Raw genomic sequence first — 574615 nt, 5'->3', positions numbered from 1 at the left:
ACGCCTGTAGTTCCAGCTACTCAGGAGGCTGAGGCAAGATAATCGCTTGAACCCGGGAGGTGGAGGTTGCAGTGAGCTGAGATCGCGCCACTACACTCCACCCTGGGTGACAAAAGCGAGACTCAGACTCAAAAAAAAAACAAAAACAAAATCTTACACAAAAACCCCTGAAATCAGGAAGTGGTATTTACACACACACACACACACACACACACACACACACACCTTTTTTTTCAGTTTTTGGAGACAATGTCTCACTTGGTTGCCCAGGCTAGATAGGCTGGCATATAGTGGTGTGATCACAGCTCACTGTAGCCTCAACCCCACAGGCTCAGACGATCCTCCTGCCTCAGCCTCCCAAATAGCTAGGACTGTAGGCATGTGTTATCACCCCCAGCTAAATTTTAAATTTTTTTGTAGAGACTGGGGTCTTGCTATGTTGTCCAGGCTGGTCTTGAACACCTGAGCTCAAGCTCCCACCTTGGCCTCCCAAAGTGCTGGGATTACAGACCTAAACCACCTCACCAAAGCCTGTATTTTTTCTTGATGTTAATAATTTGAAACTTGTATTCAATTTTAAAAATAATGTTAATTTGGGGAAAACTATTTAATAATACTATAAATTAGGGCAACAACTCTTCAACCTCTGCCAACAAGACGCCTCGCAAACCACTTTTTTTTTTTTAGATAAGAGTCTCACTCTATCACCCAGGCTGGAATGCAGTAGACCAATCGCGGCTCACTGCAACCTTGGCCTTCCAGGTTCAAGCGATCCTCCCACCTCAGCCTCTCAATTATCTGGAACCATAAAAGTGTGCCACCACACCTGGATAATTTTTTGTATTTTTGATAGAGACGAGGTTTTGCCATGATCCCCAGGCTGGTTTTGAACTGCTGAGCTCAAGCAATCTGCCCACCTCGGCCTCCCAAAGTGCTGGGATTACAGGTGTGAGCCACCGTGCCCAGCCGCAAACCAGTCGTAAGCACAAGATTACTGATCAACCAAAATCAAAGTCTAGTAATTAATATCGTTACCTTTCCCTTCAAATACGTAAAGACAAATGGCAACTGCAAAACTAAAACTAAATTATAATGAGGACCAGAACTTTTAACATGTTTCAATTCTATACATTTTAAGTGTTTAGAATAAAAACTCATAACTTCATCTAAGATTATTCTAACAAGTTAAAGCTCACCCACAAACTGTAATTAAGTTTTTGGTGGAGAAGGTGGAAGGTGGAAGGGATAAACTCTGTCTTTCCCTCAGATAATTACATTGTCTACATGTGTAATTATCAATTTGCAACTAGAACCTAGGACCTGCCTGTTTTAAAATATAATTTCAAACAAAAGTGTGAAGGAAAATTTTTAAAATTACACCAAGATAAGGGAACTTTGGAGAATCAAAGCAAGTGTTTCTCAGTAATTAGTTGCCATTCTAAAGACAAATATCTTAGAGTTCCCAGCTTTCTCTAAAGATCCTGGAACAGGGTGCAGCTAGACACATATCAAAATCTGATTAACAGCAGAAAATATTCTGTGACTTCAGTCCACCACCAACTAGCCTCTGAGTCATCCTACTAGAATTCACTCTAGCCTCTGACTATTATGAGAAAATTATCATAACCCGGTTGTTCCTCATCACAAAACCAGGGGCCTATATGCATGTATTCACCCCTGGTCAAAACATATCTAAAACGGCTGGGCGCGATGGCTCACGCCTGTAATCCCAACACTTTGGGAGGCTGAAGTGAGTGGATCATTTGAGGTCAGGAGTTTGAGACCAGCCTGGCCAACATGGTGAAACCCCATCTCTACTAAAATACAAAAATTAGCTGGGCGTGGTGGGAGGCACCTGTAATCCCAGCTACTTGGGAGGCTGAGGCAGGAGAATCACTTGAACTCGGGAGGTGGAGGTTTCAGTAAGCCAAGATCAAGCCACTGCACTCCAGCCTGGGCAACAGAGCAAGACTCTATCTCAAAAGAAAGAAAGAAAGAAACACATATCTAAAACTTCTGGGACAGATGCAGCAAACAAATAGTCATACATCGGTTTTTTAGATCTTTGGAGGTACAGAAGGTGGCAGGAAGAGTAGGTGGGAAAGGTGGGTAAGTGGCAGCTTGAAAGCTGGCTTTCGGTTAGCAATTACCTTGAGTTAAAGCTCAAACAAACCAAACAGAGAAATATGGATAGTTCCAAAGCTGCAGGCTGTGATGAACTTGAATTTAGCATTTTTATTTCTTTTAAAAGCTTGCAGATGACCATGAAAAGTTCAGATCTCAGTCATTTTTTGATAAAAATATTCAGTCTGTCTCTGGATTTGCTCTGAAGCATAACTAAATTTGAGTGTCTAGCCCAGCGAGGCTGCACATTCCTGTAATCCTAGCACTTTGGAAGGGTGAGGCGGGAGGACTGCTTGAGGCCAGGAGTTCAAGACCAGCCTGGGCAACAGAGCAAAACTCTCCCTGCCTCTTAAATAAATGAATAATAAATTTAATTGTCTAGTTAGCCTTTACCCTAAGTGCAACTGCAAAAACTCCAAGATCTTCCAAGACTCAATCTGAGCAATAGCATGAGCTTTGAGCTGCCCCCACTCCCAAAATAGGCACCCTCAATACAGGATCCAGGGCTACAGAGAAAAAAGGACTGTAAGGGGGAATCTATTCTGTGGCCAGCATTGGAATAGCTTAAAAGAGTAAAATTTGTCTTCCCATGTTCTTTGAGACACTTCACAGCTATGTCAGTATAAACAGAGCTCTTCCAACGCCTGATATCCTCTCCAACAATAAAAAGGAAATGGGCATTGGCTTTTTCTTTTTTTCTTTTTTCTTTTTCTTTTCTTTCTTTTTTTTTTTTTTTTTTTTTTTTGAGACAGAATCTCGCACTGTAGGCCAGGCTGGAGTGCAGTGGCACGATCTCAGCTCACTGCAGCCTCCGCCTCCCGGGCTCAAGCAATTCTCCTGCCTTAGCCTCCCGAGTAGCTAGGATTACAGGCATGTGCCACCATGCCCGGCTAATTTTTGTATTTTTAATAGAGACAGGGTTTCACCATGTTGGCCAGGTTGGTCTCGAACTCCTGACCTCAGGTAATCCACCTGCCTCGGCCTCCCAAAGTGCTGGGATTACAGACGTGAGCCACTGCGCCCAGCCGGCACTGGCTTTTTAAAGAGGGATACAGCTTTTCTGATAGGCTTGTCCAAGGGGTCTTCCAGTGCTTCTTTAACCGTATACTCCTCAATCAGTGGCAGAGATTCTGTCTAGGTTAAAAGGCAGTCCTAGCAGGATCAAGCTACCACAGGTAGGGCGTAGTTGTGTTTGAGATGCAGCCACTGATGGTCACGAACACAGCTATATTTGGGAGAAAGCTAGCCATGGAAAATGCCAACTCTGACCCTTTGCCTGAGCCAATCACTGCAATGTTTGGACCTTTGACCTGCAGATTGAAGAAAAAGAAGGCAAACACGGAAAGAGACAAAGGAAAAATGAAGCATAATTGTTAATGGGATCACCAAAGTCCTCAATAAAGGAAAGTCCTTTTTTTTTTTTTTTTTTTGAGACAGAGTTTCGCTCTTGTTGCCCAGGCTGGAGTGCAATGGCGCAATCTGGGCTCACTGCAACGTCTGCCTCCCAGGTTCAAGCGATTTTCCTGCCTCAGCCTCCCAAATAGCTGGGATTACAGGCATGCTCCACCAAGCCGGCTAATTTTGTATTTTTAGTAGAGATGGGGTTTCTCCATGTTAATCAGGCTGATCTTGAACTTCCGACTTCAGATGATCCGCCCACCTCAGCCTTCCAAAGTGCTGGGATTACAGGCGTGAGCCACTGTGCCTGGCCAGAAAGTCTTTTATGAGTTTTTTAGAGTTATCAGACAGCTCTAGTATTTATTTATTAATTCAACAGGTATTTGTTGCAGGTATTTTCCAACCCATTAGTAACACTTCCTTTATTCACTCTCTTCTGGAGTAATTCGTTCATTTCTCTCATACCACTCACCTTTGGGTGACTTTGCACAAATTTAACTGCCTCTTCAAAGTAATCTAAGTTTAAGTCTTTCATGGCTGGAGGTAGATCTTCATAGCCAAAAAATGGCAAAGCAGAGTAGCAAAACCTCAACAAGCCAGGAGACTTGCTCAAGATTCACTTAATCCTCCATCACCAAATATATCAATGAGATCAGCAAAAGGACCATCACCTATAACCCAGGAAAGGGAATGAATCTTGGGTTAGATGACAGAACATTTACCTAGCCAACATTTTCTAAATGAAAATTAGATTGTATAATTTATCTTTTTTTAAAAAAACTACCTACTTGCTTTGAAAAGAAAACATCTGTTTTGTGGAAATGGATTTATTATTGTGGTTGAAATAGACATTTATTTGAGCTATTTTGATTCTATAAATGTAAAAATATTTTTATATATTTTTTTCCCTGTGAGTTAATCACTGGTAAATGGAAAAAAAGAAAAAGAAAAATCGTACCAAATACATGGAAAGTGTTTTGGTTTGAAGTACAAGTCCTGATAAGTCTAAGCAAATAGTTCTGCAAGCTTTGAGTTATGTAAGAATAAAAATCTCCTTTTTTTTTTTTTCTTTTTTTAGACAGGGTTTCACTCCCATAGCCCAGGCTGGAATGCAGTGGCATAGTCTGGATTCACTGCAACCTCCACACCTCCTGGGCTCAAGCAATTCTTGTGCCCCACTGCACCCTGCTAATTTTTGTAGAGACAAGGTTTCTGCCATGTTGGCCAGGCTGGTCTTGAACTCCTGACCTCAGGCGATCCACCCACCTCAGCCTCCGAAAGTGCTGGGATTACAGGGGTAAGCCACCGTGCTGGCCGGATGTCTGCTTTTGTTTGTTCGTTTGTTTGTCTGAGAGACGGAGTCTTGCTCTGTTGCCCAGGCTAAGGTACAGTGGTGCGATCTCAGCTCACTACAACCTCCGCCTGCCAGGTTCAAGCGATTCTCCTGCCTCAGCTTCCCAAGTAGCTGGGACTACAGGTGTGTGCCACCATGCCCAGCTAATTTTTGTATTTTTTAGTAGAGACGGGGTTTCACTACATGTTGGCCAGGCTGGTCTCAAACTGCTGACCTCAGGTGATCTGCCTGCCTCGGCCTCTCAAAGTGCTGAGATTACAGGCGTGAGCCACTGCATCCGGCTGGATGTCTGGTTTTTAGCATGAGATTTTTAAAGCCAGGTACAGTGGCTCATGCCTGTAATCCCAGCACTTTGGGAGGCCGAGGTGAGCGGATCATTTGAGGTCGGGAGTTCGAGACCAGTCTGGTCATCATGGTGAAACCCCAAAAACCCGTCTCTACTAAAAATACAAACTAGCTGGTTGTGGTGGTGCATGCCTGTGATCCCAGCTAGTCGGGAGGCTGAGGTGGGAGAACCGCTTCAACCTGGGTGATGGAGGTTGCAGTGAGCTGAGATCGCACCACTGCACTCTAGCCTGGGCAACAGAGTGAGACTACGTCTCAAAAAACAAAGAATCAAAAAACAAAAACAAACCCAGACATCAAAATTTAAAGGGCCCTTTGATTTCTCAATAAATTTAAGATATAGTCAGAGTCACCAGAATCCATAATTCGACAGGGATTAAACTGTTTTAAAGGTCTAATGAAGGTGTACTATAAAATGAACTACATGTGTGGAGAGATAGTAAAATGTCAAACTAATATCCTCCCAACATTGGTCTATTATTTCTCTTTCAACATTCCTGTTGGGGATGTTTTATTCCTTCACTATTCCAAGAGAAGAATTTATCGGCCAATTGTTTCCTGGTATTTTTCAGATATATTCCTTTGTTATTCCAATTAAAGTAAAAGTGGCTGGGCAGAGTGGTGAGATCCTGTAGTCCCAGCTACTTGGGAGGCTGAGGTGGGAGAATCGCTTCAGCCCTGGAAGGGAGGTTGCAGTGAGCCGTGACAGTGCCACTGCACTCCAGCCAGGGTGACAGAGTGAGACCCTGTCTCAAATAATAATAATAATAATAATAATAATAAAAAAGCCAGGCTCAGTTGTGTGTGTCTGTAATCCCAGTACTTTGAGAAGTTGAGGTGGGAGGACTGCTTAAGGCCAGGAGTTCAAGACCAGTCTGGGCAGCATAGCAAGACCCTATCTCTAAAAAAACAAAAAGGCTAAAATGAGGCCATGTACGCCTGTAATCCCAGCACTTTGAGAAGATGAGGTGGAAAGATCACTTGAGCCCAGAAAGTCGAGACTGCAATAAGCTATCATGATGCCATTGCACTCCAGCCTGGGTGACAGAGCAAGACCTAGTCTCTAAAAAAATAAGAATTTAAAAAAGAAAGATGGCTGGGTGTGGTGGTTCACACCTGTAATCCCAACACTTGGGGAGGCCAAGGTGGGAGGATCGCTGGAGCCCACGAGTTCAAGACCAGGCTGGGCAACGTAGGGAAACCCTGTCTCTACAAAAAATAAAAAATAAAAATTTACCTGGGTGGCACATGGCTGCTGTCCCAGCTACTCTACTCTGAAGGCTGAGGTGGGAGGATCGCTTGGGCTCAGGAGGTTGAGACTGCTGTAAGCAAACAAAAGCATTTAATGCTAGAAACTTTGCAGCAATCTTATGCTTAATATAGCAAACAGGCAGGGTCTATGCTCCTAAGGAATAGCGTATGCAGCACTAGGACTCTGGCGGGTGAGCAGCTGGCAGAAGAAAGGTGCATAAGCAGATGAAATTTAGATCCTAGCCACCATCTAGGGGAATGAATGTTCCACTTGAAGTCTAGGAGACAAAATAAAGGGATTAAGGAGCTCGCTTTGTTTTCAGATGACAAACCAGCTAGCAAAGCAAGCCAGTCGATTCCCTCACTCTGCTGTCAGGCACTCTGCGGAAAAGGGCCCCGCACCTGATGGCAGCAGGAAGACCCCCCGCAGGCGGCCGGCTCGCAGGCGCGCGGCGCAGCTCGGGGATGGAGAACCAGCGCTGCACCTGGGCCGAGGCCAGCGCCGGACTCAGCGGCGCCGCCTGCTGCAGCGGCGTTAGGTGGATGGTCACCTCCACTATGAGGGGGTTTTTCAAGGCGGCCCTCGGCATTCGACTGAGGCGTGGATCCTTCGAAGCGGCCGGCATGAGGCTCCACAGGAGCCCCATGGGCCCCACGCCCGTGAAGTCGCCTCCTAGAGCCAGGTCCCTGGCCAGGTCCAGCCCCCCGCCGCTGTCCACCTCGTAGTGGGCAAGGGAGTGGAAGAGGCGGCCTCGGTGGCTGACGCCCGACACCTGCAGGGTCACCCGCTCCCCCGAGCCCAAGCCTTCTGCTTTCATATCCAGGCACTTGTCGGCCAGCCCAGTCTTGGGCGTGACGGTCAGGGTCGCGGCCTTTTGGGAGAAAAAGGACGATGTGGATATCGGCCTCCAGGCCTGGAGGGGGACCCCAGAGGCTCGGAGCGCTGCCCGGACCGCCGGCCACATGGTCCGGGACTGTCGCGGCTTTGACCTCCGCCAAGGTCGAGGCGGCCTGGCACTGGCGGCCGAGGTTCCGCGCTGAAGAGGAGGGAGGAGGGGGGCCCGGCCTGGCAGGTCGTGGCCCTGTGGGGCAAAACCCTGCAGGGCCACGTGATGGGACCTGGGCTGGTCCCTGCGGCGCCACTTAGCAACGGGCTGCAAGAAGAGACGACTTCGGAGGGCCCAGGGTCCTTTGAGCTCCTAGAGGTCCCGTGTGGAACCATCTGGAAGAGGTAGGATCCCCTCGCGAGTTTACCCCGGACGTGTGGCGAATAAAGTTAAGCATTTTTAACAGTAAGTGCCGGCCTCTGGCCGCCTCTGAATTTCCTCACTGGCCACCAGGGGACACTATTCCCTAAGCCTGATTGAAGGAGGCCAAGTGTGCTAGGGTCCTAACAAATTCCTTTCCTCCGTTTTAAGTAATCTTTGTCCTGGATTAAGAAAGACTATCAAAGTTAAAGTTTAAACTTTTCCGATGAGATACCGAATTGAACTATAAAATAGTAGAGATTGATAATAGAAACTGGTGGAGAGACACTTCCCCAACTTGAATGCCAGCAAAGACCTAAAACGAGCCCAGCGGGGACATAGGGGATGAGCTCAGGAGGGAGCATAAATTTTGCTTTTTCATTCAGAAAGTGGAACTACAGGACAGCCCGCAGTGGCTCACGCCTGTAATCCCAGCACTTTAGGAGACCGAAGCGGATGGATCACGTGAGGTCAGGAGTTCGAGACCAGCCTGGCCAGAATGGTGAAACCAAATCTCTACTAAAAATACAAAAATTAGCCAGGCGTGGTGGCAGGCACCTGTAATCCCAGCTACTCGGGAGGCTGAGGCGAGAGAATCGCATGAAACCGGGAGGCGGAGGCTGCAGTGAGCCGATATTGTGCCATGGCACTCCAGCTTGGGGGACAGAATGAGACCCCATCTCAAAAAAAAAAAAAAAAAAGAGAGAGAGAGAGAAAGCTGAATTACAGATATATACCCTAAGGAAATAAGTTCTATTGTCCTGTGGACTGGAACAAGTGTTAACAATGTATATTTTTTGTATGCAGAAGAAAAGCTTACAAGTATATTACATTTCTTCTTCTTCTTTTTTTTTTTTTTTTTTTTGAGACAGAGTCTCACTCTGTCACCCAGGCTGGAGTGCAATGGCGTGATCTCGGCTCACTGCAACCTCCACTTCCCGGGTTCAAGTGATTCTCCTGCCTCAGCCTCCCTAGTAGCTGGGATTATAGGCGCAAACCACTGCATCTGGCTAATTTTTGTATTTTTAGTAGAGATGGGGTTTCACCATGTTGGCCAGGCTGGTCTTGAACTCCTGACCTCAGGTGATCCCCCTGCCTTGGCCTCCCAAAGTGCTGGGATTACAGGCATGAGCCACTGCCCCCAGCCAAGTATATTACATTTCTGTTTTTTTAAGAGAGAGAAAAGGCCTTGAACCCACAAAATAAAACCATAGTTTTTCATTCATACATATGAATATTGTATTTTGTATATATATACAAAATGGTTCTGGAATGGTTCTGGAAGGAAACACTTCAAACTGGTAATAGTAACTACCCTTGGGAGAAGACTGAGATTGGGTAATGAGTTAAGAGGACCTTTTATTTTATCTGTATTACTTGAATCTTTCACAGTGAAGAAAGTATTGATATATGTAATTTAAAATTTGTTTTCTGGCTAGGCATGGTGGCTCATGCCTGTAATCCCAGCATTTTGGGAGACAGAGGCAGAAGGATCACTTTGAGGCCAGGAGTTCAAGACCACCCTGGGCAACATAACGAGACCCCCATCTCTACAAATTTTCTTTTCCTTTTTTTTTTTTTTTAAACCACCACAGCACTGAGTTTTATTAGGGATTTCATTAAGGTTAAATTTATAGGAATGAGGGAGTCTTAGTTAGAGGGCACAAAAGCCCACAAAGCCTCCTGGTATCCATAGTCAACCACTGGCTCAGGTTCTTTGGAGAGATCGCCACCTTGTTCCAGGTACAGATTATTGCAAGGACACTGTTTTGGTCCCACAGGCTGGTAGACAGGGTAAATCACCCCCACCCAGAACATGAACATCATGAAAGCCACAGAGCCGAAGAGCTGTATACACATGATATTCCAAGAAACAGGTGTGGGGGACATAGCTACATGGTTCCTGATATGCATGTCTAGGTGCCAGTGTATCCCCAGTTCAACCTCAGGCCAGGTGGTCTCAGTTATACCACAGATCCCTCTTCTGCTATAAGTGGTCAGGGAGCTTCAGGTAGTCCCCATACCCCATGCCGTCATTCGAATAAGGCTCATAGTCTTCCACACACATATTTATACTTCTTGGTGGCAGCGACCCGTTCTTCTGGGGTCTTAGGTTAGGGCCCCGGGAGCATGCCCTTGGTAATGTGGGAGGCTGTCTGTGCACCCAGTGGCATCACATTCTGGGATGCCCTTTGCGGCCACTGGACTCCCAGGACCCCAGCCCTGGCCACCACTATCTTCACCTACTACAAAATTTTTTCAAATAGCTGGCCATGGTGGCTCATGCCTGTTGTCCTAGCTACTCAGGAGGCTGAAATGGGAGGACCACTTGAGCCCAGGAGTTAGAGGTTGCAGTGAGCTATGGATTGCACCACTGCACCCCAGCCTGGGTGACAGAGCAAGACCTGGTCTCTAAAAATTAAAAAAAAAAAATTGTTTTCTACTATTCTATCTTAATTAAAACGCATGTGTAAAATGAGGTGAATTAACCCAGGTGAACATATTTTATTAAACTGCTTGTCAAGGAAGAGGGGTATGTATATAAATCCTAAATTTGGGGAGAAACAATCCCATTTTCAAATCTTATCCCACTTATCTATAAATAATTGTCATGTGTCATATTTCTGGATAGAATGTATTTGCCACTGAAAACACATGGCCATTGGACCAAGAGTTTCTGGTTTAGAGCCATCCAACAACCCTGTTTTCTTTGAAAAGTAAGTACCTGCAAGGTACTTTTCTCTGAAAAGCAAGGACTTGTTAAAGTCCTGTCTTTGGTCCTTTCGCCATAAATATTGTTGGGGCTCAGAGAACAATACCCCAAAATGAAGGCCTCAGAAGGGAAAGTTTTTCTTTGCCCTTCTCCTGCCACCCTGCTCTGAGTCCCATTCTTCCCTGAGGCTAGCCATAAAAACTAGAATCCCTTTTCTTCCAGGCAGATCATAGAAACCAGAACTCCTTTTCCCTAAAGCCAGTGATAAAACCTCAAAATATTACTGTAATTTTCCCTCTGCCTTTCTGTGTAAAAATTGGCCATAAACAAATGATCTGATCTACCTTATTTGACTGTAAGTCGTGATTCCCATTCTAAAGAGGGACCGGCATGCCCCATACCCAGAAGGAAGGAATGAAGCTCAGAGAAGCCAAGAAGAATCTAGACAGACAGGCCTTGCTGGGTTTCCCTACTCAGCTTAGTAGCATTTTATTGGGGGAGCGAACCACTATGGTGGCATGGGGTAAAAGAATTTACCAAGACAGTTGTAGGTAAAGAAAGGCAGATTTATTAGAGAAAGTAGGAAAATACGTTGCGAGAACGTTGCAACAGGCAGGCCAGCAGAAGAGAAGTTGACTGCAAAGAAACAAAGGCTTGCTGGGGACTTTATAGAATAATGTTTATGCTGTCTGTTGAAGAGGGATTTGTGCAGTAGCGATAACACCAAGGTTGCAGTGAGCTAACTTGGAGGGGTCTGGTGATAGTTGGGCGGAGGAAGATTATCAGTTATTTGTGCAGGAGGGCTGTGTCCTGGACCATGAAGAAAGGCAGACTGGTAGCTTATCTGCGTCTTCTTTTTGCTTTCCCCTGCTCCCACCAGCCTGACTCCCTTTGTCTAATTAGGACTCCACGTACCCTTTTTGTCCAATCATATTTCTTTTTTTTTTAATTTTTAAATTTTTTATTTTTTATTTTTTTTGAGATGGTGTCTTGCTCTGTCTCCCAAGCTGGAATGCAGTGGAGCCAATCTAAAATGATAAGAAATAAGTAATCTGGGGCCGGGTGCGGTGGTTCACGTCTGTAATCCCAGCACTTTGGGAGGCCGAGGCGGGCGGATCACAAAGTCAGGAGATCCAAACCATCCTGGCTAACATGGTGAAACCCCGTCTCTACTAAAAAAATACAAAAAAATTAGCCGGGCTTGGTGGCGGGTGCCTGTAGTCCCAGCTACTTGGGAGGCTGAGGCAGGAGAATGGCGTGAACCCGGGAGGCAGAGCTTGCAGTGAACTGAGATTGCACCACTGCACTCCAGCCTGGGCAACAGAGCGAGACTCCATCTCAAAAAAAAAAAAAATCTAAACTTTCCACCTTGGGTTATGAAGCCTTCATCACATGACCCTAACATACCATTAACTTTCTTATAGTCCCCTTCATGCAGCTGTGCACTCTTCCAGTCTCTCCTCAAGCTGGAAGGCACTAGAGCCAAGTGGTCAGTGAAGGCATGGGCTTTGGCCTTGGACTGACTTAGCTCTCCCACTAACCAGGCATGTTTCTTCTCTTGGATCTCCATTTCCTCATCTGAAATAATAATTGTTAATACAGGGATACCTGGGAGATATTGCAGATTTGCTTCCAGACCACTGCAATAAAGCACATGTCGCAATAAAGTGAGTCACATGAATGTTTGGTTTCCCAGTGCATATAAAAGGTGTATAATATACTGTAGTCTATTAAGTTGCCATAGCATTATGTTTTAAAAAAGTACATACCTTAATGAAAAAACACACCTCTGCTAAATAATGCTAATGATTATCTGAGACTTCAGTGGGTCGTAATCTTTTTGCTGATAGTTTTGCCTCCATTTGAAGGCCACAGACTCACTAGGGTGGTGGTTGCAGAAGGTTGGTGTGGCTGTGGCAATTTTTTTTTTCTTTCTTTCTTTTTTTTTTTGGGAACATACTCTCGCTCTTGTTGCTCAGGCTGAAGTGCAGTGGCGTGATCTCGGCTCACTGCAACCTCCACCTCCCGGGTACAGGGAATTCTCCTGCCTCAGCCTCCCAAGTAGCTGGGATTACAGGCGCCCACCACTATGCCCGGGTAATTTTTTTGTATTTTTAGTAGAGACGGGGGTTTCACCATGTTGACCAGGCTGGTCTCAAACTCCTGACCTCCGGTCATCCACCAGCCTCGGCTTCCCAAAATGCTAGGATTACAGGCATGAGCCACTGCTGTGGCAAATTTTTTTTTTTTTTTTGAGATGGAGTTTCACTCTTGTTGCCCAGGCTGCAGTGCAATGGCCCGATCTCAGCTCACTGAAACCTCCACCTCCCGGGTTCAAGTGATTCTCCTACCTCAGCCTCCCAAGTAGGTGGGATTACAGGCATGCGCCACCACGCCTGGCTAATTTTGTATTTTTAGTAGAGACAGAGTTTCTCCATGTTGGTCAGGCTGGTCTCGAACTCCTGACCTCAGATGATCCGCCCGCCTCGGCCTCCCAAAGTGCTGGGATTACAGGTGTGAGCCACCACACCCAGAGGCTGTGGCAATTTTTAAAACTAAGACTATGGGCTGGGCACAGTGGCTCATGCCTGTAATCCTAGTATTTTGGGAGGCTGAGGTGGGAGGATTGCTTGAGGCTGAGTTCAAGACCAACCTGGCCAACCTAGCAAGATCCCATCTCTATCAATTTTCTTTAAATTAAAAAAAATGACTATGTGATATTGTGAAATATATATTTGGTCGTAATCTTGTTTTGTGACATACAACTCCTAAAAGATTTAGAATCTCCAACGTGTTGTCTTTTGTGTGCTAATGAGTTGATTAATGGCTGGCAGCCCCTAGGTAGCTTCAGCATGGGGGCTGGTCACCAGAAACACCAAGGCAGGATTAAAGAGTTGAAAGTCAGACACAGTGGCTCACGCCTGTAATCCCAGCACTTTGGGAGGCCAAGGCGGGCAGATCACTTGAGGTCAGGAGTTCGAGACTAGCCTGGCTAACATAGCAAGACTCCGTCTCTACTAAAAATATAAAAATTAGCCAGGCTTGGTGGCACCCACCTGTAATCCCAGCTACTCAGGAGGCTGAGGCAGGAGAATCACTTGAACCCAGGAGACGGAAGTTGCAGTGAACAACACTGCCCTCCAGCCTAGGCAACAGAGAGTAAGATTCCGTCTCAAAAAAAAAAAAAAATTGTTGGGACTTTCAGCCCCACTGTAAACCTACCAAACCCTGGGGAGGAGGGAAAGCGTTAAGGTTAAGCTGATCACCAATGGCCAATGATTTAATCAATCGTGCCTAGATGATGAGGCTTCCATAAAAACCCAGAAATGGGTTCAGAGATCTTCTGGATAGCTGAACACATGGAGGTTCCTGGAGAGTGACATGCCCGGGAGGACATGGAAGCTCTGTGTCTTTTCTCCCTATACATCTCCTTATCGGTATCACTTGTAATATCCTTTATAGTAAACCAGTAAGTGGAAGTAAGTGTTTCCCAAGTTCTGTGAGTCACTCCAGCAAATCAAACCCAACAAGGAGGTCATTGGAACCCCAACGTGAAGCCAGTTAGTCAGAAGTTCCGAAAACCTAGACTTAAGACTGGTGGGAAGAGACTGGTCTTGTGGGACCTACTCCTCAACCTGTGGGATCTGATGTTATTTCCAGGTAGACTGTGTCAGAATTGAATTGGAGGACACCCAGCTGGTGTCTGCTGCAGAACTGTTTGCTTGCCTGGTATGTGGGGAGAAACCTCCCACATTTGGTCACAGAAGTATTCTGTGTTGATTGTTGCGTTGAGGGAGAGAATTGCACCAGGGATAGACTTCTCCTTACTAACTATGAAAGTCCTAGATGACTGGGACTTTCACAGCTAGTGAGGAGAAGTCTATGCCTGGTGCAGTTCTCCCAATAAAAGGCTGTTTTGGCTGGGCATGGTGGCTCACACCTGTAATCCCAGCACTTCGGGAGGCCGAGGCGGGTGGATCACCTGAGGTCAGGAGTTCGAGACCAGTCTGACCAACTTGGCTAAACCCTGTCTCTACTAAAAATACAAAAATTAGCGGGGTGTGGTGGCGCATGCCTGTAATCCCAGCTACTTGGGGGGCTAAGGCAGGAGAATCACTTGGAGGCAGAGGTTGCCGTGAGCTGAGATCGCACCATTGCACTCTAGCCTGGGCGACAATAGCAAAACTCTGTCTCAAAAAAAAAAAAAAAAAAAAAAAAGCTGTTTGTCTGTTGTTTAGTGGTTTAGTGTAGCCACCTTCATCAGTTATCTCAGCTAGGTCTTCTGGATAACTTGCTGCAGCTTCTACATCAGCGTTTGCTGCTTCACCTTGAACTTTTTTTTTTTAAGACAGGGTCTCACTATGTTGCCCAGGCTGGTTTCGAACCTCTGGGCTCAAGTGATCCTTCTTCCTCAGCCTCCAGAGTAGCTGTGACTACAGGCATGCACCATCACACCTGGCAAACTTGCACTTTAACATTATGGAGATGGCTTCTTTCCTTAAATTTAATAAGCCAAATATGCTAGCTTTAAACTTTTCTACTGCAGCTTCCTAACTTCTCCCAGCCTTCATAGAATTGAAGAGAATTAGGGCCTTGCTCTGGATTGGGCTTTAGCTTAAGCTTGTCCACCCTACAGCTTGTGAACTCCATGCAGCCCATGATGGCTTTGAATGTGGCCCAACACAAAATTGTAAACTTTCTTAAAACATTATGAGATTTTTTTTGCGATTTTCTTAAAGCTCATCAGCTATTATTAGCATTGTTGTATATTATGTGTGACCCAAGACAATTCTTCTTCTTCCAATGTGGCCTAGGAAAGCCAAAAGATTGGACACCCCTGCTGTTTAGCTTAAGGGAATGTTGTGGCTAGTTTGATCTTCTATCCAGACCACTAAAACTTTCTCCAAATCAGCCATAAGGATGTTTTACTGTGTTCACTTAAGTAGGACTTTTAATTGCCTTCAAGAACTTTTCCTTTGCACTCACAACTTGGCTAACTGCTTAGGGGAAGAGGCCTGGCTTTCAGCCTATCTTGGCTTTCTCTATGCTTCATCATTTCTAGCTTTTGATTTAAAGTGAGAGACCCGAGACTCTTCCTTTCACTTGAACACTTAGAGGCCATTGTAGGGTTATTAACTGGCATAATTCCAATATTGTTTTGTCTCAGGGAATAGGGAGGCCTGAGGAGAGGGAAACAGATGGGAAAGGCCAGTTGGTGGAGCAGTCAGAACACACACAACATTTATTAAGTTCACCATCTTATGTGGGTGCAGTTCTGGGAGCCCCAAAACAATTACAGTAGTAACATCAAAGATCACCGTAACAGATATAATAATAATGAAAAAGGCTAGATGTGGTGGCTCACGCCTGTAATCCCAGCACTTTGGGAGGCCGAGGCTGGTGGATCACCTAAGGTCAGGAGTTCGAGACCAGCCTGGTCAAATGGTGAAACCTCGTCTCTACTAAAAATACAAAAATTAGCTGAGCGTGGTGGCGTGCACCTGTAATCCCAGCTACTTGGGAGGCTGAGGCAGTAGAATTGCTTGAACCTGGGAGGCGGCGGTTGCCGTGAGTCAAGATCGTGCCACTGCACTCCAGCCTGGGCAACAAGAGTGAAACTCCGTCTAAAAAATAAAATAAATAAAATAGGCTGGGCGCGGTGGCTCACACCTGTAATCCCAGCACTTTGAGAGGCCAAGGCGGGTGGATCATGAGGTCAAGAGATCGAGACCATCCTGGCCAACATGGTGAAACTCCGTCTCTACTAAAAATACAAAAATTAGCTGGGTGCGGTGGTGCGCACCTGTAAGTCCCAGCTATTCAGGAGGCTGAGGCAGGAGAATCGCTTGAATCCAGGAGGCGGAGGTTGCAGTGAGCCGAGATCACACCACTGCACTCCAGCCTGGCAACAGAGCAAGACTCCATCTAATAAATAAATAAATAAATAAATAAATAAATAAATAAATAAAATAATGAAAAGACCGTAATATTGTGAGAATTACCAGATGTGACACAGAGACACAAAGTGAGCACATGCTGTTGAAAATGGTGCTGATAGACTCTCTTGACACAGGGTTGTCACAGACCTTTAACTTGTGGAAAATTTAATAAAGCACAGCCCAATAAAACAAAGTATACCTGTATTTGAAAATTAAAATATGTTAAGTACTTTACACAGATTATCTAATTTAATCACAATAGCCCCATGAAGTAGTTGCTATTATTACGCCCATTTCATAGATGAGGCATATAGACAGAAACCCCAGGCTGCACTACTTACTAAACTGTGTGAGCCTGGATTAGGCTGGGATTTACGTCTGCTGTAGAAGCATCCTTGAGAATATTACCTGTCTTAGTGCATTTGTGTTGCTATAAAGAAGAGTTACTAAAAAGAGGTTTTTTTTTGTTGGGGTAGAGGGGAGCAGTCTTGCTCTGTCACCCAGGCTGGATGGAGTGCAGTGGTGTGATCATGGTTCACTGTAGCCTTGTCCTCCTACACTAAAGTTATCCTCCCACCTCAGCATCCTGAGTAGATGGGACTACAAGTGGGTACCACTGCACCCGGCAAATTTTTATTTAAAAAAAATTTTTTGGGCGGGGCGCGTTGGCTCATGCCTGTAATCCCAGCAATTTGGAAGCCCGAGGCAGGTGGATCACCTGAGGTTAGGAGTTTGAGACCAGCCTGGGCAACATGGCGAAACCCCATCCCTACTTAAAAAAAATACAAAAAGATTAGCTGGGTGTGGTGGTGTGTGCCTGTAATCTCAGCTACTCGGGATGCTGAGGTAGGAGAATCACTTGAATCTGGGAGGTGGAGGTTGCAGTGAGCCGAGATTGCACCGCTGCACTCCAGCCTGGGCAACAGAGCAAGATGCCGTATCAAAAAAAAAAATATTTGTAGAAACAGGGTTTCACTATGTTGTCTAGGCTGGTCTTAAACTCCAGGTCCCAAGCAATCCTCCCACCTCAGGCTCCCAAAATGTTGGGATTACAGGCATGAGCCACTGGCCCTGGCCAAAAAGAGGTTTATTTGGCTCACGGTTCTGCAGGCTATACAAGAAGCACAGTGCCAGCATCTGCTTGTGGTGAGGGCCTGAGACTGCTTCCACTCACTGCAGAAGGGACAGAGGCCTAGCGTGTGCAGATCACATGGCGAGAGAGAAGCAGGAAAGAGGGGAAGGAAGTGCCAGGCTCTTTTTCACAACCAGCTCTCAGGGGAACTCTTGTGGGAACTCACAGAGAGGACTGCACCAAGACATTCCTGAGGGGTTGGCCCTCATGACCCAAACACCACCCATTAGGCCCCACCTCCAACATTGGGATGCAAATTTCTCTTTATTTTTTAGAGACAGGATCTTGCTCTGTCACCTAGGCTGGAATGCAGTGCCATCATCATAGCGAGAATTCCTGGGCTCAACCAATCCTCCTGCTTCAGCCTCCCAAGTAGCTGGGACTACAGGTGCTCGTTACCATGCCTGGTTAATTTTAAAAACATTTTTAGTAGAAACAGGGTCTTGCTACTTTGCTCAAGCTGGTCTCAAACTCCTGGCCTTGAGCAATCCTCCTACCTGGGCCTCTCAAAGTGTTGGGCTTACAGGCATGAGCCACCATGCCCACCTGGGGATCAAGTTTCAACATGGGATTTGGAGAGGACAACATCTAAACTATAGCACTACCCTTTATATCACTTAATGTTTCTTAGTATGACTATCTTTGGAAGAAACTGATTTCTAAGTTTGGCTTTTATTTTATGAAAGTTGTAAATTTTGTGTAACTAATTAGGTTTCCTTCTTTGCATAAACCACTATAAGGCCAGGTGTGGTGGCTCATGCCTGTAATCCCAGCACTTTGGGAGGCTGAGGTGGGCGGATCACCTGAACTCAGGAGTTCAAGATCAGCCTGACCAACATGGTGAAGCCCCATCTCTACTAAAAAAAATACAAAATTAGCCGAGCATGGTGGTGCATGCCTGTATTCCCAGCTACAGGGAGGCTGAGGCAGGAGAATCGCTTGAACCCGGGAGGCGGAGGTTGCAGTGAGCCGAAGTTGCACCATTGCACTCCAGCCCAGGCAGCAATAGCAAAACTCTGTCTCAAAAAAAAAAACAAAAACTAAACAAAAAAACCACTATAAAATACATGACTGAATGAGTGGTCAATCCAGGCAAGGGCATAGGATTCCATAATAAGCACTATTATATTAGCCTCATTTCTGGCTTAACTTTATGGATAACTTTTCTCTTTCTCCCTTCTACTTCATATTGCTTTACTGCATTTCAAATGGCTTGATAACAACCTGAGATTCTTTTTGAAATAAAAATCTCAAGCCAGGCACGGTGGCTCATGGCTGTAATCCCAGCACTTTGGGAGACCAAGGCAGGCGATCACCTGAGGTCAGGAGTTCGAGACCAGCCTGACCAACATGGAGAAACCCTTTCTCTACTAAAAGTACAAAATTAGCCGGGTGTGGTGGCGCGCCTATAATCCCAGCTACTAGGGAAGCTGAGGCAGGAGAATCACTTGAACCCGGGAGGCAGAGGTTGCGGTGAGCCGAGATCGCACCACTGAACTCCAGGCTGGGCAACAAGAGCGAAACTGTGTCAAAATATATATATTGGAGACAGGTGGCCACATACAGTCACCTCTCAGGGAAAAGCAAGCAAATATCTTCAGTCAGTGTATGCCATTTCTAGGTTGCTTTATCTGTAAGGAAGAAATCGAGGTCTAGGGCTGTCTTGCCCTAGTGCTTCAATACATATAGATGTGGAGTCATCATTCTCCTGCATGACTTCTGGGACTACCTTTTTGGCCTTTGCTTTCTCATCCTCCCTGCCACTTTCCTCATATCTTCCTCCTGTGATCTCCCACCCCAAGAGCATCTCCACAGTAGCAGGTCACTTGGGAGTGAGTTAAAGCACAGGCTCCCAGAATTCACATCATAGAAAATTATACTACACAGGCCAGGCGCAGTGATTCACGCCTGTAATCCCAGCACTTTGGGAGGCCTAGGGGGGCAGTTCGCTTGAGCCCAAGAGTTGGAGACCAGCCCGGGCAACGTAATGAGACCTCATCTCTACAAAAAATAAAAAGTTAGCCAGGTTTGGTGGTGCATGCCTGTAGTCCCAGTCACTTGGGAAGTTGAGGTGAGAGGATCACTTGAGCCCAGGAGGTTGAGGCTGCAGCAAGCCATGATCATGCCACTATATTCCAGCCAGGATGACAGAGTGAGACTGTCTCAAAAAAAAAAAAAAAAAAAAAAAAAGAAAGAAAGGAAAATTATACTACAAGGTGAATGACTATACTCAACACAGAGTTTAACAACTGATCAAAATTAAGTTACCTCTAAGGAACTTTTCATTGTTAAGATCTAATGGGCACTTGCTTGGATAGATTGAAATTGGTGAAGGATTTTGTACGTACTCAGAAAATCATGGGATGTGCCGTGAAATCACAGAAAAACTTTCTTATGCTCAAGGAAGACTCTCTGCTCTGGTCTGTTATGACTCTAGATAGTGCCCAGTATACTGCAGTAGGTTGAGGCAGACAGGTCCCAGTCCTTCTCAGTAGGAGGGTAATTGGACTAGATGGTTGTGGGAGGAAGTCCGATTTGGTAGGTATAACATGACATCAAAGATGAAGGCCATGGCGTGCAAGGTATTCTCCTGAAAATCTTGGCATGAAGGCATTCCTCCAGGCAGGCAATGACCATATAGTGACTGGGAATCCCCTGGCAAACGTAAAGGAAGTATATCCACAGGTATAATGCTCCTGGTCTTCAGATTGGGGTTCAGAGACAAGTGTTTTTTGAGACAGAGTTTTGCTCTTGTTGCCCAGGCTGGAGGGCAGTGGCGCGATCTCGGCTCACTGCAACCTCCACCTCCTGAGTTCAAGCAATTCTCCTGCCTCAGCCTCCCAAGTAGCTGGGATTACAGGTGCCCGCCACCTTGCCTGGCTAATTTTTTGTATTTTTAGTAGACACTAGGTTTCATCATTTCATCATGTTGGCCAGGCTGGTCTCAAACTCCTGACCTCAGGTGATCCACACGCCTTAGCCTCCCAAGTGCTGGGACTACAGGCGTGAGCCACCGTGCCCGGCCCAGGGAGAAGTCTTGAGTAACTGTTCAGCAATGTGTATGGGCAAGAATGAGGTAGAGCCAGGCATGGTGGCTCAGGCCTGTAATCCCAGCACTTTGGGAGGCTGAGGTGGGTGGATCACCTGACATCAGGAGTTCGAGACTAGGCTGGCCAACATGGTGAAACCCCGTCTCTACTAAAAATACACAAATTAGCTGGGCATGGTGGTGCGAGCCTGTAGTCCCAGATACTCGGAAGGCTGGGGCAGGAGAATCGCTTGAACCTGGGAGGCAGAGGTTGCAGTGAGCCGAGCTCGTACCATTGCACTTCAGCCTGGGCAACAAAAGCGAGACTCCGTCTCAAAAAAAAAAAAGAATGAGGCAGAGTCCATTCCTTAAGGCAATCGAGTGGGCAGGTTCCCAAGACTCAGACGTGGTCAGTTAGGGCCAAAGGGGATATGAGACTCCAGAGCAATACCAAAGGTCAGTCCTCAGAAAGGGAACACGAGGCCAAAGCTGGGCCAGCAACTGAGTTGGGAAAGCACTTCTTACATTTCTCTTGCTTAAGGTGAAGACCGGTCCTACATATAAGATCAAGGTTAAGCCTACGTGGACCTAGCAGTGACGGAAGGCAGGTTGCAAAGGTTGAGAATCAGGGAGGACCTGACAAAGAAGCTGAGCTGGTTGCTTTGTCACTAAAAAGGTTGCTATGGGCTCTGGGAAACCCAACACAGGCTGGGTGTGGTTGCTCACACCTGTAATCCCAGCACTTTGGGAGGCTGAGGTAGGCATATCACCTGAGGCAGGAGTTCAAGACCAGCCTGGCCAACATGGCGAAACCTTGTCTCTACTAAAAATACAAAAATTGGCTGGGTGCCGTTGTGTGCACCTGTAATCCCAGATACTCGGGAGGCTGAGGTCGGAGAACAGCTTGGACCTGGGAGGCAGAGGTTACAGTGAGCCAAGATTACGCCACTGCACTCCAGCCTATGTGACAGAGTGATACAGAAAAAAAAAAAAAAAGAGAAAAGAAAGAAAGAAAACCCAACACAAGTTGTATAAATAGGATTTTTATTAATGGTATCTGGTCTGTGGCTACAATGTTATATTTTGCTGTGCTTGACAGATTTTTTACCATTGAGATGTTTATGGAAGAAAGTTTGAATTTGCTGCCAGGCATCTACCTGTGCCTTTGAGTGAGCCTTTGGCTCACCTCCATAGAATATTGCCTCACCCAAAACAGCATGCACAGAGGCTCTAGAAGGAGGAAAATAAGGTGGGTCAATACAGTGACCAGTTTCTGGGCAACAGATTATCTGGGGTCTTTCTTTCCCATGAGCTTGTAGCCTTTCAGAGGCTATCTGAGCATAGAATTCACTCTTCCAGCTTTGATCATCCATGCCGACAATAAACAAGAAGGGCCCCTGCACCTTTTCCAATGGAACAAGACTTTGGTCATTGTGTTCCTCCAGTGGATTGCTCCAAGTGTCCATAAAAGTGAGAAATCCTGACTTAGTGATTTTTACTTTTCCTAGATCATCGACAAGTTTAGGAATAATCATATCCTTGTAATGTAGAGGAGCTACTGTGTTGGTTACACAGGCATTGATAAGTACAGTGGCTGTGATGCCCTTCAAGAAAGAAGCCATTGAGAGACACAGGTCACCTCCTTTGGAAAATCCAAGAAGCCCAATACTAGGACCTTTCACCTGTTGAGGAAAAAGAGAAGGAAAACAAGCTTAGAATTCATAAATGGAGGACACAGACAGTGATTTTACATTCTCCAAGTAGCTTTCTTTTTTTTTTCTTTTTTGAGATGGAGTCTCGCTCTGTCACCCAGGCTGGAGTGCAGTGGTGCAATCTTGGCTCACTGCAACCTCCACCTCCCGGGTTCAAGCAATTCTCGTGCCTCAGCCTCCCGAGTAGCTGGGATTACAGGCGCCCACCACCACGCCCGGCTAATTTTTGTATTTTTAGTAGAGACAGGGTTTCACCATGTTGGCCAGCTGGTCTCAAACTTCTGACCTCAAGTGATCCGCCTGCCTTGGCCTCCCAAAGTGCTGGGATTATAGGCATGAGCCACCGTGCCCCGCCAGTAGCTTTCTTAACTATCATTTGCTTTCCTTCAATCTGCAAAGTTCAAATATGTCTTCTAATAAGCAAATCAACTGATTTCCTAGTAATGGGTCATCCCCTAATATTTATGAGGACTGGGTCAGGAGTATACACAGAGGCCCAGACACCCTATACCTAAATATTTCAAAATTATAAATCAAATGAACAAACTGTTAAATACAGTATATTATTTTCTCCTGCTTTGATAAATATACCACCATAACAATTCATAAGGTCAGGCTCAAATTTAAAATCTTGGAATCCACTGGAGTTCTGTACTGGAAAGTGACATAGGGGAGAGGTCAGCCCGTGGGCCCTGCACCACACTCCTTCTCTTCCATCACTGGCTCCTTCATGGACCTTAAGGGGCCTCTCACACATATGTGTGGACACCCCAGCCTGCATGTTTAAGGCCTAGGTATATATACACTGACGAACCCAGAAAAGAGGCTTAGGGCCTGGAAGCAGGATCAGAGCTGTTTGGCAGAGAATTCTGGGGTGCCGGATCCCAAGAGCACTAGGGGTTGTGGGGGAGAGAACCCTGCAGAACATCTTATATCTTAACATTAGAATGTCTGGATCTCTTTAAACCTGGATGATAACAAAGAGTATATCTCATTCCATTTTTAATTATACCAAAATTTGTTGTCGTTGTTGTTGTTGGGTTTTTTTTTGAGATGGGGTTTCACTCTTGTTGCCCAGTCTAGAGTGCAATGGTGTAATCTCGACTCACTGCAACCTCTGCCTCCTGAGTTCGAGCAATTCTCCTGCCTCAGCCTCCCGAGTAGCTGGGATTACAGGTGTGCACCACCATGCCCAGCTAATTTTTGTATCTTTAGTAGAGATGGGGTTTCACCATGTTGGCCAGGCTGGTCTCAAACTCCTGACCTCAGGTGATCTGCCCACCTCGGCCTCCCAAAGTACTGGGATTACAGACGTGAGCCACCGCAACTGACCAAAATGTTTTAATTAATTAATTATTTCTGTTATCAGATAAGGACTTTTACAAAACCATAATACCATTATCATACCCAACAAAATTAATGATTACTTCATATAATCAAATACACCATTCTCATTCAAATGTCTCCAGTTGTCTCAAAAAATATCTCTTTATAGTCATTTTCTCTATATACATTTACGTTAATCTTATTAAGGAGGAAAATTGAACTCCAGAGAGAGTAACTGCCTTATTCAGAATCATAAGGCCACTCTGTGGTAGATGCAGAGCTGGAACTTTTTTTAGTCCTGTGCTCTTTGAATTTTGGTCCACAATTACAAAGACAACTAAATAGTCAAGTCTTAAGGGATTAGAGAGAGATGGGAGAAAATGGAAATAATAATCCTAGTATAAAAACTTTTTTTGAGACAGGGGTCTCCTCAAATGTTGCCCAGACTGGTCTTGAACTCCTGGGGTCAAGCAATCCCCCGGCCTCAGCCTCCCAGGTAGCTGGGACTACAGGTGCACATCACCATGCCCAGCTTCCACCCTAGTAACCTTTGAAGGAGACTTGGTATCTCCTGGCATGTTTCTAGTTCCCAGTGTTCTGGCAGGGCTTTTGGATTCAGCCCTGCATCAGCTCTATCCCCTCTCTTCTGCACTCAGGTGATCACCAGAACGCACCTTTGGATGCTGCAGCAAAAAGTCCACGGCTTCTTCAAAGTACTCCAGATGTACATCATTCAGATCTTCGGGGAGGTCTTCAAATCTGAAATAAGCCAGGGCAAGCACAGCAAAACCATGTCCGGCCAGGAGGCTGGCCCTGTATTCACAAAGGCCCCCGCCGCTCCCAAACAGATCAATGATCCCAGGAAAGGGCCCCCTGCCTGGAGAACATCACAAATCACAAGGAGCTTTAGTTTCTCAAAAGACAGTAAGCAAACAAGTTTTTGAAGCCAAGGAGATTGGGGGTAGAGAGATTGGCAGAGAAAGAACAAAATGTCTTATTTTCTCAAACAATAATGATAATATAGAGGGATAAAAAACTACATATTGGGTACAATGTATACTACTCAGGCGACAGGTGCACTAAAATCTCAGCGTTCATCACTGTACAGTTCATCCATGTAACCCCAAACCACCTGTACACCAAAAGGTATTGAAATTAAAAAAAATTTTTTTTTTTTACAGTCTCACTCTGTCGCCCAGGCTGAAGTGCAGTGGTGCAATCTCAGCTCACTACAACCTCTGCCTCCTGGGTTCAAGCAATTCTCCTGCCTCAGCCCCCCAAGTATCTGGAATTACAGACATGCAACAGACACCCAGCTAATTTTTTTGTATTTTTAGTAGAGACTGGGTTTCGCCATGTTGGCCAGGCTGGTCTTGAACTCCTGACCTCAGGTGATCTGCCCACCTTGGCCTCCCAAAGTGCTGGGATTACAGGTGTGAGCCACTGCAACCGGCCTAAAACTTTTTAATGATACAAATTATTATCACACCACTGCACTCCAGCCTGGGTGACAGAGTGAGACTCTATCTCAAAAATAATAATAATAATAATATTAATTATTTTCACAAACAAAAATAAACCAAGTTAGAAATAACATAATGAGGCCAGGCATGGTGGTTCATGCCTATAATCCCAGTGCTTTGGGAGGTCAAGATAAGAGGACCACTTGAGGCCAGGAATTCACGACCAGCCTGGGCAACATAACAAGACCCGTCTCTACAAAAAAGTTTAAAAAACTAGCTGGGCATGATGGCACATGCCTATAGTCTTAGCTACTCAGGAGGAAGAGGCGGGAGGATCATCTGAGCCCAAGAGTTCCAGTTTGTGGTGACCTGTGATCACACCACTGCACTGTAGCCTGTAGATCACTGTAACCTTGAATCCTTGGGCTCAAGTGACCCTCCAGCCTCAAGTAGCCACCCTCCCAAGTAGCTAGGCCCCTATGCTTGGCTAATTTTTAACTTTTTATAGAAATAGGGTCTCACTATGCTGCCTGGGCTAGTCTCAAACTCCTGGCCTCAAGCAATCCTCCCACTGCAATGCTCCCACCTCGGCCTCTTCAAGTGCTGGGATTTTAAGTGCGAGCCACTGCACTCAGCCTGTTTGTTTGTTTGTTTTTTGAGACAGGGTTTCACTCTTGTTGCCCAGGCTGCAGTGCAATGGTGCGATCTCGGCTCACTGCAACCTCCGTCTCCCCCCGGGTTCAAGCGATTCTCCTGCCTCAGCCTCCCGAGTAGTTGGTATTACAGGCATGTGCCACCACACCCGGCTAATTTTGTATTTTTAGTAGAGATGGCGTTTCACCATGTTGGTGAGGCTGGTCTCAAACTCCTGACCTCAGGTGATCCGCCCACCTTGGCCTCCCGAAGTGTTGGGATTACAGGCGTAAGCCACTGCGCCCAGTCTTGTTTTTTTTTTCGTTGTTGCTGGGTTTTTTTTTTTTTTTTTTTTTATCAGACAGAGTCTCTCTCTGTTGCCTAGGCTGGAGTGATGTGGCGTGATTTTGGCTCACTGCAACCTCCACCTGCCGGGTTCAAGCAATTCTCCTGCCTCAGCCTCCTGAGTAGCTGGGATTACAGGCGCCCGCCACCATGCCCGGCTAATTTTTTGTATTTTTAGTAGAGACAGGGTTTCACCATCTTGGCCAGGCTGGTCTTGAACTCCTGACCTCGTGATCCACCCACCTTGGCCTCCCAAAGTGCCGGGATTAGAGGCGTGAGCCACCGCGCCTGGCCGCCTTGTTTTTTTTTTTTTTGAGATGGAGTCTTGCTCTGTCCTCCAGGCTGGAGTGCAACGGTGCGATCTTGGCTCACTGCAATCTCTGCCCCCTGGGTTCAAGAGATTCTCCTGCCTCAGCCTCCTGAGATTACAGGCACCCACCACCATGCCCGGCTAACTTTTGTATTTTTAGTAGAGACGGGGTTTCACCATGTTGGTCAGGCTGGTCTCGAACTCCTGACCTCAGGTGATCCACCTGCCTCGGCCTCCCAAAGTGCTGGGATTACAGGCGTGAGCCACTGCGCCCGGCTCCTTGTTTGTTTTTAATGAAAGGTTTTAGTTGATTCTTAGTCAGTATGATTTTTTTTTTTTTTTTGAGACAGGGTCTCGCTCTGTCGCCCAGGCTGAAGTGTAGTGGCGCAATCTTGGCTCACTGCAACCTCAGCCTCCCGGGTTCAAGCGATTCTCCCACCTCAGCCTCCCTAGTAGCTGGGACTACATGTGTGAGCCACTATGCCTGGCTAATTTTTTTGTATTATATTATTAGTAGAGGTAGGGTTTTGCCATGTTAGCCAGGCTAGTCTTGAACTCCTGGCCTCAAGTGATCCACCCACCTCAGCCTCCCAAAGTGCTAGGATTACAGGTGTGAGCCACTGCGCCTGGCCCAGTCAGTATGATTTATTGAGCTCCTACTATATCCTTGCGAAAGCCTCTAGGAACATGGATATTTAGAAATCTGTAAGACCCAATTCCAGCCCCAGGAATTCACAGTATAGTGGGCAGCCACGAGTTAAGGCTAAGAATTGCTGAAGAGCTGTAAAAATAAAGCAAGTTTTCTTGTTTTGGAGAATAATCACAGAATTCAGTTTAAGGATTCTATGTGCTGTTGCAACTCTAGAATTTGTTGTTGTTGTTTGAGGCAGGGTTTCACTCTGTTGTCCAGGCTGGAATGCAGTGGCGTGATCTCAGCTCACTGCAACCTCTACTTCCTGATATCAAACAATCCTCCCACCTCAGCCTCCCAAGCAGCTGGGACTACAGGCATGCACCACCATGCCTGCCTAATTTTTTTTTTTTTTTTTTTGTAGAGACAGAGTTTCACCATGTTGCCCAGGCTGGTCTTGAACTCCTGGGCTCAAGTGATCTGCCCACCTCAGCCTCCCAAAGTGCTGGGATTACAAGCCTGAGCCACTGTGCCCGGCTCATCATTTTTATATGGTAGAGGTTTAGGTCAGGAATTTAGTTAGAAGGGATTAATCAGGAGTCTTCTTTCTGGGCTACCTTTACCTAGCAAACATCCTGTGTTTACTTAGACTAGGGTTCCTCAACCTCAGTAGTACAGACATTTTGAGCAAGATAATTCTTTGTTCTGGTGGTTGTCCTGTGCATTGTGGAATGTTTAGCAGCATCTCTGGCCTCTGCCTGCTAGATGCCAATAGCACCTCTCCCTTCAGATATGACAACCACAAATGTCTCCAGATATTGCCAAATTTCCCCCAGGGAGGGCGGCTAATCATTGCAGGTTGAGAACCACGTACAGCATGTTTATGATAGAAGGGAGAGGACTGTCAGGCAGTTTTGTGTGTGTTTTTAAACAATTAAAGGGCATTGCCAATACTGTGGATTTTAGCTTCTTTGGAAGTTTGATGTGAAAGGAGGCAAAAATCCTTCTTGCACATCAGCTTAAGGTTTTGCCCATATCGTATTCAAACAAAACCACATGGCTGGCACATAGTGGCTCTCAATAAATATATAATAAGTTGAATGCACTATTCAGCACATAGCTAAAGTGGTGGTGCCTCCAGGGAGGGACGTGAAACTTAAAAAAGAAAGACTGGAGTAGCTACTCAGGAGGCTGAGGCGAGAGGACTTGAGCCCAGGAGTTCGAGGCTGCAGTGTGAGCTACGATCCAGCCACGGCACTCCAGCCTGGGCAACAGCGGACGCCCAGACTCAGAATCCATGACAGACTCTGGAGCGAAGGAACAAGTTCAGGGATGTTCCACAATCACGCGATTCCCAGGACAGGAAAGGGGCCGGTGGGGGTCGCAGAGCTCGACCAAATTCTGGGCAGACTACTCACCCGGCGGCAGGAAGAGCGCGGCGCGCACCGGGCCCGCGCGCACCGGGCCCGCGCGCACCGGGCCCGCGCGCACCGGGCCCGCGCGCACCGGGCCCGCGCGCACCGGGCCCGCGCGCACCGGCTCGCGCCGCACCCCCGGCCGGAGAAAGTCGCGCTTGTTCTGCGCCCGGCACAGCAGCCGCGCGGGCTCGGGGTCGTGGCCGTCCAGCACTTCCAGCTCCACGGCGAAGGGCGTCCGCACGTCGCGCTTCACCAGCCGCACCAAGGCTTTCTCGGGCTCCAACGCCCACAGCAGCCCCATGGGCTGGAGCCCCGCGAAGCTGCCTCCCAGCGCGGGCGCGCGCTCCAGGTCCAGCTCGCCGCGGGCGTCGGCGCGGTAGCGCGCGCGGGCCCGGAAGAGCGCGCCCTCTTCGTCGCGCAGGGACTTGCGCAGCGTGACCGGCTGCCCCGGGGCCAGGCCGCGCACTGCGATGCGCAGCGGCTCGTCCCAGCAGCAGCGGCCCGCGGGCTCCAGGATCAGCGTCGCTGCCATCCCGATCTGGGCAGAACAGGGGCGACCCAGCTCCGCGGAGTCAGTGGGCGGGCCTGGCGGCTTTGCCGAGCGCTGGAAAGTAGTCGAGGGCGGAGCCCTTAACACTACTCCCATTGGTTGGACTTGGGGACAGGCTCCAGGCCGCTGCGTGGGGCGCCTAGAATTTGTGCAAATACACCAGTGTCCCAAATGAAAGAGTATCTGCTGAAATAAGAGTTAATGACCAATCCGGCCGGGGGCGGTGGATCACGCCTGTGATCCTAGAACTTTGGGAGGCCGAGGTGGGTGGATCACACCTGAGGTTAGGAGTTCAAGACCAGCCTGACCAACAGAGTGAAACCTCATCTCTACTGAAAATACAAAATAGCCAGGTGTGGTGGCGCATGCCTGTAATCCCGGCTACTTGGGAGGCTGAGGCAGAAGAATTGCTTGAACCCAGGAGGCAGAGGTTGCATTGAGCCAAGATTGCACCATTGTACTCCAGCCTAGGCAACAAGGGCAAAACTCCGTCTAAAAAAAAAAAAAAAGAGTTAATGACTATTCCTGCAATCCAATGTGGTGAGTGTCGAAATAGAGGCACAAAAACCACTGAGAGCTAAAGGATTGAGAGAGATACAGTCCAAGAATCTAGATTTTGAAAAAGCATCCCAGGTGATTGTACTCAGGTGACCCCTTGGAGAAACATGGTCGTAATCCGTCCTTTACCCCTCAGTCCCTTACCAAGCCTTTTTTCCAGGGCTAATGGTACCTGGAGCAAAGCAGATGTTTAGGGAGGCAGACCTAGCCGAGTTCTGGTCTGACCCTGATCCTTAATATTAATACCTGGTGATCTTTAGCAAGAAACATAACCCTCTAAATTCAGTTTTCTTATCTGAAAAGGCTTATTGTGACCATTAAATGGGCTACTGTGTAAAAACACTACACTGACACACCTGTAGGTTAGCACCCAGTGAAAGTTTTGTTTTGTTTCTTACCTCACAAATCTAATCACTGGCAGAGTCCGTTTTGGGTTGTATGCATACAGAGTTCTGGCAGTAAGCAAGTGGCACTCTCAGCCTGTGTAATTGAGGAGAGTTTTATAAAGGTACTATCTACAAAGGCATGGGCAAGATTTAAAAACAAAAACAATGAAACAAGATTCGGTGTAGAACCCTGAATCTGAAGGTTCAAGGGAAGGGGGCAGTCTGATAGGAGTTGTACCTTTTCTAGAAGGAACCTATGGTTTGTGGCAGGAAGGAGGAGACTATAAGTCCCTTGACTCTCCTCTTGTTTTTCAGTATCTTGCTAATGCCTCTCTTTGGCCAAACCCAACCACACAGCTCAACCTAGCTGGGAACATAGCAGGGTGGAGAAGGGAGAAGAGCATATAGTGATGCCCAGCTCAGTAAACATGTATAAACTGAACAAAAAGGTATTAGACTCTATGAAGCAAGTTCACTGTATGCTGGTTACCAACTTGTCTGAGTCCAGTGAGAAAACACATTCATATATTTAATACAACAATTTACATGAACTGGATTTATTACTTACAGATAGGCAGCAAAGAATGACAGAAGCCTAAGAATCATTGGAAACCAGTCCCCCAAGGCTCAGGAGTGCTGCCTGGGTGATGGAATCTCATGTGTGTGTGCCCCACTTGCACTGCAGCTGCCCTGAGTTTTGTACTCTGGGGTCATGTGACTGCTGGGTTAAAGCATTGAAAGACATCCTGTTTGTAGGGAGGGGCTGGAATAGAGCCAGGGCTATTCCAGCCAGTCCGTCCCTATCTCAGGATGTTACATTCCCAGCACATTCTATGCTTGAGAACTACTAGTGAGAAAGAGGGGAGAACTGAGTCAGTCCAAGGCCAACCAGAGAACTGCCCTGCAGTCCATCCCCAACACAGATACCTCCTTTAGTAAACCTAGTACATTTCATATGCCCTCCAGACCCCCAGGATCTGGAGGCAGAGGTTTGTCTGATCATATTAATATGGCACCTTGGTCGGGCACGGTGGCTAATGCCTGTAATCCCAGCACTTTGGGAGGCCGAGGGGGGCGGATGACTTGGGGTCAGGAGTTTGAGACCAGCCTGGCCAACATGGTGAAACCCTGTCTCTACTAAAAATACAAAAATTAGCTGAACGTGGCGGCACGCGCCTGTAATCCCAGCTATTCATAAGGCCGCAGCAGGAGAATTGCTTGAACCCGGGAGGTGGTGATTGCAGTGAGCCGAGATCTCGCCACTGCTCTCCAGCCTGAGCGACAGAGCAAGACTCCCTCTAAAAGAAAAAAAGAAAAAGCGACACTTGACTGACACAATCTCGGTGCAACATTGTTAAGCCATGGCCGGAATATATTGCATTAGGCCCAGGAGACTACTATAATAAGCAGGATGATCAGGCTTGCTTGGAGCTGTGGCCTACCCCCAAGTCCTAGTGATCCAGGTAAGAAGTTTTGAGGTCCAAGAAAGATTCTTTAGGTAGCCACTCTGACTGCAACCAGTAGGCCTGCTTCCAGATCCTCTACCTATGTCTCCACCATGCCTGAGGTGTTTATCCAGGTACACCAGGAGGTGTTGGCAGTGGCACACACTCCTCCCAATTAGTCTAAAAAAAAAAAGGCTAGAGGAATTCTGTTGTTTAAAACAACCCGGCCAGGCGCGGTGGCTCATGCCTGTAATCTCAGCACTTTGGGAGGCTGAGGCGGGTGGATCACGAGGTCAGGAGTTTGAGACCAGTCTGGCCAACATGGTGAAACCCCGTCTCTACTAAAAATACAAAAATTAGCCAGGCATGGTGGTGCATGCCTGTAGTCCCAGCTACTCGGGAGGCTGAGGCAGGAGAATTGCTTGAACCCGGGAGGCAGAGGTTGTGGTGAGCCGAGATCGCACCACTGCATTCCAGCCTGGGTAACAGAGCGAGATTCTGTCTCAAAAAAAGTAAAAATAAAATAAATAATAGAACAACCTTCCCAAGGGAGTTGAAGGATGTCCCTCTGCTGCCAAGGCAGTGGCACTGGAAGCAGCAACATCAGGCACAGTTTTCTTATCATTTTTTTCATGAGCACTGACTCCTATGTATGGTACCAAAAATTTCATAGAGGACCTAAACCTAGAATCAGCCATGACCTGGCAGGTTCCTAATAAGCATGGTGCATACTTTTAGGCTACTGGCCCAATAATGTTTCTTGTACCCAGGGGTGATATGCAGGACCACCCCCAGCATGCCCAATGTCCAGGATCCCATCATCTGCCAGCTTTCCAGGTATGACATTGTCCATCCCATGTTTGGCTCACTCCCAGATCACCCACAGAGGAAGAGGCAGCTTTTGGATGCACACTGCATCATTTTATTCAGCGACCCAGTCATGGCTATGGAGGATTGGTATTCACCAGCCAATTCTCATTGATGGCATAGTGACATGAGCTCAGTCTCCCCCATACAATCAATATCGTTCACAAAACCTGTACACAGAGGGTTAGCATTACACCTGATATGGTTTGGCTGTGTCCCCACCCAAATCTCATCTTGAATTTTAGTTCCCATAATCCCCATATGTCCTGGGAGGGACCTGGTGGGAGGAAATTGAATCATGGGGGTGGTTAGTCTCATGCTGTTCTGGTGATAGTGAGTGAGTTCTCATGCGATCTGATGGTTTTATAAAGGCTTTCCCCCTTTTGCTCAGCACTTTTTGTTGCCGCCATGTGAAGAAGGACATGTTTGCTTCCCCTTCTGCCATGATTGTAAGTTTCCTGAGGCCTCCTCAGCCATGCTGAACTGTGAGTCAATTAAATCTCTTTCCTTCGTAAATTATCCCATCTCAGGTAGGTCTTTATTAGCAGTGTGAGAACAGACTAATACAGTAAGTTAGTATCACAGAGAGTGGGGCACTGCTGTAAAGATACCCAAAAATGTGGAAGCGACTTTGGAACTGGGTAACAGGCAGCAGTTGGCACCGTTTAGAGGGCTCAGAAGAAGACAGGAAAGCGTGGGAAAGTTTAGAACTGCCTAGAGACTTGGAGGGCTCAGAAGACAGAAAGATGTGAGAAAGTTTGGAACTTCCTAGAGACTCATTAAATGGCTTTCACCAAAATGCTGATAGTGATATGAACAATGAAGTCCAGGCTGAGGTGGTCTCAGATGGAGATGGGGAACTTGTTGGGAACTGAAGTAAAGGTCACTCTTGCTATGCAAAGAGGCTGGTGGCATTTTGCCCCTGCCCCAGAGATCTGTGGAAGTTTGAACTTGAAAGAGATGATTTAGGGTAACTGGCAGAAGAAATATGTAAGCAGCAAAGCGTTCAAGAGGAAGCAGAGCATAAAAGTTTGGAAAATTTGCAGACTGACTATGCTATAGAAAAGAAAAACCCTGGCGGGGCACAGTGGCTCATGCCTGTAATCCCAGCACTTTGGGAGGCCAAGGCAGGTGGGTCACAAGGTCAGGAGGTTAAGATCAGCCTGGCCAAGATGGTGAAACCCCATCTCTACTAAAAATACAAAAATTAGGCAGGCACAGTGGCAGGCACCTGTAATCCCAGCTACTCGGGAGGCTGAGGCAGGCGAATCGCTTGAACCCAGGAGGCGGAGCTTGCAGTGAGTCGAGATTGCACCACTGTACTTCAGCCTGGGCAACAGAGCAAGACTCTATCTCAAAAGAAAAAAGAAAACCCCGCTGGGCATGGTAGCTCATGCCTATAATCCCAGCACTTTGGGAGGCCGAGGTGGGTGGATCACCTGAGTTCAGGAGTTCGAGACCAGCCTGGCAAACATGGTGAAACCCCATCTCTACTAATAATACAAAAATTAGCCAGGCGTGGTGGTGCATGCCTGTAATCCCAGCTACTTGGGAGGCTGAGGCAGGAGAATTGCTTGAACCCAGGAGGCAGAGGTTGCAGTGAGCCCAGATCGCTCCATTGCACTCCAGCCTGGGTGACAAGAGTGAAACTCTTCCTCCAAAAAAAAAAAAAAAAGAAAAGAAAAGAAAACCCTATTTTCTGGGGAGAAAATCAAGCCGGCTGCAGAGACTTGCCTAAGTAACAAGGAGCCTAATGATAATCACCAAGACAATGGGGAAATGTCTCCAGGGCATGTCACAGACCTTCATGGCAGCCCCTCCCATCACAGGCCTGGAGGCCTAGAAGGGAAAAATGATTTCTTGGTCTGGGTCCAGAGCCCTCCTGCTGTGTGCAGCCTTGTGACTTGGTGCCCTGTGTCCCAGCCACTCCAGCCCTGGCTAAAAGGGGCCAAGGTACAGTTCAGGACATTTCTTTCTTTTTTTATTTTTTTGAGACTGAGTCTCTCTCTGTCACCCAGATTGGAGTGCAGTGGTGCAATCTTGGCTCACTGCAACCTCTGCTTCCCAGGTTCAAGCAATTCTCCTGCGTCAGCCTCCCGAGTAGCTGGGATCATAGGCACGTGCCATGACACCCAGCTAATTTTTGTATTTTTAGTAGAGACAGGGTTTCACCATGTTGGCCAGGCTGGTCTCAAATTCCTGGCTTCGTGATCCACCCACCTCGGCCTCCCAAAGTGCTGGGATTACAGGCGTGAGCCACAGTGCCTGGCGTCCATCTTGTTTTATGACCTTGAGAGCTTGACCTTGTAACCACAAGGTGGTACTTCCTCTTGGTCTCCACCTTCCAGTGAACAGGAATTTGGGGGATCATGTTATAGTTAGCTCTAAAAATTATTGAGTAGTTAAAAGCCTTTGCAAGCTCAGAATCAACTACTCTAGACTCCTTCGGGGAAGGTGAATGAAGACTGCCCAGTGCTGTAGCTCAGTAGCTAAGGTTTTGATCTCTCGCACAGTGGCCTAGGTTCAATTCTGGGCTCAGGGAAGGAGTCCTGATTGGTTTGATATCTGAGTGATGTTTACCATTTGTTGATTCTCTTCCCCTCCATGAATCATTTTGAATTTTCCTTTCTCTGTGCACCTGGGAGGTTACCTTTGGTAAGGCTCAAAAGCCAGACATATTGGCAGTTTTGTAACCACCCAATGGGTTCACCTTGCCTGCTTCCTAGAGAGAGCTGATTTTGTAACCACCAAATGGGTTCACCTTGGCCACTGCTGGGTAGACCCTATTTCTCAAGATTTGCAATAGAGAAAGAGTAATTCACACAGAGCCAGCTGTGTGGGAGACTGGAGTTTTATTATTACTCAAATCAGTCTCCCTGAGTGTTTGAGGATCACAGTTTTTTTTTTTTGTTTTTTTTTTTGTTTGTTTGTTTCTTTTTGAGACAGAGTTTCATTCTTGTTGCCCAGGCTGGAGTGCAATGGCAGGATCTCGGCTTACCGCAACCTCCACCTCCTGAGTTCAAGTGATTCTCCTGCCTCAGCCTCCCGAGTAGCTGGGATTACAGGCATGCACCATCATGGCTGGATAATTTTGTATTTTTAGTAGAGACGGGTTTTCTCCATGTTGGTCAGGCTGGTCTTGAACTCCCGACGTCAGGGAGGATTACAGTTTTTATGGACAACTTGGTGGGTGGTGGGAAGCCAGTGAGCCGGGAGTGCTGATTGGTTAGGTAGGAGATGAAATCACAGGGAATTGAAGCTGTTCTTTTGTGCTGAGTCAGTTCCTAGGTGGGGGCCACAAGATCCGATGAGCCAGTTAATCGATCTGGGTGGTGCCAGCTGATCCCTGAAGTGTAGGGTCTGCAAAGTATCTCAAGCACTGATCTTAGGAACAGTTTAGGGAGGGTTAGAATCTTGTAGCCCCCAGCCAGGCACTGTGGCTCATGCCTGTAATCCCAGTACTTTGGGAGGCCAAGGCGGGTAGATCTGAGGTCAGGAATTCAAGACCAGCCTGGCCAATGTGGTGAAACCCTGTCTCTACTAAAAATGCAAAAATTAGCTGGGCATGGTGGCAGGCACCTGTAATCCCAGCTACTTGGGAGGCTGAGGTAGGAGAATTGCTTGAGCCCAGGAGATGGAGGTTGCAGTGAGCCAAGATTGCACCACTGCACTCTAGCCTGGGCAACAGAGTGAGACTACATCTCAAAAAAAAAAAAAAAAAAAAAGAATCTTACAGCCTCCAGCTGCATGATTCCTAAACCATGATTTCTAATCTTGTGGTTGATGTTAGTAGTCTAGTTCCCAGGCGAGGAGGTTTGTTTTTGGGAAAGGGCTGTTATCATCTTTGTTTTAAACTATAACCTATAAACTAAGTTCCTCCCAAAGTTAGTTCAGCCTACACCAAGGAATGAACAAGGACAGCTTGGAGGTTAGAAGCAAGGTGGAGTCTGTTAAGTTAGATCTCTTTCACTGTCTCAGTCATAATTTTGCAAAGTCAGTTTCAATCTTGCATGGCTAGAGTCGGGTAATAAGACATTTAAAAGGACTTTTTTAAAAAGAGCACTGTGGTTAAAAGTCAGCTTAATTGAAAGTGGATATCCAAACTATAGATATATCTAAAGGGCCCTTATGTTTTTTTCTCTTCTTGGATCTTGTTTTGCTGGAAAAAGGTTTTTTTTTTTTTCTTCTCAGTTAACTGAATTATTTTTCTCCGTTTTGTCTTGCCACTCTTATGCACACATGACAAGCACTAAGATAACTTCTGGTAGCCTGGGACTCATTGGGAAAAACAGGAGGTGCCACAAGACCCTGTTTTGGGAAACCCTCTGTTTTCCTTATGAAACCCCAAGAATTAAAAGTGGATAGATCCCTCTCAAAATCTGTTTTTGTCTTCCAGCTATGCCTGCTTATTAGACCTTAGAAACTGCATGTTTTCCTTGCCCCTGTTTCTTGAAGGGCTCCACCCTGAGGCCAGTAATCCAATTAAGAAACTGGCTAGCTGGGCATGGTGGCTCTCGCCTGTAATCCCAGCACTTGGGAGGCCAAGGCTGGTGGATCATTTGAGGTCAGGAGTTCGAGACCAACCTGACCAACATGTTGAAACCCCTTCTCTACTAAAAATACAAAAAAATTAGCCAGGTGTGGTGGCGCATGCCTGTAGTCCCAGCTACTTGGGAGGTTGAGGCAGCAGAATCACTTGAATCTGGGAAGCGCAGGTTGAAGTGAGCTGAGATCACACCATTGCACTCCAGCCTGGGCAACAGAGCAAGACTCCGGCTCAGAAAACAAAACAAAACCAAACAAAAAAACAAGAAACTGGGCCAGGCGCGGTGGCTCATGCCTGTAATCCCAGCATTTTCAGAGGCTGAGGCAGGTGGATGACTTGAGATCAGGAGTTTGAGACCAGCCTGGCCAACATGGTGAAGCCCTATCTCTACTAAAATTACAAAAATTAGCCAGGCATGGTGGCAGGCACCTGTAGTCCCAGCTACTTGGGAGGCTGAGGCAGGAGAATTGCTTGAACCCAGAAAGTGGAGGTGGCAGTGAGCTGAGATTGAGCCACTGCAGTCCAGCCTGGGTTATAGAGCGAGACTCCATCTCAAAAAAAAAAAAAAAAAAAAAAAGAAATTAGCAAATGAAAAATCTTACAACTACTGGATTTTCTTCTGTCTGTTTGTGTAGTTGTATATATGTGTTATGTGTGTGATGTTTGCATAAAAGGACTCTGATTAATTGGCTTAAAGAAAAATAAGCACCTGCCGGGCATGGTGGCTCACACCTGTAATCCCAGCACTTTGGGAGGCCAAGGCAGGCACATCATGAGGTCAAGAGATCTGGACCATCCTGGCCAAAATGGTGAAACCCTGTCTCTACTAAAAATACAAAAATTAGCTGGGTGTGGTGCTGCGCACCTGTAGTCCCAGCTACTCAGGAGGCTGAGGCAGAAGAATCGCTTGAACCTGGGAGGAAGAGGCTGCAGTGAGCCAAGATTGCACCACTGCACTCCAACCTGGCAACAGAGCAAGACTCCGTCTAAAAAAAAAAAAGAAAAGAAAAGAAAAATAAGCACTTCGATCAAATGTTTTGAAAGAAAAAAACTATAATGCCTTTTAGTTCACGTGACTTTAGTAGTCTTTGGGAAATAAAAGCAGTTTTAAAGATTATTAGTAAAATATGGGAGGCTGAGGTGGGTGGATCATGAGGTCAGGAGATCGAGACCATCCTGGCTAACATGGTGAAACCCTGTCTATACTAAAAATACAAAAATTAGCAGGGCATGGTAGCATGCGCCTGTGGTCCCAGCTACTCAGGAGGCTGAGGCTGGAGAATCACTTGAACCCAGAAGGCAGAGGTTACAGTGAGCCGAGAATGTGCCACTGCATTCCAGCCTGGCGACAGAGCAAGACTCCATCTCAAAAGAAAAACAAAAACAAACAAACAAACAAACAAAAAAAACAAAAAAAACCAGATTATTGGTAAAATGCAAATGTCTTCAAAATGTAAACATGTGTTCTAAATTACGTTCAAATATTAGGTTTGCCAAATTATTTAAGGTCATAAACTGCTTCTTTGGCTTTTGAAAATAGTTCAACTTGCCTGCTTTACAGCTTGGTAAGGCCTGGGGACATATGGAATTAACCACGCCCCCAGCTGTGCTGGAAAGAGTCAGACCATATTTGCACCTAGTACATAATTAAAATAACTTACCAGGTTTTACATTAAAATTAAAAATTGCTAAGAGTCATCATTGTAACATATAATTAAGACTACTAAAAATAGTTTTACATGCAAGGTGTGTGAGGAGAGTAAAATGTGTTTTTGGTAAAAGATTGTAAGAAGGCATAGGAATGTACATTTCTGTAAACCTTTAACATATTTAACAGGCTTCCCAAAATCAAATTTCAGCCTCAGAATTGTCTTTTCTCATCTCTAAATTTGAGATGCTACAGAGGGCCCCTGAAGCATTTAAAAGAGAGGTAAACAGGATTATTTGACGTGGTTAGTTACATGGGAAGCATTGTCAAAATAAAAAAAAAGATTTACTCTTCGTCAAGTTATATTTTAGTGAATGATATTAATATATGTTCCAAAATTGTATGGAATTTCTACATTCTAATACATCTGAGTATATGGTATCAATCATAATTGTAGCCTGCCAGGATCCCTGGGGGACTGAACAAAGCGGGGAGAACGCGGGAATAAAGAGACAAAAGAATATGTTTGGAAGAAGGAGTCAGGAGGCAACTTGCCTCTAGTGGACAAGGGCCCTGAGCTTTACACAGCCCTCTGTATTTATTAGGCAAAAAAGATAGTGAGAAGCGGGGTGGAAGAACGGACCAGCTGCTTGGTCTACAGTAGTCTTGCAAGACTGCATTCTCTAGATGTCCCAGTAAATAACCTCAAGGAGCTCGGCACCAGGAAGCGATTGCCCTCAGCAAATCTTCTGGGGCAGGCACAGAAGCGAGTTTGCCCACATCCTGCATTCATGATAAATCATATAGCCTCCAGTGGAATGCTAGGTTGGTCATGATCCCTTTGACCTTTTTGACTCCCAACACATAATTATGTTGTTAGGCCAGGTGCAGTGGCTCATGCCTGTAATCCCAGCACTTTGGGAGGCCGAGGCGGGCGGATCACAAGGTCAGGAGTTCGAGACCAACCTGGCCAACATAGTGAAACCTCGTCTCTACTGAAAATACGAAAATTAGCCAGGCATGGTGGCCCGTGCCTGTAGTCCCAGCTACTTAGGAGGCTGAGGCAGGAGAATCGCTTGAACTCAGGAGGTGGAGGTTGTGGTGAGCCGAGATTATACCACTGCACTCCAGCCTGGGCAACACATTTAGACTCCGTCTCAAAAAAATGAAATAAGATTAAAAAAAAAAAAGCATAATTATGTTGTTATTGTAGACCACAGAAATAACCAGCTCTCCTTGTCAGAAGTGTTTTAACTGTTACTATTTAAAATCATTTGAATTCCATGGTTTAAGATAAATTATCTGTAAAAACCCATTGGTTATCAGTGCTATGCACCTAAATTAGAGAAACAACTGGTATTCAAGAGGACATAAGTCCAATGTTAAGCATGGACTCATGGAGAACCAGGATGGCTGCCTTGTCTTTCCTGAGTCCCTAAAGGTTTTGTTATTAAAGGTTATGCTTTCTATGACTCATCATGGAAAAGACAAAATGATCCAATTTAAATACATATTGGTTTGCTGACTTATAAATTGCTAAAGTAGTTCTTTTTTGAGACAGAGTCTCACTCTGTTGCCCAGGCTGGAATGCAGTGGCGCGATCTCAGCTCACTGCAATCTCCGCCTCCCAGGTTCCAGCAATTCTCCTGTTTTAGCCTCCCAAGTTGTGGGGATTACAGGCATGCGCCACCATGCCCAGCTAATTTTTGTATTTTAGTAGAGATAGGGTTTCACCACGTTGGCCAAGCTGGTCTCAAACTCCTGACCTCAAGTGATCTGTCCGCCTCAGCCTCCCAAAGTGCTGGGATTACAGGCATGAGCCACCACACTGACCTGCTAAAGTAGTTTATAACCAATGTTTGGTTTGTCAAATCCATATTTTTGGGAAGACAGTCAAAGCTTCAGGTATATTTACCTGATGGGTCATTTAAACACTTACAAAAATATTTCATTTAATTGTCATTTTCTATTTTTGGAGACAGAGTCTCACTCTGTCATCCAGGCTGGAGTGCAGTGGTACAATCTCGGCTTACTGCAATTTCCATCTCCTGGGTTCAAGCAATTCTCCTGCCTCAGCCTCCTAAGTAGCTGGGATTACAGGCACGCACCACCACACCTGGCTAATTTTTGTATTTTTAGTAGAGATGGGGTTTCGCCATGTTGGCCGGGCTGGTCTCGAACTCCTGACCTCTCAGGTGATCTGCCCGCCTTGGCCTCTCAAAGTGCTGGGACTACAGGCGTGAGCCAGCACGCCTGGCCGAGAAGTTCTTAAACAGATATCTAGAGGTGTATTTTGTCTAGTGGAGTGAAACCCACTGAGATTTTTAGAAAACCCCACAAAGTTTTTAAGAAAATTGTTCTGGCTGGCTGGGCATGGTGGCTCATGCCTGTAATCCCAGCATTTTAGGAGGCCTAGGCAGGTGGATCACCTGAGGTCAGGAGTTTGAGACCAGACTGGCCGACATGGTGAAACCCTGTCTCTACTAAACATAACAAATTAGCCGGGTGTGGTGGTGGGTGCCTGTAATCCCAGCTACTTGGGAGGCTGAGGCAGGAGAATTGCTTGAACCCAAGAGGCAGAAGTTGCAGTGAGCTGAGATCACACCATTGCACTCCAGCCTGGGAAACAAGAGCAAAACTCCGTCTTGGAAAAAAAAAGAAAATTGTTCTGGCTGAAGAATAATTCCAGTTCCACTATGAGCTGGAACTTAAAAGGCAGAGAATACAAAATTAAAAGAGAACTTTGAACTCCCCTTTTCCATCTAGGAGGCAGGTTAAATTTAATTGCTAACTCATTTTCTTATGGAAAATAAAGGTTTCAACTCAGGAGGTAGAACCAAAAGCTACAGGGAACAACTCACAGAGAGTAAATTGAACACTAATGAAGGAATTGGCAGCGTGTTCTCAGGTGTGTTTCAGAGTTGCTACAGGCTAGTGACAGCTGTGTGCCACATTTTTCCCATTTTTGAACAGGACTGTCTATAGGAGTTATCTTATACTTCTCCCACCGTTGTATTATGGACATGCATCTGTGAGGATAGCTAACTTGTTTGTTTCAAAGCCGTTCAGATTGAGAAGAAGGATATTCAAGGAGCTATACCCAAGGGACTGTTCTGAGCCTCATCTATACCTGGATCTGATATAGATGATGAAATATTGGACCTTCAGCCTGAGTGCGATGCTATAATGAAATGAGATTTTTGGGGGAGAGGGTATAGAAGAGGAATGGGTGTTATTTTACATGTGGAGGAATGTATGGCCAGAAGGCAGACTGTATTTTCCAAAGATGGTTACAATTATTTCCCATTCCACATGCTCTTCTCCAGAACCTTGCCACTCTCCTTTCAAGAGGCAGACTATGCTCTCCTTGAACTTTGGTTAGCCTTTGACTGCCTTGTTCAATAGAGCATGGGAGAGTGATAGTATGTATAATAGCTTCCAAGACAAAGCTGAACAAAGGTCATGCAGAATTGCTTGCTAGGCTTGCTAGGCTCTCTTGGAGACTCTACTTTTATGGCAGGGAGGTTGGTGCTGGCTGTCAATTGGGAACTCAGGAAGGGATATGATTTAGGGGGTTCTCAATTTCTCTCCATCTGGGCCTTCTTGCTAATTACTTGGGCTGAGTTTCAACCCCTCAGTCAAATTACCGCAGCCCGTGTCACTTCGAACAGTGGTGATCCATTCCTACCCAGTCCTGTCCCATTTGCAGACTCTTGAGAAAAATACATGGTTAGTGTTTTAAGCTGCTGTTTTAGGGTGGTTTGCTACACAACAATAGATAACTGAAACACACCTGAAAACATAGTCACATAAAACAAAAACAATCTATTTTGCTCACAAATCTGCAGTTTCGACAGGGCTTGAGAGGGACCTCACTGCTCCGTGGAGGTTATGTGAAGTCTCCACCGAGATTTAAATGGCTGGGGGCTAGAATGATCTGGAGGTGTTTTTCACTCACATGTCTGGCACTTGGGCTGAGATAACTGAGACGCTGACCACAATTGGGACTGTCACAGGAGTGCCTGTGGTTGGCTTATACATGTATTTTAAGCTTCCTCACAGCATCATCACATCCTCAAGGTAGTCAAACTTCTTTTTGTTTTTTTTTTTGAGACAGAGTCTCGCTGTGTTGCCCAGGCTGGAGTGCAGTGGTGTGATCTTGACTCATTGCAACCTCTGCCTCTCAGGTTTGGGAGATTCTCCTGCCTCAGCCTCCTGAGTAGCTGAGATTACAGGCACCCAACACCACACCTGGCTACTTTTTTGTATTTTTAGTAGAGATGGGGTTTCACCATGTTGGTTAGGCTGGTCTCGTACTCCCGACCTCAGGTGATCCACCTGCTTTGGCCTCTCGAAGTGCTGGGATTACAGGTGTAAGCCACAATGCCTGGCCTAATTTTTGTATTTTTAGTAGAGATGGGGTTTCACCATGTTGGTCAGGCTGGTCTCAAACTCTAGACCTCAGGTGATCTGCCTGCCTCGGCCTCTCAAAGTGCTGCGATTATAGGCATGAACCACAGCGCCTGTCCCAAACTTCTTACATAGTGGCTCAAGCTCCAAAGGCAGGTGTTCCTGGCAAACAAGGTAGAATCCTCATGGCGTTCTGTGACCTCTCCTGCAAAGTCACTGCCGCTCTACTCTAGTGACTGAAACAGTCACAAGTTCATCCAGATTTGAAGGAAGGGGACATGGGTCTCCCATCTCTTTTTTTTTTTTTTTTTTTTTTTTTTGAGACGGAGTCTTGCTCTGTCGCCCAGGCTGGAGTGCAGTGGCATGATCTCGGCTCACTGCAAGTTCTGCCTCCCGGGTTCACACCATTCTCCTGCCTCAGCCTCCCAAGTAGCTGGGACTACAGGCGCCTGCCACCACACCCGGCTATGTTTTTTTTTTTTGTTTTTTGGTATTTTTAGTAGAGACGGGGTTTCACCATGTTAACCAGGATGGTCTTGATCTCCTGACCTCGTGATCCGCCCACCTTGGCCTCCCAAAGTGCTGGGATTACAGGCATGAGCCACTGCACCCGGCAGGTCTCCCATCTTTTGATGAGGGAAATGCCAATGAATTTACAGCTATGTTTTAAAATTACCATAAACAGGCCTGGTGCAGTGGCTCACACCTGTAATCCCAGTACTTTGGGAGGCTGAGGCAGGTGGATCACTTGAGGTCAGGAGTTAAAGACCAGCCTGGCCAATATGGCGAAACCCCATCTCTACTAAAGAAATAAAAGGCCAGGCGTGGTGGCTAATGCCTGTAATCCCAGCACTTTGGGAAGCCGAGGCAGATGGATCACAAGGTCAGGGATTTGAGACCAGCCTGGCCAATATGGTAAAACCCTGTCTCTACTAAAAATACAAAAATTAGCCAGGCATGGTGGCAGGCACCTGTAGTCCCAGCTACTCGAGAGGCTGAGGCAGAAGGATTGCTTGAACCTGGGAGACAGAGGTTGTGGTGAGCTGCGATTGTGCCATTGCACTCCAGCCTGGGCTACAGAGCAAGACTCCTTCTCAAAAAAAAAAAAAAAAAAAAAAAAAAAAAAAAAAAAAAAATAGAAAAGAAAAGAAAAAAGAAAAAAAAAGAAAAAGAAATACAAAAATTAGCTGGGCGTGCTGGCACATGCCTATAGTCTGAGCTACTTGGGAGGCTGAGGCAGGAGGATCACTTGAACCCGGGAGACAGAGGTTGCAGTTAGCTGAGATCGTGCCACTGCACCCCAGCCCAGCCAACACAGCAAGACTCTGTCTCAAATAAATAAATAAATAATGGCTGGGCATGGTGGCTCACGCCTGTAATCCCAGCACTTTGGGAGGCCGAGGCGGGTGGATCACGAAGTCAGGAGATTGAGACCGTCCTGGCTAACACGGTGAAACCCTGTCTGTACTAAAAATACAAAAAATTAGCCGGGCGTGGTGGCGGGCACCTGTAGTCCCAGCTACTCGGGAGGCAGAGGCAGGGAGAATGGCATGAACCTGGGAGGCGGAGCTTGCAGTGAGCTGAGATTGCACCACTGCACTCCAGCCTGGGTGACAGAGCGAGACTCTATCTCAAAAAAAAAAATAAATAAATAAATAAATAAATTAAATAAAATTACCATAAACAGTTTTACTGTGATAAGCATAGTTTTTCTTTGTATTTATTCTGCCTGGCATTTACAATTCTTCTCGAATATGTGGCTTGATGTCTTTGACATTAGTTTTGGAAATTTCTCAGCCATTATCTTTTCAAATACACTTATATTAATAAATGCTATGTAAGCTGGGCGCGGTGGCTCATGCCTGTAATCCCAGCAATTTGGGAGACCGAGGCAGGTGGATCACTTGACGTCAGGAGTTCGAGACCAGCCTGGCCAACATAGTGAAACCCTGTCTCTACTAAAAATACAAAAATTAGCCGGGCATGGTGGCACATGCCTGTAATCCCAGCTACTCGGGAGGCTGAGGCAGGAGAATCGCTTGAACCCAGGAGGCAGAGGTTGCAGTGAGCTGAGATTATGCCACTGCACTCCAGCCTGGGCAACAGAGTGACTCTGTCTCAAAAAAAAAAAATAATAATAATAATAAATTCTATGTAGTGTCGATGTCAAGGAGACAAAGGAGTGATTCCTCTAGGATTACCACAGTACAATTTTCCAAGTTCTATTCTTTTTTTTTCTTTTGAAATAGGGTCTCGCTGTGTTGCCTGGGCTGGAGTGCAGTGGTGCAATCACGGCTCACTGCACCAATCTTGACCTCCCGGGCTCAAGCAATCGTCCCACCTCAGTCTCTCGAGTAGCTGGGACTACAGGTGTGTACCATGTTTGGCTAATTTTTGTAGGGATTGGGTTTTGCCATGTTGCCTAAGCTGGTCATGAAATCCTGAGCTCAAGCAATCTGCCCCCCTTGACTTCCCAAAGTACTGGGATTATAGGTGTGAGCCACTGTACTCGGCCCCGGGGTCTGCTCTTAGAGACAGGAAGTGAGAGGGAAAATAGATCGTAGTAATTCACCCTTGGAAGAGAGTATAGACTTAACTATTCTAGAGACAGGTCTCATCTTCTCCTGTCAAAAGATTCTTCTCTGACGTTTATAATGAAAAGGTCAGCTGCCTTTCCTCATATTAACACCCCTCTGTATGTTTCTGGCCAAAGACAATTCTACCCTGCTACTGATGGTTGAACAGCAAACATTAAGTGACCATTCTTTCACAGTGATGGAAAAAGTCACCAGCTTTAAAGCTCACCTATGACTCAAAACATTAACTAAAAAAATCTAGAAGGAAACACAAATGTTAACTGGTGGGAATGTTTTTCACTTATATGTGTCATATGCCTCTTAATCTTCTACAACAAGCAAGTTACATTAGTAAAACTAACGACAAAGCTTATTAAACAAAGTTACGTAAAATACACCATTAATGACAAAGACATGGCTTTAATGTTATCCAGGAGACATCTGATTCACATAGGGTTATTGAACACTAGAATCTGATCCTGAATCTCTCATGTCAACAACAGACAAATGCATTACAATTTAGGGACAGCTGTTTTCTGGGTACCTCCCAGGTGTTTGCAGAAGAAGGCTAGAATTTGCTTCCAGGCATCTACCTGGGCCTTAGAATGAGCCCTGGGTTCCCCACCCCATATAACATGTTTGTTCAGTAATCTGTGAAGGGAAGCTGGGCACAGGGGGAAGTAAGGAGGCTCGATGTAATGCCCAGTCCCAGGGTAACAGATGATCTGGGGTTTTTCCTTTCCATGGGCCTGTAACCGTTCAGAGACTGTTTGGGCATACAACTCACTTCTCCAGTTATGGTCATCCTGACCAACAATGAGCAGGATGGGCCCCTGGGCCTTCTCTATTGGAATCATGCTGGGGTTCTTGTACCCTCCTACAAGAGCATTCCTTATATCCACGATGTCCACGAGGCCTGAGAAAGCTACCTTGATTCTCCTCAGGTCATAGCCCAATGGTGGAATGCTACTGTGCTTATAGTTGATGGCTGTGTTCCCACTGATCCCAGATCCATTGATGGAAACTGTGGCTGAGACATTCTTCAAGAATGAGGCCATTGAGAGACAAATATCAGCTCCTAGAGAAATGCCCAAAAGCCCAATGCCTGGGCCTTTTACCTGGAAGAAAAGAAGAGAGGAGAGTTGAGTCAATAACTTATCCAGACTGGGTGCGGTGGCTCATGCCTGTAATCCCAACACTGCGAGGCGGAGGTGGGCGGATCACTTGAGGTCAGGAGTTTGAGACCAGCCTGGCCAACATGGCAGAACCCTGTCTCTATTAAAAATACAAAAAAAAATTAGCCGAGTGTGGTGGCGCACGCCTCTAATCCCAGTTACCTGGGAGGCTGATGCAGGAGAATTGCTTGAGTCCAGGAGGCGGAGGTTGCAGTGAGCCGAGATTGCGCCACTGCGCTCCAGCTTGGGTGACAAAGCGAGACTCCGTCTCAAAAGATAAATAAATAAATAAATAAATAAATAACTTATCCAATTCAAAAACATTTTTCTAAAATGCAAACAGAGATGCTGCTAGCTTTAATCTGGGAATCATCCACAAGAAAATCAACCTCAGCTGACAGGGGAGTTTCTTCCCATGTGCAGAATATCTGGCTGAACACATGGCAAACAAATCTTAAAATCACTGAAAAACTTGGAAACTGATTATAAGCATTTCAGAGAATTATCCACTAGAGAATGCTGAGCCACAGAGCCCATCAAGTTCAGGGCCACATTCAGGTAGGTCTGACTGAAGTCTTCATGTGGCAATGCATCCAATAGTGTGGAACCAAGTTCTGTTTCAAGATGTGAATCATTCATCAGATCATTTGCCATATGTATTGGCAAATGATTACAAAGCAAGACTTCAGAGTAAGTAAGTTTGTTCTTGGCTTCTGAAAGGGGTGGACTAGTTCTGACCAAAATCTGAGAACATACTCTGACACCAGGAAATTAAAATTTAAAAACAAGCATGCAAAGACAGTAGATTAGAAATTCAATTTGCAATATACAGATAATATTTAATATTACTAAATAAAATCTCATGTGGATTTTACAATTAATTCTATATCACAAATTCATCTGACAGAAAAAGTGGAAATAGCACCTTAAGCCAAGGAAGTCTCCAGAAGAAATCTTTGTGAAAGAGGAACAGAGCAGCATTTCTGCACGTGGTAAAGGTTACACTCTCTATGGAGATATTTCTAGAGAGACTGATTAAATAAAGGACATGAGGAGAACCTGGGGATGTTGAAGCATGTAGCATACGGCTTCTTCGAAGTACTCCAGGGATATGTTGTCCATGTTATTGGGGAGATCTTCAAAGTTATAATAAGCTAGAGCCAACGTGGCAAAGCCATGGCCAGCAAGGAGGCTGGCTCGATATTCCAAGAGGCCCCCTCCAATACCAAAGATGTCAATGATCCCTGGGAAGGGTCCAGGTCCTACAGAACAAAATATTATAAATGTAAGCCATTATACAATTTAAAGAATTTGCTTTCCTGGCTGGACACAGTGGTTCATGCTTGTAATCTCAGCACTTTAGGAGGCCAAGGCAGGAGGATTGCTTGAGGCCAGGAGTTCAAGACCAGCCTGGACAATGTAGTGAGACCCCATCTCTACAATCTTTTTTTTTTTTTTTTTAAATTAGTCAGTGTGGTGTTGCATGCCTGTAGTCCTAGCTACTTGGGAGGCAATGGAGGGAGGATCACTTGAGCCCCGGAGGTCGAGGCTGCAGTGAGGTGTGACCACACCACTGCACTCCAGCGTGGGCAACAGAGACAGACACTGTCTCAAAAAAAAAAAAAAAAAAAGAAAGAAAGAAAAAAAAACTGAAACAAAACTTTATGTTCTGTTGCATCAGCCCTCTGGTTTTTAGTGTACTGATATTTCAGATGTCTATGTAGAAAGGGAGGAAAGAAAAATAAATACCCAGAGATGGTTTTAGGTGAGAAAGGCAGTGGAGTCTGAAGTGTGACCTGTGATAAAGCAGCACATGAAGAAGTGGAGAAGAGACAGTGTGCCTAGAACACTAGAGAAGACGACATGGTAATAGCTTCATTCACTGTCATCATTCTGCCTTAGACAAGTCAGGCTGATGCCTGTAGAAATCTGTAGGGTAGTGATTAATAGCAAAGTGGATAATGTACCTGACGACCTGAACCTGTTTTTTCATCTGCAGAATAACAATACCAATTTCATTGGGATATTATAGAGACTAACTGATAGAATGCCAGTAAAAACCGTAGTACACAGCCTAACAAAAAATCCTTTTTTTTCTTTTTTCTTTTTTTGAGACGGAGTCTCGCTCTGTCGCCCAGGCTGGAGTGCAGTGGTGCGATCTCGGCTCACTGCAACCTCCATCTCCCAGGTTCAAGCGATTCTCGTGCCTCAGCCTCCCGAGTGGCTGGGACTACAGGCGTGTGCCACTAGGCTGGACTAATTTTTGTATTTTCAGTAGAGTCAGGGTTTCACCATGTTGGCCAGGCTGGTCTCAAACTCCTGATCTCAAGTGATCCGCCCATCTCGGCCTCCCAAAGTGCTGGGATTACAGGCGTTAGTCACCACGCCCGGTACCAAACTCTCTATTTTGGTAGAGTGGCCACTGTCATAGTCAATGTTAGCTTCTCTGATCTTGCTCCGAAACCAAACCAGTGCTAAATCAGCACTGGAAACAAACGGAGACTCAGGCCACTGACGCTCACACCACCCGCCAGCAGACCGGCTCACCTGGCGGCAGGAAGAGCGTGGCGCGCACCCGGCCCGCTCGCACCGACTGGCGCCGCACCCCTGGCGGGAGGAAGTGGCGCTCGTGCTGCGCCTGGCACAGCAGCCGTCCAGGCTCGGGGTCGTGGCCGTCCAGCACCTCCAACTCCACGACAAAAGGAATCTGTACGTCCCGCTTCAGGAAGCGCCAAAAAGGCTTCTCGGGTTCCAGGGCCCAGAGCAGCCCCATGGGCTCGAGTCCCGCGAAGCTGCCGCCCAGCGCGGGTGCGTGCTCCAGGTCCAGCTCGCCGCGGGCGTCGGCGCAGTAGCGCGCGTGGGCCCGGAAGAGCGCGCCCTTCTCGTCGCGCAGGGACGCGCGCAGCGTGACCCGCTGCTCCGGGGCCAGGCCGCGCACGGCAATGCGCACCGGCTCGTTCCAGCAGCAGCGGCCTGGGGGCTCCAGGATCAGCGTTGCTGACATCTCGGAGCCGGAGCGGGGAATTCAAAGGTCGAGGCCCGAGACCCGTCCAAGATCGTGGCAAGCGCGCCAAATGTCCGGACGGTGTCCGGCGTCCCCTGGTGCCGGAAGCTGCCGGTGGCTGAGCAGTCCCAGAAAGCCCCTGGGACTTCAGACCGGTTAACCCGGCGCTCCGGACTCGTCTGAGGCAAAAGTAGCCAGGCTCCTCTTCAGGATCGTCTCCTTGGGCCCCGGGGCGCGCAAGGTGTGGCGCCCAACCCACCCCGTAGAAAGCCTCTCTGCCTCACACCACCCTCGGTTGTTGGAATGAAAGTTGTTGGATGATCAATTTGTGGTGAAACCAGAAGCCAATGAGATCAAGCCAAATTCCAGCCTTTCATGGGCTCCATGGAAGGTTTTGTTTTTAACTTTTTTTTTTTTTGAAACGGAGTCTCCTGTCGCCCAGGCTGGAGTGCAGTGGCGCTTCGGCTCACTGCAATCTCCGCCTCCTGGGTTCAAGCGATTCTCCTGCCTCAGCCTCCCGAGTACCTGGGATTACAGGCGCGCGCCACCATGCCGCTAATTTTTGTATTTTTAGTAAAGAGGGAGTTACACCATGTTGGCCAGGCTGGTGTTGAACTCCTGACTTCAAGTGATCTTCCCGCCTTGGCCTCCCAAAGTGCTAGGGATTACAGGCGTGAGCCGCTGCGCCCGGCCTGCTTTTTTGTTGTATTTGAGACAGGGTCTCTCTCTGTCATCCAGGCTGCAAGGCGGTGGCTGGATCACAGGTCACTGCAGCCTCCACCTCCCAGGCTCAAGTGATCCTCCTGTCTCAGCCTTCGGAGTAGCTGTGACTACAGACAGCGCACCACCATGCCACGTTAATTTTTAAATGTTTATTTTTAGAGAGGAGGTGTCACCCTGTTTCCCAGGCTGGTCTCGAACTCCTGAGCACAAACTATCCTCCTGCCTCTGTAGTCCCAAAGTGCTAGTGATAGGTGACAGCATGCTGGCTGCCCTCGCTCGCTGTCGGCGCCTCCTCGGCCTTGGCGCCCACTCTGGCCGCGCTTGAGGAGCCCTTCAGCCCGCTGCTGCACTGTGGGAGCCTCTTTCTGGGCTGGCCAAGGCCGGAGTCGGCTCCCTCAGCTTACTGGGAGGTGTGGAGGGAGAGGCGCGGGCAGGAACCGGGGCTGCCCGCGGGGCTTGCGGGCCAGCGCGAGTTCCGGGTGGGCGTGGGCTCGGCGGCCCCGCACTTGGAGCGGCCGGCCGGCCCGCAAGCCCCGGGCAGTGAGGGGCTTAGCACCTGGGGCAGCAGCTGCCGTGCTCGATTTCTCGCCGGGCCTTAGCTGCCTCCCCGCGGCGCAGGGCTCGGGACCTGCAGCCCGCCAGGCCTGAGCCCCCGCCCCCGCCCCCGCCCCCGCCCCCGCCCCCGCCGTGAGCTTCTGCGCGGTCCGAGCCTCCTCAACGAGCTCCGCTCCCTGCTCCGCTAACGCCCAGTCCCATCGACCGCCCAAGGACTGAGAAGTGCGGGCGCATGGCGCGGGACTGGCAGGCAGCTCCACCTGCGAACCCCATGCGGGATCCACTGGGTGAAGCCAGCTGGACTCCTGAGTCTGGTGGGGACTTGGAGAATCTCTATGTCTAGCTAAGGGATTGTAAACACACCAATCAGCACCCTGTGTCTAGCTCAGGGTTTGTGAATGCACCAAGCGGCACTCTGTATCTAGCTAATCTAGTGGGGAGGTGGAGAACTTTTGTGTCTAGCTCTGGGATTGTAAACGAACCAATCAGCACCCTGTCAAAACGGACCAATCGGCTCTCTGTAAAATGGGCCAATCAGCAGGATGTGGGTGGGGCCAGATAAGGGAATAAAAGCAGGCTGCCAGAGCCAGCAGTGGCAACCTGCTGGGGTTCTTTTCTACGTTGCGGGAAGGTTTGTTCTATTTAGTTTTGTAATAAAGGTAGCTCGGTTTTTGGGCCCTCACTGCTCTTGTGAGCTGTAACACTCATTGCGAAGGTCCGCAGCTTCACTTCTGAAGCCTACCAGACCACGAACTCACCGGGAGGAACGAACAACTCCAGACATGCCGCCTTAAGAGCTGTAACACTCACCGCAAAGGTTTGCAGCTTCACTCCTGAGCCAGCGAGACCACGAACCCACCAGAAGGAACAAATTCTGAGCACATGGGAACATCAGAAGGTACAATCTCCAGACAGCCGCCTTTAAGAACTGTAACACCGCGAGGGTCTGTGGCTCCGTTGAAGTCAGACCAAGACCAGTCTGGAAACACCAGGATTATAGGTGGGAGCTACCTGCCGTGCCTGGCCATACATGTCGGTTTATTTAAAAAAAGCTTTTTGATGAAATATAAGGTAGGCTAGGCACAGGGGCACACACTTGTAATCTCAGCGCTGTGGGAGGCTGAGTTGGGCGGATCGCTTGAGGTTGGGAGATCTAGAGGAGCCTGTCCAACATGGTGAAACCCGCCTCCACTAACAATACAAAAATTAGTGGGGCATGGTGATGCGCACCTGTAGTCTCAGCTACCTGGGAGGCTGAGGCAGGAGAATTGCTTGAACCTGGCAGGCAGAGATTGCAGTAAGCTGAGATCATACCACTGCACTACAGCATTGGTGACAGAGCGAAACTTTCAAAAAAAGGAAAGGGAAAAAGGAGAAAAGAAAAAAAAGGAAGAGAGAAAGCAAAACTATTGGAGATAGTAAAAAGATCAGTAGTTGCCAGGGATTGTGGGGAGGGAGGGATGAATAGTTGGAACAATTTTTAGGGCAGTGAAGCTATTCTGTATGATACTGTAATGGTGGATACATGTCATTATACATTTGTCCAAAACTGTAGATGTAGAACAAACGAACCCTAAAGCAAACTAGAGATTTGGGGTGATAACGGTATGTCAGTGAAGGTTAATCAATTGTAACAGATGTACCATTCTGGTGGGGGATGTTGATAGTGGAGATAAGGGAACTATGCAAGTTTTGGGGGGCACAGGGAGTATATGGGTAATCACTACCTTCTGCTCAATTTTGCTATGAACCTGAAACTGCTTTAAAATATAAAACGTAAAAAAAAAAGTAAACAACCCAGATAGCTCAGTTGATAGAGCATCAGACTTTTAATCTGAGGGTCCAGGGTTCATGTCCCTGTTCCTTAATTTTTTTTTAACTTTTTAATTAAACACAAAAAAGAAAAGTAAATGTATTGGATGGAAAATCAAGAGTGGGTCTGGCTTAACATTTGATGGATCCAATGGCTAAATGATGACACCAGGAACCTCTTCTTTCTATCTTCTCTGCCATTAATAACATCATAAGGTGGCTGTCAGCGTAATTGGGGCCTCATCCTTTTTTGCTTATGTTGAGTAGGAGGGAGAAGATTCAGATTTCTAAGAAAGGTCCAAGTCACATATTTTCTCCTGTCATCGAATGTTGAAGTTGGCTTAAACCAAATGGAGATTGCCACCATTGCCCCTGGGATCAGGGTGGAGTTAGCATTCCCTAGAACCCATAGCTGCAGGGGGAGAGGCAGTGAAATCAGGAATTCTCCTAAAAGAAGTGTAATATATGCTGAGCAGGTACCTGACAATGAGTGTAACGGAGGAACTTCACATGACGGTACTGATGGCTTTTTGAAATCTAGGGCAGGAAAGGACGCTTTTAAAATTTAGAGAGATAGGCCGGGCTCGGTGGCTCATGCCTGTAATCCCAGCACCTTGGGAGGCTGAAGCGGGCAGGTCACTTGAGGTCAGGAGTTTGAGAATAGCCTGGCCAAGATGGTGAAACCCTGTCTGTACTAAGAATACAAAAATTAGCTGGCGTGGTGGTACGGCCCTGTAATCCCAGATACTGGAGAGGCTGAGGCAGGAGAATCGCTTGAACCCAGGAGGCGGAGGTTGCAGTGAGCCGAGATTGTGCCATTGCACTCCAGCCTGGGCAACAGGAACGAAACTCCGTCGAAAAAAAAAAAAATTAGAGAAATAAAATGTGGGTCTAATAGGAGTTATGATTATTAATGGGGCAAATTAAGGAATTTGGAAGTTGGAGACTGACTTTAAGAAGACTGTGTTGTATTTAGATTTGAACACAATTTGACATAAAATATGTGTTGGAAAACAAAATAATTAAGCGCATTAGCAGTATTTTGCTGCTAGATAATTCTCTCCCAGTTTATCTTCAATCCTCAAAATCAAGTGGGAATGGGAGGTCCGGTGGAAACAAGTCAGGGGAGATAAATTAAATCCACTTGTGTTCTTAGCAGACATTTTACTGATAATCAGAATAGTAATAAGTATTGAAATAAAGCAAAAACAAGTGGATGGGCCAGGTGCAGTGGCTCATTCCTGTAATCCTAGCACTTTGGGAGGCCAAGGCGGGCAGATCACTTGAGGCCAGGAGTTTGAGACCAGCTTGGCCAATGTGGCAAAACCCCGTCTTTACTAAAAATGCAAAAATTAGCCGGGTGTGGTGGCCCACGTCTGTAGTCCCAGCAATGTCCCGGGAGGCTAAGGCAAGAGGATTGCTTGAACCCAGGAGGCGGACGTGGCAGTGAACCAAGATGGCATCACTACACTCCAGCTAGGGCAACAGAGCAAGACTCTGTCTCAAAAAAAAAAAAAAAAGTGGATGTTGCCAAAAGGGGAGCGGGGGGAGCAAGAAGTCTGTGTCAAAATATATCCTATTTTTGATAAATCTCCAAACAAGTATGCAAATACTCCTGTCAGTAGGCTCAATCAACGGTCTATCTTGACACCCCGAAGCTAATGCAGAGAAAAAATGCCCAAGAATGACTGGCAGCTGTTTGTGGGGCTGAAGAAATCATCTTTTTTTTGTTTTTTTTTTTTTTTTACACCAGGCAGGGAATCATCTAATTTTTCTATATTAGGGAGGAAATTGAGTAAACTCAATATTCTGTGGTAATATCACCATAAAACTAAGAGAAAAATACAAACAAATAATTGAACACTTGTGGACTTCAGTATGGAACTAAAACAGAAAATGTTTTGCCAGCACTTTGGGAGACCCAGGTGGGAAGACTGCTTGAGGCCAGAAGTTTGAAACCAGCCTGGGCCACAGAGCAAGACTCCATCTCTACAAAAAATTAGCCAGGTGTGGTAGTGCATACCTGCAGTCTCAGCTACTCAGGGAGGCTGGGATGGGAAGATGGCTTGAGCCCAGAAGTTTGAGGCTGCAGTTGAGCTATGATCACACCAATGCACTCCAGCTCTGGGCATCAGAGCAAGACTGTCCCTAAAACAATTTTTTTTCTTTTTTCAGACAGAGTCACTGTGTCTCCCAGGCTGCAGTGCAGTGGTGCAGCTTGGGTCACTGCAACCTCCACCTCCTGGGTTCAAGCAATTCTCGTGTCTCAGCCTCCCAAGTAGCTGGAACTACAGGTGCATGCCACCACGCCAGGCTAATTTTTTGTATTTTTAGTAGAGGCGGGGTTTTACCATGTTAGCCAGGCTGGTCTCCAACTCCTGACCTCAGGCGATCTGCCTGCGTTGGCCTCCCAAAGTGCTGGGATTACAGGCATGAACCACTGAGCCTGGCCTCTAAAAAAAATTTTTTTTTTCTTTTTGAGACGGAGTTTTGCTCTTGTTACCCAGGCTGGAATGCAATGGCGTGATCTCGGCTCACGGCAAACTCTGCCTCCTGGGTTCAAGTGATTCTCCTGCCTCAGCCTTCCTGAGTAGCTGGGATTACAGGCATGCGCCACCATGCCCAACTAATTTTGTATGTTTAGTAGAGACAGGGTTTCTTCATGTCGGTCAGGCTGGTCTTGAACTCCCGACCTCAGGTGATCCACTCGCCTCGGCCTCCCAAAGTGCTGGGATTACAGGCCTGAGCCACCGTGCCCAGCCTAAAAAATTTTTAAGTAAAAATAAAAAATAAATGTTTTCCATAAGAAAAGAAAGCATACTGGTTTGGCAGTTTACGTTTTTTTTTTTTTGTTTTTTTTTTTTGCGACAGAGTCTCACTCTGTCGCCCAGACTGGAGTGCAGTTGTGCCATCTTGGCTCACTGCAGCCTCCACCTCCCAGGTTCAAGCAGTTCTCCTGCCTCAGCCTCCCAAGTAGCCGAGATTGCGCTGCTGCACTCCAGCCTAGGGGACAGAGCAAGACTCTTATCTCAAAAAAAAAAAAAGACAAAACAGTGGTCTCCTATACTTTTTTTTTTTCATTCCCTTCCCAGTGTATCCTCCACAGCAATGATTTTTATTTAACAAACCTAATACCCAATGTGATAGTACTTTTTTATTTTAATTTTTTTGGAGGTCTAGTCCTGCTCAGTTGCCCAGGCTGGAGTGCAGTGGTGCGATCCCGGCTCACTGGACCTCCACCTCCTGGGTTCCAAGTGACTCTCATGCCTCAGCCTCCCCCGTAGCTGGGATTACAGGCGAGTGCTACCAAGCCCAGCTAATTATTTTTTGGATTTTTAGTAGAGACGGGGTCTCACCATGTTGCCCAGGCTGGTCTTGAACTCCTTAGCCCAGGTAATCCGCCCACCTCAGCCTCCCAAAGTGCTGGGATTACAGGTGTGAGCCACCATGCCCAGCCTCAATGCGATAGTATTAAAAGGTGGGGACTTGGCACCTGGGGGAGAAGGGGAGGCACAGGACCCCAGAAAGTGTCCTGAGCAGGAGGCTTGTGTCCTAGGGGGTGGAGCACCAGCCCTGGTGCTGACCTGTGACCTTGCCCTGACCTAGGCCTGTCCTGCTGGGCCAGGCAGGGGCTATGGCAGATGAGCGAGACAAGGTGGCCAGGCCGTGAGCCAGGAACAGTGGGAGTCAGGAATGCTGGATAGTGTGTGCATGGGTGTAAGAAACCCGGGATAAGGCCCATGGGGGATGGAAGGGAGCTGGTGGGGGAGCTGCCCACACAGACAGGCCTGGGTGGCACCCAAGAGGTGTGGGGGTCAGGGGCCTCAGACTCATGGCATAAGACAGGCATGAGGTGTTGGGGGTCTGGGTGAGGGGGTTGACAAACTGCCAGGCTGGAGCAGCGGGTTATCTGGAGGGCCCAAGGTGTTGTGGGATCAGGAAGTGGGGGACACTGGAGTGTTTATGGGGTGCTAGAATAGCTGTGGGATGCACTGGTCTAAGTTGGGGTTGACAGGGGTTGGGACATGGGGAGGTTGATTTGTGTCGGCACAGGGGATTGTGGGAATGGGGGCTGGTAGGGTCTCAAAAAATGGGGCCCAAGCTCAGAAGGAGAAGGCAAATGAGGATTAGGGAGGGGATGCTGTAGTTTAGAATGAAGGCTCTGCCTCCTCTGAGCTTGGAGCCTGGGAAAGGGGCCAGGGTGGGTTTATGATGGTACAGGCAGTGCTGGGGGCTCCCAACAGGCCCCGGGCAAGGAAGAGGCTGCAGAATGCCCACTCTGCTGTTACAGACCAATTACACTGAGACAGCAGGGTTTGCAGCACAGAAAGAGCTTCATGATCACAGGGCACCTAGCAAGGAGATGGGAGGAGACCCTCAAATCCATCTCCTTGAAGAATTCTGGGCTGGGGTTGTTACCAGTGGAAGGTGTCTGAGTTACTGGTGGCGAATCTGTACAGGTCTGCAGCAACTTCAGTTCTTGTCTCCTCAGAAGAAAGAATTTGACTGAGGGGCATAAGGCAGAAAAAGAGATGGAGGTGAGTTTCAGAGCAGAGTGGAAGTTTATTTAAAAAGTCTTTAGGACATGAAAGAAAGGAAAGTTCACTTGGAAGAGACCTGACCGGGCACCTGAAGGTCAAGAGCCCCGTTTAACTGTGATCCTAGGACTTTATAGGCTCGCCTCTTTCTCATGATTCTTCTCTGAGGGTGGGCTGCCCTCATGCTCTGTGCTCTCTTTACCTTTCGGAAGTGAGCATGCACAGTGTGTGTAGGAAGTTGTATACATGCCCATCTGAGGCTTTCTTCCCTTTTCCAGTGGAGTGTCCTGGAAAGGTCATACATAGCCATTTTATCTGTTTTTTTTTAGACGGAGATTTACTCTTGTTGCCCAGGCTGGAGTGCAATGGCGTGGTCTCAGCTCACTGCAACCTCGGCCTCCCGGGGTTCGAGCGATTCTCCTGCCTCAGCCTCCTGAGTAGCTGGGACTACAGGTGCACGCCACCACACCCGGCTAATTTTTGTATTTTTAGTAGAGACGGGGTTTCACCATGTTGGTCAGGCTGGTCTCGAACTCCTGACCTCAGGTGACCCATCCACCTCAGCCTCCCAAAGTGCTGGGATTACAGGCGTGAGCCACCGCGCCTGGCCTACCATTTTGTCTCTTAATGCACGTGCCCAGGAAGTTGCTTCTCCCTGGCACCTGCATTCAATTAACACTTTAATGTTAACAGCTGTGGATCATCAGGAGATTGTCTCACTCTGGCGCTCTGGCACCAACCGCCAATTTTCAGTTTAGAGAGGCAACGTGATAACTGTCGAACCATCACCTGACATTCCTAGTGGGTGAGGGAGAAAAGCCCTCTCCTTCCCTGCTCAGCTCTATGTAACTATCTATAACAGGGTTTTTAAAGGGATCATGGAGGGTAAAGGGCTAGAAAATTGGGCTTATTGATTGGTTGGGGTAAAGGGGATTAAATTTTCAGGAGGTGGAAACTGCATTCTTTTTTTTTTTTTTTTTTTTTTTGAGACGGAGTCTCACTCTGTCACCTAGGCTGGAGTGCAATGGCACGATCTCGGCTCACTGTAACCTCTGCCTCCCGGGTTCAAGTGATTCTCCTGCCTCAGCCTCTCAACCTCCAAGTAGCTGGGACTACAGGCACATGCCACCACACTCGGCTAATTTTTGTATTTTTAGTACAGACGGTGTTTCACTATGTTGGCCAGGCTGTTCTTGAACTCCTGACCTCGTGATCCACCCGCCTCGGCCTCCCAAAGTGCTGGGATTATAGGTGTGAGCCACCGCGCGCAGCCAAAACTGCATTCTTTAGTGAGTTCCTGTGGGGTCCTTCAGAGAAACTGGAATCAGCAGTTTCATTGGCGGCTGATATGACACCTCGGTTTTTGTCGTCTTGGTTTAAAAGAATTTAAACGAGACACACAGCGAAAGAAGTGCAGCATAGAGTAATTTATTGCAAAGGAAAAAGAATATTTTGGAAGTTACATGCAGAATGGACAGTATACCATGAGAGAGAGGGTTCAAGGCAGGCTGCTCATAAGGGTGAGACAGCAGAGACTGGCAGTAGGGAGACTCCCTTTATGGGAGTCTTACGTGATTATTCATAAGGTGGTGGGAAGAGGTGTTGCTAGTAAGCATGTTCCGGGTGGTCTTCTGGGTGCACATGCACAGTAGCTGTACATGCTTGTTCATATGTCACATGTCTCATTAGCATATTACATCTCCATGTAGGGCTGTCTTCTATTATAATGAGCAAAATGTCAGTTTGAGGACAGGTAAAATCAAAATGCTCGTGCTGTCTATGGGGGAAATTCCCTAATGAAGACAGCTTTGCTTGAATGAGCGCAATGACAATGCGAATGCTGAGGCTCACTGTGTTGACTGTATGGGTGCCATGGTCGCTGCATCCCGAGAACACGGTCACTCCCTTAACTACCTATCCTGCCTCAGTTTCATTGCTACGCAGGACCTGAAAGAATATCTCAAATGGAAAAGTTAACGTTTTATAATGTTCCAGTTGTTATCTATGAGCAGTGAAGGGGAACTATGACCTTGTGACAGGGTCTATGTGACTCTGGAGCAACAGGCAGCAAACAACTCTGAGCAAGTGGGTCAGAGAGCAGCTGACCTCATGACCAATGCTGTGTGTGCTGCAAGCTGGGCTGATTTCCATTTCGCCCCTCCCTTCTCCCCTGATTAATTTTATAAAGTTGATAGGGAAGGTTTCAGTGGGATCTTGGCCACTCTCATAAAGGAGGCTGTTCTGAGGGGCTGGGAAGGAGGCCTCATGAGAGGAGGAAGGGCTCCCAGGGAAGGGCTTGGGCCAGGGTCCCTGATGTTGGGGTGGAGTGGAGGGCAATATTAGCTTCAGCATGTGCAAAGAAGGCGGCTTGGGGGTTCTGAGTGGTTGGGGTGCTACTGTGGGAGGGGGGTCACCTTCAGAGAAGGGGCAACAGGAGGTGGGAAGCCCTGGTAAAGATTCAATTCCCCAAGTGGCCCAGATGCTCTAAAAATGGCTTGCCTCAGGGACTGTCCACCACCAAAAAAATCTCAGCACTCTCTCTTGGTATTTAATCAGATAAAGCCCCAGGATCTGAAGCCCCAGGTTCAGATCCTGCCTTGCCATTGACTTGCAGGATCTATGACCTTGGCAAATGGCTTTGCCCCTTGCCTCAATTTTTTCTGCAGAATGTGACAGGAATGTTCTCTACTTCCTGGGGGTGTTTAAAACATTAAATAATGATTAGCTCTAATAGCTAACACATTGAAGCCTGATGCCCAGGGCTTGATGCATGATCGTTAATTCCTCCCAACAAGATGGGATTGTTGTTATACCCATTGTATTGAGGCCTGGAGCCCCTGAGATACACACACACACACACACACACACACACAGACACACAGACACACACATCACGAGGCATTTGGGAAGTGACTGGCATGAGGGTGGAACCCTCATTAATGGGATTGGTGCCCTTATAAAACAGGTTGAAGAGAGCTGCCTTGCTCCTTCCACTAGGTAGGACACAAGATGGTGCCATCTATGAGGAACAGGCCCTCACCAGACACCAGATCTGTGGGTGCCTTGATCTTGGATTTCCTAGCTTCCAAAACTGTGAGCAATACATTTCTGTTGTTTATAAATTACCCAGTCTAACACATTTTGTTACAGCAGTTGAAGAGACTAAGACAAGTGTCCTCACCACCAGAAAAGAAAAAAAAAAAAAAAAAAAAGTGTGAGGTGATGGATAGGTTAATTACCTGGAATTACCTGGTTAATTACCTGTGAATCCTTTCACAGCGTGTTAATATACACATATCAAAACACTATGTTGGGTTGGCACAGTGGTTCACGCCTATAATCCCAGCACTTTGAGAGGCCAAGGTGGGAGTGTAACTAAGCAGGTTAGCAGCTTAGCCTCAAACCTTAAGACTTTTTTTTCCTTTCCCCCTTTCTCCTCCCCCAACGAGTCTCAAGATATAACTCTGAGACCATCTGCATATGAGTTTCCTTTCATCTTGAAATACACCCTCAGAATGTGCTGAACCTCCACGCCCTTTCTTTTCCCATTCTATGCTTCCGTGCCTTATGCACATGTATTTACCTAGATGCTTGTTAAGTACACACCATTACCTGGTCATATATTTCCTTCAGCTTCAGGGACTGGATCTGGATATGGACCAGATACCTCTAGCCACCATGATGGCACTGGCTCCTTCACCAGATGAAACAATACTTCAAAACAAGCCAGTGGAGCAGGTCACGCCACCCGACAACTCCTAGTTCCGCTGCCTCTTCTGCACTCCAAACTCTCTCTTCAAAAGCTCCTGGATTCCCTCCACAAATTGAAAAGTGGAAATATTTGCAAATAACTGCACTCACTTCTCCCCTTGCTAGCATGGATAATAAAACTCACTCTCTTTATTACACTTCACTCTTATTATATTGGCTTCTTTTTACAAGTGGCGAGCAGCTGGACCCTTCTACTGATTACAGGAGGATCACTTGAGGCCAGGAGTTCGAGACCAGCCTGGGCAACATAAGACGCTGTTTCTACAAAAAATTAAAAATTAGCTGGGCATGGTGGCAAATACCTATAGTCTCAGCTACTCAGGAGGCTGAAGTGGGAGGATGGGTTGAGCCCCCAGGAGTTTGAGGATGCAATGAGCTATGATAGCGCCACTGCACTCCAGCCTGGCCAAAGCCTGTCTCTTAAAACAAAAACAACCCCCTGCCCCACCCATCACTTTGTATACTTTTTATTTTTTGAGACAGGGTCTCACTCTGTTGTCCAGGCTGGAGTGCAGTAACACAATCTTGGCTCACTGCAACCTCTGACTCCCAGGTTCAAGCGATTCACCCACCTCAGCCTCCCAAGTAGCTGGGACTACAGGTGCACACCACCATGTGGGCCTGGTAAATTATTTTATTTTTTGGTAGAGATGGAGTTTTACCATGTTGGCCAGGCTGCTCTCGAACTTCTGACTTCAAATGATCCACCCACCTTGGCCTCCCGAAGTGATGGAATTACAGGCATGAGCTACCGTGCCTGGTCCATGTTATACACTTTAAATATGCTTTTAAAAACCATGCCCATTGGATGTGGGTATTGTTTACGTAGTGGTTCCCTTTAAAATTATTCATGATGGCCAGGTGCAGTGGTGTATGCCTGTAATCCCAGCACTTTGGGAGAGGCCAAGGTGGGAAGATTGCCTGAGCCCAGGCGTTTAAGACCAGCATGGGCAACATAGGGAGACCCCATCTCTACTTTTTTTTTTTTTTTTTTTTTGAGACAGCGTTTTGCCCTTTTGCCCAGGCTGGAGTGCAGTGGCACGATCTCGGCTCACCGCAACCTCCACCTTCCGGTTTCAAGTGATTCTCCTGCCACAGCCTCCCGAGTAGCTGGGATTACAGGCCCCCAGCACCACGCTCGGCTAATGTTTGTAGTTTCAGTAGAGATGGGGTTTCACCATGTTGACCCGGCTGGTCTCAGACTCCCGACCTCATGATCCCCTCGCCTTGGCCTCTCAAAGAGCTGGGATTACAGGCATGAGCCACCACACCCAGCGTTTTTTTTTTTTTTAATTTTTTTGAGACGGAATTTCATTCTTGTTGCCTAGGCTGGAGTACAATGGCGTGATCTCGGCTCACTGCAACCTCTGCCTCCTGGGTTAAAGCAATTGTCCTGCCTCGGCCTCCCAAGTAGCTGGGATTATAGGCGCATGCCACCATACCTGGCTGTTTTTTTTTTTTTTTTTTTTTTGAGACGGAGGCTGGCTGTCGCCCAGGCTAGAGTGCAGTGATGTGATTTCAGCTCACTGCAAGCTCCACATCCCGGGTTCACGCCATTCTCCTGCCTCAGCCTCCCGAGTAGCTGGGACTACAGGCACCCGCCATCACGCCCTGCTAATTTTTTGTATTTTTAGTAGAGATGGGGTTTCACTGTGTTAGCCAGGATGGTCTTGATCTCCCGACCTCGTGACCGCCCACCTTAACCTCACAAAGTGCTGGGATTACAGGCGTGAGCCACCGCGCCTGGCCAATTTTTGTATTTAGTAGAGACAGAGTTTCATCACATTGGTCAGGCTGGTCTCGAACTCCTGACCTCAGGTGATCTGCCCACCTTGGCCTCCCAAAGTGCTGGGATTACAGAGGCATAAGCCACCGCACCCAGCCTCTATTTTAAAATCAATCAATCAATCATTATGGAGCATGTTAGTTTAATGAACTTTTTGGTCTATTTCACCACGTTCATAGCTTGCATGGGTTGAAAATAAAAAGAAAAATGCCTGTCAAATAACTAATAAAGACTAACTAGGCTGGGCCCGGTTGCTCATGCCTATAATCCAATCAGTGTGGTAGGCCAAGATGGACAGACTGCTTGAGCCCAGGAGTTTGAGACCAGCCTGGGCAACATGGTGAAACCTTGTCTCTGCAAAAATACAAAAATTAGCTGGGCATGGTGGCATGTGTCTGCAGTCCCAGCTACCCAGGGGGCTGAGGTGGGAGGATCACTTGAGTCTTGGAGATCAAGACTGTAGTGAGCGGAGATCATGTTACTGCCACTGCACTCTAGCCTGGGTGAGAGATCCTGTCTCAAAAAAAAAAAAAAAAGATGAAATGTCAAGAGGCTGATAGGTGATCTGAACCCCTGTGATGCTTTTTAAAATTTTTCATGTTATTAAAACATTTTTTTGCCAGGTGCGGTGGCTCACGCCTGTAATCCTGGCACTTTGGGAGGCCAAGCTGGGTGGATCACCTGAGGTCAGGAGTTCGAGACCAGTCTGACCAACATGGCAAAACCCCATCTCTACTAAAAATACAAAATTTAGCTGGGCATGGTGGCAGGTGCCTGTATTCCCAGCTACTTGGGAGGCTGAGGCAGGAGAATCACGTGAACCCAGGAGGCGGAGGTTGCAGTGAGCCAAGATCAAGCCATTGTACTCCAGCCTGGGCAACACAGTGAGACTCTGTCTCAAAAAAAAAAATTGTTTTTATAAGATCATGTCCCACTATGTTACCCAGGCTGACTTGAACTCCTGGGCTCAAGCAATCCTACTGCCTCAGCCTCCCAAGTAGCTGGGATTACAGGCATGTGCTTCTACACCCACCAGCTCATCTGTAGTGCTTTTAATATTCACCAGCCCGAATTTCTAAGAATGGGGAATAGGGTCCCTAAGGTCTCAAAAGGGCTTCAGCAGACTCAAGTTTGGGATCTAGCATCTACTAAAACAAGTTTTAACTATTGCACTTTTCTAAGAGAGTCATATACTACATAATTGCACGAGAAAAGATAAAACAATATGACTTGAAATTTTGTGTTGTGGCCTGGCATCTTGGGGTGGGACTTGGCCAGGCCAGCTATGAGCAACTGTCCCAGATTGCATCATCTCTAAGAGTTTTCAGAGCCTCAGGTCATGTGTACTCTAAATGGGGCTCTATGCCCAGCACTGGCATTCTTGTGGAAGTTTGGAGACATGGCACCAGCTGCATTCCTGGGTTGCAGAGTAACACAGGAGGTAGCTTCATCTCAGGGTATCATCTCTCTACTGTAGATCTGGTTATATTCTACTGCTACAAAACCATGAATTCCTTTAGAAAAAAGGTGCCGGAAGCTGGCAGCGGTGGCTCACACCTGTAATTTCAGCACTTTGGGAGGCTGAGGCAGGAGGATTGTTTGAGCTCGGTAATTCAAGGCTAGTCTGGGCAACACTGGGAGACCCCATCTGTACAAAAAATTAAAAATTAGCCAGGCATGGTGGTATGTGCCTGTGTGGTCTCAGCTGCTAGGGAGGCCGAGGTGGGAGAATAGCTTAAACCTACGAGGTTGAGACTGCAGTGAGCCGTGACTGTGCCACTGCACTCCAGCCTGGGCAACAGAGTGAGACCCTCTCTCAAAAAAAAAAAGAAAAGAATAATAAATTAAGGTTTTTTTTCCCTTTAAATACAACTAAGGTTTAAAAAAAAAAGTTTATTGTGGAACTATTTATATCAAGTGATATAAATATTGTCTTGTCTTTTTTTTTTTTTTTGAGGCCGTGTCTTGCTGTTGCCCAGGCTGGAGCACAGTAGCACGATCTCAGCTCACTGCAACCTCTGCCTCCAGGGCTCAAGTGGTTCTCCCACCTCAGCCTCCCCAGTAGCTGGGACTACAGGCATGCACCACCAATGTCTGGCTATTTTTTTGTAGAGACGGGGTATTGCCCTGTTGCCCAGGCTTGTCTTGAACTCCTGAGCTCAAGCAATCCACTGGCCTTGGTCTCCCAAAGTGCTGGCATTACAAGTGTGAGCCACCAACGCCAAGCCTAAATTGTTATTTAACTTCACATTTGTCATTGTTAAAACCACTTATGTAATTCATCTCAATAATGTTTTATCAGCTTTTGAAACAAATCCTAAAAGTCCATATGTATAAACAGGAATGTAAAATTTATTTGCACTAGGAGAATCCTTATTAATCCAAGGAGAAGATATCAAAGAACTAAATATGTATTGGTTTTGAAAATTTTTAGTAGTTTTATATCTAACTAGTAATCAGTTTATAGGCAAGATGTTAACTTCCATTCTTAAAGGAGGAACTCAAATCTGATACACTTTTTATATTATGTGCTTTTCTTCCACAGTAGGTAATCATTTAATTAATTAATTAATTAATTTTTGAGGCAGAGTCTTGCTCTGTTGCCCAGGCTGGAGGGTAGTAGCACAATCTTTTCTCACTGCAACCTCTTCTCACTGCAACCTCCCCCTCCCAGGTTCAAGCAATTCTCCTGCCTCAGCCTCCCAAGTAGCTGAGACTACAGGTGCCCACCACCACGCCTGGCTAATTTTTTGTATTTTTAGGAGAGACAGGGTTTCACCATGTTGGCCAGGCTGGTCTCAAACTCCTGACCTCAAGTGATCCGCCCACCTCAGCCTCCCAAAGTGCTGGCATTACAGGTGTGAGCCACCACGCCTGGCTCACTTATACTCATTCAGCAAATAATTATTGAACTCCATTTACGTACCAGACACTGTTAATTGATGTTACTCACTTTTCCTTTCAGAACTAAAGCCTTATCAGTTGTGTGTTGAGATAGGAAGAGGAGACTTTTTCCACTTGTGTTTTCTACAGTTACTCCCTTCCCAAACTGATAAAGTATACGGTTTATAAAAATCTTAAAAACTCATTCTTACTGGTAAATTCATTTTAATAATGAGGGGAAAAAACGTTAGTTATTAAAAACAAAAGAATGAATACACATACACACACTAAATGTGGCAGATGTTTCCAGGAGAGATTAGCAACAGAGAGGCCACATGATCAAATAAAAATTACAGTTTTGCTGGGATTGTCCCCTCGTGGCCACCCAAGTGTTTGTGGAAGAAAGTCTGGAGTTGTTTCCAAGCATCCACCTGAGCCATGGCATGAGCCCTGGGCTCCCCTCCCCAGATAATAGGACTGCCCACCAAGGCATGTAGGGAAGCCCGGCACAGGGGGAAGTAAGGAGGCTCAATATAGTGCCCTGTCTCTGGGTAACAGATGATCTGGGGCTTTCTCCTCCCATGGGCCTGCAAGCGTTTACAGGCCTCATTAGCATAGAACTCACTCTTCCAGTTGTGGTCATCCTGACCTACCAGGAACAGAAAGGTGCTCTCTGCCCTTTCCACAGGAATGAAGCTCTTCTGGTCAGGTCCTTCCAAAGGGCTGTTCAGGACATCCACAATGTCTGCATAGCCATCTTTGGTCACCTTGATGCGATTTCTGTTGACGCCCACAGGGGGCAGGGTCTCGCCCTTGTAGTGTAAGGTTCCCCCAACATTGGCCACAGAGCCGTTGATGACGACAGCAGCCGTGATGCCCTTCAGGAAAGAGGCCATGGAAAGGCAGAGCTCACCCCCTTTGGAAATTCCAAGCAGCCCAACTCCTGGACCTTTTACCTGAGAAAGGGACAAAGGAAAAAGAAGAAGGATGATTCCACAAACAGTGGAATATGGTGAGTTGTGCCCACCCTGGAAGTTAGTTGAACCTGAGTCTGAATCTGGGTTCTACCATTTACCCAGATTTGCAACTTTGGGAATTTACCTCCCCTCTATCTCTTCCTTTCCACAATTTGTCCATCACCACTCTTGGTGATAACCATGTGGAAGATCTATCAATTACTCTGGTTTCTCAGTTCCTTAATCTCGTACCATGATCTTTTTCTGTCTCCCACCTGAGCCACCCATTCCCACTGTCATAACTAAACTGAGTCATCATCAACAAGTACATCATCTCATGGCCGGGCGTGGTAGCTGACGCTTGTAATCCCAACAGTTTGGGAGGCTGAGGCGGGTGGATCATTTGAGGTCAGGAGTTTGAGATCAGTCTGGCCAACATGGTGAAACATCATCTCTACTAAAAATACAAGAATTAGCCGGGCAGTAGTGGCACGCGCCCGTAGTCCCAGCTACATGGGAGGCGGAGGCAGAAGAATCAATTGAACCTGGGAGGTGGAGTTTGCAGTGAGCCGAGATCATGCCATTGCACTCCAGCCTGGGTGACACAGCAAGACTCCATCTCAAAAAAAAAAAAAACAGAACATACTGGAATTTAAAATTGCATAACAACAACGACGAATCTCTTTACTAGCAGGAAATATAGTAATATAGAATTGAATAGAAACTGTCTATAAGCGGCCAGGTGTGGTGGCTCATGCCTGTAATTCCAGCACTCTGGGAGGCCAAGGTGGGCAGATCACTTGAGGTCAGGAGTTTGAGACCAGCCTGGCCAACATGGCGAAACCCCATCTCTACTAAAAAAAAAAAAAAAAAAAAAAAAAAAAAAAAAAAAAATACATTAGGCTGGGCATAGTGGCTCATGCCTGTAATACAGCACTTGGGGAGGTCAAAGCAGGTGGATCATTTGAGGTCAGGAGTTCAAGACCAGCCTGACCAATATTGTGAAACCCCGCCTCTACTAAAAATACAAAAATTAGCCAAGCATGGTGGCAGGTGCCTGTAATCCCAGCTACTCGGGAGGCTGGGGCACAAGAATCACTTGAACTTGGGAGGTGGAGGTTGCAGTGAGCCAAGATCGCACCACTGGACTCCAGCCTGGCAACAGAGTGAGACTCCATCTCAAAAAAAGAAAGAAACTGTCTATAAGAAGTGACTAAAAAAGGTAGTGTGTGTTGGGGTAGGGAATGGCTGTCATGAATGAGCTAACTTCTGTGAAAACCCAGACCATTTAAGAAGAGACCTGATACATCATAGCCCATAAATCTGAGAGAAGAACTCGCCTCAGGATGACTGAGCAAGTAGTTCACAGCTTCTTCAAAGTACTCCAGATGGAGCGTCTCCATGGTCTTGGGTAGGTCTTCATAGTTATAATAAGCCAGAGCCATCACAGCAAAACCCTTCCCAGCCAGCAGACTAGCCCGATACTCCAGCAGGCCACCTCCAGTTCCGAACATGTCCACAATCCCAGGAAAGGGCCCAGGTTCTTGGGAAGAAACAAAACAAAATGCAAAACTAAGCTATTCCTGAAAGTTGGATGGTTTCTTATCAAGTTAAACATATACTTACCACACATGTGACCCAGCAATCCCACTCCTAGGTATCTACCCACGAGAAATGAAAACCTGTGTTCGTCCAGAAACTTCTGGCAAGTGCTTATAGTGACTTTATTCATTGTAGCCAAAGACTGGACACAACCCAAATGTCCTTTAACTGGTGAATGAATCCATTTAATGGTGCACCACCAAGAAACAAAAAGAAAGACTGCTACATAGAAGAGCACAAATTCCTCTCCAGTGCACTCAACAGAATGCACTTATTCAATGGAGACAGACTCAAAAGGCTACTCATTCTGATTGACTCCACTTAATATTTTTATCATTTACATTAAAGGTTTTGTGTTTCACACAAAATTAAAGAATAATAATGCAGGCTGGGTCTGGTGGCTCATGCCTGTAATCCCAGCACTTTGGGAGGCTGAGACGGGTGGATCACCTGAGGTCAGGAGTTCGAGACCAGCCTGGCCAACATGGTGAAACCCCGTCTGTACTAAAAATACAAAAATTAGCCAGATGTGGTGGCGGCCACCTGTAATCCCAGCTACTCGGGAGGCTGAGGGAGGAGAATCGCTTGAACCCGGGAGGTGGAGGTTGCAGTGAGCCAAGATTGTGCCACTACTCCAGCCTGGGCGAAAGAGCGAGACACTGTCTCAAAAAAAAAAAAAAAAAAAATGCAAACACCTTATAGGCAACACTTTTAAGACATAGTTCAGTGCTGCTACCTGCAAACCATCAACATCCCACAGGCCCCTGTGCCCTTTCCTCTCTTTCCAGTATCCTGGACTTTCTGTGTATCACTCTTGGTTTTCTTCATAGTATTTACCACTTAGATTATGTACCTTAATATTTTATTTTGCCTAGTTTTTGAATTATATCTAAATGGAATGATAATGTGTTCTCCTAGGGTTTGACTGTTTCACTCAATGGTGGTTTGGAGATTCATCCATGTTGATTCTTTTTTTTTTGTATATCTTGATAGATGTTGATTCTTGTAGCTGTAGTTCAATCACTTTGACTGCTAGAAATATACCTCAATTTATTAATCTGTTCTATTGTTGATGGACATTTGGACTGTTTCCAGTTGACTTTGCTCTTTTTTTAAATTAATCCAGACTGCTCATCTGCAATGGCTTTCCTCTTATAAGGAATATGCCTCCTGGTGCACTTGTACAAGTAGAATAACATATTTAACTTTGTAAGTTAAGACAAATTGTTGCCCAGAGCAGATGAACATGTTGACTCCTTCTAGCAGTGAGTTTATTTCCTCCACATACTGGTCAGCAATTGATAATGCTAGCTTCTAAAAGTGGGCTACTTCTGAGGGTGTGAAATGTACTCTGTTGTTTTATTTTGCATTTCTTTGATTATTAATAAGGATAAGCATCATTTTTACACTGGCTGATTGCTCTTTATGTAATATAAAAGTATCCAGTAACCTCAAATTTCCATTTGACAGAGGCTTTCCTATTGTAAATGCTAATTTACATAAATCTTAACATACTGTGCGAATTGAAAGAAAAGTTGCAAAAATGAGAAACTTTTAAAGAACATTTCTGGGCCCCATACCCCTAGGATCCCGAGAAACCCCAGTGCCCCAGCAGCGATGAGCACAGCCCATGCATGTGCTGATGGACAGGGACCGCATGCTGGCAGCTTCCAGACGGCGTCCTGCGGGGCTTCAGCCGCCGCTTCTCAGGGAGCTGCATGTGACACTGCAGCAGCACCGCAGCTTCCTGGTCTGGAAGCAGTACCGCACCCTGCTGCCGGACCTGGTGGATAAAGTGGCCCATGGGTGTGAAGCCCTAGGCTTTTCCCTAGTCTTGAAGCCCAACCCCGGAGGGCCTTGCAAGAGATGAAGCACATGCAAAACACCGAGGTCTTCACACTGCACCAGGCCCTGCCAAAGTATGACCACTGTGTGGGTGAGAAGCACCGCTGGGTAGAGCAGCACCTGGAGCCCCAGCTTGTGGAGTGAATTATCCTGACAATGGACAAGACCGTGGTCTTTGGGGACTTGCTCACTGATGACAAGGATACCATTCGAGGCCAAGAGGAGAGGCCACAATAGTACCTGGTCCTGCCATGCATAGGGACGCGGCTGCTCTCCTGGAATGGCAACAGGAGGGAGATCATAGCCAGCCAGCGGGGAGCTAGGCAGCAGGAACGAACAGGCCCTGCAGGGGGCAGCAGCTGCAGCTGGAGCAATGGTGGGCGGGCAGGCACCAAAACCTCTGCACTGTCACAGGCCCAGCCACCTGGCACCTCCTAGCTGCCATGGAAATAGTGAGAAAACCAGCCGGAATTCTTACTTAAAAAAAAAAAAAAAAGGCTTCCTAGTCAATACATAAATAAGAACATTAAAAAATTGAAACTACCTGAATTTTTTTTTTTTTTTTTAAGATAGAGTCACTCTTGTCCCCCAGGCGGGAGTGCAATGGCATGATCTCAGCTCACTGCAACCTCTGCCTCCCAGGTTCCAGCGATTCTCCTGCCTCAACCTCCTAAGTAGTTGGGACTACAGGCGTGCACCACCACGCCTGGCTAATTTTTGTATTTTTAGTAGAGATGGGGTTTCACCATGTTGGCCAGGCTGGTCTCGAACTCCTGACCTCAGGTGATCCGCTGGCCTCGGCCTCCCAAAGCGCTAGGATTACAGGCGTTAGCCACCGCGCCCGGCCTGTTTTGTTTTTAATATAAGTGTCTTTTTCCCTTTCCTTACAATGTTTTTTTTTTGTTTTTTTTTTTTTTTTTTGAGACGGAGTCTCGCTGTCGCCCAGGCTGGAGTGCAGTGGCGCGATCTCGGCTCACTACAAACTCTGCCTCCCGGGTTCACACCATTCTCCTGCCTCAGCCTCCCGAGTAGCTGGGACTACAGGCGCCCGCTACTACGCCCAGCTACTGTTTTGTATTTTTAGTAGAGACGGGGTTTCACCGTGTTAGCCAGGATGGCCTCAATCTTCTGATCTCGTGATCTGCCCGCCGAGACTTCCCAAAGTGCTGGGATTACAAGCGTGAGCCACTGCGCCTGGCCCTTACAATGTCTTTTAACTGAGCACTAGGTTTGAGGGACCTCTCAGTTTTGGAGCGGCAGGGACACTTCCCCAATCAGCTTTCCATTCCATTCCTGTTTCTTTACACTAACCTCCGGAAGGTTGGAAGCTACATCCCTTCTTCGTGTGAAAAGGGCAGGGACGGAAAAAAAAAAAAAAAAGTGTAACTCCCCTGAAAGTGCCGGGCGCGGTGGCTCACCCTGTAATCCCAGCTCTTAGGGAGGCAGAGGCGGGAAGATAGCTTGAGACCAGGAGTTCGAAACCTGCCTGGGCAATATAGCCCGGGGGCGCGGGGGAGGAGGCATACACATAAGCGAAAAGCGCGGGGCGGCGGAGACACACAAAGTGAAAAGCGAACGAACACGGAACAATTAGCAGAGGTGAGTCACCTGGCGGCAGGAAGAGAGTGCCTCGCACCCGGCCCACGCGCACCGGCTCGCGCCGCACCCCAGGCGGGAGGAAGTAGCGCTCGTGCCGCACCCGGCACAGCAGCCGCCCGGGGTCGGGGTCGTGGCCATCCAGCACCTCCAGCTCCACGGCCAAGGGCGTTCGCACGTCGCGCTTCACCAGCCGCACCAAAGGTTTCTCGGGCTCCAAGGCCCAGAGCAGCCCCATGGGCTCAAGCCCCACGAAGCTGCCGCCCAGCGCGGGCGCGCGCTCCAGGTCCAGCTCGCCAAGGGTGTCGGCGCGGTAGCGCGCGTGGGCCTGGAAAAGCGCGCCCTTCTCGTCGCGCAGGGACGCGCGCAGCGTGACCGGCTGCTCCGGGGCTAGGCCGCGTACTGCGATTCGCACTGGTTCGTCCCAGCAGCAGCGGCCCGCAGGCTCCAGGATCAACGTCGCCGCCATCCGAGCAGGAACCCTAATGATCTGACCAACCTGCTTCAGCTGTGGAGACCCCAGGAACTGCGCCGAACTCTTCAGGCTCCATTGGTACAGCCGGGACGCTCGAAGGACAGCAGGAGATGAGGCCATTTTGAATTCAGACCTGAGAACAACTGAATGGGGGTGGGGAGAAAGAAGCTTGTTAGACATCCTCTCGGGCTGCCGTCGCAGGCTAAGCGCCCACTAGGGCAGAGCTGTCTGCTAACGTGAGCGGGGAAGGCCAGAGTCCAGCCGATCAGCCAGACCAAATATAGACACACTGGAACTTGCTTAAAGTCTCCTGTGTTGAAACCTCCACTTTATGTTGGAAAGCTACTTCCTAGTTTTGCTTTTCAGAAGCTTGCTGGCCTGCGGAACGGGCTGGACCAGGGCTGGTTCTTAAAGAACCAGGCAGCTAGCAGTCTCCAGGCTCCAAACTCCTGATGGCGAAGAGGAATGCAGAGCTGGAGTTAGTTTTGATCACTTTGTTGAATAATTCACACTCATTACTAATCTTAGGGCTTTTCTTTCAAAATCTGCGCCATGGTGTTTTGCTTTTGTGTTCTCTGTATATGCCTATCCTCCACATCAATCCCACATCGAAGGGTGCTGGCTTCTTACTAAGCTGTGTGACCTCTGAGCTTCATTCCTTACAAGTGTAAAAATAGCCAAATGGGGTAATAGGTAGTAATTTCTCAAACTCCTGACTTTGTAATCCGCCCGCCTCGGCCTCCCAAAATGCTAGGATTTACAGGCATGAGCCACCGCGCCCGGCTAATAGTTATTTTGTTATACTGGTTTCTCAATTATTGTCCCAGTCAGGCAAGTGTTACTTTTTTTTTTTTTTTTTTTGAGAGACAGGGTCTCACTACATTGCCAGCCTGGAGTACAGCGGCAGTTTACCATCAGTGCACTTACAAACCTCCAACTCCTGGTGCTCAAGCCATCTTCCTGACTCTGCCTCTCAAATACCTCAAAGGACTACCGGAGCTCCCCATGCATCGCGCTTTTTTCTACTTTTTCATAAGCTACTGGTTTCACCAGAGGTGTGTGTTTTTTTTTTCATCACTTAAGCTTTAGGCCCCTGCCAAGCCCTTGTACCTGATTTTATAATTTCCTACCTGTGTAATTAGAGAAACCTATAAATGTGTAGGCTTCAAACCCACAAAACCTGTGTTTGCCTCTGCGCCTAATAAGGCTGTCCTCAAGGTAAGCCTTTTTATCTCGTTCCAAATCTCTCATGTCCCACGTCATTAATCATACAATTCCCTGTCAGTTCTAATTACCTTTGTATAACACCTCAAGTATGTTCTGTGCCTAGAACTCTCAGGAATTAAGAAGGCAAATAATTCTGTGTCTGGAATTGGTTCCTTCTGGTGGATTCTTGGTCTCGCTGACATCAAGAATGAAGCCGCAGACCCTCGCAGTGACTGTTACAGTTCTTAATACAGTTCTGAAAAGTAGTGTGTCTGGAGGTTGTTTCCTCTGATGTTCAGATGCGTCCGGAATGTGTTCCTTCTGGTGGGTTCGTGGTCTCGCTTCTCACCGACTTCAAGAGTGAAGCCACAGACCTTCAAGGTGAGTTACAGCTCATAAAGGCAGCAGGTCCAGAGTTGTTTTTCTTGTTCCTCTCAGTGGGTTCATGGTCTTGGCTTCAGGAGTGAAGCTGTATACCTTCACGGTGTTACAGCTCTGAAATGCAGTATGGACCCAAAGAAGGAGCAGTAGCAAGGTTTATTGTGAAGTACAAAAGAACAGAGCTTCCATCAGCCTGGAGCGGAATTCACGCAGGTTACCACTACTAGCTGGGGTGACCAGCTTTTATTCCCTTATTTGGCCCTGCTCACGTCCTGCTGATTGGTCCATTTTACAGAGCGCTGATTTTCCATTTTACAGAGTGCTGATTGGTCTGTTTTACAAAGTGCTGATTGGTTCGTTTTTACCCAGTGCTGATTGGTGCGTTTACAAACCTTTAGCTAGACACAGAGTGCTGATTGGTGCATTTACAATCCTTTAGCTAGACAAAAAAGTTCTCCAAGTCCCCACCCAACCCAGAAGCCCAGCGGTCTTCACCTCTCAATAGTAGCTAATGGTTAATACTTACAAGAACCCTATCAGTAAATTAAGGCCCAGAGAATTTAACTGATTTTCTGAAGATCACACAGCTAGAAAGTGGAAGTTGGGCAAGATGGCTCACCCCTGTAATCCCAGAGGCTGAGGTGGCAGGGTTGCTTAAGGCCAGGAGTTTCGCACCAACCTGGACAACATAGCAAGACCCTGTCTCTAAAAAGAAAAAGGGGATGGGCGCGGTGGTCACACCTGTAATCCCAGCACTTTGGGAGGCTGAGGCGGGTGAATCATGAGGTCAGGAGATCGACACCATCCTGGCTAACGCAGTGAAACCCCATCTCTACTAAAAAAAAAATACAAGAAATTAACTGGGCATGGTGGCAGGTGCTTGTAGTCCCAGCTGCTCCAGAGGCTGAGGCAGGAGAATGGCGTGAACCCCAGAGGCGGAGCTTGTGAGAGGTGACAGCGTGCTGGCCACCCTCACAGCACCTCCTCTGCCTGGGCTCCCACTTTGGCGGCACTTGAGAAGCCCTTCAGCCCACCGCTGCACTGTGGGAGCCCCTTTCTGGGCTGGCCAAGGCCGGAGCCGGCTCCCTCAGCTTGCAGGGAGGTGTGGAGGGAGAGGCGCGAGTGGGAACTGAGGCTGCGCGCTGCACTTGCGGGCCAGCTGGAGTTCTGGGTGGGCATGGGCTTAGTGGGCCCCACACTGGGAGCCGCCAGCTGGCCCTGCCAGCCCTGGGCAATGAGGGGCTTAGCACCTGGGCCAGCGGCTGCGGAGGGTATGCTGGGTCCCCCAGCAGTGCTGGCCCACTGGCGCTGTGCTCAATTTCTCGCTGGGCCTTAGCTGCCTTCTCACGGGAAAGGGCTTAGGACCTGCAGCCCTCCATGCCTGAGCCTCCCCCCGCCTCCGTGGGCTCCTGTGCAGCCTGAGCTTCCCTGACGAGCGCCGCCCCCTGCTCCACGGAGCCCAGTCCCATCGACCACCCAAGGGCTGAGGAGTGTGGGCTCACCGCGCGGGACTGGCAGGCAGCTCCACCTGCAGCCCCAGTGCACGATCCACTGGGTGAAGCCAGCTGGGCTCCTGAGTCTAGTGGGAACTTGGAGAACCTTTATGTCTAGCTAGGGGATTGTAAATACACCAATAGGCACTCTGTATCTAGCTCAAGGTTTGTAAACACACCAATCAGCACCCTGTGTCTAGCTCAGGGTTTGTGAATGCACCAATCAACACTCTGTATCTAGCTACTCTGGTGGGGACTTGGAGAACCTTTGTGTCAACACTCTGTATCTAACTATTCTGGTGGGGACGTGGAGAACTTTTGTGTCTAGCTGAGGAATTGTAAACGCACCAATCAGTGCCCTGTCAAAACAGACCCCTCGGCTCTACCAATCAGCAGGATGTGAGTGGGGCCAGATAAGAGAATAAAAGCAGGCTGCCCTAGCCAGCAGTGGCAACCCGCTGGGGTCCCCCTTCCACACTGTGGAAACTTTGTTGTTTCGTTCTTTGCAATAAATCTTACTGCTGCTCACTCTTTGGGTCCACACTGCCTTTATGAGCTCTAACACTCACTACCAAGGTCTGTAGCTTCACTCCTGAAGCCAGCGAGACCATGAACTCACCGGGAAAAACGAACAACTCCAGACACGCCGCCTTAAGAGCTGTAACACTCACCGCGAAGGTCCGCAGCTTCAGTCCTAAGCCAGTGAGACCACGAACCCACCAGAAGGAAGAAACTCCGAACACATCCGAACATCAGAAGGAACGAACTCTGGACATGCCACCTTTAAGAGCTGTAATGCTCCCGTGAGGGTCCACGGCTTCATTCTTGAAGTCAGTGAGACCAAGAATCCACCAATTCTGGACACACTTGCAGCGAGCCGAGATTGGGCCACTGCACTCCAGCCTGGGCGACTGAGCAAGACTCCTCAGGAAAAAAAAAAAAAAAAGGAAAAGAAAAAGGGAGAGGGTTCATACCTTTGAAATCTGATTCTCAAGCCTGGGCTCTGAACAACTATGCTTTAACTGTCTCTCACATGATGTTGAAGAAGATTTAGAAAAGAAACTCATATATTGATGAATGTATAAACTGGTATGACCTTTTCATGGCAATCAGTGCAAAAATACTTAAAAGATCCCTTCTCTTTGACTCAGCTCCACGTCTAGGAATTTCTTTTAAGTAAACCTTAATGAATGTGTGTAAATATTTGGCTACAAGGATGCTTATCATATCATTTTAATAGAGAAAAAATTAGAAACAAGTGAGCAATATGAATTTGGTTTAACCAGTTTAATTGTGATGTCATAAATGAAATCAGTGTAGACATCTAAAGTTATACAGCAGAAGAATATATGATGAGCATTTTTCCATCACACTGATGAAAAAAGCAGGTTAGAGAACAGTATAAATATATTTTTTACCATTTTTTACCAAGATATTAACATTTTTTAAAAAGACTACTGAAACAATACACCAGTAGCTGGGTGCAGTGGTTCATGCTTGTAGTTCCAGCTGTTAGGAGGGAGTCCTAGGCAGGAGATTGCTTGAGCCCAGGAGGAGTTCGATACCAGCTTGGGCAACAGAGCAAGATCTCATCTCTTAAAAAAAAAAAAAAAAAAAAAAAACAGAAAAGATAAGACATGAAAATTAAAAAACACACATCTAACTATTTCAAACTGTTGTTTCTTGAGCCTTGAGGTTTTATGCATAGTATTTGTTTATTTGTTTTTTAAGACGGGGTGTCTCACTGTGTTACCCAGGCTGGAGTGCAGTGGTGCGATCATAGCTCACTGCAGCCTCAACCTCCCAGGCTTAGCCAGTCCTCCCACCTCAGCCTCCTGAGCACCTGGGACCACAGGCATGCACCACCACACCTGGCTAATTTTTAAAATTATTTGTACAGACGGGGTCTCCCTATGTTGCCTGGTCTCGAACTCCTGGGCTTAAGCAATCCTCCCACCTTGGCCTCCCTGAGTGTTGGGATTATAGGCAAGAGCCACCACACTGGGCCATGTTTCTTTTTTTAATTTTTTTTTTTTTTTCAAGACAGAGTCTTGCTCTGTCGCCCAGGCTGGAGTGCAGTGGTCTGATCTCGGCTCACTGCAACCTCTGGCTCCCGGGTTCCAGCGATTCACCTGCCTCAGCCTCTTGAGTAGCTGGGATTACAGTCACATGCCACCACGGCCAGCTGATTTTTGTATATTTAGTATGACGGGGTTTCACCATGTTGGCCAGGCTGGTCTCAAACTCCTGACCTTGTAATCTGCCTGCCTCAGCCTCCCAAAGTGCTGAGACTACAGTCGTGAGCCACCGTGTCTGGCCTTAACTCTTATTTTTTTAGAGACTAGGTCTTACTCTGTCACCCAGGTTGGAGTGCAATGGCACCATGATGGTTCATTGCAGCCTTGAACTCCTGGGTTCAAAGGATCCTCCCACCTCCTCTTCCCAAACAAGTGACCCTATCACCTCATCTTCCCAAAGCGGTGAGATTACAGGCATGCATGGCCTCATTTTAACCATTTATTTTTTTATTTATTTATTTTTAGAGACAGGGTCTTGCTATGTTGCCCAGACTGGTCTCGAACTCTGGCCTCAAGTGACCCTCCTGCCTTGGCCTCCCAAAGCGCTAGAATTACAGGCATGAGCTGCTGCAACAAGCCCATTTTAACCATTTTTAAGTGTACAAATCAATGATATTAAGTACATTACATTGTTGTACAACTATCACCATTATCCATTTCTAGAACTTTTGGAGTCTCGCTCTATCCCCCAGGCTGGAGTGCAGTGGCGCGATCTCGGCTCACTGCAACCTCCGCCTCCCAGGTTCAAGTGAGTCTCCTACCTCAGCCTCCTGAGTATCTGGGACTACAGGCACGCACCGCCACACCCAGCTAATTTTTCTATTTTTAGTAGAGATGGGATTTCACTGTGTTGGCCAAGCTGGTCTCAAACTCCTGACCCCAAGTGATCGGCCTGCCTCAGCCTCCCAAAGTGCTGGGATTATAGGCGTGAGCCACTGCGTCTGGCCCAGAATTTTTACATCATTCTACAATGAGAGTCTTTACCCATTAAACTATTGGGGGAACTCGCCCCCAATATTTCAATGTAGGTTCCTTCTATTTTCCATAAGAGTCGGCCGGCTGACAAATAAAGAGAGACAGTACAAAGAGAGGAATTTTACACCTGGGCCACCAGGGGTGACATCACATATCGGTAGGACCGTGATGCCCACCTGAGTCTCAGACCAGCAAGTTTTTATTAAGGGTTTCAAAAGGGGAGCAGGGGTAAGAACAGGGAGTGGGTACAAAGATCGTATGCTTCAAAAGGCAAAAGCAGAACCACTAATAAGGGTCTAACAAAGATCACATGCTTCTGAGGGAACAGGACAAAGGGCAAAAGCAGAACCACTGACAAAGGTCCAACAAAGATCACAAGGCAAAGGGCAAAAGCAGAACCACTGATAAGGGTTGTGTTCAGCGGTGCATATATTTTCTTGATAAACATCTTAAACAACAGAAAACGGGGTTGGAGAGCAGAGAACCAGTCTGACCACAAATTTACCAGGGTGGAGTTTTCCCAACCCTAGTAAGCCTGAGGGTTCTGCAGGAGACCAGGGCGTATCTCAGTCCTTATCTCAACAGCACAAGACAGACATTCCCAGAGCGGCCGTTTATAGACCTCCCACCAGGAATGCATTCCTTTCCCAGGGTATTAATATTAATATTCCTTACTAGGAAAATAATTTAGTGATATCTCTCCTACTTGCACGTCCGTTTGTAGGCTCTCTGCAAGAAGAAAAATATGGCTCTTTTTGCCTGACTCCGCAGGCTGTCAGACCTTATGGTGGTCTTCCCTTGTTCCATAAAAATCGCTGTTATTCTGTTCTTTTTCAAGGTGCACTGATTTCGTATTGTTCAAACACATGTTTTACAATCAATTTGTACAGTTAACACAATTATCACAGTGGTCCTGAGGTTATGTATATCCTCAGCTTACGAAGATAACAGGATTAAGATATTAAAGACAGGCATAAGAAATTATAAAAGTATTATTTGGGAACTGATAAATGTCCATATTAAGATGAAATCTTCACAATTTATGTTCCTCTGCCGTGGCTCCAGCCGGTCCCTCCATTCGGGGTCCTTGACTTCCCACAACATTAAACAATAACTCCTTATTCCCCACTGCCACCAGCCCCTGGCAACCACTATTCCACTTCCTGTCTCTGAATTTGACTACTTTAGGTACCTCATAAAGTGTAATTATACAGTATTTGGCCCTTCATCTCTGGCTTATTTTGCTTAGCATATTGTCTTCAAGGCTCATCCATATATTTACAACATATCATAACTTCACTCTCCCCAGGAATTTTGCTCTGTCACCCAGGCTCTGGAGTGCAGTGGCAAGATCACAGTTCACTGCAGTCTCAACACCCAGGTGCAAGCAATCCTCCCATCTCAGTCTCCCCAGTAGCTGGGACGACAAGCACGTGCCACCTCACCTGGATACTTTTTAAGTTTTTTGTAGAGATGGGGGTCTCACTTTGTTGCCCAGTCTGGTCTTGAACTTCTACATTCAAGCAATCTTCCTACCTCGGCCTCCCAAAGTGCTGGGATCATAGGCATGAGCCACCTCACACAGCCATTTCATTCATTTTTTTTGAGACAGAGTTTCACTCTTGTTGCCCGGCTGGGGTGGAGTGGTGCAATCTTGGCTCACTGCAACCTCCTGGGTTGAAGTGATTTCCTGCCTCAGCCTCCCCAGTAGCTGGGACTACAGGCGTGTGCCACCATGCCCAGCTAATTTTTCTATTTTTAGTAGAGACGGGGTTTACTGTCTTGGCCAAGCTGGTCTCGAACTCCTGACCTTGAGTAATCCGTCCGCCTCAGGCTCTCAAAGTGCTGGGATTATAGGCGTGAGCCACTGCACCTGGCCCATTTCATTCCTTTTTCTTTTTTTTTCTTTCTTTTTTTTTGAGATAAACTCTCGCTCTGTCGCCCGGGCTGGACCACAATGGCAAGATCTCGGCTCACGGCAACCTCTGCCTCCTGGGTTCAAGAGATTCTCCTGCCTCGGTCTCCTGAGTAGCTGGGATTACAGGCGCCTGCCACTACGCCTGGCTAATTTTTGTATTTTTAGTAGAGATGGAGTTTCACCATGTTGACCAGGCTGGTCTTGAACTTGTGACCTCAGGTGATCTACCCTCCTCGGCCTCCCAAAGTGCTGGGATTACAGGCCTGAGCCACCAAGCCCGGCCCATTTCATTCCTTTTTAAGGCTGAATAACATTCTGTTGTATGTATCTTCCACATTTTGTTTATCCATTCATTCACTGATGGACATTTGGGTTCTTTCCACCGTTTGGCTATTGTGAGTATGCTGCTATGAACATGGGTATACAAATATCTGTTAAAGTCCCTGCTTTCAATTCTTTTGGATATGTACCCAGAAGTAGAATTGCTGGATCACATAGTAATTCTATATTTAATTTTTTGAGGAACCTTCAACAGGGTTTTGATTTATTTTATTAGAAACAGGGTCTCCCTCTGTCACTGAGGCTGGGGTGCAGTACTGCCATCATAGCTCACTGCAGCCTCAAACTCCTGGGCTCAAATGATCCTCCTGCCTTAGCAGGGTTATAATGTTTAATTTTTTTAGTATTTAATTTTCTTTTTTTTTTTTTTGAGATGGAGTCTTGCTCTGTCGCCCAGGCTGGAGTGCAGTGGCCCTATCTTGGCTCACTGCAAGCTCCGCCTCCCGGGTTCATGCCATTCTCCTGCCTCAGCCTCCAAGTAGCTGGGACTACAGGCACCTGCCACCACGCCTGGCTAATTTTTTTGTATTTTTAGTAGAGATGGGGTTTCACCGTGTTACCCAGGATGGTTTAAATCTCCTGACCTCGTGATCCGCCCAACTTGCCTCCCAAAGTGCTAGGATTATGGGCGTGAGCCACAGCGCCTGGCCCAGTCTTTACTTTTCATAACAGAAAACGTACCCTCTGCTCTTTATGGGGGTCCAACCATCTGAGTGCAGCTTGAGCCCAAGTGCTAAAGTCCATATTCAGGTTGGTCAGCAGCAGCAGTCTTGCCTGGAACCAAGAGATGGACCACCTGAATAGCATGACCTGGGTCAACGAGGTAGAGCCTTAGGCCCAGAAATCTTTCCTGCTGTCAGGATAAATTAGTTTGTTTCACAAAGGGACTCTTGAAGATCAGAATTTCTGTATCTGTAAGACTTCTATGACTTAAAGAATTTCTGTACGTGTGAAATTATACTATTAGAAATACAAGATTGAAGAGTCTCCTTGTAAAAGCTAGTGTTAATGGCTAATAATCTAGCCAGGATTTAGAGATCAGGGAAAATGGGATTGAACTGTGTGGGCAAAGGAGATTAAGTAGCAGTGGAGGAGCTGAAAGGGGAATGGAAAAGTCGACGGACAGCTTCTACTTTACCATCTGTTCTATCAGCCTGGTAATCTGACGCCTGCCAGAGCTATGTGGTCATGTGTTCCCTGCTTTGCCTCTTTCTCAGGATTTATAAACCCTTGTGGTGTGAGAATATGGAGCTGCATATATCTAGAGGGATTTTTTTATTTTTATCTTTTGAGACTGCACTTCACTCTTGCTGCCCAGGCTGGAGTGCAATGGCCTGATCTTGGCTCACTGCAACCTCTGCTTCCTGGGTCCAAGTGATTCTCCTGCCTCAGCCTCCCGAGTAGCTGGGATTACAGGCATGCGCCACCAGGCCCAGCTGATTTTCTTTTTAAATTTTCTATTTTTAGTAGAGATGGGGTTTCACCATGTTGGTCAGGCTGGTCTCTAACTCCTGACCTCAGGTGATCCGCCACCTCAGCCTCCCAAAGCGCTGAGATTGCAGGCGTGAGCCATCGCGCCTGGCTGAGGTTTATTTTTCAAAGAATGACCAAGAGGCTGGGTGTGGTGGCTCACGGTTGTAAATCCCAGCACTTTGGGAGGCCAAGGCCGACACATCACTTGAGGTCAGGAGTTTGAGAACAGCCTGTCCAACATGGTGAAACCCCATCTCTACTAAAAGTACAATTAGTGGGGCGTGGTGGTGTGGCCTGTAATGGGAGGCTGAGACAGGAGAATTGCTTGAACCTGGGAGGCACAGGTTGCAGTGAGCCGAGATCGCACCACTGCACTCCAGCCTAGGCGACAGAGTGAGACTGTCTCAAAAAAGACCAAAAACTCCATGAAACTACCATTCAATAAATAATCAATAAATAAGATGCAATTTCTCAAAGCTCAGTTTACAAAGAAGGAAATTTAATAAATGGTTGAAGATATACCCCCGCCTGAACCCACAAGTTCTCTGAGTAGACTCATGGAATTCTAAAGAGTTGGTTGCTTGGAGACTGATAGAAACAGCTTTGGAACCTAAGAAACCAAGGAAGGCTTAAGATGCAGAACCTTTCTTCTCTCTGAGGACTGCCTTGTAGGAGGCCATTTGGAAAGTAATTTTGAAACACTGCTCCTTTGCCAGTATCTGAAAGGTGCTGGATGGTGTCAGCTGGAAGATGAGGGGCAACCTGAGGTAGCTGAAAAAACTTTGGATTAGGTGTCAAAAGGGTCAGTACTACTTCAGATACCAAGCAGTATGGTGATCTTAATGATTTCTCTTCTCTCTGGGCCCCAGTTTTGGGATTTATAAAATCAGGACATTAGGCCTGGTGCAGTGGCTCATGCCTGTATTCCCAGCATTTTGGGAGGCCAAGGTGGGAGGATCGTTTGAGTCTAGGAGTTCAAGACTAGCCTGAGCAACATAGTGAGACTCTATCTCTACAAAAAAAAAAAAAAAAAAAAAAATTAACCAAGAGTGGTGCTATGTGCCTATGCTCCCAGCTATGTGGGAGGATTGCTTGAGCCCAGGAGGTCAACGCTGCAGTCAGCCATGATTGCGCCACTGTACTCCAGGAGAGTGAGACCCTGTCTCAAAAAAAAAAAAAAAAAAAATCAAGGCATTAGACCAGGTCATCTTTATAGCAGAGTTTCCAGAGTAATCTCTGGAGATAGCTGTATAGCTGTGTGAGTGCATGGTAAAAACTTAGAAAGTAGAGGGGAAAAAATGAGGGGAACTTTTTGAGGGCAAAAAGGGAGAAAGGGGGATTTGAAACAAGCCAGGTTAAGCAGCTGTTCCCTAATCCCACTCTCCCCACTAACCAGGCTTCCTTCTGTACCCCACTGACACCCTTTGGGCTGTGCTTTCTTTAAATGTAATGTGTATTAAATCTGAGAGCTTGTGAAAATGCAGATTTCTAGGCCTCACTTGCAGGCTACTGAATCAGCATTCTGGGAGTAGGACACAAGAGTCTGATGTAAAAGGTTCTTTACCCATATCTATTCCAGGCATAGTACCAGCATTTCTGGAGGCCAAGGCCGGAAGATCACTTGATTCCAGGAGTTTGAAACCAGCCTGGACAACATAGTAAGACCCTGTCTCTACAAAAAAAAAGTTTTAAAACATTAGCCAGGCATGGTGGTGCACACCTGTGGTCCCAGCTACTGGGGACACTGAGGCAGGAGGATTGCTTGAGCCTGGGAGGCAAGGCTGCAGTGAGCCATGACTGTGCCACCGCACTCCAGCTTGGGTGACAGAGTGAGGCCCTGTCTCAAACATAAATAAATAAACAAAAAACTGTATCTAACAAACACCACCCCAGAAGCTGACTGCACACTCTTGGACTCCACCTCAGAACTTCAGAATCCAAATCTGTTGGTAGAGATGAGAGTATTATTTTTTTAAAGCTTTCAGAAGATACTGATACTAAGGCTTATTGCTTTTTAGTCTTTTCTTTCAACGCAGTTTCCTCTATTTTAATAACAAGGGAGAATGCAAGATATTACTCCTTTTAGCACACGTTACTCAACCTACTTTGACCACTTGTACAGGATAAAGGTATCAGACCAGAGGGTGAGGGTAAGCGACTGATAAGCAAACAGAAAAGTGGAACTAAATTTGGAATCTCTGAGATACTACCCATTTTGAGTTGAGTTCTGTATTCATAAAATATTAGAGGCAGGAGAGGAATTTAGTCCAACTCCTACGTTTTCCAGCTGGGGATCTAGGAAGTTCATCAGGTTTTAACTAGAGGCATGTGGCCTAACCCTTCCAACCCCATTCCTCCCCTTCTAGCCCAAGTTCCTAGAAATGCAGATAATGCTGGTGGGTTGCTCATTCCAGGGCCTGGTCTGCAGTTATGCCAGGATTGACTTAGTCAATTTTTTATGCTGTCTATGTACAAAAGGACCCCGGACCTGCCACTCTGCTTTTGGTTCTAGAGGGCTATTTGTCGGGAGTGGGGTGCTGCCTCATAATGCTGGTCACGTAATGTGTAAGTTTCGATAATAAGGAGCCTCCAAACTCCATTAATAAGTCCTTTCTTCCTTCTCTAAGCACCCTCTCTTTTAATTGCTGAGTACCCCATAGCCCTAAATTCTTCCTGAGGTGCCCAGTGCATCTAACTGTAGGACCCAGAGACTTGCCTTCTAAGGACAACAGTCCATCCTCTAAACTAATAATAACAATTCCTCACACATATATTTTAGTTTGCAAAGAACTTTCATACATATTTCTAATTTTGAGCTTCATATCAATCAACACTAAATTAGAACAGGTATCAGACTCAATTTTCAGATTGGGAAACTACAGATTTCAAATTATTTGCCCAAGGTAACATGACTGGGAAGTGCACAATTTGGCCTTACACCTGTCCCGTGACTCCAAGGCAGACAAAGACAAGCCAGAACAAGCCTCTTTTGATCGGACCTAGTAATATTTTGTTCTGTCCCCATTCCTTTTCAAAACAGACCTATCATGTGTTCCCTTCCTTCTTAATAAGCCATCATATCAGATAATAACTATTCCTTAAGTTGTTTTTTTTTTTTTTTTTTTTTTTTGAGATGAAGTTTCGCTCTTGTCGTCCAGGCTGGAGTCCAGTGGCGTGATCTTGGCTCACTGCAACCTCCGCCTCCCAGCTTCAAGTGATTCTGCCTCAGCCTCCTGAGTAGCTGGGATTACGGGTGCCCGCCACCACACCCGCTAATTTTTTGTATTTTCAGTAGAGATGGGGCTTCGCCATGTTGGCCAGACTGGTCTCAAACTCCTGACCTCAGGTGATCTGCCCACCTCAGCCTCCCAAAGTGTTGGGATTACAGGCATGAGCCACCGCGCATAGCCTCCTTAAGAATTTCTAATAATTGATAATGGTAATATGGTATTCTTTCTGGGATGTTTGCATTATAACTAAAGATTCTTTATGTCACAGGCTAAAGGGCATTTATCTGGGGACATCCTAAATCACTCCTTTTTTTTTTTTTTTTGAGATGGAGTTTTGCTCCTGTTGCCCAGGCTGGAGTACGGTGGCAACCTCTGCCTGTCAGGTTCAAGCAACTCTCCTGCCTCAGCCTCCCAAGTAGCTGGGATTATAGGCACCTGCCACCATGACTGGCTAATTTTTTGTATTTGTAGTAGAGATGGGGTTTCGCCATGTTGGCCGGGATGGTCTTGAACCCCTGATCTCAGGTGATCCACCTGCCTTGGCCTCCCAAAGTGCTAGGATTACAGGCATGAGCCATCCTGCCTGGCCCTGACTGTGTATTTTCATATAACCTGTCTTCAAGCTCACCAATTCTTTCTTCTGCTTGACCAATTCTGCTGTTGAGAGACTCCAGTGCATTTTTTAGTCAACTTAATTTTTCAGCTCTAGAAGTGATGCTTGGTTTTTTTTTCTTTCTGCAAAGTGAAAGCAAGTTTATTAGAGAAGTAAAGAAACAAAAGAATGGCTACTCCATAGGCAGAGCAGCCTTTCTGCTTGATTTTTGTTATTTCAATCTCTTTTTGAAATTTCTCATAGAATTCTGAATTCCTTCTCTGTGTTATCTCGAAGTTTGAGCTTCTTCAAGACTACTATTTTGAATTCCCTGTCTGGAAAGGTCACATATCTCTGTCACTCCCGGATTGGTCACTGGTGCCTTATTTAGTCCATTTGGTGAAATAATGTTTTCCTGGATGTTCTTGATGCTTGTGGATGGTCATCAATGTCTGGACATTGAAGAGTTAGGTATTTATTCCAATCTTTACAGTCTGGACTTATTTGTACCCATCCTCCTTGAGAAGGCTTTCTATATATTCAAAGGGGATTAAGTGTTGTGACTTAAGCCTACGGTCTCTGCAGCTGATGTATACCAGGGGGTGCCCTAAGCCTATGACCCCTGCAACTGTTGCCAACTCCTGGATACTCCTGTATCCTTGGTGGCCTTGGGTAAGATAAGGGAAAATTCCCTGGTTACCCAGGCAACATCTCTCACTTTGTCTCTTCTCTTTCCCCCAGTCAGGAATCTCTCTCCCCACTGGGTTGTCTGGAGTTGGAGGAAGGGTGACATGAGCACTCCCATGGCCACCACAGATGGCAGTGCACTGGGTCACACCTGAAGCTTTGCAGACCAGTACAGTATTGGATCCTGCCCAAGGCCTGTGGCCAGAACTGCTTAGCTACCACTGATATTTACTCAAAGCCCAAGGGCACTTTAGTCAGCAGGTGGGGAATCCTGCCAGGATAAATCTGACCCATCAGAGCAGTGGATTCCCTTCTGGCGCAGGGTAGGTCTGGAAATGTAGCTTAGGAGCAAAGGCCTGGAATCGGGAGCCTCAGGATTCTGCCTGGTGTTTTATTTTCCTGTGGCTGAGCTGCTACTCAAAGTCTTCTGGACTTTGTCTTGCAACTTGGGTACTCTTCCCTCTCCTTTCCCCAAGTAGGAGTCTCTCCCTGAGCTGCCCTGTCTGGAGTTGGGGGAGGAATGATGTAGGCACTCCCTTGTTCTCCACAGCTGGTGTCACACGCGGTCACACACACCCAAAGTCCGCTGCCTCCATGACCAGTGCATCTCCAGGGTTTGCCTAAGGAATATAGTCCTTGTGACCTGACTGTCACTCATATGTATTCAGGGCCCCAGGCCACTTTGGTCAGCTGGTGGCAGAACCAGCTGGGACTCAGGTCTGTCCCACTCTACCTGAGGATTCTCCTCTGGCCCAGAGCTGATCTAAATGTGTCCTCTGTGGGTGCCAGCAGAATTCTGCTCAGTGTAGTGCTGTGCTGTGACAGGGCAGCAGTGAGTTCCAATGCAAAATCCCACACTCCTCTCCCTCCACCACATGCACAGATTCTCTCTCCAAGCTGTTGTGCCAGGGGTGAGGGAGGGGGGCATAGGCGATGCAGGACCGTCTTTCCCACCCTCTTCAGTGCCTCTTCTTGATACGATGTGAAAACCAGGTACTGTGATCACTCACCTGATTTTTTGTTTCTTATGAAGATGCTTTTTTTTTTTTTTAAATAAGGAGTCTCACTCTGTCACCCAGGCTGGAGCACAGTGGCACCATTTCGTCTCACTGAAACCTCTGCTTCCCAGGTTCAAGCGATTCTCCTGCCTCAGCCTCCCAAGTAGCTGGGATTATAGGCCCCCACCACCACGCCCAGCTAATTTTTGTATTTTTAGTAGAGATGGGGTTTCTCCATGTTGTCTAGGCCAGTCTTGAACTCTTGACTTCAAGTGATTTGCCCAACTTAGCCTCCCAAAGTTCTGGGATTACCGACGTGAGCCACCGCATCCGGCCTAAAGGTGCTTTTCTTGTGGGGACAGTTGTTCAGTTTGGTGTTCCTGCATGGAGATAATCGCTGGAGGGGTCTGTTTGGCCATCTTGCTCTAGCCTTTCTATTTTCAGCCAGTGGGAGTAGCCACTGTTTCAGGAGAAAACATCATCTTGTGACCACCCTCTTTCTCTTAACTTGCCTTCATGAAGACGTTGCCTTCATGGTTGTGAAGAGATGAAGCAATTACATTTAGCCTTATGTGCAAAAAGTCCTGGAGTGATAGCATATTAATCATGTGTCACCTAATTTGAGGGAGGTTATTGATTCTGGCCTAATGGCATCTAGATGAAAGTTGAGCCTTTGCTGAGTGCTGTAGCTCACACCTGTAATCCCAATGCTTTGAGAAGCCAAGGCAGGCAGATTGTTGACCCCAGGAGTTTGAGACCAGCCTGGGCAATATAGTGAGACCCCATCTCTATTAAAAATAAAAAACAGATAGCTGGGTGTGGTGGCGCATGCACCTGTAGTCCCAGCTACTCAGGAGGCTGAAGTAGGAGGATTACTTGGGCCCAGGAGGTTGAGGCTGCAGTGAGCTATGATCGTGCCAGTGCTGCACTCCAGCCTGGGCGACAGAACAAGACCCTGTCTCAAAAAAACAAAACAAAAGAAAAAAAAACACAAAAAAAAGAACTTGCCCTTAACAGAAAGAAATACAGTACGGTCACTTTTACACATGGAAGACAGTAAGAGAAATCATGCCCTAGGGAGAGAGGCTATGTGCTGGGTGTTAAGGAGTAAAGAGAAACAAGTCAGATCTGGTCTGCATGGGCACCTTGGATGCGGGGCAGGAGTTGACACTAGCAGGATAGAAACATATGGAATAATGGTCTCTCCTTCATCCTTACACATAAGGAGGCCTACCTGTTCCTTGGAGAGGCCAGGCCAACAAAGTGAGTGGTAGGGAGTGGTGCTTGGGCCAAGGCCAGTGTGGCACGGAGGTTAAGTGCTCCAGAGTTGTGATCTAGTAGGCTAGATTTAAAACCTGACTCCTCTGCTTACGGGCTATGTGATCTGAAGCAATTTACCTACCTCTCTGAACCTCAGCTTCTTAAAATAGGAAATGAAGATCATAATATCTTCCCTACGTAAAATCCTCAGCAAAGTTATTCCAAAACTATCATTATTAGGCCAAGGGAATGCTTCAAAAGGAAAACAAAACTAAACTAAACTAACATTAAATCTAAGCATTTGTTATCTACAGTGTTTGCCATGCTAGCTAAAATCTGGAAACAACCCATCCAATAATTCATGAAGAGTCAAAACCATTTACCTATTTGATAAAATATGTTACAGCTATTATACATATATATAATATATATACTTTTTTTTTTTTTGAGACGGAGTTTTGCTCTTGTTGCCCAGGCTGGTGTGCAATGGCATGATCTTGGCTCACTGCAATCTCCCCCATCCTGGGTTCAAGCGATTCTCCTGCCTCAGTCTCCCAAGTAGCTGGGATTACAGGCACATGCCACCGCACCCGGCTAATTTTTTGTATTTTTAGTAGAGATGGGATTTCACCATGTTGGCCAGGCTGGTCTCAAACTCCAGACCTCAGGTGACCCACCCACCTCAGCCTCCCAAAGTGCTGTGATTACAGGTGTGAGCCACTGCGCCCGGCCTACAGCTGTTAAATATTTTAACAATAAAAACTATGTAGCAATAGGTGTGCTGGATGACTCTGAAAGACAGAAGAAATGGGAGACATGGTCACTGGGCAATGGAATTAAGAGTCTCAAATATTTAACAATGCGAGGTATCATAGGATTAACAGTTAAAGTAAGTGGTACAGACCAGGAGGAATTTATAAACTTGGGAATGACCTGGTGGCCTGGATAGGTCAAGAAAGAGTTATGGAGCAGCACAAATTGAGCTGGGCCTGGAAATTGGATAGAATTTGTGTCAAGTACGAAAGGTCATTTCATGTAGAGGACACAGAAGGAAGCTTCATTATGTGGAGAGAGGATACTCAGAGAACAGCCAGGAGACTGGACTGGCTCAAGCAGAGGTTACATGCCAGGACAAAGTCATAAATTGAGGCCAAAGTCATGGAGAACCCTGAATGCCATGCTGAATAGTCTGAACTTTACGCTATAAGCCTTTTGAACGAAAGAAAGCAACATTTAAAGACAAACTGGAAGCATGGGATACTGCTGAAAAGCAGTCATCCCTCACACGGAGATGAGGGTCTGAGCTTTGGGAACAAGTATAAGAACCAGAAACAAGGGTCTGATACATGAAATATTTAGGATGTTGCACCATTTTCTTCTTTTGTTCTTCTAACTCACATGGCTTTTCCCCACCCCCTTTCCATCTGTTTTTCAAGTTATTCTCTTTCTGAACTGCTATGGGCTACCAATTTCTGCTGCTCTAGAGTTCTCATCAGTTCCTCCCATTCCCTTAACAGGTGCCAGGTCTCATCTCCAGGCCTTTCCTCTAGGCCAGGCAGTGTGGAAGGAAGCATTTGCTGGGACACAGTATGACCAGGACCCAGAAGGGAAAGACCTTTCTCCCCCATTGCTTCTATCAGTCACTGCCCCCACGGCTGGGATGGGGCATGATTTTAAACTACTCAAAACTGAAAGGCAAGGAGGAGTGTGCCTCTGTCTCCAGTGTGCCTATGGTCTTCTTCAGCTCACAGTACCATCTACACCGCAAGAGCCAATATTTGAAAATGGCTGCTGCAAACCTTACCTTCTCTCAGGAGGTGGTGTGGCAGCGAGGACTGCCCAGCATTCCTTATAGCCAGTACAGCTTTGACCACCTCTACAATACCAATGACATCATCCATACTCCCCGGATCAGGAAGGCCCGGCCTCAGAAACCTGTTAGCTTCAAGTTCCTGGGTTCCTCAAGTCCCTTAACAGGAGACACCTCCCTGGCTGTGAAGACAGAAAGCTCTGCCAATCCTGAAAAGAAGCTGAAGAAATCAAAGCCAGCCAGCACCGTCTGGGAAGCACCCCACCCTCTCATCCATCATCCCTGCATGCATCCAGATATGCTGGGTCGGCCACCTTCTCCAGATGTGAACCTGGAGGAAAGAGAAGCCTGGCTTCTGCCTCCTGAGAAGGAGGCCAGAGTGTGGGAGGCCACTGTGCTGGAAAAGCTGAACAAGCGCACAGCCCGATGGATCCAGAGCAAGCGTCCTCGAAGGCCTGGGGCATCCCCCAACAAGTGGCAGAGCTTCCTGCGCCAGCAGTACGACTGGAGTCACATTCGGGATGAGCTTACCTCTGCCAGTGACCTGGAACTCCTGAAACAGCTGGAGGCAGAAGAGACAGCAGAGTTTGAGGATCAAAGTGTCATCCTGCCCCCACAGGAAAAGAAGAAGCCAGAACTGCTGCTTCCCGTTTACTACAGGTATACTGGCCAGGGCCTCAAGTGCACCTTTGATAATCCCTGACTCCCCTTTAGGGACTCCCAGGTGGACTCACACTCCCGATTTCAGAATGCACTGTCCCATCAACTTCATGTTCTCCACCACCAGACTGCTCTCTGAGAGCTCTGCAAAGTAAGGTTTCTCAATTTGCACTGCTGACATTCTGGGTTGGATAATTTTTGTTGTGGGAGCTGCCCTGTTCATTATGGGATGCAAGCAGCATCCCTGGCTCATACCCACCAGAGCACAGCCTCCTAGCTGTGAAAAACAAAGATGTCTCAGACATTGCCAAATGTCTCCAAGCGGAACAAAGTCATTCCCAGCTGGGAACCACTGCTCTTAAAGGGATTGGTTCTCAACCTTCTCCAGCAGACTTTGCCATCAGACTGCTGGTGTAGTTACCAACCAGGTGCTCCCAGAAATGTATCCTTGGTGGAGTGAGGAAGGCAGGAACCTCATAGCACCGAGGTTTGGTCCTGCCTTACTCTGAATAAGGAACCAGTGTGTCACTGACTCAAAAACTGACTAGCTGCAGGACAGAGAACCAGACAACCTGAGAGAAGAAGATGACTACATGTTTCTTAGATTGCTTCTATCTCATTTATAGCTAGAGGGAAGACTGGAGCTATTACACTATCCCTGATTTCCAAGAGTGAACTAAAAATCAGTGGAAATCCATTTATTTATTCATTTATTGGACAAATATAAATTATGTTCTTGCTACTTTCCAGGTACTCTGCAAAGTGCTGGGAATACAATGTAAAAGCAACAGACACAGATATGTACCTTTAAGGAGCTTACAGCCTGTCCACCACCAGGTGGATGGACATTAAATAACCACACACAGAATAGACAGAGTGAGATGACGAAGGGGGTGGGATCCCTTCCCCAAGGCCATGCCGCCTCTAAGAGTACGAATGTTAAAAAAGGGTTATGCTGGAGCACCGCCACTCTGCCCTGCTGCTTGGTGGCTGCAGAAGGCATGGATCCTTCAGTAGCCAGGCAGGACAGCTGTAGACAGGCCCTTCTGGCAGCTCCACATTCAACTGGCACCATGGGGACAAGGCTAAAAGTTAAACATTGGTGTTCTGCAATGCTCACGTGTATACGAGCTGAGCTTAAAGAGGAAAGGGAACGAGCTGTGGATTTAATGGAAAGGGGGATCCACCTCCTACTCTTTCCCCCTTTTCCCTCCTTTCTCACCCCTGCCAAGATTGCCCAGTTACTTCCAACAAGCAGAGACAGTTGAGATCATGCCTGGCAACAAGAGCACTGAGGATATCCATGAAAAGACGAGCCTCTCCCAGCCCCAAACCCAGAGCTACTTTCGCCAGGTGACTCCCCGAGCTGGAAAGTTTGCCTACTCCACAGACAACACCTTTGAACAGGAGATTTACTTTGGTAATAGAGCTGGGCCCCTGTGGTAGGGGCACAGGGGGACATGGGCCAGGGAGGTGGAAGATTGCTGGGGGCTGGAAACAGTTGTGGGTATGGAGAAGAGGCCCTGGATGACCCAGGTTTTCATGTTCATGACCCAGCACCCACACTAGCACAGGAGTCGGGTCGGGGAGTGATAACTAATAGGTAGGGAACTGCTCTCTCTCCCCGCTTTCTCTGTCCCTCTATCTTACTAAAGAGGCAATGAAGGGTGGAACTGTAAAGTAGGCAAGACTTTGGGAACAATCCATCTCTTCCCTGTCCACCCTTCTCCCTTCTCTCACTTCGAGATATTCTCCCACTTCGAGATATTCTCCCACCAAGGTGCTATGTTGGAAAAAATCAGGGCTTTGGAGTCAGGCACATTTGGGTTTAAATCCTGGCTCAGTATTTTTTTAGTAACCTTCAGTAAATTATATAATTCCTCTGAGCCACAAGTACCTTATTTGTGAAGTGATGTTAACAAAAATGCACTTTGAGTAGAGTAGATGAGAAAGCATCTGTAATGCTTCTTGCTCAATGTCTGTTTAAGGTGTTCAGTAAATGTTCGCCACCTTCCCTGTCCCTACTGCTGTCCCTTAGATGCCTGGGCTTCCAGGATACTCTATCTAGGTCTTCGTGTTCCAAGCTGTTTCTTCTTCCCAAGCCCCATCTTGTTCCTAAACTGCTGCAGCTGAAAGTCTTCTTAAAGTGTCTAACAAAATTACTCTAAGGTATTCATGACTGATGGGATTAATTAGGTGCCTCTTTTTTAGTATCTAGCTTTTTATAAGGAATAAGACCTCTAAGTGGTTACATAGGTTCTTTTCTTTTGTTTTCTTTTCTATTGAGACGGAGTCTTGCTCTGTCGCCAGGCTGGAGTGCAGTGACACAATCTTGGCTCACTGCAACCTCTGCCTCCACCTCCCAAATAGCTGGGATTATAGGTGCGCATCACCACGCCCAGCTAATTTTTGTATTTCTAGTAGAGACGGGGTTTCACCATGTTGGCCAGGATGGTCACAATCTCTTGACCTTGTGATCCACCCTCCTCAGCCTCCCAAAGTGCTGGGATTACAGGTGTGAGCCATGGTGCCCAGCCGGTTCTTTTCTTATTTTTGAAATGGTTTCACTCCCATTGCCTAGGCTGGAGTGCAGTGGTGCTATCTTCACTGCAACCTCCACCTCCCAGGCTCAGTTGATTCTCCTGCCTCAGCCTCCCGAGTAGCTGTACCCAGCTAATTTTTGTATTTTTTGTAGAGACGGGGGTCTTACAGTGTTGCCCAGGCTGGTCTCGAACTCCTGATGATGTGATCCACCCACCTCGGCCTCCCAAAGTGCTGAGATTACAGGTGTGAGCCACCACACCCGGCCATAGGTTCTGCCTTAGGAAGGAAATCACCATCCTTGGCTCCCAGGCCTCTAATGAGGTGACTAGCTATGACATTTCCTTTTTCTTTTTTTTTTTCCCCCACAGACACTATAGTGATTTATCACTGTGATATTTCTAAGCAATGGTCACCTTCAAGGGATGCCCCAGAGTATGGCAGTCATGGATCCTAGGGGCTTAGATTAGGGCAAAAGGAAGTTGGGTCTGATCCTGGTGATTGGGAACCCAGGGAGAAAGGAAATAGGGAGGTTATAGGGGACTCATTGTTTCTTTGTCTGTTCACAGATGAAGTCCAGATAATCCACCAGATTGGTGCAAAGAGAGACCAGATTGTCCTGGAAAACCTAAATCGGTACAACAAGCAGCTATCTAAGGTCTTCCCTGAAACTCCAGAAAAGTGGAGTGCCCAGGCAATTCCTGAAGCATGTAAGCAGGAAGCTAACAGGGAAGGCAGGGGTTAATAACAGGAATGTGGCTACTTCCCATCATTACCCACTATTCATGTGCTAGAGCTCCCAGTTCATGGGCTGAAGCACCATTAGCATCTAGGCAATCCCCTTTCTACGTACTAAAAATAATCTCACAAAATTATAAAATACTAACTGTAACTAGGAAGAGCCTCACAGGAACATACAATCACTTGAGATCTGATATAACTTAGGTATAACCAAGTGGTTTAGGGCCACTAGTTACCAATAAGGCAGCTCCTATCTCAATGCTAACAGGGAAAGTGCACCTAACAGGGAAAGTGCATCAAACTCCTGACCCAGCATTCTGCCCTTTTCCCTTGGGCTGGCTCTACCCTCCCACTCCACACTCAGCCCACCCATACCTGAACTTTCACAAGTTCATCACTCTTCACTCTGTAAGACAAAGAGGGAAAGAAGGTGACCAAGAAATTAGCTTATGAAACAAAATGTGCACATCTTCCACAAGACTCTATTTCGCATGACTCTTTGTAGGATTACTGTTCAGATGGGCCCAGTGGTGTGCAGAAACTAACAGCAGTTGTCACCCATTCCTTTTTTTTTTTTTTCTTTTTTTGGAGACAGAGTCTTGCTCTGTCGCCCAGGCTGGAGTGCGGTGGCGTGATCTCTGCTCACTGCAACCTCCACCTTCCTGGTTCAAGCAATTCCCCTGCCTCAGCCTCCAGGGTAGCTGGAATCACAGGTGCATGCCACCACACCTGGCTGACAGGGTTTCCTGGCCTGCTAGTTGTGCCTTTGCATCCACTTGGCAAGAAGTCCTTCCCTGGGCTCAGTCTATCCTTGGAGGCACAGGCACATTCTGTGCCTGCTGTGGAGGCACCCGCCAGACAGCTGTGGACAGCCACAGTCTTTCCACACAACCTGGCTTTGTTTGTTTTTGAGATAAAGTCTCGCTCTGTCGCCCAGGCTGGAGTGCGGTGGCGTGATCTCGGCTCACTGCAACCTCCGCCTCCTGGGTTCAAGTGATTCTCCTGCCTCTGCCTCACGAGTAGCTGGGACTACAGGTGCGCGCCACCACACCCAGCTAATTTTTGTATTTTTAGTAGAGACAGGGTTCACCATGTTGGCCAGGATGGTCTCGATCTCTTGACCTCGTGATCTGTCCACCTCGGCCTCCCAAAGTGCTGGGATTACAGGCGTGAGCCACTGTGTCCAGCCTCTTTTTCTTCTCTCCTTCCTCCCTTCCTTTTTTTCCTTCCTTTCCTTCTCCCTTTCCTTCCTTCTTGTCTCCCTTTCCTCTCCTCCCCCTTCCCCTCCCCTTCCCTCTCTCTCTTTTCTTCTCTTTTTTTTTTTTTTTTTTGACAGGGTCTCACTCTGTTTCCCAGGCTGAGCACAGTGGTACAATCATGGCTCACTGCAGCCTTTACCTTCCTGAGCTCAAGCAATCCTTCCACCTCACTCTCCCGAGTAGCTGGAACTACAGGTGCACACCACTATACCCAGCTAATTTTTGTAAAGACAAGGTCTTGCTGTGTTGCCCAGGCTGGTCTCAAACTTCTGGGCTCAAGTGATGCACCCTCTTCAGACTCCCAAAGTGTTGGAACTACAGGCATGAGCCACTCTCCCAGCCAGAGGATTCTTTTTCAATAACAGCTTTATTGAGCTTGAATTTACATACTATAAAATTAATCCTGTTAAACCATACAATTAATTTGATGAGGCAGGCAGATCGCTTGAGCCTAGCAGTTTCAGACTAGTCTAGGCAACAAGGTGAGACCCCGTCTCTACCAAAAAATACAAAACTTAGTTGGGCATGGTGGCACGCACCTGGAGTCCCAGCCACTCGCGAGGCTGATGCAGGAGGATCAGGGCCACAGGTGTGCACCCTACACCCAGCTAATTTTTAACTTTTTTAGAGATAGGGTCTCACTATGTTGCCCAGACTGCTCTCGAACTCCTGGCCACAAGGGATCCTCCCACCTTAGCCTCCCAAACAAAGTGCTGGGATTATAGGCATGAGCCACTGTACCCTGCCAAGAGTCATTACTTTGTGTGCTCCCTTTAGATCGGCAGTCCTCAACCTTTTTGGCACCAGGGACCGGTTTTGTGGAAGATAATTTTTCCACAGACCAGCGGGGTGGGGATGGTTTGAGGATGAAACGGTTCCACCTCAGATCATCAGGCATTAGATTATCATAAAGGGTGCACAGCCTAGACCCCTCACATGGGCAGTTCACAGTAAGGTTCATGCTACGTGACTCTAATGCCACTGCTGATCTGACAGGAGGCAGAGCTCACTGGTAATGACTGCCCACCCACCGCTCACCTCCTGTTGTGGTGGCCCGGTTCCTAACAGGCCATGAACTGGTACAGGCCCATGGCCTGGGGGTTAGGGACCCCGGCTTTAGATGACTGTTGATGTGGAAGATGGCTAGTGGATGTGTTTCTATCCAGCTATAACCCAAAGGACTGGAACCAAAGTAAAAGTTGGCAGTTGTATTTTTTATTCCTATGAGGTTAAATATCAGAGATCTAAGACTTGCTCACCGCAAATCCATTTTAACTCCTTGAGCAGAGGGATATAGGAGAAATGGGGTTAATTCAGCTACTTCTCATCTCTTCAGGAGGGATTTCAAATCGCCTGAGAGAAGTCGGGGAGCGTCACATGGCAAAGTGTGAGCTGGCCTGTCAGAGGTGGTTCCACAGCTCCTAGTTGCACATACCCTACCCCACAAAGGAGGGAGGCCTCAGCAGAGTGGCTGAGTCCCCCAGCACGTCCAAGCTGGTGGGGACCATTTGGAGGAGATGCATTGTATGGGCATCTTTGCTAAACTGCCCTGGAGTCTCACAGGACTCTTTTTTTTTTTTTTTTTTTTGAGTTGGAGTCTCGCTTTGTCACCCAGGTTGGAGCGCGATCTCAGCTCACTACAACCTCCGCCTCCCCAGTTCAATTGATTCTTCTGCTTCAGCATCCCGAGTAGCTGGGATTACAGGTGCCCGCCACCACGCCTAGCAAATTTTTGTATTTTTAGTAGAGACAGGGTTTCACCATGTTGGTCAGGCTGGTCTCGAACTTGTGACCTCAAGTGATCCACCTGCTTTGGCCTCCCAAAGTGCTGGGATTACAGGCATGAGCCACTGCACCCCGCCTCACAGGACTCTTTTTACATTAGAAGAAAGAAATGTTATGTCTTCCTTGCTCAAAGGAAAGAATTGATTCAGAGCAAATCTAAAGGTGTTAAGAGTCGGAATGAAATCTTGGAAAAAAACAGAAATGGCTGATAGTGACTGATTAGAGCATGAGACTAATAGGCAGTGTGAATAATGAATTTAGTACATCTGGAAATGTTTTTATCATTTTTCCCTTCCCCTTCTCCATACAGCTTTTTTTCTGAGAAAGAGGCTTTCTAAATTTGACACCATGAAAAACATTAAGTTCAGAAAATATAACTATAGCTTTTTTTTTTTTTTTTTTTTTTGAGAACGGAGTCTCACTCTGTCGTCCAGGCTGGAACGCAGTGGTGCAATCTCGGCTCACTGCAACCTCCGCCTCTCAGGTTCAAGTGATTCTCCTGCCTCAGCCTCTAAAGTAGCTGAGACTACAAGCACATGCCACCATGCCTGGCCAATTTTTTGTATTTTAGTAGAGACGGGGTTTTCACCGTGTTAGCCAGGATGGTCTCGATCTCCTGACCTCGTGATCTGCTCGCCTCGGCCTCCCAAAGTACTGGGATTACAGGCAAAAGCCACCGCACCCGGCCAAGGCTTCTTCTGTTCTCAAATTTCTGTTGTCTTGAGGAAAAACTCAGAGATGTTAAAATCTTTAAAATTTCACAGCTTATAGCACTATTATTCTCCCCAAATTAAAAACATTAAAAGGAAAACTTAATACTTTAGAAATAATGGCCAATGACACTAAATTGCAACGTATCAAATATTATGAGCAAATCTCGTTACATATAAACATATTTATGTTCCTAAAGATTTAGGTTCCTAAAGATAACCTTTAAACTTATAGAAAGGTTTGTAGATATCTCAATTTCCCCCCACAAATCTCTCACCCCCATCATCATCATGGCTTACCATGTCTAGTCAGGACTTTCCATAATTCCCTGTGTACTTGTACTCAGTTCCCCATATAATCATGGGGAAATTCACTCTTGAGGGTTTTGTTTTGCTTTGGTATTAGTCAGGAATAGGAATGGGATGCAAGCTGGGGCCACTGTGTGGCAGGGCCTAAGGCAGTGGGGTGAAAAGACCTCACACTGCCACGTTGCACAGCTTACAGACCTGTGCAAGGAGCCCTGCGCTGGACTGCTTTGCCCACCCCCGCCAAGGATATGCTGCTGCAGGTGGGTGAGAAGGATGTGCCTATTAAGACCAGGAGATTGAAGAAGCAGGCAAAATCACTGCAGGAGGATGTGACCTGGGAACTGGTGGTCCTGCGGAGGATGCTGAAGGAATGGAAGACTGCCTGGGCTCTGAGTGAGTGAAGGGAGGTCCTGTGATACTGTACGTTTGTGAGAAGTGGTTCTCATCTGGGACTAGGCTTTCTCAGTCTTTGAAAAATCCATCCCTCCTTTGTGAAATGTAAAAATCTGGTTGCCTCATTAAGGCTAGACAAGAGCCTTTCACACATTGGGTGTTAGATGAACTTCAGTTAACATATATCTGGGTGCTTTTTGCATGGATGGGTATTACTTCAGTAATTTGTGGAAACTCATTATTACACTGCAGACTCTTCAGAGGCAGAGACCATATATATATATATATTTTTTGGAGACGTAGTTTCGCTCTTGTTGCCTTGGCTGGAGTGCAACGGCGGGATCTCAGCTTACTGCAACCTCTGCTTCCTGGTTTCAAGTAATTCTCCTGCCTCAGCCTCCTGAGTAACTAGGATTACAGGCACCCGCCACCACACTTGGTTAACTTTTTGTATCTTTGGTAGAGATGGGGTTTCACCATGTTGGCCAGACTGGTCTCAAACTCCTGACCTCAGGTGATCTGCCCGCCTTGGCCCCCGCGCCAGCCCTTTTTTTTTTTTTCTGAGATGGAATTTCACTCTGTTGCCCAGGCCGGAGTGCAATGGCACTTGATTTGGGCTCACTGCAACCTCTACCTCCCAGGTTCAAGCGATTCTCCTGCCTCAGCCTCCCAAGTAGCTGGGACTATAGGCATGTGCCATGATGTCTGGCCAATTTTTGTGTTTTTAGTAGAGACACGGTTTCACCACGTTGGCCAGGCTGGTCTCAAACTCCTGACTTCAGGTGATCTCCCCGCCTTGGCCTCCCAAAATGCTGGGATTACAAGCATAAGCCACTGCACCCAGGCGACCCTATCTTATTGATTTCCAAACTTTATGCTCAGCAAATGATGTATGAAGGGAAGAACAAAATATGCTGTCCAACCATTGTCCATGTCATAGTTGACTGTGGTATCAGCAACCCCTCTCCAAAATTCATTCGTAGAGTTGGGGCTATCCTATACCTACTTTGCCTTCAAAGATAGGAGAGTAGAAGTCTGAGTGCCTGGGACAAAGTAATGGCCTGGCAAGGACTGTTGAAAGCTATGGTATTTGAGAACTCAATAGCTGCTGGCTTTCAGAACATGATAGACAAGCTTAGTTAGTGCAGGAAAAAGAGAGGCAATCCATTAGGTAAACTGGATCAGATAAACAATAACAAAAAAGACTGAAGGAAACACCTACAGATAGTAGGAGCTTTGAAATAAAAGTCTGATACCTGCCAAAAGAGTAGTTAGCAACTAAAATGAGGAAGATGTTGAAAGCCAAATGGAAGTGCCCTCAAAGACAAAGAACCTAATGAAAACCACAATAGTTAACATTTATTGAACCTTCATTATCTTGCCAGGCATTTTGCTAAACACTTTGTCTAGTTAACTCATTTAACACTAAGAATAACTCAATATGTGAGTTCTAGTATTATGCCTGTATTACAAATAAGAAATCTCAGGCTCAGGGTTAAGTAACTTATCCACAGTCACACAGCTAATAACTGTGATCCCAAACCAGGTATGTCTGAAAACAAAGTACTCTTAACCACTTTGTTTTATTGTCACTTTTATTTCCCAGATGGTTACAACAAAAAGTGATTTAAAGAAAGAGCGATAGATACGATGGGGTTGGGAGAAGTTTTGTCTGGGAACTTACTTGAGAGGGTACATGGATCATCAGAGAAATAACTCCCTAACGACCCCATCTCTGGGCCCTTTATTCTTCTGAGCTAATGTTTTGCTTGAATTATTCTGGGTGAAGGGCAGACTTCTTGTCACCTGCCTGCAGCACAATATCTAACCCTAACCAGGTGGTTCTCTTTTCATTTCCCTCACTGCGGCTCAGTCATAGAGTGGCACCATGAGACAGTAGAGAACCTGCTTCAGAGCTTGGGAGACCTGCATGATGACATTCGGATCAAAGCTATCACCATATGTGCCACAGCTGCTTTGGAACGGCCCCGGATTGCCACCAGCCAGAGAGACTCAGGTGAGAGCCAAAGCTGAACTGCTTGAGAACATAAGCAACTCATAAAGCCATGGAACATCTGAACTGGTAGGGACCCAGGGCTTATCTGAGATCATTTTACAAATGTGGAAACCAAGACTTAGAGACTGGCCTATATATACATGCTTATCAGCAATAGAGACGAGATTAAAATTCCAGACTTCTAGTCCAGTAATTTTTGAACTACATTTCATCACCTTTTGTTTGCTCAGTGGCCTGCAGAGAAGTTAACATTTCCCACCTTGAAGATCCCATTCTTTTTTGTTTTTTTGTTTTTTTTTTTTTTGGTAGAGACTGTGTCTTGCTATGTTGACCAGGCTAGTCTTGAACTCCTGGCCTCAAGTAATCCTCCCACCTTAACCTCCCAAACTGCTGGGATTACAGGCGTGAGCCACTGTGCCCAGCCAAGAGCCCATTCTTTTTTATTTTATTTTATTTATTTATTTATTTATTTATTTATTTATTTATTTTTGAGACAGAGTCTTGCTCTGTCACCCAGGCTGGAGTGCAGTGGCGCGATCTCTGCTCACTGCAACCTCCACCTCCCAGGTTCAAGCAATTCTCCTGCCCTAGTCTCCCGAGTAGCTGGGACTACATACAGGCGTGTGCCACCATGCCCAGCTCATTTTTTTGTATTTTTAGTAGAGATGGGGTTTCACCATGTTGGCCAGGCTGGTCTTGAACTCCTGACCTCAAGTGATCCACCCACCTCAGCCTCCCAAAGTGCTGGGATTACAGGCATGAGCCACCGCACCTGACAAAATCTTAAAATATGATTCACGGGCTCAGCTGTGCCACTCCTTGGGCAGTCAGCTAACCTCTCTGAGCTTCAAATTACCTATCTATAAAATGAGACTAGTGGTAGACAAAGGGATAACAAACCTTTCCCCTTCCTACTTGAGAATTTGAACTTCAGTTAAATGCCCACCTGTTCCCCTAAACACCTGATAAGAACTATCTTTATAGGCAACATTGGTTATGATATAAATCCTGTTTGATAAATTACATTGGGACTGAGAAGAGCTATAAGTGAAATATAAATACTTGATAGGGACACCATAGTTTGGGCCTCCCTGGATACTGTAACTTATAACAGGCAGGCCCTTTGTGGACCCTAGAATTGTATCTATGGAGTTTTTATAAGAGATATTAGTTCCTGTAAAGCATAAATTCACCCAGTGAATAAACAACATGCTCCTGTGCTGTCCCCAAGACTCTGTGGAATGCTCAAGACAGCCTCAAGAACTGCAGCCAAAGCCAGGTGTGGTGGCTCACACTTGTAATTCCAGCACTTTGGAAGGCCAAGGCAGGTGGATCACCTGAGGTCAACGGTTCAAGACCAGCCTGGCCAACATGGTGAAACCTCATCTCTACCAAAAATACAAAAATTAGCCAGGCGTGGTGACAGGTGCCTGTAGTCCCAGATACTCGGAAGGCTGAGGCAGAAGAATCGCCTGAACCCAGGAAGCAGAAGTTGCAGTGAGCCAAGATTGTGCCATTGTACTCCAGCCTGGGCAACACAGCAAAAACTCTATCTCAAAAAAAAAACAAGAACAAAAACAAAAAAACTCCAGCCAACAGGGATGCCTGATGCTGCCGCCCTGTTGACAAACTATGCTCCTGTCCCATATTCTTCTGGTGCCATGCATGGCCCATGACAGTCTTATGAACCTTAATGTTTAGTTGAACCAAAAAAGACTCCCTAGTGAGCTCTACAATGATACCTACCTTGCCTAATTCAACCAAGGTTGAAAGATAATGAGATAATGTGAAAACACTATATTATAAAGCACTACCTAAATATAATTGTTCTTACAAATATAAAGGCTCAGCTGGGGGCGGTGGCACACGTCTGTAATCCCAGCACTTTGGGAGGCTGAGGCAGGTGGATCACAAGGTCAGGAGATCGAGACCATCCTGGCTAACAGAGTGAAATCCCATCTCTACTAAGAATACTAAAAATTAGCTGGGCGCCTGTAGTCCCAGCTACTCGGGAGGCTGAGGCAGGAGAATGGTGTGAACCCAGGAGGCGGAGCTTGCAGTGAGCAGAGATCACACCACTGCACTCCAGCCCAGGCGACAGAACAAGACTCCGTCTCAAAAAATATATAAAATATATATATATATATATATATATATATATATATATATATATATATGGGCTCATGGGGCAAATTGGTTGCTTTTAATCACTAAAACTAATGGTGTAGTTCACTGTAGCCTAGCTGGAAACATTCTTCTTCAGCTTAAATATAGCTGTTTAGAGGCCAGATGATAAAGGATTGGGAATTGGCATACCAGCACACAGGTGAGCTTTAACACCTTGAGCAGAAAATCCTGCCCATCTGAAGGGCTCAGCTAAACTGTAATTATATTACATAGCACTAAGCAACTGCAACTGGGACTGAGGTTGGCCACCACATGGCTGTAGGAAGGAAGCTGTGTGTGAGAAAAGCAAAGGGGCTAGTACTCTCTTACCTGGCTCTTTTGATCACAGACAAGACCATCCAGGACTTGCCAGAGGTTCTACTGCCTGCCCTAGAGGCTGCTCTTTGTGACAAGAATGCCCATGTGCGGATGGCAGCAGCAATATGCCAATATGCCATACAGTCACATAATCCCCTTGCCCGGAACATCATGCAGACTGCCCTTCTGAAGGGTGAGTAACTCCCTGTTACTTCTGACCTGGAAATATGGGATAGACATCTCATTATCAGCTTTCCCAGTCCTTTCCTCTCCACTGTGATGCTCTGCAATGTCTGCTGTATTGGGTTTAGATTTATGTTAGACCATTTGAAAATTAGGGCCAGACACTGTCGCTCACACCTGTAATCCCAGCACTTTGGGAGGCCAAGGCGACAGGATCACCTGAGCATAGGAGTTCTAAACCAGCCTGGGCAACATAACAAGACCCCATCTCTATAAAAAATTTTAAAATTAGCCAGGTGCGGTGGTATGCTCCTGTAGACCCAGCCACCTAGGAGGCTGAGGCAGACCTATATATACATGCTTATCAGAGTCAGCTTGAGCCCAGGGGGTTGAAGCTGCAGTAAGCCACAATGGTGCCACTGTACTCCAACCTGGGTGACAGAGCAAGACCCTGTCTCTAAAAAAAAGGAAAAAAAGAAAATTTGCTCTTTCTAGGTACTTTAACAAAACAGGTACACTGCCACCAAGTGGTAGCTGGACTAATTTTTTTTTTTTTTTTTTTTTTTTGAGACAGAGTTTCACTCTCGTTGCCCAGGCTAGAGTGCAATGGTGGGATCTCAGCTCACTGCAACCTCCGCCTCCTGGGTTCAAGCAATTCTCCTGCCTCGGCTTCCCAAGTAGCTGGGATTACAGGCGCATGCCACCACGCCTGGCTGATTTTTGTATTTTTAGTAGAGATGGGGTTTTACCATGTTGGCCAGGCTGGTCTTGAACTCCTGACCTTAGGTGATCCGCCCACCTTGGCCTCCCAAAATGTGAGGATTACAGGTGTTAGCCACCGCGCCCAGCCAATATGATTCTCCTAAATATGGTTTAAATAAGAAATCGTATTTCTAGACTGAGTGGGGCACAAGGAAGTGAGATATCAGGTGGGTAGCAGCCTTGGGTATCAATCCAAAGGCTGTTCTCTAGGGGGAAAACACATCACCATTCTGAACTCTTTTTCACCCAACTGTGGCAGGTAACAGTGTGGATAGCTGGGCTGCAGCTCAGTGCCTGGCTCTGGAAGGTACTGCTACTTACCCTGTGATTAAGAGGATCCTCCACCAGCTGTTTACAAAGAAGAATGAGGACACTGAGGAACAGTCTTATATCCTCCTGAGCTATCTGAGTGAGAAGACAGTATGTGTCCATTACCGGGTCAGACACAGTTTTGGGGAGCAATTAGGTCTTTGAGGTCAGTGAATGTAAGCAATCTGAAATGCAGCTGGGGCCGGGGCAGTGGCTTATGCCTGTAATCCCAACACTTCGGGAGGCTGAGGCAGGTGGATCACTTGAGGTCAGGAGTTCGAGACCAGACTGGCCAACATGGGTGAAACCTCATCTCTACTAAAAATAAAAAAATTAGACAGGTGCAGTGGTACCACACTGAGTAGTCCCAGCTACTCGGGAGGCTGAGGCATGAAAATCACTTCAGCCTGGGAGGTGGAGGTTGCAGTGAGCTGAGATCACGCCACTACACTCCAGCCTAGGTGATAGAGCAAGACTCTGTCTCAAACAAATAAAATAAAATGCAGCTGGGCTGGGCATGGTCGCTCACGCCTGTAATCCCAGCACTTTGGGAGGCTGAGGTGGGAGTATCCCTTGAGTCCAGGATTTCAAGACCAGCCTGGGCAATATAGTGAGACCCTGTCTCTACAAAAAAAGAAATAAAATTAGTCAGGCATGGTGGTATGTGCCTGTAATCCTAGCTACTCAAGAGGCTAAGGTGGGAGGATCACTTGAGCCTGGCAGGTTGGGGCTGCAGCGAGCTGAGATCACACCACTGTACTCCAGCCTGAGCGACAGAGCAAGACCCTGCCTCAAAAAATTAATTACACAATTAATTAATTAGATAAAATGCAGCCGGTTGGGTTGACAATCTCAAGCATAAGTAAACGTAGAATAAGCATGAGTAAACCTGGGTGTAGAGGTGTATACAAAGGGAAGTCACAATAGTTAGCTGAGAGAAAAGTGAGAATTAGGTTGCAAATGATCTCTATTTGCATATGCAAGAAGAGTTCTGACATGTAGAATTTGCTTCTGCTAGAAGTTTACCATTGAAAACTGCAGAGACCTACATTTGTGTTTAGTTACTTTCAATAGAAATGTGAAGTCATAAGCTTGAGGCATATAAAAATCATTTTAGGGGTAAAAACAGTTAAAGACAGAAGGCCGGGCATGGTGGCTCACGCCTGTAATCCCAGCACTTTGGGAGGCCGAGGCAGGCAGATCACCTGAGGTCAGGAGTTCAAGACCAGCCTGGCACCAACATGGTAAAACCCCGCCTCTACTAAAAATACAAAAATTAACCGGGCGTGGTGGCAGGCGCCTGTAATCCCAGCTACTTGGGAGGCTGAGGCAACAGAATCACTTGAACCCAAGAGGCGGAGGTTGCAGTGAGCCGAGATTGCGCCACTGCACTCCAGCCTGGGGGACAAGAGCAAGACTTCTTCTCAGAAAAAAAAAAAAAAAAAAAAACAGTTAAAGTCAGGAAAGGAAGGTCCCAGTTTTCTGTTTAAGTTATTAAATTTGTATTTTGTTCCCCAATTTATGATCCCAGAGTCAGTTGGCTGTGATGGAAACATGCCCCATCTCTTGTAAGCCCACTGGTGACATTAATTATGCAGGATGCCATTTCAGAATGTAACTTCAAGGTTCTAGTATCTCTAAAAGTGATTGTGAATATCCATACAAGTCTTCCATTTCCTCAGACCCTGATACACACCATGCTTGCTGTGGAGCTGAACAGCTGTCAATGGAAGAACCGGATTGTGGCCTGCCAGGCTTTCTCCCGGATCAGTGGAAATGTCTGCTTGGTAAACCTCTTTCTTTGCCTCCAGGACAGAAAGCCTAAGAGAGGCTGAGCTACAGAGGCCTTCTACTTTTTGCTGCTATGTATTATTCCATTCTTACCAAACAGATCTCTGTTCCCACATCACTACTTCTTACTTCTAGCCCAGAATTATCTTAAATGCTAATATGTCTGTCTGGAAGCCAATGCTTCTCAGTGCACTGGTGGTCCATAAACTGTTGGTAACTGATCCACAATGAAATAGCACAAAAACTGACAGGAGTTTAGAAACGTTTATAGTAGGCTGGGTGCGGTGGCTCACATCTGTAATCCCAGCACTTGGGGAGGCCAAGGCAGGCGGATCACGAGGTCAGGAGTTGGAGACCAGCCTGACCAACATGGTGAAACTCCATCTCTACTAAAAATACAAAAATTAGCAGAGTGTGGTGGCACGCGCCTATAATCCCAGCTACTTGGGAGGCTGAAGCAGGAGAATCGCTTGAACCCAGGAGGCAGAGGTTGCAGTGAACCAAGATCTCACCACTGCTCTCTAGCCTGGGTGACAGAGGGAGACTCCATCTCAAAAAAAAAAAAAAAAAGAAAAGAAACGTTTATAGTAATTTGATATTGCCTCAATATCAACAGACTTTATCAGTCAATGACGTATTTCCCCCCCCAAAATTGGTTCTTCATCAAAGATCATTCGAGAAGCACTGACTTAAACTACCCAAAAACCCATCTAAATGAGTGTCTGTGCTGCTTCTCTGAGTGTTCGGCACACACATATAAAACATAGTCCCGGCCGGGCACGGTGGCTCACACCTGTAATGCCAGCACTTTGGGAGGCCAAGGCAGGTGGATCAGAGCTCAGGAGTTTCAGGCCAGCCTGGCCAACATAGTGAAACCCCATCTGTACTAAAATACAAAAATTAGCCAGGTGTGGTGGCTGGCACCTGTAATCCTAGCTACTTGGAAGGCTGAGGCACAAGAATTGCTTGAACCTGGGAGGGAGAGGTTGCAGTGAGCCGAGATCGCACCACTGCACTCCAGCCTGGGCGACAGTGCGAGACTCTGTCTCAAAAAAACAAACAAACAAAAAAAACCATTGTCCCAACTTTCACAAAATTAACACTATGGTAGGAACAATAAGACTAATATACACAAATGATTCAAGAACAAGCAATAAATATAAGGTACCCTTTAAAAACTTTTCAGAGAGGGAGAGATTAGTGTGGGTTAAATTTATTGGTTAAAGTTCTGTGAAGGGGTCCAGTACGGTGGCTCATGCCTGTAAGCCCAGCACCTTGGGAGGCTGAGGCGGGTGGATCACTTGAGACCAGGAGGTTGAAACCAGCCTGGTCATCATGGCAAAACCCCATCTCTAATTAGCTGGGCATGGTGGCACACACCTGTCATCCCAGCTACTTGGGAGGCTGAGGCAGGAGAATCGCTTGAACCTGGGAGGCGGCGGTTTCAGTGAGCCAAGATCATGCCACTGCACTCCAGCCTGGGCAACAGAGCGAGACTCCATCTAAAAAAACAAACAAACCAACTGTCGGTGAAGATGGTGGGGCTCAGCTAGAACTAAAGAGGGAATTCCAGGCAACACTTCATTTTTGCCATTATTTCCCAATCATCTTCAGCTGTCCAAATGGGAGCTTTCCCTTCTTCCTATGTGCTACTTCATCTTTTCCTTATAACTTTGGATATCTCCAGAATAGCCCAGAACATTGCCATTCCCATGATAAGTGAACAACCTCCACTCTGTAACCCTGACATTTTGATATGGGAAGCACAAAATCTGGCCACTCAATACAGTAATCACCTGAAAAGGTTTTGGACTTGGGTTAGTTCTGTCTCAAGTGCTATAGCACCCTGCTGCTAAAGTCCTGGACCAGCAGCACAGGTGTCACCTAGCAGCATTATTAGAAATGCAAAAATCGGCCGGGCACAGTGGCTCACACCTGTAATCCCAGCACTTTGGGAGGCCAAGGAGGGCGGATCACGAGGTCAGGAGATCGAGACCATCCTGGCTAACACGGTGAAACCCTGTCTCTACTAAAAATAAAAAAAATTAGCCGGGTGTGGTGGCAGGCACCTGTAGTCCCAGCTACTCGGGAGGCTGAGGCAGGAGAATGGCGTGATCCCAGGAGGTGGAGGTTGCAGTGAGTTGAGATCGCGCCACTGCGCCCCAGCCTGGGCAACAGAGCGAGGCTCCGTCTCAAAAAAATAAATAAATAAAATTAAAATTAGCCAGGCTTGGTGGCACATGCCCGTAATCCCAGCTACTCAGGAGGCTCAGGCAGGAGAATCACTTGAACCCAGGAAGCGGAGGTTGCAGTGAGCTGAGATTGTGCCATTGCACTCCAGCCTGGGCAACAAGAGTGAAACTCCGTCTCAAAAAAAAAAGAAATGCAAAAGTCTCATCTTAAGCCAGCTCAATCAGAATCTGCATCTTAACAATATCATTTTAACAACTTCCAATTCATTTGTACCTTCACCTCCTTGGCATTTGTCACTTAGAATTGACAACTGAAAGTAAAAAGACATGCAGAGCTAGCAGGGGTTGAGGTAAAGATGATGAGGACTTCATGGCAGATTGCTGGAGCTAAGAAAGGCAGTATGTCTATGAGTCTTTTCACTCATTCAGTAAGCATGCAGTTTCTGACCACATCCAACGCACTAGGCACTATGCTACCCCTGGGGGTGCAGGGATAAGTCTTCCATTAGTAAATGTTATAAATAGCTAGAACAGAAGCAGCTATAAGGTGTTGTGGGGATTTCCTGTGCTTACAAGGGGCAAAGAAGACTTCACTAAGGAGATGTTTTTATTTTATTTTTTAAAATTTTTAATAAAAGAGATAGGAAGGAGATGCTTTTGAGGTAAATCCTAAAGGAAGACTACAAAGACATCAAGTACCAGGTAGGAGTAGAGAAGGGAGATACTTCTAGCAGGAAGAACAGCGTGGGCACATTTACACATCATCGTGTAGTAATCTTTGCCCATTCCTCTCTGAGAGAAGTGCACTTATAGAGTGACCAACTGTTCTGGTTTGTCCAGGCCATGGGACTTTCAGGACCAAAACCAGGAGAGTCCCAGGCAAACTGCAATGAGCTAGTCACCTCATCAAGTATCACTTTCAAATTTTAAGTCTCCCAGGTACAAGTTATGTTGGCACTGATACTACATAGTTTAAAGGATGAGCTTGGGAGAGTTGGGTTTGAGTCCTGGTTCCAGCACTCACCAGGTTAACCTTGGACAAGCTGATCAAAGCCTCCATTCTATCATCTGTAAATAGTAGTAATATCTGCCCCACTGGATTCTTTGGGAGAGTAAGGGATGGGAAAAAACACTCAGGACAATCCTCATTAGTACAGTGATGAGTAAAAAAAGAAGAAAAAACAGCACAACGCCAAGCACAAAATTAACATTCAGTAAGTGATGATACCTAATGATCATACCTATTTATAGGATATGAAACATAAGTTGATCCAGCTGATGTGGAATGACTGGAATAAGGAAGTGAGGAGAGCAGCTGCGCAGGCGCTTGGGCAAATGAGCCTCGGGAAAGAGGTGCACGACATTATCAGGTAAGAACCAGTCAACATGAGGAGACACTCTTCTAAATTCTTAGAAGTGTTTAGGAGGCAGGCTGGGCACGGTGGCTCCCAACACTTTGGGAAGACGGGGTGGGCGGATCACGAGGTCAGGAGATCGAGACCATCCTGGCTAACACAGTAAAACCCTGTCTTTACTAAAAATACAAAAAATTAGCCGGGCATGGTGGCACATGCCTGTCATCCCAGCTACTCGGGAGGCTGAGACAGGAGAATCGCTTGAACCTAGGAGGCGGAGGTTGCAGTGAGCAGAGATCGCGTCACTGCACTCCAGCCTGGCAACAGAGCAAGACTCTTGTCTCAAAAAAAAAAGTGCTTAGGAGGCCTGGGATCCAGCCACCCAGCATTTGTTGAGCTCCTCTGTACGGACCCTGGACCAGGTCCCACTGTAAAAAATTAACAGTCCCTACAAACTAACAATGTGGCTAGGGAAAGAAGCACTGAGTGCCCAGTAGGTGTGAGGCAATGGTTTGGGTGCTGGAGGGTGTTCAAAAGTATGACACAATTCTGATGACCACATGCAAAATATACAAACACCTAATTAAAACTTTAATGATTTAATACCAAATCATTAAAAACTAGAACAAATGGCGTATACCATAACTGCTGGAGCAGAAAAATGGAATACTCAGCGTGGCTAGAGGAGTAAGGCCAAGTTTCACAGAGGGTGGATAAGACTGCACAGGAGGCCCAGCCCAGTGGCACACGCCTGTAATCCCAATACTTTGAGACTCTGAAGCAGGAGGATCAATTGAGCCCAGGAGTTCGAGACCAGCCTGGGCAACATAGCAAGACCTTGCCTCCACTAAAAATTAAAAAAAAAAAAAAAAAAATTGGCCGGACGCAGTGGCTCACTCCTGTAATCCCAGCACTTTGGGAGGCCGAGGCGGGTGGATCACAAGGTCAGGAGATCGAGACCATCCTGACTAACACGGTGAAACCCTGTCTCTACTAAAAATACAAAAGGGCGTGGTGGTGGGCACCTGTAGTCCCAGCTATTCGGGAGGCTGAGGCAGGAGAATGGCGTGAACCTGGGAGTTGGAGCTTGCAGTGAGTGGAGATCACGCCACTGTACTCCAGCCTGGGCCACAGAGTGAGACTCCGTCTCAAAAATAATAATAATAAAATAAAATAAATAAAAAATTAGCCAGTGTGGTGGTGTATGCCTGTAGTCCCAGCTACTTGGGAGGCTGAGGCAAGAGGACTGCCTGGGTCCAGGAAGTCCAAAGCTGTCATGAGCCATCATCATGCCACTGCATTCCAGCCTGGGCAACAGAGAAAGACCCTATCTCAAAAAAAAAAAAAAAAAAGAGAGAGAGAGAGACTGCATAGGAGCTGCAGAGTGGGTAAGTGCCTATAATCCCAGCTACTCAGGCTGAGGCAGGAGAATCACTTGAGGTCAGGAGTTCAAGACCAGCCTGGGCAACATAGCAAGACCCCATCTCTAAAAATAATTTAAGGCCGGGCGCAGTGGCTCATGCCTGTAATCCCAGCACTTTGGGAGGCCGAGGCGGGCAGATCACGAGGTCAGGAGATCAAGACCATCCTGGCTAACATGGTGAAACCCCATCTCTACTAAAAATACAAGAAAAACAAAATTAGCCAGGCATGGTGGTGGGCGCCTATAATCCCAACTACTCAGGAGGCTGAGGCAGGAGAATGGTGTGAACCCAGGAGGCGGCGCTTGCAGTAAGCCAAGATCCAGCCACTGCACTCCAGCCTGGGCAACAGAGCAAGACTCCGTCTCAAAAAAATAATAAAATAAATAAAAATAATTTAAACAAACAAACAAAAAGACTGCATAGGCATTCCAGGCTGGAAGCCAAATGCAGACATAATCATGGCACACGTGAGGGCAATGGAGAAGAGAACTTGACTGTGAAAAGAGGTGCAAGTTGACATTTTCCTTTATTCAGTCATTCAATGTAACTGAAAGCCCTGCATTACCTAATTACTGAACAGCTATGTATTAGGGATTCAAGTAAAGAAGACAATCGAGCTCTGTACCCAGTAAAACTTATCTCATGAGCATAAGGCTGAATGGGATTGACAGCCTACAGAACCCGGATTTTATCATGAGGGCATTAGTGGGGGTTGGGGGTTAGGTACTGAAAGTTTAAGGAGGTGAAAGAAAAGCAACTTGTGCCTTACAGGGTCAAGCTAGGTCAAGGAAATTCCCAGGAGCGTGTGGAAGCTCTCTACCTGATAGGTGAGCTCAAGCTTATGACCGCCAAGCTTCTCCCAAGCTTCCTGCACTGCTTCTCTGATGACTTCACAGCAGTTCGGCGGGCAGCCTGTTTGGCAGCTGGTGCCCTACAGATCCGCGACAAGATGGTGAGTCAGGGAAACATATTCTCATCTTACCTGATTGACCTGAAGAGGGCATTACCTTCCCTGGTTGTGCACAGTATGCTCAACATTCTGCGGGGACACAGAATGAGAGATTGGAACTGGGAAGGGGGTGTATAAGCCACTTCAAACAGGACTGTTTCAGGGGCATCCAATCTTTTGGCTTCCCTGGGCCACAATGGAAGAATTGTCTTGGGCCACATATAAAGTACACTAACACTAACGATAGTTGATGAGCTAAAAAAAAAAAAAAAAGGTCCGTGCATAATTCTCATGTTTTTTTTGTTTTTTTGTTTGTTTGTTTTGAGACAGAGTCTCGCTCTGTTACCCAAGCTGGAGTGCAGTGGCGCCATCTCGGCTCACTGCAAGCTCCGCCTCCCGGGTTCACGCCATTCTCCTGCCTCAGCCTCCTGTGTAGCTGGGACTACAGGCACCTGCCACCACACCTGGCTAATTTTTTTGTGTTTTTAGTAGAGATGGGGTTTCACCGTGTTAGCTAGGATGGTCTCGATGTCCTGACTTCGTGATCCACCCGCCTCGGCCTCCCAAAGTGCTGGGATTACAGGTGTGAGCCACCATGCCTGGCATAAATCTCATGTTTTAAGAAAGTTTACAAATTTGTGTTGGGCCGCATTCAAAGTTGTCCTAGGCCACATGTTGGACAAGCTTGGTTTAGCTCCCAGCCAGCCCAGACTTCGATTCTAGAGCACACCCCTGAATCCTGTTCTCACCTCAGTTAACTAGCTTCTCATTACCTGGGTGCTGATGGGCTTTAGGATCAACTCCCATAAATGGAGTTATAATTCCATTATTAGGGAAAAATCTGTTTGAAGTGTTCAAGAGAAGCCATATGGCCCCAGATCTGTAGACTGAGAAAATCAATAGCAGATAATTCAGCTAATGTACTCACTATGCATATAGGTTGGTACTTTAGGCTCCAGCTCATTTGTCACCAGAATTGATAGGTCATTTTTCAATTATAGCTCCTTTTAGAGATAAGTGGTTTCCCTGTTTCTGATTCATTCTTTTGCTTTGTTTTGTTTTTTTGCTTTTTTGAGATGGAGACTCGCTCTGTCACCCAGGCTGGAGTACAGTGGCACGATCTCAGCTCACTACAACCTCCGCCTCCCAGGTCCAAGCAATTCTCCTACCTCAGCCTCCGAGTAGCTGGGATTACAGGCGTGTGACACCATGCCCGGCTAATTTTTGTATTTTTAGTAGAGACAGGGTTTCACCATGTTGGCCAGGCTGGTCTCAAACTACTGACCTCAAGTGATCCGCCCACCTTGGCATCCCAAAAATGCTGGGATTACAGGTGTGCACCACTGCACCCAGCTGTTTCTGGTTCATTCTTGCTCTGGTCCTCCCCACTCAACACTGCCTTTTCCATCCCAGGTGCTTGAATGCCTCCTGAACCTGATGCAGAGAGATCCTTACTGGAAAATCAAGGCCTTTGCCATTCGAGGTATTATAGAAGTAGTGCCCCAAACTCTTCAACCTTAAATACCTTTGCCTATGCAAGTAGAAATGATCCCCTGAAACTCTCTAATGGGGTGAAGTGCAGGAGAGGTAACGATCTTAGCTTTTCAGAAGTTCCTTGTCTGAAAAGAGAAAAATAATTTTCTTCTTCAATTTTTAGTGAAAGATCCTGAGTCTAGGTATATGTCAAACTTAAAGTTAAAGAAAGGGCTGACAAGACAGTCCCTGCCAACAGAATTAAGGATAAGTTCCAAGTAGGTATCCAGTGCTGGATGCATCTTGCTTTCCTTGGAGATCTCAACTATTACGCTCTGCAAAAGTCAGATCAGTTTCAAGACTGCTACAGACCTAAAACCCTGCCCCTTAATCTGCCTAGTTTCTTTTTAGAATCTTTGGCATTGCTTCTCTTTTTGACATAGATAAATAATTGTGCCTCCTTTCCCCATCACCCTGCTGGGACTAGGCAGGTCTTCCATGTTATTTGTTCTATATTTCATCCCAAAATAGGCAAATATCCTAACAGGCAAGGATGGGATGGAACATCCCTCTTCTAGGAATCCTTTGGAGGTAATGTCCCACTCTGACCTATCCCTAAAATTCTAATGGTGATTACCATCCAAAAGGGAAGGTATTGTTTGCAAAACTCAATTTATTTCTGGATGCTAGAATATAGTAAGCTCAGTCTTCAGTGACATGCTGCCCTCTAATCTCTGCAGCTTTGGGACAGATTGGACAAGTAAGTCCCGAGCTGACGGATCTTCTGCTCTGGGCTATCCACTATGAAGAGTCACCAGGTGTACGGCTGGAAGCTTGCCGTAGCATCCTAGCCCTGAAACTTCAAGGGGACCGGGTCAGGGACACCTTCCTAGACGTGCTGCTCCTGGAGAACCACGATGCTGTTCTAAAGTAAGCACTGAACCTCTGGCTCCCACCATGACCTTATACTGCCAACTCTCACATCTTTGCTCATTGAATATGTCCCTGCCTTTCCAGGCTGCCTAATGGCAGTAAAAGCACTGGTTCACCTGCACATTCACCACTCACCCAAGTAGGTAACTGAAAAACTGGCCTAAATTAGATTGAAAGTCAAGCTTATGTAGTTCGTGCATCTTTTCTCCCCACCAGGAAGGGTTTTGGCCGGGTGTGATGACTCACGCCTGTAATCCCAGCACTTTGGGAGGCTGAGGCAGGAGGATCACCTGAGGTCGGGAGTTCGAGACCAGCCTGACCAAAATGGAGAAACCCTGTCTCTACTAAAAATACAAAATTAGCCAGGCATGGTGGCACATGCCTGTAATCCCAGCTACTAGGGAGGCTGAGGCAGGAGAATCACTTGAACCTGGGAAGTGGAGGTTGCGGTGCGCCGAGATGGTGCCATTGCACTCCAGCCTGGGCAACAAGAGCAAAACTCCGTCTCAAAAAAAAAAAAAGGATGGGTTTTAAGTTATTCATATATTCAACTAACATTTATCAAGTGCCTATTGGGACAACAAGTTTTAGAGTCAAAAAGACCAGGGTTTGAATTCCAGCTCTGGCATGCAATAGCTATGTGAGCCCGTGTAAGGTATTTAAACTCTGTGAGCCCATTTTTTTCATGTATCAAATGCAGGTGACAGTCTACATTATAGGGTTGTGGTGATAATTAATGAGATGACATGTTTAGCGCCTGTCATAAAGGTGTTCAGTAAATGGTACCTATTGGCACCTTCAAATATATTGTCTTGGCCAGATGAGGTGGCTCACATCTGTAATCCCAACACTTTGGGAGGCTGAGACAGATGGATCACCTGAGGTCAGGAGTTCTAGACCAGCCTGGCCAAAATGGTGAAACCTGTCTCTACTAAAAATACAAAAATTAGACGGGCGTGGCCGGGTGCGGTGGCTCACACCTGTAGCCCCAACACTTTGGGAGGCCAAGGCGGGTGGATCACCTGAGGTCAGGAGTTCTAGACCAGCCTGGCCAACATGGTGAAACCCCATCTCTACTAAAAATACAAAAATTAGCTGGGCATGATGGCACGCGCCTGTAGTCCCAGCAACTCAGGAGGCTGAGGCAGGAGAATCGCTTGAACCTGGGAGGTGGAGGTTGCAGTGAGCCGAGGCGAGATCGTGCCATTGCACTCCAGCTCTGGGAAACAGAGCAAGACTCCATCTCGCAAAAACAAAAAGTAAACAACAAACCCACAAATATATTGTCTCAAAAACTGCACATTATTCCTGTAAGCTAAGCATTATACCATTTTTGCATATAAGGCTCAGCAAAACTGCACAGTTAGGATTGGAACTTGGGATTCTTACCTGATTCCAAGTCCTATATTTTCTGCCCCCATACTTTTTTAAAGGGCAGGGTAGAATAATCTAAGAAGCCCTTCTTATCTTTCAGGGAAATGTACCAGACAATGAAGATACTCAACTTAGGAAATGAAGGAAACCAAGAAATGCTTCAGGAGATCAAGAACAGGGTAAATAAGTGCAAGCTCTGTTTTCAAGAGAAAATTCAGGACTCTCAAGAGTTCCTCAGACCCTGTCCTCCTCAAACATGTACATACCCTTTTTCCCACCATAGAAGTACTTTCTAAAACCCCAGACACAGATGCCACATCATCTGAAGATGCAAAGCATCTGTGCAAGATTGGGTTACAAGGTCCTACTAGTAAAGACAAAAACAAAACAAAAATCCTATTAGTCCTATCAAGTAGCCCTCAAAAATCAGGGTTTATTGTTATTGTTTCAGAAATACTATTTCCCTCCCTTCCTATTTTCTCCCCATCAACCCCAAACCCAAGTTGTTTATTTTTCCTTTTTTTCAAATAGGCATAGAGAAGGAATAAGGGACTAGAGCTGGCCCCCTAGATTTTCTTCTTAATTTTTCTGAATTCCTAATCTGGGTTTTCTCACCAAAGAAAATCTCTAGCTGAAAGGATTAACATAATTTTTGCTTTTTTTTTTTTGAGGGGGGGACAGTCTCGCTCTGTCGCCCAGGCTGGAGTGCAGTGGTGTGATCTTGGCTCACTGCAACCTCCACCTCCTGGGTTCAAGTGATTCTCGTGCCTCAGCCACCAAAATAGCTGGGATTATAGGCATGTGCCACCACACCCAACTAATTTTTTTGTATTTTTAGTGGAGACAAGGTTTTGCTATGTTGGCCAGGCTGGTCTTGAACTCCTGGCCTCAAGTGATCCACCCGCCTCAGCCTCCCAAAGTGCTGGGATTACAGGCATGAGCCATCATGCCTGGCCTGGATTGTTCTAATTTTTCAAAGCTGTTAGATAAGATGAAGGAATAGAGGGGAAAGGACTTTAAAAAGGTAATTCAAGAAACCAACTTCACATCAAGCAAGCAATTCTTAGCAGGTTTATCATGCCCAAAAAGCTGAAGTAAAATTTTCACGAACAGGTATAAAAAATCTCCAACCAATATCATAAGAGAACAATGTTCTCAGGCACTTATGTACCACCTACTACTGATAAGCATATGCAATTAGTTACTTCTTTATTTTCTAGAGACAGGGTCTCACTTTGTTGCCCAGGCTGGAGTGCAGTGGCATGATCACAGCTCACTGTAGCCTTGAACTGTTGGGCTCAAGTGATCCTCCCTCCTCAGCCTCCCACAATCACTTTATTAATGTTTGTTGATAATTTGCTGCCTAGTACAGGTGTTTTGTTTTGTTTTTCAAACATTATTTGTTCTAATTTAGATTAAAACACTAAGCCAAAAGGACTTGCTGACACACAAAATACTCAAGCTGGAGATGGTCATGGGAAAAGTGAGGGAGGAAGCAAAACGTGTTTACTTGAAACCCAAAGGAGAACAAGAACCACTAACACTCCAGACTTTACTCCAAGAAACTTTTCAGGGTAGGTTTCCTAGGGGTGAGTTCTATGCCTTGATTCCTTTAATAAGCCACTTCCAGGATCTGGATGTTTTGGGACTTAGTAGCAAGCCTTGGAGGATGAAAGAGTCAGGAAAGGGTACTCTCTTCCCTCTTGGCTACCATCCACTCAGTCTTTGTTTTTTTTGTTTGTTTGTTTGTTTGTTTCTCGGGTTTTTATTCATTTATTTTCTCCCTTAAAAAAAAGTTATCTCTATTTGAACTGACTTAAAAGTTAGGTCAAAAAAGGACATATCAGAAAAACACAAGTCTTTATAAAACAATACTACCATGTTTGACTAAGCACTCAAAAAAGCTTTATGAGCTTAACCTTAATAGTGGTAGTGGTTGGTGGTTGGGCGTGGTGGCGCACACCTGAACTCTCAGTGCTTTGGGAGGCCATGGTGGGAGGATCACCCCAGGCCAGGAGTTCAAAACCAGTCTGGGCAACATAGCAAGACCCCTCCATCTCTACAAAAAAAAAAAAATTAAAAATTATCTGGGTGTGGTGGCACACACTGGTAGTCCTATCTACTAAGGAGGCTGAGGTGGGAGGATTGCTTGAGCCCAGGAGGTTGAGGCTGCAGTAACCCAAGATCTCACTACTGTACCCCAGCCTGAGCAACAGAGTGGGACCCTGTCTCAAACAAAAAAACAAACAAACAAAAAATAGTGCTTGTCTCTGGAAAGTGGGGTTGGAGGGAGAACTATCATTTTTACTTAGTGTATGTCTATGCTTTTGTAACTTTCTAAAAAAGAATTTGTAAAGTTCTCAACCTTAAATAACAGAAAACTATCCATTATGGTGACAGACTCTTAAGAGTCCCAGACGCAACCTAAATGATGAGGGTGCAGAAATCAAACTGTATCAAAATATACTTACAAAATCTGTGTGCCTGAGCGTAGCATCAGCCTCAGGTCACTCAGCCAGCTGCCTATCAGCTACCACCCCAAACCCAGGTCTTCTGGTTCCAAGTCCAGTGCTCTTTCTGGTACATCAGGCACTTTTCCACCAACCATGAGAATATTCACTTGTCAGATTTGGGGAAGTTTCTTCCAACTGCCAGAATAAAAATGAGAGTGGAAAGTAACTTGAACAGTAGCCTTCCTTCATGGCCAGCTTGCTAAAAGTTCGTTGCCTAAGGTCTATGAAGGCACAACTAGGTGACATGCTGCCCTTACGACAGCAGTGCCAGCCATGGATGTAAGCAAACAGTGAGCAAAAACATACCATGCTCTTAAAACTGAACAAGCTGGTAGAAAATAATTTTTCTACTAGAATTGGGTTGCATAATTAAATAGCATAAATTATCCCCAAAGTTAGTGAACTGGTCCCAATCAGATAAGATTCTTTTTTTTTTGTTTTTGTTTTTGAGATGGAGTCTCGCTCTGTTGCCCAGGCTGGAATGCAGTGGCATGATCTCAGCTCACTGCAACCTCCACCTCCCAGGTTCAAGTGATCCTCCTGCCTCAGCCCCCCTAGTAGCTGGGATTACAGGCACGCGCCACTATGCCTGGCTAATTTTTGTATTCTCACTAGAGATGGGGTTTTGCCATGTTGGCCAGGCTGGTCTCAAACTGCTGACCTCAGGTGATCCACCCGCCTCGGCCTCCCAAAGTGCTGGGATTACAGGCATGAGTACCGCACCCAGCCTGAGATTCTCTTCCTTAAGAGGTTGATTAACATGCTCCTTTTACATGCTACAACCACCCCAGGTTGCTTTTCACTTCAGCCATTATAGATTTTCCCTATCTTCCTCCCGCTCCTGCATTTCTTCGAACCACCCCACATAATAATCTAGCCTTAGGAAAGGGAAACATTCTTTGGCACTTTAATAACTTTTCTAAGGTTCATACAAATTTAACAATAATAAACAGGATACTGACCCCGACCCGCCCCCCAAACTGTGAAAAAGAACTCAGATGAAAGATCCAAATTCCAAAAAAAATCTAATGTCTGTCTCAAGCAGAATGACATGGTCAGTGCTACCCAGTACACTGAAGCCTGAAGGTGATGAAGTTGGTGCTCTGAAATGATCACGGATCAAGGTTTTTTTTTCCACCTCCAACTTCTCCTTTTCCTTTTGTACCTAGATGAGATGGTTCTTCCTAGAAGACCTTCCGAGGTTTGTGACACTGAAGCAGTGATAAAGGTAAATGTGAGCACACTGATGGTTATCAAGGTAAGAACGTGAGTTTAAGAAAAAAAAAAAAAAAGGTAGCAGTGGCAGCGGAAAATCACTACTGCCTTGTTTCCAGCAATCAACAAGAAACTAATTTAGGGCTAGAGGCATCTTAGTGAGCAGCAGCCCCTTATCATACAACATAGTTGCCAAGGAAAGCTGGTCCTCCACACTGTCACAGGGCAGTTCCCCCACTCTCACAAACTCTGGATAAGAACGAAGCAACAGTTCCATGGCATCAGCTTGCTGAGGGTATATTTCCAAGCACTTGGGTTCTTCCAGATGATACACACGGGAGTTTTCCACTGTGTAATAGAGAAACAAATGGCCCCCCTCACCCACCAGCCGAGCTATCCCATCCTGAAGCATATGGACTTCTGTTTCTGTTGTCAACTGGGCCCCCACGTTTACAGGTTCTCCAGCCTCCCAGCGAATTGGAAGCCCGTAAACACTTAGTGCCCTCTCCCTATCAGTCAAAACAGGGGGCAGAGAATCGTGAATGAAGTCTTTGGCTCGCTGGTCGGCCACAGCATCAACAGGAGCAAAGTGTCCCAGGCGGGCAACCAAGACCCGCACCTTCTCCATGAAAGCGGTTCTTCGCGGATCCTTAGAATCTGAATGCTGGGCCCCCATGTAATCCATGAAGTCTCGGGGCAGACCCCTCCGAAACTCCACATTTTCTTCCATTGCAGCCTGCACTGCCAGAGGCAGTATGGCCTCTAAGAAGTCACCCCAGGTATTGCGCTGGTACGTGGACAAGGTGAGGTGCAGAGAGTGGACTCCATCCTGGCATTCAGCTTGGTGAATGAAGCCCCGAGGAAAATACAGCAAATCTCCAGGTTCCAGCACGGTCTGCAGCACCGGCTCACCGAGGTCGTCCTGACTGAAGTTGGGGCTGGATGTCAGAGCCAGTTCCTCGGTTGGGACTCGGGGTCGGTATACACGCCAGAGTTTCCTACCTTCCAGCTGCAGCACGAAGGCCTCGATGTCGTCGTAGTGGGGGGCAAAGCCCTGCGAGTTAGGGGGCGTGAGGTAAACGTTGGAGCCTGCCATGCTTCCAAACTGCTCTTGAAGCACAGCCAAAAACTGCCACACAGTGGTAGAGAAAGCCTGCGGACAGAGGAGGCGCAGGGAGCAGCCAGCCTGGTACAGGGACCACGCGGCGGCGGGCAGCGCGCGGCCGGGTGGGTTCAGGGTCTCGCGTCGTCCGTTGATGTAGCGAGCGGCGTCCAAATGCTGGCCGAACTGCACCTCCTCGTTGCGAAGCATCGAATCCAGGTCGGCGGTAGAGAAAAGTCCCTGGTAGTAGGTGTGGTCCTGCCGCCGCACCAGCACCGCCTCGCGCTCCCATAGGCGCCGGTAGAAGTGATCTGGCGGCATGGGCGCGATGAGCCACTCAAAGAGGCGGGCCGCTCGCCGCCGGCTGCTGGGGATGCGGTTCAGCTCGGCCAAGACGCGCCGCAGCGGGGAGTCCCAGGCCGGCTCCCCACCCGTGTTATCCACCTGCGGCCCCGACGCCGTCGCAGGGGCCCCGGACGACTGGACGGCCGCTAAGTGTTGCGCGGTGCACAGCAGGGCCGAGGTCTCCACCACCCGGACCGGCGCGGCGGGCACCTCCACCAGGCGCGCGGGCGGCGCGGAAGCGGGCACCAGGCGCGCCGGCGGGGTCTGCAGGGAGCGCGCGGCGGGCGAGGCCTCCAGCAGCTCTGCGGGCCCCAGGTGGCCGTATGGCTCTCGCCGGGCTGCGTCCGGGACGGCCGCCACCGCCGCCCCACCGGGTAGCGCGTCCCCCAGGTCGTCGGCCGTCGACTCCACCCTCGAGTCCTCCGAGTCCTCGCTAGGCAGCGTCTGCGTCCTCAGCGCTGCCATGCGGGATACAACACTTCGCAGCTGCTTTCGTATCTTCCTGGGCCTCAAGGGCAGGGCCAAGACCGACCCGCTGTGTGGCTGGGGTTTGCGCCGGCGCCTCAGCCGTCCGCGCCTCAACGGCCCTGCACTGGCCTGGAGCCCATCCATGGCCAGACCACACCAGTCTTCCCCGCCCGGCCGGCCGGGGCCGAAGCTAAAGCGGTTCCTGAATGCAGCGGCTGCGGTGCACTCTGGGAAGGGGGCGCGGCCTCCAGCCACCTCGGGGTTGGCCACGCCCACATTCTTCTATTCGGCCCCTCCCGCTCTCTTTCATTAAATGTTTGGCTTCAAGCTGTAGCGGCAGCGGCAAGAACACTTGCCAAACAAACAAGGAATCTACACTCAGAGAGCAATTTAAAAATCAAGTTGCGGCCAAGCGCGGTGGTTCACGACTGTAATCCTAGCACTTTCGGAGGCCGAGGTGTGTGGATCACCTGAGGTCAGGAGTTCGAGACCAGCCTGACCAGTATGGTGAAACCCCGTCTCTACTAAAATTACAAAAATTGGCCGGGCGCGGTGGCTCCGCCTGTAATCCCAGCACTTTGGGAGGCCGAGGCGGGCGGATCACGAGGTCAGGAGATCGAGACCATCCTGGCTAACACGGTGAAACCCCGTCTCTACTAAAAAAGAAAAATACAAAAAATTAGCTGGACGTGGTGGTGGGCGCCTGTAGTCCCGGCTACTCGGGAGGCTGAGGCAGGAGGATGGCGTGAACCCGGGAGGCAGAGCTTGCAGTGAACCGAGATGGCGCCACTGCACTCCAGCCTGGGCGACAGAGCGAGACTCCGCCTCAAAAAAATAAAAATAAATAATAATTTAAAAATTACAAAAATTAGCCAGGTGTGGTGACTTGCACCTGTAGTCCCAGCTACTCGGGAGGCTGAGACAGGAGAATTGCTTGAACTCGGGAGGTGGAGGTTGCAGTGAGCCGAGATCGTGCCATTGCACTCCCGCCTGGGCGACAGAGTGAGACTGTTGTCTCAAAAAACAAGAAGAAGCACAAAATCAAGTTACTAGAGACTCCCCAGGAGAAATGGCTACTTGACTGTTTTTTCCTTCTAGTCTCTGCACATTGCAGTGTTCCTTGGATGTCCTCATTTCTGAACAGGATGTTCCACCGGCAGGTTCCCACCAAAAAGTGCAGAATTCTTGTTTTCAAGGAATGCCCCCAGGCAGTTTGAGTTCCGCAGAAACTTCTGCTCTGCAGATGAATTCACTGATTGAAGCCTTATCTAGGAGTTCCTCCACCTAACTTCTCTCCCTCTTTTCTCCAATACAAATTCTCAAATTCATTGTCCTCTCTCTGAAAAAGAAGTTAAGAATTTCTCTACTTGCATTCTTGATATCTGCCCTTCCTGCCCCTCTGGGATTTTGTTGCTTTAGCTACAATTTCTTTGGCTCTTAAACTCAGGTTCTTAAATCTGGGCCTCTAATTTAACAGGCAATGTGGTGGCATGCGGGTGTAATTTTTGAGAACATGGTCACTGTCTGTCATGCAACGAATTGCTTTGTACATAAAGATTCCTTGTCTTCATTTGAATCATTTAAGATAAACTCCCAGAAATAAAAGTGCTGGGTCAAAAAGTAAGATACTTTTTGTGATTATTAATAGGTTTTACCAAACTGCCTTCCAAGAGGGTTTACAATGTTTCAAGCAATGATAAGCATATTAGACTACAGTACATGGCCTCTAGGACCTTTCTCTGTTTGAGCTTTCAACACTCCCTCTTTCTCAGTTGCAAGCCTATCCAAACACTTGCCAAGGCTTTTAGATTTTGTCCTTACCCATGTCTAACATCCACCCTTTTTTATTTCTCACATGGTCTGTTACACACACAGTTATCAACTGGGGGTGATATTGTCTCCATAGGGACATTTGGCAATGTCATATAGGGGGCGAGGGGTTGTCTAACATCTAGTAAACAGACACTAGAGACACTACTAAACATTCTACAATACTAAGGACAACCCTCCCACAACAAATAATTGTCTGATGCAAAATGTCAGTAGTGTAGTGTTGAGGCAGACAAATCCTGGTTTATTACAAATAGCCTCCCAACTAGTCTCTTTACCTTTATTTTTTATTTTTATTTTATTTTTTTGAGACAGGGTCTTGCTGTGTTGCCCCAACCTCTGTGTTGCAATGGCCCAATCTTGGCTCACTGCAACCTCCACCTCCCAGGTTCAAGCGATTCTCCTGCCTCAGCCTCCCAGGTAGCTGGGATTACAGGCACCTGCTACCACCGAAGCTAATTTTTGTATTTTTAGTAGAGACAGGGTTTCACCATGTTGGTCAGGCTGGTCTCGAATTCCTGACCTCAGGTGATCCACCTATCTCGGCCTCCCAAAGTGCTGGGATTACAGGCATGAGCCGCGGCGCCCGACTGTCTCTTTACCATTAATTGCTCCTGTATTAGCCATTCTCACATTGCTATAAAGAACTACCTGAGACTGAGTAATTTATAAAGAAAAGAGGTTTAATTGGCTCACAGTTCCTCAGGCTGTAGAGGAAGCATGGTTGGGGAGGCCTAAAGAAACTTAAAATCATGGTGGAAGGTGAAGGGGAAGCAAGCTCATGCCTGTAATCCCAGCACTTCAGGAGGCCGAGGTGGGTGGATCACGAGGTCAGGAGATCAAGACCATCCTGGCTAGCACAGTGAAACCCCATCTCTACTAAAAATACAAAAAATTAGCTGGGCATGGTGGCACGCCCCTGTCATCCCAGCTACTCTGGAGGCTGAGGCAGGAGAATTGCATGAACCCGGGAAGTGGAGGTCGCAGTGAGTCAAGATCACGCCACTGCACTCCAGCCTGGGTGACAGAGCGAGACTCCGTCTCAAACAAAAGCAACCAGATCTTGTGAGAACTCAACCACCATCATGAGAGCAGCAAGGGGGAAATCTGCCCCCATGATCTAATCACCTCCCACCAGGTCCCTCCTCTAACATTGGAGATTACAATTCAACATGAGATTTGGGTGGGGACACAGAGCCAAAACTTATCAGCCCCCATGCCAATTTATACCACAGATAGCTACAAGATGAATTTTCTAAGTTGAGGCCCCAAACCTGTCATCACCCTACTCAAAATCTACCCAGGTGCCCCATTGACAAATCCAAGTTCCTCAGCTAGGTACTGAAGTCACATAATGTTACAGCCTATCATCCCCAACCCCTGTAAACTCTACTTCTACAAGCTAGACTGTTTGCTGTTGCTTACCTATATCATCCTTTATATGTTTTCTCAGGCTGTTTCCTCTGCATACTGTCCCCAATTATCTTTTGTCAAAACCCTAATTAAAGCCCATTTCACATTCCATCTCCTCTCCAAAGGCGCTACCATCTCCTTCATCTCAAGAGAATTTTGACTCTTTCACATGAATTTAACACATTGTGCTGGTAATTCATGTTCTTGTCACATTCCTTCCTAAAATTCAAGGAAAAGACTTCCTTATGCCTTTTTCTATCCCGTCTTGCATTTAGCACACTGCCCTGGGATTACAAGCATGAGCCACCATGCCCTGCTAAAAATATAGGCTTTGTTTGTTTGTTTGTTTTGAGATAGAGTCTTGCTCTGTCATCCAGGCTGGAGTGCAGTGGTGCTATCTTGGCCCACTACAACCTCTGCCTCCCAGATTCAAGCAATTTTCTCCTGCCTCAGCCTCCCGAGTAGCTGGGATTACAGGCACCCCCTACCATGCCCAACTAATTTTTGTATTTTTAGTAGAGATGGGGTTTCCCATGTTGGCCAGGCTGGTCTCAAACTCCTGACCTCAGGTGATCTGCCTGCCTCAGCCTCCCAAAGTGCTGGGATTACAGGCGCGAGCCACTGTGCCCAGCCAAAATATAGTATTTTTTAAACAATAAACTTTACTTTCCCTAATTCATCTCATTTTTCTTGATTTTTAAGCATTGCTTACCTTTCTCTTCTGTTTTTTTTTTTTGTTTTGAATCAATAGAATTCCCTTTTAAAAAAATCAAAGGAACTTGACATTCTTTTTTTTAATTATTATTATTATTTTTAGTACAGACGGGGTTTCACCATGTTAGCCAGGATGGTCTCCATCTCCTGACCTCATGATCCGCCCGCCTTGGCCTCCCAAAGTGCTGGGATTACAGGCGTGAGCCATCGAGCTCGGCCAGGAACTTGACATTCTGAATATAGATGCTAATCATTGTTATTCAGAGAAACTTCTACAGAAAAGAAGATGAATAGAGCCAACAAGATGTTTAAGTATACATAGTATGATTTAAAGCCTATCAGGAAAGTACCCCAAATTATCTCTCCCATCAAAATTCATCCCATCATTAGATAGTTATTCTTGAATTAGTCATTGTCACTTTCACTTCATCTATATCTAAAGTGTAAATATACTGGGAAAGAAGGGTGATATATACTAAATTATAAGTTCCTTTCTTTTTTTTTTCAAGACAGAGTCTCACTCTGTTGCCCAGGCTGGAGTGCAATGGCACAATCTCGGCTCACTGCAATCTCCGCCTCCTGGGTTCAAGCAATTCTCCTGTCTCCACCTCCCAAGTAGCTGGGATTACAGGCGCAGGCCATCACACCCAGTTAATTTTTGTATTTTCACTAGAGACGGGGTTTCGCCATGTTGGTCAAGCTGGTCTTGAACTCCTGGGCTCAGGCAAGCCACCTGCCTCAGTCTCCCAAAGTGCTGGAATTACGGGCGTGAGCCACCACACCCAGCCTCATAAGTTCCTTTAAATGTCTTTTCTTTAAGAAGGAAGGATAGCATGAGTTGTTGAAAGGGAGATGGTGAGAAACAGAAATAAAAGAAAGTAAAAGAAAGCAAATGTCTGAGGCAGTGGTTCTGAACCTGGGGCTATTTTGCACCCCCAGGGGTCATTTAGCAATATCTAGAGATATTTTTGGTTGTCCAACAGTGGGGGTGCTACTAGCATCGAGGGATGCTGTAAAACATTCTACAATGTACAATGAAACCCCATAACAAAGGACTATCTGGGCCCAAATGTCAATAGTACCAGGATTGAGAAACCCTGGTAAAAACTTTTAGATGACAATTCATCAATACAAAATTTTGATACCTTTGACCCAGTAGTAATTCTACATCTAGAAATCTATCCTTAAAAAATATTCACTGGCCAGGTGCAGTGGCTAACACCTATAATCCCAACACTTTGGTAGGCTGAGGCAGGTGGATTGCTTGAGCTCAAGAGTTCCAGACCAGCCTGAGCAACATGGTGAGACGCTGTCGCTATGAAAAATCAGCAGTTTTTTTTTTTTTTTTTTTTTTTTTGAGACAGAGTCTTGCTTTGTCGCCTAGCCTGAAATGCAGTGGCGTGACCTTGGCTCACTGCAACCTCCACCTGCCAGGTTCAAGCGATTCTTGTGCCTCACCTGAGTAGCTTGGATTACAGGCATGTGCCACGATGCCCAACTAATTTTTGTATTTTTAGTTGAGATGGGGTTTTGCCATGTTGGCCAGGCTGGTCTCGAACTCCTTGCCCTAAGTGATCCAACTGCCTTGGCCTCCCAAAGTGCTGGGATTACAGGAATGAGCTGCCATGCCAAGCCGAAAAATTTTAAATACAAAAATTAGCCAGGCATGGTGATGTACACCTGTGGTCCCAGCTACTAGGGAGGCTAAGGTGGGAGGATGGCTTGAGCCTGGGATGCAGAGGTTGCAGTGAGCTGAGATGGCGCCACTGCACTCCAGCCTGGGCAATAGAGCCAAACTCTGTCTCAAAAAAAAAAAAAAAAAAATTCACCCATGTGTACAAAGATATTTATACATAGATGGTTGTTGCTTTTAATTTCAAAACTGGAAATTACTCAAATATCTACCAATCAGTAGTTATTTAAAAGAATGACAAGGAAATGTCTATAACGCATTAAAAAATCAAATTACAGAACAATATGTTGTCCCATTTTTTGCTTAAAAAATGCAGCCAATGTACATTATATATAATTTTCTTTTCTTTTCTTTATTCTTTTTTCTTTTTTGAGACAGAGTTTCCCTCTGTCACCCAGGCTGGAGTGCAGTGGTGCAATCTCGGCTCACTGCATCCTCCACCTCCCAGGTTCAAGCAATTCTCCTGCTTCAGCCTCCCAAGTAGTTGGGATTACAGGCGCTTGCCACCATGCCCAGCCAATTTTTCTATTTTTAGTAGTGACAGGGTTTCACCATATTGGCTAAGCTGGTCTCAAACTGCTGACCTCAGGTGATTCACCTGCCTCAGCCTTCCAAAGTGCTGGGATTACAGGCATGAGCCTACATTATGTAAAATTTATTTAAAACCATATAGGGGGTGTGTGTGTGTGTGTGTGTGTGTCTGCCTGCATAGTTGAATATCCGGAAAGATATAAACCAAACTGAAGACAGAAGTTCCCTCTGGGTAATGGGATTATTTGTTATAGAAGAATTTTCATGTTTAACTTTAGGATGTTAATATAAAGTTTAGGCTGGGTGTGGTGGCTCATGCCTGTAATCCCAGCACTTTGGGAGGCTGAGGCGGGCGGATCACTTGGGGCCAGGAGTTCGAGACCAGCCTGGCCAACATAGTGAAACCCCGTCTCTACTAAAAAATACAAAAAGTAGCCGGGTGTGGTGGCATGTGCCTGTAATCCCAGCTACTCAGGTGGCTGAGGCACCAGAATTGCTTGAACGCGGGAGACAGAGGTTGTAGTGAGCCAAGTTCGCGCCACTGCACTCCAGCCTGGGCAACAGGGCAAGACTCCCTCTCAATGACAAACAAACAAACAAAAAACCACAGTTTGAATAGGCCATCTGGCCCCAAAAGCCTGAAATATCTGCTATCTGGCCTTTTACAGAACAAATTGGCTGAGTCTTGCTATACGTCATAACAGATGCTATCTAGGATGTTGAATTTCCAACTCTTTTGCTTGCTCATATAACCTATAAAATAATTTTGAAAAATGATGTCACCTCTTTACCTTCTTAAATTGACATCTAAAATGAGGCCAGGCATAATGGCTCACGCCTGCAATCCCAGCACCTTGGGAGGCAGAGGTAAGTGGATCACCTGAGGTCGGGAGTTTGAGACCAGCCTGGCCAACATGGTAAAACCCCATCTCTACTGAAAATAAAGAAAAATTAGCCAGGTATGGGTGGTGCATGCCTGTAATCCCAGCTACTCAGGAGGCTGACAGGATAATCGCTTGAACCTGAGAGGCAGAGGTTGCAGTGAGCCTGAGATTGAGCCACTGCACTACAGCCTGGGTGACAGAGATGAGACTCCGTCTCAAAAAAAAAAAAAAAATTGACATCTAAAATGTTTTCATTTTAAATAGAAGCAGAGTTTAATTTCAAACATGTAAGTATTCCAGCTTTACATATTGATATTTTAAGTTCAAAACTGAATTTAAATGCATCCATTTGAATCTAAATGCCATAACAGTTTGATAACTACCATCATCCATTTTAAAAATAAAATATGTAAGCTCTTCTTTAAAATTAAAATTACATCTTAAAAAAAAAGCTCCCATTTCCTTTATGAAGTAACTTCCACACAGAATTTTATCCTAATATACAATTGTGCTTGAAAGTATTTATTTTTCATCATCACATCTGCAACAAAAATCTGTATTTAAATTGAGGGTTGGGGCATGATGGTACACGTAGTTTTAGCTACATGTGAGGCCAGAGACAGGAGGATCACTTGAGCCCAGGAGTTCAAGTTTATAGTGAGCTATGATCGTGCCTGTGAATAGGTACTAGCTCCTGCACTCTGGCACCTGGGGCAACATAGTAAGACCAGGTCTCTAAAAAACAAACAAACAAATAAAAAACACCTGATGTAAAAAATGAAGGTTTTAAAATTTATTCTCCATGACTAGAAGACTGTCTATATTTCTTTAAGGTAATCATTACAATTATTATTAGTATACTTCATGTTCCAATTTTCCATACATAAATCAGAAATATTAACCCACACTCCCCTGGGAAACAATTTTATTAACTAGAGTACAGTGCTATGTGCAATTCCTGTTGTATTTAGTCTTATAGATTCCACACATTTCCGAAGTTTTTCCTACTCCCTTCACTGAAGTTGTTCTATACATTTGGTTCTCTTGCTACATGCAGTCCGTATTCCTTCCTAGATCCCCTTACTTCCTAAATGTTTTTGTTTTAATTTGCATACATTAACGTTTACTCTGGCTGGGTGGGGTGCCTCATGCCTGCAATCCCAGCACTTTGGGAGGCTGAGATGGGTGGATCACCTGAGGGCCAGGAGTTCGAGACCAGCCTGGCCAACATGGTGAAACCCCGTCTCTACTAAAAATACAAAAACTAACTGGGCATGGTGGTGCGTGCCTGTAATCTCAGCTACTGGGGTGGCTGAGGCATTTAAAAGAAGCTTGAATTTGGAAGGCGGAGGTTACGGTGAGCCGAGATTGCACCATTGCACTCCAGCCTGGGTGACAAGAGTGAAACTCTGTCTCAAAAAATAAGGTTCACTCTTCTTGCTGTAAAGTTCTACAGGTTTTAACAAATGAATAATGTCACGTATCCATCATATATTATACAGAATATTCAGATTAGTTTCACCACCTTAAAAAGTCTCCTGTGCTTCCCTTTTTTTGTTTGAGATGGAGTCTCGAAGTCTGGCTCTGTCGCCCAGACTGGAGTGCAGTGGCGCAGTCTTGGCCCATTGCAGCCTCCGCCTTCTGGGTTCAAGTAATTCTTCTGCCTCAGCCTCCCGAGTAGCTAGGATTACAATCGCCCACCACCATGCCCGGTTAATTTTTGTATTTTTAGTAGAGACAAGAGTTTCACCACATTGGCCAGGCTGGTCTTGAACTTCTGACCTCAGGTGATCCGCCCGCCTCAGGCTTCCAAAGTGCTGGGGTTACAGGTGTGATCCACTGTGCCCGGCCTAATTTTTGTATTTTTAGTATAGACTGGGTTTCACCATGTTGGCCAGGCTGGTCTCAAACTCTTGGCCTCAAGTCATCTGCCTGCTTGGGCCTCCTAAAGTGCTGGGATTACAGGCGTGAGCCAGTGTGCCCGGCCTGTGCTTCACTTATTCAACCCTCCTTTCCTCCCCACAAATACCTGTCAACCACTGATTTTTCTTTTTTCCTCTCCTTTTTTTGTTTTGTTTTTGTTTTTTATTTTGAGACAGGGTCTCCTCCTGTTGCCTAAGCTGGAATTGCAGTGGCATGATCATGGCTCACTGCAGCCTCAACTGCCCCTGCTCAAGTGATCCTCCCACCTCAGCCTCCCGAGTAGCTGGACAACTACTGATGTTTTTTTTTTTTTTTTTTTTTTTTTTTTTTTTTTTTTTTTTGAGACGGAGTCTCGCTCTGTCACCCAGGCTGGAGTGCAGTGGCACGATCTCGGCTCACTGCAAGCTCTGCCTCCCAGGTTCACGCCATTCTCCTGCCTCAGCCTCCCGAGTAGCTGGGACTACAGGTGCCCGCCACCATGCCCAGCTAATTTTTTTTTTTTGTACTTTTAGTAGAGACGGGGTTTCACCTTGTTAGCCAGGATGGTCTCGATCTCCTGACCTCGTGATCCGCCCGCCTCAGCCTCCCAGAGTGCTTGGGATTACAGGCATGAGCCACCACGCCCGGCCTTTTTTTTTACTATCTCTATAGTTTTGTCTTTTACACAATGTCATATAATTGGAATTATACAGTATGTAGCCTTTTCAGGCTGCCTTCTTTCACCTAGCAATACATATCTTTTTTTTTCTTTGAGACACAGTCTCACTTTGTTGCCCAGGTTGAAGTGCAGTGGCACCATCTCACCTCACTGCAATATCTGACTCCCGGGTTCAAGTGATTCTCGTGCCTCAGCCTCCCAAGTAGCTGAGATTACAGGCGTGCACCACCACCCCCAGCTAATTTTTGTATTTTTAGTAAAGATGGGGTTTCACCATGTTGGCCAAGCTGGTCTCAAACTCCTGACCTCAAGTGATCTGCCTGCCTCAGCCTCCCAAATTGCTGGGATTACAGACGTCAGCCAACCTCCTGGCAGCAATACACATTTGAAGAGTTTCATGTCTCTACTAAAATAATTAACTCTACTAGTTCTGTCTCTACTAAAATAATTAAAATAATGCATGTCTTTTTCTGGCTTCACAGCTCTTTTCTTTCTTTCTTTCTTTCTTTCTTTCTTTCTTTCTTTCTTTCTTTCTTTCTTTCTTTCTTCCTTTCTTTCTTTCTTTCTTTCTTTCTTTTTTGAGATGGAGTCTTGCTCTGCTGCCCAGGCTGGAGTGCAGTGGTGTGTTCTCGGCTCACTGCAACCTCTGACCCCCGGGTTCAATAGATTCTTCTGCCTCAGCCTCCTAAGTAGTGGAATTACAGGCACATGCCACCACGCCCAGGTAATTTTTGTATTTTTACAAGAGACAGGGTTTCACCATGTTAGTCAGGCTGGTCTCGAACTCCTGACTTTGTGATCTGCCTGCCTTGGCCTCCCAAAGTGCTGAGATTACAAGTATGAGCCACCGTGCCAGGCATCGTTTCTTTTTACCTCTGAATACTCTTCCATTGTGCAGGTGCACCACTTTGTTCATTCACTTCTTGAAAGACATCTTGGTTGCTTCTAGTTTTGGGTGATTATAATAAAGCTTCTACAAACATTCATGTACAGGTCAGACTTACTTTGTATCATGACTTCATTTTTTATTTCACATATATTCAAAAAACGTAATAAAATATTAAAAATAAATATAACAAATATAAGAATATATCTTGAAAATTAAAATTAAAATAATATGGTCCATTATAATTGATTAATCTTTTTTTATTTTGAGACAAAGTCTCGCTCTGTCGCCCAGGCTAGAGTACAGTGGCACAATCTTGGCTCACTGCAACCTCTGCCTCCTGGTTCAAGCGATTCTTCTGCCTCAGCCTCCCGAGTAGCTGGGATTACAGGCATCTGCACCATGCCTGGCTAATTTTTGTATTTTTAGTAGAGATGGGGTTTCACCATGTTGGCCAGGCTGGTCTTGAACTCCCAACCTCAAGTGAGCTGCCTGCCTCGGCCTCCCAAAGTGCTGGGATCACAGGTGTGAGCCACCGTGCCCAGCCAATTATTCATTTTTTTAAGAAATGAAAAACAAGATAAATAATACATTGGTTTTATTACTTAACTAGTAATAATGCCATATAATGTATAGCTGAAATTATAACTTATTAGTGAAGTAAAGAATATTATAAGAGATATTTGTGTTCCTTCTACAAATGTGTGAGTGAACATATATCGAACTCTGGTGTTAGGCTTTTATTTTTATTTTTTAATGGGCAGCTTTTCAAGCCAGAGTAGGCTGAGAGAGACTTCCCTGGTGTTCGGCTTTTGAGATTAATTAAAGAATAATCTCTGGGCATGGTGGCTCACGCCTGTAACCTCAGCACTTTGGGAGGCTGAGGCAGGCAGATCATGAGGTCAGGAGTTCAAGACCAGCCTGGCCAACATGGTGAAACCCTGTCTCTACTAAAAATACAAAAAAATTAGCTGGGCGTGGCCGGGAGTGGAGGCTCATGCCTGTAATCCCAGCACTTTGGGAGGCCGAGGCTGGCGGATCACCTGAGTTCGAGACCAGCCTGGCCAACATGGAGAAACGCTGTCTCTAGTAAAAATACAAAATTAGTAGGGTGTGGTGGCACATGCCTGTAATCCCAGCTACTTGGGAGGCTGAGGCAGGAGAATCCCTTGAACTCTGGGGGCGGAGGTTGCGGTGAGCCGAGATCGCACCATTGCACCCCAGCCTAGGCAACAAGAGGGAAACTCTGTCTCAAAAAAAAAAAAAAGAAAGAAAGAAAGAAAAAAGTCCGGGCGCAGTGTCTGACACCGTAATCCCAGCACTTTGGGAGGCCGAGGCGGGCTGGTCACAAGGTCAGGAGATCGAGACCATCCTGGCTAACACGGTGAAACCTCGTCTCTACTAAAAATACAAAAAATTAGCTGGGCGTGGTGGTGGGCGCCTGTAGTCCCAGCTACTCGGGAGGCTGAGGCAGGAGAATGGCGTGAACCCGGGAGGCGGAGCTTGCAGTGAGCCGAGATCGCGCCACTGCCCTCCAGCCTGGGAGAGAGTGTGACACTCCATCTCAAAAAAAAAAAAAAAAAAAAAAAATTAGCTGGGCGTGGTGGCGGGCGCCTGTAATCCCAGCTGCTTCAGAGGCTGAGGCAAGAGAATCACTTGAACCCGGGAGTCGGAGATTGCAGTAAACCGAGATTGAGCCACTGAACTCCAGCCTGGGCGAGTGGGACTCCGTCTCAAAAAAAAAAAAAAAAAAAAAAAAAGGAGACACACTATAGCCAAAGAAGCCTTCACTTGGGCTCTGTCGCTCACACGAGACACGTTTGGCATATGCACTCATGTTTTCATGTTTCTCTGCAGCCTGTGAAGCCCCGCGCACCAAATCCCTGGTTACAAAGTTCAGTCCCAGGCCTAACCACACGAAGCAAAGTTCGTTCATCACTTGTCAAAGATCTACGCACCTCCCGCGAGAAAAGGAATGCTGTGGGACCATTTAGATCCGACTACCCAGCTCTTTATCTGGGTAAATTCTCAGAGAGAACATTTTTTTCTCCCATCATGTCTTCTCCCTCTGGAAAGAAAGGTGCTCATCTCTAAGCTGAACACTTGTCTTACTTCAAGATGCAGGAAGCAGTGGACCTGGTCACATTGGGTCTTTTTAATTGATACTGTACAATCTTGTTGTCACTATGTTTATAAAGAGAAATTATTTAACAGTAGACCTCATGTCTTAATGCGCACTATTTACACGGAAGGTTAAAGAAAATTGACATCACATTAGATGACAGAGCATATTTTTCCACGCCCCAGAAAGGTCATGTACTAAATATGGGACAGAGTTCCAAATCTTTCTAAAGCAGTAATATTGAAGGATCCAGCATCTTTTCCAAACGGTACAAATTGCCCTCTGAAACTCAAATTAGGGCTGGGCACTGTGGCTTATGCCTGTAATCCCAGCACTTTGAGAGGCCAAGGTGGGTGAATCACATGAGGCCAGGAGTTTGAAACCATCCTGGCTAACATGGTGAAACCTCGTCTCTACTAAAAATACAAAAAAATTAGCTGAGTGTGGTGGCACACACCTGTAATCCCAGCTACTAGGTGGGCTGAGGCAGGAGAATAGCTTGAACCCCGGGGGCAGAGTTTGCAGTGAGCTGAGATTGCGCCACAGCATTCCAGCCTGGATGACAGAATGAGACTGTCTCAAAAAATAATAAAATAAAATAAAACCCAAACTAGAATCCCATTTGTCTAGGAAAGAAACAGCTTAGGTGACTTTTTAAATCTACAAGTCTAGTCTTGTTCTAGATTAGGTTCTTTAACCACAGCCCACAGAGCAATGTGGAAGCCATGTCACGGGACTATTACAAAAAATCCAGGCCAGCGTAATCATTTCCCCCTTTGTACTGTGTGGGTGGATGTGAATGCATCTCTACCCTTGGGAAACAACTCCGCAGTTTCACATGGCAGATTAGCAATTCTCATGAGCCTCAATGTACTTAATATTTGAAATACTCAAGCATCATAGAATAGCTGTAAGCTGAATCTATATCATAAGATGAGATTCTGTAAGAGCACATGATACCCAAAAATTGCCATGGATGAGGAAAGACCCAGATTTCCAAGTAGTGTGAATCCAGCTTCCTTTCCTAAATACTGATTGCTATTTATACCCTAAAATGTTTGAGACATTCATTAATGAAAATAAAGACAACATGAACCTCTCCCCTTTTTTCTTCCCCTAATCACATCCTTTCTTCCCGTGGCTCTGTTATTGTCAAAAATATAAAAAGCAAGGCTGGGCACGGAGGCTCATGCCTGTAATCCCAGCACTTTGGGAGGCCGAGGCAGGCAGATCACCTGAGGTCAGGATTTCGAGACCAGCCTGGCCAACATAGTGAAACCCCGTCTCTACTAAAAATACAAAAATTAGCGGGGCGTGGTGGCAGGCACCTGTAATCCCAGCTACTCCGGAGACTGAGGCAGGAGAATCATTTGAACCTGGGAGGCGGATGTTGCAGTGAGCCAAGATCTCGCCACTGCACTCCAGCCTGAGCGACAGAGTAAGGCTCCACCGTCTAAAAAAAAAAAAAAAAAATATATATATATATATATATATATATATGTAGAGAGAGAGAGAGAGTGAGAGAGCGCACGCAATATTTTCTTCTATAAATTCCTAACTGCTATGAAACACGGTGGTGGGGGGTCTTTGGGGATATGAGCTAACTTCGTAACAGAAACTCTTCCCTTTCCTTGACTCATGTAACCCATGGAATGTGTATTACTTTACACTTTCCCTTTAAGTGAAATACTAATCTAAAAAGCACTATCACATGGATCAAAGTTACTTCCGCATCTAACCTGAGGATTCTGGGATCTGGCTACTATGAGACATTCAAGACAATGAATAATTCTGTATGAGCACTTTCTCAGCCCCTCTATCTTTGAATTTGTCATTTCATAGTGAAAGGACTTTATTGTGCACTCTTTGCTTTGCTGGCAGGAGCAAGAGAGCCTAACTGAACCCTTCAGTCAGTCAGCCAGCAAGACCATACAGAGGGTCTATTAGGCCATCAGCACTGTGGGAGACGGAGCAGCAGCAGAAGAAATGGCCCTTGTCCTCGAGGAGTTTACAAGGGGTTTTAGAAGACAGACACACAAGAACCTTTCAAAGACAATATGCTTAATTTAGTGAGAATTGTGTGGTATACAGCAGATGTGCTGTAGGAGTTCAGGGAAGGGGGGCAGGAGTCGTCATGGAGACATGGGAATTTGTGTTGGATCTGAGATGGCACAAGATTTAGGCAGAGAGGAGGAGAGAGGACCTTCCAGGTAAGGGGAGGGATGGGAGAAAAGGCTGGGGGAAGGAAGGAGCTCAGCAAGGGTCCATGACAGCTCCTTTCCCCTCTCCTGTTTCCACAGTGGTTCCCAAGTTTCTTCACAACAGAAAAGCAGGCATCTGCTCTCCTTACTATCACGGTTTTGTTTTTTTGTGTTTTGTGTTTGTTGTTGTTGTTGTTTTTGAGACGGGGTCTCACTCTGTTGCCCATGCTGAAGTGTGGTGGTAAGATCTTGGCTCACTGCAGCCTCAACCTTCTGGGCTCAAGTGACTCTCCCACCTCAGCCTCCTCAGTAGCTGGGACCACAGGCATGAACCACAATGCCTGGCTAATTTTTATATTTTTTGTAGAGATGGGGTCTCGCTATGCTGCCTAGGCCAGTCCCAAACTCCTGGGCTCAAATGATCTGCCCTCCTAAAGTGCTGGGATTACAGGCTTGAGCCACTGTGCCCAGCCATGTTTTTGTTAATCTTTTTTTTTTTTTTTTGAGATGGAGTCTCGCTCTGTTGTCCAGGCTGGAGTCGGGGTGGCATGATCTCGGCTCACTGCAACCTCCGCCTCTCAGGTTCAAGCGATTCTCCGCCCCAGCCTCCTGAGTAGCTGGGATTACAGGCGCATACCATATGCCCAGCTAATTTTTTGTAATTTTAGTAGAGACGGGGTTTCACCATGATGGCCAAGCTGGTTTCGAACTCCTGACCTCAAGTGAATCCGCCTGCCTTGGCCTCCCAAAGTGCTAGGATTATAGGTGTGAGCCACTGCGCCCAGCCTTGTTAATCTATTAACAAAATGTTATAATGACAAAATACTCCAGAAGTTCCACAAATCCTTTTATAAAGGGCCCTACCTGTCCTTCCTGGCTGAGGCATTTACAGGTGATTCTCACTTCTCACAAAGATAAATGTGTCAGGTGTTTCCTTTTCATTGCTCCTTTTGTGATCTTTCCTCTCCCTTGCTTCTGCCATACTCATTAACTCCACTGCTTGATTAGACAAGGGACTGATCCCTATCCTGCCGTAAAAGAAAGCTTCTGTTTGGACCAGCATGTGGGAGAAACATGCTGACCTTCCCTTAGTCAGGATCTAGAGAAATTTTTCATTTTTCAATCAAGGTTCATGTTTCCATTGGTTTACACGTTCCATCTAAGTTACCATCCCCCTTGTGAACCACGTCAGCCAGACCAACAGCAAAGTGGGGGTTGTGGGTCAGAAGGAAAGCACCTGTGTTAGAATTTCCTCTCCCCTACCCTCACCCTGTCCCATCATTTCTTTGTTTTCTTTTTTTTTTTTAAGGGACAGAGTTTCTCGCTCTTTCATCCGGACTGGAGTGCAGTGTTATGACCTTGGCTCACTACAACCTCCACCTCTGGTTTTCAAGTGATTCTCACGCCTCAGCCTCCTGAGTAGCTGGGATTACCTGTGTGAGCCACCACACCCGGCTAATATTAATATTTTTTTAGTAAAGACAGGGTTTCACCATGTTAGCCAAGCTGGTCTCAAACTCCTGGCCTCAAGTGATCCACCTGCCTCAGCCTCCCAAAGTGCTGGGATTACAGGCATGAGCCACCCGCACCCAGCCTTCCCATCATTTTTTTTTTTTTTTTTTGAGCCGGAGTCTGGCTCTGTCGCCCAGGCTGGAGTGCAGTGGCGCGATGTCGGCTCACTGCAAGCTCCGCCTCCCGGGTTCACGCCATTCTCCTGCCTGAGCCTCCCGAATAGCTGGGACTACAGGCGCCTGCCACCGCGCTCAGCTAATTTTTTTGTATTTTTAGCAGAGACGGGGTTTCACTGTGTTAGCCAGGATGGTCTCGATCTCCTGACCTCGTGATCCGCCCGCCTCGGCCTCCCAAAGTGCTGGGATTACAGGCGTGAGCCACCTCGCCCGGCCTCCCATCATTTCTTGATGGGCTATATTGTCAGCAAACATTTACCAAATACATAATTAGTAGTCATCATGGATATGCCAGCAAATATCACGTGGTTTTTCTGACTTTGGGGATTTGTTGTCTAATTGGATAAAATGGGCTTTTCCTGTTGGAGGCAGCAACAGAGCCTTTCAGAGGTCAAGAGCAAGCTGGTTACTCTTTTTTTTTTTTTTTTTTTTTTTTGAGACGGAGTCTTTGTTGCCCAGGCTGGAGTGCAGTGGCAGGATCTCGGCTCACTGCAAACTCCGCCTCCCGGGTTCACGCCATTCTCCTGCCTCAGCCTCCCGAGTAGCTGGGACTACAGGGGCCCGCCACCAAGCCCGGCTAATTTTTTGTATTTTTGTAGTAGAGACGGGGTTTCAACGTGTTAGCCAGGATGGTGTCAATCTCCTGACCTCATGATCTGCCGGCCTCGGCCTCCCGAGGTGCTGGGATTATAGGCGTGAGCCATCGCGCCCGGCCTGGTTACTCCTTTTTGAGACCCCAGTTATATTTTTAAAAATGAAGTGCCAAAACTCAATTTTAAAAAGTTTTGGTAGATTTTTAATGTGTATGCTTAAGGTTTTTGTTTGTTTGTTTTTGAGACAGAGTCTTGTGTCGCCCAGGCTGGAGTACAGTGGCACAGTCTTGGCTCACTGCAACCTCCACCTCCCAGGTTCAAGCCATTCTCCTGCCTTAGCCTCCTGAGTAGCTGGGATTACAGGTACCCACCACCATGCCCAGCTAATTTTTGTATTTTTAGTGTAGACGGGGTTTTGCCATGTTGGTCAGGCTGGTCTCAAACTCCTGACCTCAAGTGATCCACTCGCCTTGGCCTCCCAAAGTGCTGAGATTACAGGCATGAGCCACTGCACCTGGGCAAGTTATCATTTTTTAACACAAACAATTACAATGAGTTTCTTTTGAAATAATTTTGAAAAAATTGAAATTGACATGAATGTTCATTGCAACATAGGGAGACCCCCGTCTCTACAAAACATAAAAATACCAGCCTGAGCAACATGGCAAAACCCCATCTCTACAAAAAATACAAAGATAGCTGGGCATGGTGGCATGCGCCTCTGGTCCCAGCTGAGCCCAGGAGTTCAAGGCTGTAGTGAGCTGTGATCATGCCATGGCATTCCAGCCTAGGCAACAAAGCAAGACCTTGTCTTAAAAAAAAAGAATCCAGAGAGAGGATCAGGCAGTTAGTGCCTTCATTAGACCACACTATCCCATCAACACCAAACTGTTGTTTGGAGGGCTTCAGCTCACAGCACCATGCAATTTCCTAACGCTTCTGAGTTTGAGACTCCCCCAGACAGAAGCTAAGTGGAGCACATCAGACTTCCAAAAGCCTCTGCAAAGCAACGTGGTATTGTGGGAAAATGGTAGACGCAAGTTCAAATTACCTACTGCTAATAATAAATGTGTGACTTTGTGCAAATTACTTTATCCTTCTGACTTTTGCTTTCATCATTTGTAAAACGAGAAGAAGACTATCTCATGGGTCTCTTGCATGTGGTTCCCAACCAGGCTGCATGTTAAAATCTCAGTTTAAAAATGTGACAGCCTGAGTCACACCTCCTGCAAGTTAAATCGGTGTCTCCAAGGGTGAGATCCAGACACCAGTAGATTTTTAAAGCTTCACACGTCATTCTAATCTGCATCCAGGATTGAAAATCACTCGTGAAGCCAGGTGCGGTCGCTCACGCCTGTAATCCTAGAACTTTGGGAGGCTGAGGCAGGAGGATCACCTAAGGTCGAGAGTTCGAGACCAGCCTGATCAACATGGCGAAACCCCCATCTCTACTAAAAATACAAAAATTAGCCGTGCGTGGTGGCCAGCATCTGTAGTCCCAGCTACATGGGAGGCTGAGGCAGGAGAATTGCTTGAACCTGGGAGGCGGAGGTTGCAGTGAGCCGAGATCGCGCCACTGTACTCCAGCCTGGGCGATAGAGTGAGACTCCGTTTCAAAAAAAAAAAAAAAAATCACTGGTGAGAATTAAATAATGTTACTGTACTTATGTAAATCGTGAGACTCCGTTTCAAAAAAAAAAATCACTGGTGAGAATTAAATAATGTTACTGTACTTATGTAAATCAGGTGCCCTGTTAGTTCCCAGTCATTCCTCAATTTAAATTTCAAACCAGCAATTGACTGTGCTTTTGGTGTGTGTTCTAAAAGTTTACCACTAGATGTCACTTTGACCATACAAGTTGGTTCTTGGAAGCTTCTGCTTCTCCGTTCTCAGAGTAACAACCATACAGCATCACCACAACCATTTGTTGAGCACCTGCTGAATGCCGGGCAGAGTGCCAATTTTCTTCCTTTTTTTTCTGAGACAGGGTCTCACTCTGTCGCCCAGGTTGGAGTGCAGTGGTGCAATCATGGCTCACTGTAGGCTTGACCTCCTGGGCTCAAAAATGATCCTCTTTCCTCAGCCTTCCCAGTAGCTGGGACTATAGGCACGCGCTCACCGCACCCAGCTAGTTTTTAATTTTTTTGTGGAGATGAGGTCTCCCTCTGTTTCCCAGGCTGGTCTCAAACTTGTGGGCTTAAGTGATCCTCCCATCTCAGCCTCCCAAAATGTTGGGATTACAGGCCACCAAGCCCAGCTGCCAGTGATTCTTAGAACACATGACCTCCAGTCACATAACAACAAATAAGCAAGGTAGTTATTATCCCAGTCATGAAAAAAGGGTTACAAAGAATCTGTGACTTGTACAAAGATACACAGTTAGTGGCAGAACTGGGATTCCAGCTTCATTCATTCATTCACTCATTCAAAAACACTGAACAGGCTGGGTGCCGTGGCTCATGCCTGCAATTACTTCACTTTGGGAGGCCGAGGTGGGAGGATCAAGACCAGCCTAGGCAACATAGTGAGACTCCATCTCTACCAAAAAAAAAAAAAAAAAAAAAATACAAAAATTAGCCAGGCATGATGGCACATGCCTGCAGTCCCAGCTACTCAGAGGCTGAGGTGGGAGGATCACTTGAGCTCAGGAGGCAGAGGTTACAGTGAGCCGAGATGGGGCCACTGCACTCCAGCGTGGGTGACAGAGCCAGACCCTGTCTCAAAATTAATTAATTAATTAAAATTTAAAAACACTGGGCCAGGCGCGGTGGCTCACGCCTGTAATCCTAGCACTGTGGGAGGCCGAGGCAGGTGGATTGTCTGAGATCAGGAGTTTGAGACCAGCCTGGGCAACATGGTGAAACCCCATCTCTACTAAAATACAAAAAATTAGCTGGGTGTGGTGGCAGGTGCCTGTAGCCCCAGCTACTCGGGAGGCTGAGGCAAGAGAATTGCTTGAACCTGGGAGGCAGAAGTTGCAGTGAGCTGAGATCGCACCACTGCACTCCAGGCTGTGACAGAGTGGGACTCTGTCTCCAAAAAAAAAAAAAAAAAAATTTAAAACACTGAACATTTACTATGTGCAAGGTACTGTACCTGGTACTGGAAATTCAAAGATGAATATAGCATAGTTCTCATTCTCCAGATGTTCTTTTTTTTTTTTTTCTTGAGACAGAGTTTCGATCTTGTTGCCCAGGCTGGAGTGCAATGGCGCAATCTCGGCTCACTGCAACCTCTGCCTCCTGGGTTCAAGCGATTCTCCTGCCTCAGCCTCCTGAGTAGCTGGGATTACAGGCATGCACCACCACGCCCGGCTAATTTTGTATTTTTAGTAGAGACGGGGGTTTCTCCATGTTGCTCAGGCCGGTCTTGAACTCCTGACCTCAGGATCTGCCTGCCTTGGCCTCCCAAAGTGCTGGGATTACTGGCGTGAGCCAACGTGCCCAGCCAGAAGTTCATTTTTAACCTTCACTTGTAGGTACATTTGAGAAGAAAAGGTAGGCACTTTTTTTATAGTTTTTCTTGGCCCCGGGGTAGCTCGGTCTTCGAAAGAACTTAAATGTTGTGTTCCTAAGAGGGTAGGATGACCCTTAAGTAGAGTTTTCCACTGTGTCCAGCCACTATGATAAAAGAATATTTTTGAGAGCTTATTAGGTAACTAAGAAGCTAAAGATCACATCTGGTCTGTTTTATCACTGCCTTATTTAATTATTTATATCCTCAGCAACAAACTATTGGCATTGGGTATGTAACTAATTTTTAATCAATAAATGTTTACTGAATAAACGAATTCCTAGTACTGTGTTAAACATTGTGCAAAAAGAGCCGTGACAGAAATATGTAAAGAAGCCTGCATCTGCCTGGGCGCGGTGGCTCATGCCTATAATCCCAGCAATATGGGAGCCTGAGGCGGGTGGATCACTTGAGGTCAGGAGTTCGAGACCAGCCTGGTCAATATGGGGAAACCCCATTTCTGCTAAAAGTACAAAAATTAGCTGGGCGTGGTGGTGCCTGCCTGTAATCCCAGCTACTCAGGAGGCTGAGGCAGGAAAATCGCTTGAACCCAGGAGGTAGAGACTGCAGTGAGCCGAGATCGTGCCATTGCACTCCAGCCTGGGGAACAAAGAGAGATTCCATCTCAAAAAAAAAAAAAGAGAAGAAAAGAAAAAAGAAGTCTGCATCTTATTCTTATAAGCAAATCTGAATATTTCCTTCCAAAAGTAGCACCTTGTTTTAAATGCCTCCGCTGATTCATCCCTAAGGTGGGAAAGACTTAGAGATCTTGGAGAAGACTCTAAATGAGCCAGGGACCAGAGCATTATTATACTGCTTGATTTGATCTGTAGATTCAGGGTCTAATGACTGCTCTGGAATTTGTTCTTATGTTGCAAGTATACCAGCTGTATCTGTTTGAGTTGTCATTCATCAACCAAGCAGTTTGACAATTAGGACCGTAAGGATGACCAGGCTGGGTCAGACCTATCCAGCAGGTTAAAGGTTATTCAAGTTATTCAAGTAGTGGTCCTCAAACCTGGTTATAAATCAGAATCACCTGGGGGAGCTTTGCAACTATATACAGACCCCACTCCAACCTACTGAATTGGAATACTAGGACCTAGGAGAGAGACATGAGACTTTCACATAGGACTAGGGTTGAAAATGAGTAGTTCAAGATCCATCCAGTTTTACTCATATATGGCTCTGCAATTCATAAATGTTGCCCTGATTTTTTTTCTGTATTCTGATTGTATTCCCTCCCTGGGTAATGAGTGCCGTGCATTTACTACCTACAGTTTGGAGTAGTCTTCCTTTATATTGGTCCTAAGCTTAACTCTCCTGGAACTTTGTAAGAGACATTGAAACCTAAGATTTGGGGATTTGAGAGATGAGTTCATGTTGATCTTACTCATGCCACTTGTAATATTATAGGTTGAGCTCTCCCACAGAGCTTGCTTAGCAGTCACATGCCCATTCTTGAGATTTTTCTTATTTCACAAAGAACTCTGGCTTTATCGAGATCCATTCTGCACCATCTAGACAACCTTTGTCCACTTCGTGCAATAGGAGAAAAATAATATCTGTTCCTCTGATGATTGTGACCCAGGATGATTGCAGCTTAGGTCATTCAGGACAGGTAAGCACTTGTTGCCAGCTTAGATTAAAGTCCTGTTCTGAGTCTAGTTAGCCTGTTAGCCTTGGAGAGACCAGGAAGGGAAATATTCTTGCATTTAAGGGCTCAAACACAAATGTATTCATTTGGAATGATAATCTAGATGGTTCATAGAACAGAGACCAGAGGAGGGAGTCAAGTGGAAGTATTTGTGGTAAAGTATAGAAGGGAATAAATAGAGAAGGAAAATACTAGGGTCATGTGCCTATGTACCTGCCAAATAGAAAGAAAAAAGATCTGGTTTAAGCACATCACATTCCTTTAAAAAAAAAAAAAAAAGGCCAAGTGTTTGGAGATGAAGAGCCACAATTGGGGTGATCATTTGGGAATCTCCAAGTATTCTTTGGTGAATTAATGTTTCTAAGTTGCCTTATGCACACGTGAAAGAGAGAAAGAGAGGAGAGAAAGGGAGAAGTGTCATCAGGTCATAGCCTGTAGATCATCACCCTAGGCAAGTTAGGCCTGGCTAGAATCAGTCTGCATAGATAACTGGCTGGAGCCTGGTTGGAAATTTCTATACTCCAGTGATGAGATTTCTGGTTGTATTCCTAAGGGACCTCACAATTGACCGTGTTCTCAATTGATGCTATTAAAAAACTGGTCTTCAGGAATTGGTCCGCCCAAGATGAAAATACTGTAGACTCTGATTCCAATATAGGAGCTCAAAGATGCTCCGGCTGCTCTATGATCAGCCCTCAAAGTAATGATAGCTTTTTCTGGCATTTCCTTTCATCTAGAGATTTCAAAGTATCTCCTAAACATGTGCCCATCCCATAGGCAGCTGATTAAGCCACATCTCTGACATTCGTCTTTCACCCGGATCCTCCCCACAAATTGGAGACTGAGCTAGATATAGAGTGTGGGCCTCTGATTCAAGGTCTCACACTGAACGCCCACTCTCTCTCTCTTTGCTACCCAGTCTTAGGCAGTTTGTGGTTCTCCCACAGGGCGTAGCTCCGTGTAGGGGCCTGTGTATCAGATCTGCCTGCTTCTTTGCTGTCATCACCTCCTACTATTTACATTTCTGGGTTCCCTGGTGTCTCCGCAACTGGGCTATGCCTTAGCTGTTCTGTATGTGAGAACTGTTGGAGAACCTCCAAGGATTCTTCATGTCTTGTCATCCTTCATCCCAATTCATAACCCCCACCCATGTGTCCCACCTCCCCCCAGCCAGCAAAGTACAGTCCTGTGCCCTTTGGTTTCTTCTTCCTCCTCCTCTCTCTCTATCCTCGACTTCCATTGGCAGAAGAAAGAGGAGCCACAGACCATGAGCTTGTAAGAGAGAGAGGAGTGGGAAGGAAGAGTCTTTTCTCTTGGGTTGCCCTTTTGATCCCAGGGAGGGGGCCAAGACCATGAACCTTGGCCTCCGTGGGAGGAGGAGATTAGCAGGATGAGTCTTTACCTCCATCACCCATCCTCAGGGTGCTGCTGACTTGTTTCCGCTGGAGGCGCGATGACTCAGCGCAGACCCTTGATGGGGAAATCTGTCTCAGAGGCTGAAAGGAAAGCAACAGAGGGCCACCACTGGCCTTGTTCTTTAATTTAATTTTCATATCAGAAAGACTTCACTGAGTTTGGGGAAATGGAGCTTAATTCTCCCTGTTCCCCAGTGTTGGCAACTCCGAACAGAATTTCCCAAAGGAATGACCCTGTCCACAGGAGTCCAAGAGAGATGGGCAGTGGGGTTCCAAATTCAGAGTGCGGGGATAGCCCCCCACCTGGAGGAGACCTTTATTTAGTCATACTCCACCACTGTGCTTTTGCCTACTAAATACTATAACCACCGGTGATCATTATGTGATAATTAGCACAGGCCTTTTTTATAACTCCCAGAGCACCACCCCAAAATAAGTGATTGTGTCAGGTGGCAAGGCTACTCCTAGAGACAATTCCTGACTCACTCATTCATTCACTAAATATTTAGTGAACTACTGTGGGCCAGGCCCTATGCTAGGCAGCCATGAGCAGGAAGGTTGTTGTCCCTGGTATTACAGTGCCGACATGTTGCTGGATGGCTAGGCACTGAGCAAGTTTACCCACGGGATATGTGTATCCAAAGTGGAAATGCAGTGTGTATAAGAGGGGCACCCAACTCAATGTGGCTGGGAGAGGGATAACAGGAAGCCTCCCCTATAATAGTAACTTTGAAGATGAGATCTGTAGGAGAGGCAGGAGCTAGCAAATGGAATCCAACTTAGGGTAAACCTATGCTATTTGTATGAGTTCCCCAAAACGTAAAGTTAAACCCAAAGTTGCCTCTTCATATAAACCCTCCAAAGTAACTAATAGGCTATGCCAGCTACAGTGCAGCCAACTCTACTTCCGTACAACGTGATGCTACTTTGGAAAAGTGTGAAATCCTACTTAAGTGGAAGGTGTAATTATTGCAGAGTATTTCAGGGAGGAAGATGGCACCAGGGAAATAGGCATGAAAATCAGGTTCTTCTATTATTTCCACAACCTGGTCTAATTCTCCATGCCCTTGGGATGGCCTGGGTCTGTGATAGGAAATATGTTTTTCTGTCTCTATTTGAGCAACAACATCCTTCTTATCAGCTGCTCCAATGAGGAAGACACTGATGTCCTTTTGCAGGAAACTAACAGGAAAAGAAAGAAAGCTTACCACTAAATACACATCCTGAGGGTGAAATGAAATGACTGCAGTGTAGGAAAGGGCTGAATAAATAAATACACCATTCCTATTGTATAGTCAGACTTCCTGGGGGCGAGTCCTCATCTCTTTACCCTGTCTTTCCCTTCTAAAATCTGCTAACCTGCCAAGGGACCGAACAAAGTTTTCTCTGGCTATTAACAGGGATGGAAACATACAAGTCTCCTCTGTCCCAGACACAGAGGAAACACAGAATAGGAAGGAGAGAAAACCAGAGCCACAGGAAGAGGAACTTGATATTGGTGTACATCTCCCCTTCATGTTTACAGAACTTTCCCAGCAACTTCTGCTTTGGGCCTTTCTGTGTACAAATCTGGTAATGTTTGGGAACATTTCGGGAGAGGAAAGGGCCAGGGCTAGTGCAGCTCAGAAAATCATCCGAACTCTTTAAATCACAGCTGCACAGGTGACTTGATTTAGAGGGAGAGGTGTAAACTGTCATTATCTGTGAATACTGAGCTCTAATCCTGTAGAGCTGCAGTGGAGACTGCTAGAGAAGATGATTCCTGATCTGAAAACAATTCCAGCGTGGAGGATCCTAAGGCATTTCCTTGTAAGGGTAGTTTTCTTCTGTGCAGAAAAGAAATGAAAGAACATGTGCAAATATGGGTGGGAGAAGAAGAAACAGAGACAGAGAGAGAGAGACAGATAAGTCGCAAAAACTTGGATCTTTGTATTTCTTTCTTTTCTTTTTCTTTTCTTTTCTTTTCTTTCTTTTTTTTTTTTTTTTTGAGACAGAGTTTCTTTCTTGTTGCCCAGGCTGGAGTGCAATGGTGCTATCTTGGCTCACCGCAACCTCCGCCTCTCGGGTTTAAGTGATTCTCCTGCCTCAGCCTCCCAAGTAGCTGGGATTACAGGCATGAGCCACCGTGCCCGGCCTGGATCTTTGTATTTCTATGGTGTTTTTAGTTTAAGGATCATTTACACTTTAGGAGGTTTTTGTTTTTTCTGTCTTTCTTATGTAATAATTATGGGTGAGCCCTGAGAAATGACTCAAAGCCAAAATAATGGGGTTTTCTTGATTATAGTTCCTCATTTTTCCTGGCCACAGGCCAACCCTCAATATCCTCCACCTTTATAAGGAAGACAGCTTCAACCCAGCCCTGAAGGGTGACTCCAGCCTCTTAGTGATCTTTCTTTCATGTTGCAAACTGGACTCTCTTCTTCCAACTTTCTAATTGCAAAATTGCTCTTTATTTTTATGGGTTCTTATTACTTCCAACCCAGGTGTGAAAATGTCTTCTTGGACACCCTTATCCCATCTGTAGGGCCTGTGTAGGTCCCTCTTTCTCTCATTCTTAGTTGAGGATTGACTGAGTAGACTGCACAATGATGACCATATTTTAAAAGGGACAAAGGTCACATAGCGAAGTCTCTGTTCATTCTCCCAGGCACAATCCCTTCTGTCTGGATTCTGGTTGGGGCCAGGCTCAGACTTTTGTGCATATAGGAGGTGCTGCCATAATTAGCCCATTTTGCTGGTTTTGTGTATACCCTTCTTGGTATAGGGCAGGCAGGAAATTAGACTGTGTTATGGCTTTGGTGGTCATATTTTATGAACCCCAAATCTAGAATTGTGCTCTGGTGAGTATAGGGTGCTAATGGAAAAACTGAACAAAACATATGGAAATAAGGCCACCCTGGAAAAGTAATGAAAGTTCATGGTATTTCCTTCCAGTAGCTTGGAGAGAATATCAAATATCACACGTTTATTAATAATGTTGTTTTTTTTTTTTTGAGATGGAGTCTCGCTCTGTTGCCCAGGCCGGAGTGCAGTGGCGTGATCTCTGCTCACTGCAAGCTCTGCCTCCTGAGTTCATGCCATTCTCCTGCTTCAGCCTTCTGAGTAGCTGGGACTACAGGTGTCCGCCACCATGCCCAACTAATTTTTTTGTATTTGTAGAGACGGGGTTTCACCGTGTTAGCTAGGATGGTCTCGATCTCCTGACCTTGTGATCCGCCCGCCTTGGCCTCCCAAAGTGCTGGGATTACAGGCGTGAGCTACCGTGCCTGGCTATTAATAATGTTAACAATAACTAATGATTATTGAGCATTTATTACATGTCAGGTCCTGAATTATGTATATTATTTCATTTACTCCTCATAAAAGGGTTCCTTCTAGGAGCTAGGGGAGAAAACCAGCCATTATATAGTCAATAATAATATTAATGGTAATAATAGTTATTATATATAACAGTTATATATTACATAACATATGCTGGCCCTGAATTGAACATATTCTCTAATTTGATTTTTGAATATTTAAAAATATACACATATATTTCTTTTTTTTTTTTTAAGAGATGGAGGAGTCTCACCATGTTGCCCAAGCTGGCCTCAAACCCCTGGCCTCAAGTGAGCCTCCCACCTCAGCCTCCCAAGTAGCTGCCACCATGCAGTCTCTAATTTAAATTTTAAACAAACCCTAGATGTTATTATTATCTTAGAGTAGGCTGCTTCTAAAATAGCTCCCAGTGATCCTCTTGCTGGTCTTTACATCCTTGTGTAATCTCCTTGAGTGTGGGCTGGACCTAATGACTTACTTCTAACTCACCGGATGTGGCAACAGTGATGGGATGTCACATCTGTGATTGGATTATGAAAGACTGTGCCTTCTGTTTTGCTATTACTGTCTTTGGTGAGTCCTCTCTCTTGCTCTTGCTTGCTTGCACTGATGAAGTAAGCTGCCACGTTGTGAGATGCTCAACGAAGAGGCCCATGAGGCAGGGCACCGAGGGAGGCTTCTGGCCAACAGCTCCTGGGGAACTAAGGCCTTAGGAAGTGAGTCCTGCCAACAATAATGAGGTGAGTGAGGCAGGAAGCAGATCTGTCCCAACTGAGCTTGAGATGACTGTGGTCTTATAAGAGACCCAATGCCAGACAGTTGACCCACAGAAACTGAGACGATAAACGTTGTTTTAAGCTACTGAGTTTTGGGGTAATTTGTTATGCAAGACAAGATAGCTAATACATATCTCATTTTATAGATGAAGAAAATGAAGCTTTAGGGTGATGAATCAATGTTCCCCAAATTACACAGTTGGTAAATGGCAGAGCCAAAGCTTTTGGAACATATTAAGTTCGAGGTTCTAGGGTGTGAGTTTAAGTCTGCTTTCTCATGAGGTTCCAAGTGATTGGGACACTGCAGTTCTGGAAGAATTCTACTCTCTGAAATCCTTGGAGGATAGCCATGTTTCCAGGAAACTCTTTGTGTGCATAAAAACAGAGATGGACAAAAGTTTAAATGGTGCTAAGTGCTTTGAGTCGGTCCACTCCCTGCTGCAGAAGAATGGCTGATCCACCCATAGATCTGGTGATAGTAACCAGGAGCTCCAGTCAATAGCACAATGGCAGAACTCAGAGCTACAGCCCATCCATTTTTACAAGCAGTCAAGCCATATTATGTAAAGCAGGTGGAAGGGGGCATACACTTTTCTTGTGGATGAAAATGAATGCATTTAGTAATGAAAATGCATAGTGTGGTATTTAAAAATTACATGAGCTCTGGAATCAAATAACAAATGGTTCTGCCTGAGAGACCAGAACACCTTCTTTCACTGATTTTTTTTTCCTTCACATCCCTGAAACAGAGCCTTGAACTTTGAAACCACAGTGCCTTGTTCCAGCGTGGAAAGCAGCGTGGCACTTCCCGGTGGTGAAAGCACCCCAGCTCGAAAGGGTAAAAACACCTTCTCCCAGATAGTGTCCCTTTGTTTAGCCAGTGCTTTTTGCCAGTGGTCACCTTAAGGAAATCAAATGAAGGTATGCTCCTTGGTTGGCTGCATGAATCTGTCCTTCCTTGTCAGCTTTGCCCAGAGCAGCAGGCTTTGAGCTCTGGGAGGATTTCCAGGTGGCAGCAGAACAACGGTCCCATAGGCTGGAGCCTGGCACGCTTTCCCTTTTACCCAGTGGCAGAGGCTGCACTTTGCTGGTGTAATTATGCAACCTAGTGTAAAGTCCACATGGGTGGGGATAGGGGGTAGGCAAGGCAGGACTGTAAGCTGGCTCAGCACTCTGATTGGGTTTTTTGACTGTTTTTCTAGCTTTTCTTACCCTTTTCTCTCCTGCCCCCTCATCTCCTCCTCCTCCCTCCTTTTCCCTCCCCTTCTCTCTAATCCCTTCATCTTTGTCAGCCTCCACCCTCAGGGATCCCTAACTCAGGAAGCTACCTCTTATCAAATATTTTGGCTTGCCTCCAACTGCTAGTGGCAGGCAGTTCTGGCCCTTGCCTGCTGTCTGAGCGATTTTCTTCTCCACCGGTTGTTTATTTCTCTAATCTAGTTGGAATTGGAATCGTGTGTAGAATCCAGAGGAAGAAAATCCAAAAGCAAAAAATGGATCCTTTCCCTAGTGAGATTGCCCCTGTGGGCTAAAATAGAAATGGAAAGAGACTTGGATTCTTTTCCCTTGAAAAGTGACATTATGAAAGAGCAGGAGAAACAGCATTAGTGTACAGGAAAGCCCAAGGCACACTATATCACTCCTCAGATATTGGACATCACTCTGAGTCCTCTATTTTCTGCTTAATTGGGATTATAAACACTATTTTTGCCCCGAATGTACCTGCCATCTTGGTCGTGCCCAAGTGGCTCTGAACAGATACCATCTGCAGGACCTCCACAGCCAGCCATGCAACAGGAAGCTGCAGACTCCCAGACTCCAGTGTTCTTGCTTTCTGAGAGGGAGCCCTGAGAATGGTAGAGAAGCAAAAAACACAGGAAAGAAAAGAAAAAAGCTGGATGGAGTAATTACATGATAGGGTTACCTTGTGCACGTGAAAGCAAAATGTAGGGATACAAGCAATAACCCCTCCGGTACTGCACAGTCTTTGATAACACAATAGCCTTCTGTTATTTCAAGGCATGTTCCTTGAAACCTTCCTTAAGGTTTTCCCACTACTTACTGGGTTGTAACATATTTATTTTATATGTCCTTTCTTAACTGATATTCACAAAGAATAGGAATGATAGATGTGCGTATATGAGCAAAAGCATTTATACATGCTTTTTTTCTTTTTTTTTTTTTAGTGTATGAAATAGCGGCTGACTTTTGTGACAATTTTCCACCCAGTTTTGTGATAGTAATTTTGCTGCGTTCCTCAACTTAGAGGGCAAGTCCTCTTAGCAAGGCTGGCCTAATTCTATGTTTTCTATGGCACCTAGTCACTATGGCTGTGCAAGAGCCATTATTACCCAAAGTACCATAATAATGGTCATGTCCTCCTATGACGTTATTGTTTCCTATCTGTCAGGACATTAATTGTCTTCTAACTTGCTCTAAAATTGGTAGCATGGCACACTGCCAAGACTAGAGAGAAGCAAGCTGCTGGTGATATATTAAAAGGCTGTGTAAAAGGACATATTGGTATTTGCTTTTTCTTGGGGCATCTTCACATTTGCATTACTTCACATGTTATGGGATGTTAGCTCAGGCTTGCCTTATGTCTTGGCATCTATCTTATCATGGTCAATGTCTGATCTTTCCTTCAGCTGAATGATTCAGACATCTCTAAGTTATTTTGGCTTTTCCACTTTCCTTTCACAGGCTTTTTGTGAGTCATTGAATTGAATGGGAGGTTATTTCTAAATTGGAAGGTGACGAAGAGAGGAGGGGGAGGAAAGTTCCGGAAAATAACTAGGAAAAGGCACTTTATTGTTATGTATAGTTACTGGAGGAATAATTTCTGCTTAGTTTGGTGATAGAAGTATGTACTTTATTTAAACTTGACTAAAAATATAGGCTAGAAAAAAGACAATATTTTTCTGAATAATAAACCATACAGTTTTAGACTCTTTGTAGCTTGCTCTGCAAAGAACAAGGAGGTTAGTAAATAGAAGAAATATGAGACAAAGGGTTAGCAGAAAGAAGAAAGAGACAAAGCACAACATTTCCAAAGTCCACATCCTTGAGGTTAATGCCTCCTTGACAGTGTCTTTTTTTTTTTTTTTTTTTATTAAGACAGAGTCTCACTCTGTTGCCCAGGCTGGGGTGCAGTGGCACCATCTGCAGAGGCAGGGGTTTCACCATGTTGGTCAGGCTGGTCTCAAACTCCTGACCTCAGGTGATCTGCCCGGCTCGGCCTCCCAGAGTGCTGGGATAACAGGCATGAGCCACTGCACGGCCTGACAGTGTCTTAAACTATCCCTGGGTGTTGTTTCATGGCCCATGGGTATATGTATCATAGGTGGGGTTGTGAGAAAGTACATTTAAATCTGATTTAGAAACTGAAAGAGTAATCAGACCAGCATTTTGTTATTTAGGAGCAGGAAAAGTGGGTGAAAAAAAAGGAAAAGCAAAAAGCTAATGATGAATGTATTTCTAGGAGCACAAGAGTTTTTATAGCAACATCAGATTTCTCAAAAATGCCTACTGTGATTTGTACCCAAGTGAATAAAAAATGCAATCATTTATTCTTGTGCATTGTGCCAAGTGAGGAAAAAAAAAAAAAAAAACACAACCCGGCAATTCATTCAATGGCCCTAATTTAGACTGCTAGGAAGAGGTTTAGAAAAAAAAAAGAGAGAGAGAGAGAAGCTTTTAAAGTATCTGACACACAGCTAGTAGGGCTATTTAAGAACTGCTGAACAGAAAAACAAAGTGGCAGTGAGAGGTGGGGGAAAGCAGAATTCTCATTTCCAGAGCATCATAAGGGTATAATGTGGCCCGCTTATTAGAAAGTTGCTGGCCGGGCGCGGTGGCTTACGCCTGTAATACCAGCACTTTGGGAGGCCGAGGCGGGCGGATCACCTGAGGTTGGGAGTTCGAGACTAGCCTGACCAACATGGAGAAACCCCGTCTCATGCCTATAATCCCAGCTACTCGGGAGGCTAAGGCAGGAGAATCGCTTGAACCTGGGAGGCGTAGGTTGCGATGAGCCGAGATAGCACCATTGCACTCCAGCCTGGGCAACGAGAGAAACTCCGTCTCACAAAAAAAAAAAAAAAAAAAAAAAAAAAAAAGTTGCTAATGGCTGTCTGGTCAATTGGCAGGGGTCAGCCAGGAGTGGATCTGGAAGCTGGAGAACTCTCAATACGCCACTTCAGTTTATTGACGACATTTATAATTGCAACCGAAGTTGACTGATTTCTGCTAAATGAAAGTTTGCGCTTTGCGCTTTAGCATTGAGGCTCCTGGAAAGAACTTCAATGAAATTGGATGCATTGAGACCAAAGAAAAGAAGGGGACATTTTTATCTCTCTGATACCTTTCTCCCCAAGGCTTGGAAACACTTCTTAAACACAACCTCTGATGTTGGTGTTTTGTAAGTACTACCCCTATGAATAAAGCTAGCAGAGATAAGCTTCTCCTTGCAGGAAGTGAGCTGGAGAAGTGGAAGAGTTTACAGAGAAAACTCTACAACAAAGAGTTAACCCTTCCCGTGTAACCACGAATGTGAGCGTCTACCCCTCCTTTGCTTTCTACTGCGCAACCAAACTGTGCACAAGCGTGAATCAACCTTAACCGTCACGTCTCTTGCCAGTTAGCTTAACAGACACTTTTAGCAGCCTATCATAACTTCGAATTGCCCAACCCTCAACCAATTACAACTAAAGCTTGGGCTAGGACGCTCCAGGTCCGGGCGGGGGCGAATACCGGGTTTAGGAAAAGGGGCGGTAAAGAGCGATGACGGGCGGGTATACTAAACCAATCAGAGAGGAGAGCTGCCGCCCCACTATCCAATGGATAGGTTAGAAGTATGAAAGAGGGTGGGCCTGTTGTCATGGGGGAGGTGGTGGCGCTTGGTGGCCACTGGCGGCCGAGGTAGAGGCAGTGGCGCTTGAGTTGGTCGGGGGCAGCGGCAGGTGAGTGCCGGTAACGCGGGTCAGAGATCTGGGGGCCGTCGCGGGGCGGAATCTCCAGCTCAGCACTCCGGAGGCGGAGGCCGGAGGAAGGGGGCCTGGACTTCGGGTCGGGGCCCGGGCCGGGGCCGGGGCCAGGGCGGAGGCGGCGGGGGCGGCGGCGAGTTCGCGCTGACTGGGCTAGGGGGAGAATGGCTGGGCTGGCTACAGAGTTCTCCCGAGGAAGGTAGGCTACGGCCGGACACGCGCGAGTCAGGCCAGGAGGTCCGTTGGGACGTCCAGCTGCCCGGTCTAGCGCGCTGACCGGCGGCCACTGTGTGAGGAGTAGGTATCTGAGGAAACGGAAGCGGCCAGGGTCCCAGAGAGGGGGTGACCTGTAACGACCTGCTCCGAGGGCGGGGTGTCTTGGGAATACCCAGGACGGCTTGGGTGCCAGGGAGAAGAGGAACCCGGGAAGCCCGGCAGCGGCCGGTGAGGAGAGAGCGGGGTGGGGGGCAGGGGAACTGGGAGTGGCCCCGGTCCGAGGGAGGTAGGAAGGCCGAGGGTGGCCAGGGTCCCGGGTGACAGGGAGCAGACTTGCTCCAAGTAGGGGCGTCTGAGGAAACGCTCGGAGGGGGTTGAGGACCCTCCTGAGAAAAGCGGCTGTCCAAGGGAGGGGGCTCCTGGAGAGATGAGGAGCAGCGGGTCTTCGGAGGGTCGGACGAGTAGAGATCTTGCACCTCCTGGGGGAGGAACCGGAGCGCCCTGCGCCCCCATAGCTGAGCTGGGATGGGAGACCCAACTGGCCTGGCCGCTCCGGCTCTGAGGATTCCTAGGGGACCAGGAAAGAAGTCCTCGAGGAGTGGCTCGCGTTTGAGACCGGGGTGAGGAGCCAGCAGGGGAGTGGAAGTTCCCTCGGTCGGAGAGGAGTCATGCAAAATGGGACGGAGATGGGCGGAGGTGGGGGAGAATCCCTATAGGAGGGGATAAGGTAGAGAAAGAAAGTTGCCCGAGGAGAGAGTAATGGTTTCGTGGAACTGGCTAGGACAGTAGATATATGAGAAATTAACAGTGAAGCCATGTAGGTTCACAGGTCTTCACAAATAGAAGAAACTTCAGTTTCATAATTAATACCAAGATGACATCTAGGACCAAAGCAAAGCTCCTAAAAGCAAGGTTAAGTGACTTGTTTTAGAAAAGAAATTTGTTTTAGGATGATGGCAGTAATATTAGGAAATAGGTTCATTGACAGGGTGGGGAATTTGAGAGGGAAAAGGGGAGGAGTAGCTGAACTAAAGGAGTAGAAGTAGATACTTATCAGAAAGAGGGTAGGCATACTCGGCTAAAGTGAAAAGTTTTGAGTTCTAGTTCCACCACTTAGCTAAGTTTCTGTGCAGTTTCCTCATCAGAATACTCATAGTAATAGTTCCTACTTTGTAAGGTGGTGGTGGTGTTTTTTTTTCATGTGAGTTGGTATTTGTAGAGCTTTTAGGATAGTGACTGGCACATAGTCGTGTGTACTGGATTGTTCAATAGACGGTAAAGACCTGACTTCTTAAATAGAAGATAAAGACCTGGCTCGCAGATGTTAGCTTGCATCAAAATCACCTGGAGGGCTTGGTAAAATGTAGATTGCTTGGCCCCACCTGGGGGTTTCAGTAGGTCTGGGGTGGGGCCCAATAATTTATATTTATCTCAAATGATGATCACGTTGGTCAGAGGACCACACTTTAAGAACCACTTACTTTAATGAAACCGGTAATAATGGTAGCAACTTTAAAATACCTGCTAAAGAGACAGGTAGAGGCAAATTGCCCAAAAGATCCTATTATAAAGGATACTCATTTTTAGCCTGTGTTTTTCAAACTGTGGATTGTGATTTATTAGTAATTTATAAAATCAATGTTGTGAGTTTTTACCTGCATTGAAAATAAAATGTAGAACAGAATAAACTGACATTGCATTTGGTAAGGAAAAGTATTGTTTTGGGAAACTTTTCTACATGTATGTACTAGGTCACAATGTAAAGTGTATTTCTTTTTTTGAGTTCCTGGCCAAAGGATAAAATATATTTCTTACAGTTAAAAAAGTCTGAAAGCTGGGTGCGGTGGCTCACGCCTATAATCCCAGCACTTTGGGAGGCCAAGGCGGGCGGATCACTTGAGGTCAGGAGTTCAAGATCAGCCTGACCAACATGGTGAGACCCCCCCCCCCCCCACCCCGCGTCTTTAAAAAAAATACAAAATTAGCTGGGCGTGGTGGCGCGTGCCTGTAATCCCAGCTACTTGGAAGGCTGAGGCTGGAGAATTGCTTGAACCCCGGAGGTGGAGGTTGCAGTGAGCCGAGATCATGCCATTGCATTCCAGTCTGGGCAACAAGAGTGAAACTCCATCTTAAAAAAAAAAAAAAAGGTTTTTTGGGGAGTATTATATTCCATTAAATTTCTTCAGTTTCTGATTTGGTTCCTCCTGTGTTTGTCTTGTCACGTATTGTGTTATGCCTCTGACTCTGGAACTTTTTTGGATATTGAGAATCTTTGGCATGAGAACTTAAGGGAATCTGAGGCAGAGAAATTGAATGGTGTTTCTCAGATGTTGTCCGCTTTTGTTTCACTTGTGCCCTCTTGTTCACCCTTTCTTTTTTATCACTGTACTGTAAAGCATTGTTTGTAAAAACCTGAGTATACACAGACATATTGACAGTAAATAACACTGAAATGGACTGACTTGAGAAAATTTCATGTATAGAAAATAAGCAAAAACAAAGTAAGAAACATTGCAAAAGAGAAAAATGAAAAGATATTTCCTTTTTAGAGAGTAAAAATACTAAGTATTTCTTATCCTTACACTAATATAAAACATATACAGATATTTTTAAAGGAACTAGATATACAATTTCTAGGTCTTTGTAGAGAAAAGAAATAGTGGTAATATGTGACAGCAAAATGCACCTGGGATAGAGGCTTAACTACAAAGTAAATCATTTATTAAGAGGGAGCTTTTGTTTTGATGGTTTTCTCCCTTGAGAATAAACTGGATGTGGTATATGTTGTAAACTTAACTTGTTTGAGGAACCTAAATGTAATTTACAGCGTGTTTTTAAAAAGAATATGTATGTTTTATCTGTACGTGGTTTGATTTTTCTTCCATTGAAAGCTAGATGGTTTATATTTAGGAGTTGATTTAGATCTGTTTTTATGGCTCTTAAGAACAGAGGAAGCAGTATTGAAAACTGAAAGAGATCCTTGCAGCTTTCTTTAAAATCTTTAATCCAGGGGATTATGTAACCTCTTCATTAATGTTTTATGAAATTGTGAAGAAACTGTTGGTATAGCTTTGCATCAGGATTTTTGGTTTATTTTTTTCTCTCTCAAAAATAATTTTTAGTTTTATTTCAGATTATATTTCCTTAAAATTTTTATTTTCATTTGGAAGACTGCAAGGCATATAACCATTGCATATCTGAGTTCTAAAGCAGATGCGGACTTTTCACAAAATAAATTTACTGCTTTTTTTCTGTGACATAAGTTTCGAGAAGGAAAGCTTTTGATTTCTTGCATTGAGTTCAGTGGATTATTCTTACCACTAGAGTTGTTTTGTTGAAGTCATGGTACATTTATATAGATCATTCAGTTCTACACCAAATGATGGAAGAATGAGAAATCCTATATGACAAATAGAAAAGTTCATTCTTCATAATTGAGAACATTGAGCAGTTTGATTACCTGGTTTTAATAAGTGGACTTATTATTCATCTGATTATACTTATCTAGGAATAGCTTTGATTGCCCAAATAATTTTACAGTGGGATTTGGTTGTCTGTAGTTGAATAAATGGTGGTTTTTAAATCCCAAAATCCTAACTGTGCTATTTAGTGAGACTCAGTTACACATACTGAAGTTTTATTTAGGTAAGTGATTTTAAAAAGTAGAAGTTCAATTAACACTAGTTAATTAAGTTTATTTTCTATTTCAGAGAAGCCTTGTCTTGTTTTATAAGTTTCTGATCTACTTTTCTGCTTCCTGCTCTCCAACTCGCTGTACAATAAATTCTAATAGAAATGTGGGTAACTAAAAATCTAGTTCTGTAAAAGTATAAAACCCCTATATCTAGTTTTTTAGTTTGCTTCAAAACTTCCTAAACTAATTACCTTTAAAAAAGTATTTTATATAATAGAGTACTTGAAAAGCTACATTTTACTTTGGACTTGCCAAAACACATCTGTTGTGTGTAACAGGTTTTGATTTCTAGAGAATAGATCTTGAATTCTGCAGATTTCTGAACTCTGATTTTTTTCCTTTTTTTTAAAGAAAATTTCAACTTTTAGTTTAGATTCTGAGAGCACATATGCAGGTTGGTTATATGGGTATATTGTGTGATGCTGAGGTTTGAGGTATGATTGGTCCTGTCACCCAGGTAGTGAGCATAGTACCCAATAGTTCTTCAACCGTTCCCCCCCGCCCAACTTTTTCCCTCCCTCATTTTATGTTTTCTTGATAGGGCTGGGGAGAAATAAAACAATATACTCCTTAAATTAAAAAAAAATTTTTTTGCTATCTTATTTTTTTAATCTTGACATTATAGTGCATCCTTTAGTGGCAAAATTTGTTTAAGGGGCCGGGTGCGGCGGCTCATGCCTTTAATCCCAGCACTTTGGGAGGCCGAGGCAGACGGATCACGAGGTCAGGAGATCGAGACCATCCTGGCTAACACAGTGAAACCCCATCTCTACTAAAAACACAAAAAATTAGCCGGGCGTGGTAGCGGTCCAGCCTGGGCGACAGAGCGAGACTCCGTCTCAAAAAAAAAAAAAAAAAAAAAAAAAAAAATTAGCCGGGCATGGTGGCACGCGACTGTAGTCCCAGCTACTTGGGAGGCTGAGGCAGGAGAATGGCTTGGACCTAGGAGGCGGAGGTTGCAGTGAGCTGAGATCGCGCCACTGCACTCCATCCTGGGCGACAAAGCGAGACTCTGTTTTGAAAAAAAAAAAAAAGGAAAATTTGTTTTAGTAATGTAACATATTATAAATTTTATTATAAGAGGTAGAAATACTATACAGGGCTTTAGGATGTATGTTCAGCTGCAACACACAGGTAGTGATAAATAAGATATCATTAAATACTAGGTACAATATTGCCATATATTTTGGAGATTATAAAACGTGCACTTTGAGGCTAGGCGTGGTGGCTCATGCCTGTAATCCCAGCACTTTGGGAGGCTGAGGCGGGTGGATCACCTGAGGTCAGGAGTTTGAGACCAGCCTGACCAACATGGAGAAATCCCGTCTCTACTAAAAATACAAAATTAGCCAGGCGTGGTGGCACATACCTGTAATCCCAGCTACTCAGGAGGCTGAGGCAGGAGAATCACTTGAACCCAGGAGGTGGAGGTTACAGTGAGCCAATAGCACGCCATTGTACTCCAGCCTGGGCAACAAGAAAGAAACTCCGTCTCAAACAAAACAAAACAAAAAAAGAAACCATAAAAAAAAGTGCACTTCGAAATCTTGAGGCAAAAGGAGGATTGAAATGAAGGGAGAATAAGGAGAATACTGACGTGCTTAAGGGAGGAGTCTGGAGGATCCGCAGGAAGTGTATCTAGAGGAATGAGTGGTTCTTGGCAGTTTTCCTGGAGTGACATATGTAAAGGAGGATGATTCTATTTGCAACATTCTCCTATGGACTTATTTTTCATTCTCTGCAGTTTCTGCTGCTTGTTATTACTCTTCCTTTGTTTTCTTCCCCTCAAGAAAGCATGTCAGAAGGCAAGTAAGTAGACTGAGAAGTGGTAGTCCTAGAGGATGAGAGCCTTGGAAGGACCATGTGGATTTAGAAGAAGGCTCTTCTTGTCTCTGCTTCTGCAGCTCTTGGGAGGTCCCCAGCAACCTTAACTAGACCAACCTTTCCCACTTGTCCTCTCCAGTGGAGTATGGGATTAGGAAGAGACCCCCAGTCATCTTAAATGGATTAACCAAGGAGTTGCTATATTAGTAATTAACGTTCAGTGACTTCCCCCTCTCTACCCACGAAAACCCTGTTTCTCCCCACTTGTTTGCTGATAAGTTACGTTCCTTTTTTTTGAGACGGTGTCTTGCTCTTTTGACTTGGAGGGAGTATGCAGTGGCATGATCTCGGCTCACTGCAGCCTCAACATTCTGGGCTCAGGTGATCCTCCTGCCTCAGCCTCTCCGGTTGCTGGGACTACAGGCTGCCCAGTTTTTTGTTTTTTTTTTTTTTTTTTTGAGACAGAGTTTCGTTCTCATTGCCCAGGCTGGAGTACAATGGCACAATTTTAGCTCACTGCAACCTCTACTTCCTGGGTTCAGGCGATTCTCCTGCCTCATCCTCCCTAGTAGCTGGGATTACAGGTGTGCACTACCACACCCCGCTAATTTTTGCATTTTTAGTAGAGATGAGGTTTCACCATTTTGGTCAGGCTGGTCTTGAACTCCTGGTCTCAGGTGATCCATCCACCCTGGCTTCCCAAAGTTCTGGGATTCCAGGCGTGAGCCACCACGCCTGGCCAGTTTTTTTTTGGGGGGGTAGAGACAGGGTCTTGTTAAACTCCTAAACTCAGGCAGTCCTCCCAAAGTGTTGGGATTACAGGCATGAGCTACCGTGCTGAGGCTATCTTACATTCTTTTAAGCAAGATCAAAGTCTTCAATTACCTGAGTAGGACAGCAAAATCTTAATTATGGTAACTTGATTATATTAAGGTGAATTATAGTTAATTTGGAACATTTCTAGTTTAATTAGGGAAGAAGAGGGAAAAACTGTAGAATACTGCTTAGCTCTGAATAAAGGCAAAGCTGGGGCAACCAGGGACACAGAAATCAGCTAAATTTGTAACTTTATTTAAGATTGGGCTTGGTTACCTTGGACTTTGGAAAAGTAATAGTGATACTTTCATCTAGTCACTTGTGCATATGTACATCTCAGGTACATTTTGATTTTATCATGTAGATAATTTGTGAAGATTTATTTACTTAATTTATTTTATTTAAAGATGCCCAGGCTGGAGTGCAGTGGCACAATCTCGGCTCACTGAAATCTCCACCTCCCAGGTTCAAGCAATTGTCCTGCGTCAGGCTCCAGAGAGTAGCTGGGACTACAGGGGCATGCCACTATGCCTGGCTAATTTTCGTTGTGGGTTTTTTTTTTTTTTTTTTTTTTAGACGGTGTCTCCTCTGTTGCCCAGGCTGGAGTGCAGTGGCTCAATCTCGGCTTACTGCAACCTCCGCCTTGTGGGTTCAAGTAATTCTCCTGCTTTAGCCTCCCGAATAGCTGGGACTACAGGCACACGCCACCACACCTGGCTAGTTTTTTGTATTTTTAGTAGAGATGGGGTTTCACCATATTGGCCAGGCTGGTCTTGAACTCCTGACCTTGTGATCTGCCTGCCTCAGCCTCCCGAAGTGTAGGTTTTGTTTTGTTTTGTTTTGTTTTGAGACAGAGTCCTGCTCTGTCGCCCAGGATGGAGTGCAATGGTGCAATCTTGGCTTACTGCAACCTCTGCCTCCTGGGTTCAAGCAATTCTCCTGCCTCAGCCTCTCAAGTAGCTGGGATTACAGGTGCCAACTAGCATGCCCAGCTAATTTTTTTGTATTTTTAGTAGAGACGGGGTTTCACCGTGTTGCTCAGGCTAGTCTTGAACTCCTGGCCTCAAGTGATCCTCCTGCCTCGGCCTCCCAAAGTGCTGGGATTACAGGCGTGAGTCACTGCGTTTGGTTTATTTACTTAATTTCTTTTAATATAAGCGACTTTGTTATAAGAAGTTTTAACTCCCAGTATTCTGTTTTTTTTTTTTTTTTTTTTTTTTGAGATGGGGTCTTGCTCTGTCTTCCAGGCTGGAGTGCTGTGGCACGATCTCGGCTCACTGCAACCTCCGCCTATCGGGTTCAAGCGATTATCCTGCCTTCCGAGTAGCTGGGATTACAGGCGTGTGCCACCACGCCTGGCTAATTTTTGTATTTTTAGTAGAAACAGGGTTCCGCCATATTGGCCAGGCTGATCTCAAACTCCTGACCTCAAGTAATCCACCTGTCTTGGCCTCCCAAAGTGTTGGGATTACAGGCGTGAGCCACTGCGCCCAGCCTAGCTCCCAGTATTCTTTAATCAAGATAAAACTTTTTTTTCCTCCAAACTAGTATCTCACAGAACCATAGACTAGCCTGATGATGACAGAAATATATTTGTAACTGCCATGTTATGAAATTGAAAGAGCATCATTTATGTCCAGAGGCAGCATGACAGAATGGACAAAATTCATTATAATTGTGTGACCATGATTTTGAATCTTGACTTTATCGTTAATTTACTAATTGAGCAGTTTATTAAACTTCTTTTAGATTCAGTTTCGTCATCCATAAAATGGAGCTTATGCTATCCTCCACATCAGGCTGATGGTGAGAATTAAATGAAAAGCATTTTGTGTAGTGTATAGCATTTTGCCCATAGTGGGCACTTAACAAATTGTAATTGTTAATTATTAATAATTATCACATTAGATCTATTATAGACTTCTCTTTTAGGATGGACTAATATTCCAGATACTGTTATTGTAAGCATTGTGGCAGCTAGGAAAACCAGAGTCGACTTTAAAACATTACAGGTATTTTAAGGCTGGGCGCGGTGGCTCACATCTGTAATCCCAGCACTTTGGGAGGCCAAAGTGGGCGGATCACCTGAGGTCAGGAGTTCGAGACCAGCCTGGCCAACATGGCGAAAGCCCGTGTCTACTAAAAGTACAAAAATTAGCTGGGAGTAATGGTGCATGCCTGTAATCCCAGCTACTCGGGAGGCTGAGGCAGGAGAATTGCTTGAACTTGGGAGGCAGAGGTTGCAGTGAGGCAAGCCACTGCACTCCAGCCTGGCGACAGAGTGCGACTCTGTATCAAAAAACAAACAAACACCAAAACATTACATATATTTTAAACATTTACTACTTCAGTTTGTTTTTGTGGTTGGTTTATTTTGGTGTATTAGACTGAAACATGGGGTAAATGAAGCTAATATTTTGTTGTGTGGTCACAGGCTGTGTATCTATCACATTATAGTCAGCCCTTATCTGTGTATTCTGCACCCTTGGATTCAACCAGCTGTTGATAGAAAATATTTGGAAAGAAAACCCAATAAAAAATTAAACAATACAAATAATACGAATAAATACAGTATAAGTATTTACATAGCTTTTACATTGTATTAGGTATTATATTAATAAGTAATCTAGAGATGATATAACGTATATGGGAGAATGTGTGCAGGTTATATGCAAATACAGGTATCAGTGGGGGATTGATTCCAGGACCCCAATATACCAAAATCCATAGATGCACAAGTCACTTATATAAGATGGTGTAGTATTTACATATAACCTGCGCACATTCTCCCATATACTTTGAATCATTTCTCTAGATTAATTATAATACTTAATATTAGGTTGGTGCAAAAGTAATTGCAGCTTTTGCCATTAAAAGTAATAGCAAAAACACAATTACTTTTGCACCAACCTAATATGATATAAATGTTATGTACATAGTTATACTGTATTGTTTAGGGTATAATGACAAGAAAGAAAAGTAGGTACATGTTCATTACAACCATCCATTTTTTTTTCCCGAATATATTTGATGCAAGATTGGTTGAATCCTCCCGTGTGGGACCCATGGATACAGAGGACCGATTGTACTATGCCATTATACATAAGGAACTGGGATATCTGCAGATTTTGGTATCCATGGGGTCCTGGATCGAGTCCCCCTCGGATACCAAGATATGTGACTGTACCTGGTCCTCTTCCAAATACATGTGAGTTTTTGGAAACAGTGGAAACCATTAATCCTACTACTAGAAAAAAACAATTGAGCATTATATTATTTACTGATTTTGTTATTTAAATCATTGCTTTTATTGAATTATTTACTGATATTGTTAATGATTTTAAATTAGTTCTAAATGCCAGTTAGAACCAGCTTATTTTTCCCTAGAGTTAATACATTTATCTTCGCAATTCAAGTGAAATAGTTTTTATTTCAGAAATTAAGCCCTGTATCTTCGTTAGTTAAGGATTTGGTCAAATGAAAGAAAAATCTGTATTTGTAGAAAGCTGTTAAAATCTGGCCTGGTGTGGTGGCTCATGCCTTTAATCCCAGCACTTTGGAAGCCAAGGAGGGAGAATTGCTGGAGCCTAGGGTTTTGATAAAAGCCTGGGCAACGTAGCAAGACCCTATCTCTGTTATAAATTTAAAAAAATAAAGCTGTTAAAAGCTATATCATTTATTGTCTCTGATGAAAGGTGTACAATTTCCATCACATTCATGATGTAATAGACTTCAAATCTCATCAGTGAACATAATTTTGAATTATTATTTTAAAGAGTTGATTCATTCTTGTTTTTGAAAATTATCTAGCATTGGTGGTATGAAGGAAAGATATTTCCTGTAGTAGCCAAGTCTTCCTTAACTCTTGCAAGGAAAGCAGTCCCAAATACTATATTGAAAATATTAGAGGCCAGATGCGGTGGCTCATGCCTGTAATCCCAGCAGTTTGGGAGGCCGAGGCAGGCGGATCACTTGAGCTCAGAGTTCGAGACCAGCCTGGCCAATGTGGTAAAACCCAGTCTTTACTAAAAATACAAAAAAGTAGCTGGGTGTGGTGGTGCATGCCTGTTGTCCCAGCTACTAGGGAGGCTGAGGTGGGAGAATTGCTTGAACCCAAGGGTTGGGGGTAGGGTGGGGGGCATTGTAGTGAGCCATGATTGTGCCACTGCACTCCAGCCTGGGTGACAGAGTCAGCCTCCATCTCAAAAAAAAAAAAAAAAAAAAATCGGCAAGAAAATGAACTGCAAATGTCCATTTACATGACTGGTCATTTATAAAAATGTTAACATGTTACATCAAATGTTGTTCTTTATTTTTTCTTTTCTTTTTTTTTTTGTAGAGATGAGGTCATTCTATGTTGCCCAGGTTTGTTTGTTTTTTTTTTTCCTTTTTAGTGATCCTCCTGCCTCAGTCTCCCAAAGTGCTGGGATTATAAGTGTCAGACACTGTGCTCAGCCTATTGTTCATTTCTTAATATCTTTCTGTAATACTCTAGACTAATTTTATATATATTTATTTATTTTTTGAGATGGAGTCTTGCACTGTCACCTGGGCTGGAGTGCAATGGCGTGATCTCGGCTCATGGCAACCTCCACCTCTTGGGTTCAAGTGACTCTTCTGCCTCAGCCGCCTGAGTAGCTGGGATTACAGGCACTGCCACCACGTCCAGCTAATTTTTTGTATTTTTAGTAGAGACGGGGTTTCACTATGTTGGCCAGTCTGGTCTCGAACTCCTGACCTCGTGATCTGCCCTCCTCAGCCTCCCAAAGTGCTGAGATTACAGGCATGAGCCACTGCACCCGGCCTATGCTGTTTTTTGTTTTTGAGATGGAGTCTCGCTCTGTTGCCAGGCTGGAGTGCGATGGCACAATCTCGGCTCACTGCAACCTCCACCTCCCGGGTTCAAGCGATTCCCTTGCCTCAGCCTCCCCGAGTAGCTGGGACTACAGGGTGCGCCACCACGCCCAGCTAATTTTTTGTATTTTAGTAGAGACTGGGTTTCACTATGTTGACCAGGTTAGTCTCAATCTTCTGACCTTATGATCTGCCCATCTTGGCCTCCCAAAGTGCTGGGATTACAGGCGTGAGCCACTGCACCCGGCCTATGCTGTTTTTTGTTTTTGAGATGGAGTCTCGCTCTGTTGCCAGGCTGGAGTGCGGTGGCACAATCTCGGCTCACTGCAACCTCCACCTCCCAGGTTCAAGCGATTCCCTTGCCTCAGCCTCCCCGAGTAGCTGGGACTACAGGGTGCGCCACCACGCCCAGCTAATTTTTTGTATTTTAGTAGAGACTGGGTTTCACTATGTTGACCAGGTTAGTCTCAATCTTCTGACCTCATGATCTGCCCATCTTGGCCTCCCAAAGTGCTGAGATTACAGGCGTGAGCCACTGCACCCGGCCTATGCTGTTTTTTGTTTTTGAGATGGAGTCTCGCTCTGTTGCCAGGCTGGAGTGCGGTGGCACAATCTCGGCTCACTGCAACCTCCACCTCCCGGGTTCAAGCGATTCCCTTGCCTCAGCCTCCCCGAGTAGCTGGGACTACAGGGTGCGCCACCACGCCCAGCTAATTTTTTGTATTTTAGTAGAGACTGGGTTTCACTATGTTGACCAGGTTAGTCTCAATCTTCTGACCTCATGATCTGCCCATCTTGGCCTCCCAAAGTGCTGGGATTACAGGCGTGAGCCACTGCGCCTGGCCTTATTTTTATTTTTAAAAAAGTTATTTAAAAATAGAACTGGGGTCTCACTATGTTGCCCAGGCTGTTCTCCAACTCCTGGGCTCAAGTGATCCTTCTGCCTCAGCCTCCCAAAGTTAATTTTATGTTTATTTATTAATTTTTTTTTTTTAAGATATGAGGTCTTGTTATGCTGCCGAGGCTAGTCTTGAGCTGCTAGCCTCAAGTGATTCTCCTGCTTTGGCCTCCCAAAATGCTCTAGACTAGTTTTAGAAACCATACAGTTTGGCATTTTGTCATGTTAAGGATTTTTTTTTTTTTTTTTTGAGACAAAGTCACACTCTGTCGCCCAGGCTGGAGTGCAGTGGCACTATCTTGGCTCACTGCAACCTCTGCCTCCCGAGTTCAAGTGATTCTCCTCCTCAGCCTCCTGAGTAGCTGGGATTACAGGGTGCGCCACCACGCCTGGCTAATTTTTGTATTTTTTAGTAGAGACGGGGTTTCACCATATCGGCCAGGCTGGTCTCGAACTCCTGACCTTGTGATCTACCCGCCTTGGCCTCCCAAAGTGCTGGGATTACAGGCGTGAGCCACCGCGCCCAGTTTAGGATTTTTTGTTTAAGTTATTTTGCAAGTCTGGTCATGGTGGCTAATGCCTGTAATCCCAGCATTCTGGAAGGCTGAGGCAGAAGGATCACTTGAGGTCAGAAGTTTGAGACCAGCCTGGCCAACATAGTGAAACTTCATCTCTACTAAAAATACAAAAATTAGCCGGGTGTGGTGGCGAGTGCTTATAGTCCCAGCTATTCGGGAGGCTGAGGTAGGAGAATCACTTGAACCTGGGAGGTGGAGGTTGCAGTAGGCTGAGATCGTGCCACTGGACTCCAGCCTGGGCGACAGAGCAGGACTCCATCTCAAAAAAAAAAAAAGAAAAAGTTATTTTGCAATATTAAATTTCATTTCTTCATAAGTTGTTAATTTTTTACAGTCAGGACTTTTATCTTTTTTGTTATTCTCTGATTTACATAAATGTACTGATGAATGATGGAACCCCTCCCCCACATTGGGGGCTGAGTTTATGACGTGAACTAATAGGAGGTGGTATGGTAAAATGAACTCCATTTGCTTGAATTCACCTTCAGCTCTGCTTTCTTAGGCAAGTTAACTCTTTTTGCTGGTTTTCTTATCTTCAAAATAAATGGCTTTGAAGGTTATATGAGATAATCCATGTAAAGTTAAACAATTTAACATAGTTTAGTTCATAGTAAATGCCCAGTAAATGTTAGCTACATTTACTGTTGCAAGGACCCAGCATTTTTACCGAAGCAGGTGGGAGGTAAAAAACTTTCTCTGTGTTATTTGTGTGGACTGGAAAAGAGTCTTGTATACTAAATTGTACTATGAAATTTAAACTTCATTTAGACATGAAAAGGAATCTTGAATTCTTTTTGACTTTGTCACATTTTCAGTCTAGTCCATCTCTGGAAAAACTTGAATCTTTATTTTATCCAGCTATAAATCAGCTGTAAGTTTTTTTGTTTTTGTTTTTGTTTTTTTGAGACAGGGTCTCACTTTGTCACTCAGGCTGCAGTACAGTGGCACCATCATAGCTAACTGCAGCCTTAAACTCCTGGGACTCAGGCAGTCCTCTTGCCTCAGCCTCCTGGGTAGTTGGGATTACAGGTACATGCCATCATGTCCACCTAATTTTTAACTTTTTTTGTAGTGTTGGGATCTCCTGTGTTGCCTAGGCTAGTAAATTCTTAAATATCTGCACCCACGTTAGTAGTGTTACAGCTAATCTCTAAATTCTTTCGAATTATGAAATATAGCTAGGGAACGTATTAGATAAATTTTCATTAGGCTTGACCTCTTTTATTTAAGATAATATTTAAGTACTGTATTGAATCTCCTTGGCATTGGGTATCTTTATCAGTGGTTCTCAATTTGTTCCCTGCAAGTCTCTCGTTTGGGGAGGATGTTTTCTGCAGTTATCTAGAGTTCTTAAATCCATATATTCATCAAATATTGCCTACTTTTTTTTTTTTTTTTTTGAGACGGACTGTCGCTCTGTTGCCAGGCTGGAGTGCAGTGGCGTGATCTCGGCTCACTGCAACCTCCGCCTCCTGGGTTCAAGCAATTCTCCTGCCTCAACCTCCCGACTACCTGGGACTACAGGCGCACGCCACCATGCCTGGCTAATTTTTGTATTTTCAGTAGAGATGGGTTTCACCATGTTGGCCAGGAAAGTCTCGATCTCTTGACCTTGTGATCTAGAGAAAAATTGTAGACTAAAGCAATATGTTCTAAATATATGTATGTATGTATATATAGTTTCATTCTTCAAATAAATATTGAGATGAGTTTTAAAAATCTTTATTTTAAAGGCTTGCCTCAATTCAGGGTAGCTTTGGTTGTGTTTTGATTATTTTCTCCATCAATGGATGCTGAAAATTCAGCTATTACCATGTGAGGATCAGTTAAATATTTTGACTTTTTTTTTTTTTTTTTTTTTGAGATGGAGTCTTGCTCTGTTACCTAGGCTGGAGTGCAGTGGCACGATCTGGGCTCACTGCAACTTCCGCCTCCTGGGTTCAAGCAATTCTGCCTCAGCCTCCCGAGTAGCTGGGACCACAGGTGCATGCCACCACACCTGGCTAATTTTTTGTATTTTTAGTAGAGACCAGGTTTCACCGTGTTAGCCAGGATGGTCTCGATCTCCTGATGTCGTGATCCACCAGCCTTGGCCTCCCAAAGTGTTGGGTTTACAGGCATCAGCCACTGTGCCCAGCCAATATTTTGACTTTTAAAAGGGTTTGTCATATTTAAAAGCTCTCGGCCCGGGCAAGGTGGTGCATGCCTGTAATCCCAGCCACTCAGGAGGCTGAGGCAGGAGAATCACTTGAACCCGGGAAGTGGCGGTTGCAGTGAGCCGAGATTGCGCCACTGCACTCCTGCGTGGGGGACAGAGTGAGACTTTGTCTCAAAAATAAATAAATACTTTGGGAGGCGGAGGAGGGCAGATTGCTTGAGCTCAGGAGTTCGAGAGGGCAACACAGTGAAACCCCGTCTCTACTAAAATACAAAAGAAATTAGCTGGGCTTGGTGGTGGGCGTCTGTAATCCCAGCCACTCGGGAGGCTGTGGGTTGCAGTGAGCTGAGATCACGCTACTGCGCTCCAGCCTGGGAGACAGAGCAAGACTCCAGCTCAGTGAATGAATGAATCAGTCATCAATCGATCAATCCTCTCAGCCTGTTTTTTCTACTTTTTTTTTTTTTGTTTTTGAGATGGAGTTTTGCTCTTGTTGCCTAGGCTGGCGTGCAATGGCATGGTCTCGGCTCACTGCAACCTCTGCCTCCCAGGTTCAAGTGATTTTCCTGCCTCAGCCTCCTGGTTAGCTGGGATTACAGGCATGCGCCACCACGCCTGGCTAATTTTGTAATTTTAGTAGAGATGGGGTTTCACCATGTTGGCCAGGCTGGTCTGGAACTCCTGACCTCAAATGATCCACCCGCCTCAGCCTCCCAAAGTGCTGGGATTACAGGCGTGAGCCACTGTACCCATCCTTTTTCTACTTTTTTCTTACCCAAACATACCATTTTCAGAAAGGCTAGTATAATTCTCTTCCCCCACCATGGCATGTGCATTTTAAAAATAGCTTTATTCAGGTACAATTGATGTACGGTGAAACTGCACGTATTTAAGGTAAACAGGGCTGGGTGCAGTGGCTCAAACCAGTATTCCCAGCACAGCACTTTGGGAGGCCAAGGAGGGCAGATTGCTTGAGCTCGGGAGTTTGAGATCAGTCTGGTCAACATGGTGAAACTCCATCTCTACAAAAATGCAAAAATTAGCCAGTCATGGAGGCATGTGCTTATAGTCCCAGCTACTCGGGAGGCTGAGGCAGGAGGATCACTTGAGCCGAGGAGGTAGAGGTTGCAGTGAGCTGAGATTGCACCACTACACTCCAGATGGGGTGACAGAGCCAGACCCTGTCTCAAAAAAAAAAAAAAAAAAACGGTGTAATGAGTTTTTACATATGTATACACTACAACTAAGGTAAGGAACATACCGATCACTCCAAAAGTTTTCTACCTTTTGTAATACATCTGTCCCTTTCTGTTCCTGCAGGCAACTCCTAATCTGCTGTCTGTCATTATGGATTAGTTTGCAATTTCTAGAATTTTATATAAATAGCATCATATAATATATATATATTTTTTTGTCTGACTTCTTTCATTCTGCCTAATTAATTCGAGATTTTCCATGTTATTTGTGTATCAATATTTCATTACCTTTTATTGTTGAGTAGTATTCCATAATATGGATATATTGCAATTTAAAAAATTTCTTCTGCTCATAGACATTGGATTATTTCTAGTTTTTGGCTATTCAAATAGAGCCAATATGAACATTCACATAAAAGTTTTTGTGTGGACATGTGTTTTCATTTCTTTTTTCTTTTTAAAACAATTTAAACAATTTATTATTATTATTATTTTTGAGATGGGATCTTGCTCTGTAGCCCAGTCCGGAGTGCAGTGGTGCAATCATTGCTTACTGCAGTTTTAACCTCCCAGGATCAAGAGATGGTCCCACCTCAGCCTCTGAGTAGCTAGGACCATAGGCATGCACCACCACTTCTGCCCGTTTTTTTTTTTTTTCTTTCTTTCTTCTTTTTTTTTTCTTACAGAGACAGGGTCTCTCACTATGTTTCCCAGGCTGGTCTTGAACCCCTGGGCTCAAGCTATTCTCCTGCCTCGGCCTCCCAAAGTGATGGGACTACAAGTGTGAGCTACTGTGCCGGGTCTCTTTTCATTGTTTTTGTGTATATGCCCATAAGTAGTGGAATTGCTAGGTTATATGGTAACTCTTTTGAGGTTTTCTAAAGCAGCTACACCATTTTACATTCTCACCAGCAGTGAGAATGAGAATTCCAATTTTTCTGCATTGTCACCAACAATTGTTGTTACCTCTTTTTTTATTTTTATTTTTTATTGTTGTTTTGAGACAGAATTTTAGTCTGTCACCCAAGCTGGAGTGTAGTGGGCATGATAGCTCACTGCAGCCTCAAACTCCTGGCTCAAACTATCCTTCCACCTCAGCCTCCCTAGTAGCTAGGACTGCACCACCATGCCCAGCTAATTTTTATTTTTTAAATTTTTTGGTAGAGATGGGGTCTCGCTATGTTGCCTAGGATGGTCTGGAACTCCTGGCCTCAAGCCTTTCTTTCTCCTCGCCTCCCAAAGTGTTGGGATTACAGGTGTGAGTCACAGCTCAGGCTGATCTCTGCTTTTTGAGTAGAGCTATTCTAGTGAGTATAAAGTAGAATTTTTTTTTCTTTGAGATGGAGTCTTGCTCTGTTGCCCAGGCTGGAGTGTGTGGCGTGATCTTGGCTCACCACAACCTCTCCCTCCTGGGTTCAAGCTTTTCTCCTGCCTCAGCCTCTCAGCTGAGGCGTGCACTACCATGCCAGGCTAATTTTTGTATCTGTAGTAGAGATGGGGTTTCACTGTGTTGGCCAGGTTGGACTCGAATTCCTGATCTCATGATCCGCCTGCCTTGGCCTCCCAAAGTGCTGGGATTACAGTGAGCCACTGTGCCTGGCCTAAAGTAGAAATTAATTGTGGTTTTGATTTGCATTTCCCTGATGGCTAGTGATGAGAATCTTCTCATATGCTTATTGGCCATTTGTCTATCTTCTTGGAAGAAGTGTCTTTTTATGTGCTTGCCGATTTTTTAAAAGCTGGTTTGTCTTTTTATTATTGAGTTGTAATATATGTTTTCTTTATATATTCTGGATATAAGTTCCTTGTCAGACATAATGATTTACAAGTATTTTCTCCCATTTTGTGAGCTGTCTTTTCACTTTCTTGATGTTCTTTGAAGCACAAAAGTTTTTTCATTTTAATAAAGTCCAGCTTTTTTTTTTTTTTCTTTTTTAGACACAGGGATCTCCCTGTGTTGTCCAGCCTGGCCTCAAACTCCTGGTCCATGACCCAGGAGCCACCACGCTGGCTCAAGTCCCTTTTTTTTTTTTTTTTTTTTGAGACGGAGTCTCGCTCTGTCACCCAGGCTGGAGTGCAGTGGCGTGATCTCAGCTCACTGCAACCTCCACCTCCCGGTTTCATACTATTCTGCCTCAGCCTCTTGAGTAGCTGGGATTATAGGCACCTGCCACCACACCCGGCTAATTTTTTATATTTTTAGTAGAGATGGGGTTTCGATGGTCTCGATCTCCTGACCTCGTGATCCGCCCGCCTCAGCCTCCCAAAGTGCTGGGATTACAGGCGTGAGTCACCTCGCCTGGCCGATTTGTTTTTTTTGTTGCTTGTGCTTTTGATACAGTATCTAAGAACTATTGCCCAATCCAAGGTTGTGAATATTTATACCTATGTTTTCTTGTAAGAGTTTTAGTTTATTTTTTCTTAATTTTTTTCACTCCATGTCAGTGTCTTCTAAGAGTTTTATAGAGTTGGCTCTTACATTTAAGTCTGTGATCCATTTTGCAGTAATTTTTGTGTACAGTGTGGGGGAAGGGGCTCAACAATTCTTTTGTTGAGATACATGGATATACATATATGGATATCTATAGATATATGGATGTGTATATATATGGATATCTATAGATATATGGATATATATGGATATCCATATATATATATACACATCCATATATCTATGGATATCCGTATATATATATATGGATATCCATATATATATACACATCCATAGATATATGGATATCCGTATATATATATATATATACGGATATCCGTATATATATATGTATATATGGATATAAGAACACAAGTGATCCCTCACTAAGTAGGTCTAGTGGAGGGGAGAACAAAAAGACTAAAAGAATAAGAACATTCATTAAAGGAAAAAACCATTAGCATTATTTCAGATATGAATACCCAACTTATCAAATGAAGTCAAAGTCCTTCAGGGTATCTTAACAAATCTATAATCAAGAAAAAGTTACAGAATTCAGTTCAATGCAAATATATACCAACCATGTTTAATCCAAACTGGGGAAAATAATTAGATGATTTAGTGATTTTCCACAGAACTGAGCTCAGCTCTTTTACAAAGCAACAAAAGAAGGGAAAGAGATATATATGGATATCCATATATATATATATATATATATATATGGATATCCATATATATATATATATATGGATATCCATATATATATATATATATATATGGATATCTAGTTGTCCCAGCAGCATTAGTTGAGACCATTACTTTTTGTTTATTGGTTTGTTATATATGGATATATATATCCATATATGTATATATATATGGATATCCATATATATATCCATATATATATATGGATATCCATATATATATCCATATATATATGGATATCCATATATCCATATATATATATGGATATCCATATATATATCCATATATATATGGATATCCATATATATATCCATATATATATATGGATATCCATATATATATCCATATATATATGGATATCCATATATATATCCATATATATATATGGATATCCATATATATATCCATATATATATGGATATCCATATATATATCCATATATATATATATGGATATCTAGTTGTCCCAGCAGCATTAGTTGAGACCATTACTTTTTGTTTATTGGTTTGTTATATATGGATATATACATATATATATACACACACATATATATATGGATATATATATATATAACAAAACAAATATGGTTTGTTATATATATATATATGGATATCTAGTTGTCCCAGCAGCATTAGTTGAGACCATTACTTTTTGTTTATTGGTTTGTTACAAAGTTTAATAAAATTTTCTGCTTTGTCACTAATTTTTCCAATAGCAATTTGTTGGCCTTTTGGTCTAGAGTGGCAGTTGGGGTCATTGTATGAGGGAAGCAGTTTAGAGTTGCAAGAATAGGTTGTAAATGAATCCACTGATTTAAATATACAGGTTGTATATAATTTCATCCTTATGTTAACCTTATACTTGAATGGTAAATGAAGTTCAGCTGCTATTTCTCTGCCTACTGGGCATCCTTGTGTCATTAGTTATTTGGAAGCTTCCAGTGCTAAGCCATTAAATAGAAATCAGGGTCAGGTCCTTAAACATGTGACTTAAAGGAAGAAAAGATTCATACCTGTTCCTTTGTCTTTCTCTCTCCTTTCTCCTCTTTAATTCACCTATCCTAGCACCCTTTTTATCTTAAGAAGACTCTTCTTTTGTATTATTACACATAGCCTTTTTCTGAAGGAAGATCACATGTAAAGGTTTTATTTTTTAAATTGAAAATTCAAGGAAATGTTCTGTAGTGATGATTAAAAACATAGAAGTGTTGTAAAGATTGTATTAACCTTGATAAATTTAAATCCATAATTAATATAGTTAATATTAAAGTCTCCCATGTAATCCTAACTGAAGGTTAGAAATGGCATGATATTTTCCTTTTAATTTTCAAAATAACAAAAATATAATTATTTTACAATTTGTAAGATTTGCTTAGCATTTTGAAAGAAACTTACTGTTTTTAGAGTGTTTAACTCTAAATTGGGTCTTTTTCCCCCTGTTTTTAATAGTCATTAATTATTCACTTTTAGAGATCTTAAGAGCAAAGGGAAAAGCATACATTTTTTTACAGAGTGTTCGAGTTTTATGTGTCTCATCTCTATTTGTAGAGTTGTGCTTCTTTAGAGGCCAGTACTTTGCCAAGTAAAAGCTAATTTCCTAGGAAATCAGGTTGCTGGCTTGACTTCTGGCAGTCTCTTTCCCTTCTTTTGTTGCTTTGTAAAAGAGCTGAGCTCAGTTCTGTGGAAAATCACTAAATCATCTAATTATTTTCCCCAGTTTGGATTAAACATGGTTGGTATATATTTGCATTGAACTGAATTCTGTAACTTTTTCTTGATTATAGATTTGTTAAGATACCCTGAAGGACTTTGACTTCATTTGATAAGTTGGGTATTCATATCTGAAATAATGCTAATGGTTTTTTCTTTTAATGAATGTTCTTATTCTTTTAGTCTTTTTGTTCTCCCCTCCACTAGACCTACTTAGTGAGGGATCACTTGTGTTCTTATAATGAAACCCAGACACTTGTGAAATATAATCATAGTTTCTATGATGTTGGCCCCTAATTCATTTAAAAAAATTACATTAACATTTATTGTCTGTTTCTGTTTTTTCTTCATGCATATTTTACTATATACATAATTTTGGAGGCTGCTTTTCAAACAACATCACATAATATGTGTTTATTATTTTTATTACAATTATTTGAAAACAGTTTTTTTTTTTTTTTTTTTTTGAGGCAGAGTCTTTCTGTCTTGCCCAGGCTGGAGTGCAGTGTCGCAATCTCGGCTCACTGTAATCTCTGCCTCCCGGGGTCAAGCGATTCCCGTGCCTTGGCCTCCCGTGTAGCTGGGATTACAGATGTGCGCCAGCACACCTGGCTAATTTTTGTATTTTTAGTAGAGACGGGGTTTCGCCATTTTAGCCAGGCTGGTCTTGAACTCCTAACCCCAAGTGATCCACCTGCCTTGGCCTCCCAAAGTGCTGGGCTTAAAGGTATGAGCCATTGCCTCCAGCCAGAAAACATTTTAAAACAGCTGAAGAATATTCCACTAATGGATATATTATTTATGGAACCAATTTATATTGTGTTCACACTTAGAGCGTTTATTAATTTCTGATTATTATAAAACACAATGAATATTGCTAAATATGACTTTCAGTATTTCTATATCCTCAAAATAGATTATTGTAAGTGGAATTATCAAATCAAAGTGTATTAACATTTCTAGAGCTCTCAGGAGAGCAAAACATTGCACAGTGGCTTTCTAGAACGGCTGTACAAGTTTACATTTCCATTAACAGTGTATGAGATTGAGATATACAGCTTTGCCAGCATGTTATTATTTTAAAATATTTGCAAATTTGATAGGAAATAGTAACTGGTTTCTGAAATTTGTATTTATTTGGTCACTAGTGGGACATTTAAAATATGATCATTAACATTTCCTTTAAGTGAAGTTGCTTATTCCTGTTCTTGGTCCATTTTTCTTTTGGGTGATCCCTGATCCTTATGTGGAATCTAGGGATGAATAATATTCAGAACTGTGACTTAATCTGTACAAATGATCTGTAGAAAGTTGTTGTTTCATGTCCCCGCCAAGTTCTTTTGCCTTCCCTCTCCCTAGCTACTTTCTGCTTTTAAATGTGTTCTTGGATTTCATGTAAATGGAATCATTCCATATGCATTTTTAAAATGAACATCACTACTTCTGCTTAATACTTTTGAGATTCATCCATGTTATTGTGTTAATCAGTAATACATTCTTTTTTTATTGCTGAGTAGTAGTCCTTTTTTGTTTCTTACATCTGTTGTTTTACTGAGGAAACCATAATCAATAGAAAATTGCAAGCTGTAAGCCACAGTTTGTTGATTACAGTATTCAGTTTACCTCAGATCCAGGTTATATCTCCCTATGGCATTGTTTCCATCACAGTAGTCATTTTAAGCCAGTCTCTTCTCACATGAGTAATTTCTGGAGAGAACACTTCAGTTAGATGAATATGGACTGAGCATGATTAAGAGAAAAATAGGCCAGGCGTGATGGCTTATGTCTATAATCCGAGCACTTTGGGAGGCTGGATTGCCTGAGCTCAGGAGTTCCAGGCCAGCCTGGGCAACATGGCAAAACCTCGTCTCTATAAAATATACAAAAATTAGCCAGGCATGGTGGTGTGTGCCTGTAGGCCCAGCTACTCGGGAGGCTGAGGTGGGAGGATCACTTGAGCCCAGGAGGTTGAGGCTGCTGTGAGTTGTGATCGTGCCACTGCACTCCAGCCTGGGCAACAGCAAGACCCTGTCTCAAAAAAAAAAAAAAAAAAAAAAGAGAGAAAAAATATATAGGTACAAATATATTTAAGAGTTTCTTTTTTTTTCTTTATTTTTTTGAGATGGAGTCTTGCTCTGTCACCAGGCTGGAGTGCAGTGGTACGATCTCAGTTTACTGCAACCTCCGCCTCCTGGGTTCAAGCGATTCTCCTGCCTCAGCCTCCTGAGTAGCTGGGATTACAGGCAGGCACCACCACGCCCAGCTAATTTTTGTATTTTTAGTAGAGACAGGGTTTCACCATGTTGGCCAGGATGATCTTGATCTCTTGACCTCGTGATCCGCCCGCCTCAGCCTCCGAAAGTGCTGGGATTACAGGTGTGAGCCACCGCACCCGTCCAAGAGTTTCTATAAGAGTGTCATTTAATAAAACCCCGTGACTTATTTGCTTCTGAAAGGTACCAATTTAAAAATCCTTCAAAGCTGGGCACGGTGGCTCATGCTTGTAATCTCAACACTTTGGGAGCCCAAGGTGGGCGGATCATGAGATTAGGAGTTCAAGACCAGCCTGGCCAACATGGTGAAACCGTGTCTCTACTAAAAATACAAAAATTAGCCAGACATGGTGGCATGCACCTGTAATCCCAGCTAAAACTCAGGAGGCTGAGGCAGGAGAATCCCTTGAACCCAGGAGGCAGAGGTTGCAGTGAGCTGAGATCACGCTACTGTGGTCCATCCTGGGCGACAGAGCGGGACTCCGTCAACAAAAACAAAACAAAACAAAACAAAAATCCTTCAAAAGTTTCTATTGTGATAAGAAAACCCAAGTGAGTTACTAAACAAAAAGTAAGGTTATTTTCAGAATCAAAATGATCTTCAACTAGAGACTGTTTAAAATGCACTTTAAAATGAGACAGAATTTGAAGAAACTAAAAATAAGGCTAAAAATAGGCATCCTCATTGTATAGTAAATTCTACATCATTATTGTAGACAACAGATAATTTCTAAGTGACACAGTACGTCATTTTATGAATATACTACACTCTGTTTTTCCATTCTTCTATTGATATTTGTGTCATTTTCTTTTTTTTTTTTTTGAAACAGAGTCTTGCTCTGTTGCTCAGGCTAGAGTGCAGTGGTGTGATCTCGGCTCACTGCAACCTCACCTTCTCAATTCAAGCAATTCTCTCACCTCAGCCTCCCAAGTAGTTGGATTATAGGCGTGCACTACCATGCCCTGCTAATTTTTGTGTTTTTAGTAGAGATGGGGTTTCACCATGTTGGTCAGGCTAGTCTCGAACTCCTGACCTCAAGTGATCTGCCCACCTCAGCCTCCCAAAGTGCTGGGATTACAGGCGTGAGCCACTGAGCCCAGATCATTTTTAGTTTTTGGTTATTATAATGAGAAGGCTGCTATAAACACTGCTTTGCAAGTATTTTTGTGAACATTTCATTTCTCTTGGGTGAATGCCTAGCAGAATTGTTGTGTCACAGGGCACATGTGTGTTTAACTTTATAAGAAATTGCCGGCTGGGTGCAGTGGCTCGTGCCTGTAATCCCAGCACATTGGGAGGCTGAGGCGGGCAGATCACGAGGTCAGGAGATCGAGACCATCCTGGCGAACACGGTTAAACCCCGTCTCTACTCAAAATACAAAAAAATTAGCCGGGTGTGGTGGCAGGCGCCTGTAGTCCCAGCTACTCAGGAGGCTGAGGCAGGAGAATGGCGTGAACCTGGGAGGTGGAGCTTGTAGTGAGTGGAGATCGCGTCACTGCACTCCAGCCTGGGTGACAGAGCGAGACTCTGTCTCAAAAAAAAAAAAAAAAGTAACTGCCAAATGGTTCTCCAAAGAGAACCATGGAATGGTTATACCGTTTTAATACTTCATCAGCAGTTTATGAGTTCAGTTGCTCCACATCCTTGCCACTACCTGAGTTGTTAGTCCCTTTGATTTTAGTCATTCTAGTGAGTATAAAGTAGCATCTTAGAGTAGTTGTAACTTGTGTTTTCCAGATGATTAAATATATTGCACACTTACTTTTTTTTGGTGAATATCTTTGACAAAGGCAAATTTGCAGATTGATAGTAAATATCTTAGTAAAAGATTGTGTGTTTTATTACTACTTATGGATCCAGATTTATTCTCATTTGTAAGAGCAGAGATGGGAGATGGATTTATAATTAAAAATAAAATGAAATAATTATTCCAAATAGAAGATTTCTCAGAACTTTCATATAGTGATAATTCATGTTGATTTTTTGGAGTAAATATTTGCTATTGGTTAATATTGGTGGGAACTTTGATAAGTTGAATGATTCAAAAGAAAGACTTCAGGCTGTGTTTTGTAGAGAGCTATGGTTTTTTCATTTTTTTTTCTATTACAAAATTTAAAAATAAAGATGAAGTCTCGCTATGTTGTCTAGGCTGGTCTCGAACTCCTCACCTCAAGCAGTTCTCCCACCTCATCCTCCCAGAGTGCTGGGATTACAGGTGTGAGCCACTGCACCCAGCCTAGAGGTACTTTCTGAATTTGATTCACTGATTCAATCACTGATTCAAGAATGTTAAAATAGTGTGATCTGGTTAGGAAACTATTCTATATTTGGGCCACTTGTGAGAAATGATAGCCTAGTAAAGTATCGGATAATAATGATAATATTAGTACTAGCAGCAGCCAATGCTACATTCCAAGAATCGTTCTAAGTGCTTTACATGCACTAACTAATTTAATCCTCATGATAACTCCTGTGAGGGCAGCTACTATTATAATCTTTATGTTACTGGTGGGGAATCTGAGATAGAGAAGGTAAGTGATTCACCCAATATCATAGAGTAAGTGGTAGAACTGGGATTCAAACCTAGATAGTTTGGCTCCAGAGCTCATACTCTTAACTTTCAGTGCTAAATGGATTAAATTAAATGTAGTCAATTTTACTTTGTTGTTGAGCATATCATTGTGCAGTAGTAGTGGCCCAAGTTTAAATTGGGATTTCTTTTTTTTTTTTTTTTTGAGACAGAGTCTCCCTATGTCACCCAGGCTGGAGTGCAGTGGCACGATCTTGGCTCACTGTGACCTCTGCCTCCCAGGTTCTAAGCGATTCTCCTGCCTCAGCCTCTGGAGTAGCTAGGATTACAGGCGTGCACCACCACACCTGGCTAATTTTGTATTTTTAGTAGAGACGGGGTTTCACCATGTTGATTGGCTAGGATGGTCTCAAACTTCTGAACTCAGGTGATCCATCGGCCTCGGCCTCCCAAAGTGCTGGGATTGTAGGCATGGGCCACCGCGCCTGGCCTAAATCGGGATTTCTAAGTTTGCAAATAGGCTATCAGTTTCTTTCTCTTTACTGCCTATACTCCTGTCATATATTTCAGGGGTGATTTATCAAAGGAGATTTTTATCTGAATTAACAGATGGTGGACAAACTTAGTAACCTTAAATTGCTTTTCTAGAGAAGATAAGTCACTTCTCTCTGTACTTTAATTGAGTCTTAGAATACGAGCAACTACTTTCTGACAGTTTTCAGCACTGTTTAACTTGTCTTTGTGAGACTCTGAAAATGTAATGTTTAAAATTAACGTTCCCTGGAAACAAACTAAGTGAAAAAGGAAGTTGATGAAAATTGTTGGACCTAATAATTGGGCCTACTATAGCACTACTACTTTCTTAAAAATTTTTTTTGAGATGGAGTCTGGCTCTGTCACCCAGGCTAGAGTTCAGTGGCGTGATCTTGGCTCACTGCAACCTCCGTCTCCTGGGTTCAAGCGATTCTCCTGCTTCAGCCTCCCAAGTAGCTGGGACTACAGGCATGCACCACCATGCCCAGCTAATTTTTGTATTTTCAGTAGAGACGGGGTTTTGCCATGTTGGCCAGACTGGTCTTGAACTCCTGACCTCAAGTGATCTGCCTGCCTTGGCCTCCCAAAGTGCTGGCTTGCTGCAATCTTGGCTCACTGCAACCTCTGCCTCCTGGGTTCAAGCAATTCTCCTGTCTCAGCCTCCCGAGTAGCTGGGACTACAGGCGTGTGCCATCATGCCCGGCTAATTTTTTTGTATTTTTAGTAGAGATGGGGTTTCGCCATGTTGGCCGGGCTGGTCTTGAACTCCTGACCTCAGGTGATCCTCCTGCCTCAGCCTCCCAAAGTGCTGGGATTACAGGCGTGAACCACCATGTCCAGTCAAAAATTCTCTTCTTTCTTTCTGAATTCCCTGCATACTGAGACCACAGAATTATTCTTCATCATTAGTTTGGGTTTAGATAAGATTAATCTTCCAGGAGAGGGCTAGAGTTTTTGGCCAATTTCCTTGAAAGAGGGTCTAGGCATCACAGGAAATGATAGTACCGATTGGCCATGTCCTTCACCATACCTTTTGTGTCTCCTCCACTTCTGATTTGGTGTCTTTATTCCTGTCAAGGCTGACTTAAGGAGTGAATGAGAAGCTCTTTATGTATGTATTGAATGTTAATAAACATGATATGTGAGTTTAATTCTTATCCTGCCTGTATGATTTGGCTAAATGTCTTCTCTGGGTCTTTGTTTCTCTTTTTATAAAGTGATAGTATTTGACTGGATGATCTTTAAAGTTTTTTTAATGCTGAAATATTCTAAAAATTATAGTGAATAATGAGTACGTTATTTTTTAAATATACAAAATAAATAGGACCAACACCATTTATTGAGTAGCATTCATTCCTCTCATTTCAATGAGGATCTTAAGTCATGTATCTTATCTCTATATACATGTGAGCCTGTTTTTGTGTTATTCGCCTATCCCTATGTCAATATTACACTGTCTTATTTACCGTAGCTTTATAATAAGTGTGGTTATCTAGTGTGGTGAAGTCTCATCCTCCCCAAACTTTGTTACTCTGTAAAATTATCTTGATTATTCTTTCAAATCTCTCCTAACCTTTAAAATTCTGTGATTTTTGTATATAGTACTATCGTACTGCTTATACTCTTTGGAGATTTGATTGGTAATCAGTACATTCTTATTGAATGAATAGAATTAAAACAGTTATACTCTATAAGGGCTTATGAATAACAAAGTGTTACAAGTTAATTATTAGTAAAATTATGCCTGGACTTTTGAGAGTGCTGCTAAAATACCTGAATTTTTTTTTTGGAAAGTGTTTAATTAAATTACTTTGGAATTTGGGCAGGGTGTAGTACTGAATATTTTGGAGTCTACCACTCTCTGCCCCTTCCCCTTATTTCTTACTCCCTTTGGGTAAAGATTTTAGAAAGAGTAAGTATATTTAATATTTTTGTTTAGACAGGTAGTTTAAAACTGCCTTAAAAGTCATGATAAATTCCACATGAAATTGATGAAATTTTCTTTCTTTTTTTTTTTTTTTTGAGACGGAGTCTTGCTCTGTTGCTCAGGCTGGAGTGCAGTGGTGTGATCTCAGCTCACTGCAACCTCTGCCTCCTGGGTTCAAGTAATTCTCCTGCCTCAGCCTCCCGAGTAGCTGGGATTACATGCGCATGCCACCATGCCCGGCTAATTTTTGTATTTTTTTAGTAGAGACAGGGTTTCACCATGTTGGCCAGGCTGATCTCGAACTCCTGACCTCAAGTGATCCACCTTCCTCGGCCTCCCAAAGTGCTGGGATTACAGGCATGAGCCACCATGCCAACATGGCCAATGTGGCAAAACCCTGTCTCTACTAAAAATACAAAAATTAGTCAGGTGTGGTGGCACATGCCTGTAATCCCAGCTACTAGGGAGGCCAAAGCACGAGAGTTGCTTGAATGCGGGAGGCAGAGGTTGCAGTGAGCCGAGATCGCGCCACTGCCCTCCAACCTGTGTGACAGAGTGAGACTCTGTCTTAAAAAAAAAAAAAAAAGAAAAGCCAGGTGCGGTGGCTCATGCCTGTAATCCCAGCACTTTGGAAGGCCAAGGCGGGTGGATCACGAGGTCAGGAGCTCGAGACCAGCCTGACCAACATGGTGAAACCATATCTCTACTAAAAATACAAAAATTAGCTGGATGTGGTGGTGCACTCCTATAATCCCAGTGATTTGGAGGCTGATGTGGGAGGGTTGCTTGAGCCTGGAGGCAGAGGTTGCAGTGAGCCAAGATTGCGCTACTGTACTCCAGCTTAGGTGACAGACTGAGATTCTGTCTCAAAGAACAAAATTCAGAAACTTTTTTTTTTTTTTTTTGAGATGGAGTCTGGCTCCGTCGCCCAGGCTGGAGTGCAGTGGCGCAATCTCGGCTCACTGCAAGCTCCGCCTACCCGGTTCACGCCATTCTCCTGCCTCAGCCTTCCCAGTAGCTGGGACTACAGGCGCCCGCCACCACACCCAGCTATTTTTTTGTATTTTTTTTTAGTAGAGACGGCGTTTCACCGTGTTAGCCAGAATGGTCTCGATCTCCTGACCTCGTGATCTGCCCGCCTCAGCCTCCCAAAGTGCTGGGATTACAGGCTTGAGCCACCGCGCCTGGCCCAAACCTTTTTTTTGTTTGTTTTGAGATGGAGTCTCTTACCTTGTCACCCAGACTAGAGTGCAGTGGCATAATCATGGCTCACTGCAGCCTCGACCTCCTAGGCTCAAGCGATCCTTCCACCTCAGCCTCCTGTGTGGCTGGGACTGCAGGCATGTACCACCACACCTGGCTAATTAAAAAAACCTTTTTTATAGAAATGGCATCTCACTATGTTACCCAGGCTGGTCTCGGAACTCCTGGGCTCAAGCCATCTCCCTGCCTCGCCCTCCCAAAGTGCTGGGATTACAGGTGTGAGCTACTGCCCCTGGCCCCAAAACCCTTATTCATTGTTGGTATAGCCTCTTTGGAAAACAATTTGGCAGGTTGTCATGTATAATTAAATGTACACTTACCAGAATGGTCCACTGTTTCACTCCCGGGTATTTATTCAAGTAAAATGAAAACACAGTCACACAAAAACCTATATGCAAATGCAGTATAGGTTGATGCAAAATATATATTTAAAATATATAAAATATTTATTAATTTAAATTTGAAACATATAAAATATATAATTAAATGTACATTTACCAGAATGGTCCACAGTTTCACTCCTGGGTATTTATTCAAGTAAAATGAAAACACAGTTACACAAAAACCAGTATGCAAATGCAGTATAGGTTGATGCAAAAGTAATTGCGGTTTTTGCCATTTTAATGCCTTTTTTTTTTTGAGACAGAGTCTCACTTTATGGCCCAGGCTGGAGTGCAGTGGTGCGATCTCAGCTCATTACAACCTCTGCCTCCCAGGTTTTCAAGCAATTCTCTTGCCTCAGCCTCTTGAATAGCTGGGATTACAGGCATGTGCCACCACATCCAGCTAATTTTTGTATTTTTAGTAGAGACGGAGTTTCACCATGTTGGCCAGGCTGGTCTGAAACTCCTGGCCTCAAGTGATCTGCCTGCCTCAGCCTCCCAAAGTGCTGGGATTACAGGTGTGAGCTACAGCACACAGCTTTAATGCCATTTTAATGGCAAAAAGCACAACTACTTTTGCACCAAACTCGTAATTGCCAAAAACTGGGAATAATGCACATGCACTTCAACTGGTAAATTGATAAAGGATGGCACATCTATACAATGGCATATGATTTGGCAGTGCATTCACTAACATTGTACAGTATCAAATGCATTATGCTAAATGAAGGAAGTCAGACTTAAAAGGCCACATACTGTGTGATTTCATTTTTGTGGTATTTTGGAACAGGCAAAACTATAGGGAAAGAAAATTTATTTATTTTGAGATGGAGTCTCGCTCTGTCACCCACGCTGGAGTGCAGTGGCGTGATCTCTGCTCACTGCAGACTCCGCCTCCCAGGTTCACGGCATTCTCCTGCCTCAGCCTCCCGAGTAGCTGGGACTACAGGTGCTCGCCACCACACCCGGCTAATTTTTTTGTATTTTGAGTAGAGACGGAGTTTCACCATGTTAGCCAGGATGGTCTCGATCTCCTGACCTCGCGATCCGCCCGCCTCGGCCTCCCAAAGTGCTGGGATTACAGGCGTGAGCCACTGTGCCCGGCCCCTAGGGAAAGAAAATTGACCAGTGGTTGCAAGGGATTGGAAGAGAGTTTGACTACTGAGGGCATGAGGGAATTTTTTTGGGTGTTCTGTGTATCCTTTGTATCTGTTCTATATCTTGATTGTGGTGGTGGTTACATAGTTATGTGTTTTTCAAACTCAGGAGAGTATATATAAATGACACCTCTCCAATTAAAGTTCTAGCATATATTACCATATTAAAAATTATTTTGGAAATATCTCAGAAAATGTTTTATTTTGTTTTTATTTTAATGTTGTAGAGACAGGGTTTCACTTTGTCTCCCAGGCTGGAGTGCAGTGGTGTGATCATAGCTCACTGCAGCCTTGAACTCCTGAGCTCAAGCTCAAGCCTTGAACTCCTGAGCTTGAACTCCTGCCGCAGGCTCCTGAGTAGCTGGGACTCAGGCATGCACCACCATACCTGGCTAATTTTTAATTTTTTTTAGAGGCAAAGTCTTGGTATGTTGCCCAGGCTGGTTGAACTCCTGGCTTCAAGAGATCCCCTGACGTCTGCCTTCTAAAGCGCTGGGATTACAGACACGAGGCGCTGTGCCTAGCCATGTTTTTTTAGATTCTGCTTATGTGACTTTGGGAGGAGAGAAGGTGGTGGACGGCACTGGTAGAGTTTTGAAGGTGTTGAAAACACTGTGTAAATGCTGAATATGTTTACACTTAGCAAACATTCCTGTCATACATTTAATAGAATTTTATGATGTCAGAATTAGAAGAGCCCAAGAGACCTCATAAAGTGTTCTTTTTTTAAACAGATAAAGGACCCAAAGCCTAGGTAGGTAGGTTAGCTAAAGTCCCACAGCTAGGTAGTAGCAGACACAGATCTAGGATTTAAGTGATGGATTACTAATTTGACTTATATTTTATTAAAACACAGTTTTTATTTCAAGTTATTCTCTTGAGACTATTTTTAATTCCTTTTCAAAACTTTTCAATTGTATCATCTTAAAACTGGAAACCACTCCCTTCCTAGTGGTAGGAAAGTCCTGTGTCTGGTTGATAATAGGAAGGCTAAATATGAGAGATTCCATAACACTTAAAGTTTGCTTAGGCCCACTCAACAAAGTTAGTTATAAAGACACTTTTCTTTAACTGGTAAATCTAGTTGCTTATTTTTGTACTTTTCAAGGGCTGTCAGTTAGGAATAGGTTTTTGTAACTTTATCGCATTAAAAAATAATATTTTCAGATGATCATGATTGTTGGTTTGTTGGGAAAGTAGAAAAGGTTTAAGTGTGTTAGGTTCTTTCTGGTTACCTTAACTGCTTAAGGGTTTATCTTATAAATACCGAGGGATGTGAGAGAGCACCAGAAGCAGTCTTAATGGATACATATTCAGGAAATGGAGATTGGAATGTTATTCAAGACATAACAGCAGCTTTAGTTGTCTTCTATTCTTGAGAACTGGCTTTCACTGTCCGTCTTGTGTTTTCTCTTTCTTGTACAGTAGTTTTGATTGCCTCTAGACCCCAATTCTAGAACAAAGTTTAGAGTTCCTGCTCCTTAGAGATACTGTTGATATTGTGGATATTGCAGATCCAGTCACAGAGCTAGCAGGTGGCTTGGTCTCTTTCTTGTTTTGTTTTTTTCTAGACAGAGTCTCACTCTGTTGCCCAAGCTGGAGTACAGTGATGCGATCTCGGCTCACTGCAACCTCTGCCTCCGAGGTTCAAGCGATTCTTCTGCCTCAGCCTCCTGAGTAGCAGGGATTACAGGCGTGCGCGACCATGCCCGGCTAATTTTTGTATTTTTACAAAATTTCACCATGTTGGCCAGGCTGGTCTCTGACCTCAGGTGATCCGTCTGCCTCTGCCTCCCAAAGTGCTGAGATTACAGGCGTGAGCCACCGCACCAGGCCTCTTTGTTGTTTTTGAAGCTGTGTCTGGGTCATGCAACTTAAGAGTTATTTCCTGTAAGCAATAGCTCCAGGCAGAGTTGGCCAGTTGCTTTCAGCCTTCTTTATAAATAAGGGAACTCTACCCCCACCCTAGCTCTGGCAGACTCTGTCTTGTCTTTTTTTTTTTTTTTTTTTTTTTTTTTTAAATGTAAGAGTCTCATTCTGTTGCCCAGACTGGACTGCGGTACAGTGGTACAGTCATGACTCACTGCAGCCCGGACCTCCCAGACTCAAGTGATCCTCCACCTCAGCCTCCTAAGTAGCTGGGACTTATAGGCATGTGCCACCATGCCTGGCTAATTTTTTGTTGTTGTTTTGAGACGGAGTCTCGCTCTGTCCCCCGGGCTGGAGTGCAGTGGCACGATCTTGGCTCACTGCAACCTCTGCCTCCCAGGTTCAAGCAATTCTCCTGTCTCAGCCTCCTGAGTAGCTGGGACTACAGGTGCCCACCACCACGCCTGGCTAGTTTTTGTATTTTTAGTGGAGACAGGGTTTCACCATATTAGTCAGGCAGTTCTCGAACTTCTGACCTCAGGTTATCTGCCCGCCTCAGCCTCCCAAAGTGCTGGGTTTACAGTCTGAGCCACTGCGCCCGGCCCTGGCTAATTTTTAAATTTTTTGTAGAGATGGATCCTCTATGTGTTGCCCAAGCTGGTCTCAAACTCCTGGGCTCAAGTGATCCTCCTGCCTCGGCCTCCCAAATTGCTGAGATTACAAGCGTGAGCCCCTGTGCCAGGCCAGGTTCTGTCTTACATGGAACATTTTTCTTGCCTGTTCCCCAAGGAAGCCAAACTCCCAGCTGCCACTGCCTGCTTCCGAACCAGGAGCCCAGTAGGCCTCTGGCTTCAGAGGCCTTACCACTTTGCATTTGTATTACTTATCAATGCCTGGAAGGTATTTACATTATTTTTTGAGCCAGCTATGCATTATTTATTTATATATTTGATACACTTATATATAGTTATTTGGGTGAATTTACTGTACCATCTTGGCCTGAAGCCAAGATTTCAAATCTTGCCTTCTTTCAAAGCCACATTTTCTCATCTTTAAAATTAGAGGCTGGGCACGGTGGCTCATGCCTGTAATGCCAGCACTTTTGGAGGCCAAGGTGGGTGGATCACCTGAGATCAAGAGTTTGAGACTAGCCTGGAGAACATGTTGAAACATCGTATCTACTAAAAATACAAAAAATTAGCTGGGCTTGGTGGCACGTACCTGTAGTCCCACCTATTCCGGAGGCTGAGGCAGGAGAATTGCTTGAACCTGGGAGGCGGAGGTTGCAGTGAGCCAAGATTGCACCACTGCACTCCAGCCTGGGTGACAGAGTGAGACTCTGTCTCAAAAAAAAAAAAAAAAAAAAGTAAATAAAATTAGAATTATAGCCCCTATCTCTTAGTGTTTCTTTGTGCTGATGAAATGAGATTATACACACTTACACACATTTATATGTAAATTCTTAGAACAGTGCCTTGAATATAGTAGGTGCTGTATATATAGTAGTTATTATATTTTCAAGTGAGTCCTATAATTCCTTGTTGGTATTTAGACAGTTATATAGTAACCCCTAAATACTTGTCAGTCAGTATTCAGAATATCTGTAAATCTGTTTGGGAATTACGGCACGTTTTGAGGCACTTGGGTGAGACATTTAATTTTAGGCCAGGTGCAGTGGCTCACATTTGTAATCTCAACACTTTGGGAGGCTGAGGCAGGAGGATTGCTTGAGGCCAGGAGTTCAAAACCAGCCTGGGCAACATAGCAAGACCCCTATTTCTATTTGTTAAACAAAGTTTAAAAATTATATTAAATTTAATCTTAATCTATATCCTAGGTACTTTGAACTGAAGGTTTTTCATGGTGAACTGCAATTTTTTTCAATGTAACAGAGTACTTTATTCTTTGTATTTACAGTTGCTTTCCAGAAATATTCATGTAATTGATACTCCTTTAAGCTCTATTGCATGTACTTTCTATTAGCTGTGAATCAAAGAAGTCAGTTTAACCTGTGTAGATGTCATAGAGACACCATAGAAGTTGGCAAGGAGTGAATTTTAAGTCAGGAAAAAGGGGTGTAACAATGTGTATGAGGGAGAAAATAAAGTGGTGCTTGGGGTAGAGATGTTGGCTTAGACAACCATAGTTCTGACTGAGGTAAAGATCCTTTAGGAGAAAGAAGAACAAAAAGGAGGGATAAAATATTATAGGACAAACTTCCAGCCTCTGTGTTTAGGTTATGACTTATATGTTTGCATATTGCAACTCTTAAAGCCGTCATTCTAGTCATGTAAACTTGAACCATGAATCCAGAAGCATGCATTATTATTTTTTCTTTAGAAATCAGAACGGTCAGTTAAATTAGTTTTTCTTCTTGGATTTGGGGTTTGAATTAGTGGAGAGATGAGTGTTGTAGACCATTGTCTGCTATTCTTTTTTAGGAAAACCTGAGTATATCATTCTGCCCTTTAGAGACGTGCTCATGAAGATTATGCTTGTTGGTAAATGATCCTACTTCCTTGTTTCTTCAGCTGAAATAATATGACATGCCACTTCCTTTTTTCCTCTTACATCAAGCCCTGAGTATGCCTTTGTTTTTATTTTTGTCTTATATTGTAAACTACTGTGTGCATATAGGTGTTTGGAACCATGAGAGTGTTTTATCAAGAAAGAAGCATGGCACTGAGAGGATTGATAGTGACTTCATTAGAAGCACTTTAGTTAAGGCAAGATTTTATAAAGTTCTTAATGGTTATACATTTGTCCCCAAATGCAAAGGTTTTTAAAAAGATTATGTTAATTCGTTGTCAGAATCAATGATGGGATTTGGAAATCTTTGATTAAGTAGAAGACATGTTAGGATTCTGACCCAGAACCTTTCAGGTATTAGGAAGAAATTAAACACTGCTTGTCATAGTTGCTCCTAAAATTTTATGTCTTTCTTTTTAAATGTTTCTTCTTTTTTATTTTTCAATCTAGGACAAGACTGCCAATATTTAAAAATTTCTCATATTCAGAAATGAGTGAGATTCTATATATATAGAGAGAGTAATTGTGGTTTTTGCAATTACTTTTAATGGCAAAAACCATGATTACTTTTGTACCAGCCTACAGTACAAGTATTAATACAACCATCTGTCATTCTGTCATGTATCAAAATAGATCAAGAGTCTTTTTTTTTTTTTTTTTTTTTTTGGAGACAGGGTCTCACTCTGTCACCCATGCTGGAGTCCAATGGCACAATCTCAGCTCACTGCAACCTCTGCCTCCCGGGTTCAAGCGATTCTCCTGCCTCAGCCTCCCAAGTAGCTGGAATTACAGGCATGCACCACCATGCCTGGCTAATTTTTTTGAGACAGAATCTTGCTCTGACGCCCAGGCTGGAGTGCAGTGGCACAATCTCTGCTCACTGCAACCTCTGCCTCCTGGATTCAAGCCATTCTCCTGCCTTAGCCTCCCAAGTAGCTTGGATTACAGGCGTGCGCCACCATGCCTGGCTAATTTTTTTTTTTTCTTTTTTGAGACAGAATCTTGCTCTGATGCTCAGGCTGGAGTGCAGTGGCGTGATTTTGGCTCACTGCAACCTCCACCTCCTGGGTTCAAGCCGTTCTCCTGCCTCAGCCTCCCAAGAGCTGGGATTACAGGCGCCAGCCACCACGCCCGGCTGATTTTTGTATTTTTTAGTAGAGATGGGCTTTTGCCATGTTGGTGCCAGGCTGGTCTAGAACTCCTGACCTCAGGTGATCCGCCTGCCTCGGTCTCCCAAAGTGCTGGAATTACAGGCGTGAGCCACTGTGCCCAGCTTGTTTTTTTTTTTTTTTTTTTTTCCAGTAGAGACAGGGTTTCATCATGTTGGCCAGGCTGGTCTTGAACTCCTGATCTCAGGTGATCCACCCACCTTGACCTCCCAAAGTGCTGGGATTACAGTAGTGAGCCACCGCACCCGGCCAATCAAGAGTCTTTATATTGATCTTGTGCCATAAATACTCCTTTTTATCTGTATTGCCATACTGGATATTTGTAAAGCAGTTTAGTTTGGTGGAAGGAACACAGGATTTGAAATCAGAGGGCTTGAAATCTTGTCTCTGTCACCAGCTTTGTGACTGACCTTTTTGAGATTGTTCACCTTATAAGTAATATGAAAAGAATAATGACATCTGTCTTATGATATCTGTCAGTTATAAGGATTAAATTTAAACAAAAACACTTTGTGTAAACTATAACATCTGGGAATGTAACAGTTTTTTTTTTTTTTTTTTTGAGACAGGATCTCTTCCTCCTGATATGGTTTGGTTGTTTGTCCCTTCCACATCTGACGTTGAAATGTGATTCCCAGGTTGGAGGTGGGGCCAGGGGCGTGATTGAATCCTGGGAGCAGATCCCTCATGAATGATTTACCATTATCTCCTTGGTGATAAATGAGTCTTGCTCAGTGAGTTTACGTGAGATGTGGTTGTTTGAAAGAGTGTGGCACCTCCCCACCCCCTTTCCCCTGATCTCGCCATGTGATCTGCCTCCTCCCACTTGGCCTTCCACTATGATTGTAAGCTTCCTGAGGCCCTCACTAGAAGCCAAGCAAATGTTGGTGCCATGCTTGTATATCCTGCAGAACCATGAGCCAGTTAAACTTCTTTTCTTTATAAATTTCCTAGTTTCAGTTTCCTTTATAGTAACACAAACAAATAGACCTTCTTTACCAGAGTTAGAAATTGGTTAGGCTTTTTATCCTATTCAACTCATGGTGTCATGAAAACAAGGGCAATTTGGAGGCCATATTGAGCTCTATCCTTGCTTAAAGGCTCTGGTTCTCCACAAGGATAGTACTGCTACTATGATGTGTTTGGATCTTTGAGGATGCACTTTTGGTTGCCACAATGATTAGAGGAGGATGAGTCCAGTTTTGACATTCAATGAACAGGAGCCAGGAGTGCCAGACATCCCACAAGGTATGAGACAGTTCCACATAACTTTATTTCCCCAGACCTTCTTGTAGGTGAAAAACCTGTTTATGCTTATCTTTTTTTTTTTTTTTTTTGACGAAGTCCCGCTCTGTCGTCCAGGCTGGAGTGTAGTGGTGCAATCTTGGCTCACTGTAACCTCCACCTCCCAGATTCAAGCGATTCTCTTGCCTCAGCCTCCCGAGTAGCTGGGATTGACTACAGTCACCCATCACCACGCCTGGCTAATTTTTTGTATTTTTAGTAGAGACGGGGTTTCACGATGTTGGCCAGGCTGGGCTCAAACTCCTGACCTGAAATGATTCACCCACCTCGGCCTCCCAAAGTGTGGGATTACAGGTGCGAGCCACGGTACCCGGCCTATACTTAGGTTATTCTAATTCTGTTTTACATTTAGACACAAAGTGTTTGTTTTTTTTAAACATAGTTTTAATAGACACTGAATTTTCCAGGAATGTAACTACTGAGTATTAACCTGGGGCAAATTGTACTTTGTTTTGTTCAGAACTTTACCAAGAGTTGTTCACTGTTTTAGAAAATCCTGTTACTAATGGCATTGCCCCTTATGGTATTTGATTTTCCTATTCAGCTTATTTGTCTCAATCTACATTTGTAGCTGTCACATTCATGGTGATTCTGTGTATAGGTGCAAGTGTCTATTTCCGTAATAATATGAATTTTAGGATGGTTATACCTGAGCATTTGCATATTAAAATATTTTATTAAAAATTACTTGTCTGGTGAGGCACAGTGGCTCTTGCTTGTAATTTCAGCACTTTGGGAAGCTGAGGCAGGTGGACCACCTGAGGCTTCAAGACCAGCCTGGGCAACATGGTGAAACCCCGTCTCTACTAAAAATACAAAAATTAGCTGGGCGCAGTGGTGCATGCCTGTAATCCCAGATACTCGGGAGGCTGAGGCAGGAGAATCGCTTGAGTCCGGGAGGTGGAGGTTGCAGTGGGCCGAGATTGCACCACTGCACTCCAGCCTGGGTGACAGAGCAAGGCTCTGTCTCAAAAAAAAAAAAACACCAAAAAAAACTTTCCTTTTCTTTCTCTTGTATTACTTTATGCAGCATATTAATTTTCAGAAACTGAGAACAGATAGGTTACCTATTTGCAATTTATTTCAGGTTTATGCACTGTTGTGCATTTCTCAGATACTTGTATTAATTTTATGACTATGCCACAATTTGTCTTTTTTCTAAAGATAGATTTTTTTTCCTCATTTTGTTGCTCTTACAAAAATATTTTTGCTTATGTCTTCAGGTACACGTGTTAATACAAAAGTTTCTCTACAATAATGAATTTTATTTTATTGTATTTTTTCTTGAGACAGGGTCTGGCTCTGTTGCTCGGGCTGGAGTGCAGCCATATTCATGGTGATTCTGTGTATAGGTGCAAGTGTCTATTTCCATAATAATATGGTGCGATCTCAGCTCACTGCAACCTCTACCTCCCAGATTCAAGCAATTCTCATGTCTCAGCCTCCCAAGTAGCCAGGATTACAGACGTGTGCCATGACACCTGGCTGATTTTTGTGTATTTCGTAGAGACAAGGTTTTGCCACGTCAAGCAAGCTAGTCTCACACTTCTGGACTCAAGCAATCCGCGTGCGTTGGCATCCCAAAGTGCTGGGATTACAGGTGTGAGCCACTGTGCCTGGGCTAACAATGAATTTTTAAAACATTTTTGGTGGTAATTTCCCCACCTACACACACCTATACATACAGATGCACACACAGACAGTTGAAAAAAAAATGTGAATCAATAGTCACCCTTATACATGTGATACACTCATCTTTTCCAATGTGTTTTTCTCTAAGTGCTGATTGTGACCACATAAATGATTTCCCAGTTCATTTTCACAGTTGAAGACAGCTGTCTTGGTTTCCTTTGGATCGTGAGTCTGTTGACCTGGCTTTCCTTTGCTTATAGATTGTGTCAGACAACAACGTGTCTTGCAGTGAGTGCCTGGCTAAGCAGGAACACTGCTTTCATACCTGGAAACATCTGGGTCTTGACTGCAATAAGGTTTCAGCCAGGGCTGGGTGCCGTGGCTCACACCTGTAATCCCAGCACTCTGGGAGGCCAAGGCGGGTGGATCACCTGAGGTCAGAAAGACCAGCTTGGCCAACATGGCGAAACCCCATCTCTACTAAAAGTACAAAAGTTAGCTGGGCGTGGTGGCATGTGCCTGTAGTCCCAGCTACTCGGTAGGCTGAGGCAGGAGAATCATTTGAACCTGGGAGGCAGAGGTTGCAATGAGCCAAGATGGCACTACTGCACTCCATTCTGGGCGACAGGGCAAGACTCTTTCTCAAAAAAAATTAAGTTTCAGCTCGGACTAAGTTTGGATTCATCCCTTAAGTACTCCCATTCCTTGATGGAGTGAATTCTGTATGTGTGCCCTAACTACATATTTTGGGTTATGCCAGAGTTTCCCACCATTGTCTGAGGATGTTAAGGGGCAGGATGGGATTGGGTGGGACTTTCTGTTCATGGGTGGGACTTTCTGTTTACTTTGATGTCAGACTTAGCTCCCCGTTTTACTTATTTTGACCGTAAACTGCATATTCATTAAGACTCAAATTTCAATAGTTTATTCTTCAGTTTTCTGGGGACTTTCTAATATGAGTATTCAGTTATATCTCTTGAGGTTTTCCTTATTTATTCATTTATTTATTTATTTATTTTGTGATGGAGTCTCGCTCTGTCGCCCAGGCTGGAGTGCAGTGGCGCAATCTCAGCTTACTGCAAGCTCCGCCTCCCGGGTTCATGCCATTCTCCTGCCTCAGCCTCCTAGTAGCTGGGACTACAGGCGCCCGCCACCACACGCAGCTAGTTTTTTGTATTTTTAGTAGAGACCGGGTTTCACTGTGTTAGCCAGGATTGTCTCGATCTCCTGATCTTGTGATCCGCCCGCCTCGGCCTCCCAAAGTGCTGGGATTACAGGCGTGAGCCACCGCACCCAGCCCTCTTGAGATTTTCATTCCTTTTCCTCCTTCTACTAGATAGTTTGAAATTTTTGCCAAAGAGAAGATAATTTATGTAGGAATTTATTTTTTGTTTTTCTTTTTTTTATAAACCTGACATGAACATACTTAACTTTAATCTTATGTCATCAAAAATTTATGCAAAGAAGCTCCAAGTTTTAACTTTGATTCAGGGTTTAATTATTAGAATATGGATACAAATTGTAACTTCTGTAATTATGCTTTGAACTACAAGGGTGAATCTTCGGTCCTATTCTTGATGACTTGTATAGGGGTGCTGAATAATGAGAAAGCAAAGGAAGAAGAGTCACCATAGGACTCAAAAATAATAAACACAGTGTTCATTCCAGTCTAGAAGTTGTGATATGGTTTGCTTTGCTTTTTTTTTCCTTATGTGGTAAAATATACATAAAAGTTACTTTTTTTTTTTCGAGACAGAGTTTTGCTCTTGTTGTCCAGGCTGGAGTGCAATGGCGCAATTTCGGCTCACTGCAACCTCCGCCTCCTGGGTTCAAGCGATTCTCCTGTCTCAGCCTCCTGAGTAGCTGGGATTACAGGCATGTGCCACCATGCCTGGCTAATTTTGTATTTTTAGTAGAGACGGGGTTTCTCCATGTTGGTCAGGCTGGTCTTGAACTCCTGACCTCAGATGATCTACCCGCCTGTGCCTCCCAAAGCGCTGGGATTACAGGTGTGAGCCACCATGCCTGGCCAAAGTTACTGTTTTAACTGTTTTTAAATGTACAGTTCAGTGGCATTCAGTATGTTGACATTATTGTGCAACCATCACCACTGTACATCCCAGAACTTTTCTATTTTACAAACTGAAACTCCGTGCCCATTAAACAACAATTTCCTATACCCCACTCCTCTCCAGTCCACAAAACCACCATTCTCCTTTTTGTCTCTATGATTTTGACTATTCTGGTTATCTTATATACATGGAATCATACAATATTTGTTTATTTTTTGTGTCTGGCTTATTTCACTTAGCACAATTTTCAAGGTTCATCTTTGTGGCAGCAAGTGTCAGAATTGCATTATTTTTAAAGGCTGAATATTCCATTTTATGTATAGACTACATTTTTTTTTTTTTTTGAGACAGAGTCTTGCCCTGTCACCCAGGCTGGAGTACAGTGGCATGATCTCAGCTCACTGTGACCTCCGCCTCTTGGGTTCAAGCGATTCTCCTGCCTCAGCCTCCTGAGTAGCTGGGATTACAGTCGCATGCCACCATGCCCGGCTAATTTTTGTACTTTCAGTAGGGATGGGGTTTCACCATGTTGGTCAGGCTGGTCTCGAACTCCTGACCTTGTGATCTGCCCACCTTATCCTCCCAAAGTTCTGGGATTACAGGCATGAGCCATGGCCCCCGGCCTAGACTACATTTTGTTTAGCCATTCATCCATCGGTGGACACTTAGGTTGTTTTCATCTTTTGGCTACTGTGAATGATGTTGCCTTGAATATTGGTGTACAAATATCTGTTTGAGTCTCTACTTTCAGTTATTTTGGGTATATACCTAGAAATGGAATTGCTAGAATATATGGTGATTCTATGTTTAATTTGAGTAACCACCATATGCTTTACTGATTTTTTTTTTTTTTACATTATAGATGTATTTTTAATCAATACATACCTTTTTTTTTTTTTTTTGAGAGAGGGTCTCACTTTGTCACCCAGGCTGGAGTGCAGTGGCTCGACCTTGGCTCACAGTGAAACAGGAGAGTTTCCTGACCCCCTTCTGGGACTTGTGATAGTGGTGTGGCTCAGCTGCCCCTCACTCAAACCCCTTACAGGAGGGGGAACATGCAGACAGGCAGGTGCAGGAGCCAGGGAGAGTGCTTTTGGGCTCCAGCCCCATGGTAGCGTCTAGGGGTGTGTTACAATTAATGCTCTTTTAGCAGTTGCCATCTACAGATGGCTAAGTGTGTAAGTCAGAGTGAAGCCTTTTACACTCTGCCCTCTTGTTACCTGAGTCCTTGTCTGGCATCCAGGAAGGATAAGGTCACACATGGACTTGAGGGTGGTGAATGCAGAGGTTTTATTGAGTGATGGAAGTGGCTCTCAGCAGAATGATGGGGAAGCTGGAAAGGGGATGGAGTGGGAAGATGATCGTTGCCTGGAATTCGGCCATCCTGTGACCGATCTCCTCTCCAGCCATCCCCAGCCAAACTCCTCTCAATGTTCAGATGCTCCTTCTCTTCTCCTCTGCCATGCCATTCTGCTGCTCTTCTGTTCTGCTCTTCTGCTTGTAGAGCCTGGGGGTTGGGGTTTCAATGGGTACAGGATAAGGGGGCGTGGTGGGCCCAAAGGCAACATTTAGGCACAAAAACAGGAATGCTTGTTCCCATTTAGGGCCGGCCTTTGCTGGAGAACTGCCCTCTTCTACCCTGTATTTCCCTGCCTGCTGTCTGTATTAACTGCAACCTCTGCCTCCCAGGTTCAAGCGATTCTCATGCCTCAGCCCCCCAAGTAGCTGGGATTTACAGGCACGTGCCACCACACCTGGCTAATTTTTGTATTTTTAGTAGATAAGGGGTTTTGCCACATTGGCCAAGCTGGTCTCGTACTCCTGGCCTCATGTGATCCTCCCTCCTTGGCCTCCCAAAGTGATGGGATTACAGTCTGAGTCACTGCTCTCAGCCTATACATACATATTTGCACACTCATTTATTTTGGATAAATTTTCTAGAAGTGTAACTATTGGGTCAAAGGATGGGCATAATTTTGAAATGTGATTATTTTCTAAAGAGCTTTTATACTGATATACCACTGTTGGATAAAGCCCTGCTAGTAGTGAATAGGAGTGTGCCCCCACAACCTTTAAACTTATTCTAACTGGCATAGTGATTCTAGTTAAAAAAAAAAAAGAAAAAGAAAAAGTAAGAGTATTTACTGTGGTTTTTCCAACTAACATAATTTTTTCTCTTAAGCATATTTTCTATGGAGAATGTGTCAAATTTCGTTGTTTTGCAGGTCTTAATAAAGCTTGTATGTTGTGCTTAAGTTGCGCTTCTCTGATCTGTTCCTCTAGTGGCAGATACCTGGATGTAAACAATCTGGGTGTTCATTTATCTTCATGGAATTAACAAAAGACTTTTAATCTAGGAAGTGGCATAAAATGTCACAGTAGATATTAAATGTTTATCTATAGGAGAAAATTTGGCAAGCCAAATCTTTGAACCAACAGCCTTTAGTTGAGTTCTATGAATTCACTGTGAAGTGCCAGCATTTCCAATTGTTTATAGAAATCTAGATTTTTTTTCTTTCTTTTGTAGTACTGTTTTAGAAATAATCTGTTTTCATATTTCCTCTTTGTTATAAAACATAGCCTGCTCTAATTCTAAAGTATTGCGTAATTACTACTAACATCCATTTATCATGGCTTCTTGACTAGCATCGTTGGAATATTGGTTTTCTTGAAAATAGTTACAAGAGGCCGGACGTGGTGGCTCACACCTGTAATCCCAGCACTTTGGGAGGCTGAGGAGGGCAGATCACTTGAGGCAGGGAGTTCGAGACCAGCCTGGCCAACATGGTGAAACCTCGTCTCTACTAAAAATACAAAAATTAGCTGAGCGTGGTGGCTCGTGCCTGTAATCCCAGCTGCTTGGGAGGCTGAGGCAGGAGAATTGCTGGAAGCTGGGAGGTGGAGGTTGCAGTAAGCCAAGGCCATCTCAAAAAAAAAAAAAGAAAAGAAAAAATAGTTGCAAGACAGTAAGGAGAAATAGTTTATCGTGCTGGTATGGAGGCAGAAAGATGTGGAGTGTAATCATAGAAAAATGTGAAGTGTTACTTTAGTTATTTTGGCTATGTCATTGTTCATTTTGGTTATATCATTGTTCATTTTGGTCAAATAACATGTAAGGTGTTTTCAGTAGTAACAATGTTGTTTCTTGCATATCTGAAAAGCCTTTACAAGACCTATTGTTATTCCTCTGTGTTTTGTTGGTATTTAGCTCTCCTTTTAACACAATTGTTAAAACTGAAAGCAGAACATGAGAAGCACTACAGTCTGTTAAAGAATCAGACCAATGACGAAATGAAGTGAAACACATTGTTGGCTAAAAATAGCATTTTGCAAATTACATTTGAAGTTGGTTTGTTAGAGCATCTATTGGTAATGAAATTCAGCTGTTCTTATTCTGTGTTTTGTGTGTATTTTTAAAACATCATTATCAGCTGGGCGTGGTAGCGCACCTGTATCCCAGCACTTTGGGAGGCCGAGGCAGGCAGATCACGAGGTCAGGAGATCGAGACCATCCTGTCTAACACGGTGAAACCCTGTCTCTACTAAAAATACAAAAAAATTAGCTGGGCATGATGGTGGGCGCCTGTAGTCCCAGCTACTCGGGAGGCTGAGGCAGGAGAATAGCGTGAACCCGGGAGGCGGAGCTTGCAGTGAGCTGAGATCACGCCACTGCACTCCAGCCTGGGCGACAGAGCGAGACGCAGTCTCAAACCCCCCCCGCCCCCGTCTGCCCCCAGAAACACCCGTCATTATCTGGGGGCCAGGCACGATGGTTCATGCCTATAATCCCAGCAAATTGGGAGGCTGAGAAGGGCAGATCGCTTTGAGCTCAGGAGTTCAAGACTAGCCTGGGCATCATGGTGAAACCCCATCTCTATGAAAAATTAGCTGGGTGTTGCTGGCTTGCACCTGTAGTCTCAGCTACTCAGGTGGCCGAGGCTGGAGAATTGCTTGAGCCAGGAAGCGGAGGTTGCAGTGAGCCATGATCACACCACTGCATTCCAGCCAGAGCGACAGAGTGAGACCCTGTCTCAAAACAAACAAACACCCCTGCAACATTATTTGAAAGTAGATGGCCATACAAAATGAGTTTCTCTTGGTTTTAAACTAGTTTTTCCTTTAAGACCATATAAGCCTTTCCTATAGTCTCTGAAAACTTAAGGCTGTAATACTTGGAATTAAGAGTAAATGAAGGCCGGGTGTGCTGGCTTACGCCTGTAATCCCAGCACTTCGGGAGGCTGAGGTGGGTAATCACTTGAGGTCAGGAGTTTGAGACCAGCCTGGCCAACATGGTGAAACCCCGTCTCTACTAAAAATACAAAAATATTAGCCGAGTGTGGTGGCATGTGTCTGTAGTCCCAGCTACTCAGGAGGCTGAGGCATGAGAATCCCTTGAACCCGAGAGGTGGAGGTTGTAGTGAGCTGAGATCGTGCCACTGCACTCCAGCCTGGGTGACAGAGTGAGACTCTGTATCAAAAAAAAAAAAAGAAAAAACATTGAGATAATTAAATTTAAAACAGTAAAATTCAGGTGTGACTGCTTAATATTATAATACTGCATTGGTTTGTGGGCTTTTGAAGGCAGGAACTGTATCATTGTGTTTAGCATACATAATAAAAGAACTCTTTGTTTTGTTTGTTTGTTTTTATTTTGTTTGTTTTGACTTGGAGTCTTGCTCTGTCACTCGGGCTAGAGTGTGGAGTGCAGTGGCACAGTCTGGGCAGTGGCGCAATCTCTGCTCACTGCAACCTCCACCTCCAGGGTTCAAGCGATTCTTATGCCACAGCCTCCTGAGTAGCTGGGACTACAGATGCGCACCACTAGGCCCAGCTAATTTTTGTATTTTTGGTAGAGACGAGGTCTTACCATGTTAGCCAGGCTGGTCTCGAACTCCTTACCTCAGGTGATCCACCCGTCTCGTCCTCCCAAAGTGCTGAGATTACAAGCGTGAGCCACCATGCCCAGCCTTATTTTTTAGAAAAAGAATCAAATCATTAGAAGCAAATGTTCCCAGTTCTGGTAAAAATCTGATTTTTAAATACAAAATTATTTAATTAAAAAATAGGCACAGTGGCTCACGCCTGTAATCCCAGCACTTTGGAAGGCCGAGGCGGGTGGATCACGAGGTCAGAAGTTAAAGACCAGCCTGGCCAACATGGTGAAACCCTGTCTCTACTAAAAATACAAAAATTAGCTGGGCGTGGTGTTGTGTGCCTGTAGTCCCAGCTACTTGGGAGGCTGAGGCAGGAGAATTGCTTTAACCCAGGGGAGGCAGAGGTTGCAGTGAGCCGAGATCACGCCACTGCACTCCAGCCTGGGTGACAGAACGAGACTCTGTCTCAAAAAATAATAATAATAAATAATAAAAATAAAAATAATAAAAAATAAAAAATAGGCTCTGGAATCAGACAACCTGTTTTATTTTACTACTCTTTTAAAAACCCCATACCCACTACTTCGTATTTTTGTGATCTTGGAAATTATTTGTGCCTCAGTTTTCCTAGTTATAAAATGAGAATATTTAATAGTTGCTTTTGGCAGGGCACAGTGGCTCATGACTGTAATGCCAAGGTGGGAAGACACTTGAGGCCTGGAGTTTGAAGCCAGTGTGGGCAACATGACAAGACCCTGCTTATACAAAAAATAAGAAGAATTGGCCAGACATGGTGGCACATGTCTGTAGTCCCAGCTACTTGAAAGGCTGAGAGGCAGAAAGATCACTTGAGCTTGGGAGGTTCAGGCTACAGTGAGCTATGATCATCACGGCTCTCCAGGCAACAGAGCAAGACACCCCATCTCTTTTTTTTTTTTTTCCTTTTGAGACGGAGTTTTGCTCTTGTTGCCCAGGCTGGAGTGCAATGGTGCGATCTCGGCTCACTGCAACCTCCACCTCCTGGGTTCAAGCCATTCTCCCGAGTAGCCGGGATTACAGGCATGCGCCACCATGCCCAGTTAATTTTGTATTTTTAATAGAGACAGGGTTTCTCTATGTTGGTCAGGCTGGTTTCAAACTCCCGACCTCAGGTGATCCGCCTGCCTCAGCCTCCCAAAGTGCTGGGATTACAAGAGTGAGCCACCGTGCCCAGCCAAGACCCCTCATCTCTTTAAAAAATAGTCAATTTCATGAGAGTTATTGAGGATTAAATGGGATAATCCATAGGAGGTGCTTAGAAGAGCTTTTGGCAAATAATCAGTCCCCATTAAATGTTAGCTGCCCAGCTGGGCGTGGTGGTGTATGCCTGTAAACAGCAGTTTGAGAGGCCAAGGTGGGAGGATTACTTAAGCCCAGGAGTTTGAGACCAGCCTGTGTGAGATTGTCTTTATAAAAAAATTTTTTAAAAATTAGGTGGGCATGGTGGCATGCATCTGTAGTCCTAGCTACTTGGGAGGCTGAGGTGGGAGGATCACTTGAGCCCAGGAGTTTGAGACTGCAGTGAGGCATGATTGTACCACTGCACTCTAGCCTGGGTAATAAATCAAGACCCTGTCTCAAAAAAAAAAAAAAAAGTTAATTGCTGCTTGTCTTCTTATTCAGGAACAGCACTATTGCATTGTCTGGTGAATTTATTTTGCTTCTAAAACATGCATGTATATTCAGATAGCAATATGACAGATGTGGGCACAAAATATACATTTAAAATTAGTTTTGGATAAAAGTTCTAAGAATTTTTACTTTTAGCTACTATAACTTTAATTTCTGTAAAAATAGATTAGCTGTTTACCAATTTATTCAGTTATTTTTTCTAATAAACTTTATTGATACCTGCTATTTATTAGGCATTGTACTAGATGCTAGGAATATAAAGTGGAGCAAACTTAGTTATGACCTTCAGCTGCTTAGAAGCTAGTGAAGAAAAGCACTACTGAGTTTTACAGTGTTTTAAACAAATACATATTTACAGTTTTGTAAATAACTTGTACCATGTCGTTATTAAAATGATTTTTTCTTTTTTTGTCTCCTGGAAGGTGTGTGAGCTGAACATTTTCACCTTTTGGATTGGCCTCTTATAGCATCTTATCTGTTTACCACAATTCTGTGGTATCTGTAATCATTATTATTTTGCAAATAAACTGAGGTTTAAAGAGGTTATAATTAACTCATCCTACGACTACAAAACTCACTTTAAAAGTTTACTAAGTTGTAAAACTCATTCATTCAGCCTGCGCAACATAGTGAGACCTCATCTATACCCACCCCCACCCCCACCCTCTACTTCCCCCCAAAAATTAGCCGGTCATGATGGCACATGCCTGTAGTCCCAGCTACTCAGGAGGTGGAGGTGAGAGGATTGCTTGAGCCTGGCAGGTTGAGGCTGCAGTGAGCCGAGATCACGCCACTGCACTCCAGGCTGGCAGACAGAGCGAGACCCAGTCTCCAAAATACAAAACAAAATCCATCCTATCATTCTTCCTCCCATATATTATAAGATTCATAACCTGTATTAGAAGACTTAACCCATTTATGTTGTATTTGAGATATATGTGTCTATTTCCCTATTAAAATTGGGAGCTTTTCAGAGGAGGGACTAATCTTACGTTTTGGGTAGCCCAGCAACAAGTAGACTACCTGTTACATATTGGTTACCTAATAAATCTTAGTTGAATAGTGAGTATGTAGGATGTTAGAAGTATAAGGAATTTTAGAGTTCTTGTAAATCATACAGACACTAGAATTTCTAAAAAGAATTTATAGATTGCTTACATAGAATTACAGCTCTTTATTTTGGCTATGGAGAACTTAAACAACAACTGCTACCATCTACTGTTACTTTCACATAATCTCATAAAAGAAGCCATTTTAACACCAAAAATGTAGGAAGGACAGTTTCATAGTAAGCATAATTGGTAACTTTATACATAGTTTTTAGTCATGGCTGGCATCTGTTCAAGAATTAGATTTGAACAACCACTATTTAATTCAAACTTCCCCTTTTAGAGATGATAAAATCAAGCCCATAGAGACGTATCAAAGTTCTTACAGCAAGGGAGAATGATCACTGAGTTTGGAACCCAGGTCTTCTGACTCCTTGCCCAAAATTTTGATCTGGTTCCCTCAGTCTTCATCACATTATCAGACTTATGCACAGAGAATTTGTGACTTAACTGAGATCGTATAGCTCTTAAGAATGTAAGGCTGGAACTTGAACCCATATTATCCACCTCAGTTTTTAAAATTGTTATTATTTTTGCCCTGTTTCAAGAATTGCACAGGCCAACTCTATTTTTAGTGAAACCTGTGCATTCATTTCCATATATCGTAACCAACTCCATCAGTCCTTACTCAACTGTAGATGTGAAATTTTAAGTGATTGAAAGGAGATATGTATATTTAAGGTTTTCTTTCCTTGAAAATTTCAGATTTGAGGCTTAAGCAACTTCTTCTGGGGAAGAGTGCCAGTGCAGCCACTGTTACAATTCAAGATCTTGATCTATATCTATAGATTGGAATATTGGTGGGCCAGCAATCCTCAGACACCTCACTTAGGACAAGTAAGTGAAAGAGATACTTAAGGATAAGCAAAGTGGATTGAAAGCTAACAGTCTTTCTTCCGGTTTGTAGTTAGATGCAAACATTTTATTGCCTTTACAAATATAACCCTTTGTCCTGGTAAAATCACTTGGAATCTTAGGTGGGTAGGGTGAAACATTTCCTTAATTGTAAAATGTGTGTCAAAATGTTTTATAATGGTAAAACTTAGAATAATTAAAATTGTTTTTCTTTTTGTCTGTTTTCCAGATTGTATTTATGAGCTTGTGTTGCAGTTGTCTATTGCTGTGTAACAAAGTACCTCAAACTTAGTGGCTAAAAACAACAGTCATTTATTTTGTTCATATATTTGCAGTTTGAGCAAGGCTTGATTGGTGGGGATGCTTGTCTCTGTTAACATACAGCGTGAGGTGGGGTGGCTGGAAGGGTTGGAGTGGCTCAGTGGCTGGGAACTGGGATCCTTTGAAGGTAGGCTTGCTCACTCACATATCTGGTGGTTAAAGCTGGCTGTTGGCTAGGACCTCAGCCTGGGCTGTTGGCAAGAACACCTTCATGTGACTTCTCCTTGTGGCTGCTTGGCTTCTTCACAGCATGGTGCCTGGGTTCCGAGAGAAAGAGCATCCCAAGAGAGGAAGGCAAAGGTGCATGGCATATTTGACTTGGTTTTGGAAGTCAGATAGTGTTACTTTGCTCTGTCCTACTGGTTGATGTAGTTGTAAAGGTCCTCCCAAGTTTCAAGGAAGCTGTGGACATAGACCCCATCACTTGAAAGGATCAACATCATATTGTAAGAAGAGCATATGGGATGGAATCTAACGTTGTAGGCATCTTTGGATAATATCTGCCACAATTTGTATTACTTTTGAGATAAAGAATATAAATAACATGTAATATATGAAAAAGAGGAATATTTACAGGATATTATGGTGTATGAGTTCAATAAGAATTTGATGTGTTCTTGTGTAGTAGAGGATGATATTGAAAATAAGATGTCTAAACAGAAAAAAGTGAAATAGATTTGGAATTTTCTTTCTTTCTTTCTTTTTTTTTTTTTTTTGAGAAGGAGTTTTGCTCTTGTTGCCCAGGCTGTAATGCAATGGCACGATCTTGGCTCACTGCAACCTCTGCCTCCTGGGTTGAAGTGATTCTCCTGCTTCAGCCTCCTGAGTAGCTGGGATTCCAGGCTTGTGCCACCACACCCGGCTAATTTTGTATTTTTAGTAGAGACGGGGTTTCACCATGTTGGTCAGGCTGGTCTTGAACTCCTGACCTCAGGTGATCCACCCTCCTTGGCTTCCCAAAGTGCTGTGATTACAGGTGTGAGCCACCGCGTCCAGCCTGGAATTTTCTTTTGTGTCAACAAAACAGTATACTGCTACAATCAAAAGTAGAGACAGAAGTTTATAAACAAGATGAAAAATAAGAGTTGTAGTTTGGAGTTTTGTTGTTGTTGTTGTTTTTAAGAACATGTAGTTCAAAGCCTACTTGGGTCTTTTTTTTTCTTGTTTGTTTGAATAATTTGATAATTATTTGGGAAATTGATTTCCAATATAAATTTGAGGACTGAGTGCCAATATAATCATTATATACTTCCAAATTTGTTTTGTCTGCCTCTGTTTCTTTAAAGGAAGTCTTTTTCAGGATTGTACAGTCTTACCTGCTAAATTTCTGGTAAATATCTTAACGTTTTTTCTTTCCTTTTTTTTTTTGAGATGGAGTCTTGCTCTGTCGCCCAGGCTGGAGTGCAGTGGCACAATCTCAGCTCACTGCAAGTTCTGCCTCCCAGGTTCATGCCATTCTCCTGCCTCAGCCTCCTGAGTAGCTGGGACTACAGGCATGTGCCACTATGCCCAGCTAATTTTTTGTATTTTTAGTAGAGACGGGGTTTCACCATGTTGGTCAGGATGGTCTCAATCTCCTGACCTTGTGATCTGCCCGCCTCAGCCTCCCAAAATGCTGGGATTACAGGCGTGAGCCACCACGCCCGGCCGAGTTTTTTCAGTGGGATGAGAAAACTGCAAAGTTACAGAGTATTTGGTTGCCTTATTGACTGCTACCAGTTATATAAACTGCCTGTGGCAGGTTTGAATATAGCTAATACTCAAATTCTGGATGTGATGGAAAATATTTTTAGAGAATTCTGTAAACATCACATGTGATTGTGGTCTGTGCACTATAGGAATGGACAATAGGCTTTAGGAAGCAGAAGACCCAGAAGATTTTCTTGCTATCTAGATACTTTCTCATTCCAAAGTGATTTACATCATAATGAGTTTAATTTAACAGAGTCGGTTCAGCACTATTTCCCTAGTACTTGCAGGTAAAATTCCATAATGGAAAATAACTGAACCACCTAGTGTGTCAATAGAGGCAATATCAGAAGTTTGTTAATTCTCAACTGCGAATGATCAGAATTGACTGATTTTTGTGAAACAATATATTTTAGTTCAAAAGTTACAGTAATTGAGAAAGCTGTTTTTGGTTTTGTTTTGTTTTGAGACAGGGTCTTGCTCTGTTGCCCAGGGAGGAGTGCAGTTAGCACTACAACCTCCACCTCCTGGGCTCAAGTGCTCCTCTCATCTCTGCCTCCAGAGTAACTGGGACTACAGGAGCATGCTACCATGCCTGGCTAATTTTTGTATTTTTTGTAGAAATGGGGTTTTGCTGTATTGCCCAGGCTTGTCTCAAACTCATGAACTCAAGCCATCTGCTCATCTCAGCCTCCCAAAGGGCTGGGATGACAGGAGTGAGTTTGTTTTTTTTGTTTTTTTGTTTTGCATTTAAAAACAAGATGAGGCCTGGCATGGTGGCTCACTCCTGTCATCCCAGCACCTTGGGAGGCCCAGGTGGGTGGATTACTTGAGGCCGGGAGTTGGAGGCCAGCCTGGCCAAAATAGTGAAACCCCGTCTCTACTAAAAATACAAAAATTAGCTGGGCGTGGTGGTGCACGCCTGTAACCCCAGCTACTCTGGAGGCTAAAGTGGGAGAATCAAACAACCCCATCAAAAAGTGGGCAAAGGATATGAACAGACACTTCTCAAAAGAAGACATTTATGCAGCCAACAGACACATGAAAAAATGCTCATCATCACTGGCCATCAGAGAAATGCAAATCAAAACCACAATGAGATACCATCTCACACCAGTTAGAATGGCGATCATTAAATGGCGATCATTAAAAAGTCAGGAAACAACAGGTGCTGGAGAGGATGTGGAGAAATAGGAACACTTTTACACGGTTGGTGGGACTGTGAACTAGTCAACCATCGTGGAAGACAGTGTGGCAATTCCTCAAGGATCTAGAACTAGAAATACCATTTAACCCAGCCATTGCATTACTGGGTATATACCCAAAAGATCATAAATCATGCTACTATAAAGACACATGTACATGTATGTTTATTGCGGCACTATTCACAATAGCAAAGACTTGGAACCAACCCAAATGTCCATCAATGATAGACTGGATTAAGAAAATATGGCACATATACACCATGGAATACTATGCAGCCATAAAAAGGATGAGTTCCTGTCCTTTGTAGGGACATGGATGAAGCTGGAAACCATCATTCTCAGCAAACTATCGCAAGGACAGAAAACCAAACACCACATGTTCTCACTCATAGGTGGGAATTGAACAATGAGAACACTTGGACCCAGAAAGGGGAACATCACACACCGGGGCCTGTCGTGGGGTGGGGGGAGGGGGGAGGGATAGCATTAGGAGATATACCTAATGTAAATGATGAGTTAATGGGTGCAGCACACCAACATGGCACATGTATACATATGTAACAAACCTGCACGTTGTGTACATGTACCCTAGAACTTAAAGTATAATTAAAAAAAAAAAAAGTGGGAGAATCGCTTGAGCCCAGGAGGTGGAGGTTACGGTGAGCTGAGATCTGTGCCACTGCACTCCAGCGTGGGTGACAGAGAGAGACTCTGTCTCTAAAAAAACCCAAAAATAAATAAATAAAACGAAGATAAGGTGTTTTACAATAGACAGATTAGGAATAATCATTATAGGTAATGTAAAATAACTGTAACTTAAATAACAAATATATGCATATATGTGCAAACATACAGAAAGCCTTTAAGCATTTAAGTTGACTTTTTGTTTTAAACATTTGTTTTTAGCTCACTTTTGCTTTTAAGAAGTCAGAATAGGTTAATTGCTGATACCTGATACAGATCTATTGAATACATTATCTTCTGTACGCCTGTGCCTGAGGGGATGAAAATCTCTCAAATAGTGAAATACTGTTCTCTGAAACAAATAACAACAGAAGTTCCTAAACACTCTAAAGAAATTACAAATATGGTAGTGTTTATTTTGGTACTTTATGTAATCCTTGGAAGGAAGTAAATGATAAAGTTCTTGTATAAAGATACATGACTATGTAAAGTTAATTTTATTTTTATTTATTTATTTTGTTAACCACAGGTCTTACTATATATTGCCAAGGCTGGAGTGCCAATCATAGCATACTTGTATCCTTGCATAGCTGGGACTATAGGTGTGTACCACTGTGCAGGGCCTGTACAAATTATTTTAAAATGCAAAAAGGATTTTTAGTAATTCTGGAAGAAGTAAATTATATTGCTTAGAGATTAGTGTTCTCCTACTTACCATTTTTTAAAATGAGATTCCTAGTTCTAAAATTACAATGATTCTTATTTGAAAAACAGCATTCAGTTCATGCTTTTACAGGTTTTTGTTATTACATGGCTTTTTTTTTTTAATTACTCCTAACCCTCCTGTACCCTGTAGTCCTAATTATTAAAAGGTATAGTACCTTCTGTGAATGAAGTGTTTAAAATTTGGAGTAGGGAAGTAATTAGCATATCATAAAAATTTACCATGCTAACCATCTTTAAATGTTAAGTACATTCACATTGCTCTGCAGCCAATATTCAGAACTCCTTTGATCTTGCAAAACTGAAGCTCTATACCCATTATTATTATTTATTTATTTTATTTACTTATGTATTTTTTTGAGACAGAGTCTTGCTCTGTCTCCTAGGCTGGAGGGCAGTGGTGTGATCTTGGCTCAGTGCACCTTCCACCTCCCAGGTCCAAGTGATCCTCGTATCTCAGCTTCCAAAGTAGCTGAGATTACAGGGATGTGCCACCACACCCAGCTAATTTTTGTATTTTTAGTAGAGATGGCATTTCACCATGTTCGCCAGGCTGGACTTGAACTCCTGACCTTCAGTGATCTGCCTGCCTCAGCCTCCCAAAGTGCTGGGATTACAGGTGTGAGCTACGTCGCCCGGCCTAATTATTATTATTTTTAGAGACAGGGTCTTGCTCTGTCGCTTAAGCTGGAGTATAGTAGGCACGATGATAGCTCACTATAGCCTCCAACTCCTGGGTTCAAGCAATCCTCCTACCTCAGCCTCCCTAGCGGCTAGGGCTACAGGTGTGCACCACCATGCCCAATTAACTTAAAAAATTTTTTGTAGAGTTGGGGTCTCATTATGTTGCTAATACAAAAATTAGCTGGGCGTGGTGGCGTGTGCCTATAGTCCCAGCTACTCAGGAGGCTGAGACAGGAGAATCGCTTGGACCTGGGAGGCAGAGGTTGCAGTGAGCCGAGATCATGCCACTGCACTCCAGCCTTGTGACAGAGTGAGACTGTACCTAAAAAAAAAAAAAAAAAAAAAAGAATTTAGAATTAGTTAAGAGAGATGGAACTTGTAATAACTAATTATAGGAAGAAAGAGAAAAAAGATAGTGAAAAAAAAAAGACAGTACATTTAAGCAGTTTGGGTCAAACTCCTGGCTTCAAGTGTTCCTTCTGCCTTGGCCTCTCAAAAAGTGCTGGGATTACAGGTGTGAGCTGCTACATTTGACCACCTTACTATTTTTTTTTAAATGTAATGCCACAATACCTAGTATGAGATTATAATTTTTTAAATTTTTATTTTTTTTCTATTGGCAACACTTCATTCCATAAAGTAGAGTGTGTTTCTGCCTTGTTTTTTAAAAAGGCAATGATTTGTTTTGAAAGGATAATAGCTACTATCAGGTTTTTGTTAATACAGAAGTTACATGGCTTTTCTTTATTACTCCTAACCCTCCTGTACCCTCTAGTCCTAATTATTAAAAGGTATAGTACCTTCTGTGAGTGAAGTGTTTAACAAAAGGGTTTAAAATTTGGAGTAGGGAAGTAATTAGCATATCATAAAAAGATATGGCTACTATCCAGGCAGGTGATATGTTGAGACTTCTGCACTATTAGAAATACTCTTGGAGTTGTTTCTCCATTAGACTCTTTGAAAGCCTGCTGATAGTTTGATCCCAGGCACAGAGGAAAAAGGCTCTTGGTGTTGAGCTATTTGGGAGTTTAGGATTTTTATTAGTAAACAGAATAAATGATGTCAGAACTTCCATGTAGAACAGACAAGGGTTGCTGAAAAAAAACTTTCTCTAAGTGGTTCTGGCAGTGGTAACATTGGGTTTCCTGAATGGACATGCCAACTGCCATTTACTGTGCATTTATTTTGTACCAGGTGCTATGTTAAACCATTTATATACTTTATTGTTTAATCATTATGAGGTAGATGGTTTTATAAATGAGGAAACGGAAGTCTAGATTAGTTAAATGACTTTGAAGGACAGAATGAAAATTTAAATCCAGGATTGTCCAAAGACTGTGTGCTGTTACTACTGCCCATAGTACTGATTTGCTTATCTTTTACTTGGCGTAATCATCTATATATTTTAGCCCAAGGGATAGGTGTTAAATTGGACTTCTGGGTAGAAGGGAAGATTGGCTTTTTGTTTGTTTTGTTTTTTGATACGGAGTCTTGCCCTGTGGCCCAGGGTGGAGTGCAATGGCGTGATCTCGGCTCACTGCAGCCTTCGCCCCCCAGGTTCAAGTGATTTTCTTACCTCAGCCTCCTCAGTAGCTGGGACTGCAGGCACACGCCACCACACTCAGCTAATTTTTGCTATTTTTAGTAGAGACAAGGTTTCATCATGTTGGCCAGGCTGGTCTCGAACTCCTGATCCTAAGTGATCTACCCACTTCAGCTTCCGAAAGTGCTGGGATTACAGGCATGAGCCACCACGCCTGGGGAGGATTGGTTTTTATAGTTACCTTACTTGCTTGTTTTATAGTATGGCATTGTCATGTATAAATAAGAAACTTCGAGGCAGGCAGTAATTGATAGTATCGCAACTGTGTGTTTAAAGTTGAAGACAGCTATTTCAACTTTAAGCTAATCCCAGTTTAAAAGTTCAAATTTAATTGTTTTATCTTAACACATTATTTCTTTTTTTTTTTTTTTTTTTTTTCTGAGACAGAGTCTTGCTGTCGCCCAGGCTGGAGTGCAGTGGCACAATCACAGCTCACTGCAAGCTCCGCCTCCTGGGTTCACGCCATTCTCCTGCCTCAGCCTCCCAAGCAGGTGGGACTACAGGCACCCGCCACCATGCCCAGCTAAGTTTTTGGATTTTTAGTAGAGACGGGGTTTCACCATGTTAGCCAGGATGATCTTGATCTCCTGACCTTGTGATGTGCCCACCTCAGCTTCCCAAAGTGCAGGGATAACAGGCATGAGCCACCGCCTAACACATTATTTCTAAATTCCCTTGTATATATACCTGCAGAATACAATGGAGAAACTAAATTATAACACTATGTATTTTCCCTTTTAAAGGAAACTTTGTATATTAAAAAAGAGACTAAGCAATTATTCTCTCTTTTCATTTATATATTTTTTTGAGAAGTGATCTCACTCTGTTGCCTAGGCTAGAGTGCAGTGGCACTAGCGAGCATGGCTCACTGCAGCCTCCACCTCCCTTGCTCAAGTGATCCTCCCATCTCAGCCTCTCAAGCAGCTGGAACTACAGGTGCACACCACCAAGCCATCAATGATAGACTGGATTAAGAAAATGTGGCACATATACACCATGGAATACTATGCAGCCATAAAAAAGGATGAGTTCATGTCCTTTGTAGGGACATGGATGAAGCTGGAAACCATAATTCTCAGCAAACTATCACAAGGACAGAAAACCAAACACTGCATGTTCTCACTCATAGGTGGGAATTGAACAATGAGAACACTTGGACACAGGAAGGGGAACATCACACACTGGGGCCTGTTGTGGGGTGGGGGGAGGGGGGAGGGATACATTAGGAGATTTACCTAATGTAAATGATGAGTTAATAGGTGCAGCACACCAACATGGCACATGTATACATATGTAACAAACCTGCATGTTGTGCACATGTACCCTAGAACTTAAAGTATAATAAAAAAAAAAACAAACAAAAATATGTTAATATTCTGTGGAGAATATTGGTATTTTTGTTTTAATCTTCTGTGGGTTGTGGTTCCATATAAATTCAGTTTTCTGAGCTTTGGCAGTGTTATTCAGATCTTTCCCACGAGTGTTCCACCCATTGGTCAGTCTGGGATCTGGGTGTAGGTCTACTCATTATCTCAGTTATCAGAGTTTTTATTATGCCAATTGGTATCAGATGCATACCTACACAGGTTGAGGATGAGCCCAGCAGTTCATAAACAACATTATGGGGTCACTTTCCTATGGACAGAGAGAGAAGAAAAAAAAACCCAAAACAACAGAGTTTGTCCTGCCCACTTGGAGGCAAGGCTCCACTGGATGGAGAGAAAGGTTCCCTTCCTTCAAAAGTTTTGTTACTGGAGGCTTTCCATTCCCAGATTCTTCTGCTGTTGCTGCTGCCCCCACCATGGATGACCCGGGGACTGACACATGAGAGTATGGAGTTTTCCCAAGCTGCTGAGCACAGTGGCTCACACCTGTAATCCTAGCACTTTGTGGGGATGAGGCGGGAGGATAACTTGAGCCCAGGAGTTTGAGGTTGTGGCGAGCTGTGATTGTGCCACTGCATTCTAGCCTGGGCAACAGAGTGAGATCCTGTCAAAAAAAAAAAAAAAAAAAAAAAAAAAAGAAAGAAAAAAATACCTAAAGGATTTCCCTCATCTTCTCTGAGCTGTAGGAGTTCCCTTTACGGGCCTTGAGCCAGAGCTAGAGCGTTCTGTTTCTCTCTCTGCCTGCACCATTGTGCTCACTTCTGGGTTTTAGGTTGTGTTGAGTTCAGGCTGGAGGATACTAGAGGAAAAAAATGATAAACTCACAGCTAGTTTGGGGATAGTTGGAATTCTGGTGATTTCCCTGGATCCACCTGTGATATTTACTTTACAGCGTCTTCAAATAGCTGTTCATGCATTCCGTCCCAGTGTTATAGTTAACTGGAAGATAAATGGAGATATATTTACTTCATCTTACCAAGCGAGAAATCTTCCCAACATTTTAAACTTTTTGTTTTGAAATAATTTTCTCACGCCTGTAATCCCAGCACTTTGGGAGGCGGAGGCGGGCAGGTCACAAGGTCAGGAGTTCGAGACCAGCCTGGCCAACGTGGTGAAACCCTGTCTCTACTGAAAATATAAAAATTAGCCGGGCTCAGTGGTGCGTGCCTGTAATCCCAGCTACTCTGGAGGCTGAGGCATAAGAATTGCTTGAACCCAGGAGGCGGAGGTTGCAGTGAGCTAAGATCACACCATTGCACTCCAGCCTGGGTGACAGAGCAAGACTCCGTCTCCAAAAAAAAAAAAAAGAAAATAATTTTAGATTCACAGAAAGGTATAAAAATATGAAAATGAAGTCCTATATGCCCTTTACCAAGTTACATAGCTGTAATACAATACCAAAACCAGGAAATTAACATTAACACCAACTTTTTATTATGAAATATTTCAAATGTACAAGAATGTTGTAAGACATGTTGAACATCTGTATATCCCCCACTGATATTTCAATATTTTTTTTCACATTTTCCCATACTTTATATGTGTATTCTAATATGTATGTATCCTCTTTTATATAAACCACTTGAAAGTAAGTTGTAGACAACATAATTTACCTCTAAATACTTGAGCATGCATCTTCTAAGAAAAAGGATATTATACTTTATAAACATTTATTATTGAATGCAAACTATTTTTTCCTGTAACCCCAAGACCCTGACATACCTTAACTATGAATTTTTTTCAACAAGAGTCTTGACGTTCCAGGGCTTTTGTTTTGAAGCATGTTATTTATTTATTTATTTATTTATTTACCTTTTTTTGTTTTTTGAGACATAGCCTTGCTTTGTCACCAAGACTGGAGTTCAGTGGCACAATCTCAGCTCATTGCAACCTCTGCCTCCCAGGCTCAAGCGATTCTTGTGTCTCAGCTTGCCAAGTAGCTGGGATGACAGACATGCGCCACCATGCCTGGCTAATCTTTTTTTTCTTTTTTCAGACGGAGTCTTGCTCTGTCGCTCAGGTGATCTCGCCTCACTGCAACCTCCGCCTCCGGGGTTCAAGTGATTCTTCTGCCTCAGTCTCCTGAGTAGCTGGGACTACAGGGCCGCGCCACTATGCCTGGCTAATTTTTGTATTTTTAGTAGAGACGGGGTTTCAGCATATTGGCCAGGCTGATTTCAAACTCCTGACCTCGTGATCCGCCCGCCTCGGCCTCCCAAAGTCCTGGAATTACAGGCATGAGCCACCATGCCTGGCCTCTTTTTTTTTGTATTTTTAATAGAGACAGGGTTTTGCCATGTTGGCCAGGTTGGTCTCAAACTCCTGGCCTCAAGTGATTTGCCTGCCTCGGCTTCCCAAAGTGCTGGGATTACAGGCGTGAGCCACCATGCCCCGCCAATCTCTTGAAGGCTTATATTATTGTTCAAGGATGTGTCCCTTCTGATGATATACTTCTGGTAATTATCTTGAGAGTCTGGGCTCTTACCATGTGCGCAATTCAGAGCCCAGGGAGCTCCCTGATTCTGTATTCTTGTCTCTCATTCTTTCCTCAGCTCAGTCTTCTCACAGCTCCCTGAGCAAATATTCAGAATAGTCCTCATCAGGAGATTGTAATTTTGTCAGACTAATTTAGGACTAGTATGTGACTTTGTTTTTAATTATTAGCCAGGAAGTTACTTACAGTTAAAATTGTGGTAGAGTTTCTGATATGGTGATATATAATGGGTGAATCAGGCTGTAAGCAGTTGAAAACCTGACTATAAAGCTTACATAAATCTGAAGTTGGCAGCTGCTAATGTTGCTTTAATGGTTCAACATTGTTGGGGCCTATGAATTTGTGATTTGCTTGGCCTTTCATGGTCTTAAGATGGCTACTGCAGGTCCAGCCTTCCACCTACATTCAAGGAAGAAGGAAAAAGACTATGCCAAGGAAAAGCTTTCTCATTAGTGATTCCAGCAAGTCACTTCTGATGTTCCAAGGGCCAAAATTGGGTCATATGGTCACCTCCAGCTGTTTTCGTCTTTTGGCCTCTGTGGATTTGGGAATGGTTTTTTGAGTAACCAGTTAACATCTGTCACAGTTATATGATTACATTTATTTTATATCAAAATTGTGTTCGTTTGACTTCAATGTGATGTTCAGCACATAGGTGCTTTATTATTACATAATAACATTTAACTGGGTAGTGTGGAGAACAAAAGGACTAAAAATAGTAAAGATAATTTTAAATTTAGTTGTGAAAGTGAGCTTTTGATAATGCAAAGTGAAACTTGGCTTGAATCTTGAGACCTTGGGCAAGTTACTGAGTTTATAAGCTTCTGTTTCCTCATCTGTAAAATGGAATTAATAATATCTGACTTTCAAGGCAGTCGTGAAGTGTGAAGGAGATAATTTATGTAAAGTACCTAATACAGTGCCTAATACATTGGAGGTGCTACAATGGAAGATATTATTATTATAATTGTTTGGTATATGGACATTGGGGTAGAGTGAGAGAGCACAGACTTTATAGTAGAAGATTATATTTGATTCATAGTTACACTACATAGTTGTGTGTTCTTAGGCAAATCAATCTCTCTGAGATAGTAATATAGTGTGTAATCTCTGAGGATTGTTAGAAGGATTAGATATATGTACAGTGCAATACTTTATGGGCTCTCAGTAAAAGGCATCTGCTCCTGCTATTTTTAGTTATTATTTTTATGTTTTAGGATCCATATGACAGATAGGGAATCAGTCATTTAATTTACTCTAGAAATGTATTTGTGATCAAGGAGATATTGTTGATTAGTAGTATTTTTCTTCATCTGTTGAAGAAAAATAGCTGCAGAAACTGGATTTGAATTATGAGGTCTTTTCCCACCATGATAAAAAGTTTTTAGCCAGGTGCAGTGGCTCACTCCTGTAATCCTAGCACTTTGGGAGGCTGAGGCAGAGGAATCACTTGAGCTCAGGAGTTTGATTCCAGCCTGGGCAAACATAGTGAGACCTTGTCATTACAAATAATTCTAAAAAATTAGCTGGACATGGTGGTGCGTGCACGTGGTCCTAGCTACTCACGAAGGCTGAGGCAGGAAGATTGCTTGAGCCCAGCAGTTTGAGGCTGCAGTGAGCTCTGATTGTACCCCACTGCTCTCCAGCCTGGGTGACAGAGTGAGACCCTGTCTCAAAAACAAATTTAGGCCGGACGTGGTGGCTCACACCTGTAATCCCAGCACTCTGGGAGGCCGAGGTGGGCGGATCACAAGGTCAGGAGATCGAGACCATCCTGGCTAGCACAGTGAAACCCCATCTCTACTAAAAATACAGAAAATTAGCTGGGTGTGGTGGCAGGCACCTGTGGTCCCAGCTGCCTGGGAGGCTGAGGCAAGAGAATGACTTGAACCTGGGAGGTGGAGCTTGCAGTGAGCCGAGATCATGCCACTGCACTCCAGCCTGGGCGACAGAGCGAGACTCCGTCTCAAAAAAAAAAAAAAAAAAAAAAAAAAATTTAGTCTTACATATTTTGTTAGTGGTTTCCGTTGTACACATGGATGTGCTCTGGTGCCTTTGACATGAACCTTCCAGATCTGTACTTCTTTGTTTTGTTTGTTTATAGCCAGTTAGTCATTATTGGTTCATGAGTACCATCCCCTGTTTTTTTTTTTTTTTGTTAGTTTTGTAAGACTTAATTTTTTTAGAACAGTTTCAGGTTTATAGCAAAATTAAGCAAAAAAATACAGAGAGTTTCCATATACCTGTTGCCTCCATAAACCCAAAGCCTTTCTTACTGTCAACATTCCTTACCAGAATAGTACACAGGAGATATAAGAAAAATCAAACCAATACAAACTCAGTATAACACAGCACCTCTGGTCACCAAAATGTGTGGGGATTTCTATCTACCAGCAACCAGTCAATTCTTTGGCAGACACCAGCTGGGTGTCCTACATTTTAACTCAATTCTGACATTATTTACTTGGAGATAGAATCAGATCCCACAGGTTGAGGGCTCAATCCCCTACTTAAATTGCAAGCCCCAGGTTGTGTCCTGTGCTTCTGGCTGATGAGCCATAAATCGGGGTTACCACAGCTCCCTCTTTTGGTTCAATTAATTTGCCAGAGTGGCTCACAGAACTCAGGGAAACACTTCATTTACATTTATTGGGTTATCATAAAGGGTATTACAAAGGAGACAGATGGAAGAGATGCATAGGGCAAGGTATGTGGAAAGGGGCATGCCATGCCTTCTTCAGGTGTGCCACCCTCCAGGAACCTCCATGTGTTCATCTATCCGGAAGCTCTCCAAACCCTGTCCTTTCGGGTTTTTATGGAAGCCTCATTACATAGGCATGATTGATTAAGTCATTGGCCATTTGTAATCAGCTTACCCTTCAGCTCCTCTTCCCTCTCTGGAGGTTGGGGGCAACCCTCTTATCATGCCTTGGTCTTTCAGGTGACCAGCCCTTATCCTTGAAGCTATCTAGAGATGTCCAGCCACTGTCATCTCATTAGCATGTAAAAGATACTCATCACTCCAGAGGTGCCAATGGTTTTATAAGGTATATGTCAGGAAAGGGCAAGAAGACCAATTATATGTTTCATAATTTGTTATAATCGATAAACCCACATTGACACATTATTTTCACCCTAAGTCCTTAGGTTACGTTAGAGTTTATTCTTGGTGTTGTACTTTCAAGGATTTTGGCAAATGTAATGACATGCATCCACCACTGTAGTATCATGCAAAATAGGTTTACTACCCCAAAGATTCTCTGTGCTCTGACTGTCCATCCCTTCCTCTCACCTAACCTTTGGTAACCACTGATCCTTTTCCTGTCTCCATAGTTTTGCCTTTTCCAGAATGTCATATAGTTGGAATCATATGGTATATGTAGCCTTTTCAGATTGGCTTCTTTCACTTAGTAGTGTGCATTTAAAGTTCTTTCATGTCTGCTCTTCATGACTTGTTAGCTCACTTGCTTGCTTATTCATTTATATATTTTTACTTTTTTTTTGGTTTTTTTTTGTTGTTGTTTTTGAGACAGAGTCTCACTCCATCGCCCAGGCTGGAGTGCAGTGGCACGATCTCAGCTCACTGCAACCTCCATCTCCTGGGTTCAAACGATTCTCCTGCCTCAGCCTCCCGAGTAGCTGGGATTACAGATGCCACCACATCCAGCTAATTTTTTTATTTTTGTAGAGATGGGGTTTCTCCGCGTTGGCTAGGCTGGTCTTGAACTCCTGGCCTCAAGTGATCCACTGGCCTTGGCCTCCCAAAGTGTTGGGATTACAGGTGTGAGCCACCATGCCTGGCCTGTTTATTTATTTTTTAGAGACAGGCTCTTGCTGTGTTGCCCATGCTGGAGTGCAGTGGTGTAGTCATTGTTCACTGTAAGCTCAAACTCCTGGCCTCAAGCAGTCCTCCTAGTTTAGCCTCCGGAGTTGTTGAAATTACAGATGTGAGCCACTGCATATGGCTAAGGTTTTTTTTTTCTGGCATATTTTTTTTTTCTTTTTTTTTTTTTTTGAGACATAGTTTCTCTCTTGTCGCCCAGGCTGGAGTGCAATGGTGCAATCTCGGCTCACTGCAGCCTCTGTGTCCTGGGTTCAAGCAATTCTCCTGCCTCAGCCTTCCAAGTAGCAGAGATTACAGGCATGCGCCACCACACCTGGCTAATTTTGTATTTTTAGTAGAGACAGGGTTTCTCCATTTTCGTCAGGCTGGTTTCTAACTCCGGACCTCAGGTGATCCGCCCACCTCAGCCTCCCGAAGTGCCGGGATTATAGGCATGAGCCGCCGTGCCCGGCTCTGGCATATTTTCAGTCCATAGCTGGTTGAACCCATGGATGTGGAGGGCCAACTATTTAATATGCTTAATGTAAGTAAGTGCTTATTTTTGAAATATTTTCATATTGTTTTGTGTGTATGTGTTTTTGATCTGTATAATGGTATTATGCTGTGAATCTATTCTTTTTTGATCAAAAAAAGGAATTATGGAAGGGCATACTGTATTTGTAAATCTAGTTTACAACAACTGACTGTTGTATAATGTTCCATTGTATATGTAGTTCCACATTTTACTTGTATGTTTTCTAATAATTGATACCTAGGTGTGTTGAAAACTAAAACAAATAGTGCTGCTGTGTACATCCTTATGCATATATCGTATTGATATGTGCAAAGGTTACTCTAGTATATACCGAGAAAAGGAATTGCTGACTTGTGGCCCATACACATACTTAATTTCACTAAATATTGCCAAGTTGTTTTTTAGAATGGCTACCCAGTTTATGCTCCCACCAGCAGTAAATTAGGATTCCCATTTCCTTAAATACTCAGCAATATTTGGTCTTATCCATCTGTTTAGCCTTGTCAGTCTGATGGGAATAAAGAAGTATATTGTTTTAATTTCTATTTCTGTGATTGATTGTGAGGTTGGGCATCTTTTCATTTACTTGTTACAATTTGGGTTTCCCCTGCTTGGTGACTAAAAAAAAAAAAAAAAAACCCAAATAATATATATTTGCTGTAGATATTTTTGAAAATACAAATGGGCAAATATAAAAAGATCATCTGTAATACCCTAATCCACAGATAATTGCTATTAACCTTGGCTATATTTTTCTGGTCTTTAAACACACACACACACACACACACACACACACACACACACACACACACACTCTCTCTCTCTCTCTCTCTCTCCTCTCTCTCTGTGTCTCTCTCTCATATACAAATATGTAGTTTATTAATGGGATTATATACACAGTTTTCTTTCATTTTTTCCTTTCACAATAATTTGTGACCATTTCCCCGTGTTGTTAGAAATTTTAAAATATCACCATTTAATAGGTGCATATTCCATTTTATAACTTTAAATTATTTAATCTTCTATTGTGGGATATTTAAGCTATTTTTGATTTTTTTCCATTAACAATTTGGTGAACTGTTAATCAGACCTACATTTTTATGTGGCAGAGCTAGTGGGATTATATTCCTGCTCTTTTTGTGAAACTGGGTTTTATAGCACATGCATTGCAGGCTGTCTTAGGCTATTTTCCGCTTGGATTCTAGGGCAGCTGTTAATGCTTCGTTTTGTAAACAGACACTTCTAGCCCTTGATGCTCCAGGGCTAGAGTTCAAAGACTTCTCAGCTGGGCCTTTACTGTTCTTTCTTTTTCCACTTCATCAAGGCCAGGTTAACACAGAAGGAGAGTGCAGTAGTATACTTGTTCTTAATGTTTAAATATCAATGTCTTCTCTAGAGGGGGTGCAAAACTTCCAACTATACAGAACTCTTAATCCAAACCTTTATAGACATATATATGAATGAATATATGTGTGTGAATATTTAATGACCAGAAAGATATAGCCGATGCAAATAACTTCATTTTTAATTGTTAATAGATTTTTATTATAAAAGTGAGAATGCTCATAAAACAATTAAGAAAATACAGAAAGACATTAAGAAAATCCCTATAATTCTTTTACCCAAAGATAACTGCTTAATTACCATTTTGCCTTATATCTTGTTAGATATTTTTCTAGTTAGTGTGCTTGGACCAGCTAGCACTATCTCACCAGAGCCAATAATTAAGAAATTATGCAAGCCCAAATTGTTGGTAGCTTGATATTAGCAATGGTGGGATCAGCTACATCAGTGAATTTGGCAAATGCTACAAAGCAGGGCTTCTTTCTCCCCGCTGAATTCCTCCCCAGGCTGGCTTATCAGTACACCACTGCATGTATATATATCATATCAATGAATATAGATCTTCATTTTTAATGGTTTCATAGAAGTCCATTTTTTTAGATCAATGATTCTCAGCATGGTCCTTGGACCAGAGATACCAGCATTACTTGGGAATTTGTTAGAAGTGCATATTCTTGGCCTCCACCCAGACCTACTGAACTGGAAACCTGGTTTGGGGGCCCAGGAATCTGTGGTTATTTTGTTTTGTTTTGTTTTGTTTTTTTGAGACGGCATATCACTCACTCTGTTGCCCAGGCTGGAGTGCAGTGGTGCGATCTCAGCTCACTGCAACCTCTGCCTCCCGGGTTCAAGTGTTTCTCTTGTCTTAGCCTCCTGAGCAGCTGGGATTACAGGTGTGCGCCACCATGCCTGGCTAATTTTTTGTATTTTTAGTACAGACAGGGTTTCACCGTGTTGGCCAGACTGGTCTCAAACTCCTGACTTCAAGTGATCTGCCCAACTCAGCCTCCCAAAATGCTGGGATTACAGGCATGAGCCACTGCACCAAGCCGCTGTCTATGGTTTTACAAACACTTTAGGTGATTCTGATACATGCTAAAGTTTGAGAACCACTGGTATAGATATACCGTAAATTATCTGATTGGTCTGATGATTCTGTGTGAAATATTCCTCAATATATGTTCATTTTAAGGTCTTCAGTTGCATATTGCAAAACTGTATTCTAAAAAGGCTGGTGGCTCACACCTGTAATCCCAGCACTTTGAGAGGCTAAGACAGGAGTATCAGTTGAGCTCAGGAGTTTGAGACCAGCCCGGGTAACATAGCAAGGCCTCGTTTCTCCAAAACAAAACAACAACAACAAAAAAAAAACACAAAAAAACTAGCCAGGCCTTGTGGTATGGGCCTGTAGTCCCAGCTGCTCTGGAGGCTGAGGTGGGAAGATCCCTTGAGTCCAGGAGTATGAGGTTCCAGTGAGTTATGATTGTGCCACTGTACTCCAGTTCGGGCCACAGAGCAAGACCTTGTTGCTTAAACACACACACACACACACACACACACACACACACACACCCCTAATAATTAAAGTAAATAGATAGATGGATAGATGGGTAGATGGATGGATAGAGGGGCAGGCTGGCTAGGTATGGTAGCTCATGCCTGTAATCTCAGCACTTTGGGAGACTGAGGCAGGAGGATCACTTGAGCCCAGGAGTTTGAGGTTACAGTGAGCTATGGTTGTGCCACTGCACCCCAGCCAGGTGACAGAATAAGTCCCTATCTCTACAAAAAATAAAAATAAAAAATTAGCTGGTGTATGGCATGTGCCTGTCTCTAAAAAATAAATAAAAATAAAAAAGACTATATTAGTTTTCATTTCTACCTGAAGTTGATATCAACTCCAATTTAGACTTATTTTCCATATATAGAAGAAACAGCTATGTTAAGGATTTTATTTCTCTTTCAGCTGTGTCTGTATCCATCTAGCCATTCTAGAACTCAATTCACCTTCATTGTCTTCAACAATAATATATTTTAAGGTTATTTCCATTTTTTCAAAGAGGACAGTTGAGACACAGGAAAAACTGCATTGCCTGTAGAACACCTAATGTCACGTGTAGCTATACATATGAATACCTACTTTTAATCCCTATGTGAATGATTAACCTATGTTTCATTCCTCATCTCTGGCACATTAACATCATTCTGGAATAATCCCTTTTAAATTTAATTTAAATTTTAATATTTTATTATTTTACAGACAGAGTCTCGCTCTGCCACCCAAGCTGGAGTGCAGTGGTATGATCACGGCTCACTGCAGCCTTGACCTCCCGGGCTCACGTAGTCCTCCCACCTCAGCCTCCCAAGTAGCTAGGACTATAGGGACACACCACTGCCAGGCTAATTTTTGTATTTTTTGTAGAGATGGGGTTTTGCCATGTTGCCCAGGCTGGTCTCAAACTCCTGGGCTCAACCAGTCTACCTACCTCTGCCTCCCAAAGTGTTGGGATTACAGGCATGAGCCACCATGCCCAGCCCACCACCCCTTTAAAATGTATTAGGATTCATTGCAGCATTTATTCACAATAGCCAAGATATGGAATCAACGTAAGTGTCCATCAACAGATGAATGGATAAAGAAATGTAGAGTGTGTGTGTGTATGTGTGTGTGTGTGTATACATCATGTGTAGCTATACCTATGAATACCTATTCTAATCCCTTTTTAATCCCTGTATTTATTATTGTATTAGCTCTGTTTCCCAGGCTGGAGATACAGCCACATGTAACACACACACACACACACACACACACACACACACACACAGGAATACTATTCAACTTTAAAGGAGATCCTTTCATTTGCAACATTGTGGATGATGTAACACAGACACACACAAACACACACACACAGACACACAAACACACAGACACACACATACGAATACTATTCAACCTTAAAGAAGGAGATCCTTTCATTTGCAACATTGTGGATGAACCTGGAGGACATTATGCAAACTGAAATAAGGCACAGAAAGACAATGTGGCTTTATTAAAAAACTTACAAAGATTGCCGGATGCTAATATTGACTTTTATTCTGAATATAAACATGAAAGAATAAAAGAATGTGAAATGTTATTTTTGGTTTCAAATGAAGAAATGCATAAGCAAAAAAAAAGAAAAGACAGACAAATACTTCATGATCTCACTTATAAGTGGAGTCTTGAAAAGTCAAATTCAGAAACAGTCTGGTAGAATGATGGTTGCCAGGGTCTGGGGAGGAAGAGAGGGAACAGGTCAAAGGGTACAAAGTTTCGGTTAGGATGAATAAGTTCTGGAGATCCCTTGTACAACAATGGTGACTGTAGTTAATAATAATGTATTATATACTTGAAAAGGAGAGCAGAGTGTGGTGACTTGTGCCTGTAGTTCCACCTACTCAGGAGGCATAGGCCAGAGGATCACTGGGGCCCAGGAATTGAAAGCTGTGGTGAGCTTTGTCACACCACTGCACTTCAGCCTGGGCAACAGAGTGAGGCAATCTCTCTCTCTCTCTCTTTTTTTTTTTTTTTTAAAGAAAACTGCAAAGACAATAAATCTTAAATGTTCTCACAAAACCAAAATATGTGAGTTGATGGATATGCTAATTAGCTCAATTTAACCATTTCACAGTGTATACATACATCAAAACATCACGTTGTATATCATAAATACATAATTTTTATTTGTCTCCCGGGATGCAGTGTCTCACGCCTGTAATCCCAGCACAAGGTGGGTTGATCACCTGAGGTCACGAGTTCGAGACCAGCCTGGCCAACATGGTGAAACTCTGTCTCTACTAAAAATACAAAATTAAAGGGGCATGCCCATAATCCCAGCTACTTGGGAGGCTAAGGCAGGAGAATCGCTTGAACCTGGGAGGCGGAGGCTGCAGTGAGCCAAGGTCGCGCCATTGCACGCCAGCCTGGGCAGAAGAGTGAAACTCCATCTCAAAAAAGAATAATAATTTTTATTTGTCAACTATACCTTAACAAAAAATTAATTTAAAAATTAAATTTAAACAGTTAAGATTATGCAAAAAAAGTATTAATATGAAGACCCACTTGCTATGAAAGTTGCTACTAATGGTGCAAAGCTATTAGAAGAGGGGAAAAGATCCCAGCAAAAACTTGTGACTCTTCTTGGCTCAGAGAGACAATAAAATGAAAGTGCTTTATTTTAAAGACTTTTATTAGATTAGGAGCCAGAATTCACAAGTATTGGTGAAAAGAATAATAATTTAGGCAGGTTTGCCATATTTCATTGGCACTGGGTTATTGACACCTAGTGTTTTTTGATGATGCATTGTTACTAAAAAGCAACTGCAAACATTAAAACTGGCTCTTATTCCAGCCTTCAGTGACTTTTTGCTAGAATGAGTGCTTTGTAAACAAACTGTTGATTTTATGATGGCATTAGAGTCTGTCAAATTGCCAATCTTCCAGATTTATACAGCCTCAGAAATCGTGTGATTTAATTAAGCATTCCATGATTTTGTTCTTATTGCTATCTCCAAAGTTTATGTTCTTGACCTAACAATTAGTTGTCAGAGTTACTGCTCTGAAAGAAATGGTGAATATTGCAATTGGAATGATAGCCCCTTTATTTTATAACTCATCTTACCTTCCACTACAGTGTGGTAGACTGGATAGCTGTCTAGCCTTAGTCAAGCCACTTAATTTCTCTGTGCTTTAGTTTTCTTACCTGTAAAATTGGGCTGCTGATAACCATCTCAGATTATTATCAGGATTAAATGCAATGTGATATATAATGTGCACAGCACTGTTCACATAGACACTTAGTAATTTATAGATTCCTTTCAACTTCTCAACTTCTTTTAATATGAGTAAGTGTTCTTCACAGTTCCCTCTTGATAATTTCCTCCCCTCACCACTGTTAACCTTTTTCGGTTCTTATCCTTCTTGCAGAATCTGACGTAAGCAGTGACCCCTCCTCCCAGAAAAATGCACATGTCTATTAAATTTTGCCTACAACTTTGGGACTTCATAGAACTCCCCCCACCCCAAAAAAAATCCCCCAATCTCATGTGTGGACCAGGTTAAGGATCCTCTTACCCTTGGTAGACTTACTCAGTTTTCCTAGCTTTGGTTGTCGTCTCAGTGTAGATGGTTCCTAAATCTGGTTTTCTTTCTTTTGAACTGCTACCTGCTAGATGTTATCATGGTGTCTTAATATAATAGAGAATCAGTGAATGGAAGAGTAAATTGCAACATTTAATTATTGTTATTATAGGCCAAATAAATATATGACACTGTGTGGCTAGACTTAGAGATCTGTGTTGACTATAAACTACAGCCAATAAAGTTAAATCAGGATAGATATCGACTAAGGCACAACTGTCTAATTTCCTGAGCTATTGATTGAAGCTTACTTGTAAGCTTGTGAAACAGTTTCGGTCACAGTTCCAAGTGTGGTAGCCTCTTTCAGATTGCAGGCTACCAGCCAAAATGTCATCTCATCTGAAAATCTATTTCTCTTTCAAATGTTATCATGGAGAGCTAGGTGTTATTAGAGCCTTTTGCATTCAGCTTTTTCACTCATTCACAGTTTTAGTTAGGACTCATAATTGCAGGGGACAGAAACCCATTTTAAGGGGGAAAAAGAGTTATTGGCTCAAGTAATTAAATAATCCAATCAAACCTGATATAGCACAGATTTAGGGGCAAGAATGACCTTCAGGGGCTTTTACTTTGATCCTGTATTTCTCAGCTCTGTTTTCCTTTGCCTCCTGGCCTTACTTCTCCTGAGATGAGCTTTCTTCAGGTAATCAAGGGAAGATGGTTGCAAGCACCTCCAGTTCACATTGGTTGTATAGTTGCAATCCTACAGGAATCAAGGTAATATTTCCCCATCATGTAAAAAACAAAACAAAGCAAAACAAAAAACCCTGGGGAAGATTTTGGACTGGCTTGGGTGATTTAGTTAATGTTCCCTGCACTTACTCCTCTTCCGTATATACACAAAATGGGTAGGAAGTTCCCCAGTAGAATTGGTAAACAGATGTACAACAGTCTTCCAGGATTATTTTATAATAAAGTATTTGAGTAGAACCCAATTCTGTGGACAATAGTAGTCTTTTCATCTCTTAGGACATTTAATGAGATTGCCAGAAAACTACAACTCCTCCCACCTCTACCTGTTGGTATCACTTGATTGCTGAATTACCTATATAAATAGTTCTCAAATGTGCACCATCTAGGGGCTTGTTAGTAATGCAAATGCTGGGGCCTCATCCCAGACTGACTGTGTTAGAAACCTTAGGGGTGAGGCCCAGCAATCTGTACATTAAGCCATCTAAGTGATTTTTATGTATGCTAAAGCTTGAGAACCACTGACCTTTATCATGGATGCTCACAGCTGTCTGAAATAGGAGAATGAATCATTGTTAGAGTAATTAGTGATTTTATTATTGACAATCAATAATAAAAATAATTATTTAATTAAATAAACCCCTGACAGATGCAACTGAAGATGATTTTTTCTTTTTCTTTTTTTTCCTTTTAGATATTTGTGTCCCATGTGATAGAAATGATTTTTTAAAATTTAAATTTTTGCAAGATTATTATCTGTATAATTTCAGTCATTTCAGTTCTAAGGAGATGCAGTCATCCAAAATAAAAAGAAAAAAAATCCACTGAAAAGGATTTTTTCATTGCCATTTATACACCAGTGAGACCAAATATGTTTATGCACGGTGGTTTAATTCCTTATACAGTCCTATGAAATAGTTCATAGTGTTGTATCCCCATTGTTGCTGAAAAGAAAACCAAGGCTGAGAGAGGTTTAAAAAGTTGGCCAAGGTAGAGTATCTAATATAGCAGAAAAAGAGTTTGAATATATATTCAACCTCTATTTTTGAAAATAGAGGTTTCTATTTTCAACAATTCTATTTTCTACAAGTCTTATATTGAGGGCCTATAGTGTTTTGAAACCTGTTGTAAGTATCAAGAGTATAAAAATACTTAAGACCAGCCAGGTATGGTGGCTCATGCCTGTAATCCCAGCACTTTGGGAGGCCAAGGTGGGCGGATCACCTGAGGTCAGGAGTTCAAGACCAGCTTGACTAACATGGTGAAACCCCGTCTCTACTAAAAATACAAAATTAGCCGGGCGTGGTGGCACGTCTCTGTAATCCCAGCTACTCGGGATACAGAGGCAGGAGAATTGCTTGAACCTGGGAGGCGGAGGTTGAAGTGAGCTGAGATCACGCCACTGCACTCCAGCCTGGGCGACAGAGCGAGACTCTGTCTCAAAAAAAAAAAAAAAAAAAAAAAAAAGACTTTGTTTTTGTCCTCAAGGAACTCAGTCTTATAAATAAGACAGTAGGGTAATGATTTCTATAACAAAGGTATCTCAAGAGTGATTTGGGAAACAGTGGGGGGAACATCTGACTTTGCTTTGGAGGATTGGGGAAGGCTTCAAAGAAAGATTGGATCTTTGAAGTTTGAATAGATAACATGAAAAATTCCTTTGATAAATACAAAAATCTCACTTTAATGTTTAATAAAATTTCAAAATAAATTAATTACTGTTTCTAAAAGCAAATCAAAGCAATGATAACTTTGGAATGTTTTTTCAAACTGCATTTGCCCTCTATTCCAATATGCTAATATGTTCTTGGAGGAGGGGCTCCTCTTAGCACTTAATAATTTTAAAAGTCACATTGTATGCCATGGTTTAGATATACCATAATCTATTCAACTTGTTCCCATTTTTTGATAATTAAGCTTATAATTTTTACTATCACAAATGGTATTACAATGAACATTCTTTTACATTTACCTTTGTGTACTTATATTATGCCCTTAGTATAGCTCCTAGAAATAGAATGTTGGATCAAATATTTCTATTATGGATTTATATTTTTTCTTTTCTCATCTGTCATTTTCCTTTATTTTTTAAAAATGTTCTTTACATGTTTTCATAACATGGGTTATGTTATAATGTTTTTTGGTATATTTCATTTTTGTAATAAGTATATAAAATGTAGATTAAATTTTTGGTGGTCTTTTGGTATATAAACCTATAGGATAAGGTGGTGCACATAACCTGTGTGTTTCTGATAGTATGGTTTAAGGTAGTACATTGAAGAGGAATGAATGCAAGTGGAAATCAGGAGGTATACATTATTATCCCATTTTAAACAGTGACTATTGAATTATATAATTTCAAAGTCATTTTCTTCATGTGTGAACTTCCTTATCTTTGAACATGAGAATAGTATTAACTTTAAACTTTTGCCCTCCTTATAAAATGAAGAGATGGGCCGGGCACGGTGGTTCACACCTATAATCCCAGCACTTTGGAGGTTCATGCCTGTAATCCCAGTGCTTTGGGAGGCCGAGGCGGGCAGATCACAAGGTCAGGAGATCAAGATCATCCTGGCTAACACAGTGAAACCCTGTCTCTACTAAAAACACAAAAAATTAGCCGGGTGTGGTGGCACGCACCTGTAGTACCAGCTACTCAGGAGGCTGAGGCAGGAGAATCGCTTGAACCTGGGAGACGAAGATTACAGTGGTGCCACTGCACTCCAACCTGGGTGACAGAGCAGGACTCCGTCTCAAAAAAAATAAATAAAGAGAAGATATGTATGAAACAGAGACCAGAGACATTAAATGATATATTCAAGGTTTTTTTGTTTTTTTGTTTTGTTTTTTTTTTTTTTTGACAGACGGAGTCTCGCTCTGTAACCCAGGCTGGAGTTCAGTGGCGCGATCTTGGCTCAATGCAACCTCAGCCTCCCGGGTTCAAACGATTCTCTTGCCTCAGCTTCCCAAGTAGCTGGGAGTACAGGTGCGCACCACCACATCCAGCTAATTTTTTTTTTTTTTTTTTAAGGCAGAGTCTTGCTCTGTCGCCTAGGCTGGAGTGCAGTGGCGCCATCTTGGCTCACTGCAAGCTCCGCCTCCCAGGCTCACGCCATTCTTCTGCCGCAGCCTCTTTAGTAGCTGGGACTGCAGGCGCTCGCCACCACGCCCTGCTAATTTTTGTATTTTGTTTAGTAGAGACGGGGTTTCACTGTGTCAGCTAGGATGGTCTCGATCTCCTGACCTCGTGATCCGCCCACCTCGGCCTCCTAAAGTGCTAGGATTACAGGCGTGAGCCACTGCGCCCAGCCCATTGTATTTTTTATTAGAGACGGGCTTTCACTATATTTTGGCCAGGCTGGTTGCCAACTCCTGACCTCAAGTGATCCGCCCGCCTCAGCCTCTCAAAGTGCTGGGATTACAGGCGTGAGCTACCGCACTCAGCCTCAAGGTTTTATAGTTTGAAGGTGGCTGGTTAAACATACACCTGTCAAGTTTCTTCCTTAATATTTGATTTACAAATGATTAAAAGTGTAAAACTGAGTTATCAGATCCACAATAAAGAAACAACGTTGATTTTTAAATTAGATCAGCCATAAGCCTAGCTGAAAAAAAAAGATAGCAACTTTATTCTATATAAATAACTTATTCTAATAAACACCAGATTTACTTTCTGCTATAATACAATCATTAAAAGTTTAAATTTATTTGACTTTTTTAAATTAAAAAATATTTCCCCACAAGGAAGTTATATCTTACAAGGAAAGGTTTTCCAGAATTTTAGTTTTAGGGATAAGGTTTCTTCTATTAGAATTCTTAATGTATTAGTCCATTCTCACACTGCTAATAAAGACATACCTGAGACTGGGTAATTTGTAGCGGAAAGAGCTCATGCCTGGCCCAGAACTTTCTGAAACGAAAATGTTCAATATTTATGCTATCCAATATGGTAGCCATTAACCAGCAAGCACTTGAAATGTGGCTAGTTTGAGGAACTGAAGTTTTATTTTATTTTATTTTTTTAGAGACAGGGTCTCACTTGGTCGCCCAAGCTGGAAGTGGTATGATCATAGCTCACTGCAGCCTTGACCTCCTGGTCTCAAGTTATCCTCCTCTAGTAGCTGGAGCTATAGGTGCATACCAGCTAATTTTTTTTTTTTTTTTTTTGGTAGAGACAAGAGTCTTGCTTTGTTGCCCAGGCTGATCTCAAACTCCTGGGCTCAAATGATCCTCCTGCCTCCCAAAGTCCTGGAATTATAGGTGTGAGCCACTGAGCCTGACCTAGAGATTTAATGTTATTCCATTTTAATTAATTTAAATCAAAATAGCTATATATGACTAGTGGCCTTTTTGGTTTTTTTTTTTTTTTTTGAGATTGGGTCTTGCTCTGTAGCCCAGGCTGGAGTGCAGTAGCATGATCTCAGCTCACTAACCTCCGCCTCCCAGGTTCAAGTGATTCTTGTACCTCAGTCACCGGAGGTCTCTTTAATTGACTCACAGTTTAGCATGGCTGGGGAGGCCTCAGGAAACTTACAGTTGTGCCAGAAGGGAAAGCAAACACGTCCTTCATATGGTAGCAGGAAGGAGAAGTGCCAAGCAAAAGGGGAAAAGCCCCTTATAAAACCATCAGATTTTGTGAGGTTTTTTACAAAAGGACTCCTTTGTAGCACTTCAATATCCTTTCTTATCCTTTTCTCTACCCCTAAAGGGGATGTGATACCATGACCTATTTCACAGGATTGTGTAAAGAATTAAACCATCGTGTATAAACATATCACTTGCTATCATGAGAACAGCAGCATGGGGGTAACCGCCCCATGATTCCTTCGCATGACACATGGGGATTATGGGAACTACAATTCAAGAGGGGATCAGGGTAAGGACACAGCCAAACCATGTCACTTAATAAGACACCTGATAGATTGTCTTGTATTATTTTTCCTTTGCCTTCTTACAATCTCAGTGATTAGAATTGGGCTGAAAACAATACATCAAATTCTCAGCAAAATCCTTATGGGTTGCTGGATACCAAGGGCTTTTAAGATCTTTAGACTTCACTATATAGAACAAATGTTGAATGGGAATTTTCTTTATTTCTATAGAGTTTTGTTTTTCTGTCAGAATTTCCTGGTAGTTAAGGCTGAGGGATTTTCTTCTTGCAATCAGGAGCCTAAGGGAGAGTTATTCAAAGCCTTTTTTCTTTGTGGTATGTGCTTACCAGGCAGAGTAGTCACTGTATTCCAATAAGAGAACCTATTGCCAAAACACCCACTAGAGCAGAAAACTGACCTACTTAATGCTGACAAGTTAAAAAAAAATCTGGAATTGTAGCAGCGTTGGATCAACTTCTTTCTCTGGTGGTGTATGGGTGGGTAGTGGTAGAGAAAAAGATAAGAAAGGATATTGAAGTGCTGCAAGGGAGTAAGTAAAAAGTAAATATTTAATTACCTGCAGTCTATTCAATTAAAAGCTATATATCTGTTGCAATTTGAAGGTTTTTGAAAGACAGAAGTTGTTTTTTGAGATGGCATCTCACTATGTTGCCCAGGCTGGAGCGCAGTGACTATTCACAGATGCCATCATAGCATGCTGTAGTCTCAAACTCCTGGCCTCAAGTGATCCTCCTGCCTCAACAATAGCTGAGACTACAGGCTTGCACCACTGATCCTGGTTAATAACAGTTCTTCTTAAATCACTTTAAACTATTAAAAAAAAATAGGAGGTTCCTAGGACTTTCATGGTAATATTCTAGAAAAGCCCACTAGTTAAGGTTGTCAGACAGCATTTTATCAGTGTACAATACTTCAGAATCTATAGATATTGAAGTAAAAGTACTTATTTGAAGTAAGTAACTGTGGGCCTTAACTATCAAACTCATTTTCTCCATTGCAACGAATTTTTCAATTACTCCGATCATTACTACCATCCAAGTTTTAGAGCTGTGCCTTTCATTACAGAAGCCACTAGTGGGCAGGACGATGGCTCACGCCTGTAATCCTAGCACTTTGGGAGGCCGAGGCTGGTGGATCACTTGAGGCCAGGAGTTGGATACCAGCCTGGCCAACATGACGAAACCCAGTCTCTACTAAAAATACAAAAATTAGCCAGGTGTGGTGGCACATGCCTGTAATCCCAGCTACTCGGGTGACTGAGGTACAAGAATCGCTTGAACCTGGGAGGCGGAGGTTACCGTGAGCTGAGATCATGCTACTGCACTCCAGCCTGGGCCACAGAGCAAGACCCAATCTCAAAAAAAAAAAAAAAAAGGCCACTAGCCATATGTAGCTATTTTGATTTAAATTAATTAAAATTAAATCTCTAGGCCAGGCTCAGTGGCTCACACCTATAATTCTAGGACTTTGGGAGGCAGGAGGATCACTTGAGCCCAGGAGTTTGAGATCAGCTTGGGCAACAAAGCGAGACTCTGTCTCTACCAAAAAAAAAAAAAAAAAAAGAATTAGCTGGTATGCACCTATAGCCCCAGCTACTCGGGGAGGATAACTTGAGACCAGGATGTCAAGGCTGCAGTGAGCTATGATCATACCACTTCCAGCTTGGGCGACCAAGTGAGACCCTGTCTCTAAAAAAATAAAATAAAATAAAACTTCAGTTCCTCAAACTAGCCACATTTCAAGTGCTTGCTGGTTAATGGCTACCATATTGGATAGCATAAATATTGAACATTTTCGTTTCAGAAAGTTCTGGGCCAGGCATGGTGGCTCATGCCTGTAATCCCAGCTACTCAGGAGGCTGAGGCAGGAGAATCGCTTGAACCTGGGAGGCAGAGGTTACAGTGAGCCGAAATTGTGCCATTGCACTCCAGCCTGGGCAGCAAGAGCAAAACTCCGTCTCAAAAAAAAAAAAAAAAATTAAAGTTATTTGGCTGAGCATGGTGGCTCACACCTGTAATCTCAGCATTTTGGGAGGCCGAGGCAGGAGGATCACTTGAGCTCCAGAGTTCAAGACCAGCCTAGGCAACATGGCAAGACCTCATCTCTAACAAACAAACAAACAAACACAAACAAACAAGCCAGGCATGGTGGCATGTGCCTATAATCTCAGCTACTTGGAAGGCTGAGGTGGGAGGATGGTTTGAGCCTCGGAGGCAGAGGTTGCAGTTAGCCAAGATCACCCTATGGCACTCCAGCCTAGGCAAGAGAGCCAGACCCTGTCTCAAAAAAAAATTATAGTTTTTAAATTTTATGCATGTATGTCTTCTTTCTTGTATGTATTGTTGATTCTTTCCTGTGTTACTGTGCTTCCATCTGGGATTATTTTCTTTCTTCATAGACTGCACTTTTCTTTTAGTGTAAGTCTATTGGTAATGAGTGTTCTATTTTTGTCTGAAAGCATTTTTAGAAATTTTGTCTTAAGCCAGGTGAGGTGGCTCACGCCTGTAATCCCAACCTTTTGGGAGGCCGAGGCGGGTGGATCACGAGGTCAGGAGATCGAGACCATCCTGGCTAACACAGTGAAACCCCGTCTCTACTAAAAAATACAAAAAATTAGCTGGGCATGGTTGTGGGCCCCTGTAGTCCCAGCTACTCAGGAGGCTGAGGCAGGAGAATGGTGTGGAGGAAGACTCCGTCTCAAAAAAAAAAAAAGTTTTGTCTTAATTTTAAAAGGATAGTTTTATTGGGCATAGAATTCCAGGTTGGCAGTTCTTTTCTTTCAGCATTTTAAATATATCATTTTATTGCCTTCTGACTTCATTGTTTCTATTTTATTTATTTATTTTTTTGAGACAGAGTCTCACTCTGTCGCCCAGGCTGGAGTGCAGTGGTATGATCTTGGCTCACTGCAACCTCTGCCTCCTGAGTTCAAGCGGTTCCTCTGCCTCAGCCCCTCCCAGTAGCTGGGACTATAGGCGCGTCCCACCATGCCTGGTTAATTTTTGTATTTTTTGTAGAGACAGGGTTTTACCATGTTGGCCAGGCTGTTCTCGAACTCCTGACCTCGGGTGATCTGCCCACCTCAGCCTCCCAAAGTGCTGGTATTACAGATGTGAGCCACCGTGCCCAGCCCCCCATTGTTTTTATTAGAGAAGCAATGTCTTCGGTTTTTAGCAGTTTTCAGTAAGATGCTTACGTGGTTTTCTTTCATGCTTTTTATGATTTTCATCATTTAAGATGTTTCAGGTCCAGAGATCCTCTAGGATCTGTAGCTTGATGTCTTTTGTCAGGTTTGGAATATCTCTTCTGATATTGCTTCTGTCTCATTCTTTCAGTTCCCTCTGGGATTCTAGATAACTATATGTTAGATCTTTCTCTGCATCTCACATGTCTCTCATGCTCTTTTCTGTATTTTCTATCTTTTTCTTTGTGCTCCATCTAGATATTTTCTGTTGACCTTTTTTCTAGTTCACTTAATGTTCAGTCTGCTATTAAAAGCATCTGCTATATTGTTAGTTTTATATTATGTATTTTTTAGTTCTCGATTTTCAATTTAATTTTTTTTTGTTTTCATAGATTCCAGTTCTCTGGTGAAATTCTCATCTTGTCCTCTATTTTCCTGAACATATTAATCACAATTATTTAAAGTCTGTGTGTGGCAATTAACAATGTCTGGATCCCTGGATCTCCATTTGATCTTTCTCTTTTTTTATTTTTTGAAGACAGAGTTTCGATCTGTCACTGAGGCTGGAGTGCAGTGGCACAGTCTCAGCTCACTGCAACCTCTGCCTCATGGGTTCAAGTAATTCTTGTGCCTCAGCCTCCCAAGTAGCTGGGATTACATATGTGTGCCACCACACCTAGCTGATTTTTGTATTTTTGGTAGAGACAGGGTTTCGCCATATTGGCCAGGTTGGTCTCAAACTCCTGCCCTCAAGTGATCTGCCCACCTCAGCCTCCCAAAGTGCTGGGATTACAGGCATGAGCCACTGTGCCCAGCTCCTGTTTGATCTTTTCCTATTGTCTTCTTTTTTTCTCTTGATTTTCAGTCATTTGGTTCTGTCTCCTAGCATTCCTGGTCATTTTAAAAATGAATGTCAAACATCATATATGGGAAATAATAGAGGCTCTTTATGATGATACTGTTCTGTAGAGAGGATTTGTTTTTCTCCTCTCTGATGGTAGTTCAAAGTAGGAGTAGATGACATTGTTCTAATATGGACTTGAGATGATCTGAGGCTTTGTTTTATGGTTCTCAAGGGCTGGTTTAAATCTAGTTTCCACTTCAAGAGTATTGTATTTCAGAGGTACCAGAGGTACCTAGGGTATGTGTCAGGGCCTCTCCTTCTTGTCAGGCCCTGGACTCTTAATTTTTCTGTGAGACTACCTGAAGTTCTGCTTACTTTTTTTTTTTTTTTGCTATAAAAATAGGCACTTTGGCTGGGCGCAATGGCACTTTGGGAGGCCGAGGCAGGTGGATCACCTGAGGTCAGGAGTTCAAGACCAGCCTGGCCAACATGGTAAAACCCTGTCTCTACAAAAAATACAAAAATTAGCCAGGCATGATGGCATGTGCCTGTAATCCCAGCTGCTCAGGAGGCTGAGGCAGGAGAATCGCTCGAACCCAGGAGGCAGAGGTTGCAGTGAGCCAAGATCGTGCCATTGCACTCCAGCCTGGGCAACAAGAGCAAAACTCCATCTCAAAAAATAATAATAATTTTAAGAAGGCACTTTGCCTCCACATGTTGGGATTCAGTAAATACCCCAAGGGCAAAAGCAATATAGCATGTCCAGGCTGTCTTTTCTGTGATTGCTTTTTTTCTGGGATTTTAGCCCCGCAAATCTGCCTGTCTTGGTAGCTGTGAGCTGTAATTTCTGTCGCTATGAGGTTTCCAAAAGCTCTGGTTTGAAGCTGGTTGCCCCAGCAGAAACAAAGCAGTGGAGAATGTCAGGCTTAACTTTGCATTTTATTTTTCTCTGGTATTTTGGCCTATCTTATCTTACTTGCATTATTTATTTGTTTTTATTAATTACTTATAATTATTTATTACTACTTATTCATTTTTAAACAATATTATTTATAGTAAAACAGTGTTAAACAATTTTAAGCATATTTTAATCACTGCAGTAAGGCAAACATATGAGGATTCTGCCTTCATGCAGCTTATATTCTTGTAGGGAGGAGAGGTACCTTTATTTAAAATTGTGATAAGGAGATGTACAGAGTGTTATGGACTTCTTATAGTGGTAGCTGGCTTAGTTAGAGTGGGGGATGGTCAAGGACAGCTACTTTGAGGAAGTGATATTTGAGCAGAGCTCTGAGGATGAGTAGAATTAACTTAGGGAAAAATAATGGGTTGTTAGAACTATGTATGGCTTAGAGACCTTGAAGGGAAAAGAAGCATGGCAGGTTTAAAGCATCAAAGAAGCTTGGTCTGATGGGCAAGGGCTAAATCGTGCCAAGCTTTATAAGCCATGTTAAGGATTTTCTTACCTTTTTTTTTTCTTTTTCTTCCAGTTCTGTTCTGATCATTGGTCTGACTCTAATATACCTTCTCTTCAGTGTTTTCTGTCCCAAGACAGAGAGATTTATCTAGTTATTTATTGTATAGAAATATATTAGGTACCTTTCATAGACAAGGTTCTAAATTAGGTACCGAGGTTGATTAAAGACAATGTGGAATGCTGCCTTTAGATTTAGACAAACCTGAGTTTAAGTATTAGTTGTCTTATTAACTGTGTTTCTTTGGAGCAGTTATTTAATATCTCTGAACCTGAATTTTCTTGCTGGTTAAATACTTACAATAAAAGTGATAATAGAAGAATTAAAAGAACTAATTGAGGCCGGGTGTGGTGGCTCATGCCTGTAATCCCAGCACTTTGGGAGGCTGAGGTGGGCAGATCACTTGAGGTTAGGAGTTTGAGACCAGCCTGGTCAACATGGTGAAACCACGTCTCTACTAAATAAAAAAATTAGCTGGGTCTGGTAGCACGCACCTGTAATCCCAGCTACTTGGGAGGTTGAAGCAGGAGAATTGCTTGAACCTGGGAGGTGGTGGTTGCAGTGAGCGGAGATCGTGCCACAGCACTCCAGCCTGGGTGACAGAACAAGACTCTGTCTCAAAAAAAAAAAAAAAAAAAAAAAAAGCTAATTGATAAATGTGTCCAATCAGTGGTGGTGCTTATTAGTATTATCATACAACTATAAAACACAAATTCTACTTTCAGGGTACCTAAGATCTATGGGATCATGGCATACACCAATAGTTACAATATAACACATAGTGTAAGAAATGAAAAAAATGGGTGATTCAGAGGGAAGAGTTACTACATTCAGAGTTGGGGGTTAAGACTATTTAATGATGAAAGTGACATGTGTGCTAGAGTAGGAACTAGCTTGTCATTAAAAAAATTTAGTGTGACATGTAACTATCTCAGTCATAAACCTTTACATTTTATCAGGCTAACAAACAAACTTTTGATTTGTCCCCTTCAACCTGCTCCTCCTTCTGTCTGCTGCATCTCACAATAAATGGCAACTCCATTCTTCTGATTGCTCAGGTCGGCAATCTTAGAGTCATCTTTCACTCTCACTCTGTATTTCCAATTCATTAACAAAATCCTGTTAGTTCTACCCATAAGATACGTCCAGAATCCTACCATGTGCAGAGGTCTTGGAAAATGACTGTGGATTATTGTAAACCTACTCATTTGGCAATTTCTGTTGCAGCTAGGCTTCAGATGTGGTTTCTCCTGGAGCTGGGGGCACAAACAGGAAGTGGACCATCTCCCTGACATACCTATACTGTTGTCACTCTGGTCCAAGCCATTGTCACTTCTCATCTGGATTAATTTAATAGTTTTCTAACTGGTTCCCTGTTTTATGATCTGTTTATAATACAATAACCAAGGTGATTCTTAAAAAACATAAATCTCATTATTCCTCCTCTCAGAACCCTTTAGTAGCTTTTACCTTATTAGGAACAGAAGCCCAAGTGCTTGGAATGGCCTCTGAAACTTTCTGAAACATTCGGCTTTCTTTCCAACCTCATTTCCTCGCCTCCCTTCACTTAGTAAATTGTACCCACATCATCTCCTTGTTATTCCTCTAACACTGCAACTTCCATCTAAAGGACTTGTACACTTGCCTCAGGACCTGTACACTTGTTCCTTCCACCTGGAGTGCTCTCTTCCACCTATGTACTTGGGCTTGCCCTCTTACTACTCAACTGCCTTTAGATCTGTTTGCTCAAATATAACCTAACAAATGAAGCCGTCTCTTAACTATTTATTTAGAAGAGCCGCCTCCTTTCTACCCTGTTCCCCAATCCCAACACTTTCTTTTCTCCAATCCTACTTGATTTTTCTTTATATGTCTCAACATATTATGTATTTGTTTCTTCATTATTTTGACAGTCTCTCCAAATAAAGTGCAACTACCGTGAGGGTAGAGGGTTTGTTTCATTCTCTGCTATATCTCTATAGAAGAATACTTATCTTATAATTAGTTGTCAATACATAATTTGTTGAATGAATGAACATGTTTTCTGGTTCAAGTAATAATTTTTTTTACAAAGTTCATTAAAAATCATTTTTAAATTAAATTAAAAAGCAACACTTAGGTGCTTTCCCCTGATGAAGGAGGAGGAAGTACTAGTTTTTTGAGAAATGATTTTTGATAAGATTTAGAAATGTGAGTTGCTTGATAGTTCAGGTAGTTGAGTTAATTGGGTAAAATGCCATATATAAAGGGCAAATGTGTATGGTTCCATTGCTCCTTGATCATGGAGAGGTCTTTTTAGCCGCCTCTTTGAATCTGGTGGCAATTTTTAAGAAAATAGACTTTATTTTTAAGAGGAGTTTTAGGTTCACAGCAAAATTGAGCAGAAAGTACAGAGAGTTCCCATATTTCTTCTGCCCCAATATAGGCACAACCTCCCCACTATCAACTTCCAGCACACATCTTTATTACCCAAAGTCCATAGTTTACTTTAGGGATAACTCTTGGTGGTGTACATTCCCTGGATTTGGACAAATATGTAATGACATGGTCTGCCATTATAGTATAGTACAGAATAATTTCACTGCCCTAAAAATCTGTGCTCTGCCTGTTTATCTTTCCCAAACCCCTTACCCCTGGCAATTACAGGTCCTTTTACTGTCTCCATAGTGTTACATTTTCCAAAATGTCATGTAGTTGGGGTCATACAGTATGTAGCCTTTTCAGATTGGCTTTTTTCACTTAGTAATATGCATTTAAGGTTCCTCCATGTCTTTTCATAGCTTGAAGTCTTATTTGTTTTTTAGCACTGAATAATATTCCACTTTTTGAATATACCACAGTTTGTTTATCTATTCACCTACTGAAGGACATCTTGGTTGCTTCTAAGTTTTGGCAATTATGAATAAAGCTGTTGTGAACAACTGTGTGCAGGCTTTTGTGTGGACATAAGTTTTCCACTCATTTGAATAAATACCAAGTAATGTAATTGCTGGATTGTATGTGAAGAGTATGTGCAGTTTTGTAAGCAACTGCCAAACTTTTCTAAAGTGGCTGTGCCATTTTGCATTCCCGTCAACAATGAATGAGGGATTCCTGTTGCTGGAACTGCTTCTCAGAATTTGGTGTTGTCAGTGTTTTGGATTTTGACCATTCTAGTGGGTGTGTAATGGTATCTGATTGTTTTAATTTGCAGTTCCCTCATGACATATGATAATTTCTTTTCATATGCTTCTTTACCATCTGTATTTCTTCTTTAGTGAAATATGTTCAAGTCTTTGCCGATTTTTAAATCAGGTTGTTAGTTTTCTTACTGTTTAGTTTTAAGAATTTTTTGGGGTGTGTGTGTGTGTGTGTATATATGTATGCATGTGTGTGTATATATATGTATCTCCAGGCTGGTGGCAGTGGCGCAATCTCAGCTCACTGTAGCCTCCACCTCCTGAGTTCAAGCAAATCTCCTGCCACAGCTTCCCAAGTAGCTGGGATTACAGGTACCTGCCAACACACCTGGCTAATTTTTGTATTTTTGGTAGAGACAGGGTTTCGCCATGTGGGCTAGGCTGGTCTCGAACTCCTGACCTCAGGTGATCTGCCCGCCTTGGCCCCCCAAAGTGCTGGGATTACAGGCGTGAGCCACCATGCCCGGCCCTATATTTTGGATAATAGTTTGTTGTTGTTGTTGTTTGTTTGTTTTTTTGAGACGGAGTCTCTCTCTGTCACCCAGGCTGGAGTGCAATGGCATGATCTCGGCTCACTGCAACCTCCACCTCCAGGGTTCAAGTGATTCTTCCGCCTCAGCCTCCCAAGTAGTTGGGATTACAAGCATGCACTACCACACCCAGCTAATTTTTGTATTTTTAGTAGAGATGGGTTTCATCATGTTGGCCAGGCTGGTCTCGAACTCTGGACCTCAAGTGATCTGCCTGCCCCCCTTGGCCTCCGAAAGTGCTGGATTACAGGCATGACCCACTATACCCAGCCTGGATAATAGTCCTTTATCAGACATGTTTTCTGCAAATACTTTCTCCCAGTCTGTTGCCTGTCTTCTCATTCTCTTGACTGTGTCTTTAGTAGAGAAGAAATTTTAAATTTTAATGAAGTCCAGCTTATTAATTATTTCTTTAATGGGTTGTGCCTTTGGTGTATATTTTAAAAGTTATTGCCTTACCCAAAGTCATCTAGATGTTCTCCTATGTTATCTTCCAGGAGCTTTATAGTTTTACATTTTACATTTAGGTCTGTGATCCATTTTGAGTTAATTTTAGTGAAGGATGTTAAGGTCTATATCTAAGTTCTTTTTCTTACCTTTTCTTTTTTCTTTTTCATTTGGGTGTCCAGTTACTGCAGCACCATTTGTTGAAAAAGACTATCTTTTCACCATTGTGTTGGCTTTGCTCTTTTGTCAAAGATCAGTTGACAATAACTAACTAAATAAATATTTTTATTTATAGAGATGGGAGTCTCACCGTGTTGTCTAGGCTGGAGTGCTATGGATTCACAGGCACAGTTATAGCACACTGTAACCTCAAACTCCTGGACTCAAGCAGTCTTCCCACTTCAGCCTCCTGAGTATCTGGCATGCCGGGCACACTCATCATACTCAGCTCCAGTTGACTGTGTTTATGTGGGTCTGTTTCTGAGTTCCATTGATCTATTTGTCTGTATTTTTGAAATACCATACTGTCTTGATTACTGTGGCTTTATAGTAAGTCAGTCTTGAAATTGAGTAGCGTATTGAGTTGGCTATTCTGGGTCTTTTGCTTCTCTTTATAAAAAAGTTTATTTTTATTTTTACTTGTTTTTTTTTTTCCATATAAACTTTAGAATGAGTTTGTCAGTATCCACAAAATAACTTGTCGGGATTTTGACCAAGTTGGGAAGAACTGACATTTTGACAGTATTGAGTCTGCCTATTCATGAACATGGAATGTCTCTCCATTTATTTAGTTTGATTTCTTTAATCAGTTTTTTCATTTTTCTTGTGTAGATTTTGAAAATATTTGATTAGACTTATACTTAAGTATTTCATTTTTGGAGGGTGCTAATGAAAATGGTATTATGTTTTAATTTCAAATTCAGATTGTTTATTACTGGTATATAGGAAAGTGATTGACTTTTATATATTAACCTTGTGTCCTGTAACCTTGCTATAATTGCTTATTAATTCTGGAAGTTTTTTCATTGATTCTTTCAGGTTTTCTACATGGGAAGTCTTGTCATTTGTGAACAAAAACAGTTTTCTTTCTAACTTTCCAATTTGTGTTAAGTTTTGTTTCCTTTTTTTTGTCATATTGCATTAGGACTTCCAGTATGACGTTGAAAAGGAATGATGGGAGGAGACATCCTTTTCTTGTTCTTGATCTTAATGGGAAGGCTTCTAGTTTCTCACTATTAAGTGTGATGTAGCTGTAGGGTTTTAAAAATGGACGTGCTTTGTCTTGTTGAGGAAGAATCTTTGTGTTCCTAGTTTGTATAAAATTTTTATCATGAATGGATGCTGGATTTTGTTAAATGCTTTTTCTGCATTTATGGAGATGATCGTGTGATTTTTCTTTTTTAGCCTGTTAATATGATGGATTATATTAATTGACTTCCACATGTGAAACCAGCCTTGCATACCTGAGATAAACTGGACTTGGTCATGGTGTATAATTCTTTTTATATGTTCTGTTTTCAATTTGCTAATATTTCTGGTCACATTTTTTATTAATAGCTTGGTTGCATCCCTTCATGGCATTGCTGATCAAATAGTTAAAACTTTGAAAAATGGCATATATGTTGTATGATAGAATTGAAGTCTCATTTTTCTTCTACAGGCTGGATTTGGCCAAATCTAGCAATATGGAATTTAATATGCATTATATAAAGATTTTTTGAGGATCAGTTTAATGTGCATAGTTAATGACACACATTACCTGGGATTTTGATTCCAGCTCTGCTACTTAGAAGCTATGTTACCTTGAACAAGTTACTTAATCTCTTTATGTCTCAGTTTCTTCATCCATAAAATGGGGATTGTTGTAAAATATAAAAGAAGTAATAAACATAAGGCTCTTAATAGCTGGCACATAGTAAGGGACGATGAAATGTTATCTGTGATTATTATAAAATTCTGTACTTGGGTGCAAACAAACTCAATTTTTTAGGATTTGACTGGTATGATTTAGGACAACTAAGAAAGACTAGATATCTTAGTCTTTTGTTGATTGTAAAGTCAAGGAAATGATAGTGTGACTTGAATAGGATAAAAGTTAATATAGGCCAGGCTGACAAGTCATTTATAATCTCTTGAAGCCAGAGGCAGCACCTTAGCAAATAACTTAAAGGTTAGAAGAACAAGGTTTCTAGGCCAGGCGCAGTGGCTCACACACTTTGGGTGTCCGAAGCGGGCAGATCAGCTGAGGTCAGGAGTTCGAGACCAGCCTGGCCAACATGGTGAAACATCATCTCTACTAAAAATGCAAAAATTAGCTGGGCATGGTGGTGGGCGCCTGTAATCCCAGCTATTCAGGAGCCTGAGGCAGGAGAATCACTTGAATCCGGGAGGTGGAGGTTGCAGTGAGCTGAGATCATGTTGGACTCGAGCCTGGGCGACAAGAGAGAGACTCTGTCTCAAAAAAAAAAAAAAAAAAAAAAAAAGTTAATGTAATTTAAAGGGCTAAAAAAAAGTTTCCTAAAAAAGTATTTGGTTAGCAGTTCTGATGTTGCCTATGCCAATCTCCCACTATAATAATTAGAAGGAAAATAAACATTTAATATTTCTGAAATTGAGATGGGTGGAAAACCCTTTGCCAGAATCTAGGAGAAATATTCAATTACTTATGAAATAGAAGGATCTGGACAGAGAAAGAACCACCATTCCCAGACTTTGGCACAAGGTTCTCTGAAAGAAGGAAGGAAAATATTTTATGTCTTTCTTTCCTGTGGGCTATCCTTGGACCTGTAGACACAGGGTTGGCACCAGCTAGAAAACTGGGCAGCTATTCTTCTTTGCCAGTGACTTTCAAGCCTAATAAAATATACAAAAGGAAGCTTTTGGCCAGGCGCAGTAGCTCACACCTGTAATCCCAGTGCTTTAAAAAGGCCAAGGTGGGAGGACTGCTTGAGGCCAGGAGTTTGAGACCAACCTGGACAACATTGTAGAGAGAAAATTCTCTACGAACATTTTTTTAAAAAAATTAGCTGAGCGGCTGGGCGTGGTGGCTCACGCCTATAATCCCAGCACTTTGGGAGGCCAAGGTGGGCGGATCACCTGAGGTCAGGGGTTTGAGACCAGCCTGACCAACAATGGTGAAACCCCGTATCTACTAAAAATACCAAAATTAGCCTGGCGTGGTGGCGCATGCCTGTAATCCCAGCTACTAAGGAAGCTGAGGCTGGAGAATCGCTTGAACCCGGGAGGTGGAAGTTGAAGTGAGCCGAGATCACACCGTTGCACTCCAGCCTGGACAACAAGAGCAACATTCCATCTCAAAAAAAAAAAAAAATTAGCTAAGTATGGTGGTGTGCATCTGTAGTTCTAGCTACTTGGGAGGCTGAGGTGGGAAGATCTGTTGAGCCCAAGGAGTTCGAGGTTACAGTGAACTGTGATCCTGCCACTGCACTGCATCCTAGGTGACAGAGTAAGACCCTGTCTTTAAAAAAAAAAAAAAAAAAAGGAACCTTTCCTTTCTCAGTGAGGCCTAACTCAAACATTCTGATACTGCAAATTATGTTTCTTCTCCCTGACCCTATTTCTAAACTCCTTTACCTTGTTCAAAATTTTTCTACAGCTTTAAGCTTTTATAACTAGCTATATAATTTACTTATGTTTATTGTTTGTCTCCCACACAACTAGAATGTAAGTCCCATGATGGATTGTTCACTGAAGTATCCTAAGCACCAAGAACAGTGCCTGGCAAGCATAGACACTCAATAAATATTTGTGAGTTGAATGAACAAAATCTGAGGCTAAAGCCCAATATATTATACTAGTAAAAGCATAGCAGCTTTAATTGAAGACAGGGCAGGGACTTATAGTTCTACCTACTGGGTCCTGCCCTTGCACCTTGTGGCATCACTACAGGGAGCACAGTTTGAAGCTACCTTACAAGTAATGATCTATGAGGTTGCTGAAATAGGGTTCACCCATTTCATTTTATCCCTTCTTTCTGTATTACCCAAAGACAGTAATTCCTAGGAAACAGCTGGGCCTGGGTGGGGTGTTGGTAGATGCTTGCAGTGGCTATGGAAAGGTTCATTTTTTATGGGAAATATACTTCCTAAATTGTAAAGCTCTATTCCAGTGTCAGTGAGAGAGAGAATCCTGGTTACAATTTTTATGACATCAGTTGAGAATGTCATGCTAATGTTTTATAAAAAACAAAATAAAAAATCAATAAGGATAGGGATAAAACCCTAAAAGTATAAACAGAATCAGATGAACCTACCTGTATTTCAGCTCCACTTAAAGATAAGTGAAATGGTATACTCTTAAACTCAAGGTGAACAGAAATATAAACAGTAATGAATATATAAACAGTGATGAATAATGAAATATAATGAAATGAATATAACATATTGAAGATATATGATACAATGAATATAATGAAATGAATATTGAAATATGAACAATAGTGAATCCTAGTTTCTAGGCTTTTCTTTTGTAGTGGTATGAATTAGCAATTTTGAAACTGTTTTTTGTCAGTTCTAGGACTGAACAAATGAGTAAGTGTATTGAGGATAATGGGAGTCAAGTTTTTTCATTGTTGGAGAAAGGAGTTTTATATATGGAAAAAAGAAAAGGCTGAAATAAACCCTGTGATGTTGGATTTGAATTGGAAGTTATGGTTTTTAATATCTATTCATATCTATGCAATGATATTAATCTATATTTAAATATTAAATATATAAATATAAATACACATATATGTATATTTTCATATAGATATACATATATAGGCACATATATGTGTGTATGCGTATACACTGACATACACATTTATATATATAAAAGGTTATATATATATAAAAGGTTTTATATATATATAAAAGGTTTTATATATATATAAAAGGTTTTATATATATATATATATAAAAGGAATATATATATATATTCCAGCTTTGTTTGCTAAGAGGACCTAGAAGCAATTACTTCGCCTCTTTTTTTTTGAGATGGAGTATTGCTCTGTCGCCCAGGCTGGAGTGCAGTGGCATGATCTTGGCTCACTGCACCCTCCACCTCCCAGGATCAAGTGATTCTCCTGCCTCAGCTTCCCAAGTAGTTGAGATTACAGGCTCCTGCCACCATGCCTGGCTAAATTTTGTATTTTTAGTGGAAACATGGTTTTTACCATGTTGGCCAAGCTCATCTTCAGCTCCTGACCTCAAGTGATCCTCCCACGCCTGCCTTCCAAGGTACTGGGATTACAGACGTGAGCCACTGAGCCTGGTCACTTCTCCTCTTTCTTAACCCATTTGTGCTGCTGTAACAGAATACCTGAGACTGGGTAATTTATAAAAAACAGAATTTTATTTTCTCACAGTTCTGGTGGCTGGAAAGTCTAAGATCAAGGTACTGGCAGGTCCAGTTGTCTGTTCCAGAGAAGAGGAACACAGTGTCTTCACATGGCCAAAAAGTGGAAAAGCAAGCTAGCTGAAGCTGCACGAAGCCTTAATCCCATTCAGGAGGGAGTAGCCCTCCTGGCCTAATCACTCCTTAAGTGTCCCACCTCTTAATACTGTAACATTGGTAACACTTGAATTTTGGGGGGGACCTATTCAAGTCATAACACCCTGTAACAATTAACACACATAACTAAGAACATATTTCAATATGGACTGTAGACATATAGTAAGTTTTTTTTTTTTTGAGATGGAGTCTCGCTCTTTCTCCAGGCTGGAGTGCAGTGGTGCAATCTCAGCTCACTGCAAGCTCCACCTCCCGGGTTTAAGCGATTCCTCTGCCTCAGCCTCCTGAGTAGCTGGGATTGCAGGCACGCACCACCACGCCTGGCTAATTTTTTGTATTTTAGTAGAGAAGGGGTTTCACCATGTTGGCCAGGATGATCTCGATCTCCTGACCTCGTGATCCACCCACCTCGGTCTCCCAAAATGCTGAGATTACAGGCGTGAGCCACTGAGCCTGGCTGTTATATAGTAACTTTAACATTGGTACTGATTTGCTTAGCTATATTATGGTTATCTAAGCAAATATTCTTGTTCCTAGGAGAACGTACAAAAATATTTAGGACTAAAATGGTATATAGTGTGTTTGCAGCTTACTCTCATATGGTTCAGAAAAAAATGTATGAGATGGACCTGATGCGGGCTCACGCCTGTAATCCCAGCACTTTGGGAGGCCGAGATGGGAGTCCAGGAGTTTAAGATCAGCCTGGGCAACATAGTGAGACCCCATCTCAAGAAAAAATGAACGAGAAAGAGAATGATAAAGCAAATGAGATGAAATGTAAATAATTGATGATCTTTGCAAATTTTCTTTAAATTTGAAATTATATAAAGTTAAAAATTTATCTAAAATTTTTTCATGTATCTTAGTTGTAATCCAATTTGACTTCATTTATAGAATTCACAGAAATGACAAAAAATTATTTAAAGAAAGTAAAGTAGCAAAGGAAATGCTGATCATGCAGAAAAATTTCAAATTGTTGGCATACAGAGAAGAACCTGATTTTTTTTTTTTTTTTTTTTTTTTTGAGGCGGAGTTTCACTCTTGTTACCCAGGCTGGAGTGCAGTGGCACAATCTCGGCTCATCGCAACCTCCGCCTCCTGGGTTCAAGCAATTCTCCTGCCTCAGCCTCCTGAGTAGCAGGGATTACAGGCATGTGCCATCACGCCCGGCTAATTTTTGTATTTTTAGTAGAGATGGGGTTTCTCCATGTTGGTCAGGCTGGTCTCGAACTCCCGACCTCAGGTGCTCCACCCACCTCGGCCTCCCAAAGTGCTGGGATTACAAGCGTGAGCCACCGTGCCTGGCGAGAAGAAACTGACTTTTTTGTTTGTTGTTCTGTCATTGCATAGTAACCTCAAGCACCTCATGTTCTATATTTATTTGCTTTAAATATTTTTAAAATAGGTAGTTCAAAGATTTCCTAAACGTTTCTTATTTAGTAAGTTTTCTTAGGAAGGGGCACTTTGTAAAAATTAGATGGCGTTTGTTCTAGACAGTTGTACCCTTTTATATTGGTGTTAATCCATTAATCCTACTCATGTGGGCAGAGCCCTCATGGTCTAATTATCTCTTAATGGTCCCACCCCTCCCACTACCATTACAATAACAATTAGATTTCAACATGAGTTTTTGGAAGAGACAAACATTCAAATCATAGCAAACTGCAAGCACAAGAGTATGGATGAATTTCATAGACAATATTGAGTGAAAGAAACCAAACAACAAAAGGATAATATTGTATGATTCTTTTTAATAAAATTCAATATAGGCAAAACACATCATGATATTAGAAGTTAATTAAGATAGTGGTATCTTTGGTAGGGGAACAGGAAGTGACTGGAAGCAGGAACATAGAGGAGCTTCTAGGGTGCTACTAATGTTCTGTTTTTGATCTGGATTCTAATTATATGTGTTTCTTTGTGAAAAGTAATTGAGCTCTACACTTCGTATGCTTCTTTCTACATATGTCATACCTTAATAAACTATTTTTAAAAGGATTTTTGTATCATATGTAAATCTGTTACTAAGGACACTTTTAAGTGTGTTTTTCATAAAATGCATTTGTTAAGTTCCTCTTTCGGTGGTGGGAAGAGATGTGGACAAAAAATTAGGCTTCCTTTTGTTAGTCAGCTGTATGTAACTCATTTCACATCCCTTTGTGTCTTACTGCCTTAATTCTTAGAGTTAATTTTTGTGTCCAGTTATACTTTTTCACTTTGTAAAGTATTAATAAGTGAATGAGTGAATAGTCTTATTTTAAGTCTTTTTTAATTTGTCAAATTTCTTAGTGAAAAATTCTAAGTACAGTATTTGAAGGTAAATGGCAATTGAAGATATGGCTATTATTGTCAAATTCCTTTTTGAAAATGTTATAAGGCCAGGCGCGGTGGCTCACACCTGTAATCCCAACACTTTGGGAGGCTGAGGCAGGTGGATCACGAGGTCAGGAGTTCGAGACCAGCCTGGCCAACATGGTGAAACCCTGTCTCTACTAAAAATACAAAAAATTAGCTGGGTGTGGTGGCGAGCACCTGTAATCCCAGCTACTCAGGAGGCCGAGGCAGGAGAATCACTTGAACCCAGGAGGCAAAGGTTGCAGTGAGCTGAGATCATGCCATTGCACTCCAGCCTGGGCGACAGTGCAAGACACCGTCTCAAAAAAAAAAAAAAAAAGAAAATGTTCTATTAGGTTTATTTAGTACATTTTTATTAGCCACCTTCCATTTTAGTGACAGCTGAGAGGCAATATATACCTCCATACTAACAGAAGGAAAACTTTTTAGTTTAAGTTGTTTTTATATTCAGAAGTTAGAGTTGTTGGAATTCCACTTTTCAAATGCTGCAGTTTCCATGAAGTCTTTTCTTGTTTCTTCTCTCAAGTCAGTGATCTCATCCCCCTCTTAAGGCATGTTGCAATTTGTGCCTCTCTTAAAGCATTTGCAGCATTTTGTCATACGGGCTTTTAATATTCCTTTTCTTGATTATGAGAACCTAGAGCTTAGAGATTATGTCAGTAATTTTCTGTACTCGTCTTAATACTGAGTATTGTAACTGTATTACACACAGTAGGTTCTCTATCAATAGTTTATCCCATTGCTGTGTTTCTTTTCAATTTTTTTTTGTTTTGTTTTTTTTGGAGACGGAGTCTTGCTCTTGTTGCCCAGGCTGGAGTGCAATGGCGCGATCTCGGCTCACTGTAACCTCCGCCTCCCAGGTTCAAGTGATTCTCCTGCCTCAGCCTCCCGAGTAGCTGGGATTGACTGCAGTCACCTGTCACCATGCCCGGCTAATTTTTTGTATTTTTAGTAGAGACAAGGTTTCGCTGTGTTGGCCAGGCTGGTCTCAAACTCCTGACCTCAGGCGATCCACTTGCCTCGGCCTCCCAAAGTGCTGGGATTAACAGGCGTGAGCCACTGTGCCCGGCCCGAATTGCTGTGTTTCTAACCTTGAATACCATTTCATAGTTTAATTTTGCTTGTGTAATTTTCTTTGTAAATCAAATATTTAATATATAGCTGAATAGATACTCTGTGACCACTTTCCATTTTTGAAAGCCAAATCCCAGTTCTGTAACTGTCATTCTACAATATTTACCGTCTTGCCAGCCACATATTTTCTTTGGGGACAGAAATAAATATGCAAAACAAATTCCAAGCCAAGTTTGTTTTTGTTTTTTTTTTTTAAACACTTTGCAGAAACTACTGTTTGCTACAAGAAAATAAATGGAATTTTTTGTTTAAGTTCATGTGAAAATGGAAATAAATATAGGACTGTGGGATTAAACATGGAGATTCTCTAGAGTGTTTTGAAGAAGTTTCCCTTATATTCCGGTGATCTCTGGGGTTCATTTTCCCTACAGCTTTGACAATATGTCTGTCTCTTTCTGTTTATTTCTCGTAAATATTCCTTCCTATCAGTACCACACGAATCCATCCTTTTTCTTTTTCTTTTTTTTTTTGAAACAGGGTCTCACTCTGTTGTCCAGGCTGGAGTGCAGTGGCGTGATCACAGCTCGCTGCAGCCTTGACCTCCCAGGCTCAAACTATCCTTCTGTCTCAGCCTCCGGAGTAGTTGGGACCACAGGTGCATGTCACCATACGTGGCTAATTTTTAAAGTTTTTTGTAGAGGCGAGGTTTCCCTATATTGCTCAGCTTGGTCTTGAACTCCTGGGCTCAAGTGATTCTCCTGCCCAGGCCTCCCGAAGTGCTGGGATTACAGGCATGGCCCAAATTGATCCTTCTTGACACAGCTCTTCCTGTTTTGGGCCCCTTGAATGCTAATTACTGGTCTTACTAGGGATATGTGTAGAATGGGATTTGTGGGAGTTGCTCTCAATAAATAACAATATCCTATTTGTCTCTCTCTCTCTCTCTCTGTATATATATATGTATATGTGTGTGTGTGTGTGTGTGTGTATATATATATAGTATTTTATTTCAAAGATCGAGTAATTTACCTGTAGATATTTGAGTTTTATATAGGGGAATTATTTGTCATGTATTAGAGAAAATTGTGGTTCTACATTAGTGTGTGGATCTTACAGTTGCTGGAGTAACTTGGAGTGATCATCTTCAGTACATCATTATAATAAAGTCTTGTTTTATGGGGAAAATTGGGACCTTCTCTTTATTTTGTGTGTATGTGTTTTGTTTGGAGTTACTATTTCAGCGCAATGCAGCAATAATTATGTTACTAACAACAATTTTGTGAGATGTTTATTATTCTCATTTTACAGATGAGGAAACTGAGGCTTGGTGAAGTTACGAAACTTGTCCAAAATCACACAACTTGTAAAGGGCACAGCCAAGATTCAGAGCCAGGTCTGTCCAACTTCAAAACTCTTAATCATAACCATGAATCTGAAATAGCTGTGAAGTATCAACCTGTGATAAGTTGTGTTAGTATTAATATTGCTTAACTGTTGTTTAACAATTACTGATAATATTTGTAATGCTGAGTGTTTTTGTCCTTTATAATAATTTCACATATCTTTTCAATATTGTGAAAAGCAGTATAAATGGTATTTAAGGGTCTAGTCTCTGGAGACAGACTACTTGGGTATGAATCCTTTAGCCGCTTCATTTACTTGTTGTGTGACATTGGGAAAGTTACTTAACTTTTCCATACATCAGTTTTCCTATCTGTAAAATTGTGATGGTAATATTATCCACCTGATAGGGTTATTGTAAAGATTGAATGATTTAATACATACAAAGCATTTACAACAATGCCTGGCACACAGTAAGCATTCAGTGAATGGCAGTGATTAGTATTATCATTTCCTAGCAACCAGTAAAGAAAATTATCATAATATCTAATTCTGTATTAGGAAATTTGGATAAAGCAATGTTTAGGCAGCAATGTAGGATATGACAAAACTTACATAAACCAAAATTAAACTTGAATAAGTTAGATCTAAAGAATATCATTCATTCTTTCAAATTCAGGTCTATTGTAAAGCAAATTGGGCAACTGCTTGTAGATCTCACATGTACAAGAGCCTTACATATATAAGGGCCATACATAGGTCCACTAGAAGTACCCACTGAGCCTAACATGGTCATTGCATTATGAATGTGTTTTGTCTGCCTTCCCCTTGAGAATGCAATTTGTATTTAGAATAAATGTCCATATTTTCAGGTAGCTTTTAAGGAGATGGTGTTTTGGCAGCCTTGACAGAAAATTACCAAGAACCAAAACCTCATGTATTACATAAAATGTTGGCAGCGTTTTATCACTTGCAGGAGTGCTTATTAGAACTTTCACTATGGTGAATGTGCACACTGAATGACCTTTGAACCAGTGGGACCGCAGCACATTCAACTAGAACTCAGCCATGAACTGATCATGTATTCTTTTCTCATACTTGTTTATTGTAGCTGTCAGAATCCTAAAGTGCTGATTAACTATTACTACAATTTCATTAAAGTAAGATATCTATGATTATTTACTAATAGTAAGTTTATATCTGTTGCATAAATATCCATGAATGGGAGATAATTTGAGCAAAATTATACAAAAATTCAAAAGCTACTTAAAGAATGGGACCTGCCTTGTATGAACCCCAGAGCTCTGTAGCTTTATTTTTTTAATTTTTAATTTTTTTCTTATAGAGACAGAGTCTTGCTATGTTGCCCAGGCTGGTCTGAAACTCTTAGGCTCGAGCAGTCCTTCCATCTCAGCCTCCCAAAGTGCTGGTATTACTACTATACCCAGCCTATAGCTTTTACTCTACACATACATTTAATTTATTTCCTTCTTTTATGGTATTGAGACTTACTGTCCTTGATCGTAGAATATCTTTTTGGTTATTTAGATATTTAAAATATTTTTCCGTAAATTCTCTCTTTTTTCCATAAAGAAAAATAAGATGGCCAGGCATGATGGCTCATGCCTGTAATCTTAGCACTTTGGGAGGCTGAAATGGGCAGATCACTTGAGGCCAGGAGTTCAAGACCAGCCTAGCCAACATGGTGAAGCCCCATCTCTACTAAAAAATACAAAAATTAGCTGTGTATAGTGGCACACGCCTGTAATCCTAGCTACTTAGCAGGCTGAGGCATGAGAATTGCTTGAACCTGGGAGGTGGAGGTTGCAGTGAACCGAGATCACGCCACTGCACTGCAGCCTGGGTGACACAGCGAGACTGTCTTAAAGAAAAAAGAAGAGACCTTATTTCTTGTTACTATTGTGAATGGTGTATTTTTCCTCTTTGTTTTCTTTGCATCTTCTGTTTTGTTTCTTTCCCATGCTTTATTTCTTTCTCTTGCCTTGACTGTGCTATTTAGGACTTTCAGTACAGTATTCAGTGCAAGTGTTAATAGTAGGCATTCCTTTGCTTGAGCCCAGGAGTTTGAGATCAGCCTGGGCAATATAGCAAGACCCCATCTCTAAAATAAATAAATAAATAAATAAAAACTAGGCAGGTGTGGAGGTACAACATACCTGTAGTCCCAGCTATTCGGGAGGCTGAAGTGGAAGGATTGCTTTAAGCCCAGGAGGTTGAAACTGCAGTGAGTCATGATCGTGCCACTGCACTGTAGCCTGGACAACAGAGCAAGACCCTGTCTAAAAAAAAATAGTGGGCATTCTTATGTTGCACTTAATTTTTTAAAGGAAGTACTTATTTTGTTTCACTATTATGACTAAGGTTTGCTATATATATATATATATATATATATATATATGTGTATTTATTTTTATTATTTTTTAAAAATTTTTATTTATTTGAGACAGGGTCTTGCTCTGTCACCCAGGCTGGAGTGCAGTGGTGCAATCTCAGCCCACTGCAACCTCAGCTTCTCAGGTTCAAGTGATCTTCCCACCTCAACCTCCTGAGTAGCTGGGACTATAGGCGGGCATCACCATGCCTGGCTAATTTTTGTACTTTTAGTAGAGATGGGGTTTCACCATGTTGGCCAGGCTGATCTCGAACTCCTGACCTCAGGTTATCCGCCTCAAGTTATCCACCCACCTCAGCACGGTGGCACAGGCTTGAGCCACCATGCCTGGCCTGCTATATATTTTTGATAGAAACTTTTTCTAGGTTAAAAGCATTTCTCTTCCTAGTAGGCCAAGATATTTTTTGTGTGAAGAACGAGTATTGAATTTTATCAAACATGTTTTCTGCATTTACAAGATGATCACATAGTTTTCCTCCTTTATTCTGTTAATGTGGTGAATGACATTTATAATGTTGAATTGCTGAAATCCAACTCTGTCATGATGGACTTTTTAGAAAAAAATATACAGTTGGATTTAGTTTATTAATTTGTTTTGTTTTTAAGAGATGGGATCTTTTTCTGTCACCCAGTCCGGTGCAATGGTATGATCTTAGCTCACTATAACCTCGAACTACTGGGCTCAAGTTTTCATCGCACGTCAGCCTTCTGAGTAGCTGGTACTACAGGGGTGCACCATCATGGCTGTCTACTTTTAAAATTTTTAGTAGAGATGAGGTCTTGCTATGTTGCCCAAACTGGACTTGAACTCCTGGGCTTAAGCAGTCCTTCCACCTCAGCCTCCCAAAGTGTTGGGATTACAAGCATGAGCCACTGCACCTGGACTGTTACGATTTTTGCATCTATGTTCATTCACAGGTGAAATTGGCCCATAATTTTAATTTCTTGTCCTTAGTTGGTTTTGGTATCCAGGTTATGCCAGCCTCAAATAATGAGTTAGAAACTCTTTTTTTCCCCCTGAAAAGATTTATTTAAGACTGGAATGATCTTTTTATGAAAGTTTTGTTGAACTTCTGTTCAACTGTCTGGGCATGGTATTTTTCGGGGTGATGGGTTTCATATTTTGCCGGGCAGGTATGCAGTATTCTAAATGGTTTCATTTAGGATTGTGTTTCTAGTTAGGTCAGTTTTTAGAGAGTGTCTTTTTGTAGGAATTGAACCATTTTGTCTGAGCTTTTTTTTTCTTCTTTTTCTTTTTGAGACAAGGTCTCTGTTGTCCAGGCTGGAGTGCAGTGGTATGATCTGGCTCACTGCAACCTCCACCTCCCAGGCTCAAGTGATTCTCCCGTATCGGTCTCCTGAGTAGCTGGGACTACAGGCACACACCAACGTGCCTGACTAATTTTTTGTATTTTTCATAGAGATGGGGTTTTGCCATGTAGGCCAGGCTGGTCTCAAACTTCTGACCTCAGGTGATCCACCGGCCTCAGCCTCCCAAAGTGTTGGGATTACAGGCATGAGCCATTGCACCCGGCTTTATTTATTTTAAATTTTTCTTTTTTTAATAGAGACAGGGTCTCACTATGTTGCCCAGGCTGGTATTGAACTCCTAGACTCAAACAACCCTCCTGCCTCGGCCTGCCAAAGTACTGGGATTACAGGCATGAGCCACTGCACCCAGCCCATGATCACTCTTTCCAGTGGCCTTTTCTCCACTTTTTGATAACAAATTTTAATGAGTAACCAATATGCTATGTCATTGAGACTTGCCGAGGTTCTTGGAAGGCTGATTTTCTATTTATAATAGAGTGATAGGCCAGGTGCAGTAGCTCACACCTGTAATCCCAGCACTTTGGGAGGCCGAGGCATGTGGGTCACTTGACCCAAGGAGTTCAAAACCAGCCTGGGTAACGTGTGGCAAAACCCAGTCTCTACAAACAATAGCTGGGCATGGTGGTGCGCACCTGTAGTCCTAGCTACTTGGGAGGCTGAAGTGGGAGGATCACCTAGTCTGGGAGGTCACAACTGAAGTGAGCCATGATCACACCACTGTACTCCAGCCTGGGTGACAAGAGTGAGATGCTATCTCAAAGGAACAAAATTAGATGATAATTTTCTTTTTCTTTCACCTTCTGTTTCTCCTCCTCCCCCTTTTCCTCCTTCTCTTTTCCCTCTTTCTCTCACACTTTAACATCTCTGGAACTGGGAATCATCTCCCATTGGGATACATCTTACTATTGTGATATTTCACAATAAATGAACAATTCTTAAACAATTTTGGTAGCATTTTTTTTTTGAGACAAGGTATCACTCTGTCACCTAGGCTGGAGTGCAGTGGTAAGATAATGGCTCACTGTAGCCTCTTCCTCCTTGGCTAAAGTGACCCTCCCACCCCAGCCCCCCAAGTAGCTGGGACCACAGGCACACAGCACCATGCCTGGCTAGTTTTTGTATTTTTGTAAAGATGGGATTTTTCCATGTTGTCCAGGCTGGTCTCGAATTCGTGGGCTCAAGCAATCCACCCACCTCGGCTTCCCAAAGTGTGGGGATTACAGGTGTGAGCCAGCGCACCTGGCCTCCATTTTTTCTTTTTCAGTGGAACATAAAATAGTGGTACATCTTATCATCAGTAGTATATTCGTTTTGAGGAAATACATATTTTTACATACATAGCATGACTTTTCATCCTACCCCATTCCCTGTTTGAAATGCCCCTTTTCTGTCTCTTTCATTGTGTTCTTATACCATTCAAGACCTTGAGGTCTTGATAAAGTTATTTTAAAATAAAAAATTTTCCATCCTGGCTCTTCTAGTACCTAGCACAATACTTTGTTGGATACAGAATATTATTTAATTAACAATTGATGGGAGCTAAATGATAAGAACTTATGAACACAAGGAAACAACAGACACAGGGGTCTACTTGAGTGGGGAGGGTGGGAGGAGGGAGAGGAGCAGAAAAGATAACTACTGGGTACTGGGCTTAATACCTGGGTGTTGAAATAATATGTGCAACAAACCCTCATGACACGTGTTTACCTATGTAACAAACCTTCACATGTACCCCCAAACTGAAAATAAAAGTTAAAAAAAAAAAGAAATTCTGAAACATCAAAAAAATCAAAGGAAGAATCTGTGTATAATCATAGCACAGGCTTTGACATATTTATATTAGTGAACAATTAGCTTCTTGGTCAAAGGAGAATACTTAACATTTACATTAGTTAAGAGTATTTTGGATAGAAAGGACAGAAGCCAATGCTTTCTACCTTTAGCAAGTTAGATAACTTATTGAATGGATGCTGAAGCATCTGATGATCAAGGAAGAGCTGAAGCAATGAAACAAAGTAATTAGAAACTATAGGCCATGTGCAGTGGTTCACACCTATAATCCCAGCACTTTTGGAAGCTGAGGCAGGCACGTTGCTTGAGCTCAGGAGTTCAAAACCAGCCTCGGTAACATGGCGAAACCCCATCTCTACAAAAAAACACAACAATTAGCTGGGTGTGGTGACATGCACCTATAGTTCCAGCTACTCGGGAGGCTGAGATGGGAGGATCGCTTGAGCCCGGGAGGTTGAGGCTGCAGTGAGTGAGATTATGCTGCTGCACTCCAGCCTGGGTGACAGAGTGATACCCTGTCTCCAAATAAAATAAAATAAGATAAAAGATAAGATAGACCCTGTCTCCAAATAAAATAAAATAAGATAAAATAAATTGTGAAGGAAATGAAAAGAGTAGTATAATAAAGAATTATAGAGGATGGTATTTAGAAAGTAGAAAAAGACGTCAACTTTTAGGTTGAGAGTGAAGAATGAGTGGGAGACCAATGTACTGTTGAAGGGTCTGGGAGAAGAGTATTTCAGGGAGAAGGAAACAACAGGCCTAGAGTGAGAATGAGCTTGCAGTTAACTGAAAAGATAATAAAGAGTTGGGAAGAATGCCACCTCAAGGCAAGAGAGACATGCAGGGGCCATACCTTTTTTGTTTTGTTTTGAGAGGGAGTCTCGCTTTGTCACCCAGGATGGAGTGCAATGGTGTGATCTCGGCTCACTGCAACCTCTGCCTCCCAGGTTCAAGTGATACTCCTGCCTCAGCCTCCCAAGTAGCTGGGCTACAGGTGCCCACCACCACACTTCGCTAATTTTTTTGTATTTTTAGTAGAGACAGGGTTTCACCCTGTTGGCCAGGCAGATCTCGAACTCCTGACCCCAGGTGATCCACCTGCCTCGGCCTCCCAAATTGTTGGGATTACAGGCATGAGCCACCGCGCCCAGCCGGGGCCATACCTTTATATGCTAACATGTACTGTGTATTTGTGATGTTCTGATACTATTGTAAGCACCACTTCTTGAGCAGTGTGAATTATTATGCCATACTGACTCACTGAATAGTGAGAATTTGGATTTTATTTGAAGATACATTGGAAAGCCATGGAACTATTAAGCAATGCCATGATCCATTTTACATTTTTAAAGATTACGGTGGCTAATTTGTACATAGTTGATGAGAGAGGGACAACAGAGGACATAGAAATAAATACTAGTGGCTTATGCTAGTCCAGGTAAGAGGCAAAGTTATCTTGGACTATGGGTGGTGGAGATTAAGTGCAGTGGATAGTTTTGAGATATATTTTAGAAGTCTTTTGCTGATGGCTTGGATAAGGGGAGAGTCGGAGGTGAGGGAAAAAGAGAGGAGCAAGACAAGAGAGGACTAAAGAATTGAAGAGATAATGTGTAAATATTTTGCCAAGTTATTTGTCAGTAAAGGGAAGCAGAGCTGTTTTTAACAGCTTATTTCTTATTTCTGTAATTTTTTCAGTGGCATTTTTTCTCTCTCCCACCCCATTGCCTCCACCACCTCCCCATTCTTGGAATCAAATATATTTTTATTCTAGTCTCTCTCTCCAGATTCCAACACCTTTTTCTCATCCCACACTTGACAGATGCAGGAGGGAAGCTAGTGTAAAAAGTAGGCTAGCATCCTCAGCAATTCTGCCCTTTTTCATCAAGATGTTCCTTGCTAAATCAATCCTTGCTATATCAAAGCAAAATTATTTTGTTTTATAAATAAAGGTTTAATTCTTAAAGTAATACTATTCTAATGAAGTCAGTCTGTATATATGTGTATTGTGGAGTTTGGGGTGATGGCTATATGTATTTTTATCTCTAAAGTCTTAACGTGCTTTATTGTTATTATTATTACTATTTTGAGGCAGATTCTCTGCTGCCCAGGCTGGAGTGCAGTGGCACAATCTCAGCTCACTGTAGCCTCTGCCTCCTGGGTTCAAGTGATTCTCATGCCTCAGCTTCCTGAGTAGCTAGAATTACAGGCTAGTGATAATTATTCATTAAGAAATAGTAAGCAAGATATCATAATTATGTGTTTTCGTTTTTCCAAATTCATTTTTTAAAAAAGAAAGTGACAAGATACTTAGACCCTAAACTGGCTGACACTTTCAGTCTTTTCTCTTACTGGGCAACAGAATGGTACAACAATAAATAGCTGCCCAAAGAGCAAATAAACTTGTACTAGATCTATTTAGACAGAGGTTGGATGTCCTCTTTTAATGGAAGTTGTCAGTGATTCCTTTGTCAGTGGGAGGTTGGACTATTACACCGTCAGTCTCTTCCAACATCGATGGTTCTTTGGTCTTGTATGTTGAGACTTTTCCTACCTAGTGACATAGCCTCTACTGTGATGGGCGTCTGTTTTATCTTTCAATTCTTCAAATTTATAGTATGCTATATATGACAGGCAGTGTGTTACGATGCAAGGGTATATTTAAACAAATAAGATACAGTCAACCATTAAGGAAATAGGAAATTACTATAAGGTTGATGCGTACAATAATAGAAGTAAGAAGAAGGTATTAATCCGAATTATATGAAGTGGAAGGACCTAACCAAGCCAGGTAGGGGCTTGTCAAAAAAAAAAAAAGTCTAGCTTTCCTGAAGAGGTTAACTCCTGAGCTGACTCTTTAAAGATGAGTAGACTTTAACCAGACATGCACAGGTAACGATATTTCTTTCTAGGCAGAGGGAGGAACATATACAGAGGCTCTGAAAGAGGGCATGCTTTGTTTGGAGAACTGTAAGTAGTTTAGGGTAGCTGGAGGTTAGCATGTGAATGGGGACTGGTGAGAGAAGCCAGAGGAAGGAGGACTGTTTGCCATGCATTTGAACTTTGTCTTGAAGGTGGTGTGAAGCAATTGAAGGGTTTTCAACAGAGTGGATACATGGTCAGATTTGTGTTTTAGAACATATTGGGATGGAGCTCTGTTAGAGGCAAAGAGACTAAAATACTTGAGTATCACTTATACTTGAGTATTTTGGTCTCTTTGCCTCTACAAAGCTCCATCCCAATACGTCTCTAAATTGTTTAAAGCAATAATTTAAAGAAAAATGTCTCAGGATAGTAGGACTGGAATAGTTGGGGAGAGGGATGAATTCAAGAGCTACTAAGGAGGTAAAATCAGTCTGGGTAAAATCAGGCCAGAGAAAGGCTGAGTGCAGGGATGATTTTCAGGTGTCTGGCTTGGCCAAGTAGGTAGGTGAGTAGTTGTCTTTGCTAAGACGAAGAAATTAAGAAGAAAGGAATCATAACAGGGTTTTTTTAGTTTGTTTTTTTTGGTGGGTTTTTTTTTTTTTTTTTGGGCCTCAGGATAATTTGGAGCATGCCAACTTGAGTAAGGATATAGGTTTTTCATTTTCTTATACTTGTATTTGTGTATGTTTTTATGTTCATTTATTTATTTACCTAATTTCTTTTTGAGACATAGTCTCGCTCTGTTGCCCAGGCTGGAGTGCAGTGGCACAATCTCGGCTTACTGCAACCTCCGCCTCCCGGGTTCAAGCGATTCTTCTGCCTCAGCCTCCTGAGTAGCTGGGATTACAGGTGCGTGCCACCACGCCCAACTAATTTTTGTATTTTTTGTAGAGACGGGGTTTTACCATGTTGGCCAGGCTGGTCTCAAATTCAAATTCCTGACCTCGTGATCCACCTGCCTCAGCCTCCCAAAGTGCTGGGATTACACACGTGAGCCACTGTGCCCAGCCCATGTATGTTTTTAAAATGTGATATAAAAGAATATAACAATATTTCCTTTCTTTTTTTTTTTTTTTTTTTGACAGAGTTTCTCTCTTTTGCCTAGGCTGGAGTGAAGTGGCGCGATCTTGGCTCACTGCAACCTCTGCCCCCCAGGTTCAAGTGATTCTCCTGCCTCAGCCTCCCAGGTAGCTGGGATCACAGGTGCATGCCACCATGCCTGGCTAATTTTTGTATTTTTAGTAGAGACGGGGTTTCGCTATGTTAGCCAGGCTGGTCTCCAACTCCTGACCTCAAGTGATCCACCTGCCTCGGCCTCCCAAAGTGCTGGGATTACAGGGGTGAGCCGCCACACCCGGCCAACACTTTTTAGTTACAGAGTTGATAATGAAACTTGTACCTTTGTCATTTTTTTTATGTTACTATAATGATTATCGATATGGAAAGGCATTCTGATGTCATACTGCTTGCAAGAAATTCTTCTGGCCAGGTATGGTGGCTCACGCCTGTAATTCCAGCACTTAGAGAGGCCAAGGCGGGAGGATTGCTTTCACTCAGGAGTTTCAGACCAGCCTGATCAACATAGTGAGACCTTATCTCTACTTAAAAGAAAAAAGAAAAAAGCCAGGTGTGGTGGCACATGTCTCTGTAGTCCCAGCTACTTGGGAGACTGAGATGGGAGGATTGCTTGAGCCAGGGAGATAAAGGTTGCAATGAGCTGTGATCACGCCACTACACTCCAGCCTTAGTGACAGAGTGAGACTGTCTGAAAAAAAATGTTTTTTCTCTAGATTTAGTCCTAGTAGCACATTTTTTTTCTTTAAGTGTGCTTATTTATTTACTTATTTTTGAGACACAGTCTCACTCTGTCACCCAGGCTGTGTGATCTTGGCTCACTGTAACCTCCACCTCTTGAGTTCAAGTGATTCTCCTGCCTCAGCCTCCTGAGTAGCTGGGATTACAGGTGTGCACCACCACACCTGGCTAATTTTTGTAGTTTTAGTAGAGGCGGGGTTTTGCCATGTTGGCCAGGCTGGTCTTGAACTCCTGACCTCAAGTGATCTGCCCACCTCAGCCTCCCAAAGTGTTGGGATTACAGGCATGAGCCATTGCGCCTGGCTTTAAGTGTGTTTAAAGAAAACTTTATTTTATTCTTCATGACATCTTTTATAAAAACATGATTGTAATCCCTGCTTTGCTTAGTGTTTTCTAATAATGAGCCAAAAAGATTCCTAAATTTTAGTGTTTCAGAATGATTTTTTTCTTAATAACTATAAAAGTTTTTAGAAACTGTTAGCAGTCTATAATTTGGTCTACATGTACAAATTTCCATTTTCAGGGGTTGGAATGAATTTGAGAGGTAGATGGGTAGGCAGAATTTCTCATTGCTTTGTTATAACTAAAGTTCTTGAAATTTCTTAGGATAATATGTCTTTAAATCCTACTAGAAGTTATTGTTGTTCTTACAAGGACTAGTATTGTAGTTGTCTTTTCAAAAAGTAAAATGATTTGTTTGTTTGAACTTAGTGTTACCCTAAGAGGAAATGTTCTATTCATTTTCCCTTTACACTGTGCTTACATAATAATTATATATTGCTTAAATAAAAGCCAAAACCTTTAATTTTGGACATCAGATTTTTGGTTAGTATGGTAATCCGAAGTTTAAATATGTAAGAAGGTAATATTTCTTTTAAATATTTTTTTTCCTCTGTCTTCAGGCTGTAAAAATTAAAATGAACAAACTACGGCAAAGTTTTAGGAGAAAGAAGGATGTTTATGTTCCAGAGGCCAGTCGTCCACATCAGTGGCAGACAGATGAAGAAGGCGTTCGCACTGGAAAATGTAGCTTCCCGGTTAAGGTAAGAGCTGATGTTTCTATAAGTCTGTATGTGGAAAAGAACTGACAATCTAGTGTATGTGAAATCTCATTAATAAGGACAATTAAGAGAGTCTTCCAAAAAACAAATCCCTTCACACTCTGCTTCAATGATAGAATTAAAAGAGAAAGAAAGGAAAATAATGAGAAAACAGATAGATTTTAATTAGGGAGTTTTCTTTTTATATTTAAATATGAATTTCTCTATATAATGTGGAGTCAGTACAAATATTCTGATAAGAATACTAATCCTGAAATACCTAAAGACCCTAAATTATCAGGACTCAAATTTTCAGTGGAATATGCTTACTAACTGGTGAAGCTGAGGGAGTGGAAGTCAGCTCTCTTAAATACAAGTCTTGTTTATTTTAGAAATCCTTAAATGAGAAGAGTTAAATCAAAGGGAGTTTTCCTTAATGGTACAGAGGTCATTTAAACTAATGCCTTCATTTGTAAGATCAGAAAGTGGAAACTCACAGAGGTTAAGAACATAGTGAAGATCCTGAGAAGGCAGTGATGTACAGGTGCTTTTCTTTGTATTGCCTGAGACAGGTCATATTTTAGTGAAATGAAAGAAATATGTATGTTATTTACTATTTAGTAAAAAGAAGCAATATATTATGTAATCACAGTGTGAGATGTATTAAATGTGGGGGCAAAAAAATAGAACTAGACCAAATACCAAATGTTAATATCTTAAAGGAAAAATTGTAGTTTGATATAAAATGTTAATTTTTTTCTCTATTTACTATATATTCCTTTTTTTTTTTTTTTTTTGAGACAGAATCTGTCTCCATAGCACAGGCTGGAGTGCAGTGGCATGATCTCAACTCACTGCAATCTCCACCTCCTGGGTTCAAGCGATTCTCTTGCCTATGCCTCCTGAGTAGCTGGGACTACAGGCGTGCCCCACCATGCCCGGCTAATTTTTGTATTTTTAGTAGAGATGGGGTTTTTCACCATGTTGGCCAGGCTGTCCTTGAACTCCTGACTTCAGGCAATCCTCCCGCCTCAGCTCCCAAAGTGCTGGGATTACAGGCCTGAACCACTGCACCCAGCCTATTTCCTATATATTCTTTTTTTTTTTTTTTTTTTTTGAGATGGAGTCTGTGTCGCCCAGGCTGGAGTGCAGTGGCACCATCTCGGCTCACTGCAACCTCCGTCTCCTGGGTTCAAGCAATTCTCCTGTCTCAGCCTCCCAAGTAGCTGGGACTACAGGCGTGCACCACCACACCCAGCTAATTTTTTTGTATTTTTAGTAGAGACAGGGTTTCACCACATTGACCAGGCTGGTCTTGAACTCCTGACCTCAAGTGATCTGCCTGCTTCAGCTTCCCAAAGTGCTGAGATTACAGACATGATCCACCACACTTGGCCTATATATTCTTATAAGTATAAATATTCTTATGATTTTCTTCCTCCTTTTTACTGCCTCAGTACCACTGATTGAAATATGGGCTAAAGCTTCTGAAGGGAAAAAAAAATCTTCCATATGACAGGAAAAGTGATTCTTAAATATACCGGTTAGAGAAATACATGGCTTTTTAAATACACTAATTTTTCCACAGTCTTTTAATAACTAGGAGTTTTCCTAATCACTTAGCTTTGTTTACTTATTTGCTGAAACTTTGTAGAAATAATAAATATTTTAATTTTAAATGTTTAATATGACATTAAATCATGAGAAAAATCCTACTTCTCTTACATAAAAATGAACACTTTTTTTTTCTGTATTATCTCCCCCACCATACAGTTGGCTTACTTTGGCTATATAAGTTGAGTATTACGTATGTAGAAGGAGGCACATTGGTTGCTTGGAGTATAAATACAACCTCTTAGGGAGGCAGTTTGGAAATATCTATTAAGATTTTATTCATTTATTTTATTTATTTTTTATTTTGAGATGGAGTCTCGCTCTGTTGCAAAGGCTGGAGTGACAAGATCTCGGCTCACTGCAACCTCCGCCTCCTGTGTTCAAACGATTCTCCTGCCTCAGCCTCCCGAGTAGCTGGGATTACAGGCATGCACCACCATGCCTGGCTAATTTTTGTATTTTTAGTAGAGACAGGGTTTTGCCATGTTGGCCAGGCTGGTCTCAAACTCCTGACCTCAGGTGATGTACCCGCCCTGGCCTCCCAAAGTGCTGGGATTACAGGCCTGAGCCACCATGCCTGGCCTGTATTAAGATTTTAAATGCACTTTTCATTTGACCAGCAATTTTACATTTAAGAATTGCATTTAAGTACGTTTATAGATATATTGGCATAAGTGGTCATCCTAAGATTTGTAATATCAAAAATTTGGAAACAACTTAAATTCCCATCATTCTGGAATTGGTTAAAGAAACTGTGACGGGCCAGGCACAGTGGCTGACACCTGTAATCCCAGCACTTTGGGATGCCGAGGCGGGTGGATCACCTGAGGTCGGGAGTTCAAGACCACCCTGACCAACATGGAGAAATCCCTTCTTTACTAAAAATACAAAAAAATTAGCTGGGCATGGTAGTGCTTGCCTGTAATCCCAGCTACTCGGGAAGCTAAGGCAGGAGAATTGCTTGAACCTGGGAGGTGGAGGTGGCAGTGAGCCCAGATCACACCATTGCACTCCAGCCTGGGCAACAAGAGTGAGACTCTGTCTCAAAAAAAAAAAAAAAAAGAAAAAAAAGAAAAACTGTGGCATCCATTAAGTTGAATTCTTTGCAGTTTATTTTTTTAAAGTAAGGTAGATCTATATTCTGTATTTAATAAATATTTTTTGAACATCTGTCATATGCCAGGTATATGCTAGGTGGTAAGCAAAAAAGACATAGTTTTTGTTCTTGTGGATTTTACAGTCTTCTTGTGAGGGAAACAGACTTTAATTAGATATTTGCATTAACAATATACTATTACAGGGCAGGCGCGGTGGCTCATGCCTGTAATCCCAGCACTTTGGGAGGCCAGGGTGGGCAGATCACGAGGTCAGGAGATCGAGACCATCCTGGCTAACATGGTGAAACCCCGTCTCTACTAAAAATACAAAAAAAAAAAAAAAATTAGCTGGACGTGGTGGCGGGCACCTGTAATCCCAGCTACTCGGGAGGCTGAGGCAGGAGAATCGCGTGAACCAGGGAGGCGAAGCTTGCAGTGAGCCGAGATTGTGCCACTGCACTCCAGCCTGGGCGACAGACAGAGACTCTGTCTCAAAAAAAAAAAAAAAAAAAAAATATGTATATATATGTATGTGTATGTGTGTGTGTGTGTGTGTGTGTGTGTATATATATATATATATATATATATATATATAGTTACAACCCAAGGTAAATACTTTTAAGAAAAGAAATCTGGTTCTGTAAGAACATGTAAGAAAAAAACTTGATCCTAGACTATAGGATCAGAGTAAGGCTTCTCTGCGAAAGTAAAGTTTGACCTGATATTTGAAGATTGAGTGGGAATGAATTAGATGAAAAGGTGAATAGAGCATTAGAAAATTATGGAAAGCATGTATATGTAGGCACTGGGTGACAAGAGGAAAGAATGATAAAGGAAAACTGTAATGCAGAAAGTTGTATGAGATGACCCTGTAGGAAAGCAGGGCAGGGCTTTGTATCCATACTAAGGATTTTGGACCTGGGAAGCCATTAAATCATGTGTTCTTTTCATTATTTATTAAGGTAGAGTACATATAACATAAAATTAATCCTTTTAAGCATTTTATTTTATTTTATTTTTATTTTATTTTATTTTTTGAGACGGAGTCTTGCTCTGTTACCCAGGCTGGAGTGCAGTGGCGCCATTTTGGCGCACTGCAAGCTCCACCTCCCGGGTTCAAGCCATTCTCCTGCCTCAGTCTCCCGAGTAGCTGGGTCTACAGGCGCCTGCCACCACACCTGGCTAATTTTTTGTATTTTTAGTAGAGACGGGGTTTCACCATGTTAGCCAGGATGGTCTCGATCTCCTGACCTCATGATCCACCCATCTCAGCCTCCCAAAGTGCTGGGATTACAGGCGTGAGCCACCGCGCCTGGCCCCTTGTAAGCATTTTTAAGTGTACAGTTCAACAGTATTAAGTATACTCATATTGGTGTGCAGTTATCACCACCAGTCATCTCCAGAACTTTTTCATCTTCCCAAACTCTGTAAATAGTTTTTTTTTAAGCAAGAATGTGGTATTAGAAAAGCATTTTTTGTGTTAAGTATCTTACTTATTTAATTAAATTAATTAATTAATTTATTTATGAGACAGAGTCTTGCTGTGTTGCCAGGCTGGAGCGCAGTGACACGATCTCAGCTCACTGCAACCTCCGCTCACTGCAACCTCCGCTGACTGCAACCTCCGCCTCTAGGGTTCAAATGATGCTCCTGCCTTAGCCTCCCGAGTAGCTAGGACTATAGGCACGTGCCCCCATGCCCAGCTAATTTTTGTATTTTTAGTAGAGACAGGGTTTCACCATGTTGACCAGGATTGTCTCGATCTCTTGACCTTGTGATCCGCCCGCCTCAGTCTCCCAAAGTCCTGGGATTGCAGGCATGAGCCACCGTGCCCGGCCATCTTATTTATTTTAAAAATGTATGTATTTATAGATTTAGGAGGTATAAGTGCAGATTCCTTACACGCATGTATCACATAGTGGTGAAGTCTGGGCTTTTAGTGTACCTGTCACCCAAATAGTGGACATTGTATTCAACCGGTAATTTTTCAATCCTCAGCCAACTCCAACCCAGAAAAGCACTTTGAAAAAATAACTTTGGCTGCAGTGTAGTTTGGAAGTAGCCCATGCTAGATACAAGGAGCCTAGCAAAATATTATCACAGTAATTCAAAGGATAGATAATGGTAGGTTAGACTAGGGTGGTGACTGTGAAGATGAAGAGAAATGAAATAAATTGATTGACAATTAAGAGGTAAAGTTAGGCTGTGCATGGTGGCTCACACCTGTAATCTCAACACTTTGGGAGGCCAAGGTGGGAGGGTTACTTGAGCCCAAGAGATCGAGACCAGCCTGGGCAACACGGTGAGACCCCATCTCTACAAAAAAAAAAAAAAAAAAAAGCTAGATGTGATAGTACACACCTGTCATCTGAGCTACACTGGAGGCTGAGGTGGGAAGGTCACTTGAGCCCAGTGAGCCATGATTGCACCACTACACTCCAGCCTAGGGAACAGAGCGAGACCCTGTCTCAAAAAAAAAAAAAAAAAAAAAAAAAAAAAAAAAAAAAAAGTAGGTAAAGGTAATGGAAATTGGAGATGAACTGAATCTAAGGAATGAAAAAGAGTAGTATTAAAAATGACACAGGCTGGGCACAGTGGCTCATGCCTGTAATCCCAGCACTTTGGGAGGCTGAGGCAGGTGGATCATTTGAGGTAAGGAGTTCGAGACCAGCCTGGGCAACATGGTGAAACCCCATCTCTAATAAAAATACAAAAACTAGCCAGGCATGGTGATACATGCCTGTAACCCCAGCTACTCAGGAGGCTGAGGCAGGAGAATTGCTTGAACCCGGGAGGCAGAGGTTGCAGTGAGCTGAGATCGCGCCACTGCACCTCAGCCTGGGTGATAGACCGAGACTCCATCTCAAAAAAAAAAACAAAAAAAAAACACCTAGTTTCATATTGCCCTGAGCAGAGATGATGATCATTGACATAGGAAACACTGACTTCAGTGTGTGTGTGTGGGTGTGTGTGTGTGTGTGTGTGTGTGTGTATGTATGTATGTATGTATGTATGTATGTATGTATATATGTATGTAGGTATGTGAGACAGAGCCTCACTCTCGCCCAGGCTGGAGTGCAGTGGTGCGACCACGCCTCACTGCTTCTGGGTTCAAGTGATTCTTGTGCCTCAACCTCTCAAGTAGCTGGGATTACAGGCACCTGCCACCATGCCCAGCTAGTTTTTTTTTTTCTTGAGACGGAGTCTCGCTCTGTCCCCCAGGCTGGAGTGCAGTGGCGCGATCTTGGCTCACTGCAAGCTCCGCCTCCCGGGTTCATGCGATTCTCCTGCCTCAGCCTCCCAAGTAGCTGGGACTACAGGCACCTGCCACCACGCCTGGCTAATTTTTTGTGTTTATAGTAGAGACGGGGTTTCACCGTGTTAGCCAGGATGGTCTTGATCTCCTGGCCTCGTGATCCACCCGTCTCGGCCTCCCAAAGTGCTGGGATTACAGGTGTGAGCCTGTAATCCTTTTTTACAGGACCGCGCCTGGCCACCTTTTTTTTTTTTTTTTTTTTGAGATGGAGTTTCACTCTTGTTGCCCAGGATGGAGTGCAATGGCACGATCTCGGCTCACTGCAGCCTCTGCCTCCCAGGTTCAAGCGATTCTCCTAAGTAGCTGGGATTACAGGTGCCTGCCACTATGCCCAGCTAATTTTGTATTTTTAGTAGAGATGGGGTTTCACCATGTTGGCCAGGCTGGTCATGAACTCCTGACCTCAGATGATCCGCCCACCTCGGCCTCCCAAAGTGCTAGGATTACAGGTATGAGCCACTGTGCCCGGCCTAATTTTTGTATTTTTAGTAGAGTTGGTGTTTTTCCATGTTGGCCAGGCTGGTCTTGAACTCCTGACCTCAGCCTGACCTCAGGTGATCTGCCCATCTTGGCCTCCCAAAGTGCTGGGATTACAGGCATGAGCCAGAGTGCCTGGTTCCAGTGTATTTATTATTAAGTGATAAGGGCAAGCTGCAGAACTATGTATATAGTATGGTTTTGTTCAGTTAAAAGAAAAATATATATGATTATTGTATTTAAGAAATATTAAGACACAAATAACTGCAGAATGAATATGGAGGATTGAAGATATTTTACTTTTTAGTCTGTGTCCTTTGGAACTAGTGACATTTCTTGTGAGCATATATCCTATTTATAATTTTTTTAACACTTCATTCACAGATTGAGAGGTTTGTATACAGTGTTGAAATAATTGAAGTAAAGTTAATTGAAACACTTCTTCTAATCAGCTGTGAAATCTATAGCTTTTAAGTATGTTGTGGGAGATGAATAAGTTTTGATATCTTTCAGTGTAATTCTCACTTGTCATAAAATCAGCTAGATGGGATATGCTTTAGAGCAGTGGTCCCCAGCCTTTTTGGCACCAGAGACTGGTTTTGTGGAAGATAATTTTTTCATGGCCTGGGGTTAGGGGGCTGGGGCAGGTGGTTTTGAGAGGAAACTGTTCCACTTCAGGCATTAGATTCTCATAAGGAGCACACAACCTAAATCCCTCACGTGGGTAGTTCACAATAGAGTTCGCGCTCCTATGAGAATCTAACACTGCTACTGATGTGATAGGAGGTGGAGCTCAGGCAGTAATGCTTGCTCGCCCTCCGCTCACCTCCTGCTGTGTGACCGATTTCCTAACAGGCCACCGACCAGTATTGGGCTATGGCCCCTGGTGTTGAGGACCTCTGCTTTAGAGACTGTGCAGGGAGGGCAGCTTATTTAGAGTGTGTTTTGTTTTGTCCTTTCCAAATGGGTTTTTGAAATCCTTTCTGTAGGACATTCAGTGTCTCTGCTATGTTGTGTCACTCCTTCCCTCCCCAACTCATACACTTACATACAACTGACTCCCAGAGTACAATAGGAGAATCAGAATTTGGAATGTTTTTTTCCATATTCTCGAGGTAGATGCATTTCCTCAGTCAGATATAGCAGGGCAAAAGATGCCTCATTCTGCCTTGCCTTAGAGACCAGTGAGCTTGGAATACAAGGTTTTCCATGGAGGCAACTGGTAGGGTGGTGGGGGCACTCACTAAGGAATAACAAATTTGGGAGTAGAGAAAATGAGTTCCTTTTGAAGTTGCTATGGGACATGCACATGTAGATCCTCACTGACCAAGAAAGCACCATGAGTTTTGATATGGGGGTTACAAATGTATTTTAGTGAGTAGGTAAATTTACAGATGCCAAATCCTTGAATGATGCGGACTGACTGTACATAAATTAAAGTTGTGGGTGGGTGAGATTGCCTAGGGAAAGAGAGAAGATGGCCTAGAACAAACCCTTGAAGAATACCAACATAGAGGGGACAGGCAGTGAAATAGGCTTGTTCAAAGGAGAGTGAGAGTGAATTGCCAAAGAGATCGAAGGGAAACCTGGAGAGTATGGTCTTAGAAACCAAAGTTTCAACATAGGAGAAAGTGGTCAAATGTCGTAAAGAGATCAAGTGAGAAATGAAACCTCATTAGATTAAAAACTTGAAAGTCTTGGTGACTTTGATGATAATGACAGCACTTGAAGTGCAATCCTGAGTATAGAATCCAGATTGAGGAGTGAATGGATGCAAAATAAGGAAGGAGACAACAAATCTAATTCAAGCTTGTCTGAAAATGTTGTATAAGGATGGGGGAGTGGTGGAAGGGAAGAATTACATGGGGCATAAGGAAACTTTGGTGGTGGTGGCTGTGTTTATTTTTGATTGTGGTGATGGTTTCTCAGGTATATACATATTTGAAAAACTCAGCAAATCGTAGAGTTTAAATATGTACAGTTTCTTATATAAATTATATTTCAGTAAAGCTGTTAAAATTTTTTGAATAAAAGTTTATCTTCAAAAAGCAGAGTAGTAGCAAAGATAGTGTGAGGTTAAGGAACATGTGAGTTGTGGGGTGGGGGGTTAAAACCAGATTTATTAGAGACAATTTACATACCATGAAGTGTACTCATTTAAAGTGAATAAGTCTCAGCTACTTGGGAGGCTGAAGTGGGAGGATCACTTGAGCCTGGAAGGTAGAGGCTGCAGTGATCACACCACTGCACCCCAGCCTTGATGGCAAAGCAAGACCCTGTCTCTAAAAAATAAAAAACAAAGTTAATAAATCACCTGTGATTTCCTTTTGTGTTTTGTTATTAAGATGGGAACTACTTGAGCATAATTAAATGCTTTTTACAAAGAAGCATGTAGAGAATGGATTAGTTTTAAAATGAAGGAAGAATGCTGCTTCTATTTTAACAGGAGCAAAGGTGGAAAATAGGCTGGAAATTCACCTCAGTTTGTGGTATTAGTGGCTTTAGATTGATGGAATTTTATTCTGAAGACTTATTTTCTCAAGGAAATAGGAAGTGAAGACAGATATAGAGAAGTTGAGGAACTCGATTTTGAGGACAATGGAATAGCTAGAGAATAGGAGAGAGAAGCTTATAGAAACATGAGCCATTACTAGCCATAATAAAGTGCAACTGCAGCTGGTTTCATCTTCACTGTGTATATTTAAATATATTAGTATCTATATAATTGGTAACAGTAATGATTAATTAAAGTAGGTTTCAGAGCTCGTCTTGCAATTCTATCTGCTGGTATAACAGAGATAAATTTTTTTTTTTTTTTTTTGAGACAGAGTTTCGCTCTTGTTGCCCAGGCTGGAGTGCAATAGTGCAGTCTCGGCTCACTGCAGCCGCCACTTCCCGGGTTCAAGCAATTCTCCTGCCTCAGCCTCCCGAGTAGTTGGGATTACAGACATGTGTCACCACACCCAGCTAATTTTGTATTTTTAGTAGAGACGGGGGTTTCTCCATGTTGGTCAAGCTGGTCTCGAACTCCCGACCTCAGGTGATCTGCTCACCTCGGCCTCCCAAAGTGCTTGGGTTACAGGCGTGAGCCACCGCACCCAGCCTACAGAGATAATTTTTTTAATGGAGAAGGGATTTTAATGTAACAAATGAAATATTACCCATAGGAAACTTAATCTAGTGCTTCTCAAAGTGAGATCCCAGAACTTTTTCAAGAGTTCTAAGCCGAGTATTAAATCACGACATGCCACTCTTCTCACTAAATTTCTTTGTTTTGGAAAATATAGTTATTTTTCATTAGAAATATGCTATTCAAGTTACCACACAATGGAGTTAATTATTTTAAAATGAATTAAATATCTTTAAATTTTTTTGTTTTTTTGGGTTTTTTTTGAGATGAAGTCTCGCTCTTGTCCCCCAGGGCGGAGTACACTGGTGTGATCTCGGCTCAATGCAACCTCTGCCTGCTGGGTTCAAGTGATTGTCCTGCCTCAGCCTCCTGAGTAGCTGGGATTACAGGCGCCTGCCACCATGCCTGGCTAATTTTTGTATTTTTAGAAGAGCTGGGGTTTTACCATGTTGGCCAGGCTGGTCTCGAACTCCTGACCTCAGATGATCCATCCTCGGCCTCCCAAAGTGCTGGATTACAGGCTTGAGCCACTGTGCCCGGCCAAATGTTCTTATTTTTAATTTCTACTACAGCAATTATTAGTAGCTATAACTGACATAAACAAAAAACTCCTTGGGATCCTCAATGTAATTAAGTCCTGAGACCAAAAATTTCGAGAACTATAGATTTTTTAAAATCTTTTATTTTAGATTCAGGAGTACATGTGCAGGTTTGTTACATGGGTAAATTGCATGTCACTGGGGTTTGGTGTCCAAATGCTTTCATCACCCAGGTAGTGAGCATGGTACCTGATAGGTAGTTTTTCGACCATCACCCTCCCACCTCAAGTAGGCTCCGGAGTCTGTTGTTCCCCATCTTTGTATCCATGTGTATTCACTGTTTAGCTCCCACTTATAAGTGAGAACATGAGGTATTTGGTTTTCTGTTCCTGTGTTAATTTGCTAGGATAATGACTTCCAGCTGCATCCATGTTGCTGCAAAAGACATAATTTCAGGTTTTTTAATGACTTCATTGTTTTCCATGGTATATACATACCACATTTTCTTTTTCCAGTCCACCACTGATGGGCATCTACGTTGATTCCGTATCTTTGCTATTGTGAATAGTGCTGTGATGAACATAAAAGTGCATGTGTATTTTTGGTAGAACAATTTGTATTCCCTCGGGTATATACCTAGTAATGGGATTGCTGGATTTAAACAGTATGCTTCATCAATTAAAGTAATATACTAAGAATCTACCTGTAATTGTCTACTAACATTTTTTAATGCTGGTATTATTTTTGATTGTTAATAAATTGGTAGAATCCTAGCTAATCATTTAACTTGTAATTAAAATCTTACCAGATTATGTAGAACATATGGCATGCTGAAGTGGATCTTCTATTGGGTAAATTCTGGAGGTCATTCTTCAGATTTGGAGAGATAGAGATTAAGGGGCTGAATGTAGAATTCATACTTATGTTATTTGGTCTCATTATTTTAACTCACTGTTAAAATAATAATAATAAGATGGAAGGGCTTTCCTATCCCTTTGGTTTAGGGATATAAAGCACTTATTCAGTTGTTACTAGGAATTGTGCCAACATGTATAAATAGGATAGACCAGATGGAGAACTGAGCATATGGATGCTAGAAATGCATGTGTTTACCGCTTAAACCAACATTTTGCTCTATTAAGTGATTTGCCAAATGGATTTGGAGACCACACCTTTCTGAGATAAGGACTGCCATTGTGCTAGAAATTAGAACAGATAGTATTTTTAGTATTTTAATAACAAGCATTTCTTATTTTGTGTGTAGCCATGTAGCCATAGCACAGAAAGTAGAGCTCTTATTATTTCAGTATTTCTCAGAGGCAAGTTCTGATCCAGTGGCTGACCTACCATGTAAAATGTAATAACCTGTGATTTCAGAAGATTTTGGTGCAAAGTATTATGCCAAATTAGAAGTAGCTGAATATAATTTATCAAGATAAAAGCAAAGATGCACAAAATAAAAAATAAAGTGGGAAAATAATCACAGACTGAAAATTTAAATTTTTATTATACAAATAAACTTGAAAACATAGATAAAGTTGGTAATACTCTTAGGTTATATAAATGACAAAAACTGATTCTAAAACAAATTGAAAATATAGATAGAACAATTCATGTAGAAGAAATACCATAAGATATTAAAGAGGTACCTTATCTTCTATCCCCAACTTAGGCAACCCCCAACCCCTAACATAGGCACCAGGCCCAGATCATTTCACACGAATACTATTAAAGCTTTACTACAAAGACAAAATTGATGCTTTATCTGTTTCCTAAAGCTTTATAAGTTTCTTTTATAAGCCTATAAATTCTTTTTACATACGTAGTATTTCAAAACTTGATAGCATCCAAAAAGGAGACTACAGGCTAAATTAATTTAGAGATATCAATACAAAGCTCTTGATAAAATATTAACAAACAGGAACCAGCAACCCAGTTAAAGAATATGTACCTTCACTCATTAGTATCAAGTGACAGAATAAAGGAGCAAATGTTTTTTGTATTAGGATAAGGCAGCCCGTTACATACATACACACAGAGACTTCCCACTAATTCTCACTGACTAGGATTAGAATAAAATGCCCAAGCCATAGTTGTGAGGAAAGCTAAGGAAGCGATTACTTTGTATTTTCAGCCTGTACCATCAAGGGAGGTAGGTTCTTCCAGCGGGGAAGCTGGTTGAAAGAATGCCTGTCATGTAGGCAACTAACAATGTCAACCGTAGTTACTATATCATATTTATTCTTCTTAAATATCTATCCTTTTTGTCCTCTTGTTCATTTTCCTACTGCCACTACTTTAATCAGGTCCTTATCTTTTTTTCCCCCTTAGACCATTACAAGAACTCTACTACTCTTGCTTCCAATCTGTCTCTCCTCCAAACTGTTATCTCAGTGTTGTAGTAGTGATCTTCCTAATTGCAGATATGGTCTTGTCACTTACCTACCTCATGGTCTTCAGTGGCTCTGTAATAAAATCCTAGACCGGTATCTGGAACACTTTAAAAGCATATACTTTTGTGGTCAGGCACAGAGGCTCACACTTGTAATCCCAGCACTTTGGGAGGCCAAGGCAGGAGGAACACTTGAGCCCAGGAGTTTGAAGCCTGTGCAACATAGGGAGACTCCATCTTTACAAAAAAAAAAAAAAAAACAGAAAAAATTAGCCAGACATGATGGCATGTGACTGTGGTCTCAGCTACTCAGGAGGCTGAGGTAAGGAGGTAGAGGCCACAGTAAGCCATGATCGCATCACTGCATTCCTGACTGGGTGAGAGAGTAAGAACCTGTCTCAAAGCAAACAAAGCATACACTTTTAAACTATACAACTTGAGTTTGAATTTGGGCTTTGCTCTTATTAGCTGTGTGCAAGTGTTCTGAGAGTTGAGTGAGTAAATACAGTATATTAAAAACACAGCACTGCCTGGTACGTGATGAGTGCACAATAAATGTTAGTTGCTGCTGCTGCTGCTGTTATTGGTTAGATGCCAACTGAATACTGAAGTTTTTATCTGCATGTTTTTTCCTTCATTGAATTTTTAATACTAGAAATTAAATATCTTCTCTTGAATGTTGGCCTGAAGCTTTTGATAGATGTTTGGTACCTGACTGATAGGCATTGACCACACCAACCTGTTCTAGTATTAAAAATTCTGTTGTTTATCCCAGATAGGACATTTTCCAGTGCTTATAATTTTATTGCCTGTGTGACAATCTTCTGCACCTACAATAATGTTTCATTTCAAAGCTGCCTCACAGTGTAACTTTTTGGAAGATAACTCTGTGTGACAAGTAGTGATCCAAACTTAATGTCAGCCATGTGTAGTACCAATGAAATAAATCAAGTAAGGTTACAGTTGGTTGAGCAGATACATCGTCTTCATAGTTAAATTTGCTGGCATGCTGGCAAACATCATAATTTGCTCTTCTACCTGAAACAGTACAAATTTAAAGAAATGGGGCCAGGGACAGTGGCTTACGCCTGTAATCCCAGCACTTTGGGAGGCCGAGGCAGGAGGATCACTTGGGCCCAGGGGTTTGAGACCAGCCTGCAATATAGTGAGACCTTGTCTCTCTAAAACAAATTTTTTTTTTAAATTTAAAGAAACGTCTTTGCATCAGAGCAATGATGTATTTGAGAGAAGTTCAACTTCGTTTAGTAACTCTTAAGGGCTTATTTTCTTTGTGGCCTAGTATGCAGTAAGATTTCTGTTACATGATGTTGTAAGGGAATAGTTGGAATATCTGATTATTTGAAGGTAGGATTTGAACTCTAGTAGCTTAGCTCTAGAGGGTTCTCTCCCTAAGTACTATATTGTAGTTTTATAATATAAAACTATCACTCATGACAGTTTAAAAATTGTTTATTAAAACAATGTTGAATATAGTTTAAACTTTAAAATATTTTTTAATCAAAGTAATACAAGCTTGTGGTAACAAAACAACAGGCATGGTAACCTGTAATCCCAGGTACTCTGGAGGCTGAGGCAAAAGGATTGTTTGATGCCAGAAGTTCAAGGCTATAGGGGTCTGTGATCCTACCTGTACTGTACTTCAGCCTCGGCAACATAGCAGACCTCATCAATCAATCAATCAACACTTTTCCTACCCCATTTCCATTCTATAGTGACACTTTTAACCATTTTTGTTTGTGCTTTTACCATTGGTAATGTTTTAATTTTTAAAAAATAATACAGTTTTACTGACTACTCTTAATTTACCCATTTTTCTACTGTTCTCTAAAAAGAAAGGATGACTTAACCCACACATCCTTCTACCTTTGACCCTTTTCCACTTAGATTTTTGGAATTAAATTATTATTTTTAGTTCTACTGTTGGTATCCTATATTCATAAATTTATTGTTCCGTTAACTTTAGGTAGTATATCTTGATTCCCCACCACGTAAAATAAAAATACGAAAACCCCTTACTCTCTTACCTTCAAACTTATATCTGCTGTTTTCCTTTTATTTGTAACATTATGTAGGTCAGTGTATTAGTCCATTCTTACACCGCTATAAAGAAATACCTAAGATGGGTAATTTATAAAGGAAAGAGGTTTAATTGACTCACAGTTCCACATGGCTGGGGAGGCCTCAGGAAACTTACAATCATGATGGAAGGCAAAGGGAAAGCAAGGACCATCTTCACTTGGCGTCAGGAGAGAGAAGCTCAGTGCGAGCACAGGAAAAAGACTGCCACTTTTAAAACCATCAGCTCTCATGAGACTCACTATCACGAGAACAGCATGGGGGAAACTGCCCCCATAATCCAGTCACCTCCCATCAGGTTCCTCCCGTGACACATGGCGATTACAATTCAAGATGAGATTTCAGTGGGGACACAGAGCCAAACCATATCAGTCATTTGCATTCTGTCCTATAGCCATTAATTAAATCTCCCATTCTGTGTCTTGAGTTTATTGTAAAAGTTTTCATTATTATGACTTTTAATATTGTTTAGTATAGAGCTAAGTAATGTGCTACATTTTCTTCTCTATGAGACCGATAATTCATTGATGTATTTAGCAGATATTTATGGAGTCTGCTATATACCAGGCAATGTTCTAAGTACTGCAAGTACAGCAAACAACAAAGCAGAGAACAGACAAAATCCTTGCACCATGCTTACATCCTAGTGGGTATTAGACTATGAATAAGTAAATATGTAAAGTATCTGGTATGTTCAAAGGGAATTAGGGTTGTGGGACAAGGCCTGTGAGACAGGCACACTGGGGGAGGGGAAAGCCTGAGGTAAACAGCCACTGGGCCAGGTGGCGCAGTTTGCCTGGGGTGGGGTTGGTGTTTGGGCATCAGTGGATGTCCCCACTGCTCGTTTGTCAGGTGGGGAAGCTGAGGCCCATGGGACATGAGGTCACTGGGCTACTGTTGGCCATCCAAAGTAAGTCTCTGTCTTCGTAATCTACTATTCTCAAGGTTGGAAAGCTCGTTTACACATAGGAGGCAGCAAGGAACTGCAGAAACTGGCAGCCAGGGCCCAGCATCCTGCCAGTGAGAGGCCAAGTGTGTAGTCAGATGGCTAAACAATCACTTCTATAACATTTGGCCTCAAATGGCCAGAGCCTAATCAGTAACTGCTAGCTTCCCTAATCTCTGTGCCTGCTTCCAACTCTGGACCAACCAGAGAAAGTCAAGTGTGTCCCCCCACCACCACTTCCATCCCCTGCTAGTCACATAGGATGCTCTGCCTTGAGTGTCTGTCACCAACTTCCCCAGGCCAGCAGCCTCCATCTAGACATTCCTGGAGCCTGCCCTGTGAAGGTTTTCCACTCTTCTGCCTGCCCTCCAGTTTCTACCAAACTAACCTCATTGCTAGCAAGCTCTGAATAAATAGCCTTTGCCAGTTCTAAAAAACAAACAAACAAAAAACGATAGGGGTTGTGGGTGAGGGTTAAGTATGAAGGGAGTGTGTGGGGCAGGGGTTACAATTTAAAATAGAATGGTTAATGGCTGGGCACAGTGGCTCACGCTTGTAATCCCAATGCTTTGGGAGGCTGAGGTAGTAGGATCACTTGAACCCAGGAGTTTGAGACCAGCTTGGGCAGCATAGCAAAACCCCATGTCTATTTAAAACCAAAAAACAAAAACAAAAAATGGGATGGTTAGGAAATCCCTCACTGAAAAAGTAACTTTTGAGCAAATACACAAAGAAAGCGAGAAAGCAAGCATTTCAGGTTGCCTGAGGGAAGTAGGTTGTAAGCAGAAGGAATGGCAAGTACAGAGGCTCTGGGGCAGGAGAGTGCCTGGTATATTGGAAGCACAGCAAGGAGGCCAGTGTATTTAGAGCAAAAGTTACAGGCAGAGATGAGATTAGATAAGTAACAGGATACCAGACCATTGGTTTAGTACTTTTCAATACTGTCAGCCCTATCACCTACATTTTCACTACAAACATGCTACAGTATTCCTTATACTATCTGAAATGAAATGCATACATAGTATAACCTACCTATGCTTACATAATTAAGTATATAAAGAAGAAATAACAAATTTTAGATGAAATTATATCCAGTATGTAAATGGACCTAACAATACTAGAAGACCTAAAGTAGTACACTTTTACAGAGAATTGCAGTGGGTAAGATACCTGCAAATGTAGACAGAAATGATGTGTTGGTAACTCATATACCATAGTGGATTGTAAATGGTGATGTTATTTTCTGAAGTGGTAAACAACTCTTGATAAAATTCTTATCAAAGTACAACCTTCCTTTGATTGACACAGCAATTTGTGCAAAAAATACTGTGTGTTTATATGTAAAGTGGAGTTACATCTAATCTAAAATAATTATGAGTAAGTTTCTAAGTGAAAGTCCAGTAGGACATTCGGATGTCAAACAGGAAGTCAGATAGCTGTCATCCATGGGCCCTCATCCGCTACCTAGGAATAATTTTCCCAGTCATTGTTACCAAAAATGCCCACATACATTTTCTAAACACTCGCCATTGACAAACTACTGGTGTAGGGCCTTATAAAGACCATTGTAAGGATTTTGGCTCTTATTCATAATGAATAAAAGGAAATAATTAGGAAGCTATTGGAGAGTTTTAAACAGAGGAGTGGGATTATACAACTTATATGTTAAAAGGATCATTCTGGCTCCTGTGCTGAGAATCAGCTATAGATGAGCAAGGGTGATGACAAAGAGATAATTTAAGAGGCTTTTACAAAAATCCAGATGAAAGATGATGTGACTTATGTTAGGGAGATGGCAGAGGAAGTGGTAAGGCAGGGTCAGATTCTGGATATATTTTGTAGGTAGAGCTGATATCATTTATTGATAGATTTGTGAAGTGTCACAAGAGAAAGATAAGTTAACTTTTTTTTTTCTTTGCTTGTTTTTTAAGAGACAGGATCTTCCTCTGTCACCCAGGCTGGAGTGCAATGGCACAGTCATAGCTCACTGCTGCCTCAAAGTCCTGAGCTCAAGTGATCTTCTTGCCTCAGCCTCCTGACTAGTTGGGACTACATACAGATGCCTGGCTGATTTTTAATTTTTTTGTAGAGGTTGGGGGAGGTCTCACTATGTTGTCCAAGCTGGTCTCAAACTCCTGGCCTCAAGCAATTCTCCCACCTCAGCTTCCCAAAGTGCTGGGATTACAGGTGTGAGCCACTGCACCTCAACTGTACCAATGTTTTTGATTTGAGCAATTGGAAGGGTGGAGTTCCCATAATTTGGGGAAGACTGTTGATAGAAGAGTAGATTTGTGAATGGGGGATGAAATCAAGCATTCAGTTTTGATGCTGTTGTAAATGGTAAATTTTTAAATATAATTTTCTGCTTATTGCTGTTATAAAAATATTAACCACTTTTGTATATTGAAATTAGATCTCACAACCTTACTAAATGCAGTTATTATAGTATTTTATTTGAATCTTCTTTGTTTTTTCTACTAACACAATAATATAGTCTATGAATATTATAGTTGTATATCTTCCATTTGAATTTTTATAATTTCTTTTTCTTGCCTCATTGCACTGGGCAGAGCTTGTGGTACAGCACTGGGTAGAATTGGTGATAGCAAGTATTCTTGCCTCATTTTCAATCTTATCACAGTTTCTCAAATTAAGCAAGTTCCCCTCTATTCTTAGTTAAGATGTAGATATAGATACATTTTTTTGAGACAAGAGTTTTGCTCTGTCACCCAGGCTAGAGTGCAGTGGCACTATCTTGGCTTACTGCAACCTCCATCTCCCAAGTTCAAGCAATTCTCATGCCTCAGCCTTCCTGAGTAGCTGGGATTACAGGCATGCACCACCACTCCCAGCTAATTTTGTATTTTTAGTAGAGATTGGGTTTTGCCTTGTTAGTCTCAAACTCCTGGCCTCAAGTGATCTGCCCACCTTGACCTCCCAAAGTGCTGGGATTACAGGTGTGAGGCACCATGCCTGGACAATTAAGATATATTTTTAAAACTATGAATGAAAACTGAACTTTAGCAAAAGTTTTCATGTACTTATTGAGATGATTATGATTTTTTTTTTTAAAGACAGAGTCTCACTTTTTTTGAGACAGGCAGGCACCACCACGCCTGGCTAATTTTGGTATATTTTGTAGAGATAGGGTCTCACCATGTTGGCCAGGCTGGTCTTGAACTCCTGGCCTCATGTGATCTGCCTGCCTCAGCCTCTCAAAGAGCTGGGATTACAGGTGCATGCCACCATGCCTAGATGCCTAGCCGAGATGATTATGATTTTTATCTTAATTGTTAATTGGTTTATTCCACTGATTAGATTTTTTGAATAGTCAACCAACTTTACATTCCTGAAATAAACTCAGGTTAGTACTCATCATGATCAAGCTGAATTTATTGAGTATATTAAGAGATTCTGTTTGCTAATATTTTGTTCAGAAACTTCACATCTGTTTTTGAGACAGATTGGCCTGTAAAGTTTCCTTTCTTGTAATAATGCCCTTGTGAAATTTTATATTAACAGAATTGAGGCTGGATTATAGTTTTGGCAAGGCTCTGTCTTCCTCTGGTTTACTTCAATTCCTAAGCCATACTTTTCCAGTTGTTCCAGATGAAAGCCTGGGGTGTTCAGTGTAGCCCATTCCTCTGGTAGGTCCTGAAATCTAATCCTTCTCTGCTTAGCAAGATGAGAATGCCCAAAACTCATTTTGTTTAACATGTTCCTTTGTTTTCTTTACTTCTTTTGAATTGGTAGTTAGTTTTAGAGGCTTGGTTATATTTAATTCCCCAGAAGGCACGCAATAGCTGATTATCATTCTCTCGTGATGAAAATAGCAGCAGTTCTTTCATGATCTTTGCCTGGGTTTAGTCATTAAGGGTTGCAAAATGACTATACTCCAATTCTGTCATCTTTTCTTTGTTTTAAAGAAGAATAATGATAAGTTAATATATGTAATAACAGTAAACTGTAAACCATGACTTAAATAGGAGAGTTGCAGGTAAGCTTTAACAGAGAGGTTGTGTGAGGTAGTTGAAAGAAGATAGATCTAGAAATCAAAAGAGCAGAGTTCTATTCCTGGATCTGTTAATTTACTAAGTTATATGACCTTGTATAACTCACTTTTTGGACACCTTATGTCACGTTTGAAAAGTAAAGTTTTGGGATCTCACATTTTTTTCAGTTCTAAACTTACATGATTAAACACATCTACTTAGGTCATACAGTCTATTCAGATGGAATTGTAGTCCAAATTTATAGTTAAAGAATAGCCCATTTTAATTTAACTATTCCTCTTTGGTTAAAGACTCAAAACAAGTTTTGCTACTGTATTGTGCACATCTGCATACTATGTTTGCTATATAGCATAGGCTATGTATGTATGTGTTAAGATGCTGTAAAGCTCCTTATAACTTGATGAATATTATGTCACTTTTTTTAATGTTGGGAACTGCTGACTATAGAGTCTCTCACATCAGAGGTCTGCATTTCTTGTGATGGATAAATCACGAAAGCAGGGGGAGGGAATCTATTTTTTAAATAATTTTTTCAAGAAAGGGAAAAATGACTTAATTCATCTAAGAATGAAATTCCACATACTAGTTTTTCTAAAGTACATTTTTGTGAATAAAAGTTTCTTACTCAGAAGGAGTTTGGAAAAGGCATACAAACAAAAGAAGTCCCAGTGTCAAATATTTTAGCCATTAAGCATAAATCAGCTGCAATTCTTCAGCGAGATAGTGTCTCAGAGAAGAAAAGGGATCTCTTTAATAATGTTTATTTCAGTGGGCATGTTTTTCTCATAGTCTAATAAGACACAAAGCTTATTTCTATTTCCACGTTTCTATAATAGTCCATAAATGAAATAATTTTGTTCCCTTCTACCAAGTCTTCCTTTTTTTTTTTTTTTTTTTGTCTTTTTGGCTGGCATAAATAGCTATATGTGACCAATTGAACTGATTAAGCTAAGTGATAGAATGATGCCCATTGGAAATACTTTGAAACCTGTATCCATTCCTCAGATCCTACAGGTAACTCAGAGATCATAAAGCTCTACTTTCTCATTTTATTATTAATATAAAGTGAAAACATTGAGGGATTGAGTTGAAGGTAGTAGTAGAAATGAGCCTTAATATGGAAAATGAAAGAAAGCACAGGTATATCATACTACAGATAAGAAAGTGGGGAGACCCAACCACAGAACCCAAAGAAATTAAGATATGTGAATACTTGGAGTATATGCTAATACCTTTTTTTTTTTTTTTTTTTTGAGACAGAGTTTTGCTCTTGTCGCCCAGGCTGGAGTGCAGTGGCGCAATTGCAGCTTACTGCAACCTCCGCCTCCCAGGTTCAAGCTATTCTCCTGCCTTAGCTTCCCGAGTAGCTGAGATTACAGGCGCCCACCACCACTCCTGGCTAATTTTTTTTGTGTTTTTAGTAGATACGGAGTTTTTCACCATGTTGGCCAGGTTGGTCTCGAACTCCTGACTTCAGGTGATCCACCTTGGCCTCCCAAAGTGCTGGGATTACAGTTGTGAGCCACCGCACCCAGCCTATGCTAATACATTTAAAATTTTAGATTAGCTGTAAATATTCTAGGAAACTATACATTACTAGTTAACTAAGGCAGGAAAAGAAAAGTCGAATAGGCCCCAAACCTTAAAAAAATAGAGCTGTTAAAAAAAAAACCAAAAACTGTCTCTTTATCTAAAAGGAACTAATATAGATGGTTTCACAGGTCAGTTCTGTCAAACACTCAAAGAGTAATTCCTGTGCTATTTAACTATACCAGAGTATATAGGAAAATAATGGACAGTTTTCAGATACTTTTATAGCATTAACAAAATCCTGCTACAACAACTTAATAAAGATAGTGCAAAAAAAGAAAACAATAGAGCAGTTCTGCTGATGAATATACATGAAAAAGTATCGCAGATGAGCAGTCTGGGTAAAAGAAAAGAACAAATAGGCACAAAAATAGCAACAAATGGGATCTAAAAGTAAATACTAAAGCGGTGGCTCACACCTGTAATCCTAGCACTTTGGGAGGCTGAGGCAGGAGAATCGCCTGAACCTGGGAGGCAGAGGTTGCAGTGAGCCGAGATTGTGCCATTATACTCCAGCCTGGGAAACAAGAACGAAACTCCATCTCAAAAAAAAACACACACACACAAAAAAACCCCCAAAAATTAGCCTGGTACGGTGGCAGATGCCTGTGGTCCCAGCTACTTGGGAGGCTGAGGCAGGAGAATTGCCTGATCCCGGGAGGTGGAGGTTGCAGTGAGCTGAGATCGCGCCACTGCACTCCAGCCTGGGCAACAGAGCAAGACTCCATCTCAAAAAAAAAAAAAAAAGGATCAACAATCTAAAACCATACAATTCTTCAAAGGAAGCATAGGCTAGTCTTAACAACTTTGGATCTGGCAGTGGATTCTTAAATAAGACATTAAAAGCATGAGCCACAAAAGAAAAAATAGATACATTGGATTTCATCAAAATTAGGAACTACGGTGCATCAAAGAATATTATCAAGAAAGTGAAAAGAAGCTATAGAATGGGAGAAAATGTTTGGAAATTATATGTCTGAAAAGGATCTAGTGTCCAGAATATATAAAGAACCTTTATATCTCAACAAAAAAAGACAACCTAATTTTTAAATGGGCAAAGGACTTGAATAGAAATTTCTCCAAAGAAGGCCAGGCACAGTGGCTCATGCCTGTAATCCCAGCACTTTTGGAGGCTGAGTCAGCAGGATCGCTTGAGCCCAGGAGTTCGAGATCAGCCTGGGCAACAAAGTGAGACCTTGTCTCAAATTTAAAAAATAAAAAAAAAGAAATTTACCTAAAGAAGATATACAGCTAGCCAACAAACACTTGAAAGGATACTCAACATCATTATCAGCGAAATGCAAATCAAAGCCACAATGATACCACTTCACACTCACTTGGATGGCTATAATTTGAAACAAAACAGAAAACAACAAGTGTTGACAAGGATGTAGAGAAATTGGAGCTCTCATACATTGCTGGTGGGAATGTAAAGTGGTTCAGCTTCTGTGAAAAGCAGATTGGTGGTACTTCAAAAAGCTAAGTATAGAATTACCATATGACCCAGCAATTCACTGCTAGTTACATACCCCCAAAGAATTGAAAACAGGTACTTCAAGAAAAATACATGTTTATAGCACCACTATTCACCACAGTCCAAATGTCCATTGATGGTAGTATGAATAAACAAAATTGTGGTACATACATACAATGGAATGTCACTCAGGTATGAAAAGCATTGAAATACATGTATGCTATGGTGTGGATGAACCTGGAAAACAGTATGCTAGGTAAAATAAGCCAGACATGAAAGGCCATATATTGTATGCTTCCCTGTATGTGAAATATCCAGGATAGGTAAATCCATAAAGACAGAATGCAGATTGGTAGTTGCCGGGGGCTGTGGGGAGGGGCAGTGGAGACAACTGCTTAATGTGTACAAGTTTTCCTTTTGGTGCAAGAAAATGTTTTGGAACTAGATAAAGGTGGTGGTTCTACAGTGTTGTGAGTATACTAACTACCACTGAATTGTTTATTGTTTATTTTTCTTAAGGTAGTCTCACTCTGTTGCCCAGGCTGGAGTGCAGTGGTGCAATCTTGGCTCACTGCAACCTTCACCTCCTGGGTTCAAGCGAGTCTCATGCCTCAGCTTCCCGAGTGGCTGGGATTACAGGCATGTGCCACCACACCCAGCTAACTTTTGTATTTTTGGCAGAGACAGGGTTTCACCATGTTGCTCAGGCTGGTCTCGAACTCCTGACCTCAAGTGATGCTTCTGCCTCAGCCTCCCGAAATGCTGGGATTACAGGCTTGAGCCACCATGCCCGTCCTGAATTGTTTATTTTAAAATGATTAATTTCATGTGGTGTGAATTACATCTCAAATTTAAAAGCCTTAAAAAGTATTTATTATTCAGTCCTTATAAATCTTAGCATAATAGGAATAGCATAATACATTCTTTAAATGATTGAAAAACTGTCCCAGAGTCATGCATAGTGGTGAAACATATGCAGTTAATTTGGGAGGAAGACGAGGATGCTCTCAGACACCCCTGTTCAACACTGGGTTAGAAGTAGTGGTCTGTTGGACAAAAAAAAAATATTGTAAATGTTGGAAAGCAAGAATAAAGTTTTTTCATATTTGTCTCTACAGATGATATCTATCTGAAAAACCCAAGAGAATCAACCAAAAAATGGTTTTAAATGATAGGAAATTTTAGTATGTTGGTTACTTGTAAGATATCCTGAAATCAGTAGAAAAACCAGTTGGTCTGGTTGGTTCTGGGAGACTGTGGATTAACTTAACATAGAAATACTCTGAATACAGGCCGGGCATGGTGGCTCACATCTGTAATCCCAGCACTTTGGGAGGCCGAGGCAGGTGGATGACCTGAAGTCAGGAGTTCGAGACCAGCCTGACCAACATGGAGAAACTCCATCTCTACTAAAAACACAAAATTAGCTGGACATCGTGGCACATGCCTGTAATCCCAGCTACTCGGGAGTCTGAGGCAGGAGAATCACTTGAACCCGGGAGGCGGAGGTTGTGGTGAGCTGAGATCGTGCCATTGCACTCCAGCCTGGGCAACAAGTGCGAAACTCCATCTCAAGGAAAAAGAAAAAAAAGAAATACTCTGAATTCTGAATACAAAAACCTAGAAGTGCTGAATAAATCCTTTTTATTTCCTTTTTAAAAACATCATTTCAACTTTTATTTTAGAATCGGGTTGAATACATTTTTAAACAAATAAACAATATTTTTCTCTGGATAGCTGAGTTTTCAGTGAAGACACATCTCTCCTGTTAATAGAAATTAAAAGGCAATTGAAAGCAAGGCAGGAATGATGGCAGCTGATGGAGCAGCCTAGGAGAGAAAGAATTTATGAGGCTGGGCGTGGTGGCTCACCCTGTAATCCCAGCACTTTGGGAGACCCAGGCGGGTGGATCATCTGATCATCTGAGGTCAGGAGTTCGAGACCAGCCTGGCCAACGTGGTGAAACTCTATCTCTACTAAAAATACAAAAATTAGCTGGGTGTGGTGGCGTACGCCTGTAATCCCAGCTTCTCGGGAGGCTGAGGCACAGGAATTGCTTGAACTCAGGAGGTGGAGGTTGCAGTGAGCTGAGATCATGCCACTGAACTCCAGCCTGGGCAACAGAGTGAGACTGTCTCAAAAAAAAGAAAAAAAAAAAAGAAAAAAGAATTTATTAGCTAAAGTCTTTGGTGTCACCATCCATTTTGAAGGCACTAGACTTACACAAAGCAGATAATTAGAACTGAGAACCCAGCATAGAACCAGAACCTCCAGTGGGCTTTACAATCCATGAAATAGAGAACTAGAAGAAAAAGCAGAAAGAGAAGCTTGCCTGGACTCAAATGGAAAAAAAGGAGCCTCCTAGAAAAAATTGAAATCCTAGGTTTGGACTTCATAAATCATAACCCTACATGGTATAAGAATCCCCATATTAATATAAAATAGGTCTTAGGATAGTAATACGGCTGGGGTACTGTATTAGTTCGTTCTCATGCTGCTATGAAGAAATACCCAAGACTGGGTAATTTATAAAGAAAAGAGGTTTAATTGACTCACAGTTCCTCATGACTGGGGAGGCCTCAGGAAACTTGCAATCATGGCGGAAGGCACCTCTTCACAAGGTGGCAGGAGAGAGAATGAGAGCCAGCAAGGGAAATGCTAGACGCTTATAAAATCATAAGATCTCATGAGACTAGCTGATTATCCCAAGAACAGCATGAGGGAAACAGCCCCCATGATCCAATTACTTCCACCTTGTCCTGCCCTTGATGCATGGGGATTATTGCAATTCAAGGTGAGATTTGGGTGGGAACACAGAGCTAAACCATATCAGGTATCTTTTAGAAGAAATTTTTTTTTTTTTTTTTGAGATGGAGTCTCGCTCTGTTGCCCAGGCTGGAGTGCAGTGGCACGATCTCAGCTCACTGCAAGCACCACCTCCCTGGTTCATGCCATTCTCCTGCCTCAGCCTCCCGAGTAGCTGGGACTACAGGTGCCCACCACCACCGTGCTCGGCTAATTTTTTGTATTTTTAGGAGAGATGGGGTTTCACCGTGTTAGCCAGGATGGTCTTGATCTCCTGACATCGTGATCCTCCCACCTCGGCCTCCCAGAGTGCTGGGACTACAGGCCTGAGCCACGGCACCCAGTCTAGAAGCAAATTTCATAATCCAGAATGCATGAAATTCCTCCCAAAAAGTTTAGCATCAGTAAAGATGACCTTATAACTTTTTAAATGTTATAAATCTTATGTAGGAATGATTAGCAGATATAATAAAGGATTATACAATAAGAGACAACAAGAGAATTAGCACTTTAAGACCTTGAGATAATAGACCATAGAAGAGACTATGAAATATATGCGTGGAAAATCATTAGGACTTCAGGCTCTCCAGCCTTTGGACTCTGGGACTTGTACCAGCAGCACCCCCAGGTTCTCAGGCCTTCAGCCTCAGAGAGCTGTATTGTCAGCTTCCTTGGTTCTAAGGCTTTTGGACTTGAACTGAACCACACTATTGGTATCCCTGGGTTTCCAGCTTGCAGACAGCCTGTCATAGGACTTCTTATCCTCCATAATTGCATGGCCAATTCCTGTAGTAAATATTCATTCATTCATCTATCCATCTGACCATCCATCCATCCATCCTATTGGTTCTGTCTCTCTGGAAAACCCTGACTAACAGTAGACAAGACTGAACACCTGGGATACTATACTAAATCTGTACTTAAAAAGCGAAGACATATATAGTATTTGCTATGTGTGGGGCATGGTTCTAAGTACTTTGTAGGTATTAAGTCATTTAATCCTCAAACTGCCAGTGGTTACTGCTGTATTCTCATTTTAGAAGATGAGGAAATTGAGACACAGACAAGTAATACACAGACAAGTCATGTAATTTGCCCAAGACCATGAAGCCAGAAAGCTGCAAATCAAGGATTCGATCCCTAACCATTTTTTGCTTCTACTTAATTGGCAAATAATTGAGGGCAACAAAATTTCTGATCAGGGAAATGTGACTATGAAAAAAATATATATATGGAACTGATTGAAAGTCAAGTGAAGAGGAAGAACTGGAAAATACTTTAAGGCCAGGCATGGTGGCTGAAGCCTGTAATCTCAGCACTTTGGGAGGCCAAAGCAGGCAGAACGCTAGAGCTCAGGAGTTTGAGACCAGCCTGGGCAACACAGCAAAACCCCATCTCTACAAAAAAATACAAAAATTAACTGGGTGTTGTGGTGTGTGCCTGTAGTCCCAGCTCTTTGGGGGCTGAGGTGGGAGGATTGCTTGAGCCTAAGGCTGCAGTTAGCTATGTTTGGACCACTGCACTCCAGCCTGGGTGACAAAGCAAGATCCTGTCTCAAAAGAAAAGAAAATACTTTGAAGTGTTTGCCCCTGCTGTTGAGACCTGAGGTATTAGTAAAAGAAATAAGCAGGTAAATACAAACATCAGAGGTACAGGAGGTGCAGTTTTCAACAAGCTAAGCTCTGAAGGCCACCAAAGAAATCAGATAACAGTTGAAATTTTATTGAGCACTTACTGATTACCAGACACTGCGCTGGGTACTTTAAATATATAAACTCTTTTTAATTCTTGAAACAACACTACTGAGTCACAAGATAAGTATCCTTCCCAAGGTCAAGTAACAAGTGCAGTGAGCTGAGAGTCAAAACTTGGTACTGGAGTTCAAGAGAGGAATAAGGATCAGTGTTTAATTTGTGTATTAAGGGTGAAAGCTATGGGAAGTTCAAAGAGAGTAGTCAGAAACTCCTAAAATCCTACTTTTGCTCAAAGTCTAAAATATACTGAGTGTTTACTGTTAGGTACATACTAAACACTTTGCGTATACACTCAGCCCTCCGCATCCATAGAGTCAACCAACTGCAAATTAATGTTTAAGGGCAGGAGAAGATGGGTGTCCCAGCTGTGAGAGAGAAAAAGAGAGAGAGAAGAGGACTGAGAAGGGAGAAGCTCAAGCTGAAATTTCAGATGAATTCATTCATGCAATAAATATGTATTTAGCACTACTATATATGACACACACTAGTGGTTACCATACCTGAATGAATACAACACGTACAAGTTTCCTACCGTTGTGGCGCTTACAATCTAAATCAAAAAACCTCTGAGAACTTGAGCTAGGCAAAGATTGCTTAGCTATAATACCAAAAACAGTATATTAAAAAAAATTAACCTCATCGAGATGAAAACTTCTGCTTTGCTAAAGACACTGTTAAGAGAATGAAAAATTGGCCGGACATGGTGGCTCATGCCTGTAATCCCAGCACTTTGGGAGGCCGAGGCGGGCGGATCACCTGAGGTTGGGAGTTCCAGACCAGCCTGACCAACATGGAGAAACCCCATCTCTATTAAAAATACAAAATTAGCCGGGTGTGGTGGCACATGACTGTAATCCCAGCTACTCGGGAAGATGAGGCAGAAGAATTGCTTGAACCTGGGAGGCAGAGGTTGTAGTGAGCTGAGATCACGCCATTGCACACCCCAGCCTGGGCGACAGAACGAGACTCCGTCTCAGAACAAAAATGAATGAAAAGTAAAGCCAGAGACTAGGAAAAAACATTTGCAAAACGTGTCTACAAAAGGCTTGAACCCAGAGTGTATTATTAACTCTCTAAACCCAACAGGAAAGAAACATAATTTTTTTAGAATAGACAAATTTAAACAGATACTTCATCAAATAAGATGTGGATACAAATAAAAAGAAAAAAAAGATGTGGATAAGTAGATGCCAAGAGCTATCAGTCATTAGGGATATTATGCAAATTAAAATGGCAAGAGATACCACTATGTACCTATTAGAATGGCTTAAAAAAGGGACGATACCAATTGCTGAGCAACTGGAACTCATACATTGCAGGTGGGAAGGTAAAATGGTGATGACATTTTGGGAAAGAGTATCTTATAAAGTCAGACATTCAATTACCATATGACCAAATTTCTTATATGAAAACCTATAAAGGAATAGTATGGCTTTATTTATTATCACCAAAACTGGAAATAACCAAGATATACTTCAACTGGTGATTGGATAAACATAGTGATATATGCATATGATGAAATACTACTCTGTGGTAAAAGAGAACATACTGTATGATTCCATTTATATGACTTTTTTTTTTTTTTTTTTTTGAGATGGAGTCTTGCTCTGTCTCCCAGGCTGGAGTGCATTGATGCCACCTTGGCTCACCGCAACCTCTGCCTCTCGGGTTCAGGCAATTCTTGTGCCTCAGCCTCCTGAGTAGCTGGGACTACAGGAGCCTGCCACCACACCCAGCCAATTTTTGTATTTTTAGTAGAGATGGGGTTTCACCATATTGGCCAGGCTGGTCTCAAACTCCTGACCTCAAGTGATCCACTTGCCTCCACCTCCCAAAGTGGTGGGATTACAGGCGTGAGCAACCACGCCCAGCCAATATGATAATTCTTTAAAAGGCAAAATTATAGGAATAGAAAACAGATCAGTAGTTGCAGAGGCTGGGGACTGGGTGTGGTGGGGGAGGGCAGGCGGAGGAGTTGATTACAAATGGGCATCATGAGGGAATTTTTGAGAGTGATCAGACTTGATTGTGGTGGTAGTTACACAGCTGTATACATTTGTCAAATCTCATAGACCTCTAAACCAAAATGAGTGAATTTTACTGTATGTTTTTTAAAAATGAATAAATCTATGTCCTACAGGACCATGTATATGAGCTAGAGTCATCTCTAAGAACCAGTCTTACTCAGAAATTGCAGATACTAGATTTTTAACTATTTTTTTTAGTTTTGCTCAGTAATGATGTACTTTTACAGCACCATATTCCAAAATGTCATTAAGCCTCCTAGTCCGCCTCATATTAATAATTCTCTTCAAGTCCAGGCGCAGTGGCTCATACCTGTAATCCCAGCACTTTGGGAGGCCGAGGCAGGCAGATCACGAGGTCAAGAGATCGAGACCAGCCTGGCCAATATGGTGAAATCCCATCTCTACTAAAAATACAAAAATTAGCTGGGTGTGGTGGCACACGCCTGTAGTCCCAGCTACTCAGGAGGCTGAGGCAGGAGAATCGCTTGAACCCGGGAGGCAGAGATTGCAGTGAACTGAGATTGCACCACTGTACTCCAGTCTGGCGACAGAGTGAGGCTGTGTCTCAAAAAAATAATAATAATTCTCTTCCAAGTGGAAATTCTGTAACTTGAGAGGAAATGAGAAAGTATGAATAATGATGAATTTATTTTAGATGTTTTCACTGAGTCTTCAGAGAGGCTCACTTGTAATTGACAGTTTCAGCCCTGCCAGAGGAAGAATTTGCCAGGGAAAGGACTCTTACTTTTAAAAATTGTAGGAAAAAATGTGGAAAGAACCTGTTTTTTTTTTAAATTTCCTTATAATAGGAATGAAAAATCAGGAAAAGTTTTCTTGAATTGTGGTAAAGTCAAGTGTGAGAACTTTGGACTTTGAAGTCATGAATGTAAACCATATTCTTCCCTGACTAGCTGTGTGTATGACTTTGGGAAAGTTATTCAGCACTCCTGAACCTCATTTCCTTTCCTCAGTTTTAAAATCAAGTGATCAAACATACCTTTCTGAGTAGTTATTAGGTTAGACAAAATATATAAAGCATCCAGCACAGTTTCTGGCACACAGTAGGTAATCAGTAAATGTTAATTCCTTTTTAATGAACATTTCCTATGCCAGTCAGTCCAGTTAGGTCTCAGGCTACAAGTTCTTACTCACTTTCTGTGGGATGTGGTTCCAATATCAGTTCAGTTTTCTTTTTCTTTTTTTTTTCTTTTTTTTGAGACAAAGTTTCTCTCTTGTTGCCCAAGCTGGAGTACAATGGGGTGATCTTGGCTTACTGCAATCTCTGCCTGCCAGGTTCAAGCAATTATCCTGCCTCAGCCTCCCGAGGAGCTGGAATTACAGGCGCCTGCCACCATGCCTGGCTAATTTTTGTATTTTTAGTAGAGACGGGGTTTCGCCATGTTGGCCAAGCTGGTCTCAAACTCCTGACCTCAAGTGATCCATCCACCTCGGCCTCCCAAAGTGCTGGGATTACAGGCGTGACCCACCCCGACCGGCCATCAGTTTAGTTTTCAAAGCCTCTGCAATGCTATTCTGATCTGCGGTGCTATTCTGATCTATTCTGTGTGTATGTCACCTAGGGGTCAGTTTGGGAACCAGGAGGTGGTCTGTACATTAGTTCAGCTATCAAAGTCCTGAGTATGCTAATTAGAATCAGATTCTTACCTGTGCAGCTGCAGGGTGAGCCTAGGAATTCACAAACAAATTCATGGTCTTTCTCAAGCTCCTCCCTTCCTGTGCCTTCTTAGGTACTTTCTGGTTCCCTGGAGCTCCCCTTTATTGACCTCTAGCCAGAAACCTAGGGCTCTGGTTGCCCTGCACTAGCATGAAGTCCCACAATTTCACTTTTATCTAGGATCAAATGGCAGGAGATCAGAGAGAAAGGAAAAAAGCAAAAGGGGGATTGGCCCCATCTTCCTGGAATCACCATTCTACTAAACAGAGAGGTAGTTCCCCCTGCCTTAGAGGTGTGGCTCTTGCAGGTTTCTTTTGTTGCTACCTCTGCTGCTATCACACCATCACAGGATTTCCTGGTGGCTGAGATGTAAGAGAACCAATAAAAGAGAGGGGAACTCCTGTACTCTCTCTGAGCTTTAGGAGTTCCATTTCCTGGTCCTCAAACCAGAGCTAGAGAGATTTTCCCAGACGTCTTTCTGTATCACAGCACTCACTTTTGGATTTCTGGCTAAAAATTCAGGCTTGTCAACCTAAAAGGAAGAAGCTGAGGCAAAATTAATGTAAGTAGAAGGTTTATTTGGGCCAAGGTTGAGTATTGCAACCCAGAAGCATAGATTGAAGTTGCCCTGGATGTATACTTCAATTAGCAGTTACAGGTGGATTTTTGTTTTTTATTTTAAAAAGTTTTCTTCATTTCATTTTGGTTTTTAGAGACAGGGTCTCTCTCTATCACCCAGGCTGGTGTGCTGTGGTGTGATCATAGCTCACTGCGGCCTTGGACTCCTGGGCTTAAGCAATCCTTCTGCCTCAGCCTCCTGAATAGTTAGTACTACAGGTGTGTGCTAATTTTTTTATTTTTGTAGAGACAGGGTCTCACTATGTTGTCCAGGCTGGTCTTGAACTCCAGGCCTCAGATGATCTTCTTACCTTGGCTTCCCAAAGTGCTGGGATTACAGGCTTGAGCCACCATACCCAGCAAGCAAGTGGAGTTTTAAAAGCAAAAGAAGGGGACAGGGAGTGGGCTGATAAAAAGTTGTGTGTCAGGAATTCTCATTGGTTTACAGAAATAACATTGACTAGTGATTGGCTATACATTGTTAAGCAATAGGTAGGGTGTGGGTTATAGTGTCTGGTGTGACATTATTAGGTTTATTTCTAGCTACTTGTGGCAGTAGCAAGCATTTTCAGGAGAGGGATACATGGGTCAAAGTGGGTAGTAGAGCGTGATTGCAGTCTCATTTTAATGTCTCTATTGGCCTGATAATTAAAAGGACTTGCATTCCTCAGATAAAAGTTATTTTCTCAGTCTGGAGGTACCAAAGAGAGAAAGGGGAGGTAAATTCCTTGCCGTTTCCATAGTACTTTGAATTCTGGTATTCTACTCTGATTCATCTTCTGTTTACTTTTCAGAAAGCTTGAGTACCTATTCTGTGAATTCTGTTCAGGTTTTAAGGTTTCAGTCAGTGGGAAGGACAGGGTGTAGTGTGTCCACTCCGTATTACCTGCAACCAGACCTTGAATCATATTACTACCTTGAAAAAAAAAACTTTGTTAGTTCTCCATTGTCTCTAGGGTTAAGTGCTATTTTAGCACTTCAATTCCCCAGGTGCATGTATTTCATATTCAAGCCAAACAAGAATATTTGTTGATGCTGGGGAGAAGAGAACTTTCCCTCTACCCTTTGAACATTCAGTATTTGAGTATGTGAGATAAACTGACAGTAGATAAATTAGCAGGAAAAAAAAAGGCAAAATTTATTATGTGTTTGTACATAAGAGTCTCACAAAATATCAAACTTGAAGGCCAGATGATTGACATTTTTATGGCATCCTGAGCTACAGAAAGGAATAGGGACTTGAGGGGAGGTGGTGACAACCTATGGGACTATGAGGGGAGGAAATGCACGGTGAGCAAAGCTTGCCTTGTTATGCAGATAAAAAGTCTCTCCTATAATACAAGTTGTCTGGAGCAGCCCTCAGAAGAATAGGTGATAGCCTGTGACAGAGTCTGGGGTGTTGACCGTTAGTCTCTTCTTCTGTGATACAGTTAATCTACCCTAGTTGATAAGATTCCCAGGGAGGGCATAAATAACAATTGAGCTCCTTTTTGAAGGATCTATCTTTGGGCAGATAAGAGAACTTCAGAGAAAGCCCCTCCTGCTCTTCAGGGGAGAAGGGGGAGTTAGAGTCAGGAGGTCAAGAGAAGGTCAGACCTTGGTTCTTTTTTAGTTCAAAGCATTCAGCACCATACTTTGGGGTAACGTGTTCTGAGTCCCAGCACTGATACATAGTTATCCTATTCCACACCTATAACTTTATGTAATTCTCTCAGCCTGAAATAGTCTTTCAACCTTTCAATTTTTGCCTCTTCAAATTTTATGTATCTTTTCAAGCTCAGATGTAATACCTTCATAAAATTTGTTTTGGTGATCTGCCATGCTCTTATATGCGCCCCATAAAAGGAGTGTGTGATTTCTTCAGTCTTTGAAAAACTGTCATTTTTGTTTGTGCTTTTTAAAAGATATGTATATATACTTTGTCTTAGGATTACTTTTGTGTGTAGAGACAGAGTAACTGTGTCTAGCACAGGCTATTATGCTTCAGATCCAGTAGATTCAGGTAATGTTTAGTGCCTACTGTGTACTTCTTCACTTACCTATAACACCTTTTTGAAATAATTATTCTAAATCTTATTCCTATGAGGACACTGAGAATATGTAAAGTTACATTATCTGAACTCTTTTTCACTGGCTGTGTATTTCTTGAGTGTAGGAATTTCAATACAGGTTGTGTGTCTCTTATCCAACATGCTTGACACCCAGAAGTGTTTCAGATTTCAAATTTTTTCAGATTTGGAATGTTCAACCTGTATTCAATTTTCACCTAATGCTTACTGTATAGTAGCTACTTGGTAAACATAGCAATAGCCCTAACTTTTCCTTCTTTCTGCAGTACCTTGGCCATGTAGAAGTTGATGAATCAAGAGGAATGCACATCTGTGAAGATGCTGTAAAAAGATTGAAAGCTGTATGTATTTGATGGTTGCCAGTGTTGATCTATATGCTATCAATATTTTCTTAAAAGATTTTGCTCAGTACATTTTAGTGACCCAGTAAAAACTGTGTTTCTGTTAAAAAGATGTGGGCTTGCTAATAAGGAGCATCTCAGCCAAGCGCGGTGGCTCACTCCTGTAATCCTAGCACTTTGGGAGGCTGAGGCAGGAGGATTACATGAGGCCAGGAGTTTGAGACCAGCCTGGGCAACATTTCAAGACGCTGTCTCTATTAATTCCAAAAATGTTTTCTTAAATAATAAAATAATAATTAAAAAATTTAAAAGCATCTCATGTTGCCCATCCAGAGGTATAAATTATTAGATGAGCCGTTTAAATTTAGGCCAGATATTATCCTAAAGGTACTTTTGATTTATAACCCATATGAAACAAATGTTGTGAAATCTGATAGAAGAATAGTATTCTAAGACTAGGATAAAACTGTTACAGTTAACATCTTACCCTAACTGTGATAACTGGGCTATAAATTAGGGGTTTTAAATATACTGTAAAAAATAGCTTCCTGGGGAAAACTAGAGGATAGAGATCTGTGTTGATGCCTGGTGAGGTTTCCTTTTTGGAGACTTCTTACTATTACCTTGACTCCTACTCCCCAATTTTCTTCTCTATACACCTCTAACATAAACAGTCTATTTCTACTGCCTTTTACATAAACTTTAGCACACTTGAAGTAGAGAGCCCTTTCCCAGGATAACGTTTCCTCTGCCTGTTATGCGATAGAACACATCCCAGGCACATGCCTGTGTATTCAGTGAAAGGAAAGAACGAGTTCGGAATTCATAAAGATTCAAAGTGTTAATTTCAGATTTTCCATAGGTTTGAGGAATGTTCCATAGATCTGATAGCCCTTTTCACAACCCTCCTTCTCTCTAATATGTGGCCTTTCCCCACTTTGCTGTGAAAGCTTTAAGCATTACTTCTGCATGCTCTGGTCCCAACAGCATTAAATACATGTTGCTTTGGGTTTGCTGGTATGGTGGGCTGCCACAAGTTTGACTACTAATGTGTGCTTTTTTCCCTCAATTTGCTTAGTAATCAGAACTTTTGTGCTTCTCGGCATAGTCTATATTACTTCTTATCTATAATTCCTGAATATAAAATATATAAAATTTAGAGAAAAAGCAACCAAGTCAGAGAGGTAGATTTAATTTTGGGATAAATACCTGAATCTGTCATAGAAGGGAAAGGAGAAAAGTAATTGGCTATAATATACAAAGAACTAAAAAATTTTAAAAAAAGATACAGACATACGTACACATATATACATACATAGATACCTATACATACTCTTTATCTCAGATTTTGATCATTAAAATTCTTAAATGATTCAAGCCTTTGCTAGTCTTATCTGTGCTCTCCAATCTGTCATTTACGTTAAGGGGACCTTGTGTTATGGTACATGAAATTATAGTTTGTAGACCTTCCATGCCAACCTAAATATATTCCCCAGTTAAACATAGTCTCAGATAATTTAATTTTCCATTTTGTCAAAACCAAATTTAAAAGAGAAGTAAAATTTTAATTTTCTTTAACAAAATAATTCCGGGTTCATCTAGAATAATAATAAACAAAATATCAGTTACTCGGGAGGCTGAGGTAGGAGGATTGCTTGAGTCTAGGAGTTTGAGACCAACCTGGGCAACACAGTGAGCCCTTGTCTCAACTAAATAAATACACAAACAAGATGATTTTAGCTAAGAACATTTTTTTAAAGTAATGCAGTTATTTGCCCATTAAATAATATTTTATACTAATGACTGAAAACAAATCAGTGAACAGACTAGATAGCCCTGAAACAAACTATAAATAATTATTAAAATCTTATAATTTACACAACTTATGGTGAAATGGCCACTGTGGAATGAGCCTTTAGAAAGTCTTTTGATTCAGAGTATGACTTCATGTGCACTCTGTAAGTAAGGAAAAGCTAGAGGTGGTTTAAGTTTGCCCAGAACATATTGAGAAACGGTATTTTGTTGTTTAATGAGCAGTTAATCCTCTTACCTGTCTAGCTTTGTTTTTTTTTTGAAATACTTTTAATTAGAAATATCTCGTTATTATATAAGCAATATGTTTATTGTATAAAATACAAATGAACCAAAAAAGTACACAAATAAAATGAAATTTCCTACAACCCCAGAGATAGCCACTATTTAACTGTCTAGTTTTAAAACTAATGTTTCAGTAGATTTTTTTGTTTTATTTTACCTTTTTATTTTTAAACCAAGAAGATAATAGGCGTGATTGCTTGAGGCATAGGACTATTTAGATAATAAAATTTAATGTTTTTATATTCATCAGAATTAGGAACTAAATAGCCATTTTAAAAATTATACCTATGCATGGAATAGTGGCTGGCACATAGTAGTAACTCAAAAAATACTTCTAGAATGAATATACAGAAGACAATCTGATCTACAATATGTGGTCAAATTGAGTCTTACAATAACCATAATCAAATATTATGTCTAATGTTTTAAGTTTACCAAAACTGTTTTATTTCTAAAGATCTTTATTTTCCTATGGTTTTTAATGACGAAAAGAAAGTTTTAAGCCGAAGACAGTAGCTTGCACCTATAATCTCAGCTACTTAGAAGTCTGAGATGGGAGGATCGCTTAAAGCCAGGAGTTCAAGACCAGCCTGGGTAACATAGTGAGACTCTGTCTCTACAAAAATAAATAATAAAAAAGAAAGTTTTAGATATGTTGGTGATTGTTTTCTAAACATACTTAAACTTTTAAACTTTGAGGGGAAATTGACCATTTCTAGACTTCTTATCAAGAAGTTATTTAAAATTTTTCAGACAAAAACTAGATTTGGAGCAAATGTTATATGTAGTTTTGCACTGGCATGTATTATTAAAACATGAAATTGAAGTTTTGGGTCCCTGGAGTAAATTTCCTGTTTCTTATGCTCAATGAAACATCCCCATTCTTTCCGCCCCCCCCACCCCGCCCCCCCCGCCGAGACAGAGTCTTGCTCTGTCACCCAGGTTGGAGTGCAGTAGTGTGATCTTGGCTCACTGCAACCTCTGCCTCCCAGGTTCAAGCAATTCTCCTGCCTCAGCCTCCCGAGTAGCTGGGATTACAGGTGCCCGCCACCACACCTGGCTAGTTTTTTTTGTATTTTTAGTAGAGACAGAGTTTCACCATGTTGGCCAGGGTGGTCTCGAATTCATGACCTCGTGATCCACCCACCGCAGTCTCCCAAAGTGCTGGGATTACAGGCATGAGCTGCCGCACCTGGCCTCCCCTTTCTTTTAAATACTCTTTCTAGAGCTATACTGAGAATCTTGCAGAAAGTTGGAAGTCTTTAGGATACTGTTCTTCTCATATCATAGTGTGCCACATGTATTCCTGATTTTTGTCTTCTTTTCATATTTTTACTATGCAGAAATTTCTCGTTGCCTTTTGATTTCTCTGAGCAAACATTCATCTAAAAATCATCCACTGGGGATCTACAACCTACTTTGCCAGATACTTATATTGTGCCAAATGCTATGTTTCTGGAGACTTTTTGTTTGTTTTTTTTTATGGATTATAAAGCTTCCTTTTAGAGTTTCAAATAAGTGGGAGCAAATATAAGGATGCATAAGCCTGCAGAGGATTAAAGAAGAAATAGGATATCTTTGAAATTAGTTTGAATGCCAGAGTTTAAAATTTTAAAGAATAGCTCAGATGTACCAGTTAAGTAACAAAACAAGCATTTTAAACCTACCATGTGAATGATCTTTGGAAGGCAGCTGTGCTCATCACTATACCACCAACACATCTAGTGAATAATCTTTGAACTAAAAATTTAATATTTCTGGTGCTTTTTATTTATTCATTTTTTTTGGAGTGGAGTTTTGCTCTGTCACCCAGGCTGGAGTGCAGTGGCACGATCTTGGGTCACTGCAACCTCCGCCTCCCGGGTTCACACGATTCTCCTGCCTCAGCCTCCAGAGTAGCTGGGATTACAGGCGCCCACCACCACACTCAGCTATTGTATGAGACAGGGTTTCACCATGTTGGCCAGGCTGATCTCCAACTCCTGACCTTAGGTGATCCACCAGCCTGGGCCTCCCAAAGTGCTGGGATTACAGGCATGAGCCACTGCGCCCAGCCTTCTAGTGCTTTTTAAATTTGTGAACAATTGAGGAAAGAGATAATTTGCAAGTGTTTTTCACCAAAATACTCTCTTACAATTTAGAATTACATTAACTTCAATTGGAAGTCATCTGCATACTTGATATGCTCAAATGAAAAAAATATTATAACTAAACAAGATAGTGTTTTAAAAATATGCTCCTCAGAGCATAAATATGTTAATTTTTTAACTTTCTGGGCATAAAGTTATTGACAGCTATTTTCAACTCATTTACTTTGTCATATAACCTCACTGATTAGCTACTTTGGGACTTAGCTTCTATAGGATAAATGACAGAAATCACTATTGCCCATTGTTATTGCCTTTATGGCATATCAGCTACAGGGTGAGGAATATTGTCATATATCAGCCAATTCCATAAAAAAGTGTATAAGGCCTTTGGTTATCTTGCTTAACTCTAGTCCAAGATGCCCTTCGTTTAAGGTCATTTCTTCCCATTGTTTCTTAAATGTCTCTCCCTCTGTCTTAGTTTTAGACTAGTTTCATTATACTACCAGTTTCTAATATGTTGGTTTTTTATTCACTATTTGATATATTTGTTTTAATATATGTTCTTGTTTTAGCAGGTAAAAGAATCATAACAAATGTTTTTTAAAAGAACATTATTATTCTTTAATAACTGTCTTTTTATGCATTTTGCATGCCAACTTTTTTCATTAACATCTTGGGTATTTTATAAAAAGAGGGAAAGCTCAATGTTTAACAGTAGCTTTTCTAGGAGCTAAATTAAATATTAACAATCTCCTTCCTTCACCTTCCCATCCCTCAAGAATGGTGAATATCTTAACTTTGGCTGCATCCTTGAAAGCTTATGGTTATTCATAGTCTAACAAAACTAGGGTCACCAAACTTGGCAGCAGAAATAATCTAGTCTTACTGTGATAACTACCCAATTACTTTATTATTTTTCCAGTTGCAGTTCAAAATGTTTTGTGGAAATATTTTTTGCTGTTTGTGATTTTCAAAGCTTAGAGGGGAAAACAAACTTTCCAGTGTTGGAGAGCACTGAATAGTTTATGAATTGTGTAAAAGAGTCAGATTTCAGTGCAATTATCTTTTCCTAGACATTTATCCAACATTAAAAACCTATGATTATAAAAAGTAAAGGCTTAAAGTATATTTCAACCACAGCTAGGAAATGTAAAGTTAAATCTAGCTTGTGTGAGTTCAAACCCATCTAATTTGTGTAAATTCTACAGATTTTAATTGGTGGCCAGTTTTCATAAATGGGGCTTAAAAATTGGTGCCGATAGCATAGATAGTTATGCCTCTGTTATCCAGATAGTTTCAGAATTGTTTACTTATAAATGTCAATGCAAGTTTCTTTATTTTAAAATAACAGCTTTTAGGTTGGGCGCAGTGGCTCATGTCTGTAATTCCAGCACTTTAGGAGGCCTAGGCAGGCGGATCACTTGAGGTCAGGAGTTCGAGACCAGCCTGGCCAACATGGTGAAACCCTGTCTCTACTAAAAATACAAAAATTAGCTGGATGTGGTGGCGCACACCTGTAGTCCTAGCTACTCGGGAAGCCGAGGCATGAGCATTGCTTGAACCCAGGAGGCAGAGGTTGCAGTGACCTGAGATCATGCCACTGCACTCCATCCTGAGTGACAGAGTGAGACTCTGACTCAACAAACAAACAAACAAACAAAAACAAAATAATAATAAACAATAGCTTTTATAAAGAAAACAAAACCCTGTTTCTTAAATTTCAGTTGTGGCCCACAGACATCATTTGGTTCTTAGGATACTTGTTTTCTCAGCTCTTGTATAAACATTAGCCTTGTAACCTTAATAGATAATTTATTCTGTGTCTGGAATAAAACATACATGTTATTTCCTTATGTATGTTGTGAAATTGATCAGCACACATGTACATATAGATTGATACTAATGTAAGTAAATGGAAAGCCAATGGTCAAGCTCCCCTTAAGTGGTATGGAGTTTCTAAGTGACATCTTGAACTCACTAAGAAAAAAGTATGACAAGGACCTTTGATGCATACTCATTTAATTTTACATATTACATTTTTAATGTGATTATGTGGTCATTTGAATGTGGACTTTTTTAAAATTGGTGACTTTCACATAGTTGACCGCCAATTTTAAACTTAAAAAATGTATATGGAACCAGTCTTCTATTTTCTATTCACTATTATAAAATTTAAAATGCAAATCTTACCAAACCAGTATGCCCTATTGTTTTCTCTGCTGCCAAATTTGGAAGATCTCTGTTTTAAATGTAAATAGCGATTACTAAACTAACTTGTTGCTCTGCATGGATACAGGTTCTGATTTCTTCTTACTCTTTCTATGGATTCTTAGGCTATACAGTGTGTTTCCCTGCATTTTCACGCACCCTTCCTTTTTCCCTGTCACTCCTGGTGTGGATAACTCTTTGAAACTCACTCCCACCCCTTCTCCCACTTTTTCCTTTCCCCAATTTCTGTATGTGCTTATTGGTGTGAAACTCTGGGACATTTAGGCCATACAATAATAGCGCTCGACTTGTCCCCCTGTTCCTCCAGGAAAGGAAGTTCTTCAAAGGCTTCTTTGGAAAAGTAAGTTTGATGCCACATTCATGCTTGCTTTATAAGGAGTTACACCCCTAGTGTAGCACTGACATATTTTTTAAAACTAGTGCAGCTTTGGTTTCTTTATAATACAGGAATTGGTTTGATTGTATATGGAAATTAATGAATTAGGAAGTTGCTATCCGTGATATTATCAGTGGGTCTACTGATACTAAATCTGATGATTCTAAGAAATTCCAATAAATAGGCTGGACACGGTGGCTCATGTCTGTAATCCCAGCACTTCGGGAGGCCAAGGCGGGTGGATCACCTGAGGAGTTTGAGACCAGCCTGGCCAACATGGTAAAACCCTGTCTCTACCAAAAATACAATACAGGTGATGTGCACCTGTAATCCCAGCTACTCGGGAGGCTGAGGCAGGAGAATCGATTGAACCCAAGAGGTGGAGATTGCAGTGAGCCGAGATCACGCCACTGCACTCCAGCCTGGGTGACAGAGTGAGACTCTGTCTCAAAAAAATAAAGAAATTCCAATAAATGAATCAAGTAGGTTAAAAGAGGATTATCTCCTCAATAGTAGGTATTAAAATAAATATCATTTGATCTTGTAAACCCTGTTTATATTAAAATATTAGCAATATTTGTAACAAGTGGATTTTACATAATGCCCAATATTCACAGGGAAATAGGAAGAAATATTTGAGTAAAAAATAAATATACCCCAAAGTTTACATTCAGTGCAATTTTTTTTCCAATCTAAATTAAATTTCAGGATAGTAAGTGAAAATGGATAAACTTACCTTTAGGGATCCTGCTATGATTTTTAACCTGCATTGCTAATCTAAGAAAAAGTATCTTAATTATTAGCCTACCAAATATCTGTCATATGTGGAATGTTGTTTATGTAGATGCTTTTCAGATAATGATTATTCAGTGTTCAGATCTCCCTAAATTTAAGAATATATGGGGTGGCTGTACACATATCAGTAAATATATTTCTAAATATATTTTGTGTCCAAGTTTATCCTTGTTTAGTTTTGAGTAAGTGCTAAAACTAATTCAGACTGAGACAGTATGAGAGAAAAATACTGTCACTAGATAACAGTATAAATTACTAAAAATTTATGTGATTAACAAAATCCTACAATTTTTTTTCTACTGCATGGTTTTGTCATTTTGGAAATTTGTTTTAAAGAACAAATAATTTACATTTCCTTCTCAATTAAATGTTTAAATGGAACTCATTTTTACATTTTCTTGTTCTAACTTGTCACCTTAATACTAGTGTAAACAAATTTGAAGTATTTTGATGTAATGATTTAATTCAGTTACTCCTCTCAATCTGAAATAAAAAGTCAAATAATTTACCCACACATGTCACAATACATTTTTTAATAGACATTTTGGGTCTGAGTCAGATTAATAGGTCCTTAGAATATGGGATACATATCTAGAAAGAATCTTATTATTTCCTGTGTAGCACAGCATTATAAGTAGGGATTATATTTGTTAAGGAAATTGATAATTGTTAAGGACACTTTAGGAAACTTTTTGTGGTGTATTTGTTTTTTCCTAAACAGAGTTTCCAAAAGCAATTACACATCGCCACAATTATCATACAATTTTAACTATTGTTCAAGTGACTAGTTTTAATAAGTCTACTTCAAGCAGCAGATAAGGCTATATACGATAAGCTATATAAGATAAGGCGTCATAGATAAGATGAAGGTCAGGTTATAGCAAATATTGATTTGGTTTTTAGAAAGACAATTGTAAAAGTATATATTTTAGCTGGATGCGGTGGTGCACGCTACTCAGGAGCCTGGAGTGGGTTAAGGAACAAAGCTCTTCCCTCAAAATCAATCCTGAGGTCACAGTATTTATTGCTACGTATAATGGGGCCATGATGCACCTACACTGTAGCTGAGCTGGATCACACTGTGTTTGGTAGCTTTTTCACTGCATTTTTTTTTGCTACATGATGAATTTGTATGGTATAAGAAAGAGAATTATGAATCATCTCACTTAATCCTTAACCCAAAAATAATAATTCTCCAGTTTTACAGTGAGAAAACTGAGGTTTGCAGAGGTTAAATGACCTGACTGAATTCACAGATATTTATAATAAGTGGTAAAAAAATGGGATTTGAACCCAAATAATCTGACTTCAGAGCCCACACTCTTAATCATTGTGCTATATAATCACTTTATTTTCATATTATTTATAAGTGAAGATTTTATCTCAAAAGGTGCTAGTAAGTAAAGAGCTTCTTAGAAACTCACTTTTACTTTCTTTTTTATAGAGTAGTAATTTAACTTTAGATTTTATTTCTAATCAATTTAACTTTTTATTAGTTAAAGCTTTAAATAATCGTCTTTTTTAGTAGAGACGGGGTTTCACCATATTGGTTGGCCAGGCTGGTCTTGAACTCCTGACCTCAGGTGATCTGCCCGCCTCGGCATGTGCCTGTAATCCCAGCTACTACTCAGGAGGCTGAGGCAGGAGAATTGCTTGAACCTGGGAGGCAGAGGTTGCAATGAGCCAAGATAATGCCATTGCACTCCAGCCTCGGTGACAGAGAGAGATTCCATCTCAAAAAAAAAAAAAGAAAAAAAAATCATCTTTTTTAGTGGTTCAAACTAACATTTTATTTATTTGGAAATATTTAAGTCCTACTGCATGTTGAGCATCCCTTATTCGAAATGTTTAGGACCTGAAGGGTTATGGATTTTGGATTTTTTTTGTTTTTTTTTTTCCAGATTTTGGAATATTTGCATATATATAATGAGATATTTTGGGGATAAGACCCAAGTCTAAATGCAGAAGTTATTTGTGTTTTATATATGCCTTATACATATAGCCTGAAGATAATTTTATACAATGCTTTAAATAATTTTAGTAATAATTTTATATAATTTTACAATTATTGTATAATTAAATAATTTTGTGCAAGAAACAAAGTTCATGTACATTGAACCATCAGAAAGCAAAAGTATCACTATCTCAGCCACCCATGTGGAGTCTGTGGTTGTTTGGCATTACCATCATTCCCTACTTTGAATTTATATGCTACTGATAAGCAATCATTTTCTTACATTTATTCACACATAAGTATTTCGCTTTCAAAAAAAAAAAAGACATAATGGCTGGGCGCGGTGGTTCCAGCCAGCACTTTGGGAGGCCAAGGGCGGGTGGATTGCTTGAGGTCAGGAGTTCAAGACCAGCCTGACCAACAGGGTGAAATCCTTTCTCTACTGAAAATACAAAAAAAATTAGCTGGGCATGGTGGCACACACCTGTAGTCCCAGCTACTCAGGAGGCTGAGGCAGGAGAATTGCTTGAACCCGGGAGGTGGAGGTTGCAGTGAGCCTAGATCACACCACTGCACTCCAGCCTGGACTATAGAGCAAGACTCTGTCTCAAAAAAAAAAGACATACCACTAGTAGAGTGAAAAAATAATATGTTCAGAGTAACTGAGCAGCACCGTAGCATCACCAGAATACATATGTCAACTGTTTAACAACAGCAACAACAAACAATGACAGGCTTTGTCTTCCCCTCTGAGGCTGTGTTTTGATTAAAAGATAACTTACACTGTTTTTTTTTTTTAACATAAAAAGAAATATCAGAAGCAGTTGAGGGGCTAGGAAGTGGGTCTTCTAGGGATGAAGTGGCATTCTGCTAGATGGCTTTTTTTTTTTTTTTTTTGAGACAGGGTCTCACTCTGTCACCCAAGCTGGAGTGCAGTGGCACAATCATGGCTCACTGCAGCCTCAAACTCCCAGGCTCAGGGGATCCTCCCAACACAGCCTCTCGAGTAGCTGGGACTATTGGCATGTGCCACCACACTCAGCTAATTTTTGTATTTTTTGTAGAGACAGGGTTTCACCATGTTGCCCAGGCTGGTCTCAAACACCTGAGGTCAAGTGATCTGCCCACCTCACCCTGCCAAAGTGCTGGGATTACAAGCATGAGCAACTGTGCCCAGCATGCTGGATGGCTTATGTGTTGTATGCCTACTTTTTGTTGTTGTTGTTGTTGAGACAGAGTCCCCCTTCATCACCCAGGCTGGTGCAGTCTCGGTCACTGCAACCTCTGCTTTCTGGGTTCAGGTGGTTTTTTGCTTCAGCCTCCCAAGTAGCTGGGACCACAGGCACTTGCCACCATACCCGGATAATTTTTGTATTTTCAGTAGAGACGGGGTTTCACCATGTTGGCCAGGCTGGTCTCGAATTCCTGACCTCAAGTGATCAGCCTGCCTTGGCCTCCCAAGGTGCTGGGATTACAGGCATGAGCCACAGCACCCAGAATTCTTTTCTTATGTTATTGGGGAAAATTTTTTTTTATGTCATGGTGATTTTATACTAATATATAATTTTTTGCAGTGAGTCATTTAAAGAGTTTGGAAAACAGAGAGGGGCAAGTTATTACCCATGATCTTACCCAGAATGTGCTTTTAAATGATAATTTTTTCTGTAATTTGGAATCTTTTGAATCTTTCAAGTTGCCATCGTTTAATTCATCTTCACCCTAATCTACGAGAAATAGACTGGTGAGAGAGACTTGATTTATTGAGTTTGCTAGGTCAATTGTGGTTTGATGAAACCTCAAAAGGAAGCATCTTACAGAACAGTATATGTTACGGAGTTTTTATCCAGTACAGTTCCTCATAAATTTTGATACTTTGTTATTCTTTGAATCATGTATGATTTGATGATCCAGGATAAATAGAACAACAGTAATCAAGAAGTGTTTTTATTAAACACTTTTACGTGAAAATAAGTAGATAGAAGAATTGTTTGCCCCGATTCTGAATTTATGACTCATAGCCAGGAAAACCTTCTTTTCTGTAAGTTGCCTCTTGGACCTGACCACCATCACTTCCCTATTGTTGCGTCACCAGCTGATAGGAGCAGTGTCTCCAGAAACTTTAGCAGTAGGGAACAGATAAACCTGGGTCTGTTACAGGCCTGTAATCCATTGTAAGCTTACAAACATTGTAAAAGAGGGGCAAAAAAACAAAGACCTGAAATAAAATTTTCCAAACTAATTAAATTGCTCATTGCCGTGGCCGGGCACAGTGGCTCATGCCTGTAATCCCAGCACTTTGGGAGGCTGAGGCAGGTGGATCACGAGGTCAGGAGTTCAAGACGAGTCTGGCCAAGATGGTGAAACCCCGTCTCTACTAAAAATACAAAAATTAGCCGGGCGTGGTGGCAGGCGCCTGTAATCCCAGCTACTCAGGAGGCTGAGGCAAGAGAATCGCTTGAACACCGGGGGTGGGCAGAGGTTGTAGTGAGCCCAGATCGTGACACTGCACTTCAGCCTGGGTGACAGAGTGAGACTATCTCAAAAATAAATAAATAAATAAATAAATAAATAAATAGCTCATTGCCTTAGGAAAGCCAATAATGCACTCAGCTTTTTAGGGATTATTACATGCAGCTTCATTCATAGTTGGCTATACTAGGCAAATACTTTATTACCAAATAATTACATGGCACTTAACATTTGAAAAAATATTTTTATAATTTTAATGTATTTGAGGAACCCTATGAACTAAGTAATCTGTATCCCATTTTATGAAGAAACTGACTCAACATAGAGACAGGAAATATTCTTAGGCCACCCTATTAGATCTCTTTTTAAAGCCATTTACTTGTATTTATATAGAGCTTTATAGTTTATTATGTGCTTTGACCTACTTTCTAATTTGCCATTCATAACAGTTCAGTGAATTGGACAGGGTAGTTCATGAAACTGCATTTTACAAATGAATAAACAGAAGCTCAGAGAGTTCACCCAGCTAATACTAAATGGCAGTGCCTACACTGAAAGCAAGGTTTTCTGAAACTTAGTGCAAAGGTCTTTCATCTACCCCATGTTGATGTTCTGTCATTCAAAAAGCATTCCTCTGCTTTCCTCGGGTATGCCTTAATTATAATGAATGGAGAAGCGTCTAATGCAGAGGATGCTAGACAGCCCAACGGCCTGAATACTTCCACAAACATGGATTGTATGGCCTGCACACAGTTTATAAATTTGAATTAGTTGCAAATATTTTAAACATTGAGAACTTTCAATAAATATCCTACTTTTCAGTAGGACATTTATCTTAAGAATTAGCAGACCTGGCAAAACAGCATGCTTTCTGTGTGGCAACAGTTTCCTGACCTGAGTAGCAGCTGTGCCCTTTGCCTATTCGCCACAATCCCTGCAACTCCCTGTTGTCCCTGCTTCACTCATTTGTTATCTGCCTTTAATTCTTGTAGGCATTTGAGTTTGTGAACTCCTCTCTGGGTTATGTCACTTTGATTTATTTTTCTTTGTAGCAACCACTTCTGACTGTATAAAAATCACCAAAAATATTATAATATCTGTTCTAACAGATCCTGTTAATATACTGCCAAATATAGTTTTTCAAGTTTTTATGTTTTTACAATTGCTAAATGGCACCATTAGAAATGGTTAAGTTTTAGAGAATGCATGGTTGAAAAGTAATGTGTTATTATGTTGTTTTAACCTAATTCCTGAGAGTAAAGGATTTCATGGCATTTATGACTCCACTCTTGAATTAGTATATTCAAATCTACATTCTATTTTATATTTCCTAAATTTTCTCCTCTATGACAACTTGTACTTAGTGCTTATCTTCATTCTGGATCCTATTTTATTATTATTATTATTATTATTATTATTATTATACCTTAAGTTCTGGGATATATGTGCAGAACATGCAGGTTTGTTACATAGTTATACATGTGCCATGGTGGTTTGCTGCACCCATCAACCTGTCATCTAGGTTTTAAACCCCACATGTGTTAGGTATTTGTCCCCTTGCCCCCAACTCCCTGACAGGCCCCAGTGTGTGGTGTTCCCCTCCCTGTGTCCATGTGTTCTCATTGTTCAACTCCCAATTATGAGTGAGAACAGGTGGTATTTGGTTTTCTGTTCCTGTGTTAGTTTGCTGAGAATGATGGTTTCCAGCTTCATCCATGTCCCTACAAAGGACATGAACTCATTCTTTTTTACGGCTGCATAGTATTCCATACTGTATATGTGCCACATTTTCTTTATCCAGTCTGTCATTGATGGGCATTTGGGTTGCTTCCAAGTCTTTGCTATTGTGAATAGTGCTGCAGTAAACATACATGTGCAAGTGTCTTTATAGTAGAATGATTTATATTCTTTTGGGTATTGGATCCTATTCTTTAAAAGTGCATCTGTGCTCATATATTGTTTCCCTCCTATTCAAGGGACTATCTGTGCTCCTCACAGAGGCTAACTCCTCCACCAGATTCTTCTTATTCCAACTCTTACTTATTCTGGCAATGCTACCCCCTCTCCCCTCTATAATCAGTTTTCTTTCTCTAGTGGATCATCCATTAGCATAAAAATATACCATCTTCTTTTTAAAAAAAGGTTTCTTCTTGGTACCCTCAGTTCCTTCTGTTGAACCCATTTAATCATCTCCACAACTTTTACCTCCGCCACCCCACCACGGCTACCCTTATCTTCTTTTGTATTACTATTCCAGTAGTCCTATCGCCTTACTCAGACTATCAGCAGCAATTTACATAGCCCATCTCTCACTCCCCTTTGAAACACTATTCATTTGGAGTTCAGGAATCATACTTTCCAGTTCTCCCCTTCATCTGTGGACTCTTCTCAGCCTACACCTGTTAATGATCTCATCCACAGTGTGATGGCTTTAAATATCATTTATGTAATATATGCTGATGGTTTTGAAATTTATATCTCCATACATCTCCCCTGAACTCCATAATGGTATTTCTGTCTTACAAGCAATATAGCACAGGAATCAAGGGCCCAGCCTTTGGGGCCAGATTACTTGCGTTTACTAGCTTTGCGATTAATGCCTACTTCATGTGATTGTTGTGAAGATTAGATGAATAAATATGAGTAAAGAGCACCAAATGGCCTGTTTTGGTAGATAGGTGTCAATATCATCATTATTAAACTTTTTCTCTTCGATATCTGCTAGTCACCTCACACTTTAATATGTCACAAATCAAATTCCCCCAAGGAGAGAAGGATCTTTCTCTCCTAGTCTTTCCCAGTCTCAGTATACAGCATCTCTGTCCCTATGCTCTAGCCAAACCCTGGATTTGACCTTGACTCCTCTTTTTCTTATACCCTACATCCACTCCATCAACAGTTCCTGTCTGCTTCAGCCTTCAAGAACCTAATCAATTCTCACTATCTCCACCACTCCTACCCTGGTCCAAGCCAGCATCTCCTCTTATCTGAACCATTGCAGTAGCATCCTACTAGCATCCTACTACCCCTGCTTTCATTATTGTCCTCCTGCCATCCCCTCTTGAGAGATCAACCTGAGTGATCTTTTTAAGACAGAGGCCCAGCCGGGCGCGGTGGCTCACGCCTGTAATCCCAGCACGTTGGGAGGCTGAGGCGGGCGGATCACAAGGTCAGGAGATGGAGACTATCCTGGCTAACACGGTGAAACCCCGTCTCTACTAAAAATGCAAAAAAATTAGCCGGGCGTGGTGGCGGGCGCCTGTAGTCCCAGCTACTCGGGAGGCTGAGGCAGGAGAATGGCGTGAACCCGGGAGGCGGAGCTTGCAGTGAGCCAAGATCGTGCCACTGTGCTCCAGCCTGGGCAACAGAGCAAGACTCTGTCTCAAAAAAAAAAAAAAAAAGACAGAGGCCCGATTATGTTGCTTCACTGTCCCATGTCCTCCAGTAGCTTCCTGACCTACTCAGAGTAAAAGCCAGTCTTTTAGGCCTTGTAGGCCATTGCATATGAATCCCCTCTTTTTCCTCTTTTATCTCCTCCTAGCCTTCCTCTTGCTCCCTCTGTTCCAGCCACACTAGCCTCCTCAGTATTCCTTAAACACACCAGGTACTCTTTCACCTCAGGGCCTTTGTACTTGCTGTAACCTCTAGTCTGGAACGCACATCATCCAGATATATGTGTGGCTCACTTCCTCATCTCTTTCCCTTCACTCAAAAGCCACATTCTCAGGCATTTACTGACAACTTTTTAAAAAATCCAAACACCACTCTCCCCCAGACACACACACACTCCCTATTCCCCTTCCTAGCTTTTTTTTTTTTTTTTTTTTTTTTAAAGACAGAGTCTCACTCTGTTGCCCAGGCTGGAGTGCAGTGGCGCAATCTCGGCTCACTGCAAGCTCCGCCTCCCGGGTTCATGCCATTCTCTGGCCTCAGCCTCCTGAGTAGCTGGGACTACAGGTGCCCGCCACCACACCCAGCTAATTTTTTGTATTTTCAGTAGAGACAGGGTTTCACTGTGTTAGCCAGGGTGGTCTCAATCACCTGACCTCGTGATCCACCCGCCTCGGCCTCCCAAAGTGCTGGGATTATAGGGGTGAGCCACCACGCCTGACCCCTAGCTTTATTTTTATCTGATAGGGTTTATCACTGTGTGTCATACCATACATTTTACTTGTTTATCTCTTCCTCACTGAAATGTAAGCTCTGTGAGGACAGTGATCTCCACCTGTTTTGTTTACTGCTGAATCTTCAGTACCTAGAATAATTTGTGGTCCATAGTAGCTGCTCCAAAATATTTGAATTAATGTGTAAAGGAATGAATGAGAAATGTACTGCTCAAGTTCACCCTGTTGTGGGAGGAATCAGATAGGTAAAGACATGGTTACCAAATTGTGTGACAATAACAGGTGCTCCAGGAGCAAAAAGGAAGAGTGAATGTGAAAGGTTGTAATGAAGGCTTCTAGGAGGAGATGACACCTAAGGCTGAGCCTAAAAACTATGAACTCCAGTTAAACTAACTTAGAAGAGAAAGAGATTTCAGACAGAAGGAACAGCACTATCAGGGACATTGGGATGAGAGAAAACATGTTCCACACTCATTCATTCATTCATTCAACCTAGGGGTGTTGAGAAGGAAACAGAAGATGAGACCCAGATTTTGTTCATGGATGACCAAGGGGTTGGTGGAATCACTCATTGTGAGAAGGGATAAATTTGGTTTTGGACAGGTTGAATTTGAGATGCCTCTAGAATTTCCATTTCAGCTACTATATACCTTTGAAATATGAACTTAGTATTGGAATAATCCCTAGGTCTCCCCTCCCCCAACTGAAGTGATTTGGCAAACTTGAAGAGCTAAATTGCCTCCCCAAAATCTCTCCTTTACTGTGTAGTTCATGACATGCTCCATCCTTGTGTTTTCCTAAAAGCCTTTAAGTGCCCCTCTCATTTAAGAAAGTACAGGAATAATGAACCTTAGTGTCTGAGACTAAAAGTTACTGTACTCTTCCTGAGCACAGTACAATCTCAAATCCTGAAGAAAGTTGTGTTTCTGTCCTTTCACTGCTTTGTTCTTTGGGGTATATTCACTGGATTTTGGAATTATAAGACAAAATTTATTGATTACACCATTCTGTTCAGAAATTCAAATATTAAATTATAGACTTTAAGGCTTTTCTTTTCTGATTTAAAAAGCAATGAAGCTGGGTTTCCTCTGAAAAAAGTCTCGTTTGTTTATTACAAGGCACACTGTATCATGGTTCCCTGGTTTATATATCACCATTACTCTGTAATGCCTGCCTCTGTGTAGATGTGATGGAAAGACTGACCAGTGATTCTTTACACATTGGGAACCTTTGAAGACCTCTTTGGTTTGTAGCTGAAGGAACTTTGCACAGTAGAATTGCAAATCACTGTTGTTCTGAGAGTGACTTGCTCTGCCCTAATTGGTCTGTTTGCTGTTGTTGCTTCTTAATATTTCAAAGCTATGCAAAATGATGTTTCCATGTGTCTTTATAGCATTTCTTCACTTCAGCTTACATTAGAACATCTGCTTAACCCTTTTGCTCTTACCTAGCATATGCCCGCAGAGCTGTCTTGCCTCCAAATGTCATTTTTATTTTTGTTAATTAATGGCATGCTCTTATCTCACTGGTGATCTTGGGGATCATAGAGTTTTAGAGTTGGACGGCACCTTAAAATAGGTGGGATATAAATACATTTGTCAGAAAAAAAAAGAAAATGAATTCGGGGACACAGTTCCAACAGGTCTAATATTTCAGTATAATGAATTGTCTTTCCAAGAAGATTCAATTAATTATAGAGATTATGATTGTATCAGATGTCGCAAACTATGGCCCACTACTGTATTTGTTTTTGTAAATAACATTTTATTGGAACAAAGTCATGCCCATTTGTGTACATATTGTTATGGCTGCTTTTGTGCAATGATAGAATTGAGTAGTTGCAATGGAGATCATATGTCCTGCAAAGCCTAAAATATTTTGTTGTCTGGTCCTTCACAAAAAACGGTTGCTAATCCCTAATTTCAACAATTTAAAAACTCATTTCGGCCAGGCGCAGTAGCTCACACCTGTAATCCCAGCATTTTGGGAGGCTGAGGTGGGCAGATCACCTGAGGTCAGCAGTTCAAGACCAGCCTGGCCAACATGGTGAAACCCCTTCTCTATTAAAAATACAAAAATTAGCCATAGCTGGGCGTGGTGGCAGGCACCTGTAATCCCAGCCATTTGAGAGGCTGAGGCAGGAGAATCGCTTGAATGCAGGAGGTGGAGGTTGCAGTGAGCCGAGATCGCACCACTGCACTCCAAGCATGGGCGACAGAGCAAGACTGCCTCAAAAAACAAAACAAAACTCATTCCTCCAACTCCAACTCATTTCTCCCAAGGATAACATTAATTATACTGATGAAATAAAAGAGCAGTGTAAGAATCTTTCCACCTACCATGTATATCACCAACTTGTCATTTTCATCCTTTTTCAATTTATTTTTAAAAAGTGGTTTCCGCTGGGCATAGTGGCTCACATCTGTAATCCTAATACTTTGGGAGGCTGAGGTGGGAGGATCACTTGAAGCCAGAACTTGAGACCAGCCTGGGCAACATAGCAAGACCATCTCTATAAAAATAAAAAAGTAACCAGGTGTGGTGGTACTTACTTGTGGTCTCCCAGCTACTCAGGAGGCTGAGGTGGGTAGATGACTTGAGCCCAGGAGTTTGAGGCTGCAGTGAGCTGTGATCACACCACTGTGCTCCAGCCTGGGTGTCAGAATAAGACCCTGTCTCTAATGAAAAAAAAAAGAAAGAAAGAAACAGTGGTTTCTACTTAAAGAAACAAAAAAAGCCTGGAGATAGGTAGATAGCAATTGGTTACTTCAGTTGCCTTTTACTGTACGTAGCTTTTATATTTAGGAGAAAGTCATCTTACAGTGTGCTGAGCTTGTTACTATTTCTGTGCCATTTTCCATTTTGTGTTCCTTCACCAGTTTTTTTCGTGTTAAGATTACCTGTGCATTTCTCTTCTGGTACAAGTTTCCTGATTTAGTAATTTGTAATAGATCCACTGTATGTTGCTATTTTCTTCAGTGTCAGAACCTGCTTAGTTGCTATATTGGTTTATATCTACCCATAATAAAAGGTTTTAAAGAAGATAATAATTTTAAAATACTAAGCTGGATATTTATAGTGTAGAGTACTTGAGAAAGTTATACTTTCATTTTTCACTTTTGGTTAGCTTGATCCTTCTGCTCAGATTTCACCAATTTAAATTCCAAGTTACTAAAGTTCTGTCCATGTTAGATCGGTTTTCTTTGAAAAAAAAGGATGTTTGTCTTTATTGTGAAACTTTTTCAAGATACATTTGTCAGTGTGAATTCTACCTATAACTGAAATTATTATTAAAGTAGAAAGTGTTAGAGCAGCAATGATAAAATAATTCTGAATGTCTGAACATCTATGTTGCCACTTCCACATTTTTATTAGTTCCTGAAGCATGTTTTTTTTTTGGTTTTTTTTTTGTTTTGTTTTTGAGATGGAGTCTCGCTCTGTCACCCAGACTGGAGTGCAGTAGTGTGATCTTGCTTGGCTCACTGCAACCTCTGCCTCCTGGGTTCAAGCAATTCTCCTGCCACAGCCTCCAGAGCAGCTGGGACTACAGGCGCATGTCACCACGCCTGGCTGATTTTTGTGTTTTTAGTAGAGACAGGGTTTCACCATGTTGGCCAGGATGGTCTCAAACTCCTGACCTCAGGTGATCCACTGGCCCTGGCCTCCCAAAGTGCTGGGATTACAGGCATGAGCCACCATGCCTGGCCAGCATGTTGTCTTTTTAAAGAGGTGTTTGTGCCACTAAGATGTATGTAAATTCTTTTTTTTTTTTTCTTTCTTTCTTTCTTTTTTGAGATGGAGTCTCACTCTGTTGCCCAGGCTGGAGTGCAATGGTGCAATCTCAGCTCACTGCAACCTCCACCTCCCGGGTTCAAGGGAGTCTCCTGTCTCACCCTCCCGAGTAGCTGGGATTACAGGCACCTGCTACCACACCCGGCTAATTTTTATATTTTTAGTAGAGACGGGGTTTCGCCATGTTCGTGAGGTTGGTCTCGAACTCCTGACGTCAGGTGATCCACCCTCCTCGGCTTCCTCTCAAAGTGCTGGGATTATAGGCGTGAGCCACTGTGCCCAGCCTGTATGTAAATTCTACATTTGATATTTAATGTAGTTTTTTTTCAGTCCTTTGATTAGTTAACTGTGGCCTGATCGCCTAGGGTACTGGTTTCAAGTAGACAGTTTTAGGGCAGACAGTCTTCTCTCAGCCATGTTTATCTTCTTTTCTTAAAAGTGCTCAGAAATCTTAGTTTATATGGTCAGAATGAAAGACTCAAGTTTACAAATAATATGGAAGTATTGGCCAGGCGCAGTGGCTCATGCCTGTAATCCCAGCACTTTGAGAGGCTAAAGTGGGCGGATCACCTGAGGTCAGGAGTTCGAGACCAGCCTGGCCAACATGGCGAAACCCCATCTCTACCAAAAAAAAATACAAAAGAATTAGCTGGGTGTGGGGCCGTGCACCCGTAATGCCAGCTACTCGGGAAGCTGAGGCATGAGAATCACTTGAGCCCAGGAGACAGAGGTTGCAGTGAGACTAAATTGCTCCACTGCACTCCAGCCTGGGCGACAGAGTAAGACTCGTCTCAAAAAAAAAAAAAAAAAAAAGAAATGTGGTATTGCAACTATAGAATTTGTGAGAGGAAGCCTGGGCTTAATTTCAGCTACAGGCATCTCTAATCATTAATATTTCAGTACCTGACTTAAATAACTATAATGTGGCAAACTATAATGATGTACAAGAACCCACACCCAAAAGTATGAACAAATACAAGAATTCGTATTATCTGTTTTCTTCCCCTCTTCAGAGAGATCAGAGGCCATGAAATATGACAAATATGATTCATTACTGATACATTAGTACAATACTATAAAATTATTAAGGCCTATCTCAAAAAGCACAATTTTTTTTATTTTTTATTTTATTTTTTATTTTTGAGATGGAGTCTCGCTGTGTCACCCAGGCAGGAGTGCAGTGGCGTGATCTCAGCTCACTGCAACCTCTGCCTCCCAGGTTCAAGCAATTCTCCTGCCTCAGCCTCCTGAGTAGCTGGAATTACAGGCACGTGCCCCCACACCTGGCTAATTTTTTGTATTTTTAGTAGATATGGGGTTTCAGCATGTTGGCCAGGCTGATTTTGAACTCCTGGCCTCAAGTGATCCACCTGCCTTGGCCTCCCAAAGTATTGGGATTACAGACATGAGCCACCACACCCAGCCACACATGTTTTTATAGCCATATAATTGGGATGTGTGATTTACACCTGTAATCCCAGCACTTTGGGAAGCCAAAGCAGGAAGATCGCTTGAGCCTAGGAGTTCAAGGCTGCAGTGAATTATGATTATGTCACTGTGCTCCAGCCTAGGCAGCAGGGCAAGACCCCGTCTCTACAAAAAATTGTTTAAAAATTAGCTGGGTATGGTAGTGCACGCCTGTAGTCCCAGCTACTGGGGAGGCTGAAGTGGGAGAATTACTGGAGCCCAGGAGTTCAAGGCTGTAGTGAGCTGTCCTGTGCCACTTGCATGGCAGCCTGGGCAACAAGGCAAGACCCTGTCTCCAAACAAACAAGCATATAATTGGGCCAAGAAAATGTTACATTTCCCTGAATATTGTAAGGAGACTAACTGGAGAACAGTCCCATTCTAAACTGACCTTTTATTTTTCCCTTCTTCAGTCTTCCAACCTTGAAGTAGTCCTATCTGTTGCCTCAGATACTGAACACTGCAGGCTACAATTATACAATGAGCAGATTGATTAAACTGCAAATTTAAATATCTTAAGATTGTCAGTGCCGTTTGGCAATGTTGTATATCACTGGTCAGCTGTCTCCTGTTTCCTACAACAGATATTTAGCGTATTTTTTCTTTCAACAAATATTTCTTGAACTGCTACTCTGTTCCAGGTGTTGTTCAAGTTCCAGGGATACAGCAGTGAACGATAGATGGAAGAAACCTTGCCCTCATGGAGCTTACCTTCCAGCAAAATACTAAATGTTACATGAGGGTTGGTTAAATATGAGCAGTTACTGTTGCTGGTGAATGACTCTTCTACCAATTTGCCTGGAACAGCCCTATTATAACACCCATTTATCAGTTTTAATAGTCATCTCTCTTTTTTTTATTGTACTTTAAGTTCTAGAACAATGAGAACACTTGGACACAGGAAGGGGGACATCACACACCGAGGCCTGTTGTGGGGTGAGGGGAGGGGGGAGGAATAGCATTAGGAGATATACCTAATGTAAATGACGAGTCATCTCTTTCATTTTCAAAGGGTTCCCAGTTTGTAGAGTAAATTATGTGACCGTCCTTGTTCTAAACCTTTCGTATACATTAATTCGTTTAATCTTCACAGTAACCCTATGAGGTATATGAGATTAACATCATTATACAGGTGTAGAAAGTGAAGCATAGAGAAGTTAAATTAACCTGCCTTTGATCATACTAGGAGTAACTTGCAGAACCAGAATTCAAATCCAAACAACAGCTTGGATTTGAAACTGTACTAGACTGCCTCCATACTACTGTTCTAAATCTTTAATATTTTACTCTGCCTGTCGTCTTTCCTCTCCCCAGCAAAGTAAAGCAGGTAAATTAAAACCATAAATTCACAGATGAATTTATGGTGCTCCAGAGTGAATTTCCTCCACTTGCTACTCCCTCCTTTACAAATCTGTCTTCATCTCTACTCGGCCTCACTTTATCCCTCCATTTCATAGGAATGGACATCTCTCCTCCTGTCTAAAACTTGTATTCTAGCCCCATCTCACCCTGCATTTTGTTGGACTTTGTTCTCTAAATTACTCTTCTCTTTTTCTTGGGCCTTCCGTTTCCATTGTTCCACTGGCTTTTCCCATTCAGCACATGAAGAGGATGTCATTGTTGAAAATGTATATCACTCTTTTAAGAATTCTGCTTTACTATTGGGAGAGGTTTTTAAAAGTTTATTAATATAATGATGATAATGGCTACTAATTGTTACCCTATTTAAATTCCAGGTACTGTATATAATCTCTAATCCTTTTAACAAACTACAAATATTTTAGGGATGAAGAGATGGAAGCTTAGTGGGCTACATAACTTTCTTAGCTTATGAATAGTAGCGCTGAATTCAGTCTCATATTTGTCTTAATCCAAAGCCCATTCTATTTCAAGTATAACATGCTAGTTTATCACAATTCTTATAGACTTCCCTTGATCCTCTGCCTGTGTCTTATTGCCCTGCAGCTCTCCTTTTTATAGAAAAGCTTTGTAAAAAAAAAAGTATTTAATACTTGTAGACTCTTCTTGCCTTTCATTTACTTCTCGACCCATTCTAGTCTAACTTCTACTTCTGTATCACGATCCTCCAAAGAAACAGAACCGCTAGGAAATATGTCATATATATGACATATATGTCATATATATGACATATATGTCATATATATGACATATATGACATATATATGACATATATGTCATATATATGATATATATGACATATATATGACATATATGTCATATATATGATATATATGACATATATATGATATATATGTGACATATATATGATATATATGACATATATATGATATATGTGACATGTATGATATATATGATATATACATATTATCTATTTTAAGAATTCACTCGTGATTGTAGGGGCTGGCAGGCTGGCAAGTCTGATACCTGTAAAGCAGGCCAACGGGCTGGAAACTCAGGCAGGGTTTCTTCTCCAGGAAACCTCAGTTTTTGCTCTTGAGGCCTTCAACTGATTGGATGAAGCATACCCATACTACCAAGGCTAATCTCCTTTACCTAAATTCAATTCATTGTAATAATGTTTACAGAGTAGCTTCTAATTGCCCATAGAATCAAGATCAAAGTCCTTATCAGGAATAGAAGGCCTTCTGTGATTAGGCCTTTCCTACTCTATCTCCCATTATGCCTTTCCCATTGCCAAGTCTACTTACCAAGCCATACTGAAATATTTATAGAGCCCCAGACTTGCCATGTTGTTTGCTTCCATGTCCTGTACTGCTGTTTCTTCTGCCTGGCATGTCCAGTACCTCTGTTACTTCCCTGTCTCCCTACCCCTATCTAAGCATCAAGAAAAATTATTCCAGCACCCAGTTCAGTCTTCTCCTTTGTATAACCTTCCCCAATTCCACAAAGAGATTTGATTATACCTTTTTTCTGACATCATTGTACCTTGTTCTCAGCTCTACTGTAGCATTTACCTACGGTATTCTTTATTTTTTGTCTGATTGTTGCCTTTCAGTAACCTTCCAGGTATTTCCACTGGCTGGCATATTATAGGCACTCATCAAATTTATGGTGGTGGTGGAGATGATGAGGCCGAGTGGATCACAGGTTACTTCAGTAAGGCCATGTCCTCATATCAAGTTTTCCTGGGCTTGGATCACTTATAGAAGAGAATGGTAGTTCTAAAAGTCTCCCTTGTCGCTTCTAGAGGCTGCTGCGCCAACCTTAGCACCAGATTCCTTTTGATCTATACTTGTTATGATAATCTGATACCTATTCTCAGCCTTCATATTGCTTTTGTTTTATTTTGCTGTATCCTTGAGGCAGTTAAAAAGAAAGGACACTGTTAAATTACTATTACATTCCATCACAGGAGGAATTATGCATCAGCTTGTTCTCATGTGATTCTCACGTGCCAAAAAGTATTTTCTGAGCCAATAAAAAGAAAATTATTTTTTCAGTAGTTTTTAAATCTTCCTGTGTCCCCAAAATGTCTCCATGCATTTAATGTCAAATTAAAAACCAAGCCAAGGCTGGGTACAGCGGTGCACACTTGTAGTCCTGGCTACACATGGGGCTGGGACAAGGGGATCACTTGAGCCCAGGAGTTCAAGGCTGTAATGCTTTATGATCATACCTGTGAATAGCCACTGCACTCCAGCCTGGGCAACACAGTGAGACCTCGTCTCTAAAATTATTAGAGGCTGGGCACAGTGGCTCACACCTGTAATCCCAGAACTTTGTGAGGCTGAGGCAGGCGGATCACTTGAGGTCAGGAGTTCCAGACCAGCCTGGCCAACATGGTGAAACTCCGTCTCTACTAGAAATACAAAAATTAGCCGGGCATGGTGGCAGGCGCCTGTAATCCCAGCTAGTCGGGAGGCTGAGGCAGGAGAATCACTTAAACCCGGGAGGGGGAGGTTGCAGTGAGCCAATATCGCATCACTGCTCTCCAGCCTGGGCGACAGAGTGAGACTCTGTCTCAAGAAAAAAAAAAATTATTAGGAAAAATGTCTGTGTTAACTCTGAGAGAACAAATAATGACTTTTTAAAGACTGTTAATAGAATAATGAAGACTTACTGTGTTTTTAACGTGAAAATTTTAGGTGACCAAGGGTCCTGCTATAACATACTGGGGGTCATAGGATAGTAGAATGGTCAACATCTCAATTTAGACATGTTACTTCCTGCTCTAAATACACTTGTAGACGCTACTTGTGGTGTAACTCCTTATGTATTTAATAATTATCTGACTCTGGTTTTCTTGGTTGATTTTTTTAAATGGGTGAAGAATCTAGTTATGAATCCTTTGCCCTTTATGGAATGTGATATCTTGGTTTTTATTCCATCTGTTACTTCCCTTTTACTTAATTTTATCTTATTGTTTTGCATTGTGTTTCTAAAATAATGGCTTTGGCTTGTTTTTTCCTGAATGTTTCTGCAGTTTGATTTGAGTATCTGGGTTTGGGCACCACTCCTGAACTTGGACTCCATCTGTACTTGTGACTTTTGGAAGGCAGAGTCAGTGTTTTCTGTGGAAGATGACTTTTTTTTAATATTATATATGTGTATCTCCCCCTCCCCTTTTTGGTTTCTCTTAAAAGACTGGAAAGAAAGCAGTTAAAGCAGTTCTGTGGGTCTCAGCAGATGGACTCAGAGTTGTGGATGAAAAAACTAAGGTAAGATTCTTTATTTTGATTTTGATTTATTTTATTTTTTTTGGAGATGGAGTTTCACTCTTGTCACCCAGGCTGGAGTGCAATGGCACGATCTCGGCCCACCGCAACCTCCACCTCCCAGGTTCAAGCGATTCTCCTGCCTCAGCCTCCCTAGTAGCTGGGATTACAGGCATGTGCCACCATGCCCAGCTAATTTTGTATTTTTAGTAGAAATGGGGTTTCTCCATGTTGGTCAGGCTGGTCTCGAACTCCCGACCTCAGGTGATCCGCCCGCCTCAGCCTCCTAAAGTGCTGGGATTACAGGTGTGAGCCACTGCGCCCGGCCTCGCCTGGCTAATTTTTGTATTATTAGTAGAGACGGGGTTTCACCATGTTGGCCAGGCTGATCTCGAACTCCTGACCTCAGGTGATCCACCGGCAGCCTCCTAAAGTGCTGGGATTACAGGAGTGAGCCACCACACCTGGCCTAAGGTAAGATTCTTATAAGCTTAAATGGGACTGCTCATATGTTTTTTAAAATCTCTAATGATCAAATATAATACCCTTAAGCTGTTGAAGGGTATTATATTGTTGAAGCTTTATCCTTCCACTTAGTCCAAAGTACAATCTCCTGAGAGACTATTTAACGTTCAGGAAACCACTTTAGTTACTCATTTACTTTATGAGAAATAGTATTCTCTCAACATTTTGTTCTACATGACATATCATGTCTAAGGTACTAAGCATTAGCATTTAGCGTTAAGATCTGAGTTCTTTTTTTTTTTTTTTTTTGAGATGGAGTTTCACTCTTGTTGCCCAGGCTGGAGTGCAGTGGCACGATCCCAGCTCACTGCAACCTCCACCTCCTGGGTTCAAACGATTCTCCTGCCTTAACCTCCCAAGTAGCTGATTACAAACACAGACCACCATGCCCCGCTAATTTTTGTATTTTTGGTACAGATGAGGTTTCACCATGTTGGTCAGGCTGGTCTTGAACTTCCGACCTCAAGTGATCCACCCGCCTTGGCCTCCCAAAGTGCTGGGATTACAGGCATGAGCCACCACTCGTGGCCTATTTTTGTTCTTATATATTTTTTAATAAGTTTCCACTCTCACAAATTTGATATAATAGATGATAGACTGTCCTTTTACCATATTTTAAAATTAAAAAAAGATGGACTCCACATCTGAATTTCTTCTTGCTCTGAAGAAAACACTATTTTAAGAAAATGATATTTGAACTAATTAACCTGGCTTTTGACTCAAAACTCAATTTAAGTGACATCTTAAGGACTAGTGAATGGCTCTTTGGTTAACATTTACTTAGAATCCAAATAATATCTCAAATCATAGGTACCATTTTGCATTTGAGAGACAGTGATCCTAAATGCCTAAATAAGAATAGACACACAGCTCTACCCCTAGAAAGCATATGGTGTTATATAAGTACATTTAATTATTAATTAAAATTTCCTAGAATACCTAAAGTCAGGAAGAAATTTAACAAGAAGATAATTAAAAAAAAAATTCAAATGCCACTGAAAGGGGAGAAAGTCTGGCAGGTAAAAAGCAGTTTTGATAGGCAACTTGCCTGGTAAATTTCAAGTGGTTTAATATAGCTGCATTTTAGTTATTTGACCTTATTACATTGCATACTTTTTTTTAAGTTCAAGAGAAGCAATAGTCTTCACTTTTAGTACATTACTGTTGGAAACAGTGATCATTTTAATTATTTTTTGGAACTTGTGTAGTTTTCATTAGTGTTTGGATGAAATTTGTTATACTTGAAAGCTATGTATTTAATTGTTTTATACAATAGTTGGAAAGTGATTTTGCCTCCTTGTGGCTACTTACACCACTGGCATTCATTAGTTTAGTTTTCCACACTGAATAGTAGTAATTAGTAGTCATTGGTGGCTTGTCACCATTGGGACCATCTTCCCACCTTGTATTTCACTATAAGCGGGAACTAATACCATGTTGGGATCAGTATTGGTGATAACACCATGCCATGATCTGCACAAATTTTTGTGAAACAGAAGCTGAAATCTGAAGCCCTTAACCTTTGAGCAAGAAGCTCTGTCAGATTGCCTTGCTATCCCACCTCTCAACTCATGTCTATCTTGATTCTGATAGTGTTCCTACCTTTTTTTTTTTTTTTTTTTTTGAGACAGTGCCTTATACTGTCACCCAGGCTGGAGTACAGTGGCACAGACATAGCTCACTGCAGCCTCAGCCTCCTAGGCTGAGATAATTTTTTTTTTTTTAGAGATGGGGTCTCACTGTGTTGCCCAAGCTGGTTTCGAACCCCTGGGCTCAAGCAGTCCTCCCACCTCGGCATCCCAAAGTGCTGGGATTACAGGTGTGAGCCACTGCACTTGGCCTAGTGTTCCTACTTGAGTATAGTAACTCTTAGTTTCTTAGAAAAAGAGATAAATGAATGGCCAGGCGCAGTGGCTCACACCTGTAATCCCAGCACTTTGGGAGGCCGAGGCGGGCAGATCACGAGGTCAGGAGATCGAGACCATCCTGGCTAACACCGTGAAACCCCATCTCTACTAAAAATACAAAAAATTAGCTGGGTGTGGTGGCGGGAGCCTGTAGTCCCAGCTACTTGGGAGGCTGAGGCCGGAGAATGGCGTGAACCCGGGAGGCTGAGCTTGCAGTGAGCCGAGATCGTGCCACTGCACTCCAGCCTGGGCGACAGAGCAAGACTCTGTATCAAAAAAAAAGAAGAGATAAATGAATTGCAAATGGAAATGTAATTGAACTAGTAGATGGAAATGTGAATGGAAATGAAATTTATGTTACAAAGAAAAAAATTAGAAAAACAAGTTTTAAAATGACTCTTCAGTGTGTTTCACTTGCAGCAATAGCTAAATAGAGCTTCTGTTGAACTGACCCTCTAGCAAACAACTGTAAATTCTAAACAAAATAACCCAATTATTCAAAGGCACTAGAAAATAACCCAAAGCAGATAGATTCTAGAGAAAAGCTGACACTTAGAAGAAGGAAATTGTATTGAGTGATTTCCCATTTCACAGCTTCTAGCCTAAGGATAGGCCCTAGTCTGTACCATATAGGGTAGCTCTAACTTCAGTGAGAAACACTTAGTCTTTTGGTCTTAAAAACTAAAACACAGAATTTTTTTTTAAATGGAGTCTGGCTTTGTCGCCTAGGCTGGAGTGCAATGGTGCGATCTCGGCTCACTGCAACCTCCGCCTCCTGGGTTCAAGCAATTCTCCTGCCTCAGCCTCCTGAGTAGCTGGGATTACAGGCATCCGCCACCACACCCAGCGAATTTTTGTATTTTTAGTAGAGACAGAGTTTCACCATGTTGGCCAGGCTGGTCTTGAACTCGTGACCTCAAGTGATCCACCCACCTCAGCCTCCTAAAGTGCAGAAGACAGAATTTGAGGCAACAGTAGCCACTAGAAGGTAAAAAGAGAGGCTGGGCATGGTGGCTCACACCTGTAATCCCAGCACTTTGGGAGGCCAACGCGGGTGGATCACTTGAGTCTAGTAGTTTGAGACCATCCTGGCCAACATGCTGAAACCCTGTCTCTCCTAAAAATACAAAAAAATTCGCCAGGCATGGTGGTGCGTGCCTATGGTTCCAGCTACTTGGGAGGCTGAGGCATGAGAGTCACTTGAACCTGGGAGGCGGAGGTTGCAGTAAGCTGAGATTGCATCATTGCACTCCAGCAGCCTAGGTGACAGAGCAAGACTGTCTCAAAAAAAGAAAGTAAAAAGAGAATCCTGGAAATGAGTAAGCCAAAAAGGAGTAGTCCCAAATTCTGTTCATAAATTCTGCCCAAATCTCTGACCCTTTAGCCATGTAGATTCAAGGCAGACTCCAAATAGCCCAACTAAAGATATAAAAACTGATATTTGATTACCTACGTATGGTGACATGCACCTGTAGTCCTAGCTCCTCGGGAGGCTGAGGCGGGAGGATCGCTTGAGCCCAGGAGTTGAGGTTACAGTGAGCAGTGATTGCGCCACTGCACTCCAGCCTGGATGACGGAGCAAGACAGTCTCAAAAAAAGAACAAAAACACCCTGATGTCTGAGGTGCTGTTCAAAAGATAAGAGTTTTCCATTTGAGTATAATCAAATTAGCTACCTGATAAAACCAAAAACATAACATTTCCAAGGAATGTAACGGAATCCATTCTTTCCACATACAACATTCACAATAACTACAATGCAGTTACTCAGCATACAACAAAACAGACAAGTCTGACTTATTCTCATCAAAATAACAATCAATAAAGACCCAACTTCAAGATGACTCAGATGTTGGAATTAGCAGACAGATTTTAAATACCCTCCTTCACTATTTGACCAAGAAATAAATGTCTCTTGTATTTGAGTCATTGTATTGTTTTGTGTTTATAGCATCACCACAACTAGTACAGAAAATGGTACATTGAAGTAGAGTGCTACCTTAACAGAAATGAAAACAGTGTATAGCAGGCATTATAACTATACTCAGTGACAGAAAGGAAATACGTTCATGTTGAATGAAGAGATAGAAATCTTGGCAGAGAATAGAAACTATGAAAAAGAAACAAATGGCTGGGCGTGGTGGCTCGTGCCTGTAATCCCAGCACTTTGGGAGGCCGAGGCAGGTGGATCATGAGGTCAGGAGATTGAGACCGTCCTGGCTAACACAGTGAAACCTGTCTCTACTAAAAATACAAAAAATTAGCCGGGCGTGGTGGCACACGCCTGTAGTCCCAGCTGCTTGGGAGGCTGAGGCAGGAGAATTGCTTGAACCCGGGAGGCAGAGGTTGCAGTGAGCCAAGATGGCGCCACTGCACTCCAGCCTGGGTGACAGAGTGAGACTGTCCAAAAAAAAAAAAAGAAAAGAAAAGAAAAAGAAACGAGTGGAAATTCCACACCTGAAAAATACAGTATCTGAAGTAACTTCACTAGATCAGGTATATATAATGTAAAAAAGCAAGGTGCAGAACTGTGTGTATGTGTGTGTAGTGTTCATTGTGTAACGAAGTTAGCATAAACATGACTATTATATGTATTTGCTTATATTTGGAAATAAACCCAAAGGATTTTTTTTTTTACCCAAAGCATTAAAGATACTGATTTACATATATTGTTGAATGTGGAATCTACCATGAAAGAGATGTAAAACTAGAATCAACAAGCATATGCTTTAGAACATGTAGTTGAGAGAGGTATCTGGGCAAAGTGCCCCTTGGGATGTCTGCTGAGTCCAATTCTCAGTATTTAAACTGCTGGACACAGATCTAGCTATTCCATAGCCTAGTTGTATCAGATGTATGGATTGTGCATCATGAAATGAACATCCTATGTTCTGAGAAGCTCAGATAACCTCATAAGTCTTCTCTTTCTTTGTGTGTCGTATTTTCTAGGACCTTATAGTTGACCAGACGATAGAGAAAGTTTCTTTCTGTGCCCCAGACAGGAACTTTGATAGAGCCTTTTCTTACATATGTCGTGATGGCACCACTCGTCGCTGGATCTGTCACTGCTTCATGGCTGTCAAGGACACAGTGAGTCCAACAAATATGTATTTCATGATGAGTATTCTCAGTTAGCTGGGCTCCTTCTGGGTTTGCTCAGCCAAGCGGTTTCTACTACATTTTAAACAAGTACTTGGAAGTGCCTAAACTAGCCTACTTACAGCTCCTTTTATTCAAATAGTTCACACTCTTGGTGTAACCCCAGGAGTTGCAACTCACTGAACAAAATGATTGGCTGAAACCAAAGATCATTAAAGGAAGGTAAAAATGGTCTGGTGATAGTGGTTGCTAAACTTTATTTGAAACTTTTAATTATTGGAAGTATTTTCAGGGTTCTTAAATGTATTAGTTTGCTAACATATATGAGTATGGTATTAAAAATGTATTTGCAAAGAGACTACCACAAATGAAAGAAGTTGGCTGGGCCTGATGGCTCACCCCTATAATCCCAGCACTTTGGCCAGGGCGGGAGGATCACTTGAGACCACAAGTTGGAAACCAACCTGGGTTACATGGCAAGACCTCATCTTTACAAAGTTAAAGAAAAAATTAGCGAGGCATGGTGGCACATGCATGTAGTCCTAGCTACATTCTACATGCCTTGGGAGGCTGAGGCGAGCAGAACACTTGAGCGTAGGTGTTGGAGGCTACAGTGAGTCATTGTGCCATTACACTCCAGCCTGGGTGACAGAGTGAGACCTTGTCTCCAAAAACAAAACAAAACAAAAAAACAAAACTGAGTTGGAGTATACTTTCAACTATTATAAAAACAGAAATACCGGCCAGGCACGGTGGTTCACACCTGTAATCCCAGCACTTTAGGAGGCCGAGGCAGGCGGATCACGAGGTCAGGAGTTCAAGACCAGCCTGGCCAATATGGTGAAACCCCGTCTCTACTAAAAGTACAAAAAAATTAGCTGGTCATGGTGGTGCATGCCTGTAGTCCCAGCTACTCGGGAGGCTGAGGCAGAAGAATCGCTTGAACCCGGGAGGTGGAGGTTGCAGTGAGCTGAGATTTGACACTGACTCCATCCTGGGTGACAGAGCAAGACTCCGTCCAAAAAAAAAGAAAAAAGAAATACTGGCCGGGCATGGTGGCTCACACCTGTAATCCCAGCACTTTGGGAGGCCGAGGTGGGCAGATCACCTGAGGTCAAGAGTTCAAGACCAGTCTGGCCAACATGGTGAAACCCTGTCTCTACTAAAAATGCAAAAGTTAGCCAAGTGTGGTGGCGCATGCCTGTGATCCCAGCTACTTGGGAGACTGACTCAGGAGAATCGCTTGAACTCGGAGGCAGAGGTTGCAGTGAGCCAAGATTGCACCACTGCACTCCAGCCTGGACGACAATAAGACTCCATCTCAAAAATAAAACAAAAATAGGCCAGGCACGGTGGCTCATGCCTGTAATCCTAGCACTTTGGGAGGTTGAGGTGGGCAGATCACTTGAGGTCAGGAGTTCGAGACCAGCCTGGCCAACATGATGAAACCCTGTCTCTACTAAAAATACAAAAATTAGCCGGCTGTGGTGGCAGGTGCTTGTAATCTCAGTTATTCAGGAGGCTGAATCGCTCCTGAATCGCTTGAACCCAGGAGGCAGAGGTTGCAGTGAGTCAAGATTGCACCACTGCACTGCAGCCTGGGTGACAAAGCAAGACTCCCTCTCAAAAAAAAAAACAAAAAACAAAAACTAAACAGAAATACTAAGTTACGGTAGAATGAACAACGCTAGAAATTGTTGCATGATAGAAGTTTTGTTTTAAAATAGAGAATAATTTCATTCTTTATGTAAATTACCCAGAATTTTAACATGAAAGACAAGTCTCTTTTAAATGACAATGATTTTACTATAAGTTGAGCATTTCAAATCTGAAAATCTGAAATGCTCCAAAATTCTAAACTTTTTGAGCACCGACATGACACTCAACAGAAATACTCATTGGAGCATTTTGGATTTTGGCTTTTCGGATTTGGGATGTCAACTTGTTAAGTATAATGCAAATATTCCAAAATCTGAAAAAAATCTAAAATCAGAAACACTTCTGGTCCCAAGCATTTCAGAAAAGAGATACTCAAACTGTATGTACAGCAAGTGTGGAGACAGAATAGGCAGTATAGCCATTTGTGAAGGTTATAGGTCAGTAAAGCTCTTGCCAAAGTTTAATCTGGAAGATAAGTAGTGGCCATGCTCTAAAAATTGACCAAAATTGTTTAAAGATCTTTGAGACATTGGTGTAAACAAATGCTAAGAGCTCAGGCTCTTAGTCAGATATGGGTTTCAGTTCTGATTCTGGTTCTTACTAGCTGTGGGATTTGGGGCAAGTTACTTAACATTCTCTGTCTTGGTATACACTTCTATAAATGGAGAAAGTGGTTGTGAATACTAAATTGGATAATGATTATAAGCACACTTAGCATAGGGTCTGGCCCACATTACTCCAAAAATTTTAGCGAATATTGTGTAAGCTGTTCTTCATTGGTTTGACACAGGTGCTTTGAAATGAGTTGAAGTAACAAAAGTATGCTTTTGTCCTCTGTTTCTCAGACCCTAAGTAAACCACAAACTTGGTATATTTTGCTATCACTACACTTTAAAAATCTGGAGTTCAAGAGTTTCCAGATACTAATTTAAAAACCATTTTGTTGTCAAATCGTGGCCCGGCAGGCTGTTTGAATCTCCTAGGCCAATAGTTCTACTGTATCAAAATCACCTGGAGGACTTGTTTTAAAACATCGATTGCTGGGCCCCATCTCCAGCATTTTTCATTCAGTGAGTTTGGGGTTGGTACTTAAGAATTTGCACTTAAAAGTTCCCAGATGATGCCGTTGGTTGGGGATGAGGTCACTCTTCAACAACTTCTGCCCTAGGCCTAGGAGAAAGAATAAGCAAGCTTCCTTGACCTGTAGCTCTGTCCTTATAATAGAGCTGCGTTCAAATGCAAACACATTCTAAGAATCTTTCAGTACTCCTGTTTCATGCTTTAACATCTGGCCTAATATCGTCCTACTGGGAAGTTAGATGGAAACTCATGTGGACACATACCACCACCACACTCGACTAATTTTTTCTTTTTTCTTTTTTTTTAATTATTATTTTTTTTGAGATGGAGTTTTGCTCTTGTTGCCCAGGCTGGAGTGCAATGGCACGATCGTGGCTCACTGCAACCTCCACCTCCTGGGTTCAAGTGATTCTCCTGCCTCAGCCTCCCGAGTAGCTGGGATTACAGGCATGCACCATCATGCCTGGCTGATTTTGTATTTTTAGTAATTTTTAGTAATTCTATCAGTCTTTAAATAAGTAGTCAAAAGTTTTTTTAAAAAGTTTAAAAATTTTTAAAAAGTAAAAAGTAGTCAAAGGTAGTAAAATCTTAGGGACATAAAGCATTTTAAACCTTACCTGTCCTTATGATAACTAATACTGTCATGCAAAATCCAGTGAAACGACTTGTTCAGAGCCGTGTGTAGGAGCAGCTGCCTACGTGGTGTGATTTTGAGAACACCACAAAAGACTTCCTGTTCCCAAATATCTCTTCTCACTGTGAATGATGCCAACAATTATTGTACCATCTCTAGCTTTTTTATTCCACAATTAGCAAAATGGTCTAAAATACAGATAACCCTGCTAAAAATCATCCATTGAATTTATTAAATTGACTCTGGGTAATCCAGTGTATCTCTATAAAGCAGTGTTTTGTTTATATACGTCCTCCACTCCTCCCATACACAAATCAGTTTTATCTGCTTAATTCTTTTATAAGTAGACAGTGTGGATGAAAACATGCTTTCACTTTTGCCTGTGTTTGGTTGGGAGGTAGAGTTGGGAATTAGAGCTAGAGGAAGATAGGAAGGGTATGGGGGAAAACCTAAAAGCACTGAGGGCCATAAATGAGGAGGGTTGCTTAGAGGGGGGATTCAGAAAGGGGAGACAGCAAAGCTTTTGTCTCATTGTTAGTTTTGTTTATTTGTTTTTTGAGACAGGGTCTCATTATGTCACCCAGGCTGGAGTGCAGTGGCACAATTACAGCTTACTGTAGGCTTAAGTGATCCTCCCACCTCCCAAGTAGGACCACAGACACATACCACCACCACACTCGACTAATTTTTTCTTTTTTTTTAATTATTTTTTTTTTGAGACGGAGTTTTGCTCTTGTTGCCCAGGCTGGAGTGCAATGGCACGATCGTGGCTCACTGCAACCTCCACCTCCTGGGTTCAAGTGATTCTCCTGCCTCAGCCTCCCGAGTAGCTGGGATTACAGGCATGCGCCATCATGCCTGGCTAATTTTGTATTTTTAGTAGAGACAGGGTTTCTCCATGTTGGTCAGGCTGGTCTCGAACTCCTGACCTCAGGTGATCTGCCCACCTCAGCCTCCCAAAGTGCTGGGATTATAGGCATGAGCCACTGCGCCCGGCCTTTATTTTTATTTTTTTTTATTTTTCGAGACGGAGTTTTGCTCTTGTTGCCCAGGCTGGAGTGCAATGGCGCCATCTCAGCTCACAGCAACCTCTACTTCCCGACTTCAAGCAATTCTCCTGTCTCAGCCTCTCAAGTAGCTGGGATTACAGGCACCCGCCACCACATCCGGCTAATTTTTGTATTTTTAGTAGAGACGGGGTTTCGCCATGTTGGGCAGGCTGGTCTCGAGCTCCTGACCTCATGATCCACCCATCTCAGCCTCCCAAAGTGCTGGGATTACAGGTGTGAGCCATCGCACCTGGCCTAATTTTTTTGATTATTTTGGTAGAGACAGAGTCTCACTGTGTTATCCAGGCTGGTCTCAAACTCCTGGGCTCAAGCGATCTGCCCATCTCAGCCTCCCAAAGTGCTGGGATTACAGATGTGAGCCACCATGCCCAGCCTCATTCCTTTTTAATCACTGGAATTATATTTGTTTATCAGAAGTTTTAAGTTTGCACCTTTTTTTCCTAGACATATTAACAGTGCATTAAGCTCCTGAAATTTGCCTTGCCTTTCCAGTAGTTTCTTAGCAGTGGCTGGTAAATATTCCCACTGCTTCCCCAAAGGGCAACTAGAAGCTTGCATGTCAAGGCTTGAAACCTTGCATAGAGTCTTCTAAGCTGTTGGCCAGGGCTGACATGACAGAGCCTAAGTGATAAAGAGTTCTCCATGGCTGCTTGCAAAAGCACAGGTTGCTGGTTATCACTTTACCCCAAGGCTTGTAACAGTGAATTGAACCATCATAAGCACTACCTTAGAAAATTTATTCATTTAAATTAATATGGCATACTAATCTATTAAAACAATTTTAAGCTGGAATTTGCAACATCTTGCTTTCATAAAAACAGACATTTGGGCCGAGTGTCGTGGCTCATGCCTGTAATCCCAGCACTTTGGGAGGCTGAATTGGGTAGACCACTTGAGGCCAGGAGTTGGAGACCAGCCTGCCCAACATAGCAAAACCCCATCTCTACTAAAAATACAAAAATTAGCCAGGTGTGGTGGTGCGTGATTGTAGTCCCAGCTACTCAGGAGGCTGAGGCACGAGAAGTATTTGAGCCCGGAGGCAGAGGTTGCAGTGAGCAGAGACTGCGCCACTGCACTCCAGCCTGGGTAACAGTAAGACTCTGTCTCAAAAACAAAACAAAAAAAAAGGACTTATTTGTATGTAATTGTTAGTAATGTAATTCTGAAAAGCTTTTAAAATCTGCTCTTACAGGGTGAAAGGTTGAGCCATGCAGTAGGCTGTGCTTTTGCAGCCTGTTTAGAGCGCAAGCAGAAGCGGGAGAAGGAATGTGGAGTGACTGCTACTTTTGATGCTAGTCGGACCACTTTTACAAGAGAAGGATCATTCCGTGTCACAACAGCCACTGAACAGGCAGAAAGAGAGGAGATCATGAAACAAATGCAAGATGCCAAGAAAGGTACAATCTGTTCTACAGTGTGTATTTATGGAATGCAGTTTTTCCCAACAAGGTATTATTTTGAAGCTACCAGGGGTAAATTTTCTCATAGTCAAAGAGAACCCTTAGCAATATAAAACCTTATAACAGAGTTGAAAATCTTAAAAACCGCTTCCTTTAGAGTGGCTAGTTTAATGGCTTCAAAAATATTTACTCCATTATAGTAAGCTATCTGAGGAATCAGAGTGCAGTTGAAGAAGCTGCAGAGACATCTCTTACCCACTTCCTCCCATCCTGAAATACCTTTTTAATTCTGATGCATCTGATCTCTATGAGAAGCAAATGAATCAAGTACCTGCATCTTAAAGGAAGCAGCAGAGGTCCCAGGGCTTAAGGCTGCAAAGCATCCACGGACTATGATGCTAGCAGAGAGATTTAACAGTAATACTGTTTATATGATATTATTGCTGTTTTTTAGTGCTTTCTAGTCACAAAAGTCTATAGATTTTGAGAGGTAAGCCTATAACTCTTTTTTCTATAGCCCTGTTAATTTAATTTAGTGTGTGATTTTATAGAGTGTGAGTTTTATTTAGGTACACATGGCATCACAGCAGAAATGCCTGTACAAACATTCAAGTTAGTCGGCAGTCTATAAATGTGAGTTGGGTATATTTTAGAACTAAATGATAGGGCTTGAAAATACTTTTGAATTCTTGTATATAAGTAGGGTTAAAACCAACAAGACAAGCACAAACAATTCAAGTTAACTAGTAGACATTAATATAATTTTGAGGCCAGGTATAGTGGCTCACAGCTGTAATCTCAATACTTTAGGAGGCTGAGGAGGAAACATCACTTGAGGCCAGGAGTTTGTGACCAGACTGTGCAACATAGACTCTATCCCTGAAAAAAAAAAAAAAAAAAAAATTTTGCCATATTTGATGGTGCACATCCGTAATCCTAGCTGCTTGGGAGGCTGAGACCAGAGGATTGCTGGAGCCCAGGAGTACAAGGTTACAGTGAGCTGTGATCATGCCACTGCACTCCTCCAGCCTGGGTAACAGCAAAACCCTGTCTCTTAAAAACAAACATATATATATATATGATAATTTTTTTTACTATAACCTTTAGTTCTAAACTAGTCATTTTTTTTGTTGTTGTTTTGGTTTGATTTCGGTTTTTTTTTTTTGAGACAGAGTGTAGTTCTGTTGCCCAGGCTGGAATGTAGTGGCGCAGTCTCCGCTGACTGCTGCCTTCACCTCCTGGGCTCAAGCGATTCTCCTGCCTCAGCCTCCTGAGTAGCTGGGATTACAGGTGAATGCAACCACACCCAGCTAATGTTTGTATTTTTAGTAGAGATGGACTTTCACCATGTTGGCCAGGCTGGTCTCGAACTCCTGACCTCAGGTGATCTGCCTGCCTTGGCCTCCCAAAGTGCTGGGATTACAGGTGTGAGCCACCGCACCTGACCTTAAACCAGCCCTTTTGGTTAGCATCATTGACTAATACTGACCCAAACAGCTCTAATTCTTAAGCCCCCTCCAAAAAAAAAGCATACATATTTTTATTTGAAATGAAATTATTGATAGTGATTTTTTTTCATTTCTTGTAAATATTTGCACCAGGAAGCCAAAGGGGGGAAAATCATGCTATCTGTACTAGAAAATTTAACCTGTATTACTGTTATCTAATATGCTTTAGTGATCTTCAGACTATTCACTAATTAAGCATGTTCTTTAATACCACCAAATAATATTCATTGTTATGCGCAACAACTGCAAAGAGATTGAGTCCCAAGATCTACAAAGGATTGTGAGAGTTGGTGGTTGAGATTTGTCACAATCAGAATGGGACTCAACTGGTACCCACAGTCTTACATTTACTCAAATTTAATCCAGTTCAAAATTTTACTACTGCATGCTTTTATTCAAATGAACCACAAATGCATGATTTAAAGACTGCTTTAGGTCGGGCGTGGTGGCTCATGCCTGTAATCCCAGCACCTTGAGAGGCGGAGGCAGGTGGATCACCCAAGGTCAGGAGTTCATGACCAGCCTGGCCAACAATGGTAAAACGTCGTGTGTATTAAAAATACCAAATGAGTTGGGCGTGGTGGTGTGCACCTGTAATCCCAGCTACTTGGGAGTCTGAGGCAGGAGAATCACTTGAACCTGGGAGGTGGAGGTTGCAGTGAGCCGAGATCGTGCCATTGCACTCCAGCCTGGACAAAAAGAGCGAAACTCCATCTCAAACAATAAATAAATAAATAAATAAAGACTGTTATATATGACATTCTTTGACACCTAATCAAAGATATATGGTTAAGCTTATGCTTATTTAGACCTTTCTAATGCTACAGTTCCCAAAGTTCTCCTCCCCTAACACACAAGCATTGAAAATCATGAATCATTCTTTAAAAGACCACATATTAGGAATTCATAGGAATTGAGTTTTTAAGATCTTTTTCACAGTCTTAATTTATAAATCACTGAATGAGAATAAAAGATCTAACATTTCTGTCTTAGTAGATATGCTTTGTGACATACAGTACGTGACTAAGCCTTTTATCTGTCTGAAAAATGGATCCGAACCCTGCTTCTAACTTATGTTTTAAGAGACATTGGGAAGGAAATGGGTAAAAGGACCTAGAGGGCTTTCAAATTTGTCAGCTCTGTAAACGCAAATTATTTGAAGACATTGCTAAGGTCTTCATTCTCTTTATTTTCTTGAGCTGAAACAGATAAGATAGTCGTTGGTTCATCAGTTGCCCCTGGCAACACTGCCCCATCCCCATCCTCTCCCACCTCTCCTACTTCTGATGCCACGACCTCTCTGGAGATGAACAATCCTCATGCCATCCCACGCCGGCATGCTCCAATTGAACAGCTTGCTCGCCAAGGCTCTTTCCGAGGTTTTCCTGCTCTTAGCCAGAAGATGTCACCCTTTAAACGCCAACTATCCCTACGCATCAATGAGTTGCCTTCCACTATGCAGAGGAAGACTGATTTCCCCATTAAAAATGCAGGTAATGTAGCATCTACCTGACTCACTGGGTACTCGAGCACTGAAGCATTCTCATCACTTCCCATGAAGACACTAATCCCATTAAACTAGGCATTCCTCTTTCCCTGAGGTTCGTTGATAGTTGTATCTTTCGTCATTTCCCATAGTGGGAAAACTAAGGTCCATGGAGGGGGATGTGAATCCATAATTTCTCTTCAACAAACAGGCAGCAGAGCCATTGTGGAATTTCTAGCCTAAGCCATAAGATTTGTGGTTTGTCCCGATGTAAGTTCATTCACTGCCTTTCAGCCAACCTGCTTCCAAACATCAAGGGTCTCAAGTTTCTATTCTTATTCTGCCATTTGGGACCCAGCAGGGAATTAATTAAAGAGGCCTTAGAAACACATAGCATTACCAGCAGAAGAAATGGATATGTGCTCATTGTCCTTCTGGCTGGTTGGCTCCATAAGGAGGAAACTCTAGACAGGTCTTTCGTGTACATCTAAGATCTGTTGTTCATCACAGACAGTGGACTTGTTCACAAGTATTCATTACCTTTCAGAACCGTCTCACAGGCTTTTGTGCGGCCTCTGTACAGCTATGCCAGCCTCTATAGGTCTATCCTCATCATAAAATCTGTAGCTAAAGTATTAGATCTGGTCAGTGCTTTTGTTGGGCTCTATTTTACTTCCCTCTGAGACATGTCAAGCCATTGCTATAACAAAATATGAGGAAACTGTCTCAATAGGCCATTCCTACTGATGGTATAAAAGTACAGAGAGTTAAGTTCATCTGACAGATGAAACTAGGCCTAAAGAATAGTTGGACTAGATGATTACAGAGGGTCTTTTCAGTTCTCAGCTGAGGTACCTCATTTCAGTTCAGTCTCCTTCTAGGGCAGACAGGGAATAAAAACTATTATTCTCTTTACAGATGAGCAAACAGAGCTTTAGCACACATAATTAGCTTCCTCAGTGATACAGAAGTATCCTAGAGTCAGTATTAAGAATAAAGGCCCTAGCGTCGTACACCTCTGCTCATTTTTTCATGTTATCATAGATCATATGCTTAGTACTGGAGACTTTGGAGAAAAATGAGATTGATGACATTGTCATAGTTTGTTACAGAGAAAAGCACTAAGCATCCACTAGTGCCCAGACTTGAACCCATTTTCCTGACAGAATTACTAAAGGCTCCAGAACCTAATTCAGATCACAGTCTTGAGAACACGTTGGAAGGCATACAGGTTGCAGATGTCTTCTACAAAGATCTGGCTAGCTGAACATCTTGGCACAAAAAGGACAGATTCCCAACAGTGTTATAAGAAGAAGAAATGAAGAAATTTGGGGATTTGTAAGGGAGGAAGATGTGCCTTAGTACATTAATTGTTGACATTTTTATACTTTCCCATCTGAAAAGCCAATGAAATTGTGGCCAGTAAATTTTTTGAAACTGGTTTTGTAGCCCCGCCATACAGTTAATTGAGCCTTTTCTTACATAAACAGGAGATACAGTATAAAATGCCAGCTTGCATCATACTGTCAAATTTCAGGATTATTCCATTTTTCTGTCTGGAGCCATTTTCTGTTTGCCTTGCAGTGCCAGAGGTAGAAGGGGAGGCAGAGAGCATCAGCTCCCTGTGCTCACAGATCACCAGTGCCTTCAGCACACCTGAGGACCCCTTCTCATCTGCTCCGATGACCAAACCAGTGACAGTGGTGGCACCACAATCTCCTACCTTCCAAGGTTGGTGCCCTCTGACCTGCTCAGCTGTTCTCTTTACAACCAGTACTTTTAGTACACTGCTCACTAACTGTAAGTTGGCATCCTGAGCTTCCCAAGGCCTGGTCAGACCCATTAATTTCTCTATTTGATGTCTTAGATTCATTGATTTCTCCATTCGACGATGTCTTTGTGCCCTTCCTGTTTTCTAAGATGTCTGTGTTTGTCATTCTGCATGTGCCCATCTTTCACCCCATTCTATAAGGAATTTCTGTAGTCCCAACCTACTGCCTTATTTCCCACTTGACTGTTAAGGATCAGCATACCCATCCAGTTTCCCAAAAGCAGTAGTCATCAGAATTGGTTCAAAGGTTATGCTTTCTTTAGTGTAGTGGTTCTCAACCGGGGCAAAGTTTGTCTTTCACTGTCTGGAGACATTTTGGGGCTTTACAAGTTGGGGGTTGGGGGTGTTACTGGCATGTGGTTAGATGCCAAGAATGCCACTAAACATCCTTCAGTGTAGACGACAGCACCCACAACAAGGATTATCCAGCCCAAAATGTCAGTGGTGCCAACGTTGAGAAGCCCTGGACTCACCTAGTCTCTGCCCTGTCAAAGAGGCTAATAAAGAAAAAGGCACTCCTTTGAGCTCTTTAGTTCATCTTCTATAACAAGTGTCTTAAAATTTGCCTTTGTGGCATTGAAAAGTTAAAAGTTGTTTTCAGAGATACTGACTAAATAGTGGATACTGACTCGGAGGTCAGCAAAGAATTTATGTAACTTAAGTTACAGACTTGTAGAATTTGAGTTGCTATAATTGCTGTTTCTCCGTTTCTTTTGAAAGAGAGCTCAGCGGAAGTTTTACTCCAGAGATAGTGCCCTGCTTCTACTGGAAGAACTACACACTTTTTCTCCAAGGGTCCTTTTCTTTTTCTTTTTAATAAACCTTCATAGTCATGTGTACCAAATGACTTTTCATGTCATCTAACAAACATTTATAATACCGGTAATAATAGGCACAATTTATTGAGCACTTACACATTGCTTGCCACATTGTGGTAGGTATTCATGCATTATTTCATTTAATCCCCACAACAACCCTGTGAGGTAGGTGTTACAGATGGAAAAAAAAAAAAGAGGCTCAGAGAGGATAAGTAAATTGCCCAAATCTTACAGACAGGATTTAAACTCAGGTCCTCCTGAATATAGTACCCGTTACATTCTGCTGATTCTGCCAGCCTACAAGGCACTAAGTGTGCAAAATTGAATATTTCAGTTTCCTTTCCCTGCCATTAGAGGGCTCCCAGTTTCTAGGTGAAAAAAAAATTTTTTTTGCCACCAAAAAAGCAAAGGCAGTCTTTTAGACAAACTCTAGGTAAACAGTACCAACACCGGCTGGGTGCGGTGGCTCACATCTGTAATCCCAACAGGGAGGCTGAGGCAGGCAGATCACCAGAGGTCAGGAGTTCAAGACCAGCCTAGCCAACATGGTGAAACCTCGTCTCTACTAAAAATACAAAAGTTAGCCGGGCATGGTGGCAGGCACCTGTAATCTCAGCTACTCGGGAGGCTGAGGCAGGAGAATTGCTTGAACCTGGGAGCCGGAGGTTGCAGTGAGCCGAGATCACACCATTGCACTCCAGCCTGGGTGACAAGAGCGAGACCCCATCTCAAAAAAAAAAAAAAAAAAAAAAAAAAAAGTACCAACACCACCATAGGCATGGCTGTCCAGTCCTAAAAAGGATATAATTATATTGTAGGTCAGGGGAAGGTGCTTGTCTACACCAAACTGAATGTTATTGAGAGCTGGGCTAAGGAGAAGAAACTAATATAGGTATCTGGAGTAAAAGGAACAAGGGTTAGCAGATTTTAATAAGGGGAGATGAGGAAAGAATAGTAGGTATTTTGTGATATTGTAAACATCATAGAGGGGGAAAAAATCTTTGTTAAAAAAAAATGTTCTGTGAGTTACCAGGAGAGTTAAAAAAAAAAAAAAACCTTCAAAAAAAGTTGAAATTAATTGTGTAGCAAATTACAAATTTATCAAGCAAATGAAAACATACCAACTTTGATTTCTCATTTGTAATAGGGGGATAATACCAGACTCGTAGGGTTTTTGAGAGAATTAAATGAAATGATGCATGTAAAATATTAGCTTAATGACTAGCACATAATAACGAATCATATATACATTTTAACTTTTGAGGAGGAAACAGAGTAATTTTTTTTTTTTTTTTGAGATGGAGTCTTACTCTGTTGCCCAGGCTGGAGTGCAGTGGTGTGATCTAGGCTCATTGCAACCTCCGCCTCCCGGGTTCAAGTGATTCTCCTGCCTCAGCCTCCCTAGTAGCTAGGCTTACAAGTGCACACTGCCACACCCAGCTAATTTTTGTATTTTTAGTAGAGACGGGGTTTCGCCACGTTGGCCAGGCTGGTCTCGAACTCCTGACCTCAGGTGATCCACCCACCTCGGCCTCCCAAAGTGCTGGGATTACAGGCGTGAGCCACCGCGCCTGGCCTATTTTTAACCAGTATTATTGTTAACATAATTTGACCTTTTGGAAAAGTGAAGAAGAGGGAAATGCTATACCTACTTCATTATGCCAAAGGCTAAGCTATATCTAGAATAGTTAGATATTTTTTGCTGCTTCTAAGACGCAGCAGCTCTGTTCACCTTAATTTGAAATTGTTTTCGTAGGTTTCATTTCCCCACTCCCCATGGACATATTTTCCTAGAACAGTTATTTGACTTTATCTATACAACCATTTAAAAATTACAACCTCTGATTCCTTCTTTGCCTAATGGTATGTACATCCAATGCAAGATATCATGGTTTTCCCAGCTCCAAGGGGTCACTTGTACACCCTGCATGAATTAACTCCATTGATGTTGTCTGCTCCCATTGTAGCTAATGGCACTGACTCAGCCTTCCATGTGCTTGCTAAGCCAGCCCATACTGCTCTAGCACCCGTAGCAATGCCTGTGCGTGAAACCAACCCTTGGGCCCATGCCCCTGATGCTGCTAACAAGGAAATTGCAGCCACATGTTCGGGTAAGGTGGCCACAGATGGTGTTGAGGATTCTGGGATCAGATAAGTGACCCTGGTTCTAAAACTCAGCCAGTTAGCTGAGTGGGAACTAGGGAGGAATCCTTTCAGGAAAACTATGTTCCCTCCTGGAAATAAGTTGCTTACATAAGAAAGGATGGTGAAGGAGAACAAAAGAGATCAGACTGATAGTCATTAGGACTGTGGAACAGGACTGTGGAACAGAGCCCCACCCATAGAGCTTTTATAAAATACAGATTCCGGCTGGGCATGTTGGCACATGCCTGTAATTCCAGCACTTTGGGAGGCTGAGGCGGGTGGATCACGAGGTCAGGAGATGGAGACCATCCTGGCCAACATGGTGAAACCATCTCTACTAAAAATACAAAAATTAGCCAGGCGCGGTGGCATGCGCATATAGTCCCAGCTACTCAGGAGGCCGAAGCAGGAGAATCGCTTGAACCTGGGAGACAGAGGTTGCCGTGAGCCAAGATTGCGCCACTGCACTCCAGCCTGGGCAACAGAGCAATACTCTGTCTCAAAAAAAAAAAAAAAAAAAAAAGATTCCAGGGCCCCACCTCAGAGAATCCCTCACCGGATTTGGTGATGTGCAGACATGCCTGTAGAAAGAGGGGGCCCTGCCTCCTACAATAGGAGGCCTACAAAAAGTGCTACAAAAAGCACTTCATTTTTGCTTTTTTGTACTTTCTAGTTTTGTATAAAAAACATCTATTAATTATAAAACCAAAAAGTTTTTTTTTTTTTTTTTGGAGGCAGAGTATTGTTCTGTCACCCAGGCTGGAATGCAGTGGCATGATCTTGGCTCACTGCAACCTCCATCTCTCAGGTTCAAGCAACTCTCCTGCCTCAGCCTCCCGAGTAGCTGGGACTACAGGTGCATGCCACCATGCCCAATCAATTTTTGTATTTTTAGTAGAAATGGGGTTTCACCATGTTGACCAGGCTGTTTTCGAACTCCTGACCTCGTGATCCACCCGCCTTGGCCTCCAAAACTGCCGGGATTACAGGTGTGAGCCACCACACCCGGCCTCAAAAGGTTTTAACATAGTAATAAAGGCAGTTCACCAAAAAGACAGCATATTTCTGGAAGCCAGGCAGAGGCCAGCAAGATATGGCCAGGTCACTGGTTATTTTCTTTTTGCTCTGTTAGAGCAGAAGATGAATTGCCTTGGGCCCTTTAGAGGATGTGCAAGCTAGGTGTTTTTTTTTTTTTTTTTTTTTTTTCCGAGACGGAGTCTCGCTGTGTCACCAGGCTGGAGTATCTTGGCTCACTGCACCCTCTGCCTCTCAGGTTCAAGCAACTCTCTTGCCTCAGCCTCCCGAGTAGCTGGGACTACAGATGCATACCACCACGCCCAGCTAATTTTTGTATTTTTAGTAGAGACGGGGTTTCACCATGTTGGCCAGGATAGTCTCGATCTCTTGACCTCGGGTGATCTGCCCACCTCGGCCTCCCAAAGTGCTGGGATTACAGGCATAAGCCACTGCACGTGGCCTTTTTTTTTTTTTTTTTTTTTTTAAGACAGAGTTCTCACTGTGTTGCCCAGGCCAGAGTGCGGTGGCACAGTCATAGCTCACTGCAGCCTCCAGCTCTTGGGCTCAAGTAGTCCTCCTGCCTCAGCCTCACAAGTAGCTGGGATTACAGGTGTGAGCTACCACAACCAGCTAGTTTCTGTATTGTGGATGAGCCATAGCAGCAGCGAGGGGTTTCTGACATCAGTCAGCTGCCTTGGTTTAATGCATTTGAGCCATATCTAGACAGTGCTTCAGTGTGGCTGACACAGCAGCATGGTCTTGACAAGTTTTCTTCATCCTACCACAAAATCCCAGTTGGTACTAGAGACTTTCCTCCTACCTATCAAAACCACAAAATGTCCCATTACGGGGGGACATGTTGTACATGTTAGGATCATTCAAATAACCAAAATTATAAGGTGAGGAAAGATGCCCCTAACTGATTCTTTTGTCTCTCATCTTGTTGGTTCCAGGGACCGAGTGGGGTCAATCTTCTGGTGCTGCCTCTCCAGGTCTCTTCCAGGCCGGTCATAGACGTACGCCCTCTGAGGCCGACCGATGGTTAGAAGAGGTGTCTAAGAGCGTCCGGGCTCAGCAGCCCCAGGCCTCAGCTGCTCCTCTGCAGCCAGTTCTCCAGCCTCCTCCACCCACTGCCATCTCCCAGCCAGCACCACCTTTCCAAGGGAATGCATTCCTCACCTCTCAGCCTGTGCCAGTGGGTGTGGTCCCAGCCCTGCAACCAGCCTTTGTCCCTGCCCAGTCCTATCCTGTGGCCAATGGAATGCCCTATCCAGCCCCTAATGTGCCTGTGGTGGGCATCACTCCCTCCCAGATGGTGGCCAACGTATTTGGCACTGCAGGCCACCCTCAGGCTGCCCATCCCCATCAGTCACCCAGCCTGGTCAGGCAGCAGACATTCCCTCACTACGAGGCAAGCAGTGCTACCACCAGTCCCTTCTTTAAGCCTCCTGCTCAGCACCTCAACGGTTCTGCAGCTTTCAATGGTGTAGATGATGGCAGGTTGGCCTCAGCAGACAGGCATACAGAGGTTCCTACAGGCACCTGCCCAGTGGATCCTTTTGAAGCCCAGTGGGCTGCATTAGAAAATAAGTCCAAGCAGCGTACTAATCCCTCCCCTACCAACCCTTTCTCCAGTGACTTACAGAAGACGTTTGAAATTGAACTTTAAGCAATCCTTATGGCTATGTATCTTGTCCATACCAGACAGGGAGCAGGGGGTAGCGGTCAAAGGAGCAAAACAGACTTTGTCTCCTGATTAGTACTCTTTTCACTAATCCCAAAGGTCCCAAGGAACAAGTCCAGGCCCAGAGTACTGTGAGGGGTGATTTTGAAAGACGTGGGAAAAAGCATTCCTAGAGAAAAGCTGCCTTGCAATTAGGCTAAAGAAGTCAAGGAAATGTTGCTTTCTGTACTCCCTCTTCCCTCACCCCATTACAAATCTCTGGCAACAGAGAGGCAAAGTATCTGAACAAGAATCTATATTCAAAGCACATTTACTGAAATGTAAAACACAACAGGAAGCAAAGCAATCTCCCTTTGTTTTTCAGGCCATTCACCTGCCTCCTGGCAGTAGTGGCCTGTATTAGAGATCAAGAAGAATGGTTTGTGCTCAGGCTAGGGAACAGAGAGGCACGCTGTGCTGCCAGAATTCCCAGGAGGGCATATCAGCAACTGCCCAGCAGAGCTATATTTTGGGGGAGAAGTTGAGCTTCCATTTTGAGTAACAGAATAAATATTATATATATCAAAAGCCAAAATCTTTATTTTTATGCATTTAGAATATTTTAAATAGTTCTCAGATATTAAGAAGTTGTATGAGTTGTAAGTAATCTTGCCAAAGGTAAAGGGGCTAGTTGTAAGAAATTGTACATAAGATTGATTTATCATTGATGCCTACTGAAATAAAAAGAGGAAAGGCTGGAAGCTGCAGACAGGATCCCTAGCTTGTTTTCTGTCATTCATTGTAAGTAGCACATTGCAACAACAATCATACTTATGACCAATACAGTCACTAGGTTGTAGTTTTTTTTAAATAAAGGAAAAGCAGTATTGTCCTGGTTTTAAACCTATGATGGAATTCTAATGTCATTATTTTAATGGAATCAATCGAAATATGCTCTATAGAGAATATATCTTTTATATATTGCTGCAATTTCCTTATGTTAATCCTTTAACACTAAGGTAACATGACATAATCATACCATAGAAGGGAACACAGGTTACCATATTGGTTTGTAATATGGGTCTTGGTGGGTTTTGTTTTATCCTTTAAATTTTGTTCCCATGAGTTTTGTGGGGATGGGGATTCTGGTTTTATTAGCTTTGTGTGTGTCCTCTTCCCCCAAACCCCCTTTCGGTGAGAACATCCCCTTGACAGTTGCAGCCTCTTGACCTCGGATAACAATAAGAGAGCTCATCTCATTTTTACTTTTGAACGTTGGCCTTACAATCAAATGTAAGTTATATATATTTGTACTGATGAAAATTTATAATCTGCTTTAACAAAAATAAATGTTCATGGTAGAAGCTTTTGCCCATGAAGGGCTGTTCTTTCCCCTCTCCTTTGTTAGTAAATGAATTTACTTTTTGTTCTTTTGGTCTTACTCTCCATTCTACTGCTGCTGCAAATCCCTAGTTTAGTGACTAGAAAAATACCCTTAAGATTCATATTTTCATTCATACTTTAATCCTGAGTGTATCTCTAAAGTCAGATTCTTGCTGCTCAAAGTGTGGTCTGTAACAGCAGCATGGACTTCACCTAGGAGCTGGTTAGAAATGCAGAATCACAGCGGGGTGGGGCAGTGCTTCTCAACCTGGGCTATGCAATAGAATCACCTGAGGATATTTTTTTAAAATCCTAACGCCTGGCCTATATTCCAGACCAATTAAATCAAAATTTTAGTGGGGCAGGGGGAGCCCCCAGGTTGTGTTTTGTTTTTTTTTAAGCTCGCAATATGGTAAAGTTGAGAACCACTGGCCTAAAATGAGTTTTACCTCTAATCTTAGCCCACTATTCTGTGACTGGTTCTATTAGAACTAGTTAGCTGCTAGCTAACCTCAAACTTACCTTCTGATATGTTTATACCAATAGGCCAAAATCTGGTTTAATTAAACTGGGGATTTCAAAAAAGTGGCCTTTATTTTCCAATTTCTATAGCAAAACCAGCCATAAGTGAACATGGGTGCTCTTCAATATTTTTCCAGTATTAAATGAAAAAAGACCTCTGCCCCAGCCCACATTTCCTTTGTTGAATGAGTAGAGAAGACTGAGAAGTATCACTCACCCGTGATGTGGTTTGTCCCTTTTCCAGCCAGTGTGTTGGTAATAAAAGTCACCTTTCAGAGCTTTGGTCCCTGTAATGCCCGTCTTTCCTGTGTCCAGGAATAACCTTTGCTACTAGGCAGTCCTCTGGAAGATTTGTAGAAGGTTAAAGTGGAAAGGGACTTGGAAGCTCATAGAATCCATGCCTCTTCTTTTAGCATCAAGGAATTAGAAGTCCTGAGAGATGAAGAATGTTGTCTTCCAACTCAAACCATTTCTGAAGCCATTTCCCTGTTACTGCATTGCCCACAACCCTTCCCCATTGCTATCCTCATCCTGCTAATGCTGTTTTTAATGACTGACAGTCTGATTTTTCTCTGGCAGCAAACATTTTGCTTCACAGATTCCTACTTAAGGAAGAGAGGGGCTCCTCATTGTCACTGTACAGAGCAGGCTGGTCAGCTTTACACAGGTGTCAGATGAACCGTCACAGCCAGATTTGCATGTTGGCCTCAGGAGGGCTTCAAGGTCCAACATCTCGACGTAAGGAGCTTTTCCAGTTCTTTCATGCTCAGATAACAGTGCTAACTACAGCTGTTTCATCCCAAATCCCTATTTGAGGTCTTAACATCTATTCCATTTTGCCAACAAGGGTTATGCTGTTAACCCTCTGCACCGGATTTAGAGCTGACTGAGGCACTGCCTGGAAGGGTGAGAGAGACTAGAGCAATGAACCATCGCTGATTGTAGCACAGAATACTTCCCTGATACAGCAGGACTTGGCATGCCCTTTAGAAAACAAACAGGTGTTAACTTTGAAATCATTACACATCTCCCTGCCCAGCTTTAAATTAAGTGGAACCCTGACAGCTAGCTTTAAAACACATTGATGGGCTGGGCACAGTGGCTCACACCTCTAATCCCAGCATTTTGGGAGGCCGAGGCGGGCGGATTACCTGAGGTCGGGAGTTCAAGACCAGTCTGACCAACATGGAGAAACCCCGTCTCTACTAAAAATACAAAATTAGCCAGGCATGGTGGCACATACCTGTAATCCCAGCTACTCAGGAGGCTGAGGCTGGAGAAGCACTTGAACCCAGGAGGTGGAGGTTGCAGTGAGCCAAGATCGCACCATTGTACTCCAGCCTGGGCAAGAAGAGCGAAACTCTGTCTCAAAAAAAAATTAAAAAATGCATTGATGGCTGGGCGTGGTGGCTCATGCCTGTAATCCCAGCACTTTGGGAAGCTGAGGCGGGCAGATCATCTGAGGTCAGAAGTTCGAGACCAGCCTGGCCAACATGGTGAAACCCCATCTCAACTAAAAATACAAAAATTACCCAGGCATGGTGATAGGCATCTGTAATCCTAGCTGCTCAGAAGGCTGACACAGGAGAATCAAGAACCCAGGAGGTGGAGGTTGCAGTGAGCTGAGATCGCGCCATTGCCCTCCAGCCTGGGCAACAAGAGTGAAACTCCGTCTCAAAAAACAAACAAACAAATGCATTTAACTATTCCTGTGTAACAAATTATAAAGGGAAGCTGTAAAGTAAAGGTTTTTCTTATCCAAACAGATTGCTCTTCTTGAAAACAGCAGCCTGTGGTTATGTCAGAGATGCAAACACTGCTGAAGGCTACAGAGGGAAGCTGGTACTGGCTGCCGTTGAGGCTAAACACTGGGTGGGTTTTTGAAAGAGCTAATGTATTCCAGAAGATAACTCCCTTTGCCAGCCAGAGAAAGGAAGCCAAGAGTCCATCTTCCTTTCTCCCTAGCCCTATGAACTATTTTGGACTGGGGCTGGAACTAGCCTTCATCCCTACTGCCAGATGGGCTGAGCGTGAGGCTGGAAACGTGAACAGCTGGCACAGCAGAAGCTGGAGTAATACTCATTGCCACAAAGCTGGGCCTGCAGGATCAAATCACAGTTGGCCAGCTCTGGCTGGTCGACGCAGTCCCTGCCAGGGTCCCTGGGCTGGGCGGTGGGTGCTGCAGGACGACAGGGGAGAGAGAAGGTGGTGAGGAAGCTCTGTGTATGCTGAAAATTCTCACCTGCCATTTCATTTCCTTCAGAGGAACACAGCATTGTAACTGCCAGATTGAAAACGAAGTGCACTTAACCATACATACAAACTCTATGAGGGATGATGATTTCTACCTGTTTCTTGGCCTCACTTCAACATGCAGTGGTCCTCCCATTATTATTTGTGGCCTCAGCCCACTGAATAGCTCTTCCTAGACTCCCAAATATTTATTGACTGGATAATTAAACATCTCTTGAAGTTAACTCCTTATGTTTGAGACCTGAATTACTAAATGACAACTGTTCTTGCCTCTGGATTGGGAGAGCAGGTAGGATCAGCCCCACGTAAAATTTTGAGTTAGCAAGAGCTCTGTTATCTTTTCCCTTTCTCTGCTGGGTTCCTCCAACCATCAAAGTTTTGTCCCTTCAGTATCACCAGCTTATCTTAGTCACCTGGGTCCTCATCCTTCCAGTTTTTCACTTTCCCCAGAGGAAGAAATGCATATTAGACAAGGTAATAGGAAAACAGTCCTGTTAACGGTGGCTGTAATACTAACTACACTGAGAACAAAGGCCTTGTTTTCTCTCCCTCTGAATTTACTAGGAACGTCTGTATCTGATAACTCCCTATTAAGTTTCATTCAGCTGGGTGTGGTGGCTCATGCCTGTAATCCCAGCACTTTGGGAGACCAAGGCGGGCGGATCACGAGGTCAGGAGTTTGAGACCAGCCTGGCCAATATGGTGAAACCCCGTCTCTACTAAAAATGCAAAAATTAGCCAGGCATGGTGGCGTGCCCCTGTAGTCCCAGCTACTCGGGAAGCTGAGGCAGAAGAATCGCTTGAACCCAGGAGGCAGAGGTTACAGTGAGCTGAGACCACACCACTGCACTCCAGCCTGGGTGACAGAGCAAGATTCTGTCTTTAAAAAAAAAAAAAAAAAGTTTCATTCTACTGCTTCATCTCTCTTCTGGAAGGGGTTCTTAAAACTCAGCTGACTTAGACCAGAGTGGTACCTTCCCTGAAGTCAGACCTCAGGCAGCCAGAGAAAGCTTATCTTTCTCCTCTCTCCCCTTGTTTACTCACAAAATACCACTAAAAGACTGTACCTAGCAGCGAACAACCTTACAAAGGTTTGGTATATTGGTATAACCAGACTATTACCTACCTAAATTTATATAGATAACAAAGCCATTAATGCATATTATTTCTAAAAATCTGTAACTTTGGTATCAACTCTGAGCTGGTACAGCCCAAGACCTATCATAGTGGGAACTCAGCATAGTGATTAAGCACGCCAGCTCTGGACCCAGACTGCCCGGGCTCAATCCGGGCTCTGCCACTTGCCAGCTGGGTAACTCTGGGCAAGTTGCTTAAGACCTTTATGCACATTTCTTCATCTGTGAAATGGGACTAATAACAGCAACCTACTTCACAGCGATGTTGAGAAGTCCTCCCAGTAGAGCTACGTCCCTTTTACCTCAGCCTGACCACCCCCAAGGCCTCCTACCCTGGTGCTAACACTGAAATTCAATGTGCCACCCAACCATGAGTAGGGCAGGGTTAGGCAGCCTCACACCGTATGACCCAACAAAAAATGAACAGGTGAGAGCAGCCAGCAGAGGACCAGAGGAGAGTGGCCAGACTGAGGCCATGTCTGTCCCATTTGGGACACACATCTCAGGCCATTTCAGCGTGGTGACCAAGTATCAGGCAAGTTTCTCATTGTAGTTTGGTTTTCCATATAATCCCATCTGGAGCTAATCACAAACATAATGTCTAGGTCCTCTTGACAGTTCTCTCACTGTGAATCTGCATTTTGCTTTGTCTCACAGCCTTGATTTGGTTATTATGTAGACAAGGTCAATTTTCTGGGCATGATACAGGTGAAAAGTAGTCCCTGGAGTGTGGTGCTTTCGCCAATGTAACTCCATCATTGTGCAGGCAGGCACTTAGTCACCAAGTATCTGAGTGTCGCGGCTTTTGTAGCTCGGTGAGCAGGAGGGAATGGAAGGAAGAACGAGTTTTAACGCTCCCGTTCACCGAGCTGCGAGCGGCGGGAACATTTGTCCCTGTAACACCCCCTTGGGGCTCCGCGGTTGCTGGCATCTCCGAGTTTTCGGGCGCCACCATGTTCCCCTTGTCTATACGTTAGCACCCAGTGCGGAAGCCGCCTGTGTCGTGGGCTGAGCGCGGGGCCGCCACGGGTGCGGGATCCGGGTCAGTCCCGCGCCGGTAGCGCCAGCGGAGCACAGCCTGCCCGGCCAAGTGGGCGGAGCGAGACGGTGGGCGGAGCGAGGCCCCGGACAGAGGTCAAGGCGGCGGGCTGGCGAAGCGGCAGGAAGGAACCCTGTAACCCTCCCTCCCGCTCGCCGAGCAACAGGTGAGAAAAAAGCCGCTGGGCAACATTTCCAGCCACAACATGAGCACCTAGTGATGCCAAGCACTGAGCTGGGCCCTGGGGAGGCGATCTCTAAAGAGATCATAGACAGGAAGCCGACAAGTCAGTCCCACTCACAAAGCAACATTTCAGCCAGACCTTCAACTTCTAGTACTGGCCAGTCTCCACCCTCAGCCTGGCAGCCAGGAAGCAGCCAGGCCTGCCCCTCTAAGTGTAACCGTGCTCCTGGCATGGCGCTGCAGCCGTGATTGTCAGGAATGCCCAGAAGACCAGGCAGGAAGGGCCCTGGCACCTCCGAGCCTGGCATACTCCCCCAAGGTCTGTATCAGGCCTGTGACAATTGGCAGCTTGGCCCGAGGTACCACTCTGTCTTCAGTCCCTCAGTGAACAAGAACCAAGGACACAAGGAAGCACAGGCTGGGGGGTGAGCAAAGCCCTATCCCCCTTTCCCTCCTGCTTATTTGAACATATCTCTTGTAAGTGTGAACTCTGAACCACAATCTGTTTCATCAGTTCTGATATGCACTTATTTTCACATCTCTCAAGTTGGTTTGCATCCTAATTGATGGTATCAGAATTGTGTCGTTTCACTGGCAGCATTTTTTTCTTGGTACAAAAATAATGCATCTTACAGGCAATTTGGATTTGTTGAAGTATGATAGAGTAGTAGCTAGAGGAGGTAAGGCTACAATATCAAATATCAAATGATGCAAGTAAGATTCCACTTAGGTACAAGTATAGTAAGTTCGTGGGGGTAAAAAATAAACATGGGGAGTCAAAAGACATGGGCTCTAGTCCCAGGTAGGCCACATTTGCGGTGTGACCGGTGGAAACACCACTTACGCTCTCTGCATACCTGTCTCATTTGTAAAATGATGATGATAATCCCTGCCCTTTCCTTTCTGGGTTATATGGTCAAATGTCCATAAAGGCACTTTTCAGCCACAGAACACCTTTTTGCCACCCTGATTACAGTGGACAGATTTTAGTGGTCTGCCTTAAGTTTTAAGTTTTATAATGAAATTCCAGTCAGTCATATGTCTCAAAATTGGTGAGTCTGAATGTCCTGCATGCATTAATGTCTATTAAGCTATCTCCAGGGGCCCAGCAGAGCATCATTTCCTTCGTCTCCACTACAGCCCTCTCAGGTGGTGGAGCAGCCCCACTGTAGACAGGAGGAAAATGAGGCTCAGGAAGGTAAGCCCCTTGCCCCAAGTCACACTACCAGCAACTGGCAGGGTGAGCCAGGATTCAAACCAGAGTCCCTCAGACTGCAGAGCCAGCCCTCGAGAACCAGTAAATCTACTGGGGAATGTCCTTCCCATCCCTGGATATAGACCTTTCCTACCTGGTGAGACCACCTTCACCTCGGTGCTGCGGCTGACTGCCTGACTCCCCCGGTAGGCGCTGCATGTGTAGGAGCCCTCATCCCTGGCCCGCAAGTTGTAAATGAGCAGCGTGCCATCTGGGGACTGGTGGACACGGTGGCCATCAGCCTGCACAGGTAGCCCGTTCCTGGAGGAGAGAGGACACTGGGAGAGCCATCAAGGGCCTCTGGAGGCCTGGGAGACAGAGGGAAGAGGTAATCAAAGGCCATTCCAGAGCCAACCATTCCCACCCCTTGAGAGCAAACAGGTGGAGGACAAGGAGGAATCAAGAATGACCAAGGTTTCTAGGTTGGGTTACTGGGTGATGATGGTGCCCCTCCAACCTTGGGAGATCCAAGGCTGGGGTGAATGGCGAGGTTGTTTTCTGCTATTTCAAATTTGGGGTGCCTGTGAGATAGCAGGAGGCCTCAGATTTGAAGTCTGGAGCTCAAGAGTCCAGACCCAGATAGTGTGTCAGCATCGCACTGACGCAGCGAAGTGCATGTCTATGAGGTGGTCCAAGTCACATGGGGAGAAACCAAGGACAGGCCCTGAGGCACAGCAGAAGACAGTGGTTCCTGGAGCTGAGGGAAGGGAGAATTTCAAGAAGGAGCATACGGCAAGCAGAACAACACTACAGGTCACGTAAAGACTGTAAGCTGTCCAGTGGAGTTAGGGAGAGAGGCAGTGACCTTGGCCAGGACAGTGTCCTGGAACAGGGGCTGATGTGCGGCCCCACTGCAGGCCCTGAGAAGTGAGTAGGGAGATGAACAGGCAGAGGCAACCAACATGGACAGCTGTAAAGGGGACACTATGTCAGCATAGGGTCTGCAGGGACATAGAGGCTCAATGGAAGGTGGTTGTGAAGAGGGGAGTTCTATGCATGTTTGCTGCTGGAAAGATCCAGGAGAGGCCAACATGGAGAAGCAGGCCTGACAGGCTGATCAGGGGACGGCTGGACTGAGCATACCAGTGGGGAAACCTCTAGGGGCTCCCACCGCCTTCCCTGGGCTCAAGGCCACACAAGACACAGATGCCCTCCGCAATCGCGTCACCTCTCCCAGCCAGTGCACAGGCCGGTTCCCATCCTGGTGTCCTCTCTCAAATGCCCACCTTTGGCACTTGCTGCTTCCTCTACCAAGAACATCCTTTGCCATCCTTAGCTATTAAGGTGCAGCCAAAGTCATTTCCTGGCCCTCTTCCTTGACACTCCTCTGTGCACAGACAGCAGTTGCAACAAAACACATCTGGAGCTCCTGGGACGCTGGGCCATCTGCCCGGGAGTACTCTGGGGCTCAGGTGACCCCAGGATCCCCAGAACCTAGCCTAGTCCTGACACATTACAGGGAAGGAGGAGGCAAAACATTTCTACTAAATGAATGGACAAATATAAAACCAATTGATCTAGGGTAAAAGACCACCAAAGTCCCCAAAGCTGAGTGTAGTCCAGTGGTTCACAGCGGAGAGATTTTGCCACCGGGGGACATTTGGCAGTGGGTCTGGAGCCATTCTTTATTGTCATGACTTTGGGGAGGTGGCCCCTGGCATCTAGTGGGTAGATGTCCTGGATGCTGCTAAACATCCTGCAAAGCACAGGACAGCCCTCAGCAACCAAAACTTACCAGCTGCAAACTGTCAGCGGTGCTGAGGTTAGGAAACCTTAGTGTAGCCCAACCAGCAGACAGCCAGTGGCCCTACAGAGCAAAGCTCTGTAGGGATGAGGGTGCTGCAGCCCTCTCCCCTGGCACCAGGCCTGGAAGCCGGAATGGAAGCAGTGGTGACAGTTACATCCCTGGCAGAAAGGTGGACACCCACACCTGAGGTTGTGAAGGTCTGGGGACAGGGACAACTTGGAATAGAGCCTTTACCTGGACCACCTGATGTTCACACTTTCTCCTGCTACCACACACAATAGCCTGGCGGTATCACCCTCTGGCACTGTCACAGTAGGCGGCAGTCCTGAGATTGTCAGCTCCCCTGGGCACAAGGACAAGTCATTGTCAGCCACTATGAAGATCCTGCCCTACCCATGCCACCTGACCTCAAAGGCCACTCAGGACTGCTGCTTTACCCAGAACTCTGAGCTGGACCCATCGCTGGTCTCGGTCCTGCCCATTGAAAGCGACACAGGTGTAGAAGCCGCCATCTTCTACAGCCACTCGGCTAATGACCAGGGAGCCATCAGGCTGCAGCTGGTGTCTGGGGACCAAGTACAGCCAGTTGGCTCCAACCCAAGGAGCCTCCCCTCTCCTCCAGCTCCGTCCCTCGAGCATGGGGTCAGGGAGGGAACACAAGGTCTTCTAGGTCCCTGGTGAGAGGCTAAGCATCCCCTAGTGTTTGGTGGGGTCTGACGGAAGGACCATTTGGCCTCAGACTTTAGACCTGCAGCTGCTGGCACTTTCAGTGGTGCAATCTCAGCTCACTGCAACCTCTGCCACCTGGGTTCAAGCAATTCTCCCTCAGCCTCCCGAGTAGCTGGGATTACAGGCATGTGCCACCACGCCTGGCTATTTTTGTATTTTTAGTAGAGATGGGGTTTCAGCATCTTGGACAGGCTGGTCTTGAACTCCTGACCTCATGATCCACCCCCGTCTCGGCCTCCCATAGCGCTGGGATTACAGGCATGAGCCACTGCGCCTGGCCGAAAATGTCTGGCTTTTAAGCTTAACTGTATAAACCATTTCAAGTTTTCTGATACAAAATTTCGGTTTGGGTTTCTAGTTTTTGCTATACTCATTTAGTGGGCTCAAATACTGGTTCTGCTGCTTATAAGCTGTGTGATGTTAAGCTTCTGTGTGTAAAATGGGGGAAAAACAGCACCTGCTCAATATGGCTTTTTTGCAGGTCACGTGATAGAGAACAAGCCTCATACTCAGTGCCTGCTCAGTAAAGGGTAGCCATTATGGTTACAGCTGGGAATGTGTTCTGACTCCATTTTCTTCTTCCGTCATCACCTCTGTTAGCTGGCCTCTTATTTCTGTCCACTAACCACATTCTGGAAAGGCCCAGAGACTCAAATGTTAGCCAACCCAAGGAGCCCTTTGCCCAGCTGCTCCATCTCTCGAGAGGCCCTGGAGTCTGGCTCAGGACTGGCCATGACAATGCCCTAGCAGCTCCCTTCCCCGGTGGCCTCCATAGGATAAGATGGGGCTGGAGGCAGAATAGGAGGAAGGGGAGAGGAGTCAAATAAACCTGGGAGAAGAGACAGGCTGCCCATCTCTCTGCCACTCGATGGCTGGGGGCGGGAAGCCTTCGGCACGGCAGGTCATCCGGATCCGCTGGCCTGGACTGGCATCCACCACCCGGGGCTGGTTCTGGTCCAAACGCAGCCTGCCAAACAAGCAGCCCACAGCATGAGGGGCCCTTGCCGCTGCCCCCGCCTACTCCCATGGGCACCTCTGCACAAGCCTGGTGGCCCCTTCTCCCTCTCCAGCCAGATTCAGCTTCCTAAAATCCCCTGCCTTGTTCTGGTTAGGAAATGGTCAATAACTACCTGGGGTGAAGTCTAAAGCTGCCTCCCCACCACTACCACTCCCTGCCCATCCACCATAGCTGGCCAGACACACCCACCAGCCAGGATCCCCATCTGTCACCCCCCACCCTGCACATTTGCCACTAGGTCTTTGAGTTGGGCACCCCCTCCGGTCCTCCACACCCCCTCTGTAAACTGAACCATTCCTCAAGGCCAGCTCAAGACGCTCCCCAAAGAAGCCGGCTCAGGCCCTCTAGCTCTGTGTGCCCTTCCCTTCCTCAGTTCCTGAGTCCTGAGCCTGGGGAACTGCACCGTTCCCAGAAGCTTCCTCCTCAAGAGGCCCAGCTCTGGGAGCCCTGTTTTTCTAGGCCTGGCCTCCCAGAGCCCTGAGCAGGGGCTGGCAAGGCCTGGTCACAGCAGACGTTCCTCTCCTTATCCACTGAGACCCCCGGCCCTGGCCCTGGCGTGGGGGAGGGCAAGATGGCATTGCTGAGTTCTTACCTGTTTGCAGGCTGTGGGTGTGAAGAGGGGATGGCCCCCAGGGGCCCAGCAGCCCCCGCTTGGCCAAAGTCCTGAGCTGGGTCCCTGGGCTGAGGGAAGCGGCTCAGCTCAGCCTCAGACAGCACGGCCATGTCACCCCCTGTCATGAGGCCAGGAGAAACAAGGTGTGAGCTGTGAGGAAAAGGGAGTGGAAGGAAGGGCAGGCCATGAGACCAACAGGGACTTACGGAGCAATGAGGGCCACAGGGTAGTCCCTGCCAGCAGGAGGAATTGACTCAGAGAGACACCCTGGGCCCCTCTAGCGTGAGGCAGCCCTCGGTCAGGCTCCCCATCCTGGCCTTCCCACTCGGGCCCCTGAGAACGCACTGGTGGATGGGGTGGGGACAGAGACCTATGATGCGAAGTTGGATCTTCTGGGAGTCGCGGCCTGGCCGGGTGCTGCCACAGCTGTAGGTGCCCGCGTCCTCTGCCTGCAGGGGGTGGATGATCAGGGAGCCGTCGGACTGCAGCCTGTGCCTGAGTGGGGTGGTGTGGGGGGACATGAGCTCTGGGCTCCCATGGGCAACAGTGAGTCTTCCCTCAGCCTCGGTGCTCGTGCCAGAGGGGACCAGAGTCCACAGAGCACCCACCCACCCCAAGTGAGGCTGGGGGAATATGCTTCAGGGGAGGTGGAGGGAGCTGTCACGTGAACCTGTCAGAGGAGGTCGGGGGGGCTGTCACACACACCTGTCAGAGGAGGTCGGGGGGCCGTCACACACACCTGTCAGAGGAGGTCGGGGGGCCGTCACACACACCTGTCAGAGGAGGTCGGGGGGCCGTCACACACACCTGTCAGAGGAGGAGGGGGTCTGTCACACCTATCAGAGGAGGTGGGGGAGCTGTCACACACACCTGTCAGGGAAGGTAGAGGGGCTGTCACACCTGTCAGAGGAGGTGGGGGGACTCTCACCCACCTGTCAGAGGAGATGGGCTGGCCATCTTTCTGCCAGGCAGCCTGGGATTCCGGGGCAGTGTCGTCTGAGCAGGAGAGCCGCACCAACTGCCCCAGGGCTGCCTGCACCAACGAGGGCTCCACACCTGCCAAGCTAATCCTGGAGAGGTGGGAAGTGAGATCTGCTGACTGGCATGAGCGCCAGGACCAGAACCACCCTAAGCAGTGTGTTCCATGACAGACAGCTTGGGGCCCATCCTGTCACAGGCACTTTTGGGGCTAGAGGGTCCCTATGGGAGGCAGAGCCCCAGAAGCCCATGGATTCAGGAATCCACCCTCCCCAACCTGCCCCCGGCTCCCCCAAGCATCGCTGCCTCAACCTGTTCTTGTAGCAGCAACAAGGTAGGTGCAAAGCCCAAGGGGTGGGGAGAGGTCGGGAGGGACGGCACACACCAGGTTCATGTGGGGGCTAAACTACACGCTCGACCCATGTGGAACATAACGTTTTTAATTTTGTTTTTAACCTTCCCAAATCCTTCATTAATATGACCCAGTCCCAAGAGTCATCTTGACCAGAACCCACACCTGTGAGGTATACAGGGCAGAAGGTAATGCCACCATTTTACAGGTCAAGAAACTGAGGCTTGGAAAAGTTGGGTGACTTGCCAAAGGTCACGAAGCCAATAAACTTTTCCAGCCAGACAGGCCCCGGGGTATACTGGCGAGATCTGATGGAGGACCCCGGAGCCACCATCTGCACAGATGTCTATTAGACATCAGAGTAGCCTCAAGTCTCTGAAGCCCCAGCTTCTCCATCTGTAGAATGATGGCAACAAGGCCCACCAGGCAGGGCTCTCGGGAGAAACAGAAGTTAGGGATGGGGAGGGAGGGCCGGCTGACTTCAGGGGTTTAGCTCCAACTGGCATGCTCCTTGTCTGGGTGTCCTAACCCCCTCACCTGGGGAAGGTGGGCCTCACCTGTAGGAGGAGCTGTGGAAGGGTGGCGCTGGTGATCCGGCATCTCCACCCAGTCCAGGGGCCCTGGACCCAAGCTCCTGCCCCCAAGGCCATTCTCCAAAGGCCTGGGTGTGGGGGGCCTCCCCTGGCCCAGGCTGTTGGTCTTGCCGCCAGAGACCACCAGAAGGCCAGGGCTTTCTCTGCACCGCGGCCCCTGTACTGTGCTGGCTGGGTTCCTGCTCGCCTGCAGGACTGCTGCCGCCACCATCCGTGTGGGTGCTCCTTCCAGAAGCCCCAAGCTGGGGACGACGGGGCCCATGGAGAGATCCCTGGCAGCTGCTCATGCACTCTTGCTCCGAGGCAAAGTTATTGGCATTGCCATAGCAGCCACCATACCAGAAGCGGTTACATTGGCCCACAGAGGCAACGAAGTACCAGCGGGCAGCCCAGTCTGCGCAAGAGCCATGGGCACTGGGCAGCAGGCACCGCACGGGGTAGGCTGCGGGGCATGGGTGTGATATAAGTCACTGAGGTGCCCAGTACTAAAGCTGCACCCTCCATCCTCTCAGCCTCTGACTCAGGAAGCAGGCCCTTCCCCATTTATAAAGCATGTCTACACCCCTGTCTAGGGGCCTGACCTGGCCCTGGGATCCAGGATGCTTCCACCAGAGTCTGTCCACTGTGCAGACCTGCCCCCGGCTGGTGCCACAGCAGCCTTCACCCACAGAGCTAGAGCCTCTGGGAGGTCAGGGCCAGGGCTCCCTGGGCCGGCTCCCTTGGACCTTTGGCCTTCCCTGCCACCAGACCACCTGGAGTCACATGCAAAGTGAGCCCAGAGGGTGACCCTGCCTGCTTAGCTTGTGATAGGGACACAGCCTGAGCCACCCAGGGCATGTGAAGATGCCCAGCAAGGGCCTGCCCTTGTCCCCAGGATGCTGCACTGACTGGCCACTGAGCCCACCTCCAGCACCCAGCCTGCCATTCCAGCAGCCCTCGCCAGCATGGCCTGACCCATCTCTCCACATTTAGACATGACCATGGGTGCCTCCTGCGAGCCCTGACCACAGCCCTAGCCCGGCTTTTGAGGTCCTCATGATGGTTCCCAGCAGCTCTACTCATTCATCCAGGGCTGCAACCTCAAAGACCTCCCTGCCCCCTAACCTCCCTCTAGCACTCAGCTCCTGCTACTCCACCCACATTCCAGGCAGGGTCAGGGCACCCCTGCCCATCCTGGCACTAACTGCCCTGCACTGGCTCTGCCTCAGAAGGGGCTGACTCCCAAGCACGAGACTGCCTCCCAGCCCCTTGGGATCCCCACCTCCCACCCTCCCCAGTTCCCAGAAGCAGCCAGAAGGCCACAGGTTCAAACTGCTGGATGCGAGAACACTCTGGCACTGCTCTCTGGCCTGGCACCTAGCAGGCAATCAACATTTGTGGTAGGAATGAATGAATAACTGAGCTGGTAGGAAGGTCTTTGGTCCTGGGTGGGGGCTGGAGGCATGGTGGGAGCAGAGTCTACCCATCGAGGGGGAGGAGAGGGGGTGTCCACTCACCATGGCTGGGCTGGCCCACACAGCCTTCCCCAAGAGGACCGGCTGCTGTGGCCACGTTGTCATAGCAACAGCCAAACTGGGAGCCCCGGCACTCACTGGGCTCATTCTGCTGGGCCTGGGGCTGGTGGGTGTTGTGGACCTGGGGAGGAAACCCATGATTGGGAAGTGGGCAGTGGATCTGGCCATTGTTGGGGACTCTGGGCTGCCACGGGGAGGATGGCAGGAAGGAGGAGCCAGAACCCCAGCCCAGGGGAGATCAGAGGCCAGGAGAATGTTGGATGAAACCCCTGATCCACCCCAGGCCCATCTTTGAAGCCCGGTGCCCTCCAGAGGATGACCCAGGCCAGCAGGTTTGCAGGGACCTCCTTTCTCCGAGGCCAAAGCGGCAAAGATCCTGGGTCACAGTGACACTGAGCAGGCTCACGGGCTGGCCTCCTGCTCCCCTCCCCCAGGTCAGACACTTACTGTAGAAGCCACTGCCCTTGACCTGGGCCTGCCCCCGGTGCTGTCACCGCCATACGACTTTGTGCAGCCAGCGTGATGGGGCCCCTCAGCGACAGATACCCTGTCAGGGCAGCACCCGTACCTAGGCAGACATCACACAGCCCCTCACTGCCCAGCCTGCCCCCACGCTCCCTGCATCCCAGGACCCAGGCTCTGAGGCTCCCCATGGTGGGGGCTGACAGGGTGGGGACCCGGGTGGGAGAGGATGTGTCCCCGTGTGCAGGGCAGGCCATTTTGTGTGCCGCAATCTCTGCCTAAATCCACCGACTCTTAGCAGCTACCAGGGAGGGCAGCCGTAACACAATAAATGGTGGCTGTGCCCCTCATAACTGGCAGAGCCTCAGTTACACAGCCCACAAAACAAAGAAGGGGGATGTTCATCCGAGCCTGACCAAATGTCAGTTCACAGCGGGGGTTACAAAACAGCAGCAGATGGGAGACAGGGCAGAAGAGGGGGTTCAAAGGAACCCACCATTTACTCCACACCCACCCACCAGGTGCCACGAGGCAAGGTGAAAGGAGGGAGGAGGCAAGGTGAAAGGAGGGAGGGTGCCCGGCGCCCTCTCTGTGCCAGGCATGCTGTGATGCACTTCACCCTCACAGGAACCCCATCATGATTGTCATCATTCCCATTTCTCAGAAGAGGAACCCAAGATCAGAGAGGTTAAGTCACGTGGCCCAAGTCACCCAGCACATAGCCGGTGAGTGTCTGAGCTGGAAACTGCCCACAAAGTCTGGGCCCAGAAGCACCTGGTCTCTGAGACAGCACATTGGGGATGCGTTCAGGGCAGGCCATAGAAGGAGGAGGAGGGGCAGAGGGAGGGCACTTGGCAGGAGTGGGATGACTCGGACCCAATCCATAAGGCGGGAGTGGCCGGGGCTGTTAGGAAGATTGTGAGGAGTTGGTTGGCCCTCGTCCAGCCTTTACTGTGGGTTCCCTGAGCCTGGTTAGATCTGAGAGCTAGAATCGCACCCAGAGCCTTCTCGGAGTCTCAGGCTGTGTTTCCACACGCTGACACTCTGCAGCAAGGTGGGAGTTTGTGTCCCTACTTGGCACATCAAGAAACTCAGCCACAGGAAGCCAAGTCCCCAAGATCTCATGCTCAGGGCAGCCCAAGGAGGAAAGCTTGGGCATCCTATTCCTGAGCTCTGCACACCCACCCCAGCCCTCCTCTGATCAGAGATGTTGGCCCACCCACGGGGTCCCACCTTCCCTCTTTGATGGGGGAGGAGGAAGACCTGTCTCCAGCACCCACCTGCTCTGCTGACAGGGGGCCCCAGGGCAGCCTTGCCACTGAGGCCCGAGAGATGCCGTGTGGCCATCGGGGCAGCACCCGTGAGGACTGTGTCTGCAGTCGTGGGGCCCTGAGCCTGACCACAGGGGTTGCTGGTATGGGGGCTGCTGCAGAGAGGGAGCGGGGCCCAGGGCTGACAGGTGGGTGCCTTGGTCGCCCCTGGGGTCACCTCGTTCTCCCCTGTGGTCACCCCTGGCTGAAGAGTGTTCCTGGGCTGCCCACCACTGGCCTCTGGAGTCTAGAAAGAAGAAGCAAAAGACACACAGTGCGTCCACCTGGCTCCTCCCCTCCACCCCTGTCCACGTTGGACCCACCTTCCTCCGTCCCCTGGACCATTCTCCCCTCCACCATGGCTGCACCCAACTGTGACCCCCACACCCCCAGGTACCATCCACTCAGACACAAAAACTACAGGGCTCTGAGTGGGGGCTGGGACCAAGCTCTCACCTGAGGCAGGGGACTCCTGAGGGCCCAACGGCATCCAGGGGTTGCTGGCAGGGGTGTGCACATCCTGCATGCTGGGGACCTCTGCAGGGAGCCGGGAGGTCCATGTGGGATGGAGAGGGAGGAAGAGAGGATGGACCTGAGCTGTGGCCAGCCCTGCCCAGCACTGGCTTCTACCCCACTGCCCAGGCAGGGCCTGGGAACCTGAGACAGCCCAAGGGAAAAGGAGCATGACCCGGGATTTCAAAAAATGCCCAGCCACTCTTCAAAAGTCTCCAGTCACACAGAAAATGCTCATCTTTTTGGAGACAGGGTCTCTGTCGCCCAGGCTGAGATGCAGTAGGGTGATCATGGCTCACTAAAGCCTCAACCTCCTGGGTTCAAGTGATCCTCCCACTTCAGCCCCCTGAGTAGCTGGGACTACTTTTTTTTTTTTTTTTTTTGTAGAGATAGGGTCTTTCTATATTGCCCAGGCTTGTCTCAAACTCCTGGGCTCAAGTGATCCTCCTGACTCAGCCTCCCAAAATGCTGGGATTATAGGTGTGAGCCACTGCACCTAGCATGAAAAATGCTAATCTTACATGTTCAGCAAAAAGTACCAGCTATAAAATGTGCATGTGTTATGATCCCAGCCACATAAAACAAAAAACAGAACATACTTTTTAAAAAAATTGGATTGATGAAAGGCAAACAATCCAATTAAAAAGTGGGTAAAGAACTTACGCATTTCTCCAAAGATGATATGCAAATGGCCAACAAACACGTAAAAAGATATTCAACATCATTAGTCATCAGGGAAATGCAAATCAAAACCACAATGAGGTCCTGCTTCCCACCCACTAGGATGTCTATAATCAAAGAGATTGAAATAATGCGCTAAATACCACCAACCTATACACTTTAAAAGGGTTAACTGAACGTTATGTAAATTTCACCTCCATAAAAAAATTCCATATTTAAAAAAATTGGATGAATAGACAAAGGGATAGAAAGACACTAGATAATGAGCAAAGCACGGGCTCCCGCCCGCAATCCCAGCACTTTGGGAGGCCGAGGCGGGCGGATCACTTGAGGTCAGGAGTTTCGAGACCAGCCTGGCCAACATGGTGAAACCCCATCTCTACTGAAAATACAAAAATTAGCTGGGCGCAGTAGCACACACCTGTAATCCCAGCTACTCGGGACGCTGAGGCAGGAGAATGGCTTGAACCTGGGAGGCAGAGGTTGCAGTGAGCCGAGATCACGCCACTGCACTCCAACCTGGGCGACAGAGCGAGACTAGGTCTCAAAAAAAAAAAAAAAAGAAGAAGAAGAAAGAGACTAGATAATGAAAACACAAATATAGCCAAATACTAGTTGTGGGATTGAGATAGTGTGTACATGGCTGCTCACTATGCATTTCTTTCAACTTTTTGGCATGTTTAAAGTTTCTATCATATTGTTCAACTTGTAAATTTACAAAAAAATCATTGTGCCATTAGCATGGGTGGTTTTTATGGTATATGGATTTATTTAAACAACATCCCTAAAATTTTCAAAAAGATTTTTCGTCACAAAATATTGTTGGAAAATGCAAATGGATAAGTAGATAAAATTAGGACAATAAGAATTTTTTTTTTAATGCTACATAAGAGAAAACCTGTAGGACCCCCCCTGAAATCATGCCCATAGTGAAAGCTGCTCTGAGTGCTTGGGAGGCAGGGTGCCCTTCCCTTCTATTTGCGTGCTTCAAATTTTCCAAAATAAGCATATTACTATATAATGGAAGAAAGTTATAAAGAATAAAATAAGTGGGCGAGGCACAGTGGCTCACACCTGTAATCCCAGCACTTTGAGAGGCTAAGGTGAGAGGATTGCCTGAGCCCAGGAGATGAAGACCGGCCTGGACAACATAACAAGAGCCCATCTCAACAAAAAATCAAAAAATTAGCTGGGCATGGTGGCCTGCACCTGTGATCTCAGCTACACAGGAGGCTGATGTGGGAGGAGCCCTTGAGCCCAGAAGGTGGAGGCTGCAGTGAACTATAATTGTACGATTGCACTGCAGCCTGGGCAACAGAGACCCTGTCTCAAAATAATAATAAAGTAAATTAATATTCCATTCCCACATGGACTACATCTTGCCAATCCCTAGAAATATTTATTTTATTTTTTTAATCTTTTTATTTTTGAGATAGAATCTTGCTCTGTCACCCAGGCTGGAGTACAGGGGTGCGATCTCAGCTCACTGCAACCTCCACCTCCCAGGTTCAAGTGATTCTCCTGCCTCAGCCTCCTGAGTAGCTGGGATTACAGGCACAGGCCACCGCACCCAGCTAATATTTGTATTTTTAGTAGAGAAGGGGTTTTGCCATGTTGGTCCTGAACTCCTGAGCTCAAGTGATCTGCCTGCCTCGGCCTCCCAAAGTGCTGGGATTACAGGCATGAGCAGTTGCATCCAGCCCCCAGGAATATTTAAAACAATAATTTGGGGTTGGAAGACTCCAACAGATATGTGGTAAAATCTCTTTCTTTCTTTTTTTTTTTTTTTTTTTTGAGACAGAGTCTTACTCTTGTTGCTCAGGCTGGAGTTCAATGGCGTGATCTTGGCTCACTGCAACCTCGGCCTCCCAGGTTCAAGCAATTCTCCTGCCTCAGCCTCCCAAGTAACTGGGATTATAGGCACCTGCCACAATGCCCAGCTAATTTTTTGTATTTTTAGTAGAGACGGGATTTCACAATGTTGGCCAGGCGGGTCTCGAACTCCTGGTTTCAAGTGGTCCTCCCACCTCAGCCTCCCAAAGTGCTGGGATTACAGACTGGGATTAATCCTCACCTGGCCCTTTTTCTTCCTTTCTATATGGGTCCTGCTAGTCCCTGGGACAGGCTTAAGATCACCTCTTTTAGAAGCCAACAAGGCCCTGGGGAACAGACTGGCTCCATGGAGAGCTGGACCCCTGGGAGTCCAAGGCTCTCCTGCTGGTGAGCCCCAAGGACCAGGCCCCAGCTGAGGCACCAGGGGCCCTCCGGATGGCCGAGCTCCCCGACAAGGCCTCACCACCACCCCTTCCACCCTCTGCTTAGCTAGCAAGTACCCCATGCGGTCAGGCGTTGTGCTGCATGACCACCACGGTCTGGAAAGTCGCTCTTTTTAACCCCACTGTGCAGATGGGCAAACTGAAAATCAGAGAGGTGGGGCACTTGCCCAAGGCCACACAACTGGTCAGCAATGGAGTGGATCGGAACCCAAGCCTGCTGTTGACTCTGAGGCCACTGGTTCTTAGCCACACCTGTCACATGTCTCATAGAAATTCTGCCTTCCTTCATCTCAAGGTCCCTACAGCTCATAGAGTCCCCATCACGAGTGAGTCAAGGCCAAACATGCCTCCCTGCAGTATTGGGAGGCTACCCACCCACCCCCATCCCCAGCTCACCACAACCCACACCCTTCCTCAATGTGGCATCCTCACACCACACAAACACTGGCCTCAGTGCCCTTTCTCCAGCAGGCCCTCATGCCTGTGAGGCTCCTTTCACAGTGGGATGGGGATGAAGGGAAGAAGACAGAGGCAGAAGTGGCATGTGGAGACACTCCTTCCTGGACTGCCTCCTTCCCTCAGCACACAGTCAGTCACTCAGTCATTCAACAGACATTCACTGAGTACCTAACTGTGTCAGGTAAGTTCTATGGGGGTATAAAGAGGAATATGGAAGCTGGGGACCCAGTCCTCAAGAAGCTTATAGTGGGTAGGTCTGACAAGCCGTATACAACCACAGCAGCACAAGGAAATGAATCTAAGGGTCCCACAGAAATAACAGCATGCTATGGGGGCCAGAGGGGCAGGGGCATGCTACCGCTGAGTGGAGGAAAGCAGGGCTGCCTAGTGGGCTGCACACCAGGTGGGCCTTAGAGATGGCAAAGGGTTCAGCGGGGGGAGACATGGGAGAAGTGGGGTCCAGAGGGATGACACAGCGCAGGCAGAGGCCCCGAGGCAGGACATGCTTGCTGGGTTTGTAGCGAGTGGGAGAGAGGTCAGGCCGGACTCCTCCCTGCCCTCCTGTCCTTACCCTGGGGGAGATGACAGGGCTGCGTGTTACAAGGCTCCACATCCACAGGCTTGGAGTGCTGCAGGCTCCCGCAGTGGCTGGGCGGCCCAATGGCACAGACGACCTGTCGCCTCCGAGTGCCCGAGCTGCAGCTCTTGGAGCACTGAGGCCCACGGGTGGAAGAGAGAGAGACGCTGAGGGCGAGGCTGGGGGCGGGGACCCACATGGAGAGAGGCAGGGGAAGGTGCCCAGTGGCGCGTGTCAGGTCCAAGGACGGCGCTCGGGTGCAGCCACCTGCCAGAGACCAGGGTCAGGCAGCAGGTGTGGGGGTGGAGAGCACTCACTAGACCCCAGGTGCCGACATGCCAGGCCTGGTCACTGAGGAGGGGGCAGTCCTCATGCACACAGGGCTCAGTCAGAGGTGGCCGGTCTTCCAAGGAGCACGCTGCGGTATGGAGCAAAGAACCCCTTTCACCCCGGCAAGTAACGCTCCGCTTCCGGACGCCAACGCCACAGCTGACAGAACACTGCAAGGACAAGGCTGTCAGCAGAAGCTCGGCCTTGCCCCGAGGAGCCACGCCAGTTCGGACAGCTAGCGGCCCACCAGCCTGGTGTGGAGGCAGATAGCACCCAACTGCCCATGTTCTTCCCAGGCCCAGAGAGGCTGAGTCACCCCCCTGAGGTCACACAGCCTGAACCATGGCTACTGACAACAGACTGAGATTGTCACCCATTTGTATTTTCCATCCATTTGCAACTTGAATATATGTAGGTGCTAGAAGCAATGACTGGCAGCCTAGACACTTCCAGCTCCTCCCTTGCCCCCAAACAACACACCCAGCTTCTTCCTGCCCAGGCCTTTCCTGCCCTGCCCTGGGATCCTGGAGAAAAAGGAAGAGCCCTGGACCAGTCATCCAGACACTTGCTTCTGGTCCCAGCCTTGGCCACAGCTTCCAAGATGACCTGACCGGTTATTTTACCTCCCAGGACCTCGGTTTCCACAGCAGAGAACAAGACCCCAGCCCTTCCCTGCTGCTACCCAGGTCCAGCACCAGCCCCATGCGGGCCAAGGGCCTGACCTCTCCCCAGGGCTCCGGGCTCCAGGCTGCGCAGCGCTGCAGGTTGCAGGCCTGAATGGCAGGGGGCTTCCCAGGCAGCCCGGCACACTCAGCCTCCTCCACGGCCTCCTGGATGCCGGCCCCGTCAGACGAGATGCAGTACACGGAGCGGGACTGGGAGCCTCCTCCACAGGAGGCCGAGCAGGGTGCCCATGGCCCTGCCTTCCAGCTGGCAGGAGGGGGAATCAGGTAAGGCTGGTCCAGGAGCACGGGCAGAAACCCAGCCCTGAGGGTTTCTGCCCTCACTCACACAGGTGGCCTGAGGACCCCCACCCCAGCCCATCCTCTGAGCCTCCAGCCTGAACAAAGGCTACGACCCAGGCGCTCCTTAGCATCCCCACCACCGGGCCTGGCTCTCTGAGCGCTCCCCACAACTCGGGGCCCTGCGCCTCCCCCTTGGCTTTCCTGTCCTCAACCCTATCCCCCTTTCTCCTTCCCACCAGGTCCCTGTCTCCCAGTCAGACTCCATTCCTCTCGGTCTGACCTTAGTCAAGGGGCAGCTCCTGGAGAGGCTGTGCTCACCCATGCGTGGAGCGGCTCTGCCAGGCCCCGGGTGCAAGGACCCAGAGGAAAGAGCAGCCCTGTGGCCCCATGCAAAGCCAAGCCCGCCACCATCCCAGGAGGCCCGCTGCCACCAAGGCCAAGCGGTGACAGGGTGGCACCAGCCCTGCGGGGAGCCTGTGACCTGCAGGTTACTTGTTCCCACACACTCGCTGGGCCCCAGCAAGGCGCCACGCTCCAGGCCGGTGCAGGTAAGAGGTCCTTTGTGCACGAACAAAGGCATGGCCGATGCCAACAGGCCCTTTGGCCTGAACCCTGGCCCACCCCTTGGCATCTGCCAAGCCAAACCCTCTGCTGGCTCAGACAGACAGGGACCTCTGGAACCTTCTCCAACCCTCCTGCCACCAAGCCTAGGTGTTCTGAGTACTTCGTGGTCACAGGAGAGCAGAGAGACCAGCCCCGGGCTCAGGCCTATTCTCTGCCTCCCCCAGGAATAGCTGCCACCTCTCCCACACCCCAGCCACAGCGTGGGGGGCCCTGGACCCCCACCTCTTTGTTCTACACCTAAAGCAGCTTCGAGGCCTTGTTCCCTTCCCACCCCAGTTCTTGGGCCTCATCATGGGTAGAGGGGCTGGCAAGGTCTCACCGCTTGGTCTCCGGGCAAGGGTGAAGATTGCAGGAACGCCGGTCAGCTGGCCGTGGCTGGCGCTGGCACATGTGGTCGGGGTAGGCCTCATGGTCGATGGTGCAGAACACCAGGCGGGACTGGTGACCTGCGAAGAGGCCCAGCCATGGCGGGCAGACGCCAGTCAACATTCACCAAGCGCGTTCCCCGGGCCAGGCGCCATCCTGCACTCACCCCACAGGTCATCCCCACTCAGTCTTAGATGACCCCCCCGAGGCAGGTGCCACCACATCTCCAGTTGGCAGATGAGGAAACTGAGGCTCTGAGGGTTTTTGCTGTCAGTGAGAGAACCCTACTCTGGCACCTGATCACTGACCCCAGGCCCAGCCTCCGGTCCTGAGGGAGTCTGTCTCCTATGAGATGCTGCTGACTCTGGGAAGCCCCCTCTGGTTCTATTCGCTTAGGCTGGGGTCCTTCATGGAGTCCCCCAGATCCCTGGGTTTTCCTCAAAGCGACCCCCATAACACAGAGATTTCTCGCCTACTTGTCCATCTCCCCAGGAGGGACTGCCTTGAGGAGAGGGCTGTGACTTGCCCACCTGTGGCCGTGGGATCCAGCACACAGGGCCCACGCCCTCCCCTGGGCCATCCACGCCCGCACCTCCGCCACACTCCGCGCTGCAGTCACTCCATGAGCCGTGGCTCCAGCTGAAGCCGTGGCTCCAGCTGAAGCCGGGGCCGGGGCGGCGCAGGGGCAGGTGGTATTCATAGTGCACACCGGGGTTGGGCTCCTGGCTGATGAGCTGTCACGGGAGAGTCCTTATTGGGGTCTGCTGCTGGGGAGCACTCCCACACCCTCCGCAGCCCCACAGCCCCCTGCCAGCCTCAGGCCCAGAGCCACTCAACCCCCCATGTACAGAGCTTGGCAGCCTCTTGGGGACCACGAGCTGCCCACTCGCCCTCTCTCCCCACACCCCCATTTACCTCGATGACCAGGGGCTCCGAGGTGGGGCCCCGGGCATGGAGCCGCTCAGGGGCCAGGTCCCCCTCAGCACCCCGCTCGTAATGCAGGATGGTGCTGGCTGCTGGCAGGGCCTGGGCCGCCTCGATGGTCCAGTGCCCATTGAGGTAGTATTCCCCACGAACATTCTTCACAGCTGCGCAGAGGAGACCGCCTCAGTCAGCCAGAGGGAGCAGTGCCGCACCTCCCCCTGCAGCCCCAGACCTGCCTAGGACCTAACCCTAGGCTCTCACCCAGGAAGTTCCTGCTGGCAGCAGCCTCCTCGATGAGGATGCTGGTGGCACCCACGGGAACTATGAGGATCTGGTTGTAGCCTGGGGGCAGAGACGCAGGTGCTGGGCGTGCTGGGCTATCCCTCTCCCGGCACCACTCAAACAGGACTCCAAGTGCCACACAGCACAGAATGGGGGCAGGGAGGGTACACAAGAGCCAGACAGGGCCGAGCTGCTGGGAAAGGCAACCCTGGCAGAAGAGGCCGCAGTACAAAAGCCAGGGTGGCGGGAAGGCTCAGGGCACCCGGAGCACACTGGGAGTGGGAAGGGATGGGGAGGGCATCCAGGCGGTGGCAGCAGGAGATGGGACTGCACAAACGGGCACGGGTCCTAACCAAAGGCCACAGGGGGCCTTTCAGATGTGACCTGATATGATCAGAGCCTTCCAGTGCCATGAGGGCCACTTGGCCTGGAGTCTAGGCCAGAGCAGGGACAGGCAAGGAAGGGACAAGCAAGGACAGGCAGTTGCCTGCCCCTTGTCGGAACCACCCCCACCTCGGCTGAGGTCATTAGCGTCAAAGGTGCCTGAGACGGGGTAGCAGGTTGTGCCGTCACCCCCACACCGCAGACACTTATCCTCCTGCTTGGACGAGTCCAGCTCGTGATCACAGCCGACAACCTGTGGGCAGAGATGCGGGAGGCAGGGGAGACGGCATCATGGCCACATCAGGCCTTGGGCCCCATCGCATCCTAACCCCAGCACCCACGCAGCCCAGGCAGGATAGGGTGGTCGGGAGTGATTCAGCCACCAGCCAGGGGACTGGCCTGTGGCTGACAATCCACTTCTCTGTCTGCTCAGCTCCCATCTCCCCTTCTGGTAATAACGCCCTGTTTTCCTTGAGGGGCCACCTCTCTCCCACAGAGTTTGAACGGAGCTCCCCAAATGTGGGTTTGGGGAGGTTGGAGTGGTTCAGGGTAAGTCCCAAACCAAGACAAATCAGAGACAACCCCCGGTGGCTAGAACTCCTGGGAATGAGGCCCCCTTTCCCTGGGAATTCCCTTTCCAGGGAGCAGAAGGTCGGAGCAGCTGGCGGCCACCTCCACACCTCCTGGGAAGAATGGGCCAGATCCTGATGCTGGACCCAAGGAGAGGAAAGCCGAGTGGCACCTCATTCATGCACCTGCGGCTGTCCCTGCTGTTTGTTTTTCTGAAGTCGGTTTTAGCCGGATTTCTGCCACCCAGAGGGTTTCTCTTATTGTAGGGCTAGCGTTCTCCAAGGATGAAGGTGAGGAGCCATAGGGCATCTGTGATGCCTGCAAGGTACCCTAGGAGCTGGGCTTGGTGTCCTGGTAACTTGAGAAGACACCAAGCTCATGGCAGCTACCTGGGCCTATGGGTGATGGACAGGGAAACACCCACACTGAGCCCCCAGGCAGCCCGGAGGCAGGGAGGGGCTGGGGCACCACTCACCCGGCAGCTGCCATCCACACAGACATCCCTCTTGCCAGGCTCGCAGGGCGTCCCATCAACCACAGCCTCCCTGTGCTTGTAGTAGAAGTTCTCCCCCTTGGGAATGCAGTTCAGTTCACACTTGTTTGGGGCTGGGGTGGGCAGGAAGGCAAGACTGAGATCCTGAGGTTGATGATGCCCCTCCCCAAGGCCCAAGGCTTACCCTAGCAACAGGAAAGCATGGGTCAGAAAGCCCTGCAGCAGGCCCCGCAGAGCACAGATCCCCGCCCCATCCCCAGGAGAAGGGACCATCTCCATGAATCTGTTGCACCTCTAAGGATCAAGTCGAAGAAAAATCCCAGAATCAGGAAAAAGTGAAACACTTAAAGAAGTCTACCTCAGCATTATTTACCACAGCTGAGGTGGTTACAACAGGCTACTTTTTTTTTTTTTTTTTTTTTTTTTGAGGTGGAGTCTCGCTCTTGTTGCCCAGGCTGGAGTGCAGTGGCACGATCTCGACTCACTGCAACCTCAGCCTCCCTAGTTTAAGCAATTCTCCTGCCTCAGCCCCCCTAGTAGCCGGGACTACAGGCACGCACCACCACACCCGGCTAAGTTTTGTACTTTTAGTAGAGATGGGGTTTCACCATGTTGGGCAGGCTGGTCTCGAACTCCTGACCTCAGGTGATCCACCTGCCTCAGCCTCCCAAAGTGCTGGGATTACAGGTGTAAACCACTGTGCATGGCCATAACAGGCTACTCTTTAAATAAATTATCAATGGATTACACATGCTGACTATGCAGTTACAAATGATGATTGTGAAGACTATATGGTGTGGGAAGATGCTTAAAACACAGCATGCAAAATGGTGATTACTATGCAATAATTACAAATATGTAAGCATATATGGACAGAATAATGTGAAAGGGACTAAAATGAAATGCTAACAGTGATCTTGTGAAACGGGCAGGATGAGGATAACTTTTTTCTGGTTTTAATGTTTTTCAGATGGGATCTCACTCTGTCTCCCAGGCTGGAATGCAGAGGCATGATCAAAGCTCACAGCAGCCTCTACCTCCGAGACTCAAGTGGTCCTCCAGCCTCAGTCTCTCGAATAGTTGGGACTATAGGCACATGCCATCATACCCAGCTAATTTTTTTATTTTTTGTAGAGACAGGGTCTCACTACGATACCCAGGCTGGTTTCAAACTCCTGGGCTCAAATGATCCTCCTGCCTCAGCCTTCCAAAGCACCAGGATTACAAGCAGGAGCCACTGTACCTGGCCTGGTTTTAATTTTTTTTTTTTTTCTTTTGGAGACAAGATCTCACTCTGTCGTCCGGGCTGGAGTGCAGTGGTGTGATCTTGACTCACTGCAGCCTCAACTTCCTGGGCTCAAGTGATCCTCCCACCTCAGCTTCTAGAATAGCTGGGACTACATGGGTGTGCAACCATGCCTAGCTAATCTTTGTATGCCTGGCTAATCTTCGTATTTTTGGTAGAGATGGGGTTTCACCACATTGCCCAGGCTTGTCTCAAATTCCTGGACTCAAGTGATCCTCCTGCCTCAGCCTCCCAAAGTGCTGGGATTACGGGCATGAGCCACTGTACCCTACCTTAATTTTTATATTTATCTAAATATATACACATTTTAAAACAACCCAAAAGTACAAACAGGATTATAATCATCTCCACACCATGGAAGGTATCCCTCTACTCTCTTTTTAGACTTTCCTCTGTGTTCCAATTTTTCTATCATGTGACTATAATCAAATTATTTTTGACATGTGTCCACTTCAGGATCCAGGGGGAATTCTGAAAGCTAGAGTCCCACTGGGCCACGCCCACAGCCACAATCCCCACCACACACACACACACACACACACACACACACACACACACACAGAGGATATGAGACTCCCACTGGGCCATGCCCACAGCCACAATCCCCACAACACACACACACAGAGAATATGAGACTCCCACTGGGCCATGCCCACAGCCACGATCCCCACAACACACACACACACACACACACACACACAGGATATGAGACTCCCACTGGGCCACAGCCACAATCCCAACACACACACACACACACACACACACACACACACACACACAGAGGATATGAGACTCCCAGTGGGCCATGCCCACAGCCACGGTCCCCACAACACACACACACACACACACACACACACACACACACACACGGAGGATATGAGACTCCCACTGGGCCACGCCCACAGCCACGATCGCCACAACACACACACACACACGATAAGAGACTCCCACTGGGCCACGCCCACTGCCACGATCGGCACAACACACACACACGCACAGAGGACATGAGACTCCCACTGGGCCATGCCCACAGCCACGATCCCCACAACACACACACACACACAGGATATGAGACTCCCACTGGGCCACAACCACAGCCACAATCCCCACAACACACACACACACACACGCACACACACACAGGATAAAAGACTCCCACTGGGCCACGCCCACTGCCACGATCAGCACAACACACACACACACGCACAGAGGACATGAGACTCCCACTGGGCCATGCCCACGGACATGAGACTCCCACTGGGCCATGCCCACAGCCACGATCCCCACAACACACACACACATACACAGGATATGAGACTCCCACTGGGCCACGCCCACAGCCACGATCCCCACCACACACACACACACACACACACACACACACACACACAGAGAATATAAGCGCTCATTGATCTGGAATCTAGAGTGCCACAGGGTCTCCAGAGGTCATTTGCCGCAAGCAGGGAAAACGAACACTCAGAAGACTTGTCTTGAGGAATCTTCTGATTCATCTAAAATGCTTAATGACATACATGTTGGTGCTTACCTGGGTGTTTTTTCCCTGAACTGTATTTCTCTAAAAATTGACTTATACCCTCCTCAGAGGTACACAGACCATCTCCTCTGGCCCCCAGATCCTTGATAAATGAAGTCTTGGTGTACCCAAGCCCCTTTCAGCCCCTCCTGCAGGATGACCGGGGGGCACCATTGCTACCGCTCCCGGGGTTCCCCATCTCCGTCTCTGTGCGACAGGAGGAACGCTTCCCATAGCAGACTGAGCAAAAACAGGGCTCAAAATGGTATAGACACACCATAGCTTCGTTTGAAAATATACATACATAAGGGGAGAAAGGATGGAAAGACCTCAAAATGGCTGCCATGGTGTTGCCACGGGCATGTGCTGGGGGGAGCAGGGGTACTGGTGATTGATTCATTATGGGTTGATCGATGGGGTATTTGACAAATGCTGGCTCTGGCAGCACATATACTAAAATTGGAACGATACAGAGATTAGCACAGCCCCTGCCCCCTTAGCTGGCATGGCATGCAAATTCATGAAGCATTCCATATTTACTTTAAAAATTATTTGGGATGCTGAGGTGGAAAGAGTGATTGAGCTTGGGAGGTAGATGCTGCCCAGCTGACATGACACTGCTGCACTCAAGCCTGGGCAAGATCCTGTCTCAAAAAAAAAAAAGAAAGAAAGAAAGAAAGAAAAAGGAAAAGAAAAAAAGGAAAGGAAAGGAAGAGAGAAAAAAGCAAGCGAGAGAGAACGAGAAGAGATAAAGAAAAAGAGAGACCTCTTGCTCTCTCTCGAGGGACCTCTGCAGACCCTCTCCTCCCCAAAGGTGGGTCCTGTGGTCTAGAAGATTTCCTGTACATTGCGAGCCACCGCGCCCACCCAAAAAAAAAAAAAAAAAAAAAAATTGGTCGGGTACAGTGGCTCACGCCTGCAATCCCAGCACTCTGGGAGGTCGCTGCCGGCGGATCCCTTGAGCCTAGGAGTTCAAGACCAGCCTGGGCAACACAGTGAGACTGTCTCTAATATATATATATGACAACGCCTCTATAATACGGCAATAGGAACTGTGGCATCAACGTAGGTATACAAGAGGCCCCGAGAGAGCGAGTCCCGGCCGCGCTCACCGCTGTAGTAGGGCAGCCACCGATACCGCCGCCCCTGGAACTCCGCTCCGTCGAACTCCGCGCACTGCTCGGCCCGGAAGTCCCGGGCGCCGTCGGGGCAGCTCTGCGGGGCGGAGGGGAAGTCGGGATCCAGGAGGCGGAGTCCGAGGTCCGCCCACCTCCCGCCCCGCCCGAGCCCAGGGAGCCCAGGAGTCTCCCTTGCCTGCCCCATCGGAGCCGCCGGAGGTGGAGTCCGCCTCCCGGACCCCCGAACTCCTGTGCGTGCCCCTCCATGGTGCTCTAGGCTGTGGAGGGCAAGGCCAGTCCCCGGGGGCAGGGTGAGGAAGGGGCCCCCATGCAGCCCTGCTGCGGATTGGCGGGAGGACCCCAGGCTGGGCCAACCCAGCAGCCCCCGGCCAGGAGCGGGCATCCCAATGGGGAAATCGGCCAGGAGGGGCTGGGGAAGCTGGTGCCTTCGCCCGCGCCCCGTGAGCTTTACCTCCGTGCGACAAGAGCGGTGGCTCCGGGCGGGGCCCACGCAGCTGGAGCCTCCATCTCTCCTGCGGGACCAGAGCACCGGGAAGACCTGACCGAGACCCAACGTCCCCGCCCCCGTTCTGGGGCTCTCTGCAGGCCCCAACTTCTGCGGGACTCTCCGGTGGGAGCAGCAAGGTGAGAGGGTGTCCCCCGACCCCACCCCGTAAATCCCCCAGGTGGGAGTGAGCGACCCATGTTGGTACTCCAGAAAAGCGGGACTCAGAGCCCTACCCACCCTGTAGTTTGGATTTAAGGCGGGACTACTCCACTGCATCTTAGGCAGATTCCCAGAGAAGACCCGAGGTGCATGAGATATAATACCCACCCGCCTGGCACAGCCATCCTGCGATCTAAGCAGGACATCAGTATAAGGCCCTTAGGTTCATTCCTGGTCTCTCATTCCTCCTCACATAGGGTTCTCAGGAACAACCCCTATACAAACCGGGACAGAGGCACCTCACTACTCCTTCTGTGCCCCACCTTCTCCACTGACCCTGCCGGAGTGCAGCACACACAGCAAGCATTTAATAAATCGCTTGAAGTGGGGAACATCTGTACTCGGTAAAGAAGCCACAGGAATTGGGAACTGCTGGTTGAAGATTATTTACCAGTTCCAGCAAAATTGACTGCACCTGCCATACTGCAGGCAGGTGCAGCATCAGGAGCTGGCGACCAGGGGCAACAGGCAGCACGCGTGCTCCAGCTCAGAGTGGAAGGCCCTGGGAAATGGTTTGATTTCCTGCGCTGAACTGATGCTGCTTCCAGAATGAATCTGCTCCTTGGTGGGTTCTGCTGATGTGGCCAGTGCTAGCCTAGGCCACGACCACCTAGCCCACCACCCAGAAGGCAGCATCCCCTGCTCCTGCTTTAACAACCTGGCCCATTTTCATCTCTCCTACCTCTGGGAGTAGCAGGGGCGCTCCCGGAAGCTGACACCCCCTCCACAGGTCCGGCTGCAGGGGCTCCACTGGCCCCAGGGTCCCCAGGTGTCACTCTGCCGCCTCACCTTGGGAGCCTGCAGAAGACAGGACCATGCATCAGCATTGCCCACTCACAGCCTGATCCCAGAGGCCCCTCCAAAGATGCTCTGCCTAAAACCCTCCCCCACCCATCAAGAAGTCTGGGATTCTCCCTTCCAGGGCCCGCCTTTAGGACTCAGCAACACTGCCGGGCACCCCAAAACATATTCCTTTTCAGAATTAGCCTGCTTTCCTCATAAGGAGCTGAGAGCCAGGCCTGGAGGGCGGGAGCAGGAGCAGCTGGGAAGAGTTTGGAGTTTCAGGGGCCACTGGAGGGAGGGACCCTACAGCCAGGGGCAGTTTGAGGGTCCAGGCATTTGTAGGTTAACCGTGATGTAGGGAAGGGGGCCCTAAAAGAAAATAAAGGGAAGCAACGTGGGGGGATCCTGCTAATCTGGCCGAGACTCCCAGGAGTACCCCAATATTCATCCCCTCCTCCCAGTACCCCAATATTCATCCCCTCCTTCTCCCATTGTGAGAGAACGCTTGAAAACTTGACTCAGCTGGGTACCTGGCTGCCCAAAATTAAAAAAAAAATACATTTCCTGGACTGCCTGCAGCTAACTGTGGCTACATCACTTAGTTCTCATCAGTGAGATGTAAATACAAGTGTTGGGCAGCTGCCGCAAATAATCTCAAGAGAGAGCCTGCGTGAGCCTTTGTCCTTTTCTCCTTCCTCCTGTACTCTTTCAGGCTGTCTGGGAAGCAGATGTGATGACTGGAGTTGGAGCAGCCTTTTAGACTGTGAGGTAACTTGGAAATAGAGGCTTCAAACAGTGAAGCAAAGATAGAGAGACTCTAGAGCCTGGAGGATTTTGTGCAACAGAATAGCCCCAGACTTCTGACCCCTGGGTGTTTATATGAGAGAGGAATCATGTCTGTCTTATTGAAGAACTGTTATTTGGGACTCTACACAGGATTATAATCCTAGCAGGTACACTTTCCCACCAGAAAGATTGGACCCCTTGCAGCTGGCGTCAGGAATCCACATGCCACACACACATTATCTCATTTCATCCTCACAACAACCCGACAGACCCCATTGCATGAATAAGAAAAGTGAGGCAGAGAGAGGAAACCACAGGGGAAGAAGTGGGCACAGTAGCCGGCCAGCCTCACTGCAGTCCTCTGCTCCCCTGCCGAGGCTGTGCCCCCACCCACCTGGGGGAATCAAATGAGACACTAGATGATTCCCTACAGGGGTGGACAGGGATTAGATGTAACTTCACAATTTTCCCAGGAGGCATATGGTGTACATGCAAACATTTGCTGGAAGGGGACTTTCTTTTAGGGTATCACCACTTAAGACTCCCAAGGAAAAATACCATTCCCACTTTTCAGAGAAAGAGCTCAATGGTCACATAGAAAAGCAGCCGGGCACGGTGGCTCATGCCTGTAATCCCAGCACTTTGAGAGGCCAAGGCAGGCAGATACCTGAGGTCAGGAGTTCGAGACCAGCCTACCCAACATGGCGAAACCCCGTCTCTACTAAAACTACAAAAAATTAGCCAGGCGTGGCGGCGGGTGCCTGTAATCCCAGCTACTCGGGAGGCTGAGGCAGGAGAATTGCTTGAACCCGGGAGGCGGAGGTTGCAGTAAGCCGAGATTGCATCACTGCACTCCAGCCTGGGCGACAGAGAGAGACTCCATCTCAAAAAAAGAAAAGAAAAGCAGGCTCTTGCTTTCATGGTGATCCCTGAGCAGCTTCACTGAATCTCAGGTGAGGAAGGACGTTTACTCATCTCTAACATCCCTGGTGCCAAACATCTAGTTATCCTTGTCTTATAACAAAACCCAGAACACTGAAGCAGAACAAACCATGCACAAACCACGCTAAGCCTGCCGAACCACACACAACCAAGAAGGAAGGGCTTGCCAGATGAAAGGTCTTAGCTTTCACTTTGTAAAATATCTACTCCTTCAAGTCTAACTTGGACAAAAATCTCTAAGCTTTCGAAACCACTGAGCCAAAATATCAAAGTTTTCTCTGAATGAAAGTTAAACTGAAATTTACTTGGATCAAGTTTCTATTTCACAAGGAAGACACTGAGTGTTGAGCGTGAAGGGTGACTTTCCAGAGACAGCCTGCAGCCCCAGCTGGGACTCTGGCACCCGCCCCCCCCCCCCCCACAGCCTCATCCCACATTTTAAGTATTCAGGAGAGGTCTTCAGGGGTGGCTGCTTTCTTAGCTGCTGGGTTGGGCCTGGTTGTCAATTACCCTCTGACTAAGGCCTGTTTGGATGTCTGTCTTGGCTCCTTGGCACAGCAGCCAGCAAAATCCACCCTTCCCTGGAGCTGGGCTGGGTGTACTGGTGTGTGGCCAAGGGGTACCCCTGCCATGGAGCCACAGCCTGGCCATCAGGATAAGGCAGGGGCAGGACTGGCCTGAACAAGGGCCCCCTAAGGGACATGCTGTTTCCAGAATGCCCTCTTGCCTCCTGTGCCCAGCACCTGTAAGGCAGGTGTCCACTAGCCAGGAGCCCTAGTCCGTCCCATCCTAGAGCCGTGCTCTGTCCACACACTCCACACTGTCTCTCCAAGGAAGGAAAGCACCTTCAGCCACAGGCAGCATGAGCACACTCTTGCTCTGTAATTACCCAAACCGTGAACTGCCCGACGTGGCGTGAAGCCGGAATGAGCTGATCCAGCCAGCCTCACCTGGGGCCTGCCCTCACCTGTCTCATGCTGCGCTAGGCGCCCCACCCATGCCTCCTTCAACTCCCACCTGGAGCCACTCAGGGGTCCCCTTTCCTGCTGCACTGTTTCCAGGGGAATCAACTGCCCAATGTGCATGTGTGTAAGAGAGAGACAGAACACATGCACACCCGCGTGCAGATGGGAGCAGAGGCTGAGGCCCAGGAACACGCAGGCTGCCACCTTTATTCATTTACTCATTCTGTTCAGACTGACCGCTGACAGCGTAAGTGATCCAGAGAAGGTGCTCGGACTGGGTGGTTCCTGCCCCAGCAACAGAGGGAGGCAGTGGAGCTGTGAGCGGGGCCACACCCCCTGCAGACTCACAGAGGGCAGGGAGAGAAGAATTCTCAGCCCAGGCTGCGCCCAGCCCCATCTGAGACTCACTGGGAGGAGGTGGCAGCCGGATGAGGCTACTCAGCGTGGCCTTAAGGGAGAAAAGGTTTAAGAGAACCAAGGGCGCTTTGGAAACCTTAATTTGTTTCATCTGCATGACAACCTCTGGGGTGGGCATTATTACTCCCAAATTAGAGCAGTCTAAGGCTTATTTGCCTAGGATCATGCAGCTGTCCAGGTGGCTCTGGGATTTAATCCTGGGGCCTGGATGCTGTCCTCGTGCCCCCTCCACCTGGGCTTTGGCCTTCATGCAGCTGGGCCACCAGCACGTGGTGAAGGACCTGAGAGTGGCATTTAGGAAGCAAGATTCATGGGGTGGCAGAGGGGACCGTGGGTAGCTGGCAGGTGGTCGAGAGGACATGAAAAAGGCTGCCTCTAGCCCACCCACCGCTCCAGCTGTGGCCCATGTTGGGTTCACAGGGCTCTTGAAGTGCCATCTATGGGATCCACTTCTAGTGGGAGAAGTGCCCACTGCCATCCATCCTGCCTGCCCCACACACCCCTGCAGAGGAGTCCTGCTCAGCCTCCGCCCACAGATGCCAGACGTGGCATTTCCCCCCCCCCCCCGACCTCCCCATGGCAGAAAACAGTTTGGGTCCTTTCGCAGGGATCCTTCCTCTCTCACTTCCTGCCTGCCTCACAGAGGGGTGGGCAGGGCTGTGGGTCACCCTGGGAGATTTCTCCTGGGGCAGGACAGGGCCCAGCTGCCTCTGTGGCTTCTATTCTGCCAGGCACTGAGCCAGGGCAACACCCAGCTCTGCAGACCCCCTCCTCCCCAAAGGTGGGGCCTGTGGTCTAGAAGATTCCTTGTACATCCTCAAGACCCAGGGACCTTCTCCAGAGAGCCCTGGCCTTTGGGCCCCTGTTAATGAAACAGCAGCTCTGACCACCAGCCAGCTTCCTGTGTCCACTGTCTTAATTCGCAGTCCAATACAGTAGCCACTAGCCACATGCGGCTGTTTAAATTAATTATGGCCAGGCGTGGTGGCACACACCTGGAGTCCCAGCTACCTGGGAGGCTGAGGCAGAAGAATCACTTGAACCCAGGAGGTGGAGGTTACAGTGAGCCGAAATCATGCCAGTACACTCCGGCCTGGGTGACAGAGTGAGACTCTGTCTCAAAAATAAATAAATATTTTAAAAATTTAAAAATAAATTTAAATTAATTAAAGTCAAGTAAAATTAAAACTCACCTCACCCACATTTCAAGTGCTCAATGGACCTAGGGGCTACCTATTGGATAGCAGAGAAACAGGACATTTCTGCCATCTCAGAAGGTTCCACAGGACAGCCCTGCCCTAGGTGCTACCCCAAGGGGAATGGAAACGACTGGCACTCCAAACCTCTAGGCCAGAAGACTCCAGCTTAGGGAAGCCGTGTTTGGCTCCAGGCAGAAGACAGGTGTCTGGTGGGATGGACCACCCAGCCCTGCACCTTGGCTGCACCCGCCAGGATTGGCGGGGACTTCATGGAGTGCTCCCACCACCTTCTGAAGGAGGGAAGCCCTGGGAAGGTGCCATTCCTACACACTGCGCCCTGCAGCCGGGCGGGCAGTTCTGGGAACCCTGGCCAGCTGGCTTCAAGGGCCCAGCCCTTTCTGAGGGAGCTCAGCGGTGCGGGCTCGCCTCCTCCCAGCCCAGCTTCCCTGACATCGCCCCTTTCCTGGGGACGTTGCGGGCGGGCCCGCGCGTCCCCGCCCCCGCCTCCCCTGCAGGTTCCTCCGGGGGGCGGGGCAGGACCGCACTCACCGAGGACCCGGGCGCTGGAGCCAGCAGCAGTGGCACGAGCAGGAGCAGCCGCATCTCAGCCTGCGGGAGACGCATCGGGTTAGAGCGGCCCGGGGCTCCCACAGCTGTCCTGGGCGCGGGCGCCAGTGTGTGGGCGCGTCTCTCCCTATGGCCCACAGGTGACCAGGAGACCCGCAACAGGACCGCCGGGCGCGCCTCGGTGCACCGCAGAGAAAACAGCGTGAGGGCGCCCCGCCGGGCGGCTCAACATGTGAGCGAGAAACGAATGGCCCATCCGCAACTGGCAGAAGTTCAAGAACAACTTGTTTCAGAGTTCCAGAGGGAAAAAAAGAGAGAGCAATTAAAAATACTTCCATGTGGTTGAAAAACAAGTTCAGAATCCGAGTAATTAGACTCACTTTTAATTCAGCAAGATTCCTTTTAAAAAAGCTATTACATCAGATGTTTAAAAACTCCTAATATAGGCTTTTAAAAAATCAAGTCTCTGAAGACACTTTGAAAACCCAAATGCTCTAAAAGTGTTAATTGTATCCCATTTAAAACCCAAGCCAGCATTTCTCTGCACAGGGAAGCTCCATAAGCAGCCTCCATAACCAACGTGTGTATGCAGTGCAGTGTGCGCCGTGCAGTGTGTGTGGTGCAGCGTGTGTACAGTGCAGTGTGTGGTGCAGCGTGTGAGCCCTGAAAGTGCAGTGCAGTGTGCAGTGTGCAGTACAGTGTAGTGTGCTCAGGGCAGTGTGCAGTGCAGTGTGTGTGGAGTGTCTCTGGTTTGATGTGTGCATGCATGCAAAGTGCATGTGCAGTGTGCGGGGCGGGTCCATGTGCAGTCTGGTGTGTACTATTTGGTGCAGGTGTCCAGTCGGTATACACGCTGTGCAGTGTGTATGTGTACATACATGTCGCTGTATCGCAGAATGACATAAACAATGTGCGCCCTTCAGTACAAAACATTAAACAAGTACTAGCGTGCAGGTTTGAACTTTAAAATCTGTAATTCTACCAATGTTCTAATTTTTTTAAGATATAAAATGACTTCTGCTTACAAGGATAAAAGACAGCATACAGAAGCCAAGCTCAGCAGAAATGTAACCTGGCATATTGAACAATGTACACACTCGTTAATTTGGCACAGTGAGTCATTGAGTCATTATTTTCGTGGTCAAGTTCGAGATTCCTGGGGTTGGAGGGTGAGGGAAGGGGGTTGCTGCCAGGGCCCTGCCTCTGCTCTGCTGGGGGCAGCTCCCAGAGCAGGAGCCCCCTGCTAGGGCCAGGCTAGGCCTGCTAGGGCGGGCGAGGCTGGGGAAAAGACGGGTGAAAGAAGAATTTTACTTGTAATTACTCAGAACACTACCGCCTCCGCTGCAATTTCACTGAACTCCAAGCCCATATCTGCCATTCCGAAGTCTGAAAAGTTCAGTTTTTTCGGTTCATTTGGTGGCAAACAACCCCTTCGACTCCAAGGCCAGTCCGGGTCTGGTCACGGGGCTACTCCGAGGGCCGTGGAAGCTCGACCTCTCCTGCCGCCCGAGGGCAGGGACCGGGTGGCCCCGGGCACGCAGGGTGGGCGCCCTCAACGTGATGTTCCCGGGGAACGCGTCTGCCTTGAGCTAGGGCCGAAGGCGGCGGCCCTAGGCGCAGAGGGCGGGAAGGCGGGTGGCCGCCAACCAAGCCTCCCCATGCATGGTCCCCAGCCGACTCCGGGACCGCCGCAGTCCGCAGACGCCCGTCCCCGTGGCCCCCGCCCACGGCCCCCCTCTGCATCGGTCCAGCCCTGACCAGGCACCCCGCGTCCCCACCCCAGGAACGCGCCGCGCACCCCCGAGGCGGAGAGGCGCGGTTCCCACGGGAGGCCCGGGGTGGCCGCGCAGGTGCCGGCAGCCGCTGGGGCTCCCGGACGCTCCAGGCCCGCGGCCCAGTGGCACCTCCCGGGAGGGGCGCACGGTCTCCAGGGCCTCGCTTGTACCACGCGCCGGGAGCGGCATTCGCCTGAAAGAAGGTCCGAGCGGGGGGAGGGTGCGCGCCGGGGCCATCCCGCACCAGCTCCCCGGCTCTCTGCATTTCCTTTCCTCCAGGCCGGGGGCGCGCGGTGCCGAGCGATGACCCTGCGCCCACCTCCGGAGAGCGAGCCGGGGCGGGGTCTTCTCTGCGGCCCCCACTTTCTCCGACACCCCCGTCGCCGTGAGCCAGGCGAGCAAATTCCTGCAGAAGCCCCGGGGTGCGGGGTCCCCGCCGCTGGGCGCCCGGGGGCTTCCAGTCCCTCCGCCTCCCTACCTGTCTTCGCGGGCGCCGGGAGGCTGCAGCCAGGGCCGCTCCGTCGGTGCTTGCCCAGGCCCAAGCCCGCGAGGTCGGCCGGGCCGCAAGGAACGCCCGCAGGGGTGGGACTTTCTTTCTCCGCCGCTGCCTGGCCTCACCCTCCACCTCGCCCTGTCTCACTTACCCACCTCCAATCCCCGTGGGAGGACAGAGCCCTTCGTAGAGGCCCTCGTGGTGACCGGTGTTGCCCGGGGCCTCCACCCGCTTGGGTCTGCGCCAAGGCTTGGCTCATCCTTCACTCTGGTCACCCCGTCTGTCCTCTCTTGGGTCAGCGCCAGTCACCTCTCCAATCCCATTTCCCCTTGCCCAAGCCTTCTAGCTCTGCCCTATCCGCTCCTCTTCATGCCTATCCTACACACAACACACCTGTGTCCAGCCACCACCTTCTCCACCCCTGGATCCTATTCTTCAGCCGCAACTGAGTTTCTCCGCACACGCTGCTGTTACCCATCTCCCAGCACCTTTTCTCACTCAGAATGCGCTCTCCCAATCCCCTCTACCTCTCAAACCCCTGGTCAGCCCTCAAAACCTTGGTCAAATGTCACTTTCCTTCCTTTCTTCTTTCTTTCCCTCCCTCCCTTCCTCTTTTCTTTCTTTCTACTTTCCTCCCTCCCTTTCTTCCTCTTTCTTTTCTTTCTTTCTACTTTCCTCCCTCCCTTTCTTTTTTTTTTTTTTAGACGGAGTTTCACTCTTGTTGCCCAGGGTAGAGAGCAATGGCTAGATCTTGGCTCACTGCAACCTCCACCTCCTGAGTTCAAGCGATTCTCCAGCCTCAGCCTCCCTAGTAGCTGGGATTACAGGCGTCTGCATGATGCCTGGCTAATTTTTGTATTTTTAGTAGAGACAGGTTTTCACCTTGTTGGCCAGACTGGTCTCCAACTCCTGACTTCAGGTGATCCACCCACCTCGGACTCCCAAAGTGCTGGGATTACAGACGTGAGCCACTGCGCCCAGCCTTCTTCTTCTTTTTTTAAATAGAAACAAGGTCTCGCCCAACATGGTCTCGAACTCCTGAGCTCAAGCAATCTTCCCACCGTGGCCTGCCAAAGTGCCACCGTGCCTAGCATGTCACCTGCTTTTGAAGCCGTCTCCACACCACCCCAGGCCGACGGGGTGCATGTCCTGCTCCCTCGGTTTCTGTCCCTGTTGCTGTGATTTGCTCAGCTGTGAGTCCCGGGGGGCAGGGCCTGCAATGCAGCCCCACCACCTGTGCCAGGGCACTAATTAGCATCAAGGCAGGGGCTCAACGCATGTGATCAACTTAATTTGTTTTCCTCGTTGTCCTTTTTCACAACCAAGACACTCTTTGCCTACCATTCTTTTTTTGAAACTGGAATTCACTCATCTTTAGAAACTGGTCCTGGACATGAGGGAGGTTGGGGGGAAGAAGTTGGGGAGAGGTTGGGGGTGGGGTGGTGGCGAAGGCTGGTCCCCTTCCCCCACGCTGTTCTGCCTTTAGCCCCTTGCTGGCCCTGCCACTTCTCCCTTGGCCTCATTTGGGCAAAGAGAAGTCACCAGCGGGAAGCTCAGCCCCACTTCAGCCCCCTGGCTCCAGCAGCTGCCTGTTTGGACAAAATGCTTATTAAAACATGGCCAGTGTAAATCAGTTTAAATCAGGCGCATTTCTTACCTATCAATGAAGACAGGAGGAGCAGCAGCTGTAGCGGGGCCCCTGGGGAGTTGTGTGAATTCTTAAGCAAAGATAAAGCTTGGCAGAGAAAGGGGAGTGGAATCATGCAGCCTCTCTAAAAAGGAAAAGCGCTTCTTCCATTCAACAAGCCCCACTCCCTGACCCCACCAGCTGGGACTTTTCTGAGCTTGGTCAAAGGTCCTCTGTTAAGTGGGAGGAAAATGCTTCTCCCGCTGCAGGGTGGGGGAAGCTGAGGCCCAAGGAGCTCACTTTCCTGCTGTGTCCCTGCTTTTCCTATGATCCTTTCTTCTCAGACACCCAGGGCTGTGATTTCTTATGCCTCACGCCAGCTGCAAAGAGGACTCTGAGGTTGGGAGGCAGAACCCACACTCAGTGGTAAGGGACTGTCTTAGACCCACCAGCCAGGCCCTAGCAATTACTGGCTTGGGCAGGAATTTCTCTTTAAGCCTCATTTCTCCTCTGCTTACCTCACAGAGATGTGAACAGAACTGATGCATTAAAATAGGGTGGTTTAGAAAGAAGATTCCAGGAAAAAGTGTAAGACCTTCCTTCCTATTGTCAAGTCCCCTCTGTGCTGGCCCTATGCCACTCAGTGTCTGCACCTGAGACGCCCTCGCATTGGGGGTTTGGGGTAGCCTGGGGCGGAGGCAGACCTGGACTGGAAGGCTGCTCTGCTTCTCACTGTGTGTGTACTTGGGCAGGTCGGGTCACCTCCTTAAGCCACAACTTGCTCACTTGAGACTCATACAGCAGGTGGTAGAGTAGGGAAGTAACTGGTTTCCATAAAATTCCTACTAGATGCAGAATAAAAGTTAGTTCTGATCTGGGCGCAGTGGCTCATGCCTGGAGTCCCAATACTTTGAGAGGCTGAGGAGGGAGGATTGCTTAAGTCCAGGAGTTCAAAACTAGCCAGGGCAACACAGTGAGACCCTCCATCTCTACAATTTTTTTTTTAATTAGCCAGGTATGGTGGCAGTTGCCTGCAGTCCAAGATAGGGGTCCCCAATCCCCAGGCCACGGACCGGTACCTGTCCATGGCCTGTTAGGAATGGACACACAGCAGGAGGTGAGCAAGCATTACTGCCTGAGCCCCACCACCTGTCAGGTCAGTGGCAGCATTAGATTCCCACGGGAGCATGAACCCTATTGTGAACTACTCATGCAAGGGACCTAGGGTGTGCGTTCCTTAGGAGACTCTGATGCCTGATGATCTGAACAGGATCAGGCTTTAGACTGGAACAGTTTCTTCCCGAAACCATCCCACCCCGCTCCCAGACCTGAAAAAATTCTCTTCCATAAAACTGGTCCCTGGTGCCAAAAAGGTCGGGTACCACTGGCCAAGCTACTTGGAAGGCTGAGGCAGGAGGATCAATTGAGCCTGGGATGTCGAGGCTGCAGCGAGCTATGATTGCACCACTGCACTCCAGCCTGGGCAGCAGAGCAAGACCCTGTCTCTAAAAAAATTTTTGTTAAATTTCTGTCCCGTGCTCCCGCCATGTGTATCCTCAATTCTCTACATTTTCATATCTCCACAGATTGCAGATCTAAGGATGAGGCTAAGAAAGAAGTGGCCAGATCTCTTTGTGTGGTTGGGTTGGGATGGAAGGCTGGAGAGAAGAGAGAGGGCAAAATGCCAAGAGCCTCGGGGCTCCCAGGATTCACCTCCTCCAGGAAGCCTTCCTGTACATCTGGCTCTGCACTCCCATCAGTGCCGGGCTTTGCCCTAGCACTTTCAAACTACTGCAGTGATGTAGTTGTTTCTCTTTCTCTCTCATAATTGTGAACATTGCAAGGGCAGAGATCCATTTTCATGTTATACCCTGGACCAGAGGTTCATGGTGGCCCTGAAGGTTTGCCTCAAGAGAGGGGCTTTGAGAAGTGTAACTGGTGACCAGCCTCCAGTGGCTGCACTCAGCCCCACACCAGGTTCTGAAGACTCCCCCTGCACCTCCTCCTCCCCGCAATTCATCTTCACAGGCGCTCCCCTGTAGATCTCTCGCACATCTAGTCCCGTCTCAGCCTCTGCTCTCAGAGGGCCCGAACCAACGCTTGGGGTTCTTGGTTGCACACCACAGAAAAGGACTGAGTCAGCTTAAACAGGAGAGTTGCTTAGAAGAGAGGCAATGGGAGATCGCAGATTGACAGGAGGGCTGAAGAATCAGGCACGCGCTTGGGCTGGACCCCCGACAATGTCCTAGTTGTAGTCCAGGAGCAGTTGCAGTTAGGATCTATGCTGCTCTTCCGCTGGACGCTGAACTCGTGTCACCACCAATTTTAGGCAATGCTGACACATGCCATCCCTAGAAAAAACCCTGAAGGGTCCTTGTAGACTCACTCCCCACAGGAACATGCCTGTACTCTGATGGCCAGGACCTGAGAAACAAGAATTGGCAGGGTCCCCAGGTGGAAGTTCAGATGGCAGCTGCCCCAGAAAACACATGTCCACCAGCACAGGGTATTTGTTGAACTCCCATTGAACTGAATTTAGAGGATGCTGCTTCCCTCTTCCTTCATTTGGAGGTTGTTCATCCAAATATCTGAGTGCCTACGCTGCGCTAGAAGCTGGGAGAGACCGGCCCAGTGGTGGTAACTGTTTAAGCTTCAGCTTGCTGCAGGAGGCAGCACTGCTGTGCAGGTGGATTCTTTCTCACGGCGTTTGGTGTAGATGCTCCCACCATGGCTGTTTTCAAGCTACCAAGGTGACGTCACCAGACGTGGAGTTGGGAAGAGATGCAGTCAGCTCTCCCAGGCGTGGGCTCCAGCTCACTAGGTCTGCTCGGGGAGTTTACACTCTAGTGGGGACTTGCATTCTAGTGCTGTGTGTGTCAGTTTAGACTAAGCTGAGTTTTACAATCAGAGTATTCAAACATTTTTACGATAAAAGTCATAGAACCGATGCCACAGCCCACTAGGAATCCAAAAGGAAAAAAGATACTCCACATCTGAGGCTGCTGCATTTATTTCTCTAACTTCTCCCCACCCCCCAATACATATATTCATTTCCCTTAATACAGTCATTCAAACGCTGGGAACAGCAGGAAGGCGAGGGTCAAAACTCCACTCCGTGCTGTGCTTCCAGATGCCACCTCAACCTTCCTTCCCCCATTGCGTTGCCATATCCAAGTCAGCTCTTTGGAGCACCATGCCAGACCACTGGAGTGGGAATTCAGGGCTCAGTGTGTCTGACAAGTGGCTGTCAGGAGATAAGCCACCTGGCCTTTGGAGGGGAGTTTTACCCTTAAAGCTGAGACAGAAATATATAATAGCTCCTCCCACCCTTCCCGCAGACAAGAAGGCCATCCAGAGGGAAAGAACAGGAATTCCTGGGATGTCCCCTCAGTGACACCAGGCCCACGCTGACTCGGATCCCAGAAAGGGCACCGGGATGCGGGAGAGGCTGTGTGGAGGCAGGACAATGCCTGGGGAAGGAGAGCAGAGACAGTGGGAAAGGAAGGGGCTTTCCAATGCTGTTTCTGACTAGCTCCCAGCCAGCAGCCCCAGCCGGCAGAGATCTCATCCCCTCTGCCCACAGGGGAACACAAACTCCAACCACAGCGACCCCAACCACAGCCTCCTTTGGAGAAGCTGGTTGAGACATTAAGGGAGCTGCTGTGAGGAACCCACCCTCACTTCCCAAAGGGGAGAGCAGCTCCTGGCCCAGACCCCACAAAGGTCGGTGTAAGGTGTGGAACCAGCTCAAGAGCACAGGCCTGGAGCATGTCTCTGGGCCTTGAAGCTCCAGGTGGGCACCCCAGACTCCCAGGCAAGCCTGGTGTCCTGTGGCCGCCTGGTGGCCCCTCGGATGGTTGCAGAGGGCAGCAAGTCCCTGTTCTCTTGTGATGAATCCAGTGAGCCAGGCTCTGAGGTCCCTGGTGCTGTCCCTGGGGGGCTGTCACGGAGAGGGGCCCTGGATTGGTAGCCCCAGAGGCCAGCAGTCAAGGCTGTTTAGAGCCTTTCGTCTTGGTCTCACCCTCCACCATGCTCCTGGGACACTTCCCATCTACCCTGTGGCTTCAGCCTCTGTACCTGAATGGTTCTCAGCCCAGACACTGAGAGACAGCCTGTGTCTCGGGCCAAAGACCTGGAAACACAACCCAGAAGTCAGTGGGCCAGTGCCTCGCAATCCTAAAACAAGACTTCCCCGAAGCTGAAGGGAGGGGAAATAACTTTTCTTTTCTTTTCTTTTGCTGCAGTGCTTCTCTAGCTCTCATTTCTGTGGGGACCTGTTATCCTGGACCCCTACTTTATAGTATAATGCCACGGGAAGATGTACAGACACAAAACTGGGTCTAAGCTCTTTATTTTTGCAGTTTTCATATCACTGTTAATTCTATATATCTAGGTCCCAATCCCTTATCAGAAACTCTTGAGGCCAAACGTGTTTCAGAATTGAGAATTTTCCAGGCTTTAGAAGTGACTAAACTGCATATTATATAATACTCCCAGCAGGCTGGAAGCCCTCTTTTCACCATCTCGGCTCACTGCAACCTCCGCGTCCCAGGTTCAAGCAATTCTCTTGCCTCAGCCTCCCCAGTAGCTGGGATTACAAGCACACGCCACCACACTCAGCTAATTTTTGTATTTTTAGTAGAGATGGGGTTTCACCATGTTGGCCAGATTGGTCTCCAACTCCTGACCTCAGGTGATCTGCCCACCTTGGCCTCCCAAAGTGCTGGGATTATAGGCGTGAGCCACCGTGCCTGGCCAGAAGCCCTCTTTTTATGTTTATTTTTTTGAGACGGAGTTTTGCTCTGTTGCCCAGTCTGGAGTGCAATGGTGCGATCTCGGCTCACTGCAAGCTCCACCTCCTGGGTTCAAGCGATTCTCCTGCCTCAGCCTCCCGAGTAGCTGGGACTGCAGGCGCATGCCACCACGCCTGGCTAATTATTTTGTATTTCTAGTAGAGACGGGATTTCACCATGTTAGCCAGGATGGTCTCGATCTCCTGATCTTGTGATCCGCCTGCCTTAGCCTCCCAAAGTGCTGGGATTACAGGCGTGAGCCACCGCGCCCGGCCAGAAGCCCTTTTTAATCAAAACAAATCAACGAGCAAAACCGCCGCACATACACACTCATAGCTCTGCGGCAAAACACACAAATGTCCTCCTAAAGGGCATAAAGTTCAGTCAGGTATTACGGACACATTGATAAGAAACCTTTCAGTTTTCAGAGCTTTGTAAATTTTGCCCATTAAACGCAATATAACGCAGAGCAGATGGGATTCAGATGAGCAGCATTTGCGTGATGTGGTGGGCGGGGTGGCCTACTGGAATCACCTCCTGGTGGTGCCATGAATGTGGTCCAAGCTTGGGGGCAGGGAGTAGGGAGGCACGAAGCCTGGGCAGTCTTGGGTCTACCACTCCTGGCTGTAACATCTCAGGCAAGCCAACCTTCCTGCATGGCAGTTTTCTCATTTTTAAAAGACAATAGATTGATGCAAATAAAAAATAAATACTAAAATTGAAAATTCCCAGGAATCCACCACCCCAAACTCTGAGAACAAAGTGAGGCAGCAGAAAGCTGGAGGTGGCATCCTCTCTGAAGGGGAGCGGCACACACCCGTGTCGACCGGGGCCTCCAGCGCAGGCCTCCAGGCAGCATTGGCACTGAAAGGCAGACTGTGACGGGCTGTCCTGCTCGGCCAGAGTTGGGAGCTGAGGCCTGGCTGGTCAGTGTCTCTCGCACCAGAGCTTGTGACCTTGGCATCACAGGAAGACACTGAATAAATAAGGCACAGCTTCTGGGAACATCAACTTTAGGAGTGTGTATGGTGGTGTCAAATATTTTTGGTGATGGTTTTTTTTTTTTTTTTGAGATGGAGTCTCACTCTTGTCACCCAGGCTGGAGTGCGGTGGCACGATCTCGGCTCACTGCAACCTCCGCCTCCCGGGTTCAAGCAATTCTCCTGCCTCAGCCTCCTGAGTAGCTGGGATTACAGGTGCCTGCCACCATGCCCAGCTAATTTTTGTACTTTTAGTAGATATGGGGTTTCGCCATGTTGGCCAGGCTGGTCTCGAACTCCTGACCTCAGGTGATCTGCCCGCCTTGGCCTCCCAACGTGCTGGGATTACAGGCGTGAGCCACCATGCCCAGCCGTTTTTTTTTTTTAACATTAAAACACGTCTACAACAACATGCATGAACTTCAAGGACTTCACGCTAAGTGAAATAAGCCAGTCACAGAAGAATGAATAGTGGGTCGTTCCACTCCTTGTGAGGTTCCTGGAGTAGTCAAATTCACAGAGACAGAGCTGGAATGGGGGTGCTGGAGGCTGGGGCGGGGAGCTGTTTTGTGGTGAGGAAGGAGCTCTGGAGATGGGTGTGTGATAGCTACACATCACTGTGAAGGAACTTAATGTCACCAAATGCACACTCAAAAATGGTTAGGATGGTATATTTTATGTTGTATTTTACCCAGTAAGACAACAAAAAGCATATATTATGAAATAAAACTTTTGGTTTTGGTAAAACTCCAGAGAACTCTCCACCTAAGGCTGCCACCTTGGACTGTGTCCACATCCCTCAGTGTCTCTGTCCTCTGTTGCTTGAGCAGCTTTAGTGAGAAAGTTGAGAGAGGTTGTGAGACTGCGCTACCAAGGCCCACTCAGACGAAGATTCGGTTCATCAGAAATGGGGTCCAGTGCCCCCGTCCTTGACAGTGCTGGGGGCACAGCCTCTCCCACTTACCTGCGGGCAGTGACTCTGGGAGCGCTCCTCCTCCTCTGTAAAATGGGGCTAACAGGCCCTACCCATAGGGTGGGGTGAGGACAGGAGACAATGCCTGTGATGGGCTTGGCATAGTGTCTGCGGCATATTAAGGGACATGCTCAAGGGACATTGGTTTTATGAAGCAGTACCTTCCTCTGGGGCTTTTCTTGGTTAAATGTGGGGTATGTATTAACAACCGCCCTATCCTTTATTCCCCCTGCATCCAATGTGGTGACAATGACCCAGGACAAACCCATACATCTCTCCAGATGTCACAAACGTGAACTGGGGGAGGAATCCTGTTTGGATTCATCCTGACCACCATTTATAAATTCAGGTCTCCTGAAGGGATAAGGCTGGTTGACTTCGGCTCCACACTCTCCAGCACAGCCTTGTAAACAGGGGCAAAAGCTGGTTAATGTTTGTTCTTACTCACAACAATTCCCACGCACATGACCTATTGACATCATTCTGCACGGAAATCCCCTCCCGCAGACCCCGCAGCCACCCCTACAGTCCTTCACTGACTCACCATTTATTAGGCAACTGCCAGGAGTTTAAGAAATGGGACGGCGCCCAAGCTCCCTGGAGGGTCAGGCAGTGGCAAGGTGGCCCCTCGGTCTGTATTTGCCATCCTTAGCTCCTGTCACCGGGCTCGGAGGCATCAGGGTGACCCATCCATTTCCCTTTGCCTGTCCAGGCAGCCAGAGTCTGCAGACAAGGGCGGGACTCGCTCTGAAAACGACAGGGGCGAGGGAAGACTCGCCAAACCACAGGGAAATGAGAGAATCAGGTCCCCAGCCCCTCCCAGCCCGGGGCAGAATCCTCGGGCAGAGCCATCTGGCAAGGAAGGAGCTTGGACTGAGAAAAATGCGCTGGAGGTGGGCCGCATCCAGGGAGCCAGGAGCGGAGGGAGGGGCTGCGGGAACATCTGGGTTGGCCAAGTTCCCAGTGGGAAGATGGGGCCAGATTTGTCTTCAGCATTGGGGCGGGCCAGGGGGCCCTCCGCGGAGTGGCGAGGCCTCACCCTCTTTCCCACCGCTATGGAGCACTGCCAGGAAGAGAGAGGGTAAAGGAGCCCATCAGTTGACTGGCAGAGCAGCAGGGCTCCAGGCGGGGTCTTGGTGGCACTCCAACTCTGAGACTTGGAATGGGCCTCCCTTCACAGGAATGTTTACCAAAGTATGTTTTGATTTAAAAACAAAAATCAATTCATGCAATAATTACCAAATGCTTGGAGCATCTTGGCGAACCGTGTTATTACATATCTTTAATGACAAAAGCTGCATAATCACTTATAACATGTCTATGCCTTTATCCATAGTGCAAGAGGGGAAAGAGGGAATTCTGGTCCTTGACAATTGAGAAAACAGAGTCCTCAGAGATGACCTGCCATGTGTGTGGACAGGCAGAGGAGCCGGTCCCTGTCTCCTCCCTCAAGTGGGCTGCACTGGCTCCATCGCTGTGGGCCCATCTGACACATGGGGCACCCTGGCTCAGTGGGCAGCACCCTACATCGCCAGTGCAAACAGCCTGTGCCGTCAACAGCACATTAACCCAGGCAGGCTGGCTTCACTTTCAGGTCTGACAGAGGCCAAAGGGCCTAAAATATCCTGAAATTAATTTCTGGATGCCCACAGAAGTAACCTGAGAGCCAGAGAAGGCACATTTACAAAACGTGAAACACTGGCTGGGCACGGTGGCTCACGCCTGTAATCCCAGCACTTTCGGAAGCCAAGGCGAGCAGATCACCTGAGGTCAGGAGTTCGAGACCAGCCTGGCCAACATGGCGAAACCTCGTCTCTACTACAAAAATTAGCTGGGTGTGGTGGCGGGCGCCTGTAATCTCAGCTACTCAGGAGGCTGAGGCAGGAGAATCACTTGAGCCCAGGAGGCAGAGGTTGCAGTGAGCCGAGTTCGCGCCACTGCACTCCAGCCTGGACGACAGAGCGAGACTCCATCTCAAAAAAAACACATAAAAATAAAAATAAACAAACAAACAAACTGTGAAGCACTGGCTCAGCTCTCCCAGCCCTGGCCTAGGGGGCAGATATGAAATAAACCAAAGTGAAGGCAGACACCCTTGCAACCGAGCATGGCCTCCAACACCCTCACTGTGTCCTCAGACTGTGCTTGGGCCTGTGCAGGTTCCCCAAGATAAAAAACCCTTCCCCTTCTGCTGGGATGTTCCAGTCCTCAAGCCTGGTGACATTTTAAACTAGATGACCTTGGAGCTGGGTGATTATAGAGAAGATCCCTGAACTGGGAGCAAGGGGGAAAGGAAAGCTGGGCTAGCAGACACCAAAACAAGGCCTCCCGAGCAGATGTCCCCTGAGGGAGGAGGAGGCATGGAAGCCATTTTCGACATTTCAGAAAATCTGAAGAACTCATACATTCATGTATAAATTTATAAACTATAAATTATAAATTTATAAATCATACATCTAGCCCACATAAGTTAAAACTCAGTTATCTCACTAAATAAGTTTAATACTATTTTGTGATATATGTGGGTAAATCTGATTAGTAAACAGAAAAACCAGTTATTACAAGTCATAGGACAACATTTTTAAAAACCTGAATGCCAGATAAAGTTCCAAATTTCTCTCTTCGGTTTCTCATCGAGCATTTGGAAGACCACTATGTCTCCACCCCTGTATGGAGATGCACTAGCCCTGAAAGCACTCTCTTAAATTCAGGTATTTAAATGTAGTATCATGTTTAGCTCCAGTCTTGCTTCCCCTTTACATCATATGTGTACTCTATCCTTGAGTTTAGTCTACGACCGAGAAAACAAATCACAATCAGACTTTCACCGACAGGTCCACCTTGAGGTATGCTATAGGTTTACTCCATAAGGGTAAGAAAATCCTTTCCTCTTATGCACGAGAAATTGACCTTGGGTTATGTATAGTCTATATCAAATCCTATGCAATTAAAAAAAAAAAAAAAGCAGGCCAGGCACGGTGGCTCATGCCTGTAATCCCAGCACTTTGGGAGGCCAAGGCGGGCGGATCACCTGAGGTCAGGAGTTCGAGACGAGTCTGGCCAGCATGGTGAAATCCCATCTCTACTAAAAATATGAAAAAAAAAAAATTAGCAGGGCGTGTTGGCATGTGCCTGTACTCCCAGCTACCCAGAGGGCTGAGGCAGGAGAATCGCTGGAACCCGGGAGGCAGAGGCTACAGTGAGCCGAGATTGCAGCACTCCAGCCTGGGCGACAGAGAAAGACTTCATCTCAAAAAAAAAAAAAAAAAAAAAAAAAAAGTAGAAGAAACAGAGGCAGCAAGAGCATGTCTCCCTTTCTGCCAACAATTAGGACTTGAACAAATCTGGTTCCCGAGGCTTTTCCCGTCTCTCCCTTTGAAGGGCGTGGCATACCAGGCACAGGACAGTCCATGCAAGCACATCAACCTTCTCCAAGCATGGGACACTCCACATGTTGAAAGACCCCTGTGGTAGATTAGGTCATCATCCTCTACGTCGCTACAAGTCATGTGATGAAGGAGATATACTCTAAGTAAATATGAAAACAGATTTGGTTAGCTAATTGGATTTTCCTCTGAATAAATCATCACCTTTATTCAAAAACCAATTATCCATAGGTGTCTCCCAGGTACTTCCGTCTTCCTGATTTTTAGTACAGTATATGTCCTTTGCCTTCTTGGCCAATTCAGGCTTTTTCCCCCTTTCCAAACTGAGTTCAAAACTTTATTTCTGGCTAGGTGCAGTGGCTCACTCCTATAATCTCAGCACTTCAGGAGGCTGAGCTGAGAGGATCACTTGAGCCCAGGAGTTCAAGACCAGCCTGGACAACAAAGCAAGACCCAGTCTCTACACAAAATAAAAAATAACTAGCCAGGCATGGTGGTGTACACCTGTAGTTCCAGCTACTCAGGAGGCTGAGGTGGATCCTTTGAACCCAGGAGTTCAACAACGCAGTGAGCCATGATCGCGCTACTACACTCCAGCCTGGGCAACAGAGCCAGACCTTGTCTCCAAAACAACAACAAACCTTCTTTCTGAGAAATTTCTGATTTTAAACCCCTGCTTTTGTGGATCTCTCCTTTACTCTTTCTCATTCAACTGACAAGTCAACATTGCACTCGTACTCAAGTATGCTGTCATTTCACTTTTGACCAGATCCTAAGCTACTCTCCACACCGCACACAGAAGGGTCCCCAGGAAGAAGGTGTGGCATGGGCTGACGGAAAGCTACGGGACTTACCTAGAGACACAGGAAACCCAGCCTCACTACCCTTGCTTCTCAACCCTGCTCAAAGTCCGTCCTCATTCTCATCAAGATCACCATTGTCCCATCCTGGTTAACACGGTGAAACCCTGCCTCTACTAAAAATACAAAAAAATTAGCCGGGCGTGGCAGGCGCCTGTAGTCCCAGCTACTCAGGAGGCTGAGGCAGGAGAATGGCATGAACCCAGGAGGCGGAGCTTGCAGTGAGCTGAGATTGCGCCACTGCACTCCAGCCTGGGCAACACAGCGAGACTCCGTCTCAAAAAAAAAAACAAGAACACCATTGTCAGGACCCCTAAAAATCAGAAACCTCTCCCAAGTCCTGATGCCTCTGTAGGAGACTCCACAGACACTGCCTAAAAGAGCCATGAAAACGAATGATGCCTCCAATTCTCAAAGGAGGGAATAAACACTCCCTGCTTCCTGATGCCCTTAGCAGATGTAGCCGGGAACACATCAATGTCTTATCTGCCCCCTTCTGAAGACCATGGCCAACTGTGGTTTTTCTGCCATAAATGTATTTCTGATCAATCATTTCCAGATTGTATGTTATTTACTGTTTAGAAACAGAAGGTTTTATCAAGTTTGGGGAATGGAGTGAGAGGACATTCTATGCTCTACCAGGTCAATAAAAGTAATGTTGCCTTTTCCCATTAGTGTGACCTACATAATTTCTTTAAAAAAAATCCTCCAGCACATATCTGCACTGTACAACATACGTCTTATAAGTTTACAGTTTCTTCTGACATATTTACATTAATGTGAAAGTTATTAGAAAAAATATCTTTCAGAATGTATTAAGGATAGCTGCTTTGGGGCTTTTATAAACAGATTTAATATTACACTCTTCAGAGGTGTGGTGTGCTATAATCCATACCACTTTCTTATGAGTTAAGAAAAGAAACAACGCATTTGTTTCTAAACTTTTTTTTTTTTGAGACAGAGTCTTGCTCTGCCGCCCAGGCTGGAGTGCAGTGGTGAGATCTCGGCTCACTGCAATCTCTGCCTCCTGGGTTCAAGCGATTCTCATGCCTCAGCCTTCCGAGTAGCTGGGACTACAGGCACCCACCACCACGCCCGGCTAATTTTTGTATTCTAAACTGTTTCTTGATAAGTGCTAGACAGTTCTGCGAGTTACAGTTATACATTATGATACTTTCATGTAAAAAACACTAGCACAGCTGGATTCATGCAGTCTTTATTAATCTGACAAATACAGAAAATCTGCAATCAGCTATCAAAATTATATCTTACCAAGAATTTGAAAGGTATTTATAAAAAAGGTGTATTCACAGTCTGTCTGAATTAAGTACAAAGCAGTGTCCACAGAAGCAGAAGGCAGACAACATGTGAGAGTAAATGATCCCACTGAAACCCTCATCCCAGCACCTCCAAGGACACCAAAAACAAGACAGTCCTGTACTTGCTACTAAATGCAGCTGGTTTTGAAACTGCCTAGTCTCAACAATTACGTATTTCGAAAGGAAAATTGCTTTCTGGGAAATCGTCCCTGCTACACAGACACACAGACCAACTGGCAATGCCGCCACCACACGTCAGGGCTCAGGGTGGACCCAGCACATCCACTAAGAGGCACCCTGCTGCCCAAGGCTGTGGGAGACAGCTTTGATGTTCAAGAAAGGGGTTCATTTCAGCACCAGGGTGCTTTTTTATATGCAAATCTGAGGTGTTTCCCGTTAGAGGAGAGGACTATGCAGATGATCACATGCAGATGTCTCTGAGCTGTGAGCCCGATGACAGCTTTGTTGGTACACTCTGGCCAGCCATTTCACAATGCACTATGAAGAGCTGAAACCTCTGTTTTTAATCTCTTGTGTTGTGGGAATTTAAAGAGGTGAGAAGATCACAAGGATCACTTCTAGGCTCAAACTTATGATTATATGATAGTTTCCAGCCCAAGGGCAAAACCAAATGTCCAATTTTCACGTCTCTTTCCAAATTCAATGTTGGAAGGCAGGTGAGGAGGTGAGGAGAAGGGCAGGTCAAACTGTTCCTTATGTCTAACAGCAAATTTAGAGAAGGAGTACTTTACTGAATGGATTGATTTCTGAATCAAGTCACTTTTATAACACCAATGTATAAGCCCTCAGTAATGGTAACTGTTAAAAGTGGTTATTTGACAAATACCCAATATTTTAGAGAAGTTAAAGAAAGATGGCATATACCAGAAAACAAGAGATTATAACTACATTCTGAGAATTTATCTTATTCATCTTTGCATCCTCAGACTCCAGAACCTACGGGAACACAGAAAACACTGAACAAATCTTTTCATAGTGGTTTCTGAGCTCTTTTTCTTCCAGGGTTAGATCACAAATGATCAAATATACAAAGCCTTGGGGGTTGGGATCAAAGGCTTCCCGCAGTCATCTAACCCTGGGAGACCTTATTTGGTAGTTAAACTTAATATTTCACACTCTACAAGTTATATCGAGAATACATACACTGTCTGAGGCCAAGTAAATAACAAGTAATAAACATCATCTGTTTGGGCATCTATTGCAAAAGGAGGGTTTTTAAAAGCAGAGGGACTACAGAATGGGAATCCCGGAGTCTGAAAGTAAAAACACTGCCTCTTCAGTTGTTGCTTCTGTAGTAAAATCAACAAATTGCTTACTTATGACTGTTTTCTTCCAAGTTGCTTAGAAAGCTTCTACTTTTTCTGATTGAGAAATTGAGTCATTTGGAGTCAGAGCTGTGATTCTAGGAACACACACGAACCTACTGAGAACCAAAAACAGGAAGGTGAGTCTTTCCTCTCTGAAAAAAAATCTGCAAATCTTCCAAATATGATTGGTATTCCCATAGGCATGTAATGACATTCTGTCCATAAATACCCTTTATTCTGTAGCCCAGTCAGACTCAGACTCTTAGTGGCTACTTTCCTTCCTTACTGTCTTCCATCTTTTTATTAGGCAGATTGGTTTGGCTGGTCATACTCTACTGCTGGTTTTGCCCGACTCTCTAACCACCGCCTGTCCCGTGTGAGTGAAGGCACATCCTTATGGAAATTGCTACTGTTCTTTCCAGTGACAATCTATTTTTCATGGTGGAAGACTAGCATTTGGATGTTTTAGGAATGACTGAACTAATTCTAAAAAGAATGTTTGAGGGAAAAGTTCTCTGCCTGAGATGAATGATTTAAAGAAATAAGATGGGCTGTAGTCTCAGCTACTCAGGCTGAGGTGGATTACTTGAGCCCAGGAGTTCAAGTCTAGCCTGGGCAACACAGCAAAATCCTGTCCTTTAAAAAAAAAAAAAAAGGAAAGATAGGTTCTCTGTACACTGTCTTACAATGTGGCTGAGATGTGGCTCAAACTTGGAGAAAGAGACAGAATGATTGCCATCTTTCTACACAGGACAATCAGTAATACATAGGATGGATTTAAATACACACACCCCACGTACCCTCTTCAGAGAAGAAATGTATCATGAAAGGTGCAACACATTTGGGATCCTTACACAAATAAATTACTCTAGATTAGGGATCCCTCAAGAATGCTTCCAATCACAAATTGCTATTCAGGTGGCTTTGCTGTAGCTGTGCTTTCTCAATGATAATACCCATGCTGGCACATGTCTGAGAGAGGGAATGAATCTTGGAAGAAGGGATTTCATGGAAAAAAATGAATTGAGATGATAGAACCTACTACTTTAAATCCCCCTTTCTTTGCATAGCTCTTATTTTTCCTGTCTTTGACTGCCTAATATAAGCCAATTTTAATTTAAATTCAGATCAGTACTCGCACACTACTCTTGAAGTTAGGTTCTTATAAGAAATATCCTGGGACAGAAAACAAATATTCTAAACACCAAAGACAGCCCCAAACCAGGTCATATCATATCATAGATTGGGAGAGAAAACAGCAGGCAAAAGAAGAAAAAGCTGGCCCCTCCTCAGCCACAGGAGGAAACTAAGTTTCTCATAAACGCTTACGGTCTGATCAGCATAGCAAAGGGCTCTCTGTGGTAAAGAAGGTTATGCCCCACAAGCCTTCGTCCAGAGGTGCCCTGGGCCCACAGGCTGATGGCTGTTTGTGTGTTTTGCCTGACTGAGCTGCCCAGAGCCTGAACTCCATGGTAACTGCAGCAGGCACCTCCACTGCCCAGTTCACATAAAGGTACATTGAGAGGAAAGGTAACGCGGGCAGAGACCACAAAGCACCCATTTGTGGAGCTGACGAGAATAACCTGAAACTCCTCCTTGACATCATTAGCTCACTGTATCCCCTTCGCTGCTGGAGGCCCCTTCTCTTTCCCCTTGGCAGTTGGTTCTCCTTCTGCCACCAGGTTCTCCCACAGCTCACCAAGTTAAATATGGCTTTCCCCAAACTCTTGCTTTGTGTTGATACAACTAGTTCATAATTCATCAACCACCAGCTTTTGGCTATTTGTTCAAATTCTGACCTACTGTGTAGCAAAAGCAAAAACAAAATACCAGGACAGAAAGTGCTTCAACAGCCATTTTACTCTTCTTTAATTCTACCGTCTTTGGGCATACATCTCATTTGCTGTGGAAGAAGGTCTGACAGCAGGACTGACAGCACCGATTCATAACACATTCTTTTCATCATACAAAGAGTAAAACCCTAGAATAATGGGACCATCTGCTACCACGACAGAGCTGCCTTACTGGCTGTAGAAAAAGACTGCTTGTGTGGGAGAGAAGAATGAGGACAGAGGAGGCATCTGGGGCAAGTGAGCCTACAAGTATGTCTACAAATTCAGAATTTGGTGGAAAATCCAAATTTGACTTCAACATGATACAGAATTGATGAGAAATAGCTGTATTGTTTCCAAAATTTACTGAATTTGGAACCTGAGGTTAAAACTTTTAGGATAAAGCAACCTCAGGTTCAGACTGGCCTTGGGAAGAAATGGCAATCACAGACGGTAATGAGTGTCAGTGCTTGAGAAGAATTGCCAAAGGCAATCTACATATTTGACTTGACTCAAAGAGAGGGGAAAACAAGTCTCATTTAAAAAGGATGAGTCTGCAGCAAAAAATCAAAGGGAAGCTGGAACCCCTGCCCACCTCTCCATTCCCCATTCTGCTGCTGGTGCCTGCTCTTCCTCACAGTACCTCCTGAAAAGTTCAGAATTCAGTTAATACAGAATTATTGGGTTGATTTTCAACGTGTAGTTTAAGATGAAGAGTTCCGTTTGGTTTAAACCACTTCACCTAACCTCTTGGTAACGGTAGTCCTGAGAGTTCGCAGTGTCAGTGAAATCGTCCTGTGACCACGCGTCAAGCTGCTGATGGGGCACAGCAACTTCCGGGCCTATCATGTCTCCTCGACCTCGTCCCTCAAATCTGGTAGTTTCTGCACCGAGGGACACAGTCCACTGCGATGAAGTATGTTCAAAATCGTTTTCTATAGGCACCTCCTTCCAAAGTCCAACAGTGCAAGGTGGTCAGGAAGACTTGGAAGGAAGCTGCAGAAGTCCAGCCGGGAATCTTGACTTTGTTAGATGTGGACACAGGAAAATCACCTTTGTCCTCCCCAGATTTTGTTATAGTCAAAGGAGAAACATCCATGGGATTCTAACCACAAATATGCTAGATATAAAATTGATGGAATGCTAATTGGTCCATAAAAGGCTGTACAAGATAATCTGTGGCAAAGTAGAAAACAAGCCCAAAGGTGATGGAGATTGGAAGAGCTGGCAATGCTTTCTTGAAAATGGCAAGGAGTAATAATGTAAGGCACAAACCCTGTGGAGAAGATGGGAAAGACACACATTCACACATAATTATGAAAGCATTTTCAGGCAAAACTCAATCACAAGTCTTGGTTTTTAACATAGTTAACTGAATATTTTCCTTTTGGGGTTAAATTTTAGAACAGACGTTCATTCAATCTGGAAGAAGAGCTATGAAAAAAACCTAGCTTTTGTTTGTTTCATAGGGTTCACTATGCACACATTGTTATTTTATCCCTTAATTCTAGTAAAGAAATAGAATCTGAAAATAAGTAAAACTACTTTGAAAAAAAGTTAAAAGATACAGAAATTTCTATCTTAAACGATGTGTTGGCCTCTGTGATTTTAGTTTGGCTGGTTAAAAACCCAGAGGTGAAGAGCATTCTCTATGCTGTGCGGGGGCATTCTCTATGCTGTGCGGGAGCATTCTCTATGCTGTGCGGGGGCATTCTCTATGCTGTGCGGGAGCATTCTCTATGCTGTGCGGCGGCATTCTCTACGCTGTGCGGGAGCATTCTTTATGCTGTGTGGGAACATTCTTCCCGCACAGGCTCCTCCGTGAAGCATGATGAGGCTGCAGTGTTTAAAAAATAAAATAAACTAAAAGTTTATTTATGAGGAGTACACTGCTTTCTTGTAAACACATGTACAAGCCATATAATAGAGTTCATTTTTCACCCTAGTTACGGAAACACTAGAAAGTCTTCACCCGGCCAAGATAACACACCTTTAGTAAAAATAGCAAGAAATATTTTATGGGTTGTTTACTTAAATCATAGTTTTCAGGTTGGGCACAGTGGCTCATGCCTGTAATCCCAGCACTTTATGCGGCTGAGGCAGGCAGATCAGTTGAGGTCAGAAGTTTGAGACCAGCCTGGGCAATGTGGCAAAACCTCATCTCCACTAAAAATACAAAAATTAGCCAGGCGTGGTGGTGCACACATGTAATTCCAGCTACTTGGGAGGCTGAGACAGGAGGATCGCTTGAACCTAGGAGGCAGAGGTTGCAGTGAGCTAATGTCACTGCACTCTAGTTTGGGCGACAGAGCAAGACTCTGTCTCAAAAAAAAAAAAAAGCCAGGTGCGGTGGCTCATGCCTGTAATCCCAGCACTTTGGGAGGCCGAGGCAGGCACATCACTTGAGGTCAGGAGTTCAAGACGAGCCTGGCCAACATGGTGAAACCCTGTTTCTACTAAAAATACAAAAATTAGCCAGGCGTGGTGGCAGGCACCTGTAATCCCAGCTACTCGGGAGGCTGAGGCAGAGAATCACTTAAAACTGGGAGGCAGAGGTTGCAATGAGCCGAGATTGCACCACTCCAGCCTGGGCGACAGAGACTCCGTCTCAAAAAAAAAAAAAAAAAAAAAAAAAATCATAGTTTTGAAAGCTTCAGGGTTCATGCTCTATAGCACTATCAGCAAGATCTATGTGGGGTCATGCATGGCACCAGCTCCTCTCACTAGATGCTTGCTGTCTTAAGTAACACTGCATGCTACAGGTTGTGTCATTAAATGCAAAACCACCACCAAACTCTCAGTGATTAAGTCCAGGGACTAAGGAAGGATCTGTTTATCCCTGTAAGACCAACCTTACAGAGCTAATTTCCTACATATCTGTGCTGCTAGGCTTGAGGCAGCGGTTCCTAAACAGAAATACCAGAATTTCCTGGGGAATTTTAAAAACTACACAATTAAATTGAATAAGAATATCTCAGGGCAGAGTTTACAGTTTTAAAAGCTCCCAAGTGATTCTAATGTGTGGCCAGGGTAGAGAACTACTAAGGTGAGGTCCAATTATCAAAAAGCTCCTCAGATAGCTGGAATATTTAACCCACCTGGGGTTAAAACAGAACTGCCTTAAAGGGACTGTGTAATCAAAGTTTTGACATTAAGAGCTCTGACACATTCTTATTAGTGTATACTTACAATTAATATGGCTACGAAACAGGCTATGGTTGTGTTCCAGTCTCCACTGGCTGTTGCTGAGGCTTTACCAACCAGAACACTGTAGAAAATGAAATCTCCCAATCCAAGTTTTACTCCCCCTAAAAAGGAAAGGTTACAAATATTAAAAAGTTGGTCACTCTTTGCTATGATTTCACAATTCAAAAATATCACTGCCCTACTCAACCCCACAATGAATGAGAGAAGTCAGTAAATGATATACAAAATTAGGCTTCAGCTGTGTTTTCTTTCTTTTTTGGTTTTCTACAATAGGAGTTCCAGATTCTATGTGACTGACTCTGCAGTCTTAACTGTAGATGCTGCTGTTATTTATCAATAACAATAATAAGTAATAATCATCATCTATTGAATATATAGTTTATACCCAGCACTTGTACTAAGAAATCCTTACAAGAATTCTGAGATAGGCATCATTTTATCATATTAATTAATATTATTATTTTTTTTTTGAGATGGAGTTTTGCTCTGTGGCCCAGGCTGGAGTACAGCAGCATGATCTCGGCTCACTGCAGACTCTGCTGCCCAGGTTCAAGCGACTTTCCTGTCTCAGCCTCCTGAGTAGGTGGGATTACAGGCGCATGCCACCATGCCTGGCTAATTGTTTTATTTTTGATGGAGACGGGGTTTCACCATGTTGGTCAGGCTGGTCTCGAACTCCTGACCTCGTGATCCACCCACCTTGGCCTCCCAAAGTGCTGGGATTACAGACGTGAGCCACCACGCATGGCCTATCATCTTATTTTTAAAAAAGCTTCATTGGACTATGATTTACCTCATAAAACTGGAAGAGATGATTCAATGATTGTGGAAAATTAATAGAGCTGTACAACTATATATAGAGAGAGCTGTACAATTTAACTATCATCACAATCCACATGTCCATTGCCCCAGTCAGGTACCTTGTACCCGTTTACAGTTAATCCCCACTCCTACCCTAGGCCTTAAGCAACCAGTGATCTGCTTTCTATCTCAATAAATTTGCCTTTTCTAGACATTTCATATGACTCATACAATACATGCCTCGCCTATTTTACTTAATATAATGTTTTTGAGGTTTAACCATGATACTGCATGTGTCTACAGTTTCTTGGAAGTTACTGGAAGCTGAATGGTTTTCCATTATATGGTTTGCTTATCTATTTACCAGTTGATGGACATCTGGATTGTTTTCAATTTGGGGCTATTCTGAATAATGCTGCTATGAACATTTATGTCCATGTCTCTGTGGGGTGCAACTGCTGGGCTATGTAAGTTTAGGTTTTTAGCTTTTTAATAAACTGCCAAATCACGTTCCACACTGGCTGTACCAGTCTGCATTTCCACCAGCAACAATTGAGAGTTCCAGTTTCTTCACATCCTCACCAGCTCTTGGTATTGTTAGCCTTTTTCATTCTAGCCACTCTGATTAATGATGTTGAGCATCTTTTCATGTGCTTTTTAGCCATTATATATCTCTTTTGGTAGAATGTCTAGTCAAAGCATTTCCCTATCTTAAATTTGGGCTATCGTCTTCGTATTAAGTTGTAAGCATCCTTTATATATCCTAAATACAAGTCCTTTAACAGGACTTCAATATGATTTGCATATATTTTCTCTCAGCTGGTAGCTTATTTTCCTTTTTTTTTTTTTTTAAAGTGATCTCGGCTCACTGCAACCTCCACCTCCCGATTTCAAGCAATTATCCTGCCGCAGCCTCTCGAATAGCTGGGATTACAGACATGCGCCACCACGCCCGGCTAATTTTGTATTTTTAGTAGATACGAGGTTTTACCATGTTGGCCAGGCTGGTCTCAAACTCCAAACCTCAGGTGATCCACCAACCTTGGTCTCCCAAAGTGCTGGGATTACAGGTGTGAGCCACCACACCTGGCCTTATTTTCCACTTCTTAATGGTATTTAAAAAAATTTTTTTTGGCCGGGCACAGTGGCTCACACCTGTAATCCCAGCACTCTGGGAGGCTGAGGTGGGCAGATCACTTGAGGTCAGGAGTTCAAGACCAGTCTGGCCAACATGGTGAAACCTTGTCTCTACTAAAAATATAAAAATTAGCCGGGTATGGTGATGTGTGCCTGTAGTCCCAGCTACTCGGGAGGCTGAGGCAGGAGTATCGCTTGAACCTGGGAGGCAGAGTTGCAGTGAGCTGAGATCCCAGCACTGCACTCCACCCTAGGCAACGAGCGAAATTGTCTCAAAAAATAAAAAAATAATAAAAATTTAACTGTGGTAAGATACCCATCAAGTTTAACATCTTAACCCTTTTTAAGTTCACCGTTCAAAGACACTAGGTACAATCGTATCATTGTGCTACCATTACCATCGTCCATCCACAGAACTCTTCATCTTGTAAAACTGAAACTCTACACCCATTAAACGACTCTTCATTTCCCCTCCCCTTAACCCCTGGCAACCACCAGTCTACTTTCTGACTACTCTGATGTAAGTGGAATCATACAGTATTTTTCTTTTTGTAACTAGCTTATTTCACTTAGCACAAAGTCCTCAAGATTTATTCATGTTGTAACATGTCAGAATTCCCTTCCTTTTTAAAGCTGAATAATAAAAGTGAACAAAAATTTTAATTAGAAATGTAAGACATTTTTATTTATTGTGAAGGTAGCTGGTCTTTTTTTTTTTTTTTGAGATGGAGTTTCGCTCTTGTTGCCCAGGCTGGAGTGCAATGGTATGATCTCAGCTCACTGCAACCTCCACCTCCCAGGTTCAAGTGATTCTCCTACCTCAGCCTCCTGAGTAGCTGGGACTACAGGCATGTGCCACCACACTGGGCTAATTTTGTATTTTTAGTAGAGATGGGGTTTCTCCATGTTGGTTGGGCTGGTCTCGAACTCCTGATCTCAGGTGGTCCGCCTGCCTTGGCCTTCCAAAGTGCTGGGATTACAGGCGCTTGAGCCACTGCGCCCAGCAATAGTTGGTCTTTTAGTGAATTTCAAGATATACTTCCCACAGCCAACATGCCAGTAACAAGCTCATCCTAAGTGTACTAATGATAGATTGTTTCTTTTTATAACCAAGTAATATTCCATTGTATGAATATACCACATTTATTATCCACTTATCAGTTAATAGACATGTGGGTTGTTTCTGTTTTTACCTGTTATAAACAATATTACTATGACCATTGTATATGTGTCTTTGTGTTGACATATGTTTTAATTCTCTTGAGTATATACCTAGGAGTAGAATTAGTGGGTCATATTTAATCTTTCAAAGAACTACCGAACTGTTTTCCAAAATCACTATACTATTTTACATTCCCACCAGCAGTGTATGAGGATTCCAGTTTCTTCACATCCTCACCAACACCTGTTATTGTCTATCTTTTTTATTATAGCCAATCTAGTGAGTATGAAGTGGTTTTGATTTGCATTTCCTTGATGGCTAATGATGCTGAGTATCTTTTTATGTGTTTACAGATCATTTTTACATTTTCTTGGGAGAACTAAACATTCAGATCCTTTCATCAGTTTTCTAATTAAATGTTAAATGTTGACTTTTAACAGATTGCTTTAGAAGACATTTGTGCCTTTTAGCAACTGACTTATAGTGTAAACTGAACCTTTTGGTAAGTACCCATAAGTCTGGTTTAACATACTCACACCATCAGAGATGGTGACATGTGTGCTGAATGCTAAGATGATGAAGCATGTCCGTTATTACTTTGCATTGGCTTCAGAGAAAGAAAATACTGATCTGAAGTTAGCAGGAGCAATACTTGATAGTTTCACTTTTTTTTTAAAAAAAGTTGGAGACGAAGAGGAGGAGGACACAAAGAGTCCTCTCAGGAGAGGGAATCGTCAAATTAGAAAAGGCAGTCATGAAAGAATTATGCTGCTGCTCTGGTCAACAACTATTATGTTATTTCCTCTGGCTCCTGGTGCCTGTGAGAAAAGAGGAAAGTAGAAGAGGCAACCTAATTACTGTGGTAACTGAGGGCAGAACAAAGTCCCAGCAAAGGCAAGCTAAAGCCTGCTGTAAGAGCAGGCACATACGTCTACTTTTCCAGGAGTGTGAAAGTCACAGGTTGCAGCTGGGCTTTGATATCTGGAAAACTCAGCCAAGCAGTAAAGTCATGAATATGCCCAGTGAAAGTTCTGACTCAGTTAAAAGACTGAGGACAAGGTGTAAAAAGTGTTCTCCTCAAACTGATGGATATGTCAAGGTCATAATAATTAGTGACTAATGATTAAAGATGCTAAGGAACCTAGGTGTTTGTTTCCTTAAAACTACTTAATATTCTTGTTGTAATGTTTTAATCAAGTTTCACTCTTGCAAAAACAAGACAACCAAAAATAACTTAGTTGGAAAATATGCTAAAGTCTTATTCAATGAACCACATCTCTAAGACTAACTGAAGAGATGACTGAGCCCTAACCAAAGGGCTTTAGTGGCTGATAATGTTCCTAAGAAGCCCTAAGTGTTAACTTAAATCCATCAAGTGGCAACACATCTTAGACACTGAAGAAATACTTGCATTTCTGCCAATATCCTAAATCCCTTTGATTTTCTTTAAAATAAAATATAGCACTTGTCAACAAAAGGAATAATAATGTACAAGGTTGTATCATGCAAATCCACAGATCTCTCTACAGCAGAGTGAGACATATTAATAAAATTTTTGTAGACAAATGTATTACGGCCATGAAGGCTTACTGGAACAATTAAAAAAAAAATCTTTTACTTTATAAAATAAATGCCAAAAGGTCAGGCTGTAAAATGCCAACTTAAAAAGTCTGAAGGGAGGCCAGGTACAGTGGCTCACGCCTGTAATCCCAGCACTTTGGGAGGCTAAGGCAGGCAGATCATGATGTCAGGAGTTCAAGACCAGCCTGGCCAAGATGGTGAAACCCCATCTCTACTAAAAATACAAAAATTATCCAGGCGTGGTGGCGCACGCCTGTAGTCCCAGCTACTTGGGAGGCTGAGGCAGGAGAATCACTTGAACCCAGGAGGTGGAGCTTGCAGTGAGCCAAGATCGCGCCACTGCACTCCAACCTGGTGACAGAGCGAGACTCTGTCTCAAAAAAAAAAAAAAAAAAAAAAAAAAAAAGCACTATTACTGATATATCCAAATAAAAGTTACATGTGATATAGAATTAGACTGTAACACTCTCAATTCATTTTATTCTCAAAAAGGTTGATAATGTAGCTGCCTAAAGGAATCCATGACTTTGCAACATAGAGAAATGCACATACTTTCCTCTGGGTCTTCACCAGCGAGGATACTGCTGGAAAGTTCCTGGACAGCAGCTCGTGACTCAGGTGTAGAGCGATGAGGCCCTAGATGACTGTCCCTCTGGGCTTCCCATTCCTCACTGAACCCGCCATCATCATTCTCTGCAACAGTGTCTTGTGACTCCCTTTCTGTGCCTTCAAGAGAAAGTGGAAGTTACAGCTCTAATATTTAGAAAAATTTAATACCTTTAAGAAAATTACATGAAAATAGTAACTAGTTGTCATTGTAACTAGCTGGCCCTTAAACCACAAAGCATGGGCTGTAGCAGTGCCTGCTGGTAGTTTATCCAACAGCTATTTTCTCCTTTATTTCCTGAGGGCAGAATCCTGAATTGTTTGTGTTCCCACCCCTCTCCCACATGACTCTGGTGGTGAATCCTGACCAAGCCAAGCCAAGCATGGTAATCCCACCAAGCCTCTTCCTAACAAAAGCTCTAAGGCTGTGGGGTTGTAACTTGGTATGAACCTATGAGTGGTGAAGCAAAGTCCACCGGGATTCCTGGGAAAATTTTTCTCACTCTTTAAGAGAGACTAAAGGAAAAAATAAACAGTCCCCTTCTACCCCTGAATGTTGCCTTATCTAGACATGATGCCTAGAACTACAGCTGTCATGACCACGAAGAGCAGTGGGCTGAAGACCAAGCCTATACACTAGTGATGGTAGAGTAGGAAGTTGGGCTACTTGAAAACATCCCTGAGCCACCAAATTAACCAACCCTACAAATTTCAAATGCCTACACCTCAGGCCTTCCTGTCACGTGAAAGAATAAATTTCTTCTTTGTTTAAGGCAACTGAGTTGGGCTTTTTATCTTTTGCAACTGAAAGCTTCCTAACTGTTGGCACTCATCCCTGGATTTGGTGACAAAATTATAAAAGTGGCTTCATTCTGGAGGGTGGATTGGGAAAGGAGCGGGGAGTGAATGTCTTTATGGGCCAGTCATTTCATTATAATGACTATCAATCTCATTGAAAATGGTGAGCATGATAGTCTTAAAAAACTTCCATACATTAAAAATAATTAAAATATATAAGTGAAGTTCAAAGTACTTTTATTCTTCCTTCATTTTTTATAAAAGTAATACATGTTCAGAGCAGAAGTAGATTTGCCATGAATAAGTAAAGCTTGTAAGCTTCAGGGCCCTTCCTTGCATGGCTTCCTCTGGGAGAGCCCTCACAATTTTGTATTGATAGTTTTGTATTCTTTTTATTATCCAGATCTCCAAAAACCTGAATCTTCTCTGGTTTGGAGTTTATGAAATAATATAAGAATAAGATTTATAAATGAAAACAGCAGTCCCTTTTCTACCCCCTCCCTCCTCACTTCTGATACTCATTCCTACCTTAAACTCTTTTAGCCATCCCTTTTGGTATTTACCTCCATAATTAATTATAAGTAGCATGCTCATTGTGCCATAACTTGATGTTTTAATTTGAGGTACTTATTCACCTCCTATAGAGAAGATAAAGCATTAGGTCTCATCCTTTAGTGCACGCAAATGTAACTCTTCCCGTCTTCCCAGTGCCATAACCTTATATTAAATTCAGTTTTATATTCTCACTATGCAAATAATATTCACAACTAAACTACTTTGCTATAGCCAGAATATACTATAATTACATTTGCTTTTTTGAGCAAGTTTTTGTTTTCTTTGGAAAACTGCCTCATTTTTTTCCACTGATGAATTTTATATTATTATCTATGACTAATTTATCCTGAAATGCTCTGACAGAGTTCAACCACATCAGGTAATCTCTCAGTTCTTTTGTTTGTTTTTTCCTTGCACAGATATCCCTCTTGGAGCCCTATGCCCTTTCGTTCCAATGTAACTTCTAGTTCCGTTAACACAGTGATTTTTCAACTAGGGATAGCACCTCCCTTCTGGGGAGTGTTTGGAAATAACTAGGATGGAGGAGTTTTTGATTATTGCAAAGCCTTAAAGCCATTATTGGCATTTAGTGGGTGAGGGGCCAGGGATGTTAAATATCTTGCAATATGAGGGAAAGTCCCACAAAGAACTGTGCCCCCCAAAATACCAGCAGCATTCTCACAGAGGAAGCCTGCAGTTCATCCAGCCTTCTCATTTCAAAGCCCTTGCTCATGTTGTCCCTCTCTTGGAAAGCTCTTCCTCCATCCTTCAGCGGGCCGTCCCCTATTACCACTTCCTCAGGGAAGCACCCCTTGACTTTCCAGGATACGTAAAATTCCCCTATTATAAACTTTCATAGCAACTTATACGTCTTCTTTGTAGTACCTATCACAACTGTATGAATTATTTATGTAATAATTTGTTGACCATCTATCTCTCCAAATAGACTATAAGCTCCACAAGGGCAGGGGAAATCTTGTTCAGTGCTATATCCCCAGGGCCTAGCACATAGTCAGGTGCTCAGTCAACATCTGTAAAATGAATGAAATTCTGTTGTATCACTCACTCACATACATATATACCTACATGCTCACAGACAATCATTTGATTTTCTTTAGCTTAACACAGGTTAACACAAGAGCCAGGCTTGTGGCAATTCTTTCCAGTATATTTCTTACTTTTCTATCAGGTTTACTAGTGGTCTTGATGGCAGCAGCGGCCCATCTGGAGTGGCTGCTGCAAAGATGGCAGCTGCAGCAGGGGAGGTGCAGCTGGGGCAGCATGCTCTGTGAGCTGGCAGGAGCCAGGAACAGGCAGGAGTCCTGCCCCCTTCTGAGTTGGTGGGGCGGAAGTCCCGCACTCCCACAGCTGCAGCTTCCCAGCTGTGGCTGTAGACCTGGGCATCCCTGTGCTCTCAGGGGTCCAGGAAGCCCCTTGCGTCTGCAGGCTCCGATTTCAGAGCAAAGTTGTGGCTGAGGCTGGGCGCTGTCATGACCTGGCCGGGTGTGCGGGTGCTTGGGGCAGCACTGACATGCCAGCCCCCTGCCACCTTGGCCCCCTCTGGACTTTGGGTGCTGACAAGCATGGGAGGGAGACTGAGGAGGGGCTGAAGGCAGCTTACTGTGGGCCTGCAGGCACCCTTTGGCATGAACAGCCTGGGTGCCATGGGAGCTATGGACAGCAGGTTGATGGCAGCAGGAGGCAGACAGGCTCCTAGGCGGAAAGGGGAAGTTCCCTGGTGAAGCACCACCTCAAGTCAGGGAAAGCCTGAAGCCTGGAGGCCAAGCTCCCAGTTCCACAGACCACAGTGAGAACTTATAGTGCTTTTTCTGGGCCTGCTCATGGCCACCCATGGACCCATCAGCATGTACTTCCTCCCCTCTGAAGCCCATAAAAACCCCAGACTCAGTCAGAATTGGGCAGATGAAGGGACAACCTGCCTGCAGAAAGAAGCTACCCACTCCGGGTCTCCTCTCCACTGAGGGCTGCAGAGATGATGGGATGACCTGCTTGTGGATAGGAGATACCCATTCCGGGTGTCCTCTCCACTGAGGATTACAGACATCAGGATGACCTTCCTGCAGACAGGAGCTACCCACTCCAGGTCTCCTCTCCACTGAGAGCTGCAGAGACAATGGGACGACCTGCCTGTAGATAGGAGCTGCAGATAGGGTCTCCTGAGAGCTGTACTGTTGCTCATTAAAGCACCTTTTCATCTTGCTCTCCCTCCAGCTGTCCACGTACTTCATTCTTCCTGGATGCAGGACAAGAACTTGGGACCCATTGAATGGCAGGATTGAAAGAACCGTAAGACAAACAGGGCTGAAACGTGCCCCCCACTTGCCACGTTGCAGGTGGCGAGAAGGAGAGAAGAGAGGAGTGAAGAGATGTGGCCCTTCGGGGAGTCCAGACTCAGGAGTTCCCTAAGCCAGGGCTATGACCCCCCTCTTTGGGGTTCTGCAGTTCCTGGCATCTCCAAGCTTCTGGGTGCCCCTGTGTTCCCCAGGTTAACACAAGGTTAACACAAGAGCCAGGCTTGTGGCAATTCTTTCCAGTATATTTCTTACTTTTCTATCAGGTTTACTAGTGGCAGTGGCCTGTAGTCAAAGCTGCTTAGGTAATGCCTGGTCTAGCTGCAGCAGGGAGCTAGTACCTGCGGCTGCCTGCCCTGCTGCAGCCAGCATGCCTGGCTGTGTGCAGTGGCTGGACCCTGCACTCACTTGCTCATGCACTCCTCGCTGCTCCATGCCTGGCTTGCCTTTGGCAGGCATGGGGTCCAGCTGGTAGAGAAAGCCAAGCATAGCCAGCTAGGCTGAGTAGGTGGAATGAGCCCAGTGGGCCTGAGCAAATCTCAGGTAAAGGTGCCACCAGCCACAGAGGTTTCTGGCTAGCAAAGTAACACCCTAAGGATCCCGTGAGAGTCTAACATGACCTTGTTCTGCTGCCTTGCTTACTGTATAATAAAGACTGACATCTCTGAGTTCCAAATAGGAATTCCTGGTTGAAAGTATCTTCCTTGCAGTTGCCTAAATGCTAACTTTGTAGATTTCCTGGCTTTATAAAACATAAACTCTCCCTTTCCTGACAAACAGCAACTCAATTAAGGCCTTTTTTTCCTCACCAATATTTACTGTGCCTGTTGTTTTTCAGATTCCTCATAAAAGTTAGCCCTTTTTTGTTTTTCTTTCAAAAAGTAAGCTTTTTTTTAGACTATTTATATTGTGCTGTTATTCCTCAACCCTTTCTTTTTTTTTTTAGTGTGTGTGGGAAGGTAGCCTCCATTCCAGAAAACTGAATGAAAGCTCCCCCTCAACTCCATCTAATAACAACTTCTAACTTGTGTTCTCCTTAATATGTTCTGTAGTATCCTTAGAGGGCCTTTCACTCTCTTATCCTAAGTCATTATTATTATTCATTATTATTATTATTTTTGAGGTAAGGTATAAGTTGCCCAGGGTAATCCGGAACTCCTTGGCTCAAGTGATCCTCTTGCCTTGGCCATGTAGCTGGGACTACAGGCACATATCACTGCACCCAGCTCATCCTAAGTCATTCTTATCCTCTTCTAAAAAGTCATATCCACCTAGAATATTTGATCTTCTCAGTATACACATCAGCACATCTCAAATCATATTTCAGTTATTCTGGCCATGTTAGACAAGAGGTTCTCATTTTTATGTTGTTTATATTTTGCTTTTTTTGTTTACTTATTTTTCCTTTATTGTCTGTTTCTTTTTTGTTTCTTTTAGGAGGTTCTTACTTTCACATGTTTGGAGAGAGTTTATTTTTTCTTTTTAAAATCATGACTTATAAAAAACAAACAAAAAACAAAAACAAAATCATAACCTCAGCCTGAACCTTTCCATGCTGGTATTCTGTATTTAATGGGAGGTGTCTTAACCTAGGGTGCTTTGACTGTATTGTTGGGTTTTGAGTATCTGAACTCCTTAAATACTTATCTGTGTATTTACTGGGCATTACCATAGTTCTCAAGAGATTCTCAAAGGAGTCTATGACCAAAGAAAGACGATAAAAACATTGCTATACTGTTAGCTTATAACAGTGACCCTGAAAAATCAAGATATTATCTAATAAAAGTTACCTACTTTCTGCATTATACTTGGAATTTTTGGATACTCTCCTTTGAGCTTCCGGGTCTCCTTCTGCCATATTCACCAACCACACCATTGTTGCTGTTGGGAAAGACAAAATTCCAGGTAAGCACTGGACATACAAAGTATGCATAGACAACAACAAGCCATCATTTCTCCACACAAATCGCCAGTCTTCCTAATGCTGCCTTAAGACTGTTCAACAATCAGAAGTAAAAATAAAAAAAGGTTCTCTTTGGTTTCAGCAGGTAAGAGAAGAAGTTCTGAAACTGAATGTTTACTGTAGTACTCAAACTGCACCTGCTATCACAAAACTCTTCATCATTTTTAGTCCCTGAAAAGTAACCAGAAGGAAAACTGTTCAGGCCAGCAAGATTCCACTGAAACAATAGCTGGACTAGTTGAATGTTCTAAATTCCAGGACAAACTGGAGCTCACAAAAGCCTCAGATGGTGATTATAATTCAAAAGATGCACAGAGTAAATTTCCTTCATATTATGTCTCACTTTTAGAATGTTCAATAATGCTAAACCATGTTTTAAACCCGGAGTGAGAAAAAACGTTAAAAGCAATAAACATAATAGGGATAGTCAAGAGGCCTCCTCTGTGCCCCTTCTACAAAAATACATGTATATCAATATATCAATCTAGATCTAGATATACACATGTGCATCTCTACCACATTTTAGTTCAGAGACAATGTGAAAACTTTAAAATGGTGCTTCTCTCATATATTTCAGGCAGGAATGAAAAATGGTATAATCCCCACTGGAGGGAAATTTGGTAACATCTAATAAAACTACATGTGCATTAATCCTTTAACCCAGCAATATTACATTTTGGAACTTATCCTGAAGATACACCAAGAATAACACAAAAGTACATATAAGCAAACACATGACATATGAGGTTATGGTGGGAACCAAATGCCAGCAGCAAGCTGAGTCCAATCTAGTCACAGTAATTTTTTTTTTTTTTTGAGACAGAGTCTTGCTCTGTCGCCCAGGCTGGAGTACAGTGGCACGATCTCGGCTCACTACAAGCTCCGTCTCCTGGGTTCACGCCATTCTCCTGCCTCAGCCTCTCGAGTAGCTGGGACTACAGGCGCCCGCCACCATGCCCAGCTAATTTTTTGTATTTTTTTTAGTAGAGGTGGGGTTTCACTGTGTTAGCCAGGATGGTCTCGATCTCCTGACCTCATGATCCGCCCGCCTCAGCCTCCCAAAGTGCTGGGATTACAGGCGTGAGCCACCACGCCCAGCCTGGTCACAGTAATTTTAAACAAGATACTTGACATTTATGTCTCTCTGGCTTTTTATCACTATAATTTTATCCATGTTTCTAATACTCAGGCTTCTTGAAGAACTTATGAAAGAAATACACAATCAAAGAAGCTGAACGACCACCTTGTTATTTCTGAGGTCAACCAAGTTTCATTATAGGATAACCCAACCAAATGATCAAAAGTTAACAGAAACCAGGCAGGCAATACACTGTTTAACTAAATCCAGATCTAAAGAAGAAAAACTGAAGGGCAACCACCAAGTATGAGGTTTATGGATTAGTTTTTTATCTTCATTTTTTCTAAAAACAGGGTCTCACTACATTGCCCAGGCCGGACTCAAACTCCTGGGCTCAAGCAATCCTCCCGCCTCAGCCTCCCAAAGTGCTAGGATTACAGGCATGAGCCACTGCACCCAGCCTGTTTATGGATTTCCATAGCCTTTTGGAAATGAAGCCACCAGCGATTTATTAGGTTTTCTTTCTTTATGCAAGTATGAAAAAATGTAGCTACAAGCTCCTTTGTTTTAGCAGTTAATAGTAACATGAAAATCAATGTCCAGCTAACTTTTTCTGTAAATGGCCAGGGAGTAAACATTTCAGGTTTTGTGTGTCACATATTCTTCCTTGTTCTTTTTTTTTTTTTTTTAATGTAAAAAGCATTTTTAGCTTATAAGCTGTACAAAAACAAGCCATGGGCCACATTTGGCTTCAAGCAGTAGTTTGCTAACCCCATGTTAATTATCATAAATAGTATATTTGTTAAATAGTCCTAAAATAATATTTTTTTAAAAATCACTTTTCATTTCACCTTAACACAAACACCTTACATCAACAGGAAAATAAGCAGATTTCTTGTTTAAATTAAAAAAAAAAAAAAGGCCAGGCACAGTGGCTTACACCTGTAATCCCAGCACTTTGGGAGTCGGAGGTGGGTGGATCACCTGAGGTCAGGAGTTCAAGACCAGCCTGACCAACATGGAGAAACCCTGTCTCTACTAAAAATACAAAATTAGCCCGCTGTGGTGGTGCATGTCTATAATCCCGGCGACTCGGGAGGCTGAGGCAGGAGAATTGCTTGAATCCGGGAGGCGGAGGCTGTGGTGAGCCAAGATCGTGCCATTGCACTCCAGCCTGGGCAATGAGAGCGAAACTCTGTCTCAAAAAAATAAAATAAAAAATAAATTAAAAAAATATGTTTTTTAATGTAGTCTAGGGTGGTCTTGAATTCCTGGACTCAAGCAATCCTCCTGCTTCTACCTCCCAAAGTCCTGGGATTATAGTCATGCCTGGCTGGAAAATATGCAGATTTAAAAATTAACATAATATACCCGCCCCCAACTGATATGAAATCAAAAAGCTTTAGATAAAATGATCTACCTCAAGGAATTGTTAGTTTCCCTTCTAGTTAAGCTCCCAGAGTGAACCACTTCTACTAATGACCACTAGGTAAGAATAAATTAGCTCAAAGAGTAGGTGTATATTTTTTCTGTCAAACGACAGAAGTAAAAAACAAAAATGCTCATACATTTCCTGTCAGTAAGAGCATTTTGCAAACTGAATACCCTTAACTGGGAGACAGTATTAAAATGCATGAAAGAATTATTTATTGATTTTTAGAGAACAAATAGCCAGGATGACTGATTTAAAACTTTTTATATTCATGCTTATATCCACTTCAGGGAAAAAGTACTCATCGGCATTGCGTTGCGGTTTTCTTACATTCTGTTAAAAATGTAAGAAAAATGTAAGAAAAAATTCTTACATTCTGTTGAAAAAACAAAATGAAGGCCAGGTGCGGTGGCTCATGCCTGTAATCCCAGCACTTTGGGAGGGTGAGGCGGGTAGATCACCTGAGGTCACAAGTTCGAGACCAGCCTGGCCAACATGGTGAAACTCTCTCTCTACTAAAAATACAAAAATACAAAAAATTAGCTGGGCGTGGTGGCAGGCGTCTGTAATCCCAGCTACTCAGGAGGCCGAGGCAGGAGAATCGCTTGAACCTGGGAGGCGGCGGTTGCAGTGAGCCGAGATTGTGCCATTGCACTTCAGCCTGGGCAACAAGAGTGAAACTCCATCTCAAAAACAAAAACAAAAAAACCTCTCAAACTCAACGATTTATATAAAATCCTCAAATCTTCACCAGACATTTAGTATTACAAAAGAACAGATGCAATCTTGAACCTACCTGATCTACACAGGAGGTAAGGGTTTATACTCCTATTTTCCCACATATGTTGAACTGTTTCTAAAACATCTCAGAATGTCTCATATTCTGTGGTTATTAAATAGACTTGAGAACTTTTAAAAAAATACATGCAAATCATCTGTATCATTCCAATTTTACTATTATGTGCTGCTAAAGCGAGCACAGACGTGAGTTTTAAAAATATTATATATGATAGGCTGGGCACGGTGGCTCACGCCTGTAATCCCAGCACTTTGGGAGGCCGAGGAGGGCAGATTACGAGGTCAAGAGATCGAGACAATCCTGGCTAACACGGTGAAACCCCGTCTCTACTAAAAATACAAAAAATTAGCCAGGCATGGTGGCGGGCGCCTAGAGTCCCAGCTACTCGGGAGGCTGAGGCAGGAGAATGGCGTGAACCCGGGAGGTGGAGCTTAGAGTGAGTCGAGATCACGCCACTGCACTCCAGCCTGGGTGACAGAGCAAGATTGTCTCAAAAAAAAAAAAAAAAAAAAAAATATATATATATATATATATATATATAAATATATATAATATGTGATAGATATTTTAAAACAGAGTAAATGCTTCTTTCTGAGTATTAAATTAACATACACGTTTAATGTTGCTGCAGACTGAAAGTCTGGTCCTAATTCCTCAGCCATCTTTGTACTCACACTTTTGCCACGGACTCACTTTGAGTAGAATGTATTTTCCCTTCTCCCAACCTGTGGCTCAACTAAAAATATGGAAAAAAAAAAAAAAATTAGCCAGGTATAGTGGCGCATGCTTGTAATCTCAACTACTCAGGAGGCTGAGGCAGGAGAATTGCCTGAACCCAGGAGACGGAGGTTGCAGTGAGCTGAGATTGCGCCACTGCACTCCAGCCTGGGCAACAGAGCAAGACTTACCTCAAAAATAAAATAAAACAGGTCGGGTGCAGTGGCTCACGTCTGTAATCCCAGCACTTTGGGAGGCCGAGGCAGGTGGATCACTTGAGGTGGGGAGTTCAAGGCCAGCCTGGCCAATGTGGCGAAACCCCAACTCTACTAAAAATACAAACATTAGCCGGATGTGGTGGTGGGTGCCTATAATCCCAGCTACTCCGGAGGCTGAGACAGGACCATTGCTTGAACCCGGGAGGCGGGGGTTGCAGTGAGCCAAGATCACGCCACTGCACTCTAGCCCGAGCAACAGAGCAAGACTCTGTTTCAAAAAAAATAAATAAATAAAATAAAATTGAACCTTCCCTCTCCTTGAAACACCTTTCCTGAAACCTGTTCTCCTGTCAGGTCACCACCTGCTCTGCCTGTGAGACAGGAATCTTTGATGTAGTACATGACATTTACTATACCTCTCCTTCTTCACCACCCATTCTCTGCCTACACCATCACTTCCACTGCCAGCACTGGCAAAACACAGAGACATGCATGCACACATATGCACCTTCCCTTTGGAGTACTGCTTCTGGTTCTATCACTCTACTGAAACTGCTCTCTTCAATGTCACTAATGACATCTTAGACAGCAAATACTGTATGGTTTTACTTAGTCCTCATTACCTTTGACTTCTTTATAAAAAATGATATTCTCGGCCAGGCGCGGTGGCTCACGCCTGTAATCCCAGCACTTTGGGAGGCCAAGGCGGGCGGATCACAAGGTCAGGAGATCGAGACCATCCTGGCTAACATGGTGAAACCCCGTTGCTACTAAAAATACAAAAATTAGCCAGGCGTGGCGGCGTGTGCCTGTAGTCCCAGCTGCTGGGGAGGCTGAGGCAGGAGAATGGCTGAACCCGGGAGGCGGAGCTTGCAGTGAGCCGAGATCGCCCCACTGAACTCCAGCCTGGGTGACACAGCAAGACTCTGCCTCAAACAAACAAACAAACAAACAAACAAAAAGATATTCTCTTTTTTTGGGAGGGTGGGGATGAAGCCTTGCTGTCACTCAGGCTGGAGTGCAGTGGCACGATCATGGCTCACTGTAACCTCCGCCTCCTGGGTTCAAGTGATCCTCCCACCTCAGCCTCCCAAGTAACTGGGATTACAAGTGTGCACCACCACACCCAGCTGATTTTTATATTTTTAGTAAAGACAGAGTTTCACCATGTTGGCCAGGCTGGTCTCAAACTCCTGACCTCAAGTGATCCGCCCACCTAGGCCTCCCAAAGTGCTGGGATTACAGGCGTTAGCCACCACGCCCAGCCTCTCTCCTTCTTGAAATTGCTTTTCCAGTAACTCAACAGAAAAATTGGCAAAAAAAATCTACAAGGATATACAACAAACTGACAACAGGGGTAAGTACTTGATAAGGCATTAAGATTAGAGATGATAGTTACCGTGAAATTTATTTTTATCTGTAATTTTTATCCTTTTTCAAGGAAAATGAATTACTTGTATAATTAAGATTAATTTTACAGGGCTGGGAGCAGTGGCTCACACCTGTAATACTAATGCTTTGGGAGTCTGAGGCAGTTGGACCACTTGAGACCAGCCTGGCCAACGTGGTGAAATCCCGTCTCTACTAAAAATACAAAAATCAGCCAGGCGTGGTGGCATGCGCCTGTAATTCCAGCTACTTGGGAGGCTGAGAGAGGAGAATTGCTTGAACCTGGGAGATGGAGGTTGCAGTGAGTTGAGATTGCGCCACTGTACTCCAGCCTGGGTGACAGAGAGAGACTGTCTCACACACACACACAAAAGATTAATTTCACAAATATGAAAAAGATTATACCAAGCCAGTTACAAAATAAATTCAGATCTGTAACTAAGAAACACGTGAAAAAAAGTTCAAATAATCACCCAAAGCATTAGACAAACAATAAAAAATAAAACAAGATGTTATTTTTTTGCCTATTAGATCTCTTTCTCTCTCAGACACACACACATGCATGTATGCACAGACACAGGCAAGTATTAACAAAGCAGTGGCCGGGCATGGTGGCTCACAGCTATAATCCTGGCATTTTGGGAGGCCTAGGCAGGCGGATCACCTGAAGTCAGGAGTTCGAGACCAGCCTGGTCAACATGGTGAAACCGTGTCTCCACTAAAAATACAAAAAATTAGCTGGGTGTGGTGGCACACGCCTGTAATCCCAGCCACTCCGGAGGCTGAGGCAAGAGAACTGCTTGAACCCAGGAGGCGGAGGTTGCAGTGAGCCGAGATCGCACCACTGCACTCCAGCCTGCATGACAGAGCGAGACTCAGTCTCCAAAACAAAACAAACCAAAACACCAAAGGGGTAAGGAAATTGATACTTTCATATTACTGAAGGGAATGTAAACAGGCACAGCTTTTTTAGGAGGCAATATGGCAAATTATCAAAATTTAAATACATCCTTTGACTTAGCAATTCTACTGTAAGAATACATTTTATAATAATATTCATAAGTTCATGGATGCACTCTGTAAGTGCTGTCTGTGATAGAAAATAAATGGAAATGATCTAAATGTCTATCAATGAGGATACCCACCACTGAATATCTACGTAAGAGAACACTATGCAGCCATTTCATGTGCTGACATCAAAAAACAGTAATGATATTCTTAAGTGAAAAATACTGGCTTGCCCAATTTTCCACTATTTTCCTCTACTTCCTGTAGTATCCTCTCGTCTCATTCTCTAAACACAGTAGTTGACAAAGTTTGACCCTTGTCTTCCTCTTCTCTTCTGCTTTTATTTGAATTGCTCGCCAGCTCACAGACCTTAACTACCACCTCTCTGCTAATGTTCTTCAAGTCTCTATCTCAAATATCAACTTTTTCCCAAGCTCTAGTATTTCATTTCTAAACGTCTGCTAGCAATGTCTACCTAGTGACCCACAGGTACTGTCAACTAAATTAGATATGAGCCACAGAAAGATATAAAACTAAACAGATCCTTCACACAAGAAAACATGGCCAGGCGTGGTAGCTCACACCTGTAACTCAAGCACTTTGTGAAGTCAAGGCAGGAGGATCGCTTAAGCCGAGGAGTTCAAGACCAGCCTGGGCACATGGCAAAACCCTGTCTCTACATACAACACAAAAAAATTAGCCAGGCCTGGTAGTGCATGCCTGTAGTCACAGCTACTCGGGAGGCTGAGGTGGGTGGATCACCTGAGCCTGGGAGGTCGAGGCTGCAGTGAGCCATGATCACACGACTGTACTCCATCCTGGATGGGAGTGAGACCCTATCTCAACAACAACAACAAGAAAACACAGGAAAGCATTTTTTCTTCATCACCTTTCCTTCAAGCTTACAACTTCTCTCCTCAGTTGCTAGAACTATTGATTCTACCTCTGAATCCTCTCATCAACTCTTTCCCTTGATTGCTACTGCCACTACCATAATTCAAACCCCCATTACTTTCCACCTAGATCATGGCAATATCATCTTAATTATGCTTAGTATGCCTCTCATGATCTCAGTATCCACCCCACCAATTCATCTCACACAGTGCTGCCAGCTTACAAAGGCACGGCTCTGCTCACATTACCCTTCTGCTCAACAATCTCAGTTCCCCAGTGGTCACCGAATAGCAGAAAGACATCTAAACCAGTCACTCAAAGGAATCCTTGAGCTTGCCCTAATCAACAACTCCTAACAGGTTTTAAAATGGGAATGCTGGTTCCCCAATATCTAAATATTTTCTTTCTTTCTATTCATATTGAAAACTCTCTTGAACCAACATCAGGTAGAAGACAATTGCTTGCAAGGAAACAAAGAGATCTGCAGGAGTTCCAGGAATGCTGTGCATTTAAGATGAGAACAAGTACCATGAAAATGACCATAGTTACATGTGCTTCAGTTCCGATAAATTCTACACTGATTACTAATTCAATATCATTCTCAAATACTTACAGGAGTAAATGAGAGCTGGAAAAAGCGTTTCATTTCTCTCCTGAGCTGTTTCAACCAGCATACGAAGTGGACCTTTCGGACACAAAACAGCCACTAAATCTAGAAAAAGAAAAACATAAAAGACATCTAATAAAATGTATGGGCTAAACTTGTGAATGGGTGGTAGGGAGGAATTAACGAAGGAAAAAAGTTTAATGTTTTTTGTCTCTTTTTACACAAAAAGACGTTGAATGAATATGAAATAAATGGCAGGTGAACTGGTGGGGGTGGGGGAGACAACATAAACAAAATAAAATGACACAGAACATCTGTAAAAATTTCATTTGGGTTTGACTGCTATTTGCTTAGTGTACAGTGTATCGTTACTGGGGTATAGGAACAAGTCTTCCCAGTTTAAAGGAAAGCTGCAGAGATAATGATGAGATAGACTATTTTAAGCAGTTGTCAACCTACAGTGAGCAGAAACAGGGAGAAGTCACTTCTAAACTAATCACGGATATGAACTACAAATTAAAAAGATTACTCTGAGATGAATTTAATAAAGGGGATTTGACTGAACTTTTCAAAATATGAAGAGCAGAGTAGAAGAAATTCATCCCTTCTCCTTTTTAAAAGCAGTATTACGTACTACTGAGAAGTACTTGAAGTAAGAGGGCAGTAAATTTAAATAAAACACAATAATAACTCTTTGCGAGATAAAGTTTATTACTTCTTTACTCTTTGGTCACAAATATTCAGGTCTCAGAACATATGTATGTGGTGCTGAAAAGTAGCTTATTTTACAAAAATAATAAATCAGAGAGGAAACAACATGCCTGTTATTCCTGTTTATACCACCATTTCTTTCGATCAACTGCACTTTTTCTTTCATTCTCTGTCATGAAAATTCAGAATATAGGCCGGGCGCAGTGGCTCACGCCTGCAATCCCAGCACTTTGGGAGGCCGAGGTGGGCGGATCACAAGGTCAGGAGATCAAGACCATCCTGGCTAACACGGTGAAACCCCATCTCTACTAAAAAATACAAAAAATTAGCTGGGTGTGGTGGCGCGTGCCTGTAGTCCCAGCTACTCGGGAGGCTGAGGCAGGAGAACGGCGTGAACTCAGGAAGCGGAGCTTGCAGTGCGCCGAGATTGCGCCACTGCACTCCAGCCTCGGCAATACAGCGAGACTCCGTCTCAAAAAAAAAAAAAAAAAAACAAAGAAAGAAAGAAAGAAAATTCAGAATATAAAAATACAAAAATAATTTTAAACACTGAAAAATATAAAACAGGTATAGCTAAACTTGTAAAGGAAGAATTGATAGCTTGTGTTCACATTATTGTCACTTAAATGCATTTACATTTAAAAATTTCATGTCTTGGCAGGCACAGTGGCTTATGCTTGTAATTCCAGCACTTTGGGGAGGCTGAGGCAGCAGATCGCTCGTGCTCAGGAGTTTGAGACCAGCCTGGCCAAGATGGCAAAACCCAATCTCTACCAAAAATACAAAAAATTAGCAGCTCATGGTGGCAGGTGCCTATAGTCCCAGCTACTCAGGAAGCTGAGGTGGGAGGATTGCTTGAGCCCTGGAGGTGGAGGCTGCAGTGAGCCAAGATGGCGCCACTGCCTAGGTGACAAAGTAAGACCGTGCCTCAAAAAAAAAAAAAAAAAAAAAAAATTTCATGCCTCAAAGTGGTCATGTCTCTTCATATAATAATATATATGTACAATATAATATAGTATATATAGAACTATAATATAATATAGTACAGTAATAAAACACACATACACAAAGAAATCTCTACTCTCACCACTTCTACCTCAATTTGTTTGAATGAGAAGTCTGCCCTGCTCTGAAGTGATGAGATTTTCAACTTGTTTGACTCTGCCACATTCGGTACTATTTCAGTTTTATGATACACTCTCCCTTAAAGAATTGCTAAATGATAAATCTGCTTATTTTTTAGAGCAATTAAATTAAAATTGCTTTTGCTTTGAAAATTTCAGAACTTTTTTGACAAATTAAATCTTGAAATCTTGTAAAAATGGAGCCGAGAATCACTACTCTAAACATTGGGTACAAAAATCTCTTTTGTTTAAAAGGAACTCAAAGCTCTGTAGAGATACTCATTTGTATGATGTGCAGACAGAATGGAGGGTTGATGGTAAAAATATTGTAATACGGTGAAAAGAATATTGGACTTGGGATTCAGATTCGAGATCAGAGTTTAAGCTTAGGCAAATAATTTACCTCTGTAAACTTCAAGTTTCTTAGCAGTAAAACAGGGATAATAACTGCCTTGATACTTCATAGGATTATACAAAAATATAACACTGGGCTGGGTATAGTGGCTCACACCTGTAATCTCAGCACTTTGGGAGGCTGCTTGAGGCTAGGAGGTCAACACCAACCTGTGCCTGTAGTCTTATCTACTCGGGAGGCTGAGACAGGAGGACTGCTTGAGCCCAGGCTTTTGAAGCTACAGTGAGCTGTAATCGTGCCACTTCACTCCAGCCTGGGAGACAGAGTGAGATCCTGTTTCTTAAAACAGAAAAAAATTTACTGATAGACATTGTTCTAAGTGTATTATTGTATTAAATGGATCATTTAATTTAATCTTCATAACTGACATAGGAGTTGAGTAACTTGTGTGGTCAAATAGCTAGTAAGTGATGAGTAGGCTGGGCGCAGTGGCTCAAGCCTGTAATCCCAGCACTTTGGGAGGCTGAGGCGGGCAGATCACTTGAGGTCAGGAGTTTGAGACCAGCCTGGCCAACATGGCAAAACCTCGTCTCTACTAAAAATACAAAAATTAGCTGGGCGTGGTGGTGCGCACTTGTAGTCCCAGCTACTAGGAAGGCTGAGGCAGGAGAATCGCTTGACCCCGGGAGGTAGAGGTTGTAGTGAGCTGATATCACGCCACTGCACTCCAGCCTAGGCAACAAAGCGAGACTCTATCTCAAAAAAAATAAAAATAAAAAGTGATGAGTAGAATTTGAACCCAGACATTCTGTCTCCAGACCTGGCATTCTTACTCACAGCTAAGCAAGAATAGATGGTTACTTTGCAAACCATCAAGTACTATACAACATAAGGTAATTATGAAAGTCAGAGAGAGTATATGACTTCTATAGTTCCACAACTGATTACTCAAATACAAGAACAGAACCAGTTCAATCCTATTTCCACAGACTTCTTCGTCAATCAAATGAGGATGATGTTTCCTATTACAGGCCACCAAACATTTTAGTAAGTATGTAAATAATGACAAAAGTGTATGGCCAGGCCGGGCACGGTGGCTCAAGCCTGTAATCCCAACACTTTGGGAGGCCGAGGCAGGTGAATCATGAGGTCAGGAGATCGAGATCATCCTGGCTAACATGGTGAAACCCCGTCTCTACTACAAATACAAAAAAATAGCCGGGCGTGGTGGCAGATGCCTGTAGTCCCAGCTACTTGGGAGGCTGAGGCAGGAGAATGGCATGAACCTGGGAGGCGAAGCTTGCAGTGAGCCAAGATCACGCCACTGCACTCCAGTCTGGGCAACAGAGCCAGACTCCGTCTTGAAAAAAAAAAAAAAAAAAAAAAGTGTATGGCCAGGCATGGTGGCTCATGCCTGTAATCCCAACACTTTGGCAGGCCAAGGTGGGAGGATCGCTTGAGGCCAGGAGTTCCGGACAAGCCTGGGAAACACAGTGAGATCTCATCTCTGAAAAAAAAATTTTTTTTTTAAAAATTAGGCATGGTAGTGCATGCCTGTAGTTCTATCTACTTTGAAGGCTGAGGTGGGAGGATTGTTTGAGCCCAGGACAAGGGTTTGAGGCTGCAGTAAGCCACGTTCATGCCACTGTACTCTAGCGTGGATGACAGAGAGAGATCCTGTCTTTGGAAGAAAAAAACAAAAAGAAAAAAAAAAGAGTATGGCCATGGCCTTATAATATAGAAGGGGTCACATATTAATCTCTGAAAATGGATCTCTTTTTGGCTTTCATACAAGGCAACAGCCACAGAGTACGTACCTGAAAGCTGCCTGGGTTAATGGCTGGAGTATGTTCTAACTGTTCAGGACCCATGTCACACTGGTGGTTACAGAATGTGAATCTCACACTGTCCAAATTGGTTTTATTTTTAAAAGAATAATTCTATACATTACCTTATAAAAAGTAGGTAACCTAATTTTGATTTTAAAAGTGAATTGAGGCCAGATGCAGTGGCTCACACCTATAATCCCAATACCTTGAGAGGCCAAGGTAGGAGGATTGCTTGAGCCCAAGAGTTCAAGACCAGCCTAGGCAATATAGCAAGACGTTCTCTCTACAAAAAATAAACAAGTTAGTCAGGCATGGTGGTTCACACCTGTAGTTCTAGCTACTTGAGAGGCTGAAGTGGGAGGATCGCATGAGCCAGGGAGTTCAAGGTTGCAGTGAGCTATGACTGCGCCACTGCACCCCAGCCTGGGTGACACAGCAAGACTTTGTCTCAAAAAAAAGAAAAAGGCTTCTGCAGTAAGATATAAAGGAAAAAAATCGTTTAAAAAATGAATTGAGCATTTTGTGTGTCTACCACTCTGCTTGTGCTTTTTTTTTTTGCTTTTTTTTTTTTTTTGAGACAGAGTCTCGCTCTGTCACCCAGGCTAGAGTGCAGTGGCACCATCTCGGCTCACTGCAACCTCCACTTCACTTCCTGGGTTCAAGTAATTCTCCTGCCTCAGCCTCTCAAGTAGCTGGGAATACAGGGGTACGCCACCACACCCAGCTAATTTTTGTATTTTTAGTAGAGACGGGGTTTCACCATATTGGCCAGCTTGTCAAAACCTCAAAATTCTTGAAAAACCAAATTTTTTTTGAGACAAGGTCTTGTTCTATCACCCAGGCTGGAATACAGTGATGCAATCATGGCTCACTGCAGCCTTGACCTCCTGGGCTCAATTGATCCTCCCACCTCAGCCTCCTAAGTAGCTGGAACTACAGGTGTGCACCACCATGCCCGGCTAATTTTTGTATTTTCTGTAGATACGAGGTTTTGCCATGTTGCCCAGGCTGGTCTTGAACTCTGGGCTTAGGTGATCTGCCCGCCTCAGCCTCCCAAAGTGCTAAGATTACAGGCATGAGCTACCATGCCCAGCTGCAATCTTCAAATGAAAAAGTTACTATAGCTAATTAATGATTTACCGAAGAGTTATGGGATGTACACGTTACCATTTTCTCTAAATCAAGATAAAGAGACGAGGAAAGAAAACACTCCAGTGGGGCATTCCTGTGACAAACAAATTATCAGTCTTGGGTTTTACCATATACTGAAATCACAGCCAAGATGAGCCACGCAGTCCATTCAGGGAGGTACTTGATAAACACCAGGGCCATGAGGGCACTAATCATAATGAGATATGCCTGCTGGAGTCGAAGTGGACCTTTCCAGTGAATGGAAATCATTCCCACCACACCAAAATTCCAGATCAGGAGTGCAACAGTAATATAGTCCACAGCAACGTTATAGGTTTTAAACACTTCCCTGAAAAAAAATTACACAGATTTTAAAAGATTTATGTACAATAATTTTCACCAAAACATTATTTAGAATAATGTGATGGCTCCCAAACATTAGATATTAATATCCTACCTTTATAATTTTACCATAACCTATATCAACTGTGCTATTATTTATTTAATACTTCCCTTTAAATTAATTTACTCTTTTTTTGTTTTTGTTTTTGAGCCAGGGTCTCATTTTGTTGCCCAGGCTGGAGTAAAGTGGTGCAATCACGGCTCACTGCAGTCTTGACCTCCGGAGATCAGGTGGTCTTCCCAGCTCAGCCTCCTAAGTAGCTGGGACAACAGGTGTGTGCCACTATGCCCAGCTAATTTTTCTAATTTTTTTTGTACAGATAGGGTTTCAACATGTTGCCCAGGTTGGTCTAAAACTCCTGGGTTCAAGCAATCCACCCGTCTCAGCCTCCCAAAGTGCTGGGATTACAAGCATGAGCCACGGTGCCTGGCCAATTAATTCACTTTTTTCCCTCAAGTTGAACAATTCACTTTTTTTTTCCCAAGCTGAACTTTTTCTTAATAGGAAGCTCTGTATCATTCATATAAATGGGAAACCAGTTGCACAGGCCATAACTATAAAAATGAGTACGAACAGGAAAAAAGATCATATCATACCTAAAATGCCATACTATACTTTGGGAAATATTAGTTTAAAACATCTGAAATTAGAAAAACTTAAACATGTGCTAATAAATTTTATAGCTAGGACATAAATTTTCATACAATGAGATTTAGCAGTCATTAAAAATAGATATATGCAGGCTAGGCACAGTGGCTCACACTCTAATCCCAGCAATTTGGGAGGCTGAGGTGAGAGGATCACTTGAGGCCAGGAATTCCAGACGAGCCTGGGCAACACAGTGAGACTCTATCACTACAAAAAAATTTTAAAATTAGCTAAAGGTGATGGCACATGCCTGCAGTCCCAGCTACTCAGGAGGCTGGGGCAGGAAGATAGCTTGAGCCTGGGAGTTAGAGGCTGTGTGAGCTATGATCACACTACTGCACTCCAGCCTGGGCAACAGAGCAAGACCCTAACACTAAAAAAGAAAAGAAAAAAATATATACATGTATGTATTTTGGAATTTCAAAGTGGGAGATAAATCATTTTTCCAGACAGTATCTGAAACCCAAAGTTTATGCTTAAATAAAGGTGTGCTTTCTTTCACCTTCAAAGCGGGAGAAGAATCATCATACACACACACACACTTATACATACACATATACACAAATACATTTTTTAATACACACATATAAACATGGAGTATAGGCATAACACACTGTTGCTTGAAAAAATATAGGATCCCATTTATGATCCCATTTATGCAAAGTAGTGTGAGAGAAGAGTAGATGAGAAATTGATATATTAATTCCTAAAAGGATGACAGGACTTATCTTTAGGTGGTGGGAATCTGGTCATTTTTCTTCTTTATAATCTTATATAATGTCTTTTTTAAAAAAACAATGAATGTTAAGTATTTTTATAATGAAGAAAATGCTATTTTAATTCTGGGGAGGCAAAATCCACCATCTAACAACAAAGAGATTGCAACTGTAGAAGATGCCTGAGGTAACTGAGGAGAAAGCAAGCACGCCTTTAGGCATAAACTTTGAGTTTCAGGTACCATCCAAAAAGATGATTCCTCTCCCACTTTGAAATTCCAAAATAGAGTAAACATTGAAATTTCTGGACAATGTAGATATTTATATTAAGCATTTCCAGTATCCTCAAACTAAAAAACAAAAACAAGAACAATCTATTTATTAATCTTTGGCTAGGTAACACATGAATAAGATATAAAATTCACAACAGATACTGTGAAAAGTAGGTTTTCTCCCCACTGTGCCCTATGGTTCCCCTCTCTAGAGGAAAGCACTACTTTTTCTTGAGATGGGGTCTTGCTATGTTGCCCAGGCTGGCTATGAACTCCTAGGCTCAAGCAATCCTCCTGTCTCCACCTCCAAAAATGTTGAGATTACAGGTGTGAGCCACCGTGCCTGATTGGAAAGCACTACTATTAATTTCATGTACATCCTTCCAGAAAGTCTATACATGTCATATATATACTTTTCTACTTGACACAAATGATAGCATATTTTAATTTTTTTTTTTTTTTTTTTAAATAGAGACAAGGTCTGACTGTCACCCTGGATAGAGGGCACAATCACAGTTCACTGCAGCCCCAAAGTCCTTGGCTCAAGTGATCCTCCTGACTCAGCCTCCCAAGCAGCTGGGGCTACAGGCATGCACCACCACGCCTGGCTAAGTTTTGTATTTTTTGTAGAGATGGAGTTTCAACCATGTTGCCCAGGATGGTCTAGAACCCCTGGGCTCAAAGGATCCTTCCACCTCGGCCTCCCAAATAGGTGAGATTACAAGTGTGAGCCACCACACCCAGCCTTAAAATTCTCAATAGATCTTGCATATTATCTTTTTTACCCCTCTAAGCTGTCAGTTTATTCACTTAAAATATCTATTTCTTCAGAAGCAGGAGCAGGGACTGCTGGACCTCAGTGTCCCCTGCCTTCCTCTGCACAGCCTGCACTAGCAGCTCTGAGTACAATGTACATAAGGAGGGGTAACCTGAGCTGGAGAGGGCCTGGAGCCACATCAGACCCCTCCACCCCGTTGTTGGCCTACAACTGGCTGTGGATCCAAAGGAAGGTAGAGGCCAGCTCAGTCTACACCTGCTACTGCTCAGTGCCCACCCGGTCAAGGGAGACCAACACATGGTAAAGGTCAAGGGCTTCTTGGAAGGCAGTCAGCAGCCTGTGCAAGATGTTCTCCACACTGCTCAGCTTAAGGGGAGCTGGGGGCAGGACCTCAGCTGGCATCTCTGCTTCACCAGTGTCCAGGGCTTGCACAATTCTTGTTTACTCGTAGATATTTAATCTTTTTTGCTGCTATCATAAATGGGACTTGTCCTTTTATTATGTTTTCTAACTAGTTGTTTATGTGAAGGTTATTGATTTCTGTTTTCATTTTATTTTTTTGAAATGGAGTTTCACTCTTGTTGCCCAGGTGGGAGTGCAATGGTGCGATCTCGGCTCACAGCAACCTCCATCTCCCAGGTTTACGCCACTCTCCTGCCTCAGCCTCCAGAGTAGCTGGAATTACAGGCACCCACCACCACGCCCGGCTAATTTTTTGTATTTTTAGTAGAGGTGGGTTTTCACCACGTTGGCCAGGCTGGTCTCAAACTCCTGACCTCAGGTGAACCACCCGCCTCGGCCTCCCAAAGTGCTGGGATTACAGGCATGAGCCACGGCACCCAGACAGGGGACTTTTGTTTAATTTTGTAATCAATTAATTGCCTTACCAAACTTACTTAGTAATTTGAATTGGTTTTCAGTTAGTTCTAAAACAAAGTAAACAATCATTTTATCTCCAAATATTGGTAATTTAACCTTCTTTTCCAAATTATATAGTTCGTATTTCTTTCTCTTGTTTAATTGTGTTTGCTAGTCCCTCCAGAGCAATGCTAGATAATTGATGATAAAGAAAACCTTCATCTCAGCCAGGCACAGTGGCTCACACCTATAATCCCAGCATTTTGGGAGGCGGAGGCAGGTGGATCACCTGAGGTCAAGAGTTCGAGACCAGCCTGGCCAACATGGTGAAACCCCTGCTCTACTAAAAATGCAAAAATTAGCCGGGCATAGTGGCAGGCGCCTGTAATCCCAGCTACTTGGGAGGCCTTGAGGCAGGAGAATCGCTTGAACCCAGGAGGCAGAAGTTCCTGTGAGCCGAGATCACACCATTGCACTCCAGCCTGGATGACAGAGTGAGACTCTGTCTCAGAAAAAAACAAAACAAAAAACAAACAAACAAACAAAAGAAAGAAAAGAAAACCTCCATCTCATTCCTGACCTTAATAGGCAAGCTTCTAGCTTCCCTATGAGGATGACATTGGCCTTTAGAATGAGATGCATACATTTTATAATGTTAGAGATTTAGTTATTTATTTATTTTTAGAGACTGAGTCACCCAGCCTGGGGTGCAGTGGTGCAATCATAGCTCACTGCAGCCTTGAATTCCTGGGCTGAAGCCATCCTCCCGCCTTAGTCTCCCATGCAGCTAGAACTACACGCACACACCACAACTGGCTAATTTATTTTTTGTAGAGGCAAAGTCTTGTTATGTTGTGCAGGTTGGTATCCAACTTTCAACCTCAAGCTATCCTCCTACCTTAGCCTCCCAGAGTATTGAGATTATAAACATGAGCCACCACACCCGACCCCGTCTATTTATTAAGGAATCTGATCAAGAACAGGAATCTTATCAAATGCCTTTTAGCACATACAGAGATGATGATCTAGTAATATGGCAATTTATAATGAACCATTCTGCAAACAAACTCCACTTGGTCAAATGTATTATTATGGCAGGGTGCGGTGGCTCAGGCCTGTAATCCCAGCACTTTGGGAGGCCAAGGCGGGCGGATCACGAGGTCAGGAGATCGAGACCATCCTGGCCAACATGGTGAAACTCTGTCTCTACTAAAAATGCAAAAATTAGCTGGGCATGGTGGTGCGCACCTGTAGTCCCGGTTACTCAGGGGGCTGAGGCAGGAGAATCGCTTGAATCCAGGAGGTGGGGGTTGCAGTGAGCCGAGATCATGCCACTGCACTCCAGCCTGGGCGACAGCGTGAGACTCAAAAAAAAGTATTATTCTTTTCATCTATTGCTGAATTCTCTTAATATTCTGTTATTCTTTTGAAATCAATAAATATAACCGACCAATAGTTTTCTTTTACTTGATAACTTGCAGGGCTTTAGTTATCAATGTTATGCTGGCTTCATAAAATTAATCTGGAAGCTTTTTTTCTTTTTATATGTTCGGAACACTTAGTATTAGAGTTACCATTCCTTAAAGGTTTAACAGAATTTCCCCATTAATCCACTGGGGCCTGGTACTATTGTTATTTGTGCAGGTGGGGTGGAAACTTCTTCAGTAACTTTCTGTACCTCTTCTTTGCTCTGTTTAGATATTCTCTCTTCAGGGGTGAGTTTTGATAATTTTTTTTCTAGAATATCATCCATTTCACATAGATTCTCATATTTGCTTCTTCTGTCTGTGGTTATTTCCCTTAATCCTCTACCAAAGAAATAACTCTCCAGTTTATTTATTAGTTTGACTGCCTCTTCGAATTTAAGAGCTAGTGCAATTGTTTACAAACTGTATTCTGCCCCTTGAGCTGAGAAAAAGGCCAGGCTGGCACATCTCTGAGCTTCACTATTCTCTTTGACAGACTAGATCCACTTTTTTCTATATTATATATGAAAATTTCATATAAGATTTCATTTGAAAGAAAAAATAGTCACTGATAAAAAACAATATAGAAGTATGAAAATCAATTATTTTGGTTTTTATACATTCTTAAAACCCTTTCTTAAAACATTCTGATGCACAGACTTCTACTAGAAGACTATATAATCTTCAAAAAGGCTTAGAATTAACTGTAGTCTTAAGTTCTTTCAGTTCTACTTATTATAAGCAAGGAGCAACAGAAGAATGTCTCAATTAGTAATACTGACTAGTCTTTTATATACCAAGTATGACCTATATGTGGAAACAATTAAAACTTCAGAGTAATTCATCAACAAAGTACATGGCTTTAAATGATAGCTACACAGCACAAAGGTAGTTAATTCTGAAAGACAGACCAAAAATTTCACAACTTACCCCAAGTAAATGAATGAAAAAAAGAACAGCAACAATAGAGATGATATAATAAGCCAGGCATGGATGACCTAGAAAAGAAAGCATTTCAATATAATTAACAGGTCCCACAACCCTTAAAAAGTACAGATTTTTTTTTTCTTTTTTGAGACAGGGTCTCACTTTGTCACCCAGACTGGAGCGCAGTGGCACGATCTCAGCTCACCGCAACCTCTGCCTCCTGGGTTCAAGCAATTCTCGTGCTTAAGCCTCCTGAGTAGGTGGAACCACGCGTGCGCGCCACCACGCTAGGCTAATTTTTGTATTTTTAGTAGAGACAGGGTTTCGCCATGTTGCCCAGGCTGGTCTCAAATTCCTGACCTCAAGTGATCCGCCCGCCTCAGGCTCCCAAAGTGCTGAGATTACAGATGTGCACCACCACGCCCGGCCCACATCTCTCTTTAAAACAACTTTATAAAATAGTACAATTTGGCAAAGGCCAACAGAATGGCTTTACCTAGATATTGGTACTCCTTGGACATTTGAATATTCTTTTTTTTTTTTTTTTCTGAGACGGAGTTTTGCTCTTGTTGCCCAGAATGGAGTGCAATGGCGCAATCTCGGCTCACCGCAACCTCCGCCTCCAGGGTTCAAGCAATTCTCCTGCCTCAGCCTCCCAAGTAGCTGGGATTACAGACATGTGCCACCACACCTGGCTAATTCTGTATTTTTAGTAGAGACAGAGTTTCTCCATGTTGGTCAGGCTGGTCTCGAACTCCCGACCTGAGGTGATCCACCTGCCTTGGCCTCCCAAAGTGCTAGGATTACAGGTTGCCACCGCATCTAGCCAACATTTGAATATTCTAAATTATATCCAGATACAACAAAGTTGTTTCTGGTGTTCTTCCACAAAAATTTTCCAACATTTTGTTACAAAAATGTTCGAACACACAGCAAAATTTAATTAATTTTACAGTGAACACCCATATATCACCTAGAGTCTACCATTCATATTTTGCAGTACTTGGTTTATAAAATTTCTGTCTAGCTCCTCATCCATTAGTCTTTGTTATTATTAATACATATCAAAGTAAACTGAGAGGTCGGGCGCAGTGACTTATGCCTGTAATCCCAGCACTTTGGGAGGCCACGGCAGGCGGATCATGAGGTCAGGAGTTCAAGACCAGCCTGGCCAATATGGTGAACCCCATCTCTACTAAAAATACAAAAATTAGCCAGGCATAGTGGCACACACCTGCAGTCCCAGCTATTCGGGAGGCTGAGGCAGGAGAATCACTTCAACCTGAGAGGCGGAGGTTGTAGAGAGCTGAGATCGCGCCATTGCACTCCAGCCTGAGCAACAGAGCGAGACTCCATCTCAAAAAAACAAAAAAGGTAAGCTGAGAACATCTGTACATTTCCCTCCAAATACTTCAACTTTAGCCTAAACTTTATCTCACTCTTTAAAACTTGTCTGTCTTGGCCAAGACAAACAATACCAGTGGGAGATGTACACTGGGATTCCATATTACGCTTTAAATTAAGGACCAGAGTAAATATTAAATAATTGAAATTCTCATCTTTCTTGAGAGATGCTTTTCACCTCAGTTTTTTGGCAAGGGAAGAAGGAGATGTTCTTATTTATTTCTTTTTTTAATTTTATTTATTTATTTTTGGGAGATGAAGCCTCACTTTGTCGCCCAGGCTGGAGTGCAGTAGCACGGTCTTGGCTCACTGCAACCTCCACCTCCCAGATTCAAGCAATTCTCCTGCCTTAGCCTCCCGAGTAGCTGGGATTACAGGCACCCACCACCAACGCCCAGGTAATTTTTGTATTAGAGATGAAGTTTCACCATGTTGGCCAAGCTGGTCTTGAACTCCTGATCTCAAGTGATCCACCCTCCTTAGCCTCCCACAGTGCTGGGATTACAGGCGTGAGCCACCGTGCCCGGCCTAATTTTAATTTTTTTAACTGTACCTTCTAGGAGCCCCCAAATATTTTTTTAAATTATTTTTTGAGATAGGGCCTCACTGTGTTGCCCAGGCTGGGGTACAGTGGCATGATCGTAGCTCACTGCAATCTCGAACCACTGGGCTCAAGCCATACTCCCACCTCAGCCTCCCTAGTACCTAGGACTATAGGCGTGGGTACACCACCATGCCTGGCTAATTTTTTAATTTTTTTTTTCTTTTTGTAGAGGTGGGGGTCTCACTCTGTTGCCCAAGCTGGTTTTGAACTCCTGGCTTCAAGTGATCCTCTGGTCTCAGCCATACTGGTGAGAGTCACCGTGCCCAGTCTTGCTTATTTTAAAAATAGCATTTTTCTGAATCAAAAGTAACATGCTTGTAACACTTAAGAAACACAGAAACACTAAAAGAAGAAAACTATTCTAAAGGCCAGTGACAACCAAAATTAATACCAACATTTCCCTTTCAGGCCAGGCACAGTGGCTCACGCCTGTTATCCCAGCAGTTTGGGAGGCTGAGACAGGTGGATTGCCTGAGGTCAGGAGTTCAAGACCAGCCTGACCAACATGCCCAAACCCCGTCTCTACTAAAAATACGAACATTAGCTAGGCGTGGTGGCAGGCGCCTGTAGTCCCAGCTACCAGGGAGGTTGAGGTGGGAGGATTGCTTGAACCCAGGAGGTGTAGGGTGCAGTGAGCCGAGACAGTGCCACTACATTCCAGCCTGACTGACAAAGTGAGACATTGTCTCAAAAAAAAATACGAAACAAAACAAAACCGTTTCCCTTTCAGACATGTTTTCTATCTGCACGTATAGGCGTGTGTAAAGACCTTAACAGTGAGAATCAACTAGTACTGTTTACATTCTGCTTTCACAAATGTAATCTTTTATTACAAACATATTCTCATGCCACCAAATATTATTTGAAAATACGATTTTTTTTTAAGAGACTGGGGTCTCACTATGTTTCCCAGGCTAGACTGGAAAACCTGGGCTCAAGCAATCATCTCGTCTCAGGGTCCCAAGTAACTGGGTCTACAGGTCCATGCCACTGCACCTGGCGTGAAACTATGATTGATTGATTGATTGATTGATTTTGAGATGGAGTTTTGCTCTTGTTGCCCAGGCTGGAGGGCAATGGCGCAATCTCACCGCAACCTCCGCCCCCCAGATTCAAGTGATTCTCCTGCCTCAGCCTCCTGAGTAGCTGGGATTACAGGCACTCGCCACCACGCCCAGCTAATTTTTTTGTATTTTTAGTAGAGACAGGATTTCTCCATGTTGGTCAGGCTGGTCTCGATCTTCCGACCTCAGGTGATCCGCCCACCTCAGCCTCCCAAAGTGCTGGGATTACAGGCGTGAGCCACCACGCCCAGCTGAAACTATGATTTTTAAATGACAAAATAATAGTCTACTCATACGGATAAACCCACAATTGAACCTTTGCCTTATGCATGGAATCTGTATTGTTTTCCCTTTCTTTCCCCAATTTTAATTTACATTAAAATGAACATCCTACTTCACAAATATTTTTCTGCATTTCTAATTCCTTCTTTAGAATATATCATAAAAGCAAAATTACTAAATCAAAGTGTACAAACTTTTTCTAATTACTGATTTAATTAATACACACTGGCTTAGTTACTTGACAAAAAAGACTAATCTTGACAAAGTCAATATGTCAAATATGTTAATTTGTTATTTTCATATGCATTTCTTTTATTACTATGTTATACACACACATTTCAACAGGCCTTTCTCATCTTGCAAAAATCCCTAGTTCAGCTTTCCTGTGCTAAAGGGTATGAAAGAAAACAGCCCTGCTGTTTTATAGTACACAACAGTATCTTCTCTAAACCCTAAACTATCAAGGCCAGAAATCATCTGACTTTAATAAGTTATAGTTCCTTTTATAACAAATTATGTATAATAATTAACTGCCTTTCCTGTTTTTAACATTTTAAGGTTTGGTCTTTTAGTTTCTAGGGCTTGCCACAGACATTGCATAACCAACCACTGATATGAGAAATCCTCAGGGTTTATTTCCAAACAGGCTCTGGCAAGTTACTGAATCTCTGACTCAAAAGATCCTTTTAGTTATACTGGGTGTCAAAGTAAACAACTTGTTTCTATATAATTGTTTGTGCGTGCTAAGACTTGAACATTAAAAAACATCACAACACAAATGAACAAGTAAATGTGGAGATCTGGCTGAATACAAACCTCTTAAACTGTCTAAAATGAAGGATAAGGCTGGGCGTGGTGGCTCAGGCCTGTAGTCCCAGCACTTTGGGAGGCCGAAGCCAGTGGATCACCTGAGGTCAGAAGTTCGAGACCAGCCTGGGCAACATGGGGAACCCTCATCTCTACTAAAAATGCAAAAATTACCCAGGCATGGTGGCGTGTCCCAGTAATCCCAACTACTTGGGAGGCTGGGGCAGGAGAATCACTTGAACCCAGGAGGCAGAGGTTGCAGTGAGCCAAGATCATGCCACTACACTCCAGCCTGGGCGAGAGACTGAGACTCCGTCTCAAAAAAAAATAAAATAAAATGAAGGATGGATAAAAGATGTACAAATGCGACAAAAAATATATTAAGAAAGGTTCCAGATAAGATGGAGTAAGTACCTTCCACTCTCTCTATCCCACTGAATACAGTTACAAAACCTGGGCAGAAAGCAGGCAGCAGCTGGTTGCAAAAGATGAAAAGTAATGAGAGGTAGGTGGGCTGGGGAATTAGAAGTACTAGCAGTGAGCTGACCACTTTTTTTCCTCCACCTGTACTCATTACAACCTGAGTGGGCATTAGCAAGACAATGGGAGCTCCAGAAGACCTCTAATTCTGGCTTGAGGATCAGGAAAGAGGTCTCCTAACACCCAGAGAGTGTAAAAATCCAGTTTTTCTTCCTTTTTTTTGGAGACAGAGTCTCGCACTGTAGCTCAGGCTGGAGTGCAGTGGCACGATCTTGGCTCACTGCAACCTCTGCCTCCCGGGTTCAAGCAATACTCCTGCCTCAGCCTCCTGAGTAACTGGAACTACAGGTGCCCACCACCATGCCTGGCTAATTTTTTGTATTTTAGTAGAGACAGGTTTTCACTGTGTTGCCCAGGCTGGTCATAAACTCATGAGCTCAGGCAATCTGCCCGCCTTGGCCTCCCAAAGTGTTAGGATTACAGGCGTGAGCCACCACACCCGGCATTCTTTTCCGCTTTTCCCCATTCTCGTATGCCCAGTCCTCACACAATCCTGTGGTGATGGTAATGTGGGTGGCAGAAGCCTAAAATTCAGAGGGAGGGAATCCTTACTCTGACTGGAGGAATGTCAGTCCCGAGAGAGTGGGGCAAATAGCCCGTGCTTTATTTCTCTCTCTCCTCCCACATTTTGGCCCTGACTTTAGGAAGATAAAGTCCACTTTTGGCTGCAGGAATGGAAAAGGGAAGCCCAAGAAACCACATGGAGATCACAGAAAGAAAGAAACTCATGAAAGCAATCTCTTAAAGCTGTTTATAAACTTGTGGGTCCATTCCCAAGGTGAATGAGTATGGATATGATCCTCAACAGTACACACCGACCCTGACAACCGAATTACAAATAGAACACCACTATACCAGTCCCAGACTGGTGACTGGGTGGCATATACATGGGGCAGATCTGAGCAACACTGCAAAGGCTTTGACAAGGCTGGCTAGACCTAGCCCAATCAGATCAATTGGCCAATAAAACAAAAATATCAACATCCTTGGAGCATAAAAATGCTCCAAGAAGTAAGGGCAAACACTCTTAAAATGAAAGGAAAGTTTTAAGTTTCAGAATAAAAAAATGTAAAGAAGGGCTATATAGGAATTTTAGAACTAAAAATAAAATAACCAAAAACATTTTACTGAATAGGTTTACTAACAAAATGCAAATTTCAGGAAACTTGAAGACAGATCAATAGAAATTATCTAACCAGAACAATAGTGAAAAAATTGGAAAATAAACAGAGCCTCAGAAACCTGTGGAATAAAAAGTTATTTGTGTTGTCACTCCCAGAAGAGGGTAAAGAGCCAGGCATGGTGGCTCACGTCTGTAATCCCAGCACTTTGGGAGGCTGAGGCAGACGGATCACTTGAGGCCAGGGGTTTAAGACCAGCCTGGCCAACATGGTGAAACCCCATCTCTAATAAAAATACAAAAATTAGCTGGGCATGGTGGCACATCTCTGTAATCCCAGGTACTTGGGAGGCTGAGGCTGCAGTGAGCCAAAATCACATCACTGCACTCCAGCCTGGGTGACAAAGCGAGACTCGGTCTCAAAAAAAAAAAAAAAAAAAAAGGGCCGGGTGTGGTGGCTCACACCTGTAACCCAGCACTTTGGGAGGCCCAGGCAGGCGGAATACTTAAGGCCAGGAGTTCAAGACCAGCCTGGTCAATGTGGTAAAACCCCGTCTCTACTAAAAATTAACAAAATCAGCCAGGCATGGTGGCAGGCACCCGTAATCCCAGCACTTTGGGAGGCTGAGGCAGGAGAATCACTTGAACCGGGAAGGCAGAGGTTGCAGTGAGCCAAGGTGGCGCCACTGCACTCCAGGCTGGGCGACAGAGTGAGACTCTGTTTCAAAAAAAAAAAAAAAAAAAAAAAAAAGAGTAAAGAATGTGGTACAGAAAAATTTTGAAGAAATAATGGTTGAAAAATTTTCCAAATTTGGTAAAAGACATAAACCTAGAGATTCAAAAAGCTCAGTGAACTCCAAACAGAATGAACAAAGAAATCCTCACACAGTCCCATAATTAAACTGCTGAAAAGAAAAAAAAATTTTGAAAGTGACCAGAACAAAACAATGTATTACTTTTAGAAGAACAGTGATTCGAATGACTGATTTTTATCAGAAACCATGGAGGCTGAAAGAAAGCAGAAGAGCATTTTTTAAATGCTGAAAAGGGGAACATCAAGACAATTTTCTGCCCAGTAACAATATCCTTCAGTAATAAAGGTAAAATTAAAACATCCTAAGGGGAAGAAAAATTAAAACAAATTGAGGCCAGCTGCCTTGCTCTAAAAGCATTACTAAAGGAAGATGTTCAGACAGAGGGCAAATAATACTAGAAGAAAACGGCTGTCCTGGCATAGCGGCTCACGCCTGTAATCCTAGCACTCTTGCCTAGGTGACAAAGCAAGACTTTATCTCAAAACAAAAACAAAAACAAAAACAAACACACACACACAAAAAAACCCCAGCAAAGCAGTCCTACTGATGATAATGAAATGGTATGAAGGATAATTCATTCGATTTATATGCTACCAGGTATCTGAGTAGAAGAGATATGCAAAGGAGAAAACAAACCAACCATGGGCCCGGGCCTTCTGGGCTAAAAATACTACATTAAAAGTTATATTTAAGGATGAAAATTTAAACCATGAGATTAAAATATAATTTCCCAAGAAGTAATGGGAGAGACGAAAAAGTCCATCATCTGAGAGCCATGGCTGGTTAGCTTTAGGAAACTGCAAAAAGGACCAAAGTAGGAAGAAAAGCAAAAGCCAGAATCAATGTCAAGTGGGAGGCAATAAATAAGTCAAATGGCAATAAGGTCCAGAAAAATTAGGTTCAAAAAGATCAGCAGATATGACCAAAGGAAAAACTGGTAACCACATGATACGCAGTTTCCATGGAGGCATGAAAAGAGAACCCACACTTCAGGGAGCTGAGGACTGAATTTGAGAGGAATCTTACATAATAGCTATGTGTGTCAATCCAGGCCAAACTCTGGACTCAAATGTCCATTCTGACCCATTAGGTTCTGACCCACACTAGCTGTGTGACCCCTGCCTCAGTGCCTCATCCATAAAACTGGGATAATAGTAGGGGTTACCTCAAAGAGCTAGTGTTTAATTAAAACAAGGCAGATGTAAAGCTATACTGTCCTGTACATGTCACTGCCCAAGATCGGGAAAACCTTTACATGCTTAAAAGCAGAGAAAAGAAGAGGTAGTTTAGAAATGGTGTTTTCTCTTTTATGTGTGAAAATATGAAAACACAGAAAAATTAAATAATTTCCTAAGATTACTAGGAGAAAGAACTCTGAGTCCAGAGCTCCACCTATCCAACTACACAGGTATTTTGTAAGGGAAAGGCAGGAAATCTGGATGTAAATTCTAGATTATAAGAAAGAAAAAGTAGAATTCCACCCTCCAATAAAATCTGAGAAATAAACAGAAGAACAAAAGTATAATGGGATCCTGGTAAAAGTCACAAGGTCAGTCTACTAAAGCAGGGAAACTAAAGGCAAGTAAACACGTGCAGACAAAAAAAGGGATAAAGAAAAGGAATTAAGAAACTAGCATTTTTAAAGTGGGGGAGGCGAATGCTTCCCAGCATGGGTTTATATCACTTGCTTTTTGGCCTTCTGAGTGTTGGTAACAACCTGTCATCATCACACATACCTGTCATCTTTAATGGTCTCCATACATTACTAATAGATTATACAGATGGCCATCACTTAACACTTCCACTCACTCAAATGTTCAACATGCAAGGTTAAACTCTGTATAAGCTTAAAGTTCACAAGCATTGAAAAGGTATGTGATATTACTAGTAACCAACTAAATGCAAATTAAGACATTTTCTTTACCTATAAAAACCAGCACAGTTTTAAAAAAGAAATTCAGCACTGGTGGGGTACGACAGATACTCTCATTCACTACTGGTGTTAAGTACAAATTGATATAAGCTTTTTGAAAACGAGATTTTGAATACCAAGACAGTTATAAATATGTAGATAATTTGCCCCAGAAATTCTACTTCTAGGATTTTACCCTAAGGAAATAATTTGAAAAACTGAAAAAGCTCTAAGCATAAAGACAGATATTACTGTTTTTTAAAATAGTGAAACACTAGAAACAAATGTCCAACATCAGGGACATTTGAGAAGTAAATTACAAGGCACTTGAATCAAATATCTCATAGCCATAGAAATATTTTCTAAGAATTTATAATAGAAAAAATGTTCACACCAAAGTAAAAGGACACATATTGATTACACATTTTAACCATGTTAGAAAAGTATACAGAAATAAATACTAGAAGGAAACAGAGTAGACTCCTACATTTGGAAAGTTAATTTTTTTTTTTTTTTTGGTAGAGATAGGTCTTACTATGTTGCTCAGGCTGGTCTCAAACCCCTGACCTCGGCCAGGTATGGTGGCTCACGCCTGTAATCCCAGCCCTTGCGAGGCCGAGGTGGGTGGATCACTTGAGGTCAGGAGTTCTAGACCAGCCTGGCCAACACGGTAAAACCCAGTCTCTACTAAAAATACAAAAATTAGCCGGGCGTGGTGGCAGGCGCCTGTAATCCCAGCTACTCAGGGGGCTGAGGCAGAAGAATCGCTTGAACCCAGGAGGCACAGCTTGCAGTGAGCCAAGATCGCGCTGTCACACTCCAGCCTGCGGGACAAGAGCGAGACTTCGTCTCGGGGGGAAAAAAACAAAAAAACAAAAAAAACTCCTGACTTCAAGCAATCCTCCTGCCTTGGCCTCCCAAAGTGCTGGGATTACAGGCATGAGCCACCATGCCTGGCCAAACACTTATAATTTATATTATTTGAAAATGACCTTAAAACGTGCATGACTTGTGATAATGTGTAATTTTTTCTAAGGTATGAGTCTGAAACGTGCTAGTTGGCTGAAACTCAGCAGTAGGTCACTTTGAAACTCAGCAGTAGGTCACTTTGGCAAAAGAGCGAGCTAGGGGAGGAGAGGCTGAGAAGGGTGGGTCTGTGTCTTTCCTGTACAACCTCCCAGCGCCCGACTTCCCAAGGAAGGAAGTAGTACAGTGGAGATGGTGAGAGGATGCATGGTGGCTACCAGTTTAGGCAAGGTGTGACCAGTCACCAGTGAGTTTAATACCAGCATCTGAAGATGGCTTTATTGTTCTGTACTCCAATATAAAAATCTGATTTTAGTTATACCGTATTTTATAGGGACCATTATATCCTACAGTGTTATTTGTGAATGAGGAGATTCATAAAGGTCTTAGAGTATATTTCTTCAGTATACTGTCAATCAAAGTATTAAAACCACTTAGGGCCGGGCGCAGTGGCTCATGCCTGTAATCCCAGCACTTTGGGAGACCAAGGTGGGCAGATCACTTGAGGCCAGGAGTTCGAGACCAGTGTGGTCAACATGGTGAAACCCTGTCTCTACTAAAAATACAAAAATTAGCCGAGTGTGGTGGCACACGCCTGTAATCCCAGCTATTTGGGAGGCAGAGGCAGGAGAATCGCTTGAAACTGGTGGGTTGAGTCTGCAGTGAGCCGAAATCGTGCCACTGCACTTCACTCCAGCCTGGGTGACAGGGCAAGGCCCTGCTTCAACAAACAAACAAACAAACAAAAACCCACTTAGATTGTGCTATTATATGGAAATGTTTATTTTTCAGTTACAACTTTTTTTGTTTTCTGCTTTTATTTTTTGAGACAATGGCCTAAAAAGGCATTGAAATCCAAAATAACATAAATTATCACTAAATCTTGATAACTAATCATCATATATATATATTTTACACTAATTTTTTCATGACATATAGATTCCATGCATATAAAATACTTCCAATATTTGTTTTTTGTTTTCTTTAATAGAGGCAGGGTCTTGCTACGTTGCCCAAGCTGCTTGTGAACTCCTGGCCCAAGCGATCCTCCTGCCTCAGCCTCTGAGCCTGGCAATACACATGCACCTGGCTTCCTTTTTGTATTTTTTGAATGTTCCACAGTGAGGAGGAAGAAAACTAAAAATTAACTTATCTCTAGAAGACAAAACATTTTTTCTTTCCTAGATCAGTTAAGTTACTGTGACAAGAATACCCAACCATAAGAAGAACAGGGTGGAAAGCAAAGATCTGTGTCTCATGCTCACCTTATAGCACCTGTATTTATACAGAACCACCAGGAGGATAGTCATGACAACAATGACACTGATCATGATGGCAGCATTCAGAATTGAGTGCAGGGCTCTCTGGCCCACAGTCTCGGTATCTTCTGTGAATGGGGTATAGATTCTACAATAAAACAAACACAAAAGCCCTAGGTCAGTGTTAATGGAGATCACCAACCACATTACCACCTCCAACACAGAATTTTCTTTTTCTTAATTCAATTCGTATCTTATAAGTCACTTTTCCCCAACTCACCAATCTAGCTAAGAATTTTTAACCTGAGAAAAACAGCTACACTCTAAAATTGCTTCAAAGAAAATGTCTAACATATGGAAAGAAGGACTTAACATGTGAAGCAGACACTGGCTCCATCTAGTGGGTGCTTTATATTGAAATAATTATAATACCTCATCAATTTTTTTTGGCTACAGCTTATTAGGAACTTGTTATAGAACCAGATTCTGCCACAGAAACCACGTGGGCTGACAAGTGGTTGTCAGAAGAAAGGTAATATGGCTTATACTTAGTGCCTCTCATCTGCAGAGTAATTGCAACTGGAGTTGTCTTAAGATAATGTCACATATCCATCTTCCCCTTGTTTCTCATTCACAGAAAAACATTTTTATTCCAGGTGCCAATATTCCCAGCCAAAAAGACTTTACTTCTGACTCCCTTATATTTAGGATGGCTATGAGAACAAGTAAGGGCAATGACTTCTAGGGAGATGTGTTGTGTATGGAACTTCTAAGGAGAGAATTCTGCTGACATGTCCTATGTTCTTTTCTCCCCTACTCCTTCCTACTGTCAGAATGAAGGCTAGTGCTCCAGCCTGGACCCTGAAGTAAGCTAGAGGTTAGAAGCTAAAGAAGAAAGAAGGAGATTGAGTCCTTGATGAACGTGAAGCCACCGTACTAATCTGGACTGCCTACCTCTGCACTACTCTATGAGAGAGAAAGTATGTGCATTATTTAAACCAGTTGTTTTGATTTTCTATTAACAAAGTCAGAAACATCTCTGTAAAAAGCCAGACTGAATATTTTAAGCTCTATGGGTCATATGGTCTCCAGTGCAAACACTCAACTGTGCTACTGTAGTGTGAAAGCAGCCACAGACAATGTATAAACCAAGGAGCATGGTCACTTTCCAATGAAAGTTTATTCACAAATTTGTGAATAACTTTGTTATTACACCTTTGTGGAAAGGTAGCAGACAGATCTGGCCTGTGGCTGTAGCTTGCCAATGTTTGTTCTATAATACATTGCCAAACCTAACCCTAACCTATATGGATAATATTCTTCAATCCCTCTAGTTCTAACCCCTGCCCTTCATCTGCTGTCTTAGATGCTCTCCCAAAAGGCTAAAAGTTTGGCTTTCAGAACACCATGTAGTTTTTCAGACACTTCACAACTTCAAATTCTAAAACTCAATTAAAACTCTTCTTTGGACCCCATGAGAGTCCTAGAGATGGAACTAGATGACATTTGAATCAAGCATTTTTCTTGGAGGCCAAGGGCTGACATCAGCAGCACCAGGGAACCCACATGATAGCCCCCCAAGAGTCTAGAGAGTGCTGGCTTGAATTAGTTGTTCATCCTTTCAATTAACGATTCGTTTGGCCATTTATTATACACCTCACCCTGGAGACTCAGTACCCTCACAGGCCTTGCAATAAAGAAGGAAATCAGGCATTAAATAAACAATGTAAATAAATATATATTTGCAAATTGTGACAAGTGAGAAAGGACAAGTTGCTATGAGAAAAGATACCAAGAAGGACTTAATCGTGTTAGGAGAAACAGGAATGTTATCTTTGAGGATTTAACATTTAAGCCAATGTTAGATGTGAGTTCTAAATTTCAAAGAATTAATATGCCAGTATGTTCAATTCTTTGCCTTCTACTTTTAAACTTAACTTCCTCGTAAAGCAATGTTTTTCGATTACCTGCTCCACCCTCATTCCAGTTACCTGCTACCTGCTCTTCCCTGACTCCTGCCAAAGAACTCACCCCATCATTCTCTTTAAATTAGCCAATTGGAATTAGTTTAGCCTGTGCAGTCTAACCCTAGTCAATAGGGGAAGAACACAGCAGCAGGGACCACGTGTGTCAGGGATAAGAACCCTTTCCCCTCCCTTGTCCAAATGTGCGCTTGCCATTGTTTCATCTCTAAGGGTGCACCCTTCTATATAGAAGTAACTTGCCTTGCTGAGAATTAACAGGAAAATTTTATATTCGAGTGCTACTTCTTTTGCGGCACCGAAACTTTATATATAACACCAAGAGGAGGGGGATGACAGGAATTTAATCCACCAAAGTTAGAAAAGGAAAGAATATTCTAGGCAGAAGAGCAATGGGCGCCCAATGGCCCTGAGGTGGAAAAGAATTTATGTGTTCAATTCAGCATAACTTCAGCCCTATCCAGTAATACCATACAGGAAACATACTTCTGCAGTGTTCCTTTTCTCCACTTAAAACATGAAGTAATAACCCCTCGCTCTCTCAACTGCTCCTGACCATCACAGAGGATGGGCTCTCCAGCTAGGTCATGCCCCTTCAATGCAGAGGCCCTCAAGGTGATGATGACATGCTGTAAAGAAAAGCCACACTGGCTTTGAGAATAATAAAACAAAACTCATACGTACAGCTGCCCATCCTTCCGGGTATAAAAGCTGACTGACTTAATGGTAGCCACGACCACCACCATGCAGAGAGTCACAGGGACAAAGAGCATGATCACATGCTTGGCGCCATATTTCAATGTCAGCTCCTCATCTTCTTCCTCATCTTGCTCCACCACCTGCCGCGAGTTACCCTGGGGTCGTCCATTAGATAATGGCTCAGGGTGGCCAAGGCTCCGTCTGTCGTTGTGCTCCTGCCGTTCTCTATTGTCATTCTATAAGCACAAGAAAAACATTTTCAGTAAATCAGATTCTCAGCAGAATCAAGGTAACGGTTAGACCTGGGATTAACAACAGACCCGTCACTATGAGTTCTAAAAACCTGAAGCAAGAAAAAACAATGTACAGGAAGTATGCAGTTTAAAAGTCTAGATTATCTATCATTGTTCACTGAAGGCATTCAGGTCCTCTCTTTTACCTGGGTCTTGGCTTGCTCCATTCTCTCTGTTCATCCCAACATACACAATTGTACTTATCCTTTGAGATGTACCTTAAATACTGACACCTGCATGAAAACGTGTTTACTGGCTGCAGCTCCAAGCACCTTTTTCAAATTCAGCTTTCTGTGATTTCAGACCACTTATGCAAGGAACTATCTTACCTTAATTAATAAGACTTTAAAATCCTTGTGTCAGAGGCGTTTGGACCAGAGCAACTCTATCTTGAATAGGGACTGGGTAAAATAAGGCCAAGACCTACTGGGCTGCATTTGCTCATAAAGATCTTGCTGATAAAACTGGTTGCAATAAAGAAGCTGGCCAAAACCCACCAAAACCAAGATGGTGAGGAGAGTGACCTCTGGTTATCCTCACTGCTCACTATACGCTAATTATAATACATTAGCATGCTAAAAGACACTCCCCGCCAACACCATGACAGTTTACAGATGCCATGGCAACGTCCGGAAGTTACCTTGTATGGTCTAAAAAGGGGAGGGATCCTCAGTTCCGGGAATTGCCCACCTCTTTCCCAGAAAACTCATGAATAATCCACCCCTTGTTTAGCATATAATCAAGTAACAGGCCAGGCGCCTGAAATCCCAGCACTTTGGGAGGCCAAGGTGGGCGGATCACTTGAGGTCAGGAGTTTGAGACCAGCCTGGCCAACATGGATGAAATAGCTGTGGAGGGAAAAATACAGTAAAAAAGATGACCAAGGAGAGAAGTGTAAATAACCCCTAAGCTTAACCAGCAGGTGATGGGAGAAAACCAGAAAACGAGATTAAGAGAATAGAGGAGAAGGAAGAAAACTCAGGAATCAATATGACACAGAAGCCAAAAGTGGAGCACAAATCAGAGGTGTTATCAACAGTCTGGCAGGATGAGAGCTAAAAAGACCCTGAATTGACAATGGGAAGTTCATCAACGGTTTTACAAAAGTAAAACAGTGAAGAGGGAAGTCGGATTGAGATGAGACTGGATAATTCCCTTGACCCCCTCATGGCTCGGAGCGTGGCTCGTTTACTCGGCCACCACACACTCAAACCCCTTGCAAGAGGGAGTGTGCAAGCGAGTGAGTGAGTGTGGGAACCAGAGCAAACGAATGCGGGAACCAGCCAGTTGCTCCTCTCTGGCAGGCGCAGGCTCTATGCGGCCCCGCAGCAGCATCCAAGTGTGTTACAATCAATGCTCCTTCAACGCGGCCATTCGGGGATGGCCAGGTGCCAGCCAGCTCAGTGGAGGGTCAGGGTGGCAGCCCCTGCCCTCTCCTCTTGGCACCCAGGTTCTCTTCCAGTGTCCAGGAATAATCAGATCACATGAACAGATTGAAGGGTAGTATATGCAGAAGACTGTATTGCACGATGGAAGTGGTTCTCAGCAGGATGGGGAGTTGAAAAAGGGATGGTATGGGAAGAAGGTGATCTTTCCCTGAAGCCAGGCCATCTCCAGCTGGGCCTATTCTCCAAAGCTGCACCATCTGAAGTTAGCCACGTCCCATCCATAGTCTCCAACGCTCACCTGATTCTCTGCTCGCTGCTCAGCCACTTGTATCACCAACACTCAGTGGCTTGTATTTCCGACAATCAGCTGCTTGTATTCCCAACACACAGCCATTTATATCCCTGACGTCAGCTGCTTATATTGTTCTGCCAGCTGCTGAAATCTTTTTTTTTTTTTTTTTTTTTGAGACGGAGTCTCACTCTGTTGCCCAGGCTGGAGTGCACTGGCACAATCTGGGCTCACTGTAACCTCCGCCGCCCGGGTTCAAGCAATTCTCCTGCCTCATCCTCCCAAGTAGCTGGGATTATGGTGCCCACCACCATGCCCAACTAATTTTTGTATTTTTAGTAGAGATACGGTTTTGCCATGTTGGCCAGGCTGGTCTTGAACTCCTGACCCCAGGTGATCCACCTGCCTCGGTCTCCCAAAGTGCTGGGATTATAGGAGTGAGCCACCGCACCCAGCCCAGCTGAAATATTTTTATGAGCACAGGATAGGGGCATGGCAGGCCAAAGAGGCAACATTTGGGTGGGAAAAAAAATGGGGTCAGCTGTTTTCACTTAGGGTTGCAGTTCCAGGTTTAAGGGTGGAATTTAGCCAGGAGCCCAGCCCTTCTGTATCAAGGTCATAAAATCATAATGTGCTGGAAAATAACTGAGAACTGAGAAGGTAAAGGCAATCATTCTTCGAAGCAAAAATAAAAAAAAAAAAAGGTGGAAGAGGCTTGCAATAGAGAGTGATTTAACTTGAAAAACTTTTCTTATCCAACCCCACCAGAAATGAAGACAAAAAAAAAAAAACAGAAAACGTTATTTTAGAGCTGTTAGAGACTTGAGCATACCTATCATGTCACAGTGTAGACTGAAGATTAGAGGAAGAGACAAAGTGGGGATTAAAACTAACGGAATAGGGTAAGGGATAAAGGAGGGTGCTATAGTTTGAATGATCCCCCTAAAAATTCATGTACTGGAAACCTGGTTGCCATTGTGGTAGTATCAAGAGGTGAGGCCTTTAGGAGGTGACTGGGTCATGAGGACTCTGCCTTCATGAATGGATTAAAGGTTCAGTATCCTTTATCTGAAATGTTTGGGACCAGAAGTGTTTCAGATTTTGCATTTTGGAATATTTCCATTATACTTACAGGTTGAACATACCAAATCTAAAAATCCAAAATCTAAAACACTCCAATAAGCATTTCCTTTGAGCATCACATTGGTACTCAGAAAGCTTCAGATTTGGGAGCACTTTGAATTTCAGACTTTCAAATCAGGGATACTGAACCTGCAATGTCGTTATCACAGGAGTAGGTTAGTTATCATGGGAGTGACTTTGTTACAAAAGCAAGCTCTCTCTTGCCGTTCTGCCTATCCACCATGGCATAATCAGGTGCTGGTACCATATACTCTTGGGCTTTCCAGCCTCAAGAACCATGAGCTGAATAAACAAATCACCCAGTCTCAAAACAACAACAACAACGAAAAGAATTTCAAAAGATACAAAAAAGAAGAAAACAAACGACAACAACAAAATAAATAAATAAATAAATCACCCAGTCTGCGGTATTCTGTTATAGCAATACAAAAGGAACTAAGACAGAGGGGAACAAAAAAAAGACCGAGGCTGGTGTTATAAAGGCATGGTGTGCTTTCCTTCAGTCTGGAGGTCAGGATTTCTCTTCAAACAATTATGAAGATCCAAACCCTATGAGAAATGGAAAGGAAACTATTCTAAAGCATAAAAGGTAGAAATATATATACCACCCATCAAGAAAGATTATTTTTGCTGAACTCAAGTCACCAGAGTGGCTAAAGCCCAGTAGAATGGAAATGATTATATGGAAGGTGAGGCCAAAGGGACCAGAACATACTGTGATAGACAGCAAGGAGCTGTCTATCTTCTATTCTTCCACAGAAGGAGGTGACTAAGTCATCTGCCAAGAATGTTGTATCTGCAATTGATGTTCAGCAGTACAAGTCTGAACAACTTGATTGGCTGATTAATGTTCACAATAAACATACAAGTAATAATAGCTATCTCTATATAGTATTTGGTATTTACAAGGCACTGTCACATTATCTCATTTATTCTTTTTGTCTTGAGAAGTTTTGGTAAATGAACACAAAAGCAACTGATCCAAAAATCTCACAACCAGAAAACAGCAGAGGTAGGAATCAAACTAAAGTCTCTTGCCTCAAAACTTGTTTTCTTTCTATGGCACCACAGCCATCCTTTTAGGTCATATGAACAGTTTAATTAGCTAAGTCTAGCATGAAAGGGGCAATCATATGCTCATTCACAGTCCCCAACTGGATGATCTGGTTTATAATGAATATTAGCCAACTCAACCCTGCCCTGCCCAAGGCTGATAATGAGATGGATACTAGAACACTGTTTAACTTAACAGTAACATACACATTCACAAACTCTTCCTCTTTGTAGTACGCTGGATACTTACTTTTATTTTTATTTTATTATTATTATTATTATTATTTTGGAGACAGAGTCTCATTCTGTCGCCTAGTAGTGGCACAATCTTGACTCACTGCAACCTCTGCCTCTCAGGTTCAAGCAATTCTGCGTCAGCCTCCCGAGGAGCTGGGATTATCGGCATCCACCACTGCGCCGGCTTAATGTTTGTATTTTTAGTAGAGACAGGGTTTCACCATGTTGGCCAGGCTGGTCTCGAACTCCTGACCTCATGATCCGCCCACCTTGGCCTCACAAAATGCTGGGATTACAGGCGTGAGCCACCGCGCCCGGCCACACACTACTTTTTTTTTTTTTTTTTTTTGAGACGGAGTCTCGCTCTGTCGCCCAGGCTGGAGTGCAATGGTGCGATCTCGGCTCACCACAGCCTCTGCTTCCTAGGTTCAAGCAATTCTCCTGCCTCAGCCTCCTGAGTAGCTGGGATTACAGGCATGCGCCACCATGCCTGGCTAATTTTTTGTATTTTTAGTAGAGATGGAGTCTTATCCATGTTGGTCAGGCTGGTCTCGAACTCCTGACCTCAGGTGATCCGCCCGCCTCGGCCTCCCAAAGTGCTGGGATTGAAGGCGTGAGCCACTGCGCCCAGCCCAGACACTACCTTCAAAACTGATTATGTTTTCAGGAATAGTGGCACACACCTATAGTCCCAGGTACTCAGGAGGCTAACGCAGGAGAATCGTTTGAGCCTAGGAATTCGTTTGAGCCAGAATCGTTTGAGCCAGGGAATGTAGTGAGACACCATCTTTAAGGAAAAAAATACAGTTTTAATTTCTTTATTTTAAAAAAGCACAGTTTGGGCCGGGCGTGGTGGCTCATGCCTGTAATCCCAGCACTCTGGGAGGCTGAGGCGGGCGGATCACCCGAGGTCAGGAGTTCAAGACCAGCCTGGCCAACATGGTGAAACCCTGTCTCTATTAAAAATACAAAAATTAGCCAGTGTGGTGGCGGGCACCTGTAATCTCAGCTACTTGGGAGGCTGAGGCAGGCGAATCGTTTGAACCTGGGAAGCAGAGGTTGCAGTGAGCCAAGATCGTGCCACTGTACTCCAACCTGGGTGACAGAATGAGACTCCGTCTCAAAAAAAAACAAAAAAAAGTACAATTTTGTGACAGAAGTGTTGGTTAGAGACAAAAATGGCAGATTCACTGGCTGTCCAGATTTAATTTATGAATGAACACATATATATATGAAAATAAAAGAAGCAAGTTCCTAAAGTATTGCATAGGGTACTCCAACTAATCAGAAGACTATGGCTGAATCACTACATTTTATGGGTGAAATCATAGTGTGTGAAATTTGGAATTTAAAAGTCTCTAACTTATGTTATCATATCTTGGGTTTACCCCAGTGACACTGTATTATATAGTGGTAATTAGCCCAAGTTCTGGGGTCAGACTACCAGGATTTAGATTTCTCTTCTATATAGTGTGATTTGGGGCGAGTTATTTAACTTCTTTGAACTTCAGTGTCTTCATCTGTAAAATGGTGATAAAAAAAGTATCTCCTGATAGGGTTGTTGTAAATTCTACTGGGATAGTACTTCAAAGACGTATCTCACGGTGTCTGGCACATATTAAGCATTCAGTAGTTTTACCATTTATTCTACATATACACATTCCTATGGCTATTAGCAGGTGCCAAGGTATAACTGATCTCCTCTTAGGGTATTGTCCAGATGAAACTGCATATAAAATTCCAGACATTTTTAGTCTATCAATAGAAAATCGTCGGCACTATGGAATTAGAAAATTCTGTCTCCCAAATGTTGATCTCCTAGAACTCTATTCTAAGCTTCTCCTCTGTCTTCTCCATTTATCTCAATAAACAGCAGCACCATTCTCCCAGTTTCTAGGAAGTCCCAAATCTAGGAATTATTCTTGATTCTTTTCCTTAGTACCTCTGTCTAGTCAGCCAGCAAATTCTGCCAGAATACCTCCAAAACATCTCCTGGATCTATCTGCTTCTTTCTATGTCCACAATCTTTGTGGTTCAAACCACTATTATCTATCATTTGGATTACTGTTAATAGGCTTCCAATTTGGTCTTTCTGCTTTTATGCTCCCCTAGTCCATTCTCCACACTACAGCCAGGATGATTTTTTTTTTTTTTAAACAAAATGAGATCATGTCATTCCTTTGTTTAAAACTCGATTACATGGCTTCTTGTCATGCTCATAACAAAATCAAAACTTCTTAGGCTCATGAAGTCTAAAATGGTTTGGTCCTTGCTCTGACCACAAACTGTTCCTCCTCTCTCCATTCCTTTTCTCAAACTGGCCTTCTAGTTCCCCGCTCAGGGCTGGTTCATCTGGAATGCGCTTCTCCCACCTGACTGTTCCTTGTCACTCAGTTCCCTCCTGGTAGAGAGAGAATTTCCTGACTATCGAATGTAAGGAAGCCTTTCTCTATGTTGATCTGGTTTTAATTCTCTGAAGTGTACTTGTGATTATTTGATGTAGCTCCTGTTTGTCACTTGATTATTCTTAGAATATAAGTTTTCTCTAAGACAGCACATGTTATTGACCTTTGCTGGATCTCTAGTGTCTCCTGTACTCTATAAATATTTGTTGAGTTAATTAATGAATGACTCCTATAAGATTGTTTGTGAAGCTCGGCTAATTTTTTGTAGAGACAAAGTTTCACCATGTTGCCCAAGCTGGTCTTGAACTTCTGGGCTCAAGCAATCCTCCTGCCTTGGCCTCCCGAAGTGCTGGGATTACAGGCATGAGCCATCGAGTCCAGCCATCTTGTACTTTTAGATTGCAGTTTTGGGTTTCAGAGATTTGTAGTTCACTGAAAATGAAGCACCATGTAGGTGTGCCTGGGAGGGAATTTTGCTAAGAATTCTTACTAAATAAAGTTCAATCAATCAAATGTTATTGTACTTCAAAAATTTTCCAGGGAAATCAATTGTCGGCTTCCATTTAAAGACTGTATTCTGTCTAAATGTGCTGTTAAAGTAAAATGTGACATAAGAATCTACAGATGATAATCGAAAGGAAATAAAAATAGAGCTCTTCAAAAAAAGTACAATTTATTTGTTTAAAAGCAGGCAAAGCAAAAATTAAAAATAAATAAATACATAGGTAAAACATTCACATGGTCTCAAAGAAAGTATTAAAAGGTATAGAGTACAAAAGCTCCCTCTTAATATATACCTAGTTTCCTAATCCCCCTGCTTACTACTGTTATTCGGTGAATCCTTTCAAAGTTTCTTTCTACATATGCAAGCAAATACAAATACATACTCTTACTCCCCCTTTTCACACAAATGGTAGTACAGTAAATGCACCATGCAGCATTTTGTTTTCTCCACTTAACTATGTATCTTAGAGATTTTTCTACACATCAGTACATAAAGAATATCCTCATTCTTCTTATCTTTGAGACAGATTCTCTGTCACTAGGCTGCAGTGCAGTGGCATAGTCAACAGCTTACCACAGCGTTGACCTCCTGGGCTCAAGCAATCCTCCCACCTCAGCCTCCTGAGCAGCTGAGACTGCAGATACGTGCTCTCTCTCTCTCTCTCACTCAATCGCTTGCTCACGCGCTCTCTCTCTCTCCTTCTCATGGAGAGAGAGAGAGCGCGCGAGCGAGCGAGAGAGAGCACGAGAGCATGCCAAATTGCCCTCCCTATGGATTGCACCAATTTAGAGAATCAGCAATGCAAGAGATTGCCTACTTTACCACACTGTTGCTAACACCTTATGTTAGCAAGTGCTTAGATTTTTACCAATCTGATGGGAGAAATATGGAATCTTGGCATAATTTTAATATCTATTTCTCTTATTATCAGGATGGTTGAGTGCTTTTTCATTTGTGTCCTTTTTCTATTTAACTTTTTTTTTTTTTGAGATGGAGTTTTGCTCCTGTTGCCCAGGCTGGAGTGCAGTGGCGCAATCTTGGCTCACTGCAACCTTGGCCTCCCAGGTTCAAGTGATTCTCCTGCCTCAGTCTCCCGAGTAGCTGGGATTACAGGCACTTATCACCACACCTGGTTTGGTTTCTTTTTCTATTTTTTTTTTTTTTTTTAGTGGAAACGGGGTTTCGCCATGTTAGCCAGGCTGGTCTCAAACTCCTGACCTCAGGTGAGCCGCCCGCCTCAGCCTCCCAAAGTGCTGGGATTACAGGCGTGAGCCACTGCGCCCGGCCTATAAACAGCCACTGCGCTGTTTACATGAGGCATTGGGTCATGCCAACAAGTTTCCGCTAATAATGTGATCTACGGTGAGGGCCTTGTGTCACACAGTATCAGCTTGGCCTCTGAAGGGGCCAGAGAACTGAGGTCAGCCATGTGTGACCCGGACACCAAGGCTCAGCCAGCTTCCCTGGTTGCCAATATTCCACGTGTGTTGTCATACACTGTTGCTGGAAAAATTAAGCACTGTGTGCACAACTCCACTGGGAGAGGACTATTGACAGCTTGAGCCTGGGGTGTCTCCTGGACCCTGCCCTATGTATCTTTTTCTGTTGCTAAATTTAATCCATATCATTTCAATGTACTAAACTATAATTTGAGTATAAAACATTCTCTGAGTTGAGTCTTTCTAGCAAATTACTGAACCTGCGGGTTGTCTTACAGATCCCCAAATATCCTGTACAATGAAACTTACAAAATATTGCTAAGAGAAATTAAAGAACAAAAACAAAAATAGACAAATGGGCCTACACCAAATTTCTACACACCACAGGAAGCAGTCATCAGAGTGAAAAGGCAACCTACAGAACTGGAGAAAATATCTGCAAATCAGGCTGGGTGTGGCAGCTCACATCTACAACCCCAGCAGTTTGGGAGGCTAAGGCAGGTGGATTGCTTGAGCCTGGGAGTTCAAGGCCAGCCTGGGCAACATGGTGAAACTCCGTCTCTACAAAAAATACAAAAATTAGCTGGGTATGGTGGCGAGTGCCTATAGTTCCAGCTACTCAGGAGGCTGAGGTGGAAGGACTGCTTGAGCCTGGGAGGCGGAAGTTGCAGTGAGCCCAGATTGCATCACTTTACTCCAGCCTGGGTGACACAGTAAAACCTTGTATCGAGAAAAAAAAAAAAAAAAAAGCAAATCATGTATCTGGTAAGAGATTAATATCCAGAATACATTAAAAAGTCCTACAATAGCGTGAACCTGGGAGGTGGAGCTTGCAGTGAGCCAAGATCGTGCCACTGCATTCCAGGATGGGCGACAGAGCGAGACTCCATCTAAAAAAAAAAAAAAAAAAAAAAAAGTCCTACAATTAAACAATTGGAAAAAAACAAATCATCAGATTTTTTTAGATGGGCAAAGGACTTGAACAGATATTTCTTCAAAGAAGATATACAAATAGCCAACAAGCACATGAAAAGATGCTCTACATCTGTGTAATATGGGGGGAAAAAAGAAAAGATGCTCAACATCACTAATCATTAGAAAAATGCAAAAAAACACTACACCCGTTAGGATGGCCACTACCAAAACACAGAAAGTAACAAGCGGTGGTAAAGTTGTGAAGAAATTGGAACCACTATGCATTGTTGGTGGGAATGTAAAATGGTGCAGCCACCATGGAAAACAATATGGAGGTTCCTCAAAAAATTAAAAATAAAACTACCATATGACCCAGCAATCCCATTTATATAAATACCAATGAGTATATATAAAAACGAACTGAATTACAAACAAGACCTCAAACAGATATGTGCATAGCCACTTTCACCATAGCATTATTCAGTATAGCCAAGAAGTGGAAGTAACCCAAATGTCTACTCACAGATATGTGGTATATACATAACACAGAATATTATTCAGCCCTTAAAAAGGAAATCTTGTCACATGCTACAATATAGATGAACCTTGAGGACATTATGCTAAGCAAAATAAGCAAGTCACTAAAAGAGAAATAATGTATGATTCCACTTACATGAAATATCTAGCCAGCTGGGCATAATGGCTCACACCCATAATCTCTGTATTTTGGGAGGCCAAAGTGGGAGGATTACTTGAGCCCAGGAGTTTGAGATCAGCCTGGCCAATATGGCGAGAACTCGTCTCTACAAAAAAATTAAAAAATTAGCGAAGCATGATAGAGTGCACCTGTAGTTCCAGTTACTCAGGAGGCTGAGGTGGGAAGACAGCTTGAGCCCAGGAGGTGAAGGCTGCCATGAGCCAAGATCATGCCACTGCACTCTAGCCTGGGCGACGGAGTGAGATCTTGTCATCAAAAAAAAAGAAAAAAACTCAAGTAGTCCACGTTATAGAAACAGAAAGCATATTGCCACGGGCTGAGAGAAATGGAAAATGGGGAGTTGTTCAATGGGTATAAAGTTGTTCAATGAGTATAGTTTCAGTTTTTCAAATTCAAAAGCCTCCCCATGAGAACAGCCTTTGACCCATGACTGATGGAACAGATTGACACATATATGGACAACTGATTTTTGCAAAGGTACAAAGGCACTTCAGTGGAGAAAATAGTCTTTTTTAAAAAACAGTGCTGAAACAATTGAATATCCATATGCAGAAAAATGAACTTTGATCCATACCTTGGACCACGTATAACAATCAACTTCAAAAGGATCACAGACCTAATGTAAAACATGAAACTATAAAGCTTCCAGAAGACAATGCAGGAAAAAACTCCTGAGAACTTGAGGTAGGCCAAAGTTTCTTAAGATGTGACACCAAAAACACAATCAATGAAATACAAACGGAATTAGCTGGGTGCAGTGGCACACATCTGTAGTCCTAGCTGTTTGGAAGAATGAGGCAGAAGAATTCTTTGAGCTCAGGAGTTTGAGGCTGCAGTGAGCTATAATCACACCACTATACTCCAGCCTGGGTGACAGTGCAAGACCCTGTCTCTTTAAAAAAAAAAAAAAAAAAATCTGCCCTTCAAAAAGCACTGTTAATAAAAAGAAAAGCCACAGTCTGGGAGAAAACACTTGCAAATTATATATATTACAGAGGACTTGTATCCAGACTATGTAAATAATTCTTAAAATCCATTAAGAAAGCAATTTTTAAATGGGCAAGAGATTTGAACAGACAAGTCACCAAAGATATCAGGATGACAAGCACATGAAAAGAAACTCAACATCATTACTCAATAGAGAAATGTAAATTAAAACCAAAATGAGATATAACTATATACCTTTCTATAAGAGCTAAAAAATTTAAAAGACTGACAGTATCAAGTACTGACAGGATGTGGAGGAACTGGAACTCATACTGCTGGTAGAAATGTAAAATTATACAACCAGTTTGGAAAGTTCTTTGGTAGTACCTTAAAAAGTTAAATATAAGACTGGGCATAGAGGCTCATGCCTATAATCCCAGCACTTTGGGAAGCCAAGGCGGGAGGATCACTTGAGGCCTGGAGTTCAAGATCAGCCTGTGAAACATAGAAAGACTCCATCTTCTATAAAAAATATAAATAAAAACTGGCCAGGTGTGATGGCTCACGCCTGTTATCCCAACACTTTGGGGGGCCGAGGCAGATCACTTGAGATCAGGAGTTCAAGACCAGCCTGGCCAACATGGAGAAACCTAGCCTCTACTACAAATACAAAAATTAGCTGGGTGTGGTGGCAGGCGCCTGTAATCCCAGCTACTGGGGAGGCTGGGACAGGAGAATCACTTGAACTCAGGAGGCAGAGGTTGCAGTGAGCCAAGATCATGCCACTGCACTCCAGCCTTTGCTCCAGACGGAGCAAAACTCCGTCTCAAAAATAGATAGATATATAGATAGATAGATAGATAGATAGATAGATAGATAGAAAAAAAAGTTAAATATACACCTACCATATTGGATCATATTCTACTCCTAGGTATTTGCCCAAGATAAATTAAAGCATATGCCCATACAAAGATCTGTACATGAATATCCGTAACAGCCACTATCTGTAATGCTTCAGAACTGAAAATCCAAATATCTACCAACAAGTAAATAGATCAAAAACTGTGGTATACAACTCAGCAATAAAAAGGAACCACATAACATGGACGAATTTCAAAATAATTATGCTGAAAGAAAGAAAGAAAGAAGCCAGACAAGAGTCTGTATGTTTTTTTTTTTTTTTTAGACAGAGACTCACTCTGTTGTCCAGGCTGGAGTGCAGTGGCACAATCTCAGCTCACTGCAACCTCTGCCTCCTGGGTTCAAGCAATCCTCATGTCTCAGCCTCCTGAGGAGCTGAGATTACAGGTGCACGCCACCACCCCTGGCTAATTTTTGCATTTTTAATAGAGAAGGGGTTTCATGTTGGCCAGGTGGCCTCAAGTCATCGCCCACCTCGACCTCCCAAAGTGCTGGGATTACAGGCATGAGCCACCGTGCCCGGCCTGTATGATACTATTTATACAAAATAGTATCATAATAGTAAATGGCTGCGCGCGGTGACAAAACATGGTTGCCTGGGGATGGGGAGGAATCAGGGAGGAGAAGGAGAGATTACAACAAAACATGAAGAAACTTCTGGACATATTCATTATTTTAACTGTGGTGGTGGTTTCAAGAGTATACATATATATCAAAACTTATCACACTGTATACTTTAAGTATGTACATTTTACGTCAATTATACCACAATAAAGCTGTTTTTAAAAATGTATCTTTCTTGGGCTGGGCGTGGTGACTCACGCCTGTAATCCCAGCACTTTGGGAGATCGAGGCAGGCGGATCATCTGAGGTCAGAAGTTTGAGCCCAGCCTGGCCAACACGGTGAAACCCCATCTGTACTAAAAAAAAAAAAGTATACAAAAAAATTAGCTGGGTGTGGTGGTGCGTCCCTGTAATCCCAGCTACTCAGGAGGCTGAGGCAGGAGAATCGCTTGAACCCAGGAGGCAGAGGTTGCAGTGAGCCAAGATCGTGCCACTGCACTCCAGCCTGGGCAACAAAAGAGTGAAACTCCCTCGCAAAAAAAAAAAAAAAAAAGTATCTTTCTCAAGGGAGTGTGTAGGTGCTTTGAAAAGTGTCAAATGAGAGGAAAGTGGTACTAGAATACTGAGGGATTTCCGAAAGGAAAAATCTTGGTAGCTAAATATGAGAATGATGACTTAAGCATGCATGGTATTACCTGTAAGGCCATTTTAAAAAAAAGGCCAGGCGTGGTGGCTCATGCCTGTAATCCCAGCACTTTGGGAGTCCCAGGCGGGCGGATCACAAGGTCAGGAGATCGAGATCATCCTGGCTAACACAGTGAAACCCCATCTCTACTAAAATTACAAAAAATTAGCTGGGCGTGGTGGCGGACGCCTGTAGTCGCAGCTACTCTGGAGGCTGAGGCAGGAGAATGGCGTGAACCTGGGAGGTGGAGCTTGCAGTGAGCCGAGATCATGCCACTGCACTCCAGCCTGGGTGACAGAGCAAGACTCCATCTCAAAAAAAAAAAACAAACAAAACTTTTTATTATGGAAAAAATTCAAACAAATACTGTCAGAAATGTACAATGAAGCCCATGTGCAATTTATTCAACTTCAATAATTATGAACTCATGCTAATCTTGTTTCATCTACTCCCCCGCTCACTTTGCCACTCCAGTATTATTTTGAGGCAAATCTTAGATATATCATTTCCTTCATAAATATTTTAGTATGTATTTCTAAAAGATAGGAACTTGAAGCCTTTTGCATTTGTGGCTTGATAGCTCATTTCTTTCAAAATATTCTTATTTTTATTTATATTATTTATTTTATTATTATTATTTTTTGAGACCAAGTCTGGCTGTGTTGCCCAGGCTGGAGTGCAGTGGCATGATCACTGCTCACTGCAACCTCCACTTCACAGGCTCAAGTCATCCTCCGACCTCAGCCTCCCAAGTACCTGGGACAGGCACATGCCACCACACCCAGTTAATTACTATTAGTATTATTTACTTTTTTTTTATTTCATAGAGATGGGGTTTCACCATGTTGCCCAGGCTGGTCTCAAACTCCTGAACTCAAGTGATCCATCCGCCTCAGCCTTCCAAAGTGCTAGGATTACAAGTATGAGCCACCAAGCCATAAAATATTTTTAAATGCAAACTTAGATCCACAGCAAAACTGAGCAGAAAGTACACAGAGTTCCCACATACCCCCTCCAACAGCCTCTCTCTATCAACATCCTGCACCACTGTGGTAAACTGTTACAATAGATGAACCTACATTGACAGTCCACAGTTTACCTTAGGGTTCACTTTTTGGTGTTATACAGTCTATGGGTTTGTATAAACAGACAATGACAGGTTTCCATGATTACAGTATCATACAGAATAGATTCACTGCCCTAAAAAATCTGTATGCTTCAGGAGGCCGAGACGGGAGAATCGCTTGAGCCCAGGAGTTCAAGACCGGCCTGGGCAACATAATGAGACCCCAGCTCTACAAAAAAAGTGAAACTAACAGCAAAAAAAATTAGCCAGGCATGGTGGCACACACCTGTACTCTCAGCTATTCACAAGGCTGAGATGGGAGAATCACTTGAGCCCAGGACTTACAGGCTGCACTGAGCTATGATCACACCACTATACTCCAGCCTGGGTGATAGAAGGAGACCCTGTCTCAAAAAAAAAAATAATAATGATAATATATATTTGATTCTATGCTAGACATATAAATATACCTCATTCTTAAATATGGCAATTTTGATAAGAAATGTTAATATTTATTGAACAAGTATGTGCTAGGTAGTGTACTAATCATTCAGTTTATCTCATTTAATTTAAATAAAACTCTAAGTTAATTGCTATAAACTTCATTTAACAGATAAAGAAACTGAAGTTTAGCGAGGCCAGTTAATTTGCCAAAGATCATAGTGCTAAGAAGTTCTAGAATGGAGATTCAAAGTCCAACTGTTTAGTCAAGAGACCCTACTGTTAACTAGTACCTTTACACTACTAACTGGGTAAACCATAAGCAATTAATGATAAAGATTGAGATTACTGCCACATTCTCACTGTTATAAATAAAACTTCAATAAAAATTCTTGGCACTTCTATGGTAATATTTTTATAGGATAAACTTTCAGAAGTGAAATGCTAGGTGAGATCAGATTAGGTTAGATTTAATTGCTAAATTATTTCCAAAAGGCATGTGTATCTATAGATTCAATTAAGAGCTTGCCTCCAAATAAATACTAACTTAACTCCAAAGAACACAGCATACAAGAAAGCCTATTTCCCTACAACCTCAGCAGCAGTGTATCAATTTTAACTCACTGATAGGTAAGAAGTGAAGTTTTAATTTTTATCCCTATTAGTAAAGCTGATCAACTAGGCTTTTCATATATTTATTGCCATTTCTATTTCTTACTCCATAAATATTGCTTGTAACCTTTGCTACTGAGTTAAGTTGTTCATGTTCCTTTTAATTTCATAAGAATTCTATGTATATTGGGATATATCTGTCATATATTTCAAGCCTTTGTCCTAGTTTGTTTTGGACTTTGTTCATGGCAGTTTTTGCCACACATTTTTTTCTTTTTTTGAGGCAGGGTCTCACTTTGCTGCCCAGGTTGAAGTGCAGTGGCATGATTACAGCTCACTGCAGCCTCGACCTCCTAGTCTCAAGCAATCCTCCTGCCTCAGCTTCCCAAGTAGCTGGGACCATAGAAGCACACTACCACACCCCACTAATTTTCACTTTTTTTTTTTGTAGAGACAAGATCGCGCTATGTCACCCAAGCTAGTCTCAAACTCCTGGCCTCAAGGGATCCTCCTGCCTCAGCCTCCCAAAGTACTAGGAATACAGACATGAGCCACCACACCTAGCTCTACAATTAAGTTTATAATTGTGTGTAGTTGAATATGAATTTAGGTAATTTTATAAAGAAAACAGAAACTTATTTTTACAACACCCCAAATGCTAACGTTTTTCAATATATACACACAGGTATACATAGTTGTGTTTACAAATATTATATTCTGCCCTTTTCCCTTAATATTTCATGCACGCATGTAAGCAGTTAACATGCCTACGTGGTTATGATGTATTCAATTATGCTGATATATTTATAGTCTGAATATTTACTTAAAATACATTTTTTCAATAATTAATATTTGTAAGAAAATGTATTGGCAGGCACGGTGGTTCATGCCTGTAATCCCAACACTTTGAGAGGCCTAGGTGGGCAGATCACTTGAGGTCAGGAGTTCGAGACCAGCCTGACCAACATGGTGAAACCCCATCTCTATCTAAAATACTAAAATTAGCCAGGTGTGGTGGCACAACCCTGTTAATCCCAACTACTCGGGAGACTAAGGCAGGAGAATCGCTTGAACCTGGGAGGCAGAGGCTGCAGTGAGCCGAGATCGCACAACTGAACTCCAGCCTGGGCGACAGAGGGAGGCTCCGTTTCAAAAAAAAAAAAAAAAAAAGGAAAGAAAATGTATTAATCCTTTAAGACTTAATGGGAAAAAAAAAAAAAAAAAAAAATGACTTAATGGATATTGTTTGAATTTCTACAATGAGAAATGTGGGGCTCTAAGCCTGCTCTGTAGGACAGGACTAGAAGAGTGGCTTAACCAAAGAACTGGCAAGTTAAGTGGAAAACTTGAAAACATTTATTAATCATAGGGAACATGCTTCCAACAGCACACATAATTCCATTCAGCATCTGACCAAGCTTTGTGATTCCCTGGAGTCAGAGGTTTAACCATTCCTCTAATGCCAAGAAAGGCTGTCATTTCCACAAACAGTTGACATAACTGGTTAGAGATAATACTGAACACTTATGGGGCTGTTATGTTAGGCTTAAGCCTAAAGTTTCTTAACATATTATTAATATTTGTGCCTAAGAGATTTTACTCATGCAAAAGCTAGCATGTTTCTCTGGAGGTCGTTGAGATTTCAAGTTCTTTTTTGCCTTACTCCACTTTAACACAACTGAGAAAACAAATTCATAACTATAATGATACAACAACACTGTCAAAGGCTAACCAGAGCTGCAGATTCTATTTAAATTTAGATCACCCATTTCATTTATTTTTTTTCTCCTCAAGGTCCTTTAAATAGCTTATAGGTTTGCTTTTTGTTTATGTATTTATTTGAGACAGGGTATCACTTTGTCACCTAGGCTGGAGTACAATGGTGTGATCTTGGCTAAATGCAGCTTTGACCTCCCAGGTGAACCTTGAAACCAATCCTCTTGCCTCAGCCTCCCAGGTAGCTGGGATTACAAGGGCGCACCACCACACCTGGCTAATTTTTGTATTTTTAATACAGACAGGGTTTCACCGTGATGGCCAGGCTGGTCTGGAACTCCTGGCCTCAAGTAATCCACCCACCTTGGCCTCCCAAAGTGCTGGGATTACAGGCGTGAGCCACCATGCCCAGCGAATATTTCTTTTTTCAAATGGAGACTAAGAAACATAACTGAAGCTATTATTGATGACAAGGGCATAATATAAACTCCAATTACCAATAAGAACATAAGAATGCTCTCAAAGATCTCATGCTAACGAGCTTTTGTGGTTTTTCTTTTTTCTTTTTTTGAGACAGTCTCACTCTGTCACACTGCACTGGAGTGCAGTGGCACAATCTCAGCTCACTGCAACCTCTGAGTCCTGGGTTCAAGCAATTCTCGTGCTTCAGTCTCCTGAGTAGCTGGGACTACAGGTACATGCCACCACACCCATTGACTTTTTTTTTTTCTTAGTAGAAATGGGTTTTCACCATGTTGGCCAGGCTGGTCTCAAACTCCTGACCACCTGCCTCGGCCTCCCAAAGTGCTGGGATTACATGTGTGAGCCACCATGCCTGGCCTTTTTTTGGTTTCTTTTGTATCAGCTGTTCTAACTCCATGACTTTAGTCAGTCATCACAGAAAACCTCGAATGCTTGATCCCTTTCCAGAGATATTCCTCAGGTAGCATACTATTCTTTTGTGACCTTTCCTCACATTAAAAAATATAAAAAAACTTTGGGAGGCCGAGACGGGCGAATCACGAGGTCAGGAGATCCGAGACCATCCTGGCTAACACGGTGAAACCCCGCCTCTATGAAAAATACAAAAAATTAGCCAGGCATGATGGTGGGCGCCTGTAGTCCCAGCTACTTGGGAGGCTGAGGCAGGAGAATGGCGTGAACCCGGGATACAGAACTTGCAGTGAGCCGAGATCGTGCCACTGCACTCCAGCCTGGGCAACAGAGCAAGACTCCGTCTCAAAAACAAACAAACAAACAAACAAACAAAATATATATATATATAAAATATTTTAGGTTGGGCGCAGTAGCTCACACCTGTAATCCCAGCACTTTGGGAGGCCCAGACATGTGGATCACTTGAGCTCAGGAGTTCAGGACCAGACTGTGCAACACGGTGAAACCTCATTTCTGCCAAAAATACAAAAAATTAGCCAGGTGTGGTGGCATGAGCCTGTGGTCCCAGCTACTTGGGAGGCTGAGGTGGCAGGATCACTTGAGACCACCCTGGTCTCAAGGAGGTCGAGGTTGCAGTGAGTTTAGATTGCACCACTGCACTCCAGCTTTGGTGACAGCGTGAGATTACTTTTTCAGAATAGCTTTTAAAATTATTAAATAACTGTATTATAGAACATTTAGAAAATGAAAGGGGGAAATCACCAAGATCACCCATGCTTTTCTTCTCTTATTTTTCTGAGATAGATGTAATACAGCCGTGAACCACCATGCCTGGCCTGCAATATACACTTTGGAAGAATCCTAGCAATCTCTAAAATAGTTCTAAGATCCATATATCCAATCACAGCAACTATCTTTGAGAAACTCACACAAGTGCACACAGACTAATGAATTAGTATGTCACTGCAGCACTGTCAGTTATTGTGAAAAACTGGAACCTACCAAATGTTTGTAAACAGAATTATTTTTATATATGCACAAGAGAAAACAAATGCTAGAGCTACATGCATCTACATATACATGAATGCCCAAAATTCTACATAGGAATGTCTCTTTTGCAACATATACTAACATATATGTGGAAATTCTCTTCAACTTTCAGACATAAACCATAAAAAGTTTTTTTTTGGTTTTTTTTTTAGATGGAGTCTCACTCTGTCGCCCAGGCTGGAGTGCAGTGGTGCAATCTCGGCTCACTGCAAGCTCCGCCTCTCAGGTTCACGCCATTCTCCTGCCTCAGCCTCCCAAGTAGCTGGGACTACAGGCGCGTGTCACCACGCCCAGCTAATTTTTGTATTTTTTTAGTAGAGACGGGGTTTCACCATGTTGACCAGGATGGTCTGTCTCTTGACCTCGTGATCCGCCCTCCTCCGCCTCCCAAAGTGTTGGGATTACAGGCGTGAGCCACTGCACCTGGCTTTTTTTTTTTTTTTTTTTTTTGAGACAGAGTCTCACTCTGTTGCCCAAGCTGGAGTGCAGTGGTGCAATCTTGGCTCACTGCAACCTCCACCTCCAGAGTTCGAGCAATTCTCTGCCTCAGTTTCTGGAGTAGCTGGGATTACAGGTGCCTGCCATCATGCCTGGCTAAATTTTGTATTTTTTTTTAGTAGAGACAGGGTTTCACCATGTTGGCCAGGCTGGTCTTGAACTCCTGACCTTGTGATCCACCAGCCTCGGCCTCCCAAATTGCTGGGATTACAGGCGTGAGCCACCACACCCAGCCTAAAGTTTTAAAACATGCCAAGTGTATTACATAATGCGATACGATTTATGTACATAAATATTATAGTAAGCCTAATACTCAATTTTATTAAACATGGTAAATACCCAATTCAGGACAGTAACTATCCTGAGAAAAGAGGAAAAAGAATGGGGGAGGAGCACTTCAATTTTATCTGCAATTTTTTGTCATATAACTAGTCTCTTTTCAAATTAAATGCAAAATCTTGTTTTGTTTAGTTAGGATTTCATTTAGTGTAGGATCAATAAGCAATAGAAGCAAAAAAAGCTTATCAAAAAAACAGCAAATAAGATGTTAAGGTTTAATAAAGCTGGGTGATAGGTACATGGGTGCCTATTACATTATGTGCCATACTTTCTGTATGTGCTAGAAACATTTCACAACAAAAACTTGAGAAATAAATATTTGGGCTAAAAAAACAAACACAACTTCAGCTCTCTGACTATTCTGTCATCAAACTTCAAATCCCTTTACTATGTATGAATGAGATTATGCACAGCAGCCCACAAAAGGAAAACTATTTTCCAGGCTATAGCAGCTCATCACAGTATTTGCTTAGAGTTGAAGAAATGAAGCTAAAGGCAAGATTTAACCTTTGGAACGAGAAATGCTTTAGATGTTATCTTCTATTTGAACTATAACAATATAGAACTGTAATAGTACTCGAAGTTAAACAACAATGTCAACTAATTGAATAAGACTTGGTTAGTCAGATCCAAAATTATTTCAATTTGATTATACTCTGGTAGATAACTGACTTGATCCTACTGCTCAGGACTGTCCCAATTTTAAAACTGAAAGTCCTGTGTTCTAGAACCTCTAGTTTTAAACAAACCTGGACAACTGCCCATCCTAGCTTCTGGGCACATCAAAACTTCCCAGCTGGGAAAGAATTTTCAAATTATCTAGTAAATTACCTAATTTTACTGATGGGAAAAGTGAAGAATCCTAAATCTTCAGAGTGTAAAAGGAAGTTCCAGGCCATTCAGTGCTCTAGTTCAACTGCGGAATTCACGGACTAATCCTCTACAGATCTTGCTGGAGTGGCCTTCCAGCCTTTTGTGACTGTTTGTAGTGAAAAGTACACACAAGCCTACAAGACAGCCCAGATGTACCATAACTGTGGGAAAATGAAAAAAAAAAACAAAAAAACAGAACCTCTCTATGTTGCCCATGCTGGACTCAAACTCTTAGACAAGCAATCCTCCTACCTCAGCCTCCTGAGTTCCTGAGTAGCTGGGACTACAAGCATGCACCACCATGCCAGGCTATGAGAAAGTTCTTTTTATTGATCCAGACCTTATTGCCTGGTAACTTCCACCACTGTTCCTAGCTCTGCTCTCTGGTCCTAACAGAGGAAAATCTGACCCCACACCTAGTGCAACTGGATAGCTTATAGTTGGCCTTGTGTTTTCCTCTATTCTGGGTCCACCTCTAAAAATCCTATAGATACTCCAACTGTCTCACAGGACATCCATGCTCTCTCTCTTTTCTTTTCTTTCTTTTTCTCTATTTATTTATTATTTATTTATTTATTTTTGAGATGGAGTTTCGCTCGTCGCCCAGGCTCGAGTGCAATGGCGCGATGTCAGCTCACTGTAACCTCCACCTCCTGGGTTCCAGCGATTCTCCTGGCTCAGCCTCCTGAGTAGCTGAGATTACAGGCACCTGCCACCAAGCCCAGCTAATTTTTGTATTGTTAGTAGAGATGGGGTTTCTCCATGTTGGCCAAGCTGGTATTGAACTCCTAACCTCAGGTGATCTGCCTGCCTCAGCCTCCCAAAGTGCTGGGATTACAGGCATGAGCTACCGTGCCTGGCCTCTGCTCTCACTTTATGATGATTAGCTAGTAGAGTTGCAGTCAAATTTCATGTCTCTGTATGTAGCTGGTGAGGAATCTCTTTGTCCGACAGCACAGATTACGTTCTTTTCCTGAATCCCTCCTTTGAACCCTTAGAACTTCTACACTTATCCTTGCATTGTACAATCATAATGAATATTTACTGAGCACTAAAAGGAACTGTTAGGTAATGAATACAGTAAATAAAATGGACTCAGCCGTAGAAGAATAAGAGCAAGATAGGTAAAATAATAAACAACATGAACTATGAGGTGCTGCACACCTTGGGAAGCTGGAGAAGGCTTCAACTGAGGTGGTGATATGTGAGTTAGGTAGGAACTGTATCAACACCTATGTGTTAAACAGCCCTGTGTCCTCCAGCAATCAGCTGAAGTTCACCAAATATATTATAAATTTGGTAAAGTAGAGAAAGCCTGCCTAGCCCCCTCAGCATTTCTTAGAGGTGAGGGGAGATGATAAGTGAATCCAGTCTGGCAAAGGCAGTTTCAGAGACTGACACTGTACCTGGCTACGTACAGTATTGCTCAGGTGGTTGTCCTCAGACATCTGTGCATTCTGGAAGTAGGACAACGGTGCAGGTAACTCTGTCATTGGAGCAACTGTATAGAAATACTGTTTCACAGAAAACAAAGCCTCTTGAGGTTCTGAAAAGGGAAAGAAAAACAGAACTTTGTGCACTACAATTATACTGTTATAAAAAACACTTTCATAGATTACATTAAGCAGAAACAAACCTTTCTTTCATGTGTTCTCCTCCAGGCCAAGCTGTCTAAGGACCTCAAAGGCTGTTGTCACTTGCAGGCTCCCAGATTAGGTCTGAAATAGGATTTCACCAGGTCATCCATTGTTAGTTAAATCCTAGTAAATTCATTTAAACCAATCAAATACTTATAAGACCAATTTGTAAACCAGGAATGTATTAATTTGTCACGACTTTCAACTAACTGACAAATTTACTATAAGCTCAAGGTAGACCTCTTTAGCAATAAGTAGAACCGCCTGAGACACCAAACATTTTCAACCACAAAGATACTTAATGACTTCTGATTTCCAGCAAAGGGAGCTGAGTAATCTTAAGGAATGTTCTCAACATTCCTTTTTCTATGCTGACCAAATTCAACCTAATCTTTATATTTTCATAAAATCATTTGTCTAGCACTTTTAATTTTGCAAAATTCTATAATGTCATCTTATCCTTATCACAATGCCCAAGACAGGATGGACAGATAACATGCTTATTTTACAAAAGGAGAAGGGAATCCAGAGAAGTTCAGTGACTTGCTTAAGATGACACAACTGGGTAGAGCTGGCAAGAAATCGCAGACTCAGCCAGGAGCGGTGGCTCATGCCTGTAATCCCAGCACTTTGGGAGGCCAAGGCGGGCAGATCATGAGGTCAGGAGTTCGAAACCAGCCTGACCAACATGGCGAAACTCCATCTCTACTAAAAATACAAAAATTAGCCGGGTGTGGTGGCGCACACCTGTAATCCCAGCTATTCAGGAGGCTGAGGCAGGAGAAAAGCTTGAACCCAGGAGGTGGAGGTTGCAGTGAGCCGAGATGGTGCCACTGCACTCCACTCCAGCCTGGGCTACAGAGCGAGGCGAGACTCCGTCTCAAAAAAAAAAAAAAAAAAAAAAAAAGAATGGCTGACTCCTGACTCCCAGCCTCAGGCCTCTCCTTTGATCTTGGTGCAGCCTTATTTACAGGGATGACTGTGTCTCTCAGAGTTCACCCTCCTGGGGGGGCCACATTCCCATTTGCCTGTCTACCTTAATTTCCATCAGCCAATTCTTTATGATTTCAACTCTTCCTTTTCACAGAAGGTTTTCAGAAATATAGAAGGCAAAATTCCGTGTACATACCTAACGCTAATTAATACATTACCATATACACATTTACATAAAAAAAATTTTCTCAATGTCCTATTTCATTTTCACTTTTAACATCAGGATACTCTTTCCTCTAAATATTCCATTTTTTTTCTTCTAATGATTTTTCATCAAAAATGCATAAAGTAATTTTTCCTCCAGCAAAGGTATCAAGTTCAAAATAACGCTTAACTACTTATATTTGTATCATTCAAATCATTACACATTTTTAACCAAGGTGACGTTCCACTTTATCATACATGCTTTTATATACCATGTCCATCTTTCTCCTCCCCTCACCTTCAGCCCATTGTCAGCTAGCATGAGATCAGCAAAATGCAAATTCATATTAATTGAAAACACAGTGCAAATTTGCTTAAAAAATAAAGAGCTTAAGGCCAGGAGTTGCAGATCAGTCTCCAGCCTGGGCAACATAGCAAGACACTATCTCTACAAAAAAAGAATTAGCTGGGTGCAGGTGGGATGCATCTGTAGTCCCAAATGCTCAGGAGGCTGAGGTGGGGGGATGGCTTGAGTCCAGGAATTAGAGGCTGCAGTGAGCCAAGATCTCGTCACTGTACTCAGCCTGGGCAACAGAGTGAGACTCTGTTTTTTTAAAAAAAAAAAAAAAAAAGATTTTTTAAAACTAGATTTTTGTGGGAATTTAACCTATACTTAGAGTTATCGATACCTTTGTTCCTGTCTTTATTTTGAGACACAGTCTTGCTCTGTCACCCAGGCTGCAATGTAGTGGCACGATCTCGCTCACTGGAACCTCTACCTCCTGGGTTTAAGTAATTCTCGTGTCTCAGCCCCCCGAATAGCTGGGATTACAGGTGTGCACCACCATGTCCAGCTAATTTTTGTATTTTTAGTAGAGACTGGGTTTCACCATGTTGGCCAGGCTGGTCTCAAACTCCTGACCACAAGTGATCCACCCACCTCAGCCTCCCAAAGTGCTAGGATTACAGGTGTGAGCCACCACGAACCAGCCCTGTTCCTGTCTTTTAATATGGACAAAATTAAGATTTCACAATACAGACGGTCCCTGATGACAGTTCAGTTTAGAACTGTTCAGCTTTAGTATGATGCAAAAACAATATGTATTCAATACAAACTGTACTTTTTGAGTATCCATACAAGTTCACTTTCAGTGAAGTAGTCAATAAATTGCATGAGGCCGGGCTCAGTGGCTCATGCCTGTAATCCCAGCACTGTGGGAGGCTGAGATGGGTGTTACTACTTGAGGCCAGGAATTCGTGACTAGCCTGGCCAACATGGTGAAACCCTGTTTCTACTAAAAATACAAAAAAAAATTGGCTGGGTGTCGGTGGTGGGTGCCTGTGGTTCCAGCTACTCAGGAGGCTGAGGTGGAAGGATCACTGGAGCCAAGAAAGTCAAAGCTGCAGTGAGCAGTGACTGCATCACTACACTCCAGCCTGAGTGACAGAGTGAGACCCTGTCTCAAAAAAACAAATAATAAAATAATAAAAGTACACTCCATTATGGAAAAACCCATAGAACTCTCATATAATCCCTCAGAAACAAAGCAAGTAAACAAGACAGTCTTAGCCAAATGAAACAAGGCAAAGAAAGGGTAATGCAAGCAAAAATAAAAGGTAAGTAGGCCGGACGCGGTGGCTCATGCCTGTAATCCCAGCACTATGGGAGGCCGAGGCACACAGATCATTTGAGGCCAGGAGTTCGAGACCAGCCTGGCCAACATGGTGAAGCCCTGTCCGTACTAAATATACAAAAATTAGCTGGGCATGGTAGCTCGTGCCTGTAATCCCAGCTACTAAGGAGGCTGAGGCAGGAGAATCACTTGAACCTGGGAGGTGGAGGTTGCAGTGAAGCAAGATTGCACCACTGCACCGCAGCCTGGGTGACAGAGCAAGACTGCATCTCAAAAAATAAAATAAAATAAATAAATGGTATATAAATAAACTATATTATGCTTATAGGTTAAATATGAGCAGAAGTGATTACCACGCACTAAACAAGATTAGTATAATCTTATACAATAAATTTAGTAGAGATACTATTAAATAATAAGAATGATTATTGACTAAACAAGAAAGACACTGTCTACTTATATGTAAAACTTAGAGAGAGACATTATTAAACTAAGGCTTAACAAACTAATTTATGATATTCCCTTTATCCTTTTACAGATGAAAACAGTGTGGCACACAGAAGTTCACTTGCTTAAGGTCACATCTGGCAAGCGAGGAGTTGGAATTCACAGAGTACACTATATTGCCTCTTTATAAAACTCCATACCTGCCCCGTAGGAGTTTACAGCAATGAGGATTACGGTATTTTGAAGCGATTTTGATTACTAGTAAATCTATTACTTAGAAGTAAATGAGATCTTAAACTTCAAAAACTGCTCTAAGTATAAATTCAAAACTGAAGCACCAAAATCATTTTCAATAATCTCAATATCCTAGTATTTATGTTTTTTTAAAAAAGGATAAGCTGGCTGGGCGCAGTGGCTCACGCCTGTAATCCCAGCACTTTGGGAGGCCAAGGTGGGCAGATCACAAGGTCAGGAGTTCCAGACCAGCCTGGCCAACATGGTGAAACCCGATCTCTACCAAAAAATACAAAAATTAGCCGGGCATGGTGACGTGCACCTGTAGTCCCAGCTACTCGGGAGGCTGAGGCAGGACAATCGCTTGAACCCAGGAGGCAGAGGTTGCAGTCAGCCGAGATTACGCCACTGCATTCCTGCCTGGGTGACAGAGTGAGACTCCATCTCAAAAAAAAGATAAGCTATAATGCAAATCTTTTTTTTTTTTTTTTTTTAAGAGACAAGGTCTCACTCTGTCACCCAGGCTGGAGTACAGTGGCAATCATAGCTCACTGCAGCCTTGAACTCCTGGCCTCAGTCGATCCTCCCACCTCAGCCTCCCAAGCAGGTGGGACTACATGGGTGGCTAGTTTTTTATTTAGAGAAAGGGTCTTGCTGTATCGCCCAGGCTGGTCTTGCCTGGCCTCAAGCAACCCTACCACTTCAGTCTCCCAACTAGCCAGGATTACAGGCCTGAGCCACTGCAGCCACTGGTCATTTTAAAAGAAGTAGTTTCCATTTTTACCCTATGCTAATAGGATCTGTTCGGTTATTACAAGAAACCATACAAGCTGGTACAAACTGGTCACACTGGAGCTTTCTCAGACAAATCCCGTAAAAAATCATCAATAACACAGCAGTCACTTTAGCATTTTCCAATACTATCTTCAAAGTTCTTTTCACATCTATTCTTCCATTTGAGTCTTAAAGAAACCTCATGAGGAAAGGAATCTGTACTGACATGTAAAAAAAAACTCAGAAAAGGTGAAAGATTTTGCCTGCACAGAGTTACGGAGCGAGTGTAAACAATGCCAGTTCCAGAACCCAAGTCTTCTGATGCCCAGCCCAAGTCTTTTCCAGTTCACCCAGAGAAATCTTGTGCCTCCCTTGATGCTTCCAAAGATCACAATGCTACAAGGTGAGCCTCCCTGGGAGAGCTGCTGTTTACAGGGGGCTCGGTAGGAAGCAGAGGCAGGCAACAGGGCTAGGTCTTCAGTCAGGCCTGGTGAACAAACAAGCGCTACTGGTACAAAGAAAGGGGCAGGCAAAGCTAGATTTGATTTTGGTCCAGTATCAGCTGAAAACAATTGAGGATTGCATGGCGGTCAATGACCCCACTGTTCAGGCAGCGTGGCAAGAGACACTAGGAGACTTTTTAACATTCTTAGCCGTGAACATTCTTAGCCCTGTGAACAACAAAAACAACAACAGTTACTCAGATCTGAGGATCTTTCATGGGACCCGAATTGAGGAGTAGGTGGGAGTAGGGACAGAATCTACTTTGGTGTTTTTGCTCTCTGGTCACCTGCTGCAAACTGACAGAGCACAACACTTGAATTCACTGATATCCATTTTCTTAATCTCAAGACACTTGCTCAATCAGACAAAAGGAAAAAGAAATCCTTCTCTGATGGGAAACTAGCATTTATCTATTATATACAAAGAGATTTAAAAAGCCTCAGGAGAACTACAAATAATCTCGAAGCTCAGATGTGCTGAACAGAAGTCTAACCAGAAAACCTTCTACTCATCAGCACTTCAGAAATTATCACAGGAGCAATGTTTAGAATCTCAAAATAAGTTTATTAAAAATGTAATTCAAGAAAGTACCAACAGAAAAGAATTAATACGTTTTTTTCTCTCACTACTTCCCAATGTAACAACAAAACCTCAAACTCCTGCAGAACATGGTTACTTATTGATTCCATTTTCTTTTTTCACTCTCAGACATAAATATAAACAAAATTTCTACTGTGGAAAAACATCTTCAGGGGACTTTTAACCATGATCTCTAGCACAAAGGGCTTGTGGCTTGTTTTAATGTCTCTAAGCTACTTGACTAGTTTCTCTTTCACTGAGAAAACTGCTACAAGTATTTTCTGCTGCATCTGCACTGCACTGCTAAGTTTCAAGTGCCAATGAGCTTGTGATTTATTCTTTATTTTACAAAAGTATTTAATCAACCTTAGTGTTACTTTGAAAGCTTCTCCCTGGACAGGCGGCCCAACTTCTAATGTTATGAATGGGCTGGAAAAGCCTCTACTTGAGTTTTTAAAGGATCACATCCAATAGTAAATGTAACCGAACTCTAAATTCCAACCTATAATTGACATTATTATTATTATTGAGATGTAGTTTCTTTTCTTTTTTTTTTTTTTTTTTTTGAGACGAGTCTCCCTCTGTCGCCCAGGCTGAAGTGCAGTGGCACAATCTAAGCTCACTGCAAGCTCCGCCTCCCAGGTTCAGGCCATTCTCCTGACTCAGCCTCCCAAGTAGCTGGGACTACAGGTGCCCGCCACCACGCCTGGCTAATTTTTTGTATTTTTAGTAGAGACGGGGTTTCACTGTGTTAGCCAGGATGGTCTCGATCTCCTGACCTCGTGATCTGCCCGCCTCAGCCTCCCAAAGTGCTCGGATTACAGGCGTGAGCCACCGCACCCGGCCAAGATGTAGTTTCACTCTTGTCGCCCAGGCTGGAATGCAATGCCACGATCATGGCTCACTGCAACTTTCACCTCCTGGGTTCAAGCAATTCTCCTGCCTCAGCCTCCTGAGTAGCTAGGATTACAGACTCCCACCACCATGCCCAGCTAATTTTTGTATTTTTAGTAGAGATGGGGGTTTCATTTAGCATGTTGGCCAGGCTGGTCTCGAACTCCTGACCTCAAGTGATCCACCACCTTAGCTGGGATTACAGGCGTGAGCCACTGTGCTCAGCCTATAATTGAAATTAATAAAAAAATTTTTTAAACTAATTTAAAAACTTTAGGAATACATCCTCAAAAGACTCCTCTGGTTTTTAAGAGACTAGGAGCAAATCATTTCTCCAGCCCTATAAAAGGCTTTGTGAAAGCAGTAGACGCTAAAAAGAGCAAGGGTAGTGATACATCCCATTTGGTGATTTTTTTTTTTTTCTCCTTCCATCCCACTCCACCTCTGTTAACCATCTGTGGTAGATTAGATTATTATTCAGCCAATATTCACTCCCTCCCCCAGCCTGGCCAAGGGAGGAATACACCTCTCTCCAGTGATGTTATAGGCTTGGCTCTGTAGTTTGCTTGGCTGCATGGTGGTTGCAGTCTACTACCCACTCCTAAGTCTTTGGGCATGATCATGTGACTTGCTTTGGTCAATGCAATCTTAGCAGATGTGGCATAACCAGACATTTGAACTATGCTTATGCAGTTGGCCTTGACTTCTTGTACTTCTGCTGGTGCCTTGAGAAAAGCTGATCATGGATAGCCACTGCCCCTTCAGCCTGGGCCCCAGAATAAGGCATACAAATAAGAACTGCCCTCACCGATCCACAGATCTACCTACAAGGAAGCAGAGCCCTGAGTGAGAATACATGCTCTGAACTGCTGAGTTTGGGGGAGGTCTGTAATGTAGAGTTACTATAGCAACTTGTTTTTAAATAATGGTTATGTTGGCTCAGAAAATGCAATAAAAACGAACAAAGACTTAGAATTGCAAGTCCAGAATCCCTTATCTGTAACTTTTAGGACTAAATGTGTTTAGAATTCAGATTTTTTTGGATTTTGTAAAGGTACTATGCAAATGCCAGAAGTTATATAATGCCCCTACAGGGTCTTAGAAGCAGAAAAGCAAACAAATTATTAAGCTATAGTGAAACAAATGAATAGTTTTAAATCACATTAAAAAAAGAAAATAAAGACGATAACTAGGCCAGATTTTGCTGTTAAATTAGTTATAAAAAACCTTGGCCAGGTGCGGTGGCTCGCACCTGTAATCCCAGCACTTTGGAAGGCTGAGGCGGGTGGATCACGAGGTCAGGAGTTCGAGACCAGCCTGGCCAATATGGTGACACCCCACCTCTACTAAAAATACAAAAATTAGCCCAGTGTGGTGGCACACGCCTGTAGTCCCAGCTACTCGGGAGGCTGAGGCAGAAGAATTACTTGAACCTGGGAGGCGGACGTTGCAGTGAGCTGAGATTGTGCCACTGCACTCCAGCCTGGGCGACAGAGGGACTCTGTCTCAAAAAAAAAAAAAAAAAAAAAAAAAAGAATAGCAAAAAAAGAAAAACCTTTTAGTTTTCGGATTTCAGAACTCTGGATATGAGACTATGGTCCTATATACCTTTGTATAATTATAAAGAATCTTCCCCAATCAGTTATTTAATTTCAATAACTCTATAAGGGAGATATGATTATTCAAAATCATTGTCTAAAATTCTGTGGAAATGGACAGAATACAACTAATTTTTAATGAAAAATGATTATTTACGTCTAATTAATTTGTAAATCACTTGTTATATTTAGCATTGCCTGCAGTCTTTCTTTTGCTTTGATCAACTTAAACAATAAACCATACAAGGCGTTGTGAAAAGCCAACACTAATACCTTTTTCCTCACTCTCATCCAAGCAAGAGTATTAATATTTTTCAATCAACAAACATTTACTGGGTTTCTTCTATATAAGCACACACTTGATGAGGGTTGGGAATTCTAATTAATCAGGTATTACTTCTGTTTACTTAAGGAGCTTACTATCTCTAGAGGGCAAAACAAGTAAATTTTTATATTGGTTAGATATTGAAATAAAAATATGTTAGGTATATTGTGTTAAAATAAATTATTCACATTGGTTTCATCTGTTTCTTTTTGCCCCCCCTTTTTTTTTCTTTTTTTCTTATGGAGTCTCGCTCTGTAGCCCAGTCTGGAGTGCAGTGGCATGATCTCGGCTCACTGCAACCTCCACCTTCTGGGTTCAAGCGATTCTCCTGCCTCACCTCCCGAGTAGCTGGGATAACAGGTACACGCCAACACACCCGGCTAATTTTTTGTATTTTTAGTAGACACAGGGTCTCACCATGTTGGCGAGGCTGGTCTCGAACTCCTGACCTCAGGTGATCTACCTGCCTCGGCCTCCCAAAGTGCTGGCAGATTACAGGTGTGAGCCACTGTGCCCAGCCTTTTTAAAAAAAAAACAACGAAGTCTCGCTCTGTTGCCCAGGCTGGAGTGCAGTGGCGCAATCTCGGCTCACTGCAAGCTCCGCCTCCTGGGTTCACGCCATTGTCCTGCCTCAGCCTCCCGAGTAGCTGGGACTACACATGCCTGGCACCATGTCTGGCTAATTTTTTGTACTTTTAGTACAGACGGGGTTTCACCGCGTGAGCCAGGATGGTCTCCATCTCCTGATCTGGTTATCCACCCGCCTCGGCCTCCCAAAGTGCTGGGTTTACAGGCGTGAGCCGCTGCGCCCGGCCACCCAACCTCTTTTTACATTTCTTTTTTTTTTTTTCTTGACAGAGTCTGGCTCTGTCGCCCAGGCTGGAGTGTAGTGGCGCGATCTCGGCTCACTGCAAGCTCCGCCTCCCGGGTTCACGCCATTCTCCTGCCTCAGCCTCCCGAGTAGCTGGGACTACAGGCGCCCGCCACCAAGCCCGGCTAATTTTTTTTTTTTTTTTTTTTTTTTTTTTGTATTTTTTAGTAGAGACGGGGTTTCACCGTGTTAGCCAGGATGTCTCGATCTCCTGACCTCATGATCCGCCCGCCACGGCCTCCCAAAGTGCTGGGATTACAGGGGTGAGCCACCGCGCTCGGCCTTTTTTTACCTTTAAAAATGTGTTTATGGCTAGGCACAGTGGCTTGTGCCTGTATCCCACCACTCTGGGAGGCCAAGGCGGGAGGATCACTTGACTCCAGGAGTTCAAGACCAGCCTGGGCAACATAGTGAGGCTCCCATCTCTAAAAAAAAAAATAGCCGGCCGGGCAGGGTGGCTCACGCCTGTAATCGCAGCACTCTGGGAGGCCGAGGCGGGCGGATCACGAGGTCAGGAGATCGAGACCATACTGGCTAACACGGTGAAACCCCGTGTCTACTAAAAATACAAAAAAATTAGCTGGGCGTGGTGGCGGACGCCTGTAGTCCCAGCCGCTGGGGAGGTTGAGGCAGGAGAATGGCGTGAACCCGGGAGGCGGAGCTTGCAGTGAGCCGAGATCGCGCCACTGCACTCCAGCCTGGGCGACAGAGCCAGACTCCGTCTCAAAAAGTAAATAAATAAATAAATAATAGTATGTTTATTAGAAAATTTAAAATAGGGATAATCACCTTGTGGTTCTCCCAGTCTGCATGCTAATAAATTTGTATGCCTTTTCTCCAAAAGAAAAACAAAACAGGTTTTTTTTTTTTTTTGAGACAGTCTCACTCTTTTGCCCAGGCTGCAGTGCAGTGGCATAATCTTGGCTTACTGCAACCTCCTTCTCCCGGGTTCAAGTGATTCTCCTGCCTCAGCCTCGCTTGGGAGCAGCGCGCCCCCACGCCCAGCTAATTTTTTGTAGAGACGGGGTTTCGCCGTGTTGTCTGGTCTCGAACTCCTGAGCTCAAGGATCCGCCCCGCGGCCTCCCAAAGTGCTGGGATTACAGGCGTGAGCCACCGCGCCGGGCCTCACATTTTATTTCTATTGGCTAGCGCTGCTCTAAATCTTCTGTTCCTTCTGCTACACCAGGCCTAACACTCAAAATCCCTGCCAACCTTTTCCTTCCTGAAGCTTCCTTCCCCTTCCTCAGCTCTGGCGACCCTGCGCTGTGGTGGTTCTCCAACCACACTCATTCTCCTCAGCTGGCTCCTTGCTCTTCTTCCACCCCCTCGTTACAAGTGTTCCTAAGTGTTTGCCTTGGCCTCCTCTTCCCCTTCCTTAGCTTAGACTTCTCCACTGCTCCAACATCAACTGGAAATCTATGGAATTGATTCCTGTTTTCAGCTCCAGTCCTGTTCACAGGGCATTTTCACCTGCTGGCACTTCCAAAGTGACACTTCCAAACCACTTCCTCGCCCTCCTCTCTAAACCAGGTCTTTCTTCCTAACTTCCTTATTTCTGAGAATGTCTCTGCCATGTTCTAAACTGAAAACTTCCTAGTCAACTTCACACTTTATTCCCTGATCCTCAATTGGTTCCCATGTCCCGTTAGTGTTTCTTGTAAGCCTCTGCCACCACCGCAGATCGAACTCTAATCACATCTCACCTGAATTATGGAAAAGTCACCTCAATTCTCTCACCCATCCCAGCCTCCACTATAGATTAATATGCCTAAAGCAGAGCTGACCACAACGGTGAGAAGAATCTGAGAGGGAAGCAGCAGCAAACACAAGAGTCACTGGACATGCATGCCTCGAGACAGTCCCGACCAAGGAGAAAGCATCAGACCCCGTCTTCCGCCTCGAACAAGAGGCGTGCGGACTTCGCCCAGAATGCTCGTCGCCCCTGGACAAGGACACACCCGGGGCGTGAGGCGCGGAGTTTCACCAGTTGCTCAAGCAGACCCAGCCCAAGACGCTTCCTCTTTCTCCTACTCCACTCCAGTTCAGACGGCTACTAATCCCGGCCCAAGGCACCTGCGCCCTGAGACGTCTTCCAGCAAACAGCATTTCCGGACCAAGGCTCCCCGGAATCTCTCTCCACCCGGCCGCGCCCGAAGCCCGAGAAACGGGCCGCCCCTCCTGGTTTCCCACACGGGGTTCCCCAGCCCCAACCGGCCGCGCCCCGCCCCTCATCTTTTAGGACACCGGCTTCGCGGCCCGGGCGGCCACAAAGGGCCGGGCCCTGCCCGCGGCCGCCCATGTCCGCGGTGCCTTCCTGCCTTCCCCGGACTCCCCATCACGCACATACGCTTCCCCGCCGCCCCGCTGCCGCCGCGGCTCGTAGCTCAGGTTCCTTCCAGACCAGCCGCTGTTTTGTTTCCGATGTGAAACCGCGGACCCCGGAGCTGCCTGTCCCAGGCCCCGCCCGAGAACCCTCACCGTTGTCGTCATTTCCGGCTCTGGCGTCGTTGGCGGCCGGCCCACGGGGGAGGGGAGGAGCCAGGAGGAAGGGGGCGGGGCCTCCGGCCTGGAGCAACGATTGCGGGGAGAACCCAGAGCTCCACCTGGCCTTCCCCACCTGACGGAATCCGCCCAGAGCGCTGGCGTGGGTTGTCGGGGTTCTGAGGCTGCTCGAGCTGAGGACGAAAGCCCCTATATAAGTTGGGCTCAGCGTGTGCTTTTCCCGGCATACAAGCGATGGCCATCCTAAATTTAACACCTGTCATTTCTTTAGGGTACCTATTTGCGAACCAGCTGCATCACAATCAAGAGAATGCTGTTAAAATCGCAAATATCTCTGCCCTCTCCCACCACTCAATGAATCAAAACTTCTGGTGGGTGGCGAGAACCTGAGAAACTGCATTTTAAACATCCTCCGCGATTCTTGGACTCCAACTTTGACAACCAGTCTTTCTAGGTGGCAAGCTAGCTGAGAGCAGAAAATGTGTCTGGTTTGCTGGGTCAGTTGATTTTTGCATCTGCCTGCTCTTTGTCCAGTTTTGGTAAAGACAGTACCAATGTCTAATTCATTAGACAGCATACCACACTTACACATATATCCAAAAGCTAAAACTAAAAAATGAATACTACCTTATTTAATCAAGGTGAACGGAGAAATGTCAAACATGGGTATTCAAAAAACCGAAAATGAAATTAACGGTACATGGTATCTGGGCAAGTTACATTCTTCTAAAGTTTCTTTAAAAATCCACCCCCAAGCGGCCGGGTGCAGTGGCTCACGCCTGTAATTCCGGCACTTTGGGAGGCCGAAGCAGGCGGATCATGAGGTTGGGAGTTCTAGACCAGCCTAACCAACATGGTGAAACCCCGTCTCTACTAAAAATACAAAAAAATTAGCCGGGTGTGGTGGCGCGCTCCTGTAATCCCAGCTACTTGGGAGGCTGCAGCAGGAGAATCGCTTGAACCCGTGAGCTGAGATCACACCACTGCACTCCAGCCTGGGAGACAGAGCAAGACTCCATCTCAAAAAATAAAAATTAAAATAAAAAAATAAAATCCACCCCAAGCTATCCCTTCACATTCCTATCGCATCAATCTCCAATCCCTCCTCCCAACTCACTGCCAACCTTGTTCAAAAACATCAGATTCTAATACTTTTTACACACAAAAGCTTCATATTTAAGAACAAAAGTAGTATTTTCCATTAGCAGAATGAAAGATAAGTTGTGGGAGAAGGTTGAACGAAAAAAGATGTTTTTAAAATTCTTCACCTCCCCCACTTTAACAAGAGTAGGGATTTTAGTTTGTTCATTTACAAGTGCTCATGCTTGTCAGCAGCACATATACATTTTACAAGTGCTGAGAACAGTGCCTGATACATAACAGTGCCTGATACATACAATAGTTCAGTATTGAACAAATACAGGCTAAAACCCATCTATTTGTGAACTACTTCAATCTGATTGCAGTCTGCTAATATTAATAGGATGTCTTAAAATGCTGATGAACTATTCTTAGAAACAATCTACAAAAATTTTGGGCAAAGATATTCATGGAATATTATATAGCAAAAAATTGGGAAACTAAATATGGTACAATAGGCAGGGTGCGGTGGCTCACGCCTGTAATTCCAGAACTTTGGGAGGCCAAGGTGGGCGGCTCATCTGAGGTCAGGAGTTCGAGACCAGCCTGATCAACATGGAGAAACCCCGTCTCTACTAAAAATACAAAAAAAGTTAGCCAGGCGTGGTGGCGCATGCCTGTAATCCCAGCTACTTGGGAGGCTGAGGCAGAATTGCTTGAGCCTGGAAGGCAGAGATTGCAGTGAACCGAGATTGCACCATTGCATTCCAGCCTGGGCAACAAGAGCGAAACTATGTCTCAAAAAATAAAAATAAATAAATAAATAAATAAATAAATAAATAAATAAATAAATAAATAAATGTGGTACAATAAATTATGGTCCACCCACCTCACAGAATGTCATGAAAATTTTTCATGAACGCCTGGTCACGGTGGCTCATGCCTGTAATCCCAGCACTTTGGGAGGCCAAGGCAGGAGGATCACTTGAGGTTGGGAGTACAAGACCAGCCTGGACAACATGGTGAAACCCCGTCTCTATTAAAAATACAAAAATTAGCCCGGCATGGTGGTGTGGGCCTATAATCTCAGCTACTCAGGTGGCTGAGGCTTGAATCTGAGAAGGAAAGTTTGCAGTGAGCCGAGTTTGCACCACTGCACTCCAGCCTGGGAGACACAGTGAGACTCTGTTTTTCCAAAAAAAAAAAAAAAAAAAAAAAAGTCCTGCAAGAAAAAGGCAGAAAGATTTTTAAAAAATAGCAAACCCTAACTTTCAATAACCAGCCTTCAGATAATTTTCTTCTCATTTTCTTTATGTCCTACTGTTAGGCCTCTGAGCCCAAGCCTTCACGTATACATCCGGATGGCCTGAGGCAACTGAAGGACCACAAAAGAAGTGAAAATGGCCAGTTCCTGCCTTAACTGATGACATTACCTTGTGACATTCCTTCTCCTGGATAATGTCTCTGGAGCTCCCCACCAAACACCTTGTGACCCCCGCCCCTGCCCACAAGAGCACAACCCCCTTTAACTGTAATTTTCCACTACCTACCCAAATCCTATAAAACTGCCCCACCCCATCTCCCTTTGCTGACTCTCTTTTCGGACTCAACCCACTTGCACCCAAGTGAAATAAACAGCCTTGTTGCTCACACAAAGCCTGTTGGTGGACTCTCTTCACACGGACGTGTGTGTCATTTGGTGCTGAAGACCCAGGACAGGAGGACTCCTTTGGGAAACTGGTCCCCTGTCCTCACCCTCACTGCATGAGGAGATCCACCTATGACCTCGGGTCCTCCCATCAATCAGCCCAAGGAACATCTCACCAATTTAAAATTGGGTAAGCGGCCTTTTCACTCTCTTCTCCAGCCTTCTCACTACCCTTTAATCTCCCTGTCCTTCCAATTCCAGTTTTTTCCTCTCTAGTAGAGACAAAGGAGACACATTTTATCTGTGCACCCAAAACTCTGGCATTGGTCACAGACTCGGGAAGACAGTTTTCCCTTGGTGTCCAATCACTGCAGGAACGCCTGCTTGATTATTCACTCACATTTCAGAGGTGTCTGATCACCACGGGGATGCCTGCCTTGATCCTTCACCTTGGTGGCAAGTACCACCTCCCCTTGGTGGCAAGTACATCCTCCCCTGGGTGGCAAGTACCACCACCCACTCCAAGTCTCTACCCTCTCTTTTCTCTGGGCTTGCCTCCTTCACTATGGGCAAACTTCCACCCTCCATTCCCCTTTCTCCCTTAGCCTGTGTTCTCAAGAACTTAAAACCTCTTCAACTTACACTTGACCTAAGACCGAAACACCTTATTTTCTTCTACAACCCTGCTTGGCCCCAGTACAAATTCGACAATGGTCCCAAATAGCCAGAAAACGGCACTTTTGATTTCTCCATCCTACAAGATCTAGATAATTTTTGTCGAAAAATGGGCAAATGGTCTGAGGTGCCTGACATCCAGGCATTCTTTCACACATTGGTCCCTCCCTAGTCTCTGCTCCCAATGCAACTCGTTCCAAATCTTTCTTCTTTCTCTCCTGTGTTCCTTCAGTCTCCACCCCAAGCTCTGAGTCCTTTAAATCCTCCTTTTCTACGGACCCATCTGACCTCTCCCCTTCTCCCCAGGCTGCTCCTCACCAGGCCGAGCCAGGTCCCAATTCTTCCTCGGCCTCCACTCCCCCACCCTATAATCCTTCTATCACCTCCCCTCCTCATACCTGGTCTGGCTTACAGTTTTGTTTCGTGACTAGCCCTCCCCCACCTGCCCAACAATTTCCTCCTAAAGAGGTGGCTGGAGCTGAAGGCACAGTCAAGGTTAATGCTCCTTTTTCTTTATCTGACCTCTCCCAAATCAGTTAGTGTTTAGGCTCCTTTTCATCAAATATAAAAACCCAGCCCAGTTCATGGCCCATTTGGCAACAACTCTTAGATGCTTTACTGCCCTAGACCCAGAAGGGCCAGAAGGCCATCTTATTCTTTTTTTTTTTTTTTTTTTTTGAGATGGAGTTTCACTCTTTTTGCCCAGACTGGGGTGCAATGGCCCGATCTCAGCTCACTGCAACCTCCGCCTCCCGGGTTCAAGCGATTCTCCTGCCTCAGCCTCCCGAGAAGCTGGGGTTACAGCCATGCACCACCACGCCAGGCTAGTTTTGTATTTTTAGTAGAGACGGGGTTTCTCCATGTTGGTCAGGCTGGTCTCGAACTCCTGACCTCAGGTGATCTGCCCGCCTTGGCCTCCCCAAGTGCTGGGATTACAGGTGTAAGCCACCGCGCCCAGCCCTAAGGCCATCTTATTCTCAATATGCATTTTATCTGCTCCCAACATTAAAAAACAAAAACTCCAAAAATTGGATTCCAGCCCTCAACCTCACAACAGGACTTAATTAACCTCGCCTTCAAGGTGTACAATAATAGAGAAGAGGCAGCCAAGTGACAACGCATCTCTGAGTTACAGCTACTTGCCTCTGCTGTAAGACAACCCACAACCACGTCTCTAGCATACAAAAACTTCATAACATCCAAGCCACAGCTCCCAGGGGCTCCTTCAAAACCTCCTCGTGGACCTTGCATCAAATGCCAAAAGCCTGGCCACTGGGCCTTGGAATGCCCACAGCCCGAGATTCCTCCTAAGCCATGCCCTGTCTGTGCGGGCCCCCACTGGAGGTCAGACTGTCCGACTCACATCGCCACTGCTCCTAAAGGTCCTGGAGCTCAAACCCAATGTTCCTTGGCCGACTCCTTCCCAGACCCACTCAGCTTAGTGGCTGAAGACTGACGCTGCCCGATTGCCTCAGAAGCCTCCTGGACCATCACAGATGCTTTAGGTAACTCTTACAGTGGAGGGTAAGTCTATCCCCTTCTTCATCAATATGGAGGCTACCCACTCCACATTACCTTTTTTTCAAGGGCCTGTTTCCCTTGCCTCCATAACTGTTGTGGGTATTGACAGCCAGGCTGCTAGACCCCTTAAAACTCCCCCACTCTGGTGCCAACTTGGACAACATTCTTTTATGCACTCCTTTTTAGTTATCCCCACCTGCCCAGCTCCCTTATTAGGTTGAGACATTTTAATAAATTATCTGCTTCCCTGACCATTCCTGGGCTACAGCCACACCTCATTGCCACCCTTTTCCCCAGTTCAAAGCCTCCTTCGCATCCTCCCCTTGTGTCTCCCTACCTTAATCCACAAGTATGGGATACCTCTGCTTCCTCCTCAGTGACCAATCATGCACCCCTTTCCATCCCATTAAAACCTAATCACCCTTACCCTGCTCAACGCCAATATCCCATCCCACAGCAGGCTTTAAAAAAGTTAAAGCCTGTTATCACCTGCCTGTTACAACATGGCCTCTTAAAGTCTATAAACTCTCCTTACAACTCTCCTATCCTACCTGTCCAAAAACCGGACAAGTCTTACAGGCTGTTCCAAGATCTTCGCCTTATCAACCAAATTGTCTTGCCTATCCACCCAATGGTGCCAAGCCCATATACTCTCCTATGCTCAATACCTCCCTCCACAACCCATTATTCTGTTCTGGATCTCAAACATGCTTCCTTTACTATTCCTTTGTACCCTTCATCCCGGCCTCTCTTCGCTTTCAATTGGACTGACCCTGACACCCATTGGCCTCAGCAATTATCTGGGCGGCACTGCCGCAAGGCTTCAAGGACAGCCCCCATTACTTCAGTCAAGCCCTTTCTCATGATTTACTTTCTTTCTGTCCATCTGCTTCTCACCTTATTCGATATTCTGACGACCTTCTACTTTAGAGCCCCTCCTACAAATCTTCCCAACAGGACATCCTCCTGCTCCTCCAACATCTGTTCTCAAAGGAATATCGTGTATCCCCCTCCAAAGCCCAAACTTCTTCTTCATCCATTACCTATCTCGGCTTAATTCTTCATAAAAACACACGTGCTCTCCCTGCTAATCGTGTCCAGCTAATCTCCCTAACCCCAATCCCTTCTACAAAGCAACAACTCCTTTCCTTCCTAGGCATGGTTAGATACTTTCGCCTTTGGATACCTGGTTTTGCTATCCTGACTAAACCATTATATAAACTCACAAAAGGAAACCTAGCTGACCCCATAGATCCTAAATCCTTTCCCCACTCCTCTTTCCATTCTTTAAAAACAGCCCTAGAAGCTGCTCCCCACACTAGCTCTCCCTAACTCATACCAACCCTTTTCATTACACACAGCTGAAGTACTGAACTGTGTGGTCGGAATTCTTACACAAGAACCAGGACTGCGCCCTGTAGCCTTTTTTGTCCAAACAACTTGACCTCACAATTCTGGGGTGGCCCTCATGTTTGCATGCGGCAGCAGCTGCCGCTTTAATACCTCTGGAAACCCTCAAAAGCACAAGCTATGCTCCACTTACCCTCAACAGTTCTCACAACCTTCAAGCATTAATATCCTGCTCACACCTTTCACACTTACTGTCTGCCCCTCGACTCCTCCAGCTCTATTCACTCTTTATTGAAACTCCAACAGTAACTATTGCCCATGGGCCTGATTTCAACCCAGCTTCTCACTTAGCACCCAACACAAGTCCTGAACCACATCTTATACCCAGCCCCATAAATAACAGTGAAAGGTTGCTCATAGACACTCGGTGCTTTCTCATACACCATGAAAATCGAACCTCCCCCTCTACGCAGTTACACCATCCATCCCCATTACAACCTCTGACAGCTGCCGCCGTAGCTGGATCCCTAGGAGTCTGGGTACAAGACACCACTTTTAGTACTCTTTCTCATCTTTTCACTTTGCATTTCCAGTTTTGCCTTGCACAAGGTCTCTTATTGCTCTGTGGCTCCTCTACCTACATGTGTTTACCTGCTAAATGGACAGGCACATGCACACTAGTTTTCCTTACTCCCAAAATTCAATTTGCAAATGGGACCAAACAGCTTCCTGTTCTCCTCATGACACCAACACTTCACTACTATTTTGTTTTGTTTTTCTTATTAATATAAAAAGACAGGAATAGGCCTCGACTTACTCACTGCTGAAAAAGGAAGACTCTGCATATTTCTAAATGAAGAACGTTGTTTTTACCTAAATCAATCTGGCCTGGTATGTGACAACATAAAAAAAACTCAAGGATAGAGCCCAAAAACTCGCCAACCAAGCAAATAATTACACTGAACCCGCTTGGACATTCTCTAACTGGATGTCCTAGGTCCTCTCAATTCTTACTCCTTTAATACCTTTTTTCTCCTCTTATTTGGACCTTGTGTCTTCCGTTTAGTTTCTCAATTCATACAAAACCGCATCCAGGCCATCACCAATCATTCTATATGACAAATGCTCCTTCTAACAACCCCACAATATCACCCCTTACCCCAAAATCTTTCTTCAGTTTAATCTCTCCCACTCTAGGTTCCCATGCCACCCCTAATCTCTGTCGAAGCAGCCCTGAGAAACATCGCCCATTATCTCTCCATACCATCCCCCAAAATTTTTGCCGCCCCAACACTTCACCACTATTTTGTTTTGATTTTCTTATTAATATGAGAAGACAGGAATGTCAGGCCTCTGAGCCCAAGCCTGCATGTATATATCCAGATGGCCTCAGGCAACAGAAGAACCACAAAAGAAGTAAAAATGGCAGGTTCCTGCCTTCACTGATGACATTACCTTGTGACATTCCTTCTCCTGGATAAATCTCTGGGGCTCCCCACCAAGAACCTTGTGACCCCTGCCCCTGCCTGCAAGAGAACAATCCCCTTTAACTATAATTTTCCACTACCTACCCAAATCCTATAAAACTGCCCCACCCCTATCTCCCTTTGCTGACTCTTTCCCGACTCAGCCCACTTGCACCCAAGTGAAATAAACAGCCTTGTTGCTCACAAAAAGCCTGCTGGTGGACTCTCTTTACACGGACGCGCATGAAACTTACATTTAAAAAAAATTTTTGTTACTCTTTGTAGAGACAAGATCTCACTCTGTCGCCCAGTCTGGAGGGTGGTGGTACAATCAAAGCTCACTGCAGCAGCTTTGAGTTCCTTGCCTCCAGCGATCCTCCCGCCTCAGCCTTCCAAGTAGCTAGGACTACAGGCACATGCCACCTTGCCTGGCTTTTTTTGTTTTTGTTTTTGTTTTTTTTGTAGACACAAGGTCCTGCTATGTTGCCCTGTTTACCTTCATCTTTTTATAAATATGAACACCCAGGGGAAAGCCAGCAAGACAATGGGAAAAACAGACTACAGGAACAAGTAAAAAGTGATATCCTAGACACCAAGTAAGAGTCCCAAGAAGACAGGAAATGTACATGGTGCTAAAAGACAAACTAAGGAATAGCCTCTGTGAATCCTGAAAATTTTAGACAGGTCTCAGTTAATTTAGAAAGTTTATTTTGCCAAGGTTGAGGACATGTGCCCATGACACAGCCTCAGGAAGTCCTCACATGTGCCCAAGGTGGTCGGGGCACAGCTTAGTTTTATACATTTTAGGGAGACATGAGACATCAATCAACATATGTAAGAAGTACATTGGTTCAGTCTGGAAAAGTGGGACAACTTGAAGCAAAGGCAGGAAGACTCCAAGCTGGGAGGGGGCTTCCAGGTCACAGATAGGTGACAGATGAAGGTTGCATTCTTTTGAGTTTCTGATTAGCCTTTTGAAGGGAGGCAATCAGATATGCATCCATGTCAGTGAGCAGCGGGGTAACTCTGAATAGAATGGGAGGCAGGTTGGCCATAAGCAGTTCCCACCTAGACTTTTCCCTTTAGCTTAGTGATTTGGGGTCCCCAAGATTTATTTTCTTTTTATACCTCTTACATGCCCAGTTTCTCACACAGGCTGTCACCAGCCATCAGAGGAATGGTGAAGTACAAACTGGAATAGGTTGAGTGAAACTCAAGAAATTTGGAGGGCATATATAAAATACTATTTCTGGAATCTTGATAGTATAATGGAAAGGAGATAGGATCTAAGATAAATTTTTTGTGTTGTTCCTCCATGTTCCAGACCCGAGGGAGAAAGCAGATAAAGGAAATACCTGAGCAACATTCAAGAAACTGTAGAATGTAGTTAGAAAACAGTGCCATGGGGGAGAGGGTCTTCTAGATTGGGATGCATAGAGTACGTCTGCTTACAAAAACAGGGGTAAGGTGTATTCTGTCATAAACTGGAGAGAAGGTGCCTAATAATTGTTTTTTTAAATAAAAAAAAAAGAAAAAGAAAAAAGAAAAGAAAGGATTATTTGCCGGGTGCGGTGGCTCACGCCTGTAATCCCAGCACTTTGGGAGGCCGAGGAGAGTGGATCATCTGAGGTCAGGAGTTTGAGACCTGCCTGGCCAACATGGTGAAACCCCATTTCTACTAATGCAAAAATTAGGCCGGACGCGGTGGCTCACACCTGTAATCCCAGCACTTTGGGAGGCTGAGGCGGGCAGATCACAGTCAGGAGTTCGAGACCAGCCTAACTAACATGGTGAAACCCTGCCTCTACTAAAAATACACAAATTAGCCAGGCATGCTGGCGTGCGCCTGTAATCCCAGCTACTCAGGAGGCTGAAGCAGGAGAATCGTTTGAACCCAGGAAACGGAGGTTACAGTGAGCTGAAATCTCGTCACTGCACTCCAGCCTTGGTGACAGAGCAAGACTCTGTCTCAAAAAAAAAAAAAATATATATATATATATATATACACATACATAAAATAAAAAATAAAAAAATTAGCTGGGTGTGGTTGTGTGCACCTGTAATCCCAGCTACTCGGGAGGCTAAGAAGAATCGTTTGAACCCAGGAAACGGAGGTTGCAGTGAGCTGAGATCTCGTCACTGCACTCCAGCCTTGGTGACAAAGCGAGACTCTGTCTCAAAAAACTATATATATATATATATATAAAATAAAAAATAAAAAAAAATTAGCTGGGTGTGGTGGCGTGCACCTGTAATCACAGCTACTCGGGAGGCTGAGGCAGAAAAATCACTTGAACCCGGGAGGCGGTGGTTGCAGTGAGCTGAGATCACACCATTGCACTCCAGCCTGGGCGACAAGAGCAAAACTCCATCTCAAAAAAAAAAAAAAAATTATTTACCAGATAAGGGAGAAATCAAATCACTTCTGGTCGTTCAGTATTTTTCAATACCTACTATAGCAATGAAGGTTCAAAACAGTAAAAGCTGCAGTGTATGAAAAGTAAATGACCAAATAACACTAAAGGTCCTAGACTCTCTACAGTGATACATTTTCTTTTGCTTCAGAAACGTTTGTAACTTAGGAAGAGGAACAGATAAGTGAATGATAAAATAAATGGTGGCAAAACCCAATAGTAAGTGGTAAAAGATGAAGCAGAAGGGCAGGGCATCAAAGAATTACTTGGGGGAGAGGGTTGTTAGACTAGAAAAGCTGGATCAGTCACTACTAAAGTCAGGACCTAGGCAATGGGAAAACAAAAACCAGCTCTTCACACTAATGATTCCAAAGGAATCTACCTCATTAACATTTTCACATAAAAAGTTTGCCTTAATTTATGCACAGTGTCGCTGCCATGCTTCTTATATAGGAGGAAAGAAGAATTGTTATGAGATTAAATATTGCCGTCAAGGCTTGGTGCATGGCCACATTTTATCTTATTAGCTCTCACGTCATTTGAATTCTTTGCAAGCATGGGTTTCCTTAGATTGCTTAAAATCACGGGCTGTCATATCTTCCTCATCTTGTTCTAGCCTTAAGTTCTGAATATGTGTTGGGATTCAATCAGGCTGGTGGGAAAAACATTAAAGATTGTTACAGAGACAGATACAATTCTTGGAAGGCCGAGAAGTTTGCATAGCTTCGGTGATAGATATGGTTGAAGGCAACCTGATCTTTACTTTTAAACAAATTAAAGTAGTAATAAAGGAAGGCAGAGTAGTTTACCTAGTTTGTTTAGTCATATGATCTTAAGACTAATCTTAGATGTACCACGGGTGGTTAAGTGCTTTTTACTTGGGAAGTCCACAATATCAATTACCCTCTAATGGTGTTGACTCAAGCCTTCCTTAAGTCTTTTTGAATAAATGCAAGCCTCACTAGCTGACTGAGGCCTAGTTGCAACTGTTTTCAGAACTCTCCAGGGAGTCTGTAAGCAGTGGGACACCCTCAGCTGGACTGGCAAAACAGAGTATCTGTGTGTCAGTGTACTTTATTCATCTGTCGCAGGGTCAGGGTCTGTGGGCAGACCCCTGCAGCTGGTGCCCCGAGGCGCGCTGCCGCAAATGTTTGTCACTATTTTGTTAATTCTAAGTTCCTTCTTAACCAAGAACCTGGACCCTCTCATTTAGAAAGTTGCCTCGACAGTATACTGAACAAAGTAAAACTTTGTTTTGGTACTTTTCTATCTACAGTAACAGACCAGTCTCTTCACCTGGGTACATTTACAAAACTGTAAATTGACAGGAAAAGATTAACTTTCATGTTTTTGGATTCTACAATGTGAAATGCTCACTAGTTTTTCCTTTATCAAAAAAGCTTATGCCTGTAATCTCAGCAGTTTAGGAGGCTGAGGCTGAAGGATCACTTGAGACCAGCCTAGACAACACACTTCATCTCCACACAAACACAAAAAATAGGAGGCATGGTGGGGTGCACCTGTAGTCCTAGCTACTCAGGTGGCTGGGACAAGAGGATCACTGAGCCCAGGAATTTGAGGCTGCAGTGAGAGCCACGATTGTGCCCTTGCAGCTTTACAGGGAATCCTTGTCTCTAAACAAATAAAAAATGTCGGCCAGGTGCAGTGGCTGACACTTGTAATCCCAGCACTTTGAGAGGTCAAGGCATCGTTTGAGCTCAGGTGTTCAAAGCCCACCAGGGAAACATGGTGAAACCCTTCCTCTACAAAAATTAGCTGGGTGTGTTGGTGTGCACCTGTGGTCCCAACTACTTGGGAGGCTGAGGTGGGAGGATCACTTGAGCCCAGGAGGCAGAAGTTGCAGTGAGCCAAGATCTTGCCACTGCACTCCAGCCTGGGTGACAGAGGCAGACCCTATCTCAAACAAACAAACAGAAAGATTTCACGTGAATGCATGTAAAACTACTTGTCATTAGTGGTTATTTAATAGTGCAATGCTAGACCATGAATTAGAACCCCATATATACTCCTCTAGATAAACCACCTGCAGGGACTACTGACATAATTACAATGGGCAAAATAGACTAGGTGACCTCTAAAGCCCCTTCCACATATTACTACTTCTAACTGAGAATCTTCCTATTTCCCATTTCCTCTCAGTTAGCTTATCACATTTGATAATTCACATAGTATTTTGTATTTATGTCTAATGATGTTCCTGAACTCGTGTAATTTTTTTTGCCACCATTAGATGATCAGCTAACAGAAATACATGTATTTTTTTTGAGATGGAGTTTCGCTCTTGTTGCTCACGCTGGAGTGCAGTGGCGCAATCTCGGCTCTCTGCAACCTCCACCTCCTGGGTTCAAGACGCTGTCTCAAAAAAAAAAAAAAAAGTAGACAGACTCAGGAGTGTCATTTAATTCAAACAACATGGCTTGAAAAGAATTTTTATTTTTGTTTCTAGAAATTATCTTTTTTACCTGGGTATTTTAGACTGCCATTCTTTAATTTGGCCTTCATGACTCAAGTAATGAAATGCAAAGATTCTGTCAATTAAAAATGTAAGCATTCAAATGCAAATAAATTAACATAAATATTTCAGTATTCTACCATAATCACATTACAAAAAATCTATCAGTTTATCAAAAAGTGTAAGTTCACTTCGCTCTATAGTATGATTGTTATATTAGTAGCTCCTGGGTTTGGTATGTATCTCCCTGTTTTCTTCTTGACAGCTAGACTGTTTCTTTGCCTGCTTGGGATTTCTTCTCATACCCTTTTATCTCCAGTGACATTCACAAATCAATTCCTCATCATCTTTTGTTGAGCAAAACTATTTCTCAATTTCATACTTAACAGAAGACTGAAATACAACCCAGAGAAGTTTGTAATCAATTTGACATAAAACCTCTCAGCAGTCTTTTGGGTATAAATTGGGGACATCATAAAACCTGTTAAAAAGAGTTGGGAAAATAAGCCTCATCTAAACACTGTATACCTGCTTACACTTATTTGCATTAAATTTATTCCATTAAAAAGGAGAAAAAAAGATAGTGTCTAGTTCAAATTGGCTCTCAAGCTAAATGTTTTCTCAGTTTTTCTACTATATCTAGTATTCATGCCAGATTAATACCTGAAACAGCACGCTTCACAAAATAATCATTAGCTTACACTTACATAGTTTACAGGGAAGTGCCATAATAAGATTCAGAATAAGTTACAACATAAAGTTATCTACAGAAAAAATTTTCAGGGCTGGATGGAAAAAAAGCCTAGAATATTAGGGCTTTCTCAGGCATAATTTTGCAAGATTACATTACGTTCATGAGTTACGTGTATCTGCCTCAAAAAATGTTTTTCTCTTTAAAATCTACTTAAAGGAAAATTCAGCTGCATTTATGTAGTCTGTTAGGATAAAATAATACTGAATAGACACCTTAAAGTGCTAATCAAAATGTAGTCTTGGATCAGTTGGCAATGACATTAGCTGGGAGCTGTCCAGAAATGCAAAGCCTGCGGCGCCACCCCAGCGCTGCTACTTCAGTGTCTCTATTTCTACAAGCACTCCTCAGATGATTTGGGGTCACATTAAAGTTTAAGAAAAACAACTTCAAACTTACCTTTCTTCCTTGTGAACAGATGTACATACTTTATTTTGTTTTTAGGGACAAATAAAGAAAAGTAGTATTCTACTACTTTTTTGCCAGATCAAGACTGGTTCTTAAGATGTTCACGCTTTGGCCAGGCAAGGTGGCTCACGCCTGTAATCCCAGCACTTTGGGAGGCTGAGGCGGGTGGATCACCTGAGGTCAGGAGTTTGAGACCAGCCTGGCCGACAAGGTGAAATCCTGTCTCTACTAAAAATACAAAAAATTAGCCAGGTGTCGTGGTGGGCACCAGTAATCCCAGCACTTTGGGAGGCTGAGGCGGGTGGATCACCTGAGGTCAGGAGTTTGAGACCAGCCTGGCCGACAAGGTGAAATCCTGTCTCTACTAAAAATACAAAAAATTAGCCAGGTGTCGTGGTGGGCACCTGTAATCCCAGCTACTCAGAAAACTGAAGCAGAATATCTCCAGAACCTGGGAGGCGGAAGTTGAAGTGAGCTGAGCTCGCGCCATTGCACTCCATCCTGGGCGACAAAAGCACAACTTCCTCTCAAAAAAAAAAAAACCCCAAAAAAACAACAACAAAAAAGACTTTCATGCTCTTTATATAACAACTTGAAATGGCAAAATGAATTCATACTGTATAAGGTTTTCAAACTAAAATTAATTTATGGGATTATGGTAAAATTAACCCACAAAGTTCAAGCAACTTAATAGAAATTTCTTATGTGTATTTTCAGACACTAGAATATGCCTGTTTAATGTCTAATTCTTTATATATACAATTCTAAAAAACAACCAACTCTGACAATCTAAAGCCTTTTACTGAAGCTTGGTTACAAAACATGATTTAAACTGGCATTAAGCGATTAACAGTTTCTACCACATTTACTGTAATAATTTTCACTCTGCTGCAGAAACTTTAATATATGAACTTGCACAAATTCATATATTTAGTTGAGGTCCTGTCACAAACCTCACTGGAGATGTTATGCAGTACAGAGTACATCTCCCCAAAGGTTTCAGATTACGACATCTCCCTTGTTTTTAGAGTGGCCCTTTAAGATAAGTACAGTTGACAGAGCAGGAGAAGAAACCAAGCAAAGGAAATCAAATCTACCTGAATAAACCTTCATGTTAATAGTGGCTAAATAAAAACAACATAATATGATGCTTAAGAACAGTGCAGTATGTTAAGAAAAGACAGACACAATAAACTGCTCGAACAAGGTCTTAGGCTGGGGGTGTGTCTAAGAAAAGACTGAAAAATTAACGAAAATGGCAAGGGGCATCTTTTCTGAAATTTTCCGTTGAGAAACCAGAATTTAAAATAAAAGAGGCATTTCCATAGATGTATAGTAGATTCATCCAAAATAATGTAAATGGCGTCCTTGACCTTTAGATACCAACAGTCATAAAAATCAAGTCCATAAAAAATTCAGCCCATATTTTTAACTTTTCTAGTATGCACCACACAATTACAACATGATGCCATTTATTTACATGATTCTGAAAGAATATGAGTCCCCAGGATCAAATATATACATTTTTAATATTTGAAATATTTACATAATGGAACCACATCAGGGTTCGAGGGTAAGAACAGTGTTTTCAAATGTCCTCTCCAGGTGTGTTTAAAAAAAAAAAATCCAGTAATCCAAAGCTCACATTATGCTTTTCTAACAGGCCAATCTTTACCTTTCTTTTAAATAAGTACTCAGACATGGGAACAGTTGCATCTAATTTGTGTGAAAAGCTGTTTAAAACTTCTTACGTTTTCAGGTAATTTTACTCCCTGGTGAAATTCTGATCTACAACGAAGAAAGCCCCAGGAATTTCTCCAAGCACATCGTCGGTACATTTTTAAACACTAATGAGCCAAGGTAAAACAAGATATAAACCTTCTACAAGACAAAAATGAAAACAAATAGTTAGTGGTTGGTAACTGCCTTGAATGATTTACCTTTATCCTTAAATAACATGTAAACTTACAAATTGCCGAGCAGAATACCTATCATGTTTGTAAAACTCTCACTGTCTGTCAATTTGCCTAATTTATTTCATTTTTTTGTTTTGTTTTAAAGGGGTTTTTCACTTACACTTTTTGGTATGATGAATTTTTTGTTAAATAAACGGATACAATAGAATTAAACTAAGGACCAATTAGTGCAAAAATGCATTAAATACAGCTCTCCAGGATTTTTAGGATATGCCTCATTTCTGAGCAATAAAATTAAAAGGAAAAACCACTATGATCCACATTCCTTTAAAAGAGAAGCTGAAGTAGCCAGCTTATTAATAAGAAAACCCCATCCAGTTAGCAAACCACATTGCTCACGACACGAGAATACCATGCTCTGGGAAACTAATAACCTAATTATAACAGACATTTCAGGTTGGAACAGTACCACTTTTCCTTTACAATTCTATACTTTAGTTGGGAAATGTTTTAAGGACCCCACCAAAGCAAATTAGGGAAAAGAAAGACTTTTACACATACATTCACAAACACATTCATACAGAAATACAGTAGGAATGGATTGTCTGCTAATTTTTGCATTCCAATTTTAAACTCCATGCCTTCACAAGGGCTTGCCATTTCTGATCAAAAGAGAGTGGGGGTGGTAATAGTTTATGACTGGTGTTTTCAATTAAAATTGCTCATGTTGGTTCCTATACAGTACATTTCAATATTAAGTGCAATTCTGCAAAATAATTGGGGAGTCGTTTTAATATTTACAAGAAACAAATCAGCAGAACAAGATTATATCAGATAGGCTGTGTACAGTAGCTGCGGCTTATAAAACATACCAGTAATTTGTACCTGGTGAGTATAAAGAGAACCAAGGATTCAGATGACTTTACAACCAAGGGAGTACACAGGGCAACAACAAATTAGAGGACCAAAAAATTCACATTTTCTACAATAAAAAAAAAATTACAGATCTCACAATGTCTTCAAAGACAAAGAAAAATTCAAAGTCCTTAAAAGGGTGGTGAAGAAGAAATCTGAAATGGAACTCTAAATATAAAAAGTTTTACTTCACAAGACCAATTTTCTTGGCTTCTGTTTCATATATCAATAATCTCCACATTTTGACTATAAAAACTTCTGCTTCTTCATCAAGTACCTAAAGAGGAAACAAAACAGCAACACATGTAAGAGAAGCAATCATCAACATCTGCCAAAAACAGTGACCAGTATAAAAAAGTTTTTCATCCACTGACAATAAGCACTTATTACTTAAATGCTAGTTAAGATTTTAAGGTTGTTTTAGTGGCCGGGTGTGGTGGCTCATGCCTGTAATCCCAGCATTTTGGGAGGCCGAAGCGAGCGGATCACAAGGTCAGGAGATCAAGACCATCCTGGCTAACATGGTGAAACCCCATCTCTACTAAAAATACAAAAAATTAGCTGGGCATGGCAGCGTGCGCCTGTATTCCCAGCTGCTGGGGAGGCTGAGGCAGGAGAATGGCGTGAACCCAGGAGGCGGAGCTTGCCAAGATCGCGCCACTGCACTCCAGCCTGAGCAACAGAGCAAGACTCCATCTCAAAAAAGAAAAACAAAAAAAAAAAACAAAAAAGTTTTAAGGTTGTTTTGAGGGGATACATGAGATTCTGTATTGTTATTACATAGTTGCATATTTAGTTCTTCTTAAATTACTACGTTCTTTATAATACCTATTTGTTTTCCTTAGGAAGTAGTTTTGCTTTCAGTAAAATGACTTAAAGAAAATTTGTCCAGTGTGAGAAATGTATTATTAATAAATAGTAAATGGACCAGGCACAGTGGCTCACACCTATAATCCCAGCACTTTGGGAGGCTGAGGCAGGTGGATCACCAGAGGTCAAGAGTTCAAGACCAGCCTGGCCAACATGGCGAAACCCCATCTCTACTAAAAATACAAAAATTAGCTGGGCATGGTGGCCGGCACCTGTAATCCCAGCTACTCGGGAGGCTGAGGTAGGAGAATCGCTTGAACCTGGGAGACGGAGGTTGCAGTGAGCCAAGATCATGCCACTGCACTCCAGCCTGGGCAACAAGAGCAAAACTCCGTCTCTATATAAATAAATAAATAGTAAATGTAAATTAACAACAACAACAACAACAAATCATTCAAAATTCCATGGCTTACTAAACACAAAGAGTACAATATTTTTGTGATCCACCTTTTATTCTTTTATTTTACCTTTACAGATACTGCAATTATACATGTCTGACAAAACTACTTCCCAAGGAAACCATACGCTTTTCATAAAGAACACAGTAATTTAAGAAGAACTAAATAATATACAATTACATAATAACAATACAGAATTTCATTTATCCCCAAAAACACAACCTCACAAACTTTTTTTTTTTTTTTTCTGGAGACAGGATCTCTCTTGTCACCCAGCCTGGAGTACAGTGGCATGATCATGGTGCACTACAGCCTTGACCTCCCAGGCTCAAGTGATACTCCCACGTCAGCCTCACCAGTAGCTAGGACTACAGGTGTGCACCACTACTCCTGGCTACATTTTTGTGCTTTTTTAGTAGAGACAGGGTCTCACTATGTTGCCCAGGCTGGTCTCAAACTCCTGGGCTCAAGCAATCTGCGCACCTTGGCCTTCCAAAGTGCTGGGATTACAGGTCTGAGCTGCTGTGCACAGCCCAACCGTACCATCTTAACTAGCATTTATTGTGTATGTGACACTAAAGTGAACATTAAATGAGAATATAAGTATTTAGTACAGTGTCCAGAATACAGTAAACACAATAAGCAAATACAATCATCATCATGGGGCACACATGACTACTGAGTAACAAGTCTTCTTCCAGTGGTGGATGAGGAAATTGTCTTCCTCTATACTTATGAGTTATAGGGTCCTTGTGTCCCCATCACTATTCCTGCCATCATCCCATACACACATCTGCCCCTCTACATTATGGCTGCTATGAGGTGAAATGGCCTACTCTGCTCCCTTCTAAAGGGGGCAGCTATGACTGTGCTCCAGAAATGTGGTCTAGTGTTGCCAGGTCTTCATAGAGGAAGTTTGGGGTAGGAATTTAGAGTACTCAATCTCTAGTCAGACTACATTGGTTCAAATTCTCTAGTCAGGCTACATAGGTTCAAATTGCACTGCTGCCTCTTACTAGCGATAGGTCCTTGGTTGGGTTACTTAACCTGAGCCTCAGTTCCCTCACCTCTAAAGTGGAGGCGATGTAGCTACACACCATAGCAGTAGGTACTAAGTGGGAATTAAAAGAGTTGGTATGTAGTTAAGTGCTCTGACAAGTGACTGGTATATAACAAGTGCTTAATAAATACCTGGGAAGAGACTGGGCACAGTGGCTCACGCCTGTAATCCCAGCACTTTGGGAGGCCTAGGTAGGCAGATCACCTGAGGTCAGGAGTTTGAGACCAGCCGGGCCAACATGGTGAAACCCGTCAATACTAAAAATACAAAAATTAGCCAGGCGTGCGGGTGGGGACCTGTAATCCCAACTACTTGGGAGGCTGAAGCAGGAGAATTGCTTGAACCCAAGAAGTGGAGGTTACAGTGAGCCAAGATCGCGCCACTGTCACTCCATATAGCCTGGGAAACAGAGCAAGACTCTGTCTCAAAAAAAAAAAAAAAGAAAAGAAAAGAAAAAAGAAAGAAATTAAAAGAAAGAGATTTCTGTCACTTTCTCAATGATAGCAATAATTAAAGAACTTTTGATCAGATTTCTATGAGCCAGATTTGACTTTAGTTGAAGAACTCTGTTGTAACACTAATTCACATCTGAGTCACACTTCAGAGAGATGTAGGCACAAAATGCAACCAAACTTCATTTAATTTACATAAAATGAAAAAGGTATAATATAAAGAACTCAGACTTTTGTTAAGAGTGAACAGTACTCAGGCTAAAAATTCAGTCTCCTCATTTATTCAAGAAATATTTACAAGGCCCCTGAGCTTTTTAGCAGAGCTGTTTGACAACACTAGCTCAACTGGTTTCCTCTCATTCTAATCAACAATGAGCCACAAAATCATAAACAGTGGTCTAAATACACTTCAAATATCAATATATTACAACAGATCAAAAAATCCAAAATTAACACTGACATGAAATCTTTACTATGATAGGAACTCTGCTGAGGCCAAATGCTAGAACACAGTTTTATTTAAAAAATGTCTTCACTCAGGCCTAACTACGACACCCTCTATTCCAAGAAAAACGGGGCTGGAAGCTTCAGGAAAGTTCAGAAATCTATTCACATTCCTCCTTTCCTCTGAGGCAATGAAGTTTTCACAAATGTTTTATCAGGTGTTCTAAATGACAGCTGCATCAAGCTAGCTAGGCAGCAGAAAAGGAATGTTATCTGGCTTTAGACACCATAAAATGCCTGGACACAAAGCAGCTAGACCTCACAATCCTTTTTGACTATAAACCCCACGATATCCCTCCCTGACATCTCTGGTGGCAGTTCCAAGTGCAAATACTCCCAGTCATCTACCATTTCATATCATGCTTGATGATTTTTCCTTCCTTACTCATCTTCCCATTGCTGTCTTCCCGCTCTGCCCTTTGGACCGCTATTCCATTTTATACTACACATCAACAACTAAATTAGGTTTTTCCTCTTAACAGAAACCCTCCTCTATCTCCTAGAGCCCCGGCACTTCTCAGGCAGTCTCTCACTCTCAATGTCTTAATCTCCACAGGAATGACTTGTGGGTCTTCACTGTTTCTTTCTTGGTAAAAAAAAAACAACTCCATGGACGTTCATGAGCTCTCACCACCTTATCCACTGTAAGAGCAGCTATCTGGCAAGTATCTAGTCTTTCCCCCCACTTAAATGAATGCTCTGGCAACTATTTCCAGTATTTCTCTCCAATCTGACTCCCAATACCCAGGAATTTCCCATAGTCATACTGTGCACCTTGCCATCGTCTGGGCTGACCTATCACATATAGACTTGAACTTTCTACACTCTGACCATAACCTCTCCTTTCAGTTGTTTTATTACAATTCGCCTACCACAACTTCATTGGAACCACTAGTCCTTAATTCATTCAAACCACCAGCTCTATTCAGATACTATTTTCTTCTCTTCCTAACTTGGAGATCATAGTTCAATCTCTTGCTCAACCTTTACCATCAATTTTCTTCTCCATTCCTTGTCTCACAAAATCACAGTGTTAACTACATGCTACCACTGACTGTAATCCCAAATTAAATGCAACGGGGATTTGATGTTTACTGTCAATACAACAGGTGTTTGGATACCTGTCCAAAAAGCAGCACATATGTACAATCTTGTGGCCATAAAAAACGAAATAGTGTCCTTTACAGGGACATGGATGGAGCTGGAGGCCACTATCCTTAGCAAACTAACACAGGAACAGAAAACCAAATACAGTATGTTTTCACTTATAAGCGGGAGCTAAATGATGAAAAAACATGAACGAAGAGAGGGGAAAAACACACAATGGGGCCTATCGTAGGGCAGAGGGTGGGAGGAGGGAGAGGATCAGGAAAAATAACTAATGAGTACTAGGCTTAACACCTGGGTGATGAAATAATCTGTTCAACAAACCCCCATGACACAAGTTTACCTATGTAACAAACCTGCACATGTATCCGACTTAAAACACACACACACACACACGTATCAGTTCCTGTAGTAATCCTTGTGATGCTTAACCTAACTGCTATCAATGCCATCAGATGTTCTATCTCCTCTACCTCCATTATCCTTTCTACATAACTAATTCAAACAAGTACATCAAGGTTTCAGTACCTGTATACCTATCTCTCTGCTACTACAGGTCATTTGTTCTACTTTTATGCTTCTAGCACATTGTGCTGGGCATAGGGAAAACATGAATGGAACTGGTGGAAAAGAATGAAGCCTTATTTATTTATTTAGAGATGGGGTCTCACTCTGTCACCAGGCTGTAGTGCAATGGCACGATCTCGGCTCACTGCAACCTCCACCTCACAGGTTCAAGTGATTCTCCTGCCTCAGCCTCCTCGAGTAGCTGGGACTATAGGCACACGCCACCACGCACAGCTAATTTTTGTATTTTTCATAGAGACGGGGTTTCACCATGCTGGCCAGGATGGTCTCGATCTCTTGACCTTATGATCCACCCGCCTCAGCCTCCCAAGTACTGGGATTACTCAAGTTTTAATTCAGGCCTAAAAAAGATTCTGGAACAAAGACAGGCAGGAAGTGAATCAAATTCAAAAGTGAGTTTATATAGATGTTAATTAAAATATTAATAATAGTGCATTTCTGGCCAGGTGTGGTGGCTCATGCCTGTAATCTCAACACTTTGGGAGGCTGAGGCAGAAGGATCACTTAAGCCTAGGAATTTAAGACTACCCTGGGCAACGTGGTGAGACCCCATCTATATTTTAAGACAAAAAAAACCAAAAACTTTTTTTAAATTAAAAGAAATAAAAATAGTGAATTTCTAACTTACCATGGCAACATCATCTAAAATGCTCTGGGGTGAACTATGAGCCATAACCTAAAAGAGAAAAATAATTGTCACATTAAAAATAAATAAAAAATTAACAATACAGTCAAGAAATTTTAAGGTATAAATCCTCAAATTCATACAGGAACTTCTTGCGGCTAAGGAACCATTCTATAAATGTTTTAATTTTCAGAATATCATTCTTCAATGAAAGAGGCACCAAAACCTGGAATATTAATCTCCATAGTGGTCTGTAGTCTAATTTTAAGTCAAATCTCACACAAGTTTTAATGCCACAATAATTACAAGTTAGAGAAGACAGAGTAAATTTACTGTTCATAATATCAAAAGAGCACTACTGGCAAAAAAAATACCATAGCTATACCTTTATAGAAATATGGTGTTTCTACTATGTTAACTGTTTTATTAAAGTTAAGACTATGTTTTCAGGAGACAATGGGAAGATATACCTCAGTGGTTAAGAGCATGGGTTTCAGAGGCTAGACTCAGTATAAAACATAGCCAAGACACAATCTCTCCTTAAACTTCAATTTCTTCATGTATAAAATGGGTATAACATTCATGACAGACAGATTCTAAGTGTTAGGTTAAAAGAAGTTTTTCTTTTTTTTTCTTTTTTTTTTTTTTGAGACAGAGTCTCACTCTTGTCACACAGGCTTGGAGTGCAATGGCGCAATCACAGCTCACTTCAACCTCCGCCTCCCGGGTTCAAGTGATTCTCCTGCCTCAGCGTCCCGAGTAGCTGGGATTACAGGTGCCTGCCACCCAGCCCACCCAATTTTTGACTTTTTAGTAGAGGCGGGGTTTTACCATATTGGCCGGGCTGGTCTCAAACTCGTGACCACAAGTGTTCTGCCCCATTGGCCTCCCAAAGTGCAGGAATTACAAGGCGTGGGCCACTGCCTTGTTAACATTTTATAGAACTTTATCTTCGGCTGGTGTGATGGCTCACACCTTGTAATCCCCGCACTTTGGGAGGCCAACTTGGGCAGATCACTTGAGGTCAGGAGTTCAAGACTAGCCTGGCCAACATGGTGAAACCCCATCTCCACTAAAAATACAAAAAATTAGCCTGGTGTAAACCAAACACCGCATGTTCTCACTCATAAGTGGTAGCTGAACAATGAGAACACATGGACACAGGGAGGGGAACATCACACAGCTGGGCCTGTCGGCGGGTGGGGAGCTAGGGGAGGGAGAGCATTAGGAGAAATACCTAATGTAGATGACGGGTTGATGGGTGTAGCAAACCACCATGGCACATGTACTCCTATGTAACAAACCTGCATGTTATGCATATGTATCCTAGAATTTAAAGTATAATTTAAAACAAAAAAAGAAAAAAAAATTAGCAGGGTGTGGTGGCATATGCCTATAGTTCCGGCTTCTCAGGATACTAAGGCAGGAAGATCATTCTAGGCTGGGCATTCAAAGCTGCAGTGAGCCATGATTGCGCCACTGCACTCCAGCCTGTAGGACAAAGCAAAACTCCGACTCAAAAGAAAAAACAAAAACAAAAAACAAAACAAAACAAACAAAACTAACACAATACCTGCCGAGAACACAGCCTGTCAGTCAATAAACACTGATCGTTACTACGATATGAAAGGAACTATTTTGATCCTATCCAAAGGATGGGTGACTGACAAAGGAGTTGGGAAAAGATATTGGCTACGTCCATAAAATCTCAACATAATTATTCCAACCAAGACAAGAAGAAGATGGCACAGCATTCTCAGGGGCAGAAAGACAGCACACAATTGGCAGTAACCAGCAATTCCATCCTCCTCGACCACTGAAATAAAAACATGTGGTGTGAGGAGTCTGAAGTTGGATGGAAAGGTTCATTAAAGCAGACATAAATCTGCATCCACTGCAGTGAATAAAAAAAAAAAAAAACACACCAAAAATAAAAATAACTTTAAAAAAGGATATATAAATCACTTAACTGAACCTAAACCATCATGGAACTTGACTCTGTAAAATTTCTGCTCTTTTAAAAAGTGTCTAATATTTTAATATATAAAATAAATGCTGGCATGGAAGAGAATAGAAGACTAACCTTAGAACAAACAAAATCAACTAATGTAGCTTCTTCTTCACCTATATATTCTATGATTTTCTTATTAATCCATGGTCTAATTCGACGTTCCATCAGTATCTGCAAAACAAACCACGGTTACTGAATTAAAGAATTGTAACTTGCTATAACAGTTATTAAAGCTTCATGATTTTTCCTGAGACTAAAATATAATGTTATTTCACAAGTTGAACTAAGACAGATACGTATCAAGATACAATCATCTGCTTTTAGTAAGTCTTCAAGTACCACAAAAAAAATTTCCATTATTACTAATTTCTTGACCACGGCATTGAGTTGGTGTCAAGATGATCATCCCTACTTATTTGTCATTAATAGAATCAAACAAGGTTTTTTTTTCTTCAAATGAATTTTTATGGCATATTCCAACTGTTCCCAATAATATGATGAAATATAATTTCCTACTCACAGAATCCACAATAGACCAATCCAGGGGATAAGCGAAGAGCTCAGGTTTGGCTGTAGGGATTTTCTCAATGAGACTCTTAATGTGTTTACGCTTTTCTTCAGTGTTTACAGTGCCTTTGGTTGCATTTTTATCATCTTCACCATAATCCAAGGGAACCAGTTTCCTTTTTCGGGGTACGTCATCACTGTCTTCATCCTCAAATTTGTTAAAGACACTATCTACAGGTAGTTTCTTTCTCTTCACAGAATTAGGCTGACCAGGACTATTGGAAGCACCTACAGTAAAAACACTCTCTTAGCAAGATGACTTAATTTCCAAATGTTTCATTTTATAACCCACCATCCCTCAAAAGCAATGCAAAATATACTTCCACAAATCTTAGAGAAAGATCCCAACTGTAAAAAATAACTCACTACTCACAAGTGCTAGAAAATTAAACTTTTCACTTCTTCTCAGAACTCGAGGCAGCTGCAGATATAGGAGCACTAGTAAAACTATGAAAACAATCGTGAGCTAGAAAGGCATTTTTTAGTAATCTTCTATCTACCTAACCAAGCACAAATATAAATTTTTTTCTTTAAAGCACAATACAGGTATTTGCAGGGGTGAAGGGAAGAAAATAAAGAAGGAAGGAAATGCTAACGTACCCAGTTTAAGACTTAGTCCTATTTTTGGCCTATGCTCCTCAGGTTGCTGTTGATCTGGTGAGTTTTCATGAGGAATAATAATACCACAGGGAGACTCATCCCCAGGAGTGTTAGGTGTTGCATTGCCACTGGCAGAGGAAACAGATGGAGCAGAGCTGATGGGCCTCAGAGTAGGTTTCAGACAAGGCTTTTGCTCTGGCTCCTCTTCCTCTTCCATGGGTTCTTCTCGTTTTTCTTCTTTTTCTTGCTTTTCTTCTTCCTCCTCTTCTGATTCTGGCTCTTGCTTTATTTGTGGCTGCCTGCGCCTCTCAGCCTCTTGTTCCATCTAAAACCCAAACAATAATCTGATTAACTACAACTCTACACCATTCAACTTGATTTTTGTTTTACATTACCTCTTGTAAAATATCTTTATGAAAAGAGAAAAAGCCAGGTATGGTGGCTCATGCCTGTAATCCCAGCACTTTGGGAGGCCGTGGTGGGCAGATCATCTGAGGTCAGGAGTTTGAGACCAGCTTGGCCAACATGGTGAAACGCTGTCTTTACTGAAAATACAAAAATTAGCCAGGTGTGGGGGTGCACACCTGTAATCCCAGCTACTCAGGAGGCTGAGGCAGGAGAATCGCTTGAACCTGGGAGGTGGAGGTTGCAGTGAGCCTTGCAGAATCGCACTACAGCCTGGGCAACAGAGCAAGACTCCATCTCAAAAAAAAGAAAAAGAAAAAGAAAAAAAAAAAGGACATGGGCAGTGGCTCAATCCTGGGTAACACAGGAAAACCCCATCTCTACAAAAAAGCATAAAGTATTCAGTCAGGCATTCTGCTCATGCCTGTAAGTGTCCCAGATACTCAGGAGGTAGAGGCCTGAGGACCACTTGCCCAGGAGGCAGAGGGTGCAGTGAACAGAGATTCCGCTACTGCACTCCAGCCTGGGCAACAAAGCCAGACTCTGTCTCAGGGAAAAAAAAAAAAAGGCCGGGCACAGTGGTTCACTCCTGTAATCCCAGGACTTTGGGATGCCAAGATGGGCGGATCACTTGAGGTCAGGAGTTTAATACTAGCCTGGCCAACATGGTAAAACCCCGTCGCCACTAAAAATACAAAAATTAGTCAGGAGTGGTGGCACGTGCCTGTAACCCCAGCTACTCAGGAGGCTGAGGCACGAGAATCCCTGGAGCCTGGGAAGTGGAGGCTGCAGTGAGCCAAGATGACACCACTGCACTCCAGCCTGGGCGACACAGCGAGACCCCATCTCAAAAAAATAAATAAATAAAAATAAAAATACAAAAATTAGCCAGGCGAGGTGGCACGCACCTGTAATCCCTACTACTACTCGGGTACCTGAGGCAGGAGAATCGCTTGAACCCAGGAGTCAGGGGCTGCAGTGAGCACAGATCACACTACTGCACTCCAGTGTGGGCAAGAGAGCAAGACTCCGTCTCAAAAGAAAAAAAAGGAAACGTCTTTATTTTAAAAACAAAATACTGGCCGGGTGCGGTGGCTCACGCCAGTAATGCCAGCAACACTTTGGGAGGCCAAGGCTGGTGGATCACCTGAGGTCAGGCATTAGAGACCAGCCTGGGCAACATGGTGAAACCCTGTCTCTACTAAAAAAATACAAAAAATTAGCCAATCCCAGCTACTCCAGAGGCTGAGGCAGGAGAATCGCTTAAACCCAGGAGGTGGAGGTTGCAGTGAGCCAAGATCAGGCACATTGCACTCTAGGCTGGGCAACAAGAGTGAAACTCCATCTCAAAATAAATAAATAAAAAATAAAAATAAAAACAAAATACTTTGAGTGGCAATAGAGTAGAACTTAAACCACAAAAAGTAAGTGTCAGAGCAAATTGTAGGAAGAACAGGTTCAACTACAGAAATAACAGATTCTAGCAAAGTGGCATTGGAAGACATACAATAGAATGGCCAGGCGCAGTGGCTCATGCTTGTAATCCCAGTACTTTGGGAGGCCAAGGCCAGTAATCACTTGAGGTAGGGAGTTTGAGACCAGCCTGGCCAATGTGGTGAAACCCTATATCCACTAACAATACAAAAATTAGCTGGGCGTGGTGGCAGGCACCTGTAATCCCAACTACTTGGGTGGCTGAGCCAGAAGAATAACTTGAACCCAGGAGGCAAAGGTTGCAGTGAGCTGAGATCGCACCACTGCACTCCTGCCTGGGAAGACAGAGCCAGACTCCATCTAATTAAAAAAAAAAAAAAAAAAAAAAAGACATACATAGAAAACGAATAAGACACCCGCAGGATGTTTAGAATGAAGTTGTAAATCAACTAATACTGACAACTTGTATAATTAACGAAAAAGTACTAATAACGTTCCACAAAATAGCATGTTACATGGAGCATAAAATACATTTCCCTTGACTATAAACTGCATCACAGTTGGCTTTAAGATGACATGATAACCTTAAAACAAAATCGGCCGGGCGCGGTGGCTCACGCCTGTAATCCCAGCACTTTGGGAGGCCGAGGCGGGCGGATCACGAGGTCAGGAGATCGAGATCATCCTGGCTAACACGGTGAAACCCCGTCTCTATTAAAAATACAAAAGATTAGCCGGGTGTAGTGGCGGGCGCCTGTAGTCCCAGCTACTCGGGAGGCCGAGGCAGGAGAATGGCGTGAACCCGGGAGGCGGAGCTTGCAGTGAGCCGAGATCACGCCACTGCACTTCAGCCTGGGCGACAGAGCGAGACTCCATTCCCCCCAAAAAAAAAATCATGTGGATGGTATAGTATCTTTTTTTTTTTTTTGAGATGGAGTCTCGCTCTGTCGCCCAGGCTGAAGTGCAGTGGCGTGATCTCGGCTCACTGCAAGCTCCGCCTCCCGGGTTCACGCCATTCTCCTGCCTCGGCCTCCCGAGTAGCTGGGACTACAGGCGCCCGCCACTACACCCGGCTAATCTTTTGTATTTTTAATAGAGACGGGGTTTCACCGTGTTAGCCAGGATGATCTCGATCTCCTGACCTCGTGATCCGCCCGCCTCGGCCTCCCAAAGAGCTGGGATTACAGGCGTGAGCCACCGCGCCCGGCCAGATGGTACAGTATCTTACCCTCTGGAGCTCTGCATCTGGATCTGGATGCCCTTCTGCCAGAAGGCGCTGCCTGATTTCCTCAAGCTCCTCCTTCTCTCTCTTCCTATCTCGTTCATCTGCTTCCATTTCCTTTTCTCTATCACGCAACCTTTTCTGAAGAGCACTTCCTCTGTAAAAGTGAATGATAAAAGGCTTCATTTAATACTCAGATCATTGAGAAGTAAGCATGACATCTCCAACAGCACCTCTTTTCAACATTACAACCTGCATGCTAAGAGGTTAAAGAATGTCTTAATGTTCTGTATCTACGGAACACACCAGAGTGTGCTCTCTACATGTAAATGTATAACAAGCATTGTCTTGTCATTTATCACTATGTTCCCTTCATTCTTAAAGTCATTCTAATAAGTGTCTAAACAAGTAAAATAGTCACTTTCAGAAAGAGAGCTCACACTTTGTGCCTATTTCACAAGGAATACCCAACAAATAATTTTCGTTTTCCTAGATACCAACCTAAAAAAATATATAAAGTAGCATTAGTAGCACTGAGAGTTCTGTATCCTCAATTTATTCACTTGTAAAAAATATCTCAGAAAGTAGTGTAGAATCAACAGAAAGCAGAGGTTCTCTCCTATCTAGCAGTTCATTACTTCTCAGAATGTTGACGTTATACATTGCCACTTTATGCTTCTAGCCTTCAATATTTTACTGATTTCATGGCACTTTCTACAAAGCCAAATCCCTGGCACTCTTGAAATTTAAGCTACTAATTCCAATGTTTTAATTATTTTGGCTATACTGTATTAAATTTAACTATATTAAATATCTTCACTATGATTGTATCATGTCAGACAAATTAGAGATAAAATAGTATCAAGACACTGTCTACATCCCCAGGGAACTTACAGTTTGGATGGAAGGAAGAACAAAACAAGCAATTTTGGCATAATGTCACAAATACTAGAATGAGAGTAGTTTGAAAATGCCATGGGAACAAAGAATGAGAGAAGGCAGTTGTCACAACTGTTACTTCACAATAATGTATCAATTTGGAGATGAGGTGGGAGACGGGAGGTCAAATTGCTAGAAGACCAAAATTTCTAGACAAACCCAGATAGTTACAGAGATTAGTTGTAACTTGCTATAAAAATTGGACCTAGCACACAGGTGTGGTAGCCCACACCTATAGTCCAACCTACTCAAGAGACTGCAGAGGGAGGACTGCTTGAGCCCAAGAGTTCAAGGTTACAGTGAACTATGATCATGCCCCTGCATTCCAGCCGAGGTAAGACCATGTCTCTAAAAGAATCAAGAAAAAATTTTAAAAATCAGACCTATTTACAACACACAAAGAAAAAAATAGTATTGTTTGATATAATACTATCATGGGCTCCCCCACTGCACAAAAGATGCATAGAAATGTTGATCCTTTTCTGATAGCTCTTTTCTCCCAACGAAAACAGTGTATTAGCTATAGAAGTAATAACTACTCAGAATGTGAAAGTTTGTTTTTCTTATTCCACTTAGTGAACATGCATTATCAACTGTGCAGATGGAAAAACACAGCTAATAAAAAACCAAGTATGAATTCACAGAACAAGCCTTCTTTACCTGTAATATTTGGGGTCATCTCTATCATCATCATAGTCTTCTAAGAATTCTTTTAGTCGTTTAGCTTCTTTGGCCTTTGAGGAAATAAGGACAATGTATAAAATTAACATACAAGTAATAAAGATTACTCTTCCCTTTTTTGTGTGAACAGATTTTTCTGACCTAGACATAAACCAAGAGTAAGAGGGAGATTTATAGGAATTTCTCTTCACATAATTTTAAGAAAAACATGGCCGTTTCAATAAATGAAACTAAAGTTTCTCCTGGATCCCAGAATTCAAACCATATTTATAAATGTATATGTATTCAGCTATTTGGTTTAAATAAACTTGTTGGGCTAGCCTGGGAAATGGTGTTTTTATTATTTTCTATAGAGAAAATATTTTCTAATTTAAGTTGGAGCTATCTGTGCAGCTATCTCTCTACAGTTGTACATAAAATGTTTTTACTGTAAAATGAGATATGTATAAAATACCACTCTATGCCATAATAAAGATAATAATACTTTGGTTAAAAAAAAGATTTTTCTTGTCCTCTTAAATTTTAGTTTTCATATACTCCATATATTAAGTATAGGTCACATTAGACATTTTAAATTTTTTACCTCTAAGAAAAGTCTGAATGAGGACGCATCTGTAAAATGCAAACTATATATATACACTACGCTACAATAAATATGCTCTTTGAATATAATCTTCAAAATACAATACCTAAGCACACCAACAAAACTGGAGATTATCTTATTAAACGAAAAAATATGGCTGGGCGTGGTGGCACACGCCTGTAATCCCAGCACTTTGGGAGGCCAAGGCAGGCAGATCATTTGAGGACAGGAGTTTGAGACCATCCTGGCCAAAATGGTGAAACTCCGTCTCTACTAAAAATACAAAATATTAGCTGGGTGTTGTGGCACAAGCCTGTAATCCCAGCTACTCGGGAGGCTGAGGCAGGAGAATCGCTTATCGCTTGAACCTGGGAGGAGAAGGTTGCAGTGAGCTGAGATCACACCCCAGCCTGGGTGGCAGAGCAACACTCTGTCTCCAAAAAAAAAAAAAAGTATATACATATATATGTATACATGTATGTATGTATATGGTTTTTAATTCCATTTTTAAGGTAGATGATACTATAAGAAATAGTTTTTAAGAAACGCAGAAATTTAAATCATGTTCATCAATCAATTTAAAGGTAATGCCCCCCAACTCTAAACCAATAGTAAACAATCCATGAGATAAAATGAATCTCTTAACTTACGGAATTTCAAATGCAACTATTATATCTAATAACAACAGTTCAACAATTTTAAAAATACGCAGATTCTTAAAAATAAGTTAATAAATTCTTGACTTAAATATTACTATATGACAAATTTACTTTGATGGTATACAAAAAGATAACTTTAGATGCAGCAAAAATTTGAAGAGGAAAAAAGATTTTGGTGTACTTAAATTGGCTCAAAATTACTCAAAATACATAAAAATTAAATTATCCATGAACAGAGAAGCTTGTGCATTTCAATTATTAAGTTACTTGTAGTTAGCAGTAAAGATATAATCTGACTTTTTACCTGAAAAATCACTTATTTTAGCCGAGAATCTTACCATTTCTCTTCTTCTTTCTTCTTCTCTTTCAGCTTCTTTCTCATATTCCCGGGTTTTCTTTCGTTCTCTGATTTCCCAATTCTTAAGGCGCTAAAAAAATTAAATTTTCAAAGCTTTAAAAATTTATACATAGCGTTCTGTAAATATTGATTAACCTATTAAGGGATACCAAGATTTAAGAATAAAAGCATTTTCTCAACTTACCTCTTGATAAGCAGCTTCTTTCTCTCGGAGTTTTCTTTCAAGTTTTCTTCGTTCGTATGCATCTTCTTCATCTTCTTCTCGGTCCCGTTTTTTGTCTTTTTCTCTTTCTCGCTCCCGTTCCCTCTCTCGCTCTCTCTCTCGCTCCCGTTCTCGTTCTCGCTCTCGTTCTCTCTCTCTCTCTCTTTCCCGCTCTCGTTCCCTTTCACGATCTCTGCTTTTTTCTCTAATGTAAACAAAATATTTTACAAATCTGTCAGTCTACTTTCTGCTTTCAAGACCAAAGTAAAGGAGGACAACATACATTATGAAATAATATAAAATCTCACAGGCCAGAATCTAGCACTTGATTTCCATAAAACTATGTAACCTCCTCTACACTCATCAGAAAGACATAAATTGCAGTCCCAAATCCTAAAATGCATTCTAATACCTAATGCTTACTGGTATGTCAGAAAACAAATACAATCTGAATATAAAATAGTTATAAATCATTAAAATGAATGGTTAGTTAATGCCCATCATATACTGGAATAATAGTCAATCCCCTGATGGTGTAAAACAGAAAAAAGGAAAACTTAATTCCCAAAAGAAATATGAAGGACTAATGAATATGTTAAGAGATAGTTTAGCTTACTAGTGATCAAGGAGTAAGTGCTGGCACATGTGGAAAACAGAGAATTCTGACATGTTGCATGGATTAAGTTAGAACTTTTATAAGTATCAGCACTGAAAGTTCTCAAATATTTAATTAAGAGTGATAAAATCTAATCCCAACATTTTAAGAAGCTGAGGTAGGAGGCCTGCTCGAGGCCAGGAGGCATGGTGGCACGTGCCCGTAGTCCTGGCTACTCCAGAGGCTGATGTGGGAAGATCCCATGAGCCCAGGACTTGGAGCTTACAGTGACCTATGATTGTATCACTGCACTCCAGCCCATCTCCAAAAAAAAAAAAAAAAAGTAATAAAACCAAACTGCAGATTACATACAGCATGATACCAAGGATCTAATCAAATAACTGTGTGTGTGTGTGTGTGTGTGTGTGTGTATTTAATATGTATATATGAAATATGTTCTTTATGGATACACTTATGCCATAAATATAAGAGATGGATTTTATACATACCAACCTCTCAATGACTGTATCAGGAATGGACAGAATGAAATAATTTTAATGCCTACTGAAGGTTGAGAGCTCTGGGTTTCCAGTTCCAGTTCTAGCAACTAGGTGAAATGACCTAAAGTGGAACTCCCTCCAGCCGTAATCAAGTAAGAAACTGCAACACAGTAATGTATATTTTTAAACTAGCCTGAAGAAAAAGGAGCTTTTTCTCTCTTCCTTGCTGCTTTCTCCTCTTCCTTTGTTCATGTTTGCTATACCTCATTGCTCAACAATGAGATGACTCATCAAAATAATTCAATATAAGGCCGGGCGTGGTGGCTCACGCCTGTAATCCCAGCACTTTGGGAGGCTGAGGCAGGCAGATTACCTGAGCTCAGGAGTTCGAGACCAGCTGGGCAACATAGCAAAACCTAGACTCTACAAAAAAAATACAAAAATTAGTCCGGGACAGTGGTGTGTGCCTGTACTCCCAGTTACTCGGGAGGCTGAAGCAGGAGAATTGCTTAAGCCTGGGAGGCAAAGGTTGCAATGAGCCAACACTGTACCACTGCACTCCAACTTGGGCAACAGAGCAAAACCTTGTCTCAGAAAAAAAAAAAAAAAAATCAATATAATTAAAAAATTTTAAATAAAAAATAAAACCTTCCAAAGAGTAAAATTACTAGGAGCCAGAGGTAGAGGTAGATAGTAAATTTATAGACAGGAAGATTAAGCTATGGCAGTGCAGTGGGCTACAAAAACAAATAAAAATGCTAGGGGCTAAAAAGACGTGGTGCTAGAGCTGATGTCTCAGTATACAGAACTTCAACAAAAAGAGCAACTTTAAAAATGCCCACAGACCCAAGGAGACAGCAGGGAGTCATGTCTGCCCAGAACATTGAGTGGCCACTGTGTTTCTATAAAAAGTGGCTTCAGACAGAAATTAACCAGAGTTGAAAATTATTACTTTTACCCATAGTGAGAGAGAGAGAGAGTGTGTGTGGTGTGTGTATGTGTGTGTGAGAGAGAGAGAGAGAGAGACAGACAAAGACCATGTTGTCTCTAAAAAAATTCTCAGGCCGGGCACAGTGACTCACGCTTATAATCCCAGCACTTAGGGAGGCTGAGGCAGGCGGATCACTTGAGGCCAGGAGTTCAAAACCAGGCTGATTAACATGGCAAAACCCCATCTCTACCAAAAATACAAAAAATTAGCTGGGCATGGTGGTATGAACCTGTAATCCCAGCTACTTGGGAGGCTGAGGAATGAGAATCACTTGAACCCAGGAGGCGGAGATTGCTCAGCCACTGCAGTCCAGGCTGAGTGACAGAGTGAGAATGTCTCACACACACAAAAAAGTTCTCATTCCATGAATGCAAATGGTACTCTGGAGGACTACCCGATAGTTCTCTTAAAGCTATTAGGAAACAGTAACTTCTGTAAAGCCTTACCTTGATCGACTGCGATCCTTATTACGATCTGAGCTCCTTTCTCTATCCCGGTCACGATCTCTCTCTCGATCCCGATCTCGGTCTCTCTCTTTTGTCCGGTCACGGTCCCTATCCCGTTCTCGTTCCCGCTCCCGTTCTTTCTCCTTTTCTCGTTCACGTTCTCTTTCCCTTTCTCGTTCCCGTTCTCGCCTTTCTCGTTCCCTTTCACGCTCCCTCTCTCTTTCTCTCCGTTCTTTCTCAATTTCCTGTCTTTCTTTTTCCTTTTTGCCTTTCTCTTCTTCCAGTTTCTAGAAACCAATAAAAGCACTTTTAGAGTTAACTCTGTAGCTCCAGTATTCAGATTTTTCCCGGCGCAAAGCCCAGTACTGGGAACAAAAACACCAAACCACTGATACATTAATATTAAATACTTGTGGTTTTATGTGACAAATTAAACTGAAGCAATCACAAGACTAGAAAGATTTCGTGCAAAACCATATACTCTACACAGACCAGGAATCTCCAATCTTGGATGCTGGGAGATTGTGTCAGGTGTGGCTGGCCACTCAATGACTATGTACTAACTAAAATGACCATGAAGAATGTGGTGGTTCGAAATATTTTCCATGAATACGATCATTGGTTAAAACTCAACTCTGTCCATTATGGATTTCTGTAAATCCACAAGATTATTAATACTAATTAAAACCCCAGACTGCACATTACCTCAAGTTGAGGGTTTCAAAGGGCAAGTGGTATAGAAGAATACCTATAATGCAACTAAATAATCTCTGCCCTCTGATTTGCCCACCCTCCAAAAGAAACACAAGCTGAATTCAGCCAAGAACTGCCTTATCATCTATGGAAACATTTACTCCCACCATTACAAGATGGACAGCCCACCAAATACAAAAAGTTTGAAAATCACTCACTTCAAGCAAAATATATGTAACTGTAATAGTTTAATTTAAAATATTTAAAAGCAACATACTTATGCCCATTATGCCTGTAAGACAATGAAAATATATTTACAATGATAAATCCATCCTTGGAAGGAACGATTGTGCATTAACTTACAGATGCTGTGCTAGGACATGGATCGCCAACACTGGATTAACCTTGCCTACAAGCTATGTTTCTGGGAGGAAGAGCAAGTACATGGTTCACAAATAAACCAAATAACAAAGTCAGACCAAGTTTGTACCCTGACAAGATTACCAGTGTACCACACGGTTTCTACACAAACTCAGAAAAAAATACCCCAAACAGGTAAAACAAAACAAAACAAAACACATTTATCCCTTTTGTTTCACGTTTAGTTTCACCAAAATGAAATTTTAAACTGCAACAATAAAATGTGCATTTTTCTTTTCTCAGTCATGTAATGCATTTAAAACAACTTTAAAAAGCAATCTTACCTGTCAGATACTCTTTTTCTCTTCCTCATGGATCAGAGAACTTATAGCAGGTTATGAAAGGAAAGCTAATGTATGAGCAATATATTCAGTTGCTGTGCCAGTCTATATCGAAGTAGAATACGGGCAAAGTCAAAACTGAATACATTGAAATTACAAAGGGATGAAATAAGATATGATAGAAAGAGGACAGAAACTAACAGCTATTAAAGGGGGAAAAATCTCATTTCTGAAACAGTTTTAATGAATATAAAAATTTATATTGTAAAATGAGGCTAGACTATATAAAACTTACCTCAATGGCATACACTTATAAAGAAATTTGTTTATTTCTGAAATAGATACTTACAGAATATTTTAGCTGTTCCAATACTAATTTTTCCTGTAGAATTCCTCAATTTTTAATTCTTGCTTATTTCACTGTGCTCCTTATATTCAGTTATATAAATAACCATTTGTTTCAGAACTCATTTCAAAAGTTTGGTTCTAAGTAAATGAAAAAGTGAGTGAATCTAGTCCATACTAAATGTTTCCTAAAGTTTATATATGAGATATATATATATATATACACACATGTATACAAATACAGGTATACATGTAAACATATACATGTATATTTTTAAAGAAAGACTGGAGAAGGGAAATGAGGTGAGTCTAAAATTATGTAAGAAAGTCATGAAGAGGAAAGGACAGATTAAAAAATCATAAATCTTACCTTATTCTCTCTTCAGACTCATCCGTGCTGTAAATGGACGCCCCCTGCCACGCTGATACCCTGACAGTCTGTGGTTATTTAATAAACTCATACCAAAACATGCAAAGGTTCACTGAGCTCATTTTTTGTTACTGGAGTTTCAAACAACCCTTTTAGCCAAACCACCCAATAAAAAACAACTGTTTTGGTTTTTCATTTTGATTTCTTTTTATTTTGAAAAGACATTCTGAAAATTCAAAACATTCCCTCCAGTGAAATAATACTAAGGCAGTAAAATGCCTGACAGATTCCCAAACTTTAAAGCAAATATATTTTTGAATTTTTCTTAAAACATGATTTCCTCATAATTTACCAATAACATGACAGGGTTTAACAAATAAATAAAAACAAAAAGGGGGTAAACCACACACACAACCATATACCATTTTTAAGCTTACTCGGTCCTGAATTTCAGTATTATACCTAACCAAAATTATTCATCGAAAATGATTTCCCATAGACCACCTTTTCAACTCTCAAAATTAATTTTGGGAGAATTATGTTTGTGCTCTTAGACACATTTAATTCTTGAAAAAGCATTGTGTATGTGAGCGAGGGCTGGGCATCTGGATAGTAAGTGTTCAGCAGCACTGATTCAATGGCATTATTTGTGAACTGCAGATTTTGAAAGCAATGGGAAAAAGTAAGAATAAAAGAGAAAATGAACATTTAACATTTCACTGAGTTAAAGATCTCTCAGTCTATCAGTAAGAACCAGCAACACCTTATTATCTCTACCATCAAAATACATTTCATGCAGTTTGCATTGCACCGTTCAAAAGCATCATTTTCAACACCAGCGAACATTCACAGATGCACTGTCATTGAGAGAAGCTTCAAATAGGCAAAACTCGTGAGTGGGATTTACTATGCATAAATACCCATTTCCAAGCCAGTTACCCCTTTGCATATTTTTCTGAGGGGGCATCCATAAATATAATAAAAAACAGAAGCTCATACTTACATCCTATTCCTTGTTACTTTCCAAGCTGAGAGTTTCATCTTGCATTAGTCACCATATGATCTCTATCATAATGGTGGGGGTCAATGAATAGATTAGCTTTATGGGAATTTACAGTTCTTCCATGCATCTAAAATTTGGTAAGTCTGGTAACCACTGACCTACTGTTTAAAATTTCCCCCACTCAACTTAAATCTATACAAATATAAAATGTAAATTTTAATCTCAGCTCTAAAGAAAAGGTATTCCTAAGATCAAGTTAAATAACTGCCCCCAGAAATACACTACAGTGTATGTTATCCTGCTGCCCCCTGAATCTAATTTAAGTCTGACCTTGATGTTTATGTTGAAATCTAAAAATAAAATTAGCTTCTATTCATATTAAAGTGAGATGACTGCAGAATAGTCAGTAACTGAAAAAACTAAGCACAACATGTCAAGGACCACTTTAATATGGTATTGGTCTTCTGTTTCTTTTTTCTATCTAAATATCAATTAAACCTATAAAAAACATTTAAAATTATATTCTAATTTAAGGTTGATTTTTTTTGTCTCTTTGCTTTGGATTCTGTAAAAAGTCTAGATTGGTATCAAGTGAAAAGACAAGAATACTACCTTATGTGTGTCTCTGAATTTGCTGATCTCTCGAGATATCAGGTCTCTTTTGTCTTCTTCCATTTCTATAGCATTTATATCCTCCTAAAAGAAAACGGGCACAGGAGGGAATGAATAAAGAACACCCTACTTCAATATAAACAGTTAAAGGTTAGATATTCTGTATAGGTCTCAAAGAGTAAATAAGTAAACAGAATATCCACAATAACAAATCTAACAATCTAAAGTTAAATAGTGAAAAATCAGATAGACAAGAATGACAAATCAACAATCAGCAGTAAACACAGGTATTGTCAAAGCCTACAATTTAAACTAACCTTAGTGATGAGTGGATAAGGGATCAGTGGGGCCACTGGAAATCTGCGGAAAATCTGTGAAAAAATCCACCAAGAATCTTTTTTAAAAAAGAAAAACAGAGCTCATACTAATCTGCAAAGCAATGCCCTATACATTTATGACGTGAACAATACAGTACACTTCTGTGATGCTTTCTTGATTTCAAATTACTTGGGAATAAAAGTGATTTCACTCTTTTTACAATAACTGATCACACACTACCCTCCTCTCTGGATACTCCAACACCTCCAAGAAATGGAAATATAGAAGGTGCTCTCATAGTAGCAGGGCTTTCTAATCATACCAACAATATTTACCCATAACTCCTGCCACAGAGGAAGAATTTATTATCTCCTCCCAATCCACATCAAACAAATATGTTATTTTTCTCCTTTCCCACTAATGAAGAAAGAGGAAGAATGAACTCTACAGGCCTCAATTACCCTGTACCTTACTGACCCTACCAATTACCATTCCTAACAGAATACACCTCCTTAGAAAAGTTATGGGTCGGGCACGGTGGCTCACGCGGATCACAAGGTCAGGAGATCGAGACCATCCTGGCTAACACAGTGAAACCCATCTCTATTAAAAATACAAAAAAGTAGCTGGGCGTGGCGGCAGGCACGTGTAGTCCCAGCTACTCGGGAGGCTGAGGCAGGAGAATCGCTTGAACCCGGGAGGCAGAGCTTGCAGTGAGCTGAGATCGCAGCTGCTGCACTCCAGCCTGGGCAACTGAGTGAGACTCCGTCTTGGGTGGGGATAGTGGGGGAACAAAAAAGAAAAGTTCTATGACCAAACGAGGAAACACATACCAAATAATAAAAATGTATGTATCTGGCCACAAAGAAAACTGAATATGGCCTAAAAAGGCACTGAAATTTAAAATAATACAAAATGTAACCATCCATTCATAACTAATCATAATATATATACCGCGTAGTACTTTTTTATTACATAATGCATGCATATAAAACACGTTGAGCCGGCTATGAGTGATTCACACTTGTAGTCCCAGCACTTTGGAAGGCTGAGGCAGGCAGATCATTTGAGCTCAGGAGTTCAACACCAGCTTGGGCAACATGGTGAAACCCCATCTCTACAAAAAATACAAAAATTAGCTGGGTATGGTAGCACATGCCTATAGTCTCAGCTTCTCAGGAGGCTAACACAGGAGGGTCACTTTAGGATGGGTATTCAAGGCTGCAGTGAGCCGTAATTGCGCCACCATCCTCCAGTCTGTGTGACAGAGCAAGATACTGTCTCAAAAACATAAATAAAACACTTCCAATATTTGTGGGATTTTTTTTCTTACTTTATAGAAGGGTCTCGCTCTGTGGCCCAGGCTAGACTCAAGTTCATGGGCTCAAGTAATTCTCCCCTCAGCCTCCCAAGTTGCTGGGACTACATGTGTCAGCCACCACTTCTGGCTTCTTCCAGTATTTTTAAAAGAACACTTCCTATAATTTATCTAAGTTTATCCAAAGGAAATAAGTATGAGAAAACTAAACCTTTTCTTTCAACCTGGACAATTAGCTTAGGGCCACAAAGAGGTAGCAATCAATTCACTGAGGAGGAATGTTTCAAGTTGTACTGCTCTTTCAGAATCCTCCAGTTTGATTATTCAATACCATTATTGTTCAGGGAGGGGAATGCGACATAGTTTCTTAAGGAAAGGCAGCTAAAAATTAAGAGTGAGTGGAAATCTTCAGTGAATCAGATCTGGTTTCTTGCTTAGAACAGAGACAGAACAACCATAGGCAAACAAAGTAAAATAAGGGCCGGGCGCAGTGGCTCATGACTGTAATCCTGGCACTTTAGGAAGCGGAGGCAGGAGGATAACCTGAACCCAGGAGTTGGAGACCAGCCTAGAAAACATAGTGAGACCTTGTCTCTGTAAAAAAGTTTAAAATGTGGCCGGGCACGGTGGCTCACGCCTGTGATCCCAGCAGTGTGGGAGGCTGAGGCGGGTCCACCACGAGGTCAGGAGATTGAGACCATCCTGGCTAACACGGTGAAACCCCGTCTCTACTAAAAACCAAAAAATTAGCCGGGCATGGTGGCGGATGCCTGTAGTCCCAGCTACTCAGGAGGCTGAGGCAGCAGAATCGCTTGAACCCCAGAGGCGGAGGTTACAGTGAACTGAGATTGCACCACTGCATTCCAGCCTGGGAGACAAAGTGAGCCTCCATCTCAAAAAAAAAAAAGAAAAAAAAAGAAAAGAAAAAAGAAAACTGACATGTAATCAAAGTATAAGAGTGATATCATAAAAAACAAATGGTAGAAATGATATGTTGTTGTCAGAACACATACGTCCTCCTTCTTTTCCTTCTTCTTCTTCCTGGGGTGAGAATCAGATTCCTGTGAGGGGGCATTTAGCTCACTGGAGTATTCACGAATTAAAACTTCAATAGCCCCTTTAATCATCTGATCTCTCCTCTTTGTTTCTTCATCCAAGGCTTCTTCATCATCATTAGTGACAGTTTCTGGCCTTGCATTCTTAAACAAAACAGCAAATTCAGGGGAAAGAAAAATCAAGCAAGAAAATCAAAATCACTCTACAACAAGAGTTAATAAACATACATGTTTTCTCAAAAACATCTCTGTAGTCCTATTAAACACAGAATTGGTTTTGTTCTTAACATCAGAAAAGCTTCATTTTTTAATTTATTCCTGAGATACTAGTTCATTTTCATTTTCTTTTTCTTAATAGCTAAAAAATTCTGGTCCCTAAATTTCAGGACTAGCACACTATACAACACATCTGCAAACCATTCACAAGTTTTCAGACTGTTTTGCTCAATAGGTACACAAATAGTAACGACTCTTTTAAACAGATAAACAGTTGAAAATTCAGTTACGTAGTAAAGGCAAAATACAATTTTAAGTTAATTGTGATAGCTACCACTCAGAATAAGCAAAATTGTATGTAGATTAAACAAACAAACAAAAACATCAGATTGCTAAATATACCAAACTGCAAGAATCGGGAGTTTAGGGGCTGTAATGATGGCTTATTTCCTATTTGCTTTCTACAAGTGCTTATAATGCAGGAATACATACCACTTATAGAAACCATACACTTACAACCCTAACAAGGAATCAAAGTAAGTATTTGTAGGTCTTTATCAATAATTTTCTGGCCAGGCACAGTGGCTCACTCCTGTAATCCCAGCATTATGGGAGGCCGAGGCGGGGGCGGATCATGAGGTCAGGAGTTCAAGACCAGCCTGGCCAACATGGTGAAACCCCACTCTACTAAAACTACAAAAATTAGCCGAGTGCGGTGGTGCATGCCTATAATTCCAGCTACTCGGGAGGCTGAGGCAGGAGAATCGCTTAAAACCGGAAGGCAGTGGTTGCAGTGAGCAGAGATTACACCACTGCACTCCAGCCTGGGCAAAAGAGCGAAACTCCATCTCAATAATAATAATTATTATTTTCTAAGAAGTCTAGATTATTCCCTCTATGTGGGGAAAATTGTTGGCTTCTAATGTGCTACAATAGTTGTGCTACAATAGTTGTGCATGCCCCAAAGTTTTTAACGACTTACTTGGTAAACATATACCGTGCACATTTTCAGATACATACAAGAACCATGCTCATATGCATACATGCCTGGCTCTTGGTCATAATTCCTGCAACTCTATTCAAGGTGAGTTTCATGCCTTGTGCCTCCTTAACAATGTAACTTAGCAGTAACTTTATAAGTTGACCACAAGCATTCTGAAAGCTGTCTCCAATGGATACATATTCAACAAACATTTTATTTCTTAAATTAATTTGCTCAACAAATTCTTTTTTTTTTTTTTTTTTTTGAGGCGGAGTCTTGCTCTGTTGCCCAGGCTGGAATGCAGTGGCGTGATCTCAGCTCACTGCAAGCTCTGGCCTCCCGGTTTCACACCATTCTCCTGCCTTAGCCTCCTGAGTAGCTGGGACCACAGGCTCCCGCCACCACACCCAACTAATTTTTTTGTATTTTTAGTAGAGATGGGGGTTTCACCGTGTTAGCCAGGATGGTGGTCTCGATCTCCTGACCTCATGATCCGCCCGCCTCAGCCTCCCAAAGTGCTGGGATTACAGGCGTGAGCACCACACCCATCAACAAATTCTTAAGAGCATACTGTGAGAAAGATGCTGCACTTAGACGGATAAAATCCAAATTGAAAAACGCTCTCTTCTCCTCAAGCTGTATCACTACAGAGTAACAGATGGGTTATGACACAGATAACTTAAATATAAGGCATTACATGTTATTACAAAACTAACCACTTGGCAGGGCTTGGTGGCTCACGCCTGCAACCCAGCGCTTTGGGAGGCCAAGGTGGGCGGATGATGAGGTCAGGAGTTCGAGACCTGCCTGGCCAGCATGGTGAAACCCCATCTACCAAAAATACAAAAAATTAGCTGGGCATGGTGACATGTGCCTGTAATCTCAGCTATTTAGGAGGCTGAGGCAAGAGAATTGCTTGAACCCAGGAGGTGGAGACTGCAGTGAGCAGAGATCATGCTGCTCCATTCCAGCCTGGGAGACAGAGCGAGACTCTGTCTCCACCCCCATCAAAAACACACACACACACACACACACACACACACACACACAAAACTCGCTCCTGTAATCCCAGCATTTTGGGAGGCTGAGGCGGGCGGATCACAAGGTCAGGAGTTCGAGACCAGCCTGACCAACATGGTGAAACCCCGTCTCTACTAAAAAAATACAAAAATTCCCCAGCCGCGTGCAGCGGCTCACTAAGTCAGGAGATGGAGACCACCCTGGCTAACATGGTGAAACCCCGTCTCTACTAAAAACACAAAAAATTAGCCGGGCATGGTCCCAGCTACTTGGGAGGCCAAGGCAGGAGAATGGCTTGAACCCGGGAGGCAGAGATTGCAGTGAGCCAATATCACGCCACTGCACTCCAGCCTGGGCGACAGAGCAAGACTCCGTCTCAAAAGAAAAAAAAAATCCTTATAGACCCTAAATTGATTATTGTTTCCACTGTAAACCAAAATTTAAATACCAATATGGCTATTTTACTATTAGAGATAAAGCATTTGGAATTAACTGATTCACATTTTTAGAAGAAAAGTTTATTAACCCAAAAATCATAACTGATTGCTAATATTTTAAAAAAAACAATAACAATAACAACAACAAAAAACTTAGGCCGGACGCAGTGGCTCACGCCTATAATCCCAGCACTTTGGGAGGCCGAGGCAGGCAGATCTCAAGGTCAGGAGATCGAGACCATCCTGGCTAACACAGTGAAACCCCGTCTCTACCAAAAATACAAAAAAAATTAGCCAGGTGTGGTGGCGGGCACCTGTAGTCCCAGCTACTCGGGAGGCTGAGGCAGGAGAATGGCGTGAACCCGGGAGGCGGAGCTTGCAGTGAGCTGAGATCGCGCCACTGCACTCCAGCCTGGGCGACAGAGTGAGACTCTGTCTCAAGAAAAAAAAAAAAAAAAAAAAAACCTGATCATCATGGTAGATGATCAGGTTAGAAAGACCACTCCACAGACTGGCAAGTTTCATCTAAAGCTCTATCTCTGGAATATCAACTATACACGATTTTCTGATTTCCTGTTTTTTTCTTATACTTCAGAAACCAGATGGCCGGGTGCGGTGGCTCACACCTATAACCCCAACACTTTGGGAGGCCGAGGCGGGTGGACCACCTGAGGTCCAGAGTTTGAGACCAGCCTAGCCAACATGGCGAAACCCATCTTTACTAAAAATACAAAAAATTAGCCAGGCGTGGTGGCGGGTGCCTGTACTCCCAGCTACTCAAGAGGCTGAGGCAGGAGAATCGCTTGAACCCAGGAGGCGGAGGTTGCAGTGAGCCGAGATTACACCATTGCACTCCAGCCTGGGCGACAAGAGTGAGACTTCGGTGGGCAGAGAGGGAGAAACCAGAAAGCATAATCAGTAGTACTGGGAAACAAAACGTGAAGGATTCAGCCATATAGGAAGCTGACAGATTATCTGTAATGTTTACATGGCCCGCCTAGTTGGTTCTTTTCAGAGAAATTAAAATTTCAATAGTAAAGCTAGTAGCTGTGAAGTTAAACAGCTCTGCTGGGCTCATTCTTTGGCACTGAGGTCTAGAATCCAAAGTACAAACCTTTTAAAAAATTTAAGGAAATGCAGAGTTCTTTCTTTTGAGAAAATGTACTCAGCCAGGCTAATTTCCAGACAAAGATGTTCCCCTGAAGCAGCTGTCCTCTATTAAATAGGTTCTTTCCAGAGAATAACTGTGTTTCCAGCACTTGTCAGTGTTCATTCTTGAATATATGGTTAATAACTATGACTTGTGACATACAAGCAGATATATTGTCTCCTATACTATTTTTGCTGGACAGCCAGAAAGCAATAGGACATGAACTAAATTAGCATGGCCACCTCACACGGAATACTTTACTACTAGAGGTCAATAAGAAATGGAAAGAAAAAAAGTTACACCTGCAAATTCTGCAAAATCTAAATTAAAATGTTCAGTCAAGTTGTTTGACAAGACACCTTACACATGCGCAAAATTCTTCTTAAAATTCTGAATCTGGCTGGGCGCAGTGGCTCATGCCTGTAAACCCAGCACTTTGGGAGGCCGAAGCAGGAGAACTACTTGAGCCCAGGAGTTCGACACCAGCCTGGGCAATAACGCAAGACCCCATCTCATAAAAAAAAGAAAATTTTGGGGGGCAGGTGGGAGGGATAGGATTAGGAGATATACCTAATGTTAAATGACGAGTTAATGGGTGCAGCACACCAACATGGCACATGTATATATACGTAACAAACCTGCATGTGGTGAACATGTACCCTAAAACTTAATTAAAAAAAAAAAAAAGCAAGAAAATTTTTTTAAAAAATTCTGGATCATGAAAAATATGTTGCTCCCCTAGACAAACTCATGTTTCCTTTTTAGTCAATGAGAAATAAGGAACTAATTGTTTTCTCTTCTGCCTCCGAGGAAAATGCCTAATAAAGCAACACAAAGGGTTTTCAATGTCTCATTCTCCTATCCTCTACTTAACAGCTTTCTAAATTTCTCCAACTAATCAACGACCAAGAATAAAAAACAATCACCATGTCATATTTTTATACTGAAAAATCATGGCGGCAGTAGCCACCCATCTCGCCCCCACCATCTTCTCCCCTCCCCCTGCTCCCTCCCTCCAATCTCTCACTCTCCGACTTTCATCTCTCCCTACACCCCCCACCACCCTTAAAAAAAAAATCATGGCAAATCTCTAATCTACTCCACTATATAGTAATATTTGTTTAAGTTATTTGAAAATTTTTTTTTACATCAGATAGAATGCTTTTTTAACCTATATTTGTTGAGTAATATTGACACTTCAGGAAAATATGCCATGTTTATCCTATGACTTCAAGTACCACCGGGCAAGAAGCCAAAGGGCACTCAGAAATACACATATAACAGTTGGAACAATAAATCATATAACTGATATCTGTCAATTGTTTTAATTTCATTTTATTAAAAATAATTTTTCTGTGTGATTTTATTGCATGTAACTTCGCTTTTTTTTTGAGACAGAGTCTCACTCTGTCACCCAGGCTGGACTGCAGTGGCGCAATCTCAGCTAACTGTAACCTCCGCCTCCTGGGTTTTAAGTGATTTTCCCGTCTCAGCCTCCCAAGTAGCTGGGATTACAGGTGTGCACCACCACATCCGGCTAATTTTTGTATTTCTTTTTTAGTAGAGATGGCCACCATGTTGGCCAGGCTGGTTTCAAACTCCTGACCTCAGGTGATCCTCCGACCTCGGCCTCCCAAAGTGCTGGGATTACAGGTGTGAGCCACCACATCCAGACACATATTGCTTTTCCTGAAGACCAACAAATCTAAAGTGTGGTTACTCTGGCTAATGTTGATTATACAAAAAATGTAAGCTGGACACAGTGGCTCCTGCCTGTAATCCCAGCACTTTGGAAGGCTGAAGTAGGTGGATCACTTAAGCCCAGGAGTTCAAGGCCAGCCTGGACAACACAGTGAAACTTCATCTCAACAAAAAATATAAAACTTAGCCAGTATGGTGGTGCATACCTGTAGTCCCAGCTGAGGCAGAAGGATCACTGGAGCCTGGGAATAGGAGGTTGCAGTGAGCAGAGATCACACCACCCCACACTTGAGCCTGGGTGACAGAGCAACACTCTGTCCCCACCCCAAAAAAAGCAAGCAAGCAAGAAATGCGAAGTCACATAATTGTGCACTTCCTTATTTATAAAAATACGTAGTATAGTGACTTATTTCATTCTCAGAGTTTTTCAGTATAACATTTGCAAATGCTACAAATTAAATGACCTCACAAACTGAAGATTAAACACAAGAAAACAGTGAGTCCTAGCAAATCAGAACACTTTGAAGATACTGAATCCATACTTTCAACTAGTTAGTATACAGTTATCACAAGGCAAACCTGAAAATTCTTATTTCAAACATTTCTGTTTTTTGAGGTTTTAGTGATGTGACAGGCAGTATTACTGATTTGAAATAAAATATAAATAAAATATAATTTCCTTATGAAGCAGGGTGAGGATAGTAAGACTGACAGATAAGCGTCTATTAACAAATGTTAATTCCATCCTTGCTTTAGGCAAGACACTGTCCTAGATGCTGTGGAGGTACAAGATTAAAGAGACACAGCCCACAAACTTATCACCCTTTCTATTTGTAATCAGAGATGGGGGTTGAAAGAGAATATCGGAATGAGATGGGTTACAAGGGGCTGTGAAAGAGAGAGATACATAAACAATATCTACTAAAACAGCTATAAAGATCTGCTTTATATGGGAACAGAGGACTTAATTCTGTCTGAGAGAAACTAAGGGCAGGCTGATAAAGTCTGTATGAATCAAGGGACATGTTAATTATAAGTATGGATAGAATTTCAACAGGGAGCTTGGATAGGCAACAAAGACATGAGATGCCAGCAAAGCAAAAAGGAAGACTGTGGAGGTACATGCAGTAGTATGTGCAGGGGAGGGAAGACGGAAGCTAGAAACGTGGACTGCAGTGAGCCTTGAATGTCATCCTAAAAATATGGGCTTTATGGCCGGGCACGGTGGCTCACGCCTGTAATCCCAGCACTTTGAGAGGCCGAGGTGGGTGGATCACCTGAGGTCAGGAGCTCAAGACCAGCCTGGAAGACATGGAGAAATCCCACCTCTACTAAAAACATAAAAATTAGCTGGGGGTGGTGGCGGGTGCCTAAAATCTCAGCTACTCGGTAGGCCAAAGCAGGAGAATCGCTTGAACCTGGGAGGTGGAGGTTGCAGTGAGCCAAGATTTCGCCACTGCACTCCAGCCTGGGCAACAAGGCGAGACTGCATCAAAAAAAAAGAGGGGGGGTACTTTTTTCTGTAAGAAATCCAAAACCATTAAGGATGGGTCTCACATAATATAAGCAAGAGTTTCAAAAAATTATACTTATGTTTTAGAAATACAGGCAATGCTGACCGGGTGGAGTGGCTCACACGTAATCCCAGCACTTTGGGAGGCTGAGGCAGGCAGATCACCTAAGGTGAGGAGTTCAAGACCAGCCTCACTTACATAGTGAAAATACAAAAAGTAGCCGAGCCTGGTGGCGGACACCTGTAATCCCAGCTACTTGGGAGGCTGAGGAGGGAGAATCACTTGAACCTGGGAGGTGGAGGTTGCAGTGAGCTAAGGTCACACCACTGCACTCCAGCCTGGGCAAGAGAGGGAGACTCCATTTCAAACAAACAAACAAACAAACAAACAAACAAACAAAACCCTACATTTGGCCAGGTGTGGTGGCTCACACCTGTAATCCCAGCACTTTGGGAGGCCAAGGAGAACAGATTACCTGAAGTCAGGAGTTCGAGACCAGCCTGGCCAACATGATGAAACCCCATCTCTACTAAAAATACAAAAATTTGCTGAACGTGGTGGTGGATGCCTGTAATCCCAGCTACTCAGGAGGCTGAGGCAGGAGAATCACCTGAACACGGGAGGCAGAGGCTGCAGTGAGCCAAGATCGCACCACTGCACTCTAGCCTGAACGACAGAGAGACTCTGTCTCAAAAAAAAAACAAAAAACAAAAAACAAATGAACCACATTCATACACAGAAAAATGTCTGGAAGAACATATATCCAAACTGCCTACAGTGTTGCTTATGATGATGGGATTACAGGTGGTATTTAATTGATTATTTATACTTTGCTTCATTTTGTGAGTTTTTTGGGTTTGGTTTTTATTTTTTTTTAACAAAGAGCTTGGAGGGAACATGAAAGGTATTTCTTTTTTCTTTTTTGGTGGCAGGGAGACAGAGTTTCACTCTAGTTGCCCAGGCTGGAGTACAATGGCTAGATCCCAGCTCACTGCAATCTCCGCCTCTGCAGTTCAAGCGATTCTCCTGCCTCAGCCTCTGAGTTGCTGGGATTACAGCCACCCACCACAACGCTAGGCTAATTTTTTGTATTTTTAGTAGAGACAGGGTTTCGCCACGTTGGCCAGGCTGGTCTCGAACTCCTGACCTCAGGTGATCTGCCCGCCTCTGCCTCCCAAAGTTCTGGGATTACAGGCGTGAGCCACCATGCCCAGCAAAAAGCGATCTCTATTTTGAAAGATAATAAAAATTTGACGACAGCGAAAGACTCTTCCGGTTTTGTTTGTGTTGGGGGAAGGCATTAATAAATCTATTTTGGATTTGTTCAGCATGAGATGCCAAAAAGGAACTAAGAAGAGAAATGAAGGAAATATATACTCAAGTTTTAGCTATGTTTCACTTTGCTGAGGAGGTAATAATGTATACATTAAAATACAATATACAACAATGTCCTTTATTTTAGCTTCACTTAGTAGAGCTTGGATAAAGTCCCCAAGCTAAGGCAAGTAATCAGACTTTCATTCATTTTAGAGTCGGTGTACTTCTAAAAGAGAGGGAAACTAATAAAAATTGTGTAGGTTGAAATATATTTTGTACTTACTTACAAAGCTGCCTTAATGAATTAGCTCTGTTTGGAATAGTCTGTACCAGTGCTTTCTCTGGCAAGTTAACCTTGTCCAGCCTCCCTTACTACTTTCATCCCAACCTGGAACAAGCAAACCAACAGTCATCCACCCACTATGGGCAGATAAGACTTAAAATAACTACAAACTATAAAATACCCTTCTATATTAAGCCACAAGCACATACATGATGATCTTTTGAAGCCCCATATTAGATTCATTTATAATGAGAAGCATTACACTGAAATAGCACAGTCAGGCCTAGAAAAGATAACACGACAGAAAACATACCCCATTAGAAGCTTTCTTCTTTGCTTTCCATTCATCCAGCTGTGCCTTTGTCTTTGCATCAACTTTAACGAGTAGCTTTTTCTCTCCAATTTGCAGGTCATGTAATAATCTGAGTGCACGGAGGGTAGATTCTGGCTCCTTGTACTCACAGAATCCGAAGGCTAGCAATGGATGAAAACAATTAGTGAAATACCAATTCACTTACAAAAGAAAAAAAATTATGGAAAAGTAGAATCACTGGAGTCCAAATGTTTTAATACAAAGACCACTCAATTCATAATTCCACCCCTGTCCACCAATTCCCTTTGATAACCATTTCACTTTTAGTACCCTCAAACAACCAAAGGGGAAAAAAAGGGAAAAACAGAGGAGAGGAAGAAAAATTCAAATCAGACAAACTGCTACTCATTAGAAGCTCTAATAAAATATTTGGCAGAGTCAATGAAATTCATGATTAAAAGGAGTCAATTGGCTGGGCGCGGTGGCTCATGCCTGTAATCCCAGCACTTTGGGAGGCCGAGGCGGGTGGATCACGAGGTCAGGAGATCGAGACCATTCTGGCCAACACAGTGAAACCCCGTCTCTACTAAAAATACAAAAAATTAGCCGGGCGCGGTGGCGGGCGCCTGTAGTCCCAGCTACTCGAGAGGCTGAGGCAGGAGTATGGCGTGAACCCAGGAGGCGGAGGTTGCAGTGAGCCGAGATAGCGCCACTGCAGTCCGGCCTGGGCGAAAGAGCGAGACTCCGTCTCAAAAAAAAAAAAAAAAAAAAAAAGGAGTCAATTATTTCATAAATTCACCCTATCTAGACTTCCAAACAGCCACAAGAAAGAACAGACTGCAGGAACACAAACAATGCACTTTTCAATTCTGAGATGTTAAATTACAGAATTTGTATCCTAGTTACCAGTCTATTTTACTTATATCTATTTCCTTTTATAACTAGTCAATCTCACTATTAAGATGACTTTAACAGAAATATTAAAACAAAATTAAATCTAAGAAGAGCAACCAACAAATTGAAAATAAAATCAAATAAATCTAAATATGTATATGACAGGAAACAGAAAAAAACTACTGATATTAAAATAGTAAATTTGACTATAACATTTTCAGTGTGATATACCATAAAGACAAACAGATATGCCCCTCAAAAAAGTACCTTTAGGCCGGGCGCAGTGGCTCATGCCTGTAATCCCAGCACTCTGGGAGGCAGAGGCGGGCAGATCACCTGAGATCAGGAGTTCCAGACCAGCCTGGCCAACATGGTGAAACCCTCTCTCTACTAAAAATACAAAAACTAGCTGGGTGTGGTGGCACATGCCTGTAGTCCCAGCTACTAGGGAGGCTAAGGAAGGAGAATTGCTTGAACCCGGGAGGCAGAAGTTGCAGTAAGCTGAGATTGCCCCACTGCACTCCAGCCTGGACAACAGACAGAGACCCTGTCTCAAAAAAAAAAGAAAAGTAATTTTAAATGATCATATTGCTGATGATAGTGTCAATGTTGTTAGTGTGAAACTGTTATATGTGCAATGTGAGATAAAGCAACTCAGTAATTAATAGTTTATCATCCCCAATGGCCTTGAAACTCAGGGACCTCAGTGTGGGGAAAAAGGAGATACAAATATATGACAAAACAGGTTAAATAAAAACCTTTTAGTCCTGAATCTGAATTAGTATACACTGGAAAAACCTAAAAGCAAACACCAAACCACTGTTTTGTTTTGTTTTTTTTTTAGACGGAGTCTCGCGCTGTCACCAGGCTGGAGTGTAGTGGTGCAATCTCGGCTCACTGCAAACTCTGCCTCCCGGGTTGAAGCGATTCTCCTGCCTCAGCCTCCTGAGTAGCTCAGACTAAAGGCGCGCACCACCACACTCAGCTAATTTCTGTATTTTTAGTAGAGACAGGGTTTCACCATGTTGGCCAGGATGGTTTTGATCTCTTGACCCGCCTGCCTCAGCCTCCCAAAGTGCTGGGATTACAAGCTCGAGCCACCACGCCCATCCCAAACCACTGTTAATATGAGTGCACCTAGTGTCCAGATCGTGATCTTCAAAACCATTTCCCCTGGAGAAATGGCTGATTCTAAGTCTGGGGCCGAAAACCTATTATACTAGATGACCTTAGAACAAATTGTCATACCAGATAACAAAGCAGCTGTCAAAGGTGTTCAGGGTCATGTCAAAACCACTGGAGATGTAAAGTGCAGAGACAATTTAAGTTAAGCTTTAATGGTGATAATAACTACAATGAATCCATATTAAATACAATAACACTAAATATGCTTCAATTCCTAAGTTCACAATAATTCAAAAGAAAAAAGAAAATCAGTCACTGCTAGAGAATGCTGAAGATAGCAACTCATTGTTTTAAGAAAGAAAGCCAGTGCATCTATCCTGCCTATTCTGTATTAAATATGCCTCTATGCCAGGCATGGTGGCTCAAGCCTGTAATCCCAGCACTTTGGGAGACTGAGGTGGGTGGATCACCTGAAGTCACGTGTTCAAGACTTGCCTGGCAACCAGGGCAAAATCCCGCCTCTACTAAAAAAACCAAAAAATTAGCCAGGCATGGTGGTGGGCGCCTGTAATCCTGGCTACTCAGGAGGCTGAGGCAAGAGAACCACTTGAACCCAGGAGGCGGAGGTTGCAGCAAGCTGAGATGGTGCCATCGCACTCCAGTCTGGGCAACAAGAGCGAAAAACTCCATCTCAAGAACAACAAAAATGCCTCTAAGTTACCAAACAGTAGATGCAGGGGCAACTTTCTCCATAGAGAAGCATTCTACTAATATATGAAAAAGATTTGTTCCTCAATAAAAGAATGACAGAATTCTTCAAAACAGACTACTGATGAGGCCGGGCGCGGTGGCTCACGTCTGTAATCCCAGCACTTTGGGAGGCCAAGGCGGGCAGATCACGAGATCAGGAGATCGAGACCCTCCTGGCCAACACGGTGAAACCCTGTCTCTACTAAAAGTACAAAAATTAGCTGGGTGGGGTGGTACATGCTATTGTAATCCTAGCTACTCGGGAGGCTGAGGCTGGAGAATCGTTTGAATCAGGGAGTTGGAGATTGCAGTGAGCCAAGATTGTGCCACTGCACTCCAGCCTGGCAACATAACGAGACTCTGTCTCAAAAAAAAGAAAAAAGACTACTGATGAATTACTTCCTAATGAATTAATCAATCTAGGCACTGGCAACACTGATGCTATTACACATACAAAAAAGACAATCTCACATGTGTTCCCTGATGGAAGAATACTACCTTTATAGTATTCTTGCTATAAGGTGCTAGAATAAAAACATTAAAAAAAAAAAAAAATAGCGGCCAGGAGCAGTGGCTCGTGCCTATAATCTCAGTACTTTGGGAGGCTGAGGTGGGCGGATCATAAGGTTAGCAGCTCAGGACCAGCCTGACCAACATGGAGAAACCCCGTCTCTACTAAAAATAAAAAATTAGCCGGGCATGGTGGCACGTGCCTGTAATCCCAGCTTCTCGGGAGGCTGGGGCAGGAGAATTGCTTGAACCTGGGAGGTGGAAGTTGCAGTGAGCCAAGATCACACCACTGCACTCCAGCCTGGGCAAGAAGAGCGAAACTCCTCCAAAAAAATAAAAAACACAAACAAAACAAAAAAAACCACCACACAGCACACATCAAGTACAACTACTGACCACTTTACAGAAAACACAGAGGATAGATTAATGGCAAATTATAGTACTGGAGCTGCATTCAGCAAAACTCAACTTAAAAAATACTATTGCACAAATGACCCAGTTTCTTCAACAAATAAACTGCAAGGAAAATTAGAAATAGAATAACTTAAAATATTAAGAGTCTGGCCAGTTAGCTCAGTTGGTTAGAGGATGGTGCTAATAAAAAAATATTAGGAGACTTAAAACAAATTGCCAACTAGTTGCAATGTGTGGACTTCATATAGATCCTGAATCAAATCAACTATTTAAAAAATTGACATTTGAGGTCAGGTGTGGTGGCTCCTGCCTGTAATGCCAGCATTTTAGGAGGTCAAGGCGGGTGGATCATCTGAGGTCAGGAGTTTGAGACCAGCCTGGCCAACATGGTGAAACCCTGTCTCTACTAAAAATACAAAAATTAGCCGGGCATGGTGGCGCACACCTGTAATCCCAGCTACTCAGGAGGCTGAAGCAGGAGAACTGCTCCAACCCAGGAGGCAGAGGTTGCAGTGAGCCAAGATCACGCCACTGCACTCCAGCCTGGGTGACAGAGTGAGACTAGGTCTCAAAAAAAAAAAAAAAGTTAACAGGCCATGATTGTCTCTTCTTCTCCCTTACTAACACTAATTGTTCCATTTTGATCATGCAGTCATTTCTTGAGACAAAAGAGACTTTTGAAAGAACAAGAAACCAGTTAAATTGAGCAATTTTAATTTTTTCCTTTCCTCTCACACCTTTTTCCTCCTTCTGATCTCAATTCTCAGCCAATATTTTCCCAAACTGCCTTTTAACCCTATTTCAATAAAAAAGAGGACAAAGAGTGCTAATAAAATAAGTCTTACTGATAAAGACAATGAGAGTTAAGTCATGCAAAGTGATTTAAGCACACAGGTTAGTTAAAGTGATTTCAGCAAATAAGGAAAAAAATGACATACCTTGAAGCTTTCCGGAAGCACCTTGTACTCTCTTCCAGCTCAAAACCAAACCACATTTCTTAAAAAGAAAACAAAACAAAAAGATTGCTACCATTTAACAAAATAATTTTTAATGTAACTAAAAGCAAAATTATATTTCTACTAGGGATAAAAAACATAAAATAAAAAACCAGCAACTATATTTGCGAAAATTTTTGCAATTCCCACAAACTTATCACATGAAAGAAATGAACAACAAATCATTTAAAGAAAAATATAAATTCTTACTGATTCTTCATTTGCAGAATATTGTTTACCTTTTATTAAAAGTTTCGCATCACTACTTATCCTAACAAAATAAACACGTAAACCTAAATGCCTAAAATTAGAATGGTTAAAACAAACTATAATAAATTTAAGTAAATATTATGAATCTATAAAGAAATGTTTTGAAACAATATGTATGTATTTATAAAGGATTTTTTTTTCTTTTGAGACAGAGTCTCGCTCTGTCACCCAGGCTGGAGTACAGTGGCATGATCTTGGGTCACTGCAACCTCTGCCTCCCAGATTCAAGCGATTCTTCTGCCTCAGCCTCCTAAGTAGCTGGGACTACATGCAGGCACCACCACGCCTGGCTAATTGTTTTTTGTTTTTTTTTTTTAATTTATTTTTAGTAGAGATGGGGTTTCACCATATTAGCCAGGCTGGTCTTGAACTCCTGACCTCGTGATCTGCCCGCCTCAGCCTCCCAAAGTGCTGGGATTACAGGCACGAGCCACTGTGCCCAGCCATCCCATTAACATGGGAAAACGCTTGATACGATATGCAAAAATAACTTGGGAAAAGAAAATGCAGATACACAGCAAGACTTTAACTATAAACAAAAACAGCTTTCTGTAAAAATAAAGAGAAATATTCCAAAATGTGAAGGAGGGCAGGTTATCTGAACGGTAGGACACTATTATACTTTAAAAATAAAAGCAGCCAGGTGTAGCTCACGTCTATAATCCCAACACTTTGGGAGGCTGATGTGGAAGGATTGCTTGAGCCCAGGAGTTCAAGACCAGCCTGGGCAACATAGGGAGACACTGTCTCTACAAAAATAAAAAAATTAGGTGGGCGTGGTGGCATGCACCAGTGGTCCCAGCTACTCAGGAGGATGAGACGGATGGATGGCTAGAGCCCAGGAAATCGAGGCTGCAGTGAGCTGTAATCATGCCACTACGCTCCAGTCTGAGCAACAGAATGAGACTGTCTCAAAAAAGAAAAATAAAATAAAGTTCCATCCAGTTAAAAAAAAGACAGAGGGAGGAGGGTGTAGGTGAGAAATCTTCAGAGAACAAGAGAAAACTAATGGAAACTTGAAACATGGCATTAAAAATAAATATTTCAATGTAAGTCTGGAAGGTAAAGTTAAGGACAAGTCCCAAGAACCCGTGCAAAATAGTAAGAGATGGAAAATAGGAAATCAAAAACACATAGGTCAAACCTGGAAGCTCAACATCCAAACAGAGTTCCTGAAGAAAGTAAAAAGAATTCTCAAATAGCTCAAAAATTTCTCCTGAAAAAAGTCTCCAGAACGAAATGGCCCACCAAGTAAGTGACCAACACAATGATATAAGAAAAATAAGAAAATCAAATAAACATTCGAAGAATTTCACATAATTAGGAACTAAAACCTCCAATCAGTCAAATCCTCACTAGGAGAGGCATTCCAGGGAAAAACAGTTCACACACAAAGAGCATTCAGAATGATGCGGGACTTCTGAAAACCATCATTAGATGCTATAACACGATAAGGCAGCACCTTCAATGTGAGGAAGATAAGCTTCATCACCGAATTCTATATCCCGGTAAACTACTGACCACATGAAATAAAAAGCACTTCAGATTTAGATTCAGAAAAGTTACCAACCACATACCCATATATACCATGTACATCATATACAGAGGATGTATCATCCCAATATAACAGGAACTACTATGTGTCGGCACAAGCAAGATATAGGATCCAAACCACCCAACACAGAACAGCAATAAGGGGAATACTAGAAAAGACAGAAAAAAATCCAAGGATAAAAGTAGACTTAGAGGAACCAGAACACATGAGACGAACAAAGGGACCTGACAGGAGGAGCTCTAGAAAAGAAGGGAAAAAGAAGGGAAAAGAATCCCCACACTTTGGGAAGCCAAGGTGGGTGGATCACTTGAGGTCAAAAGTTCGAGACCAGTCTGGCCAACATGGTAAAACCCCATCTCTACTAAAAATACAAAAATTAGCCGGACGTGGTGGCGGGTGCCTGAAATCCCAGCTACTTGGGAGGCTGAGGCAGAAGAATCACTGACCCGGGAGGCAGAGGTTGCAGTGAGCTGGGATCTTGCCACTGCACTCCAGCCTGGGCAACAGAGCGAGACTCTGTCTCAAAGATAAAAAATAAAAAATTAAAATAAGAAAATGGACTAGGCACGGTGGCTCACGCATGTAATCCCAGCACTTTGGGAGGCTGAGGCAGGGAGATCACTGGAGGTCAGGAGTACCAGACCAGCCTGGCAAACCTGGTGAAACCCCGTCTTTACTGAAAATACAAAAATTAGCCAGGTGTGGTAGCAGACATCCATAATCCCAGCTACTTGGGAGGCTAAGGCAGGAGAATTGCTTGAACCCCGGATGGCGAGGTTGCAGTGAGCTGAGATCACGCCACTGCACTCCAGCCTGGATAACAGAGTGAGACTCCATCTCAAATAAAAGAAAGAAAGAAAGAAAGAAAGAAAGAAAACAAACCAAAGAAAGAAAATACAATCACAGCACATAACCTAGTTCTGCTAAAACTATTTACATAATAATACTTATTATCAAGTTCGCCATCTTGTAACACCTGTAAGGAAGCTAGGGAAGGGAGACTGAGGCCTTTAACAGTTTAGGCCTCAAGCTACCATAACATGTCAACAGATAATATCAAAATTATGAAGAACAGTAAAAAGGCATATTGAAATAGGAATAAGGTATTTCACAACACAATGTAAAAGTCTAAATAAACACCAATTGTTAAAAAAGATGTGTAAGAGGGCCGGGCGCGGTGGCTCACGCCTGTAATCCCAGCACTTTGGGAGGCCAAGGCGGGCAGATCACGAGGTCAGGAGATCGAGACCATCCTGGCTAACATGGTGAAACCTTGTCTCTACTAAAAATACAAAAAATTAGCCGGGCATGGTGGCGGGCGCCTATAGTCCCAGCTACTTGGGAAGCTGAGGCAGGAGAATGGCATGAACCCAGGAGGCGGAGTTTGCAGTGAGCCAAGATGGTGCCACTGCACTACAGCCTGGGCGACAGAGCAAGACTCCATCTCAAAAAAAAAAAAAAAAAAAAAAGATGTGTAAGAATAGAAACTCGGACATGACACTGCTGCAGTAAATATAAATAAATTGGTGTGGAATTATCTTGTAAAGCTGCAGATAAGCATGCCCTAAGACTCAGAAACGGCACTTCTATGAGAATTTGTGATGAGAATCTTTTCACATACACCTAGGGAGAAAACATTAGCAGTAATACCATAGCAAAACAGAGACTTCCAGAAGCAGACAGGAGCAAACACATTTCTATACTCCAGTACCTTCTGACTTTCCTGAATTCCATTAGAGCAGAGTAAGTGCTAGTTCTCTGCAGACCCCAGATTAGGCCTTGTGGCTACAGTGAAAAGAAGCCCAGGAGAAAACTCAAGAATAAAAATGGAGTCAGGCTTCAGACTGAAATTACCAAAAATCCCATGGAAGTAATAGAAGAAAACAAAACTGAGAAACCCAAAACATCCTCAAACCAGTTAATTAAAACTTACAGAGTGCCCAGGAGATCCAGTCTTCTAAAAGAACAGGAATTTCTTAAATATGAATAGTTGAGGAACAAGAATCATGAATGATGTAAAGTAATTGCCCAGCATCTCAGAGGGGCATAAGGAGAGCAGGCAACAATATTTCCAGAGGATGGCAAGATTGCAGGACTCATACTGAACTACTCACCAGGTGAACCACAGGTTGAGATAACCCTGGCCCTGTCCTTACAGAGAACCTACACAAGATTCTGGGATACAGACGAAGAATGACATCTTTGCAGATCCTCTCAGTGCAGAATATAGTCATTCTTCCAAACTCCTTTTTTTGTGTGTGAGACAAAGTCTAACATTGTCACCCAGGCTGGAGTGCAGTGGCGCCATCTCAACTCACTGCAACCTCCGCCTCCCAGGTTCAAATGATTCTCCTGCCTCAGCCTCCCGCGTAGTTGGGATTGCAGGCACCGACAACCACGCCTGGTTAATTTTTGTATTTTTAGTAGAGACGGGGTTTCACCATGTTGATCAGGCTGGTCTCAAACTCCTGACCTCAAGTGATCCACTCACCTTGGCCCCCCAAAGTGCCGGGATTACAGGTGTGAGACACCGCATCTGGCCTTATTTTATTATACAATCATTCAGCATTATTTCACTTAACAATGTACATGTATCATCAAGATAAAATCTTAAAAAGGTAAAAAAAAGTGAATCAACAAGCTTACCAAATTTAAACAACTTATTACTATTCAAGCTCAGAATAAAACTTTAAAAGGAATCAGTCAATCATCACTGGATGCTAAAATCATTGTTTAACATCATTGGGGAAAAGGACTCACAGTCTCAAAATATTAACCCTAGCCAGGTGTGGTGGCCCACGCGTGTAATCTCAACACTTTGGAAAGCCAAAGCAGGCGGTTTGCTTGAGGCCAGGAGTTCAAGACAAGTCTGGATAACATGATGAAACCTTGTCTCTAAAAAAACACAAAAATGAGCCAGGTGTCATGGCACGCGCCTGTAATCCCAGCTACTAGGGAGGCTGAGGCATGAGAATCACTTAAATACAGGAGGCAGAGTTTGCAGTGAGCCAAGATGTCACCACTTCATTCAGCCTGTGTGACAGAGCAAATCTGTCTCAAAAGTAAATAAAAATCTTTCATTGGATCATGGATGAAAAATAAAACAACTATTAATATTATGGCCATTACTGGGAAAATTAAATATGAACTACATGTGCATTAGTTAACAATATTATATCAATTTTATATATTTTTTTGTTTTAGAGACTCTCTTGCTCGGGCTGGAGTGCAATTACAAGATCATAGCTCACTGCAGCCTTCAACTACTAGACTCAAGCAATTCTCCCACCTCAGATTCTCAACAGCTAGGACTACAGGCGTGCATCACCACACCTGGCTTTTTTTTTATTTTTATTTTTTAATCTCTGTCATTATTTTTTTGAGATGGAGTCTTGCTCTGTCGCCCAGGGTGGAGTGCAGTAGCGCGACCTCAGCTCACTGCAGCCTCCATCTCACGGGTTCAAGGGATTCTCCTGCTTCAGCCACCCGAGTAGCTGGGATTACAGGCACACGCCACCACGCCTGGCTAATTTTTGTATTTTTTGTAGAGACGGGGGTCTCACCATGTTGGTCAGGCTGGTCTCGAACTCCTGACCACAAATGATCTGCCCACCTCGGCCTCCTGAAGTGCTGGGATTACAGGCATGAGCCACTGAATGTGGCCCTATTATTTTTTAATTTTTTGTAAAGATGTGTCTCGATATGTTGCCCAGGCTGGTCTCGAACTCCTAGCTTCAAGAGATCCTCCTGCCTCAGCCTCGCAAAGGACTAGGATTACAACTACAGGCAAAAGCCACTGCACCCGGCCAAATTTCATGTGTGATAGTGGCATTGTGATTATGTCACAGAATGTCCTTGCTCTTAGGAGATAAATGAAGGATTCACAGGTGAAATGTTAAGTCACAATTTACTTTCAAATTATCCAAGAAAAAAGTGTGTGTGGTACACATGTGTACATAAAATATCTAAACATGTTCATTGGTGAATCTAGGAAAAGAATACAAATGTGTTCACTGTATTTTTTCACCTTTGCCGCAGGATTGAAATTTTTTAAAATAAAAAGCAATCACTGAAAGTCTTCTTTCTGCTTAAGTTTGAAATGTAGAATGATAAAAAAATTTTTAATGAAAAATAAACAGTTTAACTTACAGCTAAGAGTTGTCTTATAAGCATGTCTGAAGCTTTCTCGGAAATGTTGCCAACAAAAACAGTAGTAGTAGGACCACAATTTTCATCATTTTCTTTAGCCTTTAAGCCTGGATGATCCTTTCTTGCGCCCAAATGCTTTCCAACCATAGACACAGTGGGTACTAAGACCTAAGGTGAAGAAACAAAATAAGAATTGATCCAGCAATTAAATTTCCTACCACAATTAACATTAGGCTAAAAACATCAGGATGAAATAAATATATATAGCACATTATTTAAGCTCTGCATGCTTGTATACTTCTAAAGCTCCTAAAGTGCATAGCACATTTCATTAATGCAAACTTATTTGTGACAAGTAAACTTCTACTACTAGATTACCTTTCTTCTTAAAAAAGAAACAAAAATAACCAAGAAAACTTTGTTATGTTTAAGACATAATTTTTACTTTTATTTTCTGAAACGGAATTTCGCTCTGTCACCCAGGCTGGAGTGCAGTGGCATAATCTCGGCTCACTGCAACCTCCGCCTCCTGGGTTCAAGGGACTCTCCTGCCTCGGCCTCCTGAGTAGCTGAGATTACAGGCGCGCACCACCAAGCCTAGATAATTTTTTGTATTTTTAGTAGACACAGGGTTTCACCATGTTGGCCAGGCTAGTCTTGAACTCCTGGCCTCAGGTGATCCTGGCCTATGTCTTGAACATTTAAAATTTATGCCTTAGGCCATATACCTTAGGAAGGTAGGAGGAAACATGTAAAAGGTAGTCCACACAAATTTCATTTCAAAATTTTAATTTTTACAAGGATTCCTATGTTCTTTTAAGAGATCAGACATGTCACATCCTTCTCCCATCTCCCAGGACCAAGATGAGAAGGCAATGAAGAGCCAAAGTCCTAAATTTGTAATAACAAGTATATGAAGAGTCTAGAGAGTAACAGGAAAATCATAGAATTATCTACTTAGGGAGCACATTGCAAGGGCAACTGCATATATGCACACCTAAGTGAAAATGATACTTATTCAAATAAATGATATGCTCTACAGGGGTGCTGTCATTCTGTCCTTGTTATTCTTTTAAATACTCATAATTTATCTAAGTTTATCATGCTGTTCAGCTTAAAAGCACTAGCACTACCATAGCTCATGATTCCTCCTTTAAGTTATACTTACAGTTGGAGCAGGAGCCATAATGCTCATTGGTACAGGAATCATTGGGGTCCCTAAGAAAAGAAAAACCACACTGATTTTACATGACTGCATTCTCTATCAACAACATGCCACACAATTAAGTATCCTTACTCATAATTAACATAAGTGGAAATATAGGACAAATGAAAGTGAAATACTGATAAATACTATCTTATTTTCAAAAGGAATGTGGTATCAGGTTGGTCCATATAAACTTACAAAAAAGACTATACTGAAAACAAAATGGCCACCTCAATATGCTTTTGACTTAAAGAGCATAAAATCCTGGATAGTTATCCATTCGGGTTCATGTGGTTCAGTGATCCTCAAAACCAATGCCTTTCACAAATACAGACTGACTTATAGGTGAACAATGCTATTAAAGAATCCTTTAAAAGTAAAAACAGCTGGGCGCGGTGGCTCACGCCTGTAATTCCAGCTCTTAGGGAGGCACAGGCAGGAGGACAGATTGAGCCCAGGAGATCGAGATCTGCCTGGGCAAAATAGTGAGACCCCGTTCTCCACAAAAAGGAAAAAAAAAAAAAAAGACCAAAAAAAAGGTAAAACACGTCGTGCAACATGGTGATACAGTTAGTAAGTGTACCATATTCTTGAAAATAACTAAGAGAAAATCTCCACTTAAAATCTAGGGTGTTCTCACAACAACAAAAAATAAGTATGTAAAGTAATACACCAAGTGTTAATTAGCTCAATTTAGTCATTCCACAACATATGTTATTTCAAAACGTTGTGCATGATAAACATATAAAATTTTGTCAAATAAATAAAGTAAAAACAAATCTTTTGAAAGTTATTTTAAGCATGAGATGAGAAATTTATGTGTAAATCTAAGAAGAATCTTGTTATTCCTGGCTCTTTCACAGAAAATAAAAATCATGGGCCAGGCGCAGTGGCTCACGCCTGTAATGCCAGCACTTTGGGAGGCAAAGATGGGTAAATCACCTGAGGTCAGGAGTTTGAGACTAACCTGACCAACATGGAGAAGCCCTGTTTCTACTAAAAATACAAAAATTAGCCAGGCGTAGTGGTGCGTGCCTGTAATCCCAGCTACTCGGGAGGCTGAGGCAGAATTGCTTGAACCCGGGAGGCAGAGGTTGCAGTGAGCCGAGATCACACCATTGCACTCCAGCCTGGGGGACAGGTGCAAGACTCTGTACCAAAAAAATAAATAAATAAATAAAATCATGCTTGTAGTTACAGCTATTCTGGAAGCTGAGGCACAAGGATCCCTGAGCCCAGGAGTTCAAGGCTGCGGTGTGCTATCATTGTGCCTGTGTATAACCACTGTACTCTAGCCTAGGAAACATAGCAAAACTCCATTTCTTTATTTAAAAAAAAAAAAAAAAGGCAGGGAGTGAGGGGACACGGTAGCTCACACCCATAATCCAAACACTTTGGGAGGCCAAGACAGGCACATCGCTTGAGCCAACACGGCAAAACCCCATCTCTACAGAAAATACAAAAATTAGCCGAGCATGGTGGCACACACTCATAATCCCAGTTACTAGGGAGACTGAGTCAGGAGAATCAATTGAACCCAGGAGGCAGAGACTGCAGTGAGCTGTAATGGCGCCACTGCACTCCAGCGACAGAGTGAGACTCTCTCAAAAAAAGCAAAACAAACAAACAAACAAAAAAATCAAAGAAATTTAAAATCTTTTCTATAAACCCAATCTACTGGTAAGGAAATTAAAGCACAGATTCTCCATAACCATCTTTTCTGATTCTAAACAAGCGATTAAGCTTACTGCCACCCCCCACCTCCCCACAGACAGGGTCTTTCTTCCCTATGTTGTCCAGGCTGATCTTGAACTCCTGGGTTCAAGAAATCCTCCTGCCCTCAGCCTCCCAAAGTGATGGGATTACAGGTATGAGCCACCATGCCCAGCCTATAACTTCTAGAACACTCGGGCTTTGCATCATGGTTATGGTAAGGCCCACTGAAAAACGGATCTGAGTCAGTCATGGTGGCACACACCTATAGTCTCAGCTACTCAGGAGGCTGAGGCAGGAGGATCAGTTGAGTCCAGGAGATAGAGGCCACATTAAGTCATGGTTATGCCACTGTACCCCCAGCCTGGGAGACAAAGAGAGATCCTGTCTCAAAAAAATTAATAAATTAAAAATTAAAACCCAGAACTGCATTATGAGCCTATAAATATATGAAGAAAATCAGGATATACGGACCAAAGAGAAAACTGAAGCCCAAATGAAAGTTGTTCAAAACACTTTCCTTCTATAACTATTAGTCTGTTTGATGGCTGATAACTAACTTTATTCAGTTTTCTGCAACATTTTCTCAATTTTCTCAATAGAATTTCCTTTCAGCAAAATTTATTTTAAGAAAAAATTTTGTCCAAAGGGCCAGCTAGAGCCTTCCAGTAGAATTTAGTCTATTTATGGTCCATTATAAAACAACTAAGTTACTACTTAAAATCAGTAATCGTTACATGGGATAATAAAGCAGTAGTGTAAACTTTTACATTACTCCTCTGGCAGCAGATAACAAATATACATCCATGATTATCTAGAAGCACAGCGTAAAGCAGCTCCACTACAAGCATAATGTCTAAAATAGCTTATTAAAGTACTGCATTCTATTCCATAATATACATGCATAAACAGTTGTTCTGATTTTTTTTTCTTTTTGAGACAAAGTTGCATTCTTGTTGCCCAGGCTGGAGTGCAGTGGCATGATCTCGGCTCACTGCAACCTCTGCTTCCCAGTTTCAAGCGATTCTCCTGCCTCAGCCTCCTGAGTAGCTGGGATTCACGCCTGAGCCACCATGCCCAGCTAATTTTTTGTATTTTTAGCAGAGATGGCATTTCGCCACGTTGGCCAGACTGGTCTCTAACTCCTGAACTCAGGTGATCCACTCACCTTGGCCTCCCAAAGTTCTGAGGTTACAGGCGTGAGCCACTGTGCCTGGCCTGATTTTTTTAAATTATGATTTTCCCCAAATTCTTAAGTGTTAAATAATATTCCACAGAAATTCCCATATTTATCTTGGGGCTTTTCAGACCCAAGGGTAGAAGGCTCCCAAAGCTGAGCCTGTGGCAGTAAATTAAAAATTTTACAATGAGTAGTTGAATCCAAAATAAAGACAAGGTCAGGTGCAGGGGCTCACATCTGTAATCCCAGAACTTTGGAAGGCTGAGGCGGGAGTATACCTTGACCCCAGAAGTTCAAGACCAGCCTGGACAAGATGGTGAGACCCCCATCTTTATAAAATGTTTTTTAAAAAAATTTTGATTAACAGAACATGGTGGCACAAGCCTGTGGTCCCAGCTCCTCAGGAGGGCTGAGATGGGAGTCCAGGAGGTCAAGGCTGCAGTGAGCCATGATCGTGCCACTGTACTCCAGTCTGGGCAACAAAGTGAGGCCTCACCCAAAACACACATACACACACACGCACACACAAACAAAATAAAGACAAATGTGCTGTTTATACAACCCCCGTAACATACATGCTATGAATTAACAACCCATCGTAAGTCAGCCAACTGCAATGTTCTTAAGTCAAAAGAAAAATTTCTTATAAGCAAAGATTTTTGTTTTTTCAAAGATGAGGTCTCACTCTTTGGACTTGAACTCCTGGGCTCAGGCCATCCTCCCACCTCAGTCTCCTGTATAGCCAAGACAACAGACACGCACCACCACACCCAGCATAAGCAATGTTCACTATGTACTTCAGGATAATGGTTCTCAAATGTGGATTCTCCATGCTTAAATGAGTGCCAAAAATTACCTGTGAACTTGTTAAAAATTAAGAATCCTGAGCCCCAATTTCTGAGGATCTGATTCAGGGGGATGGAGCAGGGTCTGAACACTTTTTTTAACTCCATAAATCTTTACTTATATTGACTTATAATATACACTTTTAAGTATCTGGAAAAATCAAGAAAAAACTAATAACCTTATTGCTTCCCTTTTTAGTAAGGGGATAGCAATAGCAGTTATGGGAGTACATGAAGAAAATTTTTCACTGTATTACTTTCTGTATTTTTTTTTTGTTTTTGAACAATGTGTATGTATTACCCATTTTTTAAAAATATATAATTTTTAGGCTGGGCATGGTGGCTCACACCTGTAATCCCGCACTTTGGGAGCCGGAGGCCGGCAGATCATTTGAGGCCAAGAGTTCGAGACCAGCCTGGCCAACATAGCGAAACCCTGTCTCTACTAAAAATAGAAAACTTAGCCAGGCATGGTGGCAGGTGCGTGCAATCCCAGCTACTCAGGAGGCTGAGGCAGAGAACTGCTTGAGCCTAGGAGGTGGAGGTTGCAGTGAGTGGAGATCGTGCCACTGCACTCCAGCCAGTGTCACAGAGCAAGACTCTAGCTCAAAAAAAAAAAAAAAAAGAATTTTTTAAAAACTTTCCAGATGAGAAGAAAAAAAAAAATCTCCAGATGAGTTTGATACTCAGCCAGATATAAAAGCTACTGCTATAGGAAAAAGAGACATCCACATTTCCCAAACAACGCTGAGAGGCATCTTCACTAACACAGTCACATATCTAACATTTTCCTGAAGTTAGTATCACAAAGACAAAAGTACAAGTTTAACGACAAAAAACAGTATCAACAAACTTACCTGGAGGTACAGGTGGAGGAAATCCTGGAAACTGCGGGGGTGGGATCCCTGGTGGGAGTGCTGGGATTCCCATGGGAGGGCGATTCAAATGAGGTGGAAAAGACATTCTTACTGCAGCAGTCTAAAGAAAAAAGGACATGACAAATCATTTTATTTGAAAACGTCACAATTTTATATGCCTTCTTTGTTGACTTTCATTTTTAGAGTATCTGCAAAATTCTGAACTTTTCTTACCCAAAGAAATTGGCAAAGACCCTCTTTTCATTGAGAATTCTTACGACTTAGATTTTTTCTAAAATAAGTTTCCAAAATGTACATGATCGAAGTTCAGGACAGACTCCTACAATCATGTAGGAATACATATAAAGGAAGAAAAAAATTTTGAGGTTCAGTTAATATCCAAAAATTAAATACCACACATAAATGAATCTTTTTAGACCAAACTGAGAATTCAGATGGGTATCTAATAGTTTTTAAGTGTTCTGATTTTTTTTTTTTTTTTTGAGACAGAGTCTCACTCTGTGAACAGGCTAGAGTGCAGTGGCGCAATCTCCGCTCATTGCAACCTCCGCCTCCCGGGTTCAAGCGATTCTCCTGCCTGAGCCTCCCAAGTAGCTGGGACTACAGGAGCGTACCACCACGCCCAGCTAATTTTTGTATTTTCAGTAGAGACGGGGTTTCACCATGTTGGCCAGGATGGTCTCCATCTCTTGACCTCAAGTGATCCACCCTCCTCGGCCTCCCAAAGTGCTGGGATTACAGGCATGAGCCACCATGCCTGGCCTTTTTTTTTTTTTTGAGATGGAGTCTCGCTCTATCGCCAGGCTGGAGTGCAGTGGTGCAATCTTGGCTTACTGCAACCTCCACCTCCTGGGTTCAAGCAATTCTCCTGCCTCAGCTTCCAGAGTAGCTGGGATTACATGTGCGCGCCACCACACCCAGCTAATTTTTATCTTTTTAGTAGAGATGGGGTTTCACCATGTTGGCCAAGATGGTCTCGGTCTCCTGATCTCACGATCTGCCTGACTCAGCTTCCCAAAGCGCTAGGATTACAGGCCTGAGCCACCGCGCCCGGCCCATTTTTCTTATATCTATCAGAATCCTAAAAACTAAAGGTACCAAGTTACATAGTATTTGTTGCTTCAATGCTAGCCACTACCTAAGAGACAAATGTGCTCATGAACCATACATCTCAGCAGGGGGAAATAAACTCCTGACTTCCAGTCAGATAGTAACCATTCAAATATAAAGAGAACATACAACTTTTGACAAGAGAAAAAAAAGTCATAGTTTTTTTTTTAAACTTAAAAGTAAACCTTGTAACCATTCTTGAATCAAAACTGAAGAATCAGAAGCTGGCATTTGATTTTTTAAAGTTTAAGAACAGGTTGGTTGCAGTGGCTCACGCCTGTAATCCCAACACTTTGGGAGGTCAAAGCGGGTGGATAACCTGAGGTCAGGAGTTCGAGACCAGCCTCACCAACATGGTGAAACCCCGTCCCCACTAAAAATACAAAAAAAAAAAAAAAATTAGCAGGGTATGGTGGTGTGCGCCTGTAATCCCAGCTACTCGGGAGGCTGAGGCAGGAGAATCACTTGTAATCCACTGCACTCCAGCGTGGGTGACAGGGGAAGACTCTGTCTCGGGGTGGGAAGAAAAAGAAAAAGAAAAAAAAAGAACATATTTAACTGTTTCACTTAGTTTGTCATGTTAAAGAAAACTTTGTCATTTTGTTAAGTATTGCCATTTAATGTTAATATTTAAACATTAGCATTTTTAGTATTAAAAACAATTTCCAAATTAGCCAAGCATGACAGTGCATACCTATGGTCCCAACTACTTGGGAGGCTGATGCAGGAGGATGGCTTGAGGCTGAGAGACAGAGCAAGACCCTGTCTCAAAAAAAAAAAAGAAAGAAAGAAAAATTTTTTTTCACCTCAAACTTTATTTTCAGCAACACACTTTTTTTTTTTTTTTTTTTTTAAGAGACAGGGTCGCCCAGGCGCGGTGGCTCACGCCTGTAATCCCAACACTTTGGGAGGCCGAGGCAGACAGATGACCTGAGGTTAGGAGTTCAGGACCAGTCTAGCTAACATGGAGAACCCCATCTCCACTAAAAATACAAAATTAGCTGGGCATGGTGGTGCATGCCTGTAATCCCAGCTACATGGGAGGCTTAGGCAGGAGAATCGCTTGAACCAGGGAGGTGGAGGTTGTAGTGTGCCATTGCACTCCAGCCTGGACAACAAGAGCAAAATTCCATCTCAAAAAACAAACAAAAATATTTGTCTCTACTATTTTGTCTTTCATGTTTTACAGAAACATAAAAAGAGAAAACATAAAAAGTTTAAGTCTTCCACTTCCTTGCCCCCAATCCCAACAGTTTGGTATCTACTGCTGTGCTCTTCTTAATATGATTCTATGAACTAATAATTTTTATTTTTCTACAACCAATCACATCATGTGAATTTCTCCCTCATTATAATTGCCATCTCTTCATGTCAGTTCACAAAAGTTTTATTCCAAGCCGGGACGGTGGCTCACGTCTGCAATCCCAAAACTTTGGGAGGCCAAAGCAGGGGGATCACTTGAGGTCAAGAGTTCTAGACCAGCCTGGCCAACATGGTGAAACCCCATCTCTACTAAAAATACATAAATCAGCCAAGTGTGGTAGCACATGTCTGTAATCCCAGCTACTCGGGAGGCTGAGGCAAGAGAATCACCTGAACCCAGGGTGCGGAGTTTGCACTGAGCTGAGATCGTGCCACTACACTCCAGCCTGGGCGACAGAGTCTGTCTAAAAAAATAAAAAATAAAAATAAAGTCTTATTCCACCTTTATAATGTAGTAAATTGGCTGGGCGTGGTGGCTCACGCCCATAATCCCAGCACTTTGGGAGGCCGAGGTGGGTGGATCACAAGGTCAAGAGATTGAGACCATCCTGGCCAGTATGGTGAAACCCCATCTCTACTAAAAATACAAAAATTAGGAGAGGGGGTGGCTGCAGTAGTGAGAGGCTGGTGCTGCAGCTCTTTCCCTGCAGTCCAGCCAAGGAAGCGTGCGTCCCTGGCGCTTCCTTCTCTTTGGACAGAGAGCTTGGGATGCGGTAATGCCAGCCAGACTTCTCAGAGCCATGGTCAGATCTACCGTACATTGGCAAAAGCACATCAGTGCCAAAGAATTGGTCATCTAATGTTAAAACCACTAAAAGAATTTGAAAATACAACATGCGGCACACTGACAATACGTCAAAACTTGGATTTGTTCCTTCCTGATAATACAGCTGGTGGTCTGAATAAGTCTCAGATCCTGTAAATGAACCAAAAAAAAAAAAAAAAAAAAAAATCAAATACAAGCATTGTCTCTCCATTAAATGCTGCTCACTGCCAAGACGAAAAGGCACACCTTCCAACCATGAAATCCTTTGGTACTCACAAGAGAGTGACCCACAAACCAAATCTATTGGGGTCTAAATGGTTTATAAAAATATTAAAGAGGCATTTCTCATCTGTATCAATGGAAACATTTGTTCCAAAACAAGGCTTTCCACATATCAAGAGACCACTAAAGCATCCAGGACAAAGCAGCCATCTAGGACCAACCTTCCAGTTCTGTCTGTGAACGAGGTAAAGTTGGGGTGGTCGTGGCTCATGTGCTTAGTGATCACTGCTCACGCTAAACCAGTGTGCGCTGCACCCCAGCCTTACCGCCAACTTAAGAAACTGGCAGTCAACTCAGACTGCTCCATCAAGATCTTTGAAGCCTAATAAATATCCAAAGAGATTCAAAATCTTAATTTTTAAGAATTAATGATACATATAAAAACAAAATACAGGCCGGGCGCGGTGGCTCACACCTGTAATCCCAGCACTTTGGGAGGCCGAAGCGGGTGGATCACGAGGTCAGGACATCGAGACCACGGTGAAACCCCGTCTCTACTAAAAATACAAAAAAAAAAAAAATTAGCTGGGTGCGGTGGCGGGCGCCTGTAGTCCCAGCTACTAGGGAGGCTGAGGCAGGAGAATGGCGTGTGAACCTGGGAGGCGGAGCTTGCAGTGAGCCAAGATCGCGCCACTGCACTCCAGCCTGGGCAACAGAGCGAGACTCTGTTTCAAAAAAAAAAAAAAAAATACAGGCAATAAAACATGAAAAAAATACAAAAATTATCCAGGCGTGGTGGCACATGCCTGTAGTCCCAGCTCTTGGGAGGCTAAGGCAGGAGAATCGCTTGAACCCGGGAGGTGGAGGCTGCAGTGACCCGAGATCAAGCCACTGCACTCCAGCCTGGTGACAGAGCAAGACTGCCTCAAAAATAATAAAATAATAATAATGCAGTAAATTATTATAATAGGGACATATTTATTTAACCAACATTAACAGTTGGCTCCACTTTCAACTCTCACAAATAATGTTGAACATTCCTGGAGATAATAGACATATAACTGTATGCATCTGTACAGGTAATTCTCTAATACAGGTTAGAACTATATGTATCTGATTAGCTGGGTGTGGTGGCAGGTGCCTGTAGTCCCAGCTACTCAGGAGGCTGAGGCAGGAGAATCGCTTGAACCTGGAAGGCGGAGGTTGCAGTGAGCCGAGACTGTGCCATTGCACTTCAGCCTGGGCAACAGAGCAAGAATCCATGTCAAAAAAAAAAAAAAAAAAACTATATGTATCCAAACTTTACCTCCAAAATCATCCCTGAAAACTAGCATATAAATGTATATTCCCACCACCAGAATATGGGTATGCCCTTTCCTCATATCCTCATCATTGGTAGAATAGATCAGTGTCAAAATTCTCACAATTTCATAAGTAAAATATACTCTTATTTCAATTTACATTTCCCTCATGACTAATGAGGTTGAGTATGTGTTTACCCGTTTACTAGACATTTCTTTAAAACAGAAAAGCATGACCTACATGCTCACAGCTCTACTTCCTCAGAATTCCTTTGACTTAAATTGGGATAATACCATATTCAATAAAACTAAACTTCAACTTCAGAAAACACAGTATACTTAAAATATTTAGAAAACTTTATAGGTAAAGGAATCCCTAGGATGCATTTTTTTTTTTTTTTTGAGATGGAGTCTTGCTCTGTCACCCAGGCTGGAGTGCAGAGGCACCATCTCAGCTCACTGAAACCTCCGCCTGTCGGGTTCAAGCGATTCTCCTGCCTCAGCCTCCCAAGTAGCTAGGATTACAGGTGCACACCACCAGGCACGCACGACCAAGCTCAGCTAATTTTTGTATTTTTAGTAGAGACGGGGTTTCACCATGTATGGCCAGGCAGGTCTCAAACTCCTGGCCTCAAGTGATCCATCGGCCTCGGTCTCCCAAAGTGCTGGGATTACAGGTATAAGCCACTGCGCCCAGCCCTTAGGAGGATTTAATATACTTGGCAAATGAGGTATCAGACATGTTTTAAACAGTAGGTAGGTAATCAGTACACATTAACAATGAAAAAACACAAGATTGCAAGACTGTAAATGTGTTGAGTTTTAAAATAAACTTTCTGTAAAACTTTTTGACCAAAACCAAAAACTGGGGGTGGTATCTCTTTTTAAAACAGAAAGGGCTACTGTCCTACTTACAAAAGCTCTTCTATTATCATTATAATAGCCTATCTCAGTGCTTTCTTAGGATAGTTGGTTTTCATACCTGTTGAATAAACTGATTAATGAATAAATCAGTAAACAAACTCTGAGGACTTCAATAAACAAATTTATTATGCTATCTCATGCCGCATACTATATTCTAGCAATGGCGCAGTGCCTAGCCTCACAATGGTTACAAGACTGGGCCATGAACTCATTTTTAAAACCACTTTTCCCCCAATAATATTAGATATAAATAATGCTTAAAAACTAAAACTCTCAGCCAGGGGCGGTGGCTCACACCTGTAATCCCAGCACTTTGGGAGGCCAAGGCGTGCCCGCCTTGATGGCAGTGATCTGCCATCACTGGAGGTCAGGAGTTTGAGACCAGCCTGGCCAAAATGGTGAAACCCCCGTCTCCACTAAAAATATAAACACTGGGCTGGGTGACGTGGCTCATGCCTGTAATCCCAGCACTTTGGGAGGCCAAGGCAGGCAGATCACAAGGTCAGGAGATCAAGACCATCCTGGCCAACACGGCGAAACCCCGTATCTAATACAAAAAGTTATCCAGGCATGGTAGCGTGCCCCTGTAGTCCCAGCTACTCAGGAGGCTGAGGCAGGGGAATTGCTTGAACCTGGGTGGCAGGGGTTGCAGTGAGCCAAGACTGCGCCACTGCACTCCACCTTGGTGACAGAGCAAGACTCAGTTTCAAAAAAAAAAAAAAAAAAATTAGCTGGGCACAGTGGCTCACCCCTGTAATCCCAGCACTTTGGGAGGCCGAGGCAGCCAGATCACTTGAGGTCAGGAGTTGGAGACCAGCCCGGCCAACATGGTGAATCCCCGTCTCTACTAAAATACAAAAACTAGCTCTACTAAAATACAAAAACTAGCGGGTGCCTGTAATCCCAGCTACTCAAGAGGCAAAGGCAGGAGATCACTTGAACTCGGGAGGCAGAGGTTGCAGTGAGCCGAGATCGCGCCACTGCACTCTAGCCTGGGTGACACAGTGAGACTCCGTCTCAAAAGAAAACAAACAAACAAACAAAATTAGCCAGGTGTGGTGGTGCGCACCTGTAATCCCAGCTACTCTGGAAGGTGAGGCCGGAGAATTGCTTGAACCTGGGAGGCAGATGTTGCAGTGAGCCGAGGTCGCGCCACTGCACTCCAACCTGAACGACAGAGTAAGACTCCGTCTAAAAAAAAAAAAAAAAGTAAAACTCTATATTCCTGGTATTTAAGTTATGTTTTATGGTTTTTAAATGTGTAATTCATTCTGTAGAGTTAACCAGATATATTTAATTTTCGTTTATGCCAATATACCCATTCCATTCACTTCAAATTTTTCCATAACATATTCCCCTTTATTTGGAGCTGCCAAAACGTGCTTGTTGATAGGCTGGACTTCAAAGGTGAAGGCAAAAATACCAGTTAACGCCTAATTTTTATGGATATTCCTTTAAGATAATTGGCCTCTCCTGGGCGCGGTGGCTCACATCTGTAATCCCAGCACTTTGGGAGGCTGAGGCGGGCGGATCACAAGGTCAGGAGTTCGAGGCCAGACTGGCCAACATGGTGAAAGCCCGTCTCTATTAAAAATACAAAAATTAGCCAAGCATGGTGGTAGGCGCCTGTAGTCCCAGCTACTCGGGAGACTGAGGCAGGAGAATTGCTTAAACCTGGGAGGCAGAGGTTGCAGTGAGCTGGGACCGCGCCACTGCACTCCAACCTGGGTGACAGAGCGAGACTCCATTTCAAAACAAAAATAAAAAAAATTGGTCTCTCATGGAAAATCAGAAAACATTTCTCATCTTTGATAAATACTAATGTCCACTTTAAGCAGCCTAAAAGATTACCAACTACTTATTTCAACACAGGTTTATGTGTTTTGCCATGTGAAACTGATTGAGAATTAACTTTTATAATCATAAGCAAAGCTTATCTGTTACCTATAGATGATAAACGAAATAAATTATAATACATTGAAAGATGGTATGTACTTTGTAGAAAAATAAATTAGGGAAGAGAGCTATGGAGTAGTTTATTTTAAATACAGCGATTAGGCCTCACCAAGAAGGTGAAGATTAGAACAAAGATTTAAAAGAGGCAGAGGCAGGAAGCCCTATTCATATCTGGGGGAAAGAGACTTCCAAGCAAAGGAAAAGACAAATACAAAGAGGCTGAAGCAGGAATGGTGTGTTTGAGGGAGGAATAGCAAGGCCAACAGTATGACTGGAGCAGAATAAATGAAGAAAATCAGAAATAAATACTGAGTATTATGAGTAGAGTGTAGGGCTATGTAACACAATGTAAATAAACATTTTAGTTTTAACTCTGAATGAGGTGAAAATCATTTGAAGAGTTTCTGACTTGTCACATTTTAACACTATCACTGGCCACTGTGTTAAGCCTGGAAGGGAACAGGATACAAGCAAGAGACTGGTACAATAATCCATATAAGAGATGGTAGCCTGGAGAGATGGTGGCCTGGAACAGGTGGTAGTGGTGAAAGTGCTATCAAGTTGTTGGATCCTGGATATATTTTGAAGGCAGCCAATAGGATTTGCTGAGGGATTGTATAATATGTGGGATTTAAAAGAGAGAAATGCAGAGTTATCTTATGGCACTGAAATCATTTCCATAGCATTTTTAAAAATATTGAAAGTACCTCACATTTTAGAAGGTTCAAAGCACCTTTTCCTGCTAAGTATGAAACTCTGGGCCGGGCGCGGTGGCTCAAGCCTGTAATCCCAGCACTTTGGGAGGCCGAGGTGGGTGGATCACGAAGTCAGGAGATCGAGACCATCCTGGCTAACACAGTGAAACCTCGTCTCTACTAAAAATACAAAAATTTAGCCGGGCATAATGGCAGGTGCCTGTAGTCCCAGCTACTTGGGAGGCTGAGGCAGGAGAATGGCGTGAACCCGGGAGGCGGAGCTTGCAGTGAGCAGAGATTGTGCCACTGCACTCCAGCCTGGGCGACAGAGCCAGACTCCGTCTCAAAAAAAAAAAAAAAAAAGAAACTCTATAGCCTAGCCCACGATAATAAAAACAGGAACCTGGGCCAGGTGCAGTGGCTCATACCTGTAATCCCGGCACTTTGGGAGGCCAAGGCATGCAGATCACTTGAGCTCAGGAGTTCAAGACCAGCCTGGGCGACATGGTGAAACCCCATCTCTACCAAAAATACAAAAAATTAGCCAGGTGTGGTAGCATGCGCCTGTGGTCCCAGATACTCAGGAGGCTAAGATGGGAGAATCGCTTGAGCCTGGGAGGTGGAGGTTGCAATGAGCCGAGCTCACACCACTGCACTCAAGCCTGGGCGACAGAGTGAGGCCCCCCAAAAATTAAATAAAATAACAGAAACCTATGATAGAAGGGTTCCCTACCTCTAGTGTGGCGGTGGTCACACAAGTATATGCATTTGTCTAAACTCATTGAAATTAAAACAGATGCATTTTATTGTATGCAAATTTTATCTCAAGAAATCTGGTCCAAAAAGAAACCCTGAAGACGTATCTCTAGTACTCAACATATGCATGCATTCAGCTTTTCTTTTTTTCACTTTTTTCTCTTTGAATCTTTCAAACTATTTTTTTCTGCACTCTTAAGAATACTGCAAGTATGCAAAATACAGCAAAACACTGCTAATAAGCATTCCTCTATTGTAGACTTATCCAGATAGAAACAAAATTATTTCTTCCAGGATAGATTATTTTAGACTAGCTCCATCAGTACACTACGTGCCAAATTTCTGAAATGATAATGAACTGAGATTCCTCTGAGCAAATATTCACATACAACTCACTCATTCATTCAATATCTACTTCCAATTATGTGTCAGGTCTGCAGGAATTATTCCTAGAAAAAAAAAAGTGTTTTATGCCCAAAGAAGAATGGGAAATGCTTCACAGAAAAACTACTTTTACAGCAAAGCTTTTCAGAAGTATGAAAATACTCAATTGTTTGGAAATCTCCAAAAAAGAGTTGATCTTTTTCTGACATTGCCACTTTTGTTGTTTTACCATTTTCAATGATTAAAGACCAACACTCCTGTGCCTGCCTATAGTCACAGCTACGCAGGAGGATCGCTTGAGCCCTGGAGTTCTGGGCTGCAGCACACTACTGATCAGGTGTTCATGCTAAGTTCATTCGGCATTAATATGGTGACCTCCTGGGATGAGAGAGAACCACCAGGTTGCCAACAGAGAAGGGCAAAACTCCCACTGATCAATAGTGGTATTATGCCTGTGAATAGCCACTGCACTCCAGCCTGAGCAACACAGGAAGAATCCATCTTTTTAAAAACAAAAACAAGGCTGGGCACAGTGGCTCATACCTGTAATCCCAGCACTTTGGGAGGACGAGGCAGGTGGATCCTTTGAGCCTGAGTTCCAGACCCGCCTGGGCAACATGGTGAAACCCCATCTCTACCAAAAATACAAAAAAATAGCCAGGCATGGTGGCGTGCACCTGTGGTCCCAGCTACTTGGGAGGCTGGGGTGGGAGGATTGCTTAAGCCTGAAATGCAGAAGTTGCAGTGAGCCAAGATCGCAGCACTGCCCTCCAACCTGGGTGAAAGAGACCCCATCTCAAAAACCAAATAAAACAAAAAAGCAGCGCTATCTACTACTATCTATACAGAAAAATGAGTGCTTGCCTGAAACTGGGGTGGAACAGGGTGACTTGCAAACAGACAGAAAGAATCCTTTTGGGGTAATGGATGCATAACTTTGTATATTTACCAAAAATCATTGAATTGTGCACTTACAGGTGAATTTTCTATGTCAATATAGTTCATATAGCTGCCATTTTAAAAAAGGCATATTGGCCAAGTGCGGTGGCTCACGCAATCCCAACACTTTGGGAGGCCAAAGCGGGTGGATCACCTGAGGTCAGAAGTTCCAAGACCAGCCTGGACAACATGGTCAAACCCCGTCTCTACTAAAAATACAAAAATTAGCCAGGCATGGTGGCAGGCACCTATAATTCCAGCTTCTATGGAGGATGAGGCAAGAGAATTGCTTGAACCCGGGAGGCGGAGGTTACAGTGAGGTGAGATCGCGCCACTACACTCCAGCCTGGGTGACAGAGCGAGACTCCATCTCCAAAAAGGAAAAAAAAAAAAAAAGTACACCAACTCAGAAAAATCGGCAAAATCTATTTAAGAACTGTAGATTAGGTATTTTATCAGTGTTAGTTTCCTGATTTTGATTGTTGTACTGTTGTTAGGTAAGACTAGTCCTAATTTTTAGAAAATACACTTAAGTATTTGTGGGTTAAGGGGCATCACATCTGCAACTTACTAGCAAAACATTTCAGAAGAAACCTATGAAGAGAAGAGAAGGATAAAGCAAATTGGCAAAATGTTAACATTTGAGGAATCTGGTGAAAGATAGCTGAGATTTCTTTTGTACTATTCTTGCAACTGTTTTTGTAAATCTGAAATTATGTCTAAATAAAAAGTTAAAAGCCAATACCAATAATTCTGGGTAGTGGAATTTTGTTCTTCCTTTTAGTTTCAGCAACTTTCAATTTTCAAAAAAAGGTAGAAAAGCTATTTAAGAATCAAAAATCCCCTTCTGTGAATGGCAGTGATAGTGTTTGAAAAGTCAATCAAGAGATCTCTAAAATACAGACTGTTTTAGCAAGATGTTAAGATTGATAAATGATTCCTTTGCTTCCAAAGCTATAAAATAATGTAAATTTTCACTAAATTATGTGTAAATAAGAAAAGTAAACTGCTAATTTGTCTGTGGACAAAAACATAACTTGAAAATTCCAAATTCCTGTTAGGTCTGAAGTAGTTACCCAATGTTAACATGGACTAGTTTTACTTTAAAAATACATTCAGAAGGCCGGGCACGGTGGCTCACGCCTGTAATCCCAGCGCTTTGGGGCCGAGGCGGGCGGATCACGAGGTCAGGAAATCGAGACCATTCTGGCCAACACAGTGAAACCTCGCCTCTATTAAAACTACAAAAATTAGCCGGGCGTGGTGGCGCGCGTCTGTAGTCCCAGCTACTCAGGAGGCTGAGGCAGGAGAATCGCTTGAACCTGGGAGGCGGAGGTTGCAGTGAGCCAAGATCGTGCCACCGCACTCCAGCCTGGGCAACACAGCAAGACTCCGTCTTAAAAAAAAAAAAAAAAAACAACAACACAAAACAAAAAAAAATTTACAGAGTCAGGGTTGGACTCTTACATTTCATTGAAAATCCTTAAATAACAAATTATGTCAATATAGATTTAAATGCTTATGTGTGTTACCTGGATACTGCACGAAGGATTTTACATACGTTTTTCTCAATCCCCAACCCCAATAACGTATAGATACTACTATAAATTCATTTTACAGAGGAACAAAAACCAAAGCTTAAAAGAAAAAAGAAAAAGAAAAACCAAGGCTTTAAGTTAAATGAATTAGAATACTAAAAGATTCACTTGAATCATGAGTAACTTATGACCAACTTAATCCCTTTCAGGTCCTCTGAATGTTTTTGGAAATAGCCTTTAAAAAAATTAAAAGCTCCAAAGACAATACAAAAATTATTTATACATTACTGCCCACGGCCTAATACACAGAGTACTTCACACTAATACAGCAGTAGGGTGCAACAGAGGTCCAATCTCTTCCCTTCTCTTGGCTCCACTCTGCCCAGTATCAAAATGGCATTTCCATGGCAATACAAATCCATATTACATAACCTCCGAAAAATCTTCATAGTCCTACGTCTATTCCGGAAAACCGTATTTAGAAGCATGATTGACGACCAAAGAAAAATGAGAAAGTAACATTTTAATGTGGAGCTTGGTAATCGCCTAGAATGAATGGCGATATACAGTTTACTGCACCCTCCAATGCGCAAAAGAGGCAGGATGGCAAAATTCATGACTATCTTAAGCAAGCAAGGAGACGGCTAAAAAGGTAGGTATTAGCTCAATTCCAAGGGGGTGGGGCCCAGTTCACTTGGTGGCGGGCTCTAGATGGCCAAAGAGGAAGGGAAAGATATCCGTTGGTGGCCAGCACCTCGCTAAAAAGGGTGGGTAGAGGCTAACTTCAAGGCAACGGCTGGGGGAGAGTGTCCCAGGCCCGAAAACCTACTGTGGGGCTCCGGTAAGTAAGGGGGCTCAGGGAAGGGCTCCCCTGGGGCAGATCGATCGTTTTGTATCTAACGTGGAGCCCAGGAGGGGCAGAGACGATTCACTCCGCGGCGGAACGTGGAAGGGAAAGGGAAAGTGGGCGACAATGCAAGACGGAAAGCTCAAGCCGTAGGTCTGGCCTCCACCAGCTACGGCTGGGCCCACAGCTTTCCCAGGCCTTAGCGAAGAGGAGAAACCAAGCCTCGTGCCGACCCCTCCCCCACCCCCGCCTCCGCGCCCCTCCTTACCTCTACCCCACCCTGGCGCTTTCGCAGCCACCCCGGCTTTTCTTCCTCCACCAGCTGAGGCACCCGGTCTCCCGGTTTCCACACGCGTTCAGAGACACAAACTCACCCGCCGCTGAGGAAACGGTACTGCCTTCGCGACCTTCTGGGATCCAGGTTACGAGAGCGCTCCACTGGTTCGAGATTTCTGCCCGTCGCTCGCCAGGGAGACTGAGTGCCCAAGCGCCTACTCGCACAGGCCGCAAATACAGCCGCGCTGCGCGGGGAGCTGCTGGAGGTCTTCCTCTTGCCCGGCGTGCACTGCGGCCGGGGGCGGGGAGCGCGGAACCATAGAGAAGAACGTATATAGATCGTCTCCGCTGTTGGCTCTGACTCACCAAGCCGAGACGAATAACCATAGAGAAGCAGCGTCTAGCGGTTACTAGAAAGGCCCGAGCTGTAAATTATGACCCACCATGTTTGATTGGAGCCGACTGAATCTTACGACTACGGGACGCCATCTTGAGGTCAAGGTTCCGGCTGGGCACGGCGCGAGGAGTGTTAGAGGATTTCTCACTTTTCGTAGTTTTTCGGGGGGTAGAACCTTGCTTTGTGATTCCTTGAGGTTCGAGGAACTGATAACTGGGCGCGATCCGCAACCTTAGTGTTAAACCCCAAGTACTGTTATAACAACTACTCGAGATCAACAAATAATTGGCAAAGGCTGTGGAGGTTTTTTGAAAAGCAAAAGCTTATGCGTAGTTGTAGGGCCAAAGAGGTGGCTAGAAGATGTTTGGAAAAACGTGAAAAGTCCTGTAATACTAGTTAACACAGCTTTCGTTCTGTAATCTAAACGTGCTAAAAGAACTTAGCTTAAGTTAATGGAAATGAATAAAATTAATCATAAATGATTACGTTATTCAAATTGTGGACCTTATAGGCAATATCTAGTTATACGCCTTTCTCAACTGCTTGCCTCTAGGAAGGCATAAAACGTATTCAGTATAAAGTTATTGCCTCCCTGAGTTCCTGGTGCTGTGTTAAGTGCTGGAAGTATGAAGGCAAATGGAAGTGAGATTTGTTCCTGTCCTGCAAGAACGTGAGCCAGGTGAAATAGATGACAAACCATGATCAGCCTAATATAAAATTGAAACATACTACACACTTCCTGCCTGCCTCCCCTACTTAATTTGACTCTAAAGCACTCATAACCATCTATCATAACATACATTTTTCTTGCTGATTTTATGGTCCGTCACTACCCCCACTAGAATGTGAATGTAAGCAATGCATGGATTGCCTGTTTTGTGCAAGAACAGGTCCTGGTACATAGCAAGCGCTCAATAAATATTTGTTGAGTGACAGAAATGATTACCGGCCGGGCGCGGTGGCTCACGCCTGTAACCCCAGCACTTTGGGAGGCCGAGGCGGGTGGATCACCTGAGGTTAGGATTTCGAGGCCACCCTGGCCAACATGGCAAAACCCCGTCTCTACTGAAAATACAAAAATAAACCAGGCGTGGTGGCAGGCGCCTGTAATCCCAGCTACTCGGGAGGCTGAGGCAGGAGAATCGCTTGAACCCTGGAGGCGGAGGTTGCAGTGAGCCGAGATGGCACCACTGCACTCCAGCCTGGGCAACAAAGCGAGACATTGTCTCAAAAAAAAAAAAAAAAAAAGAACAGAAAAGAAATGATTAACATATGATGAGTACCAATAGAACACAAAATTTAGTGGGAGCACAAATGAGAAAGTAGCACTAATTACTACCATCTGCAAAATTTACATCCTTCTATACTTCTGCTTGCTAGGTTTCCTTACCATTAACTAAAGTTAATAATACCTTTGGCCGTGCGTGATGACGAGTGCTTGTAGTCCCAGTTACTTGGGAGACGAAATTAACTTATGTATGTTTGTACTTTGTTCAGTAAAGTGCTATTCAAATTTATAGTTTTTATAGTGCTACTCTATAATGCTATTTATTGTTTGTAAATAAAATGAGTTTCTTTTTTTTTGTTTTGTTGTGTTTTTGTTTTTTGAGGAGGTGTCTCTGTTTCCCAGGCTAGAGTGCAGTGACGTGATCTTGGCTCACTGCAATCTCTGCCTCCCAGTTCAAGCGATTCTTGTGCCTCAGCCTCCCCAGTAGCTGGGATTATAGGCGTGGGTCACCATACCTGGCTAACTTTTGTATTTTTAGTAGAGATGGGGTTTCACCATGTTGGCCAGGTTGAATCATCTCCAACTCCTGACCTCAGGTAATCCGCCCACCTGGACCTCCCAAAGTGCTGGGATCAAAGCTGTGAGCCACCATGGCCACCCAAGAGTTTGTGCCTATTTACAACAAAAGGCATAAACAGAAATCTCAGATTAATCTGTGTCCCTTTTTATTATTAGAAACATTGTATATGAATTTGTGTTTACTGTGTAATAAAGGGAGCCCTCAGGCAACAATTTGCTAACTTTCCTACCTTAGACAATTTGTTGCTGATGTTCATGCGGCATCCATTCCCCTTGCCTTTAGTAATGAACCCTCCACATTTTTTAAAAGAAACCATCTTGGCCGGGTGCGGTGGCTCACGCCTGTAATCCCAGCACTTTGGGAGGCCGAGGCAGGCAGATCACGAGGTCAAGAGATCAAGACCAGCCTGACCAACATGGTGAAACCCCGCCTCTACTAAAAATACAAAAATTAGCTGGGCTTGGTGATGTGTGCCTGTAGTCCCAGCTACTTGGGAGGCCAAGGCAGGAGAATCGCTTGAACCTGGGAGGCAGAGGTTGCAGTGAGGCGAGATTGCGCCACTGCTCTCCAGCCTGGGCAACAGAGCAAGACTCTGTCTAAAAAAAGCCAGGCGCAGTGGCTCACACCTGTAATCCCAGCACTTCAGGAGGCCGAGGTGGGTGGATCACCTGAGGTCAGGAGTTCGAGACCAGCCTGGCCAACGTGGCGAAACCCTGTCTCTACTAAAAATAACAAAAATTAGCTGGGCGTGGTGGCAGGCGCCTGTAATCCCAGCGGCTCAGGAAGCTGAGGCAGGAAAATCGCTTGAACCCAGCAGGCAGAGGTTGCAGTGAGCCGAGATCGTGCCATTGCACTCCAGCCTGGACAACAAGAGCAAAACTCGGTCTAAAAAAAAAAAAAAAGAAAAGAAACCATCCTTCCACTACTCCAGATCCATGTACTTTGGATAGGAAGTCCCAACTCTAACCAGACCGCCTTAGGACATGGGAGTAAACTTACAACCTAATCAAAACCTGATAATTTAGTCACCCCTCCCTTTTTTTTTTTTTGGTTTTTTTTTTTGGTACTAGCCACTGTTTAAAGCATTTTGCAAATATCAACTCCTTTAATCCTCATAACAACCCCCTGAAGTAAGAACTATTGTGATACAAATGAAGAAACCAAGGCTTGCAAAAATTAACCTATCAAAGGCTACAAAAATAGTAAGTGAGCCAGTCTGGTTCCTGAGTTCGTGCTCTGGAACATTATACTGCTTCATCCTTTCAGGAATAATCCTAAAAAGAAGGGGAGGGGTCTCTATATTTTTCATTTAAATTGATTTTTTTTTACAATTTAAGCTTAGGAGGATTTAAGCTTCAAATAGATGGGGATGAGAATGAAATCACAGAGAAAGCAGAAGTAAGACAGGGTGAGAGATTTTTGACAATATCAGTTGAGAAAATGGTTCATTCATTCATTTTGTTTGTTTTTTGGTTTGTTATTGCTGTTGTTATTTGAGATAGGGTCTCCCTTTGTTGTCCCGGCTAGAGTGCAGTGGCATGATCACGGCTCACTGCAGCCTCAACTTTCCAGGCTCCAGCGATTCTCCCACCTCAGCCTCCCAAAAGCCAGGATTACACTGAGCCCGGCTGGCTCAGCTACTCCTAAAGCCAGCTGTTCTAGGCTTACCAGTATGTAACCCAATACATTACTTTTCCGAAATCAGTTTGAGTTGAGTTTTCTATTCCTTACACAGAAAGAACTCTAAATGATACACTTATATACCACTTGTAGAGAACAAGCCAAGCCATTCATTTGCGATGCCAGTTATCCTCCTTCTATTTTTTTCTTACAAATCCTTGCTAAGGAAACTGTAGATAATTAATTTGGATATTACATTCTGTGTGCATTTGGACACCATTCTTTTCTTTTTCTTTTTCTTTTTTTTTTTTGAGATGGAGTTCTGTTCTCATTGCCCAGGCTGGAATGCAATGGCATGATCTCGGCTCACCGCAACCTCCGCCTCCCGGGTTCAAGCGATTCTCCTGCCATAGCTTCCCAAGTAGCTGGGATTACAGGCACACGCCACCATGCCGAGCTAATTTTGTATTTTTAGTAGAGGTGGGGTTTCTCCATGTTAGCCAGGCCGGTCTCCAACTCCCGAACTCAGGTGATCCACCCGCCACAGCCTCCCAAAATGCTGGGATTACAGGCATGAGCCACCACACCTGGCCTGGACCCTATTCTCATTGGCCACATCTGACCCAACTAAACAGCAGCATACCAGGAAAAATGTTGTTTAGCTGGAACTGAGCAGATCTTCTCAAAAATTGAAACTGGAGCCCAGCACAGTAGCACACACCTGTAGTCTCAATCATGAGGAGAGAGGATTGCTTGTGTGTGTGTGTGTTTGCGTGTGTATGCATGGCCATCATTATATATATGTATATATATAAATACATATACATACATAAATATACATATATATACAATGCCATTATATAGTACATAATGGCATAAAATATATAAATATAATACATATAATGCCATTATATATATATGTGAATATATATAATATATATGTGTATATAGAGAGAAGAAGATAGAGAGAGGAAGCACATTAACACAGAATCTAGAGATCAAGGCTGGACTCCCCAGCAAGGTGGAGTAACTGAAGTTTACCAAGTTAAGTCAGGACTCTGAAAGGATGTTAAAGTGCTCCCTTGTTAGTAATAGTCCTAGGCTCTTGACAGAAGCAAACATAGTTCCCATGGAGAAAGGAATCCCTAATTTAGGCTTCAGGATTCTGATATCAAATGTGAGCTTAAAATTTAAAAATGCAGGCCAGGCATGATGGCTCACACCTGTAATCCCAGCGCTCTGGGAGGCTGAGGCGGGTGGATCACCTGAGATCAGGAGTTTGAAACCAGCCTGACCAACATGGAGAAACCCTGTTTCTACTAAAAATACAAAACTTAGCCAGGTGTGGTGGCACTCACCTGTAGTCCCAGCTATTTGGGAGGCTGAGGCAGGAGAATTGCCTGAACCTAGGAGGCAGAGGTTGCAGTGAGCCAAGATGGCACCACTGCACTCCACCCTGGGTGACACAGCGAGACTTAGTCAAAAAAAAAAATTGGGCAATGTGGCTCACACCTGTAATCCCAGCACTTTGGGAGGCTGAGGCAAGCGGATCACCAGAGGTCAGGAGTTTGAGTCCAGCCTGACCAACATGGAGAAATCCCGTCTCTACTAAAAATACAAAAAATTAGCCAAGCATGGTGGTGCATGCCTATAATCCCAGCTACTCAGGAGGTTGAGGCAGGAGAATCGCTTGAACCTGGAAGGTGGACGGTGTGGTGAGCCAAGATCACGTCATTGCACTCCAGCCTGGGTAACAAGAGTGAAACTCTGTCTAAAAAAAAAAAAAAAAAAAGGCCAAGGGCCAGGCATGGCGGCTCACACCTCTAATCCCAGCACTTTGGGAGGCCGAGGAGGTGGATTGCTTTGAGCTCAGGAGTTCAAGACCAGCCTGGCCCACATGGTGAAACCCCATCTCCACTAAAGTACAAAAATTAGCCATGCGTGGTGGCACACGCCTGTGGTCCCAGCTACTCAGGAGGCTGAGGCAGGAGAATCAGGTGAACTTGGGAGGTGGAGGTTGCAGTGAGCTGAAATCGCTCCACTGCACTCCAGCCTGGGCAACAGAGTGAGACTGTCTAAAAAAAATTAAAGTGCCAAGAATATTAGGAATGAGCCACCATAAATGCAGCATCACACACACATACACACATGTGCACACACAAAACCAACAGACTTAAATTCCCAATTCAGATATTGAAATATTAGATATGGAATATAAAAAGACTACATAGGAAATCTTTAAAGGGATTTTTCTTAGGCTGAGGACAGTGGCTAATGCCTATAATCCCAGTGCATTGCAAGGCCAAGACAGGAGGATCACTTGAGTCTTGGAGTTTGAGACCAGTCTGGGCAACATAGGGAGACTCTGTTTCTAAAAAATTTTTTTTTGTACTTAGCCAGGCATGGTGGGGCACAGGTCAAGGCTGCATGAACCATGATCACACCATTGTACTTCACCCTGGGTGACAGAGTGAGACCCTGTCCCACTCTGTAGAAGAAATAAGTAAATAAATAAATAAATTAGTCATCAATAGATGTTGAATTTTATGGAATTCTTTTTTAGCAATTGTTGAAATGAACATATTAATTATCAATGATAAAACCTTAAAACTTTGAGAACATCTTATGAATTCATGACAGGGAAAGATTTCTTTTTTTTTTTCTTTTTTTTGAGACGGAGTTTTACTTTGTCACCCAGGCCGGAGTGCAGTGGCGTGATCTTGGCTCACTGCAACCTCCGCCTTCCAAGTTCAAGGAATTCTCCTGCCTCAGCCTCCCGAGTAGCTGGGATTACAGGCGCCCACAACCACGCCCAGCTAATTTTCGTATTTTTAATAGAGACGGAGTTTCACCTTGTTGGCCAGGCTGGTCTCAAACTCCTGACCTCAAAAGTGATCTGCCCGCCTCGGCCTCTCAAAGTGCTAGGATTACAGCCATGAGCCACTGTGCCCCGACAGGAAGGATTTCTTAAGGAAGATACTATAAGCATAACCTAAACAGAAAAGATTGACAAATCCAACTATATTAAGAACTTTTGATATATTGAAAGTCACCATCAAAAAAAAATGTTGGCCGGGCGCGGTGGGTCACGCCTGTAATCCCAGCACTTTGGGAGGCCAAGGCGGGTGGATCACGAGGTCAGGAGATCAAGACCATCCTGGCTAACACAGTGAAACCCTGTCTCTACTAAAAATACAAAAAAATTAGCCAGACGTGGTGGCGGGCGCCTGTAGTCCCAGCTACTCGGGAGGCTGAGGCAGGAGAATGGCGTGAACCCGGGAGGTGGAGCTGGCAGTGAGCTGAGATCGTGCCACTGCACTCTAGCCTGGGTGACAGAGCAAGACTCTGTCTCAAAAAAAAAAAAAAAAATCTTGAATATGGAACATGAGCACAGGGGAAGGAAATAGCATTGCACTTATAAGCACTGCACTTTAAGTAGAAAATACAATGTCTTAAGTAAAACTGTATTTAATATTGGCAAAAAAGGCCAGGCACAGTGGCTCACGCCTGTAATCCCAGCACTTTGGGAGGCCGAGGCGGGCGGATCACAAGGTTAGGAGATCGAGACCATCCTGGCTAACATGGTAAAACCCCGTCCCTACTAAAAAATACAAAAAATTAGCCTGGCGTGGTGGCGGGCGCCTGTAGTCCCAGCTACTTGGGAGGCTGAGGCAGGAGAATGCTGTGAACCCGGGAGGTGGAGCTTGCAGTGAGCTGAGATTGCGCCACTGCACTCCAGCCTGGGCGACAGAGCGAGACTCCGTCTCAAAAAAAAAAAAAAAAAAATACAAACATTAGCCGGGCATGGTAGCATGTGCCTGTAATCCCAGCTGCTTGGGAGGCTGAGACAGGAGAATCGCTTGAACCTGAGAGGTGGAGGTTGCAGTGAGCCGAGATCGCGCCCCTGCACTCCAGCCTGGGCAACAGGGCAAGACTCCATCAAGATGAAAAGAAATGAAATGACATGACATGACATGACATGAAATGAAATGCAAAAAAATCTGTATATAACACCATTAATACAAAGCTCCAACCTTGGCATAACTAATAATCTATTGTGTAGAAAAACATATACATGGGATAAGACTATATATTTTTTAAAAACCAAAGAAATAGTTAATAGAAAATTCAAGATAGGCTGGGCACGGTGGCTCATGCCTGTAATCCCAGCACTTTGGGAGGCCGAGGCAGGTGGATCATGGGGTCAGGAGTTCGAAACTAGCCTAACTAACATGGTGAAACCCCATCTCTACTAAAAATACAAAAATAGCTGGGCGTGGTGGCAGGCACCTGTAATCACAGCTACTCAAGAGGCTGAGGCAGGAGAATCGCTTGAACCCGGGAGGTGGAGGTTGCAGTGAGCCGACATCGCGCCACTGCACTCCAACTTGGGCAAGAGAGCCAGACTCCGTCTCAAAAACAAAACAAAACAAAACAAAACAAAATCTAAGATAGTGTTTCCCTCTTGGAGGGAGAAAATGTAATGAAACTGAAAAAGCACACACGGGTAGCCAATATGATTTCTGTAATGTTCTAGTTCATAAGCTTAGTGATGGATTGACTGATTTTATTATTATCTTCATAATTTACATTAAATTTTTTAATGTACCAAATATTACACAATTTTTCTTTGCTTTCTTTCTGTTTTTTTTTTTTTTTTTTTTTTTTGAGACAGAGTCTTGCTCTGTCACCCAGGCTGGAGTGCAGTGGTACAATCTTGGCTCACTGCAACCTCTACCTCCTGGGTTCAAGCAATTCTCCTGCCTCAGCCTTCTGAGTAGCTGGGATTACAGGGCTCCTGTAACCATGCCTGGCTAACTTTTGTATTTTAGGTAGAGACAGGGTTTCACCTTGTTGGCCAGGCTGGTTGCTGGTCTCAAACTCCTGACCCCAAGTGATCCACCCACCATCTCAGCCTCCCAAAATGCTGGGATAACAGACATAAGCCACTGTGCCTGGCCTTTCTTTTTTTCTTTTTTTAATTTTGAATCTTTAATTTCCGTTTTCACGTATTTTCTTCTTGCTTCCAAAAGGAAAGGAGTGTGTAGCTCTGTCGCCTGTACATCATCCATGGCCCCTGGGTTGGGGTGGAGTATTTTTATTTTTATTTTTATTTTTTTTGAGACAGGGTCTCACTTTGTCATCCAGGCTGGAATGCAGTGGTGTAATCACAGCTCACTGCAACCTCGACCTCCTGAACTCCAGAGATCCTCCTTCCTCAGCTTCCAAAACAGCTGGGACTACAGGCACATGCCACCACACCCAGCTAGTTTTTTCTAGTTTTTATAGAGACAGTGTCTCCCTATGTTGTTCAGGCTGGTCTCAAACTCTTGGGCTCAAGCGATCCACACACCTCAGCCTCTCAAAGTCCTAGGATTACTGAGGATTACTGGCGTACTGGTGTGAGCCACTGCACCTAGCCTTTGCTTTTTTTTTTTTTTTTTTTTTTTGAGAGGGAGTCTTGCTCTATCCCCCAGGCTGGAGTGCAGTGAGCCACTCAGCTCACTGCAACCTCTGCCTCCCAGGTTCAAGTTATTATCCTACCTCAGCCTCCCAAGTTCCTGGGATTACAGGCACATGCCACCGTGCCCAGCTAATTTTTGTATTCTTTTTTTTTTTTTTTTTTTTTAGTAGAAATAGGGTTTTCACTATGCTCGCCAGGCTGGTCTCAAACCCCTGACATCAAGTGATCTGCCTGCTCCAATCTCCCAAAGTGCTGGGATTACAGGCATGAGCCACCATGCCTGGCCTGCTTTTTAAAAATTTTGCCAGTATATAGAACTCTACTTCATTTTAAAAACTGATATTATTTTTAAAACTCCTACATTGTATTCCTAATATGGTTGTGTCATAGTGTATCATCTAGGAGGCTTTCAGAAGCAAGTACCAGACAATCCAACTCAAACTAGCTTAAACAATAAAGAATGGGCTGGGCACGGTGGGTCACATCTGTAATCCCAGCACTTTGGGAGGCCAAGGTGGGCAGATCACCTGAGGTCAGGAGTTCAAGACCAGCCTGGCCAACATGGGGAAACCCCATCTCTACTAAAAATAAAAAAAAATTAGCCTGGCGTGGTGGTGGGCACCTGTAATCCCAGCTACTTGGGAGGCTGAGACAGGAGAATGGCTTGAACCCAGGTGGCGGAGGTTGCAGTGAGTGGAGACCGCGTCATTGCACTCCAGCCTGGGCAAGAAGAGTGAAACTCCATCTCAAGAAAATAAACAAACAGGGTGCGGTGGCTCACACCTGTAATCCCAGCACTTTGGGAGGCCAAGGCGGGCGGATCATGAGATCAGGAGATCGAGACCATCCTGGCTAACATGGTGAAACCCCGTCTCCACTAAAAAATACAAAAAAATTAGCCAGGCGTGGTGGCGGGCGCCTGTAGTCTCAGCTGCTTTGGAGGCTGAGGCAAGAGAATGGCGTGAACCCAGGAGGCAGAGCTTGCAGTGAGCCGAGATCGTGCCACTGCACTCCAGCCTGGGCGACAGAGCGAGACTCTGTCTCAAAAAAATTAAAATAAAATAAAATAAAAATAAAAAAGAGAAAACAAACAAAACCAATAAGGAAATGTATTGGCTTGTCCAGCAGAAAGACTAGATAGGCTGCTCTTCAGGGTTGGGTCATCCACAGACTGAATAATTTCATCAAGAATGAGGTTCTTCCTGTCTCTCTGTTTTCCTATCTCTGCTCTACCATCTACAGTGTGGGCCTCATTCTAAGTCTGACTTCCCTAATGCTCAGAAGATGGCTATGTTGAGTCCACAAACTTTTGAATTCAGAAACAAGATTGAGTTGATTTCAGAAGCTCTCCCAGAAGATCAAGAAAGAACTTTCCAGGATCTCCAGGAACCTGAATTGAGTCATACGCCAAAGTGAGTTTCATGCTCTTTGGCAAAACAATCATTGGCAGGATAGATGTAAGTACACTTAGGCAATTATACCTATCCTTTGAGCCACTGGTGAGGTCAGCTTTCTCTGGGACTTTGGGCCTCAGAGGAAAGGTGGATATTTGCATAAAATTATAATTTTGTTAGAAAAGAGGAAGAAGGAAATGGATACTGAGAAGGCAACTATCATCCACTATACAATTTAATCATTCCCTTAATTATGGACATTTGTTTCCAATTTGTAGACATGTAAACAATTCTGCAATTACCATCTTTGTACATGCTTTCTTCTAAATTTGTGCGTGTAATTCTCTACCGCTGATACCTACAAGTGGAAACTCAAGGTAGAAGGCTATGCTAATTTTGAAATTTAAATATATATTACCAAATAGCTCTGCCAAAGAGGTATACCAATTATATTTCTTTTTTTCTTTCTTTCTTTTTCTGAGACAGGGTCTTGATCTGTCACTTAGGCTGGAGTGCAGTGGCATAATCACAGCTCACTGCAGCCTCAACCTCCCTGGCTCAAGTGATCCTCCCAAGTAGTTAGGACCTTAACATTTTTTTGTAGAGACAAGTCCTCACTATGTCGACCAGGCTGGTCTCAAACTCCAGTGCTCAAGTGATCTTTCCCGCTTGGACTCTCAAAGTTCTGGGATTACGAGTGTAAGCTACCACATTTGGCCCCCAGTTATATTTACTTTTATTTATTTATTTGAGATAGGGTCTTGCACTGCCACTCAGGACATTTTCTCTCCCCCAAATAGAAACTCCACAAATATGAAGCAGTCATTCCTTATTATCTACTCCCACAGTCCTGAGCAACCACAAACCCACTTTCCATCTCTATGAATTTGCCTATTCTGGGTATCATAGTATATGTGGCCTTTTGTATCTGGCTTCTTTTACTTAGCATAATACTGTTAAGGTTCATCCATGGTGTAGCATTTATCACTACCTCATTCCTTTTTTTTGAAATGGAGTTTTGCTATCATTGTCCAGGCTGGAGTGCAATGGCGCAATCTAGGTTCACCTCAACCTCTGCCTCCCGGGTTCAAGCAATTCTCCTGCCTCAGCCTCCCAGGAAGCTGAGATTACAAGCATGAGCCACCACGCCCAGCTAATTTTGTATTTTTAGTAGAGACAGGGTTTTTCCATGTTGGTCAGGCTGGTCTCGAACTCCCGACCTCAGCTGATTCCCCCACCTCTGGCCACCACACTGGCCGACTTCATCTTAAAACAAACAAACAAACAAACAAACAAACAAACAAACAAACAGCCAGGTGCGGTGGCTCACACCTGTAATCCCAGCACTTTGGGAAGCTGAGGCGGATGGATCATGAGGTCAGGAGTTCAAGACGATCCTGGCCAACATGGTGAAACCCCATCTCTAATAAAAATGCAAAAATTAGCCGGGTGTGGTGGCAGATGCTTGTAATCCCAGCTGCTTGGGAGGCTGAGGCAGGAGAATCGCTTGAACCCGGGAGGCGGAGGTTGCAGTGAGCCGAGATTGTACCACTGCACTCCAGCCTGGGTGACAAGGGTGAAACTCCGTCTCAAAAAAAAAAAAGAAAAAGAAAGAAAGAGAGAAAGAAAGAAAGAAAGAAAGAAAGAAAGAAAGAAAAAAGAAAGAAAGAGAAAAAATAAATGGTGGTGGGGGGGGATTCTTGCTAGATTACCCAAGCTGTTCTTGAACTCCTGGGTTCCAGTGATCCCTCCTCAGCCTCTTAAGTAATGGAATTACAGGCACAAGCCACCATACCTAGCTCCAGAGCTTTTGATGTTGATAAAATCTAATTTATCTTTTTTTTTTTTTTTGAGACAAAGTCTTACTCTTGTCCCCAGGCTGGAATGCAATGGCGTGATCTTGGCTCACTGCAACCTCTGCCTCCCGGGTTCAAGTGATTCTCCTGCCTCAGCTTCCCAAGTAGCTGAGATTACAGGCACCTGCCACCATGCCCGGCTAATTTTTGTATTTTTAGTACAGATGGGGTTTCACCATGTTGGCCAGGCTGGTCTTGAACTCCTGACCTCAGGTGATCTGCCCACCTCGGCCTCCCAAAGTGCTGGGATTATAGGCGTGAGCCACTGTGCCCAGCCCAATTTATCT

The 574615-nt window shown here is 43.7% G+C and overlaps 9 protein-coding genes, 2 long non-coding RNA genes, 1 other non-coding gene and 3 pseudogenes across 75 annotated transcripts; 6 read left to right on the top strand and 9 right to left on the bottom strand.

Annotated features, from left to right (window-relative positions):
• Positions 1–8936: 8936 nt before the first annotated feature.
• Positions 8937–13192, bottom strand: LOC117975851 (NADH dehydrogenase [ubiquinone] 1 beta subcomplex subunit 8, mitochondrial-like; annotated as a pseudogene).
• An 8362-nt stretch (positions 13193–21554) lies between these two features.
• Positions 21555–40396, bottom strand: ACOT6 (acyl-CoA thioesterase 6). 2 transcript variants are annotated; one of them, XM_063596315.1, is made up of 4 exons: positions 28458–40396; positions 25346–25371; positions 24244–24442; positions 21555–22213 (listed from the first exon to the last, which is right to left on the bottom strand). In XM_063596315.1, exons 1-4 carry the CDS (start codon positions 29013–29015, stop codon positions 21608–21610), a joined length of 1389 nt encoding a protein of 462 aa, XP_063452385.1. In that variant the 5' UTR covers positions 29016–40396; the 3' UTR covers positions 21555–21607. The 2 variants fall into 2 exon arrangements, with proteins under 2 accessions (XP_063452385.1, XP_054953797.1); XM_055097822.2 differs by lacking the exon at positions 25346–25371 and adding an exon at positions 28370–28415 and having other exon boundaries at positions 24244–24446; positions 28491–40395.
• A 3861-nt stretch (positions 40397–44257) lies between these two features.
• ACOT4 (acyl-CoA thioesterase 4) lies at positions 44258–50908 on the bottom strand. The gene is made up of 3 exons (XM_003845974.5): positions 49078–50908; positions 47590–47792; positions 44258–46473 (listed from the first exon to the last, which is right to left on the bottom strand). The coding sequence occupies exons 1-3, from the start codon at positions 49532–49534 to the stop codon at positions 45868–45870; spliced, it is 1266 nt and encodes a 421-aa protein (XP_003846022.2). The 5' UTR covers positions 49535–50908; the 3' UTR covers positions 44258–45867.
• A 14899-nt stretch (positions 50909–65807) lies between these two features.
• ACOT2 (acyl-CoA thioesterase 2) lies at positions 65808–76303 on the bottom strand. Of its 3 annotated transcripts, none has more exons than XM_034937781.3 (3): positions 71614–76303; positions 67899–68101; positions 65808–66558 (listed from the first exon to the last, which is right to left on the bottom strand). In XM_034937781.3, the coding sequence occupies exons 1-3, from the start codon at positions 72254–72256 to the stop codon at positions 65953–65955; spliced, it is 1452 nt and encodes a 483-aa protein (XP_034793672.1). In that variant the 5' UTR covers positions 72257–76303; the 3' UTR covers positions 65808–65952. The 3 variants fall into 3 exon arrangements, with proteins under 3 accessions (XP_034793672.1, XP_034793673.1, XP_034793674.1); XM_034937782.4 differs by having other exon boundaries at positions 72101–72438; XM_034937783.3 differs by lacking the exon at positions 65808–66558 and adding an exon at positions 66645–67177.
• Positions 76304–76471: 168 nt separating this feature from the next.
• On the top strand, positions 76472–139403 carry HEATR4 (HEAT repeat containing 4). 7 transcript variants are annotated; one of them, XM_055097817.2, is made up of 18 exons: positions 76472–82706; positions 83519–83597; positions 90224–91176; positions 92409–92596; positions 94287–94427; positions 98711–98914; positions 100788–100931; positions 103447–103608; positions 104620–104780; positions 106352–106456; positions 109904–110022; positions 112203–112383; positions 113794–113863; positions 114594–114783; positions 116261–116339; positions 117575–117734; positions 119843–119901; positions 134193–139403. In XM_055097817.2, the coding sequence occupies exons 3-18, from the start codon at positions 90296–90298 to the stop codon at positions 134427–134429; spliced, it is 3081 nt and encodes a 1026-aa protein (XP_054953792.1). In that variant the 5' UTR covers positions 76472–82706; positions 83519–83597; positions 90224–90295; the 3' UTR covers positions 134430–139403. The 7 variants fall into 7 exon arrangements, with proteins under 7 accessions (XP_054953792.1, XP_054953790.1, XP_054953791.1 ...); XM_055097815.2 differs by having other exon boundaries at positions 76472–82741; XM_055097816.2 differs by lacking the exon at positions 83519–83597.
• Positions 94421–123413, bottom strand: RIOX1 (ribosomal oxygenase 1). Of its 3 annotated transcripts, XR_008620924.1 has the most exons (3): positions 119636–123413; positions 118632–118808; positions 94421–94864 (listed from the first exon to the last, which is right to left on the bottom strand). XR_008620924.1 is itself a non-coding variant. In XM_055097821.1 (1 exon), exon 1 carries the CDS (start codon positions 121945–121947, stop codon positions 120022–120024), a length of 1926 nt encoding a protein of 641 aa, XP_054953796.1. In that variant the 5' UTR covers positions 121948–123413; the 3' UTR covers positions 119565–120021. The 3 variants fall into 3 exon arrangements, 1 of the variants encoding a protein (XP_054953796.1); XR_008620923.2 differs by lacking the exon at positions 94421–94864 and having other exon boundaries at positions 117719–118808; XM_055097821.1 differs by lacking the exons at positions 94421–94864; positions 118632–118808 and having other exon boundaries at positions 119565–123413.
• On the bottom strand, positions 114852–115598 carry LOC130540788 (protein GVQW1-like; annotated as a pseudogene).
• Positions 139404–154347: 14944 nt separating the features above from the next.
• On the top strand, positions 154348–346581 carry NUMB (NUMB endocytic adaptor protein). Of its 44 annotated transcripts, XM_055097793.2 has the most exons (14): positions 154463–154583; positions 204692–204823; positions 252003–252087; positions 261582–261683; positions 263214–263354; positions 297251–297325; positions 304049–304081; positions 323305–323379; positions 328757–328897; positions 334542–334746; positions 337457–337750; positions 339328–339474; positions 342360–342503; positions 344508–346581. In XM_055097793.2, the coding sequence occupies exons 5-14, from the start codon at positions 263229–263231 to the stop codon at positions 345221–345223; spliced, it is 1956 nt and encodes a 651-aa protein (XP_054953768.1). In that variant the 5' UTR covers positions 154463–154583; positions 204692–204823; positions 252003–252087; positions 261582–261683; positions 263214–263228; the 3' UTR covers positions 345224–346581. The 44 variants fall into 44 exon arrangements, with proteins under 44 accessions (XP_024781147.1, XP_014203095.1, XP_054953774.1 ...); XM_024925378.4 differs by lacking the exon at positions 261582–261683 and having other exon boundaries at positions 154461–154583; positions 337466–337750; XM_014347605.5 differs by lacking the exon at positions 261582–261683 and having other exon boundaries at positions 154461–154583.
• A 594-nt stretch (positions 346582–347175) lies between these two features.
• Positions 347176–382342, bottom strand: PAPLN (papilin, proteoglycan like sulfated glycoprotein). 3 transcript variants are annotated; one of them, XM_063596301.1, is made up of 27 exons: positions 382075–382340; positions 377116–377231; positions 376179–376239; positions 375701–375803; positions 371731–371861; positions 370815–370938; positions 370281–370361; positions 370011–370183; positions 369688–369829; positions 369049–369175; positions 367863–368070; positions 367128–367310; positions 366805–366946; positions 362761–362841; positions 362275–362551; positions 360980–361100; positions 360515–360653; positions 358983–359460; positions 358028–358165; positions 357466–357590; positions 357075–357213; positions 356294–356431; positions 355173–355300; positions 354970–355078; positions 353083–353249; positions 349124–349301; positions 347176–348106 (listed from the first exon to the last, which is right to left on the bottom strand). In XM_063596301.1, exons 1-26 carry the CDS (start codon positions 382147–382149, stop codon positions 349132–349134), a joined length of 3876 nt encoding a protein of 1291 aa, XP_063452371.1. In that variant the 5' UTR covers positions 382150–382340; the 3' UTR covers positions 347176–348106; positions 349124–349131. The 3 variants fall into 3 exon arrangements, with proteins under 3 accessions (XP_063452371.1, XP_034793668.1, XP_063452370.1); XM_034937777.3 differs by having other exon boundaries at positions 347176–349301; XM_063596300.1 differs by having other exon boundaries at positions 347176–353249; positions 382075–382342.
• LOC112437035 (U6 spliceosomal RNA) lies at positions 375018–375128 on the top strand. Its single transcript, XR_003025706.1, has one exon. It is a non-coding gene; the product is annotated as a U6 spliceosomal RNA (small nuclear RNA).
• Positions 375857–377874, top strand: LOC134728983 (uncharacterized). The gene is made up of 2 exons (XR_010109822.1): positions 375857–376351; positions 376631–377874. It is a non-coding gene; the product is annotated as an uncharacterized LOC134728983 (long non-coding RNA).
• Positions 382343–401468: 19126 nt separating the features above from the next.
• Positions 401469–482569, bottom strand: PSEN1 (presenilin 1). Of its 2 annotated transcripts, none has more exons than XM_003824135.5 (12): positions 482407–482569; positions 471065–471146; positions 470835–470974; positions 448440–448690; positions 445780–445921; positions 434944–435011; positions 429001–429221; positions 423729–423827; positions 415412–415498; positions 409899–410072; positions 404648–404766; positions 401469–402734 (listed from the first exon to the last, which is right to left on the bottom strand). In XM_003824135.5, the coding sequence occupies exons 3-12, from the start codon at positions 470919–470921 to the stop codon at positions 402579–402581; spliced, it is 1404 nt and encodes a 467-aa protein (XP_003824183.1). In that variant the 5' UTR covers positions 470922–470974; positions 471065–471146; positions 482407–482569; the 3' UTR covers positions 401469–402578. The 2 variants fall into 2 exon arrangements, with proteins under 2 accessions (XP_003824183.1, XP_008976108.1); XM_008977860.4 differs by having other exon boundaries at positions 470847–470974; positions 482407–482566.
• Positions 456901–563762, bottom strand: RBM25 (RNA binding motif protein 25). Of its 7 annotated transcripts, none has more exons than XM_055097777.2 (23): positions 561888–563762; positions 555468–555589; positions 550617–550684; positions 548792–548912; positions 544158–544207; positions 542990–543157; positions 536959–537016; positions 532328–532488; positions 523353–523538; positions 521021–521074; positions 520704–520787; positions 516980–517266; positions 514430–514652; positions 514226–514315; positions 512625–512698; positions 511032–511182; positions 507965–508289; positions 507318–507592; positions 506870–506968; positions 504790–504837; positions 482407–499459; positions 471065–471146; positions 456901–470974 (listed from the first exon to the last, which is right to left on the bottom strand). In XM_055097777.2, exons 4-21 carry the CDS (start codon positions 548895–548897, stop codon positions 499367–499369), a joined length of 2532 nt encoding a protein of 843 aa, XP_054953752.1. In that variant the 5' UTR covers positions 548898–548912; positions 550617–550684; positions 555468–555589; positions 561888–563762; the 3' UTR covers positions 456901–470974; positions 471065–471146; positions 482407–499366. The 7 variants fall into 7 exon arrangements, with proteins under 7 accessions (XP_054953752.1, XP_063452369.1, XP_054953751.1 ...); XM_063596299.1 differs by having other exon boundaries at positions 561782–561915; XM_055097776.2 differs by lacking the exon at positions 550617–550684.
• Positions 550698–554242, top strand: LOC129393834 (required for meiotic nuclear division protein 1 homolog; annotated as a pseudogene).
• Positions 555597–563767, top strand: LOC129393835 (uncharacterized). Its single transcript, XR_008620922.2, has 2 exons — positions 555597–561318; positions 561836–563767. It is a non-coding gene; the product is annotated as an uncharacterized LOC129393835 (long non-coding RNA).
• The last annotated feature ends 10848 nt before the right edge of the window (positions 563768–574615 follow it).

Source organism: Pan paniscus, chromosome 15, assembly GCF_029289425.2.
Source record: "Pan paniscus chromosome 15, NHGRI_mPanPan1-v2.0_pri, whole genome shotgun sequence".
Lineage (NCBI taxonomy): Eukaryota > Metazoa > Chordata > Mammalia > Primates > Hominidae > Pan > Pan paniscus.
Note: the sequence above shows the minus strand (reverse complement) of the source record. Positions and strands in the feature narration are given on the sequence as shown.

What these genes read in the sequence shown, in the direction of transcription:
- ACOT2 (XM_034937781.3), bottom strand. Translation starts at nt 72,256, where the DNA reads ATGTCTAACAAGCTTCTTTCTCCCCACCCCCATTCAGTTGTTCTCAGG. An exon ending in CACTCTCTTCCTGCCGCCAG is followed by an intron (nt 68,102 to 71,613) that starts GTGACTCACCTC and finishes TTTCTTCCCAAG; the next exon opens with AACCTGGGCCCTTTCCTGGG. An exon ending in ACTTGCTCAGTCATCCTGAG is followed by an intron (nt 66,559 to 67,898) that starts GCGAGTTCTTCT and finishes TCCCTTTCTCAG; the next exon opens with GTAAAAGGTCCAGGAGTTGG.
- ACOT6 (XM_063596315.1), bottom strand. Translation starts at nt 29,015, where the DNA reads ATGGGAGTAGTGTTAAGGGCTCCGCCCTCGACTACTTTCCAGCGCTCG. An exon ending in GCCCGGTGCGCGCGGGCCCG is followed by an intron (nt 25,372 to 28,457) that starts GTGCGCGCGGGC and finishes TCTTGGGCTCAG; the next exon opens with ATGATCCTCCCGCCTCTTCC. An exon ending in CTCCCGCCTCTTCCTCCTGA is followed by an intron (nt 24,443 to 25,345) that starts GTAGCTAAGACT and finishes TTCTCCAGGCAG; the next exon opens with GGGGCCCTTTCCTGGGATCA.
- PSEN1 (XM_003824135.5), bottom strand. Translation starts at nt 470,921, where the DNA reads ATGACAGAGTTACCTGCACCGTTGTCCTACTTCCAGAATGCACAGATG. An exon ending in GCAATACTGTACGTAGCCAG is followed by an intron (nt 448,691 to 470,834) that starts GTACAGTGTCAG and finishes TTGTGCTTATAG; the next exon opens with AATGACAATAGAGAACGGCA. An exon ending in ACCCGGAAGGATGGGCAGCT is followed by an intron (nt 445,922 to 448,439) that starts GTACGTATGAGT and finishes GTTTTATTGTAG; the next exon opens with AATCTATACCCCATTCACAG.
- RIOX1 (XM_055097821.1), bottom strand. Translation starts at nt 121,947, where the DNA reads ATGGATGGGCTCCAGGCCAGTGCAGGGCCGTTGAGGCGCGGACGGCTG.
- PAPLN (XM_063596300.1), bottom strand. Translation starts at nt 382,149, where the DNA reads ATGCGTCTCCCGCAGGCTGAGATGCGGCTGCTCCTGCTCGTGCCACTG. An exon ending in CTCCAGCGCCCGGGTCCTCG is followed by an intron (nt 377,232 to 382,074) that starts GTGAGTGCGGTC and finishes TGTCTTCTGCAG; the next exon opens with GCTCCCAAGGTGAGGCGGCA. An exon ending in GGTCCAGCTCAGAGTTCTGG is followed by an intron (nt 355,079 to 355,172) that starts GTAAAGCAGCAG and finishes CCTTGTGCCCAG; the next exon opens with GGGAGCTGACAATCTCAGGA.
- RBM25 (XM_055097777.2), bottom strand. Translation starts at nt 548,897, where the DNA reads ATGTCTTTTCCACCTCATTTGAATCGCCCTCCCATGGGAATCCCAGCA. An exon ending in AGAAGGAAAAGAAGGAGGAC is followed by an intron (nt 521,075 to 523,352) that starts GTATGTGTTCTG and finishes ATTTTTTCACAG; the next exon opens with ATTTTCCGCAGATTTCCAGT. An exon ending in GATGACCCCAAATATTACAG is followed by an intron (nt 511,183 to 512,624) that starts GTAAAGAAGGCT and finishes TCACTTTTACAG; the next exon opens with AGGAAGTGCTCTTCAGAAAA.
- ACOT4 (XM_003845974.5), bottom strand. Translation starts at nt 49,534, where the DNA reads ATGTCAGCAACGCTGATCCTGGAGCCCCCAGGCCGCTGCTGCTGGAAC. An exon ending in CACGCTCTTCCTGCCGCCAG is followed by an intron (nt 47,793 to 49,077) that starts GTGAGCCGGTCT and finishes TTTGTTCTGTAG; the next exon opens with GACCTGGACCCTTCCCAGGG. An exon ending in ACATGCTTCAACATCCCCAG is followed by an intron (nt 46,474 to 47,589) that starts GTTCTCCTCATG and finishes CTTTTCTTCCAG; the next exon opens with GTAAAAGGCCCAGGCATTGG.
- NUMB (XM_008977864.4), top strand. Translation starts at nt 263,229, where the DNA reads ATGAACAAACTACGGCAAAGTTTTAGGAGAAAGAAGGATGTTTATGTT. An exon ending in AATGTAGCTTCCCGGTTAAG is followed by an intron (nt 263,355 to 297,250) that starts GTAAGAGCTGAT and finishes TTCTTTCTGCAG; the next exon opens with TACCTTGGCCATGTAGAAGT. An exon ending in TTTCCCCATTAAAAATGCAG is followed by an intron (nt 337,751 to 339,327) that starts GTAATGTAGCAT and finishes TTTGCCTTGCAG; the next exon opens with TGCCAGAGGTAGAAGGGGAG.
- HEATR4 (XM_055097816.2), top strand. Translation starts at nt 90,296, where the DNA reads ATGACCAGGACCCAGAAGGGAAAGACCTTTCTCCCCCATTGCTTCTAT. An exon ending in CTGCTTCCCGTTTACTACAG is followed by an intron (nt 91,177 to 92,408) that starts GTATACTGGCCA and finishes ACCCCTGCCAAG; the next exon opens with ATTGCCCAGTTACTTCCAAC. An exon ending in TCAGTGGAAATGTCTGCTTG is followed by an intron (nt 106,457 to 109,903) that starts GTAAACCTCTTT and finishes ACCTATTTATAG; the next exon opens with GATATGAAACATAAGTTGAT.